This window comes from Anastrepha obliqua, chromosome 4 (assembly GCF_027943255.1).
Source record: "Anastrepha obliqua isolate idAnaObli1 chromosome 4, idAnaObli1_1.0, whole genome shotgun sequence".
NCBI classification, from domain to species: Eukaryota; Metazoa; Arthropoda; class Insecta; order Diptera; family Tephritidae; genus Anastrepha; species Anastrepha obliqua.
The window spans coordinates 85,430,070-85,868,566 of NC_072895.1; the positions used below are offsets into that span (position 1 = coordinate 85,430,070).

General features: G+C 36.6%; 21 protein-coding genes, 1 long non-coding RNA gene and 1 other non-coding gene across 33 annotated transcripts; 9 read left to right on the forward strand and 14 right to left on the reverse strand.

Annotated features, from left to right (window-relative positions):
• Window positions 1-1,000: 1,000 nt before the first annotated feature.
• On the reverse strand, window positions 1,001-4,339 carry LOC129244920 (lamin-B receptor). The gene is made up of 3 exons (XM_054882829.1): window positions 4,158-4,339; window positions 3,571-3,909; window positions 1,001-3,509 (listed from the first exon to the last, which is right to left on the reverse strand). Exons 2-3 carry the CDS (start codon window positions 3,844-3,846, stop codon window positions 1,656-1,658), a joined length of 2,130 nt encoding a protein of 709 aa, XP_054738804.1. The 5' UTR covers window positions 3,847-3,909; window positions 4,158-4,339; the 3' UTR covers window positions 1,001-1,655.
• Window positions 4,340-5,669: 1,330 nt separating this feature from the next.
• On the forward strand, window positions 5,670-10,677 carry LOC129245197 (transport and Golgi organization protein 11). Of its 2 annotated transcripts, XM_054883227.1 has the most exons (3): window positions 5,670-5,802; window positions 5,954-6,703; window positions 9,348-10,677. In XM_054883227.1, exons 2-3 carry the CDS (start codon window positions 6,152-6,154, stop codon window positions 9,615-9,617), a joined length of 822 nt encoding a protein of 273 aa, XP_054739202.1. In that variant the 5' UTR covers window positions 5,670-5,802; window positions 5,954-6,151; the 3' UTR covers window positions 9,618-10,677. The 2 variants fall into 2 exon arrangements, with proteins under 2 accessions (XP_054739202.1, XP_054739203.1); XM_054883228.1 differs by lacking the exons at window positions 5,670-5,802; window positions 5,954-6,703 and adding an exon at window positions 9,169-9,276.
• Window positions 10,678-15,955: 5,278 nt separating this feature from the next.
• LOC129245456 (high mobility group protein D) lies at window positions 15,956-19,948 on the reverse strand. Of its 2 annotated transcripts, none has more exons than XM_054883633.1 (3): window positions 19,794-19,948; window positions 17,002-17,215; window positions 15,956-16,938 (listed from the first exon to the last, which is right to left on the reverse strand). In XM_054883633.1, exons 2-3 carry the CDS (start codon window positions 17,149-17,151, stop codon window positions 16,753-16,755), a joined length of 336 nt encoding a protein of 111 aa, XP_054739608.1. In that variant the 5' UTR covers window positions 17,152-17,215; window positions 19,794-19,948; the 3' UTR covers window positions 15,956-16,752. The 2 variants fall into 2 exon arrangements, with proteins under 2 accessions (XP_054739608.1, XP_054739609.1); XM_054883634.1 differs by lacking the exon at window positions 19,794-19,948 and adding an exon at window positions 17,645-17,737.
• A 5,574-nt stretch (window positions 19,949-25,522) lies between these two features.
• LOC129245737 (selenide, water dikinase 2) lies at window positions 25,523-27,148 on the forward strand. The gene has a single exon (XM_054884081.1). It carries the CDS (start codon window positions 25,701-25,703, stop codon window positions 26,823-26,825), a length of 1,125 nt encoding a protein of 374 aa, XP_054740056.1. The 5' UTR covers window positions 25,523-25,700; the 3' UTR covers window positions 26,826-27,148.
• Window positions 27,149-31,127: 3,979 nt separating this feature from the next.
• On the reverse strand, window positions 31,128-60,408 carry LOC129244473 (high mobility group protein Z). 3 transcript variants are annotated; one of them, XM_054882113.1, is made up of 3 exons: window positions 60,203-60,408; window positions 34,530-34,782; window positions 31,128-32,584 (listed from the first exon to the last, which is right to left on the reverse strand). In XM_054882113.1, exons 2-3 carry the CDS (start codon window positions 34,680-34,682, stop codon window positions 32,399-32,401), a joined length of 339 nt encoding a protein of 112 aa, XP_054738088.1. In that variant the 5' UTR covers window positions 34,683-34,782; window positions 60,203-60,408; the 3' UTR covers window positions 31,128-32,398. The 3 variants fall into 3 exon arrangements, with proteins under 3 accessions (XP_054738088.1, XP_054738090.1, XP_054738089.1); XM_054882115.1 differs by having other exon boundaries at window positions 60,301-60,407; XM_054882114.1 differs by lacking the exon at window positions 60,203-60,408 and adding an exon at window positions 54,213-54,702.
• A 28,225-nt stretch (window positions 60,409-88,633) lies between these two features.
• On the reverse strand, window positions 88,634-88,707 carry Trnat-agu (transfer RNA threonine (anticodon AGU)). Its single transcript has one exon. It is a non-coding gene; the product is annotated as a tRNA-Thr (tRNA).
• A 5,426-nt stretch (window positions 88,708-94,133) lies between these two features.
• LOC129244474 (sodium-dependent serotonin transporter) lies at window positions 94,134-128,592 on the reverse strand. Its single transcript, XM_054882117.1, has 8 exons — window positions 128,109-128,592; window positions 124,330-124,606; window positions 104,513-104,723; window positions 104,092-104,365; window positions 103,708-103,886; window positions 98,322-98,616; window positions 94,448-94,648; window positions 94,134-94,390 (listed from the first exon to the last, which is right to left on the reverse strand). Exons 1-8 carry the CDS (start codon window positions 128,310-128,312, stop codon window positions 94,145-94,147), a joined length of 1,887 nt encoding a protein of 628 aa, XP_054738092.1. The 5' UTR covers window positions 128,313-128,592; the 3' UTR covers window positions 94,134-94,144.
• Window positions 128,593-164,076: 35,484 nt separating this feature from the next.
• LOC129244475 (GTPase Era, mitochondrial) lies at window positions 164,077-165,622 on the forward strand. The gene is made up of 4 exons (XM_054882118.1): window positions 164,077-164,474; window positions 164,535-165,080; window positions 165,148-165,325; window positions 165,393-165,622. The coding sequence occupies exons 1-4, from the start codon at window positions 164,187-164,189 to the stop codon at window positions 165,569-165,571; spliced, it is 1,191 nt and encodes a 396-aa protein (XP_054738093.1). The 5' UTR covers window positions 164,077-164,186; the 3' UTR covers window positions 165,572-165,622.
• LOC129244476 (peptidyl-tRNA hydrolase 2, mitochondrial) lies at window positions 165,620-166,068 on the reverse strand. The gene has a single exon (XM_054882119.1). It carries the CDS (start codon window positions 166,066-166,068, stop codon window positions 165,676-165,678), a length of 393 nt encoding a protein of 130 aa, XP_054738094.1. The 3' UTR covers window positions 165,620-165,675.
• Window positions 166,069-166,128: 60 nt separating this feature from the next.
• LOC129244477 (cytochrome c oxidase assembly factor 4 homolog, mitochondrial) lies at window positions 166,129-166,501 on the reverse strand. The gene has a single exon (XM_054882120.1). It carries the CDS (start codon window positions 166,342-166,344, stop codon window positions 166,129-166,131), a length of 216 nt encoding a protein of 71 aa, XP_054738095.1. The 5' UTR covers window positions 166,345-166,501.
• A 2,136-nt stretch (window positions 166,502-168,637) lies between these two features.
• LOC129246082 (endoribonuclease dcr-1) lies at window positions 168,638-191,299 on the reverse strand. Its single transcript, XM_054884616.1, has 10 exons — window positions 190,994-191,299; window positions 190,766-190,920; window positions 190,443-190,620; window positions 190,075-190,385; window positions 189,321-190,011; window positions 182,043-182,567; window positions 180,494-180,668; window positions 174,201-175,258; window positions 171,165-172,331; window positions 168,638-171,100 (listed from the first exon to the last, which is right to left on the reverse strand). The coding sequence occupies exons 1-10, from the start codon at window positions 191,015-191,017 to the stop codon at window positions 170,369-170,371; spliced, it is 5,016 nt and encodes a 1,671-aa protein (XP_054740591.1). The 5' UTR covers window positions 191,018-191,299; the 3' UTR covers window positions 168,638-170,368.
• A 5,562-nt stretch (window positions 191,300-196,861) lies between these two features.
• On the forward strand, window positions 196,862-199,629 carry LOC129246083 (tubulin-specific chaperone E). Of its 2 annotated transcripts, XM_054884618.1 has the most exons (6): window positions 196,862-196,953; window positions 197,065-197,301; window positions 197,369-197,844; window positions 198,267-198,488; window positions 198,592-199,073; window positions 199,140-199,629. In XM_054884618.1, exons 2-6 carry the CDS (start codon window positions 197,206-197,208, stop codon window positions 199,445-199,447), a joined length of 1,584 nt encoding a protein of 527 aa, XP_054740593.1. In that variant the 5' UTR covers window positions 196,862-196,953; window positions 197,065-197,205; the 3' UTR covers window positions 199,448-199,629. The 2 variants fall into 2 exon arrangements, with proteins under 2 accessions (XP_054740593.1, XP_054740592.1); XM_054884617.1 differs by lacking the exon at window positions 196,862-196,953 and having other exon boundaries at window positions 196,991-197,301.
• A 4,396-nt stretch (window positions 199,630-204,025) lies between these two features.
• Window positions 204,026-208,090, forward strand: LOC129244753 (ras-related protein Rab-4B). The gene is made up of 4 exons (XM_054882568.1): window positions 204,026-204,438; window positions 204,564-204,644; window positions 206,804-207,136; window positions 207,212-208,090. Exons 1-4 carry the CDS (start codon window positions 204,423-204,425, stop codon window positions 207,421-207,423), a joined length of 642 nt encoding a protein of 213 aa, XP_054738543.1. The 5' UTR covers window positions 204,026-204,422; the 3' UTR covers window positions 207,424-208,090.
• A 975-nt stretch (window positions 208,091-209,065) lies between these two features.
• Window positions 209,066-210,022, reverse strand: LOC129244755 (uncharacterized). Its single transcript, XM_054882569.1, has 2 exons — window positions 209,816-210,022; window positions 209,066-209,743 (listed from the first exon to the last, which is right to left on the reverse strand). Exons 1-2 carry the CDS (start codon window positions 209,912-209,914, stop codon window positions 209,633-209,635), a joined length of 210 nt encoding a protein of 69 aa, XP_054738544.1. The 5' UTR covers window positions 209,915-210,022; the 3' UTR covers window positions 209,066-209,632.
• Window positions 210,023-215,833: 5,811 nt separating this feature from the next.
• On the reverse strand, window positions 215,834-221,650 carry LOC129244874 (cytoplasmic aconitate hydratase-like). Its single transcript, XM_054882768.1, has 12 exons — window positions 221,629-221,650; window positions 221,425-221,517; window positions 219,527-219,696; window positions 219,320-219,465; window positions 219,198-219,267; window positions 218,925-219,129; window positions 218,534-218,836; window positions 218,253-218,470; window positions 217,153-217,807; window positions 216,654-217,086; window positions 216,290-216,575; window positions 215,834-216,219 (listed from the first exon to the last, which is right to left on the reverse strand). Exons 1-12 carry the CDS (start codon window positions 221,633-221,635, stop codon window positions 216,109-216,111), a joined length of 2,697 nt encoding a protein of 898 aa, XP_054738743.1. The 5' UTR covers window positions 221,636-221,650; the 3' UTR covers window positions 215,834-216,108.
• A 5,509-nt stretch (window positions 221,651-227,159) lies between these two features.
• Window positions 227,160-232,976, reverse strand: LOC129243439 (cytoplasmic aconitate hydratase-like). Its single transcript, XM_054880469.1, has 12 exons — window positions 232,955-232,976; window positions 232,751-232,843; window positions 230,853-231,022; window positions 230,646-230,791; window positions 230,524-230,593; window positions 230,251-230,455; window positions 229,860-230,162; window positions 229,579-229,796; window positions 228,479-229,133; window positions 227,980-228,412; window positions 227,616-227,901; window positions 227,160-227,545 (listed from the first exon to the last, which is right to left on the reverse strand). The coding sequence occupies exons 1-12, from the start codon at window positions 232,959-232,961 to the stop codon at window positions 227,435-227,437; spliced, it is 2,697 nt and encodes an 898-aa protein (XP_054736444.1). The 5' UTR covers window positions 232,962-232,976; the 3' UTR covers window positions 227,160-227,434.
• Window positions 232,977-238,605: 5,629 nt separating this feature from the next.
• Window positions 238,606-240,071, forward strand: LOC129243441 (uncharacterized). Its single transcript, XR_008582312.1, has 3 exons — window positions 238,606-239,121; window positions 239,790-239,872; window positions 239,942-240,071. It is a non-coding gene; the product is annotated as an uncharacterized LOC129243441 (long non-coding RNA).
• A 46-nt stretch (window positions 240,072-240,117) lies between these two features.
• Window positions 240,118-248,054, reverse strand: LOC129243440 (cytoplasmic aconitate hydratase-like). The gene is made up of 12 exons (XM_054880470.1): window positions 247,947-248,054; window positions 247,742-247,834; window positions 243,814-243,983; window positions 243,607-243,752; window positions 243,485-243,554; window positions 243,213-243,417; window positions 242,822-243,124; window positions 242,541-242,758; window positions 241,441-242,095; window positions 240,942-241,374; window positions 240,574-240,859; window positions 240,118-240,503 (listed from the first exon to the last, which is right to left on the reverse strand). Exons 1-12 carry the CDS (start codon window positions 247,951-247,953, stop codon window positions 240,393-240,395), a joined length of 2,697 nt encoding a protein of 898 aa, XP_054736445.1. The 5' UTR covers window positions 247,954-248,054; the 3' UTR covers window positions 240,118-240,392.
• Window positions 248,055-253,007: 4,953 nt separating this feature from the next.
• Window positions 253,008-253,643, forward strand: LOC129244936 (uncharacterized). The gene is made up of 2 exons (XM_054882852.1): window positions 253,008-253,169; window positions 253,384-253,643. The coding sequence occupies exons 1-2, from the start codon at window positions 253,123-253,125 to the stop codon at window positions 253,502-253,504; spliced, it is 168 nt and encodes a 55-aa protein (XP_054738827.1). The 5' UTR covers window positions 253,008-253,122; the 3' UTR covers window positions 253,505-253,643.
• A 5,782-nt stretch (window positions 253,644-259,425) lies between these two features.
• On the reverse strand, window positions 259,426-270,538 carry LOC129244002 (E3 ubiquitin-protein ligase SH3RF1). Of its 5 annotated transcripts, none has more exons than XM_054881572.1 (8): window positions 270,150-270,532; window positions 269,759-269,881; window positions 269,587-269,695; window positions 266,720-268,210; window positions 265,915-266,656; window positions 263,014-263,253; window positions 261,315-261,653; window positions 259,426-261,255 (listed from the first exon to the last, which is right to left on the reverse strand). In XM_054881572.1, exons 2-8 carry the CDS (start codon window positions 269,870-269,872, stop codon window positions 261,081-261,083), a joined length of 3,210 nt encoding a protein of 1,069 aa, XP_054737547.1. In that variant the 5' UTR covers window positions 269,873-269,881; window positions 270,150-270,532; the 3' UTR covers window positions 259,426-261,080. The 5 variants fall into 5 exon arrangements, with proteins under 5 accessions (XP_054737547.1, XP_054737543.1, XP_054737546.1 ...); XM_054881568.1 differs by having other exon boundaries at window positions 269,759-270,005; XM_054881571.1 differs by having other exon boundaries at window positions 269,759-270,041.
• A 1,362-nt stretch (window positions 270,539-271,900) lies between these two features.
• Window positions 271,901-274,519, forward strand: LOC129244690 (nucleolar GTP-binding protein 2). Its single transcript, XM_054882467.1, has 4 exons — window positions 271,901-272,008; window positions 272,073-272,493; window positions 272,557-273,235; window positions 273,301-274,519. The coding sequence occupies exons 2-4, from the start codon at window positions 272,284-272,286 to the stop codon at window positions 274,437-274,439; spliced, it is 2,028 nt and encodes a 675-aa protein (XP_054738442.1). The 5' UTR covers window positions 271,901-272,008; window positions 272,073-272,283; the 3' UTR covers window positions 274,440-274,519.
• A 106-nt stretch (window positions 274,520-274,625) lies between these two features.
• Window positions 274,626-275,775, reverse strand: LOC129244691 (PSME3-interacting protein). Of its 2 annotated transcripts, XM_054882470.1 has the most exons (5): window positions 275,586-275,775; window positions 275,435-275,533; window positions 275,215-275,375; window positions 275,028-275,151; window positions 274,743-274,948 (listed from the first exon to the last, which is right to left on the reverse strand). In XM_054882470.1, exons 1-5 carry the CDS (start codon window positions 275,680-275,682, stop codon window positions 274,854-274,856), a joined length of 576 nt encoding a protein of 191 aa, XP_054738445.1. In that variant the 5' UTR covers window positions 275,683-275,775; the 3' UTR covers window positions 274,743-274,853. The 2 variants fall into 2 exon arrangements, with proteins under 2 accessions (XP_054738443.1, XP_054738445.1); XM_054882468.1 differs by having other exon boundaries at window positions 274,626-275,151.
• A 336-nt stretch (window positions 275,776-276,111) lies between these two features.
• On the forward strand, window positions 276,112-429,448 carry LOC129244257 (uncharacterized). The gene is made up of 15 exons (XM_054881874.1): window positions 276,112-276,361; window positions 281,104-281,306; window positions 358,422-359,322; window positions 379,461-379,553; window positions 380,181-380,238; window positions 389,112-389,248; window positions 389,335-389,508; window positions 398,712-399,971; window positions 405,361-405,451; window positions 418,839-419,688; window positions 419,916-420,102; window positions 420,170-420,281; window positions 425,183-425,341; window positions 425,648-425,701; window positions 429,363-429,448. Exons 2-15 carry the CDS (start codon window positions 281,281-281,283, stop codon window positions 429,446-429,448), a joined length of 4,188 nt encoding a protein of 1,395 aa, XP_054737849.1. The 5' UTR covers window positions 276,112-276,361; window positions 281,104-281,280.
• The last annotated feature ends 9,049 nt before the right edge of the window (window positions 429,449-438,497 follow it).

Sequence of the window (438,497 nt, forward strand, 5' to 3'; positions counted from 1 at the left end):
TATTTAAGGGGTTAGGGGTAGTCAGAGGCCCGAAAAAATGATGATTTTCACGAATTTTTTTTTGCTACTTAATTAATTTATTTAACAAAAATAAAAACATAGAATAAAAACATCATGTTTTAACTTGACTTCACCAAAATTTAAAAAAAAAAAATTAATAATTGCAAAAGTTATCGCTGTTTGTGTGAAGCCCGTTTCTCCAGAAGTCCCTTGCGGTGAACATCACAAGTCCTTGCAGATTCATCTAAAACCAATCGGACAAGAAAAATTAGTTTTATTAATAGATAATCTTGTGCCTGATCGAAGCTTTTTTTTTTTTCAAAATGAACAAAATGGCGGCCTCAGAAAATTTTTTCCAGATTTTAGAGCAAAAAACCAACAGTTAATTGTTAAAAAAAATCGAAATTTTTGACAAAAAAAAAATCCTTCGATCAGGCACAAGTTTTTTATGTTTTTCAAAAGCTGTATAAATTTTATTGAAATCTACGTAGCGGTTTTTAAGTTACAGTGTTCACCAGTTTGAAAAACATAGTTTTGAGAAAAACTCCGGAGCGGCCGAGCGCCCTTTGTTAATTGTTGAATAACTTGAAAAGTATTTGTCGGATTCACTTCAAATTTTTACACAATATTTTTAAAACATTATGCTTTAAGAAAATGCAAAAAAAAAAAAAATTTTTTTTTTGAAAATTCTGACTACCCCTAACCCCTTAAGCAGATATATTTTTTTTGAGCCCACGATTGTAATCAGCTCAGGTTTCAATTTATTATTAAAACACGTTCAAATAGAGATCTGAGAAAATTAGGAACGTTTCGGAAAAATTTCTATTCACAATCCTACTGCATATGTAAATAAAACCTTTATGATTCTGAATTAAAAAATTTCCATGCGCACTGTGTTGCATGTGCATTAGTATTAGTTCCGCAGTTTGCCCATTACATAAGTAGGTATGAGTATAAAAAGAGCACCCATCGTAATTTTAATATAAACAACAATAAAATATTTGCAATTTAAAGTCTTGGTTGATATTCTATATTAAAATTTTTCAGGTTTGTACGATTTATGGTAAGATTAAAAGATACTAACACTAAACAAAAAATTTGAACAAGGAGTCATTAAAATGTAAATCATTTGTTCACATAACCACAAAGTAAAAATTTAATTTGTCATCTTATCGGCCAAGGTGACGCAAATGACGCTATATATTAATACTTATATGTATACACGTATGTATATATAATTATTACAATAAATTTATTACAATGTATTGTATAATTATGCGTAAAGTTTTTACTGTTTTCGTTGGTAATACAAAAATATGAATTTTTTCATATAAAATTTCTTGTTACGATTATAATGCCCTTTTTTGTTTTATATACATATAAATTTAATGAAATAAAAAATTGTATTATAATCAATGTAAAAACTAAATACATTATCCTAGATAAACATTGCGGTATCATTTCACATTTATAATAACCGTTTTGCCTACTAAAATATAATTGCTTCTACATGTGAGGCCGATGCCAATGAACATATTCAAAATTATATGGGTTCGTGATTTTGTACTAATAATAATTTCTATGTACTAAAAATTTAAAAAATAAATCATTTGTCCTCGTTGCAATCTCATTGCACCGCTTTATATTTTTTCAGCTCAATAGACTTTCGGTAATATATAGTATCGCACTTTATTACAATAGCGAACCCAAGACGAATGATAGCGCGACATGTTACGCACTTGCACGCGTTTAGTGCGATGTAACAATATTGTACACAAAATCAGTACACAAATTAATGGTGGCCAGGCAAAACGCAAAAATAGCGGTAATGTTAGAGCGCAGAGTGCGAGTAAATCGCCAGCATAATTGGGTTGACGTACACGACCCCAAAACGAGCCAAGCAAAAGGCGACGTCCCTGGAACGTGTGTATGGTTTCAACACCGACAAAATATGCATTTGTAGGATTTACGCGGTATTTGTATTTGATAGCGCTACTTATACGTTTAAGTAGCAAGCCTGCAATCAGGAGTACCACGGGTAAATATGCTGCATAGCAGCAATTCAAAGATTGCACTTGCTTGCCAAGTTGCTGTTCGTAGAAGTATCGTGCTACCGCTGTCAATAAATATGGAGTGGCTGCATAACGCAAGAGCAGCAAAGCACCAAAACCTTCACCCTGCATTTCAAACGAAGATGCCAAATGGTGCTCGAAAATTATAGCATCCAACATATAGGCCAGCAACATACCCGAAGTAAGCAAAGCTGCGCTATCATATCGCCCATTATAATAATAATATGTCATCGTGTTCCAAACGCCACGTTCATTTGCCGGCAGCCAAGGTAGAGACAGCTGTTTATACAAATAACATTCAACATACAACAGAGTCAACAGCAAAGCCACACGATAAAACACCAACTTGAAATCAACCAAATCTATCCATCTGGGGTTCACCTGCCGGCCTTGTGCATAGTCCACCAGAAAGTTACCTGTTTTACCATAAATGTTTGGCTGCGCTTGGCTCGATTTGGCATTCAACGTATTAGAGCGTATGTAAGCCCACAATGCTAAAATAAATGCATTTAAAAATCCATATAAGCAAAAACGCATTTGATGTTTTAGTACGAAATCAGCTAACGGATAGTTTAGATACTCGGCCCAACCAGCTCCCAAAGTCATCAGTATCGCAATAGGTAATGCATTGAATTTATATTCAGCGCTATAGTGAGTGACACCACCAATACCACCTATGCGTTCTGTGGGTAGGCGCACATATCTACCAAATATCGTTGCGGAAAGCACAAAAACTCCTAATTGAAATGCAATATACCCAGAAACGGCTTCATTGTTGAAAATAGATTTCCATGCAGCGCTAGTTTTAAATGAATTAATATCCATATGGGGTATGACCAACTCACACACGTTCTTCTGACAACTCCATTGCAAATAGTACACGATGCAAGGTACGAGTAGCATTAGTAGCGTAGTTCCTGCCCAGCCTCCAAATTCCTTTGGTGTCTCCAGCTGCCGACAATTTGGTCCCAGCGCAGTGGTCGAATACGAGTGCTGGGAACTTGCTTTGAAGCTTTTAAAGTTGTCTCCATCATCTTCTTCGTAATCTTCCATTGTGCGACCATTTGTTTCGTTATCGGAAAATTCCGCCTTCGAAGAAGCACCATCATCAAAGATAGAACGTGACACCGAACGACTATACCGACTTTCTACTTCAGTATTTGTGGTGGGTGTGTGCGTACCCTCACGTCTGCCACCGGCAATAGTTTTTGAAACGGAGCGTCGTATGTAATCCGACAACTTTTGAAACTCGGTGTCCAATGCTGAGGCAGTCGAACGTATCTCAATAGTCTTTTGGGTGCTGCTGGAGCTAAATGTGCTAAGCAAGGAAGAAGTAGACTTTGTTGTAAAAGGCGGTGAACTTCTTTCACCGACGTTAACATTCGAACCAACCGCAGTCGGTATCCGTGTTTTCGAGGCGGTTTTAGGTGAAGGGGTCTAATTGTGAGCTTAAATTAGTTTTTTTTTTATTAAATTTAAACCAATTATTAGAACTCACCTTCTTTAATTCTTTTATAGGAGAAGGATTGGAAACCGGAGATGACCGTTCAATAGTTATTGCGGATGGCGCTGATGCTGCGGCTGAAGATCGCGGTCGCGATGAGCGTCGTGTGCGTCCAGGCGAAGTGCGTCTCGGTGGAGAAACATTTGTCTTAGAAGAACTTCTTTTCACGGGTACATTGATATGCGTACTTGCTGTACTAACTTTTTCTGTTGGCGCTAAGACCGATTCTTCATTCCGTTTCCGACGCCCGCTCGTACGACGACCCTCCATCTAACTTGTTTTCTCGCTTTTATTTTTGTCTTTAATATTATATTTTTAATCTCCCCGTTAGCTCTATAACAATAACAAAAGCAAAAACAAAAGCCATACATAAACATAAAATAAATATATGTAATTCTATCTGAAATAGAATTTCTCTTCGTTTTCACGACAAAACTCTTTTACCCTCGCAATGATTTTTCGCGCGCAACTTGAGGTCGACGTCGACGTTACTGTACATTTTGTTTTTGGTTGCAACCATAAGCATTGCAGACAAATTTTTCATTCCAACAACTTTGCTCACACACTCAAATTTTACCCACCTAATTAATGTATTCTGCTTCACGATATATAATTTATTATGTATGCATCAAAAAATTTTCACTGAATATGATTTTGATTTATTTAGCTAAACTTTTATTAAGGAATTTTTGAATACAAGTAATGCCGCTTTGACTTTTACGATAATTGAACATGAATAGATGCCAGGATGCCGAAAGGGAAAGTATGTGAAAAGAAAAGGGCAAAAGATAAGCGAAGGGATCTAGCAATAACGGTGGTGTGAGTGAAACAAGTAAAAAAGGCAGCTGCAAAGTTCTGGGAATTTCAGTGTTGAACACACAGAAAATATCATGCCATTGCTGTTGATATTCGCTTTGGAAATGAATTCGCCCAACCAGTTTATGAGAAATTGGGAATTTTTAATAAGAAATCTATCAATCACTAATGAACAAGAATGATAGATTACCGGAATTGGCAATTCGAAGCAAAATTTCAAGAGCAACTTTGGCTACAAGGTCATAGCGCACTTGGTTGCCAATTATCCCCGGTCATTTCGTACGCTATTCAACTTAGGCCTTGCTCAGACGCAGGTAGATAGAATTCTAATCAGATCTTTAATTGATTATCAGCGGTTTTGAAGGGATCAGCTGATTTTCTGATGTAGCAGGGGATATTGCAGCGGTTTCTTTACGACAAAACTGAGATAAATATATGGGAAAATCATCATCAAATAAATATATGCCAATGCTCATGTTACGTTGTTGCCATCTGAACATTACTTATGACCATATTCCCTGGATCTGAGTCCGGTGGATTGAAGCCAATGGTCGATTTTCCAAAACGGGGTTTGTACGCCGTATCAGATATGGGATAGACTAACTGCTCATTGTGTACTGAATTCGAACAAAAACAATTGAATGTAATTGAAATAGCAAACTTTAAAAACACGCCGACATCCATATTTTTCTCAAAATAAATTAGAAATACACGGTCTTTCATGTGATGGTTGGTGTAATGGTCACCCACGTCACCGTAGTGCGAAAGATACATAAATTTTAACAAAACTTGTGCCAAATGTTGCCATTGACGTTTCTGCATAAACACTTTTACACACATCCGCGTTATCAGTTACAATTTTTCATTGTATAATAAAGCGAAAAACCAACAAATACAACTAGTTCATTTATATATAATTAACATTATTCAACATTGTTTTTAAGTTATTTTAATAAAAATTATAATTTTTCTAAGTTTATTTTATAAATGATTTCGCATTGTACTGTTTGGCAACACTGTATGGGGAGAGAGCAATCAGCTTCCCGTTTTTAAGGAACAATCCAAAATTTTTCATTTACCCACGTACACGATCTACGTTACTACGTAACGGAACGATGGTGAGTTTTTATTTACATTGGGCTCTCATTAGTTTATTCGTGTCAGTTAACACGAAGGTACGTTTACGTCTACGTTGGCGAGCATGAGCACCATAATTGGGTCATGAACTATTACACGTTTATTTTTTCTTCTACTGGCAACTTCATTATCGCTGTCAGATCAACTGCATTTCGTAATCGGATAAATACACTCTGCACACTCTGTGTTGCAGTACAGAATAAAAAAAATAGAATTGGAGCAAAGTTGCCGAATTGTTTTCCTCGGGTCTTTTTCTTTTGGAGGAGTTAAAAAGTAAGCAGGAGTGCACAATTGAATATTATTTATTTCAGTAGTTTACATGAAATTTTCATTTGCTCGTCAAACTAAAAATTTATTTGTTTTTCCAAACTTACCTATTGGTTTTACTTCCTGTCTGTCGTCTACGTTCCTTTATAAAATTCAGTAATATCGCAGCGAGAAATTCGAACGGAACATAAGTTGGGAATTGTGTAGAGTTGAGGGGCGATCCATAATTGTGATATAATATTTGATAAATTTGTACAAAGTTATTATCGCATCACCGGGCGACAGACAGGAAATTGAGCCATAGCAAATCTGACAAGACAAAAAATCAAACAAAAAGACTCAGTGACTAACTACAATGGGTACACCACAATCTCCCACCCGTATGTTCAATGGCCTGGATGAAGATATATACAATGAAGCAAAATTCGCACATGAAATAAATGACAAAATGCGTGTTCCTAAGCGCATTAAAGCTACAGGAGAATTCTCCGACGAAGATTTATTGTTATCCAATCAGAATGGCTTAATGAATTCGTGGAATTACCATGATAAGATTGACATGAACGTACCAGATCGTATAGTGGTATTGGGTCATAATCAACATCTAGAGACACGTTCAGCACCACTTGAAATACAACTGGAAAACTCAATTTTACCAAAGAATCCGGCGATGAGCATGGTGCGTGTGCAAACACCACCGCGCGTTATAACACTTAATGATCACCACTTCCCTTCTGCTTCTGAAGAAAGCTCACCACATCGGTACGGCGATGGTGCTGACTTGGAAGATGGTGATTATGATGACGACGATACACGTCCACCACCTTATGTGCGTGCTAACGGTGTAGCACATGCACAAGTAGGATTCCACCCAGTCGACTCGAATTCGGTGGAATCGGATTCACAGGTATGCTTTATAACAAATATTATCGATACATTGAAAACTTCAAAATAAATATAAACTTTTACAACAAGTAGCATATGCATGTATCATATACATATCGCACCCTAAATACAAAAGGGTCACAACTCAAAATGTTCCTTCTGCTCAAATACGAACGAAACGTTATCAATAAAACGGTCCGCGAATGACATATGGCAAAAATAAATTTTTTGTTTTTTGATAGGACTGTTATAAGCTTACATGGCAAATTTCAGCGTGATATGTCACATAGTTTGTTTTCTGTGCTACTGTAAACAAGTCAAGCTCGAGTTTGGAAAATTTTGAGTTGTGACCCTTTTGTATTTAGGGTGCGATATGTATGTACATATATATAAACCAAAACAACATTACGTTTTCTCGAAATTTTAAATGCTCAATTATAAAGAGTAGTATAAAATGCAAAAGTAGCAAGCAGTTAAGTAGGCGGATTGAAACGTGCTTAATTGTTAGGGATGAGACATTTTCACGACATTAAATCTATACAACATCCAGCTAGATTTTATAAAGGGTCTATGGATTTTGGAAAGCCTGAATTACATTTTAGAAAACGGCAATTCGGTTTTTGAATAATCCACATTATTTTATATTACACTCATACAGATCGTGTATTCCCATATGTAACCTCGCATACATTGATAAAATCTAATAAAAAATATTTATGATGTAATCCTTCAGCAGTATTTAAAATTAATCAGAATAAAGTCTAGTATGTATGGTGCATTAATCATTAAAAACGCTTTCCAAAATCCAATTGACTATTCATAAAATCCAACAGAACATCCTAAAATTCAAGTGGAAATGGTGTAGATATATGACTATAATGCGACTGGTTATTTGACTTACATATACATTTCAGGTGGTAGTTTACGCCATTAGTGTGTGTGCTGTGATTGACCTGAAACGTAAATATTTTGGAAACACTATCCACATGTAAAATAAATTGTATAGAATGAATGAATTACAATGAGGTTTGCACTTTGATTCCACGGTCTTTTGTGCAGCCAGTATTTCATTCACATCCATCTCTCGTAATAAAGCTATTGTTGATGTTGTTGTAGCTGTACCTTTGCCCTGTCAGTGAAGCGGTCGTCTTCGTCTAGCTCATCTAACGGTAGGCCCAGAAACTAGCTGTTTCGGCGGGTTGGATCCAGAGGGAGAGGGGTGTTAGTCGAGTAGGTTTAATGGGGCAATGTTTGGTATGTCGGGGTCGATTCAGGATAAGTAGGAGTTTAACCTGCTACAATATCCAGATCGTAATTGTACCAAGGTTACGCGGGACTCTCGGGGAAGTTGGAGCTCTTCGTCTGTGATTGGTGGTGGTTGGACTCCGATAACGGCATTCGGGGGTCGGGAGCTTAAGAAGGTGGTGAGAGTCTCCCGAGGAATGTCGTTTATGGCCTGTCTGTACACTGTCATTCCCATAGCAGTCGATTCTACGTTAGCGGAATGACTCGGGGTTTTTCCCGACCAAGGACTGCCGCCCCAATAAACTAGCCCTGTCTAGTGTACCGTAATAAAGCTATCATGGAGTGTGGTTTGGCTGTTCGGTTGGAGTTTCCGCGGATCGGTCGCAGTAACAAGAGGAGTCGGTGGACCTTATTCCAAGGCTGTGCAGATGGCTGCGCAATCTGCAGTGACCTGTAAGAATGCACGTGAGGGATGTTTATGAGTTACCTGAACTTTTTTTGATTATACCTCCTCAGAAAGGACTTTGCTTGGCACAATTGTATTAACCCAATAGCTCCTGAAAAGGTTCCACGCCCTAGCTGAGCATAATTTTATTCAGTTCCTCAAAGTCTCAAGCCACAGAATTTAAAAGGAAATGAAGAAACGAGTAGACTGGTCGCAGAGGCCGCGCTAAAAATAAAAAGGAACAAAGATTAATAGAACTGATCTGAGATAACCGTACAAACGTCTCATAAATGTTTTTTTTTTGTGGTAGGGGACAGGTTGAAAAGTTGTTACGGAAGATGATGGTTTCGCGTGATTTATGTCATTATTCGTATATCGGCGGCCGCCGTAGCCGAATGGTTTGGTGCGCGACTATCATTCGGTAGTGCATAGGTTCGAATATCCGTGCATGAAACAGCAAAATGATAGAAAACATTTTTACTAACAGCGGTCGGACCTCGGCGGGCAATGGCAAACCTCCGAGTGTATTCTTCTAAGAAAAAGCTCCTTACAAAAAAACAATTTGCCGTTCGGAGTCGGCTTAAAACTGTAGGTCCCTCCATTTGTGACACAACATCAAGACGCAAACCTCAAATAGGAGGAGGACCTCGGCCAAACATCTAGCAGAAGTACGCGTGCCAATTATTTATTTTTTTTTTTTTAATCGTTAATCGTATCAATTGCCACATCAGTTTCGATAAGTTTTTCACTCTTTATCTAGAATAAAAACTTTTTTAAGTCATTTTCATCATAAATTTTGAAACTTCGACAAATTCCGCTCAAATAATTGTCAATATATTTTGCTAACAACAAGCTTATATAAGATAATGAAAAATTTGAAAATTATCGCTTTAAAGGACTTGCTGGTGCATAAAAAAACAAATTGAATTACATATTTGAAGAAAATAATTGGAATGAATTTTTGTGTTTGTTGCAGTTGACTACTGGTGGAGGAAGCAAACGTTCGCAACAGCTGGCGTATAATAATGAGACATCTCTTGTCAGTCATCGGGAAGGTACACCAATTGGAGAACTTACGCCACACGAAGAGATTCTATACTTGCGTCGACAATTGGCCAAATTAAATCGTCGAGTATTGAATATCGAAATCAACAATGAGCAACGTTTGCAACGTGAGAAAATCGTATATTGCTTGGGCTTGGCGTATTTCGTATTGAAGGCTGTTTTTTGGCTGAATCGTAATTGAAGATTGCTTGCGGATGAACTTAAATCCGAAGGCAATATTAATGCAGTTGGTCGCCATACATTTTCGTGGTATTTTACAAATCGTCTAAATTTATTGAGAATCGAGGGAGAACATGGCTACGGAAAATGTTGTTGTGAAGGGATGCTAGTGGAAAGGACCGCCAACATTAATACATACATACATGAGTATCATATTATCCATTAATTTGTTCTTTGTAATCGTAACAATGATGAAAGTGTATTTTTGAATTTAATCTGATTGCCTTCGAGCGCTTTCATTTTTATTAGACTAAATTATTCCGATATTGTTGTTTAGCATATACATATTAAGCATATATCGGATTAAAAAGCAAGTGGTAAATGCGGCGAGTACTTGGGTGTTTTATAAGAAATACAATTTGGAGAAAAAGACTTGCTTATTTGACTGCTTGTATTTATTTCGATGTATGTCTTTATTGTAATACATTTTGAAGATTTTTAAACTCCAATAAGAATAGCAGAACCTAAAAAATATTTAACGTGATTTATTTCTGACTTCCTTGGTTTTGCAGTATATTGCAAACTTTTAACTTTATTAGTATTCATACAAGCCTATTTTTATTTTTTACACTTTTAATTACAATGATTTCTACTTTAATGCCATATTATTGTTAAATATATAAAAAATGAAAGAAAAAAGAAACCAGTTAAAATAATACGCAGAACGTGTAAATTAAATGATTTACTTAATAAAAATTCGGATGGTTTTGAAACAGCTGTTGCTAAGCGCTATAAAAACTGTCAACGTTATTCGTCTAGTTCTAAGATTTATTAAGATTACTTTGAGGAACAAAACAAGTTTGCCACTTTGAAAGTTCTATCTACCATGCAAAGTATGATACTTTTTAGTCACGATGGCTTTACATTACATTGAGGAAGAAAGCAAGGTTTTTCAATGGTTGAAATTCATGATGAGAAATAAAGAAATACGAATATTAACACAAAAGATCATCTCTTACAGCCAAGTAAAATTTGTATAACAAAGATTGAAAATAAAATGGAAGCTTAGTGTTAAAGTGTAATTCACCGTTTTATTTCATTAATAAATTTCACCGCCAATATTTATATCATTTGTATTGTACTTGTGTCCCACTAATTGTTAATTTGGCAAATATCGTACATTTTTGTACCTTCAATTCGGATTCGACTTTCCGAAAAATTAATGTTATTTAGATGCCTATACAACAATGACCGATTCTTCTGGTATAGGCAATGTCTGATTGTTACAACTACATGTACAACTCATGGAAAACCTCTTTAGGAAAAATCGGATGCAAAAAAAAAAATCGTTGTCTTGATCAACAATTTCATAGGATTGGTATTGTTGTAGCAGTAACTTTGACCTGCCAATGTAGTATAATCACCGGTCGTCTTCGTCTAGCTCATCTAACGGTAGGCCCAAGAAACTTGCTGTTTCGACAAGTTAGTTCCAGAAGGGAGAGAGATTTAGATGAGTGGGTTTGGTGGGGCATGTGCCTTCACATGCCGGACATATTTAGTATTCTGGATAGGTAGGAATTTAACCTGCTACAGTATTCAGAACGTAACTGTGCCAACGGTGCATTCAGTGCTTATCCCAGTTTCACGGCGTTGGTAAATAACTGCCATATTCTCAACATCGACGGTAATAATGATAGAAGTTTTTTTATACAGGCGATTGGGTGCGCCAACACTTATTACTAAAGAACAACAGGAAATCAATTTTAAGGTCTTACGGAACTGAACCGCACACTTTAAAGGATCCAACAAAGAAATAAAGAAAAGTCATAATATATTCTCATGTTTGGAAAAATAAAAAATTATTTTTACATTTGGGTTAACCGGGAGTAATTATTTAATATGTACTATTTTATATTGTAATGTTAAATTCGCCTTCTATCCACGCTCTTTGGAGGAGCAGATAGATATTTAAAAGTAATTTTTCTCAACAGGAAATGTCGGATTTGATACCAGTGCCCAAAAAATGTTACAAAAACAATACAATGTATGAAAAAAAAATCTTTAAAAGTTTGGCCGAAGCTGAATTTTCATGGTCAAAGCCAAAATTTTGTCGTTCTCCACTTATTACTCTTCAAATCACTTGAAGACAAAGAATCAGAGTTAAATAAAATTTCTTCAAGAGGAGAATACTCAGCTGCCACCACCCAACAAACATTAAGGTTAGGGAACGCTTAGAAAATTCTCCAGAAAAAAACTATTAAATAGGTAGCAGCAGTAAAGCAAAAGCATCAATGGCAAAATCAAGAATGGCAGAGTTCTGCATTCTATTCACCTTGTGGCAAAACATATTTTGTTTTTAAGGCCGCTAGCCCCAACTGCCAGTTGCTTTACTAGTTTAATATAATTATTTATAATTTATAATCATATTTCATTTTATTTCATATTATTTATAATTATATTTCACATAAATACAGGTGTATAAGCTTAAATCTGCTGTTTTTTAGTAAAAAAAAACCATTTTTTTTATAGAAAGCAAAAAAATAATTTATTCAAAGTATTTGCCCTCGCTAGCTATACATTTTTCCCATCTCTCGGGCAATTTGTGTATACCACGCCAAAAGAATTCTTCATCTTTCGAGGCGAACCACTCGTCAAGCCATTTCCGGACGTCTTCGTACGAATCGAAGTGCTGTTCGGCGAGCGCGTGACCCATCGATGAAAACAGATGATAGTCCGAAGGGGCCAGGTCTGGTGAATAAGCGGGATGAGGTAGCACCTCCCAATTGATTGTCTCCAAGTAGTTTTGGACCATTCTTGACGTGTGCGATGGGGCATTGTCGTGGAGGAAAATCAGCTTCTCATGTCTTTGTTCATAACGAGGCCTTTTTTCACGCAAAGCACGGCGCAATTTGATGAGTTGTTGGTGGTAGCGATGAGAATTAACAGTTTCACCAGGTTTCAACAGCTCATAGTAAACGACACCCTGTTGATCCCACCAAACGCACAGCATCGTCTTGCGTCCAAAGCGATTAGGTCTTGATGAAGAAGTTGATGGTTGGCCGGGATCGACCCATAATTTTTTTCGTTTAGGATTCTCAAAGTATATCCACTTTTCATCGCTAGTCACCACAAGATGCAGGAACGACTTTCTTTTATGCCTAGCCAGCAAGATTTCACATGTGTTTTGGCGTCGCTCCATCTGTCTATCGTTCAATTCATGGGGTACCCATTTTCCGACTTTTTGGACCTTTCCCATGGCACGTAAACGCATGGAAATGGCTGGTTGAGTGACACCTAACTGCTCGGCAAGCATTTTTTGCGATTGGGTATCGTCCTCATCCAAAAGAGCCTGCAATTCATGGTCCTCAACTTTTCTGGGCCGATTTTCACCCTTCTTGTCACTCAAGTCAAAATGGCCGTCTTTGAACCGACGAAGCCAGTCTCTGCAAGTTGTTTCCGATAATGCACTGTCACCATAGGCCTCCACAAGCATTCGATGCGATTCGGCAGCCGATTTCTTCAAATTAAAGCAAAAAAGTAGAGCTTCCCGCATATGCTCTTTTTTTGGCACAAAATTAGACATGATTACGCAAGGAAAAAAGTGTGTTGCTGTATGAAATCACTGATGATGTGCAGTGATTGATGTAAACAGGTGTCGAACCCATGCAAAAAAAAATATGGCATTTCTATGGTTACTTGATATGCTCACTAACGCCATCTACGAGCAATCAGCGGATTTAAGCTTATACACCGGTAAATAAATAAAATATATTGTTTTTGCCTTTGGTCCAGGAAATGTCCAAATCAATACACAAAGAGTGACAGTTCCGAGTAACTTACAAAATTTGACAAATTAGGGACGAAATAAATAGAAAAACAAATTCAAAATTGCAACCCTACGGCTGCTACCTGTTTAATACGCCTTGCTTTGTACCAAAAAATTAAATACAAGTTTGCGTAGAAAAAAATAACATTCATAGTACTTAAATAAATATTAATCTGGCATCAATTAACACGTTGAGTGCCATTTGAGTCCAGGTTGGTCTCACAGTGCGAAGAGACTTTCAGGCCTCGTGGTGACACTTGGTCTCGCGGTATAATGTGTGAGACTTCGGTTTGTGCTGATGCAGCTGCTTCATAGAGGCTATTAGTAGTAGTGTATTCACGCCATACTAGAGCCATTGCATTGTTTATGCTGCTTGGCCTATGGGTATGAAACCAATGTGGCATCATATGGCCTATTCAAAAATTCAAATATTCTATTGTATTATGTAAAAAAAAATCGTGGCCGGACGAACCCCATTTTTTTTGTTGTATGGTGGCACTCAACGTGTTAAATATACACTAATTTTTAAAGCTTAGAAGGCTTTAAATCGACTTTAGAGCTATGATCTAATGGACTTATTTTCTTAGAATAACAAATGTATGTTTTAAGGTAGTCAGAGAGCCCGAAAAAATTTAAATTTCCAATAATTTTTTTTTTTGCTAGTCAATTACTTTATTTTACAAAAATAAAAACATAATATTAACCCTTTCGCGATATTGTTGCCATATGGCAACAGTAAACTTTAAAAGGCCGTCAACACTCTCTTGTAAAAAATATCAACTTTTTTGTTACATATTTTCAAAAATTGAAGTTTAATGGTTAAACAGAAATAAAATAAATAATAACCGCCCATTATATATCGGTAATACAAAATTTTTAAAGAAAGCCTTCTGGCATATAGCACTTCACTCTGAGTTTGTATTTTGCATTTTTAGATTTTTGAGGCATTTTGGGCAAATGTTTTCAACAATTTTTGAATAAAGTATATAGAAAAATGTTCAATCTGTCATTTGGCATATAAATATTTTTTCGCTCGCAGCTTTAAAAGCTGTGCTAATTTTTAAAACTAAGCTTGTTGCCATATGGCAACAAATTTCTCGTAAGGTGTTAACTTGCATTAGATTGCAGAAGGAGTTTATTTGCGATTGAAACCAATACAAAACATTTGTTGCCATATGGCAACATTAAAAAAAAACACTTAACAAAAAAAATAAAATTAAAATTTATTTGTATTGTTATTGGTCCTAAAATAAATACTCAGACAAAAATTTGGATTTTTTGGATGGAGCAATAAAAAGATGTAGCGAAAGGGTTAACACATCATTTTTCGACTTAACTTTACCAAAATTTCAAAATAAAATTAATAATTGTAAAAGTTATCGCTGTTTGTGTGTATAGTCCTTTTCTCCAGAAGTCCCTTGCGGTGATCATCATATGTCCTTGGAGATTCATCTAAAATCAATCGGACAAGAGAAATTAGAACATTAATAGATAATTTTGTGCCTGATCAAAGCTTTTTGTTTTCAAAATTAACAATATGACGGCCTCAGGAAATATTTTTCAGATTTTCGAGAAAAAAAACGCCAATAATTGTTTAAAGAAACTCGAAAAAAATCCTTCGATCAGGCATGAGTTTTTTATGTTTTTCAAATGCAGTATACATTTTATTGAAATCTACCAAGCGGTTTTTAAGTTACAGTGATCATTAATTCAAAAAACATAGTTTTGAGAAAAACGCATTTTAAGTTTTGAGTGTCCGAGCGGCCCTTATTAATTGTTGAATAACTCGAAAAGTATTTGTCGGATTCACACAATATTTTTGAGATATTACACTTTAAGAAAATGCAAAAAAATAAAACATGTAAACATTCAGGTTTCGCTGTTTTTATTCAAATCAATCATTTAAAGACCCACCAAGACCATATGTACAGGTAAAATACGCCGAACAGTCGTTTCAAGAATGCTTAATTAATTGGTGAGAACCCCCGAGATATCGATGTTGAAAGTTGTTCAGCAACACTGCGCTACAGCAGCACAACAAAACGTTCAGCTTTTGGTTGTTGTTGTTGTAGCAGCAAAAACATTCCCCTACACGTACGAGAAGTGCTGCTGGAGTGGAAGTGCCTGGCCAGATATATAGCAAATCCGGGTCGTTTCCGTAACGTAGAACTACTGTCAGGCGAACGTGTCAGTCTCTCTTTTAGTCTGCCAGTCCACCTGCCTTTGTTTATCCTCGATAGAACCAGTTTCTTGAAATTTTTTCACCAACATTTGATGTCGACTTATACGGATGATTTTGTCATAAACATAACGGATTTTGCGATGTGTTGTTCTTAAAGATTGACCATTTTCATAAGTTTCAGTAATTTCAAGGTGTTGTTCCATCACGTGCCTGACATGTCAAAGAAAACACAAGAAAAAGTACTATTCACTGCTAACATCTAGGCATCACTTTTGCACGACGCTTTATAGAGTACGATGCCGAAAACAAATTACCCGCCCTAATACACATATGTTTTATAATAAAACCAATGTTTTGTTTAAAATAAACTATAATTTTTAATGCCGTTCTAAAAAGTCGTACATTAAATTTGTTTCTTCAAGGCGGAGCTAGTTTTGTTAACTAAAGTGTATACAGAAAAATGTATTGAATACTACACCTTCCAGTTATGAATTTACAAATTCAGTTTGAAAATAGTATAGCAAATACCAACTTAAGTATCAGTATATATTTTGTACTTTCTCCCCAACTACTCTCATTAAAAAGGATCAGCTTTTATTTTTTCATTCAATGCTTAGTCATTTAGGTAAACTATGAAAAACCTTAGTACGACCAACTTTCCGCTATCCACTAGTTTTTTCAGTTTATCATCGGCTGTAAAAGGCGACGCACATTATTTACTTTTAATTACACATTTTTCCTTTTCTTATTCGCATTAATACAACCGCAATAGTTATATGTATATATTCAGTCACATATATAATATTAATTTTTATTTTTTCTTTTCACGACTTTTCAGAACATTTACTTATAACTATGCATTTTGATCAATATTTATTTAATTTTATTATATTAAATTAAATGCAAAGTTTCTATTTTGTTACTTTCACTACAACTAAATACTTTTCATACGATAAATGCATGTGTAAACGATCGAAAATGACGCATATTTTTGTTTTACTTTTGATGTGAGTGACTTGAAACTTTGTGCAAACGTGTTTTCAATCCAGCTGATTTTATGAATATAAATGTAAGAATGGGCAGAGATTACAGACGGACAAGCAGGTCTTCTTTTGTTTTGTTATAATTAAGAAGTTTTTTTCGTTTGATCTAGTCGCTTTCTTCATCCTCATCATCGTCCTCGGACTCAGCTTTCTTGCTCTTTTTGGCGGGCTTTTTCGCCGCTTTACCACGCTTCTTTGTACTGCCATTTGCCGAGCTGCCTCCATTGGCCTCAAATTCTCTCACCGCTTCCTCATAATCTTCCTTGGCTTTAGCTGCCTTTGCTTCCCATTCCTGGTAAAAGTCCAATTCATTAATAAACCTAAAATTCGATTCACATTTCAAACATTAACTTACCGACTTGTCCTTCATTGAACGCCATAACTCCCCACCTTTTTTCGCCACTTCGGTAACTTTAATGCCTGGATTTTCGCGCTTAATCTGTTCGCGTGCATTGTTGAGCCACAACATATATGCGGAAAGAGGACGCTTTGGTTTGTCAGACATTTCGATTTTTTTCTTGCGTTCACGAGTTTATATGGAAAATATAAGTGAAATTGCTAAATTTCGTCTGTAATAAAAAAAAGTTAAAACATTAAAATATCATTGTAACACTAAACTACTTATGATAGTTTGACTATTTAATAAAATAAAAAATGTCTGAAACGCTTCTAACAAAAATGCTTCATTATCCATATAAGGTGAGTTTTATTTTGGTACAAACAAAATTCAACGAAATTTTAGGAAATATATATTTTAAAACAAATAACTTTTAAAACACGATTCTGTGACCACAAAACAGTGTAACTAATTTAAATACATTCTAAAAATGTAAATGAAATGAACAATTCAATTTAACCAGTGAACAATGACAAGTAACAGCAGAGTCTGTTGTTACATATATTCCTCCCGCCAAAAATTAACAATTCTTCAATAAAAAAAAATTCCATCCTATATATGTACATGAATTATTTTTGTAAAGTCACTAGGATTTACATACAGAACAAATAAATAAAATATCTTAATCTCACTGAACCAATTAAACGACGTTATTTAGATAAACCTTTCCCAAACAATCCTTAATTTCAACTGTACAATGGCATATGCAGACCTTTCGATTTTGCCTTTGGGTGAAAAGTTAAGCTAGCAGCAGCGCTGCTAACTGCGGCATCGTTGAGCTGTTTTATTACCTAGTTATTTTTATGCTGCTGTTTACTCGTTACTTCCCTTGCTCGGTGAAAATTTGGTCACACACATATAAGTATGTATATGAAATTTGTGTATTCGCGTGTACAACAGGAAACGCTTTGCAGAACAAATGGCCTCTGGTGACGATACAGCATGCTTGACTGCGCTTTGTATGTGTTAGTGCAGTCGGGTGGCGTCGTGTCACACATACTTGTTGTCGGTAAAAATCAAAAATTTTAGATATTAGCGTCAAGCACCCGACGCGCACACATATAAAGTTCTTGTCAAACAATGCTTGACCGTCACCAGAGGCCAAAATAACCAACAACGTATGCACAGAAGAATGGAAGACACAGATGTGTGGTGACAAAAAAAATATAACGAGTAAATGAAAGTCAAAAGAGGCATACTATGAAAAAGCAAGACGAAAACAAACGACAAACTACCAGCTGCAATGGCGGCAATGCTGCGTCAGCGTAGCAAAAGCGAAGTAATAAAGAGGGTGGGGGAAAATAGAAAATTTTTCAAAAGTAAAAATTAATAAAAACAAAGACAAAAAATTGAATTTACATTAGGTGGTAGGAAAGTAAGAGAGTGGAAATAAAATCAAATCCAATTGAAATCAAAATTTGCTTTCCAGATATAAAATAAGAGAAATTCAGCTGAGTAAATGAAATTTCAACACCAATTCCAAATTAAACGATGTGCAATTTGGCGCCAAAACTTACATACGAATATTAGTAAGTTGGCAACATTTGCTGCCGCTAATGAAAATGACCCAATAAGAACTATAGAAAATAAACGGTGAGATATTAAATTGATTATGCCTTTCGTTTAAAGGTATGTATATGCATTAATGTCAGCGATTCAAGCTGTCGATACAATTTTTAATGACTTGCGACGTTATCCCGACCGGCAATAGTGCCACGAATATAAATCAATGAGCGTGAAGTTACAGGACTGTGACGATCAATTGATGAACGCACGCCATGACGACCACCCGAAAGTTTTTCTTCACAACTTTGAGTGGTCTTGTTGGTGAAAAACAACTCGGACATATCATTGTTGTATAGCTCCGAAACATTTCCATGATAATTACCGGAATGACCTCCCAAAGTTGATTTTTGACGATTCCAAAATTAGCTAATCGGCGTCGAATATTCGTTTCTGGATCATTTCGCGACGAATTGTTTGAACTCTGAAGTTTGTCCGACACTCCTTTCTCACACCACACTATTTCCTAAGACTAAGACTAGAGATAACTACTATTTAAGGCTTTAACGCAATAACCAGCGTTTTATAAGCTACTGCAATCGCCAACAAATGATAATAGCATAAGGGAATCGAGAGATATGTATGCACATGCCCTACAATAATATGCACAGTGGAGTGAAATTATATGTGGAAGCAAATTTCAAATTGAACGATATTTATGAATTTGGCGCCAAACTTATATACACACAGCGTTTGATTAGCAGACATTGGCGGCGAATTTTTTAGCCGCTAATAGAATCACTGTATTTTTACCTAAACACTATAGTTAATATTTATCTCCCATATATATGCTAATAATTTGTATAAAACATATCTACTTTGATAAAAACATGTTTCCACTATTTTCTTTGCATTTCAATTTAAGTTATGTATGAAACAAATTTCGGTGGCGTCAGAAAGTAAGGAATGCCCGCCATAACTACGAGCGAAGACAATTAATCGATTTGTCATTTACACTTTAAATCAGGTTAGAAACACGCTACTTATACAAATAAACGCATTAAGTACTTAGAAAATTAAGTAAAACTTGATAAAAGTGTAACAATTTACGTTACATTACAATAAACCACGATAATCAAAAAAAAGTAATAAAACCGGCAAAATTTCAATTGGCAAGATAAAATACTGTCACCACGCATTACGATATTTCATTTTCAATCTTCGACATTTGATAGTTTTCAACTTACCTTAAATTTGCACAATGTTAAGCACTTTTAATTATTTAAAATCACAATTTACCTAATTTCGTTAAGATTGTAAAACGACCACAAAACAAACACCTTTTCGATTCACTTCAAAATTGGAATGGATGTACTGAACAACTGTACCTATACACGAAGCGTGCCTCATTAAAGAAAATGCACATTTAGAGAGAAGCGATTAAAAATTCAACGAATTGTCATAGCGAGTTTAGCCAGGGTTGTATTTTGTACAGGCCGTTTCAGGTCTACTAATTCTTTTTAGGTATGGTAGAAGCTTACACGGTACGGTTGCACCAATATTAAGGGATAAACGCTAAAAAAAAACACTTTTTTCATGAATTTATTGTAGCGAAACGGTTCAAGTCAGTTTATTAAAAGTTGTTGCATATTATAAAGTAACATTTCAAGAATATTTGATACAATTTTCATGTAAAAATATTGCAAAATGAGCGAATGAGAGCACATTTACGTAGACGTCTTTTCAAAAATACATTTTGCAGTAGTCAGCATATCTCAGCGTAGAATCATCTGAAATCAAAAAAATCGAATAATTTAGTTAAAGTATGAGTTAAACTTCCCCCCAACGTTTATTTTGACGATTTATTTTCATTTTCAGCTATTTGGTAGTCGTTTGAAGTAAAAAGTGATTTTTGACGAAAAAAATGCCGCCATTTTGTAGGTGTAAAACCACCTTAATATAAAAAAATGGCGAAAAAAAAACGTTGGGGGAAGTTTAACTCATACTTTAACTAAATTATTCGATTTTTTTATATGTAAAATATGTTTTTTATATGTAAAATATGTGTGCAAAATTTCAAAAGGATCGGTTGAGTAGTTTTCAAATGCCAATGACTACGCACTTTAAAAAAAAAGCTTCGAGAAAACCGCGTTTAAAGTTTTAAGTTATGAAAACGTCAAGAAAATACTTTTTTCTCTCTGCTTACACGGAGTCGTCGATTCCAGCACCATAGAGTATGTTTCCACTAGCTTTGTCATTGTCTTCAGCATCTTTTTTAGCAAGTCTACGAGCTATCCTGCCCTCCTTAGTCTGAGTCCGCACGCAGGTATACGTTTGTAACGGACTACGCGCGCAACTGCTGCGTCTCGGCAGATGTTTGAGGCGGCTCGGCTTTATGCTCTATAACTTAAAAAGTTTTGCTCGGATTGACTTAAAATTTTAACACGGTATTTTTGAAATATTTTACTACAATAACATGCAAAAAAAAAAATCGATTTTTATCCCTTACCCCCCCCTTAACAAAACAATTACTTTATTTTTCATGAACATAAACTAAACAAAGTAATTAAAATGAAGTGCCGTGTGTTAAATTTTGAAAGTACAAATTAATATAAAGCCTCCAAAAGCAGTTTTTTTTGCGTTTTTATGCGGATGACGTCGTGGCATGAAAGTGTGTTTGGTAGTTTTTATTGCTTTCGCCTATTTTTCCTCTTCACAAATAGGACGACTCTATGATGACAAGCAACCTTGTTGTTGTTGTAGCAGCATAAGCATTCTTCATACATATATATATATATAGGGAATGCTGCTAAAGTCACAGACCTTGAGCAAATATAGATCCGGGTCGGTCCGGTTACGTAGAACCGACTGTCGTGGGAACGGGCGCAACCTTGTATTACTCGTATATGGTATCATACTTTTATCGACATCATTAATGTCAGGGAAACAATTTTCTATCTAATTAACTCTGTATTAGAATTTAGTTGATTTTATTTTACTCTAAAGAAAGGATACCTTTACCGAAAGCTATATTAGTCGCTTATTAAAATCTTCTTAAGTGCTAATGAAATAAAATAAAAATATATTTAACCATTTGAGAATAAAAATATTTTAAATGTTTGTTTTTATTTTCTTTTATTTCTTACTCAAATTTACGTATATTTTTTCATTTTATTTCTTGCATAATGGCTTACACATTTAATCATGAACTTTTTATATAAAATGTTCTGGTTTTAGCGTAAAAGTAAGTTCAAATGAAACGAAGTCAGTGGTTCATGTTTCCATATTTTCAAGCAACCCCTTCCAAGAGTGATAGAGCACAGGATTGTGTCTTCCGAATTCGCTACAACGTCACGCTCCGGGCATATACAAATAAAAGGAAAGGAAACGACTTGAATACCCCATGCGCATGCACCTCTGCTTATATACTTGTGCTTAATAACTATCGTAATTTCTAGATCTGGCAGCTCGAATCTTCTGGCGAGTTCTGTTTTGCTGCAGCTTTTTAAACCCAGTCTGTTGTTTTTGTTGTTTTAACAGTAATAGAAGCCCCATCAGTGTAGGGTATATCACCGGTCGTCCTCGTCTGGCACATCTAAATGTAGACCCAGGGAACATGCTGTTTCAACGGGTTGGGTCCAGAGGGAGAGGGGGTGTTAGATGAGTAGGTTTTAGGGGGCATGTGAAAAGGTGGTTGGTGTCGTGCGGGGTATCTTCACATGCCGGACATATGTTTGGTATGTCGAGGTCAATTCTGAATAAGTAGGATTTTAACCTGCTACAGTATCCAGAACGTAGTTGTGCGTTACACGGGTCTCACGGGGAAGCTGGAGCTCTTCATCTTCAATAGGTGGTGGTTGGTCTCACAGGTCGGGAGCTTAAGAAGGTGGTGAGGGTCTCCCGGTGAATGTCGTTTATTGACTGTCTGGTCCAGTAATTTCTGTCAGTTTTGTCCTGGATCTCGTCAGCATAGTTTAAAAGGTGTCTCCTGACGGGCCTAGGAGGCGGCTCTGGCTCAAGCAGGTGTCTGTAAGGGTGAAACCTACGGTAGCACCCGGGCAGGAACTTGCCTGCGGAGCAGTTTATTGTGCTCCATTACAGGGAGCGTTTGTGCCTCATTGTGAAGGTGTTGAATAGGGAACATCAGGCGATTCGAAGCCCAGTCAGCGAACAAACGGCGTTGTCTATGGTTATCAACTTTGAGCTCCTGGGTCAGTTGGATCTTGTACGGGTGTAGGCCCAAGTCCCGACGCAAAATTCGCCAAGTTGAAGTCTGCGAAAGGCCAAGTTCTTGTGTACGGCGAGGAATAGACTGCCTCGGTTTCTGCTGTACACTTTCACGGACCGCGGTTGTGCTCTCGGCTGATCTTGCGTTCCTTGAACGTACCGGTGTTGGCTGATTCTTTACTGACCCGGTCGTCTCAAATTTGGCCACCACACGTTGAAGAGTCGACTTTGAGGGGCCACCACGCCTATCGAAAAATGGGCGCAATGCGCGCAACGTTTGCGTTAATAAACACTAATTTTGATAATAAAGAAGTTTTATCATTTGAACGTGTTGTTCAATCGTGTAACTTGCCATGATGATTTGGCATAAACAAAAGATTTGACAGATGTCACCAAAACAAAATGGCTGCCATAGGGCGCCAAAATCGACCCGCGCCAATTGAAAAACCCTTTAAAATTAAAACTTGATAAAAATGTTAATGTTAAAAGTCAACGCAAAAACACAAAACGAAACCGGCAAAATTCCTATTAGCAAGATAAAATACTGTCACCACGCATTACGATATTTGAATTTCATTCTTCCACATTTGATAGTTTTTAACTTACCTTAAAATTCTAACAATGTTAAGCACTTTTAATTGTTTAAAGTCACAAATTACATAACTTCATTAAAATATATAAAATTATCATTGAAAAATTGGAATGGATTTTCTGAACAACTGTACCTATAGGTGAAGCGTGCTCGCATACCTCATCAAAAAAAATGCACATTAAAAGAGGTGCAATTAAAAAACCAACGAATTTTTGTATCGAGTTATTCAGCCAGTGTTGTATTGGTACAGGCCGTTTCAGGTTGACCCAATTGTTACACGGTACTGTTGCAACTTGCCAGCATTGTAGAAAAATGGATACGTTCCGTGCATACATGTATCAAAAACCAAGGCGAATTGAGGATCTAAGGTGGCGCCATTAAAAAACAGTTACTTTATTTTTCGCGATTTTGACAAGTCTGACGTCTCTGCGCAATACAAAACAAACAAAAATAGGAGAAATTACATGTTTGTGAATAGCTTGGTAATATTGTGATTTGTGAGATTTTAATTAATCAAACTAATGAAAACGAAGTGCCGTGTGTTAAATTGTGAAAGCACAAATTAATATAAAGCCTCCAAAATTAGTTTGTTTGCGTTTTTATGCGGAAAACGATGTGGCAAGAAAGTATGTGTGTGTGCGTATAATTTCTTGTGTTTGGTTGTTTCCATTGCTTCCACCTACTCTTCTTCATCACAAATAAGTAATTTTCCTTCCTTTTGCTTGTATATTCATGGGCTCTAATGAGACACGGCAAATTCGAAAGGGCAATCGTGTATTCTATCATTCTTGATCGAAAACCATTTATAATATAAGTTATATAAAAAAAATTGATAAATACTTAGCATTACATATTGAATCTCGTATTTCTCTTTACCTGCACTAGTTCAGTGATTTTTTGTTGTGATTTTTTCGAACTGGAGCTTAAAGAATGGGAATGGTACAGTGCTATGGAAGGATAGAGCTTGTACTTTGGGACCACTTCTTAAAATATGCGGGCGATTCACTTGTAGTTCACAGAGGCGAGTTTTTACAGCATCTACTTCAGCCTCAATCGTTTCCAGTTGAGACGTTATGTATGTCTTCTATGCTTCAAACTGTAATTTACGTTTATCCTGCTTCTCCAGCTGACAATTTATCTGCGACATTTGTGCTATCTGTGACGACATTTGCGATTATATTTGTGACAGCATTTGTGACATTTGGATATTGCCGGTATCATAACACTTATGTCATTATCACTATATCTGCTGAAGGTCTTGGGGGCTCTCTCAGGATATATGTATTTAACTACTAATGATCCCTCCATTCCAATTAACAGAGTCTCTTATATACTGATCAAAGCGTGGCGAAAAATTTCAGTTCATACACCTGTACATCATTTTTAATACTTTTTGATTCGAAACATATACATGCACACACAAACCGATGTATTGTGTAAATATGTAACTAAAAGAACGCAGTTATTTTCTACGGCATACGTTTTGATCAATTTCGTGTTCTCTAGGGGGTGCGGTGCATCATTATGCTGCAAACGGTGACAGACGTAAACGCAGTCCCCTGTCAGCTGTTACGATGAAACTAATGCGAACCCCATGTAAATAAAAATTACTTCCTTCCGTATCGTAATATCGTAGATTTTATTTCACGATTTTTGAAAATTCCCGTAGAACCCTGTCAGCTGATTGCTTTCTTCACCACACAGTGTTACCAAGCAGTACATTTCGAAATCATTTATAAAATAAACTTAGAAAAATTATAATTTTTATTAAAATAACTTAAAAACACTGTTGAATAATGTTAATTATAGATAAATGAACTATTTGTATTTGTTGGTTTTTGGCTTTGGTTTATTAAACAATGAAAAATTGTACCTGATAACGCGGATGTGTAAAAAAGTGTGTAAGCAAAAATATCAATGGCAACATTGTGTAGATACAACCAAACACATACACACTCAAACCGATGTATTATGTAAATATGGAACTAAAAGAACGCAGTTGTTCTCTACGGGATGATTATTGCTCAGTTTTGTGCTCGTTAGGGGCTGCGGTAAGGGAATTACGTACGTCGGTTACTGTTTTCAGCATTAGAAGTTATCTTTATTGCGAATACTCTATTGTATAGTTCACAATAATATATTAATAACTATTTCGTAAATAACTTGTCCAAATGTGTTTTAAAAAGCACGCGTATTTGTACGAATTCGTCTTATCGCTAGTAGTAAGTTTTTTGTGGCAGAATCAGTTTCACAGCTAAATAAAGTTGTCGGAAGATTTTAGATCGATAATATATTTCAACACAATTCTGAGTTGAGATATTACCTATCCAACAAAATGTTCAATCCCAGTGATCATGGTTTATCTAAAGACTTTCGTCTTACCAACTTCTCAACTTTGCGAGGATGAGGTTGCAAGTTACCTGAAGAGGCACTCAACAAGTATCTCCAGGAAACAGAAATCTTACATAAAGTAGCTCATGACGAAAATAAACAAGATAAAAATGGATTTATTGGATCTGGAATGGATTGCGCAGTAATTCCGCTGGCTCGACACAAAAATTATTTTCTCGTTCAAACTGTTGACTTCTTTTATCCATTAGTGAATGATCCCAAGACTATGGGTAAAATTGCTTTGGCAAACGTAGTAAGTGATATTTACGCCGTAGGTGTTACAACTTTTGACAAGTTAGTTATGCTTATAAGCGTTTCAACCGAATTTTCTGATGTGGAGCGTGATGTTATAATACCGAAGATTGTTGAAGGCTTTCAAGAGTCTGCAAAGGAGGCAGGTTGTCGAGTACATGTCCAGAGTATTTTGTACAACCCTTGGTGCATAATTGGAGGCATAGCGAGCTCTGTTTGTACTGAGTCAGAAGTTATCATGCCTTCAAATGCTAAAGACGGCGATGCCATCGTGCTTACTAAACCTTTGGGCACACAATTAGCAACGAATGCATATCTATGGATGGAAGAAGGAAATGAAAAATATGGGAAAATATCAGCTTGCTTGAGTAATGATGTTATAACAAAAAGCTTCAACATTGCAGTCGAGTCAATGACTTTCCTTAACAAGACTGCCGCTGAACTAATGCACAAATATAAGGCTCATGCAGCAACAGATGTAACTGGATTTGGTCTGCTTGGACATGCAAAAAATCTCGCAAACTTTCAAAAAGACAAAGTTTTGTTTGAATTAAATAAGTTGCCGATTATTGCAAATGTATTAACTATGAGTCAAATTATTGGGCAAGATAGCAAGTTAAAAAGTGGCAAAGCAGTGGAAACATCTGGTGGACTTTTAATATGCTTATCAGCGGATAAAGCCAAATCATTCTGCGATGAATTCTTCACGTTAACCAAAAACAAACAGCAGGCATGGATTGTTGGGAGAGTGAAACAATCGGAAAAACGTGACGCGTGCTTAATAGAAGATCCAGAAATTTTAGAAGTTAGCCAATAACATGTAACACGGAAGCTCTAGTTATTATAATTATATCACATACATCTATACAAAATATATTATACCAGTTAGAAGCATGATTTGCACTTAAAAGCCAAGAATTCAATTGATGACGAGGTTTTCGTAAAGATTATAAGTCATGGGAATCTCTGATATAATGTTGATTCTTGCTTGTCTGTGCAAATATATGCAGATTTACTACTCGTTTAAAATAGAATACGTTCGAAAGGTTTTAATATTCAATTGATGATGAAGTTTTTGAAAAGATTTTTGTATCACGAAAATTTCTGATGTATTCTTGATTTTAGCTTTCAAAATCGTATCTCTTATACGGCGTTTCCACCAAAAGTAAACACCGTGTTTGCAGGAGTTGTGTTTAGGAGAACTGTCAACTGTTTCCACCGAAATGTGTTTGCAAAGTGTATGGTCTTTGGTATGGTAAGCAGATTTATGATACATTATTTTGCGGCGACAGCACAGCGCGATAGCCCAGCGGCTAGCAATGTGGGCTTCCGATCCGAAATCCTTGGTTCGAATCACAAGAAAATTTTTTTTTTTTTTTTTTTATGCATTTATTTCATTTTGTTTTATGATATGTTTATGAGCAGATTTTTTTCATGGCAGAAATACACTCGGAGGTTTGCCATTGCCTGCCGAGGGGCGACCGCTATTAGAAAAATGTTTTTATTAATTTTGCTTTCACCGAGATTCGAACCAACGACCTCTCTGTGAATTCCGAATGGTGATCATTGTTGCCATGTTTCGATAAGAATGCAATAATAAATGAGGAAAATGAGCAACATTGCCACCACTTAATAATTAAATTAGACGCAAACCCAACAAAACACGCTTTAAATTAGACGCAAACCCACAAAACACGCTTTGAAAGTGAGTTTAGGTATGGAGTTGTGTTTTAATTTTGTATGGGATTTGACAGGAGTTTTGTTTCGTGTTTGCGCTAAGAACACGATAGCGGCAGAGAACACGCTAGCGGCTGCGGTGGAAACTTACTATTAGTGGAACATTGTGGTAAAATTTAAACTTTAAAGTCTCTAGAAATAAGACTAGAACGGGTGTAACATGAATAATAAAAAAATGAAAATTGGTCTTTGTATTTTGTTATATGTAGCTGGCGTTGGAGGGGAACTGTAAGTAAATGAAAACTATTTTTATTTCGATCATTTTACACATCTTTGCTAACATGCTAACCTGTTAATCTACAATGACCAACGTAGCACGTTTACAATAGTCGGGTCAAACGTAAATATTACGGGCATAGCCCGCGTACGGTGAGTACGGGGTTATAGGAGTCTAACTCTAAGTGTATTAAGGCTAAATATAAGTAAATTTTGATATAAGATATGACCATCAACCTGAAGATCTTTGTGTTCTTTATTCTCCACGTTACGCGCAGACGTATGTAGATAGTGTAGTAGTAAATCTATTACATAAGCTGACTTCCAGAATGTTGTTGTTGTAGCAGTTAGCTTTGCCCTGTCAGTGTAGTGTAAATTACTAGTCGTCTACGTCTAGCTCATCTAAATGTAGGCCCAGGAAACTTGCTGTTTCGACAGATTGGGTCCAGAGGGAAACGGGTATTAGATGAGTGTGTTTGATGGGGCGTGTGAAAAGGTGGTTAGTGTCGTGCGAGGTGCTTTCACATGTCGGACATATGTTTAGTATGTCGGGGTCAATCCTGGATAGGTAGGAGTTTAACCTGCTACAGTATCCTGAGCGTCAGTTGTACTGCTTAAGTATCGGGTGTTTTTTTAAGAACTGAGAACTTAAAATGATAATACGAAAGAGAAATATTGTTGGAATGATTTTTTTTAGTATAATCTGGTAGATAATTCCATGGCATTTATTTTGCATATCCGCGGCGGCTATGAGTTACACTGCTCATTGGTGGCTTGAATATTGCAATAAATAGATTGTTAAGCGCGCTATATGGCAAGTTGTGCCGTCTTGTTGCACAAAGTTTGCCATTCGATCTGTTCATTATCCAAATCATTCAATAACTTGCCAGTAACTTAATTTCCGAGAATTCTCTCTCAAAGAGAAACACATCGAAAAAAACATCAAAAAAAAAAAAACACACACACATGAACGCAAAACCAGTAATAATTTGCAAGTTTTACGAACAGCTGATTAAATTGTTGACAGGAAAAATCACAAAAATTAAAAATGTATTCACTTGAGCTACCTCGTATTAAATTCAAAAAAAAAAAAAGGGAATAAAATGCAAAATAACGAGCTTCGGAATCATGATTTCATTTGTCCACAATAAGTATGGAACAACTGTGAGATGAAGAACATTTCATTAGCAATTTCATTTTGCAAATTTTAATTCGTGTTTATTTTCACTTCGCGATCCGCTGTTTTTCTCACATGCAAATCCTCAAAATGAAATGTCATTTTCCTCTCTCTTCCCCCTACTTTACAAGTTGTTTGGGTACATAAAAACACCCTTTATAAAGGCAATTGTTTCTAAAAAAAAAAGCAAAGTTGGAAGTTCTTAAATGCATGCAACAAGTTGCTGATACACATCATAAAAGCGAATTCCTTATCACGAAATTTAGAATGTAAAGCATCGAAATGGTTTTCGCATCGCAGTGCTTTCTCCCAAATACGCTAAGAGACATTCTATCTGATCTTGTATCCGGGTGAAGAGAAATTATTTTTCCAAAGTTGTTCAACGGTATAGTTTTTCCCATAAAAAGCTTCTTAAGAAAACTATCTGGCGTTTTGTAGCAGAATTGGATTGCATTTCTAATTGTGTTGTTGCGCGCAGCATCGGCATCATAAAAATTGTGTTTGCGCGATTGCTTCATACTTTTCTTTCTCAGTTTCAATAGTAAAATATTTTCAATGTAGGAATTGTCAACGGAAATATTTAGAAACTCTATTACTTTTATTTACACATTCACCTTTACCTATCTATGTCAAACAAGTGACGAACATTAGAAAAGTATTAGCTTAGCATTTGCAACAGGGTTGCAGACGTGTATAAGTGCTGCAATACTCCCGCTTTTATTATAATTTCTGCAACAATACCAACAACGCGCTTTCTGTCAGTAAAATGTTGACAATTTGATGCTCATCATCGCATTTAACGTAAAATTAAGTTCAACTGAAACGAGGTTATTTCCATATTTTCAAACAGATTGGAGTTTTCAGTGACAGTCAGGCTGCATTGAAGGCCCGGGAGAACGCGAAGCAAACCTAATAGATTTTTCAAGAATGTAAGAAGAAGCTTAATTCTGTCGCAAGACAGAACAGACTTGTACTTATATGGGTTTCAAGACATTTCGGTGTTTAAGGAAACGAAATTGCCGATGAATTGGCCAACCGTGGATCAGTGGTTCTCCCACAAGGTTCAGAGCCAATAACCGGAATCAGTTCCACAGGAAACATGAATTGTATCAGCGATTATGTAGGCAATTTACATAAAGAGCGATGGTCCGGTCTAGAACACTGCAGAACTGCAAAGTGTTTTGTGACAAGTCCGAACAGAAAACTGTCAAACTTTCTACTAAAACTTGGAAAGAAAGACGTTCGGTTGATGGTCAGTATTATTACAGGACGCAACCCATGGAGCCAGCATATGACCACCATTGGAATCATCGAGGACCCGGTATGCCTGTCCTGCTTGGAGGAGGCGGATAGCACTGAGCACTTTCTCTGTGAGTGTCCTGCCTTTGCTAGAGCGCGACTACGGGTATTGGGTTCAGATGTCATGGGAATGAGTGATATTCGTTCTCTCAAACTGGAGGATATTTACAGATTTGCCAAAGAATCTGGAAAATTCTCACAGGACTAACTACCTTTATCTCTGTCTGCATTCTTTCCTATCTCTTTCTCTAATACTTTTCTCCTTCCCTCCTTGACTATCTTTCTAGAGCTCTAAATAGATACAATGGGTTTTTTAGTCTGAGGGTTTTAGGAGCCACCAAATCTCTTTCAATTTCAAGTAAATCGTTCAAACTTATTTTTCAAATCCTATACTAGTTTGTAAAACCCATAGATCAGTCATGAGTTTTGATCATATTTCATGTGCTTGGATTATTTTCGCGGAGAGATGGCAAATCACAAGCCTAATTAAAGAAAGTCACAAATAATGGAAAGAATGGCCAGAAATTGGATTTATCGGCTGTATATTGGCCAAATCATATTGGTACATTCATTGTCAGGGACAAAATTTTCTATCTAATTAATTGTATATAAGGATTTGGTTGATCTTATTTGTTTAATAAAATACTGCGTAAATATGCTTGAATGCCAATGGAATAAAAAATATTTGAGAATATTTGAGAATTAATATATTTTAAATATTTATTTTAGTTTTCTTTTATTTCTGGCTCAAATCTACATTTACATTAAATATTGTAAGTTCATGAACTACTATTTTTGCTCTGCTTTTGGTTTTTATGTTCATTCTTTATTTTATTTCTTGCATCGTTGCTTAAACATTAATATTTTTTAATTATGAACTTTTTATTTAAAATGTTCTTACAATGCTGTTTTTATTATGTTTGTTTTCAGTGTATTAAATGTTTTATATGGATAATTTGCAACAAAATTTGCAAAAAGACAAATATGAAAATGTGTTTGCTTTTACTAAAAACTTGCCTACACCTTAAATGTTCATTTTTTGTTGCAATTTGTATGTATAGTTTGTTTTTTGTTTGCATTTTTTGCAGCATTTTCCCTTTCACATGTACAAATACACTAAATTTTTTAATGTATATGTTGCCTGAATTTTTTCTTTCCGTTCTTTTATGTAAATACACAATTGGTTAAATATTTTCAATTATATTTTTATTAATTTTTTTTTATTTTTTTGTTTGTTTTTATTTTATTACTGGTTCTATCAGTTTCGCATTACATCAAGTAAATTTACAAAACATAACTAAAAACGAACTTACAATAAAATGCGGTGAGAAGAAAAATAAAGTAGGATTTTTGTTTTAAATATAACTAGATTATAAAAGTTTAAAGAAAGGAAAAAGGGAGAAAATAGTACTTAGCAGGGTAGAGGGAAATTTATATTTTTCAAATATAAACATGTCAACTTTCACTATACACATGCAAGAAAAATCGCATGAATATCCAATACATAATTAATTTATATTTTACAATATAAGATAAAAAATACCATTCTAAAAGTATAGGAAATCATACTTAGGAAAATTTATAAACGAACATAAGAAAATTAATTCTGTTTGAAAGGAACACATTTTGAAAAAAAAAAAATGTTTTTCTATTTGTTTTCCTCTTATGTGGTAGTATTTGTAACGTTTTAAATCTGGAAATTTTATATTATTTATTTACTTTTTACGGCTATTTTATTTTAAGTAATAATTGTTTTTTGTTTGTATTGATTTGTTTTGTTTTGTTTTGTAGAGTGCATACATTTGCATGTATGTATATATAAAGTTTCGCATCAGTGTCATCCGTAAATATACATACATTTTGTATATGCCACTTAAAATTACTTTAATAAAATATTTAAAACTTATTGGTTAAGTTTTCGTCACCCCACCTCGCGCGCTAATCACTTAACGGTCCATTGCTTAGTCACTCTCCTCTTCTTCTTCCTCGTCGGATGTATCTTTCTTCTTTGTCTTCTTAATAGGCTTCGCGGCGGGCTTGCCTTTCCGCTTCTTGGCAGCGCCAGTGTCTGTACCACCATTGGCCTCGTATTCTTTGACGGCCTTGTTGTACTCTTCCTTCATTTTAATGGCCTTTTGTTCCCATTCCTGTTGTTGGCGAAATGGAAATTGCGAAAAATTAGCATTAGTAAGAATATTTAATTAAAAATAGTTCAAGAATGTATGTTTGATTTGTTTGTTTTGTCGGGTCCATAGATGATATGTAATAGGATCAGGTAATTATTTAGCCTGACCCTAATACATCGGACCCTTTTAATGTGAATTCTCGCGAGAATTACTAATGAGAGCGCAGCAGGACGAGAGAATGCGCTCGCCGCGCTCATTGATTTTTTTTTATTATTTCTTTTTAATTTTTTTTGTAGTTTTTTTTTTCTTTTATATTTTTTTTCTTGTTTTTACGCTCATTTGAATTTTTTTTGTATTTTTTGTGTTTTTTCTTTTTTTTTTGGATTTTACATTGACTTGTTATATGTTAATACAGCTTTTGTTGACGCAAAAGCATTCTCGATTTTCCCATTGAAGGTAATCAACACACATCGATCAAGCCTTGACCGTTATGTGTTTTTTCCCTACTGCATGGTTATCATCACTATACTTGTTGGGTTTCAAATCCCCATGGTTAGCTCAAATGTTGTGCGGAAAACAACAGTCTCCCGCTGCAACACTTCGTTACTGAACATAAGTACACTGGTAGCTCAATGACTGCATTAAAAGTATGACTACACTCGAAGTATTTTCTCGGCATTTTTTGACTGATGACGTTCGTTACGTTTTCTTTAGGAAGCCATTTGCCTCCACTCTAAAATAGATTTTTCTGCAAAACTTTGGCTCTTATAAATTTCAATTATTCTTGACATTTTTCCTCCTATATTTCAGTTATTTTGGCTCTCCCTAATCGCTCAATAAACTGCTCAATAATTACTTAATCAAGTTGATGCGCTCATTTATTCGATTCTTTTGGGTATTAGATTCTACCATTAGTCATTCCTAATTCAGGTTACGTCGATATTGACATGTGCTCGGCCACCTCATATTTCTTTTACCTATCTCATCTAAAATAGGTCATAGGAGCCGTCTGGCTCGTCTCCTGAAACAACTTTTTATGAAATTACTGCAGTGGCTCCCCCGTACCCTGCTTCTGTAATTCATCTTGTTTGAGTAAGGTCCCTAGAGTCCTTGCCCTATGCCATAATTAGATTTCATCTGATACTAAGAACAGGGTGACCTTTGTCACATCTTTGTCATATCTTTGCCTTTAATTAGGTGCCTATCTTGTCATCTAACACAATCCCAAATACCTCTTTCTTTTGTCGGGCAAACGATCTGGCCCTTACGAGTAAACTCCTTTTCCCCTTCAATGTTGGTTCCCCTTAAAACTCATTTCATTGAAGGGGACGCATACTGTCCAAGCAGCTGAATGATGCAAGACAAATTCCGTGTCAGTGCCAGTTAAAATACTTTTCCTTGCCTGAGCAAGAAAAGGTAATTCCCTAGCGACGACTCCGATTCTTCGTTTGCGTGTATCGCGCTCGTTGGCGTAAACTTCCTCTACCATTATTGCGAAACAAAACGATTGTTTAAATGGTTTTGACAGCAATTGACTTGCGTATATTCCAATTATTCGCATACACGTTTCGCGCAATGGTTCGGGTTGGACTCCAAAAGAATATGCAAGCAAGCGCATTGAGTCTCTGTTATATCACAATTATTTGCACGTGGGACCAAACCCCAAATGGAGAATGACACACAAGCACGGCAAGCAAATGTGAAATCATCAGATCTCCGACGCTTGAGCATATTCTGATGTCAGGTAGTTAAACGCTCCAGTGACGACAGTGTTCCCATCGTCACCAAGCCGTTTCCGTACCTGTTTCACTCAGCCTATTATCGTTGAGCAATGCTCATGACTAACAGGCTGAGGAGTGGATTTTAGTCGCCTCTTACGACAGGCATCCGTTACCGCGGGCAAATTCTAACCCCTAACCCGCAGGGGTAACAACAATAAAAAAGATAATTGCAATTATCTACTTACAGATTTGTCCTTCATTGCACGCCATAACTCGCCACCACGCTTGGCGATGTCTGTGACTTTACTGCCGGGATTGTCTTTCTTGATCTGCTCACGATTCTCATTGAGCCACAGCATGTAAGCAGACAGAGGACGCTTTGGACGTTCACCGGCCATATTTGATATTTTTTGGGATTGATTTAAATTGATATTAAATTTGAATATGTAATTTTTCCAAACCGCTTTATTAGCTCAGCTAATATTGTATAATTTTCAACTGTAATAGAAGAAGAGTTGATTAAATTAGTTATACATATGTATAGATATTGTAAGTAAATGGTGAATAATAGTGTAAATGAATATGGATATGTATTTATATTTGAGCGTTTGCGTTGATTTTTCGACTAGCCATGACATGGCATGAAATAACTTTGCAAATAATACTTGATCTCGTGGATGGAAAATAAAAAATCAAATACATAATTGTATCTATCTATAAATATAAAACTTCGTTTAAATGTGTATACAATTTGAAAGAGTTGAGAATTAGGATGTAAAATTTATTCTAAAGCATTTACTCCGCCGCTTTCTGGGGAAGGTGCGATCACAGATCAACCACATAGCTTAAAATATGACGGGCGGTTTGATACTGGATGAGGGATGCTTGCGAATTGTTCCGATATTCGGACAAGTAAATCGTATGTGTGTGTCTGGCCTTGCATACACATATACATACATACAATATTGCAAATATAGCACCAGTAATTAGCTGGCGGCCGCCGTAGCCGAATGGGTTGGTGCGTGATCACCATTCGGAATTCACTGAGAGGTCATTGGTTCGAATCTCGGTGAAAGCAAAATTAATAAAAACATTTTTCTAATAGCGGTTGCCCCTCGGCAGGCAATGGCAAACCTCCGAGTGTATTTCTGCCATGAAAAAGCTCCTCATAAAAATATAAAATATCTGCCGTTCGGAGTCGGCTTGAAACTGTATGTCCCTCCATTTGTGGAACAATATCAAGACGCACACCACAAATAGGAGGAGGAGCTCGGCCAAACACCTAACAGAAGTGTACGCGCCAATTATTTATTTATTTTTTTTTAATTAGCTGGTCCAAAGCCCTTCATGACACCTATTGTATCCATTTAGGTAGGCCGGCCAATTTTTTATTTAATATTTTGTTGTATGTAAATCAAACTAAAAATAACAAAAAAAAAAATTAATTTTACAATTTTCAAAAAATTTATGTTTAACTTTTTACTTGTATTTTTTCTACTTTCTAACTTCATTACCTTAATTTGCTCTAAATGTTGGTATTAATTGAAGACAGCTCCTTTTAAAATTTGGGAGGCTCGAAGTTTACTTTAGAGCTATGTATGTTCTCTGTTCCATATAAATTTACCCACCCTAATGTATGAGTATATACATGTGTATGTGTGTAGTAAATCGTGAAAATATATACTTTTATGCATTTATGTATATATGTATATACCTGCCAATACCAGTATATTCATTTATATAAGTACACTCATACATTTGCATACAAACAAGCGCCGCTAGTTTGCTATGTACTTGCAAATGGAATGCAATCCATCAAACTGTATTTGCATTTGTGTGCATACATTCATATACCTATACATACTTGTACATCCATACATATAAAAGTATTCAATATAATAATTTATTTAATTAATTTGCCTTGCAGTTTTCTCTGTACCTACAGGTCTTCATCGATATATTTCATATATATTATCATATATACTGAAAGGTACATACACATTCACATGTATGCACATACAAAAAATGCATTCGAGACCAAACACATACAAGTGCATGCGCACATACATACATACCTACATATAGTATATAGTACCTATGGATATGAGAACGCACTTATTAAGAGTAGGCTTGCCAAAGCTTTGATCATCAATTTCAACCGGTGGTAATTAATGAGAGTTAATTCTATAAATTTTTTTATAGAATCCTAAATTTAAATACGGAAATATACAAATTTATCGTTGTATGTTATGTTGTTAGAAACCGTTAATGAGAAAATCAGCAAACGGCAATTTATGGCGCTCCTTACTCGCCGCGATTTTTGGAGCAAATCATTTCATAGAATGAAATGGAAATTTAAAAAAATATGTTTGTCTTTTAGTTATCTACAAGACAATTTTTTAATTTTTTTTTTTTGAATGTCTAAAAGTATAGAAAATGTTAATTCGTCATACATGCGGCAATTATGATGACAATTATGGTATTATATTATATAAATTATTGTAATTATTATTTTTATTGTTTTGTTATTATTATTATTTTATTATTTATTTATTGTTTCGTCAATCCTCTGGGAATAATTCTGTCTCTTACAAATACGGTGGAGAAAATACAGAAGATGGCGACATCCGCGAACCGCTATTCCCAAAGAAAATTCATTCAATGGCATTCGAACAACAACAATAGAAGAATGGAATGAATGGCAAACAGATAAAATTAGTTTGTCGCGCATTCACAACATACCAACAACTTACCGTTATTTAGTTGTACTGACATTCATAAATTAAAGGCGAAATGAAGAAAAACAAATCAACTGCTCTAATTACCCCACCCACATAAGCCTTGGCTATTCCCCTCCGTCAATGAATTTAACGGAATCAGCTGATTTCTGACGTAATGATTTGTTATTTGTTTTCATTTTAATGTTGTATTGTTTTTCCTTTTTATTGCTTTTCGCGTCACATGTCTTGTCTTATGCGCTTAAATTTCTATTTTAGATTATGGGCACAGCTAGACGCTAAATTCGCCGCCTTGGTCGAAATAAAGCACACAAACAGCATTCAAAAACTTTTAATAAAAAAAAATGTATATGCTTTTCTGCGAAAAGAATAAAAATTTAAAAAAATTGAGGTTAAGTCTCCCTCGCAGGGGGAAAAAATTTGCTGTAATACATAGCTTATTAACTGTAACTGTAGTAGAACTCTCTCTGAAGCTGAGAGTGGCATGAACAATGACGGTGGCAACGGTGGAACCTCTAGGTACAGCTGGTATATTGCTAGTCGGATAGTGACAAGGGAATCGATAAGGTTTTCCTTATCTTCCTTTGAGAACTTTAAGTCCCCTGGACCTGACGGAATATATCCAGTAATGCTTAAAAAAGGAGGAGACAGGCTGATTGAGGCCCTGAAAAGGATCTTCACAGCCTGTCTTGCATTTGGTTATATACCATCCCAATGGCGACGCGTAAGAGTAGTATTTATTCCAAAACCAGGAAAAGATGACTATTCCCTAGCAAAAAGTTTCAGACCAATCAGTTTGACATCGTTCATGTTGAAAAGTCTGGAACGAGTGGTGGAGAAACATATTCGAGTGGGGGTATTGCCGATAAGTCCACTTAGTAGAAACCAACACGCTTACCAGAGTGGAAAATCATGTGAATCAGCCTTACACGATCTTGTTAGCAAGATTGAAGCTGGGCTGGAAGCTGACGAATACACAATGGGCGTGTTCGTGGACATTGAGGGGGCTTTTGATAATGCCACTTTCGGCTCGATATGTTCTTCTGCCGAACGACATGGAGTTAATCAAGCCATTATAAAATGGATATACTCCATGCTCTCTGAGAGGCTGTTAACCGCTGGTGGGAGCGGCGACGAGCAAATCACAGTCAGGGCCAAGCAAGGATGTCCCCAAGGGGGTGTTCTTTCTCCGCTGCTGTGGTGCTTCGTCGTAGACTCCCTATTAGCGGAGATGCAGGAACTCGGATTTCACGTCCAAGCATATGCGGACGACGTCTGTGCGCTAACATCGGATAAATCCTTAAGGAGGCTTTGCACGAAAGTGCAGAGGATCCTTGACAAAATCGATGATTGGTGCATGAGACAAGGTCTTTCCGTTAATCCGAACAAAACAACCATAGTCTTGTTTACGAGAAAACGGAAATTGGATGGACTCAGTCTTCCAACACTGAAAGGTGTGACACTTGGTCTCTCCAACGAAGTTAAATATCTAGGAGTAATCTTGGATAAGAAGCTGACCTGGGAGACACACGTTTCACTGAAGGTGAATCGTGCATTGAAGATTTTTCAGCAATGCCGTAGAGCCTTTGGCAAAACTTGGGGCCTGAAACCTGCTGTGGTCCTATGGATATACACGGCACTTATCAGACCAATCATCACTTACGCTTCTGTGGTCTGGTGGCGACGGAGCATGGTTAAGTCCACAATCCGGGAATTATACAGGCTGCAAAGAAGTGTATGTTTATGCATCACGGGTGCCATGAGTACAACCTCTGGTGATGCCCTAAATGCTATGCTCGATTTGCTCCCCTTGGATCTTAAGATACAACAGGAAGCAATAAAAGCAATGTGCAGACTCCATAAATATGGTCTCTGGCACGAAGATGGAACTTCGGGACACAGAGAAATCTTTAAGTTGCTGTCGGAGCAGTGTCCACTGTTTTTGGCACCTAAAGATGACCTGATACCCACAGTTTCATTCGGAAGGAAATTTGATGTCAGCTTTCCATTGCGTGAGCAATGGAGCAATCCAGGAGGCATGCAGGGAGGTTTGACGGATATTTTCTTTACCGATGGGTCCAAGACTGAAACAGGGTCTGGAGCCGGATGGTACTTAAACGATAGTAATAAGTATCACTACGCTATGGGGGGAATGGCAACTGTTTTCCAAACAGAAGTTTTTGCCATCCTAAAAGTAGCCGAATGGATAATCGAGAGGAGATGGAGCGGGAAACAGATTGGAGTCTTCAGTGACAGTCAGGCTGCATTGAAGGCCCTGGAGAACGCGAAGCAAACCTCAAAGATTGTTCAAGAATGTAAGAAGAAGCTTAATTCTGTCGCAAGACAAAACAGGCTTGTACTTATATGGGTTCCAGGACACTCCGGTGTTCAAGGAAACGAAATCGCCGACGAATTGGCCAACCGTGGATCAGCGGTGCCCCCACAGGGGCCAGAGCCAATAATCGGAATCAGTCCCGCAGGAATCAAGAATTGGATCAACGATTATGTAGGCAATCTACATAAAGAGCGATGGTCCGGTCTAGAACGCTGCAGAACTGCAAAGTGTTTTGTGACAAGTCCGAACAGAAAACTGTCAAACTTTCTACTAAAACTTAGAAGGAAAGACATTCGGTTGATGGTCGGCATCATTACGGGACACAACCCATGGGGTCAGCATATGGCCACCATTGGAATCATCGAGGACCCGGTATGCCTGTCCTGCTTGGAGGAGGCGGATAGCACTGAGCACTTTCTCTCTGTGAGTGTCCTGCCTTTGCTAGAGCGCGACTACGGGTATTGGGTTCAGATGTCATGGGAATGAGTGATATTCGTTCTCTAAAACTGGAGGATATTTACAGATTCGCCAAAGAATCTGGAAAATTCTCACAGGACTAACTATCTCTATCTCTGTCTCTATTCTTTCCTATCTCTTTCTCTGATACTTTTCTCCCTCCCTCCTTGACTATCTACCCCCTTTCCAGAGCTTTAAATACAATGGGCTTTTTAGCCTGAGTGTTTTAGGAGCCACCAAATCTCCTGGTGCTCCTTGGCTCGACCTCTTCAAATTCAATTCAATTCAACTGTAAGCACAAAGCAAAAGTACAGCGTTCGAAATAATGAAAATTAGAAAATTATATAATTTATAAATAAAGTTTATATATTATAGATAGTGCAGCGCCCTACTATCGTTAAGGGATGGATAGTTACGAGAATGACTCGATATTTGCTAGGTGAAACAAACCAAAACAAGGTTGCAGCATAATTGACTGTTTCTGGGGTCGCGCCGTTCAAAATTAGAAAGTGAACTAGTAATGAATACCTAAAAGCTTTTAGTTCGATACCAATGTTTTTTCTGATGGGATTAAGCTTAATACAAAGGATAAAAACGTGCAGATATGTACATAGATGCACTTACACATAAGTCAGTATGTGCATGAAAGGTGTATGACTGCACATATTTGTATGTATATACGAGTAAAATATGCGGTTTTCTGCATGTGAATACATATATACATACATATGTACATATATGTAGGTACGTATATAGTCATTGAACTGTGTAATTATTACATTAAACTCGTATGATAGGCAATCGCTTGCGTGTACATATGCATGCATACTTACATACGTATGTGTGTACACATTTAATGAAGTAGATACTGTGTTGACCAAATCGAAAAGCCTGTGTTGATACGAGCATTAAAAAATCAATGCCAGTCTCCGGTCTCAAACCAGTGAGTTTCCGGAGTGGACTACTTGTTTAAAAAAAGGATTCAACCCCAAAACTTTATTTGTCTTGTAAGTTGATTTCTGTTTCCATCCGTTTTACATGTAATCGTGTCTTCTGAAGAGCACACACAATCGATTGTGGGAAAATAAATGTTCAACAGTGTTTTGATAAGACACTCAAATCTATCTGGAATTACGAGTAGGTATGCTAATACTAATACTAGAATATTCAGTTGGCCTGATAATTGGGAAAGTGTCTGTAAATGGTTTGGATTTTCGCATACATTTTCAGTATAAATAGTAGTGGATTATACATAGTAGTAGCAGTATAAACTAATCAGCCTTATCACAAATTCTATCTGCCCAAATAATTTCTATAAATATACAATACAAACACAAATTCGTATCTGTAACTTTGATTGTAATTTATGGGAATGGTTTATTCGCATGGAGTTCGCGATAAAGCTGATTGTTCTTTATACATGGATTTATTAAATTTATAGCTACGCCTCTTTACAGTTCTTTAAATCGGCGAGACTAATTTCTTCTCGATTTGATTAAACTCAGAAAGGGTGAGTAAGAAGTAACTGAATATGTATAAAAATATTTGTGGAAGAAGTGAAACAACAAAGTCACGAAAGTGATATAAATATGGCAGTACATATAAATATAGATATGTTGATACACATGCATGTATGTGCGAGTGAGTATGCGTATGTGCCAAATGCTAGCAGTAAATAGTGGCAACGATTGTGTATTATCTTGCTGGAATTTCATCATTAATCTCTTTTATATAAAGTGATACGTGAGCAGACCGATTAAACGCTGCTGGGACAGGCAAACATATGGGAATACTAAATATGAGATTATAGTTCTTAATTTCGGATTTAAATAATATTTGTCTGTTTTAAATTCATTTAATGTTTAAGAGTCACAATGGATCTTTGTATCCCACGCACGAAATCCAGTCAAGCGATGGGATTAATGGTTCTGATTTCTATAAAAAATGTCAAATGAATTGCATCTGATATCTCTTCATAGCCTTTTATGGCTATAATAAAGTGATACATTTTTTGTTAGAAAAAAAGAAACATATTGTAGCCGCAATTCAATTACTATCCACACTCTGTAATGGCTAACAGCTCTTCCTTTGTTTACAATAAATAACTCTATTAAGTTTTCCAATTTTTCTATCATCATTTTTTTAGCTATATTATTTTTATAGAGTTTTAATTTAATACACTTGCATCGGGTTGAGTTTTTAGTTTTACAGTAAGTGTTCTTATTTGATGGTCTGACACTGTATATACTTGAACACAATCTTCCAATGATTCCATGCTAATTCCAAATGATAACGATAAGCACTGTATTTTGTATATTATATTTTACAAGCTTCTAGTGAAAATTAAAATGAGTGATTTCAATGAAAAAGAAAAAACAATGTTCACGGACAGTAAGAGAAACACTCAGAGAAAGCTGGCCAACATACATATGTAGGTGTATGTATGCAAATCTACGTGAACAGTAGTTCCCAAACATTCCATGAATAATAACTTTTTGTTGACACCTACCATAAATAAATATTACACATATGTAAATACATACATATATACGTGCTTGCCTATGTACATCCAAATTATATGTATATATAATTATCGCGTACACCCTACAACCAAATTAGTATTATATTTTTGCATCTAGCCTTATTACAGTAGCCACTTCGAGCTATCAAATCTAAAGTTCCCCTCTTCTTATAGTCTCCTTTCCACTTTCTCCTCTTTTCACACGCCAACACTCTACCAAATTTTTATGCCGCGTTGCTAAATGAAGTCAGCAGAGAATAAAATAGTACAGTAATCACCAGACGAACATACAAATACAACAATTTTACGCTGCCAGCAACAGCAGCAGCAACAAATTATCATGAATAGCAACAATAAATTGTCAAATATGGCACAGAAAAACGTATACACATTTACACATGTACTGATGAATTATTTTCGGTGTATTTGTGTGCAGCAATTTCTCAGCAAATACACCTACAAAGACGAAATCATATGTACACACATACATACCATATATGTAAGCTTCCGAAGACCACGCCAACGTCAACGCCACGTCAATTTGGGGTCGACGACGCTGCTGCGTCGCGCTGCTAACGTCAATATTTATGCGACCTTAAATGCTCGTGATTACTGCTGCTGCGGCTACTGCCGTAGCTGTCGTTGACGTCGCAACGCGTCATGGTTGTCGTCGTGTCACTCATACGCCTGCGTGTGCTGGAGAGGGTAAAAGGACGGCAAGGCAAAGTAAGTAGACAAACAGCAGGCAGGCATTAAGAGCAGCCGCATCAATCGCCCTCTAGCCGAGCATGCTCTGCCCGAACGACGCATTAGTGTTGGTGTTGTGTTTGTTGGTACTGATTGTGGCTTTGCTGGTGTGTTGGCGTTGGAGATTTTGAGCTTGTGCGCAATGCCAGCATTTTGGGGTAGATACTTTTGCAGGGATTTGCGCAGTGGACAGTTGCTCGTATTGTGTGCGAGTACATTTCGTGGGCCATAACGACAAATGCATATGTATGTATATATAAATACCTAACAACATTCGAACATAAGGTATCTCTATAGACCTCAACTACAAGCAAATATATGTAGGTATGCATGTATAGGTGTATGTATGTAAGTGATGACATTTGAGTGTTTTTCCAAACAATGGCTTACCGATATACATATGCATGCGTACATATGTATGTTAATATGTATTTAGTATATGTTTATGCATGCATATACATATAATATATGAATATGTACGTAAGTCATCGTCTCCTAATGGGCAATGTCTTTAGTTGCATTGGTTACATTTTTTGTAGTAACATACATAAGTACATGTACATATATAAGTATAAAAATCAGATAATTGCTTTCCCTTCAATTCACAACGCATCGTGGTGAATAATATGCAGTGGGTGGTGTTTAGTTTTAGTCTTCATACGACAGTATTTTTCCAAAAAAAAATTTAATATCAAAAATATATATGTATAAAAAGGCAGTAAAATTGTTTTGAGCACTTTTGTCAGTGCGCAGCATTAATGTTGGGGCTACTTCTTTCGCTTGTTGAAGTACAGTTATGCGCAGTGGACCAGAGTTGCTTCAAATACCTACATACATATAAACATCTGCAAAGTTAAATTTGCTACTGAAATTTTAGTTCATGTAATATGTACTTGTCGCTATACAACTTACAGCGCATGCTCGGCCTAACATTGCCCAGAATTTCCGGGCATACACTAGCTTGAATATTGCTCATACGCCGTGGTACACTGTTGTACAGTTAAGAGATTGTCAATGAATGAATTGTTTAGAAAGTTAATAACGATATTGTAACAGAAGTTCAAATGACTGAACTTTTAGATTGAAATATTCACTATGATTTTAGCAATTTCCAATTTCATTTTTTTAAATCTTCTAATATTCTTGTTCGTACATCAGAGTGGTGTTCTGGCTCGAAATTACTCACTTATATCCATACAAACATACGCAAATACTTGAATGTAAACTTAACAAAAAAATGAAGTTGCGTTGGAAAAGTTCCGCATGGAATTTTTGTGTAGAGCAGCCGCTTAGTCCTTTTATTAATATATGACTGTGGTCAAGCAGACAGTTGAGGGGTTATAAAACTCGATTCATCGACACGCCAACTATAGTAAGTACTAACAAACATACCATGTGCATATAGAAACTCACATAACTACATACGTATGTGAGTTGTAGATTGTTTAAATATCTCAATGACTCCATTGGGGAGGTACTTGGCGTGCGCTGTGGTAGTCTTTTTTCTTGTAAATGGCAAATGCAATGTACAAAGGAGTAACTTGCAACACTCTTGCAATGCCAATTACTTTGGAGTGAGAGTTTGTTTGCATTGCTTTGAGTTTCCTTTAGCAAAAGGCAAAGTTGGAAAATGAAAAGAGTTTCAGTTTTTAGGTGAGGAGCGGTGCGCAGAATTGATGAGTTAGTTGCGAATACTTGGCAGTTGTCTTAAAGGCCGGAATTTGCGGATTGGAAGTATTTAAACGCAAATTAGTTGTTGATGCTCTATTTTAAAATAATGTAATTTTTAAAAATTTTGTATTTCGAAATTTGTTTTTAATATTAGTATTTTAATTTTGAACATATGTTTTAGTTCAAATGTTTGTTTGTGTTCAAAAGTGTTTAGAGGATTTAAGCCCCTCCGTTAATAACAAACCTCCGCGGATAAAATTGTAGAATTTGTGGATCATCAAGCCACACACAACAAATTCGAGTCAATTGAAACCTTTTTCTAAACATATTTCAAGGATGACCCTCTGGATTCGATTATGATATTAATATAACTAAATTACAGTTAATTAATATCCAACTTAATATTCAATCTCAATTTTTTATCTTTAAGTATTTATAACTGAAATAATGTATACATGAATAGTTAAAAAATAAAATAAAATATTTGTAGTGGAATTGTTGACCACAAAATCGTATGAAAAACCAACTACTTCTCATTAGGATCTATTAGTAATCGCATTACACTTACAGCCACAAAATTGTCTATAAGCGGTTCAACATGCTTGGCTTCACAAGCAAACACCAACTGCGATAAGAGTTCTATTCAAAAGATCAAATATTACAAATATTTTATAAATACAATAGCGTAGCATAACCTCAATTAAACTCTCTCATTCAATCTCTCCACTTAAAATTTCTCCACAAAAATATAAATCCAATATAAATACACATCGCTGAACAAGCAACCACACGATGTTGAGCACTGGTTGAATAACGACAATAGCGCCAATTTGAAAACAATTGGCTCATGTTAAATGTTACGAACTAAACGCTTTGCGGGGTAGTCGTGTGAGAGTTGTGTATTGTAACGACGATCAAATACCGTACCGTTTACACCCCCTTTAACGCACTCTTTGAATATCAAGCCAACAAAGCACATCTACAGGTACATATACGAGTATGTTATGTGTGTAAGCATATATCGGTTCGTGTGGTAGGCGTGATCGACGAGCACAGGCCAGAGCAAACAACAACAGAAGCGGGAAACAAGTGAGTTAATATGTATCCAAAATGAGCGCCAATCGAAAAAGAGACTGCAATAAGAGCGGAGCACAAGTGGATTAATATTCATATACTAAATATTCATATACACGCATGTTTGTATGTTTTTCGGGCTGTCGATAGCGTCGTCATTATTCGTGTTATTAGGCGGGCGGCATGTTTGACGACTTATTTTGTGAAATTATCGCGATCACTAATGTGCACAGTAAAAATATTATTTCAGTATAATTATAAAATATTTTTATGTAAACATATATACATATTTATAAATATAGATATATATATCATAATCAATGTTGAAAATTAAAGAAAAGCCGAATGTTAATCGCTATCACACCTGTGTATGCTGAGCGATTCCGTGTATTACGGCAGTTAATTAAAGAGGTGTAAATACAGTACACTTCTTTACACACACAACGTAAATGTGCGCTGAGTAGCTGAAATTAGCGAGCAAAAACGTACAAAGTAATGTAATATTCAAAACAGTGAATACTTTGTCCTGATAGCATTAAGACCACTAATTATACGAGTCTGCGAATTATTGTGAAAATTAAGAATATTATGCTTCCACGAACAATTAAAATGACAGACGATTTAATATTAATAAATATATATAATTAAATTCTATTCTGCTACTCAGTCCGCTTATTAAATTCATTATACCTATATTAGGTGAAGTAAAAAGTTCTGAACTAAACAAACAAAAAAGGTTTCGCCCTAATCTGCATCTTTCGGGAAATGGAATGAGTGCTCACATGGCAGCCCTTCTTGACGATTTTCATCAACATTTTCGACGACGATGTGATATAGTTTGTTAAAGACATCTAGCAAAAAACATTCACAATTTGTTACTTCAACAAATTTATGGTGAGCACAAGAAAGTTCACTTACATGTGGTATGTATGTAACGGGTGATCAATTAAGAGGAGTTTTTTTCATTTGCGTTTTTTTTACAGATCGCGCGCGAGTTGTGGCAAACTGTCATCGTGGATTTGTTGAACAGCGTTTGGCATTTCATCATGGAAAGACTCACACCGCAACAACGTCTACAAATTGTTCAACTGTGTTATGAAAATCAGCGTTCTGTGACAAATGTTTTTCGTGCGCTTAGACCGCATTATGGTCAACATAATCGGCCTGCCTTAAACACTATTCGACATACCATCAACAAATTTGAATCCGAATATTCATTGGTGGATAATTCTCGACCGAATAGACCACGTCCAGCAAGAAGCATTGAGAATATAGCGGCAGTAGCAGAGAGTGTACGTGAAAACCGCGATGAATCGATTCGGCACCGTTCTCAGCAACTTGGACTGTCGTATGGAACAACTTGGTCAATTTTACGGAAGGATCTTCATTTAAAAGCATACAAAATACAGCTCGTACAAGAACTAAAGCCAAATGACCTTCCTGCGCGTCACCGTTTTGCTGATTGGGCTCTTGAAAAGATTGAAGAAGATCCGCTGTTTTCGAGCAAAATTTTGTTCAGCGATGAGGCGCATTTCTGGCTCAATGGTTACGTCAATAAGCAAAATTGCCGTATTTGGGATGAAGAGCAACCAAAACAGGTTCAAGAGCTACCTTTACACCCAGAGAAAACAACGGTCTGGTGTGGTTTATGGGCTGGTGGAATCATCGGTCCATATTTTTTCAAAAATGATAATGGCCGCAACGTAACTGTGAATGGTGCTCGCTACCGTACCATGATATCGGACTTTTTGCTACCTGAAATTGAATCTAATGATCTCTACGACATTTGGTTTCAACAAGACGGAGCCACTTGCCATACAGCTCGTGAAACAATGACTTTATTGAGAAGTCATTTCGGAGAGCAGCTGATTTCACGTTTAGGACCTGTGAGTTGGCCACCAAGATCTTGTGATATCACACCTTTGGACTTTTTTCTTTGGGGATTCGTGAATTCCAAGGTCTATGCTGATAAACCAGCTACGATTGAAGCTCTGGAAGCCAACATTACGACATACCAGTCGAAATGCTTGAACGAGTGATTGAAAATTGGACCTTCAGAATGGACCACCTTAAGCGTAGTTGCGGCCAACATTTGAATGAAGTCATATTTTCATAAAGTAAATGTCAAAGAATGTCCTTTCAAATGATAAATAAAGGTTTTGAACATAATTTACATTTTTGTTTTTTTTTAACTATTGAAAAAAGCACCTCATGATTGATCACCCGTTATGTGCAGTAGCCAATTGGGTATATACTGGGTATATACTACAAGCTTTGCCAGCATTTTAGACAGCGACTCTATCTCTTCTACAAGGGCGCCTGACAGTCTGGGCACCTTCCATCCAAATGAAGCAATGATATGCTTTACCAGAATAAAGCACTGCCTTGTCCATGCGAAGAAACCTCTTCTGTTGTTATAGCAGCATAAACATTCCTCATCCGGGTCATTGCGGTTACGTAAAACCGACTGCCGCGGTTCTCTTCTCATTCCCCCTACCTAGTAGTCCTTTTCATTTAAATCTAGCCTTGTCAACAAAATATTGTAGGTTTCTTGATTTTACCCTTAAATGAACTCGATAACAACACTTGACAGTTTCATAGTAGGGTTTGTCCATGCAAAAACAACCTTATATCACATTGCGTTTAAAAAGGGTACTAATAAATGGCTAATAGGAGAAAATCCCTTCCCATACGGGATATTGTGATAAAATTTCATCTAACACCTTTCGTTATGCGTGAAAAAAATGTTTCTCCAGAAGGTTGAGATGAATCTTGGCATTTTAGCAAAGTTACATTTATTGCATAGGGGAAAATACTTTGTGATAAAATTTGTTCTAACAGCGTTCGGTATGCGTGAAAAAAATGTTTCCTCCGAAGGCTAAGATGAATCTTAGCATTTTACCAAACTCCAGTTATTGAATTTTTTATCTGATAGTTGTCAGGAATCGAATGTGCATACATAAATAATAGTTAATAGTGATGCGACACCTGTTGCTGTTTGCAAAAGGATTCTATTGTATTCGCATTGCCTTCCGTAAATGTTCTAACTACAATTGATATTACACAGCTAAAGCTTATGCAAAAGAATGGAGTATTTTAAATTTGCAATTCGTATACATAAAATACTTTGAAATGCTTCCAGAATACGTAACAACAAATGTACACATGTATGTACATACTCGTGCATGTGCATGGGCACCAACTGAGATTGAGTCATGGCAATGGAAGGTACGCGAGATCTTCGTGTACACGATTGTATTCTATGCAGGCGAAAATTTCGGTACACACATACAATGGTAAACAATTTTTGGCGCCATTTCTACAAACCGTAACGAGAGTATGTGGCAGCACATGTTTACGAGTATATTTGAGGACTGGCTGTTTCTTGTTTTTTGTTTTTTTTTTTTTGTATTGATAATGTCAAAATATTGTTGATTCAAACATGTACACACACATACATACATACCTATGCTTTGCATGATTTAAAACAATGTGAAACGTAATGCATGTATTTATGTGATGAATTTGATTGTTGGTCAACAAGAAGCTAATTGTACAGACTTTATAAATAAAACATTTCAATTCTGTAACCCCTTTGGCATAACATAAATTCTTTAATCCCACTAGGGTGGCGCCTCAATGAAACATTTTGCATTGGTAATCAACGAATAGATCAAGTCGATGGCATACAGGATGTAGCAGTACTACAAAAACAAAGATTACTTGTGTGTATTTTGCTTTCGGAAAATGGTGGCACATTTAACAACAAAGCAGTAACAGTAGAACAGGTGATTTGGCTTTCTTTATAATTTTTCTATTCTCTAAATTGTCAAATATTGCTTAGCTCTCATTTTTTGTTGTTTAGAGAATTTAAGCAACAACAAAATACGCGCTATTGTTGTTTTCGCTCTACTGCTGGTACCTTGTAGACGCGCCTTGGTTTGAACGTAAAGATTTCAATCGGAATGAAAGCAAACAAACACACAAAAGAACAACAAAAAACAGATCACTGACATTCAAAGCACTAAATCGCAAGAAAAAACAAATCTGATATCAAAAAAAATACTGTTATCACGTTGAAAAAAATCTTAGCTAAATTGCAAAAAGTGTTTATTTATATCTAATAATTTACCGATGCTTATAGTAATATTGCAACTTTAACAAAAGAAAAACATCTAACCAAAATTAGTTTACCTTAAGCGTTACGTGTGCATGTGTGAGTGGTGATCAATATTTTTAAAATGGGATAATGAAACTTTTATTTATAGACTAATTTGTCTGTATGATTCAGCATTATTAAAAAAATGCTTAATTAATCCTGGATCTCATATACATATGTATAAGTATGTATGTAACTGAGCATATCGTTTCTTAAATATTTTTTATTATGCTGTTTTGAGCGGCCAACGTAATTCCGACCACAAATTTTATAATTGCATACGCTGTTGTGAGCTTATTAACATGCTCGGAAGTGACCGGCGTCGGTACCAGAAGGTCTCGGCGCACATGCTAATCATTTTATGCCGGCTAAACACGTGTGGAGTCTCTATGGCTTTGTTTGCTGCAGTGTATGGCTGCCAATATATACATAGATGTTGTCGCGTGAGGAGCATTTTGTTTTGTTTGTTATTATACGTACTAAATATACAGGGGTAAATTTTCGGCTAGAGTTCAAATTTTCTTTCCGTAATATTCGTACTATTGTACGAAAATATTGTTAAAAAATTTTATTGACGGGTGTCATATGGAGTTAGCTATATCAACAAATTCACCCAGATTTACGGTAACTTGGTTTGGGTGCGTACTTATGTGCTTATATACATACATATGTACATAGGTAAATATATTAAAATGGTAAACATATTTTTATTATAGCGGTGGCTAAAATGTGGGCAATTATTATTAGTTTTGTTTTATTTGAATTACTTAATTTAGTTAAATATAATAATATATAGTTTTGTTGAGCTTTTTCAACTTTATTTCACTTTTTTTTTATTTATCTTCCATCTTTTTATTTATTTGGATAGGGGGCGTTCGAGGGATATCCTGGGAATGACAAAATGTCATCTCTCAAATTTCGTGGGCATCATCACGGGGCACTGTCCGCGAGGTACACATGCCGTGAGACTCGGAATCACTTCGAGTCCTTTTTGCGACAGCTGCATGGAGGATGAGGTGGAATCATCTCAGCATATGCTCCTTAGCTGCCCTGCCTTCGCGGGACTAAGATTCAAGTATCTTGGTTCTCATTTCTTTTCTGCGCCTGCTGATATAGCAGGTGTTGATAACAAAAATCTGATGAACTACATCAGCAGCATAATGAGGTTAACACAACCGCGGACTAGTCACCGTTCGTAGTCCACAATCACTCACCACTCCCCCATCCCTTCCCTTCCTCCCCCTTCTCTGTCCTTAAATGGTATCACAAAGGACGAACCAAACTATTTCGTCCAAGTGGGCCCTTCTCTGGGCAACCATTATAACCTAACCTAACCTATTTATCTTCCATGGTTTTTTAATTTTTCTTTTAATTTTATTTTTTTCTTTTATTTATTTATGTATGATACTAAAAGGATTTAATTTAATTTAATATAGTTAAATTTAATTTAATTGTGTTTTGTTTTATTATTATTTCTCTCAGTTTTGGTGTATTTTTTATTGATTTCATTTATCTTTTATATTTTTATTACATCTTTTTTTATTTTATTTTAAATTAATTTCGTTTACTTAATTGAGATATTTTATTCTATATAACCAATTAAATTTAGTTCTACTTCGTCTTTTATTAGTGTAAATTTAATTTAATTTTGTTTAGTTTTGTTTTCAATTTTATTTATTATTTTTTATAAAACTTTAAGTTTTGAATTGTTATTTGAATTGTTATATATTTCTTTAAGCTTTTTTTTATTTTATTATTATTTTTTAATTTTTAAAATATTTTTATTTAATTTTTTTAATTATTGTTTTTTACTTATTTTAATTATTAAATTGATTTGGTTGGTTGGTTGGTTTAAGGTTGGTTGGTTAAATTGACTTAGTATTGTTAAATTTAATTTAGTTTTATTGTTATATATGTATATCATTTAATTTTTTTTTTTAATTTTAACACTTAACTTTTTTTAGATTAAATTTAATTTATTTACTTAATTGATTTTATTTTATGTTAATTTAGTTCTATTTCGTCTTATTATTATTGTAAATTTAATTTAATTTTGTTTAGATTTTTTTAATTTTATTTTTTTTCAGCATTTTTAATTTAAGTAATTTTTTTTAATTGTTACTTTGTTTTATTTATTTCTAAAATTTTTTGTTTTATATTATTTTGTTTAAGTTTTTTTTATTTTATTTATGTATTTTTTTAACTATTTTTAATTTAAATTGTTTTTAAATTTATTTTATTTGCAAAATTGATTCAATATAGTTAAATTTAGTTTAGTTTAATTTTGTTTTAATATTATTTTTCATTGCATTTTTATTTAAATTTTCTTTTAACGTATTTATTTCATTTATCTTTTAATTTTTAAATTTTTATTTCATCTTTTTTATTTTATTTTTATCTAATTTTATTACTTCATTTATTTATTTTGTTTAATATAATCAATTTGATTTAGCTCTATTTGGTCCTATTATTATTGTGTATTTAATTTAACTTTGCTTAGTTTTTTTTCAGTTTTATTTCACCTTTCATTTTTTTTATTTTTTAAATTTATTTTATTTACTTAATTTATTTATTTTATTTTATAAAATTAATTTAATATAGTTCTATTTCGTCTTATTGTTATTGTATATTTATTTTATTTTGTTTATTTGTTTCCCATTTTATTTTATTTCCCCATTTTATTTATCATATTTATTTATTTATCTTTTGTATTTTTGTTTTTTTTTAATTTTACTTTATACTTATTTTATTTAGGTACTGAATGGATTTAATTTAATTTAATAAGTATAGCTAAATGCATTAATATTATTTCTTTCATATTATTTTTTCATAGTATTTTTTTATTATTATTTTTATTTATTTATTTTTCTAACATATTTATTTACTTTTTTAATTATTTGTTGCATTTTTTTTTTTATTTATTAAATATTTTTTTGTATTTTTTATTTCATTCAATTTATTTTATTTTATTTTATTTTACTTCATTTTATTTTATTTTAGTTTAATTTATTTTATTTATTATTTATTTTATTATTTTAATTTTGTTTAGTGGAACTAAAGTTTTAGTTTATTCTATTATGCAATATTTTATTTTAATTTAATTTTAGTCTTTTTTATTTAGATCCGGCAGCAGAAGTACTTAAAACTCACAGATTTTTACAAATTTAGTCAATTTTTACAATATTTTGTGTTGATTTTTAAAACACTAAGAATTCTTTGTGGTGTAAAAATGCTCAGACTTTGAGTTGAATGATCGATTTTGGAATTTTGGTATTGAATTTGAATTGAAATTAGGCTACGCAGGCACGTACACACATTACATATGCACAAGGTAATAGATTAGATGTAATATACATAATTTATCTTATTCTCTATGTTTTATGCGTACATACTTTTGAGCTCTGTATACTGATATATTCAAAAGTTGAAGAAATGCCATTGGAAATTTCGATTCGTTATAAATAGATATATGCATATCCAACTCTTTAAATCGCTAAATGGTGTTGGTTTTCAAAACTTATTATTCTACCCTGTTCCACTTTTCTTATTGTGGATGACACTTTCTCTAATCCTTGCGATTCAGTTAATCGCATAGTCTGCAATCAACTATGCGCACATTCATTCAAATCTGTTGATATCATTGTTGTTGGCGATAGCGCCAATGCGCCAACATAGTGATTGGAATCTGTGCAACTGCAAGCGATACTTTCGTTTCAGATGCACTGCAGTTGCATTAAAAATGCTGTTTTGCACAAAACTCTGCGTGAAAGATATCTCCAAATATGTATGTATGTGTAGATATGTATGTATATCACTTTTCTGTGTGTACATGTACATACATACATCCGTAGATATGATTATTCATAAGCAATGGCGGTTTAGGTGTAAATTTAATACAACTAGAAAAATCGTTAATATTACTTTTTAATAAACAAAATTTCATATAAATAATCTATGTACGTTTGAGTGTTAGTTTAAGCACAACCGATTCGGCTTGTGCAGATGAACGCGTTTCTCTATTACATATGAACATATAGTGCATACGATTTGCGCACAGTGTAACGAACAACTTTAATTGCACATAAATTTATTACACCTCATTTTGTAGTTAAATTAAATTATTTTGTACTTTCTTTTAATCAAATGACTATTGCACCAAACTATATATATATAAATGCACCAAATGATGAAACTTGTGAAAATTTGAAATAATCAAAAAACACTCACTTGAAGCACTGCGTGTGTTCACCCAGCGTTGAGATCAAAACTACAAAATGTACTGTGTGCCCACGGTGGCTTAGGAGACTTTTGCACTGTCTTGTACAGGCTATATGAAATCGAAGCAGAAGCAGAAGTAGAAGAAGCAGCAGCAGCGGCAGTAATACAGCAGTAGTATGAAATACACTTGAGCACAGAGTATATGCTGGCCACAGTGGTTGGTCGGTTGGTTGGCTGACTGGCGTACGTTGCTACTTCGACGCTATTATCGCTATATGGCGCTGTATGGCTGGCTTGCTTGTTAGCTGAGTCGTTCAGTAGAGTCACATAGAACGAAGCAGTAACGCAGTATGAAATACAAAATACTTTGGCTTGGTTTGCTTTGCTTTGGCTTTGGTTGGCTTGTATGAACGCAGAAGAAAATTTTATACACTGCTGCTACTGCGGCTATTGCTACTCTGGCTGTTGCCCTGCTGCCTTCGCCGTTGTCGTACAATGATTGTTCGTAGGTACATACACTTGGGCTGCCTTGTGTGCTGGCGTACTGAACGAACGAAGCAAGAAGAACAAGCAGCAAGCAATATAGTTGAGCTGAGTCGAAAAGCAACCACTACACAAGCCAGGAGATACTTGTCCGTACATAGGCAGCCAGCCACTAGGCGAGCAGTCATGCAGGCGAGCAGGCGGGTAGGCAGGCAGCAGATACACAGCTCTATAGGTAGGCGCATACATACATACGTGTGGGCATATATGTATGTGGCGCTGTAGACGTGAATACATATTTACATATAGAGAGGTAGCAGCTGCAACAACACCAGTAAGGCAATCGAATGGCTGTGCGAATGCAGGCATATTGGTGCGATATAGTTGCCTTTGGTTGCGTTTAATATGGCTGGTGTACGAGCGAGCTAACGAACTAACGAGCCGCTGAACAAACGAACGGCCAAACGAATTCGACAAACAAATAATGTACTCGTACATACGCATGCATATACATATGAATGTATCTACTGACTGATTTCGATACGTTTCAACTCAACTCGTGGTAGAGGCGAATGCAAAGCAAAGAATCTCTACTAAAGCGAGCTGGCTGGCTGGCTGCCCGCCTGCCTGACTGCCTGACTGACTGAATGTCTGACTGTCTGATTGTTTCGGCTGCCTGGTTGGCTGTACTCAGCTAATGGCTGATACAGATACAGGCACTGCCTGCAAAGCAACTATATTTCAAGAATATCAAGAGGGTTGGCTGGGGCACTTGAAGCGACAAATATTTGAGGGGCACTATGTGATTTCCAACGGGGTACTGATTTGCTGTAGTGGGGTGTAGAATGCCGTGAACTAACGAACAAATGTGTAAGCAAGCCAGCGGGCCGGTAATATTAAGAGCAACAACACAAACAACAACTGCGAAAACAACAAGAGCAACAACAGTAATAAGTATACAAAAATAGCAACAATACTACGCATACAGCTGCCATATAAGCAGTCGCCATAGTACAGTACTGTAGTGCCAGCAATGCGATGGCTGAAGCAATCGTAGCAATACCAAAAACAACAGGCGAATGAATAACAGCAGCATGAACGACTTTATATTTTGCACGAACCACTCACGTACCTACATTACATATATACACCTACGAAGCATTCGACATCTCCCCAACTACCCTCACATTAACGTCAGCCCTCCTCATGCCGTAAAGTCCCATACCGCAGAACCATCAACGCTGAGCTGAACACTCAGCAGCCAGCTGCCGCCGAGCCATTGAACGAACGAACGAACGAAGAATCTCCAATACATGTATATATATATGTATGCACGAAGGGGTGGCGATGTCTCTGAATGAGAAATATATTTTCGTTGCTCTTGCCATGCGGCGTTAGTTAGTTAGTGCCGAGTGCTACAGTGATGGCGTGTACTTTAGGTTATCGTTTTCGAGTTAAAACTCACCGCAGCACTGTGTGTCGATTGTATGAAATACCTTAAAACATGAATATCACACCGTGCAATATACTGGCACTGTACTGTACAATTTTTTGTTGGATTGTTGATATTTTAGGCAACCAAGTAAACAACCAGACAGTTGATAACCAGATAGGCAAGTAGCCAGTTAGTCAGTCAGCCACAGCGGGAAAACTCTAGTCGACATGCATGCATGTCCATATGTGTGTAGTATGTTCGTTCATATGTAAGCGCGCATGTGAGAATGTTTGGAAGTAGCCGGCATCGGCATCGGTACCGGTAGGTCTCGGCGCTCATGCTAATGATTTTATGCCGGCTAAGCGCGCAATTCTCTGCAATCTACTGAACTGGTTGACTCACGTGCAGGCCTATAGTTTCGTTCCCTGAAGTGCATACCTACAGAATTTGTGGCGTGGGCATATTGTTTTGCTTCTCCGGCGTGTGATTGATGGAATAGTGATTAGCCACACTTATAGGATAAAAAATAGCTGAAGGTGCATTGAGGAGTTTTCGGTTGACTACCGTGGATGATCTTGTTGGAAAAACGCTTGCTCCATAAACAAGAGGGGGTTTGGGGAAATTTTTAGATATTTTTGTACGTTCAAAATATTCTTTGCTAAGTGGAAGCCATAGGATAAGGATGTGCGGCGAAACACAAATTAAATAAACAAATAGAGCGCTCTCAGAACAGTCTTTTCTACGTTTGATTTATGAATGTTTTTATTTATGAAATGCAGACAAATGTTACGTCTACTTCTACTTCAATATCAGATATTTATGGCTGTGTCACGACTAAACGACGTAAGATTTAAGGTTATGGTTATTGTATGAAGTTATGAAATTTGAAATATTTTTTGTAAATTCTTCAAATAAGAAATGCAATGAATGAACTTCATTATTTTGTGGTTATTAACATTCACACGGCGCTCACGATAAGACCAAATCTACTAATTTGTAGTTACTTTGGCTTTAATCTTATGCTAAAACAAAGCTAGACATTTTTTCACCGATTTGTTTTTTTTTTTAATTTAAGTAGTAAAATGATTCCTTCTCCTGTACCAACATATTATTTCTCTTGATTTTTTAGAACAACCAATTGTGTATTGTTAGGCTAGCATTAGTTTTTAGTACCTTTGCCAGAGAGAACCCATATTAAAGTGAGAACGTTCTTTAAGTCCGTATGCGAAAGAAGGATTTTGGGTCTTTTCAAAACCAAAAAATCAAAGAAATTATAAATATATTAGCTCTATTAACTAGAGACGAGCGCAGTGGCCGAATGGTTTGTGCAAGACTACCATTCGGTAGCGCCTGGGCTCGAAACCAATTATGAGCATGAAACACTAAAATAGTAGAAAACGTTTTTTCTAATAGTAGTCGCCCCTCGGCGGGCAACAGTTGCCATGAAAAAGCTTCTTATAAACAAACCAACTGCCGTTCGCATGAGGCATAAAACTCAGTATGTCCCTTCATTTGTGGAATAACATGAAGATCCACACCACAAGTTGAGGAAGAAGCTTTGGCAAACACCTAACAGAGGAGTTACGCGCCAATTATACACATACTAGGCAAAACGCCTTTTATACGACGGGAAAAAAATATTAACTGAAATTCACTTCTACTAAAATTCTATACGAAACTCCTCCTCCTTGCATCGTAATTACATTACTTTTCAATTATGTATCTCGCTTGAAAGTATGCACTGAAAAATAATAAAACACCTTTCGCGTTTAGTGGTCAACCCTGTAAACCAAAGTTTTCTCTTAATGCTTAAACAAATACCAAAGAAGAAGTTGAAATAAAAATCAGGCCTATATGGCATTCTATCGAATGTATGTAGGTCAAGGCTAAATATTGGCAATAATTCAGTAATTAACACTAAATCCACATGTGGCAATGGGCAGCAGTCCGCTCACTTTTTAAGGCACAAGTGCGCAATCCAAATAATAAAATACATGCGGATACAAATGTGTGTATGTATGTAAGTATGAAAAGATAGATTATTATCAAATACGACTCCATTCAATTAAAATGTATGCATGCGTCAATGCCAATGCAGTTCTGCCCTTTGACTAGCCTCCAACTGAAAGATGCACTTCTCACAACTGGCTTGCCTGGTGGACTGGTGGGCTGATGAAGTTAACAATAGAGTGCGTGCAACAATGAAATACTCCTATAACTCACTTCCATTGCTTTACAATTGATATGCACATGGGTGTAGGTACTTGGCTAAAATTTGCGCGCGTAAAGTTTGAATGTTGGCTGTTGGCTAATCTAACTCATGTCATCGTACAGTAGTGTCGATATTATTGAGCAGCTGTCTAGTGTGAATTCTGTTACGGTTGTGAATAGAATTGTGTGCGTATAGGGGAGAAGCTGCTGGACACGACTGTAGTAACATTCAATGGCGAGAGTCCCCTATGCTCGGGACGCTTTTGCCACTGATACTATCACAATTCAGCAAACATATTTTCGTTTTCAAAAGCTGATATACTTATACATGCATGTATGTATGTGTGTCTACATGGAATTGTGCGATTAAGTCCGCATCTTTGTGCTTGCGTGTTTTCATAAAAGCCACAAAAGTAGCGAGGCAACAACAAAAAATGTTGCTGTCGTTTCGTAAACTGTGTAAGAGCGCGAGGGCAGCAGCAGGGGAGGCTCAGCATAGCCGTTAATATATTGCAATACGAAATCATTCGCAAAGCTTTGTCTAAGCTCTGCTTTCACCCTTTCACGCTAAATATATAAACATACATACATATAGTTACATAGCTATATATATACGTACGATTGTTCATGCGTCCTCCACTTCTTGTGCATACATACATACATATCTGTATGTGTAATTGTTGCAGCGACGCGCGCATAAATTCCGCGTACGCGACAGCAACTCATAAAACTGTATAAACGCCTCATGTTGTTCATTTGTGATACCATACTATCCAAAGCTTTTACTAAACACCTTTTGGCTGGATCACGATCTCGAGTCTATTTTGCTGAACATGCCAAATTTTCTGTCCAGAAAATATTGAAAATTTTAAATACTTCAAACATATACATATGTATATGCATGTACATATGTAAGTACTGAGATATGCCAGTTCATGTACCGCGCGCACTTTTAGATTATGAAATAATCGTATCGGTTGCTCGCCACGCAACTCTACACAAAAAGATGTATGTATACACACACACACATGCACACACACCCTAACCTAAACACCGCCATTATCCCCCCCGTTTCATCAGCTTTGCATCAAAGTGGCGCCCTCTTTGATAGGCGGACGTTGACGGAGCCGTTAGCCGTTGCCGTTGACGCTGCCGGTGTGAACAATCATCGCCCCACATTACTTTAGTTCACGCCGTCGTCTCACCGCTCCCTCTACCATTGTATTAAACCTTCCTCCTCCCTTTTATTAAACCACCCCCTCCTCCACTGGCATATCCCCTTTCCGTGCGCATTCCCTTTGCCTTACCACTTTGCCTCACGTACCCACAGCTCCGCGTCACACAGCACCTCACCGCTCAAGTGCCTACACTTGCACACCATCTTACAGCTTTGCCTTTTAGTGCGACGTAATTAACCACATTTTTCAAGGTATATAGAAAATTTTCCCATTTTTGCTACATTTGCACAGTAGATTTTAAATTTCGTTTAAAATTTTCAAAAAATAACCGTCACTTGGTGGCATTGTATGGGAAAATGTGAAAAACGCGCGCACTTGATTTTCTTGCAGTACAAAATACAACGGAATATATCAGAAACGAGAATATAACACCACCATCGACGAGCAACGGTACTCGAACGAAATTCATAACGAGCGAACCCGCCAGCCAACCAGCCAAGTAGCCGTCCATGTTGAAATCTTCCACATAGTATGGCTACGAACATGAAAATTTCATAGAAAACCCACGCCAAATTGGGTCGTTTTCTTTCGCAATTTTTATGTAATAAAATGCAGCAAATTTGTGCGGTTTCGCAAAAAATAAATAGCTTGAACAATTTTCAATCGATGATGGAAAATCACTTTTCACTTACCAGTGGCAAAAAATGCTGAAAATTCGTTTTTAATTCACGCACTAAAAATTAATTTTTCTTCTACGCTTCCACTGGCTATGGCTGCCTTGTAGTATTACCTTGCTTGTACACTTTAGATTTTATTCAGTTCAGTTCAGTGGAGTTTGCCTTCGGTTTTTGGTTTTGCTTGCTTGCCTTTGCCAGATACCCAAGTGTTTCGTTCGCCAGTTCGCTAGTATAAAGTCGCTGCTAGTAGTAGCCAGCCTACAGCAAGTCATTGTATCAGCTATATGCCAGCCAGTTGAGTTGAGTATTAACGAAGGCAAACGAACGAGCATACGAACGAATGAAATACTCATCACACCACAGTCAAATGACCAGCCAACCACCAGCCCAGCCCAGCATACGTACGTACGGGAGCATATAGAGCCGCATAGGCAACAGTAACGGGTTCACAGGGGAAGTGACGATATCACGTCACAGAAAAACATGACGAGCGGAGGGCTGGTGGGTTAAAGAGGGGTCACTCGAAATCGCTCAGTGTGCGAGTACAGTATTTCAAGCATTGAAGAAGAAGCAGTAGTGGTTGAGCTGAACAAGCCCGTCAGCTAGCGAGGCAATGGAAACGGCAACAGAAACAACTTTTTAACGAGTGTACGACTGATGGGCCTGTAGTGCACAGCTAATGGTGGGTTGGGGGTCGGTGTTGAGTAGTATGCCAAAGCAATGTGTTGGTATACCGTACAGGCCGAATTTGTCAAACAGTGGTTAGTAGGTATTGTAATGTTCTCAAAAAGTTAATTTATATATTTATTATATTCATACATTTGCAGAGTTGATATTCTGTTAACCGTGGTTTGTAGGGATAGAAATACTTCCAAGGTAAAAAACTACGTCTAACAATAAATTGTGTTGAAAAGAGATCAACTGTATTTATGTACATATGTATGTACGTTCGTATATAAACAATCATGTAGAGGTCAAACTTCTACTTTTCCAAAATGGACCTCAACGTACTTAACATATGTATGTCTGGCACCTATGGATGTTCCCCCTTAAACGACTTACCTAACACCCATCTCCCTTTGGACCCACCCCGCGGAAGCAACTTGTTTCTTGGGTCTAACGTTAAATGAGATTGACGACTATGATGACTGCTGCAAAAACAACTACATGCCTTTGTGAAAAGATTCCGTTTATTTACAAGGCTTTTAAAAAATAAGTTTAGAGAAAAAACATTGAGGGCAAAAGAAGTAAAAATATATATTTTTATACTAACGAGATCCTAATACATATGTACTTACATATATGTATGTATTTAGATTTTGGTAGCAAGAATCCAAAGAGGTTTTAAACTGAGGCTACAAGGCTCCAACAACTAAAAATACCTACCATATGTGCATACATGAATACACACATGAATTTTCACACATAATTGTCACACCTCTAGCTAATGACCCCGCCAAAATGTCATAAACCTCCCGGCGTCTTAGAAAATAAAGCCCCAAAATATGTGCTTGCGCGCTCTGCCCAGCGAGGCTGTTTTTTACCTAAATTACATAAATTTACAAATAAGCCAAAATGTGTTAAAAATTGATAAAATTAATTTTGACCTTGCACCAAATAAAAAGTCACTAAACCGAGCGGAGTACTGCTTTTTACTATAATAGCCTCACCCAAGGCGGCCGCAGCCGAATGGGTTGGTGCGCGTCTACCATTCGGAATTCACAGAGAGAACGTCGGTTCGAATCTCGGTGAAAAGACCAAAATTAAGAAAAACAGTTTTCTAATAGCGGTCGCCCCTCGGCAGGCAATGGCAAACCTCCGAGTGTATTTCTGCCATGAAAAAGTTCCTCACAAAAATATTTGCCGTTCGGAGTCGGCTTGAAACTGTATGAATGGAGGGACCATTTGTGGAACAACATCAAGACGCACACCCCAAATAGGAGGAGGAGCTCGGCCAAACACCTAACAGAAGTGTACGCGCCAATTATATATATATATACACATATATAAGGCGAATCCACACAAGGTGACAGTGCCCCGCTTTGTTCACATTCTTATTAAGATTTTGATAATAAAACCGCCAAATTGCAGAAATAAACCATAGACATGTTGTTTCGGTTCTCTAAGCTCTTTCTGTTCGAGGATTCTTTTTAAAAGATTATATTCATAAATCGATAGAAAATTAAATTTTAGGAAGCTACCTGGAAGCTCGATAGCTAAAATAAATATATTTTAAATTCACGTCCAAACGCGAAAAAGCCAGTCTTGCTAGGCCCGGGTGCCCAACGGAGGCTTAAATCAGAAATGTCACATGGGGTCCGCGAATTACCACCTTTAAGGCAGATCTGTGTTAACAAGTTTCTTGCCATTGCATACAAGTATGTTGAGTATGTCCGGCCGTTTCTGCATACGTAGGAGGTGAGTCTCACGAGGCAGCTGAAGGTCTTCGGTTTCAATGCTCGGTAATTGGACTTGGTAAGAGACTCCCGATAACTGTCATTTATAACATATCTATGTACCAATGGGCCCAGATGGTGTTATGTAAGTTTCTGGATCCCATCAGTTAATGGCTCCTCACGTGCGTGTGAGTTGGCTCGGTCTACTGCAAATTCCCACAGAGCACTGCTTGCTGATCACATTGCTATGCTTATTCTTGTATGTTGCCTACACTGTTTTTGTTGTGCCGGATTTGCCTGCAGTAGTAGAGAATTTCTGAAGTTTGTCCATTCCGGCACTCTACGTTACATGAAAACAGGCAATCAATTTGGTTTTCAGCTAAATGCGGAGCCGCAACGAACCCATTTTGATGGGTCCATGAGATGTATTAATAGTAATTATGACAATGCAATTTGAGCAAAATGTCGAGCATGAACGTTGAATTACGAGTTGTAGCAATACGCATTACGTATACGTAGAACAGCGGGTGCCAGGAATTTGCTAGTATACCACAAAAAAGGATGCTATATTACTTATATATCGACTATCGCAAATATGCAAGAGAAACCTCTTTCCATTTTCAATTGTTCTCCATATTTCATCCGGCAAAGTTTAACCGAGATGATTTGACTTTTAGATGCTAAAAATTATAAAAATTAAACGAAGCTATTTAGTTTGGTTTACACCTTTTTAATTAAATTATTCTGAGCGGCGAACCCTTTTGCAGCACATTTCTCTGACTCTTTAGCCAGAATGGGCTCTGATGCCAACTTCCCTGGCTAACAAACGGGTTACTCTAACCCACAAGCGAGCTTGGCAGGCTGAGAGAGGCTGCAGATGGACAACACTGATGTTGCCTCTCATGTCAGACCGACTGTCGCAATTCCTCCTACCACTAAGCAGAGCGGACTGTAAGAGGCTGATTGGACTGATGTTGGGCCTCTTTCTATGGTCAAAGCGCATGGAAAAGGTGGGCATCTCAGACAGTGTACTCTGCCCAGCATGTGGAGAAGAGAATGAGACGGCGGACCATCCTTCGCTCGAATCAGGCTTGAGGTCTTTGGCACTGATGTGTTAAGAAGCGACCACCTTGGCTTCTTGGCACCACAAGATCTACTCAGATTTCTTTCGAGGTCGAGTAAATTTAAAGAAAATTAAAAAGGGAACCCGAATGCAGTACAATGGACTTAATTGTGTCTGAGCGCTGTACTTGCTAGTCTGTCCCGACAAAAAAAAATTACCGAAGACTGATTTTATAGTGCGGGATAGTTTAGAGGAGGTGAGAAATGCACGTTAAGCCATTCAATATTTCGTCTAATTAGGCAAGGCAGTATGGCTCGAAAACGTTGAAGATGACCTTGCAAAGCTGAATGTGCGGCGGCTATCGTTATCGTTATCGCGCCAATCAAAAAGAAGAAGAAGATTGTTTATTATTTGTATTTATCGAAAAAGTAACCTCTGCTGGAACTCCAACGCACCTTCCCCTGGAATGCAGCGCTATAGAAGGTTGTGACATCTAGGCCAACTGCAGCCAGAGGAAAGGCACATACGCTCAATCCAATCCAGCTCTATCCTGAGCTTAATAAGGGAACTGGGGTTGGATGATAAGACAATAAAGAATTATAAACAAACAAAAAACAAAAAAAATTAAAAAATTAAAATTAGTGATCCATCCGAAGCAAATTTTTGACCACATCTTATCAGGCATTAAATAGGATAATATTTCAATAGTTATGCAATATGCAGAAAATTTGCATTCAAAGAAAAATAAACTTGCAAATTCATCCACTGTGCCTCATACTCAGAAGCATCTTTTAGTTAAGTGTGAGAATTTGCATGCATACATACAAACATGTATGGAATATGTGCACAATCTTGTATTGCATGAACTGTGTACAACTATAACAACCATGAGAGAACATAAAACGCTTGAGCTGAAGTTACACCATACGTGAGGAAGCCGTTAGGAAGAGGGGCCACTTTTACCTCGCTAGATTACTTTATTTTCAAGTTTTATGGCAACTCTAAATGAGCTGATTCAAAGAATTGATTTTTCAGCAATATGCCACACGAAAAGCAACGCACGTCCATATATATATAGATATGTATACATATGTATATATAGTATATTTCACGAAGTATTTTTTTTGTAAATTTTTATTTTATATTTTTTACGTAAATTAATTGTAAAACTTTAGTAATTTCGCCTACTGTAATTTTCTTATGAAAGCACATCTACATACACGTTTCTATAAAACAATAAAATATAAATTAACTAAACCACATATTGCGCTTTATGTATAGCGCAGCATATCCTGGCAACCCTTAATCACTTCAAATCTCATTAAGCAGTAGGCAAACTTTGTAGCGCAGCATATTTTCAAAACCTCTACTCGTTATATTGTTAGTTTTCTCTTCCGTTTTGTTGGCGCACTTACCTTCGAATATGGCCGTCGTCTACCTTATGGCAGACAAACCGGCGAGTATATAGAAAAGCAAGCGAGTAAAAATTTCATTCATTTTGTAAAGCCGATACAGACGTGAACAAACAATGTCAGTAGCGCCATCTTCACCACATCGTTAATTCAACACTACAACGAAATTGGCGAGTAATGCTATTGGCGAACTGGTGATACCAGTTCAGTTTTCACCATATGCGTCAACGTCGACACCTACTTGTACAGTTGTTTTACCTACTGTATACATACATGCTTACATATATACCAACAAACTTTACTACAACGAACCAAGACCAACATATGGACAAAATTTAATTGCCATTAAAAGTCGGGTGCTCAATGCGTTCCGACGCTGCAAAGTGCCATCTTTGCCAAAGTAACTAACTGAATTTCTTAATTCTTGTTCGTTCATACATACATACATACATATTTGTATTAAAACATACATATGTTAGTGCCTAATAAATTTTGATGCCATTTTCATATTCGAATTTGTCGGTGTTACTTAAAGTAGTTATTTGTGCATACACACGGCTGACAGTGATTGCATCTGCTCATAAAGTTGAACGGCACTTTTAGATAAGCTATTCTGAGTCAAAAGTTTGCGGGACGAGCCAGCTGTTACCACCAAAAGATAATAAGACCAGTGATGATCAGTAACCAAGCTCGATAGTAGGTGCTGGGCTTGGGAGCAGAGATGGCAAACATCTGACTGTATTTCTGCCATTTGAAAGTTTCGCATAAAGACTTTCTGCCGATCGGGGATGTAGTAAAACTATTCTCACGTCTTTTTTAGGACAGCATCATAGAGGTATACCACAAATTACAGGAGAGGCTTGGCCCAAATGCCATATGCTACTTTCGATTGTTGTATTTGTAGTGATGTTGATGCTATACGGTTTGGATTTATGTGAAAGGAATCAGTATAAGGTGCAGTGCACATTATCGGTCAAGTTCGGCAGCCAAAAAATTTTAATACAAAAATTTATCAGTTTTGACTGCCGGCTTGTAGCGGCTAAACTATAGAGTCATGCAGGAGATCAAATCATCATACAAGCCACAAAATTCAAGGAAATATGGATAATAGAAAGATTATTAATTATCGCGTTAGCTAATAAAAGAAATACCTACGTGCAGGAAAAGGAAGCGTGTAAAGCTATGGTTTGTCAAAAGAGAAAATCGCCAATCTTTTGCAAGAAATCGGTGACTGTGAGTCAGAGTATCCCATGGAAACTTTAATTATTTACTATTTAATATTTACCATTCATAAAATAGGAGAGTACATCACATACTCTGGCCCAGTTATGTCCAATGGCTTCTGCAGTATTTATGCTGTTTGTGTGTTACACATCATAGTTTTAATTTATATTCAGTAAATTCAAAGGAGAAGAAGATCAAGTATTCTTGGGTAACCTCAAAAGGAGCAAAAAATTAGATTTGCACATCGAAAACATCAAATTCTACAATATAAGAATCAACAAATTTTCGATAGCAATCAAATCTTCTCAGGGTGGCTTTTTCTAATATTTTTTTAGTTATAAAATTTGTTTTAAATTTCATTAGCATTTTTTTTAGCTTCAAACTAAAAAAAGAAATAAACTCCAAATTCAAAAATTTTCGCATTTTGAGTATAAAAAACCACTAAATATAATATATTGCCAAGAGCAAAGAGTTGGCCACACTGCACAACACTGCTAGGGTGACGTCACGCACTCTTTAATAGGCGCAATCTTATTTCTATCATTCTTGGTTAAAATTCAATATGGTTGCTAGCAAAAATTTGTGTGGTTGATTGTGGACTAAAACTGCGTTCAGACATGGCAACTCGAGTTGCCTATTATCAATGAATTCTTGTTTGTTGTTTTCCCTTGTGTTCACATGCGGCTACTTGGTTACTTTAATTTGTTTACAGTCTACAGCTGACAATAACGTTAAGAAGAAGAAGAACACAAACCACGTTGCCCGCTCACGTGCAACTCGGTACCCCTCATCTTGCTCCGCCGGTTTCTCTCCTAAAAGTTACGAGTAGCCGCAACAAAATTACGAATAGCTGAACAAAGTCCAACGACAATGAGGTTAGACTGTCAAGCAGAGAAATTTGAGCTAAACTGTTGAGCTCGATTGATCATGCGTACCGCCCATAATGTTTCTCAGTTTACATTTGTATGGTATGCTCGAATACGCAGAGATGCCACCATGTACATTTTATTAGCACCATCACTTTACTATCGTTTTACCCATGAGGAATTGATAAATGATAACTTGCATTTTACTTACAAAAAAAAAAAAAAAAAAATTACGAGATATTTGCGGATAAAGGTACATACACATACATACAGCTGTTGACAGCTAATTAGAAACGACACTTATTTCAAAATAAATTTTCCATTTTCCTTTTAAACACGTATTTTCATAACTTTTTACCAATTTTATTTAAACAAATGATAAACTTAAAAACTAGTAGAAAACAATTTAATCGCAATTCTTTATTAAATATATATATAATTTTAAAGCATGTGAAATGCACGATTTGGATAGGGCAACTAATTAGAAACAGTAATGTATTATCAGATCAACATAAAGATTATGTTAGTATTTCTTTCCATAACCCTTTTGCTTCAACACTGCCTCACATCGATTGCGCATTGATGTAATGAGATTCTGACAGCGCGCCACAGGTATTGCTTGCCATGCCGTTTTTACTTCGGCAAAAGGGACATCCATATTTGGGATATTTTTGGCACTCACGGCTTTTTTAACGTCACCCCAGAGATGCTCTATTGGGTTTATGTCCGGACTGGATGATGGCCATTGCAAAACATTGATGGAATTTTTGTCGAAAAACTCTTTCGTCAACTTTGCCGTGTGCTTTGGATCATTATCCTATTGAAACTTCCATATAACAGGCAAATTCTCCTCAGCCCACGGCAAAATTACATTTTTTAGTATATCGACGTATTTCTCCTTATTTAAAATTCCATCAATTGTATGAATTGGGCCAACACCACTCCACCAGAAACATCCCCACACCATGATTGATCCTCCATAATGCTTCACTACCTGTGAAACGTAGCGAGGATTGAATTCTTGGTTCATTGGCCGTCGAACATACCTTCTACCATCTGGGGCTATGCGATTTATCTTGGTTTCATAGCTCCAAACGATATATTTCCATTGATTTGGAGTCCATGACCAATGGGATCTCGCAAAGACTACTCGCCGTCTCCTTTGTATCTTGGTTAGAAGGGGCTTCTTGCGTGCTGCTCTGCCATGCAGTCCAGATTCGACCAGACGCCGAGCAATTGTCCTCTTGGATATTTTGAAATTATATTGATCTTGAATTTCCCGTTGGATGTCAGTGGAAGTCTTTTTTGGGTCTCTTTTGGAGATGATTGCTATCTTGCGGTCAATTTCTGCTGAAGTTTTCCGGGGCCTTTTCTTACGTGGAACATTGTCAACAGTCTTAAAAAGTTGGATATGCTTTAAGGCATTAAACACCATTTTTTTTGAGCATTTGACTTGCTTAGAAATTTCACTGTACAACTTTCCAGCTTTACGAAGGTCAAAAATGGAGCTCCGCAGGGCAGGTGTACAGCTGCTGCTTTTTCCCATTACACATCTTGAAGACGAATATTTTAGTTGCTTTTAAACAACCAATTTAAAATATATATTTACATACCAAAAAGTCGATTATATTACTATTAAAATAACACAACTTGCCGAATATGCTTCCATTGAACAACTGTTTCTAATTACTTGTCTCAGGTGATTTACCTTGAACTAAGTAACCCATGCACTGCGTTGGATAATATTAACGGTACTTCAATTTCACAACTACAAAACTAGGCGCATTGGGTAGTAAATAGAGTAACAAAAGCAATTTTAAATGATTTTAAGAGAAAAAATAACGGTAAATTTAAACAGTTTAATATTATGCTCATCAAGCGTTTATCAAAAGGGAGCGTTTCTAATTAGCTGACAACCGCTGTATGTACGTAGTTGATAGACTCTGCTTCAGGCTCTGCAAGCTCGTCCGCTGTAAATGCTGGTTGAATATTCAATTGCATAGGCAGTTTAGCTGGAGGGGTAAAATTGCGCTGACTGTAAATACTGCCATTTTACTACTAGATATTTATGTAAAGACTCTCTTAAAATTTCATAGCATTTCGTCTTATAAGTTGTCTTAAGCGAGCCTGTTATGAAAGTGGGTAATCCGCATTTTCTCCTGTAATCAAATATATACATACATATAAATACTTTTGAAAATTGTTAGGTATAAAGCATGCAGTGCATAATGGTGGAAAGGAAAAACGAAAATTTCTTAGTTTTGCATTTTACGAGAGCCAGTTTATATGCCAAAGCGATTTATTGCTTTCTACGTTAATTTGTTGCTTACCATCTTCCTTAACCAGGCACACTTCATGTGCTTGACTCACTGGCAGACTGGCCATTAATTGCTTTAACGAAGCCACGTCTGAGCTGCGGTAGTCGTATTCCATCCTTATATATGGAGTGTAAACTAATCACAATAATTGTGTAGAATGTATTTTCCTGTTACTACAATACCTAAGATGTGTTGCATATAACATTGAATGGTCTCAATAGGCAAGGGATAGAATTTCCGTTTGTGAAATGAAAAACAATGTAAAATTCGCAGTCATACCGATTTAACCTTTAATTTGGCAATCAACTGTTCTTCTTGCTGTGTGGTTTGAGATGTGTTAAGTTGCCGTGAGACGTTTTAATAACGTAAAGGTGGTGGTGCTCACGCAATTACTTCTTCTGCTACCTGCCAATCCACCAAGCCGCCAAAAACTGGTCTGCTTATGCGGCTTTTATTCGTTCGCTTATTTAATGTGGTGTATAAATGGCAACTTCTTACCTCCGATGCTAGCGTTTCACACATCAATACAAAAGTCACCTCTCAAAAAGCAAGCATATGCGCATTCATGGGTTAGTATTGAAATGTAAGTATGTATGTGCACATGCATGTGTATACATTGTGCACCACATATAAACAAGCATATCGACAAACAAAAGGATGCAGTAGCGTTCGGTTTGCTACAGTTATAAGTGATTTGTCTAACTTCTCAGTCATGGCTGGGCTCAGCTGCCTCCAAAATGGAACTTATGTATGGATAAGTATTATATGTAAATTAGGGTGCGTCAATTTGTTATTAAAATTATTTCAGCGACTAGCTATTTTGCTATAAAACAGTTAATGAAAAAAGTGTTTTAATCCTCCTTATTTTTCAATTTTATTATTGTTACCCAATCGCTTTTTTTGTTAAATTGTTGAAAGAAAATCTCAATTTGACTATTTTTAAAAGAAAAACATAGATTCATTCTTGGAAATCTATAAAATAAAAAAATAAAAATTTTCACTGCAATTTTTTTATTTACAGACTAGCAAACCCGGCCCCCTTCGCTGGGCACACTAAAATAGAATAGATATGGTTTAGAACAGAAAATATATGGTTTTCATATTATTTATTTCTTTATTCTTTATTCAAGCGCTTTGGCATAAACAATATTTTTTGTTTTTCTATTTGTTTTTGAGTAAATATAAAATATAAATTGAAAATCAGGAAAAAAGATTGTTTTTAAATTTCAAATCAACGCATATGAATAAACAATCGTCTTTTTTCCTGATCATCCATGAATTTTTCGTTTCAATTTATATGTTTTTTTAAGCATTGGAGCTTTTTTAACCATTATCCATTTATATTTTTCAAAAACAAAAAACGAAAAAATTGTTTTTTCCACGAACACATAATTTCATTCGGATTTCACATTAAATTCTCAAATTTCGTAAGAAATTATTCACTGTTCCAAAATCCACTCCAAAAAAATTCACAAACAATTTTTACATGTTGCACTTACGTTTTTTCCTTATGGCATCCAAATCAGAAAGAAATATTGACACACTGTCAATTTGACAGTTCAGTTCCGCCCCAAGCGTTAAAAAAGTAAGCGACATTATGGTTGGCTCAAAAGAACGCTGTACCCGTTGCCACTGCTCCGAATTACAACCAAACTTTACGAAACCCATTTTCAATACTTACTTAACAGTGTGCATAAGTTGGTTTAATTCGGTGCAAAGACACGGCGGGTCCACGTTTTGGCATATATTTCCAGACCCTAGTCATCAATAGGTATGAAAATGACCCCGTATTAAAGCACTTATCAACAGCTTTCATTTGATACCCATATTGTACATACACAACCAAAGGTTACCCGGGTCCACATTTTGACCTATATCTCGAGCCCTATCCACCAATAGGTATCCAAACTATACGGAAACCATCTTCAATACCTTCTTAACAATGTGTGTAAGTTTGGTTTAATTCGGTGCAGACACGGCCGGTTAGCGAACACACACAAAAAGTTGACTTTATTTTATATATAAGATTTTTTTCAGTTTGTGTCCGAAAAATCCAAATATCTTACGGAACCCTATTTTTTTCCAAAATAAAATGTAATCCATGTTACTCGTGGATAATGTAGTTTTCGAATGGTGAAAGAATTTTTAAAATCGGTTCAGTAGTTTTTGAGCCTATTCGTTACAAACAAACAAACAAATAAAGTTTTCCTCTTTATAATGTTAGTATAGATTAAATAAATGTAAATTATTTAAAATATATACCATATATATATATAATATATACAACCTAAATGTAAAGGATGATCAATTTAACGGTATCGGATTTAAGATTGAAATAAAACAACGCAAAGTCAAATATATTGCGCAATCTTTTTTTATTTTTGTGTGACCCTTCATGACATTTATTTTTTAGAGATAATCCTTTTCAAATTTTGTCCGCAGAGGCGCCGTGATTCGACCATCCGTAGGCACCAATTTTGAATGACTCGTTGGAGGACTTCGGTCTGTATCTCGTGAATAACTTTAGTAAGCTGGTTTATCCACAAATCATATAGATTTTACATATAAAAGTACACAAATAAAAGTCCAAAGATTTGGTGGCCAATCCACTGGTCCGAGACGCGAGATAAATTGCTAACCGAAGCGACGAAGCAATAAATCCGTTGTTTCCCAGGCTGTTGCAACCAAATGTTGTAGAGATCATCAGCATAGCATCACAATTCGGGGTGAACCATTTACTTGCGTTACAATTCGCCTCCACGTCACTCGGTCATCCGCTTTTCGTTTGATATCAAATATGTCCATAGCTCCAAAGTTGCCTTCGTTGTCATCTCTAAATAGTTTTCTCGGCCGGCCTCTTCTTCTGTCGCCTTGTGGATTTGTTTCGAAGATCTTTTTTAGAGTTTTATCATTCTAACGTGATCGTACAATCAAATCCTTTGCGCTTTGATGTACCTGATTACATTTGCACCCCTGATAAATGTGTCTAACTCGTCGTTGTACTGCATCAACAGATGTAATAAAAGAAAATTGGGATGTAAAAAAATAACAAACAAAAAAAAATCCGAAAATGAAAGGTCCATTTATTTCTTATCTTAATAGTCGATCTATTATCTAATATCTATTTTAATAGTCGATGACCAGAAAGGAACTAGAATTCGGGACCTTCAGCCGATGCGACATGTCAAAGCAAGAAACCAGGAGAGCTGAGGTAATGATTAGAAGCATCAAATGTTTGATAAGATGGGTTTTGTGTTCAAATCTATTCCATGTTCCAAATATATTTGGAAATGTTACATTACTAAATAGTTTCTGTAGTCGAATGGGTTGATGCATTACTTTCATTTGGAAGTGACGTGGGTTCGAATCTCCGTCCATGAAACACCAAAATGATATTAAAAGTGTTTTCGAATAGCGGTCGCCCCTCGGTAGGCAATGGCAAACTTCCAAATGTATTTCTGCCATGGAAAAGGTCCTCATAAAAAACCATATGCTGTTCGGATTCGGCTTAACCACCAAACTTTTTATACATTTCCAGATTAGAGAATAGTGTTAAGACATCTGTCAAAGGAATAAAGTAGTATTACCATCTAAATCGTTGTTCCCACGGCAGTCGGTTCTACGTCACTGGAATGCCCCGGATTTATATCCGACCATAGACTATCACTCAACAACAAAAACAACTATATTAATCGTTTTCTCGCCGAGGGTGTGAGAAACTGGGGGCGCTCTCTAATAAGAAGATCAGCACATTGGCAGAAATGTTTCGCCATATAACTGCAGCGTCATCAAAATTGACATTTTTGCTATATAGAAGGTATGGAATTACAGTAGGATCCAAGGTAGTGAAATTGAGAATGGTGAAGAAATTTCATGCGTCGCTGTCATCTCTGTATCACTCTCTACCAAGGTTGATATATAGGTTTTCCCTTTAGGTAGGGGGGAAAAACAAAATTGAGCGAGTAACTGCGTCTGCCACGTCACCTGGTACTCGGCAGCAGAATTCTGCCTGCACACGTACTCACAAGGATCATAGATTACGATAACCGCGGTTACGTCAGCCAATCAACTGATTCCTTCAAGTTCGCTGAGAGTTGGTTAACGGTCTGATCTTAGTCACTTCCATTAAATTTTTTTTCACCATGCTCTCTACTGGTTTCACGTATATACGTATCATTTGAAGGGGAAAGAGATTGCAAGGCATGACTCAGAAATGTAAGAAAAGCGAAGAGGACACTTCCTTCCGACTTCGTTTTGAGAACTACAGAGGAAAATTTACGCATATGCATACCTATATGTACGCATGTATGTGTTTAAATATAATTGTCGCTTACACCCAATATTGGGTGTTCGTCTGGGTTTCTCCTCCTATTTGTGGTGTGCGTCTTGATATTTCCCCACAAATGGAGGGACTTAAAGTTTTATCCCACCACTGAAGGGCAGTTGGTATTTTTATCTATACGTCCGTATCCTAAGGTTCCTAGTTGGAACTAAGAGCCACAGCAAGATTTCTCCATTCAAGTCGGTTGTACACCAAAACTTTCATTTCACTCCAGCTCAGGTTCATGGGGCGGAGTTCTAGAAGTCGTCCCTAGGTATTTCCTGGACACCCTTTTCTACGGATATCATCAGGGCTCCAGTCAATGGCATTTCTTGTTAGATCTCCGCTTACTCTGAGTAGGACTTGGCCTGTCCAGCCTCATTTTCTTTTTCATATCACAAGAAGCGCGGGCGTTTGTGGAGTTTTGCTTCTCAAGTCCACGGTTGATATAACGTTGGGCCAGAATATTTTCAAGATTCTCCTCAGGCAACGATTTATGAAGATTTCAGTGCATTATTGCCAACTGTTTAGATATTCCAGGTTCCGCCTCCATACTGCAGGCAGGGTTTGACATTTAAATTGAAGATACTCAATTTCGTGCGTTTCGAAATATGTGAAACATTCGAAACTGTTTGAAGCGAACCAAATGCCGCGATTTTCTATGCCTTCACTTGAACCGCCTGATGCTGACATAATGTTGCCCAAATAACAAAAAAATTCGACATCTTCCAGTAAGTCCCCATTAATTAAAATTTTTTCTGTATTTTGTGTATTAAGGGGAAACGCCACTCTGAAAATTCAAAAAAACCGATTTTTGTTTTTTGCATTTTCTGAAAGTATAAATATTCAAAAATATGTAAAAAAGTATTAACTTCAAATCTTAAAAATTGACTGAGATATAACTGAAATGAGTAAGTCTAAATATTTCAGATGTAACTACATACAGAACTATTGAATAAGCAATGAAAACTTTAAACGACATACTTTTTTAATTCTACTAAATCTCAACAATACACAAAAAAAATTTCAACCGGTATTAAATGAGTTGTTAAAACTTTTTTTCGACACGTTTCGCAGCATCCCACGCACGTACCCACCGCTACTGGACCAGCTGACGGTTGGTTTCGTCATCCATTGTATGCCGTCTGTCTTCAGTATTAAAATCAGTCGGCATGAAATGATGAGGTCAAAATGACCCCTGGCTCCCGGCCTAAAAATTATGTAAACAAATTCAATCGGCATAAAGTAGTTTTACTTTTCATTTTTTTTTCAAGTTCATCTGTTCAGCTGACATGTTTAAAAAAAAATTAAATTAAAAAAAAAAAAAAACAAAACAAAAAAATAGGAACCCAAAGTGCAGCAACCTCCACGTGGTGGGTTCTGGGCTACAAAAATATTTATGACTCGAATTTTCGCAATAAAAAGTAGGCAAAAAGCTGCACGATCAATAACGTTTTATTATTATTGTATAGTGTACAGGTGCTTAATCTTGCATTAACTTACGTCTAATTAGTTTATAGTCCTTATTTTTGGTATGATATGTGCTCCGGAATGTATGCATAGAAAAAAAAAATATCCTGAAAAAATAAAATTTTTCAGAATATCAACTGAAATTTCAATATTTGGTCTGAAATTTGGCCCACACTTTATTAGTCTAACAGTGCAACTTTTCCGCACAATTACAATTCGATCCTATAAAAAATTGTTTTTTCGGCTCACTCTAATGCGCACAGCTTTCGTTTCTGAGATGTTAACCTTTAAGTCGGCTTTCGCTGCTACTTCTTGCACTGTTTGCAGTTTAGATGCCATATCCGAGTAAGTATGCCTCAGCAGGCAGATATCGCCCGCGTAATCAAGGCCCGTCAATCCACCCAGCAGACGTAGTGTTTTTCATTATGACGTTTGGTATGATGTTAAATGATGTAGGCGAGAGAACACAGCCTTGAAGTACGCCTGTAAATACTCTCAACCTCTCACAAAGGCGTTGTTCAGGTATTATCCGACAGCTTGCGTCGGCATTTAGTGCCTCTATGAGTTTGATGAGTTTCTGTGGGACTTTCAACACTCAAGAGCTTTGCGATTTGCGATGTGGTAAATCGTATCGAAAGCTTTACGAAAGTCGGTAAATATAGGGTAAAAATATAAGGGGGCTGCTCGATAATCGGAGAGTGCTTGTTTTAACTCAGGCTGCAATACCTCAGAAAGATTTCTATTTATGATCTGTGCAATAATGGGGTTTTTAAGAGAAACTTTTTCATGGCAGACTTTTCGTAGGTTTGCCATTGTCTGTCAAGGGACGACCGCTATTAGAAAACAACTTTTCTATCATTTGGTATTGCATGCCTGGGGTTTCGTACCCGTGCATTTCTGAATGGTAGTCACACAGCAACCCATTCGACTACGGCGGTCGCGTTGAACAATTGTTCACTATAAATAAAAATTTTTTTCATGATTTTATGACATATTGAAACAAAAATATTTGGTTTTTCCACACGACATCGTTAGACGTATGTATGTATGTATGTATGTATGTATGTATGTATGCTCGTATATATATTCACATATTGTCACACGGTAACACCTACACACTGCTAAGTATACTCTCACATGCATGTAAGTATTTACATAAGTGCATATTGGGGCTATCAATCCCGGAATTTTCGGGATTTGTAATTTCTTCCGAATAATATGAAATGAAGACGCTTTTCTGTCTTTTATAGCAACATTGGCTTTAATATTTTAGCAAATATGGACATGTTTGAGCATGTTTTTTGTCTTCTTTTCTACATAAAAAGCTATACATACCGTATGATCACAAAGTACCGGGAACGTTTAAGTAAAACATAACGGGGTTAGATTTCAAGCAAATTTATTTTATCCTCCATGCACTTCTGGTAGGCCGACTAAATCATGGTCTTCAGCTCCGTCGCGTTCTCTTTGATCTCCTCTATCGACTGAAATCTCCTTCACCGAGGTGGTAACTTCAACTTGGGAATGTCACACGGCGCCATATCAGGTGAATACGGTGCTTGCACGATGGTATTTACTTGGTGTTTGGGCAAATAATCCAGCACAATTTGGGCTCGGTGCGATGGCGCGTTATCATCATGCAAAGTCCAAGAATCGTTTGCCCACATTTCGGGCCATTTGCGATGTACAGCAACTCTCAAACGCTTCAAAACGGTGGGTGTGTGTCTTATAATACGTTCACATATAAGTAGATGATTTACTTTTTCGCGCTTAACTCAAAATCTGTAATTAAAAAGCGCGATTTCCCATACAAAATTTGTCTCTGAGATTATAAAATAATCCTAGATAATAACGATATTTTTTGGCATACAACCCTGTGTTTTCTGTGTTATCGATAATTATTATTACGAATGTAAGGAGAAACATCAAAATAAAAACTTAATGAAATGGATGCCGGCAAAGAAAACTAACCTGTAAACATAATTCTAATACAATTTTTGGTAAATATTATTAATTACACAGGCCTACAAAATCTCGCTTTTTTACAGCTTTTAAAACGGCTATAGGAGTTTCTTGAAGATTTTTTTATGCTGAAAACGAATATGACCTTGAAAATGCTCCAGCACGTCAGGATTTTTGGCAATTTGAGGTTAAATAGTCAAAAAATGCAGATTTTGGCCATTTTTTAAATTTTATTTTGAGCAGAGTAAAGTTTTTTTTTAATTTTTCACATCGGCATCGCAAAGTACTACTCTTTAGCTTTAAGGTCCTTTTTTAAAAATATTTTTACGATTAATATAAAAAAAAGTTATTCTATTTTGAATTGGAGGCTTCTAGATATGCAAATTCAACCTTTCCAACTCTCTAGCGCCCCTGTAAAGGGCGAATTCAAAATAATATAACTTTTTTTATATTAATCGCAAAAATATTTTTAAAAATGGATTTTAAAGCTGAAGACTAGTACTTTGCGATGCCGTTGTGGAAAATTAAAAAAAAACTTTACCTTGCTCAAAAAAAAAATTAAAAAATGGCCAAAATCTGCATTTTTTGACTATTTAACCTCAAATTGCCAAAAATCCTGACGTGCTGGAGCATTTTCAAGGTCATATTCGTTTTCAGCATAAAAAAACCTTCGAGAAACACCGATAGCCGTTTTAGTAACTGTACCTCGCAGGACTGTGAAATATATCCGATACATTTTGGTACATAAACTTTATTTTTACTTAATTATAAAATGTCTAAAATTGATGGGTGATATTACTTTTTAATAATTTTTTTCGTAATCAGGACACCAAATTACAAAGTAATTAGTTAAAATTATCGAAAAAGTTTTTTGGTTATTGGCCTGTGTTATGGATTCATTTTATAATAAATAAAATGCGATCACATTGGTATAGAGAGGCGATCGAGTTTCTTTTGGAGTTGTGGGAGGAGAAGGTGCTGCAACTACGAGGCTGCAAAAGAAATACGCATGTACATATTATATATGCAGACATGGCCGTGGAAATGGCAGAAGGCATTGAGTTCTCGTCAAGAGAAATAAAGGTTAAAATACACAATTTAACAAATAAGTATAGGTAATTTTGTTCAATAGCAATTGTTAGTATGTAATTTTAGTGTTAATTGTGTTCTTGTTTTACAGAGATGAGAAGAAAGTTGTTGGGTCTACGGGCGGTAAGAAAGTGTAGGTTAGTACGGTGAAGCTCAATAATCTCATGCCTATATTAATTGCTTTTTAATGTATCATTTAATAAAGTGGAGACCCTTCAAATTGAGGCAGAGAAAGAATGCAGGAGCTCTTCTCAAATACGAACACCTTCGGTGGAATTTGCATTGGAATTGTCTTCACAACCTCAGAAAAAAACGCAGATAGGATAACGAAAATTTCCAATATGCATTTTTGGAAGAATTTCGGGCGGCCAACCAAACGATTGCTCGAGAAATCCAAGAACTGAAGGAAGATAGCAGAGAAACCCTGCAAATTAGAGGGAAAATAGGTAGTGGAATACAATTAATACAAATTTACGAAGAAAAATTTAAAAAATGTAATAAATGAATTATTTTTATTTTAAGTTAGTACTTTAAGTAGGTTTAATTAATTTAAAAATAAAAAAATGAGTTTAAAAAGAAAAATGTGAACTAAATGAAATTTAAAAGGAGGATAAAAAGGAAGCGATTTATTCTCGAATTTATTTTGCGCTGACGTTGTGGTCTTGAGTATAGTACGTAGGTTCTGTTCGCTCTCGTTGATTTACGAATTCGAAATTTGTTTGGCTTTGGATCCATTTGTTGTTAATGCTATCATTACGTTCATTTACAAAATTGTGCAAAATACAGCAACATTTTATTATTGACAATGCATTTTTGATGCCATTATCAATGCCTTTACCAATTCTGCTAAACCTTGCTTTCAAGTGACCGAAAGCATTTTCTACTACTCCTCTACTCATCCCAAAGCACTCCTTGAAAAACTGGTCCAGAATTTGCCATGTCTCACCTAGAATACGCGGACAGGCGTTACTTATTATATTCAATAATAAAAACAAAAACAATGTATGTAATATTGAATTTCGCATGCTTATTGCTGCCATCATTTTTCGCAACCTCAGTAAACGTCGCATACGGGTTTCGTTCAACTGTTTATTATTAGCAGCCAATTGCACAACTAAATTAGCTATTCCTACTCCTTGTATTTTCTTCATATCGGTTATAATAATTAAAGAAACCAAAAACACCGAAATATTCCACCAAAATAATTTCTATGAAGAAAAACCTCTCAAAGCAGTATTAACAGCTGATTGTCAATTTTGCAGGTAATCAGTCATATCTGAACGGGTAGATTATTTTGGTGGATTTATATGTGATTAATGCATATGTGAACGTATTATTACAGACCTACCAACATAAGAAAAAAATATGGACCGTCGTGTAAATTAAACATTCCCGGTACTTTTTGATCATAGGATATGTACGTATATATGCCTCTTTCGTAACAAAGTGCACTGATTTAACCTATTTTAACATAAATGAATATGTATTATAGTTGGCTACATCGTTTTTTTTCACATAAGGATGTAGAAGGGGCCAAAAATTAAACACCTATAGGAAGATTTGTAATTTCTGCAAATTACGTCAATGATATTTGACACTCGAAATGATTGTTTTTAATTTAGTAAAAAAGTTATTCAAAAGCAAAATTGATGTTTATGTATGCACCCTAAGTCCTTTGCTTTGTTACCACTGAAATTAAAAAAAGTATATTCAAAACCCATTTATTTACAATTTATTATTATACTTGACTTCGCCCAGGCATTTGATAAAGTTTGTCACGAATAATTGCTTTGTAAACTAAAAACTACTTCCGTTGCACTTCACTGTCATTCTGAAATCGTACATATCAAATAGGTTATTCAGAGAAAAGCAAAAACGAGCGTATTCCGAAATGAGAGAAATATTGGCCAGAGTAGCACAAGGTAGTATACTCGGTCTGGCACTGTGCTTACTCTGTGCCTCAGGTCTGCCAGTACCGAAAACGTGGAAAGTATATTTGCTGACGATATTTGTATCCTAGCTGTTGTTAGCCGAAAGCGAAACCAACATGAAATTGCAGAAATCCAATGACTAAGAGTTTACATGGACTGAAAATTTGGGTATAAAATTGAATGAAATCAAATCAATTCACGCGGATATCACTAAGAAAGAATTTGTATTTTCTGTCAGTGATAGTTCCATACCCCAAGTATTTAAGCATGCCTTTGGATGCAAAGCGCAAGTGGAAGAAGCACATCAAAATCAAAGCTGTTACATTCAATTCAAAAATGCTAAAGCTTCAATGGTTTCTAGGAGGTACGTAGGGCCTCAACAAAAAAGTTATTAGGTCTATTCAATGCAAGAAATTTGATTTGTCGCCATGGACGGCCTGCTTGAAGCGCTTCTGTTTCAATTAATCGTATTTACGTGTTGAATGGTCTTCCGCGTCTGCAACTTCTTTCTGAGCACCAGTCTAAGGCTGCTTTTGCAATATCACCATGCGGCTTCCGAAGTGCTTCTCTTGCCTTCTCATCAGCGTTCTCTAAGTCTGTTCTTCAACAGACAACCTGTTCTTCAACGATTAATGAGCAGAAATTCTGAGCTTTCAACTCAAAACAATCTCCTCATTTACAATCAAGTGCTAAAACTGGTGTGGACCTATGTCCTTCAATTATGGGGATGTACTGCAAAAAACAAAAGTGATGTTATACAGCGATTCTAAAACAAAACAATCAAAAAAATCGTCAAAGCTCCCTGGTACGTGCGTAATGAAGATTTTATTTACCTATAAAAACTGTATCAGATTCAGTCAATCTCTTTGCCATGAAACATGCCGAAAGGATAAAAAAATATTAATGCAGAAGCTTCGGTACTAAGTTATGAAGGAAATGTTACCGCAAGACATAGTGTCTATAGGGCTTGATTTAAATTTGAATTTTATGGATGTTGATAGTTATGATTTCGAGGTTGTAAGAGACTTCGTTTATCTAGGAACCAGCAGTAATACCGATAATGATGTTAGCCTTGAAATCCAATAGAGAATATCTCTTGCCTACGAGTGCCGCTTTGGATTAAGCAGCCAATTGAGTAGTAAAGTCCTCTCTCGAAGAAAAAAATTAACTCTTTATAAGGCTCTTATCATGTCCGTCCTATCGTATGGCGCAGAAGCGTGGACGATGACAACATCCGATAAAGAGTCCCTACGTGTGTTTGAAAGAAAGATTCTGCGGAAGATGTTTGGACCTTTGTACGTTGGCCGCGGGGGGTATCGCAGGCGATTGAACAATAAGCTATATGAGCTTTACGACGACATAGACATAGCGCAGTGAATAAAGAACCAGCGGCTACGTTGGGTGGGTCATGTCGTCTGATTGGATACAAACGCTCCGGCTCTGAAAGTATTCTATGCGGTACTCGTTGGCGGTAGCAGAGGAAGAGGAAGGCCTCCTCTACGTGGGAAAGATCAGGTGGAGAAGGACTCGGCTTCACTTGGTGTTTTCAACTGGCGCCGGTTAGTACGAGAAAGAAACGACTGGTGTGCTTTGTTAAACTTGGCCAATATCGCGTAAGCGGTTACGGATTTTAATTATACTTATAGCATTTCAATAAAAAAATAAAACAAAAATTAAAAAAATAATTTAGGTATTCTGTGTTAGGAGAGTTTCTCAAACAATATTGACGAAATTTTTGGTTGTTACAAAATAATAAATATTTAAGTATCACAACCAATCTCAATATTTCGGGCCTATATTAATGAGATTCCGAAAATACCGGGATCGTGGAAGTCGAAAAAATTTACGTCTCTAGTATAAACGTCTATCCCAGCGTATGCATGAAGTTATTCAAATGTGTAATTCTTGGCACATCGTGGAGTTCAACTCACCATTTTCTGCTTCAATTTCCCCAATGGCTTAGATCAGCTTTCAGAACTTAATTGACCGTTGACAGCATATCAGTCATATGCAGTTATTGTTATTATTGTTGTTGCATTACTGTGTTACTGACACACTCTGCTGTAAGCTGTAACCAGTGAAAGGCTGCAGAAATTGAATTTTGTAACAGATTTGCTATCTACATATGTACAATACGTATGTGTGTATGTATGTTACTCAGACACATATATAACTTTCAACGTATGTATGTGTATATATACAGTATCCATGTGTAGGAATGTTCGGCATTTAACGTTTGTTAAGATTTGCAGCGGTTGGTTGAAAGTACCAGCAAATTAAGATTTGCCATGTCCCAGCGCCTGGTCAAACGGCTAGTGTTTGGTCTCCTTATATTAACATGCATCTAAAAGTATGTGTGTATTTGCATTTGAATGTAAGGGGCATGAACGGGTAATAGTTCTGTAGTACCGTTACACTCGTAGAAAGGAAGTGGTGACGGTTAATTGATTTGCAGTTGAGCGGGCATGGAATGTTCGCCGTTCAAATGGTTAGCTAATTTTCAGATGTACATACATGCACATACATACATACATATCTATAAGTTATGTACGCCAGTATAGGATGAAAATGAAAGCTGCCATACAAACATATACATACGTATGTACATACATATAAGTAGTTTCAAATGCCGCCTGACCTTATGGGAAAATACATGTTGATGGACGAATATGGCGTATGGCCGGCAACGACCTCACCGTTGTAGAGCGATTTTTAACAGGCATACGATTGTTCAAGTAATTATAAGATGACGGAAAAAGCTTATTTTAGTTTAGCAATGGTAATGCTGCGAGCGCATTTCAACGAGTTCTTCCGAAAATACATATGTACATACATATACGCGTAGAATAAATTGTGAGCATTTTTGGCAAAATAGCAAAAATGATATGGGAATTTTAATATCAAAGAAGAGGTGTTTGAGAGGGCTTTAACTAGAATATATCTTTTAACTAAGTCAAGTAAAATATCACAATATGGGTGTTAAACGAAGGTAGTTGAAAGATATTTTAAATCAGAGTTATTTGTACATATGGTTGCCAACTTATTTTAAATTAACATTTTTTAATGTGTTTTTAGAGAAACTTCATATGCAAGACGTCCGTTTAAAAAACTTCATTTAAAGAGGGTAACAACAACCAGCAACAGCCCTGGAAATACACAGGAGTCCATTCTCTGGGCGTGCCTATCTATTAGGCAATGCCCCGTTATAACTGAAATCAGTGTACTAAGACTTGCTTATCTCGTCTTAGTAGAAGTTACGTGCGTTTAGGATTGAGAGTCGGCCACAGCTGTCGGGCGATTTTGCAAGTGGATTCATTACGCCATCTTTCATTCGCTACTCTTACAATTTCCTCAAAGATAAGTAGTTTACATGCTTGCAAGGGTATCCCTATATACATCATTGTCTATGTACTCATCGGTCAATTTGGTGTCGATTTTTGCTAGTTCATCGGCTCTGCAGTTCCCCTCAAAGTCACAATGGCCAGAAACCCATGTTATCATTAGGTGAAATGACTCAGCCATCTCGTTAGGAGAGGTTGGAGGCTGTCGACTGTTTTGTGTGGGATTTTATCGCCGCCTGGCTATCAGTGAAAATGTAGATATCATCTCCAGGTACCGCATCACACTGTACCCGTGTCACGGCTTTCATTATTGCCTGAAAGACACTACAGTAGTCGGAAAGCCGAAAACTGAAGGAGATCCCCAGATGCTCGGAATATACACCTCCGCCCACCCTGTCCTCGAGCTTTGAGCCATCTGTGTATACATGGATGGACTCGCCCTGTCTTACCACGTCCCATTCTCACTCTTCCCTCGAGGGTAGGAGGGCCGTGAACGTTGTAATGGCAAGTATAGGCGGGACTGTATAGTCCACCGGTCCGGGAAGCTCCAACGTGTCATCAAGGATTTTACCGTGGTCATAGTCTGTATTTGACTACTTACTTAAAGTACTCAGCCTTATTGCCGCACTGCGCGCAATGTACCTTGCCTGCAGGTCAATCTTAGCACTAATTTAAACTAAAAAAAATATAATTATTATAAAACTATAATTCTACTGTGAGGAGAAAAATTTGCACCAGTCGGGATTTTCCTGAACCTCACAGTACTAAATTAAAAGCATTTTGATTATTGAGATAAAGTTTCCAATCTACTTAGTCCTGCCATAAGTTCTGTTACACGTTAAGTCCGTTATAGATATGCAATTATAATACCTTTTATAATGAAGTTAGTTTTATTTAATCTTGTAAATATTAAAACAAAAAATTTAAATTTTCATTCGAAATGATCATCATTTGCTTTTACACAAGCCTTCAAACGATTCGGCTATTCAGCTACTGCAGCACGCACAGTTTTCATCAATATTGAAGCCGCTGCTTGGGCCAAAGATTGTTTGAGACTCTCCAAATTTATGTAAGGCCTTCGACAGGCCATGTTTTCCAATTCTGATCACAAACTGTAGTCCAATGGATTCAGATCTAGACTTCCAGAAGGCTAAACTTCTGCGACTATAAACCCAGGAATATTGCTTTTTAGTCATTGCTGGGAGGTTTTTGCCTTATGGGCTGGAGCGGAATCTTGTTGGAAGATACAACATTCTCAATTGAAGAGAGTACTGCTCCACTGCTTCACTACTCATTCTGCGACATTCTTCTGGTAACTATTACCCCGGTTTTAACCCCTTTTTCGTAGAAATGAAGAGATGTAACGCCTTTACAGTAGACTCCCCACCAAAACCATTACATTGGCTAGATGGTGGCCTCGCTGAACTCTTGGAACAACATTTTTTGCGTCTTTAGACATTTTCGCACAGATTTTGCCGTTTTGTTTATTACAAACTTCTTCAACAGTGTAAATCTTCTCATCTATGAAAAGAATATTTTTATGGCAGTTGATCGCGTGCCACCGAAGAAGCTGCTTGCATCTGTCGAGTCTAATTTTTTTCAAGTGCGTTGTCAAAAGATGACCAGTTGAGTGACAGAAGGCTTTCGTGTGGAGATCATCTCTATGTATTGTAATGTGTATGCATAAGTGTAAATTTTTTGAAAAATTGAAATACTCGTACGCCCTGTTTTGTTATTTTTTTGTTTCGCTTAATGTGTTACTGTCCTTTCCGAATTACATCTTCCATCAAGGATGTCACAGATTTATTGAGTCACTTTCTCAGAAACTGTGCTGAAAGAAGTTTTAGTCCATATCTTATAAAAGAACGTTTACAGTTTCGGTGCGCCATCTTTAAATAGCGTTATTTCATTCGTTTCGTTCAAATTTAACGGACCAATGCACAAGCCTTTGACTTCATAAAACTAGAGAATTTTGTATGACAAATATTATTATTAATATTTTTTTTGCTCAAGCAGAACAATGGCGCTGTTATGAGCCCATTTCATCAACAACAGCAGGAAGTCTTCAACCCCAATTACAGCAACAATAAATGTGTGCAACCCTGCACGCATTAGCTGTCATATACTTTTATGTTTGTATGGAAGTGTAAAGACTATAGTAAATATAATATAACGGAAAAAGTCCTCTACGTCATAGGCATTTGTGCACGTACGCTAGGGTATAAAATTACCACACGAGGATGAATGCACTATTCCGATTCTCGTAAGTTTGTATGCATTATTATTGTTGTTGTTATTCTACCTATTGCACTTCAATGTTTACATGGAAGATTGCAATGGCTACTTATCCTTTTGGCGCGCCTTTACACAGCTTAGCTCCTGTAGATGTTCTGGTAAGCAATATCACACTCGTGCACTGGCGGCTTAATTCGCACGCTAAAGGTGTGTATGTGCGTACGCAGCTACGTGCCCATGAATACATCCATATATGTATGTATATGCATTCCCAAATCTATGATTGCGCTTAGGGCCTTGTCTCGTGGTGTCCTGTGATTGAAGGGAAACCCTTATATGTATGTATGTATGTATGCCCATACGAATGTAGGTTTCGGTTACATGATGACAATAAATTTCCTATTTTCTGTTAGCCACGGTTCGCAACATTCGCACGTTGACACAGGAGAGCGGATAGCGACCAGCAATAATATCGTAGACATCTGTACATACATATGTATGTACAAACTCCCATATATGTATGTTAGTATATGCGAGCATGGGATAACAATAAGCGATAAAGGCAGTAAGAGAAACAACAATGGCAAGCGATGCATTTGAAATTGTAACGTTCAACAATTTGGCGCGCTTGGTAGCAGAAATATGACAAACGCAATTGCAAAATTATGTCCGATACAGAAGTGTCCTTGCCGTAGGATGTACCTGCGTGTTTTTTTGTTGCGAACGTGCGTGCTTGACCCATTGTGGATTATTGAGATTCAGATTCACTGCAGGCAGTTTAGAATGGCTTAATTTTCACTCTCTTCTCTTGATAATAGAATATTTTATGTTGTTAGGAATTTGCTTGAAACTTTATACTACAGTGCAACCTCTCTTGGGGGGACACTCAGCGTCGATTAGCTTTTGCGCGTCCAAGAGAGGTGCCCACATAAAAAGGGGTAATTCATTCTGATACATAAAATTTGGTATAGAAACAAATGTGCGCTCAATAGAGGTGTCCGGATAATAGAGCTATCCGTTAGGGAAGGTTACACTGTATTGATTTAACATGATTACAAAATTATAGGTTGATATTTTTTTGCTTTTAGCTAAAAATTCCTTCAGTGAGATCAAATGACAAACTTTTGTAAAATAAATCTGTAGGTTACATTCGCTTCATTACTAAGACGAATTTGAGTCACAACTCCATCCTTGCGCTTAAGGCGATAAGGCTTTTAGCGCTTTTTTCAAGGATATATGCATATAAGATTATTTACTTATTTGTTGAAAGAGTTATAGTCACCATTGCGGACGGGTTGAACTTTAGCCTCCCACAATAACTTCGACCAAATATCTCGGTCCTTTGCAGACGTCTTCCAGTTTTTCAGTCCAAAGATCTTGGCGTCGTCATTAACTGTGTCAATTCAGATATTTCCTGGGCGCCCCATTTTATTAGGCACTTACAGCTTACTATCGTACATCTTTTTTGCAATTTCGTTTGGGTCCTTTTTCAGAGCATGCCCAGTTAAGACGCTGAAGCTTGATGGTAGCTGACGTGATCTACAAGGTGAAGTCCAAAATAAACAAGATTGGCGTCATAAAAATGTTTTAGTTGGCGTCATCTTTTTAATAAGTTAGTGCGTTGGAAGTGACATCGCTAGCTGACTTCCAGCGAAAGCTTGGTGACATTCGGTACAGTGGAAGCGAAGTTATTGCGTCTAAAGTGTCAGTATGTTTGTGTCATCGGCACAAAAAAGGGTTTCGAACAAAGAACTAATATCAAATTTTGTTTTATATGTAAATGTTTACCGAAACATTTGAATGAGTGGCTTACACGTTTCAAAGATGGGTGTGAGCACATAATTGGCAATGAACATACGGGCCGCCCAAAATCAGTAATCACCGAAAACTCCGTCGAAGTTGTTCGTAAAAAGGAATCGAAATCATCGTTGAAACTCATGGAATTGGAGTTGAATATCTCCAAAACATCGATTTATCGCATTTTAACGATCATTTGGGCTTACGAAAGGTCTGTGCACGTTTCATTCCGCACAGCTTAGCTGAGGACCAAAAATTGCTCAGAATTGAACATTCGAAAGACTTCATTAAAGAGGTGAATATTTTGATTATTTATGTATTTTAAACTGACTGTGCTCTTTTTATTACTACATATATGTATGTACATATGTGTATACGGGTGATATACATATGTAAGTCTACTGGGAAACCGCGCACTAAATACTAACCCACATTGGTGTGGAAACTGAAAATTTCCAATTCTTGCTTAAAAAATACCCAGTCAATGTTTCTTTCGGTGTGACATTATTGACGAATGTCATAAAAAATGCACATTTTAATAGCGCTTTCACGAGAAAACAAAGAGTTTCGCATCTTATCTATATGGTCTGAACAACGACCGATTGGACGAGTGTGTGAATACGTGTGAAATGAGCGGACAGAATTCTGCTGCCGAGTCCCTTATGAAGTGGCAGCCGAAGTTACTCGCACCATCACTATAACGGATGGCCAATGGCTATCAAATATACATACATACATATGTGTTTGTGTTTCTTTTTTAGTTTATCATACAATCAAAAGAATTGTCATAGAGGGAGATTAATTAGGATTATTGTGCCAAAGTATAATATAGCGCATAATTTTAATGGACATATCGGTGAAGTCGTTGTATTATCTGCAGAATAGTTATTGATATGTTGAAAAACGAAAATAGTTACTCTACAGAAAGATAAATATAAAAATATAAAAATTTTCAATTTCAAATTGCATATTAAAAAAAAGTAAGTTTTTTGTTAACAAAAAACAAATTTCACACTGGTGAAGGCCCCGGCGAGATTCGAACTCACGATCTCCTGTTTACTAGACAGGCGCTTTAACCAACTAAGCCACGGCGCCAGCTATCACATATTCTCCCAATACAGTACTTTAGTGTGAACATCTGTAAGAATATTATTCACCATGAGAACAGAACAATACAACCAACGAAATAATTCACCACATTCACAGCGTGTTATGCTTAAAATAGATTTATTGCACACACACGCAACATATCAACAAATATAAAAATAGTGTGACCAGATGGTGAAAAAAATGGACGGTTTGAAAAAATGTTTAGGTGTTATGTTAAAAATAAAAAACAAACTTCACTAGAACTAAGGCAAAAAAATCGATAAATGCTTGAGAAACTGACCAGAGTTTGGAATCCTCAAAGTTCTTGCAATAAGAAAGCCGAAAATTATGAATAATGTTTAAGCAAGCTACACGTAGTCACGAATAGTAGCCAAATTGTTGACCAAAATGAGGTGTATCAGAATTTCAAGCAACTTCTCTCCGCTATGGTGCCAATGTTAAAAACAAAAATTTTATAGCAAACCTTCGAGCAAATAAATTTGCTAGCTTCTTGCTTTAGCGCCACTCCGAAACACTGCATATATGTATGATATACGCCAAAATTAATCACCCAATTTTTTGTTTGTTTTTGTTTTTTATATTCTTCTTTACTCCGCTCGGGAGCATAACGCCTCGAAAGCACTCTTCCATCGTACACGGTTCTGGGCTGCTGTTTTTTATTAAATAAATAACAAAAAAAAAAATATTTAAAATGATGTAAATATTTATTTTGAGCTTTACGCACTCTATTGATTCTCTGTTTGTATGCTGTTGGCTAGATCACCAGTGTAAAATACCATATGATTGACGTACGACGCTAATTGCGAAAATTATGAATCTTCCGATAGGATTCTTAATTTTGCTCAACCAAGTATCGGAAGTTTTTTAGGAGCTTGAAAACTTAAAATGATAACACAAAACAGAAATTGTGGAATGAATTTTATTTTATTATAATCTGGTAGATAATTTCATGGCATTTATTTTTTGAAAATGATATCCGGTATATTTCCGCCGCGGCTACGAGTTATATTCCATTCCATTCGATCAGTCCAATTTCTGACTACTTTTTCCAATAAATGTTGCAATAAATTTTTGAATACTGCAATACATCGATTGTTAAGCGCGTTGTACGGAAAGTTGCGCCGTCTTGTTGGAAGCAAATATCGTCGATGTTTAGAATATTAATTTAGGGAAACAAAAATTTAGTCAGCCTGGCTCAATAGCTGCTGCCATTCACCGTAACGGCAGCTCCTTCCTCATTGTGAAAGAAATAAGGACTGGTGATGCCGCCAGTCCTCTATGAACTTCGCGAACAGATTTATTTTTTCAAAGTAAATTACCACAATTTACAAGCGTTGTTCTGGTATTATGCGATAAACAGAATTACAGCGGTCAGCGGGTAACGGACAGACGGGCATCTGCTGTCAAAATAAGAACACATTTAATCACACGAATCACACATTGTACAGAATTTCGGCGGGGACGGATTTCTTGCCATCGGTTATTTTTACGACGGAAAAATAATATATTTAGATTCATTTCCATTTTCTCCGCCGGTTAGAAGGCTCAGGGTTGCTTCTGATCACTCGATGACTGACAATTTGTTTGTTAACAAGCAACAATAGGCAAATAATATTTACTCGATTTGCAAATTATAAAATATTTATTATTAACAATAAGAATTTACAAAAATATGGAATACTTAGTAAAAGCTAGCAACCGTGGTAACCTCCAAATTGGCCCATTTGCAATAGAACTCCCATTGGATAAAGGTGAACTTCACACTTAATTCCTCTTTGCTGTTAACTGCTCTGGTCGCTGTCCCAGCAGTCGACTCACACTTGCATAGCAACTGCAAGCGATGCGTATGATGTTCGGTGTTAACTGCATTGGCTGTCGCAGCAACCGACTCACACTTGCATTGTAACTGCATGGGATGCTGCAGAGTCATATGTCTATGATGTTGTATGTGTATGACGACCAGTAGTTATTTCTGTTTAACTTGCACAAGAAAACTCGCAAAATATCAATAATTTAAAAAGAAGTAGTTTTTTTTGTAACAATGAGCTTCAATAAGTTGCTAATAGATGAAGTGTGAAAATGCAAGTGCATCTACGATATATATCTGAAGTAATACCGAAACGTGCAGAAGAATGACCAAATTTGGAGGAGATCGGAAAAGTGGTAAGTCCCAGATGCAAGTATTATGAAGTGCATAATGTGTTTATTGTGTAGATAATTTTGATTATTCGCAATAGCCTTCATTTTCGAATGCACTCACAAATATAGCAAACGAAAACTAAAATAAAATAAACTAAAATAATTAAATCATCTCAAAACCTTCCATTGTTTTAGCCACACGGATTTTCAGACAGGTGTAGATCAGCCTTGCACCACACCCCCTGTCCGCTGTAATTCTGTTTAGAACATTAAACGATTCATGATGGCTTGTCAATCCCTATTAGGTCTGTTCACGTAAAAATTATCCAGCATTTTAATTTCCGAAAATTCGCTCTCAAAGAGAAAAATATCAAAAAAAGTACATGAACGCAAAACTAGTAACAAAATTGAAAGTTTTTTTTTTATTTTTAATAATTAATTAATTTTTTTTCACAACAGTTTAATCTGTGTTCGTAAAAATTTCAATTTTGTTACTAGTTTTGCGTTCATTATTAAAAATAATTATTAAAAATAATTTAAATACGTTAAAAAAAACAATGCAAAATAATGAATTTAAGCATCACAGAATTTTATTTTGTCCACAACAATTTGTTCCATTTCATCATCACTCTCAGATGAAGAATGTTCCATTAGCAACTGCAGATTCTTTATATTATCCTTGCTTCCGTCTATGCATGCAGGTATATAATACATACATACATATATTACCAAATTAGTTAATAAGCAAGAGGTACAAGCATAAAAAACAAACAAAAAAATCTTCAAAACACTCGATTTGCATTTCGTTAAGTGCAGCGACGGTGACTGGAAGCTGAGGTTCAGCAGTACATACCTTTATATCAATGGCCGATTCCTATTTAATACATAATTCAAAAAAATTTCACCTAAAATATATTTACTTAAATTCTCCATTTTAATCACCATTTTTATTTAAATTTACAACTTTGACTCAATTCGCAAATTTTAATTCGTGTTTATTTTTACTTTACGATCAGCTGTTTTTCTTAGTTGCAAATTCTTGCAAGTAAAAATTTATCCAACAAAAACTTGCAATTTCCCCTCAAAATGAAATGTCGTTTTGCTCTCTCACTTTCCCCTACTTTGCAAGTTTTTTGGATACATGAACACCGAAACATGATAATTTGTTGCAAATTATTTGCTTCATGACCAGACCTATTGTCAAACCCTAGTTATCGATATCGATAGTTCACTTGCTGCTAAAACAACTTCCGATACAATCAGCTCCCACTGCCTCTAGACTAAGCGCAGGCCATTAATATTTTAGGAAAACTCAATTTGTAAATTGTATGTATAAAAAATTAAATATATTTATTAAAAAATATTAAATATTTTATTTAGTATAAAGACAATATCTGCAAAATGGCTGTTTTGCAGTTATTTTCAATATTTTTGCTTTGTAATAAAATTTAATAGAAAATATGAATTGCTTTTGTTTTATTTAAAATAGTATAATAAAATAATTATTGGAACTTATAATAATATAATGTTTAAATAAATAAATATAATACTTAAAATGAATTAAATGTAACTGTAAATGGTGGTAAATTTAATAAATTTAATTAACACACAATTGGGGTAATTTCATACTACAAATTATAAAATCATTTAACTACAAAATTACAGTACTTGCAATTATTTACTTATAAATAATATATTAATAATACTTTATTTTGTTGACTATGAGTAGGTTTGTTTTATTACAAGCTAAACTTATGGCATTTTAAGCTACTTTTGCGTTTTGCTTAGTTTAAAAAGCATTTGTTACCATTGCCGAAAGAACTTTTGTATTTGTATTTTTTATATGTATGTTGTGTGTAATTGTCAATTAAGTTATTATGTATGGTATGACATGCATATTTATACCCACACAATTATAAAACTGCAATATGTTTACTTGCTACAATAAAGGTTTGCAATCTATCAATATTTTGTAAATTTCTGTATTTTATAATATGTATTATGTATGTATATGGTAGTAGCACTGAAGTAGTCATTTAAATGCTGCAGTACAACAATTTGAAAATTTTATAAAAATTAATTTTGTTACACAATATTTTCTTACAATTACAATTTTAATTTAAAAAAATATACAATGCTATATACATACATATATATGTATGCATGTATATGTATCTACATATTTCCTGCTTTTCTATCTGATTTTCTTATGGAAAACTTAGCAAATGGCTGTTTTGCTAAATTTTCCTTACTCTGAACATGGCACTTTTTTAAATTCTACATGAACTCCTTCCTAATAACTACTGCAACAAATGGCGTCACACTCGATTTCACTTCGCTCGCATTTTGCTGTTGTCTGCTACTTATGCTATATTCTGTTATTTGTATTAATTTGTAATTTGTTGAACATAGACACACATACATAAATGTTTGGTTTTTTGTTTTTCTTTCTTTTTAATATTCAAACCAGCCATTCGCTGGCAAATGAGAATTTAAGCGGTTTACAACTGCTGAGTATCATTTCGTAATTATTGTCCTCAGCAATTTCGTGAGTCGCATTTAATTTACAAATGTTTTCTGCTCCCTGTGAACTACTAATTTTGCTACATTTAACATTAACATTAGCATTAGCACTACAATTAACATTATTACTACTACAACTACTACTAACAGTGGCTCTAACACTTTCGCTGCAATTCGCCCCTTCAACATTGCTCACATTGCTAACATATTTATAGTCTAATCTATTAATATCAGCATTTTGGTTTGGGTTATTATGTTCAGTATACTCGTTTAAACCCGAATTATTTACTTCCTCATATATGACGCTGTTACCATCCTCACTCGTTGTTTCGTTATCGCCAGCTCCAACTAACCGTTTCGGCCGAAACGTCCATTCCAAGTGAGGCACACTGCGCTGAAGGTTTTCACTCTCCAATACCTGATCGCCGCTGTTCGTTTCATCGTTATTCTTCGGTGAAACTTCGTATATGTAACCATAATTAAGATTATTTGTGTAATATGCATAATAACTGTTTAAATCAACAATATTATTTGTCGTTTGATAAGTTGTGTTTTCCGTTGGTTTTGCTAATTTGGTTGTTGTTGTTGGCGAATAACTCCATCCCACGCATGCTAAACGTTCCAAGCTACAATTATAGGTATTAGTTGTTTCTATAAAAGTTTTGTTAAGTTTGCTCTCCGCCTCCGTCTTCGTATCCATCTGCTGCTTCCAAGTTCCACCAAGTATCGGTGTTGGTTGCATTGTCTTTTCTGAATCATGTCACACTGTGGTGCCCTGCTGTCCCGGCAGCACTGACCCGCACTGCGTGGGCACTTTGAAGGCATTGCGATAACGCGCGCGACAATCACCTTTGGACGCAAATACGAACTTGTAGATGATGTACATTGGTATGCAAAGTACCGAGGAGCATGTGACAGCCCAGCCGACTTTAATGCTCCATTCGGGATACTGATATTCCTCCCCCAACATTTCCTCATAGCCGAGTATGGAGAAGATAAAAATGCCCTGAAAACAAACGCGAAAGTTTATTTAATTCTTGTAATTTGTGAGCCATTTACTAACCAATAAAAATACAGGACTTATGTAAGTCCAACAGATGCGCCAAAAAATGCCCGGTTTTATGCCCAACATTTGTTCCACATCCTCTGAAAAGCGGTCGACGCCATAGAACCAAAAAACGCCAGCCGCTTCCACAAATACCACAAACAATATTGCAAGGCCGGGACCATAAACGTTCAAAAAGTTAACCAAGAAAACGCCTCCCTGAAAAAGATGAATTGCATTACTAGATGGCAATAAAAGCTTATACATACTAAGTAAAAGATGGAGCAAAAATGGCAGTTTAGAGTTCAAACGAAGAATAAATCGAGTGAACAAATGCTTTTTGAAGGCGTCCATTGTTGTTCTAGCAGCTTACGAAGCCCTATCAGTGCAATGTAGTTACCGGTCGCCTTTATCTATCTCACACCGTAGGCCCAGGAAACTTACTGTCTCGACATGTTGGGTCCATATGGAAAGGGATGTTAGGTGAGTAGGTTTGATGGAGCATGTGAAAAGGTGGTTAGTATCGTGCGAAGTGCCTTCACATGCAGGTCATATGTTGGGTATGTCGTGGTCAATTCAGGGTAGTTAAGACGTTAGTCTGCTATAGTATTCAGAACGTAATTGTAACACCGCCTTGTCTCCTGACATTAGTGATTCACAGTGGACAAACCAGACCTTTAAAATTACTGCTATCAGGGCAGTCCCGGGATGCCTGCTGACTTTTCCCCTGCAACACCTTCACAACGTGGCTTCCATGCTCCCGGTCATGGAGCACAGTAAAATGCTCAGCAAGCAATTTCTGCTTGGGTGTTACCATAGGAATCATCCGTGAAGACATTTTCTGGAAACTGAGTCACCCTCAGGCAGGTCTGGAGACATCTCTTCGACTACAACGACGAGTACCAGGACCAAACACAATTGCCACTACTGGACGGGGCAGTATATAGACAGATATTAAACGACATTTGTTGGGAGACTCTCACAACTTTCCTAAACTCCCGACCCCCCAAAGCCGTTATCGGATTTCAATCACCACCTATTTCAGATAGAACTTCAGTTGCCTCGTGAGATCCACGTATCTTTGGCCCAATTACAATCTGGATATTAAAGTAGGTTAAACTTCTACTTATTCAGGAAGACCCCGATAATACTCAATAAATGTCCACCATGTGAAGGTACACCGCACGATATTAACCACCTTTCAACATGTCCCATCAAACCCACTCATCTAACACCCTTCTCCCTCTGGGCCCAACCTGTCGAAAGAGGATGTTTCCTGGGCCTCCGTTAGAAAAGCTAGACGGCGACGAAGGGGTCTAGTTAACTGCGAGAACAACAACAGCAACAACAACTGAAATCAGAGCCTGAAGAACACAAAACACATGCATAAGTCTTTCATCAAGCCAGTTCTTCTAAAAGGGGTTTTTTAAGAGGTGTTGTTTTGATATTCATGATCGGATTTTTATTTCATTATAAAGAGAAAGGTATGCTATTAATAGTGGAAAAAACATCAGCGATATCCTTTTCGTGAAATTTTCCATAACCGAATTGCAAAGTCGCTGCCCTATGTCCTCGATAGAATCACGAATTCCATCTTTGAAGTCTTGAATCGACCCTGGGCTGTTGGCGTAGATTTTCTCTTTCACGTGGCCCTAAAGAAAAATCTCACAAGGTGAGATCTTCGGTGGTCCGGCAACTTTTCCCGTAAAATATCAATGGTTTCGTTGTCCAGATCAATACCATCCAATTTCGGCCATAAAAAATCGTTAATCATCCCTAATCTAATCTAAATTACACCTTTTATTGGAAAACCCTATATACGATGAATGATTGCAGAAGTGTCTGACGGGCAAATGATTACAGTATCATATAAGAAGGACCTCTGACCAGAATAATTTTGAATAGAGTTGCAATCCAAGAATGTAAAATATTCAAGTAGGTAGTAGTATGGACCAAAAGAAGCAAATCATATCCGCGACGCCGCTACTGGATTTTCAATGAGCTGTTGAACCCTTTGAATACAGCACCTTTTTTAGAACGGTTGGAAAAAAGTTAGGTGTGAACATAGAGGCTTGGTGACGGAGAATAAATGGAACACGCAGAATATACAAATTCTGAAAATCTGTTTTTTTCTTGATTGGCGCGATAATCGTTTTAGCGATTTGGGTCGAGTTTAACGAAATGTGCTAGTCGTTTATTTCTCGTGCTAAACGGTGCCAGTTGGACACACCAAGTGAAGCCAGATCCTTCTCCATCTGATCATTCCCACGCAGAAGAGGCCTTCGCCTTCTTTTGATACCACGGGCCGGTCCCACTTCGAATATTTTCAGAGCCGGAGCGTTTAGCATCCATTCGGACGGCACGACTTAACCAGCGGAGCCGATGGATCTTTATTCGCTGCACTACGTCTATGACGTTGTACAGCTCATACAACTCATTGTTCCATCACATGCGATACTCGCCGTCACTAATATGCAAAAGTTCAAACAACTTTCGCAGAATCTTTCTCTCAAACACTCCAAGGGACGCCTCATCGGATATTGTCATCGTCCAAGAAAATATCAAACATGTCAAATGGCACACAGATTTTCGTTTCGTTTCGTCACTAATAAGACAGAAGGAGACAGAATTTTTGAATTGAAAGAAGGTACTTGATGGACTTTTGAACACATAATTGTTGAAAATGAGCCGCTGCTATTTCAAAATGTCATCCAAAATTTCATCAAAGTGGCGTTTATTTTCTAGGCGTTCATTTGTTGCATATTGCGCTCTATTGCAAAAACTATCAGACACGCTGTATGAGAATACATAAATAATTTGAATTGAAAACGTTTTCACAAATTTATTCCCGTGCCCGTACTTATATGTTTATGTTTGTTCTGCTTACAATAAAGGACTATGCCTAGTTTGACTCAACAAAACGCAATCGGTAAAATAGTAGAATAGGGAGTTGGAGCTGATTATGCTCACATCGATTGAAACGCGACTAAATACATGAAATTATAATTTCTAATGCAATCAAAGAGAGTGATAACGTCCATTATCCTTTCACTGCTGTTAAGCGAATGTTAAGGTTAACACAGCGCTAAACTGGGTAGCATACATGTGGGGGGTAGGGAATAAAGATTGTGGAGAAAAGTACAACAATAAATAAAATCAACAACCGCTGATGTTTACCAACGCTGACAGGTGTTAAAAATGGCGCTAAGCATTGAAAGGTTAGAAGCATAGGAAGGAGGTATAAAACGAAGTAAACAAAGGTGTCCGATGCTGATAGACGCACACACACACACAAACACACGAATAGGAATAACACAATTGGCAGTACAATGGAAGTCACTTAAGTTGACCAGTACGTTAGTTTGAGATATTAGCCGAATAATGGAATCAGCAAGGAATAATCAGCAAACAGCACCCAGGTGAAATGTAGACTAGAAAATTATTGGCTTCAGGTACTTCAAAAGGTGGATGGAAGGAAGGAGAGAAGTGCTAGAAAAAGGGCAAAATTTATTTATGCAGGTCAAGATAGAGTTAATGGACTGCGAATAAGCATAAAGCGTTATCTTATGCGTCGCACAAAAACAAAAAAAAAAGAAATACATTTTTTATTTGATGAACGCCACATATAAAACTGCTGCTTGAGGGGTCCGTTTGTTTGTAGTGAGCAGAGCTACACTTTTCTCTGATTGACTTGCGGAATAAATGTAGTAGGTAAATAGGTTAACGATTGAATGGTGTTTGTTAAATTTGCGCCAAATTAATTAAGGCAATCAATTAAATTACTTGTACTCATATAATCTCACATAAGTGTATGTGTATGTACTTTGTGTACATATTTCTGTATTTGTGTACTGTATATATATATATATATCACGCATGTTTCTGTACTTACATAAGTCATAGTCGGCAATGCGCACAGGTAAATGCAAGCCAAGAGCCCCAACACGAAAATTTCCCTTCGTCGTCCAATGGCGCGCGGATATTCATCACAGAGGGCGGTTATCATCGCCTCCAATCCACCAAATGTACTATCCAAGCCAAGTGTGATGAGCATGAGAAAGAAAATGATGGACCAAAATACTGAACCGCTCATTGTGGCAATCGCCTCCGGATAGACTATGAACACAAGACCGGGTCCTTCAAGACCGACTTTATCGATGGAAGTTTTTTGCACATGCGCCATGTAGCTGGAGGTGAAGAAAAGTTTGATTATCAAATATTGTGGAAATTAAAGTGCACCAATTTTAATTTAAATCTACTAATTCTACTACTAAGACTAATGGCACCAGCCGTAGGTGAATGGGTTGGTGAGTGACTACCATTCGGAAGACTTTATATTGCTTTAGCAACAGAAAAATATTTTTTCGCTATCAATAACAATGTGTGACAAAGGCAAGAATGCGAAAGACATCCGAAAAACAGGAATGCGGTATAGCAAATATGAAAGAGAAAGGGCCTGCCTTTTTGAATTTTTTCTGCATGCAATTATCGGTGCATGCTGAACGATTCTTTTCTGCCAGTAATGAGAGAACATCCTTCCTTCAGTACACAGCAAGATGGGTTTCAGCGAGATAGCGCCACGCCCCACACGGCGAAGTCTAAAAAACAAATTAATGGTGTCCTCTTTGTTTGATTATCGCATATGTTTGAGAAGACCCCTATTGACATTTACCGGGGAATAAATTTGGGAGAATATTTTAGACTTCCATCAACTAAATATTATGCAGGCTTTCAAAACTAATGGCCCAAATGACCCAACCGGTTAAGAAATGTTGGGGTAAAATGCTTCAATAATATGTATTAAATAATTTGAATCAACTTGAGTTCAGATTAGAAAAACTTCAATAATATTTGACAGCTCTTTCTCTTTCATATTTGCTATGCCCCATTCTTTTCTTTTTTATCGGCTGCTGCACAGTGTAATTTTTGGAACAGAAAACAAAGGAAACGCTTTTAAAAAATAAGAAGTAGTTTTTCGAATCCAACTTTTGGGAGGTTTTTTGCTATATACGGAGTGCCCAGTGGAAAAAATTAAGTTTTAAATTTAAAGTTTGTCCCTAAACTCTGAGCGTATGAGCGCGGAGGGGAGCGCGATAGCTTCGCTATTCGTGCGGGCTATTTAGTCGCGATGTTACAATGTACGACGTGAACAACGAGCGTCGATTGCGAACGCTTTTTTTAATGTCAATGATTCGTGTGCCACTGCCAAATTGCCAAATTAAGCAACCTCTTAACCTAACGGCGGCCGCCGTAGCCGAATGGGTTGGTGCGTGACTTCCATTCGGGAGTACGTAGGTTCGACTCTCCGTACATGATAGACAGCAAAATGATAAAAAAAGTGTTTTCTAATAGCGGTCGCCCGAAGCAGGCAATGGCAAACCTCCGAGTGTATTTCTGTCATGTAAAAAAATCCTCATAAAAACCGTTCGGAGTCTACTTAAAACTGTAGCTGCCTCCATTTGTGGAACAACATCAAGACACAAACCACAAATAAGTAAAGGAGCTCGGCCCAACACCTAACATAAGCGTACGCGCCAATTATTTTTTTTATTTTCAAGGCTAACGTTTACAATTTGAGTAACAATTTCTGCGAGAAAATGTTGAAGCGATTTCAAACCGCAAACATTATCTTTTGAAGCAATGAAACTCATTTTCATGTGAGGAAAATTTTTAGGCTAATAAGAATTGATGACAGTTCGATTATAATCCAGTACAACTCAGAACTAAACGATCTTATTCAGAACGAGACAGTGCGATTTGTTAAAGCACAGCGCATAAGATGGCTAGGTCTCGTCACCCGTATGCTTGTTGACTGTATCGTAAAGAAAGCCATAACAGGCAAGCTAATGGGCGTAAAGGTCAAAAGTAGACCGAGGAACCGTTGGATAGACACAGTAGAAAACGATGTCATAGATTTGGTAATTCGGAACTATGAAGTAAAAGCTCAAAATGGACTGCTTCGGAGGAGTATTGTGCAGGAAGCTTTAACGTATCCCGCGTTACAACGCAAAGAGTGATGATGGTTTTCGGTTAAATTGAAGTGTACATAAACAAAATTACCGATATTGGACACCTAAAGGACAGACACCACTATTAAAACCCCAACAGTCACTTTAGAGTCCCAAAGTGATAGTTTGGAGTGCATTGTCAAGCAGTGGAATAATTGGATAATATTTTTTGAAAAACGTCGAAAGCAAGCAATTTCTGTGGGCGGTGTCGTTGAGAGAATATCTTTCTTCAGTAAAAAGTAAGATGGGTCTCAAAAGTTGGCGCCACTTCACACGGCGAGATAGACCATGGCGGTGCTGCGAGATTGCCGTTTCGGTGACATACCCCGACCTCCCAGGTCACCTGATCTTACCCCTATGGACTTTCTTCTGTAGGCGTACCTCTTCCAAAGTAAAGTCAACGAAACAAGCTCAGCGACCAAGTTCCCATGACAGTCGGTTTTACGTAACCGGAACAGCAGCATTCCCCGTAATTGTATGATTGGGAATGGGAATGCTTTGATGCTACAACATCAACAACCATCTCAGCGCTAAAATAAAATATCGTTCGCGAGATGAATGGCATCTCGACATCACTTCTCCAATTACTGCCACAGTGTATGAAAGCCAGATTCAAAGAGTGTATCCGAGGAAATAATTAAAAACAAAAAACCAATCCGCACTTGTCTTCTTTGTAATAGTTATTGGAAAGTACTTTTATCTTTATCATTAGGAATTATTGTGTACTTATTCTTTTTTCTGCCACCGAATACCCTGTATTTTTCAGACTGCGTTAATGTTTTCGATACAATTTTTTAAAGATTTAATTATAGAATATTTTAATTAAAAGTCGTGACTAATGTATATATTGCGAGTAACTACATACATATAAAGAAATACAAAGACCTGGGGGGTTCATAGCATCACACCTGTTACTGGAACTCAGTGGGAACAAGTCTGCATTCTTAATTTCTCCCAGCACTTGAGTAGGTATGTCTGTTAAAATGACCTCAAAGTTGCAGTTGGGGCCCTGCGCTCGAAAAATTATTATAAATTAATAGAAGTATTTGATAAGAAAATATGGATCTCAAATGAAAGAAGAATATAAGGAAGTTTTGAAATTATTTTTTATTTACAATATCCTCTTTTTCAACTTTTGAGAAATGCTCTTTGAAATGTTTGGATTAATAGGGAATCTGATTGTGCAACTATCATACATACTTTTTTGAAGGTAAAAATATAACAGATTTTGGTGCTGTACTATGAAGTGCTGTGTAAGGCAAATGTAGGGTTGTGGAAGATATAGGTATTAGTTTGGGGAAAAAGAAATCTATTATTTTTTTCGGTAGATGGCTGTAGTGATCGATATCTTCTACAGTATCGATCAAAGAACTTAAAGTTTATGCTCATTGTCAAGGTGACATTTCACACTAAAAAAAATATTTTGCTGTTTTCTGTTTATTCCATTCAGTTGTGAGTCACAGGTTGACAAAAATGGAAGTCTACAAAGAGAAAAATCGGTACATTTTACAGTTTTTCTTTGATAAAGACGAAAATGCAAGCCAGGCCACTGAAATTGGGAATTGTGTTTATAGTACCGATGCTGCAAGAGCTAATTACGTGCAATTTTAGTTTCGTCGCTTCCGTGTAGGCATTTTTTATGTTAAAGAAAATGTTGAAAATGTCAAAAATGTCGATAAAATCACTGAAAAAATCGAAGTTGACCGGCATGTTAGTAGTCGTAGGATCGCTCAGGAGCTAAAAATCGACCATAAAACAGTTTCCATCCATTTGCGCAAAAATTTTACGTGAAAATTATGGAAAATCTATTAAATGCTTGAAGGTCGCAAGCCGCTCTTCAATCACCCAAAATAATGTAAATATCACAGTAATGAGTTCACTGCGGATCAGTACAAATCGAAACTTACGATTTATATCAATATTAAATACGGTTTCTTATAGATAAACAGACGGTGGCGTTAATCGGTATTAACAACTTAATTCGGAACTATCTCAGGAAGTGCAAAACTAATCCAGATCAACAACTGGACTTAAGGGGTAACACCACTGTACACGCGTAAAATAAACACGATTTTTAAAGAATTTTTTTGTATAGAAGGAAAGGGGAAACAATCACTCTGATTTGGGAAGTTATTACTTATATACTAAAATACAAAACTACAAAGTTTGATCAAAAAATTTTACAAAATGGCGGCATTGGAGACATTTTTGTAATGTGGTTTCTCTTGAAGGAGCTCCGCGGCACGCAGCACAGAGGGTGCAAATTTTAATCTGGAACAAAGAAACATTTTTTTTCTTAATCTAGATAAGAATAGCTGGAGAAACACGTAGGGGATTTAAAAAATATTTATTTTTGTGGAATTAGCAAGCATTTGAAGGAAAAAACTCTATTTTGGACTAAAAAAACGGCACTTAAATAATTATAACAATCGTTTAAATTAATCTATCGAAAATCCCCTACGCTCTTCTCTTAAGAAGATTATTATACAGACGTAGTGAAAAACCTGATTAAAAATATTTAAAATTGTTTGAGTTATGCTGCGTGCCAATTTCAGAAAACGTGTTTTGAGAAAAACGCGTTTAAAGTTTGGAAATTTGGAGAAGTCGTTAGGTAGCACTCACTAACGCTTGGTTAAAAGCTTAAAATATTTATGAAATAGACTTCGGTAACTTATAAAACTTTTCGTTCTGTATTTTAAAAGGTTCAAAGAATTGTTTAAGCTTATAAAAAAAAAATCAATTTTTTGAAATTTCTACAGTGGTGTTACCCCTTAATTCTCAAATTTTTAAAAAGAAGAACAAGAAAGACTGGATGAGTTTGCACTAACTCGTTCGAAATTACATTAACTGTTTTGATATTTCAGATCAGTTTGAGAAATAGCAATTTAAGATTTTCTTTAAAGAAATAACAATTGTTTGGTATTGGAGCAGCTAAAACCCGTATTTGTTACCTGTGGGCCATGTTTTACTGGCAAAACTATCCAATAAACAAATCAGCTGTTCACGCACACATTAAAATTTAAATCATATTAACTCCCCCGGTAATCCGGATTATCGCCGCCCTCTGTCAACCCTATTAAAGTGTGGAATTTTTGTTCAAAGGTCGTATAATTTACGCTGCTCTAAGCCTCTTTTGTTATATGAAAATTTAATTAATATTTGCCTTTAAATTTTAACACAATTCAATCAGTTGATTTCATAAAAGTTTCTTACTAGAGCAGGCGTGTATGAATCGTTTTTATGCATATCCTTTTGTTTTGTAATACTTACCCCAATACGGAAAATATGACAAAACCCGCTAGAAAACTGGTTAGACAGTTAACACTACTCGTGATCAGCGCATCTCGATAACAGTTATTGTTGAATTTATTGTAACTGGACAAAGCCAGCAACGTTCCAAAACCAGGTCCAAGCGAGAAAAATATTTGTGAAGCCGCATCGATCCAAACCTATGTAAATATATACAACAAATATTAAGAGCTCTTAGTCAACTAAGTCAAATGTTGCTCGTATAAAAGCCCCAAATGCAAACGATCTTTTCCAAATTCAAATCATTCCCATAAACCAAAATATAGTAAAACAAAATTTGGGAATATTTCCCCTCTTAACATAAAGTAGAATACACGATAAGGCTGATTGTCGGTATTCAATTACCTTCGAGTTCTTCAATTTATGCCACTCTGGCGTAAGATAGTACCTAATGCCCTCCATTGCACCTGGCAGCGAAACGCCGCGCACCAATAATATGAAGAGAACCACATATGGCGCCAAAGCCGTTACCCACACCACTTTGCCAGCGCTGCGTACACCCTTCCACAAGGAAAAGTATACCAAAATAAATACACCGAAAACGCACAAGGCTAATGTGGGCTTCACCGGGCCCATATAATCCAGGCCATCCGATTTGTATTGCTCAAGCACCATGCGTCTGAATAAGTGCAGGTAAATGGAGGAGGAGAAAAATTTAAATAAGTTTTTAGTTAGGAATTTAATTGTGGCAAACCAAATAAAATCCATCATGCAATGTAAAAGTTTTATAGCCATATATGTAAATTGTGTCACTCCATATACTCACTCGAAGAACTCCTTCGCTGGTGTAGTCGCCTTGTCCGTGAAATTCACATTTGTCACCGGCATGCAACTGTTGGTGTTCCACGAATTGCCACATGACGTCCAAGGCAGTTTTGAGGTGAACGACGCGAATAAATAGTAAACCGCCCAACCGATTATTGTATTGTAGTACATCCCCATATAAACGTCGATTAGGCAAATGGCATAACCGACGCCTGTTCAGGGTAAGTGATGGGAAAGTAGTTGAATGAATGTTAGATATATAAGTATGTAACGGGTGATTTTTTAGCTATTATCTTTTTAAACAGTTGGTTTAAACAGCTGACGTACGTTTCGTCTTTGTTTCACTGTCAAACATCTTCAGTTTGGTCTATAATTTAACCATGAATCGTCCTACAAACGAACAACGCTTGCAAATCATTGAATTTTATTATAAAAATGCGTGATCTGTTAAGAAATTTTATCGCGCGTTTCTTCCATTTTATGTTCAGTTTAATCGACCCACTGAAGCGGCTATTCGAGCTATTGACTAAATTTAGAACCAAATTTACATTATTGGACATCAAACCACCAACAGGCTTACGCAGAGTGCGAACTGAAGAAAATATCGCAGCTGTATCGGCCAGTGTTAATGATGACCATCAATTATTGATTCGTCGCCGTTCGCAGCAATTGGGTCTCTGTTACTCAACAACGTGGAAAATTATGCAAAGGATTTAGATGTGAAACCTTTCAAAATACAGCTGGTGCAAGAATTGAAGCTGAACGACCTACCGCAACGCAGAACTTTTGGTGAATGGGCTCTTGGAAAGTTGGCCGAAGATCCACTTTTTTTTTGAAAAATTGTGTTCAGCGACGAATCTCATTTTTGGATCAATGGGTACGTAAACAAGCAGAATTGTCGGTTTTGGAGTGAAGATCAGCCAGAAGAATTGCAAAAGCTACCAATGTATACAGAAAAGGTCACAGTTTGGTGCTGTTTATGGGCTGGAGGTATCATTGGACCGTACTTCTTCCAAGATGCTGCGAATCGTAATGTAACTATGAATGGTGAGCGCTACCGTGAAATGATATCCAACTTTTGGTTTGCCCAAAATGAAAGAGCTTGACTTGCATGACATGTGGTTTCAGCAAGACCCACATGCCACACAGCACGCGTAACAATAGACTTGTTGAGAGGCGAGTTCGGTGAACATTTTATTTCAAGTTCGGGACCTGTCAATTGGCCACCCAGATCGTCTATTCAGACGCATTGGAAGACAACATTAGAGCATTTATATGTGAGGTCTTCTTAATTGGCGCGATAACCGCTTACGCGATTTTGGCCGAGATTAACAAAGCGCGCCAGTCGTTTCTTTCTCGTGCTAACCGGCGCCAATTGGACACACCAAGTGAAGCCAAGTCCTTCTCCACCTGATCTTTCCAACGCAGTGGAGGCCTTCCTCTTCCTCTGCTACCACCAGCTGGTACCGCATCGAATACTTTCAAAGCCGGAGCGTTTGCATCCATTCGGACGACATGACCCAGCCAACGTAGCCGATGGATCTTTATTCGCTGTGCTATGTCTATGTCGTCGTAAAGCTCATACAGCTCATCGTTCCATCGTCTACGATATTCGCCGTTGCCAACGTGCAAAGGTCCAAAAATCTTTCGCAGAATCTTTCTCTCGAACAATCCAAGCGTCGCTTCATCGGATGTTGTCATCGTCCAAGCTTCTGCGCCATACGTTAGGACGGGCATGATGAGAGTCTTGTAGAGTGTTAGTTTTGTTCGACGAGAGAGGACTTTACTACTCAATTGCCTACTTAGTCCAAAGTAGCACTTGTTGGCAAGAGAGATTCTACGTTGGATTTCAAGGCTGACATTGTTATCGGTGTTAATGCTGGTTCCTAAATACACGATACGCGAGTGCGCCGACTGTTTGTTTGAAGACAGGAGGTACTTCGTTTTGTCCTCGTTCACCACCAAACCCATTCGCTTTGCCTCTTTATCCAGTTTGGAGAAGGCAGAACTAACAGCGCTGTTGTTAAGGCCGATGATGTCAATATCATCGGCATACGCCAACAATTGTACGCTCTTATAAAATATTGTGCCTGAGCGATTAAGTTCTGCGGCTCGTACGATGCTCTCCAACATCAGGTTAAAGAAGTCACACGACAGCGAGTCACCCTGTCTGAAACCTCGTTTGGTCTCAAACGGCTCGGAGAGGTCCTTCCCAATTCTGACGGCGCTGCTGGTGTTGAGCAACGTCATCTTACATAGCCGTATTAGTTTTGCGGGGATACCAAATTCAGACATAGCGGCATACAGGTAACTCCTTTCCGTACTGTCGAATGCAGCTTTGAAGCCGACGAAAAGATGGTGTGTGAGATACCGGCCGAAGCATTTGAAAGAGTATGCCAAAATTGGACTAAGCGGATGGACCATTTGAAGCGCAGTCGTGGTCAACATTTGCATGAAATAATCTTCAAACATTAAATTATATGGACTGTACTATCGATTTAAATAAAAATTTCATGCATTTTTCTGAAGTTTACGTGTATTTTTTTGAAAAACTTTCCTATAGCTCTTAAAAAATCACCCTTTATGTATATGCGTATGCACTGAAGTTATGTACAGGGTGGGCACTACTTAATATTGAATTCAATTCATTTTTCAATTTTATCTTTAAGGGTTAGGTGGCAGAATCACAACAAAAAGTTTTGATGCAAACTTTTTTCATTCTTTTGAGCACATTTTGTTTGATACCCATTTCCTAAATATGTAGGCAGGTAAAAGTGGCAGTCAGTCTTAAAACACACTCACTGAGACCATTCAAAGGGAAAATGGAGCTGGATTGGCCACACCTTACGTTAAAATAACAGCAAGATAGCAAAAATGGCTTTTCAATGAAATCCAGACGGGAAAAGAGACATGGTCGTGATTTGGGTGGGGACGCTACGCACTGAAAGCGTGCAATTCGGGTCCTGGAGTCAAATTGAGAACTAAGCGTATGATAGAAGCTGTTCGAATATACTAGTTTCCGCTATATGCTCCAATTGAGAGCGGCACATCTTCTAAATTGATGCATGCCATTTTGAATTCTTACTGATTGTATACTTTTATGATGTTCAAAGGAATAAATATATACTTTGAACTTTGTCGATCAATTGTGATACCCATATTCTAAACTCTAACAAATTTTTTTTTATAACATAATTTTTTTCTTTACAATTGTATGGAGCCTTTTAAAAATATAATTCGTTTAAAGAGATCCTCACCTTAACGTTGATGCATGTTTACATAATTTTTGACAATTAATATAGCGACCGTTGTAGCCGAATGGGTTGGTGCGTGATTACCATTCGGAATTCACAGAGAGGTCGTTGGTTCGAATCTCGGTGAAAGCAAAATTAATAAAAACATTTTTCTAATAGCGGTCGCCCCTCGGCAGGCAATGGCAAACCTCCGAGTGTATTTCTGCCATGAAAAAGCTCCTCATAAAAATATCTGCCGTTCGGAGTCAGCTTGAAACTGTAGGTCCCTCCATTTGTGGAACAACATCAAGACGCACACCACAAATAGGAGGAGGAGCTCGGCCAAACACCTAACAGAAGTGTACGCGCCAATTATTTATTTATTAATATATGTAAAATATTTTTGATTTTTAATTTCTTAACTTTTTTTGGAAATTTGGCAACACCAGCAAAAAATAATTTTTTATTAAAGCTTATTTAAGTACCTTCCATTTGATAACCTTAAGCCATATGTTGTTATTTTTGCCATAAAAATCATGTGGCAATACCAGATAACAATTTTATTTTTTAATAAATTATTATAATTTGTTTTAAATACCAAAAGATGGTAACAGTCAGTAGTGCTGCCCCATCTACGGCCCATTTCGATTTCTTGATTTCCAAAAAAATAGGTGGCATTACCAGTTAAACACATTTTTTTAGTAAAGCTTCTTTAAAGACCTTTCATCTGATATCCATAAAAATTATGTGGCAACACCACATATTTATTTATATTTTTTTAAATACCAAAAAAAGAAAAATAAAAAGCATGTGGCAAAACCAGATAACATTTTTATTTTTCAATAAATTATTATAATTTTTTTTAAATACCAAAAGATGGTAACAGTCAGTAGTGATGCATCATCTTCGGCTAATTTCGATTTCTTAATTTCCCAACAAAACAGGTGGCAACACCAGCAAACAATAATTTTTTATTAAAAATTATTTGAGTGTCTTTCATTTGATATTCATAAACTATATGTTGCTATTTTTCCAATAAAAACCATGTGGAAACAGTAAATACAATTATTAGTTTTTAATAAGTTATTATTTTGTTCAATATCAACAGGTGGCAACAGTCTAAAATGACTGCTGCATCATCTTTCATGGCAGTATTTTTCGAGTTATCCACTTTGGAATAATGCTTTACCTTTTTTTGCATATATAGTACAACGAGTTTTATGAGCAAGGGCAGAATATGTCAAACACCGATTATAGCGGTACTTATGCCCTATTTAGATTTAACTTTCCAAGAAAAATGTTAGATTGCTAACAAAAAACTCTATGTTTAATTAAAAAAATTAAATTTCGGAATACCTTCGTATTTCTAACATCTTTTCAACTGAGTATCCAACACAAAAGCAAATGTATCTCTTGAGTAGTAGAACTTGTTTCTGCCCTTCCTGACCTTTTAAATCGTAAGATTGCAAATCTTTTTCACAAAAAAAATATTTAATAGGTCTATGAATAAGTTCGTGCGGTTTTTTTTCGAAATTTGAATTTCGGATCATTCCCATGGCTTTTAAACGTTTGGAAATGGTTGATTGATCAACTCCCAAAGTTTTTGCAACCTCTTCTTGCGTTTGAGCCGGATCTTGATCGAGCAATTCCTCCAATTCGGTATCCATGAACTTTGGCGGCGCGGCCAAAATCACCACTTTTAAAGCGTGCAAACCACTTCTGGCACGTTCGCTCAGCTAGAGCATGCTCACCATAAACTTCCACCAAGATACGATGACTTTCGGCTGCTTTTTTCTTCATATTAAAAAATTCCCCGCAAAAACACATTATTTGGCACGAAATTCGACATTTTCAAGTGTGGTAAAAATATTGTTGTTTACGCTTCAAATAAAAAACTTATACTGACGTTTGTGCCTTACGACATTAGCTCTCCAATGAATGTTTGGAAATGTGGATCGATGGAATAATAATCAAGTTACGCCATCTGTTGTAAAACCGCACGAACTTATCCATAGAAAAAAAAATTATTGGAAGACTACTACACAGTGATAAACTCCGAAATTAAGCCCCCTATAATGAGTATATCGAACAGTTAACCAGCACTCAACGTATTTGAAAAAATCATCATCCTTGCGAATACGTGAGAAATGAGCGAGCAGGTTGAACCGGGTAATCTATCATTCTTGAATACTTTCGGCATTGGAGCGCTTATATTCGTACGAGCGCTTATTTTATACGGCTATTTATAATAACCAAGGAAAAATAATCGGCATATTATCACTTTGTTGACGTTGAAGTCGTTTTCAACACCAACAGGAATTACCAATGTGTCACAATGTCTTCATTTGATTTTCCAACAAAACTAATATGGTTGTGTAAATCAGCTTGAGCAATATAATCAGTTTCATGAGAATTGGTAAGGATCTCTTCCAGTCGTTTCATACCAAACGAGGGCACAGAAAATATTGGTCGTACTGCAGAACTAAATCGCTCAGACGCCATATTTTATAAAACCGCGTAGTTGTTGGCGTATACCGAATATATTGATATCCACTGGCTTGAAGGAAGGTAGGTAGAGAGATGAACGAGGCAAAGCCGATGTATTTCCTCTCATAAAACAAACAGTTAGCGCACATGCCTCTTTTGACAGTTATAATTGTAAAGTAGAGGATTTCCTATACTTTGGGACCAGAACTAGAGGCACTATTGTCAACGTTGAAACCCAGCGATAGATTCCTCCTATCAATTGGGTAGCAAAGCCCCCTCTGGACGAGGAAAAACTATGCTATATGGGTCCGTCATCATGCTCGAGCCATGAGGCGATCCGTGCGGAAAATGATGGATAAACTTACGTGTAATTTTGAATGAGTACAAAATACTCATCTTCCGGAAAATTCTATTGCCTCATGTGACATACTCGATGTTTCTCTGAAACCTATTCTGTTGTTGACAGCATCACCTTGGCAACCAATAGTTTTCGCCCTTTAAATCTCCTGGTTTTGACCATATCTTGCATGTGATGCTAAAGAAAACAAGTTCCTTGATGGTTCCTGTTCTACAAGAAATCTGCATGGAACGTATCGCTCTTAACTACGCTCCCGCCAACTGAAAGAAAACGAGGGTTGTTTTCATACCCAAGGCAGAGAGGAGGGGTCACGGCGGAGCCAAGGATTTCAGGCCTATAAGTCTTACCTAATTTACCTTAAAGGTGTTTGAAAGATTATCATATCCGAGAGCGCATCGAATCCAAATTAATTCCAGCGCAGCATAATTACTAGAAGGGGAAATCCACTAAAACAGCCTTACACAAGGTTGTAGGGACTGTGAAAAATCTCTGGAGGGCAAGCAACTCACTTTGGCGGCCTTCATAGATATAGAGGGTGATTTTAATAAGGTTACGGCGAAGTAAATTGTCATTGCGTTAGATAGACTAGAAGCGCAAGTATCTGTCTCTGAGTCTCGTCCCTGCTTGGCTTCAAGGAAGTTAAGGTGGTGGCAGGATTGGCTAAAGTTACTAGATTGGTGCACAGCGGGGACGCCGCAGGGTGTGTCCTTTCATCTCTCCTTTGGCTAGTTGCTATTGACGAAGTTCTAACAATGCAAAATAAGGGTGGGGTTAAGGTAGTAACATACGCCGATGACGTGGCCCTAATGGTATCGGGAACATTTCTCTGTCATGGCTGAAATTTTGGAATGGTCACTGGCGGTACTCAGTCGCAAGGTTGCCAGCTGCGGCGTCAGAGTTAACTCCGACAAAACGGATCTGGTGCTATTTACCAGAAAATACAAATCTCCACACAATGGAAGGAGGTTAGGTTAGGTTGGAATTGTTACTTAAGGAGTGAGCACACTTGGACGAAGATAAACGGATTCGTCCTTTGTGATACCATTGCGAACGAAGTAAGATGGAAGGGAACTTTTGAACACTTTCTCTGTAAATGTCCGGGTTTGGTAGCTAGACGATTAAGGTCACTGTGTGCTCCTTTCTTCCCCAGCCTTCGGCAGTTCGCCAACCTAAATTTCGTCAATTTTCTCCATCACATCAACAGCTCTGGCTGCCTGTAGATATCTGCCTGTTGGAGATCTTATAATGGTACCAAAACGGTGCTTTAGTGCTGCATTGTCAGAGTAGTACTTCAACCATTTCACTTACCTACCTACTTAACCCTTGTTGTAACAAATTGAAAATTTAGATTGAAAAGTATTTTTCTTTATCTAGATAGGAATTTAAACTAAATCACACTTAGCACAAAACTCGCAATTTCTTATTTTTGCATTCTTACTTTTCAACTAACCTGTACTATTGGTACTATTGGTACTATTGGTAAAGTAGCCATTATAGAGTGTTTCATACGTGCTCCTACAGTAAGTACTACACTTGTATGTATGTACTATATGTATGTGAACTTGTGTAGACACTCTATTCGACTTTTTCTATACAAGGCTTAATGGTTCCCTTTGTACTTTCTTTTATGCTCATTCGCTTCCTTTCAATCACTTTCCACTCGCACTTTGACTGTAGTTGATTTAATCAAAGTTGACTAAGCAAACACTTGTTGAGCAAATACCACAAAGCAGTGTCAACGGGGATTTCCTCGCAAACACTTTCGTGTATGCGCGGGAATGTGGAAACGAAATGTGAGCAAAAAATGTAGAACATAAAGTGATAAAGCATTTGTCTGAAGTGTATTTCGTTAGTGATGCTCTCGAAAAAGCAGTTTAGAATCTTCGTTCTATTCGTGTAGAAAATGGAATATTTATGACTTAGGTGTACTTAGTATATTTTGTTTGTAAAGTTTTTTGAAATTTGGCGTTCAAACTTCGAAGTTTCTTTGAAAATATTGCATATAAAGGGCATAAGTAAAAATGTGGTATTCACTTGCAAATTGCTCTCGCTACTCAGCAAAGTAATTGGAATTTTTTTTTTCAACTACTAAAAACACTAAAGTTGCTTTCCAACTGAGGCATTTCCCAACTGTGGGTGACCAGATACCAAAAATAGTATTTCTAATTGTTAGGGTGCCAGTTCAATGCAGGCCTGCTTTGCTTCCCTATCTTGCCTTTTTTTTTGCTTTGCTTTACTTTGGAAATTATTTGGCAGTTCTGAAAGCTGTCAGAATAATAGGAAAAACCTAGTGTCTACAAGCGAAATTGAAATATATAAAAAGCGCTTTTCGAAACTTCAAGCGAGTGAAACAAAGCTCCCATTTGGCCATTTTCATACATTACAGTACATTTCTATTCTTATGAGACAGTTGTGGAAGCAAAGAAAGTGTGCACTGGGACAGCACCTTTCGGTTTCAGCAGCTGGCAAAGTTACCGATGAAACGCAGCTGTCAAAATATTCAGTAAGGGGGCGTCCATAAATTACGTGAGGTGTTTTTTTTAATTTTCTATACCTCCCTCCCCCCTGGTGAGATGTCGTGAGATTTTATTCAACCCCCTCCCCCATCCCCCAATCTCACGTGAGATTTTTCAAAATGTGGGTTTCTTATGTAAACGCGTTGGATTGTTATTGTAAAAAGAGAAAAAAAAAATTTGCTTCGTGCTTTTATTTACAATTAGTTAAGACTAGTAATCAATATTGCTGAGTGTTATAAGCGTAATAAAAAGTTAACAATAGAAAACTTAAATCGTAACTACTGCGATTAAAAAAAGAATATCTACTCTAATTCAGTCCATGGAGAATCATGCGCGGTTTCCAGAGAGACTATTGGGACCAACATGCCCATATGATCTTCAGTAAAATCATCTGCTCCTTCAACTTCGTTCTGATCTAGCCACTCTAAGCCGTTGACACTTGCGCACCGTAACTCATTAGCTCGACTTGTGACAAGCTGTGAGGGTCGCACTTTGCGGTACATACGCGCTTGCTTAGCTGGTGCAATGTGAGCTGCCCGCCTGTGCTCTGCAGCTCTTGTGATAGATGCGAAGTATAGTAAATACCGCATGTACTGCAGTATCTTTTCTCTAAATTATCACGTATACTATACTTGGGCAATAGAGATCATAAGGCGTGCTGATGAAGGCATTCAACGGTTGAATCGGTAGGCGTATTCGAAATGGAGCGAATGACTTTCCGTCATGTTCTTTAAAGTCCGAAATTGTCAAACGTCCATCAACCTGAGTGATAGGGTATGGAGGTGGCAGAAAACGGTCGTGAAGAATCATATGCAGATCACTCCGGCGTGCGCTGCAGCACTTAGGTCAAGCTCCATATGCAGCTTAGCAATCTGTTTCTTCATGGTATCTTGTGCTGGAGTGGGACGTACGTTAGATGGTGTAGTGTTCGACATAGCTTCATCCACATCATCGCTGATCACAAGAAGCTGATTTTGAATTATGTGAAAACAGTGAAGGATTTATCTAATATTTTGTAGTTATGATTTTAGCATATTTTATCAAGAATTTCACTGTTTCAGTTTTTTTTATGCTATTAATTGTAACAATAAACTTTATATAAAAAAAAATATTTTCTTAAAAAAATATATATTTAACCTACCTTTTGAAGGAATGCTAAAGTAGACCGAACTTTTCTCTCAGTGGATTCCCTGAGAAGCCGTTCAATCTCATGTTTAATGTGTTGCATTAACTCTTCTTTCTTCGGGAATTTTTGCTTCGCAGTATTTCATAATTTTATCACATCGTCGTGGCAGGACTTCTTCGCCTTATAGACGTATCTTTTGACGTATGCGTTATAAAAATCTTGATAACTCATTTTAAATTAGTAAGAGCATAAACTGAGTCGAGTAAAACATTTACAAGAATAAACAAAGAAGGTTGGAACCTGTCCGTGTGTCGCTGCCACTCAGCTCGTACGCTCTTGTTCATTAAGTCGCGCGTTCGACTGATAGTGGCTCGAAAACAAACGACGGGCTACACTGTACCGTAAATTCAGATTAAATTGAGCTATTTGGTATAAAACAAATATGGTGGTTTGACAGTAGTAATGTACATATAACGTCGAAGTATTAATGAAATTATTTTCTTTCGAACGAATTAGTGAATGATCTTAATCATACTACGATTACGCTTAAGATTAAATTTTAAGCATACACAATCTGGATAATGGACCAAAATAGTATAATTTTTTTTGTTTCAATCAGAAAAAAAATTGCGTGATATTTGCTGAGACCCCCCCTTTCTCCAACGTAAGATTAGATGAGATTTGACTCGACCCCCTCCCCCCTTAAAGATCTCACGTAATTTATGGACGCCCCCTAAGCTCTGCCATTTCATCAAGCAACGTGTCACGCTTGCCGAGCGTTTGAAGCTTAATGAGAAATATTATCGAAATTCCGAAATCGCATCTTTCCCAAATAATCATCTTCTCAGACGACGTTCATTTTTGGCTCAGCGGTTTTGTCTATAAGCAAAATTAGAGAAAAACTAAAGTGCTCGAGCAAACATTGGTGCGGCTTGTGGCATTATTTCTTTCAAAATGTACGAGTGTCTCCTCGATGTCTGGCAAAAATATCTGTCAATGGCACTCAGCATAGAACGAGTGCCGACTTTTTGTGGTCAGAGCTCGGCAGCATCGATATATCCATGCTGGTGCTCCAACAGCACGGCAGTAAAACCATAAAAGCGATGTAACACTCCAAGTTTTAAAGGTGAAAGTATACTGGTCGTCTCACGGCGAGAGTTTTTTCAACTGGCATGGCAATGGCAATTGGTTCTACGTGCCGCTCCAGTAAACTGCCGTCTAGTGCGGTGCATCGCATCAATTGGTCGTCGCAAGCACGCGACTTTTCACCGCGATTATTTCCGTTGGGGCTGGGTTTAGTCCTTAGGCTATGCTAACCTCTTTGGATGAGCTCCAGACTAACATTCGAGACATATGGTATTGGACCGTCATCAGAAACTGAGCCGATCGTTTGAAGCACTGCAAATGATGATGGCATGAATGTAGCTTCAAAATAAAGCTAGATCAATTTCATATATTACACCATTTTTTCTTTATTTAAATTTATTTTCCTATCTGTTTTCTCTAGTCATCGATTTGATTTGTTATGAGTGGGTAGATTTCAATTTTTTTTATTCGAAATAATCGCTATCCGACATGGGGTCTACAATCATTACAAAGAGCATTGTACATATGTATGTAAGTAAGTATTTTTTCACAATTTATTTCCATCAGCTCATAAAGATTAGATTAAACAAATTAATCTAATCTTACAGTGAATGAAGTGGTAATGATGAATGAACAAAGTAAGAAATTAAAATTACATAAATATGTACAAGCACATACACATATTTACATAAATAAATATCTGCTAACTTTCAAGCCCAACATAACAGAATCCCAATTGTTTATTACTGTTCGGAAGAACTTTCATCCACTGCACGAATTGGCAGCTAATTGTGCGCTAAAGATGACTTGCAGATATGTATGCATGCACATATACATATGCACATACTATATATATACATACCAGTATATCTATGGCATAAGCAAATTCATCATTACAGGGCTACACTGGTGTCAAGAATATTGATATTCATACGCGTATTTGTGCTTGCCTGCGTACAAACGAACGTTTGTGTTCTCGTAATATGTCAGTTGCATGTGGGATTTGAAAAGCAGCGGGAGAAGTTGGGCAACAACAATATTAACAACATACTGAATATGCAGATTTGTAATTGAATTAAAAGGGCAACGAAAAGTAAAATTCAAAAATTTGTTATCGCAAAAGTTTGTCGTCTTTTGGCTGTGTTCACTTTAGTGGGATTAAAAACAAATGATGGGATGCTAGTGGAGTAAAGGTTGATATTATACAGGGTGGTTCTTATAAAGTTTGGAATTTAGTAGAATTTGGCTATAAATGAATTAGAGAACGATCGAATTCCGGTTGCGGCCATTAATATATTAAAATGGCCGAACTTTGGCCGAACATTTCTTAAAATTTTGTTGGTCGAAGGTTTTATCAACTTTTACTTTTTGTAATATTTTTTGAATACTGCTATCATCATACACAAAGCACGCTCGATATGAACTAATTAAAACCAAGAGAGTTCACATTAAAATGCGAAACACATACAAATTCAATACTATTTACGCAATTAAATTCACATTTTATTGTTGTGTGACATGAAATGTAAAAAAAAAAAAACAAATGTTGGCGTATGCCGATGATATTGACATCCTCGGCCTTAAAAACCGCGCTATTAGTTCTGTTTTGTCCAAACTGAATAAAGAAACATAGCGAATGGGTCTGGTGGTGAAAGAGGTACACCCTGTCATCAAATAAATAGTGGGCGCACTCGAATATCGGTCGCGCATCCATGTCACTGTTGACAGTTATGATTTCGAGGTTGTAAGAGACTTCGTTTATCTAGGAACCAGCATTAACACCGAGAATAATGTCCGCCTTCTAATCCAACGGAGAATCTCTCTTGCCTGCCAACAAGTCCTACTTTGTACTAAGTAGGCAAACCAGCAGTAAACTCGTCTCTCGACGAACAAAACTAACACTCTGCAAGGCTCTCATCAGGCCTGTCCTAACGTATGGCGCAGAAGTTTGAACGATAACAGCATCCGATGAGGAGTCACTTGGAGTGCTCGAGAGGAAGATTTTGCGAAAAAATTGTTGGGCCTTTGCTCGTTGGTGATGGAACAATGAGCTTTATGACGGCACAGACATAGCGCAGCGTCCGAACGGATACAAACGCTCCGGTTCTGAAAGTATTTGATGTGGTACCAGTTGGTGGTAGCATAGGAAGAGGAAGACGGTGGAGAAGGCCTTGGCTTCAATTGGTGTTTCTAATTGCCGCCGGTTAGCACGAGAAAGAAATGTCGGGCACTCGGCCAAAATCGCGTAAGTGGTTATCGCGCCAATCAAGAAGAACATATGCAATATTAAAGAATTTTTATTTAAAGTAATCACTCATCTTTTTTGTGTAATCTGTTTTTCTACTACTTAAAACACAGCTTTCTCCCTTAGACGTCTCAATACATTCATATCATTTGGATCGATGTTTTTATAGCTAGCCCACTGTACCTTTTTATTGAAAATCTCAATTGCTTCACTTGGTTTAATTTTCTCCGGTGCCTCTAAAACGCTGTCATTGTCGTTGGATTTGTCCTCTTAACCAATATCTTCGTCTATTAGGGGATTTCCCAAGTTCAGAATTATTCGAGCTCAATGCAAACTCTATGCATGCAAACTTTGAAACGCTTATGGTTCACGTTATAGAGCTTTCTCGCCTTGTTCGCGTTTTAGAGTAGTCACGTTTTGGGGTGTCGAGCGTGCACTGTACATATCGCACCCTAAATACAAAAGGGTCACAACTCAAAATGTGTCTTCTGCTCAAATATGAACGAGACGTTATCAATAAAACGGTCCGCGGATGACATATGGCAAAAATAATTTTTTTGTTTTTTGGTAGGACTGTTATAAGCTTACATGGCAAATTTCAGCGTGATATGTCACATAGTTTGTTTTCTGTGCTACCGTAAACAAGTCAAGCTCGAGTGTGGAAAATTTTGAGTTGTGACCCTTTTGTATTTAGGGTGCGATATGTTTTTTTAAATTGCTCCGAAATATCATCTCCTTCTCCATCGAATGTGGCCAGTGATCAAATGGTTAGAGCTGAAAGTCAGCTCCGTTATACCAATAGCCGGTAGCGAAAACAATGTGAAAATATTTACATTAAAATATAAAATTGTTAAACTAAAAGTATTGAATAATTACTTCATGTACATGTGTAAAAATATCTTTTTTTGCAATTTTTAAATGCATATGTAAGTATGTGTTACGAGCAGAAACTAATGTGAGATATTTACATTTTTTGACGTTTTTATTAAAAAATTCTGAATTTCTAACAAATCATTGCTTGTTCATTGGGCCCTTTAAAATGCTCTGTACGGTTTCAGTTAGGTTTCGGCTGAAACTGGCCGAAGTCCGGTTCGCCCTTAAAAGTCGATATTCGGTCGTACTCTAAAATGAAGAATTCAACGATTTTTTTGTTAATTGGAAATAGAAACCGGTCCTTTAAACATGGAATATAATTTCATAAAAATAAATCCTACAGCTAACCTTAAAGTCACGAAAGCAACAACAACATTCTATGTATTTTATTTTTGCAATTTGGTGTTTTTAATGTCAAAATTGAAAACGGAAGAAAGCTAATATTATATATAACAATGGACCCCAGGGGTCTAAGTAAGACCTTTTTACAGATCAGCCAGCACTACTAACCAAATTTATATTTAAATACAGCTGCTTCCAGCCGCCCAATCGACATATCCCTTTCGGCTGACTATTCGATTTATAAATATTTTCTAGTATATTTAATATTTTCCATCATATCCATTTTTCAAGCGAAAAATTATAAATTTTTAAAATATCTAACCATAAACTAAATTTCTGGTATTTTAGCAGTTGAAGTAAAAAAATTGTCGAAAGTTCACATTTCAAATGCTAAATGAAGCACCTTGTACTCGTATATGCGTATTTGTAAGTATTAATTGTTTCTGCACCACAATGTACATAGATATGATCAAAAAGTCAACTATTAGAAGTTTGATGAGAAAGTTAGTAGCAAGTGATTGATTAAAGTAATTGATTCAAGACGAACTAATATACAAATATTTTTTTAACTATTAACCTATTGGCACTTCAACAATATCAATGCTGCCGCAGTAAAAGTCACTAATTTCCCTTTTTCGGTCAAAATAACTAACTCCTTTTTCCATTTATCACTGAAAACTTAAAAAAACTGGATTTTTTCCCGAGAAAAAATAAATCCGCGACAATACAACACCCGGGGGATATTTGTAATTCATCTGAAATTTGTGATTGGTATGTTTGTAGGTATGCGAATCAGCCAGCAGGTTTCTTCATAATTCAACATAATCAGTCGTAATAAAAGTACTCGTCATTATTAATTTGTTATTATTGTCAACAAAATGTGTGTATTGCCGTCATCATATTTACTTAAGGAAAGCCAGAAAAAATTGCCAATAAAGGATCAAACAGAAAACATATGTAAATAATCGCACACATACTCAACTCACACTTGGACAAATTAGTGGGTAATAGAACGAGTACTTGTACATTCGTATTACTCACAAAGCGGATATCCAGAACGGACGGCGCATTAACACAGAAAATAAATTCTTATAGGAATACGAAAATGAATTTACCAGCATTTATTCTTCCTGTTGAATAAAGTTCCTTTGGAAATATAATAATTAACTATGTGTGTGTATATGTGCATTTATATGTGAGAATGTAAATGACATTATCTATAGTACTGATAGCGCCGGCGAATAATGTACCCAAACATCTATAGTGGCGATTACATGTAGATATATGTATACAAATGTACATATATGTATATACAGGGCCCGCCATCTATCGTTACGGATTTGAAGTAGGTATTATTTGAAGAATGGTAACACTTAGCTGTCATCTGATTTGACAGAAAATTAGTTTTATTCTTCCGCTGAACGAAAATGGTTGTGTATACGCTCAAAGAACGCTGGGAACTATTGCGACATTACTTTGAAAATCATGGTAATGCTGCAGAATGTGTACGAAAATTACGTACGGCAATGGGAAGAAGAAAAGCACCGAATGAAGCGTATGTGCGTTACTTTGCGAAAAAAGTAAGAGAAACTGGGTTGCTTATTGACAAACCAACGCGTGACCGACCGTTGGATTATTATCTTTGGGGTACCGCCAAAGACCAGTGTTATGCCAACAAACCAGCAAGAATTGATGCACTGAAGACCAACATACGCGATGTCATAGCTGAAATACAGCCGCATACAATCGAAAATGTGGTGAAAAATTGGACCGATCGTATGGGATGGTGCATGGCTAGCCGAGGCAGCCATATGAATGAAGTTGTGTTCCATCATTAACCGGAAGGATTGTACTTCAAAATAAAAAAACAGTTTGGAAAAATATTGAGTAGTTTCTTTTTTATAGCATTTTTAATTCCGTAAAGTTATATGGCGGACCCTGTATAAGGACATAAAGAAAATTACGGAAAGTTGTGCGTGCACTTACATGAAAGGAAGAATTTTGCTAATTTTTCCATTTTGAAGTGCTGTTGTGTTTATATCCCAGTTTGCCGTCAGCTGTGAACGATTTTGTGAAGCAAAAGTAGGCGCGAGGCTAACATTTTATGTAATCTACTCTGTAACAGATTGACGAAACCTTCTGTTATAAAGGAGGGTTTAAGAAACATCTGTTATGACGGCCCTGCCATTATACTTTTAGCCGAATGATAATGTTGGATGAGTCGGCTCACTGACTGCTTTGATTACATAGGCCGACACAATTTTGTCGGGTTCTTAACTGTAAAAATCAAAACTGATATGTGAATCAGTGTCACGGTTTCGATATACGATTTTTACCTACACTTGAGGTTATGTGACATATTTTGTTTAAAAAGTTGTAATAGTATCTCAAAGTCCCTTCAAGTCAAAATCCACATACACACATATATATAATGAATGGACACGAAAAATGTTGGTCGCGCTAAAATCATTGTGGCATAAAATTTTTAAAAGCTATTAAAAAATTTTTTTTTATTTTATTTTTTCTTTATTAAGCGTACTATGTTAAACAAAAAACTCATATCAATTATCTTGGTTATAAACAAAATGGCGCAATTTAGATTTGAGTTCTCTCTTCCGCTCTCTGTCAATTCATCTCAACTTCTGCTTATTTTTAGTTTCTTTTTTTGTTTTTAGCAGTTTTCTATTAACAATTGGCAATATTTTTAGGTCGCAATTGTGGATAATTTGGTGAGTTGTGGTTCTTTTGAACAATATTAACCCGCGGTTTTCATACCAGTTTATGGCAATACGGCTAAAATGAAACGATGCTAAATCGGGCCAGAGCAGAACTGAGTCTATATGTTGCTTTGTGAATGGAAGCAAATGTTCTTTCACTCATTCATAGAAATTTCTTCATTTACTCGTATAGTGCCCGTGGTAATGAACGTTTTAGTGTCTATAACCACACAGCCATACTTATGGATGCCTTGACTATATACTTTTCACGCACGTGCATTAGCACTCTTATTTGGTTTCTAATTTCGATTGGGTGCTACATTTATTTACTATTATATATGATCGTAAACCTTCACTTTTGCGCATTTTTTGGACGTAACCTTTCGACCTTTAGACCTGTTTTGCAGTATCTCGAAGTGAAAAGCAAGGGTTGTTTTTTCGAAATAACGACATCACTTCTTTTTCTTTTGACTGCGGCACAAATACTTTTTTTTCTTCCACTTTCAGGTCTTTGTTCAACCGACAAGGTTTCTTTAAATTTTTTAAATACATAAGTTACGGTTTTTTTGGACTACTATATTTAAGGTTTTTGCTATGGCATTGTGCGACAAATTACCATTTTCTTCCTCTTTGCGCACATTTTCTCGGCAAGCTCACACTTAACCGAATACTTGTGCTAACCGGCGCCAGTTCGATACACCAAGTGAAGCCAGGTCCTCTCCATCTGATCTTTCCAACGCAGAGGAGGCCTTCCTCTTCCTCTGCTACCAACAGCTGGTACCGCTTCGAATACTTTCAGAGCCGGAGCGTTTGTATCCAATCGGACGACATGACCCACCCAACGTAGCCGCTGGTTCTTTATTCGTCTATGCCGTCGTAAAGCTCATATAGCTTATTGTTCAATCGCCTGCGATACTCCCCGTGGCCAATGTGCAAAAGTCCAAACATCTTCCGCAGAATCTTTCTCTCAAACACACGTAGGGACTCTTTATCGGATGTTGTCATCGTCCACGCTTCTGCGCCATACGATAGGACAGGCATGATTAGAGCCTTATAAAGTGTTAATTTTGTTCTTCGAGAGAGGATTGAGTAGTAATTACCTACTTAGTCCAAAGTAGCACTAATTCTCAAGAGAGATTCTACGTTGGATTTTAAGACTGACATTATTACCGGTGTTAATGCTGGTTCCTAGATAAACGAAGTCTCCTACAACCTCGAAATCATAACTGTCAACAGTGACCTGGGTACCAATACGTGAGTGCAGTGACTAAATAAATTTTATGTAGTAAAACGAATTCTTTCCAACAATATTTCTAATTGATATTATCATTTTAAGCTCGCAAGCTCTTAACAAAACACCTGATACATTTATGCAAAAATCGTCAATTTCTCCCCGATGGACTTGATAGTTTCGTTATCATACAAAAACAAAAAAATATTTTATTTAAATTCTTTAACCAAGAAGGTTTTAATAAAGGGTTTTTAAAGAGGTGTTATTTTGATATTCAAAGAAAAATGGTATTTTTTAATATAAATGATTGGATGTTTATTTCATTATAAAGAGGAAGGTATGCCGTTATATATATATATAATTGGCGCGTACACCCTTTTTGGGTATTTGGCATAGCTCCTGCTCCTATTTGTGGTGTGCGTCTTGATGTTGTTCCACAAATGGAGGGACCTACAGTTTTAAGCCGACTCCGAACGGCAGATATTTTTATGAGAAGCTTTTTCATGGCAGAAACACACTCGGAGATTTGCCATTGACTGCCGAGGGGTGACCGCTATTAGAACAATTTTTTTCTTAATTTTGGTGTTTCACCGAGATTCGAACCGACGTTCTCTCTGTGAATTGCGAATGGTAGTCACGCACCAACCCATTCGGCTACGGCGGCCGCTAATAGTGGAAAATAACATCAGGCAAATGACCACCACGACCACGCTTACAGGGCAATATCCTTTTCATGAAATTTTCAATAACCGAATTCCATCTTTGAGGTCTTCAATCGATCCTGGGCTGTTGGCGTAGACCATCTCTTTCACGTGGCCTCAAAGAAAAAAGTCACAAGGTGTTAAATCACAAGATCTCGGTGGCCAATTGTGGTCACCTTTTCGAGAGATAACACGGTCCGGAAATTTTTCCCGTAAAAGATCAATGGTTTCGTTGCTTGTGTGGCACGTAGCGCCGTCTTGTAGAAAATAAACGTTGTCCAGATCAATACCATCCAATTCCGGCCTTAAAAATCGTTAATCATCTCTCGGTAGCGATAGATAATACCTGTTATTGGAAAACCCTTTATCATAAATGTATAACTGTTTTACCTGTTTACATACCCCACAGTGCATATATGTTTGTATTTAGGTAAACTACATCCATACATACATACATTCTGACACGTTCCAGCAGAGGGGATAAGCACCGGACGTGACTGATTAGTCTCATAAGCGTCGATAAAAAATCATTCATTACGTATCGATACATTAAATAAAAGAGAAATTGCTGAGAAATCACGTGGGATCAAAATGCCACCACAAGAAGCTACACCAACACCGATGGTAGTGAAGGATAAAGCATATAGAAAATCCCAACAATAATGACACAAATACGTAACAGCCACCTGTGGAATTTGCTTGATTTGCGAAAAATATGCTTTCACTCAAACGAAGAATCAACAAGTTGTTAAGTGTTTTGTTTATTCTTTCTTTTCCATTCCCCCAAGGCATACTTCGTCGGTTTGCTGATTGCTTACAGGTACTTTAAATGTTTATAGCATTGAGTGTTAAGGACATAATACTACAGTTTCTGTTAATATATATATATTTTTTTTAATTTACCTTTCAATGCCGGACAAATGCGTTTCCAAATACTTAAACAACCGCAGCGATGAAATTGGCCCAGCGCAAGCTCCATGTAAAAAAGCGGTAGACCACCAAATATCAACATTACGCAATAAGGTATAAGAAAAGCACCTCCGCCATTCTGATAGCAGATGTAGGGGAAACGCCAAACATTGCCCAAATCGACGGCGAAACCAATGACGGCCAATAAGAACTCTGCTTTCTGACTCCACGTTTCACGATTGCGCTCCGTTACCGATACAACAAGAACGCGCTGCAGATGGAAGAGATGAAAAAGGAGAGTAATGTATTGCAGTAAATATTATGAAAATTAAATTAAAAATGCACTTGCAAGAGTAAAATAAAATATCCGTTTTGACAAGATTAAGCTTCTAATATTTAAATATGGCTGAGAATAAAGCGGGGAACCTATTTGCATATGTATGATATATACGTGGTGAAAAGATTTTTAGAGATGTACTACCTAGCAGACCGTTATTCGGCTCTGAGTTAATTTGACGTCAGTGGCTTTGTGTTTCACTAAGCTAAAGCTTAATTTTGTGAACGAATGACGTAGAATCCAAAGTTCCCCTCGAAAATGTTTTTTCACCATACATAACCAGCAAACCTGGTATCTATAATCATTGATGTATATACATACATACGTATGTTTATAAAACAAAAATATAAAATAAATAATTGGCGCGTACACTTCTTCTTGTATGTAAGTACTTCAATTTATAAATTTTATTTATTCAGATCTATTATTATTGGAAATATTTGTCACTTAATAGTATCGTCACTTGTCATTTGTCAGTATCGATACTAAATCATCTTAAGACACATCTTTAGATAGCTGTATCGATACTTTTTGGGTATCACAACAGCTCTACGCATATTGTGGTATTTAATTTAATTTTTAAATTAATTGAATTAAGCGGCAACCTTCTGCTTATATTATCAAGGAAGATATCTAACCGGATAAAGCCTTTTTTCGTTTGTTACCTATCAAGTTTTAAATAATTAATTCAAAAATTGTATACTGAAAATTACGTGGCAGCCCTATTAAAATACTTATGAATGTAAGCTGTATGAAATACGTACTTCGTATTTTAGTAATTTTATATATTTTATGACATTTTATCCACTTTCTCAAAAATGTTAAAAAGCTTGAACCCTCATATGTTTGCTTTTCTTAAAATATGTAAAATGTGATCCAGATTGAAATAATAGCATTAAATGGAATCTACGTTAACTAATTTGTAGATTTAACTGAACAAGGAATAAAAACATTGAAAAGGGTGGAGGCACCTGAATCTCCTGAGTCTCCTTTTCTGAGAGAAATGTATATAAGACTCTCCATTATCTACTTCATAAACCGGCTGAGAATTGTAAACATGTATGATAAGCGAAAGAAATAATAAGCCTATGGCACCAATTCTCTTAAACAAGGCTTGTTTTTATAATGGTACAGGTTATTAAAAAAAATTCTTCGCAAAAGTTTTGAAAAGGATAGCTAGCGAAAATACTCCTTTTCCAACTTTTTCAATAAAACAATTCTCGCATACGTGGTATGTTTTTCTATGATATTTCGTAAAGGTCAATTGAGCAAAATTTCATCAAATTCACACTAAACCCGTTGTAAGGTGGTTTTAACATCCATGCATTCTCCCATTCTGCCAAGAAAAAAGAATTGTCTCATATTGACCGTTAAAAAGGGCCGTGCAAAGTGATTGTCAAAATTCATAGAAGTCTTGACGACAAAAAGAGAACATTATCTGAGGGTTATGTGGCGTTAGAGAGATTTTGTGGAAATAAGTATTCATGGATCTTGCACCACCATTTTAGGTTTCCATGGCAGCCTGTTCTACGTACTCGCGTTTTTCCTGACCAAGTGTTGCCCCAGTAAACACTAGACAATGCTAGTGCCCTGAATCTCACCATCTCACAAGCTCTTCATTCTGTATGAATTTCGGACCAAAAACACAACAAATATCATCGAACCACCACTGTATTCAGCTGATGTGACTCCGGCTAACTTTGTCTTTTCCAAGCTCTAATGACAACTTCAAGGAACCTGTTTTCTATCGATAGAAGACATAAGGGGTTGATTTCAATAAAATTTATACTGCTTTTGAAAAACATAAAAAACTCGTGCCTGGTCGAAGGATTTTCTTTTTTTCAAAAATTTCAATTTTTTTTCAACAACTAATTGTCGATTTATTTCTCGAAAATCTGAAAAATATTTCTCAGGCCGCCATATTGTTAATTTTGAAAAAGAGCTTCGATCAGGCACAAGATTAGCTATTAATAAAACTAATTTCTCTTGTCCGATTGATTGGAGATGAGTCTCCGAGGACTTGTGATGATAACCACAAGGGACCTCTGGAGAAACGGGCTCCACGCAAACAGTGATAACTTTTACATATACTAATTTTTTTTTTTTGCTAAAGTCAAGTCGAAACATGATCTAATAATGCTATGTTTTTTTTTTCAATTAAAGCAATTGACTAACAAAACAAAATTATTGAAAATCATCATTTTTTTGGGCCTCTGACTACCCCTAACCCTAAAAAGTGGGAATTCGCGACGAGAACTGAGGTTGAATCCGGAACTTACGTTTGAAATATGTTTCAATTGTTTAATCTTTAACTTCGCTAGAGCCCTACATTAAAGGCGACACAATAAATTTAAATGAATTATAAATATTTTGTGTTTTACTGATCGACTACCCGTACCTTTTGGATAGTATCATATGAATGTATGAACCTGCCGTGAATCAAAAAAGTTTTGGCGCAAGATTTTTTGCAATATTCGCAATGTTTTTTATTCCAATTTTTTTTGTTAATTTTGTGTAAAAATAAACTTCATGCTGATCCAAAATCTGCATATTTTAAAGTTTCATACTACATACGACATTAAAGGAAATTCATAAAATTTTCAACAAAATTTCGAAACTCAGAATTATAAAGGTTTGCAAAATGCAAATTTGATTTTACTGAAAGGGTCAACATATAGATTTCCATCATTCGAAATCATTGTTTTTTATTGAGTAAAAAAGTTATTCAAGAAGGAAATCGAAACTAATTTTGCGACTCCTTGTATACTACGTAATATGATATGTAATACAATATCATGAATATATCATTTTTAAGACACTTACGAGGGTCGTTTGAAAAGTCCGTGCCAAAATAAAAATTACTTAATTGTTTGAAGTAAACCCTGGTTTTATTTTTCGACATAGTCACATTTCAGGCTTATACACTTCATCCAACGCTAGAGATTCTAGTTCGTTTATCCCTTCCGAATAATAGGAATTGTTGAAGTCGTCATTCGTTTCTGCATTTACCTCCTCTTTTGAATAAAATCTTTTTCCCGTCAGCCATTTCTTCAAATTGGGTAACAAATAGTAGTTCGAGTCTGGAGAATAGGGACGATGTGAAAGAAGTTGGAACCCTATTTCATTAATTTTACTACCACAACAGCTAAGGCGTGAGGGGTGCGTTGTCGTGATGAAAAAGGCAAATCACTTGACTTCCGCTATTCAACCGAATGCCAAACACAAAGAAATAAACCAATGTGACTGAAACTTGGTGTGTGTTCTTCCAAGAGATACTACTAACTAGTGCTAGTAGTGCCATCTCTCTGACTTTGCACGGACTTTTCAAACGACCCTCGAAATTTATTAAGAGGTTAAAGGTTAAGTAAAAGTTTACGTAAAATTATGACTACTATTACAAATATAAATATTTCGGAAATTTATAGAAGCCACTTACCTCATTAGCACGCTTTGGCGCCAGTGGATCGGTGGCTTTGGCGGGCGTGGCGATATCAGCGTCATCCTCTGGCGAATCATCTTCGTTGGGCTGTGATGATGATTCCTTATTGTTCGCCCACGATGCTGACATTGCAGTAGCGGCAGTAGACGACGCTGCTGGGATATTACCAAATTCTATACTATTAGTTTTACTACGATCCATTTTCGATCCTATCCAGTTGCGGTGAGTTTACGCATTCGTGTGAAGCAGCTTTGTTGTATAATACTCGTAGTAATGCCTCTGGCACGATAATATTGGCAAGAATAATGTTGGCAGATATGTACTGTGTGTGAAGCTTTTGGCGATGTGGATGGCAGTTTGGAGGGGCATTAAAGGGGTGGTGAAGTTAGTTGTGGAAAGAGCGTGATGGGCGTGTAGTAGAGATGTGAATGCATATGGTATGTTGTGATTTGAGAAGTTACTTCATTCGCAGTAACAACAAAAACAACAGCATTTTTTCACCTTTTTCTTTATATGCACTTTATTTTTCACTCTTAGAATCCATTAAAAGCTCGCCGATGTGTTTGCTCCAGTGATATTTTACATCATTAACAGCGTATTAATATACATAACTGTAAACAAATGTGAGGGAAAAACATAAAATGTAATTATTCGCAATATTAATATGTCACATTCACCAACTGTTAATATGTATAAATGGAAATTTGGATTACGCTTTTGAAATTACATACAAATAAAAAATAAAATGCATGCATTCAAGGCAAGAAAAAAGCGTCGACAATTGTGGCCAACCCATTCGTTGTAAATATGGCAATTATATCCCAAAGGTGACTTTCTGTTTTGCATTATGGATCGTCCGTTTGGTAAACAATGCGACGACTCGAGTCTGCATGTCCGGCAGCTGAGCACTACCACGCGCCGTATATTATATGGTATAATACACGTACATGCAGGAAAGTTCTCAAAGTGTGGATGTGGGTTTGTAAAAATATTTATATTCATTTCAAACATATGAATATGCAGGCCAATGTCAATGTTATTGCATAAATATCACTTACTAGTTAATATTTTTTAACCTTCATTTTGATGCTTGAATTATTTTTGCCTTGTAATCCTTTGCCACTTTGTCGGCTGCCACTAAGTAAAGGAAATACATACATACATATACACATATGCATATACATACATATATGCAATATGCATGCGTGCACTATGTGTGATTGTATATAGGACATGTCATTTTCTTTAAATAAAGAACACTTCTTGCTTCGCACTTATCTTTCATGTGATAAATTAATTAAAGTAGGAATTTAAATTGGCCACAATGGTCCACAGTTTATAGAAGGAAAAAAGAATTACAATTTAATAATTCGGAATCTTATCTACTAAGGGTTAGTTTGCATAAAATATTATAAAAACAAAAATTATATTAAAAAAAAATTTCAAATTAAAAAAAATATATAAAAACATTAATAAAAATATTAGGTGTAGTGAAAAGTGCCCCAAGTTTTTCACTTTATTTTGATGATATAATACATATTATATATAGATAATTGGTGATTACACCTGTTTTGTGTGCTTGGTCGAACTCCTCCGCCTATTTTTGGCGTGCGTCCTGATATGGTCCCACGAATGGAGGGGCCTACAACTTGAAGACGTATTCAGTGACTCACAGCTTATTTGCTGCTGGTAATACTTTTTTAGGAAAAAGCAAATGACTCGATGTTTATTAAATTTAATAAAAAAAAATTGTATACGACTTGTAATGAGATATGTATGTACTGTTTACCACTGCAGAAAGAACAATAACAAAAACAAAGTTTGCTGAAAAAATATAGAAACAAATAGTTTTCTCAACAAAATCTGCTCACAGCTTAAATGCTGCAGTGCATTTTGTATTTTCTCTGAGAAGGCAATAACGGTAAAATGTATTTTTTTCTGTTTAGCTTAGCGTCTTAAGTCATTCTCAAAAATTTTGAAAAAATTTAAATTTTTTAAAATGGGAAAACGGACCTCACTTGAAGTCATTATAAAGAGGGCAAAAGCCAACTAAAAATTCCAGAAATTGTTGCTATTAGTTCCTCAACTGTCCAGCGCATTATAGAAAGGTTTCGCCACGAAAACAGGATAGTAGATAAAATACTTAATGATGCAGATAAAAGGTGGATTGTCCGCAAAGTTAAAAAAAAAACCGATTTAAGCGCTCCAAAATTAACGAACAAGGTCGAAAACTACTTAGACACGATCTGTAACCCTGAAACTGTTCGTAGAGTTCTTTGTGAAGAAAATTTTCATGGAAGGACTGCCCGAAATAAGTCGTTGATTAATGCTCGTAATAGAAAACAAAGAATAGAGTTTTGCAGACAACATTTGAACAAAGGCATTTCGTTCTGGAAGTCCGTTGCTTTTGCGGATGAAGGCAAATTTAACCTTTTCAGGTCTGATGGGAATTCCAGCGTTTGGAGAAAACCAAACACCGCGCTTCAACCATGTAAATTGCGCTCTACAGTTAAACTCGGCGGGGGCAGTGTGATGGTGTGGGGTTGCACGTCCTATTGAGGCGTCGGAAATTCAACATTTATCGAAGGAAACATGAATAAAGCGATGTGCCTGGATCTGCTAAAAGATAATTTAGTACAAAGTGCGAATAAAATGGGCATTAGGGGCTCGGTTAGGTTCTACCAAGACAACGATCCCAAGCATACGTCTGGTATTGTAAAAACTTGGCTTTTCTGGTACTGCCAACATGTAGTACAGACACCTGCACAGAGTCCAGATCTCAACGTTATTGAGAATTTGTGGTCAGTGCTGGAAAATAAAATGAGAAACCACAATATTTCTAATGCTTCTGATCTGAAACGGGCACTACAGGAAGAATGGGATAAAATTAGATCCGATTATACAGCAAAACTTAGAGAATCTATGAACTCCGATTAAAAGCTGTTCTGAATAAAAAGGGATATCCCACTAAGTATTGGCCGTAATCATGAAATCGAAATATTAATGTGTTTATGTTTTTTGAATACTTTTAATTTAGTGCATCATTTAAGCTGTATATAAGATTTGTAAACTTATTGTTAGTTTCTTATACAAGAAAGATTCAATAAATAAAGAAAAATGGAGAAAAAAAAAAAATTAAGCTGTGACCTCAAAACTGTACCTAACTTATTTTAATTTGCCATATTTTTCTTATGAAGAAACATTTTTGTTAGTTTTTGTTATTCAATAAAACATGTTATTTAACAATAATAAAATATAAAAACATAAAAACATGTTACTTAACAATAAGAAAAATATTTTTTCTATAATAGAAATACCATAAAATATATTTGATATTTTAATAATTTTGTTTGGCTGCATCAAATAAGCTGTGAGTAACTGCATATAAATATTATTTTTTGTTTTTAAAGTCTCTCTGAATTTTTCATAAAAATACCAGTATTAAAGTGTATTTTGAATAATATTTATGTGTATTTTGCTATAATAAAAAAAATCTCCACTGTGTGCAGGTCCAACTTGACGATTTGCATGACATCATCATCAACATTTTCGACGATCGGAGTACCAGAACGGAATCGTTGGAATCATCGCTTTGCTAATGCCTATAAAATTTGCAAGGGGGCGCAAAATTAATCATCCATATCGGTTTTTTAATCACTTTTTACTCAATAAAAAAAGTGTATTAAATGATGGAAATCTTTATTTTGACCTTTACGCGTTCCATTGATTGTTTCTTTGTTCACAAGAGACAAATATGATCGATTTTTGGCCGCCTATTCCAACTTTTCATCTTGGCTGTAGTGGTACTGAAAAATATATCGAATTTTCTCGTTAAATTATTTATTTGTTCTCGGTAAATCTAAGGAGTCTGAAACTCTTAGAGAGCGCGTCCGCGAGACTAAACAGGCAAATCATTTGCTGGGCCACTCAGTCACATGCCGAAGATGGGGTCACGGAGGACAACAATATCAGGTAGGTTACAGGTGTTGTGTAATAGAGGACAGCGGTGGAGCTCAAACGTAAGAGTTAACGGTGCCAGTCTCAAGCCCAAATCAGTCGGGTTACTACCTTGACGTCAGGTGGCAACCGGTCGCAAGACGAAAGCCAAACATTTCTCCTAGTAAAGAAAAATTTTGGAAAGTAAATTTTATCGAATGCGCGTAAATGCGAAGGCGTCCCCCACAAGCGACGAAATAATATGAAACGTGTGAACGTACACACAGAAACGAGCCAGGATCGATGCATCTGGAGATGTCGTACGAGGAGAGCTGACCCCAAGTGAAATGGGATAAAAACAAGGAAGAAGAAGTAAATCTAGAAATACATGACTACTTGCGGGCTGCAATAAAAATACTTAAAAACAATACTTCATATCTATCCACTTACGTAATATAATTCATTCAGCGAAAGAAAAAAGTTTGCTTAAAGGATAAAATATCAAAAGCCAAGGAATTTTTAATTTTATTAAATTCATTCAATGTTCTATATATCGGAGCATAAGAGGTCTAAACCATTCTAAGCCGCTCCAGAAAGAATACTGTAAATCTTCTCTCCGCAGGTTTTTTTGTGTATTCTAAAAATAAATTCGCTCTAAAAGAAGAGGACAATCAATTACAGTATTCATGATATCAAGGATCAAAAAGAATACTGCTACAATTCTATAAATACTTAAAATTTATTAAGGCACTTCTTACATCATATGAAAGAATCGGATCAGCAAAATAAAGCAATCTGAGAGCGAAATGAAAAAAATTCTTTTAAATTCATTCAAATCATGAATATGTGGCGTCCATATAAAGACAGCATATCCCAACTTAGATTGTACAAGTGAGGTAAATATTGTAGCAACTTTAGCACGTACGAATCAGTAAAATTTGCACCAAAGCGTCAGGTAAATGCAGTTGTAGAATATAAATTAGAAATTATAATACAAAAAATTCGGCAGTGGGAATTTTGAATCAAAAATTTCATACAGATCCAATATTTCATTCATTATGGTAAAACGCGACTAATCATCCTTTACCAAGACAATGCGAGTTCTAACATATCAGCGCACACAAGAGAGTTTTTGAACACTTAAAGGATCGAATTAATGGATCATCTGCCTTACAGCTCTGATTTGATACCTAATGATTACTTTTTGTTCGCGAACATCAAAAGTAAAATGCGAGTTAAATGTTTTTCAGCGTTTGAAGAAACTATTGATGCCTTTAAGCAGCTCATTTAGGAGGTATCCTATACTGATAGGCAAAGTGCTTTGAAAGTTGGTTCAAGCGAATGCAGAAGTGACGTCCAAGGAGAATATTTTGAAAAAACAATAAAGCCCGCTGGATTATTATTATACTGTGCTCTCATTATTGGACGCAAAATATAAAAGGCAACCCTCGTACATCATGAGATGTGGCACTAAAGACAGCTAGGCCAATATCATGATTCAATAATAAAAGGTTTGCTCAGTAAGCAGCTTTCTCGTTCCGTCTTGACGAATCGGTTCCCTTAGCTATACACTGGGTTGCTAGTTCCAGAAATTTTGAGTGAGAGTTTGTAAATTTTGTAAAAAACATTTCGTTTTCAAAATGATCGGCTTACGAGCAACAATTCGCTTAAGAGTTTGTATCGGCATGCCCAGGTACGACTAGTACGACATGAAATACATTCTGACATACCGCTTAAGGCAGGACATGATAGAGTAATTGGGGCAATCCGAGATCGAGACATTAAGGGGTCCCGGTGGTCTAGAGTTAAAAAATTTAGAGTATTATCAGTAGACATCGGATTCTTATGCAAGTGCATATTTTGTTTAACATCACATGAAGTTCGCACCTAGGTAGAAACTCATCATAATAAAATATTCAATTTGCATAAAAATCCGATCTCTAAATATCAGGAACTTTTTTTTATAAAAAAATTAAAAACGATATTTAAATTTTTTAGACTTTTTATTTAATTTCTTTTACCTACAAAAATGAATTCGGACTTTTGAATTTGACACCCTAAAAAAGGGGTTCTTTCATTTTTTAATAAAAAAATACGAAATAATTGAAATAATAATATTGTTCTAGTACGGGCGCTAGTCATTGATGTTGTGAACAACACATTAAAATTTCAGACGATTCGGTTGAATAGTTTTTTTTGACAACACCAGGCCGGAAAAAGTCATTTCAAGATAAGTGTGTTTAAAGGTTGAGGTACAGGAGCGCGCGGACCGTTCTCTACCTAGTTAATGGCCTGTAGAAGCTATAATATTGGGAATTTCCGCATGAAAGTTTCCCTTTGTATTCGAAATATTGAAAAAACAGAAAATCGATTTTTTTTAGTTTCTAGACCACCTTAAGGGGGGACCCTCATTTAGACGGTCGAAAAATGCATCATTTTTGGGAATTTTTTTCTCAGGTAAAATAACTTCAAACGTTTTGTAATTCATAAAGTACTTTAATAAATGTCTTGGCTGTCTACAAAAATTTTCGGAGAAGAAAAAAAATATTTTAAGTATGGAAATATACACCTCGTCCATGGCACCTCATTCTATCTGTGTACATTCTAGCGCTCTGAATTTTTTTCTGAAATAAAAAAACCAAATTTTTTTTAAAACTTTAGGATAATACCTTCGATGTGACATTTTGATTTAAAAAAAAATGTCGAAATTGATATTTTTTACCCAGTTTTATGTTAAAAGTGATTTTTCATGCATAAAAATTGACTTTAAAATTACAAAAAAATATGAAAATCTTTTTTTTTTAAAAAACACTTAATGTCACATTGAAAACAATTTAATTATCTTTAAAATGAGCTATTGTAAAGCCTGATTGGTTCAATACAGCGTTCTCAATTGTGTACACAAAATCGAAAAATGATGTTTCGAGAAAAACGCGTTTAAAGTTTTGGATACAGGCGATCAGGCCACCCGTCGCGTCCTGTTAAAAATTTTTTCACTCCTTCAAAAATACAGATATCGACTTGAAATTTTGAAAGTATATTCTTAAATAGTTGTAGAATAGATTAAAATTATTTCCAAAAAATCGATTTTTTTGACCCGATAAATGAGGGTCCCCCCTTAATGAGAATTCATGTTTCCCAAAGAGTTACAACAGGGAGCATAAGTGGATAGCCTTGTCGCGTTCGATAACATTGCAGGCTTCGAGAGTAGTTGGGATTGACAGAACTTGTTTCCAATGAGCCTACCCTCACATGGGAGGATGAAGTATTTTAACGGCATGCGGCAGCTACTAGGAAAAGTTTATTGCATATGCAGAGCACGCGAATGCCCGAGCCGACGGCATGAAGCTTTTTCTAAAACAAGAATTTGGGAATGTAGTTAATAATGTATGAATAATCGTAACTTGGAGGTCGAAGCTCCAAACTTACGTAGATGAAGCATAGTACAATAAATAAAGTGTAGGTATGTTCTAAGTTTGTTTTTAGTAAATTAAATTTATTATGAATCCGTTTATTCTATGACAGAATTTATTATGACCCTACGTTGCTACGTCGCAATTTCGGGATCGGTTTTAAATTTAAAAATTAATTCACTAAATATTATCTTGGATTAAGTGAAACAATTCTTTTAATGTCAGACTTGGCAATTTGCGCTAATAACTTCTATTTGTACCATATATTTATTCTTACACATAAATATGGGCATATATGAAATACATTTACAATGTCCATAAAATATCTTACAATATTTACAGTCAAATATTATTATAATTAAAATTTATTTTTTAAACAGTTCGCAATTTGTTTCCATTTAAGTAAAAAAAAGTCTTTTACCAAAAGGATTTAATTTGTTCCACTTTCTTGATCTTCTTAAATGCAAACTTTTTTTAAGGGTGTGTCAAAAATCTAATGTTATAACTGAGCACACCTTTAATATTTGAATCATGGGCCAATATATCGTTAAATATGTATTGGAGTGCGTATTGATTCACCTAGAATGCAATCCTATTATAAAATCATTCATATGAATATGCAAAGTTATTTAAAAAATTAAATTTTTTAAACGAAAATCACAAAAAACTATTTGCCTTCGAGTACATATCTTTGAATTAAAAAAAAATTTAGGAGTGACCGTATTTTCAGCTTTTAGAAATCAGACACGGTTGCATACGTGTGTAAGTTTCTATGTGTAGATACACGTACACAAATAGACGCTGTGACTGTACGAATGTCAAATTTATTTCTAATCTCACTAATAGAAAAAATATCTTATTAATAGCAAATAATTGGTCGAAATGAAAAAAAGTTAGCAATGACAAAAATAAACAAATGTGGAAGTCCGAACTTTATATACCCGCGCACATTTAAATTTTAATTTGGGCTGCTGTTATAGAGAGAGACTGTTAGAGAGTTATAGAGAGTTGTGTTATACATAGCTTGTAACATAATAGGATAAAAATGGGCGCGGTTTTTATTCAACCTCAGTAATACGAGTATTTATGTCGGATTTGAAGTAGGTGAGCTGCAATACGTATACCTACTAGGTTTTGGCAAAATTTTTATCAACTCGTTATACAAGGTGAAGTCCAAAATAAACAAGACTGGCGTCATAAAAATGTTTTTGATGGCGTCATTTTTTTAATGAGTTAGTGCGTTGGAAGTTACATCCCTAGCTGACTTCCAGTAAAAACTTGGTGACATTCGGTACAGTGGAAGCGAAGTTATTGCGTCTAAAGTGTCAGTATGTTTGTTTCATCGGTACAAAAATGAGTTTCGAACAAAGGCTAATATCAAATTTTGTTTTAAAATCGGTAAAACGTTTACCGAAACATTTGAATTGATAAAAAAAGTTTATGTCGACGATTGTCTATCTCGTGCCAGAGTTCATGAGTCGTTAACACGTTTCAGAGCTGGTTGTGAGGACATAAATGACAATGAACATACGGGCCGCCTAAAATCAGTTATCACCGAAAACTGCGTCGAAATACATAGGTAGTTCGTAAATTTATCAAAAATGAACCGAAATCATTATTGAAATTCATGGAATCGGAGTTGAATATATCCAAAACATCGATTTATCGCATTTTAACTGATCATTTGGGCTTACGAAAGGTCTGTGCACGTTTCATTCCGCACAAGTTACCCGAGGACCAAAAATTGCTCAAAACTCAACATTCGAAAGACCTCGTTGAAGAGGCGAGAAAAGACGAGAACTTTCTTTACAACTTCGTAACTGGTTATGAAACGTGGTGTTTGCAACATGAACCTGAAACTAAGCGTCAAAGTGCCAAATGGTAGACCCCAGACGAGCCACCACCCAAAAAATCGCGTTTGGAGAAGTCAAAAATCAAGTCGCTGCTCATTTGTTTTCACGATTCCAAGGGTATTGTCCACAAGGAGCAATTTTTGTTCTCGACATTTTGAAGCATTTGTTGTATCGCATTCGTCGAATTCGTTCTGAATACCGCGAAGGAGGTGTTTAAAGGCTCAAGCATAGCGTCGCAGAAAAAAGGTATACAAATCTTAAAGAGAATTTTTTGATTAATATACATATGTACGTACATATGCACATATTTATCGTATATGTATGTGTGTACTCGTATGTGAGTGCTCGTTTGCCGAAAACAAAAATATCTAAACTGTTGTGTATGCATGCACATACATACAAATAATTAAAATGTGTTCTTTGCAATAATTTAATGTCCTAATAATTGCTATAAGCAGTTTGGTGCACGCCACAATAATACCGAAACTGAGAGTGTGAATGTCTTTGCTAAAGAGAAAACAATTCATTCGAATACAAACATTGCAGCATAAACATTACATAAGTACATACACAAGGTGGCGCAAAATTAGTCTCCCTATCGGCATCATACGTCATTCATGCCATGTTTGACTCTTGTGAACTAAACAGCTGCAGTATGCAAACAGACAAATAATGGAGCGCGAAAAGGTAAAAAAAAAGATTTCCACCATTCAAAATAATTTTTTTTTCTATTTAGTAAAAAAGTTTAGCTATTCCAAACAAAATTAGATGATTAACCCTCCGTTGGACACCTTTTCTAAAACCTTCGGTTGGGCATCAGGGTCTGGTTCTAATAAAAAAACCACCAGAAATGAAAAAGAACAATTCTCGCCCAATGCTTTCGTCATTGTTTGGTTGCCATGAAAACCTTGTTACAATCAGCAGCTATGCACTAAATAGCTAGGCAAATACAAATCCGGGTAAGAATTACCACATAATACTATAGATACAGCCATGGACAGATAAATAGCACAAATGTTAACCTTATATGTTAAGTTAAGTTTTTAGTACGAACTCTGCTTTGATCAAATAAATTTGTTTGTTTACATTTATTACCGTTATTAAGCGTACATTTATGCGAGGAATTTACCGATTTTTTTCGATGGAATTTTTTGCGTTCTATTTTATTTATGCTTATTGCTGTTTTGAAGAGGAATCAAAAATAGCACATTTTCACTTAAACAGCGGAGAGTAAAACTTTAATACTGTTTCAGCGATTTTTAGTATACAATAATTTTTTGTTTCTTAAATAAAATTTTAAAGTAATTACCAAAAATGGGACGTGAAAAACATTGCCCGCCGGAGAAAAGAGCTCTTATATACCGTAGAGTCAAAACGAAAAAAGCTAAACAGAAAACCAAAGATGCGAAAAGCTGATGTTAATGTGGATAGAGCTATAATACGCAAGAGCAAAGCAGATTCTTTTTAATCGGCACGGCAGATAGTGCTTGAAGTAAACCAAGAATCTGGACTACAGGTGTCCAGAAAGCTTGTAGGAAGGCGACTTAATGAAGCCCAGCTGTTTGGCCGTATAAGCAGGCCACTCCTCTCAAAAAGACATATCAAACACCGACTTGCCTCTGCAAAAGCCCACAAAGACAAATCTATTCAGTTTTAGAAAAAGTACTTTGGACCAGCGAAACAAAAATAAATAGGATGGGACCAGATGGAAAAACTATTCTACGCCGTCCAAAAAATCAAGCGCTAAATCTTAGGTTAAAAAAAAAAGACGATTAAACACGGCGGTGGAAGCATCATGGTTTGGAGAGCTTTTTCCTGGCATGGTGTTGGGCCGTTTTTTTTGCGTGGTTGGTAAAATGAATAGATTTCAGTATCCGGATATACTCCAGAATAGAATGGAGCCATTTGTGTTTGAGTTTATGCCATTAAATTGGACATTTATACAGGACAAAGCATACTGCAAAGACAGTGAAGCAATGGCTCAGAAGAGAAAAAATTAATGTACTGGATTGGCCGGCGCAGAGCCCTCAGCTCAATCTAAAAGAAAATTTGTGGAATGACGTTAAGGTCAAAATCGCTAACAAAAATTTTAAAAATTTCGATGATTTGTGGGCCGCAGTTGAGGAGGCTTGGTACTCGATTGCAAAAGAAAGATTCCACAAGCTTGTAGAAAACATGGAGCGACGGCCTGAAGAATTAATCAAAAACGGTGGATATAGTACAAAATACTAATCTGGTAAAACAATATTATTATTTAACAATCTGATTAATTTACTGAGTTATCAACGTTCTTGTAAATGAAATCAGAACTGAAATTATTTTTGACCATTTTTTTGTTTTAAAGTGGAAGTAAATAAGTTGTTTATTTTTTATGTTGCTTTTTTCCCAATAAAAAATAATTATTTAAAAACATATTCAACTCTTTGCTTCCAAAGTCTAAATGTGCTATTTATATGATCATGGCTGTAGGTGTATAATTAATTAAATATTTATTTTACATAGGGAGCGCGTCTTTTATTTTTATGCAGAAGGGTACTTGAAGCGGCAGGTCACTATGTAGAAAAAAAAGTTAGAAGTGGTTTTATTATATATGTATATGTATATATGTATATACATAATTGGGTGTACCCTTTTTGGGTGTTTGGCCGAGCTCCTCCTCCTATTTGTGGTGTCTGTCTTGATGTTGTTCAACAAATGGAGGGGCCTACAGTTTCAAGCCGACTCCGAACGGCAAATATTTTTATGAGGAGCTTTTTCATGGCAGAAATACACTCGGAGGTTTGCCATTGCCTGCCAAGGGGCGACCGTTATTAGAAAAATCTTTTTCTTAATTTTGGTGTTTCACCGAGATTCGAACCGACGTTCTCTCTGTGAATTCCGAATGGTAGTCACGCACCAACCCATTCGGCTACGGCGGCCGATACCCTTTTTTATTTTTTTATTTTTACCTCTGTGATATTTTTTACCCAGTAGCGACGAACATTATACCAAAGATTGTGAAGACGATGCAAAAAACCATCGCCCATTATTTATTATAATGCACACAAAGCTGGCGTCGACTCCATGGATCGAATAGCCACACATTTCATATCCAAACGACCAACACGTCGATGGATCTTTGCTTTCGTTTGCAACATGTTGCATGTCACGGCATTGGCAATGTTTCGTATTTGCAAGGAAGTTGATAGGCTCAGACTTTATCGAAAACATTGGTTCATGCAAACATCGAAAATTGTATGACTAATCAACCCGTTATTTCACATTTTGATCAATGACCTTTTGTCATCTTTCAGGCAGTATCATAATCCTACGTTCATAAAACTTCTGGTCTTTATTAGCAAAAAACTGAATCAAGTACGATTTGACATCATAATTATTGAAATTTTTACCATTCAAGGTCAAAGATCGAAACAAAAAGTAATCAGATGGTACAAGGTCAGGACTATACGGTAGATGTGCCAAAACATCCCAACCAAGCTCCAATAATTTTTGCCGAGTGGCCAATACAATACCTTTTCGATTTGTCAGTTCGGGCCGCTTTTCTTCAATTGCATTGTTTAATTTCGTTAGTTGTTCAATGTAAACCACCAAACTGTCAATTTGGCAAACCAATTTTGGCACTGCCGTCCTACGTCTGCAAACCTAAACCTTCAACTGAAGCCATCTATGAGTGAAATCCGAATTACTTGGTTGCCAACTCAATACATAGAGGACCAGCCAGACCCCAGATGCCCATTCGAAGGTATAACTTTGTAGATTCTCTTTTCGTCCTGTTCGAGGATCCTTTTTAAAAGGCTATGTATATCTTTAAATCGATAGAAAAAGAAATTTCAGAAATTTCAATATGTTAAATTTACGTCCAAAGTCAAAAAAGCCAGTCTGGCCAGAGTTGGGTGCACAACCGAGGGTTAATTTTCCGCCACCATGTATTTGTATTCAAGTATATACATACACCCAACTCTTTTTTTACACGTTAGATACGTTCCCTAGAAAGGCGTGCAAAAAATAAAATCATTTAAAAAATAAATGGGACATATGGTAAATTTGGGGATAGGTTCGAGTAAGATAAAAAAATTCTAAGTAATAATAAAATCCATATTACATAAGTACATAAGTACATACAAAACCAACACAATTCATTTTGATTAGGAAAAAAATTAAAATTAGTGTACAATGAAAATTCAATCCATAAGCTCAAAACATATAAAAATTCAAATTGGCTTTAGGAAAAAAGTAGTGGGTTTCAGATAGCTGTGTGCACAATGGGTGCCGCATTCGCTAACAATGGAATAAAAACACATTTGAATACAACTTTTTCAGCATAGTTTAGAGCGTGGATTTTATGCATCAATTCATCGCTATGAAAAGAAGAGACTTGGGTCTATCACTATGATCCTAAATCAAAGGAAACTAAGACACTTCGTGTCCAGAAATCGGTAAGGAGGTGCAGAATCGGTAAGGAGCCACACGGCGAACTGTCATAACAACTCATTGTCAGCTTCCCCTAAGGAAGTGCCGATCGGAGTAGGAGCATATATATAGATATCAATCAAGAATGATAGAAACAATATTGCGCCCATCAAAAACTGCGTGACGTCGCATTGGCCGAGTTGTGCAGTGTTGCCAACCATTTGCTTCTCGCAATAAATTTAGTGCTTTTTTATATATCAAAATGCGAACGTTGGTGTTTGGTATTTTTATTTTAAAGTTACCGAAACTATAAGCTAAAAAAAGAAACTTTGTTATTATATTAAACACAAGAATGTTAAAAAAGGTCACTCTGAGAAGATTTTAGTGTTAATGAAAATTTATTGGTTTTTATAAAATTTGATATTTTGAAAGTGTAAATTTAATTTTTTGAAAATACTGAAGAAACTATAACGACATTTTTACAAAAAGAGTACCTTGTCTTGTTACATAACCTCAAATACAGCAAACAAGTCATTCTCTTAACAAAAAACTCATAAATTAAATTGTGCATAACCATAACACATTTATTTAAAAAACGGCACATTTTAAAGACGATTTGTCACGCATACAAAGTTCTTTAAGTAATTCCATAAAAAAATTGTGTTTTATTCTCTTTAAATAGGCATTTTAGTGCGTTTTTATATCCAAAGCTAGGCAACACTGCAGTAGCGAGAAAAAGATTGGATTGCTGAAAGCAGAAGCACACCAACAACAACTGCAATCGCGGGGAATGCGACCAAATGTTAAAAAAAAGTAAAGCTAAATAAAACTGAGTAAATTATTGAACTAATTTTTAAAAAATGTATATTTTACAAAATTATAATCATTACTTTTAATTAGAACAAGCTAGAATGTCACGAAGAAAGAACTAACTTCTGCTCAAATATGAACGGGACGTTATCAATAAAACTGTCCGCGGATGACATATGACAAAAATAAATTTTTTGTTTTTTGGTAGGACTTACATGGCAAATTTCAGCGTGATATGTCACATAGTTTGTTTTCTGTGCTACTGTAAACAAGTCAAGCTCGATTTATTTTTGCCATATGTCATCCGCGGACCGTTTTTTCATATTTGAGCAGAAGGTAAAACTCCGAGACTAAATAACAAAAAAAATGCTAAATTAAGTTACGAAGATGGTAATCTGGCCACATTGGTGCTAAAACGACGTAACTCATTGTCAAATTCGCTGAGGGCAAAGTAACGGTACCACGATAGGCGCCATCTCATTTTTCTTTCCATCATGGATGTCAATCATATGCATTGTCAATATATATGTGACAAATCCACGGGAATGGTTAAGTTAAAAGTATAAATAAAAAAGTGCCATTCATAAAATAACAAAAGTATTCTATGGTTCACAACGACATTTTAAATTTTTTTACTACGTTTTTAGAAAGGAGATTAGTTCTCAACATTGTAGGCGAAAAACTTTCAAAAATCATCGCAAGTTTTTAGCAACTTGAAACTTACGCTTTAAAATTGAATGCACGCCTTGAAGTTTAAGATTCTGATTAAAAGGTTTAAAATTTTGATGATCATTTTTTTTTAATTTGTTAAATTTTTGTGAATTTTGTACAAAGTTTGGAGCTCTGAGTTATATGGTTTTTGTTTTAAAAATGCACTCTACTTTTATAAAGAAATTAAATTAAAAAAAAATTAAACTAAAATCAAAATGAAAAACAAAGCTAATTAAAACTTTGTAATTCTTTATACTGCTATTATTTTGAATACTGGTGTAGCTTTAGAGTTTCTTCAAAAACTATTTGTTCATAGGAAAGACATAATGGAGCATCGCTTGTCTCTTATAGGTGAGTTATCAGAAGAGACTCAAGAGTATAAAAATAAAGTATTTAAGCACTTTGGTCTAAGTCACACGAAAAATATAAGCGGGAATGAGTGTCGAAACTTATGGTTTCTTCTGATCGTCAGTGTGAACTAAATATTGGAAAGGGCAGATAAATAATAGCTTGTAAGTGGACGCATTGACACCTAAATGAACCAATATATTTCAACTGACTCATTATGTATTTTTTGCATATGAAAATTCTAGTTTTGTAGTACCTTACAAATACACCACTTCGAGAGACCAATTTAAACCATTTTCATAATTTTCGAATTTCAAGCCCACTCTGTGTAAAAAAATTTGTTTGTGTACATATTTTAAAGCCTATGATTTTTAGCAATAATACACAAAAAACTGTTACAAAAACAAAAAAACGCAGCTATTGACGAACAAGTTCTCAGTAACCCAAAAAAGTACTCTATGCGCTGTAACTGATTTGTGAGCTTAGTTCAAAGACTTGACATACATACATATGTAAAAATACCTTCTCCAAAAGGAGAGCAAAACAAATCACTCATCTTAGCGGTCGATTGGCAAGCTCTTTTCTGTTTCTCCGCGCTGTAAAGAAAGCTGCTGCCGTAGCCGAATCTGCATCAACATCAAATAATATTTAAAAAAAAGTTTTTTCTAATAGCATTCGCCTCTCGGCAGGCAATGGCAAGCCTCCGAGTGTATTACTGTCAGAAAAAGGTCCTCATAAAAACCATTTGCCGTTCGAAGTCGACTTAAAATTGCAGGTCACTCTAGTAGTGGAACAACATCAAGATACACGTCACAATTAGGAGGAGGAGGAGCTGGGCCTAACACCTAGCTGAAGTATATGCGCCAATTATTTGTTTATTTTCTAAAGCATTGCGTTCCAGGAATCATTTTGTAAAAAAGTCGCGAATCATGTGCCTGTAGCGCTTACTTCAGGGCCCATGATGCCGCCGGCATGCAACCTACATACGTTCTGAATATTATGAGCAAAGTGTACTAAATACGTACACATACCCATGCATATACATACATGCACCATATAAAGGGCGAACTGATAGCAGTGATAGTTCTTCCAAATTTTGTATTTCAGCAACTATCAAATGCATGCCCCCCATTATGTATTTTTTTTTTGGCAACATAATTTGACAGGTTGCCATTTGTTATAATTTTAACATTTCGCCTCGAAATGATCCGAAATAGCATGGGTTTTCCGCGAGAATTACACTATTTGTCACAAAGCAATTAATTGTCACAGCAAAGTATTGGCAAAGTAGAAAATAAAGATTGAATTCGCCTTATTTCATTCTGTGCTGACAGCCACATGGCGAAAGAAAAAAAAAACTAATCAGCTTATTTACCGATACTACCTTTAATAGATTTGCCTTGATCGGGCCTGACTGCTTAAAGCACTGCCAGCGAAACCGAAGCGTAAATTTGAATAATATGCTAGTATTTCATACATGGAGGCATAAATGTAGCTGCAAAATAAAGCAAGAATGAAGTTGATAACTTATACAGTTAAATAAGCAATTTTGTTTTCTATCATTCTTATTTCGGTACCCTTATGAGCGCCGATCGAAATGAACTGCTAATATAATAGAATCTGGCATAATTTCTGAATTTGTTTTTTTTTTTCGTTTCCGAATTATTGAAAATAATAAACGTAGAATAATGTGGTATAAAATGATCTCGTACCCGGCATGGAAAAGAGAGAGCTTTAAATTATTCTCTAAAACGGCAACTAGTTCGAACTCAGTGAATCTCCCCACAGCTAAGTAACTGTCTCTAACTTTGAATATATCGCTATTCTCATTTAGTAATTGTTAGTGCTGTTGGTGTGTATTTGTAATAGCATTTTGTAATACTTTTATCTACGTCATAGTAATTCGATCTAGACTAAATGTAATATATCATATATACCTGAATGAGCAGAAATATACAATAGCAATATTACTTTTAGTTTCCGCCGGTTTGTGATGCGCGATTTTTCTATCGTCCTATTTTGATTGCTTCTCCCAACGACCAGTAAAGAAATATTACTACATACATATGTATGTATGCGTAAAATTGAAAAAGGAAAAATTCTCAATTCAACTCGCAAATGTTCATAAATAAATGCAAAGTACAACAGGATACCGAAGCTAAAAATGTTAACGAATTCCCCGACCGAGGCCCAAAAACAGACCTCTCCGAAGCAAGATAAGGAGACTTCTTCTGACTTCTTTGTGCCAAGGCGGAACTTATCGTTGCGTACATCTAAAAGAGCGTTAAGGAAAAGTGGTGTTACGTGCAGAAGATCTCAAATTGCGAAGCACATTGAAAAAGCCACTGCTCTCATTATAATACATTGAAAAAAGACTTGCATGGGCTAAGGCCATTTCAGAACGTAGTTGGGCAAAGGTAATATTCACGGATGAATCCTCCTTGTCGGCGAATAGTTGCATACATCGGTCCTAGTGTGCTGCTGAAAATCGGAAACTTCAGCGAATTGTTAAGCATCCAGTTAAAGTTCATGTTTGCGGCCGCTTCTACGATGATGAATAAAATATATCTACCAAAAATCATTATTACCAACAACTGTGAAGATGTTTGTAAAAACTAGCCAACCTTGGATTTTATTAGACTGACTGTATTTTAAAGCAATCAAAGTTAAAAATGTTGCGTAGGCTACGGTTGTACAAATCCTGGATTGATTTGTACCCAAACTTGGGCAGGGTGCTCCTCCGTTTCTTTAATAAAGCTAAACATCTACTCTAAGAACTATCCAGGTGATAGACGGTAGGCATCCTGTGCATTTTCATCTCTCACTTGAATTAAATCAGAAGTTGAATTACATTTTTTTATTCTTTGAATGTGTTATATATTTTTTGTACCATACATTTTTTAATTATTTTGTTTGCCTTTGTGCAGAAATGGTAGACCAAAAATTAAATTTGTCCTGTTTGAATTACGTCGCGATTTTTCGGAACCAACCAAAATCTCTTTATGCTCGAAATGCATCTATTACTAGAGCTTTGAGTTTAATAAAATTTATTGAGATAGAATTTTCATTTTCATGCACTAAATAATTCTCCGGTCAGTTATAGGTATTTTAATTAATTTTAGGGGTTTCTGCTTTAGGATATTTTTGCACTTTTTTAAAAAGTAAAGTCTTATAGTAGTGCAATATAAATAGTTTTTTTATTTGCGCTTTTCTGCGTTTTTGTTTTCTGTTTTTGTTTTTTTTGTTTTTTATAATATTTCAACGACAAGGCATTAGTAATAAAGGAATTTAATTTCTTCTTGGAATGGTCTATCACTCATTAGATGCGATTGACAATTGCCTATATTAGACGATTTTAAATGCAGGCACAAATAAATATTGTTTTTAGTTTTTTTGGAATTGTCCTCAAAGGCCTTGCCGTATAACTCTTTTTGGCCAGTGAATCTCAAATAGCCGTGAGATTCCAAAATAGGTTCCAAGGCGTTCAGGCTTATTATAAAATAAATCCATTTGAATTTTTGCAATATAAAATTTAATTAATTATTTTTTTATAATTTGCTCATTTCTTCTCAAATGTATGTGAAATTGTTTTTTTTTTAATATTGAAAATTTTCAAAATTTTTTATTTGAAATCCAATGAAATTTATTTTAATTAATTATTTATTTGACGTATTTATACTTTTTTCCTTTATTTTAAAATTTATGTGAAATTCTATTTAAAAATACATATTTTTTAAACAGTGAAATTTAAAAAATTAGCAATTTAATCATCTATTTATTTATATTTTACCTATTTCCCCCCAAATGTATGAGAAATTGTATTTTAAGATCATTTTTTTTAATGTTGAGATTTTTAAAAAAATGGGACTTAGAATTCAATGAATTTATTTATTCCTTTTTCAATTTATGTGGAATTCATTTTAAAAAACATATTTTTTTAATATTTGGATTTCATAGTTACCGACGGTGTTTCACAGAGGCTATGGAGTAATTCTAAGTAGACTTACATTGCAACTTTTTTACTTTAAAATGTTCCCAGAAAGTATTTTTAAACAAAATAAATTTTCACTGCTCAATTACAAACGGATTAACGATATTCTTTATCGAATAACATTTTTACAACAACAACAACGGTCAAAATAAAAAAAAGTCCACAGTTTTTCTATAACTCCTATGAGGAAGAGTTCACTTTCAAATCACAATTCAAATTCTTTATACGCTTAATTTCCGTTTCCGTTTCGCTGTGAAGTAGAAGGTTTGGAGCGCATCGCACGGCGCTGAGAAAACTGCAAACTTTCAAATTGCTACGCGCCTTTTTATACCCAAAATATACGCACCTTCCGTTCAATACGATTCCGTTCTATGCGTCGTCGTCGTCATCGTCGCCACATTTTTTTTTTTTAATTCTCTACTTCTTATTCTTCTTACACTTCTACAAACCAAGTGTAAAAAAAGTAAACAGAACCAAAGAATATAACAGTTATACTAATAGGAAAGAGATACACAGTAGCAGCAAAAACCGAGAACAACAAATAAAAGTAACCAAACATAGCAGCAACCAGCAATCAAACAGTTAAGTCATTCAGTCAGTCAGTTAGTCAGTGTGTCTGCCAACTAGTTGGGCAGTAAGCCTCTCATCTACATAGTTGAAGTGCGCAAGCTGTTGCGCCGTCTACACACTCAGACCACCCTCATCAGCAACTTCACATCTAGCTCCCCTCTTTTGCATTGCCCCTTCTGCAAGCAGGCGACAGTCAGAAGTGCTTGTGTTGCTAAAGCTGTATTGTGCATTCGAAGTTATCTATTGGTGGTGCCGTCGGACCGTTTATATCGCTTATAAACGCTTCACAACTGTCGACGCCATCACATGTATTAGCTTCAATAGGACAGAGCCACGCGCTACCCATCAGAGGCAACATGGCATCGCGGCACAAAGCGTTGGTTGTGGTGGTGGAAAGCAAACTGTTGCAATAAACTGTTGCTCTTCACGAGCGTACGCACACTTATGCACATATGTGCGACATGCGAATGTTGTACAGAGTGTTCTTGTATACCAATTTGTGGGCATGTGAGCATTTAAAAGTGAGCATACAGGATATTTTAGGTGGCGCTGCATTATCAACTTGTTGCATGAAAGTCAAACTGATTGCGAATGGTGGATTTTCAATGCCGAATTACATAATGTGAGTATGCAAATGTAAAATTACAAATCGTTTTTGAAAGATTCTAGTCTTATCGCCGATTGTCGATATTTAATCATTATTTTGAGATTTTAAAATTAGCGTTCAACTGTAATAATGAATTTCTAAGTTTTACTCTTTTGTTCAGGGATAAAAATCATATTCGAAATATACACATACATTTTTTGATCAATAATTAAACTCATTTTTCGAGTGCTATTTTTTCGTTCACTATAATAATAATGTTGTGTAATTATTTAACTAATTTATATAATTGATCGAAAAATGTAATTTCATTTTCTGAAAATGAAAAATATGCACAAATTTCTTCAATATTTAGAAGATTTTTATTTCTTTTTTCGTTCAAAGTAATCATTTTTTTCGGTCTCTGCTAAGCTCGGTGTCGGTCAACTCGTGAAAAAAACGACTGGTGTGCTTTATTTTTGATAGCACCACTCGTTTACATTCCATACTTTTTGTAAAAAACATCGCTTAGATGGGTATTGTGCCAATAAAGAAACAAATTGATTTGTCGTTTTTGCTTTTCACAGACAAAAAATGACTACTTCGCCCCTCTTACAGAAGACCAAATAATAAAAATTACGTTAAATATTGCATATTTTTGCACCACATTTTTCTTATTGAGTTGGTACTAATAAAACATAATAAAAATTATTCAACACTCTTAATATAAAAGACTGAAATAGAAAATATCCATAGTACTCGAAAATGAAATGGTCAAAACTAATGACAGCTCTGGTTTGTTGTTTATTAGTTAAACTCTCTAACTAACGGTACTGCGAAACTGCGTATGAGTAGATGTGTTTAAAAACTCCATACATTGTTCAATATTTGTTCATTAATGCATTAGAGGAAAAGCTGCAACTGTATTATGAGGTGGACACTAAACAAAAAAACCTTCGAAATGAGAAAGGCAAAACAGCGACTATCGCTAGCATTCGCAAATCTATACACCTAACAACAGCATTATCAAAAATGCAACATCAACCGCACGGCCGATAATACATATATACGCATTGAATAGTGTAGTTGACCACAATACTCTTATACCATTGTCACAAATAGGACGTAAGATATTATATTAACAAATAATAGAAAGATTTCCCACCAAATAACACCACAATTAAGTTCAAATTACTTCAATCCCAGTTTAAAATGCAAACAAATATGTAGATATCCCCTCAAAAATCCTAGCTGCACTTGCGAGGAATAATACTCGTAATAACGGAAATCATTGTTGTTTTCTACCGCTTTCCTATCCGATCACTCAACTCGATTAAACTTGCGCGGTGATCATATGTACAAACAGATACTTACATATGTATATATATACATACGAATTTTTTTGCAATTTGATTTCAAATTATTCCCGCAAGCAAAGTGCATACTCAAACACATTCAACGTGCACTCTCACGCAGAGTTTAAAAATTTACACCCAACAGCTTTCCAGCTCTTTTACCTTTTGTGTATTTGTTTGGCATCCATGAAGAGTAAAACTCACATTAACAGTTAGTACACAAACGTGCATACATATTGAACTCATTGATCAGCCCTCTCTAAATATTTTTTTGGCAGTTATTATACATATTAATTCATTCCCACAGGTATATGTACTAGCTCTAATAAATACATTTCTCACTCCTCCTCTATGTGCACAAAACAGTACTCCTTCATCAATTCCACAATAACACTGCGCTCAAATATGCCAATAGAATGCACCCAGCAATAAATTCACTGTACATTTGTATTCCTTCAAACACACATCCAGAAGGGGAAATTCCTCCATTCTCGCATAAGTAAATAGGTGTACGCATTTCAGTATACCATATGTATAAGTATATATGTGTGTACATAAATTGCTTAATATATAATCAATATTACCACAAAACAAATCGATTATCACTGTTGAAAAAATGGGATTTATTTCGTTTAAGAAATTTTTGTGGACTAATCGCTTCTCAAATTCAAAATCAAAATACCTACCGGACGTAGACGTAAGCAAGGTATGTCCAAACTACCGAAATGAGCGTCTCCTCCTCAAGACAAGAAGTGTTGAAGTCGTAAACTTTCATCAAAACTTCCTGGCCCAGCAGAAATGCGTGTAACCAAATCTTTTAACCACTGACAAAATTCGTTCTAACCTTAAGTTGTTCTCCAGGTTTCTCCCACGAATTTTTCTCAAACAAAATCAAAGCACTATCAGCTGTCAAATACTAATTGGGTAAGCTGAATTGTATGTCAGTGACGCAATTTAAAGCTTGATTGCCTTAGATGAATCTGGTCTGAATGGATCAGTCTGTTTGAGCATAGTCTAATTAGTGAAAAGGTGGAATAAGCAGTTATAAAAAGTGAAATAACTAACTATTTGACGTACGCTTGTTTGACCAAATGAAAATAAACAATTTGCTTATTTGTTTACGTTAACCTGTTTGTGTTTTTTTTTGTACTTGAAGTATTATTTTGAATAATCAGTCTATAAAGCCATATGTTTTACTTACATATGTATGTATGTACATCTGTATATAAGTACTGTAAAATAGAGGTAGTACTGGGAGGAGTCCATTCACTTTCAACGTTATGCGAGTAAATTAATTATTATTTTACGCTTTGCTGTAATGCATCGCTGTCGTATGAAATGAAATACTATGTGTTCAACACCTATAAAACTCTTAACAATAATAAATTTTCGAAAGGGAAAAACAAATAATTTTGGTTTTAGTCGATTTTTTTCCAAGGGTATTAAAAAATTGGAATGAGTTCAGCCAACGAAATATACTTCATCTCCGTTAATTTTTTAGCTTAGTGCTTATTTTTCGCCCTGAGTTCCTCTTTTCGATAGTGAGTCTTATCTAATGAGACTTTAAAAAGTAGATGAACCTACCTTATATCATAAGATAGTCCCAATAATATTTGAATAAAATATAAGTGGGAACGCCATTCAACAAATACTTTTTAATTAATGTATTTTCAATAATAATTTGCGTGATATCCATAACAGAGAATGCTAATTAGGTTGTGAACAGAAAAATGTTATTTTACTTTTACGCCTTCTCATGACATTAACATTCTCTGGTAAAGCGCTCTTATTTGAGATTTGCAGGTGAGCAGTGCTGTTAAGCATGTTATATTCCTTAGGATTTTCAAAGTCCTAGAGTTGCATTTAAACATTTAAATTATCTGAAAAAGGCTCCAATAAATTTTAAAATTGTAATATAAGTTATACATGAAGTAAGTTATACAATTTTCGAGTAAAAATTAAATCTAATAACATTAAATATGCATAAGAATTGTAAAAAGAAAAAATTCTATAGTTTTCTATGTAGTCTTGAACCAGTGTAAATACTATGCTGTCATTAGGTAATAAGATCTCTTTTGCTGAATATCTGTATTCTAAGATAGATTGCAAATAAAGTATTTCCATTAAAAAAAAAAAAAAAATTATCTGCCTAAAGCGAGCCACAAGCACACAAGAAATCATATTGTAAAAATCGGCACATAAAGGCCCGTACAATGAGAAGCGGATTCAGAATCCATAACCAAAATTTAAAAACAAAAATTGGTAAAGCCGTTTCTAAAACTTTGCGAAATATTTATTAGTATAAATTACATATGCACACGTATGTATGTAAGTACTACATACGAGTATATGCACAAATATAAAAACCACAATTTTATTGTATATATGTATGTATGTACGTATTTTGTAGTGTACATAGAATCTTATGGCGATTTCGTATTTCCCCAAAAAATATTGCCTTTTCCTTGCCTTCTAATTTTATTTTGCGCTCGATGCTAAAATAAATGTAATCCGGCGACAAAATTCTGTATTCGATTTTAAAAATGCCACACTCAACGACGGCAAAGTAGGCAAATTTTCTCCATTCCGTTGCGCTCAAAATCAGCTGACTATTTAAATTAAGTAGTCAAGGAAGATACCACCGCACTTTACACCGATAGATCCAAGATATATTCGAAAGACCTTGAAACTTCCAAATTCTTTCGCCTGGGGCGATTCATTATTTAATCAAAATTAAATGCCTTAGCACGCACGACAGACATCACTCTCATCAGGGTACCAGGGCATGGGAACATAGAAGGAAATGAGAGAGCTGAGCAGCAAGACAGGGGGCTTCCTCTAGAGTATCCGAAGTGGTAGCAGTGGGCTGCCCCCGAAGCGTCTGCAAAAGGTAGATTTTCTTCCAATTCCATAAGCAGGCCGTTGACGGATTGACGAACAATAGCAAAGGAAACGTGACAAGTCTAGAACTGATGAGCTGTTAAGAAAGTCAAGAACAGACATCTTCAGAATTACGTCAATAATAACCGGTCATTGGCCTTCTATGATAGATGTAGAAACTGCAATCAAGAAGATTCAAGGGAGACAGTCTTCGTCTATCTGCGTGAGTGCTCATGTCTGAGTGCTCTACGACATGAGGGACATGGAGTGTGTACCCATGTAAAATATTTTTTTACGAGCATAAGTACGTACTTATTTATGTTTTGGTCTGAAATTAATCGATTGAAGCTTATGCAACTTGTTTTTTTTTTTCTATTAACAAAAATACTGCATTTTTAAGTCATTGCTTGCTTATTACTTGGACCCTTTAATATGTTCGATATGGTCTTATGTTTAGTTGTTCTCTAGTTAACAGCAAGTCGTTATCATTAGCAGAGAATGTAACAGTAACAGTAGATGTAGCAATAGGTTCTATGATCGGCAACAACGAATAGAACGAACAGTAAATGTATTTGTAGGTTGATTTGCCAAAGGGGCGAGTGCGTGGGGATGGCAAAAATATTATATTATAAATACTTTATAAAGAGCGCATGTGCGTGTACAAATCGCTCATTAGCTGCAAAAGTGTCATATTCAAAATGTGGAGAAAACGGCTTCAAACTTTTCAAATAATTAAATAAATACATAAATATTTGGAAGTAACGAAATATTTTTACCTCATGTGATACTGTTAATTTATTTCGTCATGAATTTTTGACTCAGCATGAGAGAAGAGTTTGCATCTTTCGTTAGATGTTTGGTCCAGCTCCTCCTCCAATTAGTGGTGTGCGTCTTCACATTGTTCAACAAATGGAGGGCTCGTACAGTTTTAGATTTCTTTTGAATGGCAGATTTCTTTTGTGAGGAGCTTTTACATAACAGAAATACGCTCGAAATTTTGCATTGCTCACCGAGGGGCAGCTGTCTTAGAAAAACCTGAGCTCTACCGAACGATAATCACGCACAAATCGATCGGCTATGGCGGCCGCACACATATTTACTTATAACTATAACAATTTTTTTTTTTGTTTTTTTAATTCTTGTAGCAAATGGTGGATTGTCTGCGACAGCGATCTTTTACATAAAATTTGCTTTTATAGAAAGATGATTGATTTGGTTGTCATAAATTTTTTATTTTTCTACGTACATATACATATCGATATCGGCTGCTATGGTTTGACAGCTGAGAAGAGCAAACTCTGCTGACATTTCTATTCAGTAAGATTTGGCAAGAGCCACCGTAGACGAATGAGTTGGTGCGAGATTACAATTTAGGAGTGCATAAATTCGAAATCCCGGGCATGCAACATAAAATGACAGCAAAGGTTTTTTTAATGGCAGTAAGGCAATGACAACCTCCTCTAAAAAAACTCTCTGCCGTTCGAGTGGGCTTAAAACTGTAGGTCGCTCCATTTGTGGAACAACATCAAAACGGCCACAAAAGTATTCGGAGCTCAGCCAAACACCCAAAAAGGGTGTAAGCGGCAATTATATACTTATATATGTGTATATAAATTTGGCAGGCCATTATGTATAGTTTAACGCCAGAATAACACTTCCAAATTGTGGAAATTTACTTTGAAAAAAAAAATAAAATAAAATACAGTTTATAGAGCACTGATGGCATTATCAGTCCTTATTTCTTTCGAAAGAAAAGGAGCTGCCATTACGGTGAACGGCGAGCGCTATCGAGCCAAGTTGACTGAATGGGCCTTAAGTGCTGACTGATTTTTTGTGTTTTTCAAAAATTAATCAGCTAAACATCGACGACATTTGGTTCCAACAATTCCAACAAGACGGCGCCACTTGCCATACAGCGCAACAACAGCAAATTTATTGCAATACTCAAGCCCCATTGACGCCAAACGACCAGAGTTATTGGAAAAAGTAGGAAAAATTTCACTAAACGTAGTCGCGGCTGACAATATTCAAAAAATAAGTGCCATGAAATTATTTACCAGATTATAACAAAAAAAAAATTCATCCCAACAATATTTCTATTTTGTATTATAGTTCTCAAGCTGTTAAAAAAGCACCCGATATATGGTAAGTGGCTTTTAAACCCATTTTTTTAAGAGAATTTCACATATTCATTCATGGTTTTCTATTAAAAAAACTGTTGATATTTTAGAAAACGTCCGGTATTAATCAACATCCCGTTGTTTCATGAAAATGTCTTACAAAACTCATTGCCTGCCTGAATGTATTGAACTCTTTTACGTGGCACAGGTACACTTAATTCTCTTTCTACATGACAGATACGTTCCCAAAGAGAATTAGAGGAATACAATATTAAAAAATTCTTTTCAGAGTTCACTTAAGAATTTATTTCGTGCTTACACATTTTAATTCATTAAATATATTATAAAAAATAAACTAATATTAAACGGCGAGAGCAAAATTTACCGAGTCTCGGAGACTTTTCCTGAGACTAATTTAAACGTTTCATACATGCGTCGAAAAAACAAATCGTGTAAAAAAATATTTTTTTCTTTTTAACTCGCGTTAAATAAAACTCGTGTAAAAAGAGAATCAAGGATAATTTTTCTTTTTTATCAAACAATGTTTGTGCAATTTTCTATCACAATTAATTTGATAATTCATTTTTTATTGTTAGCTTACGTTTTCACTTTTGTCGGCAGTTCTTAGAACTGCCTATGTTTTTTTTTTTTTTTTAATTTTCACAAGCATGTCATTGGTACAATAACTTGTATTTCATAGTTCTTAAGCATTTTTTATATTTTTTTTCCAATATTATTTTACATGCGCATTTAATTACTTTTGCAATAAATAAATACGACATATGGCCGCAGGAAATAAATGGTTAGGTTTGTTTGTGATTATCAAATTGCTCACGAAAAATTATGGATAATTTCCGAAACTATGCGCTTAGATATTTTAGCACAACGCGCGCCTCGAACAGCATCATTTCAACTGTTTTTGTTGACTTTGTGAACGCTTTTATCGCTTAAATTAAAGAAAATGCATATTCATATGCCAAATTACATATGCACCTAGAAATACTTATTTCGTCCCTGCATATGTATGTAAAAACGGGTATGTGGGTATGAATGTGCGCCAACGTTGCTGTGACGTTGCTGGAGACAACAAACGGCATCAATTTGTGGTTTGTGGTCATTGATTCATTCATAGAAAACATTTTGTGTCAATATGTTTATGTTAGTGGGGGTGTGTATCATGCATATATATATACATACACACGTAGACATAATGTATTTGTTACAAAACAATTCAATGTTTATTTACATTTTAAAAAGTCTCTTATTGTACATACAAACATACATACATACAAACACATGTACATACACAAATATGTACGATTGTTGTAAGTACCCACCCGGCTAGCAAAATTGCTAAACATTTGTCAGCTATCCGTCAGACTTGTCGCCAAATAAATGCGAAATCTTCAAGATTCCTGGCCGATATTGATCAGCGGAAAACATGGAGCGTATAACAGGAAATTGGACAGACGTGTTGGTTGGTTGGTTAATGTGGTGATTCATCCAGCATCCAACTAGCGCTTTCGCACCATTTGGTTGCCACGTCCGCACTACCGACATGTTTAACGGTTATTTTCAGCGTGACTATATCCAGTATGTGCGGTTTAAGAATCTTTTTAAGTTGTTCACGTCTAAGCTAGACAGTTGTTCGAGACTCTCCAACAGTGGTTTGCCAAGGGTTGGCATTCTTCCATAAGGCAGGGTATTCACAGAGAACATTTCCATGGAAATGCGTTTCCTTTTTCTCTGATTGTTAACAACTGTGGCAGTGTATGTTGTGAGGATGCCCATTTTGCGTGCCAGTTATCACCGCCGTGAGTCTCCAGGCATCCTTCGTTTCATATTTGTCAGTATTGACGTTTGTTCGTGGTTGTAGGTGGGCCTAACTTTCTGTACGTGTTGGGGGAAATTCTGAATTATTTGTCGACATGTCTGACTGATATGTGCCAGATTTCATCGCAACTGTCTAATGAAGATCTGATTTCATTCACTTTAGTTTTAGTTCATATTCAATTTAAGGAAAAAATCAGTTTTATTGCAAAATTAATATAATTAATTTTATATAATTATCAAATATGTACACAAAATATTTTTTTTATTGTAATTTAATATTATTTTATTACTCTTTTACGCTTTAATTCCATATGTTACTTGTTCGCGCCTAATTTGTAATCTTTATAATTAGACCTTCACATATTTATAATTAGAACCTAAACATAAAAAGCCAGTGTTGTAAGAGCAAATGGATCGGGCATACGTTGCGTAAGCGCTAGACTCGAACTCTTAAAGAAGTCGAGACGCGGGAGACCAACCAGTATGGTCAGACGACAAATTGAAACGGAAGCGAAAAAATCCGGCCATTCATGGAGCCTAATTAAATTCTTCTTCTTGAATAAACCAAACTTTAATTTGTTTTTTGAGGCCCTATGTTCCACCCACCGGCCGCCGTAGCCGAATGGGTTGGTGCGTGACTACCATTCGGAATTCACAGAGAGAACGCCGGTTCAAATCTCGGTGAAAGCAAAATTAATAAAAACATTTTTCTAATAGCGGTCGCCCCTCGGCAGGCAATGGCAAACCTCCGAGTGTATTTCTGACATGAAAAAGCTCCTCATAAAAATATCTGCCGTTCGGAGTCGGCTTGAAACTGTATGTCCCTCCATTTGTGGAACAACTTCAACACGCACACCATAAATAGGAGGAGAAGCTCGGCCAAGCACCTAACAGAAGTGTACGCGCCAATTATTATTATTTTTTTTTTTAAACGTTTACCGAAACATTTGAATTGATAAAAAAAGTTTATGGCGATGATTGTCTATCTCGTGCCAGAGTTCATGAGTGGTTAACACGTTTCAGAGCTGGTTGTGCGGACATAAATGACAGTGAAAAATCATTAATCAGCGAAAGCTCCATCGGAACTGTTCGTAAATTTATCAAAAATGAACCGAAATCATGGTTGAAATTCATGGAATCGGAGTTGAATATATCCAAAACATCGATTTAACGCATTTTAACTGATCATTTGGGCTTCGGAAAGGTCTGTGCACGTTTCATCCCGCACAAGTTAACTGATGACCAAAAATTGCTCAGAATTCAACATTCAGAAGGCCTAATTAAAGAGGAGAAAAAAGACAAGAACTTCCTTTACAACATTGTAACTGGTGATGAAACGTGGTGTTTGCAACATGAACCTGAAACTAAGCGTTAAAGTGCCGAATGGAAGGCCCCAGACGAGCCACCACCCAAACACTCGCGTATGGAGAAGTCAAAATTCAAGTCGATGCTCATTTGTTTTTACGATTCCAAGGGAATTGTCCCCAAGGAGTTCGTGCTCACGGGCCAAACCGCCGCTGCAATTTTCTATCTTAGCATTTTGAAGCGTTTGTTGCATCGCATTCGTCGAATTCGCCCTGAATATCACGAAGGAGGGTGCTGGCGCTTATTGCATGATAATGCACCATCTCATCGATCCACTCTTGTGACTGATTTTTTGACTAGAAATCGCATTTGAACCATCAATCACTCACCGTATTCGCCTGATATGGCTCCCTGTGACTTCTACGTATTCGGAAGATTGCATTTGGCCATAAAAGGAAAACGTTTGGCGTCCGTAGAGGCCATCCAAAAGTCTTGTACCTGGAGGGTATTCCGGTCAATGACTTGAAAAACTCTTTCGAAAAGTTTTAGGTCGCGCAAAACAGTGTATCGAAGGCAGAGGGGACTATTTTGAATAAATAAACTCGAAATTATCAGAACAAAGCTTCTGTCTTTTCTATTTTAGCCCAGTGTTGTTTATCTTGGACTTCAGTGACAATTTTGCTAACTGGGTATATCGTGTAAATATTACTCATACGCAGTGTTTTCCTAATATTTATTTGTTTTCATTAAGGCTTAGACATGGGTAATTGACACAATTCATGACGTTTGTATTACTTTTATCAAAAAATCGCTTGCCTACAAACAAATTGTATATGTACACAAGACTAAAAGCAAAACTAAGCGGTTTTTCCCATCCAAGCAAAATAATGACTTAGTATATTAGAATGCCACAGACATTTGTGTAGGCGCACTTCGGCCTCGGTCTCGAAAAAAGTTAAAATAAAAGTATTTCGTTAGAAGTTATAATTTTGTATTTTGGATTTTAACTTTTATTTACATAATAAAATTCAGTCTTTGCGTTTTCTATAATATATAAAATAATATTTTTTTTAATAGAGACCTTAATTAAACTACATAAATTTTTAATAGATATTAATTTAAGCGCATTTAAAGAACTAAATGACTAAAAATGCATATCAAAGTGAACAATTTGTGATTTTTAATAACACAAACAAATTGGCGAGGAATTAAAGCTGATAACTATAATATTTTAACAAATTTTAATCGACTGCTGCTCAAAGCCGGTTTTACGATGTCACTCACTGAATCAAATTGAAGACTGTTGCGTCAAAGTTTTTTCGATTAACGGTCGCCCCTAGGCAGGCAATAGGTCGGTTTATGTAAAAATTATCCAGTAACTTGGCAGTAACATAATTTCCGAGAATTCTCTCTCCAAGAGAAAATTATCAAAAAAAGTATATGACATACGCACTTACTTCTCATCGTCTTTTACGCTATTTCCATCGCAGCTCAAAGTGCAATCAGGTTAAGGGGTAACACCACTGTAGAAATTTCAAAAAATTGATTTTTTTTTTATAAGCTTAAAAAATTCTTTGAACCTTTTAAAATGCAGAACAAAAAGTTTTATACGGTACCGAAGTCTATTTCATAAATATTTTAAGCTTTTAACCAAGCGTTAGTGACTGCTACCTAACGACTTCTCCAAATTTCCAAACTTTAAACGCGTTTTTCTCAAAACACGTTTTCTGAAATTGGCATGCAGCATAACTCAAACAATTTTAAATATTTTTAATCAGGTTTTTCACTACGTCTGTATAATAACCTTCTTAAGAGAAGAGCGTAGGGGATTTTCGATAGATTAATTTAAACGATTGTTATAATTATTTAAGTGCAGTTTTTTTAGTCCAAAATAGAGTTTTTTCCTTCAAATGCTTGCTAATTCCACAAAAATAAATATTTTTTAAATCCCCTACGTGTTTCTCTAGCTATTCTTATCTAAATTAAGAAAAAAAATGTTTCTTTGTTCCAGATTAAAATTTGCACCCTCTGTGCTGCGTGCCGCGGAGCTCCTTCAAGAGAAACCACATTACAAAAATGTCTCCAATGCCGCCATTTTGTAAAATTTTTCGATCAAACTTTGTAGTTTTGTATTTTAGTATATAAGTAATAACTTCCCAAATCAGAGTGATTGTTTCCCCTTTCCTTCTATACAAAAAAATTCTTTAAAAATCGTGTTTATTTTACGCGTGTACATTTTAAAGCAATTTTTTAAATAAAATTGATATTTCGCTTAGATTTCTGGACTGTATACCGATAAAGCTTTACCAATAAGAGAATGCATTCAATTCAGCAATACCTCTATCGTTGATAATATAAATTCGTTTCTATATCAAATGGTCTAACCCCTATTTTTCTCAAAGCTCATATTTTTTCTAAGAGTACTAAATACTAACTTCATTAAACTTTTTACCAATTTTTGGTATTCTACCATAAATGCGTCCAGTGATATGCAGTATGAAAAATCCCATTTTTATAGGAGGTGTCACGCCCCATTTCTAGCTATCACCAGTTTTCATGCAGGTGTAAGGTATTAACCTTATATAATCTCTTACCAAATTTCAGTTATCTAGTCCAAATACTTCCGGAGATATGGACATTGAAAAATTGCATTTATATGGGAGGTGCCAAGCCCCCTTTTTCGTTTTTCTCAGTTTTCTTGGAGGTGTTAGGGATTAACCTCATATAACCGCTTCCCAAATTTCATTGGTCTAGCCTAAATACTACCAGAGATATGGACTATAAAAAATTCCAGTTGTATGGGAGGTGCCAAGCCCCCTTTTTCGTTTTTCTCAGTTTTCTTGGAGGTGTTAGGGATTAACCTCATATAACCGCTTCCCAAATTTCAGTAGTCTAACGTAAATACTTCCAGAAATACGGACTGTTAAAAATTCCATTTGTATGGGAGGTGCCACGCCCCCTATATATATCAAAATATTTTTTAGCCCATGACCATCCCGGTAAGGTATCCAGTTCGTGTTTCAAATTTGGTTCCGATCGGTTTATGCGTTTAGGACGCAAGTCGATCTATGGATACATACATAATTTGAATTTTATATATGTACATATATAGATGTATTGAGGTACTTCAATACTTCTTTCATATTAAATAGAAACATTCTTGGAAAGTATGAAAATAACTTGGAAAAAGCAGATAGAAAGAGAATGGGAGAATAAGCTGATACAACAAATAGTAAGCGACTTAAACATTAGCACGCTTAACCCTTTTTATGAGAGATAATAAACCAAAACACACCTCAATGTTAGGACGTTAATGATTTTTATGGATTGGTCAAGCCAGTCACCGGACTCAAAACCTTTGGGGGGGATTAAAAGAAGCGAATTGGTAAAGAAACATGAAAAAATAAGAAAGAATAATGGCTAAAAATCAAAGAATTATAGTATTCCACTCCCACTGAAACCTGGTGTAGGATTATCAATTCTATGCCAAATTGAATACAAAAAGTCATCGACAATCATGGTAGAGACAGTGATTATCGATTAAACTTCGATAATGTAAACAATATTTTTAATATATAAAATCAGTAGCTCTTTCTGTATCATAGCTACGATATTCTATTTCGTAACTATTTTAATGACCACATAAATATTATTTTTTTTGTTCCTATTGTCTTACAAGTTTATTTATCAACGTAATTTCCATCGAGAACAATGCAATCAATCCAGCGCCGCTGTAAGATCTCAGTACCACTTTTGTAGAACGATTTATCTTTTGCCTCGAAATAGGTCTCAGTTTCAGCGATAACCTCTTCGTTCGAGCGAAATTTCTTAACGGCGAGCCGTTTTTTGAGGTCTGCGAACAACCAGTAGTCGCTGGGAGCCAAATCTGGCGAATACGGCCAGAAGACAAATCACGCAAATTAACTTTTGCTTGTACAATACTTTTTCACATCAACAAGTAGTGTAAAATTAAAACACGAAATTGGTTTGGATCCATTGTTTTAAAAATAACAAAAGTAGTGTCACAATAACCCACGAACTAATGAATAGAATACCTTAAAATTTTAACAGCTGTCCGTTTAAGGTTAGTACTAACGGAAAAAGAAGTGAATGCAATTTGTTAGTCCCGGGACTTTTCAGCCCATGTGTTATAATGCCTTTTGTACAAAGGCGCCAATGTAGCAAAATGCCTTAATATATATACTATAGGTAAGGACAAAATATTACATCACGAGTACTTGTTTCTAAACATTGAAAGAAGAGTTGTTAACTATTACTGGAGAATTTAATGAGGGCAATACTGCTGTTTCCGTGGCGCCGCAATCTGACGACGGTTCCTTATAGAACTCGACAAAAGAAAACGAAAAGAATAAGTAAAATTTTTTGATATTTCGCTTAGTTTTCGAGTAATTTAATGTTAAAGTTCACTAATTTAGCGCAAAGTTGGTGTTGCCGTACACCTGAAATAAAAACGAAGTTCGTATGCAGAGATGTTCAGTAGAAAATTCATTGTAAAACTGCAGTATTTTTTGCTCTAATTTTAAGTTGAGAAATAATTTTGAAAATAAAAACATACAACTCATTCAAACTTAAAAACAATGATATTAAGCGTATCTCAAAAAATAATAAAGTAATTAAAATTAAATTAATTAACACAGTATTTTTGCGTAGAACTTCTTTTCGCGTGGGCGGCCTTCGGCCGCGCTTCAAAAAAATAACCCTCATCAGTCCAACTCCGGCTACGCAATCCACAGTATTTTTGCGTAGAACACCTTTTCGCGTGGGCGGCCTTCGGCCGCGCTTCAAAAAAATAACCCTCATCAGTCCAACTCCGGCTACGCAATCCACAGTATTTTTGCGTAGAACACCTTTTCGCGTGGGCGGCCTTCGGCCGCGCTTCAAAAAAATAACCCTCATCAGTCCAACTCCGGCTACGCAATCCACAGTATTTTTGCGTAGAACACCTTTTTGCGTGGGCGGCCTTCGGCCGCGCTTCAAAAAAATAACCCTCATCAGTCCAACTCCGGCTATGCAATCCACAGTATTTTTGCGTAGAACACCTTTTCGCGTGGGCGGCCTTCGGCCTTAATTTTTGTTCATATTTTGGTTCATATTTTTGTTTCATTCGCAGGCATCCGGCAACACCATACTGTCGTCATTCCAATCTTCTTCTTACTCGCGTTTAAAATTGGAAAGTCACTGCATGGACAAATGCATTTGCATTTTATTTTAATAGAAATAATTCGAATATAAGGATAAAAATAACTAAAAACACGCGTGTGAGTGTATATTTTGTGAATTTGATTGAAATGTTAAAAAATATATAGTGTAATAGGCAAATTATAGTGAAATTGCAAAGGGCATTTTGAGACCTTTTTTATTAAATATCTCGAAAACTAAGCGAAATATCAAAAAATTTTACTTTATCATTTCGTTTTCTTTTGTCGAGTTCTATAAGAATCCGTCGTCAGATTGCGGCGCCACGGAAACTGCAGAATCCCCTTTAATGAGGAAGAATTTTTAAACTAAAAACGTTTTCTTATATGAAGACTATCATTTACTTAATTTTATCTACGTTTCTATGGTTACTATTAAATTAAATACATACATATGTATTTTATCCTTTTTTGATTCTATTGTAATTTCAAATAATTATTTATATGTGAAAAATCGCATTTATTTCTGTTTATAACTTTGTTTAAATATTCTACAAGTACAATCCGCTTATTAAGTACATTTTTTACAACCCTGATACATAGCATAGAAGCTCATTAAATTACGTTCTTAGCAAAGAGCGTATATTCATGACTTTCATACTCAAAATGAGATTCAGCTGTTTATTTTCCTTTACGTTTGTTGACTGTTATTTTAGCTTTTGCTTTTTTGACAGTATAATTAATATAATTCACGTTCTCTGAGTACCTTCAGATAAGGCATACTAAACGTTCTCTGGTAACATGGAAGTATTGTTGAGTAATTTAGCGGCAGTATCGAAGTATTCCTTTAAATATAACAAAATCAATACAATATGGGTAACAAATGTACGCAATTACTGCTTGGCGGCAGTTCATGGTAATTCGGACGTTGCGAAATCCTCTGCCATTCCGACAACTTCAACAGCGCGTGAAAGCAATGCACAGAAAGTACAACATAAACAACGTACCCAGAATTCCTTGCATGTAGCGGTAATCGGTGTTCCAAATGTAGGCAAGAGTACCTTCATTAATAATTTGATAAGCCACCGGGTGAGTGCTGAAGTATCAGAATGCCATTTGGTTTTTATAATAGCTGTTTGTTGCTTTTAGGTTTGTCCTACTTCCTCGAAGGTGCACACAACACGAAAGGCAAGTAAGGCCATTTACACAACCGGCCAAACACAATTGGTATTCTACGATACACCGGGTTTAGTGACACCGCATGAGGTCAAGCGTCATCATCTCGAGCAAAGTTTCAAATCTGCCTACAGACACGCAATTCAACACGCAGATATTATCGCTTGTATGCACGATGTCTCGAATTCGTGGACGCGTAACGCTTTACATCCCACTGTGTTGGAAACATTGAAAGAGTATAAGCATTTGCCAAGTTTTTTAATTTTGAACAAGATCGATGCACTGAAATCAAAACGAGTATTACTTGAATTGATACGTGTCTTAACGAACGATACTCTTGGAAGCACACAATCTTATTGGAATCGTAAACTAAAAGTACAGTCCAAGAAAACTCAAGACAAAAATACGAGTCGGCCAGCAGTTAAAGAAGAAAAGAAAGAAAATGATGTGAGTTGGACTAATTTTCAGGAGGTATTTCTCGTTTCCTCCATCACCGGTAGCGGACTTAATACAATACAAGTAAGTCTTCGAGGTTCGAGTTTATAGATCACATATTATGTAATACCATTGTTACCATTATTTTTAGGATTATCTAATAAAACTTGCTATAGACCGTGAATGGGAGTACTCGAAAGGAACGTTTACTGATATGGAACCAGAGATGTTGATAGTAGAAAGTGTGCGCGCTAGATTATTGGATTATTTGCCACAAGAAATACCTTATAATTTGCAGAGTGCAATCGAATATTACTCCGAAGAAAATGGTAACCCATATAACCAGTCCCAATAATGACATTCAAACATAGTCATTCTTGCTCTTTTGCTCATTAGGTACCATATACGCATCAGTAGAAGTAACTTGCCCCTCACCTCGTATTGAACGTTTGATCTGTGGTGAATCCAACGGTAAATTGAAGCAAATTACCGAACGGGTAACATCCGATTTAGTTGAAACTTTTGGGAAGCCAATCTCTTTAACCATTACAACAAAAATCAAGAAAATCTCTTAAACAGCTGTTTACGCAATATTGTTTCCAATTTACTTAAAATAAGTCAAATATAATATTTAAGCGAGTCGTTTTTATTTATTCGCTAAACTAAGGGCCAACTAAAGCTATAGTAATTTTAAATCGGCGACCAATTTGTTAACATTGTTTTCGATGTCTGGACCAATGCCAAGAACTGTAACTGTTCCAGCCTCTAACTGCGTACGTCCAGCATCTCTAACCAGTGCTGCCACCAACCCCGCATCTTTTGCACGGCTTTTCAAATGCATGATCTCCTCTAACGTGTCCACGCGTAATACAATTTTCGGTTGACCCAAAATTGACCAACTTTCTGTCAATTTTTGTTTTTCTCGGCTTATTTGGGACTGCTGGTAACATAGAACAGCTGCATGTGCACACTGGGCTGCAGTTTTCCCTTTAGACATCTTCAGATCACCCCGTACCACTAACACCAGCTTAGTACGTGGCGCTGCAACTGCGCTGATAATTTGTTTGAGCATAATTTACTAACTTAAAACTTACTTAATAACACAGTATAAAAGGTTTTCTTTTTGTTTATGTTACTTTGTGTGGGCGTATTTTTGCATTTGTTGCTCGGTATACTTCTGCATGCACTGCTTAAAATCTTTTACCACCTCTTGACAGCGGCGCCAATCCCCTGTTTCCGCTATGCACTCTTGTACTTTATAATGCAATTGAATGCAACCAGTTTTCTTAAGCATCTGCTCGACAGGATCTTCGGTTTCTTGTATGGCTGCGTTAACAACAGACGACATTCTTTTTTGGGGTTGGTTTCAGTTATTAAGATGCAGTTATAGCTATCATATGAAATGATGTAACTAAGTTTTTGTTTCGGAAGATACGTCTTGAATTGTATAGATTTAATAATTTAATAAAAGTTCTTGTGATCAGCTGATTTAATTGTGTTTTTTTAGTGACATGTGTTAAACAGCTGTTGCTTAACAGTAGTGCCTTAAATATGGGGAACTATCAATTCTTTGCTAAAAATAGAAAATTGCAAAAATCGTGTTCATACATAAAAAGTTTTATTACTTAAATTTTACGAATTCTCGTTTGGTCTTGTCCCTCGTGTGCACTCACAACAACTCCGTTGCTTGCAATGGTTTTACTTTTTAGTAAAGTATTTTAGAAAAAAGGGTGTTAATCGAGCATGAACAACTCGGTGCCCCTCTCCTTTCTTTGTCTTTCCCTCTTCCACAAGTTACAAGTTGAAGCAACGAGGCGTATCTAATAATGATTTGAATGTATTTCGCGTAATGCTAAAAATTATTTGATATGTATTTAGCTTAGTTTTTCAATCAAATGTTTGTGCATAAATGAATTTACCGTGAGTATTCTTCACGCAATGAAATGAAAGATGCGTTGGCAATTATATAAGCGAATGTTTCATCGAATACGATACCGTAACGGTATTTTTTGCGCTTAGTATATTTGCTGTGATCACATTCATTGAAATGCGTTCATTTATTTATTTCTCTTGAAGGGTTCACATGGATGTTTTGCATTTTAGTAGGAGAGAAATATACTTAGAACAGTTTTGTGTTTTATATTGTAACTGGTAAGTAAATAAAAAATAAAGTATCTGGAGTATTCCTGCAGCATTTTACACTATTTGAAACGATTCAATAATGTCGGAAGGGAAAATTGCATCCCAGCTCTTTGAGAAGCAATCATAGAGTTGCAAAATACTGAATTATCCTGCAGTGATATTTCAACACAGTTAAACCTTTCAAAAACGATGGTTTTTAATGCTTTGATATATTTCTGGGAACTGCAGAAAATGTTCCCTGAAAAAATAAAGCATAAAAAACTGCTCCTCATTTATAGGATGATTGTTATATCGTCAAAATAAGAAACCAGGAAGAGTGCTGCTGTTAACTTGGAAAAGCCAATAAAGAAAAGTTGCGCTCCGATCGACAGAAGCTGGACTTACCATCAACTGGCACGGAAGAATCCATTGGTAACAGCAAAGACAACGCCGAATCGAGTTTGCTGGAGAGGACATGTCCTGGACTCAAAATCAGTGGCGTTATATTTTATTCAGCCATGAAACGAAAATAAAGTAGGAAGTTCTTGTGGAATGGTGTCGGGCCAATTCATCGTATTGAAAGTAATATGGATGCGGTCCAGTACGCAAAACGTAATACTACATACTTTATACGGAAGAGAATTTACCGGTGATTTGGAAATTTCAACAAGATCCGAATCACACTTATCGTGTGTTTTTATGTTTTTCTTAGATAGAAAGACTGATAAAAATTGAAAACATTATAAATTTGCAAAATAAAACCTAATACGCAAAACCCTTAAGAGATTTTATTCAGAAAGAGCTCGCATGGAACGAACTGGGTATCGGTCTTAAGTAATTTTCAACGGCTGTAATTTGTTTACTTTATGATGTATATTTACCCCTTAGCTAGTATTTTTAATATCATCAGGAGTGTATGGAACGCCATCTGATATTGCCTAGACATCTAGGCTGGGTGGCACAAAATATTTCATTATATATTGAGTTGGCAACTAAGTAATTGCGAATTTTTTTTAGAAAACCAAAGACAATTTTTTCATGGAACTAAATAACTCTATTGCCCATTTTGATCAATGAACTTTTGCCATCTTTCAGGCAACAACTGAATCAGGTACGATTTGACATCATCATCATTATTGAAATTTTTACCATTCAAGGGGTTTTGTAAAGATCGAAACAAAAAGTAATCAGATGGTGCAAGGTCAGGACTATACGGTGGATGTTGCAAAACATCCCAACCAAACTCCAATAATTTTTGCCGAGTGGCCAATACAATACCTTTTCGATTTGTCAATTCGGGCCGTTTTTCTTCAACTGCATTGTTTAATTTCGTTAGTTGTTCAATGTAGGCATCAGAATTGATCGTTCGGTTGGGTGGTAAGAGTTCGAAGTAGATAATTCCTTTGCAATCCCACCAAACTGATAACAAAACCTTCTTTTGACGAGTTGGTTTGAGTTGGTTTAGCTGACCTTCTCCACGATCTTTTCCGCTTGATATTGTTGTAAAAGAAATTCAGTAATTATGTAAATATTGAAATTTTATTTTATTTATGTTTGACATCATACATATTTCCTTATTTACTACAGCGCAAATGGAATCAATCTGCAGAAATATACGTAAATATTGCATCCACATTTAATTAAATAGAAATGTATTCATATATTTAAGGCAATGTATGGTATGTATGTATTAAAAAGTGAAAAGCTTAAAACTCGTGTATTACACACTAAAACCAGTCAATAGTCAAGGGTCAAAATGCGTCTCGAAACTCAGTGGAGATATGAAAAGTGGATTTTGTTTAGCGGATTATAAGTATAAGCATAGATATATACATATCGATCTTGTTTAAAACGTTTTTTATATCATCTTATAGTTTTTTGTATTATATTGGTAATTATAAAATATAGATGGCGAAGAGAGATGATTTTTTTTGTTCGTGTAGCTACGTTTTGCAGATTTATGCTGCGGGATGAAATGTCGTTGCGTGATTGTATTAAAATTGTCTCTAACTCTCCCACAGTCATTGGGAAAATATTGAATTAATTTAAAAATGTTCAACGCAGTTACTTATTTAGCAATAATTTATATTTTCTTTCAGACTATGCACATAACAGTGCAATCCAGTATTATTTAACGAATTCATTCACGCGCGAAAAATAACCGGCTAATTTTTTGATTACGTCAGATTTCGAATAAGTGGCGCTATACGAAAATGATTTAATTTAGAACTTATTTTAATATGAAAATGCATATCACAGTAAATCTCTTGTTCTAAATGAAAGAATCACACGTGGAAAATTTTTAAATCAATAAAATGAAATGGTAAAATTGCCTTTCGGCAGTAAAATAAAAGCTCTAGAATGCTATATATATTTAGGAATACAATAAGTTGGCTAAGATAAGTGGGTATATGCCACCTGAACGATCTGAATTTAAATCTGTAACATCGGAGTTACAATTTTTGAACCAGGTCTTTGCTGCGGACTTTGTGAAAATTTGTTGCAGATGACAGAAATTCATTGTGCCATTCGGAGAAAATGTTACTGCAAATTTACCAATTTTTGCCATCTGTTCTGTCTTTCCATTAATCGGTATGCCAGAATGGCCCGGTCACCACTCCACATGAACATTCGGGAATTCAAACTCCGAGAGCTTCGCGTGAAACAGAGCGATACAGTGATTGCTGGAAACTTTTGAAGGCCTGCACAGCTTGCAGGCTGTTTAGCTCTCCGACAAGCTAACAACTTTGAACGCGCGCGCCTGATGAGCAACATTTAATGTCTTTAGCAATCCCATAACTCTCCAAAAATGGAGTATGTGTGACATTCTACTCCACAGCCGACCGAGTTGAACAAAACCGAAGCATCAGCAGCAAAAACATCAAAGCTATTAGCTAAATACTCATGTAATTTTTGTGCAAAAGTGGCTCTTGTTTCTGCTGTGGTCACCTTGCTCTTAAAAGTGGTGATGTTTTTCCAAGGCAGATGGTATTCGATGAGTAACTTTTTCATGGCAGAAATACGCTCGGAAGATTGCCATTGAATGGTAGCCAGTCACGCAAAAAACCCATTCGGCTCTTCAAATAAAACTTTCTAACTTCAAGATAGATGCTCACGAAATGCTATAGATTTAAATGTATCTTGCTAAACACTATCCACTTTCAAAACCACTTTTTCTATACCTAATTTATACTATTTGACTTTTTAACACACACAAATTAAGTTTTACATTTGAATACAAGCAGAAATACTTAACTCGAATATTTAGTTAATATCTGTAGTGCATGCTTAGCAGCGGCCTTTTTTGCCTGTTTACCATTCAAACCAAAACCGTTTACTTCAACACTTTTGTCAAGACATGTAAACTGGCATTTCACCATGTATGTTTCATTGTCTGAAATCGGTTTGCTGTACTTGGGATTTGCATGTTTATGATCATTCAACTGTCGCACTGCATCGATGGGCACTTGCTGGGCGAACTGGTTGAATTCCTGCTCTAGCAAGCCGTAAATGACATGCCAAGTTGTACGCAGGTCACGACTATCGAGATAGACTGCGGCAATAAGTGCTTCCAGAATATCACCTAACGCTTTAGGCACATCAACATTATCCGATATATTATAAGTGGCTCCTTCCACCTCATTTTCAGTCATAATATTTTCCTCTGACAATATGTGCACTTGATCGGTAACATAGTAATTATGCTTTTCTTGGTATTTGTCGAAATTCTTGATAGACTCAGCCAGCGAACTATTTTCAGCCAGTAAAAATAAGTGGAAGCGATGACGCACACAGACGCAACCCAAAGTTATGTTATTGACCAGTGCCGATCGCAAATCGGTGAGCATACCGGGGTCCATGTGACTATAGCGTTCAAAGATATAGCATGAAACCATAAAGTCGAGTATGGCATCTCCAATAAATTCGAGTTCTTGATAGCAACCAGTGATGCGATTGGTCGGATAGGACGGATGTGTTAAAGCCTATAGGCAATAATAAATATTTTGGGTGAGAAAAAAAAATCGAAATTTAAATAAAAAGTTATACCTGAAGTAAGTACGCCCGATCACGGAATTTATAGCCCAAATTCTCTTCCAGTTTAGGATAGTTGATAATGTAGCTATCGACTTGGCGAGGAGATATATTTGTATGTAGCAAAGGACCGCCTAATTTCAGGTCCATTAAACGTGTAAAGGATTGGTCTGCATCAGGTTTACATATGCCAAAAAACTCCAACATACGGAAGGTATTAATAATACCGTAATTTTTTACACAAACTCCAAATATGGCCTCCAAAGTGTCGGCAACGACTTTATCGCGCAACACCTCCTTGTATGCAAACAAATTCAGTCCGCTGTCAAGTCTCTCTTCTTCCGCCAGTTTACGTGCTTGCCTGCTACTAGCGTTCAATTTAGTTAGATGCATGGCAGAACAACAACCGCTGAGAATTTCATCGTCATCCAGTTCGATACCATACAAATCACTCGGTGTTAAATTTTCCAATACTTGTTCATTATTTTTTAAAAGTTCCAAAAGGTTGCGTGGCAAACTGATTAATGGAGGCAACCACTCATGTGGGGGCTTGAATAAATATCCACAAATACATTCCGGTATATCGGTCTGAAGCATACAATAAATAAGATTGCGATTTGATACTAGCTTTCCTTTAATTTCAGTTAGAAATCCCTCGTGCCATTTTGGGTACTTATGTGCCAAATAAAGAGAGATAGAAAATTTTAGGAATGAATCGCCTAAAAACTCAAATCGCTCCATATCGAAAACGTCATTTGCGCCGGCCGTTGTAATGGCGGCCAAAAAGTCTGCTTGCTCAGCGGTCTTCAAAGTCTGCTCACTCAATGTTAGTTCTAATATATCGAGGCGCCGTTTATCAGCTAATGGCACGTCACATAGCGAAATACTACACGAATCCTTTCCGCGTACTGGTGAACTGGCTGCATTCTGATTTGGCATATTCAACTGCGACTGCGACAACGACCATTCACCATCAGTTAGTTTCAGTGCATCTAATTCTATTGCTAAGCCGCTTATAAATTTGTAATAATAATCTAATTCAACGGGGAATAACGACTCAGGCTTCCGAGAAAAGTCTTCGGGCTCCAAATACTCCTTCCATGCCACATCATCTATATGAAGCATCTCAAATTCGTCCTCTATGGAGCTAGTAGGCATAGCCGGTAACAGTTTTTTCGGTTCCTGCAGTATAAAAAAAGTTTGTATTGTTTAATTGTGAATGTGACACATGTCTAAATACTTATATATACATATGTAACCGAAATTATATATAATACAATATAACAAAAACTCTAGTGTATTCGTAATATCGAAAAAATGCGCACACCGTCGGGGAAGAGAAATTTTCAAAACTTAACGAGAATTTTGAACCGCTCCAAATTTACTTTTTACTTTACTAAAATTTAATGGGCGTATCCGATTTTTCTTCTTTTTTATCTGCATAAAAAGTCTGAAATTTTTATGAAAATTTCTCGAGTTGATATAAATTTTGTAGAAATTTTTAAACTTTGATTTCTATGGTAATTGCTGTAAAATGAACTATATTTTTATGAAAAAATAAAGAAATTTAAAAAACAAAAGAAAAGTAGTCATAGTAGTAGTGGTAGTATAGCAAGGCGAATCTATTAATCTACTGCTAGTAGACCAGCTGGCGCATTATTTATTATTTACATTCAAAATTGTAAATTTGTTTTAAATAAATAAATCACTCCTTCGTTTTCTACTTTAACGTGACATTCTAATGTAAAAAATATTGTTGTGGGCCTAGTGCCACCACCTTTAATAAATTCGCCTTGTAGTAGTTGTTTGATGGCTGTATACTGTAAGGTCTCGTTTTATGCGGATTATTCGTATTTCATTCAAACATTTTTAGGACAATCATCGCGATGTTTAATTACTGATTACATTGTTAGAAAAGGAAGAGAATGAAGTTTGTGGAAATCCATCGCCCTTACCGCAAATATATGTACATATATTGCAGAGACAGTCTCTTCTGATGATGCAGGTGATTTGGATTACAAAATGTGAAACTATTTTAGGTTTCAATAAAATAAAATAAATTAAGTATGAGTACAAGTTTAATTTCAAATTTTATATGAATTTCTTGCAGAAATTCGAAGTAATTCAGTAAAATGCCTGTTTCTTTTAATCCTCTGGGGACGAGTGTCGGGATATAGCCGTCCAAATTAGTTCGTAGGTGTAAGGCTCCCGACGTTTGTCGTTCTGAGCGATATGATACGCTAGGTATTGTAAAAGGGTCACGTTTTCATTCAAAGACATTAGGGACCATTAGCGATGAAGCCTTATCTTCCTAATAATGTAAATTAACGACGTGAGACGATGATAATCAGAACGAATTTAAATTCTTCGATTCAGTCTCTCAATGGAGGCTCTCTCCAGGAGGCTTTTTATATATTATATTTTATCCAACGCACGATGGCTAAGCGATCTAGAGATGATACGTTAGTTAGTGACAGTTCTGACGAATATTGCTTTGAATCTGATAAGACGGAAGATGACGGCATTACTTCGTCAAGTGGAAGTTGAATCCGTGCAATAAGGAATCTACTCAGGCATTTCAACATTAGCAGTGATAGCACATTGTTTATAATTAATTTTTGATTTTATGAAAAAATTCACTTGTGATAAATAAGGCCTTAGTTTTTATAAAGTTCGACGTATTTATTTTCTTTACTGCGCACTCCAATATACCTCTCGTCCTTAGCGACGCTCGCCCGTCGAGCGGCACCTTCCCCAAAGGGTTAATTCCTGCAAACTTTTTTATACGGTTTTGCGTTAATTTTAACTCGATGTTTTGGTTTTATGCGATTTTAGAAAATTACGAAACGTATCCCTACTTTTTCAAGGCAAGTAAAGTATTTTTTAATGCGAATTTTTTATATGCGTTTTTATGTAGAATGTATCCACCGCATAAAACGAGACCTTACAGTACATTGATTATATTTTTTTCATAAGCGAAATCTCCAAAGTCACTACACAAGATTTTGAACAAAATCTCGATATTAAATATCGTTATAAAGGAACACTCACATCTGGCTCTTCCATGGCATTACCGTCAAAATCTACTGCACGCTTTAATGACCCATCGACAGCTAATTGCTTTGGCTGGTATTCCACACTATCCACTATGCCCAGAAATGTATTAACACGACATCGCAAATTTTCTGCATGCAACAAGAAATGCACCCGATGTAAAATGCTCGGCAGAAACAAAGCTTTCAGCCACATATCACCCGGATACATGAAGTTGTGACAAAGCTCAGGTATTAGGTGTATGGCACAATTATTTTTATGCACATTTGATGATTTGCCAACAGCATTTATGAAGAAATTACGTCGCGAAGTTAGAGCGCGCACTTCAAGCATAAATTGATTTGGTTGCACAACGCAATCCACTTCGTTCTTGTATTTGCAATCAATGAAATCAACATAGCTTGAATAATCGTTATTGTCGAAGGGACTTAATGGTGTACGATCGGTTAGTACCTTGGTTACCACAAAACGCTGATTTTCTCTGCCCGAATACCATTTGTTAACCACTTTGCCAATATAGTCCTCCGGCTTGTAAATCTTTTGTTTCCTTTCGCTAACGCTGTATTTACGCTGTGGTAATAGACGTTGGAAGTTTTCTACCAACTCCCAGTCTATTTTACCCGCATTGATCGGTACTATCAGGTATGAATTCTCTTGGTTACGCTGATCTAGTACGAAGAAAGTTTTCCAACACTCGAGCAAATCACGGAAGAGCATCAAATGGAATTTACATAATTTTTGTAATTGCTGTTCATTGGTTATGGTCAATGTGAGCGGTTGTGGGGCTATTTTCACCGAAATTTTACCTTGATTCATGAAGAGAGGCATTTCTGCGAGTGGTGGTATGCGTTTACGCGACAAAATTGCATAGTTACGATTGCTCTGCAATAGTGTACTTATATGTAGAGAGTAGTCATTGATTTCAAAGTGGGGATGCGCATGAATCTCGTAGGCATAGCAAATTTCATTTAGATGCGGGATAGCATTTTGGAGTTCATCCGGATATTTGCGATTGTACAAGCGCCGCTGTTGTTTGCCCGCTGTTTTTGAGGTCACTGCGCATGCAAATATAAAGAAATATAACCACTATTAACTTTATTCTATTAAAATAATTATTATTTATTTATTTATTGATTCAATTAATAGTCTAAAAAATACTTTGTTTCTTACAGACTATGAAAACAGATTATCTTCTTCTATCTATCTTCTATATATATAAATGTGAAAATCTGTCCCTATATTCGCTTAAAACTCGAGAACGGCTGAACGGATTTATCTTATCTTGGTCTTGAATTATTCGTGGAGGTCTAGGGAAGGTTTAAAAGGTGAGAAAAATTCGAATAATTGCCGGGAAAATGGTCAAAACGTGGACCCGGGTAACCTTTGGTTGTGTATGTACAATATGGGTATCAAATGAAAGCTGTTGATAAGTACTTTAATACGGGGTCATTTTCATACCTATTGATCACTAAGGTCTCGAAATATATGCCAAAACGTGGACCCGCCGTGTCTTTGCACCGAATTAAACCAAACTTACACACATTGTTAAGGAGGTATTGAAGATGGTTTCCGTATAGTTTGGATACCTATTGGTAGATACGGTCTCGAGATATAGGTCAAAACGTGGACCCGGGTAACCTGGGGATGTGTATGTACAATATGGGTATCAAATGGAAGCTGTTGGTGAATACTTTAGTTCAGAGTATTTCCATCCGCTCCGTGACTAGGGTCTCGAGATAGAGACCAAAACGTGGACCCTAGAATATGTTTGTACAATATGGATATCAAATGAAAGCTGTGGTTAAGTGCTTTAATACGGGTTAATTTTCATACCTATTGATGACTACGGTCTCAAAATATATGCCAAAACGTGGACCCGCCGTGTCTTTAAACCGAATTAAACCAAACTTACACACATTGTTAAGTAGGTATTGAAGATGGTTTCCGTATAGTTTGAATACCTATTGGTAGATAGGGTCTCGAGATATAGGTCAAAACGTGGACCCGGGTAACCTTCGGACGTATATGTACAATATGGGTAGCAAATGGAAGCTTTTAATGATTTCTATAGTATAGACTATTTTTATACCGTTCCGTGACTAGGGTCTCGAGATATAGGTCAAAACGTGGACCCGGGTAACCTTTGGTTGTGTATGTACAATATGGGTATCAAATGAAAGCTGTTGATAAGTGCTTTAATATGGGGTAATTTTCATACTTATTGATGACTAGGGTCTCGAAATATATGCCAAAACGTGGATCCACCGTGTATTTGCCCAGCGAAGCGGGCCGGGTTTGCTAGTTGCTAAATAAATAAATCAAAGTAAAATTAAAGTTATAATTAACTAGTTTCAATTGTAATGAGTGAAAGAAAAAGATAAATTTCTTATAACTTACAGAGAAAGATTATTAGATACTACTAAGAATTTAGTTCAACAATTCATTTAGTTCTATTTAACAACAGTGCAAGAGCCCTGGGTCTTTAGGGGCCGCCTCTGTGGCTTTAGCGCGTTGAAAGGGCCACGGTATTATATGACAGGAGTTCGAGTAGACCTAGGCCCGGTCTTATAGTATCATCCCATCTCACTGTGACGAGTCTTGAGCAATTCTGTTGTCAGGACCTGGTAGCTGCTGAGGTGTGTTATAAGGGTAGAAGCGGATGGCTGAGATTTGTGATTGCAGCTGCTTATTTTCCTTACGATGCCGTTGCGGGGCTTTGACGTGACAGGGTATTGAGGCTGCAGTTGAGAAATCTGCGATGCCTTAGTTGAATGTTCTGAGTTAGCCTATCCAATTCGACCTCTCCTTGATCGGACTCCCGTTCCGTGGTGAAACCGAGAGCTCCAAACATTGAGGCGTGAGTCGAGAAAAATTCTAAACTGGGCCCTCAAGACTAATCTTGGGGACTGAGAGCGATACCGTCATATTCAGAGGAACTACAAGAAGCTAATTCGTGAGTCGAAAAGGGTTTCTTTTAGGGAATTCTGCGGCGGTATTGAATCTCTGAGTGACACGGCGAAATTGGTTAGGATCCTGAAAAGCGATCTAACCGCAAAGCTGGGGTCATTTAGGAAATCTGATGGCTCCTTCACGAAGAAGCAAAGTGAGACATTCAGCTTGCTTATGGACTCTTACTGTCCAGGAAATCAGGTAAGCATTGGCCGGCAGCAGCCCTTAACGAAAGAGGTTGCTGTCAGAGCTGCTACACCTTCTCGGCGTGACTGGTACGTTGTGAGATCTATGGTGAATGAAGCGGCCATTCGATTTGCCATCGAATCTTTTGGCTTCTACAAGTCTTCCGGACCAGGTGGCATGTATACCGCCATGCTGAAGGAAGGCATAGGGTCAGTGACTGCAGCCTAAAGAAAATCTTCACTGCATGCCTGGCACTGACTTATATACCACGCTCGTGGAGGATGGTGAGGGTTGCTTTCGTCCTTAAGGTTGGGATAGATGACTACACCAGCCCCTAAAGCTTTAGACCTATCAGCATGACCTCTTTCATGCTGAAAAGTCTCGAACGGCTAGTGGAGTTGCATATGCGTCAGAGGTCGCTGAAGGTTCACCCTCTCTCTCCATTTCAGCATGCATATCAAAGCGGAAAATCCTGCGAGTCGGCACTGCAAAACCTTGTTGCTAGGATAGAGCGGGCCATCGACAGGAGGGATTAGGCTATGGGCATTTTTAGGGATATAGAGGGGGCCTTTTATAGTACCACTATCAACAGTATGTGCAGCTCCTCACGGTGCGGGAGGAGGAGGATCTGCTGGGGTCGCCCGGGGTTAATAGGGGCTGCCCCCAAGGTGGTGTGCTGTCTCCATTGCTCTGGTGCATGGTGATCGATCCTCTACTCACCACCTTAAATGATGCTGGAGTCTATACACAAGCATAGGCGGACGACGTTGTCTGTCTTATAACGGGCCCTTCGCTTATGAACATCTGTAGAAAAGTGTAGAAAACTCTGGATATGATTGACACTTGGTGCTGTGCGAATAGGCTATCGGCAAACCCCACCAAAACTGGTATTGTCCTCTTTACCAGAAGGAGGAAGCTTGATGGACTCGTTCTGCCTAAGCTAAAAGGAGTCACGATCCAGCTATCCAAAGAAATCAAATATCTTGGAGTAATCCTCGATAGTAAACTTCTTTGGAAGTCACACGTTGAAACAAAGACATCCAAAGCACTGACAGTTTTCTGGCAGTACAAAAGTTTCTTTGGGGAAAACGTGGGGTCTTTCTCCTAGCAAGGTCCTATGGATCTACACGGCTATGATAAGATCTATTATAACCTATGCATCAGTGGTCTGGATGAGTAGACTCTCTCTCTCGTGGGAGTCAGGAGGACCTTATCGAGACTACAACGCACTGTGGCCATCTGTTGCACGAACTTCTTTGGTCCAGGGCCCGTTTTGCCACTCCCTTCTGCGGCTATCAAAGCCACGGTTAACAAATGGGTTACTACAACCCACAAGCAAGCTTGACTGGCTGAGAGAGGCTGCAGATGGACTAAACTGATGTTACCTGTCATGCCCGATCGATTGTCGCAAACCCTCCTGTCATTAACCTGTTAAGTGATTATGTCTAAGAAAAACTAATCGCTTCACAGGTTAAGCAGAAGGGAGTGCAGACGGCTGGTTGGACTGATGACGGGCCACTTTCTGTGGGCGAAGCACATGGAAAGGGTGGGCATCTCAGACAGTGCACTCTACCCAGCTGGTGAAGAGGAGGATGAGACGGCGGACCACTTCCAGTGAGCACAACCCCGCCTTCGCTCGAATGCACTGATGTGTTAAGAAGCGGCCATCTTGGGTCCCTGGCACCACAAGATCTACCCAGATTTCTTCGAAGATCGGGTAGGTTTAAAGAAAATTAAAAGGGAATCCAAGTGTAGTACAATGGACTAAATTAATGTGAGATCACTTGCTAGTTGTCCCGACAAAACAAAAACCCAATTTGTGGAAAAGTGGTTCTTTGTGAAAGAAAAACCCAAGGCAGTATGATTTGAAAGCGAATTTAATTCTCCCAGAGTTCTAGAAATCTGACCATTGGAAGCATAATTAGTTCTTACCATCCCTAAACAGAAAAAATCATGATTCCGCAAACTTCGCTGAGGAATATTGAAATTGATTTTCTCGAGTAGCAATGGGAAGTCAATGACCTCATTTATGAAATCGAAAAGGAAAGTAATGGAGAGAATAGTCCTTCTAATATCTAGTGATTTTAGATTAATGAGCAAGCACCGACTTTTATAGGATGGAGTTGGATCAGTGAAATTTAAAGAACGCAAAGCATAACGCACAAAAGCTTTCTGGGCACGTTCAAGTCTACTAATATGACAAGCATAATATGGTATCCAAATAAAGACGGCGTATTCCAACTTCGAACGCACCCGAGACGTATATAATTACTTTAGAGTATATGGATCAACAAAGTCCGAACTAAAACGTCGAATAAACGCAAGTACGGAATAAGACTTTTAAATGGTGCAATTTAATTATATTAATTTTGTTGGCTCTTATAAAACTTTCATAAAAATGGAATACAATTCATGCAATATTAAGCGATTTACCCTACACATCGATATTGCATTTATGTTTACACAATTTTTTTCTCAACAGTAATCACCCGCGGCGGATAATGGCAAAGCTGCTTATTAAACCACTTGGCATTCACAGGTGGTTTCATCTCATGTTGGATTACATCAAGACACACTTTTCCAATTTATTCTGATTATTAAATGAAGACTGTATTTTTCACGAGCTATTTCACTTGGGTTATTTTTGTTTTGCATTGTCTTGAGTGCTTTAGCTTCAAAGTTTCCCCCAACACTCTCAATTTTTCGTAGGTGTGTTGACATTTTCTTTTTGATTCATACCTTACTTCACCTTAAGTACCGAGTTCACACTAAGGCTCTTTCTCTGTTATTATTTCTCTTTCGTATTATCATTTTATGTTCTCAGTTCTTAAAAAAACACCCGATACTTAAGCAGTACAACAGAATCGACCCCGACATACTAAACATATGTCCAGCATGTGAAAGCACCGCGCACGACACTAACCACCTTTTCACACGCCCCATCAAATACACTCATCTAACACCCCTTTTCCTCTGGACCCGACCTGTCGAAACAGCAAGTTTCCTGGGCCTACCGTTAGATGAACTAGGCGAAGACGGCCAGTGATCTACATTGCACTGACAGAGATATGTATACTGCTACAACAACAATAACAACAACACACAATCAATTTGCTTTCCGAAAATACTCCCCTATTTTAACTAGATTTACTTACCATCGTCATTAAATTTTTTCCAATGATCGAAGAGTTCTTCCGCTACCTTCTGTACACATTCACGCTTGGTCACGGGCAAGAGTCGGTCATTTAGTTCCCCGTGTTCGTACAATTTTATACACGCCTTAAAAGCAGCAGATATTTTTGCTTCCTTGGTAGTAGGATATGTATCGCTCTGCGATTAAAAAAATGTATGTATATCAAAATTTATGAATTTATTTATACAAGAACATAAGTGCCCTTTTTTTTAAGTACAAAGGCAACATATTATATGTACATACATTAGGGTAAGCGGGACGAAAAGCGAAAACACCCACTTCCCACTAAACCGTAACGGCTCTCTTCTCATAGTTAAATATTCAGATTTTCACTGTGTTGTCTGACACCCGGTTCTATGACAAGATAGATAAATATGAGGTTTGGCTAAGGGCGTAACGATACATTTTGGGAGTTATATATTAAAAAAAAATTTAATGTAATAAAAAAAATAAGTAACATCAAATTTAAATTTGGAGTGTACACTTTTTTTAGGTTACTCTCTTTATTATTGTATTGTATAATATTTCAAGAGGTTTTCTGGTAAGCCGGCCACCCTAATGTACATATATGAAATATAATTGACGGTTAAGCTGCAATTAGTGATGTCGTACCTTAGCTATAACCGTAACCATAGCAGATGATCTCTGATCAAGCATATGGGCATCACTGTAAACGATTATATGTGCCGCACCATAACGCCATAACCATAACCGTAGTCATATGTATCTATTGAATTTGGTATTTTCCCCGTAACCGTAAGCAGCTGTGAAATACTTTACATTTGTTTCGATATTTGTGATAAAAATTTGAATATTAGAAATGATCAACGAAAAATTAATTGACTTAGTAAAAAATTGTGCGTGTTTTTATGACAAAATGCAAATGATGTCATTTATTCAATATCAGCTATTTACGGTTACGGCATTAGTCAATCGTTCCCACGACAGTCGGTGCTACGTACCAGAACAACCCGGATTTATATTCGGCCAAGGACTGCCACTTCAGCAGCATTCCCCGTATCTGTATGAGGAATGTTTATACTGCTATAACAACAACAATAATAACAACAACAACGGCATGGCTAATCGACAAATGCTGTAATGTTTCGGCTATGGTTAAGGTTACGGCTATGGCGCTGTAGTTACAGCACCACTAATTGCAGCTTTAAACCCTTTTTGGGTGTTTCGCAGAGCTCCTCCCTCCATTTGTGGTGTACACACTAATGTATGCTCACATAATTAAGGCACTTCATTTTCTTACAATAATCGCAATATTTTTAATGCAACATTTTTTCCGTCAATTTCTTTATAAAACGCATGTTCGGGGACAATTTTTTGAATTTTGTTAAATATTTGTGAGTTTTGTACAACTGATTTGATTTATAAGATCTTTTTAACAATACAATATTTTTATAAGCATTAAAAAAAAATTAGCATGAAAAATATTGTGAATTATGTAGTTATGTGAGCACATGTGTATGTACTATTTTTATATTTTTATATTTGCTCACAATTATTGTCTCCTTCAGTGAAGATTGCAGCGGCATTGTTAGCTCTACAGTTATTCCTCTCTCAGTACTTGTTTTAGTGAACCATGGTACAGCGACGCCAAAGGCATCTGAGGGCAGCAGTTGAGTATAACGAGATAACAGTGATAAGGCACGCGATGCAAATAAAATGGCACCGCTCGGCAATGTAAAAGGTTTAATTAAATCCACAAATTGTTCGGCGATTTTTTCCTCTTTGGGATCATCTCGATCCAAAATGCGTCCAATCAAATAATTCTGTATGATTTGGTGTGCCTCTTGATATTTTTTAATTTGTGATGCCACTTGTAATTTGTCCACCTCCGGCGTGAATATGGCATAAATAGATTCACTACTACGTGCTCGCCCCTTTGATTGCACATAAGAATTAAACGTCTTTAAAGGATCGTAAGCGAAGACGTAATTGCAGGCCTGTACATCAATGCCCTCTTCTAGTACATTCGAACAGACAATCACATTACACTCACCGGAGCGGAAGCTTTCGATGGCCTGTGGACAAATAGAACTTTATGTTATTTAAATTTTTTTTTATAGGCACTTATATATTCATGGAAAAAACATAATATGTCGTCCCCGTGCTTGCGGGAAGGTGAATATTTTCGTGGAAGTGAATTTGAAATTTGTTCGCAATAGTTTTTGAAATAAATGTTGCAAATTAAACTAGGATTTAACCTTTGATCTAAAAGTAAGTTCACATACATATGCAGTAATTAGCAATAAATCCACAAAATTAATCTACCCGTTCACTTATGGCAGAATGGCTGCAAAATTGACAATCAGCTGTCAATACTGTTTTGAAATGCTTTTCTTCCTAGAAATTGCTATGGTGGAATATTTTGGAGTTTTTGGTTTTTTTAATTATTATTAACGATATGAGGAAAAGACAAGGAGAAGAAATAGCTAATTTAATGGCGCAATTGGCTGCTAATAATAAACAGTTCTGTAACACAGAAAGCACAGGGTTGTATATAAAAAAGTATGGTAATAATCTAGGATTATTTTATAATCTCAGATTTCGGCAGAGAAAATTGTATGGGTAATCTTGCTTTTAATTGGGAGTTAAGCACGAAAAAGTAGATAATCTTATATGTGAGCGTATTATAAGTTACATATACCGAACTACTCATACTGAGTAAAATACATATCGCACCCTAAATACAAAAGGGTCACAACTCAAAATTTTCCACACTCGAGCTTGACTTGTTTACAGTAGCACAGAAAACAAACTATGTGACATATCACGCTGAAATTTGCCACGTAAGCTTATAACAGTCCTACCAAAAAACAAAAAATTTATTTTTGCCATATGTCATCCGCGGACCGTTTTATTGATAACGTGTCGTTCATATTTGAGCAGAAGTACATTTTGAGTTGTGACCCTTTTGTACATATTTAGGGTGCGATATATGTTTTTTTAACGTGATCATTATGCAGTTTGGTGGATGCAAACAAAATTCACGGCTATTATGGGCTGATGTCAAATAATACCTTCAAAAAATACGTATATTCAGCGCATGTATCTTCATATGTTACTATTCTAAAAACTTAAGAGTAGACATACATTTATCAATATTTATATTGTTTCTCGGTTTCCATAGAATTCCCAAATGTATTAAAGAAACGCAAGAGGGCAAGAATGGTTATCCAACATATCGAAATAGAGCACCTGATAAGGAGGTACTGCAGCAATACTTAAAATGAGACAAATATGGACAACCGAAGGGATGGTAATTACTTTCCCATTCTACCTCGATGCCGAAACCCATAAACGTTGAATATAAGGTCTGTTTATAAAACAAATAGTTTGTAAGAATTGTTACAAATTATCACGTTTTGCTGTTCATGTACCCGAAAAACTTCCAAAGTAGGGGAAAGTGAGAGTGCACAATGACATTTCATTTTGAGGGGAAGTTGCAGGTTTTTACTAGATCAATTTTTACTTGTAAGAATTTGCAAGTGAGAAAAACAGGTGATCGCAAGGTGAAAATAAACACGAATTAAAATTTGCCAATTGTAATTGCTTATGGAATGTTCTTCATCTGACAGCGATGATGAAATGGAACAAATTATTTTAGACAGAATTAATTCATGTGATTCCGAAGCTCGCTGTTTTGCATTTTATTTGCTTTTTTTTTAATTTAGTACAAGATAGTTTAAGGGAAAATATTTTAATGTTTGTGATTTTTCCTGCCAACAATTTAATCAGCTGTTCATAAAACTTGCAAATTGTTACTGGTTTTGCGTTCATGACTTTTTTTATTTCTCTCTTTGAGAGAAAATTCTCGGAAATTAAGTTACTGGCAAGTTACTGGATAATTCTTACATGAACACACCCATAAATTTATGTATGAGTGTAAATGGTCGTTATACGTCGGGAGCTTTCTCGCGCTTTTTCGACTTTCCTATACACCAACGATACCCGACGTTGATTCATCTAGCAATACATTTAGAAAATGGACAAAGATAATATTTTACAGCAAATAATATAGAAGAAGTTCTATAAAATCCAAGCGAAACTACACTTACGGTATTTTTTAAGTTATGTGTAACATATTCGTTCATGAAAACTCAGTTCCTCCGTTTCATAGGTACATAGGTAGGTAGGGCAAATGGTTGAAGTGCCTGTCTGGAACTCCTCAAGTAGCACTGAAGCGCCGTTTTGACACCATGAGACCTCTAACAAGCAGATATCTACAGCCATCCAGAGCTGTTGATATAATGGAGAATATTGGTGGGATTTAGGTTGGCGCACTACCCAGGCTGTCGAAGAAAGGAACACCCAGTAATCTAAATCGTCTAGCTGCCAAGCCTGGACATTTACAGAGAAAGTGCTAAACAGTCTCCTTTTCTGAAAGGCCCCTACAGCTTTTGCAATGAGGGTTAAATGGTAACCCTAGCTTTTTCCCGTGAATGCGGTATATCGTTGGGGTCAAAGGGTTTTCGAAATAGCACATGAAGAAATGGAGCTCCATCTTTTTTTTTGCGCTTTCCTGGGATATAATTTGTGCAGTTCCCATTTTACCAACTGTCAGGAGGATGCCGATGACCGGGTAGGAGGTCTCTGAGGCCAATTCAGTCTCCTTCCTGGCAAGCTCATCAGCAATTTTATTTCCCTCTATGTTTCTATGTGCTGGAACCCAGATCAGAGAAATGTTACCGACACACCCAAGAGATTGATCTCCTCCTTACAGGAGTTTACTAATTTCGTTCTGGACTATGGCGTCGTCAGAGCCTTGATTGTGGCTTGACTATCGGAGAAAATGTTAATATCTCCTTCGCTCCCGCGTTCTCTAAGCATTTTGCATGCCTGCAAGATCGCAAAGACTTCACAATCAAAAATTAGTCTAAGGGGAGTGATATTGCTCGGGTGAGCACCGAGGAGCCGTAGAGATATTCCTTTTGTGGTGCTAGGTGGTTTCACCAGCGCATTAAGCGATGTAGAGGCCGTGGAGGCTAAGTGCGCCTGATGGCGGGAGCAACATATGGTCACAAATCGTGTGCCTCAAGGCCTGACCGCAGGTTTTAGTGTGGTTGCAGTGATTACGCAACAGAAATAAATTTCAGGTCCAGGGTTAGGGTAAATGCCAGCTTTAAGAAGTATTGGATACAGAAACTGCTCCACTGACGATAAACGAGAGGTGAGGTTCAGGACACTGAGGCGGCAGCCCTTAATCGGAGGAAGCTCATGCCATTCTGGTACATAGAACCGATTGTCACGGGAATACAACCCAGCAGTAGTACCTGCTATTGTGTTACAAGATGGCCAGGGGTGTTTTTTTAGGTCGAGCAGATAGTAAACGTCATAGTTTTTAAAGTGTTGCTGTGCTGTGCTGTCTTTCTTCCGCAGTTAAAGCCACAAGCTGTATTCGATAAGTGTACCTACTAAAGATGTAGAACAGTGCAGGGCAGAATATCAAGTTAACAAGCGAAAACGATGCGATTCAGTGCAAACCTACTGATTTTTGGTGGCTCCGATGCAATTGATTCATACGTAGAAGATGCGCTAATGTGAAACCTTTAATTAAGAAAGGAGAGGAACCAAGAAATTGCGTGGAATAATCCATTAGCATCGTACTCGGACAAGGAGTTTCTTATTATTGTTCTTAAAGCATTTATTATGGATAAAGTATTATGAAATATATGTTTATACTACAGTCCGTCCCTTGGGTGGACACTCACCGTCAGTAAACTTTTGTCCGCCTAAGAGATGTATTCGCTCAATGGACACCAAGGGAGGGTAGCTTATTGTAGAGCTTTTTCATTAATTGAATATATTTCTTATTTGAATAAAAAAATATCGATATTACATTATTCAAAGAAAAATGTGTATCAAATGTATCAATGTTTTTCAAAGTATAATAATAACGAAAATAAAAATACATATTTCATATTGCATTTCAGTCAATAAACTACATACATTGGCATTGGCCAAGGCGCATTCATTAAAGGTGGTGGTACTCGCCCAACAACAATGTTCTGTACGTTTGATTGTCAAAGCAAAGTATTGGGAAACTAGAAAATAAATAATGAATTCTGAGCTGACAGCCACATGGACATGGCAAAAAAAAAAACAAGTCACCAACTTTAATAGATTCGCCTAGGTTTATTTATTTTTACAATTCGAAAGCAGTAAAGTCATCGCTACAAAATCACCTTACGTTTGAAATATAATATCTTTGTAATATCTCTGTGTCAGTACTATGATCGTTAATAGTTTCAGAATTTGAATGCGAGGAATTTTGATAACTCAAATAACAAAGCCACGTTACCAGCGGCAAGGCATCTTCGGGCTCGAATTCAGTTTTGACATATTTCTATTTTTGTCAAACCCTGCTTTTTGGAAACAGTTTTTTATGGTTTACGTTTGAACTTTTGCCCGAGCTTCTTCATTTTTAATCAAGCCAGTCTCGAAGTTTACCAAGATATGCTTAAGTCAAACAACAACAAATCAATACACAAACCAGACAATTATCTGGAGAGTCACTTTTTTGCCTTTCGTAAGTAGGTATGTGCATATGAAAGTGTGTATGTGCATATGTAAGTAATTGCTCACTCACATTTTTATGAGGAGTTCGCGTCCGCTCAATAGAGGTTTTTGTGTCAATTTTATGAAAAATAACTGTCGGCATCCGACCAAGAAAGGGTCCGCTAAAGAGAGGGTAATTTGTTCCGAAATTTATACTTAAAACTTGGTGTAGGAAAAAGTGTCCGTCAGGAGAGGTTACACTGTAATACCTTCTAGAATTTTTTCATCTAATATATATCAAAACACTCTTCCATTCGGTGAAGAAAGTTCATATTTTAAAATTTACTTTCTGTTGTGTTCTTGCCTTGTACATCTTCAAAAAAGGAAGTGTTTTTGTTTTTGTTTTGCGCCGCACTAACTCGGATATGCAGAAAGTCTATCCTTGTGCAAAAAAGTGCAAGTTAGTAATTACTCAAAAACCAGACGTCAGGACAGTTTAGTGCAAAAACTAGGTTCATCGAACACTTTTTTTTGCACTAGAGTACTCTAGTGAAACATCTTAAATCTCCTACTGGGTTGTTTTGATTTTAATGGAATATGTACATGAAAACGCACATATGTATATACTAGGGATGATCGATGTTGGAAAAACATCGATGTTGGCATCGATGTCATAATCGAAAGCCCAACATCTATGTTCGATATTTATCGAAAACTAAACATCGATGATTTTTGCAATAATAATAACAAATTTAATTTTAAAGTAAACAGAAAAAAATAAAATATAGCTTAAACAAACTAAAAATGTATATACAGCGTTTTTCAATAGGTGCGCTTCAACTTTTTTCCGATAGGGAGGGCGAACGACGCAATATTTTTTATTTTTCGCTTGTCATTTGTAAACTTCATTAGTATACATTTCATCATGGAACGCTATACACTTGAGCACAAGCCACACAGCACACGCTACAATTGATTTGTTGAAGAGTAAGTTCGATGAGCGCATTATTTCCAGAAATGGGCCGGTCGAATGGCCGCCGCGCTCGTGTGATTCGACGCCTCTAGACTATTTTCTTTGGGGTTATGTGAAGTCATTGGTCTACAGTAACAAGCCGGCGACGATTTGTGAGCTCAGAGCAAATATTGAACGCGAAATTGCTGGAATTTTTGCCGATTTATGCAAAAGAGTGGTCGAAAATTGGGTTCAACGATTGGACTTCGTAAAACGTGCACGCGGTGGTCATGCAAAAAAAATCGAATTTCATACTTAAATGTATATGTTCAAACTCGATAATAAAAAAAAAATTAGTTAAAAAAGTCAAACCGTTTGTGTTTTATTCAAAAAAAAAAAGTTGAAGCACTCTTACTGAAAAACGCTTTATAAAAAACAAATAAGATCAAAAAGATACATAACTAAATATAACATAAATACAGTAAAATCGTTCGAGATTTATTAAGAAACAGAAGATCAAATTAATACAAATTCCAATGTTTTTATCCATTGACTGAAGGAAAAGTAATTTTGATAGAGAAGAACCTTTCAATCTATTTTTATCCATTGACTGAAGGAAAAGTAATTTTGATAGAGAAGAACCTTTCAATCTATTTCTTTGCTGGTAAAGAGTAGAGCCAGCTTTTGAAAACAGTCTTTCAGATGGCGTTAATGTAGCGATAGTACTCAAATATTTCACTGCTATTTTTTTTAATTTCGGATAAGTGGAACCGGTGACATTATTCCAAACTTGGATAGGATCTTGTTTGAGATCAGACACTGGATAAGATCAAATGAGTAAATTATAACAGCCAACGCACGCACAACATAAATATTTATCAAGATACAACAAACGAAAACGAAACGAACAGAAAAGAGGCTCTCTCTCTGTTCTCTCTCAGAGAGCGTGAGCGCAAGCGAGGCGACGAAGAACGTCAACGAAGGAAGGGAACAACCCGTGCGCAGTGCGCACTCGCTCTACTCGCTCGATACTGTGGATGTAAGTTAACATCGATATTCGATGATCGATTCCGTTAACATCGATGGTACGATATTTTTCATATAGCAACATCGATGTTTTTGCTTTCAACATCAATGTTTATCGAGCATCCCTAGTATATACACAAACGCACAATATACAAATTTTTCCAATGTATGGGACTTGCTCGCCCTTAAGCCGTGTTTGGGCATCACTGTACTGCATGCAACACTACGTCGCTACAAGCTACACTTATACATATATGCTCGTTTTACTAAATATTATATTATTTACTTCATCACTTACCGATTTGTTCCATTTCTGATCAAGAACGCTTTCTATACTTGGCATTATCGAATTCCGTCCCACCATGAACTGCGGCCGTAGCACTTTCGTTAGAGCCGGTTCCAGTTCAGCATACTTTTTCAGTACGTAGAATACACATTTAGCTGTGTAGCGTCGTTCCACAAATATCAAGCAACGAATATCGGCCGGATCTTTATTAGAAAATAGTTTTTTCGCTAAAAGAAGAAGCGTTCGCATTTTGGGCGTAGAAAAATTTAGTATTATATCCAGCGTGTGACAAACAGTATCTGGAAGTGAGTCCTCTTCTTTTAGCTCCATTACAAGCATATGACGTATTTTTTCACATACGCTGATTGTATACCGATAGAGATTGCGTAAAGCCAATGTTTCGGCCTGTCGCTTCTTTATTTCAAATTCCATTATCGGTGACATAATTGCTATAGCTGATGCATATAAGCCGAACTCATTTGTTTGATATAAGAAATCTTTTAGTAGATTTGTTATGAATGTCTTTTTATTTTGACGATATCCTGCCAAATTTTTTGTCTGCTTTACTGAAATAGTCCCTAAATCCCATTGTTTTATCACATCAAAACTTTCATTTACGATCCGTTCGATATGCTTAAGCAATTGAAAATCGTGGGTTTGTCTCGTGAAAGTTATTAGTTGTTCTTTTGGTTTTGTCGAATATCTATTTGGATGATTGAGGGTTTAATATTTGGTATTTGAAACAAAGTCTTTTAAAACAACTTACAGCATAACATTTTGGTATTTTTCCATACTACTAACTGTGACAATATTACCACGGAAAGTAGACTCTAAACATTCAAGCTCCTCGCGGATTCTAGCAAGTTTGTTACCCTTCAACAAGACACCAGTTAAGCCAATCACACGCGGTAATTTAGTTTTGTCTGCAACTTCTTGGAAGTGACGCATGAACTCATGCATCGGATGGTTTCTTGTTGCATGGTGGCATTCGTCGACTACGACCACACTTAAATCAGTGATTTTAATGTAATTTTGTGAAACTATATCCACAAAAATTTGTGCAGTCCCTACTAGAACCTACGTTCAGAATACATTTTTAGCTGATTAATGCTAAATATATCGCATGTAACTTACTTGATTTACACTGATTTCTTCATCCCATTTTTTTCTCGACCAACTGTCAACATCGCGCTCGCCTACATAGAAACCAATTTGCAAATTAGTGCATCGTTTAAGTTCTATAGCCTGTTGGCGTGCTAACTCGACAGTATTACACATGAATATAGCACGTTTTCCACCATTTTCAATTGTTCTAGTTAATGGACAAAAAACTCACAATTAATCGTTGGCGTACATATATAGTACTGATATCTCTAGCAGCCATTCCCAAAAATTTATGGAGAAGCTTTGTGTTATAACAACAATAAAAATCTATACAATTAGTGCTATCAACTCACTCTTGCATTTGATGCGAAAAACGCTTCAATGCCATTATCGCCACGTAAGTTTTGCCGGCGCCGGTAGGAAGATATATTATCGCGTTCCGATCCATGACATAGTTTAGGAGGTCCAACTGGTAGTGGCGCGGCTCCATTGTCTTCTTCGGTATAATCTTCAAACCGCGTTTTAATTATTAAGCAAAATTTTATTAATTTGATTCGATTAAAATTTAAACGGAAACTTACATTTGTAACAAGATTCGTTGTCATTGTTTTTTTTTTTGTCGTTTCTGATTTTCTTTCCAGGAAATTTATTTGTTGTATACTCTTTTTCTTACTGCTGATTAAAACTCATCCAATTGCTTCAGCAACTGATGCGGTTGTGAAATTGAGCTGATCAATATTTCTTACGTGGCACTAGCACACTGGGGGATATGTTATTTGTTTTGCTTTGGGAGTGAGCAAGTACTTAATTTATATTAACTTCGGTGATTTCCCGACTTAAAGAAAAAAAAAGCACCAAGTAAAGCACATTAAGTACGCCTGGATCGTTGTACAGAATCATAAATAAAAACACTCTCAGCTGGTTGTCAAAAAATACCCACAGTTAAAATCACCTGATTCCGAAACGCCTTTTTATCTAACATGGTTGCATAAAAGATGATTAAAGTCGAAAAAAATAAGAAAAAGTCTAAAAAATTACGTAAAAGCTCAGATATTTCTCAATAAAAATTAGTATTATAGCTAATATATATAGTAAAAATATTTGTTATTGTAAATTTTCGAAGTCCACGACATTATTCTGTGTTTTTCTTTTTGTGATATTCTATTGATTCTAATATTACCATAAAAATTCGAATTTTGCATAGCAACCCCGCCAAACGCTCAAACAAAAAGACCAAACACAATAGGGTTGCCAGAATGGGTCCGTTGCGGCAGCGCATTTGACAAACGTAACGTGTAAAACGTACTGTGGTGCCAAAATGAAAGTATTGCCGCATATAAACACAACATCAACAGATGTTCTTGTCAGTTTTCTTTTTGTTGTGAAATATGTTATAAAATTAATGCTTATTAAAGCGAAAGAGAGTTTTAATAGAATTTATGGTAGTCGTAGGTGCGACCATAATCAGGATCGACATATTCATTTATTTTATTCCATTTACTTTCTGATTTTAATTTCATGTAATAAAAAACATCATCGGTAAAATTTTGCGCGGAAGTGGAAAATAAGAGTACCGTAACTTAACCTAACTCAAGAATGATAGATGTTTTTATTGTCTTGTATGTAAAGTTTTACTTTGCTAAGAATAATTTGTCACCAGAACTCAGCTAATTAGTTCGCTGCTGAAAAAATGACGCAATTTGACATTTGAGGATTCGATTAGAGTAGAGTTGCTTTAAAATTAAACGTATGAGACAAAGTGGATTTGTGATTTATTTATTTATTATAAATCCGCCTTGGTATGATACATATATAATACATATGTATATATAATTGGCGCGTACACCCTTTTTGGGTGTATGGCCGAGCTCAAGGTGGATTTATTAAGGTGACAGCATTCACCCAGCTGAATTTTTCGCCGTAGGTATGGCTTACGTCAAAATGATATGCTTTGTTTGTATGTATTGGTATGTTTACATTCGTATGTTTACATTTGATTACTGGTTTTGACGTGATGCTTGGACCAAACGCAACAACAAATACATGTAGGGTTTTACTTATATGTGTTTGCTGTCACCTGTAATAAATTCGCCTTGGACCAAACGCAACAACAAATACATGTAGGGTTTTACTTATATGTGCAGAGAACGTAAATTCATAGAGAAGGCGCAGGAACGAATGGACAGGTTAAATGTCAAAACACATCAAAACGAGGGTAGGAAATTAACAGTAGTGAGTTAACATAGCGGAGCGTAATCAACATAGCGGAGCGTAGTCAACAGAAATATATATAGCGTTTGCATTGAAATGTAAAATGCCATGATTTGATGTTAGAGAAAAGAAAATAACAGCAGACTTGTACATTTTTCTTTCATGCTTATTTGCCGTCGGCATTTTGCATGCGCAAATGGATTATTTCTTGTGAGATGAATAAATTAATTCTAAGTATATGCATGCATGAATGTGAAATTTTAAGTATCTAATTAACTAAATTGTATTGATATTAAGTGCATTATCAAAATAATTTCAAAATATTCACATAAAAAAATGGTTTTGTAAACCATTCATTTGCATCAACGGTTATTATTCAACAATATGTGTCCTTTTTAAATTTTTATATCCATATGTATGTACATATATTCATATACTAAATAGATATAACATCTACCATCCATATTCAGGTGGGCAGAAAAAAATCTTGACCTGCCTCAAAACACAGCTCATATGTATCTCCATATAAAAAATTCAAAAGCAAATAGACAAACGTATGCAAACATATTCCTAACATATGCAAAAAAAACTCATCTAAACGGTATTCGCGTACATAAACATATGTATGTATATATGCATATATGAATACATATGTTGGGACCATGTACATATGTACGTAAATGTTTCTATTCTAAGCAAAACAATGAATATTCGTATATACATATAATATAACCGCACATACTTACTTTATGCCTCTACATGTGTATGCTTCCAAAACTATAATTCTAAGCCTAGCGACTACAAGAACAAAATGCATTCCTATTCGTAGCTGCTGCGGCCATGATTTGTTACCCGCGACGGCGCTGAACAGTTTCAAATATTAAAAAGCACAACAAAAACAAATTCATTGATAAGTTCGAGCTCATATTTCTACGAGCAAAGTACTTTCATTCATAAAACGAGCCGCCCATATGCCAATTTTCGCGACCATTCGAAAATAGTCAATATTGGAATATTTCGCGTTGAATTATTTGCCAATATTTGGTAAATCTTGAATTTTTGTCAAGTCGAGTGGCCGCGGCTCCGTACATATGTATGCATCAATATATGTATGTAAATATGTGTATATGTACAATGCTGTGCCAATGAATGTGCGCTGCGCCTATGAATGCGCGCTGGATTTCTTGATTTCTGTCGCAAGTGCTCGCAGCCTCATATGTATGTATGTCTATGGAAGTTTGTAGGCATGTATTTATGTATATGCGTGTTTGCTTTTGCACGTCCATATGAACGATTTTTCATATGCAGATATTCATTTGATTTAGCTGAACGAATATATTGATTTTGTAAGGAAATCCTGTCGAATTAAATTATTGTCGTGATTAAGTGAAAATTGTAGTGGTTTAAAAATCTAGGCTCAGGTGCTACCTGAAAAATAAGATAAAAGGAAAACCTGAAAGATAGAGAAAAATCTGAAAGACGGAGAAAACCCTGAAAAATAAAATGTTACTCATTACAATTTGATGTAACTCTGTACCATTAAAACCATTTTTGGAAATATAGTAGGAAAATACATACTTCCACTTAGAGTACAACCCTTTAACCATAAAAAAACAACATTTGTTCCCTATTCTGCTTTGACGTTGACCTTCCCCATGGTCCACAAACCCATCAATTATATCCCTACTTTTATTATAAGTAAGATCCGGCTTGATGCTAATTTCATCAAATAATAAAATGCAATTCTTCCGCAATTATTGCACGTTTCAACAACTCAGAATATTTATTTTTTAGGTCATTATTTTCTTTTTCAAGCTCCTCAATACGTTTATTGAATTTGACCGCGTTGCTCTGATAATAGCGAGCAGACTGAGCAAACCGTTCGCGAGTGATTGTGGTTTCTAAGTCCACGCAGATCTGATTACTATAACTAGCCTGCCTGTTTTCCTCTAATATCGAATATTTCTCAAACTCTTCCAGAGTTAAATCTTCTTCTACTTGCTTAACTACCCTACAATAAGTTGCAGTGACGGGCGGGCAAGCCCAATCAGAGCCAGCACTAGGCGAGCGACTTCTATTTACTGGCTCTAAATTGAAGCAAGGAAAAGCCCCTTTCAAGAGTTTATATTTTGTAACCAATATGGGTTCAAAATGGCGTTGGCAAATAAAAACCCTTTTATAAAACAAGAAACCGCACCCTCCGGGGATTTATAGTTTTCAAGTAATTAATTGTTAAAATTGTGTAATTTAGCGAAAGGATATTGTTGTTTTGAATACAAGTATAAAAACCAGTAAAAATTTTTGTTTGTGACCATATATTTTATGAATTGAAGTGAAATTTAGAACAAAATACATACATATATGTATTATATTGTACCAATTTATAAGTGTATTGTATTAAAATGCATGTAAATATTGAAAGATATAAAAGTTGTTCTTGAGCCACTCAAATTACCCATACGGCATTATCCTACACCCGATCCTTTAAATTCAAAAGTTTTTTATAAATATGTAAATAAAATAATGAGAATGTGCGCATTCAAGTTCAATTGGTTACAAGCAATCATAAGAGCTTTTCAATATTTGGCGCAATTTTCATATATGTACATATGTATATACATTTATCTAATCAAAATCAAATCTAATGCAATCATACATTTTTTCCAATATTTGGCGCAATTTTCATATATGTAAACCTAAAATAAATATGCCCTTTGCTAATATATGTATATAAACATGCATACATAAAATTTCGCGCAATTTTCATAACTTAATTACATACATATGTCCTAAATTACGCGCAATTTTTATAAAAAAACCAAAAAGAACAAATCTGTAAACATGCATACAAATTAAAGTGGTGCACAAGTCGACATATATGTGCTTTCAAATCATTTGCTAAATTCACACAACAATGCAGTGTTTTGTTCTCAACTAACAGTAACAGGCAATAGCAGCTAGAGAGAAAACCAAATCATGCTTTTGCACGACTTGTTTCTCTCTCAGCATTGTCACTACACACATATTTCGGCAAGATAGCAAGAAAAGCAATGACACTGGAAGGCAATGAAAAACAATTCAATTCAAACAAGTGAATTGTGTCAAATGTGGATTATTTACTTACATGAATTCCTGATATTTTAAAATCAAATAGGCAGTTAATGTTTGGTATGATGGTTTTGTAGAATAAAAATTAAATTCTTATTAATATTTGAATACAACTTACACTTTGCCTGCAAATATTCTCTGCTAATACACACTACGTACATACATACATATGACACCAATTCACACATTGTACTTGATGTCTTTCGGCAAAGCTTGTATGACAATGTTTTTCTACCATTGCCATGCAAGCATATAAGCAGCGTCGTGCAATTCGTGTACTGTCGATAGAGCCGAAGTAGTATTGCTTGTTGAAGACAGTTTTTCTTCGTTGCTGTTCAAGTTGTGTGTCTACATTGCTTTTTGTCACCACAAACAGTGTCACATGCAATGTGTGATTTGTTGCTTTGTAATAAGCAAGTCATTTGTGCACCACTTTAATACAAATCATATGGACATATCAAATGAACAAATCTGTTCTGTACGCAAGCAAATGTAAGCTAATGTAAACTACATTTTTTACATTGCGTATCACTCTCTCCCTCTCATTTCTCTCCGGCAGCCATATTAATTAATTTCCTACTGTTAACTTGTGCTTTCCTACCCGTATTTTGTTAGGAGGAACGGGCCGGGACTGCGCCTTCTCTATGAATTTACGTTCTCTGATATGTGTTTGCTGTCACCTGTAATAAATTCGCCTTGGCCGAGCTCCTCCTATTTGTGGCGTGCGTTTTGATGTTGTTCCACAAATGAACGGACCTACAGTTTTACGCCAACTCCGTCCGGTAGATATTTTTTATGAGGAGCTTTTTTATGGCAGAAATACACTCGGAGGTTTGCCATTGCTTTAGTATAATATGCATATGTATATTTAACTAAAAATATTATACATCTGTTAAGGGCAAATAATGAAAATCTCATGCATAAGCACACATATCATTTATTTTTGCTTTCGGTAAAGGCGAATTCATATAAGGTGAAGTTACCAGAGTAGCCGGTTTGTTTTTTTTTCCTTGCAATTTGGTTGCTTAAATATAAAATGATTTGTTTTTGGTGCTGTTTCATTTCTTTGTTTATATGTTGATTGAAATTTTGATATTCAAACTACCAAATTGTGTAAACAAAATATATGTAATTTTTTTTTATACTGCTGCTATCACCTTGCCTAGATTTGCCTTACATTCAATCACATAAAGTCATGTATTTACGATATCACCATTAAAAGGTAAGAGACAAAAACAATGTAAATTTATTTTACTATTCCTGTATTTATAGAAAAATAAGTTAAAACTGCAAATTAATGCTGTGAAATATTAATGAATACAAATTATCACAGGTACAAAATTGTATATAGCGAAAAATTTAAATTCTGGAAAATAAATTAAGTACACATTGTGAAAATCTGCAAGCAAAAGCTATTAAAATAGTTATAGATTTTGGCACCCGAGTGGATAATAGCAACAAAACAATAATCGATATGGTTGGAATAATTGACGATACTTCTTTGCATTATCCCATTGGAACGCGGATTAAAGTTGGTGACAATTATGGTACCGTCAAATACGTGGGCGAGGTGAGTTCAGCATTCGAGTGCAGATGTGTACATTTTTTTGGTTTCAATGCACCCACTTATTACATAGGTATCAGGATATACTGGCTCTTGGTTGGGCATCGAATGGGACAATCCACAGCGTGGTAAACATAATGGATGCGTCGATGGCAGGCACTACTTCCATACTCAACATCCCAATGCTGGTAGCTTTGTGCGTCCAGGTAAAATTGGACCCGTCGAGTCCCTTGAAGATGCGGCCAGGGAACGCTATTTAGGTTACTCAGCTGATAGCAGTTTGGATGCATCGTTGATACGTGAAGCCCAACAAAATATGCAGGCGAGTTTCTTTGAGGTTGTAGGCATGGATAAAATAGCACGCAAGCAAAGTAAATTTGAACAATTGTCAGAAGTCAGCGTCGATAACTGTCCAATAAATTCCGCTGGCTACTTGAAGGATTTTAAAATGCTTACCACTTTAAATGTCAGCACAACTCTTATTTGGAATTGGGAAATTGTCGCCAACATATGCAAGCAAGTACCAACTTTAATGGATTTGAATTTAAGGTATGTTATTTGAAGGCGATCATTAATATGTACCTATAACGCTTGCGGGGCATAAAGGCAATGTCAGGTTTCCTTAGATGCTCATTTAAGAATTAGTTTTTAGGTTCCTCAACAGTCGGCACCACGTCTGTTTATGTAACCTTTAAAATAACCATATTTCTTTCTTTGATATGAGCTTTGCTCTAAAGTTGAGCAAAATTTCTTTACTGAATTTGTGAAAATTATGTCATATAAAAGGTAGACATTGCCTCTATACCAAGTGCGGCATGTGTTTCTTTGAGATATCTACAACTTGTTCGAGTATTCTGTTGCACCGACCCGCACCATTGTCAATTGGCTCTTTTTCTCATACACTCATTATATTTTATACATATAAATAATATATTTTAATATTCAATTAACTTCTCGCTGTGATGTTATAGCTGCAACCGCATTGTATTGCCAACAGATGCACAAGTAAAAGAACTAGAACCGGCTTTCAGAACATTGCAATGTATTAATCTACGCAACTGCGGGTATAATGACTGGGCAGATGTGATACAGACCGCTAAATTATGGCCGCAAATACAAGTTTTGGCACTACAAGAAAATCCTCTAACTGAGCTGTGTGAAGTTAACTGCAAGGAAATCTTCAAAAACTTAAGGTATGTAAAAAATAGAAAAGAAATTCGGTTTGAAGTGAATTGGTGCATATAATGACAAATAGTAAATATGTATATTGATTATATTAATATAAATATGAAACAGAGAATTGGATCTACATCGTACGAAGATAATGGATTTCGACCAAGTATGCAAGTTAGGCAATATAAGTACACTGAAAATATTGAATCTCATGGAAAATGGCATAGAAGAAATTAAGTTACCTGACTGTGAACCACATGCAAAGTTACAGATGTTTGTAGCATTGGAGCGATTAAATTTACTCTACAATCCCATATGGAATGAAGCAGATGCCTTTAATGAGTTAGACAAACTGCTCAGATTGAAACGTCTACAAATAACACCTCATTTAAAATCTGATTTTGACGAAATGTTTTCGAAAGCTGTGGGTATGATAAACCAATTGGAAATGCTTAATAAGATCGAAGTAAGTTCAGAGGCTCGCCGTGATGCAAGCTATGATATATGGAAACGGTATGCTATGGAATGGCTGCAGGCAGCAGAGAAACCAGAACTCCTACACGATTTCTATAAAAAACATCGTACATACGCAGATATAATAAAACGTAATTTACAACCATGTGTATATATTTCTTAGGTAACATTTATTTAACTAAAATCACTCTTTTCAGGGTATGGCTCACCAGCAGAGTTCGTGGTGCGACCCAATACAAAGAAATCCAATTTGATAAAGATTCGTGTACTTAACCAACAAAATGGAGAGATTTGGGAAAAACGCGTACCACGCATGATTACAGTGCAAACTTTGCAGGGCTTGATTGCAAAACATTTTCAACAAGTTACCGCTGCAGTTGCCAGTCTGCCGCAGCTGTCCTATATTGATGCCAAATATCCGGAACTCGTTGTACCGATGGACAATAGCGCCAAGACATTAGATTTCTATAGCGTGCAGGAAGGCGACACAGTCATTGTAAAATAATTATAATATGGGTTTGCAAAAAGACACATCGCTTGCTTAGTATGGATTAACATTCGTTTGTTCAAAAGTTTTTCTGGCACAGTTTAACTTCAAAATTGTATTGTATTTATGTATAAATAACTAAATGGAACTGATTTTCTTTTTTCCCCTTATTAATAATATACAATTATACTTATAAATTATTTGATCATTAAAAAGCTCAACGTTACTTTTTTATTCACATTAAAAAAAGTAAAATAATTCGAGGTATTAACAAGTTGTGCTGGCGAGGCTGAAAGTTTTCACTTCGTACTTTTTGGAAATTAAAACAAATGCAAATGCAAATGAACAAGCATTTCCCATAGATAGTTGATATATGAAACAATCTGAAACATTTATTTCAACTTCAGAATTGGGTACAAAATAGGTGTTTTTAAGAGCTTGAAAACATAAAATGGTAATACAAAACGGAAATATTGTTGAAATGAATTATTTTTAGATAATTTCATGGCATTTATTTTTTGAATATGATATCCGGCATATATCCGCCGCGGCTAGGAGTTACATGATCTATTCGATTAGTCCAATTTTTTACTATTTTGTCCAATAAATCTGACCGTATGTCGTCAATGGTGGCTTGAATATTGCAATAAATCGATTGTTATGTGCGTTTTATGGCAAGTTGCGTCGCCTGGTGGGAACCAAATATAGGCATGGCTCGATAGTTCTCGCCATTTACCATAAGAGCAGCCCCTTCCTCATATCGAAAGAAATAAGGACCTATAATAACGCCAGCATGCAAAATGGATGAAGTGCACCATGAATTTCGCGGACAGATTATTATTATTATTTTTTTAAGTAAATTTTCAGAATTTGGAAGCGTTGTTCTGATGTTAAGCGATTCATGATGACTTGCCAACCTTTACTGAACAGAAATTTCAACACCTAACCGAGGTAATCTTGGCACAATTACGTTCTGGATACTGTAGCAGGTTAAACTCCTACCTATCCAGAATCGACCTCGACATACTAAACATATGTCCAGCATGTGAAGGTACCCCGTACGACACTAACCACCTCTTCACATGCCCCATCAAACCCACTCATCTAACACCTCTCTCCCTCTGGACCCAACCCGTCGAAACTGCCAGTTTCCTGGGCCTACCGTTAGATGAGCTAGACGAAGACGACCGGTAATTACACTACACTGACAGGGCGAAGATACTGCTACAACAACAACAAACAGAAATTTCAACACGGTTTGCCATTCTCAGATGGCAAACCATCGCTCTCATGCAGCAAAAAAAAAAAAAACACCCGATACAATAGGCACAAGAATAAACACTCCGCCGGTCTAAAAAGTTAGGGAAAAATTTGGTGGCGAGGAAAATGAATGTTTGTTGTTTTAGTATCATTTGTTGCCAGTCAGTTCTGAAAATTTCGTGATTTGCCACACTGCGCCTAATTAAGTCTGATCTTCCCGCTTAGACACCAAATGATTCGAACCAAATGAAGCCAATCCCTTCACGTGAACTACTTTGACTTTCCCCTGACAAGTTTTGCATTGCAGTATATGATATACCACATCATTCAACCTTTTGAACTCGAACTCACTAGTGTTCTTCCCACGATTATATTCGCCCTCTCTTGTCCCATAGCCTCTTTTCACATTAGCCCACATGACTGCTTCAGATTTTGGCGGAATCCGTTGACGGTGACTTAAGGTAACTTTTCTGGACTGTACATTATTCGTGTTGTTGTTGTTATAGCATTAACTTTGCCCTGTCAGTATAGTGTAATCACCAGTCGTCTTCGTCTAGCTCATCTAACGGTAGGCCCAGGAAACTAGCTGTTTCGACGGGTTGGGTCCAGAGAGAGAGGGGTGTTATATGATTGGGTTTGATGGGGCATGTGAAAAGGTGGTTAGTTTCGTGCGGGGTGTCTTCACATGGCATCCGGTTCTACATTGCCGGAATGATTCGGGTTTTTCCCGACCAAGGGCTGCCGCCCCAGTACACTAGCCCTGTCTAGTGTACATTATTCTCTTACCCGGTGCTCAAAGGTATCTCTATATTTTAACCCGACAAACCCCTTTTACTCAAATCCAAAGTAAATTCGTGCAGCAGCATAACATCCACACCAATTATTACTTCATCAATGAATTCTGCCAGTAAAAATGTGTGAACAACAGACAAAGTTCCAATAACGGCCTCGCAAACTACCTCTCCAGAAATCGTAGCTCTCTCCCTTGCAGCTGTCTGAAGCTTGTAGCCAACCAACAGTTCCACATTACTTGTTACCAAGCCTGACCGAATGATTAAGTTCATTGCACCTATGTCTGGAGTTAGCACCTGGAATCGATCATATCCAGTCCCTCTTATCATAAACTATATAGTTGCTTTTACACCCAATTTGCGAGACGGAGACTGTAGAACATTCAGTTGTGGGAACCAGTTCTCGCCATCTAGAGCTGGTTTGTTTTAATTTAATGGCTGCTGTGTACCGGTAGCGTCCCTGTCAGTTTCAGCTCTTTGCTTCCTTTCATTGAAGTTCATCTTCGGTTGTCTGAGGGAATACTACAACTGCATATCATATGTTCAGTCTTACCGCAGTTGTAACATTTTGAATCCAAGCTTCTGGGTCGTGTAAATTGAGGAAAAGACTTCCTTATTATTTTCCTCATGGTTTCTTCAATTGAGGTGGACTCTTTTGCTACAACCCGATGGATTTAGTGCAGTAGCTTGCTCAAAAGTGCTGCAGTTTCCTGTGTCAGTGCATAATACACTGCGTCAGCAAAGGTCCCTTCGGTGTTGAGTATGCTGCCTGTTTCGTGTCCGGATCTCATACACCTCTTATGAATGCTTTACACTTCATCTTTTCCTCGAAATCTGATGTTTCCCTGGCATACGCCAAATGAAATAAACGCTAAATCTCTGTCGCGTATTCCTGTAAGGTCTCATTTGCCCTCTGGTAGCGATTCGTTAGTTCCATCTGGACCTGTGGTCCCTCCCGTAACGTCTCTCTATTGCTGACATCAGACTCCCATAGTTACCCCGATTGGATTGTAGAACTGTCTGCAGTACTTTGACGGCGGAACCCTTAAGCGAAACTACCAATGCAGCAACTTTTTCTGCAGTTTGGTTAAGTTAAAATGGTTGTGCAAAGGAGTGGTCACACTTGGATGGAGAAGTTGAATTCATACATTGTGAAAGGAAGCAAGGTGGAGGAGACCGATTGGACGAAAGGAGCGGGCGGGGAAAAGTGAGAGTGTGGTGGTTAGGAGAATGGGTTTAGTATATGTGGATTATGAGCGATGACTATATTGCGTTACGTTAACCGCTTTATGCTGCTGATGAAGTTCATCAGATTTTTAATGTCAAGGCCTGCCCTATCAGCAGGCGTAGCAAAAAAGTAGAAGCCATCATGTCTAAATCTTAGCCCCGCGAGAACAGAGCAGTTAAAGAGAGGGTACTGAGATGATTCCACCTCATCCTCCATACAGCTGACGCAAAACGGTCTCAAGGTAATTCCAAGTCTCACAGCATGCACACGCCGCGAATAGTGTCATGTGAGAACATCCACGAAGTTCGAGACCTGAGATTTTATCAACCTTAGAAGAGCGCTCGAGCGCCCCCGATCCACATGTGGCCAGAAGGATTTCGCGAGCTTACAACTTTGGGTACATGGCCAGCGTTCGCTGATTTGGCAGTACTGTCTGCAGTACTCCAGAAATTTATTGTTGCTGCTGTTTCGAACTGGAGCTTAAATACAGGAAATGGTACAATCCCACCAAAGGATGGGACATTATATGTGTCTTCTTTGCTTCCAACGTGGCACATGTCAGCATAAAGCACCAGAAAATTTCAAATGTTCGACAATCGATGCATACTCCGTATATGTTGACCAGATACTTGGGTTTCAAACCAAAAATTGCTCAGTCGCAGGAAACAACAACAAATTAATCTAGAAATCCGTGAATGCAAATGGAGATGGCCCATATACTAGAGAAGCCTGCTTCCGAAATCAGTGGAATGGCTCTCGATTAAAATTCAATTGGACCGCGCAAGAGTGGGCGACTCCGAGGCTCATGTAGGCGCAGTCTTAATGATGAATGAGCGCAACGGGGCTGCACACAACGTGGTATCAAGTCAATGACACGGCTGAAAACCAAAGCGAGTTTAAAACATTTGTGAAAACTGTATACACTCATAAGTCGATGATATGGCAACTTATTATTATTATTAGTATGATTTCACAACTTTAAGAACGGCACTTCATTTTCATTTGTTCAATTTATCATGGATCCTCAAATCACAATATTAACAAACCATTCACTGAATATTTAAAAACAAGTAGTTTCTCTTCTTTTTATTTATTTGTTTTGTATTACTCCAACTCATGACGTCAGCCGGTTGTCAAAATCGCGAAAAATAAAGTAATGGTGTTTGGAAGACACCACCTTTAGTATTCTGTACATCGCGTCTAATACACTTAATGCCTATTGCAGTGTGCCCATGCTTGATTGTAATTCCAGAGTCGTTGTTTTATATAAAATACGTTCATTGTGAATAGCTGTGACAAAGAGATATCATAAATGCCATTGTAAAAACAAAGAAGTCTCCACTTAATTTGTCTCATTGCTTTGTTGCTAGTGCAGTTTTTATGTAGGAAAAAGTCCAATTTATGTTATTTCACAAAGTTAAGTGTTATTTTTGAGCATTTTATTACAATTAAAATTGACAAATTATATATTTTTTAAGTGTGAACAAGTCCAAACTTGATTCTCATTATATAAATATTAACTCGCACTTCAACACTTCAAAAGCGTAGTTTAATCGAAGTTATAGCGCATGCATCCAACAGCGATCGAAAAAAGTACAATAGATATACAATAGCAGAAACAACTTTGTTGTTGATCGATAAAAAAAGTAGAAGCGGAAAATACAAGAGCAACACATATAAATAATAACAATAGCCACGACCTACACAAAAAATAATGTCGGAATCGTATGGTATGTAGTTTGACATTCGATTATGAAAATTATGAAGTTTTTATATATGTATACATATGAAAAATGAAATTTACAAATTTAGACGCATTTTTAATTGTAATGGATAATTTCTTGCTGTGTTACAGATTATCTATTTAAATTTTTAATAATTGGCAGCGCGGGCAGTGGCAAAAGTTGCTTGCTTCATCACTTTATTGAGAATAAATGTAAGTTTCGTTATGAACAAGATTGTATTATATTTTAGAAGGGAGCTGTAGAAGTACATATACAGGTGAATCGCGGTAATTCGCAAGCTTGATAAATTGAAAAACGTGATATTTCGTAAAATACTATAGTTCGGTCCCTCGGATAGCTCGAACAAAATGTATGTAATTCGAGAATTCGTATTTCTTCCCCCAACCAAGCGACTTCGTTAATTTTTTCTAGTAATTGAAGTCTCGTAAAAATGATTTATAACTCGTATAATGGACAAAATAGTAAAAAAAATCGTAAATCGGTTTTAAACATTACTTTTGCCTGGGGTCTTGCAAAAGCGCCTTACAGCTCGCATCTTGGCCGGCCGGTTCTAAACTATGCTGCGCCTGTCTGGTCGCCTTGAACTAGTGATTCGCAGTGGACAAAGCTACAGACATGTCAAAATACCGCCATTCGGACAGCGACCGGGTGCCTCCTGATGTCTCCTATCCAACATCTACATAACGAGGCACAAATGCTCCCAGTAGCGGAGCACAACAAACTGCTCAGCAAGCAGTTCTTGCTGGGATGTTACCGCAGGTTTCACCCCTGCAGACACCTGCTTGAGCCTGAGCCGCCTCCCAGGCACGTTAGGAGACACCTCTTAGACTACGCTGACGAAATCCAGGACAAAACTGACCGCAACCTACTGGACCGGACAGTATTTAGACAGTCAATAAACGACATCCACCGGGAGACCGTTACCACCTTCATGAACTCCCGTCCTGTGAATGCCGTAATTGGAGTCCAACCACCACCTATTGCAGACGAAGAGCTCCAGCTTCCCCGTGAGACTCGTGTAACACTGGCACAACTACGTTCTGTATACTGTAGCAGGTTAAACTCCTACATATCCAGAATCGACCCCGACATACCAAACACATGTCCGGCATGTGAAGGTACCCCGCACGACACTAATCACCTCTTCACATGCCCCCTCAAACCGACCATCTAACCCCCCTCTCCCTCTGGACCCAACTTGTCGAAACAGCATGTTTCCTGGGCCTACCCCTAGATGAGCTAGACGAAGACGACCGATGATATGCCTACACAGACAGGGCTACCTATGCTGTTAAAACAACAACAACAAAGCTCGCATCTCAGTTGATAGTGCCCTACAAATCGAAAATCTCAATAACTCTTAATATTTTAGTGGCCTCTTGGATAACGAGATATCGAGATTCCACTGTATATAAAAATGCACATGCACATTCATTGCTTACTTTTCATTAGCAAATAGTAACTCCCCTTCAAACGGGTTTTAAGAAGGCGAATTCGTAGGTTATATTAGATAATTGACAATTTAAATTTGATCAGTCAACTAACTTTGAGGTCACTTAGCAAAAGCTGCAAACTGAAATATAGGTATATATGGCCGCCGTCAGATGAATGGGTTGTTGCGTACGGAGTTTCGAATCTTCGTGCAGGGAACATTAAAATGAAGAAAAAGTTTTTTCTAAAAACGGTCGTCCCTCGGCAGGCAATGTCAAACCTCCAAGTGTAAGTTTGTCATGAAAAAGGTTCTCTTAAAAAATATCTGCCGTTTGGAGTCGGCTTAAAACTGTAGGTCCTTTCATTTGTAAATTTATACGAGTATATGATGGTATATTGAGTAATTTTCGTCAGGTACGGTGCACTAGATAGGGCTACTTTACTGACTACTAACTTAGACTTTACTAACGTAGAACCATCGGCCAGGGGAATCGGGCAATTTTCCTATTAGACGGTTATTGCCTGTGACTACTGTATTATGTAGAAACACAGCTAGTAAATACAATTGGATACGACTGTGTAAAGTATTAGAAGTTTTTCAATTATGTATATTTAAGTTAGAATATAAGGAATATTCAGAATTTGTCATAAAGCCCAATTGCACTATTAAATCAACATTGTCAAAATATGCAGTGCACTAAAAAGTACTTACCACTTTCATCTTAAATTAAATTCGCATAGCACCTGCTTGTTAAATTAATGGTGGATATGTGAAATTTGAGTTAGTAAACATTTTCGTTTTATCTGGCTTCGTTAAGTTTAAAAGTACTTCGATTGTTTGCATGAGATGTCATAAGTGTTTAACTGCGCGCATTTTACATGAAATATGATTTTATTAGTCTTTTACCAAAACTTTCAGTTAAAGATGACAGCTCTCATACAATTGGTGTTGAGTTTGGTTCCCGTATTGTAAATGTTGGCGGCAAATCCGTAAAGTTGCAGATATGGGATACTGCTGGGCAGGAACGTTTTCGCTCTGTGACACGTTCATATTATAGAGGTGCCGCTGGGGCTTTACTTGTTTATGATACAACATCCCGTGATTCTTTCAATGCCCTCAGCAATTGGTTGAACGATGCACGCACGTTGGCTAGTCCGAATATCGTTATTCTTTTGGTTGGCAACAAGAAAGACTTGGAAGATGAACGAGATGTAACATTCTTGGAAGCTAGTACTTTTGCTCAGGAAAATGGTAATAAAAAATATTTTATATTTTACTAGTCGATTGCATTGATTTGGATATTTTTTACACACACCACCCATATAGAGCTCATATTCCTTGAGACGAGCGCTAAAACTGGAGAAAATGTGGAAGAGGCCTTTTTAAAATGTTCAAAAACAATCTTGGCAAAAATTGAAAGCGGTGAATTGGATCCAGAACGTATTGGCAGTGGCATACAATATGGTGGTGCAGCGTTACGAAATCTACAAACACGACAGCGAAGTATTAACAAACCAGATTGCGGTTGTCGTGTCTAATAAGATAGCACAACGAATCAGTAATGCGGATTACGTTTTATAAGCCTTTTACGACTATTTGGTTTTTGATTAATCTGATATTATATTTTAATTTTATTGCATTTAGTACAATTTGAACAGTTAAAATGACAATCGTTTAGAAACGAGTTAAAGTGTGCAAGACGGTAGCAGGCAAATTCATAATATATAGTATACCTATGTTTTATTATTTACACATATATATATGTAATTTTGTATGAATTACATGTATTATATAATATGTTGCATTACGCTAAGCAAAACGTATTACCGGTTTAGTTCACATTATTGTGTTTTACTGTAGTTTTTTATTTTTCCCTCTCAACATTTAAAATCTAAATTCATTCCGTATTGGAGAAGTGTGTACAAAGTTGATATTAGCTTGTTATTTGCCATCTTACACCATTTCTATGTGAACTCGATTTGGCCGATATTTACATTTTCCTAACAATTCCATTAGGTGATATTTAGTAATTCCCTAATTAACTCTTATTTTATTTTTATTAATATTATGTACTAAGGAGGTTTTCATCATTTGTTATTTAAATATGGCATGTACTATCTAATTATTCGCTAAAAATATCAACATAGTTATTAAAATTAAGAAAGAATAAAACTCGAAGATAAATTTTTGTAAATAAGAAAAATAGTAAATAAATCAAAAAAAAAAAAAAACTATGAAAACCTTAGAACAAATATCATTCTTATATGCAATCATTATGCGCAACATAAAAAAGTGAAGTAGTGCACATATGGGGGATTCTGCTGTTTCCGTGGCGCCGCAATCTTATGGCGGATTCTTATAGAACTCGACAAAAGAAAACGAAATGAAAGAGTAAAATTGTTTGATATCGCTTAGTTTTCGAGATATTGAATAAAAAAAAGGCTGCAATTTAGAATAATGTATATTGGGCAATTTTTGGCAAACTATTATGTCTTTATTAATGAAACTTGGTGGAGATGTTAGTGAGGTGTTAAGGAACACTCTTTATAACTCCAAACTATTCGGGAAATAATAATTTCATAATTATTTGCCTTCAAAATGCCCTTTGGAACTTCACTATAATTTGCCACGTTACACTATATATTTTTTAACACTTCACTAAAATTCACGAAATATACACTCACACGCGTGTTTTTACTTATTTTTATACTTATATTCGAATTATTTTTATTAAAATAAAATGCAAATGCATTTGTCCATACAGTCACTTTCCAATTTTAAACGCGAATAAGAAGAAGATTGGAGTGACAACAGTATGGTGTTGTCGGATGCCTGCAAATGAAACAAAAATTAAGTATTTAAGTTTAGTGTTAATGTTGGGGATGGGGGTTATTGTGCCTCCTTACTACATACACGCATATGATGTTTTAATTTTGGGTTCAATGGTTTTAACAAGGAAAGGAGTTCTACGCAAAAATACTGTGGATTGCGTAGCCGGCGTTGGACTGATGAGGGTTATTTTTTTGAAGCGCGGCCGAAGGCCACCCATGCCAAAAGAAGTTCTACGCAAAAATACTGTGGATTGCGTAGCCGGAGTTGGACTGATGAGGGTTATTTTTTTGAAGCGCGGCCAAAGGCCGCCCACGCGATAAAGAGCTCTACGCAAAAATACTCTGTTAATTAATTTAATTTTAATTACTTTATTATTTTTTGTGATACGCTTAATATCATTGTTTTTAATCTTAAATGAGTTGTATGTTTTTATTTTCAAAATTATTTTTCAACTTAAAATTACAGCAAAAAATACTGCAGTTTTACAATGAACCTTCTACTGAACATCTCTGCATACGAACTTCGTTTTTATTTCAAGAGTATGGCAACACCAACTTTTCGCTAAATTAGAGAACTTTAACATTAAATTACTTAAAAACCAAGCGAGATATCGAAAAATTTTACTCGTTCATTTCGTTTTCTTTTGTCGAGTTCTATAAGAATCCGAAATTAAATTGCAGCGCCACGGAAACAGCAGTGTTGCCCACATATGTATATGCGGAAAAGAATATCTCCCAGACTTCACGTTTCCAAACATTATGGAAATCGTTTAGTTACAAAAGCAATTTGGTGCTATTTTTTATATTTCTTGCAAAAATCGGTTAGCATATATCACATATGCCTTGTAAATGCGAGCAGGGTAGTAATACAGTGTAATTATACAAATACTATAAAGTTGGACTAGAAAAATGTTAGCTAATGCTCTTTTTTTACATCTCCATTCGTAACTGCGGCGTAATTTTGATAACAGTTCACCATATCTTTCGCCGCGTAGTTCAACACCTTTACACGACTTCCGGAGAAATTCTATTAGAATAAGTAAATGTGAGTTAGTCATTTTTATTCACTCTAAATTATACACATTACGATTACACATACGATTAAATCACCGGCAATTAATGTCCACAGATAGAAGCAAGCCGCTGGTAACACGCTGACCAGGAGTGCGAATTCGAAGTTGGTGAATGTCTTCAACATTTTTAGGCACAAGTAATGTTAGTAAACTATTGATTTTGTTTTTTAATGTGTTATGATAACACTACGTGATTTTTTGTCGTATTTCAATGATGTGAATTAGTGTCATAGATAATAAGATAGGAAACTCTTTCATTTTGCAAGAGAGCGCGCCCATGAGGACGTTTCAAAACTTGGCAGCACTCACACATTATGGGATTTTGAACAGCTGATAGGCGAAATGGCAGGCTGCCAGAAGAAACGCGCCAAAAATAACTGACGAAAACAGTTCGTTTTTGTTTAATGGAGAAATGACGTGTTGAAATGTTTATAATTATTTGCCTTAAAATTAATTCAGTCGAAATGTAATACTTTTAATTCAAGTGAGTTTGCAGAATCCAAAACTCGTTATATCCTTTTCGACTTCTACTTTTAATTAGTCTTATGTACATAATGTAATTTTATTGAAAACTGTGTGTTGGTTTATGTAAATTTGTATATACGTAAATATTCTATGGTTGAAAAGCATAGGTAAGAGAATTGAATTTGAGATATTTTAAAGGTACTCTGCCTTAACTTGTTCTGATCGTTGTTTGAGAACTTGTTTTTTTTTTGTTACCCACTTTCTGTGATATGTTAAAAAATCGCAATATGCCATGTTTTTAATTTTAACTTATGTTTTCCGTGCTCATTACTTTATTATTATTAAATTACTTTTGTATTTCAGTTTTAAATAGTTTCATTTACATATACATTTTTAAATTTTTTGCTTATTTATGTACATATTTCATACGGATTGTGCTTATTTTTAGTATGTGTAGGTGTTTACGAGTAATATACTATTGGGCAACCGCACACTAAATACTAACCTCAATGGTGGTGTGGAAACTAAAAATTCCCAATTTTTGTTTAAAAAAATACCCAATTCATGTTTCTACCGGTGTGGCAATATTGGCAAATGTTATACAAAATGCACATTTTTCAACGCTCTCATGAGAAAAAGAGTTTCCCATCTAGTCATCTATGCCTGCTACAAAACACGTACATACAAATACAAATTGTGCGAACAACTGGCAATGCCAGTGCTTGGACAAATTTTGTAAACGAATTTATTCCAAGCATCTGTTATGTTTTATTTCTATACTACAAAGTATAATATCTATGATATTGCACAAGTTCTACACTACTAATTATCGAAAATTCAAAAATGTGTAGATTTTAAGCTTATGCTGGTAGAAGTGGTAGAATTACAATTCACCATGAAAAAGTGGTAGATGTGGCTTCTCTGCACGTATCGCTTAAAATTTATGTAATTAGATTGCGTCCCAGAAAAAGAGTTTCCCATCTAGGCATTTCCCAAATAGAGAAAAAATGTACCGTAAATTAATCAATATCACTTGTAAACTATGCGTAAATCTCAGTTATCTAATAATTTTAAATTATCTTGACTATGGACCCACTTACCGGCTATGACGATACGATTTTAATAAGCTTGTGCAATGTTAGCAAATAACTTGAAGAACTTAAAAAACAGCAGACCTACTACCATAAATAATAAGATGGGAAACATAGATAACAATGATAACATAGATAACACGTCATCTATGCCTGCTACAAAACACTTATGGAAAAATACAAATTGTGCGAACAACTGGCAATGCCAGAGATAATGGCAGTGCTACCAGTGTGCGCAATATCTATGATATCTATGATATTGCACAAGTTCTACACTACTAATTATCGAAAATTCAAAAATGTGTAGATTTTAAGTTTTTGCTGGTAGAAGTGGTGGAATTACAATTCACCATAAAAAAGTGGTAGATGTGGCTTCTCTGCACGTATCGCTTAAAATTTATGTAATTAGATTGCTTCCAAACTGATGATGAAAAAATTTTTAGAGGTGTACTACCTAGCTGACCGTTATTCGGCTCTGAGCGAATTTGACAGATATGCCAACGTTATTCGTTTTGTGTTTCATAAACTTTAGCTTTTGCTTAGTGAAACACAAAACGAATGACGGGGGGATCTAAAGTTCCCCTCAAAATTTTTTTTTCACCATATCTAACTAGCAAACCTGGTGTCTATCATTCTTGCCCAAACTTCCAAAATTTACGTTATTACATTGCTTTCAACCTCTCTCGCCTAAAAATATGCAGTGAAGCAAATAGTATTTTACAACTAGCACAAACATACGATTTTGAATGCGAATAAATGCACATTTCGTAAATGCGACCTCAAACACCTTTCGAAAAGCAATGCTGGAAAGTGTTAAATGCGCATTTAAACCTGGATATCTAAAAATTCGTCTAAAACACTACGCAAACGTGCAGTTTTGCGAACTCGACATACCATACTTTCGTCACACCACCTCACGAATAATAAATAGTTAAATAGAAATAATTTAATACTTCTCTTAATTTACACTCATTTGTTTGAAATAAAAAACGAAAAATACAAATACAAATATATGTTTCAAATTTGTAGTCTGTGAGACGAATGATTAGTGACAGAGTAACACTGCTTTCACTTTAGTGATTTAGAGTTAAAGCTCAGCATAAACGGTGTATTAGCGATGAAAAAACCTTAAAGAAGCGCCGAGTTTAACAATTGGCGGGAAGGCAAATGTTTGTCTTGAGTGTGGGTGGTTCTGAATTGGTTAGGAGATCTAGCAGATATGAAAAAGCTTCTTTGTTTAGCCTTTAATATTGCATATTAATATTGAAGATATACAATGTGTTTAGTAGAAACAAAAACAATAAATTTTACTTTGCCTATAAAGTTTCGGTGCAATTAGGGATTACAATTGCCTCTCACCTGTCTCCTATCCTTTATCAAAAATATCAATTCATCATTTTCAACTTTATGTAGGTTAGGTTAAGAAATCTATATATATAAATGTGAAAATCTGTCCCTATGTTCGCTTATAACTCGAGAATAGCTGAACGGATTTATCTTATCTTGGTCTTGAATTATTCGTGGAGGTCTAGGGAAGGTTTTAAAGGTAAGAAAAATTCGAATAATTGCCGGGAAAATGGTCAAAACGTGGACCCGGGTAACCTTCGGATGTGTATATACAATATGGGTATCAAATGAAAGCTGTTGGTGAATGCTTTAGTTCAGAGTATTTTTCATGCCGCTCCGTGACTAGGGTCTCGAGATAGAGACCAAAACGTGGACCCTAGAATGTGTTTGTACAATATGAATATCAAATTGAAGCTGTTGGTGAATGCTTTAGTACAGAGTATTTTTCATGCCGCTCCGTGACTAGGGTCCCGAGATAGAGACCAACACGTGGACCCTAGAATGTGTTTGTACAATATGGATATCAATTGGAAGCTGTTGGTGAATGCTTTAGTACAGAGTATTTCTCATGCCGCTCCGTGACTGGGGTCTCGAGATATAGGTCAAAATGTGGGCCCGGGTAACCTTCGGATGTGTATATACAATATGGGTATCAAATGGAAGCTGTTGGGGAATGCTTTAGTTCAGAGTATTTTTCATGCGGCTCCGTGACTAGGGTCCCGAGATAGAGACCAACACGTGGACCCTAGAATGTGTTTGTACAATATGGATATCAATTGGAAGCTGTTGGTGAATGCTTTAGTACAGAGTATTTCTCATGCCGCTCCGTGACTGGGGTCTCGAGATATAGGTCAAAATGTGGGCCCGGGTAACCTTCGGATGTGTATATACAATATGGGTATCAAATGGAAGCTGTTGGTGAATGCTTTAGTTCAGAGTATTTTTCATGCGGCTCCGTGACTAGGGTCTCGAGATAGAGACCAACACGTGGACCCTAGAATGTGTTTGTACAATATGGGTATCAAATGGAAGCTGTTGGTGAATGCTTTAGTTCAGAGTATTTTTCATGCCGCTCCGTGACTAGGGTCCCGAGATAGAGACCAACACGTGGACCCTAGAATGTGTTTGTACAATATGGGTATCAATTGAAAGCTGTTGGTGAATGCTTTAGTACAGAGTATTTCTCATGCCGCTCCGTGACTGGGGTCTCGAGATATAGGTCAAAACGTGGGCCCGGGTAACCTTTGGTTGTGGATGTGCAATATCGGCATCAAATGAAAGCTGTCGATAAGTGCTTTAATGTGGGGTAATTTTCATACCTATTGATGACTAGGGTCTCGAAATATATGCCAAAACTTGGACCCACCATGTCTTTGCCCAGCGAAGCGGGCCGGGTTTGCTAGTAAAGTCAATAAAAATCATTAATATTGGCTTTAATAAGAGTATTTTTTGTCGAGTGTTTTATAAGCTGTGGTTTTGGCTTTCGTCGTGAAATGCTTTGTAAGGTGCTGTTTGACCAAATTACGTATTGGGTTGTACTTTATTTCGATTCGTTGAAAAGGAAAACAAGTTAGCTCTATGATATTTTAAGGGGTTAGGGGTAGTCAGAGGCCAGAAAGAATTATGATTTTCGAGTAATGTTTTTTTGCTAGTCAATTGCTTTTTTTACAAAAATAAAAACATAGCGTTAATACATCATGTTTTGACTTGACTTAAGCAATATTTAAAAAAAAATTAATAATTGTAAAAGTTATCGCTGTTTGTGTGAAGCCCGTTTCTCCAGAAGTCCCTTGCGGTGATCATCATAAGTTCTTGGAGATTCATTTAAAATCAATCGGACAAGAGAAATTAGTTTTATTAATAGATAATCTTGTGCCTGATCGGAAGCTTTTTTTTCAAAATTAACAATATGGCGGCCTCATGAAATATTTCTTATATTTTCAAGAAAAGAACCGACAATTAACTGTTTAAAAAAATTGAAATTTTTGAAAAAAAATTCTTCGATCAGGCATGAGTTTTTTATGATTTCAAGAGCAGTATAAATTTTATTGAAATCTACCAAGCGAGTTTTAAATTACAATGATGAAAATTGTTTTGAAAAACGCGTAGCCATCCCTGGTGATCAGAGATGACCTAGCGTGCAGCTTTGTTTCTTAGACCGCAGCTATTTTAATACTGTGCCGGCTCATAAAGTCAACTATCTCGTCGACCTTACTCGTGAGTCCATTGCAGTTAAATTGGAGAAGCTTGAAGCTTCTCGGTAAAGTCTGTGTAATTCGGGGGGTGAGGGACGCGTGGGGTTGTCTACGTTGGACCTGCTGCGCAATCCACTGTGGTTGTTGCGGCCTGATGGTCGGGGGCTGCCGCGCCTCCGGGGGCGGCAGTGGGTGCAGAGCTCTGCAGCAGGGGGCAACGTAGGCAGTTGTCCACTCCCGGGTGGTGCGCAGGCCGGAACATCTCCGAAAATGGCACCAGCCATTTGCAAGAATTGCATTGGACTGATACCAGATTCCGAGGTATTACGGTCTGACACACGGAACAGACTGTGCGGGGGACCAGGAGCTGCTGGTTTGTCCCCGCACTGGGGTTGGAGCAGGAAGAAAGGGGAGGGGTTGAGGGGAGTTGTGTTGCTCCGATAGGCTCCTCACCGTGGAGGTGTGGGTTGTAGTGGCGGTTCGTAGTGCCGGCCTATCAGGGGGTACAGTAGCCGTGGAGGCATCAGACGCCTGCTGGCGGGAGCAACACGTGGTCACATACCGTGTGGACTACTCCCTGTGTAACTTAAGGCCTGATCAGGTCTTAAGGTGGCTCCACCCGTTGCACTTGTTACACCTAACCGAGGTGGAGTTCGGGAGAAGCCGTTTGTGGCAGACGCAGCAATAGAATACTTCTGGCCCAGGGTTGGATTCGATTCCAGCCCTGAGGAGAAGCATTTGGGGCAGGATTGCTGCGATTGTTTGCTCCTGTGACGTAAGGGGTGGGGTGATATACGGTTCACTAGACAGGACTAGTATACTGGGGCGGCAGCCCTTGGTCGGGAAAAACCCGAGTCATTCCGGTAACGTAGAACCGGCTGCCATAGAAATGCGTATCGGTATTTCATAATACTTATTTCAATTTCAAGCAATAACAAATTCTGTATTCCAGATGCGTCATACAAAAATAGGCAGCAGTAACTCATTACTGGTTTTTCTAACCTGAACTTAATTATTGCAGCCTATTGAAACGATTTTATTTTATATATTTTTTTGTTTAAAACATTACATATATACCCTTTTTAACCATATTGCTATAATATTTATAATATTTTCCATAGTATTTAAAATGGCATACTCAAAATCATGAATAAAAAAATTGCTTTCGAAATGCCTAGAAGACCGGAAGTTTCATCAATATACTATGCCACTCCTCCTCATTTAGGAAAGCATCTTTCGGATCATGTAATTAAGGATACCTCCGTTCTTGTAGTACGTAACATCAACTTCCGTGTCAAAGCGCAAAATAGTCTCGAAAACAGTGTCATTAGCCTAAAATTTAATGTCACAAATGCGTTATAAAACTATATATGGGCAAAAGTGTAAATAAGCAACTGCATACCTTCACTTGAATCTTCTGTCCAGGCTTCAAACCCTTCTCAGGAATTGTAATATTATACACCTCCCGTCCGTTTAGTTTCAAAGTGTCTGCAGTTTGGCCAGGTAAAAATTGCAATGGCATGATGCCCACGCCAACCAAGTTAGAGCGATGAATACGCTCGTATGACTCAGCTATAACAGCTTTTATGCCTAATAGCAATGGTCCTTTAGCAGCCCAATCGCGACTAGAACCGCTTCCGTAGTCCTTGCCGGCTATCAACAGCAAAGGCGTGCCTTCTTCACGATAACTAAGCAGCGATAATATATGTATATACATACACACACATTTTAAAGTTACTTGGTTTACATAGTCGAACTCTACTCACCGTTGGGCGCAGTCAAATACGTCCATTTCTTCATTACTTGGCACATGTATGGTACGCGGACCTGCCTTGCTCACCAATTTGTTAACCAAACGAATATTGCCGAACGTACCACGGGACACTACAGCATCATTGCCACGTCGTGAACCGTATGAGTTAAAGTCGCGTGGTGTCATTCCGCGTTCTGATAGATAACGCGCAGCTGGTGAATTTCTAGCAATAGAACCGGCCGGTGAAATATGATCAGTTGTAACGAAATCGCCCAAAAACACCAAACAACGCGCATTTTGAATGTCTTTTAGACGTGGCAATTCACGCGTCATACCTTCGAAGAACGGCGGATGTTTAATGTAAGTGGACGCACTATTCCAAGGATATAATTTGCTTTCCGCTACTTCTATTTTCTGCCACTCCTCAGAGCCTAATGTAATTTTATCTAAAATGGAAAATTTTGTCTGTCAGTGGCATTTGCTGCGGGAAGTAAAAACACTTAATATCCCACCATAGACTTCCTTGAACATAGCAGGAATTACGTGTTTGCTTTCCACTTCTTGTATTTCGTTACGGGTTGGCCAAATATCACGCAAGAATACCTTTTCCCCATTCGGGGCGACGCCTAATGGCTCGGTCGCAAAATCTATATCTACGCGACCAGCTATCGCATAGGCAATAACCAGCAGTGGGCTTGCCAGGTAATTGGCGCGCGTATTGGGATGTATACGACCTTCAAAATTTCGGTTGCCCGACAAAACGCCACAGCATACTAAACCATTCTTTTCGATGATATTTACCACGTTGTCATCCAATGGACCTGAATTTCCAATGCAAGTCATGCAGCCATAGCCAACGATGTCGAAACCCAACTTCTGTAAGTAGGGAATGACACCGGATTCCTTCAGGTAATAAGTTACCACGCCCGATCCTGGTGCCAATGATGTTTTGATATAAGGCATTACAGATAGACCCTTTTCCACTGCGTTTCTGGCAAGCAGTCCAGCTCCTAACATCACCGACGGGTTAGAAGTATTCGTACAGGATGTAATTGCAGCGATAACCACGGACCCATGACGAATAGTATAACTTTTGCCATCATCCCATTGGAATTGTCCGGCAGCCGGCAAATCCTCCGGCGCAATTGCGAACCCTTTAAAGCCAACCTACAAAATTTATATAGCGCATACGAAGACTATGAGGTAGATGTATAGCACAAACCAGTCGTACAATATAAACTAAAAACTTATCTTATCTAGCTAGCAAGGGCAAATCACTTAAAAACGGTTTCCGGCTAATAAATTTACCAATTACACTAAGCATGTATAGGTGGGTACAAATATACATACAAATATGTGTGATATATTTGACAAACTACTTTATCGTAATCTCATATTGATACCAGTTTATCAGTTTATCAGTTTTTTAGGCAAATGATTTCTATGAGCATTCGGGAATATACTCGAATGCTTCCCTATCGAGCGGCGACTCGTAATGGTCACGGAGAACGAACCTGGGTCCATCCTAGTGTTAGTCTCTTTCTATTTTGAAACTTTTATCTTTTAAACTTCCAATGCGTTTAACCAGCAAAAGGAATGTGTTGAAACTTACAGGATTAACAAGACATGCTTGGAAGTCGTTTTTCATATCTGTCACTGCTACGCGATCGTGTGGTCGTTTAGGACCAGAAACCGATGTTACCACCGTCGACAAATCAAGGGTCAAAGTCTGCGAGTATCTAGGATCCTGTGAGGCATCGGAATAGTTACGTAATTGCCCCGTCTCTTTTAAATATTGGCGGATAACCTCAATTTTTTCCTCAGATCGATCTGCAAAATTGAAAATCTCCATTAATATACATATCAGATATTGCCATTTTGTACTCTACGTACTCGTTTGCTTTAAATAAGCTAGCGTATTTTCGTCGATGGGAAAGAAGCTTACAGTTGCGCCATTTTCTGGTGACATATTACCAATAGTGGCACGGTCCGCTATACTCAACTCTGCTACACCGGGCCCATAGAACTCAACAAATTTTCCAACGACACCCACTTGTCGTAGATTTTTCGTAATAGTCAGTACCAAATCAGTGGATGTGACAAGTGGTCCCAGTTTACCAACGAGCTTATAACCAATCACTTCCGGCAACAACATGGAAATGGATTGACCCAACATAACAGCTTCTGCCTCAATACCTTCACGGCACATGCAAAATATTTGTACGAAATATATTAAATATTATATTTTTGGTCGTATTGAGATTTCGTAATATATTGAGCTTACCTCCAACACCCCAACCCAATACACCTAAACCGTTTATCATGGTAGTGTGAGAATCCGTACCGACTACACTGTCTGGATAAAGCAATTTAGTGTTGCCGCTACCTTCTTCAAACACCACACGACCCAAATATTCCACATTCACCTGGTGGACTATACCAGAACCAGGTGGAACAATTAACATGTTGTTGAATGCGCGAGCACCCCACTAGGGGAAAAGAATGTAAATTTAACAGTTACCGGCAAAGAAAAACGGCGGTTTTTTTGTGTTTGTACCTTTAAGAATGTAAAACGCTCTTTGTTCCTTTCAAATTCTAAATGTTGGTTCTTTGCCGGGGCGTCAGAACTGTAAATAGCTAAGATTTTAAACTGACAACTAAAATAAAAAATTGTTTTACCTCCTGGTGAAATCCACTTGAACCGAATGATCGATTGTTAAGACCGCTGGGCAAACAGGATTGATTTTCTCAGGATTACCGCCAAGTTTTAAAACTGCATCACGCATTGCTGCAAAGTCGACAACAGCTGGCACACCTGTATAATCCTATTAAATTCATATTTATTAATTAGCAAAAAAAAATTAAATTATAAAAAAGTCAATTTACATGGAGTATAACACGAGCAGGCTTGAACGAAACTTCCACATCATTTTGCCCTTGCTTCAGTTCAGGCGTCCAAGCTAAAATGTTTTTCACATCTTTTTCGAGGACATGGAAATCATCGCAGTTTCGCACTGCGGATTCCAAGAGGACACGAATAGAGTATGGCAATTGATCTGAAAGTAAATATTTTAGTACGCAAGTAAATAGTAAAAGTTAGTAACGCTTTCTTATTTGAATAGAATTCGCCAATCAGATGTCTTCTTTGAATAGAATAGGCATGATAGAATTCCTGCATGTAAATGTTAACAGCAAATCTACATATTATTCTAAACTTTTAAAGACACTCCTTTAACTAGTATCCTTTTCTTATTTGAATAGGAATTACATGATAAAATTCCTGAAGATGACCGCCTTTATATCATTTCAATATTTTTCATTTTGACTACACTATACTGCGAATAAGGGGAAAATACCCATGTCCTGCCCCATGAGTTTTAACAAAGGGTTATAAGGGGGGGGATAGAGGGGGTATTCTACTTCCTAAAAGAGAAAACCTCACTTCAGGGCGGCTTATACTTTTTAAGTTATTCTACTTTCTAAAAGAGAAAACCTCACTTCAGGGCGGCTTATACTTTTTAAGTTATTTGATTTCAAAATTTGTAAAATTGACCAAAAATCCTCCTATTTTGGTTATTTCAACAAGGCGAAGTGCTGCCAGACATCGTATAAATAAACAATTTTAGAAGATAATAAATGAATAAAAATACAAAATTTTACAATTTATTTCTATATTACATACGTCTATTCATATATATGTACATATATATATATATATAGGTATATTTATGGATATATATATATATATATATATATATTTATATATATTAATGCTTGATTTTCAGTAAAGTATGTTTGATTGTATGCATTTTGAGTTTACAGATTTGTATTTGGTGGGTGTATTTAGATTTGTATTCAAACAAAAAAAAAGTTATTTTTTAATGTTTCATACATACATATATATGTTGTATTTGAAAAAATATCACATATTAATATTTGATATATATATATATTTATACATATATTTTATTAAAAAAAAATAGCGTCGCAGGCGAAAATTTGGAATAAAAAATCGCGCGATTTTTAATTCCAAATTTTCACTATATTATGAATATATGATATATTATATATTCTTTTTTATATAATATATTAAATATCTATATATATTTTGCGTAAAACTTTTTTCTGCGTAGGCGGCCCTCGGCCGCACTTCAAAAAAATAACCCTTAATAGTTCAACACCGTCCCCGCTGCACACAGGAGTTTTACGTGAAGCTGAACTGTATATATACACCTTAGAGGTTGTAAACCCCCATTCCCTCATTATTCTAACAAAAAAGAGTGTGTTGAAATTATGTTCCTATGTTGCTTCGTTTTCAATCGCATTCTATTTTGTTTTTTTGTGCTTCTGGCAGCACTCCATTCAGCCATGCTTTTCAGTTACTGTTAATTTAGCTGGCGCGTCAAGAGTTTGCAAGTTATAAATGCAATTTAAATTGTTAATTTATGGTATATATAAATAAAAAGTGTTAGAAACGTGTGTGTATGTTAATGTAGTTTGAATAATTATTAAAATAAATGTGATAAGTGCACTTATTGTATCAAAATTTGGTGAAGGTAAAACACAAATTTTATTAACAAATAACTTAAAAACTATTATTAACTGAATAGTGTTGGTGCTAGTTTTCGTAATATTTCTCTCAAAACAAGTGAGGGGCAGTGCAAGGAGTCCTAGCCCGAATAAGTAATGTTAAACTATAAATATGCACTCACATCTATAATTATTAAGAATGCTACTGAAACAACTTATTCTACAGTGTTTAACATAAATGTAAAAGGACTTACTGTATTTGGGATCAATTGAAGCCAGATCGAAATACTTGTATGTCGTTCCATTCAATGTAAATGACTTTTGAAACTTCGCAAAAGGATTGGCACCTTCCAAATAGAGAAAAAATGTACCGTAAATTAATCAATATCACTTGTAAACTATGCGTGAATCTCAGTTATGTAATAATTTTAAATTATCTTGACTATGGACCCACTTACCGGCCATGGCAATACGATTTTAAAAAGCTTGTGCAATGTTAGCAAATAACTTGAACAACTAAAAAAAAACGGCAGACCTACTACCATAAATAATAAGATGGGAAACAAGATAACATAGATAACATGTCATCTGCCTGCTACAAAACACTTATGGAAAAATACAAATTGTGCGAACAACTGGCAATGCCAGAGATAATGGCAGTGCTACCAGTGTCCGCAATATCTATGATATCTATGATATTGCACAAGTTCTACACTACTAATTATCGAAAATTCAAAAATGTGTAGATTTTAAGCTTATGCTGGTAGAAGTGGTAGAATTACAATTCACCATCAAAAAGTGGTAGATGTGGCTTCTCTGCACGTATCGCTTAAAATTTATGTAATTAGATTGCTTCCAAACTCATGATGAAAAGATTTTTAGAGGTTTACTACCTAGCTGACCGTTATTCGGCTCTGAGCGAATTTGACAGATATGCCAACGTTATTCGTTTTGTGTTTCATAAACTTTAGCTTTTGCTTAGTGAAACACAAAACGAATGACGTCGCCATATCTGTCACATTCGTAGAATCTAAAGTTCCCCTCAAAATTTTTTTTTCACCATACCTAACGAGCAAACCTAGTGTCTATCATTCTTGCCCAAACTTCCAAAATTTACGTTATTACATTGCTTTCAACCTCTCTCGCCTAAAAATATGCAGTGAAGCAAATAGTATTTTACAACTAGCACAAACATACGATTTTGAATGCGAATAAATGCACATTTCGCAAATGCGACCTCAAACACCTTTCGAAAAGCAATGCTGGAAAGTGTTAAATGCGCATTTAAACCTGGATATCTAAAAATTCGTCTAAAACACTACGCAAACGTGCAGTTTTGCGAACTCGAATAATAAATAGTTAAATAGAAATAATTTAATACTTCTCTTAATTTACACTCATTTGTTTGAAATAAAAAACGAAAAATACAAATACAAATATATGTTTCAAATTTGTAGTCTGTGAGACGAATGATTAGTGACAGAGTAACACTGCTTTCACTTTAGTGATTTAGAGTTAAAGCTCAGCATAAACGGTGTTTTAGCGATGAAAAAACCTTAAAGAAGCGCCGAGTTTAACAATTGGCGGGAAGGCAAATGTTTGTCTTGAGTGTGGGTGGTTCTGAATTGGTTAGGAGATCTAGCAGATATGAAAAAGCTTCTTTGTTTAGCCTTTAATATTGCATATTAATATTGAAGATATACAATGTGTTTAGTAGAAACAAAAACAATAAATTTTACTTTGCCTATAAAGTTTCGGTGCAATTCGGGATTCCAATTGCCTCTCACCTGTCTCCTATCCTTTATAAAAAATATAAATTCATCATTTTCAACTTTATGTAGGCTAGGTTAAGCAATAAAGTCAATAAAAATCATTAATATTGGCTTTAATAAGAGTATTTTTTGTCGAGTGTTTTATAAGCTGTGGTTTTGGCTTTCGTCGTGAAATGCTTTGTAAGGTGCTGTTTTTTTTTTTTTTTTTGGTGGGTGAGGTAGGGTTCAAAATACCTTCGCACTTACAGCGACCGTCGTCTACTGCGTCGTGTGGTGTGGCCACTAAAACAGTCCCTCCTCCTCTCCTGGGGAGACTCCCCTCCCGGAACTGATTTGTACATTACTTCGGGAGGGCCCAGAACGGAATCCATGAAAAGGACCAAATTCTAATTCACCCACGTCTGGGTCCACCATATTTGTAGCCAGCATTCATGCTATAGGCTCGTCTTCTTTTGTCTCTATCTGCGGGGCTTCATGTTGTCGGTTTATCTTCTAGTCAAGTATATTAGGATCTCTGTCCATGTCAAGTTTTTTGGCACGTAGAACTCGCTCTATATACGTGCGAATAATTTGCCAATTTTCTGCGCTTTCTATCATTTTATCAGTGATGTTGTCAGCTCTTAAGGGGGGACCCTCATTTATCGGGTCAAAAAAATCGATTTTTTGGAAATAATTTTAATCTATTCTACAACTATTTAAGAATATACTTTCAAAATTTCAAGTCGATATCTGTATTTTTGAAGGAGTGACAAAATTTTTAACAGGACGCGACGGGTGGCCTGATCGCCTGTATCCAAAACTTTAAACGCGTTTTTCTCGAAACATCATTTTTCGATTTTGTGTACACAATTGAGAACGCTGTATTGAACCAATCAGGCTTTACAATAGCTCATTTTAAAGATAATTAAATTGTTTTCAATGTGACATTAAGTGTTTTTTTAAAAAAAAAGATTTTCATATTTTTTTGTAATTTTAAAGTCAATTTTTATGCATGAAAAATCACTTTTAACATAAAACTGGGTAAAAAATATCAATTTCGACATTTTTTTTTTTAAATCAAAATGTTACATCGAAGGTATTATCCTAAAGTTTTAAAAAAAATTTGGTTTTTTTATTTCAGAAAAAAATTCAGAGCGCTAGAATGTACACAGATAGAATGAGGTGCCATGGACGAGGTGTATATTTCCATACTTAAAATGTTTTTTTTCTTCTCCGAAAATTTTTGTAGACAGTCAAGACATTTATTAAAGTACTTTATGAATTACAAAACGTTTGAAGTTATTTTACCTGAGAAAAAAATTCCCAAAAATGATGCATTTTTCGACCGTCTAAATGAGGGTCCCCCCTTAAGGGGCCTAGTCTGCCTTCGACAGCTGTGCGATCTGGTTTCCATCTCTCACATTTGAAGAAAGTGTGATCTGCGTCGTCAATAAGTGCATCTCCGTAGATGCATTTAGTGGTTTCTGACTTGCCTATGTTGTTAAGGTATTTGTAAAAGTATCAATGCTCAGATAGCATCTGTGTGGTATAATAGTTTACCTCGCCGAACTGTCTGTTATACCATTTGTCTAGGTTTGGTATAAGTCTCTTCGTCCATCGGCCTTTCGTCTCTGACTCCCATCGCTCTTGCCATATTTGCAGTGTATGTGCTCTAATTTGCTGCTTTGCGCTCGTTTTGATGCGGGCGCGTGTGTGGTCTCCTATGGCGTTTGTCTCGCTCTTTTTGAAGTTCCATAGTTCTTTTCGCTCTCTCGCTAGCAGATCTATAGGTATCGTGCAGCTAATAATGAGTACTGCTGCTTCTGATACCGTGCGATAAGCTGAAGCAACGCGGAGGGCGGCGGTTCTTTGGGCCTTGGCCAGGATCTTGCGGCGACACTCAGTTTTAAGTGTGTGCGCCCATACTTCACATCCGTATAGTAGAATGGATACCGTCGTGTCCATGAGCAGCTTCCGCCTGCTTGCGATGGGTCCTCCGATGTTTGCCATTAGTCTTGATAGCCTTGATATTGTTTTGGTGGATTTTTCAGCAGCGTACTGGATTTGTGCCCAGTATGTCAGTTTGTTGTCGAGTTTGATGACCAGATATTTCACTACTTTTGAGGTTGTTTTGTTCTCTGTGTAGACTGGCATTGTCACTTCTACAGGTATGCGCGCTCTCGTGAATAGGATCAGTTCTGTTTTTTCCAGAGCTAAACTCAGGTCTTGCGAGTCGAGCCATGTCTTAATTCTTGTCATCGTTTGTGTAAGTTTCCGCCTTGCTGCGTCTACATCCCGTGCGGTAATTACTGCTGCGACATCGTCAGCGTATCCTACTAGGTAGCAATCGTCGGGCATGTCGGTGGTGAGGATGCCGTCATAGCTGACGTTCCAGAGATCGGGGCCTAGTATGGACCCTTGGGCCGCGCCAGAGGTTATCATTTTTGTCCGTTGTCCTTTTCTTGTGTCGTAGATGAGTACGCGGTCTTTGAGGTAGCTGCGGATTATCTTCATCAGGTGTTGGGGTATTTTGAACCGCTTCTCCAATGCGTCTATCATATTTTTCCACTTTGCGCTGTTGAAAGCGTTCTTTATATCGATGGTGCTGTTTGACCAAATTACGTATTGGGTTGTACTTTATTTCGATTCGTTGAAAAGGACAACAAGTTAGCTCTATGATATTTTAAGGGGTTAGGGGTAGTCAGAGGCCAGAAAGAATTATGATTTTCGAGTAATGTTTTTTTGCTAGTCAATTGCTTTTTTTACAAAAATAAAAACATAGCGTTAATACATCATGTTTTGACTTGACTTAAGCAATATTTAAAAAAAAATTAATAATTGTAAAAGTTATCGCTGTTTGTGTGAAGCCCGTTTCTCCAGAAGTCCCTTGCGGTGATCATCATAAGTTCTTGGAGATTCATTTAAAATCAATCGGACAAGAGAAATTAGTTTTATTAATAGATAATCTTGTGCCTGATCGGAAGCTTTTTTTTCAAAATTAACAATATGGCGGCCTCATGAAATATTTCTTATATTTTCAAGAAAAGAACCGACAATTAACTGTTTAAAAAAATTGAAATTTTTGAAAAAAAATTCTTCGATCAGGCATGAGTTTTTTATGATTTCAAGAGCAGTATAAATTTTATTGAAATCTACCAAGCGAGTTTTAAATTACAATGATGAAAATTGTTTTGAAAAACGCGTAGCCATCCCTGGTGATCAGAGATGACCTAGCGTGCAGCTTTGTTTCTTAGACCGCAGCTATTTTAATACTGTGCCGGCTCATAAAGTCAACTATCTCGTCGACCTTACTCGTGAGTCCATTGCAGTTAAATTGGAGAAGCTTGAAGCTTCTCGGTAAAGTCTGTGTAATTCGGGGGGTGAGGGACGCGTGGGGTTGTCTACGTTGGACCTGCTGCGCAATCCACTGTGGTTGTTGCGGCCTGATGGTCGGGGGCTGCCGCGCCTCCGGGGGCGGCAGTGGGTGCAGAGCTCTGCAGCAGGGGGCAACGTAGGCAGTTGTCCACTCCCGGGTGGTGCGCAGGCCGGAACATCTCCGAAAATGGCACCAGCCATTTGCAAGAATTGCATTGGACTGATACCAGATTCCGAGGTATTACGGTCTGACACACGGAACAGACTGTGCGGGGGACCAGGAGCTGCTGGTTTGTCCCCGCACTGGGGTTGGAGCAGGAAGAAAGGGGAGGGGTTGAGGGGAGTTGTGTTGCTCCGATAGGCTCCTCACCGTGGAGGTGTGGGTTGTAGTGGCGGTTCGTAGTGCCGGCCTATCAGGGGGTACAGTAGCCGTGGAGGCATCAGACGCCTGCTGGCGGGAGCAACACGTGGTCACATACCGTGTGGACTACTCCCTGTGTAACTTAAGGCCTGATCAGGTCTTAAGGTGGCTCCACCCGTTGCACTTGTTACACCTAACCGAGGTGGAGTTCGGGAGAAGCCGTTTGTGGCAGACGCAGCAATAGAATACTTCTGGCCCAGGGTTGGATTCGATTCCAGCCCTGAGGAGAAGCATTTGGGGCAGGATTGCTGCGATTGTTTGCTCCTGTGACGTAAGGGGTGGGGTGATATACGGTTCACTAGACAGGACTAGTATACTGGGGCGGCAGCCCTTGGTCGGGAAAAACCCGAGTCATTCCGGTAACGTAGAACCGGCTGCCATAGAAATGCGTATCGGTATTTCATAATACTTATTTCAATTTCAAGCAATAACAAATTCTGTATTCCAGATGCGTCATACAAAAATAGGCAGCAGTAACTCATTACTGGTTTTTCTAACCTGAACTTAATTATTGCAGCCTATTGAAACGATTTTATTTTATATATTTTTTTGTTTAAAACATTACATATATACCCTTTTTAACCATATTGCTATAATATTTATAATATTTTCCATAGTATTTAAAATGGCATACTCAAAATCATGAATAAAAAAATTGCTTTCGAAATGCCTAGAAGACCGGAAGTTTCATCAATATACTATGCCACTCCTCCTCATTTAGGAAAGCATCTTTCGGATCATGTAATTAAGGATACCTCCGTTCTTGTAGTACGTAACATCAACTTCCGTGTCAAAGCGCAAAATAGTCTCGAAAACAGTGTCATTAGCCTAAAATTTAATGTCACAAATGCGTTATAAAACTATATATGGGCAAAAGTGTAAATAAGCAACTGCATACCTTCACTTGAATCTTCTGTCCAGGCTTCAAACCCTTCTCAGGAATTGTAATATTATACACCTCCCGTCCGTTTAGTTTCAAAGTGTCTGCAGTTTGGCCAGGTAAAAATTGCAATGGCATGATGCCCACGCCAACCAAGTTAGAGCGATGAATACGCTCGTATGACTCAGCTATAACAGCTTTTATGCCTAATAGCAATGGTCCTTTAGCAGCCCAATCGCGACTAGAACCGCTTCCGTAGTCCTTGCCGGCTATCAACAGCAAAGGCGTGCCTTCTTCACGATAACTAAGCAGCGATAATATATGTATATACATACACACACATTTTAAAGTTACTTGGTTTACATAGTCGAACTCTACTCACCGTTGGGCGCAGTCAAATACGTCCATTTCTTCATTACTTGGCACATGTATGGTACGCGGACCTGCCTTGCTCACCAATTTGTTAACCAAACGAATATTGCCGAACGTACCACGGGACACTACAGCATCATTGCCACGTCGTGAACCGTATGAGTTAAAGTCGCGTGGTGTCATTCCGCGTTCTGATAGATAACGCGCAGCTGGTGAATTTCTAGCAATAGAACCGGCCGGTGAAATATGATCAGTTGTAACGAAATCGCCCAAAAACACCAAACAACGCGCATTTTGAATGTCTTTTAGACGTGGCAATTCACGCGTCATACCTTCGAAGAACGGCGGATGTTTAATGTAAGTGGACGCACTATTCCAAGGATATAATTTGCTTTCCGCTACTTCTATTTTCTGCCACTCCTCAGAGCCTAATGTAATTTTATCTAAAATGGAAAATTTTGTCTGTCAGTGGCATTTGCTGCGGGAAGTAAAAACACTTAATATCCCACCATAGACTTCCTTGAACATAGCAGGAATTACGTGTTTGCTTTCCACTTCTTGTATTTCGTTACGGGTTGGCCAAATATCACGCAAGAATACCTTTTCCCCATTCGGGGCGACGCCTAATGGCTCGGTCGCAAAATCTATATCTACGCGACCAGCTATCGCATAGGCAATAACCAGCAGTGGGCTTGCCAGGTAATTGGCGCGCGTATTGGGATGTATACGACCTTCAAAATTTCGGTTGCCCGACAAAACGCCACAGCATACTAAACCATTCTTTTCGATGATATTTACCACGTTGTCATCCAATGGACCTGAATTTCCAATGCAAGTCATGCAGCCATAGCCAACGATGTCGAAACCCAACTTCTGTAAGTAGGGAATGACACCGGATTCCTTCAGGTAATAAGTTACCACGCCCGATCCTGGTGCCAATGATGTTTTGATATAAGGCATTACAGATAGACCCTTTTCCACTGCGTTTCTGGCAAGCAGTCCAGCTCCTAACATCACCGACGGGTTAGAAGTATTCGTACAGGATGTAATTGCAGCGATAACCACGGACCCATGACGAATAGTATAACTTTTGCCATCATCCCATTGGAATTGTCCGGCAGCCGGCAAATCCTCCGGCGCAATTGCGAACCCTTTAAAGCCAACCTACAAAATTTATATAGCGCATACGAAGACTATGAGGTAGATGTATAGCACAAACCAGTCGTACAATATAAACTAAAAACTTATCTTATCTAGCTAGCAAGGGCAAATCACTTAAAAACGGTTTCCGGCTAATAAATTTACCAATTACACTAAGCATGTATAGGTGGGTACAAATATACATACAAATATGTGTGATATATTTGACAAACTACTTTATCGTAATCTCATATTGATACCAGTTTATCAGTTTATCAGTTTTTTAGGCAAATGATTTCTATGAGCATTCGGGAATATACTCGAATGCTTCCCTATCGAGCGGCGACTCGTAATGGTCACGGAGAACGAACCTGGGTCCATCCTAGTGTTAGTCTCTTTCTATTTTGAAACTTTTATCTTTTAAACTTCCAATGCGTTTAACCAGCAAAAGGAATGTGTTGAAACTTACAGGATTAACAAGACATGCTTGGAAGTCGTTTTTCATATCTGTCACTGCTACGCGATCGTGTGGTCGTTTAGGACCAGAAACCGATGTTACCACCGTCGACAAATCAAGGGTCAAAGTCTGCGAGTATCTAGGATCCTGTGAGGCATCGGAATAGTTACGTAATTGCCCCGTCTCTTTTAAATATTGGCGGATAACCTCAATTTTTTCCTCAGATCGATCTGCAAAATTGAAAATCTCCATTAATATACATATCAGATATTGCCATTTTGTACTCTACGTACTCGTTTGCTTTAAATAAGCTAGCGTATTTTCGTCGATGGGAAAGAAGCTTACAGTTGCGCCATTTTCTGGTGACATATTACCAATAGTGGCACGGTCCGCTATACTCAACTCTGCTACACCGGGCCCATAGAACTCAACAAATTTTCCAACGACACCCACTTGTCGTAGATTTTTCGTAATAGTCAGTACCAAATCAGTGGATGTGACAAGTGGTCCCAGTTTACCAACGAGCTTATAACCAATCACTTCCGGCAACAACATGGAAATGGATTGACCCAACATAACAGCTTCTGCCTCAATACCTTCACGGCACATGCAAAATATTTGTACGAAATATATTAAATATTATATTTTTGGTCGTATTGAGATTTCGTAATATATTGAGCTTACCTCCAACACCCCAACCCAATACACCTAAACCGTTTATCATGGTAGTGTGAGAATCCGTACCGACTACACTGTCTGGATAAAGCAATTTAGTGTTGCCGCTACCTTCTTCAAACACCACACGACCCAAATATTCCACATTCACCTGGTGGACTATACCAGAACCAGGTGGAACAATTAACATGTTGTTGAATGCGCGAGCACCCCACTAGGGGAAAAGAATGTAAATTTAACAGTTACCGGCAAAGAAAAACGGCGGTTTTTTTGTGTTTGTACCTTTAAGAATGTAAAACGCTCTTTGTTCCTTTCAAATTCTAAATGTTGGTTCTTTGCCGGGGCGTCAGAACTGTAAATAGCTAAGATTTTAAACTGACAACTAAAATAAAAAATTGTTTTACCTCCTGGTGAAATCCACTTGAACCGAATGATCGATTGTTAAGACCGCTGGGCAAACAGGATTGATTTTCTCAGGATTACCGCCAAGTTTTAAAACTGCATCACGCATTGCTGCAAAGTCGACAACAGCTGGCACACCTGTATAATCCTATTAAATTCATATTTATTAATTAGCAAAAAAAAATTAAATTATAAAAAAGTCAATTTACATGGAGTATAACACGAGCAGGCTTGAACGAAACTTCCACATCATTTTGCCCTTGCTTCAGTTCAGGCGTCCAAGCTAAAATGTTTTTCACATCTTTTTCGAGGACATGGAAATCATCGCAGTTTCGCACTGCGGATTCCAAGAGGACACGAATAGAGTATGGCAATTGATCTGAAAGTAAATATTTTAGTACGCAAGTAAATAGTAAAAGTTAGTAACGCTTTCTTATTTGAATAGAATTCGCCAATCAGATGTCTTCTTTGAATAGAATAGGCATGATAGAATTCCTGCATGTAAATGTTAACAGCAAATCTACATATTATTCTAAACTTTTAAAGACACTCCTTTAACTAGTATCCTTTTCTTATTTGAATAGGAATTACATGATAAAATTCCTGAAGATGACCGCCTTTATATCATTTCAATATTTTTCATTTTGACTACACTATACTGCGAATAAGGGGAAAATACCCATGTCCTGCCCCATGAGTTTTAACAAAGGGTTATAAGGGGGGGGATAGAGGGGGTATTCTACTTCCTAAAAGAGAAAACCTCACTTCAGGGCGGCTTATACTTTTTAAGTTATTCTACTTTCTAAAAGAGAAAACCTCACTTCAGGGCGGCTTATACTTTTTAAGTTATTTGATTTCAAAATTTGTAAAATTGACCAAAAATCCTCCTATTTTGGTTATTTCAACAAGGCGAAGTGCTGCCAGACATCGTATAAATAAACAATTTTAGAAGATAATAAATGAATAAAAATACAAAATTTTACAATTTATTTCTATATTACATACGTCTATTCATATATATGTACATATATATATATATATAGGTATATTTATGGATATATATATATATATATATATATATTTATATATATTAATGCTTGATTTTCAGTAAAGTATGTTTGATTGTATGCATTTTGAGTTTACAGATTTGTATTTGGTGGGTGTATTTAGATTTGTATTCAAACAAAAAAAAAGTTATTTTTTAATGTTTCATACATACATATATATGTTGTATTTGAAAAAATATCACATATTAATATTTGATATATATATATATTTATACATATATTTTATTAAAAAAAAATAGCGTCGCAGGCGAAAATTTGGAATAAAAAATCGCGCGATTTTTAATTCCAAATTTTCACTATATTATGAATATATGATATATTATATATTCTTTTTTATATAATATATTAAATATCTATATATATTTTGCGTAAAACTTTTTTCTGCGTAGGCGGCCCTCGGCCGCACTTCAAAAAAATAACCCTTAATAGTTCAACACCGTCCCCGCTGCACACAGGAGTTTTACGTGAAGCTGAACTGTATATATACACCTTAGAGGTTGTAAACCCCCATTCCCTCATTATTCTAACAAAAAAGAGTGTGTTGAAATTATGTTCCTATGTTGCTTCGTTTTCAATCGCATTCTATTTTGTTTTTTTGTGCTTCTGGCAGCACTCCATTCAGCCATGCTTTTCAGTTACTGTTAATTTAGCTGGCGCGTCAAGAGTTTGCAAGTTATAAATGCAATTTAAATTGTTAATTTATGGTATATATAAATAAAAAGTGTTAGAAACGTGTGTGTATGTTAATGTAGTTTGAATAATTATTAAAATAAATGTGATAAGTGCACTTATTGTATCAAAATTTGGTGAAGGTAAAACACAAATTTTATTAACAAATAACTTAAAAACTATTATTAACTGAATAGTGTTGGTGCTAGTTTTCGTAATATTTCTCTCAAAACAAGTGAGGGGCAGTGCAAGGAGTCCTAGCCCGAATAAGTAATGTTAAACTATAAATATGCACTCACATCTATAATTATTAAGAATGCTACTGAAACAACTTATTCTACAGTGTTTAACATAAATGTAAAAGGACTTACTGTATTTGGGATCAATTGAAGCCAGATCGAAATACTTGTATGTCGTTCCATTCAATGTAAATGACTTTTGAAACTTCGCAAAAGGATTGGCACCTTCCAAATAGAGAAAAAATGTACCGTAAATTAATCAATATCACTTGTAAACTATGCGTGAATCTCAGTTATGTAATAATTTTAAATTATCTTGACTATGGACCCACTTACCGGCCATGGCAATACGATTTTAAAAAGCTTGTGCAATGTTAGCAAATAACTTGAACAACTAAAAAAAAACGGCAGACCTACTACCATAAATAATAAGATGGGAAACAAGATAACATAGATAACATGTCATCTGCCTGCTACAAAACACTTATGGAAAAATACAAATTGTGCGAACAACTGGCAATGCCAGAGATAATGGCAGTGCTACCAGTGTCCGCAATATCTATGATATCTATGATATTGCACAAGTTCTACACTACTAATTATCGAAAATTCAAAAATGTGTAGATTTTAAGCTTATGCTGGTAGAAGTGGTAGAATTACAATTCACCATCAAAAAGTGGTAGATGTGGCTTCTCTGCACGTATCGCTTAAAATTTATGTAATTAGATTGCTTCCAAACTCATGATGAAAAGATTTTTAGAGGTTTACTACCTAGCTGACCGTTATTCGGCTCTGAGCGAATTTGACAGATATGCCAACGTTATTCGTTTTGTGTTTCATAAACTTTAGCTTTTGCTTAGTGAAACACAAAACGAATGACGTCGCCATATCTGTCACATTCGTAGAATCTAAAGTTCCCCTCAAAATTTTTTTTTCACCATACCTAACGAGCAAACCTAGTGTCTATCATTCTTGCCCAAACTTCCAAAATTTACGTTATTACATTGCTTTCAACCTCTCTCGCCTAAAAATATGCAGTGAAGCAAATAGTATTTTACAACTAGCACAAACATACGATTTTGAATGCGAATAAATGCACATTTCGCAAATGCGACCTCAAACACCTTTCGAAAAGCAATGCTGGAAAGTGTTAAATGCGCATTTAAACCTGGATATCTAAAAATTCGTCTAAAACACTACGCAAACGTGCAGTTTTGCGAACTCGAATAATAAATAGTTAAATAGAAATAATTTAATACTTCTCTTAATTTACACTCATTTGTTTGAAATAAAAAACGAAAAATACAAATACAAATATATGTTTCAAATTTGTAGTCTGTGAGACGAATGATTAGTGACAGAGTAACACTGCTTTCACTTTAGTGATTTAGAGTTAAAGCTCAGCATAAACGGTGTTTTAGCGATGAAAAAACCTTAAAGAAGCGCCGAGTTTAACAATTGGCGGGAAGGCAAATGTTTGTCTTGAGTGTGGGTGGTTCTGAATTGGTTAGGAGATCTAGCAGATATGAAAAAGCTTCTTTGTTTAGCCTTTAATATTGCATATTAATATTGAAGATATACAATGTGTTTAGTAGAAACAAAAACAATAAATTTTACTTTGCCTATAAAGTTTCGGTGCAATTCGGGATTCCAATTGCCTCTCACCTGTCTCCTATCCTTTATAAAAAATATAAATTCATCATTTTCAACTTTATGTAGGCTAGGTTAAGCAATAAAGTCAATAAAAATCATTAATATTGGCTTTAATAAGAGTATTTTTTGTCGAGTGTTTTATAAGCTGTGGTTTTGGCTTTCGTCGTGAAATGCTTTGTAAGGTGCTGTTTTTTTTTTTTTTTTTGGTGGGTGAGGTAGGGTTCAAAATACCTTCGCACTTACAGCGACCGTCGTCTACTGCGTCGTGTGGTGTGGCCACTAAAACAGTCCCTCCTCCTCTCCTGGGGAGACTCCCCTCCCGGAACTGATTTGTACATTACTTCGGGAGGGCCCAGAACGGAATCCATGAAAAGGACCAAATTCTAATTCACCCACGTCTGGGTCCACCATATTTGTAGCCAGCATTCATGCTATAGGCTCGTCTTCTTTTGTCTCTATCTGCGGGGCTTCATGTTGTCGGTTTATCTTCTAGTCAAGTATATTAGGATCTCTGTCCATGTCAAGTTTTTTGGCACGTAGAACTCGCTCTATATACGTGCGAATAATTTGCCAATTTTCTGCGCTTTCTATCATTTTATCAGTGATGTTGTCAGCTCTTAAGGGGGGACCCTCATTTATCGGGTCAAAAAAATCGATTTTTTGGAAATAATTTTAATCTATTCTACAACTATTTAAGAATATACTTTCAAAATTTCAAGTCGATATCTGTATTTTTGAAGGAGTGACAAAATTTTTAACAGGACGCGACGGGTGGCCTGATCGCCTGTATCCAAAACTTTAAACGCGTTTTTCTCGAAACATCATTTTTCGATTTTGTGTACACAATTGAGAACGCTGTATTGAACCAATCAGGCTTTACAATAGCTCATTTTAAAGATAATTAAATTGTTTTCAATGTGACATTAAGTGTTTTTTTAAAAAAAAAGATTTTCATATTTTTTTGTAATTTTAAAGTCAATTTTTATGCATGAAAAATCACTTTTAACATAAAACTGGGTAAAAAATATCAATTTCGACATTTTTTTTTTTAAATCAAAATGTTACATCGAAGGTATTATCCTAAAGTTTTAAAAAAAATTTGGTTTTTTTATTTCAGAAAAAAATTCAGAGCGCTAGAATGTACACAGATAGAATGAGGTGCCATGGACGAGGTGTATATTTCCATACTTAAAATGTTTTTTTTCTTCTCCGAAAATTTTTGTAGACAGTCAAGACATTTATTAAAGTACTTTATGAATTACAAAACGTTTGAAGTTATTTTACCTGAGAAAAAAATTCCCAAAAATGATGCATTTTTCGACCGTCTAAATGAGGGTCCCCCCTTAAGGGGCCTAGTCTGCCTTCGACAGCTGTGCGATCTGGTTTCCATCTCTCACATTTGAAGAAAGTGTGATCTGCGTCGTCAATAAGTGCATCTCCGTAGATGCATTTAGTGGTTTCTGACTTGCCTATGTTGTTAAGGTATTTGTAAAAGTATCAATGCTCAGATAGCATCTGTGTGGTATAATAGTTTACCTCGCCGAACTGTCTGTTATACCATTTGTCTAGGTTTGGTATAAGTCTCTTCGTCCATCGGCCTTTCGTCTCTGACTCCCATCGCTCTTGCCATATTTGCAGTGTATGTGCTCTAATTTGCTGCTTTGCGCTCGTTTTGATGCGGGCGCGTGTGTGGTCTCCTATGGCGTTTGTCTCGCTCTTTTTGAAGTTCCATAGTTCTTTTCGCTCTCTCGCTAGCAGATCTATAGGTATCGTGCAGCTAATAATGAGTACTGCTGCTTCTGATACCGTGCGATAAGCTGAAGCAACGCGGAGGGCGGCGGTTCTTTGGGCCTTGGCCAGGATCTTGCGGCGACACTCAGTTTTAAGTGTGTGCGCCCATACTTCACATCCGTATAGTAGAATGGATACCGTCGTGTCCATGAGCAGCTTCCGCCTGCTTGCGATGGGTCCTCCGATGTTTGCCATTAGTCTTGATAGCCTTGATATTGTTTTGGTGGATTTTTCAGCAGCGTACTGGATTTGTGCCCAGTATGTCAGTTTGTTGTCGAGTTTGATGACCAGATATTTCACTACTTTTGAGGTTGTTTTGTTCTCTGTGTAGACTGGCATTGTCACTTCTACAGGTATGCGCGCTCTCGTGAATAGGATCAGTTCTGTTTTTTCCAGAGCTAAACTCAGGTCTTGCGAGTCGAGCCATGTCTTAATTCTTGTCATCGTTTGTGTAAGTTTCCGCCTTGCTGCGTCTACATCCCGTGCGGTAATTACTGCTGCGACATCGTCAGCGTATCCTACTAGGTAGCAATCGTCGGGCATGTCGGTGGTGAGGATGCCGTCATAGCTGACGTTCCAGAGATCGGGGCCTAGTATGGACCCTTGGGCCGCGCCAGAGGTTATCATTTTTGTCCGTTGTCCTTTTCTTGTGTCGTAGATGAGTACGCGGTCTTTGAGGTAGCTGCGGATTATCTTCATCAGGTGTTGGGGTATTTTGAACCGCTTCTCCAATGCGTCTATCATATTTTTCCACTTTGCGCTGTTGAAAGCGTTCTTTATATCGATGGTGCTGTTTGACCAAATTACGTATTGGGTTGTACTTTATTTCGATTCGTTGAAAAGGACAACAAGTTAGCTCTATGATATTTTAAGGGGTTAGGGGTAGTCAGAGGCCAGAAAGAATTATGATTTTCGAGTAATGTTTTTTTGCTAGTCAATTGCTTTTTTTACAAAAATAAAAACATAGCGTTAATACATCATGTTTTGACTTGACTTAAGCAATATTTAAAAAAAAAATTAATAATTGTAAAAGTTATCGCTGTTTGTGTGAAGCCCGTTTCTCCAGAAGTCTCTTGCGGTGATCATCATAAGTTCTTGGAGATTCATTTAAAATCAATCGGACAAGAGAAATTAGTTTTATTAATAGGTAATCTTGTGCCTGATCGGAAGCTTTTTTTTTCAAAATTAACAATATGGCGGCCTCATGAAATATTTCTTATATTTTCAAGAAAAGAACCGACAATTAACTGTTTAAAAAAATTGAAATTTTTGAAAAAAAAATTCTTCGATCAGGCATGAGTTTTTTATGATTTCAAGAGCAGTATAAATTTTATTGAAATCTACCAAGCGAGTTTTAAATTACAATGATGAAAATTGTTTTGAAAAACGCGTTTAAAGTTTTGCTATCGAACCGGAGCGCCCGAGCGCCCTTTGTTAGTTGTTGAATTACTCGAAAAGTATTTGTCGGATTCACTTCGAATTTTCACACAATATTTTTAAGATATTACACTTTAGGAAAATGCAAAAAAAAAAACAATTTTTTGAAAATTCTGACTACCCCTAACCCCTTAAATAAAGCAAAACAAAAATAGTAAAAGAGATATTGAAAATAAATTTATTTTAGGTTTAATTTAGGAATAGAAGTTTTTCCTTCCTATCCTTTCAAGTTTTAGGAAGTGAAGAATGGTTTTTATGACGATAGAAAGCTTTATGTGGGGAAATATCTTCGTGTGTAAATTGGTTACTTTGTTAATATTTTGATTATCTTGTATGCACAAATCTCGAAGACAAACGAGGAACTGAAATATCAAATTATACGAATACGCAATTTGACCAAATAATTTTATGGTATGAGGAGCCTATTTATTTATTTATTTGTTATAAGACATATTAATCTAAAAGTAGACAGTGGCAAGCAACCACTAATGGGGACCTTAAGAAATAAGAAATAGCGCATAACTGGTCCAGTTCGTTTCACTCAAGGGCATTTTTATTGATAAGAGTATATTTTATTATATGTTCATAAATGTATTAGCGAATACCAACTTTAGCATTAAATACTGACAACTCTTAGCACCCACAATACTTTTTTTAAAGGATTTTTTAATACTTAATTATATAACAAAATTTTAAACAATTATTAACATATTGTAAACTTTACATCTCGGAAACATGTATATTGCTATATATATATAATAATATATGTTAAAGTGTTAGTCCATTTCCAGTGCCATGTTTGTGCTGCCAACATGTTGGGTTGGATTTCCAGTCGCATTCTTACCAGGATTTGGATAATTTTGACGATAGGAACTACCAGTTGCGGGCGGAACAGTTTGTAAATCAACGGATTTTCTTGTACCTAAAACACGTGTCAATAGCGAATATGTAGAAAAAAATTAGTTTCTCACCATTTAATCAGACATTTAAAACTTACTGCAACAGCCACCCATTTTCAAAAATTAAGTAAAGTAATATAGTACAGCAAGCTTCCAATCGTTAGCGGCGGTTAACGATAAACTAAAAGTTAATAACCATTTTGATAACATTGTTTCACTACATAAATGTCAACAAAGTGAAATTCAGTAATAAAAATAAAAAATGTAAATGTCAACAAAGTGAAATTCAGTAATAAAAATAAAAAAGAAGTGGAAAAGGTCTTTAAAACAGAAATTAACAAATAACTTTAGGACCAGTAACATCGTTCAGCTGGTGATTTCATCACAGTGCTGACGCTTTTTGGATACAAATTTCTGCACGCCAGTGGATAATTAAAAGTCGTACAGCCAGAACTGGATATCGATTTAAAAGTAATTGCTACTAGCCACTGGAGTTGTGGTTAGGGATTCGTGCAGCGATGGACGACGAGTTCAAGCTCTGTTGGAAGAATTTCCAGGACAATACAGCTAGTGGATCTCAAAACTTGTATGATCGTGGAGACTTAGTTGATGTTACACTTGCCTGCGATGGAAAATTGCTGCACGCACACAAAATTCTACTTGCTATTTGCAGTCCATATTTTCAAGAAATTTTTATAACCAATCACTGCAAGCATCCAATAAGTGAGTAGCTAGATTACTATACTAACTTTATTAGAATACATAGAGGCTTATTTTGTAAGCATAGGACAATAAATGTTCTAAATTTGCTTACCGCTAAAATTAATTTTAGTCTATGTTAAGTTTGTCCTTATACATACATTTAGATACATAGGTGCCTAGGCTTTACATGGTACAAGTATTATGCATTTCCTGCTGTAACATATTTCATATGTATTTGAATGTACATATATACATAAATTCAAATATATAGGACATACAAACAGATATGTAAGCCAGTTTTAGCAGAATGGTTTACGAAACAAAATTTTGAACGTATTCTAATTTATTCATCAAGTAGTAGCATTGTTCAAAAGCATATATGTATCTAATGTCCCCTAGCGCCTGAAAAAAAACTTGAACTTTTTTTATTTTTTTATTAAACTACATACAATTAGTAACTTAAATGTTTATGCATGAAGTGCTTTTGCATTCTAAAGCACTTTAATGTAATCTGTTTTAGTTCCGTTTCTAATGTTTGATCCAATTTTATTGAATGAATCCATATCTAATAAAAGGCGTCAATATCTCACTTCAATCTATTTCTTAAATTATCATCCATTACGTATTTTTGACAAAAAGTTATGCCTATGAAATGGTACATGAAAAGCAAGTAAACGTTAAATTTGTAGGCACACATAAATAACAGGTGTAAGCTGAACTTCCCGATTTCGAAATACTCTGCTATCATGTGGCGAAAGCTCCTCTACCTAAGGTAAAAAGTAAACTTTTATTATAATGCACACAAAATGAAAAATTCACACGTTAATGTGATGTATTGCAGGCCATCAACAATACTGATCGATTCCACAACATTGAAATATGCCGAAAATAAGCGACGAATAGACACAAACATTGGATGCGTTTTCACTTCATTTAGGAAATAAGTTTGATTGTATTTGAAAGCTTAAATGCATTTCATTATACTTATTTCAATTTCAAGCAATAACAAATTCTCTATTCCAGATGCGTCATACAAAAATAGGCAGCAGTAACTCATTACTGGTTTTTCTAACCTGAACTTAATTATTGCAGCCTATTGAAACGATTTTATTTTATATATTTTTTGTTTAAAACATTACATATATACACTTTTTAACCATGTTGCTATAATATTTATAATATTTTCCATAGTATTTAAAATTGCATACTCAAAATCATGAATAAAAAAAAATGCTTTCGAAATGCCTAGAAGACCGGAAGTTTGATCAATATACTGTGCCACTCCTCCTCATTTAGGAAAACATCTTTCGGATCATGTAATTAAGGATACCTCCGTTCTTGTAGTACGTAACATCAACTTCCGTGTCAAAGCGCAAAATAGTCTCGAAAACAGTGTCATTAGCCTAAAATTTAATGTCACAAATGCGTTATAAAACTATATATGGGCAAAAGTGTAAATAAGCAACTGCATACCTTCACTTGAATCTTCTGTCCAGGCTTCAAACCCTTCTCAGGAATTGTAATATTATACACCTCCCGTCCGTTTAGTTTCAAAGTGTCTGCAGTTTGGCCAGGTAAAAATTGCAATGGCATGATGCCCACGCCAACCAAGTTAGAGCGATGAATACGCTCGTATGACTCAGCTATAACAGCTTTTATGCCTAATAGCAATGGTCCTTTAGCAGCCCAATCGCGACTAGAACCGCTTCCGTAGTCCTTGCCGGCTATCAACAGCAAAGGCGTGCCTTCTTCACGATAACTAAGCAGCGATAATATATGTACATATATACACACACACACATTTTAAAGTTACTTGGTTTACATGGTCGAACTCTACTCACCGTTGGGCGCAGTCAAATACGTCCATTTCTTCATTACTTGGCACATGTATGGTACGCGGACCTGCCTTGCTCACCAATTTGTTAACCAAACGAATATTGCCGAACGTACCACGGGCCACTACAGCATCATTGCCACGTCGTGAACCGTATGAGTTAAAGTCGCGTGGTGTCATTCCGCGTTCGGATAGATAACGCGCAGCTGGTGAATTTCTAGCAATAGAACCGGCCGGTGAAATATGATCAGTTGTAACGAAATCGCCCAAAAACACCAAACAACGCGCATTTTGAATGTCTTTTAGACGTGGCAATTCACGCGTCATACCTTCGAAGAACGGCGGATGTTTAATGTAAGTGGACGCACTATTCCAAGGATATAATTTGCTTTCCGCTACTTCTATTTTCTGCCACTCCTCAGAGCCTAATGTAATTTTATCTAAAATGGAAAATTTTGTCTGTCAGTGGAAATTGCTGCGGGAAGTAAAAACACTTAATATCCCACCATAGACTTCCTTGAACATAGCAGGAATTACGTGCTTGCTTTCCACTTCTTGTATTTCGTTACGGGTTGGCCAAATATCACGCAAGAATACCTTTTCCCCATTCGGGGCGACGCCTAATGGCTCGGTCTCAAAATCTATATCTACGCGACCAGCTATCGCATAGGCAATAACCAGCAGTGGGCTTGCCAGGTAATTGGCGCGCGTATTGGGATGTATACGACCTTCAAAATTTCGGTTGCCCGACAAAACGCCACAGCATACTAAACCATTCTTTTCGATGATATTTACCACGTTGTCATCCAATGGACCTGAATTTCCAATGCAAGTCATGCAGCCATAGCCAACGATGTCGAAACCCAACTTCTGTAAGTAGGGAATGACACCGGATTCCTTCAGGTAATAAGTTACCACGCCCGATCCTGGTGCCAATGATGTTTTGATATAAGGCATTACAGATAGACCCTTTTCCACTGCGTTTTTGGCAAGCAGTCCAGCTCCTAACATCACCGACGGGTTAGAAGTATTTGTACAGGATGTAATTGCAGCGATAACCACAGACCCATGACGAATAGTATAGCTTTTGCCATCATCCCATTGGAATTGTCCGGCAGCCGGCAAATCCTCCGGCGCAATTGCGAACCCTTTAAAGCCAACCTACAAAATTTATATAGCGCATACGAAGACTATGAGGTAGATGTATAGCACAAACCAGTCGTACAATATAAACTAAAAACTTATCTTATCTAGCTAGCAAGGGCAAATCACTTAAAAACGGTTTCCGGGTAATAAATTTACCAATTACACTAAGCATGTATAGGTGGGTACAAATATACATACAAATATGTGTAACATATTCGACAAACTACTTTATCGTTATCTCATATTGATACCAGTTTATCAGTTTATCAGTTTTTTAGGCAAATGATTTCTATGAGCATTCGGGAATATACTCGAATGCTTCCCTATCGAGCGGCGACTCGTAATGGTCACGGAGAACGAACCTGGGTCCAACCTAGTGTTAGTCTCTTTCTATTTTAAAACTTTTATCTTTTAAACTTCCAATGCGTTTAACCAGCAAAAGGAATGTGTTGAAACTTACTGGATTAACAAGACATGCTTGGAAGTCGTTTTTCATATCTGTCACTGCTACGCGATCGTGTGGTCGTTTAGGACCAGAAACCGATGTTACCACCGTCGACAAATCAAGGGTCAAAGTCTGCGAGTATCTAGGATCCTGTGAGGCATCGGAATAGTTACGTAATTGCCCCGTCTCTTTTAAATATTGGCGGATAACCTCAATTTTTTCCTCAGATCGATCTGCAAAATTGAAAATCTCCATTAATATACATATCAGATATTGCCATTTTGTACTCTACGTACTCGTTTGCTTTAAATAAGCTAGCGTATTTTCGTCGATGGGAAAGAAGCTTACAGTTGCGCCATTTTCTGGTGACATATTACCAATAGTGGCACGGTCCGCTATACTCAACTCTGCTACACCGGGCCCATAGAACTCAACAAATTTTCCAACGACACCCACTTGTCGTAGATTTTTCGTAATAGTCAGTACCAAATCAGTGGATGTGACAAGTGGTCCCAGTTTACCAACGAGCTTATAACCAATCACTTCCGGCAACAACATGGAAATGGATTGACCCAACATAACAGCTTCTGCCTCAATACCTTCACGGCACATGCAAAATATTTGTACGAAATATATTAAATATTATATTTTTGGTCGTATTGAGATTTCGTAATATATTGAGCTTACCTCCAACACCCCAACCCAATACACCTAAACCGTTTATCATGGTAGTGTGAGAATCCGTACCGACTACACTGTCTGGATAAAGCAATTTAGTGTTGCCGCTACCTTCTTCAAACACCACACGACCCAAATATTCCACATTCACCTGGTGGACTATACCAGAACCAGGTGGAACAATTAACATGTTGTTGAATGCGCGAGCACCCCACTAGGGGAAAAGAATGTAAATTTAACAGTTACCGGCAAAGAAAAACGGCGGTTTTTTGTGTTTGTACCTTTAAGAATGTAAAACGCTCTTTGTTCCTTTCAAATTCTAAATGTTGGTTCTTTGCCGGGGCGTCAGAACTGTAAATAGCTAAGATTTTAAACTGACAACTAAAATAAAAAATTGTTTTACCTCCTGGTGAAATCCACTTGAACCGAATGATCGATTGTTAAGACCGCTGGGCAAACAGGATTGATTTTCTCAGGATTACCGCCAAGTTTTAAAACTGCATCACGCATTGCTGCAAAGTCGACAACAGCTGGCACACCTGTATAATCCTATTAAATTCATATTTATTAATTAGCAAAAAAAAATTTAATTATAAAAAAGTCAATTTACATGGAGTATAACACGAGCAGGCTTGAACGAAACTTCCACATCATTTTGCCCTTGCTTCAGTTCAGGCGTCCAAGCTAAAATGTTTTTCACATCTTTTTCGAGGACATGGAAATCATCGCAGTTTCGCACTGCGGATTCCAAGAGGACACGAATAGAGTATGGCAATTGATCTGGAAGTAAATATTTTAGTACGCAAGTAAATAGTAAAAGTTAGTAACGCTTTCTTATTTGAATAGAATTCGCCAATCAGATGTCTTCTTTGAATAGAATAGGCATGATAGAATTCCTGCATGTAAATATTAACAGCAAATCTACATATCGCACCCTAAATACAAAAGGGTCACAACTCAAAATGTACCTTCGCTCAAATATGAACGAGACGTTATCAATAAAACGGTCCGCGGATGACATATGGCAAAAATAAATTTTTTGTTTTTTGGTAGGACTGTTATAAGCTTACATGGCAAATTTCAGCGTGATATGTAACATAGTTTGATTTCTGTGCTACTATAAACAAGTCAAGCTCGAGTGTGGAAAATTTTGAGTTGTGACCCTTTTGTATTTAGGGTGCGATATTATTCTAAACTTTTAAAGACACTCCTTTAACTAATATCCTTTTCTTATTTGAATAGGAATTACATGATAAAATTCTTGAATTAGATGACCGCCTTTATGTCATTTCAATATTTTTCATTTTGACTGCACTATACTATAATCCTTTAAGAACCAACTGGAAGAAGTTCAAAAATGCAGTAAACAAGATAGGAGAGACTCCTATCCCTCAAATCACTCTCACGGAAAACCTTGAGAGTAGGGTCATACCACTGGAAAAGGCATTTAGTAGGGCCTACAAAACGTCCTGCCCCATAAAATTTTGCAAAAAGACTCACCCTCCTTGGTGGAGCAGTGAGCTCTTAAAACTAAGGGAAAAATCTAGATCAACGTTTAACCTCAGCTACTCGACGGAAAATTGGGAATTGTACAGAGAAATTCGGAGACAGTACAAGAAGGCAATCAGGGCCGCCAAAAAAGAGAGCTGGAGGAAATTTTGTTCGTCAATCGAATCCTCCAGGGATTCTGCTAGGCTCAGCCGTGTTCTTTCCAAAGACCACTCAATGGCTTCTTGGGTCAAGAAACCCGATGGAACTTGGACTGCTACAGCAGAAGAATCGCTAGAGCTTCTGCTAAACACGCATTTTCCGGGATGCAGCGCTTACGAAAGTGAGAGGGGAAACATTAGGCGGAGCCAATATAATCCACAGCATCTTGCAAATTAAATTATTACCAAAGAAAAAGTTGCATGGGCAATCAAATCTTTCTCACCCTTTAAATCTCTGGGGCCAGGTGGGATCATTCCAAAGATGTTACAGGAAACCTTGGACTGTACCCTACCATTACTAGAGGAAATTTTTAAAGCGTGTTTAAACTTAGGCCATATTCCAGATAGCTGGAAACTAGTTAAGGTAGTCTTCATACCAAAAGTAGGTAGAAGAGGACATGAATCAGCGAAGGACTTCAGGCCAATCAGTCTTTCGCCTTTCCTGTTAAAAACTTTTGAAAGACTTTTGGATACGCACCTCAGAAGCTCTTTGGAGAGCTCTGGTATATCAACTGCACAACACGCATACCTTAAAGGCAAATCTGCGGAGACGGCGCTTCACGAGGTAATCGGAACAATAGAGGGCTCTCTAGAGAGCAAACATTATACCATGACGGCATTCTTGGATATCGAAGGCGCCTTTAACAATGTTAGCACATATGCCATCCAACGGGCGTGGATAGACCTGGAGGTAGACAGTTGCATTAGTGACTGGGTCATCTCCATGCTAGAAACCAGGATCATCAAAGCTAATATGGGTAATATCAACATAACCAAGAAGGTCAACGGGGGCACTCCACAAGGGGGAGTATTATCTCCACTTCTTTGGCTATGTGTGATCAGCAAAATCTTAATAAAACTTGACGGAGGTGGGGAAAAAATAGTGTCAGGACTGTGTCCAAATACGATCAGTGGGATCATCCAAAGGGCGTTAGGCGAGCTTAACTCTTGGGCCACAGGATGTGGTCTAAGTTTAAACCCGCGTAAAACAGAACTTATGCTTTTTACCACCAGATACAAAGTACCAATTTTTACCCTACCAAATATCAACGGACAAACTCTGTCACTATCAACCAGTGCAAAGTACTTAGGGGTAATTCTGGACTCCAAACTTAGCTGGAAGTTAAACGTCGAAGAACGGGTAAGGAAAGCAGAAATTGTCTTATATGTCTGCAAACGTATGCTTGGAAGAAGATGGGGTCTTCAACCTAAGCATACATTATGGCTGTATAAGGTGGTTATACGACCAATTTTATGTTGTTGTTGTTCTTATCGTAGCAGCATAAACATTCCCCCCACCTACATACGGGGAATGCTGCTGGAGTGACAGTCCTTGGCCGGATATAAATCCGGGTCGTTTCGGAAACGAAGAACCGACTGTCGTGGAAACGGACCCATTTTATCGTATGGTTCGGTAGTTTGGTGGAAAGCTCTAGGGAGAGAGTACAATACCAAATTACTCGGCAGAATACAAAGATCAGCCTGTGCAATAACGGTCGGTACAATCAGATCATGTCCTAGAGAGGCTCTCAATGCACTGACACACGTTATTCCAATAGACCTACATATAAAGAAGACGGCAACCATGAGTGCATTTAGGTTAAACGAAGCGGGTCGCTGGAAAGGAAAAACTTATGGTCACACTAGTCTATTATTGCGACAAACTCAGTTAACCTCGGTGAGGACTGACTACATCGTCCCGATGGTAACGTTCAATAGGAATTTTGCCACACTCTTTCCATCTAAAAAAGAATGGAATAAGGGATTCTCTCTAAACAACTTCGATACCAGATCGACACAGATCGCAGTAAAATGGATTGTGGTGTTGGACTGGTATATATTCTCATAGACTTGGAATTGAAAAATCTGTGCGTCTCCCTAATACCAGCAGCGTCTTCCAAGAGGAAGTACTAGCAATTGGGGAAGTCTGTAGGTTACTAATCGCAGATTTCTCTTTTAAGGGCAATATCGCTATTCTTTCGGATAGCCGAGCTGCAATCCAGGCGCTGGACGCGACTATAACAACCTCTAAAGTGGTGGAGCAAAGTAGGAATAGCCACACCATCTTGAGTGAAAACCATAGAGTAACCTTAATTTGTGGTCCCGGGACACCGGAACATAGAAGGTAACGAAAAAGCTGATGAACTGACAAGAGGGGGATCTGCCATGAATAGCGCTCTTGCAGTGCCAGTATTCACTCCACTAGGTGCGGTTAAGAATGCAATTTCCCTAAAATACCTTCGAATTGCAGATTGTAGATGGAGAGACCAGACGAAATGCAAAATCAGCAGAACGTTATGGCCCACCTACAACCTCAAGCAATCGTCGACATTAATAAACATGAAACGACGGGACACCTGTAGACTTACGGCAGAGAACAAGCCGCCAAAATGGGCATCCCTCACAACAAATACTGTCATAGTTGTAAACAACCGGAGAAAAAAGAAACAATCTTCCATTTCCTCTGCGAATGCCCTGCCCTATGGAAGGACAGAATGTTAACCCTCGGCAAACCGCTGTTCGAGAGTCTCGAGCAACTGGCTGGCTTAGACGTCAACAACCTAATAAGGTTCCTAAACCGCACAGACTGGATATAGTCCTGCTGCAAATAACTGTTAAACAATTTGGTAACGAGGATGTGGCAACAAAATGGTGCGGAAGCGCTAGTTGGATTCTGGATGAATCACCACTCTGACCAACCAACCAACCAACACTATACTGCGAATAAGTAATGTTAAACTATAAATATGCACTCACATCTATAATTATTAAGAATGCTACTGAAACAACTTATTCTACAGTGTTTGACATAAATGTAAATGGACTTACTGTATTTGGGATCAATTGAAGCCAGGTCGAAATATTTGTATGTCGTTCCATTCAATGTAAATGACTTTTGAAACTTCGCAAAAGGATTGGCACCTTCCAAATAGAGAAAAAATATACCGTAAATTAATGAATATCACTTGTAAACTATGCGTGAATCTCAGTTATGTAATAATTTTAAATGTATCTTGACTAAGGACCTACTTACCGGCCATGGCGATACGATTTTAAAAAGCTTGTGCAATGTTAGCAAATAACTTGAACAACTTAAAAACAAAGATAATAACATAGATAATTATTATCATGAGGACATTTCAAACTTGGCAGCACTCACACGTTATGGGATTTCGAACAGCTGATAGCGAAACGGCAGGCTGCCAGAAGAAACGCGCCAAAAATAACTGACGAAAATAGTTCGTTTTTGCTTAATGGAGAAATGACGCTTTGAAATGTTTATAATTATTTGTCTTAAAATTAATTCAATTGAAATGTAATAATTTGAATTGAAGTGAGTTTGTAGAATCCAATGCTCGTTATATCCCATTCTTCTACCTATACTTTTAATTAGTCTTATGTACATAATGTAATTTTATTGAAAACTGTGTGTTGGTTTATATAAATTTGTATATACGTAATTATTCTATGGTTGAAAAGCGTAGGCTAGGGAATTGAATTTGAGTTTAAGATATTTTACAAAAATTAAAGGTAATCTGCTTTAACTTATTCTGTTCGTTGTTTGAGAATGTTTTTTTTTTTGTTACCCACTTTCTGTGATATATTAAAAAATCGCAATATGTCATGTTTTTAATTTTAACTTATGCTTTTCGTGTTCATTACTTTATTATTATTAAATTACTTTTGTATTTCAGTTTTAAATAATTTCATTTACATATAAATTTTTAAATTTTTTGCTTATTTATGTACGGAGTGTCAAACAATACACTAAGAAAAACGTCCCCGGTTTTGGTAGCCAAATATTTATTATTCTTTGAAGTTTGAAAAGCGGAAACTATAAGATATTAAATTTTTCCCGGATTATAGCTGAATAGAACATTGTCTCGAACTAAAATCATTAGAGTAAAACTCTTTAGTAAAATATGTCAGGTACACATAAACACGCTAGCATACCTTTCCAATGCATTAATATTATTTGTAACAATTGTTACAGTTTCGGTGTTCATATATCCAAAAAACTTGCAAAGTAGGGGAAAGTGAGAGAGCAAAATGGCATTTCATTTTGAGGGGAAGTTGCAAGTTTTTACTCATGATGGAAAGAATAATGAGATGGCGCCTATCGTGGTGCCGTTACTTTGCGCTCAGCGAATTTGACAATGAGTTACGTGTTTTAGCTCCAGTATGGCCAGATTACCATTTTCGTAACTTGATTTAGCACTTTTTTTTGTTATTTAGTATCGGAGTTTTAGTTCTTTCTTCATGCCATTTTTCTAGCCTGTTCTAATTAAAAGCAATGTTTATAATTTTGTAAAATATACATTTTTTTTAATTAGTTTAATAATTCACTCAGTTTTATTTAGCTTTACGTTTTTTTAACATCTGGTCGCATTGCCCGACCCGATAGCCCGATTGCGATTATTGTTGGTATTCTTCTCCTTTCAGCAGTCAAATCTCTTTCTCACTACTGCAGTGTTGCCTAGTTTTGGATATAAAAACACACTAAAATGCCCATTTAAAGAAAATAAAACACAAATTTTTTATTGAATTACTTAAAGACCTTTATATGCGTGACAAATTGTCTTTAAAATGTGTGTTTTTTATAATAAATGTTTTATGGTTATGAACAATTTAATTTATGAGTTTTTTGTTGACAGAACGACTTTTATGCTATATTTCAGATTGTGTAACAAAATAAGGTACTCTTTTTGTAAAAATGTCGTGATGGTTTCTTCAGTGTATTTTTTGGCATTTTGTTGCCTATTTTTACTATGAATACACCTCTTGATGCCCTATGTCCCACTCAGGATTGATGGCCGGAAGAAACGATTGCACCTCTATGGTTTTGATTCGCATTCACTAAGTTCAAACGCTTTTGAAATTGTGTAAAAAGGTTTTCAATCGTAAGAAGAGTTGAGAGAAGAAGATTAAATATTCTTGCATAACCTTAAATGGAGCCAAAAATTAAATTTGCACTTTAAAATTATCAAATTTTATAAGAGTCAAAAAATTTTCATTAGCACTAAAATCTTCTCAGCGTGACCTTTTTTAACCTTGTTTTGTTTAATAATATAGTTTTTTTAACTTAAAGTTTCGGTGGCTTAAAATTAAAAAAAGAAACAAACACGAAACTTCAAAATTTTCGCATTTTGGGTATAAAAAGCACTAAATTTATTGTGAAGAGCAAATAGTTGGCAACACTGCACAACTCGGAAAAACGTGACGCCACGCACTCTTGATGGGCGCAATCTTCTTTCTATCATTCTTGGTTTTTACTCAATAAATTGAAAGAATTTGTAAGTGGGAAAAACAGCTGATCGCAAAATAAAAATAATAGCGAATTAAAATTTTCGAATTGGGTCAAAGTTCTAAAGTTAAATAAAAATGGTGACTAAAATGGAGAATGTAAGTAAATATATTTTAGACAAAATTTATAGTTTATTTGAAGCCTCCAATCATTGTTGCTGTAGTTTCGTAGTTTTACAAAACGAAAGCATTGAGGCATATTTTGTGTTTTCTGCTGGTACTTCTTGGTTATTAAGGAAGGTTATTATGAAGATGGCTGTGATTGCACAACAATACAATAGCTAATGGAATGTTCTTCATCTGACAGCGGTCATGGAATGAAACAAATTATATATATCATTGGCACGTACACCCCTTTTGGGTGTTTGGCCGAGCTCCTCCTCCTATTTGTGGTGTGCGTCTTGATGTTGTTCCACAAATGGAGGGACCTATAGTTTCAAGCTGACTCCGAATGGCAGATATTTTTATGAGAAGCCTTTTCATGGCAGAAATACACTCGGAGGTTTGCCATTGCCTGTCGAGGGGCGACCGCTATTAGAAAAAACTTTTTTTGGAACAAATTATTGTGGACAAAATAACATCATAAGAAGATAAACCCGTTGTTTTCCATTTAATTTCTTTTTTTAGATTTAATTTTTATGATTTTTCCCCTCAAAAATTTAATCAGCTGTTCGTAAAACTTAGAAATCACCTGACAAAAAACGTCAAGTTTGGCACAGAAAAAACTTTTTTTGGAACAAATTATTGTGGGCGAAATAACATCATACGAAGATAGCCCCGTTGTTTTGCATTTTATTTCTTTTTCCTCCGAAATGACCAATATGCTCCTTTAAACCCGTCCATCACCAATCAACAAGGACATTCGTCTTCGTCTACAGCACAACACCAAGAACAGACATCCAGACAGAAGCAGGTTTACCTTCATTATAGGATAAAATTAATCAAATACTCGTGAGGTTAGTAAACACAGTAATCTTTCACTCAAACTTCGCTACCGATAACGACGTCAATCTTCTGAGGCATAACAAGAACATGCCGAAAATACTCTCTGTATTATACTTCGTTCTCGACAGCGTCACCAACTTGGGCTTACCCCACAACGAGAAAAATAATATAAAAAACCTTTACGGATGGTTGCAAAATAAAAGATACACTCACGTATTATGTTGTTGTCGACTGAAACGGTCTTGTTTGAAGAACGCAAAAGTTCTCAGGTTTTTAATCCTCGTTAACAGTAGATACTATCGCTATATGTAGCGTTATTACCATGGTGTTTTAAACCATAGATGACTTTCAAACAGCTACAAAAGTATTTACGTAGGTATATATCTGTTTTAACAGCCTGTCGGTTTATTAAGCGATTTAAAACGCTACTGCTAACTCGCAAACAGTGAACGTAAAAAGAAAAATGCTTTCCGAAAATAAGCAGATAATAAGGATATCTGGACATATTTACGGTAGCGAGGAAGAAATCTTCGACGCAAACTCAGAACGCACAAGACATGTAACGACAGACGCAGCAGGAAAGAGAAATACATAACTAAAGGGTGTTTTTTTTAGAGGTTAGGTTTTCAAGATGAAATAAAACGTATATAATTTAATGTTATGGCCAAGAATTTAGCTTTATTATAAAGATAAGGGTTTGCCATTATGTAGTAGACAAGCGACTTCACATAGCCCCACAAGAAATAGTCCAGCGGTGTTATATCGCACGATCTTGGAGGCCACGCCACAGGTCCACGGCGCGAGATAATGCGCTCACCAAAAGTTTCCTTCAATAAATCGATTGTTGCGTTGGCTGTATGGCATGTAGCGCCGTCTTATTGGAACCAAAGGTCGTCCACATCAACATCGTCCAATTCAGGCACGAAAAAGTTATTAATCATGGCTCTATAGCGCTCTCCATTGACTGTAACATTATGGCCGGCTTCATTTTTAAAGAAATATGGACCAATGATTACCTCTGCCCATAGAGCACACCAAACAGTGACTTTTTGAGGATGTAACGGCGTCTCAGCAATGGCTTGTGGATTATGTTCACTCCAAATGCGACAATTTTGCTTATTGACATACCCATTCAAGCAAAAGTGAGCTTCATCGCTGAACAAAATTTTCTTCGATGCGTCGCGCGAACCGAACCATTATTTTCGTAATAAATTTGCACGATTTGCAAACGTTGTTCAGGTGTAAGTCTATTCATTATGAAATGGCAAACCAAACTGAGCATAAATCAAGTGACAACTGTCAAAAAGACCATCTACGAAAAAAGTAGTGCCAACTTGAAAACCTAACCTCTAAAAAAACACCCTAAAGCTCACAGGAGTAGCACGACTGACGTCACCGCCATTGCTCTAAAGTACACCGAGAACTCAAAGACCCAATTTATCCAATTACTATATAGGCTCGCATTTTATTAGTTCTTCGTATACATGTCGGCTGAGGAAAGACCCAACCATATGTGTGTCAGGATAATACGCCTACTACGATTACCAGTGTATAGCAATACTTAACCTAAGAATAGTTTGTCCAGCGTGCTTCGGCAATGCCTAGTACATCTATCCTTCGGCGCTCAGCTTCCTTGCTAAGTTGTGCAATTTTCTCTGTTTTTCCAATTTCCCACATTCCTATTCGTATCTGTTTTATGACGTTAACCAGTTGTTAAAATCGTTGAAAATAAATTAATAGTTTTCAGAAGGCGCCACATTTAGTATGGTGTATAACTTTGATTAATTGTAATAATCGACGTACAATGAATGTACGGCAACACTGCAAAGTCAACTGTCAATTTACAACACAATAGAGTGAAGTTTAACTAAAATTTGGCATTTGATCAGTCGAAAATTTTCGTTGATCCATAATTTGGCATAATTTTTTTGTTAGCCTGAGCTAATCCAAATATTAACAAAATGAAGATTCCATTTGGTAAAAAGCATGCTGAAATTGCTACTTCTTTGTAAGTTGCTCGAATAGAAATAAATAATGTTAACTATTGTGCGAGTCGTTTTCCCGAACTTTGGAGGGGGAAGCAACCTACATATGCACCATTGCATAATCCACACGCGTATATATAATTCATTATATGGTTTTAAATTGCACCAGAAAATTGATACTATATTTAATCAACTTAAACAAAATATTTATAAATTCCATATTTTTCTTGTACACAGTGTCTCGTCAGCGGCTGGTTTTGGTGGCGCAGCGGGGCTTGCGCTACTCTACTTCACAGACTGGAAGGTGGTGCTGCAGTACATGCCAATCTACAATACGAAATTCGATAAATCCGAATAAATAAACCGTTTAGTTTGCTGGACGAAACAAAATTAATATTATGTTTTGCTCTGGTCTAAATTGAAATCAACAAAATGTGTTCTGAAATAAAGTAGTGTGAAATTCGCCGTGAAACTTGCATTATGGGACTAAAATGTAATGACTGTGTTTTATTGCGTTGGCTGAAGCTCACCAGAAGCTGTAATTGATATGCAAGTTTTACAATCATTAATAAATAAATCCTTTTGAAAAGTTGAAAGATTGCTATAGGAAAACACATATGGAAGTGCTTGTCGCATGAACAGTTTTAAACAACTCAACAACATTAATTTATCAAAAATAATCAGAGAAAACTCGCTGGCCTCTCAGATTTTAGCGGTTCTGCGAGATAGATATGTAGCAAAACATTATCCATTCAGTTTTTGAAATGCTGTTTAAGAGATAGTATTTGGACAGGGATAAATTCATGCCGTTCCGGCAATGTTAACTTGACCGTTGGTAGAACCATTGACCATGTTGATCTTGTACGATTATGATGTCGTGGTCTTGAGAGCTTTGCGTCTACGATTGGTGTTTGTTGGTCTATGGTAATGGTAATCATGGGGCGAGAATTCCTGCGTTTTAATTGACTTACAATGTTGTTGTTGTAGTAGCGTACTAAACCCTATCAGTGCCCCGTCGTTTGCGTCTAGTTCATCTAACGATGAATACCTTTGGTTGACTTGAAGATTGTTGTTGTAGCATCATCAACATTCCCCATACATATACTGGGAATGGTGCTGAAGTGTCAGTCCTTGGCCGAATATAAATCCGGGTCATTCCGGTTACGTAGAACCGTCCGTCGTATACAGAGCTGGTCTTGTTCGTGGCGATAATATTGCAGGACCAAAGGCCTTTTACAACGCTGATGCAAATGCTAAGTTTATACTTCTCTGATGTTCGGCACTTATTTTGTATGCATAGGTGAAGGCGGCCGTCGTAGCCGAATAGGTTGGTGCGTAATTACCATTCGGAATTCACAGAGAAAACGTTGGTTCGAATCTCGGTGAAACACCAAAATTAAGAAAAACATTTTTCTAATAGCGGTCGCTCCTCGGCAAGCAATGGCAAACCTCCGATTGTATTTCTGCCATGAAAAAGCTCCTCATAAAAATATCTGCCGTTCGGAGTCGGCTTGAAACTGTAGGTCCCTCCATTTGTGGAACAACATCAAGACGCACACCACAAATAGGAGGAAAAGCTCGGCCAAACACCCAAAAAGAGTGTACGCGCCAATTATATATACAGTGGCTCAATAAAGAACTCGGACAAACCTTAGTTAAAACTTTGTGTAAAAAACACTGCTAAAATAAAGGCAATTTGAAACAATATTTTTCGATTTCTAAATGCTTTATTTATATAATTTAAGAAATAACAAAAACATAAGATAAGTCGTGTGCACTTCTTTTACAATAACAAAAAACTTTCAAAATGAGGAGAATTCACGCCAAAAAAGAACTCGGACATGGAAATTAATTTTACTTTAAAAGCCAATAAAAATAAAAAATAATATTTTGTGGGAAACCCTTTGGATTTAATAACAGCATTTAGTCGTTTCGGCATTGACTCCACCAAATTTCTGCAAACGGAAGGATCAATTTTAGCCCATTCGTCTTTAAGAGCAGCTTCGAGGTCCTTTTTGTTTGAAAGTTTTGTGATTTTTGAGTTTATTCTCCAAATGCGCCCATAAATGCTCAATGACGTTTATATCAGGGGACTGTGGTGGAGTTTCGAGCACTTTCTGGCAGTTATACATCAACCACAAGCGAACTTCAAGCGCCTTATGCTTGGGGTCATTGTCTTGGTAAAAATAAAATTGTTCCCTTATACCCAATTTTTCAGCACTTTGAATTAAATTTCTTTTTAAAATTGAAAGATATTGCTTGTGATCCATTATTCTATCAGCAAAAAAAAAAAAAGATTTCCGGGTCCGGAGGCGGACATACATCCCCAAACCATCACTGAACCGCCACCGTGTTTAACAGTGGCACGCAGGTTTTTCTCTTTCAGCTCCTCATTTGGCTTCCTCCATACATACGACTGCCCATCTGATCTGAATATGTTGTATTTGCTTTCGTCGCAAAATATCACATCTTTCCAGAATTCAATGCCCTTATTTTTATAGGTTTTTGCGACTCTGCCATTAAGGTTGTTTTTTCTTAGAACTAATCGCAATGTTTCGGGATTGCAGTCAATTTCAAGATGTTCTTTAACTTGTGTTGTAAGTTTTGGAGCACTTAAATGAGGATTTGCTCTGACTTGGTTTACTATCCACCGCTCGTTAGCGTCCGTAAAAAGCTTTGGCCGTCCTGTTTCCACTTTGTTTTCTACAGATTTTGTTTCTTTAAAGCGTTTTATGGTGTCACATACAGTTGATCGCGGTCGATTTACAAGTTTGCCGATTTCACGCATGGTTTTTCCATTTTTATGTTGCTCAATAATTATTTTTCGCACTTCCACCGAAGTTTGGCCACGTTGTCGGCTCATTTTACAAAAAAGAAAAAAGAAAATGGGTACTTGACACAATTTACTTCCAAAACTGTCGATCGTTCCTCAATTAACTGTATATAATTTAAAAAATGGGATTCCCCCATTTAAAATGTCAGAAATTACGAAGTGATGCCAGATGTCCGAGTTCTTTTTTGGCGTGAATTCTCCTCATTTTGAAAGTTTTTTGTTATTGTAAAAGAAGTGCACACGACTTATCTTATGTTTTTCTTATTTCTTAAATTATATAAATAAAGCATTTAGAAATCGAAAAATATTGTTTCAAATTGCCTTTATTTTAGCAGTGTTTTTTATACAAAGTTTTAACTAAGGTTTATCCGAGTTCTTTATTGAGCCACTGTATATATGTGAAGGTGAACACGTAATTAAAAATAAATGAGTTTTTGATAAATATTTTCGTTGAGAATTGAATTTATATATTGAAGGTAAATTACTATTGACAATGACTAAGAAGGAATGAAACAATCGTTCAAACAAATTTTTTATGATATAGATTTAAAAGACTGCGTGCAATATTGGCCGTTTTTGGACAGTTAGAACGGTATATTTTTGCACAAGTTGTCAGAATTTCACATCGGACGAGGCACTTTAGAAAATCGTGCAACACAAAGCTGTGATCGTAACGCGACCAAGTCTGCTAGCTTGAGGAGTTTTGAGAAACACGTTGGCTTACTATGGCCAGGTCGACAGCGAAAACATTCCCTCCCACAAAGTGTTTTATAGACTTCCTACCAATGAATTTATACAAAGAGCAGTGTGTTCAATATATCTCCAAGTCAATTATTCACTAACATACAGGGTTTGATTGAAACGTAATGAGCCTTATTTTTTTAAGCAGTTTTATTAAACCTTTTGGCTTATACAACTAATATTCTTCAAAATAGGACCCTTGTGCGTCAATACACCGCTGGTAGCGGTCCTTCCACTGCAGGAAACATTTTTTAAACTCATCCGCCGGAATCGCGTTCAATTCGGCTGTCACGGTTTTTTGGTTCGCTTCGATGGAGCCGAAATTCCTCCCCTTCAGCTTTCTTTTCAGGCGCGGAAACAAGAAGTCCGGAGGGGACAGGTCTGAGCTGTATGGAGGGTGGGGAATCACCGGAACCGCCATCTTGGCCAATGCAGAGGTGCGGAGGAAGGCGGAGTGCGCCGGCGCATTGTCGTGATGAAGGGTCCAATTGTTGACGAGGTCGGGCCTTGAACGACTTGTGCCACCGTTTTACCTGGGCATTGGACAGCCTCCTGGAGTAGCCCAATGGTTTCGGTACTCGTTTTGTTTAGCTTTACGCAAAATTTGATCCAACGATCGCTGCATTTTCGCCACTGCAAAATCTTAACACACTTTTAAAACAGCTTTCACGCGCGGAGCGATGTTGACTGCACCGCTATTACCAGCGAACTGGGACTGGTCTCTAGTGGAAGGGGAAGGTCCAACGATCATTTTCCCCCACCAGCCGATTCGGTTGATCGCTTGGCAGACGCTCCGTGCGGGAAGGCTCATTACTTTTCAATCAAACCCTGTACATACGCGTTTTTACAAATTAATCTATCTTTGATTCAGCAATTCTTGGCAGTTACAAATAATAAAAGTTCTTGTTAGTAAGCATTTTATTCTCACATTTTGTATTTTTGTTATAAAAAATCTAACTATACTTTACATGGAAGTAATATTTTAAGTTCATTATAGTACCAAAAGTGTAAAAACATTATTTATGTGTACTATATACAGTGGCTCACAGCTTATTTCAACCAGCACCCTGAAAAAAGTTTGTCTTCCTATAAAATCTAAACTAAAAGCGATATAGAAAAAATTTAAATGCAAGTAGTTAATGTAATGTTTCAAAATAAAAAATATGAATTCATTTATTTTTTAAATGTATTTATAACATTTTCAGAACTTAAAAACTAAAAAATCAACCAAAAAGAAGGTCACAGCTTATTTCAACCAGCTAGAAAATTACACTATTTAAACTAATATATGAAAAAATTTTTAAATATTAATATTTGGTGTGACCACCTTTTTGGTCAACTACCATTTTGAGCCTTTTTGGCATCGATTCGACCAACTTTTGGGTCACTTGTGGCGTTATCTTCTCCCATTCCTCGGTTAATGCCGTTTTAAGGTCCGATTTATTCGAAATTTTCCTTTTTCGGATGTTTGTATCCAAAATGGCCCACAAATTTTCAATAACATTCATGTCTGGTGACTGGGCTGGTGGATGGACAACATGAGGACAGTTCCAGATGAGCCACGTCTGCACAATGCCCGCCTTATGCTTCGGGTCATTATCTTGGTAGAACCTAAAGACGTCCGCAATACCAAGTTTTTCTGCGCTTTGAAGCAAATTGGCCTTCAATATCTCGAGATAAGCAGTTTTATCCATAGTCGTTTCAATAAATTGGAGGTTTCCGACGCCGGCTGCCGACATACAGGCCCATACCATAACGCTGCCACCGCCATGCTTTACTGTGGCCTTTAAATTTTTAGCTTGCAGTTCAGTATTGGGCTTACGCCACACATAAGAAGCTCCATCTGATCCGAAAATATTAAATTTCGACTCATCACAGAATAACACTGTATTCCAATAGGCATTGTCCTTGTGCAAATTGTCCTGGGCAAACTTCAGGCGACACTTCCTATTTTTGTCACTTATAAATGGTTTCTTGCGCGCTACTCTGCCATTGAAGTCATGCTCCCGAAGCACCCGGCGAATCGTTTCTGGGTGGCATGACTTGCCCAGCTCTTCCTCAACTTCATTGGCCACTTTTGGAGCCGATAATCTTGGGTTTGCCTTGATTTTGCGAACAATATAGCGCTCGTCTGATGAATTAAAAATTTTGTTGGGAGCACTTCTACCCTTGTCATGGGTTCTATTTTCGCGAACAAATCGGTAAATGATGCTTTGGACTGTGGAATCACTAAGTCCAACCATCTCCCCAATTTTCCTGCGGGAATGACCAGATTTATAGTGGCTGAGGACAAGCTCTCGCTGCTCGATGGTTGTGCGTGGTCCCATTTTGCGTAATGAATTTTTGTGCAAGATCTACTCTCAAAATTCATTAGAAATATATTCTAAAATTCTAAGAATAGAGCGACTAAAGCGTAGAAAAACAAACTACCGTTGCAAAGTAAAATAACGTATCATTGCTCAGCTGCCAAAGTATGTGGTTGAAATAAGCTGTGGCATTCTTTTTGGTTGATTTTTTAGTTTTTAAGTTCTAAAAACGTAATAAATACATTTAAAAAAATAAATGAATTCATATTTTTTATTTTGAAACATTATATTAACTACTTGCATTTAAATTTTTTTGATATCGCTTTTAGTTTAGATTTTATAGGAAGACAAACTTTTTTCAGGGTGCTGGTTGAAATAAGCTGTGAGCCACTGTATGTATTTGTAAAGTTACATAAGAAGTATAATAAAAATGGCAGGATTTTCATTATTCGAGCGCGTTGCTGTTGTAAAGTACAAATATTGGTTTTATCATTTTGAATATAGTGAGATAAGCAATTTTACTTAAATTAAGTGTTAACGGAATTCGTTTGATTATATAAAATGATTGTGCTTTTAAAAAATAATTAACTTATGCGTATTTACATAGAGTATTTTTATTGCTTGACCAAATACGGATTTGCACATAATTTTAATATGAATTACAATGTTGGGCAAACGGCGCCGGAATTGGCTAAACCAAGTTTTCTCGAAACTTTGGATTGTATATAAAAACGTAATTTCTCAGTTTTTCCAATTTGAAGTAGCTGAGTAGAATTAGAAAAAGTGTATTTAATTTAAATGCAAATATTTTTACTACCAAAATCTGAATCTACAATTTATTTCTATCAAAACCGGCCGAAGTGCAAACAAGAAAATTGTTTGAACGGTGTTTTTAGTTAAGAATGTCTCAGACTGTTGGGAAAACTTAGTTTCCCAGAAACAGAAAACACCGAAATTATGCTACAGTGTTATTATTTGAACGTATTTATATATGAATATGTAGTGTGCGCAAAATTTTTGCGAGGAATGCGAGAAATCGATAGTAAGAATTGTGCGAATTTAATATATTGTAATAAAGCAAAGTAACCGAACATAACCTATACAACTATTTATTCTATACATAAGCTTATTTGGGAGCTCGTTTGTGTTAAGTATATTAAAAATCGTTTTAAGTTAAACTTATTTTCTATATCATTATATTCATTATTCATCTAAACAGTATTTAATTTTTTTCAACTACTTAATTAAAGGCATATTTATCTCAAATATTCGACAAAGCGCCAAAACACTTTTAATTACTCTTAACACACTTCAGTCAATTTTACTATCTAATGAAATTTTTTGTTTACCAATGAAAATTCGTCAACGGCACTTAAGTGTCTGAAATGTCTTTTGCCAAAAGAAAGTTGAAAACAATTATTAAAGTTAACGCGTCTAGTGATCAAACAAAAAAATAGACCATAGACTACAATTAAAGAACTTTTTAAAAGCTTATTGCAATATTGGCGTTTTTAACGAAACGTAAAAGTTAAGAAAATTTAAGTATTTATCGACCAGCGACTAATCAATCATTTGGCAGCACTCTTAAATTACATAAAGGCGTACCGAAAAATTTTAAATTTCTTAAGATAATTCATAGAAAGGAAGTATAACTGGGTAGAAAAGGAAATACAAGTTGCAGCAATTGAGCTTAAGTAAATCAGTGATATATTTAACTTCGATTGAAGGTAAAATATTTATAAAAAAAAAAGAAAAATCGAAGCGCAATCTACGAATTTTCATAATTTCTTTTTGTTATTTACATAACATGTAATTCTTTCTCTATTCAAACTTTTACAAACTGAACATTAATTTTCTAATGTACCTAAAGTTATATTGGGAAGCTAGTTTTGATTTATATTTACGTATTAAGAATTCAGAAAAAAAAACAAAAAACGTTTCAAACATTTTTCACTGAAACATTTCTGCAGGAAAGCAGTTTCACTTCAACTAACATTTCAAGTAAGCTTTACTTAATCGAAAGTATTACTGTGCAAATATTTTTAATTTCGCATTTATATATCTGGTTCGACAAACGATGCTGGAAATAGGCCTGTTTTATTGGTACGAGCATGCGTACCCTTATACCAGCCATTTTTTTGACGACGTTGCACATAAATAATATCGCCAACTTGCAATTCCAACTCAATTTCACTATTTGGTGGGTATGGAACAACGCAACGAAAGCGGCTGCAAAAATAAATAGCACATACATAATAACAAAATATTAAACATTTACGAGTACGCACCTTTCGCGTGAGCACTGTGTGGATTTGGTGGTAGCGCTTGCTGCAACAGCGGCTGCTGTTATATTACAAGGTGCTGCAAGTACAGCTAAACCAACATTGCTTCCATTAAAAGTTTCACAATCGGAGTTTGTGCCAGATAACGCGGCAGCTGCATCCAAACTGTGCGACTTGCGATGATTTGAAATTATAGCATTTGTTGAAATAAGTGGATGCTGCTGATCGCCCGCACCTTTTGCTGTATTTGTTGATTTTTGTTGTTGTTGCTGCTGCTGCTGTTGTTGTGTAAGTGTCGAGTTATAAATACTGCGCAAAGTGGCAGCGTCAACAGATTGTCGTGCGCTAAGTAGCAAATTATAAATATTTATATGTATGTATATTAGGAAGATTGCTCATAGTTATGTACGAGGTGTGTTCAAAAAATAAGGTGAATTTTCAAATTTCGCGGGCTAAGTACATTCAACTTTCGATTATTATTATTTTTTATGTTGGTCCACTCGTCTCGAAGAGTTTGTTAGTTTGTTTGTGAGAGGCATAAATAAGACAAGTGTTTTGCGTGTTCGGCGATTTTCTGCTATCGAAAAAAAAGGGATCAAAGAAGTTACATCAAATGATGTGTAAAAAATGGAATTAAGTGCTCAAAAACACTTCAAAGGTTGACAGTGGCATACGGTGAGAGTACTCTGAGTCCAAAAAATGTTTACAAGTGATACAAGCTTTACACAGAAGGTCGAGAAGATGTGAATGACGACGCTCCAGCACATCAGCAACCGATGAAAATGTTGAGAAAGTGAAGAAAATTGTTATGGAGAATCGTCGTATCACAATTAGAGAAGTTGCTGAGGATGTCGGCATATCGATTGGCTCATACCAAGCAATCTTTTCGGAAATTTTGGGCATAAAGCGTGCGGCAGCGAAGTTCGCATTTTTACCAAAAATAACGACGCATCAGCCTCGCTCAAGAATTGTTGAATGACGCCAACTTTAATCCAGATTAGTTTAAAAGGATCATAACTGATGACGAATTCTGGGTATATGGTTATGACATCGAAACCAAAGCCCAATCGTGTCAATGGAAGAGTCCAGGAGAGCCAAGACCAAAAAAAGCACTCCAAGTTCCATCAAATGCCAAGGTTTTGCTCACTGTTTTCCTCTATTACCATGGCGTAGCGCATTAGGAGGTCTTACCACAAGGTCATATGGTAAATAATTAGTAGTACCTTGAAGTTATGCGCCGTTTGCGTGAAGAAATACGAAAAAACGTCCAGAGTTGTGTAAAAAAAAGTTCATGGCTTTTGCATTATGATAATGCACCTGCTCACTCATCTTTGCATGTGAGAGATTATTTGGTCAAAAACAACACCGTTATCATGCTTCAGCTACCGTTTTCACCAAATTTAGCCCCCTGCGACGTTTTCCTGTTCCTAAGGTTGAAGAGACCCATGAAAGGACGGCGTTCTGCGACGATTGAGGAGATAGAAACCGAATCGCTGAGAGAGCTCAAGGACATATCAGAACTGCTGCGAGGATTGGAAAAAACGCTGACACTGGACTACTTTGAAGGAGATAAAAAGAAATGAATGATGATTAAATAAATATTTTTTGAGAAAATCGAATGTCACCTTATTTTTTTAACACACCTCGTACATAGGCATTTAGAGTTTAAATATGTTTCGTATTACGATTGAAAATTTGTTCTTACTTCTGTAAGTTCGGACGCTCTTTGTGTCCCCTCAACTGCTGTGATCCATAACCCACAGCTTGTGGTGAAATTTGCTGCATGTGCTGCTGCTGATGCTTTTGTTGTGGCGGTAAATGTTGCGGTGTGATGTGTACACTTTCTTGTATTTGAGTCATTGCTGCTGAGCTTGCCGCTGTTGAAGCGCTCACTGCTATATCATGCGGTAGACTTTGCAACAATTGACTAGGACAGGAGCCAGAACTGTTCAACAAAAAATTGATTAAGTACTCAAAGGCCATGGAAGTGCATATATATACATATATAATATACACAGCTAATTTATTTGATCCAAGATAGGCAGTTATATCTTCGGTCTGACTTTCGCTGGTCAAATTGGTTAATAAATAAGTTGGTCATAGTTTTAAATTGAGGATTATACCCTTGCAGCAGCATTAATCACTCCTCACTCAGATTTCAATGAACATCTAGTGCACAAACTTCTCCCACCTGATACACTATAGGGTTTCGGGCAGCTGCGAATGACGCTAATCTATCAAAAGCACTACGGGTTAATGAAACAGACGGACTACAAACAGGTGGTAAAAGACATTCATCGAGAGTCAATTAACATCTTCGAAACCATAAAATTCATTCGCCGCCAAATTTCTCCCCATTTACATCGAAAAATTTAGGGGTGGAAGTTGATCATATTAAAATTTTCAATCATCTCAAATCCGGGATGTAATGTTTGACTGTCTTTTCTCCTTCTCCACGCACCATCCTACTCTGTAATAAAATTCAAGCGTGGAGTAAGTTACTGCAGATCTCAGCCGGTAGCGTCTTTGCTCACAACTCCACAATCTCTGCTGCTACAACAACAGCAAAAACATGATCTATCATTCTAGCCCCCATTGCTAATAAAACGAATGGTGTTGTGTTAAGAGGTCTTGTGGCTATAAAATTGTAAAGTAGAAATAGTTTTCCCCATAACCACTGACATCTTGATAAACGCATCGCTACGGAAAGGGATTGAAACTGATAAAACTTTCAATTCATCCAAGTGAATGTGGGAAAATGGATAAAACACGATTTTCACAGATGTAGTATTTTAGCAAATACAACTTATACCTAACCCGAAACGACATAAATATGCACCACTTGTAAAAGAATCCCGCGTGACACTAAGCATCTTATGACCACTTAAACCAACTCATCTAACTCCCTTTTCAATTTAGTTCGACCTCGACAAAACAATTCGTTTCTTGAGCCTATCATTGGATGATAGCAACCACAACTGATGAATAGGATAAGAAAACTCAAAACGTTCCGAAGATAGTCGGTTGTTGTAGTTGTAGCAACTTAATAAACCCTGTCAGTGCAATGTAGTTACCGGTCGTCTTCGCCTAGCTCATCTAACGGTAGACCCAGGAAACTTGCTGTTTCGACAGGTTGGGTTCAGAGGGAAGAAGAGGTTTGTTGGGTGAGTAGGTTTGATGGGGCATGTGAAAAGGTGGTTAGTACCGTGCGGGGTGTCTTCACATGCTGGACAAATGTTGGATATGTCGGGGTCGATTCTGGATAGGCAGGAGTTTTACCTGCTACAATATCCAGAACGTAATTGGGCAAAAGTTACATGGGACTCTCGGGGTAGCTGAAGTTCTTCATCTGCAATAGGAGGTGGTTGGATTCCGATGAAGGCATTTGGAGGTCGGGAGTTTAGGAAGGTGGTAAATGTCTCCCGATGAATGGAATTTAGTGGCTGTCGGTATACTGCCCGTCCAGTAGCTGTAAGTTGAAGTTGAAGAGATGCCTCCTAACGTGCCTGGGAGGCGGTTCAGGTTCAAGCAAGTCTCTTCAGGGATGAAACCTTCGGTAGCACCGAAACAGAAACTGTTTGCTGAGATTTTATTGTGCTCGTTAACGGGAAGCATTGATGCGGCGTTGAGTAGATGTTGTAGGGCGGACATCAGGAGACATCCCGTGGCTGTCCTGATTGCAGTATTTTGGCATGTCTGTAGCTTTGTCCACTGCGTGTCACTAGTTTCAAGCGACCAGACAGGCGCAGCATAGTTAAGAATTGACCAGCCAATTGCTTTAAATGTCGCCAGCAACTTTTCTTTCACCGATAGTCTTATAAACATTAAAAATTTCGAGCTCGGAATCGCCTGTCCGGACAGCTATGCCTTGACATTCTACGGCGCTGTCCCTGCGGTCGATCCCTTCATCAATGAGACGATACTGCACTGTGTGGTGGACTATAAACGCTAGGCCACCACCATTGTCTCGCTCGTGATCATGTCGGTGCACGTTATAGCCATCACTGGTTATCAGAGAGGACCTAGCGTGCTGCTTGGTTTCCTGGACCGCAGCTATTTTGATACTGTACCGGCTCATGAAGTCAACTATCTCGTCCACCTTACTCGTGAGTCCGTTACAGTTGAATTGTAGAAGCTTGAAGCTTCTAGGTAAGGTCGTTGTAACTCGGGGGTGAGGGACGCGTGGGGTTGCCTACGTTGGACCTGCTGTGCAATCCGCTGTTGTTGTTGCGGCCTGATGATGGTGGGGGCCCGCGCCACGGGCGGCGGTTGCGGGTGCAGAGCTCTGCAGCAGGGGGCAACGTAGTCAGTTGTCCACTTACGAATTCGGATGGAGCCGTTTATGGCAGACGCAGCAATAGAATACTTCTGGCCCAGGGTTGGATTCAATTCCATGGGAATGACGCTGATTTTTTGCCGGTTAATGGCAGTCACTTGAGCAGCGTTCCCCACACATTTATGAGAAATGTTTATGCTTTTGCCACTTTTACAACAACAACATTAGACAAATGAATACGCAACTTATCTTAGTGACCTATTCGCAATACTCCTATTATATAACTTAAAGTGAGGAGCTGTACTATATGGCAAATATCTAAATACTTACCGCACATGTATCGGATGTAATTGCCCCTGTGTACCCGCAGAATTATTATGCAAATTGTTTTTTTGCATGTGGTTGCCGCCAGCGTGTTTATTGCCGTTTTGAATGGAGTCGTCCAACAACGATTTGTCCTGAGCCAATTGTGACTGTGGACTTTTCTGCTGCTGCCGTGCTATTGCACTGCTTGGTGATTTGGAACGCGATTTAATATGGGCTAAGCGTTTCATTAGCTGCACCGCACTGGAGGTGGTTGAGGAAGAAGCCGTTGTTGGGGCTACAGTTGAAGATACATTCGCTGTATTTTCCTTCTGCCTACTGGGGTTATCTCTTTCTTTATTGCTTTGATCTTTTGAATTATCATGAGTCTTGCCGTATCGATTGAAAAATGCCTCCACTGTGTGGCCAAGAGGTTTTGTCCAGACCGATGAAATTGGCAATGTACCACTCACCTGTCGAGGTGGTAAATCAGGTGGTTGCGGCAAACTTTGTATTCTCAGACCAGTTGTGGCCACTGTAGATTGTGACTGAACACCAATGGAAGTATTTGGACCGGCTGTTGCGGATCCCTGAGTGGAAAAAGGTGTGTTTTGAAGTGGCACATACTTCCACTGATGCATCAATTGTTGCTGATCGCGACTTCGCAATGGCGTAACATAATTTCCAGGAAAAACTCCGGTGATGTCTTGCCAGTTTTTACCTTTAAACCAGCCATCCAGACAGCGTTCGATCACAATGTAAACGCAACCTGAAATTTTAATAATTTTCGAATAATTTTTAAGTTCTATTTGATCATAATTTTCTAGCCCACCTTTTTTCAATTCCAGTTCATCGCTTTTACGGGGTTTGTACGGATATAGGGCGAGATATCCCCATGGCAAAGTTGGTGGCAAATGTTGTTGAACGACGCTTGTCTTCAACATGTTCACGCGTTGTTGTGGCTGTTGCGATTGCTGTTGCTGTTGATGGATGTGTTGTTGCTGTTCGCGTGCGAAACTGCTCTGCGGCATTGCAGCATTCATTGCGCTGGCACCTTCCTGTACACTAATAGTACTACCACTTGTCTGCTGACTTCCAACATTCAAAGAAGTGGTTGCATCTGTTGGCACGCTTAAAATTTCTGCTGAATGGCGATTGGATTGCAGTATGCTAAGCGTGGTACCTGCACTTAATCCCGAATGCAATGTGCCGGTTGTTAGCAAAGCATTAAGTGAATGACGTTTTTCACGTTTGTCTCGAAAGCGCACCGAACTTGAACCACTGCCGATATTGCTACTTGAAATTTCATGTTGCGGTGACGCTGGCAACGATTGATTCGGGCTGTTGGGCATAGATGTTGAACTAGCCCCACGTATAGTTAGTCCATTTGTTGATGCCGTTATTGTTGTTGTGCTGACCGAATGCGGACTAGTTGCATTTGATGAGGAGTTCGATGGCGACGAGGATGAGGTTGTAGAATCATTGTTGCTCGCATCAGGTAGAGGCATAGGCGGCGGATTTCTTACTTGGTTCGGCGTTGGTTTCTGCGCTATTGTCGTAGGTGGTGCCGTATAGGTTACTGCAGTTACTGTAGCTGTATCAGCAGTTGGTGGCGCTAATGACGGTGTAGTTGGCGTATTTGCAACTACATAAGTCGCATCAAGCACTTGCTTAGCCAGCGCATTAAGTTCAACAAAGGCAATTGGAAAAATTCCGATTGTACTCCCAATGCAACCTTCTGCCCAATTGTGGTCAACTCGTCGTATCACGTGTATTATGGTACCTTTTTTAAAGGTAAGGCAGCCTTGCTCCTCATTCGGTGGCATTTTAAAATCGTACAGTGCAACGCATTGCGGTGATGGCAACGGTACAACAACTTGGACGTGGTTGATGGGAAAAGTACCTTCAGACACAATGCCGTTGCCATTGTTTAGTTGTCCCACATACCAGTTTGTGTCAATTTTTCGCTTCAACAACACCAAATCACCCTTTTTAAAATGCAAGTCTGAGGGTTCAGATGACTCAAAATCATAAAGTGCATACGCGTGAGGCAACACGCAGCGTCGTTGTTGTGTAAAATGCTGCTGAGCGACCTGTTGGACACTGCTATTTGTGTTATGACTGATAGAGATTACTTGTGTCTGAGGCTGTTGTGGCTGGAGATATTGATGCTGTCTTTGTTGCGTTAGCTGCAGTTGTTGCAACTGATTGTGCATTTTCTGTTGCTGATGACAATCACTGGGATGCCGAGCATCTGGGCTTAATTTAGAGGCATGCATCTTCTGCTGTTGCTGAGACTTAGCAACTGCGGCATTTTTCATGCCTACAAATTAAGGGGGTAAGTAAATATGTTTTAAATTTTACATTCTTATTCTAACTGATTTATTAACAATATTAATAATAGCAAAATTCTAAACCTTCATTTTAATAGGAAAAAACAAAATTTGGGAGTAATTCCACTCTAATGACTTTAAAGGTGTTTAGTTTGTCACAAGACATTGCATTTGTATCCGAAAGTTTAAGCTCTTAACATGACGGTAATAAAATTAAGAATATAACCACTAATCGCCCGAAGAAAGACGATACATCTCGGCCGGAAAAAAGGCATATACGCTTAGCCTAACCCATCTCTATCCTAGGTTTATTAAGGGAACTGGGTTTGGAAGAGGTACTGTGTTTAGTAGAGGGCACAAAGGACCATGAGGTCGAAGTGCAACCTCATTTTCATTCAATCAATCGCTGTAGAATTTAATAATGTAAATTATCAGTGCATATGTATGTAACAGCTCTTTAATACTTCGAAAAACAACTGAACTAGAAGTAATATAAAACTAAAACAAGTAGGGAAGTGTTAAATTCGGTTCGGACAGAACTTTATAAACCCACGCTCATTTTAGTAAAACTCATTGACAATGAGAATTATATTTTTTTATCAGATGGATGGAAGGATATTTGTATTGGCGTAAAAAGTGAGTGCTGTTTTTGTCCGATCGAAATATATGCGTGTACGTCGGATATAAATTGGGTGGGGAACAATACGTGTACTAAGTTAGCGTGAGTTTTATTAAGCCGCTATCGAGGTACACAGGTGCATTTACCCAAAAGTGAGTAGCCCATTACTCATTTTTCAAAATTTTACTTGCGCCGTATTTTTTTGTGTGCTCATTTGTATTGAATATAAGCAATTTTGCTCTATTATAACAAAGATATCACGTTTCATCTTGAAAGTTACTTTTATATGGTATCTGGGCGTGGTTATTGTCCGATTTCGCACATTTTCAATACAATGAACCATGAAAGAGTAAAATGTATACAAAATTTCATTGAAATATATTTTGAACTCGAGTTATCATGACGACAGACATAACTAATTCGACTCCTCTCATAATTCTGAACCTTTTTATGTACTCATACATATGTCTTTACCATATGTTTATATACATATATTCATTTATGCCGCTAAGTGAGCAAAGTCATAGTACCCCTGTGCACAAGTTTGTGGGGTATAAATAGTAAAGAAAAAAAATTGTGTAATAAATCCAATTGCATGGCGAAATGGCGGTGTTGCGCGTGGGCTGTATTTGGCAGTGCGGACACTAAGGCACAGTTACAGCCATCATGTTTATTAATATGCATTAATAAAAAAAAAAATAAAATAAAATAAAAAAAAAAAACAATGTAAATATAGCTGCTACACACCTTCTAGTATTCGCATTAAGAGCACGTTAGGTGGTAAATCATCTATTTTTATCTCAACCAAAACTCGACACTCTGGACAACGCAGCTCTTGTCGACTGGACACGATCACCTGCAAATTAATAAGCACATACAATTTCATTTCAGTGTAAATATCTAAGATCCATGTTATTACCTCCAAACATTTTCGACAAAAGGTATGTTGACAAGGTAACACCTTCGATGAAGTATCCAAACGCTCCAGGCACACGGAACACTCGAGCAAATCATTAAGCGTATGTTCGTCCATGTTTAATAGCTGTTTTATAATTTATTTAGATTCCAACATAAAACCTTTTTTTTTTTGTTAGCAAAATGTTTTCCATATTTTTACGAATCTTCGGCAGTATACTTTTTTCTTTAGCATATACACTTGTACGCAACTACATAATTCAAGGATAGTAGGTTTGAGCTCAATTCTATATACATATGTATGTTGCAAATCATTTAACCGATCTCATCACATTCCAATCCAACGTCTGAACTAATGATCACCACTAATACTACTCAATTTACCTAATGCTCACCTCATTCGTTGTGTTTGGAGTTATTGCTGTTTCCGTTGTTTGGTACTTAGCACTCCACAAATCGCCCTATACAGAAATCCGCGCACTTGTAGTTGAGCAAATGCATTCAACAACAACAAACCAGTCAAGTGAATGGGCGGAAAATACAAAGAAACACACACACACTTGTGAAATTATTCAAGACTCAACTGCATTGCTGAGATTGAGTATTTTTTTGCTGATTACGAACACATTTTTCAACAAATTTCAGAAAACTTTTCTTGCTTAACTAATTTTATGTTTTCGTATTTATACTTATGCTCTGGTTTCTTATTAAAATAAATTTTATAGGTAATATTTTAACCAAAGTGAGGTTCTCAAAGCCATGATGGAGTTCACTACAACTGTCAGATTGGGCGACTATTGGAATTTTTACATGATATGGTATGTTCAGTGAAAGGAATTTCATGATGAATGTTGCTTCAGAGATGGTATAAAAATACTAGGACCATCGCGCACTAGAGACATTTAGAAAAATATTGTCACTAGGGGTGATGTACTTGACATGTTCCTGGATTTGTATAGCATGTGGGGAAAACTTCAGTATAATGTATATCGCTTTGAAAAAAAGGTTAAAAGGGGGGATAGAGGGGTGTATCCCCATCTTAAAACTGAAAACCGAACCTCCCGGAGGCTTATAGTTTTAAAGTAATTTAATGTTAAAATTCACTTTAAGGTTCATTGTAAAACTGCATTTTTTTTTTCTGTAATTTAAAATTGAGAAATATTTTTGAAAATAAAAATATACAACTCATTTAAACTTAAAAACAATGATATTAAGAGTATCACAAAAAATAATAAAGTAATTAAAATTAAATTAAATTAATTAACACAGTATTTTTCGTAGAACTTCTTATCGCGTGGACGCTTAAAAAAATAACCCTCATCAGTCCCACTCCGGCTACGCAATCCACAGTATTTTTGCGTAGAATTCCTTTTCACGTGGGCGGCCTTCGGCCGCGCTTCAAAAACATAGCCCTCATCAGTCCAACTCCGGCTACGCAATCCACAGTATTTTTGTGTTACAAGATCTTTTTGCTTTGTTTTTCTTTGCTTTATTTAAAGGATCTAAGTCGGCGCCGTAGCCGAATGTGTTGGTGCGTGATTATCATTCGGAATTCACAGAAAGAACGTTGGTTCGAATCTCGGTGAAACACCAAAATTAAGAAAAACTTTTTTCTAATAGCCAGGGCCGTGGAGAGAGTATTCGGGCCCCGGGGGAAACTTGAGATGCGGGCCCCTTCAAATTTTTTTTATTTATCAAAATCAAATTGCTTTAAGGAATAACTACGTTTCAAAATTGTTCTTCATTTAAAATACAACTATCTAAATTTATTCTAATCATCACTATAATTATTAATTACCTTATAGATCAGTTGCAAAAAATGTTCCATTTTAATAAGAGCTCAATAATATACACTTTTGTATCACCATATTATATTTATTCTTCGTAATCGTGATCATAACATTCGATATGGTAACACCAAAAAAAGTCTGTGACGGAACTCTGGTAGAAGTATTATTTACTATATTTTTTCAAGCAGGAAATTTCTTGGAATTACCCTCGAGTCCGGGCCCCTCTGAAAACTCCGGGTCCGGGGGAAAAAGAGAAGAAAAGGCAAAATAATGCTCACAGTTAGATAAGTTTACCGAGTAATGAAAATAATTTTAAGTAAATAAATTTATTTTGTGAAAACCTCTATTGTTATTATTTTGTCTACAATCAGCTTTATTATTCGGCGCTTTAAATTTTCCTCGCCGTTGAACTAGATGTGGTGAATGTTGTTCGTCAGTTTGGCTTATTTTTGACAATTTACACGGTACTCCATAGTTCTGGTTTCTCAATACTTCTGTAATCTTTGATTCTTTGTTTACGTAATTTAGGCGAAAGAAGAAACGAAAAAAGTCTCCAAATTGTGGCCAATTTGAAAAACAGCTGTGAGCAAAACATAACCTAGAAGTTTTCTTTCTAGCATTTCGCATGCTGCGTCGTGTTTGTGTTTATAGAGTGCAGCATAATTGTGCAGTGCATTTTCAGTTTAGAAACATAATAAACACATAATTTCGTTCTTAAAAATATAATACAAGTATCAAAATGCCGAAGGTACGAAGTGCATCCGGTCCTCCCCGTAAGCAGGGCTTCAACCACTCCAATCATTCCATGAATCCGGAGCGCCCCAAATCTGGGCTGAAAGGTGTAGCAAATCCACGAACGCAAGGCACTATCAAGCGATTGCAAATGTATCGCACCTTCAAAGCAAAGCGTGATCGTCGAGGAAAAATCATTACACCAGCGCCATTTCAGGTAATCCGAATTGTTTATTTTAAATAAATTATGACAGTCTATTAAATTTCTAAATTTAAATAGGGACGTCTCCCATCGGGTACGATGGCACGAGTAGAGCCTTCCCCAAAATGGTTTAGTAACTCGCGGGTTATATCGCAAAGTGCACTTCAAAAATTCCAAGATGAAATTGGAAAAGCAGTCAAAGATCCATATCAAGTGATAATGAAGCCATCACAGTTACCGATTACTCTGCTAAATGAAGCAAGCAAATATAAACGTGTGCATTTACTAGACACGGAAAGTTTCGACAGCACATTCGGGCCGAAGAAGCAACGCAAACGTGTTAATTTGAAAGTTCGGGATCTAGAAGATCTAAGTCGAAGCGCAGAAGTGCAGGCGGAAAGTTATGATGAAACGAAAGATGTAGACTTGGTGCGTGAAGATACGGGCGAAAAAGATGCACAACGCGATTGGATATTTGCCGCTGGACAGAGTCGTCGTATATGGAACGAATTGCACAAAGTAATTGATTCTTCGGATGTTTTACTGCAGGTGCTTGATGCACGTGATCCAATGGGAACCCGTTCCAAATACATAGAACAATTTTTGCGTAAAGAAAAACCGCATAAACATTTGTTCTTCATTTTGAATAAAGTTGATTTGGTGCCAGTTTGGGTAACGCAGCGCTGGGTAGCCATACTGAGTGCTGAGTACCCAACAATTGCTTTCCATGCGTCCATGCAGCATCCTTTCGGAAAAGGTTAGTTTATGTGATGTGTTAGTGTTCTAGATTTGTTTTGTTACATTTTATATTTTTTTCAATAGGTGCACTTATTAACCTTTTCCGTCAGTTGGGCAAATTGCACATGGATAAGAAGCAGATCAGCGTGGGATTTATAGGTTACCCAAATGTAGGCAAATCTTCCGTTATTAATGCTCTGCGTTCCAAGAAAGTTTGCAACGTTGCGCCCATTGCCGGTGAAACAAAAGTGTGGCAGTATATTACTTTAATGAAACGTATATTCCTAATCGATTGTCCTGGTGTAGTCTATCCATCAGCTGAAACAGACACCGAAAAGGTCCTGAAAGGGGTTGTACGCGTTGAACTGGTTACAAATCCTGAAGACTATGTAGAGACAGTTTTGCAGCGTGTACGCAAAGAATATATTCAGAAAACTTATAAAGTTGAAAGCTGGACATCCTCAATGGACTTTTTGGAGCAATTGGCAAAGAAATCTGGCAAATTACTGAAAGGGGGAGAGCCTGATATAACTGTCACATCTCGTATGGTATTGAACGACTGGCAGCGCGGTAAGCTGCCATTTTACGTTACACCTGAGGGATTTGAGACTCCGAAATCTCAAGCCGATAAGTCACAAAACAGCAACGAAGGCGAAACCTCTAAGCAAAGCGATCAAGAAGACGATGACGGCAAATCGGAGGCACCAACGTTCGTAAGCGAGTCGGTTAAGAAAGCCAGAGAATTCAAACAGTTGCAAGATTTCCGAAAAATCAAAGTCGGTATTGAGTTTGAAGCGAATGATGTGCGGGAGTTGGACAAAATTGATTTGGAAATGCTGGAAAAGCAAAAAGCCGAACGTCTGGAACGTAAAAAACAACGACAGCAAAACCCAGATGATGAAGAAGATTCTAGTGACGGTGCTAGTGAATTCTATTCTGAAGATGAGTACGATGAGGATCTAGAACGAGTTGTGCACAAAAAAGCCATTGTAAAACGCAAAGAGAGTGTCGCTATAACGGCCTCTGGCAAATTTAAAGTGGAACCGGATGTTGGTGACGAGAGTGATGATGAAGGAAACCACCAACCAAAAGCTAAAAAACGACTAACAGCGAAAGAGAAACGTGCAGTAGAACGCAGTCAAAAGCGCAAGAAAATTGGCAGTAATTTCTATGAAGTAACCAATGTAAAAAATCGTAATCGAAATAAGAAAAAAGACGCATAAAATTTAAAATACACATAATGTAAATTTTATGCAATCTTGAAAATTTGTAATAAAAGTGGGGTGACTTTTTAAACATATTAGTACGAAAGAAGTGTTATTTCTTTCCTAATCAATGGAATTTAAATATTTTAGCGCACGAAATCCGAATTTCAATTGCCTGCCAAATTTCAAAATCGGGGGAAATGAAAGGTTTTATTGTTTAAATTATATCCAACATTCGCTTAGTTTATTAAAGTATGTATTATTTGTAGAAGCCATTACGTAATTGGATAAATACTCCATTCCTACTTATTTGACGTATAAAATCCAAAAATCAATCATCGTCTTGGCAACCCTTCTTCTTTTGCCTCTTACGTCCCATCAAATCGTACTTGGTATGACTGTCATTGTCCGGTTCATCCTCGCTTCCACTGCTTATTTCAGAATCACTAGATTCGGTGTAAGGTCCAATGCCAGGGAGTACTGCGATACATTTAAGCTGGCCTTTATCGAAATTATTTGTATTAATGCTGGGAAGTGAAGGAGTTTTATCAGAATTTGGTGTCGTGGAGTCTTTGGCGATTTTCGAACTAATAAAGTTTGACGAACCAGCAATTTCACCATTTTTCCGCTTGATACCAACTCCAAGTAAAGACTTTTGTGTGGGCCGAGTTGTGGATGCGACTACTGGAACTTTTGGTACCTTGCCTGTTTTAATTTCGGACTGTAGCTTCTAAATGCAAACAAGTTAAGGGTAAAAGAAAGTGCATATAAACATAGAGAAAGATATTTATACTTTATCGGCAGTTTCTTCTTGCAATGTAGCAACACGATCTCGGAATTCTTGCAGTTCCTTTCGTTCCTCTTGCAATTGTTTTTTCTCTGCATCGATTTTGTTTTGATCGACCAACTCAAGGAATTGCACTTCATCGTCATCTAAACCGCGAATTAGGTTTTCTAAAAAATATAAGCACAGATAAAGCTTCGTTGCAGTGCTTTTGTTAGTTTTCACCCACTTAATTTGTGCGCTTCCTCAAATTCCATATCCTTTTTCATCTTTTGTTCCTTTAGCCGTTCAAAAAGTGATCGCCCATCATATGGCTCTTCAGGACGTTCTGTGAAAAATTAAGGTTTATTGCGATTCTAAAATGTTGTTAATACGCGTACCCAATGGTTGATCCGGAGTACGAACTTTTTCCCATTCCTCCTGTCGGCGTTTACGCGCTTCAACAGCATCTGCTTCTGTTACAAAACCTGAACTCATGTTTAATGCGATTATTTGGCTAAAACTGAAGATACAAAAATCATTATCACTCCAAATTCTGTTTAACAAAATTTATGCATTAGCAACCTACGAAAATATCAAAACATAAATGACATATCAAAAGTACACAGAAAACGTCAAGCCCATGCTTATATTTATTGGCTGCATTCAGTGTGTCTCAATTGGAGAGAATATAATGCGTACTGTGACAAATTAATTTATTTAAATTTAATTTAAGTTTTCTTGTTTTCACTAAGAATTCTTTGTAAAAGTATAGATAATAATAGAATAACTATGGAATATTTTTATCAGCTCTTAATTATCTAAAGAAAATTTAAGTAAATTGTGAATTCCAATGCAACCATGTTTACCCAATACGACTTGTTTGGTAGTTTTTTTCCTTGTTGCATTTCGTTTGGCAGTATTCATTCGGTCGTCAGATAAAACTGTGTTTAAATTATATGTGTTTATTAGCGCGGTGCTTTGGACGCTATACGCATAAAAAGTGTCTAGTTTAGTTTAGTACAGCAATAATAATTGTCATATAGCATACAGCATACAGCAACACAAACAACAATACAAGTTGGGATCGGTTGTGATCTGTGGACATAAAAAAGCAAATATGGCCGCCACTTGTTGGATGATGAAGTTTATTTAATGAACGGGAGATGTTGAAAAAGTATGTTAACTACCGAATTTCGAAATGAAAATAAAAATGAAAGGATAAGAAATAATTTGAATCTAATATATTGTGAATAAGTGAAGTGAAAAATTTCCTGAAGATCGCTAAAAGAGTGAACAAAAAAATGAATGGAGAATTAAAAGAGGATAGAAAGATCGTGGAATGAATGAAGTACAACAGTAAAAATACGTGGTGTGAAATGGATAGGAAAAATACGCAAGGCTAAAGAGTTTTGAGTTAAATTTCGAAAAAAGTGGATTTTAATTTGAACTGTGTAAAAAGAAGAGGGTTAAAGATTGCGCAAAGTGATTTTCGAAAGAATGTAGATAAAACAGAGAGCCAAAAAAAAAAAAACGCAGATATTAAAGAAGTGCGCAGATACTAAGCTTAAACGAATCATAAAAGAAAGAAAAGAACCAGGGAAGGTTTAAAAAGTCTGCTAAAAGTTCAACTTTGGCGTTTTTTGCCGTAATACTGTTCGCTTTGTGGTGTGCGGTGCAAATCGCTTTACTGGCCGAGCAATATTTTCCTTGTTCCTTGTTTGCCAGAGTTTGGTGCGGGTGATCTGCACTTTGTTTCATGTTCGTGTGTGGCATATTGTGCAGTGTCTTAATTTTTAGTTGCCGGTTGTAGATTGTTCAAGTAATTAATTTGTACTTGCATTGCAATTACTTAAAAAATTAAAATTTATTACATGTACTTCAGCCTCGATTGTGTTTAACAAACTGTGTGTCATATCAACCCAATAACGATTTAGGTTATTACATTGGAAATGTTTAGTGAAAAATGATAAGTAATTTCAATTGGCAATTTTTGACTTCTTGCATTCATTTCCGAATTGTATACTGTATTTTATGCCCGGTATTCTCTACACGAACGCCAGCCGATCGCCAATATTCGCCACATTCGAAGTTGAACTTCGTGCAACTCTCCATAGGTGTTAGGCGGATACATAATAATAATTTAATAACAGTTTTGTATGTCAATATTATATTATAGTATTGCATGATCAAAGTATGGGTGGAATTATACTAGTGAAAGCACTTACGGCACAGCAGGTGCAGATTTTTATTGCAATCTGTCATATGTGTTTAATTTTTTTGTGAATTAAAAAATGTTTGAAGAAAAAAGAAAAAATCTTGGAAATATTATAACTTTATACATACATACATATATTGCATATTTTGGAAAGTTTTAAACTTATTCAAACCTACCTTGTTGACTTATTTTGAAAAAGGTTTATGCAAATATTCCTCTTTCACAAGACTTTGGACTTGTCAGTAAAAATGTTTTCATTGAGACCAGCTATACCTATACCAGTATATTTGCAGGTAGTAGTGACTTAATGAACAAAAATCCCAATGAGGAATTCGAGTGTTTTTCTATAACGCGTTGGAGTGTGGACCGTTCTTAGTTATTTTAACGTTTCAAAACAATTGCTTACACAATTAAAATGTACGATCAATGTACGTCGTAAAATAAAATTGTACATAACATCAGTTAGTATTGTGAACGTCTTGAGTTCCATCTGAGTAGGACAGTAATAAGATTTTTAAAATCTTAAACAATGTTAGCAGCTTGGTTTTTCGAATAAAATACGAGTATTTTTTCTACGTAGACCTACTACCAAACATTCAGTGTTTCACTAACACTGTTTACAGATATTTAATGAGTACGCATTCTCTTCTACGTTTGTCCTTCTGAATGGAAGAAATCGTAGAGACAAAATATAATATAGACGCATTCCAAAGCTCGGTCACAATTTGCCAAGCTGTATATTTAATTATACGTGGAAGCGCAGCTCTATCGAAATTTATCAAACAAATTCGATTAATTTGTAATACTTATAATTTACATATGTACATATGTATGTACATAGGTTGAGTGGGTGTGCCAACTTTTTTCCACTAGTGTTTTTATATACCCTCATTTGTGTATATCGCCGACCAGTTTTTTAAGTAGATATTTCTTCCTTACATTTTGCGTTTTAACTTAATGTTTAATTTTTTCTACGCCAGTATTTTCGAGCTGAGCAAGCGCGCAAACATTCATATAACCCCAACAAGCAGAAAACGGCGGCCAAAACCTGATCATGAAGGAGACCAGAAAAGAAGAAATATGAAAGAATTGTCTTAACAGTATCACATGGATGTAGTGTTTCGTTCGGAATCGGAATAGAGGCCGGGGTAAGCAGACTGGTAATGCGCGTTGGCAGAAATGAGAACAATCGTGCCCATAAAATATGCCAATAACTAAGCTCAGAATGCACATAGATCGTATATTTTAAGAGTTGAATTTGGTGAGAGAGTGAGGTTTATTTTGTTGATGTAGCTAGGGCTGGAGAGAACGGGTATTAAGCTAACGTACAAACGAGCGCAGACATACGCTTTGATGTTAGAAAGCACATCTAGCACCAGTCACCGATGACGAGTTGAACACGATGATTTCATTATTTGATTTTGTTGCATTTGCTTTGTATGTAATAAACGATATGTTACAATAATTTAATGAAAGTAATATGTAATTAAAAAAAAATTGGTGTGTGTTTGTGGTGTACGTGCAAATAGTTTTTAAGTCAGCATAAAAAAAATCAAACATATATATGTATGTATGTATTGAAAATTCGTAAAGAGAAAAAATTTACCAAGCTGAGCTCGGGAATATAAACAATAGTGAAACAATTATATATTAATAACTAAGAATTAAAGCGACACGTAACTTTAAGAAGCACATAAACAATTTTGCTACGGTCACTTGGCAACAGCTTTCAATAACATAAAGAAAAAAAAGAGGACGTAGCAAACGCTGCATTAAATTTGCACTGCATAGCATTTTCAGCAGAAAATCTACAATTAAATACTTCATGCACAAAATCTGAACACAAACGAATAGTGAAAGGAGTTGGATATACGATTTTCTTTCATATGCCAAATATCGACAGTCACATACATATGTATACATAAGTACATACATACGTACATATGTATTTATTTCTGCAAGTTTGCCTTGTTCGTTTTATATTGATACATATGTATGTATGTATTAATAAATAATTCTTTACGCTTATTCGATACTCTTTGACCGCAATTTCCGTTTTTCGCTCATTTTGGAATTCCATCTCCAGACACGCACGCTTACAACTTAATTTACAAACATTCTGATGGAAACGTGAAAATCGCACACAGGAACGCACACAAAAAAAAAAAACATCTGCCAAATAATTTGATGTGAAAAAAAGTAAACTTATGGGCGCATAATCATAGCCAAAGCAAAGCCGGGTCAAAATTTTTTGAACTGAAGTTAAAAAAAAATTTAGCTAATTAATACCTACTTTATCGCCTCGAATCTGGTATAAATTTATATATACAGTATTGCCAAAACTAAAGCACCCCCTTACAGGATTTCTTATAATGTTTTTCTTAATAATATAATTAATTAATTTAATAAAACATAAACAAATTATTCAACATTTTTAATACTATATGAAAAACTAAGACTTAAAATATCCGTAGTAGTCAAAAATGAAATGGTCAAAACTAAGACAGCCCTGGGTTTTTTTGTAATGATAGCTCTAGTTTGTTGTTTGTAGAATTCTCTTACTAATGGTACTTGAAACTGCGTGTGCGTAGCTGTGAATAATTTTTCCAAGAATTTGGGAATTTATATGGCGAGAAAACCATTGTTCAATTAATGTAAAAATAAAATTATAAGTGATTTGAAAAGCGGGTTATCACAACCCAAAATTAGTGAAAAGTGTACTATCAACAGGAGCGTGATTTCGCTGATGACTTATTAAGAAATTTCAACGAACGGGTTGTGCTTCCTACAACGTATAAAGGAGGAAAGCAACGAAAAACTTCAAGGCAAGATAACTTCCTAATTAAAAGAAGAAATCAATCCTACAGGCCTACGAGTAGTGGAGCCCAGGCTGTTATGAAGCTGTTAAAGAAACCTGGTACAACATATCGTCGGAAGCTATTTATAATCTAATTTCTTCTATGCAGAAGCCATAAAAAATAATGGGCTTAGTACCAAATATTAAACAATAAACGTAAATAACTTACTAAATATTAAGGGAGTGATGCTTTAGTTTTGACCATTTCATTTTTGAGCACTATGAATAATTAATAAAAGTTTTGAATAATTTTTCTTATGTTTTATAAATACCGAATTATTAAGAAAAACAAAGTACAAAAATAAAAATGTAAATAAGAAATAAAATATTTCACGTGATTTTTATTGAATTATTTGGCATTGTTAGAAATTCTGTAAGCGGGTGCTTTAGTTTTGGCCAATACTGTACTTTTTGCGCTTGTGCCATTTTTAATTTTGAAAGCAAACAGGCAAACCAAAATATTTAAATATATTTGTCAAATGACATTAGAATGCAAAAGGTTTGTGTTAAGGTAGCCTATGGTAGCAAAAAAATAAACCCAGCAATCAATATTTAGTCTTAGTTTGACTAAACTTGGGTTTATCGAGCGACTTTGAGCACTTATCTTAAAAGTTGATTTTCTGATTACAGTACCTTTTGACTGAGGCAACAAAACTAAAAAAAGTCAATTATGCTAAATTGCACTATTCTTATGATGACAAAAAAAAAATCTATTAAAAGCTTTACAGAGTAAATTGTGTAGTTTTGTGCCTTGCGACAATATGTTGAAGTGTTTTTGAAAATTGAAAAAATATTACTTACAAATGTATTTCAAAAGGTGATACTTACAAATGTATTTTAAAAGGTGATTTAAAGTGAAAATGTTTGTATTAGTTTAATAATTTACAATTTAAAATGCCAACCAATTCTATATATTGCAATTGAAATTTGTGTATTAAACAATCTTATCAGCTCGTGTGTTGAACTTCAATTCTTTTTTCTTCTGCTGCAATCGAAACGTTCGCAAATATCGTGAAAACCTATGGAAGACCCATCAATCAAAAAGAGGTAAGTTGGAGTTAAATGAAATTTAAACATTCTTTTTATTTTTACATTCTTTTGTATTTCCATTATTATGCATTAAGATACGATGTGAGTTTTTTAAATTTATATTCCCGCTCATTTTTGTGAACGATAAATCTAATTTGTCCACTGTAAACGATTGCAAAGGGAAAAAGGAGTGGGATACGGTGTTACTATACTTTAGATTGGACTCGCAATAAGTGTGTCTACATAAGCAGAGTTTCAAGGCCTACAGCTCAAGAAAATCGGCTAAGCTTTGTTCGATTTATCAGTTCGTTCGTCTTGGTATTGTATGCAATGGACTGAGAGTGTTTGTGCTAAAAATAAAAATAGAAGTTTTTGGACTGTTGCCCCATCTTAGTTCTTTGAGTATGTAATCTTTAAGGTATTAGGACATCTCTTATGTCAAAAAACAGTTTTTATTTTTTATTTTCTGTAGTGACTTACTCATCTTACACTCATTTCCTATTGGGCTGATCACCACTTCGAAACACTACGTTTCCGTGGTCTATAGTTAGATTATATTGATAACAACGCTTAATGAATCGAATCATAGCCAATTAATGCTGCTTCAACAACAACAAGTATATACTTATGTTATTTTAATGAATTTAAAAATTATCTGCGATGTTTTACTATTAGCTTTCTTATATGTAAAGATTTTTAATGCAAAGATTTGAAAATTAAAAAATTTCTGGATTGGAACCAAAACAGTTGAAAACATTACATGGCTATGAAAGCAAGACGTACACACAGGGTGGACTGGATAGTGTTTGTTTTTCTCATATGTTATTTCACAGTGACAGTGACGGTTTTTTTCCGCTAAAAATCCGGAAAGAAAGTCAGTCAATGAAAATAAGTCAAAATCATCTTTTCTGCCGAAGCGCATTTTTATCTCGACTACTATGTTAACTAGCAAAACTGCCACATATGGGGATTGGAAAACTAGCACGTCATCGTCGAGAAGCTTTCTCAGAGAGTGACAGTTTGGAAATTGAAAACATTAGCCTGGATGATCTTTGGATTTAGCATATCGAGCAAACCCAGAAATCAGCACTAAGGTCTTTCGTTTTTACAGGATGCGCTACTGTGAAGTCACCGGAGGCATACAGTACCAGGCCATTGAATTATGATCGATGATAAAAATTACATATTTATGGCTTTGAGAGCGAATAAAAAGCAAACGGTTTTAAAGCATTTAAAAAAGTTTACATATTTGTTTGTATTAAAAGCTTCTTGACAGTTTTGCATTAAAAATATTTATTTTAAACTAATATTTCGTACTGGACAGAGCGCATTGTTCTCTCAACAAAATGTAGCGGACCTGGTCTCTCTGAGGTTATACAGGCCCAAACCATAGCACTGAGGGGAGGCGGGGGGTGTGGGGGGGGGGGGGGGGGTTGGTCGGGGGGAAATGATTTTTTTTAACTTACTTTTTTCCAATATTCCGCGTCGAAGTCTCTGTGAAGTTGTGCCCAAAGTTTCCGCCGACACGGCACGGTGTCACGGTGTCAGTTTTGCTGGTCGTCTGCAAAAAAGTCAATTTTCGCATAAGCGTCGTCGTAACGTCCATTCCGAAATATTTACTCCAGATTCCTGAACCTTCTTAAAATCATCCGACTTGAAGCATTTCTGTTCCAGAGAACTATTTGGACGACTTTGCGATCCTGCCTGGTTGAGGTGATGCGTTCTCGGCGACAGTTTTGCCGATTGTTTAAAGTTACCGTTAAAACGTTGTTGGAATTTTTCCACTTTTTGACAACATTTTCCACAGACGCCTTGGATATTCCAACGGTTCTTGCTATGTCTGCATAGCTTAGGTCCTTGGCTTTCAAAATAACTACAATTTGTTGCTTTTGTCCCGATGTCAAATCCGACTTTCGGCACATTTCCTAAAAAAAACTAGTTAAATTGAAAAAAAGGATAATCCACGTGACAAATTCAAAAGATATGTATATTTTGTACTTACTGTATTACATATATGAATATTCACTATTCAATTCTTTCACTTTTCAGGCGATCTCAATTAATTTTTTTATGCTTTTCACGCAAGATCGGATTAATTCGCACTGACGCTTGCACACTTAACTTTTCACTTATAAGCAACAAAACTGATAATTTTCTAATCGTAGCAGGCCAATGACCGGAAATTCTTAAAAACATCTAAGAACAGGTTAAAACCCCCTTAATAGCCCTTTTTATTTGGAAAAGCTCAAATTTGATTGAACATTTTACCTGATATTTGAAGTTTTCAGAAAAATTGTTATCGGTCATTATTCAATGGCCAGGTACTGTACACATGAATGAAATCGTGTTCGATAAATAATGGGAATGTTTGCCGTTTCGAATAAATTAATAATATACCGAAAAAATATTGCACAATATTGCCAATAAACACACATACATTCATACGTAAATGCATGTGTACGCTGCATATGCATATGTATAGGTATCGACATACATACATATCAATTTTACTGAATCCGGTTTATCGGTTTGGCATATGCATCATTCTTTCTAGAGACCAACTTCTCCTTTCCTCACTTTCAATGCGTTCTAACTTCGCTTCAGCACACATCACATCGGATTAAATTTTTGAAATCTTAACTGTTACTCCTACAATGTGCGATTTTTGCTGGCTATTGCAGAGCAACAACTGCAAAGCCGATGGAGATACCAACGCATTAACTTACATCCATATGTTCATGTGTACTCACATACATCCATACATACATATATAAATGCATAGATATGCATGTGTGAAAAACATGCGAAGATAATAAAAAAATAAAGAAAGGAAACCTTTTTTCTATTGCGCCCGCCGTTGGCCGGCTTTTGTTTACTTTACCCAACTTCTCTGTCAATTTGTTGTTTTTCTCTTTTGATTTCTTACTTGTTTCAGTTATCAGAAGTGCACACGAGCTCTTATGAATATGCTTACATGTATGTGCATACGTATGTATGTATACGAGTATATATACACATGTTAACATTCTCTCTCCTCGTTGGCGGAGGTGGGAGCGGCGGAAATTACATTCATATACATATGTATATATATGTATTATATATATAACTGAAAAAGTGCAATATCTTTCACTATATATGTATGCAAATGCATGTACATGCACAAGCAAATACAAATATATATACGTCCATGCACTTATGCACGCATATACATATATAATATATACGCACATATGTATGTGCGTGTCGATATTTGTAGAAAGAAGCGGCTGCCGTATTGTTTCGGAATGATAAAGAGTAAACAATAAATTTAGTTAGAAACATGTACGTATATCAGTACAAATGGACTTCAAACGCGTACATACATATGTGCACGTACCTAGATTTACTTAGGAAATCATTCATGTTGTATGCGCTTATAAGAAGTTCAGCACAGTGAAGGAAACTGTCGGTTTGCAAATCTGAAAGGGCTATTTATTCCTTGCATTGGGGTCAATAGAAATGCACAGTTAATGAATAAATAATTATACATCAATTTGCACGTATGCATGTATGCAAGTACACATTTTTATATAAATACACACATCCATATGCACATATGTGTATGTTTACCATATTTCTTTTCAATATTGTTCACAATTAGAGTTAGAAATTTGAAAAGTTGCAGTTTTCTATTTGGATATCCATTATAAAATATTTCTAATGTACTTAACAATCAATCTAGTCAAAATCTTCGTATAGAAAGTGTTATGCTGGTATGATGATTGGTAGACTGACGTGGTTACATTTTCAAAATGATTCCTATTCATTTAAGGGGTTAGGGGTAGTCAGAATTTTCAAAAAATCGATTTTTTTTTTGCATTTTCTTAAAGTATACTGTTTTAAAAATATTGTGTAAAAATTTGAAGTGAATCCGACAAATACTTTTCAAGTTATTCAACAATTAACAAAGGGCGCTCGGCCGCTCCGGAGCCGATAGCAAAACTTTAAATGCGTTTTTCTCAAAACTATGTTTTTCAAACTGGTGAACACTGTAACTTAAAAACCGCTACGTAGATTTCAATAAAATTTATACAGCTTTTGAAAAACATAAAAAACTTGTGCCTGATCGAAGGATTTTTTTTTCAAAAATTTCCTTTTTTTCACAATTAACTGTTGGTTTTTTTTTCTAAAATCTGGAAAAAATTTTCTGAGGCCGCCATTTTGTTCATTTTGAAAAAAAAAAGCTTCGATCAGGCACAAGATTATCTATTAATAAAACTAATTTTTCTTGTCCGATTGGTTTTAGATGAATCTGCAAGGACTTGTGATGTTCACCGCAAGAGACTTCTGGAGAAACGGGCTTCACACAAACAGCGATAACTTTTGCAATTATTAATTTTTTTTTTTTTTGAAATTTTGGTGAAGTCAAGTTAAATCATGATTTTTTATGCTATGTTTTTATTTTTGTTAAATAAATTAATTAAGTAGCAAAAAAAAATTCGTGAAAATCATCATTTTTCGGGCCTCTGACTACCTCTAACCCCTTAAACAATTATCTATACATATGTATGCACATATAAATACATACATATATTACTTATGTCTGTTTTAATATTAAATACATATAGATTAATTGTAGATTTTGAAAGGCTGTAGATATAGTGTTGGATCAACAAATGAATTGTGTGATTTTCTGCATACTAACAGTTGAAGTTTTCAAATTCTATTTTTTTATGCTATATATGTGTGTATGTGTAAATATTTGACTAAACAGCTTTAGCAGCTTTGCTTTTAGACCCACAAAGTATGATATTTCAAAGAAAAATTTTATATTCTAATTAAACTTTTTTTTGAGTTAGCTGCTCAGACGACAGCTAAACATAAGCATAGTAAATAGTTTAATATAAATATTGCGTTCTAGACAAGTTTTTTTTTTTTCAATAATCGCAAGTATCAATTTTAACACGTATCAGTCCTTAGCTGAAAAATGCAAATCAAATTGAAGTAATAAAACCAGAAAAGTAAGAGAAGTCTCTATATTTATAGAAAACCAATTAAAATACATACATACATATATACATTTGAAAATATATACATACAAAATATAAAAAAAAACATTCCTTCTACTTGACATTTTTCACGCAAAATGAAGATATGGTGTGGCCAAATTGACACAAAGGACGGATGAATACATATTAATATTAGAGGTATCGATGACCATACCGCGCCGAAAGCATCGGTTCTCGTCCGATCACGAAATTAGGCAGCGTCGGCCGCAGTTAGTACTTAGATGGAGGACCGGTTAAGAATACCGCGTGTTGTTCGCCTCCAACAATTTTGGTTGCTAGCGCTGCAAATTCAAAATTTATATCAATAACATGTTATTATTTAAGTAAAAAAATTAAAAATATTAGTGGTACTCAAAACAGCGCTTTAGTGCTACTTGGGGAGTGCCAGAGTGGTACTTCAACCATTTCACACTAATTTCTTTACTTTGGCAGTTTGTTACTTTGCAGTTCGCCAAATGTGTTTTGCAATGAATGTTTTGACGTATATCTGTTAACTTGCTGTCAACATGCTTTTTCGCACCAGCTGAATCACTTGCGAATTATGTAGCTTTGTTTCATCCAGTGGAAGAAAATATCCCTGAAATGTAAAATTTATGACTGCCAAAATAACTTACTTTTTTTGTCTTCTTGATTTGATATTTTAAAACGATAATTGTCAAACAGCTGATTTTTATCTTGCCAGCCGCTGATCGAATTGCCAAGCTTACTACCGCGGTGTGCCTTTTGTTGGATTCACAAAAACAACATACACGTAAATCTGCTAAATAACGAAACGACGACGAGCTCGATGTGAAGAGCTCTATTGTGTCCGAATTTACCACGAAGTCGATCGGAGCAAAATTAACGGAGTTTGGAGTATTTGAGCGTGTACTGCTCCAGGCCGGGGTCTGTTTTTTTTTTAATAATAATTATTAAATCTTACAATAACTAATTAGAAGATTAATCAATATTGGCATTTTGCTAAAATCGTGTTTTTTTTGTTTTCCAGTGTTTTGAAAAATTGAAAAAGTTGTCAGCGGCACCTCAAGAATTGTTTTATTTAACAAACGAATTTAAATATTTTTGTTTGAAATGATTCTGTTTCAAGCTATGATATACTCATCAAGAAAACTTTTTTTTTGGAAAGGCTCCAGAGGTTCAGTGTCACCCGCTCAATTTTCAATATTTTGCATGATTATTTAAGATAGTATTTTTCAAAAGTTGTATTATTATATAGAAATTTACTGAATAAAGTAACATCATCTGTATCGAAAAAAAAAAATTGTGAAAACCTGCCTTTTTGCACTGAACTAACCTTACTTTCCTCCCTAACTAGGCTTTATTTTCTATCGAATAACTAAAAATAAAATAAATAATTGGCGCGTACACTTCTGTTAGGTGTTTGGCCGAGCTCCTCCTCCTATTTGTGGTGTGCGTCTTGATGTTGTTCCACAAATGGAGGGACCTACAGTTTCAAGCCGACTCCGAACGGCAGATATTTTTAGGAGGAGCTTTTTCATGACAGAAATACACTCGGAGGTTTGCCATTGCCTGCCGAGGGGCGACCGCTATTAGAAAAATGTTTTTATTAATTTTGCTTTCACCGAGATTCGAACCAACTACCCTGTGAATTCCGAATGGTAATCACACACCAACCCATTCGGCTACGGCGGCCGAATATCTATCGAATAACTATGTGCGATAATTCTACTTGGTTAGAAATGTATGTATGCATGTATGATAGCATTTGCTTAACCTGGACACACCACTTAAAAATACGAATAGCTCACAAATTTCCGATGCTACCACGTCCGATGACTTAATAAATTCAAAGTTGGGAGCGGTTGTTTTTGTTTGTAAGCCCATATGCATGCACGTAGGTATGTACATACACATGCACATTTGTAGACACATATGTTTTCACTTTGATTTTAACCACTTCGGTTGGTTTTCACTTTTTGCTTGCTCACCTTTTACGAACCACCACCTCCCTCTTTCAGCCTTATTGTTTCACATTTTATTGTGTCTTTTGTTGGTTGCTATTTTTGGCATTACTACTGTAGTTTGCCAATTTTCTACTGCTCTACTCTAATAGAGCTGCATTGATTGCTTAAATTGTTCCAAAGTAAGAAGAAGCAATAAAAGAAAAGATAAATTACATTCATTCACGAAAGTGGCCTTTTTTCGTTCTCTTTTATGGGAAGGGCCTTCCCATAGAGCGTACAATTGTTGGCGTATGCGATGATATCGATATCATCGGCCTTAACAACCGCGCTGTTAGTTCTGCCTTCTCCAAACTGGATAAAGAGGCAAAGGGAATGGGTTTGGTGGTGAACGAGGACAAAACGAAGTACCTCCTGTTTTCAAACAAACAGTCGGCGCACTCGCGTATCGGTACCCACGTCACTGTAGACATTTATAATTTCGAGGTTGTAAGAGACTTCGTTTATTTAGGAACCATCATTAACACTGATAACAATGTCAACCTTGAAATCCAACGTAGAATCTCTCTTGCCAACAAGTGCTACTTTGGACTAAGTAGGCAACTGCGCAGTAAAGTCCTCTCTCGACGAACAAAACTAACACTCTACAAGGCTCTGATCATGCCTGTGCTAACGTATGGCGCAGAAGCTTGGACGATGACAACATCCGATGAAGCGACGCTTGGAGTGTTTGAGAGAAAGATTCTGCGTAAGATTTTTGGACCTTTGCACGTTGGCAACGGTGAATATCGCAGGCGATAGAACGATGAGCAGTGTGAGCTTTACGACTACATAGACATAGCGCAACGAATAAAGATCCAGCGGCTACGTTGGCTGGGTCATGTCGTCCGAATGGATACAAACGCTCCGGCTTTGAAAGTACTCGATGCGGTACCAGCTGGTGGTAGTAGAGGAAGAGGAAGGTCTCCTCTGCGTTGGAAAGATCAGGTGGAGAAAGACTTGGTTTCACTCGGTGTGTCCAATTGGCGCCGGTTAGCACGAGAAAGAAACGACTGGCGCGCTTTGTTAAACTCGGCCAAAATCGCGTAAGCGGTTATCGCGCCAATTAAGAAGAGAGAAGAAGAAGCCTTCCCGTTTTACTAGTATAGATGTGTACGCATGTATGTATGGATTGTATACAGTGTATGACTGTTTTTGATAAAAACATCCTGCATTTAATGTTAACATTCTAATTATTTAATTTAATTTAATTTTAATGCAAGGCTCTGCTCGATACGATAAATAAGAAGATAGAATGAAGAAGATAAAAACTCGTTTATCTGTATTTTTAAGTATAATTAGAAGTACTCCTACTACTTCACCTGTATATTCTCACCCTGGGATAACATTTGATTTTATTTGATTCTACTTGATTTTATTTGATTTTATTTAATTTTAGTTGATTTTATTTGATTTTACTTAATTTTAGTTGATTTTATTTAATTTTACTTGATTTTACTTGATTTTATTTGATTTTATTTGATTTTATTTGATTTTACTTGATTTTACTTGATTTTATTTGATTTTATTTAATTTTAGTTGATTTTATTTGATTTTACTTAATTTTATTTGATTTTATTTAATTTTACTTGATTTTACTTGATTTTATTTGATTTTATTTAATTTTAGTTGATTTTATTTGATTTTACTTAATTTTAGTTGATTTTATTTAATGTTACTTGATTTTACTTGATTTTATTTGATTTTATTTGATTTTATTTGATTTTACTTGATTTTACTTGATTTTATTTGATTTTATTTAATTTTAGTTGATTTTATTTGATTTTACTTAATTTTAGTTGATTTTATTTAATTTTACTTGATTTTACTTGATTTTATTTGATTTTATTTAATTTTAGTTGATTTTATTTGATTTTACTTAATTTTACTTGATTTTATTTAATTTTACTTGATTTTACTTGATTTTATTTGATTTTATTTGATTTTATTTGATTTTACTTGATTTTACTTGATTTTATTTGATTTTATTTAATTTTAGTTGATTTTATTTGATTTTACTTAATTTTAGTTGATTTTATTTAATTTTACTTGATTTTACTTGATTTTATTTGATTTTATTTAATTTTAGTTGATTTTATTTGATTTTACTTAATTTTAGTTGATTTTATTTAATTTTACTTGATTTTACTTGATTTTATTTGATTTTATTTGATTTTATTTGATTTTACTTGATTTTACTTGATTTTATTTGATTTTATTTAATTTTATTTGATTTTATTTAATTTTAGTTGATTTTATTTGATTTTACCTGATTTTAGTTGATTTTATTTAATTTTACTTGATTTTATTTGATTTTATTTGATTTTATTTGATTTTACTTGATTTTACTTGATTTTATTTGATTTGATTTTATTTTGTTTGATTTTACTTAAGTTTACTTGATTTTATTTGCTTATAACAGGCGAATATTTTTTTAAGATTTACCTTAAGCCAAGATGAGCTAAATGAACAATTGAACAAGATTTCATACAACGATATAGTTAATTGATGATTTTGCTATTTGAAATTCGCGCAAAAATTTATAAATTTTTATAAAACTTGATTTAGCCTTATTAATTTAATTTCGTCGTCATCGTGGGGGAATCAGTCGATAGTTGCCATCGAAAACCCATGAAGTGGCCAGCATTTTTTTTTAATTTTTACAAATTTTTCACATACAAAAGCTCGAAGATTTCGTGAAAACATTTGAGCAGTTGAGTAATGAACGAGTTTCGAGGGTATCTAAGGCTTTACAATGCACATACATACATACACACATGCATTATGTTTTTCAAAGTGTGTACACAGCGCGAATAACCCCATTTGCTGACAACTACAACACAACATGCAACAATAATGCAAATACCACCTCCACTGCATTTATGTCGTCCCATCACGGAAATTGAAATAACGCCAAGCGAAGAATGTAATACAGCAAGGCATGTTTTGAGCACGAGCAGGATTCCAGCACCCTGGAAATGAGGGGAGCGTAAGAGAGGGTGGGTAGGATAGGTAGTTTTATTTTATGTTTGTATGTAGTTTATTTGTTTCTGCCTATGCTTGATGCAAAAAAAAACAAAAACACCCGCATTTAATTGCAACTATGAGTAGCGTTGCATTCGCAATCCGAGGCAGACCAAGCCACATGCATATCAGGGGTTGTTATCAACAACAGCAAAGGCAACAAAAACAGCAGCAAACAATCAACGAGCGACGACCGGCAAACGATAAACGAGCCCGACGAGGCGAAAATATAGCAGGGCTAGTCATTCAATAAATGAGAACTCGGCATGTGAAGACTATTGAAGAAATATTAATTGGCTGATAAGAGGGCGTGAGTTTTAGAAATTAACGGGAAACATAAGAATAATAAAAACGATCTAATCGATGTTCTTTTGCAAAATAATGTTTTTAAGTTGATAAAATAATTATATTATTTTGAAGCTTTAACACAACTTTATTTAACCTTTCGAGAGTACAAAAAAATTGTTTTTCCAAAATGGCGGCTCAGGATCATTTCTTGTCGGCTGCCTACGGCGCGAGGTCCCAAACTGCTCTATTAATTACTCTTAATCTATCTATCTGAAACAAAAAAATTGAAATTGTTTTTTTTTATAACATATTAACGGACAGGATGAACCTATAAAATCAAAAAACAAGTATAAAATTAATTATAAAGGGTGTTTTTTTTAGAGGCTAGGTTTTCAAGTTGGCACTACTTTTTTCGTAGATGGTCTTTTTGACAGCTAGTTACTTGATTTATGCTCAGTTTGGTTTGCCATTTCATAATGAATAGACTTACACCTGAACAACGTTTGCAAATCGTGCAAATTTATTACGAAAATAATGGTTCGGTTCGCGCGACGCATCACAAGAAAATTTTGTTCAGCGATGAAGCTCACTTTTGGTTGAATGGGTATGTCAATAAGCAAAATTGTCGCATTTGGAGTGAACATAATCCACAAGCCATTGCTGAGACGCCGTTACATCCTCAAAAAGTCACTGTTTGGTGTGCTCTATGGGCAGAGGGAATCATTGGTCCATATTTCTTTAAAAATGAAGCCGGCCATAATGTTACAGTCAATGGAGAGCGCTATAGAGCCATGATTAATGACTTTCGTGCCTGAATTGGACGATGTTCATGTGGACGACCTTTGGTTCCAATAAGACGGCGCTACATGCCATACAGCCAACGCAACAATCGATTTATTGAAGGAAACTTTTGGTGGGCGCATTATCTCGCGCCGTGGACCTGTGGCGTGGCCTCCAAGATCGTGCGATATAACACCGCTGGACTATTTCTTGTGGGGCTATGTGAAGTCGCTTGTCTACGCAGATAAACCCGAGACGATTGACGTCTTGGAAGAGAATATTCGGCGCGTTATTGCTGACATACGGCCCCAATTGCTGTAAAAAGTGGTCGAAAATTGGGCCTCTCGGCTGGAATTTATTCGAGCCAGCCGCGGCGGCCACTTGCCCGAAATCATTTTTAAAACATAATGGCAAACCCTTATCTTTATAATAAATCTAAATTCTTTGCCATAACATTAAATTATATACGTTTTATTTCATCTTGAAAACCTAACCTCTAAAAAAAACACCCTTTAAAATAAGCCTTTGAAAAACAGTCAGAATTTATGGATATTTTATTGATATTTTTAACCCCCAAAAAGTAATTTATCAGCGAAATATCTGAAATTTAAGGTTTATCCTTCGGATAGTAATGTACAGAAAGGCCTCACCAAACTTCAAACAAATCGATCCATAACTTTTTGAGTTACAATACGAGCAGTTTTTAAAAATACAGTTTCGAGATAAATCAGTTTAAAGTTTGAGGTACAGGAGCTATAGAAGCTATAATATCAGGAATTTCCGCATGAAAATTTCACAGTATATTCTTAACATACTATACTTTCGAAATATCAGAAAATATCAATTTTTTTGAAAATTTTACATGAACTTCCCCCCTTAAAAAGTTGGTTATTGAGACTATAAAGAACACTTTTAGTTGTTTAAAAAGATACATATTTCTGTCGTAGTAATCGTGTTCCATCACCCGCAAGCATTCGACATCCGTTGGTATCTCGCTGAAAGGATTTGCTAGCTCACACGAGGGGCGTGGCGGTGTGTTAAAATCCCATGCCTCTGAGAATCATTCAAGATGTTGGTGTGAAAACTTTGTCTTTCTGTTATTAATAAGTACAGGGATTCTGCAAGTGGGGTCCTCCTGCCAATCACCAGCAAAATGATAGGAAAAGTGTTTTCTAATAGCTGTCGGCCTTCGGTAGGCAATGACAAACCTCCGAGTGTATTTCTGCCATGAAAAAGCTCCTCCTCCGTGGAAGAACATTAAGACGCACGCCACAAATAGGGGGATGAGCTCGGCCAAACACATAACAGAAGTGTACGCGCCAATTATTATGTAAATTTTCTTTCAAGGATTCAGTTCTTCCGATTTCTTCAGAGTAAGAAAGAAGGTCTCATGAAAAGGTTTAGGTTTTCCATGTGCTGAAACGTAATGAAACGTGCCATGGGCCGTCGACACGGTCGTATTCGTATCTATTGACGCCAGTTAAACTACGACAGTTAAGTTAACCCGCGACAGTTAAGTCAATCCACGACAGTTAGTTTTATATTACCGGGATAGGGTCGTTTATATCCGGCCAATGACTGTCACTCCAGCAATATTCCACGTACACATATGAATAATGTGCATGCTGCTGCAACAACAACAAAACAACAACGTCAGTTAAGCTACTTTTTTGTGATGATTAAAGTTTTCAGACCGTAAGTGAAGAGATGTCGAAATAACGGTTGTTGGAAGTGGTCTGGTATTCGGACGACTTCGATCGAACACTATCAAACGCTACCGGCTGCGAACAATTCAATGAGCACGGAAGAGCCTGGCCTCCTGACCAGATTAGAGGGGAAGGGTAGATTCGATAATCTCCGCGCGCGGACAAATGGTTTTACTTAGTAAAGAGTGCAATTTCTCATTTACGGTGTTGATGGGAAAAAGAATGCACCCAGGAACTTGTGTGTGTGTGTGTGTGACGCTTAGTGGGATGCTCTTATCTTACTCTGCGATCGCATCACTGATAAAACGTGGCCCAAATCTGTCAGTATGAGTCACAGATTTTAATGCAAAATAATCTGTTGTAAATTTTGATAGATGGTATTATAAAAATTTAATTGCTAAGAGTTTTTTTTGGCGATTTGTTTTTACTGTACTTCATTTGAGCTCCTTTGCCGCCTTTTCGTGAATGCCGCAAATGTGTATTAAAAGCGACATCGCAAAAAAGTACGTGCGTTCTCAGACACTATGTTAAGTTTTCTTACTTTTAAGAATGTGTGCGCTTTAAAGCTGGCCATAACATTTAACACCTACTGCATAAGTATGTAGGTAGATGTGCATAGTTGTTTTAGTGCTTTAAATTTTTGAACTTCTCCATCATCCTTATGCCTTGACGTCATCTTTACGACTATTAGCGCCATTTTGTATTTTTGTCTTCAAGCTACACACACACACATCCAAACAGCCATGTAGAAGAACGCAACAACAGGCTGACGCGATTAGTGTGGATGGAGGCCAATGCTTGTTTGAGGTTATGTGTCAGTAAACTTAAAATGACGCATAACGCAAGAACGTCCTAAATGTTGAACCAATACATGCAGTTAATGTCTGCGCATGCAGTTAATGTCGGCGCAACAAAGCTATACGCACATACAGTATTTCGCAGAACTGAAGGTACCATATTCCGGTTTTATTTTGAAGTAGAAATTTCGCATTAGTTAAATTTATAATTATAACTAGAAAGGTATATACGCGATTTTTTCGACTCTGTAAATTTTCTACCGTTGCCATCTTTTGAGCTATTGTATGTGCAAGTATATTTAAAATGATTTCTGTTATGTTTTCTAAGCTTAATTCAAAAAAGTGCAATATAAATTATATGGCAAGTATCTTTCTTCGGAAGCTCCCAAATACAATCTCAAGTACATATTCCGTCTCAATAGAACCGCTCCTCATTTGAGGCCAAGAACGTATCGACCCCATTTTTGAAGCCTTTAATTGAAGTACAGCGGACAAGATATTCTGCATTGATCAAAACAAGTAGTAGTTAGACGTGGCAATGTGTGGATTCTATGACGGCCAGGGTTAGACTTCCCAACATGTGGTCCAGCATTTTGATGATGTTATGACTTGTGTCTGTTCGCTCAATTCGGCCATTTTCCCGACTACTGCAGTGCCTTTTAGACTGAACTGATGACAATAATGAAAGCCGTGAGACTGGTTCTGTGTGATGCGCTACCTGGACATGATATCTACATTTTCACTGATAGCCAGGCGGCGATAAAATCCCTCACAAAGCAGTAGGCAACTTCCAAGGTAGCCATGAAATGCCGCATATCTTTTAACGAGATAGCTGAGTCATTTACCCATTGATAACATGGGCTCCTGGACATTGAGTGGAACTGCAGAGCCGATAAACTAGCAAAAATCGACACCAAATTGACCGATGAGTACATAGACAATGATGTAGGTGTACCCTTGCAAACATGTAAACTACTTATCCTTGAGGAAGTTGTAAGAGTAGCGAATGAAAGATGGCGTAATGAAGCCACTTGCAAAATCGCCCGACAGCTGTGGCCGACTATTAATGCTAAACGTACGGACCTTCTACTAAGATGAGATAAGCACAGTCTTAGTACCCCGATTTCAGTTATTACGGTGCGCTGCCTAATAGGTAGGAATGCCCGCAAACGTATGACTTCTGCAGAAGTTGTCTAGACGAGGAAGAGACGATCCTTTAACTTTTGTGTCACTGTCCCGCTCTATCCAGACGTAGACTCACCATTTTGGGTAGACAATCCTTTAATGAATTGGAAGATCTCAGCTCTGTCGGGATCAAGGATGAAGATCATAATGGGCAATGAGCTATGAGTCCGATTGTGTTCCATAGTGGACAACCACTTTAACCTAACCTAACACACCAAACCCCTCTGATCCAACCAAATACTACACATCATCACTTTCCAACCGTGAATATTCGGCTTTGAAGTGTATGTGCCGGGTTGGCCGGGCTGCACATACATACATATGATTTCTTGCGTCTAAGGTTGCCATAATCGATTGATTTTTCGCCACCAGTAATATACGGTGTAAGAATTCCCTTTGTACCCTTGATGCACCATTTAATATTTTGATTGTATCAGATCTAATAATAATATTCCGTGGATGGTCAGGAACTCAAGATAACTTTTCAATTGCATACCTATGTATGCTGGGAAAAGTCCTTGGAATCCACTGCAGAAACGTATCCAAAGTAGTCCTCTTTTTTTCAAGAAAGCTCGATAACAGAATAGAAGGTACGCAACTGTGGTTTGTTCATATCCATTCCTGCGGCTCCTTCAGTAATCTGTGTGAGCCATACTCAGCTTTCATGCGTGGTGCCAAAATACCAATAAATAGTGACGAGATTCGCAACGGTAGCAGATCAGAAGTTCACTTAAGTTTATATTCAGATCCATTTTATTTTGGTAATTCTGCAGCCGGACTTCGTAGTCCATTCATATGTCATACCATACTTCTCAGACAGTGGCATCCGTAATCGAGAGTAGTATCCGCCTCCTCATTCGGAGGTATCGGTTTCTAGTGCCAGCCAACAACATCAATATTATGAAAAAATTGTTTTTCTGAACATCGGTTGGTACATATGCATGTATGTTGTATGTACGAGAGTATGAATTGAATTTTCCTTGTTTTAATTTTAGCAAAATCTCGGACTAATCTGCCAAAGATGCAAATATGCATATTTATAAGTTATACATATGTATGTATGTATAAGTTTATTTTTTACTTTTGTTAAATACGGGGGAAAAAATATTATATATAATATTTGATTTAAAAATTGGTTTGGTGCGATAAAACTTTTTTTTGCCAAGTTTTGGAGCCTTTTGAAACTCAAAAGTTGGCAATGCCGATTAATACAAAGACAAATTTGTCATAAAATGTCTACTTTCCTTCTACTGTAAGCTAAACAGCAGCAGCAACAGAGAGTAGCGGGTAATTACTTATACATACATATGTTCATAACAGCAGTTGTTGCAATCTCTCTCTGCCCAAGCAGTGCTGCGGGTGCCATCAATATTAACCTCAGCCGCCTTAGTATCAACAATGTATGGAATCCTTGGTTCCACACAAATACATTTCAATGATACTCTATTCAAATTTGCCAACAAATTATGCGCTGTTGTTCAGTTGTTGTACGCAGTGGCATCCTCTATACGAGTCTCGTAATCTCCTCACCGTTTGGCTCGTTCATTTACTCTCTCGCCTCTGTAGTTCTTGCTGATGTGGTGTGTGTGTGATTCTTTTGTAGTGGTAATTAGTTCGTTGGCTTATTGAACAGCTTCGAAATTGACCGTTTGTCTGGCGCTTAACTATAAAAATTGGATTTTATTTTATGTTCTCTCGTTGATGAGAAATAAACTCCATTGCCAGCAAATGAAAATTAAAAAAATCAGCTAATGGTACAATAAATTCCAAGTGGCGTGAATTTAGGGTTATCTGTTGAATTAATACAAAAACCAAAGTAAAAAAAAATATATAATATGTATGTTAATATATTAAAGATGAAACGTTAAAGAGCTATATTTTCTGCTCATGTGCTTGGCGCTCAGTAATGAACTTAGATTGTAAATTTATTGCTTTTCAATTTGCTTTTAAATTATTAACTTTCTTAAATTCAAAGATAGGATATGTACATACATACATATGTAATTCCATTCATAAGTAAACTACCTTCATTACTCAACTTAAATACATTGACACATATGTATGTACATAGTCGTACTGCACATCCGACACGACTCAATTTCCAATTGACATATGAAACTGGCGTCACATTCTCTAAATAGACATACGAGTCACACACCTGCTGCGCTAAAAGCGTTTACCTCTATAGAAGTTGGAGCTTTACGCTCAACAGTAACATACATACATACATACATACATACATACATACTTATGTACATACATTATCAGCATTGTGGTGGATATTTTGTTTATTATTATATATATTTTATAAGAAGTTTTCAAGCATGTTCGGTGCAGCAAATTCTCGATCGAAGTATTTATGACCAGTAGACTGAGCACCTCACTATATTTTCAAATTGAATTTTTTAACTGAACTCGGCCCCAGAAAAGACGGTGGCGTATTTTTTCAGTAAACGCTATGACGTTAAATTTGATAAGTTTCTTTTAATTTTCGTTGGTAAAAAATTACTCCAATATTTTTTTATCAGTAACATTTTCTTAGTTATGGACGTATGTAAGTCAAGATGTATTGACTGCCTTCCAAGATGGCGGTCCAGTTAATGCCACTTAAATCAACTTAAATGCCAGACGCAACTTCCTTCTTATTCTTCTATCTAAGCATGACAGTCCTAGGGGGATTGTAACTTCTATGTACACCATATATTCAAACATTTCCAAAATCCTTTTTTTAACACACGCTGACGAAATTAAAAAATTCAATGTACGCACATAAGTTACGGTCCACATTGTCCGTTTGGACTTATCATATTTCTGACGTTTAAGTTTAATGTTGAGCTTTGGTGTATTAAGGAACTTAAAGTTGAATTTTACGACAAATATTTTTGTGGTACTAATTAACGCATTATTTCCCCCTTGAGTATGTTTTGCACTTTCCCACCAAGAAGGGGAAAACCCATCTACTGAGGAGTTAAAAAGCTGAAATGTGCAATAAAAATGCTCGCCGGTGTTAGCATTGGCGAATCCGTCATACTATATATATCAAAAATGTAAGAATTGCGTTGTTGTAGCATCATAAACATTCCCCATACATATACGGGGAATCCTGCTGAAGTGACAGTCCTTGGCCGGATATAAATCAAGATCGTTCCGATTACATCGAATTTCGTAGTTTCCTATGCCCACTAGCCATAAACGCAATGGGTGTGAACCTCCCAGCTTTAACTAGAAAGAGCACAACCTGGACCTTCCAACGAGCTTCCCTTGCAGGCCCTGTTTAGACCTCTACGCGGTAGTCGGCTTTTGCTTAAAAGCACAAAACTGCACTATTGTATCTTGTTACCTATTTTAGGTAGAAAAGTAAGGCATGGGCTATTGTAGGGTTATAAATGGTTCATTATAAAGAGGAAGGTATGTAAGTAAATAATGGAAAATAACATCAGGCAAATTACCACCATGACCACGCTTACAGGACAATATCCTTTTCATGAAATTTTCCACAACCGAACTGCAAAGTGGCTGCCCTATGTCCTCTATAGCCTCACGAATTGCATCTTTGAGGTCTCTGAGAGCATACCTTGCGTTTGTTCGTAAATGGCTCGAAAACACCCGAAAGTATAGTCATTAGGATATACGGCCTCGAATACAAAATTCAAGAAAAATTCACAAATTTCAAAAACAAACTAACATCAAAGTTTTCTACACTTTTAGCAGAATTTTTAGAAAAATTCTGGATATGCAGTTTTATAGTTCATTTAATTTTAGAGTACATAAAGTAAAGCGTGCGTTTGAAGTCGTTCAAAAATCGCGTTGGTTTTTCACAATTTCTCTCGCATACGATTTTGCGCATTTTCTTCCATACAAATAGCTTTCGAAAACGTTCAGGGTTGCCCATATTCGACGGACCCATGTGTGTTTTGGGCCCATTCCATTCGACGAGGCTTGTCCGCAGGAAACAATCTTTGCGTCAATTGAATCTTATACAGGAATAAATGCAAATCAATGCAGATAATTCGTTGTAAAGTGGTCCGAGCAATGCCCAACTGTTGAGAACGGCGATTTTGGGATGTCCTTGGCGACGTCTCAACACTGGCCCGTACAAGAGCAATATTCTCATCCGTTCGCCTTGGTCGCATCTCCAGTCGAAAACCTTTGGTACAAACGTTTAATGGTGTTCTTAGAAGGGGCACTTTTCACATTATTTAATTTTTTATACGCACGTTGAGTTTTCACAATTGACTTCTTTTGTTGAATGTAAATTTCAACAATTTGGGAGCGCTCGCGTGGCGTGTACTGTTCCATGGTAAAAATATGCTTTGACTGACTTGTGTGTCATTAAGCGATCTGACGTCTCTGTCAAAAGATATAGGGTTGCCAGATGGGTCCGTCGAATGTTAACAACCCTGTATAACAAATAGCTTTTAATGCTGATTCACCATAGAAACATGCAAAAGGGTGAACACCTACTCCGACCCAAGGATGATAATTTATCAAGCTTTGCCGTCAGCTATGATGAAAAACTTAATTACGAGAGTAACTTCGGCTGCTACGTCATAGGGAACTCGGCAGCAGAGTTCTACTAGCTCATTTCACACGTATTCACACACTCGTCCAATCAGTCGTGTTTCAGACGGCAACGAAGCAACACACTGAGTTGATGTTTTTCGTACATCACCAACACAATCTCAGTTCTTTCGTAAACGAACTGCCTACCATGACCCCGGTCACATCAACAAATCAGCTGATGCTTTCAATTCGCTAAGGGCTGATGAACGGTGTGATATTGGTCGTACCTTTTAAATTTTTTCCACCACGCAAGGGATTCAGTTCATGTTTGAATCTATGCAGTTGGGCCTTAAAATATCGATACCCTATTTTAAACAGTAGTTTTTGTCCGACAACATCTTATTTATCATAACCCCCATGAAATAGTGATTGGGTATCATATGCCAAGAAATGTGCAACAAAACACCGCCTATCCGCACTAACTGACAGAATATTTGGCACCAACTGACCAACTGCCCCCTCCTTTTTCTTTTAATTATTTTCCTTTTAAAATTAACGATGTTTTGCGATAACAATTAACAACGCCCTACATTCATTGAGCCACAATACAAAAGATGGGCTTTTGTGAGAAGCTTTTCAATGACTGCAATGAAGTAAAAATAGTCTTAAGAGCGAACGCTTTTGACCGGTTTCGAATACAGGATTCGACGTGCCGGTGTAACATGCACAAGCATATTCGTCTATTGCGGCCTACTCAAAACAAGAAAAACAAAACAAGTAGGAATAAAACAGCTAAATAACTTGCCAGTTAGTCAAAGTGAGGAAAACACACACGCTCTTAAGTACGTATGAATGTGTATGTGTATGTATGTATTACTAATTTAGAGTTGTAAATTTTCAGGGTACGACAACCGACCGAAATGTGAACGGTGTACTCTTCCGCACGATCATTAAGTATTCATACCTACACACATATACACACACATGTAATTTCATAAGTAACCAAACTGTCAGCTTTTTGACGTTTTTTCTATAGTTCTTCTTCATTATTCTATGTTCGATGTTGTCTTCCTTTGTGTACTGTCTTTTCGTGGTGTGCGCGTTTTTTGTTGCACGATCGGCTCATTTGTTGTCTTTGCACCCTTTCAAAAGCGTCTTTTCCTGTTCTGTTTCTTTTCGTTCTACATCATCTCTCTTTGCTTCTTTGTATTTATTACGGTCTCTAGCCTCCAATTGCTTGTTATGATCCTCCTCACTTTTCTTGTTCATTTTCTATTATAGTTGGTAATGTGCTGATGACCTCACTTTGATTCTTGTTTACATTTCGCTTTCTTTTTGTCGTCTTTTCTGCATTGTTCGTTGTTTTACCTTTTCTAGCGCTCGCCGGATCGCTTAGAATTGTGTGTATGCGTGTGCGAATGGGCATGAGAGGGAGTGTTTGTTGGTGTAAAATGTCTAGATACCAGATCTTTGAAATCTTGACTTTTGTTGATATTTGATTTTCGCTTTTTTTGTTTGCTTATTGGTGCTGATGTACAAATCTCTGCAGTTTGTTTAAATGGGTCTGGAGACACAATTTTACTTAGATTCTTATTCAAATGAAGTGTAATGGTGTAGTACTATCAAATCTAATTCCATTAGCCACTACTGTATAGAACTATTTATTGGATTGAAAAGTGTTCATGTGCGGGGGTAAAGCACAATCCATACCCTCATCACATCCAAGGTAAGCAAGAGAATGTCGTAATAAACAGTTTCAAGGTCGATTTTTTTTACTTTGAAGTGGACTAGTTCTCATTAAACTTTTTGCAAAATTTAGTCAGTACAATGTGTAGCTATTAAATAATACAGGGTGCGCCTTGTTTTTGTTGTTGTTGTAGCAGTAATACAAGAGCGCGCCATCTTTTATGTCGGTATGAAAACATTGCATAACTTTAAAAAAAAAATGATTTGTATAAGTGAGGTATTTTTATTTGGTTTGGTTATTTAGAATTTATTAAACCTAGTTTTTGAATACAATATCAATCAAGTGGCAACCTTTATTAACCATCACAAACTGCGATCTTTTATAGCGATAGCGTCGATTTAGGTATGTTGTTTCGGTGTAAAGCGGTCCATGGGTGAAATTGTACTGAATTTACGTATCGAAAACATGTACATATGTTGAAGTCGATCGGTTGATAAATGGCGAAGTTATTCAGCGTTATCCGTTATACCGACATAAAAGATGGCGCCCCCTATAGATATGTGTATATGTAGAAAGAGGTGTGTACTTCGACAATAAGATCTTCTGTATCCTCTAGAACAGCGTGTATGGTTCTCTCTCGACTATAACAGGCCAAGAGATATACTTTTTCTTCTCAATATGACCGTTTTCGAGAAACAGGTATGAAGGTGTATCTGAAGACGAAGGAAGCCGTTAGACCATATCCTCAGTCAGTGCAGATGACTACGAAGTCCGCGCAATTACCGCTAAGAATGCCCATGGCGGTTATCAATTTCTTGTTAGTGGGGCTTATGAGATATTAAGGGGGGACCCTCATTTAGACGGTCGAAAAATGCATCATTTTTGGGAATTTTTTTCTCAGGTAAAATAACTTCAAACGTTTTGTAATTCATAAAGTACTTTAATAAATGTCTTGACTGTCTACAAAAATTTTCGGAGAAGAAAAAAAACATTTTAAGTATGGAAATATACACCTCGTCCATGGCACCTCATTCTATCTGTGTACATTCTAGCGCTCTGAATTTTTTTTTGAAATAAAAAAACCAAATTTTTTTTAAAACTTTAGGATAATACCTTCGATGTGACATTTTGATTTAAAAAAAAATGTCGAAATTGATATTTTTTACCCAGTTTTATGTTAAAAGTGATTTTTCATGCATAAAAATTGACTTTAAAATTACAAAAAAATATGAAAATCTTTTTTTAAAAAAAAACACTTAATGTCACATTGAAAACAATTTAATTATCTTTAAAATGAGCTATTGTAAAGCCTGATTGGTTCAATACAGCGTTCTCAATTGTGTACACAAAATCGAAAAATGATGTTTCGAGAAAAACGCGTTTAAAGTTTTGGATACAGGCGATCAGGCCACCCGTCGCGTCCTGTTAAAAATTTTGTCACTCCTTCAAAAATACAGATATCGACTTGAAATTTTGAAAGTATATTCTTAAATAGTTGTAGAATAGATTAAAATTATTTCCAAAAAATCGATTTTTTTGACCCGATAAATGAGGGTCCCCCCTTAAAGCTTGTTCGTCGCTTAGAGTGACGATCCCGCTCAAAGCGGAAATTTCTCTTCAGATTTATCTCTTCACATAAATACGAGATTTCATACGTTTTTACTTTAAAGATGCTTGGAAAACTGCCCATCGACACGGCCTGATTTAAAATACTTTGGTATTTCGGTGCCCTATAATCGCTTTTTCAACATAGAAATAAGACTTGTGAGGGTAGAGAAACAAAGTCTGTGTACGAAGAACACAAAAGTTATTGTGTTATTTTATTTTCAGTAGAGATTTGCCTTGCTTGTGTATAGATTTTGCCTGAGAAGACTCCAAGTGAAGTTTTCTGCCAAATAATAACTCTTCTTCTTCTTCTTGATTGGCGCGATAACCTCTTACGCGATTTTGGCCGAGTTTAACAAAGCCCGCCAATCGTTTCTTTCTCGTGCTAACCGGCGCCAGTTGGACACACCAAGTGAAGCCAAGTCCTTCTCCACCTGATCTTTCCAACGCAGAGGAGACCTTCCTCTTTCTTTTCCTCTACTACCACCAGCTGGTACCGCATCGAATTCCTTCAAAGCCGGAGCGTTTGTATCCATCCACATGACCTGAATGTAGTCGTAAAGCTCATACACCTCATCGTTCTATCGCCTGTGATATTCGCCGTTACCAACGTGCAAAGGTCCAAAAATCTTACGCAGAATCTTTCTCTCAAACACTCCAAGCGTCGCTTCATCAGATGTTGTCATCGTCCAAGCTTCTGCGCCATACGTTAGCACAGGCATGATCAGTTGTAGAGTGTTAGTTTTGTTCGTTGAGAGAGGACTTTACTGCGCAGTTGCCTACTTAGTCCAAAGTAGCACTTGTTGGCAAGAGAGATTCTACGTTGGATTTCAAGGCTGACATTGTTATCGGTGTTAATGGTGGTACCTATGTATGTATACGAAGTCTTTTACAACCTCGAAATCATAGCTGTCAACAGTGACGTGGGTGCCGATACGCGAGTGCGCCGACTGTTTGTTTGATGACAGCAGGTACTTCGTTTTGTCCTCGTTCAGCACCAAACCCATTCGCTTTGCCTCTTTATCCAGTTTGGTGAAGGTAGAACTATCAACGCGGTTGTTAAGGCCGATGATATCGATATTATCGGCATACGCCATCAATTGTACGCTCTTATAAAATATTGTGCCCGAGCGATTAAGTTCTGCGGCTCGTACGATCCTCTCTAACATCAGTTTAAAGAAGTCACACGACAGCGAGTCACCCTGTCTGAAACCTCGTTTGCTATCAAAGGGCTCGGAGAGGTCCTTCCCAATTCTGACGGCGCTGCTGGTGTTGAGCAACGTCATCTTGCATAGCCGTATTAGTTTTGCGGGGACCAAATTCAGACATCGCGGCATGCAGGAAACTCCTTTTCGTACTGTCGAATGCAGCTTTGAGATCGACGAAAAGATGGTGTGTGTCGATTCTCCTTTCATGGGTCTCTTCCAAGATTTGGCGTATTGTGAATGTTTGGTCGATGGTCGACTTTCCAGGTCTAAAGCCATACTGATAAGGTCCAATCAGTTGGTTGACGGTGGGCTTTAGCCTTTCACACAATACGCTCGCTAGAACCTTATAGGCGATATTTAGAAGACTAATCCTGCGGTAATTGGCACAGACTGCAGGATCGTCCTTCTTATGGATTAGGCAGAGCACACTTAAGTTCCAATCGGCAGGCATGCTTTCATCCGACCATATTTTGCCTAGAAGCTGATGCATGCACTTTACCAGATTCTCGCTGCCATTTTTGAATAGCTCAGCCGGCAGTCCGTCGGCGCCCGTGGCTTTGTTGTTCTTTAGCCGCGTTGCCGCTATTCTCACCTCGTCATGGTCGGGTAGCGGAACGACAATTCTGCCGTCAACGATTGGGGTATCGGGATCTTCACATTCTCTATGACATGCGCAGCTGTCACTATTTAATAGATTCGAGAAGTGTTTCCTCCATAATTTAAGAATGCCCTGGATGTCAGTCATCAGATCGCCGTCTTTGTTCTTACAGGAAAACGCCTCGGTCTTGAAACTTTCTGTAAGCCGCCGAACTTTCTGGTAGAATTTTCGGGCGTTGTTCCTATTGGCCAGCATCTCAAGCTCCTCGCACTCATGTATTGTTACCTACTTTAAGTAGAGAAGTAAGGCATGGGCTATTGCAGGGTTATAAAGGGTTCATTATAAAGAGGAAGGTATGACGTAAATAATGGAAAATAACAAAATAACCACGCTTACAGGACAATATCCTTTTCATGAAATTTTCCATAACCGAACTGCCCTATGTCCTCGATAGCCTCACGAATTCCATCTTTGAGGTCTTGAATCGACCCTGAGCTGATGGCGTAGACCTTCTCTTTCACGTGGCTCCAAAGGAAAAAGTCACAAGGTGTTAAATCACAAGATCTCGGTGGCCAATTGTGATCACCTCTTCGAGAGATAACACGGTCCGTAAAGTTTTCCCGTAAAAGATCAATGGTTTCGTTGCTTGTGTGGCACATAGCGCCGTCTTGTTGAAAATAACCGTTGTCCAAATCAATACCTTCCAATTCCGACCATAGAAAAAACCGACCATAATATCATTTCTCGATAGCTCAATCCATTCACCTTAACACCTGTTATTGGAAAACCGTATACTTCATGAATAATCGCGGTTCCTGTTTTCTGACACAGACGGTATATATATGGGGCATTCTTCGCCAACCGGACACCCCCATCTGCCCAGAACAGTTTTTATAAAAAAAAAGTTTCCCTATGCCGAAATAAAAGCTTATGTCATGTACTTTAATTTGTCATGTGGCACTTTTTAAATATTCAAGATGGACCTACTTTTCTAAAGGGATTAATGCATCGATCTCTTCTCGATTTTCCCGACATTTTTTAGGCGATAATAGTTCTGAAAAGAACTGTTTGACAGGTATTAGATATTAATTTATTCTTTCAGAATTTTTTATAATAATCTCCGGACAGTTTAACGATTAAGACATATACAGAACTTGTGCTGTCAATAAAACTGTTAAACAATGTTTTACGAAGTTTAGCGATATCGACAACAGATGCGATAATAGTTCTAAAAAGAACTGTTTGACAGATTTATTTTTAATAGTTTATTCGTTTAGACTTTTCTATAATTTGTTCAAATTATTTCTGCACCGTTTGACATGTGAAATACATCAAGAACTAGTGATGTTTATGAAACAGTTGAACGTTGCACCAGAATCTCGTACGACGTTCTACAACAGATGCGATAATAGTTCTAAAAAGAACAGTTTGACAGATTTATTTTTAATAGTTTTTATTCGTTTAGAATTTTCTATAATTTGTTCAAATTATTTCTGTACCGTTTGACATGTGAAATACATCAAGAACTAGTGCTGTTAATGAAACAGTCGAACGTTGCACCAGAATCTCTCTCTCTACTTTTCTTAACAAATAATTCATTTTTTTTGGTGTTTTCCAACATATTTGTCAATATTCGTCGTCCATCTTGAATATTTAAAAAGTGCCACATGACAAATTAAAGTACATGACATAAGCTTTTATTTCGGCATAGGGAAAAATTTTTTTTATAAAAACTGTTCTGGGCAGATGGGGGTGTCCGGTTGGCGAAGAATGCCCCATATATATATATATATATATATGTATATATATATTATAATATCAGGCAAATATATATACATATATATATTATATAACCGGCGCTTATACCATTTTTTGGGTGTTTGGCCGAGCTCCTCCTATTTGTGGTGTCCGTCTTTCCGTCTTGATGTTGTTCCACAAATTGAGACCAGACCTACAGTTTTAAGTCGATTACGACTAGCAGATATTTTTTATGAAAAGTTGTTTGATGGCAGAAATACACTCAGAGATTTGTCATTGCCTGACGAGGGGCGACCACTATTAGAAAAAACTTTTTCTATCACTTAAAGGGGGTCATCTCTGATCTTCGTATGTGCCCCCGCGACTTTCGACCATCGGAAATTCTGAGATGGTTGTGATCTAGATGAGCACTACTAGTTGGAACCAAAGTCGCAGGTAGTAGTCCAGCAGTAGTCTAGTTGGTTTCTGGCAGCGAGAGCCAACTTGAGCTATGCAACATTGGCTTTCTATTCTTACCAAACTACACCATTTTCGAGACAAACGTTCTCCATAAATAAATTGTTTTAGTCATTCTGTATGGATACCAATCTTATCTGATGTACATGGATAAAAGCAAAGCAATGGAAGTTCACGATATATAATTGGCACTTACGCCCTTTGTTAGGTGTTTGACCGAGCTTTTCTTCCAATTTATAATACACACCCGCTTTGATGTTGTTCCTCAAAATGGGGGCGCCTACAGTGTGACACCACTTCCGCGCGGCAGATGGCTTTTTATGAGAGTACAAGGTTTGCCATAGCCTGTTGAGTGTCGACTGTTATTTGAAAAAAAAATTGGTATCCCTGTGGGTTTGTGACTTGTGGAAGCACAAGTCATGGGTTCACCATCAGGGTAAGACCTTGTCTTATTCCGCATGGTCTGCTAAGAGGTTTCTAACCAATTTCATCATCTCATAGTTAGACCATTAAGCTTATGCGTCGGAACTTGCGCCTTGCACTCACGTATTTCGGCCTCTCGTTTCTTCTGTCTGCCAAATAATTAACTAAAGCAGTTTAGCCCTCTACCTCTCTTCCAAACACACTTTTTTAAACTTCTCACAAAAAACAAAACAACAAACACAATATAATTCGCTTTCGGCAGGGGGAAATTTGGAAAATTTTACTATATGCAGGGTGGCTGATGAATTTTGCTACATTAAGAAACTCAAATAACTTTTTTTTTAGTGTATGGAATTCATTTATTTTTTTTTTTCAAGTTGAAGGTCATTAAATTTTATTAAATGTAGCTTAACTAGTTTTAAAAATAATTGAATGTAAATGCCTCCCATGCTCGTTGACACAAGTGCGGCATCTTAGTAAAAAGTTGTTCATTGCTGCTTTGAGAGTTGCGACAGGAATAGCCGCAATTGTTGCCCGAATGGATTGTTTTAGTTCATCCAAATTTGTTGGCTTTGTTTTATAAACTTCTTGTTTACATAAACCCCACAAGAAAAAGTCAGGTGCAGTAAGGTCAGGCGACCTGGGGGGCCAACGAAATTCGGAGTTTCTTGAAATCAGTTTATTGGGAAATTTTCGTCGCAACTCTGTCATAACAGTCTGGGCTATGTGAGACGTTGCCCCATCTTGTTGAAACCACACAGAGTTGAAAGGAATTCTCTTTCGGCGTAGTTCTGGATAGAAAAATTCTTTCAGCATTTTCAAATAACGGTCTCCAGTAACCGTAACGGTGTGACCATTTTCTTCAAAAAAATAAGGCCCGACAATACAGCGTGAAGAAACCGCACACCACACTGTCACGCGAAGAGGATGCAATTCCGTCTCGTGGAGTATCTGTGGGTTAGAAGTACTCCATATTCGACAATTTTGTTTGTTCACATTGCCATTTGCAGGATCTTCTGGCAAAATTCCAAGCGAATCGGCAAGTCTGCTGCATTCAGTTTGTTAACCATTTGGATTTTGTAGGGAAATAAGTCTAAATCTTTGTGCATTATTGTTTGCAAAGACTGTCGGCTGACACCAAGTTGAGCAGATAAGCTTCTTGTTGAAACCCTTGGATTGCTTTGTATAGCTGCAGCTACAGCACCGATCGTTTCCTCCGTCCAAACTGGTGGGTTTCGATGATAAGGCCTTCTTGCGACTGTTCCTTGCTCAGCAAAATTATTCACCAGTCTCATTATGGTCCATCTGCTCGGGGGATCGCCGCCAAACATCCGCCTGTACTCTCTCTGTACCAAAACTACGGACTCCAGTGCGTGATAGCGGCGGACTATCCAAATTCTTGTTTGCGTGTCCCAGTTATCCATTTTAATAAATTTTAAAGATCAATCTGCAAATTAAAACAAAAATGGAACAGATAACTTAAAAAGAAAAAAAGTTATTCAATTTTTTTTTGGTAGCGGCTTTCATCAGCCACCCTGTATGCCTGGCATGTAATCATTACGTTATCAGATAATGGCTCGGAAAAGTTTGTCTACTGATAGCAATTAAAAAGGCGCTAAATATCTGGCAGATCTTAATAGTATATTTATTCTCGTATTACTTTGATCACGCGTTGGCATAAATCTTTTGAAGTTCGGCACTTTTTAACAATTTTATACCTACTGCGAGGTATCGATCACAAATCGAACAATATTTAGTGTTACATTATTTTTACGTTGAAGGTAAATGGGAAATAAAGGTAAGAAAAGAAAAGCTCAATTTGTTTTCATGATGTCACGCGTCTTGTTTGCATGCTTGCATGATAATAATGTAGCGACACAGCTTCACCAAAATTCGTAAATCCCACACAATGCATAAAAGATTAGGCGTCTGCAAAAAGAAGCGTCTAATCGCCTGATTGAGCTTGCTAAATTTTATTGACATACGAGCAAGTGTGTATATATCTATATACAATGCCGCTCCAAATAATAGCAGCGCGACGTAGTGCAAAATTTTTACTACTTATTTATTTCACTATTCAACATTTTTAAAAATTCAACAAAACTTTTTAAACAGAAATTCTGTGTATACAGCTTTAAACGTATTAAATTTTGGCATAATATTTTGCAAGTTTGAAGTAGCTGAATATTTATATTGATTTTTGACATTGTTTTTTGTTTTTGTTGATGATTTCCTCATTTTCTTCATATAAATAAAAATGTGGAGTAAACCGAATTTTTAGCCACTTTAAATTTTGCACAATATTACAGCAAAATTTAATGGGCTACAAAACTGCATACCCACAAGTTTTCTAAAAATAGTTTTCTAAAAAATGTTTGGAACTTTGAGTTACATATTTGCATATTGTTCAATAGCTAGTAAAATCTTTGCAATATGTCATGCTGCTATTATTTTGATCGCCACTGTATGTCCAAAACGACTATTTGGGTCATAATTTGTTTATCATAAATTATTTTTGTTAATTTTATTTACTTAACTCTTTTATCGATGGCATTTTTTTTATCGCTGACCATTGCCGTTTGTTGTTGTGCAAACTGCTTTTAGTCAGCGTGTAGTAGTTATGATGTGCAATAATTGATGTTTGCTATACCTACTTATATATATATGCATGCATATGTATGTACATGTATTCAGTATAGTATATTTTTTATTTGCTTTAGCTCTTGTTGTTATTATTCCATTATAGGTATGCATACGAGGTGTGGCTCTTAAATAATGCGATTGATGCTATAAAATATTTAACTTTGGATGCCTTTATACTCGTATGCATTGACATTTCGCAACTTGTGTGTTTTCACGTCACTGGCTTGATTTTTTCTAAAAGAAAAAAATTATTAAAATCTTTTTGTGTTTAAATTTCTTGTTAGAAATTTACAAAAAATCTTTTTTTTATTAATTTTTTTAGAAATCTACAAAACTTCTTTTTTTATATAAATTTTTTTAGAAATTTACTAAAAATCTGTTATTTTTTTAATTTCTAAATACATATGAATTTTAAAAAAATTAAAAAAATCTGTTATTTTGTTAAAGTTTTCTTTGTTAAAGTTTGAATTTTTTTCATTTGTTCATAAAAAAGCAAAATTTGAAATATCATATGTAATACTGAATATTTAACAGAAACTAATTATACCTATCGCGAGATGTGCTACTTTTTATTTTGTATAATTTATTATCTTTTACTGGTTCGTAGGACATACATACGTGATTAAGTGGAACGTCTGGCTGAATAACGGCAAATTGCAAATACAATATCTCAAAAACTTTTCCATACAAAAAAAAAAAATCAACTCGATTTTCAGAAACAGAGAGTGATTCTACTTTGACTTGTTGCGTCCGGTTTCAAGTTTTTTTGTTTGCTTTGGCTTGCATTTTTTCAATTATAATCATATTATATTTATTCCAGAAGTGTTTACAAAAATTTCAAGCGCCACGCCCATCTGAATGGGCGCTATAGAAAGTTACTTGTGAGCTGCTTCGAACAATAGTATATCCTTGAAGGAATATTTAATTAAATTTTGCTGAAAGCTATTTCAATCCACATTTTTCATTTTTGTTGTAATTATTGGGAAGAATTGCTTATTTATAAATTTCTTGCTGAATTTGAAAAAAAAAATTGTCCACCAACACGCTGCAGTTTTTTTTAAATATTTTGTTAAATGCCTCAGAAATGAGTTATAATTTGATCGCACTTAGTCCAGACACACACGATTACCGTTAGTTTCTTTAGATTTTTTTTTGTAATTTTTAAAGATTTTTTTTTTATTTTATTTTATTTTATTTTATTTCATATTATTTAATTTTTATTGTGTTTTTTATTTATTAAATGTTTTTTTATTTATTGTATTTTTTCTATATTTTTTAATTTTTGTTTTTATTTGTATTTTTTTTCTTGCATTTTCTTTTTTGTAATTTTTTTAAAGTTTTTTTATATATTTTTGTTTCTCATATATGTGCGAAATTGCTTTGTTGTTGTTGCAGCAGCATAAACATTCCGCATACTATACGGGAAATGCTGCTGGTGTGACTGTCCTTGGCCGGACTTAAATCTGGTTACGTAGAACCAACGGTCGAAGGAAAGACATATGTCGAAACACATATATGACTACCGTTATTTCATTTATTTTTTTATATTTCTTAAATTTTTTATTTTAATTTTTTTATATCATGTTTTGTGTTTATTTAATTTGATTTAATTTTATTTTATTTTTTTGATATCATTTTTTATTTTATGTTTTTCGTATTTATTTGTATTATTTCTTATTTTTGCATTTACTTTTCTTTATTGATTATTGATTTTATTAAATTGATTTGTTGCCGTAGCCATTCTATGTCAATCCCTACTGTATTCCACAACCGAATACTTACACAACGGTCAGATCGAACCAGATCATTATATTTTTTTTATACTATTAACCATTCGTGATGTTAAAGGACGGTTCGTGCGCGAATTATTTTCAACTTCGAAGTCCAGAGAAAAGTGCATGCGATAAACATCCTACTAAAAAATTATAAGTTTCAGTATTTCCAAGTTTCGCGTGAAACTTCACAACAGTTTGTTTCTCTGCTGCTGCACTCAAATTTTTTCCGGGGAAACAAAAAAAAAAACAATATACGAAGTAAGGTTTTGGTGATACACTGATTTGTCTGCGGAGAAGCAAAAAGCACTGCATTCGAAAGAGATGACCTCAACCCAAACAGCTGGCGATTGCAATTCTTCTACACATAGCAGCGTCGGTCTAGTTATTTCATAGCCATACCTCGTTTACTATTCGATTGAGCATTTGCTTCCAATTTTGCTGCCTTTTTGTTGATTTTGTATTGTACTTATCGTTTTACAGTTATGTACATACTGCACACACGTACCTACTAAGCATGCAACGTATCTACTTACTTAGGATATTTTTGTACATATGTAGGTACATACTGTCAGCGCCAAAAGAAAGTGTACACCACATAGTCGAAAAATATTTAAATTATAAAAAAATTGTATATATATTTTTTTTAAATATTTTTGTTTACATTTAAATTTTTTTTTTTTAAATTTTTTTAAATATTAAAAAAAAATTTTTTTTTTTTTAATTTTTTTTTTTAATATTTCTTAAAATGCTTCTTTTTATAAAAATATTGCTTGTACTACAACAAAGAACATGTATCGCAAAGCTTCAAAATATGTACAAATCTTATAAAAATTCCGTAAATTTTCTTCAAAATTTTTAACTTTCAAAATTTCTAGATTTAAGTACAACAAAATGCAAGTTTCAAGTAACTCCAAACTATTGTTGATTTTTGAAAATTTTTAGCCAAAAAAAATTGTCACAAATTAACGCGAATTTTGAGCCACTTACAGCTTGCGCTTTGTTATACTAACTTTTAAAGGTCTATAAAACTGCATATCAAGAATTTTTGGGAAAATTATGAATTAAATTTTTGAAAGTTCAAAATTATGCGTTATATTATAAATTATCTTTACTAAATTAAACATTTTTTTTATAAATTGTGAATATTCAAATCTTGTCAATATGTGGAACACACTTTCGTTTGACGCTGAGCGTGCATATGCACTTGTAATAAGTATAAGTACATCTATTCCTCGATTGTGCTTTTTCAATATGTTTTTGTTGCTTCTTAATTGGCTATATCAATAATTATGCCTATTTTTTATGTGTTAAATTGCCGTTAGGTTTTTCTTTTGATTTCTCGGTTGTACTTTTATCGCTGCTGTAACACACATTCAGTTTGAGGTTAGATGAAGTGAAATCTCTGCTTGACTGTGTACGAATTTGACAACCTTTTAGCGCTGCCATTTAATGAATCCATTAATGATAACGGCATATTATCTGCGAAAATTGTAAGTGTACAAAAATCCATTTAGACAGCTGTCTGTGAATATGTGTTTGTATGCATATGCATATGTATACATACATACATATGTACATACTTATAGGTATGGTGAGAATTATGATTATTTTTGTATTTTAAGTGGGTGACATTGCGGTAACTGCACAAATTCCCAAGAAACAAACTATTTTAGTTGTAATTGTTAGAATATACACTGTTGAGAATTTGAGATTTTTTTCTATAGCACAATTTTTATTTTAATTATTTTTGTGTTTTTTTTTATTATTTTTTTTCTATAGTGCTCTATTTAAATTATTTAAAGTTTTTTAATTTAAATATTGTTTTGAGTTTCCTTTCTTTCTAATGTATTTTATTTTATTTTACTTTGTTGAATTTGATTAGTTAATTATTTTATTACTTTAATTTACTCTTTTATTTTATTTAATATATATTAATTAGATTATTATGTTTTAGTTTTTTATTATTTTTTACTATTTTATTTTTTTTTATTTCATTATTATTATTTTTTCTGTAGCGCTCTATTTAAGTTAATTTAAATTATCTTAATTTCATTATATGAAAGGCTCAAGTTTTATTTTATTTTATTTAACCAAAATGTATTTTATTTCAGTTTATTATATTTTAGTTGTCTGGGTTATTTTCTAATAAGTTTAATTTAATTTTCAGTTAATTTTTTTCATGTAATTAAATTAATTTTTTTATTGTATTGAATTCGAATTATTCTACATTAAACTATTTGGATGTTATTGCTATTTTATTTAATTGTATTTTTTATTTTATGATACTTAATTTAGTTTGTTATTATTTTATTTTATTTATTTTTTCTATTGTGCTCTATTTTATTTAACTTGAACTTCATTCAATTAAAAGCTCCATTTCTAATTTTTCGACATTTATTTTATCTTATTTCATTTTACTTACGAACTCAAATTATTTTCACTTAATATATTTCGACGTCTATTTCTAATTTGATTTATTATCATTTTATTTTATATTTGTTTCTATTGTGCTCTATTTAACTTAAATTATTTCTACTTTAGTCATATTACTTTTACTTCATCTATTTCGACGTTATTTTATTTTAATTTAATTTAGCTTCATTTTATTTAACTTAATTATTAATTTATTTAATTTAATTAATATTTTTTATTTTACTTTTAAATTTAATTTAATTTGATTTTAATTTTTTTCATTTAAGTTAATTTACTTAATTTATTTTATTCTGTGGAACTCACATTATTTTAAATTCATCTATTTCGCCGTTATTTTAATTTTCTTTAATATTTTTTTCTATTGTGCCCTATGTAATTTAATATAAATTATTTTTACTTTATTCTTGTTTCTTATTCGTATTTTATTTTATTATTTCTTTTATATAATATTACACAATTTAATTTAATTCAATTCAATTTAAATTTTGCATTTTATTGTGCTTTTTCATTTTAATTTGTTTTATTTTGGTTTATTTTATTTTATTTTCTTAATTTAATTTCTTCATGAGAATAAATCTTACAAAGGGTTGTTTAAACTTGTTTACTAAAGGGTTTTCCAATAATAGGTGATATTTTGAATAGCCCGCTATTTCGGTAGAAGCTGTCATTTTTTGATATTTGACAAGTAGAAACTACACTATTAATAAAAATGGAACGATACACGGTTAAACAACGCATTGAAATTATTAAAATTCACTATAAAAATGGTGAAAATTTGGCAGAGACGGTTCGTACAACTCGAATATTTTTGGGTCATCGTGAAGTACTTTGTCGGACCGCAATACAGAAATTGGTGAAGAAATTCGAGCTGTTGGGACAAGTTAGTGATGTGAAGAATAAAACCCGTGCACGTCGCTCAAGAACAGCCGAAAATATTGCTGTTGTAGCCGAAAGTGTTGAAAAACCCAGGTTTGTCAATTCCTCGTCGTTCTTTGGAATTAGGCATTCCACAAACGTCATTACACCGTTTTTTGCATAAAGATTTGGGTCTTAAGGCTTATAAAGTCCAGTTAACACAAGAACTCAAGCCGGCCGATCATCAACAATGTCGTGTCTTTACTGATTGGGTCGGTGAAATGCATGCAAATTATCTGGAATTCCATCGATTTGGTGGCTTCGTCAACAACCAAAATTGTCGGATCTGGGGCTCAGAAAATCCAAGAGTTATTGTTGAAAATACTCAATCCTCAACGTGTGACTGTTTGGTGTGGTTTATGGTCCGGTGGAGTCATTGGACCTTACTTTTCCGAAAATGAAGCTGGAGCAAGTTAAGGTGAATGGATTGCGCTATCGAGAGATGATTAACGATTTTTTTTTACGGGAATAACACCTCTTATTGGAAAATCTTTTATGAAGAGAAACTCTGTCCATGTGACAGATAATGCTATAGAAACCAACCAACTGCAAACGGTGGTATCCATGTATAGTAATTCAAGAAGGCTTAGCGATTTATCTTCACCTTATCACAATTTTTGTTTGGCAATGGGTTTAAGTTTGGCGGCCGTGGTAGCCGAATGGGTTGGTGCGTGACTACCATTCGGAATTCACAGAGCGACGGTGGTTCGAATCTCGGTGAAACACCAAAATTAAGAAAAACATTTTTCTAACAGCGGTCGCCCCTCGGCAGGCAATGGCAAACCTCCGAGTGTATTTCTGCCATGAAAAAGCTCCTCATAAAAATATCTGCTGTTCGGGGTCGGCTTGAAACTGTAGGTCCCTCCATTTGTGGAACAACCTCAAGACGCACACCACAAATAAGAGTGTACGCGCCAATTATATATATATATATAATGGATTTAAGTTTAAAATTTTACCTAAAATCGTCTTTACCTTACTTGAAATCGTATGTATTGCCTGCATAAGAACTACCGATATCAATAACTATGATATGACAGCTGAGAGCGGCAGTCAACACAGCTTGACGTTTCTGTTCAGCTGCCTTTACTAAACATCGCAGTTCCAACAAGACGGTTCAACTTGATCCCATGTAGCGGACACGTACCGCATGTCATATTCAAAATAATGGTATGGGAATAAGTTTCCGTCTTTTCTTAGCCAAAGTTACGAATTCTTTAAATATTATTTAATTTATGTCAATATTTAAACAGTTACCTGCCTTCTGTACTATTCCCATCGCGAGAAAGCGTTTACCGATGGTTGATCTGTTAACATCCAACTCTTTAGACATATCGTCAAGGGTTCGACATGCGTCTTTATCCAATAATTGTGGTAGTTGAGTATCTTCGAAGTTTTTTGCTGCCCGTTCGCGATCTTTATCACTCACGTCAAAATTGTCACTTTGGAAACGTCGAAACCACTCTTTACAAGTTGTGTTTGATGGAGCGTGTTTACCGTAAATATTGATCAATATACGGCACGTTTCCGCCGCACTTTTCTTTAAAAGGTAATAATGAAGCATGCTGTTTTTCGGCACGAACGTAGACATTTTGATGTCAGATAAAAAAGGATCTTTACGCTTCCAACGAATATCAACTACTGCGATCGAGACCTCAGATATACACCTTCAAATCACCAGTATATTACTAGAGCGAACACAAAAATAGTATCAGCAGTGACACCTCTCTCTCTTTTACGAGTGCTCTTTCCCATAATAAATGTCATGAAATCATTGCCAGATTATAATAAAAAGAATTCATTCCAACAATATTTCTGTTTCGTATCATCATAGAAGAAGTGGCCACCCGCCGTTCAGATGGTTTGACGGTGTAACTGAAGACGCAGGTTTTTTGGGATTTCGGTCATGGAGGACGCAAGCACGCAACCGAAACAATTGGAGGCATATGCTGCAGCAGGCGAAGGCCCGACCAGGGTTGTCCAAGCAAAAATCACGAAATAAGTTCTCAAGCTATTAAAAAAACTCCCGATATTTCTGATATTTCAAGAAATTTAATTGTGAGGTTCGTTGCTTTATTCAGAAGGGCTTATTTTCAGAAACGCTGTGCTAGCACACTATCTTCTGAAACCTGTATTGTTTATTCCAATGTCCTCTCCTTGCGGAACTACCATCAACTATTACTTTGCAAGCGAAGGCAATTAGCTGCCACCGCTCTGTCTCAGTCTTGCCAGACACCCCATCTGTTTCATGGTCTCGACCAGTAAGTCGCATGCCGCATTCTATATTTTTTCGTGCGCAGTATATGTTGCAAAAAATGTTTCCGAAGAAGGAAATTCGCCAAAGGTTCTGTGGAGTTTTTCTCTTGCAGCTCGGAAGCGATAGCATACGAGGTATATGTGATAAACACCTTCCGTAATGCTTTCGCCGCAGTAAACGCAATAGGATTTACCGTCGCGGTTGAACTTGTGCAGATATATCGCACCCTAAATACAAAAGGGTCACAACTCAAAATTTTCCAAACTCGAGCTTGACTTGTTTACAGTAGCACAGAAAACAAACTATGTGACATATCACGCTGAAATTTGCCATGTAAGCTGTAACAGTCCTATCAAAAAACAAAAAATTTATTTTTGCCATATGTCATTCGCGGACCGTTTTATTGATAACGTTTCGTTCATATTTGAGCAGAAGGCACATTTTGAGTTGTGACCCTTTTGTATTTAGGGTGCGATATGTACATTGAAGCGACCGTGCGCCCACTCACGAACTGTGACAGGTAGAAGCCCACTTTTCCGTATGGTCCGTATGTAACGCTCTTTTGATTTATCGCCACTTTGCTACAGTTTTCTCTTAGCACCTCAGGAGCAGGCGAGGTGTTTTGCTATGTGGGCACCGTCCTACTTTAGCCTTTCGTTGTATTTACCAGAAGCTGACGGCGAGTTCGTTTTGGTATTCGTACATTCATCGTATGCCTCCAGAGCACTGTCACAGTGGTGGAGGTTTTTGTTGGCACACTCGAGGTGGGCTTTGAATGTCAGTCTATCTACCATTTTCTCTGGTATTTGTTTGCGTAAATGGTTGAATAGGTGATGACAAGAGAGATCAGTGATGTGGATGCCGATACGCGACTGTTTGTTTGATGACAAGAGGTACTTCGTTTTATCCTCGGAGTAGAAATGGAAGAAAAAAAAAAGTTTTTATTTGAAAAATCGTACTTTGAACTAAAATATTGTTCATTTATTGGTTTTAGCGTAAAATTGAGTTCAACTGAAACGAAATTATTGGTTCATGTTTCCATATTTTCAAACAACACGTTCGGCGCGAAATAACTTCTGCAATATTGCGGCTAATCAGCTGAGTAACAGAGTCGCAGTATTTCTGTAAATATTGCATGTGGTGAATACAGCTCTACTTTTCTAACCATCGACAAATATGTTTACACGAAATGTGGTGCTTCTTTTTTAGTATATTTATTTATTCTTGAAACTCAAAATATTCACATAAGATGACTTTGTGGATGTACCAAAACCAGCTGTGTCTCCATATAAATAAAAATAAATATTTCCATGTATTTTTTTTATCAACAAAACATAAACAATGAAGACAGAAGTGGTGGTGCAAAATTAATAACCCTATCGGAAAATTTATAATGTTAAAAAATAATGCCGTACGTCAATCATATTTGTCACTTGTGAACTAGACAGCTGCAATATATGCTATAAACAGCAGCGCGTAAATGTAAAAAGGATTTTCACCACTCAAAATAATTGTTTTTATAGTAAAAACGTTATTAAAAAAACAATTGGATGACTAATTCAAATTCCATTTTTCTTATGAAATAATTATGCTGAATAAACCGGAATATTTGGTCGGTTATATTTGAATTCGCCATAATCAGATTTTGCAATGCTGTTACTAAGTTGCCTACACTCAGCAAGGCACTTTGTGTTACAGTGTTTTTTCGACTATGGGAGAGCTTTTCCGGTGGCAACTGTCGAAATTAATAAAATAGGGAAAGCTCCCCACGCGGTATCACAATGGACTATGAGCCTGAGTGTGTCCGCTTCAACCTAACCTAATCTAAGTGTTTAAATTCTGTAAAACGTATTAATTTGCGTGGAAAAATTCACATCCGAGCGGGGTTTACAAATTATCGAAACTTATTTTCAAAATCATCATTCATTGCTTACATAAAATGAAATTAATTAGTTAAAAGTGCTTTACTCATTCTTTGTTATTTAGTCTTAATTAATTTTTTTTTTCAATATATTTTTTCTCTTTGCAGGTAATGTGCCAAATGAATGTGGAATTAACTATTCAAGATTAAAATTTGAAATTATGAGCAGACAGAGAAAGTTTGTTTCGGTAAGAATTAAAAAAAATCGAATACATGCATACCTCAGATGTGCCAGTAGAGATGGCGATATGACCAAAAAAGCTTCCCGTATAATTTTTCCAGTTTCTTTAATTTTACCACATTCTGCACTGATTCAGAAAATTCTTGTTCCCCTAAAACTTGAGTTTTTGTACTAAAGAATTTTATTTCGATTCCCTTGGTATCAAGCAAGGTGGGCAATTTGGATAAAGCTTTTCTTACTGCTTCTAAACCCTACTTCCTAGCCAGAAATGTTGTGAGGAGTAGAGATAGAAGCCCACCAAAGACCGACATAATTGGTATAGATCAGGTACACAACATATCGAGAAGTTTTAAGTCGACATAAAAATATTACATAACGCAATGCCTCAAACTTTGTACAAAATTTATAGAAATTCGCCAAATTTACATCAAAATTTCATTCAATTTAAATATAACAAAGTGTGAATTTCCAGAGAATGAAAATCCGCGTTGATTTTTGACCATTTTTTTCGCTAAGCTGTTACGCATTTTCTTCCATATATTTAAAAAAAAAATGTTATGTATGTTTGCGCGACGATTTTTGAATGGCCAGACTTGTTTTTAGCGTGCTTACACTGTGCATTCTTTTTCTCTTTTAAGCAATGAAGTACTTACAGCCGTTGAAAAAATACCCAATACCCAATTCTCCCCATTTGGCACTTTTTTTAAATAAACTCGTTTAAATATTAGGTTTTATTTTATAAATTTAAAATGTTTTCAATCTATATCAGACTTCTTATCTAAGAAAAATATAATTTTTTTACTTCATATAAAAAAGTTAATAAAAAAAGCAATTGGGCCTTACAACCGTTTTGGGTGTTTGGCCGAGTTCCTCCTCCTATTTGTGGCGTGCGTCTTTATGTTGTTCCACAAATGGAGGGACCTACAGTTTTACCCCGACTCCGAACGGCAAATGGTTTCTTATGAGAAGCTTTTTCATGGCAAAGAATTACACTCGGAGGTTTGCCATTGCCTGCCGACGGGCGACCGCTATTAGAAACAACTTTTTCTATCATTTTGGTATTTCACGATAGTCACACACCAACCCATTCGTTTACGGCGGCAAAAAGTTAACACAATTCGAAAATTCTTCGAGAAAAATTCTTAAGAACGAAGTAAAATCGATTCATAAAAAATGCAGGCGAAAGGGAAAAGTATAAAATAGATCAATATTTTGTTGAAACCCTTTTTGTTTTATTAGAGCTATACATTGCCCTTGCATTGACATTATTCAACCTCTACAACGTTCAACAAGAATAATTTCTTGACTTCTTCAAATAACTGATCCAAATTTGTGATTTCAAATATGTTATATTGGATTCAAGTCGGCACTCGAGAATGCCCAATCCAGAACAGTGATCAAATTGTATTTGCCACACGAGAAGTGAGCTTCGGATCATTGTTTTGTTGAAATTTCCTAATCACCGGTAAATTCTATTCTGTATACGGTAGCATTACATTTTGAAGTATCTGAACGTACTTGACGCCGTGCCATGAAAAGCAGCCCCACACCATTATTGAGCCTTTATGCTTGGTGACACACAGTTGGGGTCGAGTGCTGCTTGTTTTGGTCATCGCACGTACTTCCTACCATCGGGACCAGTTCTATTTATTTTTGTTTCATCGCTGAATAAAAAAAGGCCTACTAATGTTAAACACAAATAACTTTTGCAATAATCATTTATTTTGGTTAATTGTTTTTATACATTGAATATATTTTATGGAAATTATGTATGAAACATTACATCAGACAAATGGCCACAATTTTTCTCGATACAAAGATTGGCTGTTTTAACGCGTTTTCCATTACACCACATAATGTTTCTGGTTGAAGGCTTAGTATTTCGTCTCGAATATTTTGCTTCAGCTGTCTAATATACTTCTGCTCAAATATGAACGAGACGGTATCAATAAAACGGTCCGCGGATGACATATGGCAAAAATAAATTGTTTGTTTTTTGGTAGGACTGTTATAAGCTTACATGGCAAATTTCAGCGTGATATGTCACATAGTTTGTTTTCTGTGCTACTGTAAACAAGTCAAGCTCGAGTGTGTTCTGCGAATTTAACGATGGAAATTCAAAGAATTTATTTGAAATTTGGTTATTCCAACAAAATTTCGGCTTCAGACGCCTTAAAAATGTTGCAGACAACCTATGGGGACTCTGCTCTATCGCGTGCACGTGTTTTCCAGTGGTACAAATCGTTCAAAGAGGGCCGTACATCGGTTGAAAACTTGCCTCATGAACGTCGTCCAGCAACATTAGTGAACAACAATGTGAACAAACAAAATTGTCGAATATGGAGTACTTCTAACCCACAGATACTCCACGAGACGGAATTGCATCCTCTTCGCGTGACAGTTTCTTCACGCTGTATTGTCGGGCCTTATTTTTTTGAAGAAAATGGTCACACCGTTACGGTTACTGGAGACCGTTATTTGAAAATGCTGAAAGAATTTTTCTATCCAGAACTACGCCGAAAGAGAATTCCTTTCAACTCTGTGTGGTTTCAACAAGATGGGGCAACGTCTCACATAGCCCAGACTGTTATGACAGAGTTGCGACGAAAATTTCCCAATAAACTGATTTCAAGAAACTCCGAATTTCGTTGGCCTCCCAGGTCGCCTGACCTTACTGCACCTGACTTTTTCTTGTGGGGTTTATGTAAACAAGAAGTTTATAAAACAAAGCCAACAAATTTGGATGAACTAAAACAATCCATTCGGGCAACAATTGCGGCTATTCCTGTCGCAACTCTCAAAGCAGCAATGAACAACTTTTTACTAAGATGCCGCACTTGTGTCAACGAGCATGGGGGGCATTTAAATTCAATTATTTTTAAAACTAGTTAAGCTACATTTAATAAAATTTAATGACCTTCAACTTGAAAAAAAAAAAATAAATGAATTCCATACACTAAAAAAAAAGTTATTTGAGTTTCTTAATGTAGCAAAATTCATCAGCCACCCTGTATATATAATTGGCGCGTACACCCTTTTCGGGTGTTTGGCCGAGCTCCTTCTCCTATTTGTGGTGTGCGTCTTGATGTTTTCTAATAGTCTCTGGTTTATTAAGATACACTTTTGTCTGGTTTATTAAGATACACTTTAAATATCCGCATAAAAAGAAGTCGGGCGCAGTCAAATCTGGCGAACGAGGTGGCCAAGGGAAATCTGAACTTTTGGAAATTAGACGTTCGCCAAAAATTTCACGCAGCAGGTACATAGTTTCCCTAGCAGTATGCGCAGTTGCTCTATCTTGTTGAAACCACAATTAGGATACTGCTCCGCCATTGGCCGCAAAAAGTTTTCAATCAATGTTCTGTAAGAAGCTCCTGAAATCGATTCCGGCGTTTCATCCTCATTTTCGAAGAAGTATGGACCGATAACTCTAGTGGCCATAACACCGCACCAAACAGTACATATAGATGGGTGCAACTGATTTTGGTGTGTTGCGCTTGGATTTTTAAAGCCCCACAATCTACAGTTTTGTTTGTTGACATAACCATTTAAATGGAAATGCGCTTCATCCGACATATGCCGATATTTACGCTGCGTTAAAACAATTGATTGTTGACAAGAATAGAAAAACTCGATAATTTTAACGTTGTGTTGTACTGTAGGGTTCCATAATAAATTTCCAACAATTCAATTATAACCTACAAAAAGAGAAAAATAAATATGTCAAAAAATAAAAAAGTTATTTGTGCTTAACATTAGTAGGTCTTATTTGGCCCACCCTGTATGACGCCGCTGATTTTGTGTCCTGGCATGTCCAGAACATGTCCTCTCCATTGTAAACTGAATTCGGCGCTGTCTTTGCGGTTAGCAACGGCTTCTTCCTGCCAGTCTTTGCCTTGCTTCTGCAAATCCAAGCGCAACTATTCTTTGAGTTATTGGCTTTTCCAGGTTAACAAAAATTTCTCGATGGATGGTCAGCAGCTCTCTTCCTGAGGTCCTGTTTTGACAATCTAACGTTTATCCGATCAATTTGGCCTTCTTTCGCGTTTTCCTTTTTTCTGGAAACGTTAGCTGCCGTTTTATACTTAGAAAAATATTTTAAAACATTAAAAACCATCGTTTTAGAAAACTTTTAATTGTCTTGAAATATCACTGTAGGATAATCCGTTATTTTGCAACTCTATGATTGCTTTTCAAAGAGCTTGGGTGCAATTTTTCCATTTCGACATTATGAAATCTCTGTAATAACCTTAATGTATGTAGGTTCGTATAAATATAGGGTGGGCCATGTAAAATTTGCTTTTTGAATCGACTATAAAAAAAAAAACTAATCAGTATTTTTCCAAACTTTTTTTTTAATTTGAAGATTGAATATTGAGTAAAGCCATGTCAAGTGATCCTCGAAAATTTCACTAAGTCACGGATTTGAGCGCAAGATGTCTCGTTGTGTAGTCAAAGTCATGTTAACGCTGTTCTATAAATATTTCGCGCAAATTCCAATTTTAGCAATTGTTATTAACAATCAAAGTTTTAAGCAAAATTAAATTGAAAAATTAATTACTCCAAAACTACAATAGATAATGACGTGAAATTTAGCATACCAGTCAAGTATTGTCTGTACTATTTTTTAAGTGTTAATAACTCTTTTTATTGTGACAAATAGATATATAAATAATAACTTTTTGTAATCAGTTGCATTTTTTCATGTTTTCTTCACGCTGTTAAACAATCGGACTTACGAATAATTGTGCGGAAAACGTTTACCTTCAATAATCTGAAATTAGAATTTTGTACTTTTACTCCATTCCCGAGATATTGACTGTTTTGTAACTTGATGCGCTCGACGGTGGCATTGCTGCCATCGGCTGATCGGTCGCGCGGCGGCTTGAGGGACCGCGCAAACTGAAGCAGCGTACAACTACGTCTCACTTTCTGCACTTTGAGTAGGACTGAAAAGCGCATCAAGTTACAAAACTGTCAATATCTCGGGAATGGAGTAAAAGTACAAAATTCTAATTTCAGATTATTGAAGGTAAACGTTTTCCGCACAATTATTCGTAAGTCCGATTGTTTAACAGCGTGAAGCAAACATGAAAAAATGCAACTGATTACAAAAAGTTATTATTTATATATCTATTTGTCACAATAAAAAGAGTTATTAACACTTAAAAAATAGTACAGACAATACTTGACTGGTATGCAAAATTTCACGTCATTATCTATTGTAGTTTTGGAGTAATTAATTTTTCAATTTAATTTTGCTTAAAACTTTGATTGTTAATAACAATTGCTAAAATTGGAATTTGCGCGAAATATTTATAGAACAGCGTTAACATGACTTTGACTACACAACGAGACATCTTGCGCTCAAATCCGTGACTTAGTGAAATTTTCGAGGATCACTTGACATGGCTTTACTCTATTGTCATTTATGAATGAACAATAATATCGTTCAAATGATTGCCACGACTGGCTTTACAGTAGGCCATTCGATCAACCCAATTTTTAAGCATATTTTCGATTGTTTGGGCTCCAATTTCCTGAATGGCAACTTCGATTTCGTGTTTTAAAGCATCAATCGTCTCTGGATGGTTCGCATAGCATTTGTCCTTAACGGCTCCCCACAAAAAATAGTCCAACGGGCTTAAATCACAGCTCCGAGGCGGCCAATTGATATCGGAATTTCGGCTGATTATTCGGTTTTCAACGGGTTTCAAACGGTAGCCAAAAGTTCGAGTGTAACTTTGGCAGTGTGACAAGTTACACCGTCCTGTTGAAACCAAATGTCGTCCATGTCATCCTTTTCAATTTTTAGAAACAACTCGTTGAGCATGTCACGGTAACGCTCGCCATTTACTGTAACCGCGGCTCCGCTCATTTTCGAAAAAAAAAAATGGCCCGATGATGCCGCCAGACCAAAAACCGCACCAATCAGTGACTCGTTGTGGATGCATTTGCTTCTCTACAGTAACGTGTGGATTTTCTGAGCCTCAAATCCGACAATTTTGCTTATTGACGTAGCCACCGATGTGAAAATGAGCTTCATCAGAAAAGATGATATTTTTTTTCAAATTTCTCACAGTTTGAGTAGAAGACTCACCACTTTGCAAATAGGTTTTCAATATTTCCCAATTATGTTCAAGCGTCCCATTTCGTAAATGTCAAACCTTTAAGTAAATTATGAACACATTTGACATGTCATTTATGTTACCATTCTCAAAAAAATAGGTGGTTCAAAAAGCAAACGCTATATGGCCTACCCTGTACGTTGGCTGCAGGCCCTTACTTGCAAATCTCAGCAATTATCCCAAATTGATTTTAGTTCAAGTTGCCGATAAAATCCTGAAGTCAACCCACATATGTATGTATGTATGTATGTGTAATGAGACTTATACTAGCACTTTTACTCAACCACAGCCTGTAGTATAGAGGTGCTCTTTATACCGATATTTGAACATAACCTCAATCGTTGCTTTGGCTACTTAAATGGCTTCTGGAGCAGTAAACTTATTTGGTTTTTGGTTTTTGGTTTAATATTGTTTCTCTCCATACTATGCATAATTTTTTCTCGTCGTATTCTTCGAACGCTTTGTGTATTTTGTTTGCCCATACCTACATACACGCATACATACATACTTATATACCATTTTTATATATGTAAACACTTTCCATTGTCCACCGTTTTTGCTTTCTCTTTAAAGCTCTTGTAGTTAGTTATGCGGCCAAAGCCATAAAGTGCACAATTTTGCGTGGGTCGTACGAAAAAAAAATTCCTTTTGTGTGTGTTTTTTCCTGCATTATTGGCGGCACCTCGTCAACTATGGCTTTTCTTTTCTAACACTCCAATGCGGTGTTTTTGTTTTCCCAACTTCATACGTATGAATGGTTGGCGGTCAGTACTGTGTGTGGTTTATTGTTGCTTGCCGTTGGTTATTTGCTTCTGAGGTATAAATTTTGTTGACGTTGATATACTTACATATACATATGCACACACAAGCGTACATATGTATGTATGTGTACTTGTTGTTGATTTTGAAAACAAACAAATTTTGCTTTATTTATTTTCGAATGCTTTGTTTTTTATTATTATAATTTTCATTCGTCGCACTTCACAAGTGTTTCAAGTTACTTTCAGCCCGTTAAAATACACAAAAACCGATACATAACCAGAAATGTAGATACCTTGCTAGGCCCTTCAGATGAAATCAGTTATTGTAATTTTTTCTTAAAAGCTCTAATAGACATACACAAAGCTAGCCACAACTAAATTCATGGCTACATACATACATGCCGTGCAAGGTTGATCCGAATTGGTGAGGTAATTTCCAAGTTTCCAACTGGTCCTTTTTTGATCACAACACTGCGACACTCTTTGATAGTCCTCAACTTCCTGTTATTAATTTATACTCTTTACAGTTTAAACACATATTCGTTTGCTCATCTGTCTGTTATTTGAATGTGGTTGGGAAATGTTAACTGACAGTTCATGTACTGATCAACATTTCTCGCCCTGTTCTGTTGGTAAACACAGAGAGACAATTAACGACAATTCGCGTTCCGGCCGAACTATCGAGATGACGTCCCCAGACATTGTTAAAAAAGTCGATCGAAAAACTTGTGCTGGAAGATGGACAGATGCAACAGATTTACAACACAGAATTGGTGGGAATACCATTTATTTATGACTATCTTGAATATTATCCATGTCTATCGGTATGTCGTAAGGCCAGTGAAAGATAGGGGTTGTGAATGCTCACTCCACTTTAAAAGTAACAGCGAGTCGATTGAAGCTGTATAGCTGTATAGAATTTATGAACTGAATCGCTTTAAATTAGGGCCGAAGTGGGCGTCTATACAATCATAAAAAAGGTGCATAATCGGCTAAGAGGCATGATTGGCGTGAGTGGTGATGGCTATATGCTTTGTTTTTTAATTCAGGAGGTATGTAGCTTATTGGTTGATTATAAGGGAAATGGTGTCCATATGATCCTCCTTAATATGGACTCAATCGAATTATGCACGCATTTGTGTCGAATCGAATTTTGTTGGGTTATTTGAGGTTATTGAGTGTCGTTTGTGTAGCAGTGATTTACTACGATTTTGAAATCTAAAATTTCATTAGAAAAATTCAGAAAGTGTGGCCAATATCAGACCGTTAACCGACTGTAAGAGAATTTGAAAGAATCAGCTGATTTGCTGATGTAAACGGGGATATAATAGGCGGTTCGTTTACGAAAAGAACTGAGCTTGTGTTGGTAATATACGTAAAAAATCAACACATTCCACTACAATGAAAAATCACGTAAATTAATATGATTGCCACTATTGCATATTAAAATTCAGGCAAACCCAACACAAACGCGATGAGAAAGATGGCTTTGAAATGAGTTCGGGTTATGACATTTGTATAGGATTTTACAAGTTTGTGTTTGCGCTTAAACACCCTAGCGGCAGCAAACTCAAAATAAGCTGTGCTGGAAACGTTATGATAAAAACACATTTTTTATTTTGACTTATTTCTGGTGTTTAAGTTGAATTTCGAACTCTAGTGTATTGAAAGACGTATAGTGGAATTTTATGACAAATATTTGTATGGTATATTTGAACCCGTTATATCCTTTTGTTATAAGTATTTTTTGCCTTTTCTCACAAAATAGACACAAAATACCCATCTATTGGGGAGTTTGAGAGGTAAAATGTTCGACAAAAATATTCATCGTTTTTTTCCATAAAACTGCTGGACGCAACATGTCTGGTATACAAAGTATGTATAAAAGTATATTTTTGCAAAACGTGGAAACTTTGACACCTCCTTAAAAAAATTTCAGACGTAAACTTTCAAATCGCCGATGCCTATTTTTTTAAGCCTACAAATAAACCAAATGTAAGAAAATTTGACGACAATCTCCAAAATATTTGGACTACTTGTTATGGAATTGCTCATATACATAAGCAAAATATCAGGCCCAAATATTTATTTGCTAGCAAGAAAAGTAGGGCGGCATCCACCAATTGTGGGGTAGAGCGGTACTACCGCTTAAGTGTGTCAGCTGCGCTCCAAGTCTTCAAATATTTTGGAGAGTACATAGAAACTGCAACTGTGTAAGATTGTTGCCAACGCTGAGCCTAAGCCAGAGGCTGTTGCAGTTGACGGCTTTTGCTGCACTAATGTGATTTTCAAATGTGGTACAAGCGACAACAGCTGCCATATCTCGACAAACGACAACCATGGCGACTACAACTTAAGATAACATAACAGCAAACCAAAGCGAATGGTACAGCATACAAACATTTATATTGTAAGTGCTTATATGGTAATATTGTACATACATATGTTTGTATGTGTGCTTCAAGTATCTGGTTTGCCTGCCTTTCGTTTACAAGCGAATATTCCTCCTGTTTCTTCTTCGTTGTAATGCTTTGTCACATTCTGCGCTCTTTGCTAGAAAAAATGTTACGTTTTTTTTATCTCATTTATTTCCTGCAATGCGTTTTTCACTTGTCGGTCATATGTGGAAAATGAAAGTGATTCAGTACTCGTAAATATGCATGTGTTTGTGGATGATTCTTATTTACTGTTGCTATTAATTATAGTCGTATAAAATCTTCGTAGTTTATAGTATAATTCTTAGTCCTACCTCAAGAGTTTTACTAAGACAAACGGAATTGGACAGCTTCTTTTATTAGATCATTGATAGTGATTTTCTCAACTAAGTTTTTTGCGTATTGCTGTTCTACGTTGAGTCCGATTTGAAATTAGATATCACTAAAACGATTTGCTAGGAAGATGTAGAAGGCCGAATAATTATGAATATTCGACAAATTTTAGTTTATACAAATTTCAAACATTTTAATCGGAATAAAAAAACAAATTTGGTGATCAGTTTTATAGCCCATTAAATTTTATTTTTTTTTATAATTTATTTTGAGAACGCGTTGCACATTTTCTTTATACATATAAAGAAAAATGTACCCGTAAAATAGAACCCAATATCTAGTCAAAGTGTGATATCAAATTATTAACTTATGCTAGATGAAAATCGCGTCTCCAATATTATAGGCGTGCGAACGAGCCGTTGGCCTGTGAGATATTATCTTTTTGAAGCCAATATCCTCATGGTAACCTTAAATCCGACATACAGCCAATGAATACGCTACTTAACCTGGAGGTGCCTCATAGGTATCATAGAATTTTTCTTATTTGTCTTTTTTTTGTAACATACGATAGAGTTATCGTCCCTTTTAGGAAAAGCATATCTAACGTATTATGTAAAAGATTGAGATCAACTATTTTCAAACTTAGCTACTCAATTAGCTTCAGACCTACAAAATGAAAATTTTATCACTTCACAAATCTTCACAAATACCAGTATAACAGGAACGCCAAATCGTTTTAGGGACCCTATTTAACCACCCGAAACGGTTTTGTCCGATGCCCCACCATGGGCCAATTAAAATGTAGCATGAATCTGATGCCATTAAAATTTCAAAATACTAGATAATTTCGTTAACCCGCTAAAAATGTGAGGCGCTAGAATCCGCTAGAACACATCGCGAATCCGTTCTTGTCAATAAGTATCAGGTCAGTCTATCCGCGATTAAAATGACTTGTTGAATGCACAATATATTAAAGAAAATATAAATAGTTCCGTTACATTCCGCGAATAATGTTTTGTATTCAAAAATCGTACAAAAGTGAAATTATGGGTAAAATACGCACGAACTTATGGACTGACCTGATACTATAATTTAGACTCTCAATCAAAGTTTTGGTCGTATGCTTTAATAGTCCTTGGGGGGAAAGTTTGAATGATGTAGCCAATCTTCGTACATTAAGTGCAAAAGTTCTGCTGAACAGACTCGTATTTATGTCAGGACAGTGGGCTCTACGTTACCGGAGCGATTCAGATTTATATATAGCACTTTGCCTGCTTACAGAAAATTCTTTAGACAAAATAGTGAATGGCGATGTTCCCTCGAAAGCAGAGTATCTCGGATAATCAAAAGTATTACCAAATTTTTTTTGAAGAATGAGCAAACAAGAAATATTGTTTTATTCAAAGGAATTTAATAAGAACATCTGGAAATATTAATATATGCGAACTATTAGTTAAAGTGAAAAGGTCTTAACGTTTTTTCGCTTTATTTCTAGGATGAAATGTTCAAAGTTATAATTATCCTTATGCGAATAATTCCAAACAGTTTTCTAACGACTTTGAATTAAATGCTCATATGTCGGTTTGACTCGACTATTTCCATGGTTTTTATCAATACTTTCGACTAATGGCGTACAAGAAAGAAACCATTGGGAAACCGCTTTGCTTTTTCCATATATATTTCATACTGGGTCGATTATTATTATTATGAGGGGATTTAGCACTGCGAACTCAAAGATCTAATATGTATCTTTAGAAACTTTGAATTCATCCCACTGACGTAGAACCAGTGTATACCCTCGCTTAATTCAAGTGGAACATTCTTCATCCAAATTCCATCAAGGAAGACGGGGTGCAACACCTGAAGATAGGGCCTGGTGAACCTGTTCACGGATGGCTCGAAGTTGGAAAGAAGGCTTTGCGGAGGAGTATTCTGCGAGGAGCTCCCGATCAGACTCAAGTTCAGGTTATCGAATAATTCCAGTGTGTTCCAAACTGAGATAGCCTCAATCAAGGAAAGATCAGATTGGCTACTCACTTGTGTAATGGGTACCTGCTCATTTGGGTACCTGGTCATAGCGATATAGCGAGAAACTGTGATGCAAATGAGCTGGCCAGACAGCTCCTTCTCTTTCCCATCTTTCCGAGTGTCTTGCTGGCATGAAAAAGTTCCTCATAAAAAACCATGTGTCGTTCGGAGTCGACTTAAAACAGCAGGCCCTCCATTTGTGGAACAACACCACGCATATCACAATAGGAGGAGGAGCTCGGCTAAACATCTAACGGAAGGGAAGTGGGCGCCACTATATATATATATATTTTTTTTTTTTATTAGTTTGTCTCGCTTTTGCATTGGTGCTAGACACGATCTCAGCGGCGATCTCATGTATGCCAGTTTCATCTTCCTGCAGAGATTGCAAGTTCCATTGGAGTATATTACGCGCTTAGTAAGATGGTGATTATATCTAAAATGCGCTGTTAAACTTTCCTGAATCCATAAACAGCACAACTATTTTTGAATGCCTGCTCTGACTTTTCACCTTGGTCGTAGTGGTACTGATGAATGTATCGAATTTGCTCTTTTTTACACTCTTGTTTTGGACTGCTGTAACACACAACTGGCTTCACTAAACGCAAAACTGTCAAATACCCTTTTTTTGAAAAATAAAACCACTTTAAATCGTCTTATAGTATTACTCGCTGCCATGTGTAGATTGTGAGACTCGGCTCTTTAAGTACAATACAATATTTGTCGGAAAATATTCACCAGTTTTCACTTCACCTAATGCATCAAAAACTCGAGTAAATTACATAAAGATGAGTTGATTCAAATTAAGTAATAAAAGTCTCAGTTATAAATTTCAAAACATTTCATACGGAACGGCGTTTTTGTTTTAGTCTAAATATGTCTTAATTAATTTATTACTTTTTCCCTCACTTGCTTTGATTATAAGATAATAAAATGTGGATAATATCTGTCTGCTGCAGACTTGCGCAATTATATGCAGACATATTATATCTATATGCATGTGTGTATGTATGTGCGCATGCACTTGAAAGGGTGTAATAAGCGTGAAAGAAAGTTATGTGAAGCGCAGATGTTTTGAAAACTCCACAATGATGTTAGTACATCTGATTATGCTTCAGTTCGATGACTGCTTTACATACATACGTTCACCCATACATACCTGCATCCATCCAAACGCATTTCGGGAGCTATTTTTATTTATAAAATATATGTGCAACAATTTTTCCTACCAAAAGTCAAGAGCCAACCGATGCGAGTTGAAAAAAAAAATCGCTGAAGAAAAGCAGAAATATCAAATATGTAGTTAAATGAGGAGAAGCTGGTTGGTTGGACGCAACTGTCAAACAACATCGGCACGGCAATGCACGAATATCAATAACAAAACCAAAAAAAGTTCACTTCATTAACTTGGAAAATATTAAATATAAACAATTGCAACAGCAGCTGTGTGCGAAACAGAAAAAAATTGCTTGTTATGAATTTGCAAACTGAGAAGCAAGCGCAACATAAAATAACAGTAGCAACGATAGCAAAATTTCGCTAAGAAAAATTACTCGTAAAAATGCAACCAAAATGTATAAACATTAGTAGGGGCAGCTGAGGCAGCGATAAAAAATTGAAGGCAGGCACGTACTCTGGCCGATTACATAAGTTCAAAAACACGTAGTATAAACCGCCGAGTCGTGGAACACAGACGCTGACGCAGACGCAGCCGCAGCCACACCAGCTGCAAAATCTGCGCTTTTCCCCACATACGGCGAGTGAAATTCATTTCTACCGATTTGCTTGTACTCGTAGTTATGAGTGTTTAATGTGTATTAGATAGATATACATTCACTTCTACACTTATACAAGCCCAGCTGGAAATATTAAATATTGTGTGTTGAGATTGAGGCAGAGTTTGTCGACTATGCAGGCGCGTTGGTCATAAGAATCGTGGTGAAAAACTGTATCTGCCTAACGAGTGATTTAGTGTAATGGGGTAAATTTCTAATTCATGTCCTAAAGAGAACCATCTGACGGTGAATATATAGAGGCAACCGTTAATCTCAAAGTTCTCTCATACGTTCTGAGTAAAAAAAAAAAAAATTTAAAATAGAATTTTGACTGTGAACCAGCCGCATGATACTATCTGGACTAATTTGGCATTTGTAGTTCACCAGCCTTGTCAAACACAATTATACATTGTTCCCACGTTGGACTGGGAATGACGACCCATTTACAGAATGACTCGGATATACATATGTACAACATTCACATAACATTACCCATGTGCCTGCTGTTACAAAAACCACAGCAGAGCAATTACACCTCACTCTATTCCAGAGCGGGTCAATCAATCGTTACTTCTTTGTAATGCATTCTATCAGGTCAGTCCATAAGTTCGTGCGTATTTTACCCATAATTTCACTTTTGTACGATTTTTGCATACAAAAAATTATTCGCGGTGTATAACGGAACTATTTATATTTTCTTTAATATATTGTGCATTCAACAAGCCATTTTAATCACGGATAGAAGCACGTGTTGTTAAAAAATAAAATGGAATCTTCGAACGCGTATAAGAGGCATATTTTGTATTTTTTTATAAAAGTGGTAAAAATGCAACAACTACTGCTGCAGAAATAAACACTGTTCACGGAGAGGATATCGTGAGTGTGACGACTGCGCAAAAGTGGTTTTCGAAATTCCGGAGTAGTAACTGCGACGTGGAGGATGGCCCGCGCGCTGGTCGTCCTGAAATCTTTAACTCCGACACCTTGCTCGAACTCGTGGAAGCTGAGCCAAATTTGACAGTCGATATGATAGCTCAGAGGTTGAATTCAACGCATGGATTAGTTTACAGGCACCTGGTTCAGTTGGGAAAGGTTTCAAAGCTGGGGAAAATGGGTTCCGCATTAACTTTCCGTCGCCAACCTTCAGCAGAGAGTGAATGTGTGTTCTCAGCTGCTGCAACGGCTTGAAAATGAAAGTTTTTTGAACCCTGTTTCGTTACTGGTGATGAAAAATGGGTCCTTTACAATAATCCTGCTCACAAAAACCAATGGTTACGTAAAGATGAAACACCAGAACCGACCCCTAGAGATGGCCTTCACCCCAAGGATAATCTTCTGTCTATTTTGTGGGATATGGCCGGTATTGTTTATTATGAACTTCTGGAACCAAACCAAACGATAACTGCTGATTATTATTCCCATCAGCTATCAAACCTGAATGAGGCATTTAACAAAAATTGACCCTCTTTAGCGAATAGGCGCAAAGTTTTGATTCACCACGACAACGCAAGGCCTCATATCGCAAGGCAAACATTAGGCAAGCTGAACGAGCTCGCATAGGTGCTAATGCCGCATTCACCATACTCTCCGGATATTGCACCTTGTGATTATCACCTTTTCCGTGGACTTCAATCCCATATGAGCAACAAGAACTAATCCTCAAAAGAAGCTCTAAAAAGGGATATCGAAGCGTATTTTGGCTCAGGGGCCAACAAATTTTTTGAGCAGGGAATTAAAAATTTGCCTAAACGTTGAAAAGACATTGTTAATAATGAAGGAAAATATATTATTGATTAATAAATACTTTAAACATCTTTTTTAATATATTAATTTTAAAACAACCTTTAAAAAACGCACGAACATATCGAGCCATTACCGCCAAAATAATGTATCCCACACCATAATCGATTTTTGTTTTGTTATCGAAATCGATAGTTCAGCATCATTTACATCATCTGCCGAAATTTCATGGCTGTAGATTAAACCGTTATGATTTTATAACAAAAACAATTTTAATGTAAATGCATATGGTGACTTGTTTACATTTTCTTTGAACGCTTGTGTGGGATACAATTAAATTCTCTTTTAAAATAAATGACAACACAAGGGGAAAAAATAAAAAAAAAACAATTTTTTGAAACTTTAATTAAAGATAAAGCTTTAGAACAATATGTCGAAGGTATGAGTTTGTTTTTTTGCAAAATATGTTTTTGTTTTCAATTATTGGATATTTTTACAGCTCTCCCTGGTACCGTATAGCGATTCAGATGAATCTTTCGTTGATTTAAATGGTTTGGAAAGTTTAAAAGAAGTCGAGAAGGAAACGTGTGTTGGGAAAAGGGGCTACAGAAAGCAAAAGAGAACACCTAAAAGGCTGTAAAAAGTTAAGAAAAAAATACGAGTGTTTTGCTCAACCCGTGCTTAAAGAAAAAATGTCCAAATTCGTGTCATGATAAAATTTCTGAAGATGAAAGAGTAAGAATAAATGAATATTTTTGGGGAATCGGCAACAAAATTAGACAGAAAGATTGGCTGTCTTCTTGTGTTAAACAAGTCGATATTAAAAGGCGATATGGAAAAAGTGACAGAAAAAAGTGCAGCTTTAATTATTTTATCAATATCAATAATAGCAGTTTTAAAGTTTGTCAACAATTTTTATTGTAAACGTTGAACACTTCACAAACGATTTTAATATCCGTAATAAAAAATAGAAGTTCGTATAAAACTTGCCTTGAAAATATAAAAAAGCCAACTGCACACAACAAATCTGAGGAAGCAAGCATATCGCTAGTAAAATCCTTTATAGAACAATTACCAGCGGTTCCTTCACATTATGGCAGGAATAAAAGTACAAAATTATATCTACCTCAAGAATTTCGAAACATGAAAACTGTATATCAGCATTATGTCAAACATTTGAAAGCTATTAATAAAGAAAATAGTCAGTTATCGTTAAGAGTATTCCGTAATATTTTTAGAAACAGTTTCAATTTAGGCTTTCATTTACCTAAAAAAGATAAATGTAAGAGTATCAAATTCATCTAAAGGACAAAGAGAAATGTAAGCAAATATTTTTGGAGGACCAAAAGCTATGCAAAGAGAATCCGGCTTATTTATGTACAAGTTTCGACTTGCAGAAGGTCTTAAATACTCCCTATTGAAAAAGTGTTACTTTGTTCTATTCTAGAAAATATTCATTCTACAATGCGATAGAAAATCTTTACCCGTAAAATTCCAACACGAGTATTTAAATTTCAAATGGGATGGATCTGTTAAAGATTTGCTACCTGAAACCGACCAGGAAGATAGTATTTAGCGTTCTTTATATATTTTTATCTATCGTTATTCAAGTTTACAAGATTTTAATATGAATAACATTACTTTGTTAACAGAAAACTTTAAATATATGAATTACATTACTTTATTTTTGTTTTATCGAATATACTAAGAAATGTATACATTTATTTTTTTTTTAAATCAAATGTAATTTAATTTTAAGGACTAAGTAAAAAAATTAAATAAAAAAAAAACGGGAAGTCACTTCCTTAAAATAAATTTTTGTGTAACCCACACACTTTTTTAATAATATGTTGCCAGAAGGAAAGCAAAAAAAATGTATCCCACAAAAACAACCCTTATGATGCAAATATCTATTTAAAATTATTAAAATTAAATGTATTGCACAAAAACATATTTACATTATAAATTTTAAAATAATGGCTTTATTCAAACGGATTTAATTTAAAAAAAACCTTCCCCTGTAAAATTTTGAGTTTGTGGGATACATTTTTTCGGCGGTTATGGCTCGATATGGACTGACCTGGCAAATCTTTGATATTGATAAATCTAGAGAAATATGGTGGTTTTCGCGCCGGGCTTGGCCATAAGAAGTATTAAAAATGTAATGCAAAGCTGTAGAGAGTAGAGTCTCCGCATTGAAGAAATATAAATATAAGACGGAGCAACAGAGTCTCTGCATTTTCAAAAGCAAACAATCAAAGAATTGAAAATACAAGAAGAATTTGTTTTACAATAAAAAAATAGAAAACGATATTTTACCTACCAAAAAAAAAATTAGTTTTAATAATTTTGAAAATAGCACTGAAGTTGACCATGACACTTCTATTTATCTGAAACACAAAAACTAAAATAATTATTAATCAGTATGACTGTAGCTATGTCTTACTACTAGAATAAAAAAAAATTTACAAAATGGCGGGGCTTAGAATTTGACGCTCTAAAATAAAAATCTTTTAATAAAAAAAAAACGAAATAATTTATAATAAATGAAATAATAATATGATTCTAGTACGGGCGATGCCCATTGATGTTGTGAACAACATATTAAAATTTCAGACGATTCGGTTAAAAATTTCTTTTTGTTTTGACAACACCAGGCCGAAAAAAGTCGTTTCGAGATAAATTAGTTTAAAGTTTGAGGTACAGGAGCGCGCGGACCGCTCTCTACCTGGTTAATGGTTTGTAGAAGCTATAATATTGGAAATTTAAGCATGAAAATTTCACAGTACATTCTTAAGATACTATACTTTCGAAATATGGAAAAAACAAAAAATCGATTTTTTTTAATTTCTAGACCACCTTAATTCTCCCAAACTGCTGTCAAATAAATGGTTGTACGCCACTTAGAATTAATTGTTCTAAGTTTCTCTTGTGGTACAGTTGCGATATGCCGCGATTTTATGAAAATAAACGAAAAAACAGTTGGCGAACAACTTTTGTTGGATGGAGTTCGTCTTGAAATACTCATATGTACTGTCGATTGCTGTTTAGTTTCCGACTCATTTGCATAGATCCAAGATATGTGACCTGTTACGTTGTCATAGACGTGCTTTTAACCACCGCGGTTGAATTTCTACAACAGCTCCGTTTTTGAACAGTTGTCAAATTATGTGGGATCTCACGGGCACACATTTTCTTGAATACTAAATGTTCTTGTAATAGTGAATCTATGCTTGTCCCACTAATGTCCAAGGATGTCTTATTTTGCGTTATTAATTCGCGCACAGCATTGATTGTTTCAGGTACAACATCCGTTTTTGGCTGGCCTTCACGAAATCCATCCTTCAAGGATCTATGGTCACGGAAAATCGGAATAAATCGCACAAACATTTTCGCGAGTTGATTCCACCTCTTGCGAAGAGATGAGCTTTCCAACTCACTGAAAAAAAGCAAATAAAAATTCCAAACCTTTCGATAAAAACACCGAATTAAAGCTCAGCACACGTAGTGTTGCAAAGTGAAAAATATTGGGTTGAGGAATAAGTTTGTAGCGTTTTTACTGAAGACTTTTACTTAAACAAAAAACAATAGTTATATCAATAAGATAATGAATTATGTATCGCCGTTGCTGTTTACAACCTCTTCCCACCTCTCGACCAATTTGTTGATGTCGCTCCGCCAAAAGTCGCCTTGTCTGGTGTCAAAGAAGTTTTTGAGCCAGTTTTTAAGAATCTCTTTGTTGTCGTGAAGGAGTATGGTTTGACCATGTCGAACAGGTCTTTTCCATCGAATATCTTCCTTCATGGGGTGTAGCTGGGCAATGTAGAGCTCTTTGTTGATTGTGGTATTTTTTCGAGCATTTCCCAGTGCAGCAAGCCCTCCCACTCCCATCAAACACATATCATGATCCTCTTTGGATGAAGATCCGATTTGACTCTCGGCTTTGGTGTATCTCCTGGAGCCACCCATTGATCAACTTATTTCGGCTTTCTTTGCTTCATATTGATGTATAGGCACTATTTATCATCTCCCGTGACGATTCAGCACAAAAAGGGCTGTTACCACCACGTGTTGCTGCTCGATGGCGGGCGAGATGCTGAGAAGCAAATTGAAGGTGACTTTCTTTGTTTTTTTCGTTGAGTTTGCCAGGCACCCAGGCTCCAAATTTTTCGATAAATTCCATTGAATTAAAGTGATTGGGAATTGTTTTATGATCGCAGTTCATTTTTTCCGCCCATTCTCGACTGGTATAGCGACCGTTCATCTTCAAAAGTGATTTGAGTCATTCAGCATCGAATTCAAAAGGCCTTCCGTTGCGGGACGTGTCGTCGGCGTCAAAGTCGCCATTTGTGAACTTTGCAAACCATATCCGTGGTGTAGATTCGCCTATACAACTGCTCCATAAACGTCGCAAATGTCCCAGCTTTTTGACCTCGCTGACAAGCAAAGAAGAGCAGGTGTCGAAAAAGTTGATTTTTGCCTCCTGGGTATTCCATTTCAAAGACTCAAAACTAATAAAAAATTAAATAACTCAAAAAGAAAAAAATTCCCATAATTTTGTAGAGCAGAAAAACAGCAAACAAATCGTTTTAACCTGTTAACCGGGGAATTAGCTATTGCTCATCTCGTTTCAGAATGGGGACTTTTTCTTCGCAGCGATAAGTAATATCACACCTCATATAATAAAGGAATATCGTTTTTAACTTATGGTTTTTATTTATTTTGATAAAATATTTTATAATTCAAATGTATTCAATATATATAACCACTTTAAGATTTAATAGATAAAAACAACATAGAACGTAATGCGTTCAATATATTACGACTAATTTCCGTGACGAAAAATTTCGTCATGTCCATTGCAGAAGGCTTTTATGTATGACAAAATATTTCGTCATACCCAGTTAACAGGTTAAAATAAAAGAAAATATAAGAACGCTATGAACTTATTCCCCAACCCAATGTAAAAGCAACCCGCACAAATATCGTCAAATTCACAAATATTTATCAAATTTCAAGAAATTATCAGTAACTATTCAATCAGAATTTTAGAACAACTTCAAGGTATGCAGTTTATAGTCCATTATATTTTAATCCAACAAAGTGAAAGTTTGAAGTTGCTCAAAAATCGCCTTGATTTTTGAAAATTTGTTTTAGCATCCAAAGTTGAGAATTTTCTCTAGAAAAAATCACATGCTCGGAAGTGAATATTTACATATATTAAATAATGTATATGAGTATGTAAAGGGTGTTTTTTTAATGTGTTTTTTTGGATGTGTTTTATTGTTGGAACGAATTTTTTTTTATTATAATCCAGCTGATAATTTCATGTCATTTTTTGAATATGAAATCCGGTATATGTCCGCTGCGGCTACGAGTTTGATTACTTTTTCCAATAAATCTGTATAATAAATCTAAAATCAGCAAAATCCTAACTAGCAAAAATGCGACGCCAACGGAGGACATTTGGCTTCAATTTTTACACCAGCGCTATTTTATAGGCGCGTAAGCCAAGGTCCCTAAATACATATTGTTCGATTTGTGATCGATACCTATCGGCCTAGCGGCCGCCGTAGCCGAATGGTGCGAGTAACATTCGGAATTCAAAGTATATTTCTGTCATGATAAAGCTCCTCATAAAAATATTTGCCGGTCGGAGTCGGCTTGAAACTGTAGGTCCCTCTATTTGTGGAACAACATCAAGACGCGCACGCCACAAATAGGAGGAGAAGCTCAGCCAAACACCTAAAAAGGGTGTACGCGCCAATTATATATATATATATATATATATATAAGCCAAGATCCTTACGCAAAATTTTCCACGTAGTCGAAGGACAAAATCCAACAAGTTGAGGACGACGGCGAATCGACATTTCGGCATCTTTTTCAACACTTCGTTGTATGAACTTCCCGAACAGATTTAGTTTTTTCAAAGCAAATTTCCACAAATTGAAAGCGTTATTCTGGCGTGAAACGATTCATGAGGACTTGCTAAACCTTACTGAACAAAAATGTCAACACAGTTTGCCATTCACAGCTGTCAAATCATTGTTATCGATATCGATAGTTCTCATGCAGCTAAAGAAAAAAACCGAGACATTGCACATGTATCTGTTCTTGTAACAGGTGGCGCTAAAGGAATCCTCCTATCAGAAATTGCTATACATTTTGCGATTGGCCCCTAATGTCAGTTCTGTTTTGACATTTGTGTAGTAAACACATGCGAAATACACGTTAATAAACAATGTTATGCTACACTGCTCCAGAACGCGGAATATTGCTGACTATTTATTTGACCAATAATCGGTCGGTGACTTTGTCACAACGTGAATTTCGTCGCAGATTTCCTCGCCGCCCAACGCCTACTGGTGAAACACTGCGACGTTTAGCCGCTCGCCTCGAAGAGACTGGCACAACACGAGATGCTGCCAGGCGTGGCAGACCCCGGAGTAGCCGTTCTGCAGAGAATATTGCTGCTGTAGCCGAGGATGTCATGGAAGCACCGTCGACATCGACCAGAGGACGTGCCACGCAAATGGGTATCAGTCGACGGTCTTTACAGCGAATTTTGGTACAATATTTGAAGATGTTTCCGTACAAAGTCCAGACGGTGCATCAGCTGTTAGCTGCTGACCGCTAATCGCGTCTAACATACGCTCAACCCATCCTTAATCACCACCAAGAGGAAGATGATTTTTCATCAAAAATAGTCATTAGTGATAAGGCCCATTCCCATCTTAGCGGGTACGTAAATAAGCAAAATGTACGCTTCTGGGCACTGAAAATCCGCGTGTAACCCACGAAGAGCCATTACACCCGCTCAAAGTCACTGTATGGTGTGCTGTTTTCGCTGGAGGAGTCATCGGACCTTTTTTCTTCGAAGACGTCGCGGGCCAAATGGTAACTGTGAATGGTGAGCGCTACAGAGCAATAATCAACGAGTTCTTTTTGCCGCAACTTGATGAATTGGGATTGGAAAACATGTGGTTCCAACAGGACGGTGCAAAGGCACACACTGCACGTGCCACAACCGATATGCTGAGGGATGCATTTCCCGGGCGCCTAATCTCCCGTTTTGGCGATTTGCACTGGCCAGCAAGATCGCCTGATTTTACCGCTCCAGACTTCTTTTTGTGGGGCTTTTTGAAGTCGCGGGTTTATGTCAACAAGCCTCAGACTCCTGCAGCTCTTAAATACAATATTCGTCAAGAATGTGAGGACCTATTGCCGGAAGTTTTGGCCAAAGTGATGGAAAATGCCATAAAAAGGGCTCAAATGGCAATCAACTGTGGCGGCGGCCATTTACATGACATCATATTCTCGACTTGATGTAAAAAAAAATTAAAAGACCAAATAAAAATAATCCACAAGAAGACTCAAAACTTTTCGTTTTTTTTTTTAAATTACAGCCAAAAAACATCGCAAGGTTACTTTTGCGCCACCTTGTATGTATGTGGATATGTACTTAAAGTCATTTAGTTTTTGTTGTACAGAGTGTAGTAAAGTTTCTGTGGTCAAAAATCATATTGGCCTGTAGGAATGAAATCGAATTCGACTTCAAAGTTCAACATGCATAGCACCAACAATAACTTCAATTCTGTCTAAATAAATTATTTTACCCTTTACGTATTTATTATTGCTATAAAAATTGGAATGTGGCAATGAAGCCATGCATGCAACTCATACCACTTCATCGCTCGCACTTATCCAGGGAATAACTCAGTTCATTATCGTCAACAACTCCATCACACTGACCAAATTGACTTCAATAGCCCATATACAATTCGCGTCTTTCCTTGGTGTTCTCTCTGTCCCCAATGTGGAATCTCTGCTGCCCTGCACCCGCTTTCATTGCATTTGCTTGCATTTCATTATGAGTCTTTGGAAATAAAGCTCCTCCCCTCTCGCTTCAGCGTTTGTAGATTTAAGTAAATGTGCACTGGTGGCGGTTTTTGTTTTTATGGTCGCTTTGTGGTGGTGGTAGCGGCGACTTTGGCGGTATTGGTGGTGCTTTGTGTTTGACGCTTTTAACTAGCCATACGAAGCCAGTCGGCTAAACGCCATAAAATCACACAAACACATACAATATTTATGCATAAAGCAGTATAAAAACGGTTCTTAGTCACGCGTATTTTATTTCAGCCAACTGGAAAGACTTAGTGAGTAAGCAGTCGTTGGCGTTCTCGTTGTCGACGTCATTGCCTTCATCGCCATCTCAGTCTACAAAGTCGCGCACATGCTTTTATGCTGTCGAATCTGTGGTTGAATCCACACGCTGCTGCTGGTCAAAAGCACTAAGAAATGGTGACCCCATCCGGCACAAAATGCCACCCCAAACACTACCCTCAACTCAAATACTCCACCACTCAGCTTTTGCTTTAACTTTACTCTCGACTTGAACCGTTGCTCAGCGCCCTTTGGGCAGATTTTCTGTTTCGAGTTGCATATGGCTTTTGGGGGTTAAAGGAGAGAGTAGAATCAATAATGAATGAAATGTTTAAAAATGTATATGAATTTTAATAACAAAGCCACTGAAATATGCAATAACGACCACATCAACTAGAGCAACTTTTAACAACCATTGAGGTACAGCACAACCAGAGGAAACACGTGCGGCTTGTTGCATTGCTGCAAAGTAAATATGTATCACCAACTACACCAACAACAATGACAGTCAACTGCAATCAATTTGGTTTTGCAGCAATCTACTACTAACTCCACACACAGCGGCAGTAGCGAGCATACATGCAATACAGTGGGCGACAAAAAATTAGGGCGCCACAAAACTAAGAATATTTAGTAATTAATTTTTTACATTCGAGTTTTAGAAAATACGAATAAAACTAAAAAAAATTAACTACTCATATCATCGAGCAGACATTTGCTGTGCAGTTGTCCGGGTCTAGCTAGAAGTCGACTCGCTCTTCTAGGCTCTCCAACAATTGACAATCTTTCAGTACCCTGGGACCTGCAAATCGAATCTCTCATCAAATTTTCGAAACGAATTAATATCTACAATAAAAATCTCGGTTAGGTGGGGAAATCATTTAAAATAATGAGCTCTAGGGCAACACAACGGACCCAACTTGCGGTCTATGTGGCACTCCGATGCGGGGTCACCCTTAAACCAACCAACCAACCAACCAACCAACCAACCAACTACTCATATTAGCCCATTTAGCCCATGTGAAGTCTAATACAGGCTAATTCAATAAAGTGCTTTTACAAATAAAACACAACAAAATTTGTCGAAAATTAAATGAAATGATTTTGTTTTAGATCAACAAGTTTTTAGTCTATGGCATTTATGCATGAAAAACAATATCCGTTAAATGCTCACCACGATTCCGTTGGCAACACAGGATGCACATATCAAATTTTCCATGACTTTTATCATGTATAAATTCGTTCTTCTGCTCTGGAATCATCTCAGGTTTATGATACTTTTCACGCAGCCACTGAGCAAGAAGGCCAATGGTGTCGGCGCATACAACCACAATTGCCACTAAGATTCCATACCACAACAAGGTCCGCAAATCGCTAGCCGGCAACACTTGGGGGCAAAGACAATGAAAAGTTGCTGGTGATATTTAAAGCAATTAGGCGGACGGTACAAAATTACCCTGCGCTTGTCTGGTCGCCTGGAAGTAGTGATTCGCAGCGGACAAAGCTCCAGACTTGTCAAAATACTGCTGTCAGGACGGTCACGGGATGCCTGCTGATGTCTTTCCAGGAACATCTTCCCGATGTGGCTCCCATGCTGCCGGTCAAGGAGCACATTAAAAAAAGCTCGGCAAGCAATTTTTGCTTAGATGCAACAGCAGGAATCACCCGTGCATACATTTGCTGGAGCCTGAGCCACTTCCCAGACTAGTCAGTAGGCATCTTTTCGATTACAGTGACGTGGTCCAGTACCAAACACAACTGCAACCACTGGACCGGACAGTATATAGACAGAAATTCAACGACATTCATTGGGAGACTCTCACCACCTTCCTAAACTCCCGACCCCCAAATACCGTTGTCGAAGTCCAACCACTCCCCATTGCAGACGAAAACCTTGAGCTGCCTCGTGAGACTCGCGTAACTTTGGCTCAATTACCGTCCGAATATTGTAGCTGGTTAAACTCCTACTTATCCGGAATCGATGCCGATGTACTCAATATATATCAGGCATTTGAAGGTACCCCCACGGTACTAACTACTTATTCACATGCGCTCTCAAACCCACTCACCTAACACCCCTCTCCCTTTGGATCCCACCTTAGCATAAGATCACTCCAGACTATAATACAATATTCTAAAATAGAAGTTGTTTAGATATTCTGTGACTTCCGCAAGTCCGAGCCAAAGTAAGACTTTTCCTATTTTCTGAATATTTTTGTCAGGGTTTCCTTGAATGTAGCAAATAATGGCTTTAAACCCTGCAGACGTTATTCAGCTCCATATTTAGCGAAACTTTCACCATTTTCATTGCTTTTAAAACCTTGAAACCCTCAATAACCTACATCGCTACCTTATTAAGAGTTCCGAAACGGTTCTGAAAAGCTTTGCAGTAGTCCATAAGGCTTAATGTTGTTTTCTGATAATCTAAGTCCTTTAACATAACCTGACTATGCGTCGTGATATATATTTTTACCATACACTTATACAACTTTTTCATCTAGTTTATAAATATAATATACAGTAAAGGATAAAAAGAAGTCAAGGATGTGCCCAGATTTTGAAGGTCAATTTAAAATATGGAGTATGCAGTTTTTTTCTAAAGTGTCTTGCAAAAGCTAGCTTTTTTATGTCATCTTTCACATTGTTCAAGTAGACAGATGTATCATTTTACACTACAGAACAACGCGTTAAAAAACCATTGATTTTTATAAAGGGTCGATCTTTAAGAACAGCAACACATCGCATCGTGATTTTTTGGTGGAAATAATCGTTCGAATGAGTCGACAATTAAAAGCTTGGTGTAAAACTTTCAAGAAACTATAGTAGTTTCCTCGAACATAGAAATGGACTGGTAGAGAGAAAACTGTACGTTTTGTTGAGAATATTGCGCTGGTTTTTCCTCGACGATAAAAATGAAAGAGCTGTAACTGTCAGTGTACATCGCTATAGACAACTATTTGAAGATTTGCTATAGAGAATTATTTGTGGTGCGAGCTTCACGGAATAGAATATTTTCAACCACAAGTCACGCGGAGAACCATCGCATTATTGAGATCTAAGTTTCCCCTCCGATTAATTAATTTAAATAATCACCGAATGGTGACATAAACTTTCCACCTAGATCATGGGATCTAACTCCACTAGACTACTTTTTGTGTTTTTTTTTAAATAAAGTCTGAATAGGCCAAAAATGCTGAAACACGACGTTCGGATCGAGATTGCTGAACTCAATGCGATGTGTGAGCGAGTCCTTTAAAATTTCAATTCCCCTATAACAGCCTGTAGACGTGCTCTGGGTGGACATTTAACTGATGTAATTTTTCAGATATAATTTTTAAGAACCGCATTTAGAATAGAAATAGTGAAATCTGATAAAATCTAAATTTTAACATTTTTTATTTCAAAACAACATCGAGGCTGAGTCTTTTGAAATACCAACCACACACTGTAATTATATAAAAGTTACCACATAACGTCAACTCTTTGAAATTTATAACCACTGCACTTCGTCACTTATTCATGCCCGCCACTGTAAGCATGGAAATGTGTAGATACAGTGAATTTTTGCGTAGGCGGCAAGTAGACACACAAAAGTGGTTGAGTTGGTTTGTTGATTTTGTTTTGGTTTTTATGTGTTTTTGCTATTTGTATAACCATTGTTCTCATTTCGTTTTGTTGATTATTGTGGCTGGCTGCATTTGCATTGTTGCAACATTTCTTAAGCCAACTGGTAAATCGGTTAAGTGATGTGACTTAAATACACACGAAAGTGCAGTACTTGCACTCTGTAGGCGGATTATTAGTAAATGTTAGTGAAAGTGTTGAACAATTATTGTGCCGATTTATATTCGATTGTATTTACTACTTGTTGGCAAAGAGTTTGAAGTACCTACTTAAGTACTTACGTTAAACTTATGCAACTTATTGCATAAAATTCATCCCATTTTATTGGGCCTAATTTTTGAATTTCCACTAGGGATTGAAATTGTTCCACTATTTCCTAGCTTTCATTTTTGTTCTCGCTACTGCTATGAACTTGAACAGATGACCAGTCGAGTAGGTAGCGCAAAATGCGGTATCGACTGTTTGGCTCCGCTCAGAGCAGAAGTCAAAAAAAGTGCAAGAGTTCTCTGTTGGAGTTGGAGTAGTAGGAAAAAAACGTGGAATCGGCCGGAGCGCTACTTGGGAAATTATTCATGTGTACTACAGCTACCGCTACTGCTCTCGCTTCTGTTGCTCTGCTACTACTCCGCATTTTGTATGCATTTTTGGGGCGCTCAACGCAGAGCTACAATCTTCTGGCTGGGCTTGCTTAGTAAATACAGTAACTGACAATTCACTTGAAAACCATCTCGAGGAAGTTGTAAGTCTTATTAGCTACCAAATCCCGCACAGAGTTGAGCTCATGAAGGTTTTGCAAACACATCATATACATATACTCGAGTACCATAGGATTCATGAATGCCGTAGAGTTGAAATGTTGGACGAATGAAATCATAAATACACATTGCAGCTATATTAAATGGCGTTTAGGCTCTCTAGGCTATGTACAGGCTAGGTATGTCATATTATTTTCCGAAATTTTTTAATTCTGACGATTTTTTTCGATCGAGTTCCAAGAGATCTAGTGTGGAAGCCACTAAGGGAAAAGCATATCCAGAGAATAGTGAAAAGGTGGTGACGGATATGTATGAACAGGCAACATCGCAATTTCAATGTCCCCGCGGTGTATCTGAGAAATTTTCGGTAAAGGTAGGAGTACATGAAGGCTCGGCCCTCAGCCCCTTATTTTCAACTTGGTTATGGACCTACTAACACGCCAGGGCAAGGCGTGATACCTTGGACGTCGCTGTATATCGATGATGTCGCGCTGTTATCTGAGGTTGCGGGTGCTTTATAAAAAAAATTGTCACAATGGATTGAAGTTTTGGAATTAAATGGCTTACGCATAAGCTGAAAGAAATTCCAAAAAGTTCATATTGGCTGGCAAAGTTGACGTGCAATGTCAAGAGTTCTGTGTGACAAAAAGATGCCTATGAAACTAAAGGGGAAAAGTTATGAAACTGGTCCGACTGGCCGCTGTCCGCTAAGCCGGGCAAATTATCCAAGTGGCGGACATGAGAATGCTGCGCTTCGGGCGTAACAAAACTGGAAAAAATAAGCAATAAACACATCAGAGGCTACCAATTTGTGAGAAATTCCATTCCATAAATGGGAGGGGCACAACCTTTTAATGTGTACGAGGTGAGCCGACCACAACTAAGGGACCATGGCGAGGTAGAAGAAGTTCATCTTGTATTTGCTGTTGTCTAGAGCATTCAAGCAACAACAAAATACGCACCCTTGTTATTGTTGCTCTACTGCTGCTACCTTGTAAATGTGTCTTGGACCCAACATAATTTTAGGTACTTGGATCTTATAAAAAAAGCAAACATATACAGTGAGTAAAAAAAGCTTTGACACAGTGAGTTTTGTTTTTACAATATTCGCAATGTTTTCATGCCAACTTTTTATCGTTAAAACAATAACTTTTTATCAAATTTTCAATAAAATTTCTAAATTTTTACTCATAATTTAAGATTTATTTTTCTGGTATGCAGTTTTTTTGAAGTATCAGGTCAGTCCATATGTTCGTGCGTTTTTTAAAGGTGGTTTTAAAATTAATAAAAAAGATATTTGAAGTATTTATTAATCAATAACATATTTTCCTTCATTATTTACAATGTCTTCCCAACGCTTAGACAAATTTTTAATTCCCTGCTCAAAAAATTGTTTGTCCTTGGCGCCAAAATACGCGTCGATATCCCTTTTTATAGCTTCTTTTGAGGAGTAGTTCTTGTGGGATTGAAGTCCACAGAAAAGGTGATAATCACAAGGTGCAATATCAGGTTTGATAGCTGATGGGAATAATAACACAGGCCAACAACCAAAAGACGTGTTCGATATTTTTAACTAATTACTTTGTAATTTGGTGTCCTGATTACGAAAAAAATTATTAAAAAGTTATATCACCCATCAATTTTTCACATTTTACAATTAAGTAAAAATAAAGTTTATGTACCAAAATGTATCGGATATATTTCACAGTCCTGCGAGGTACAGTTTCTAAAATGGCTATGGGTGTTTCTTGAAGGTTTTTTTATGCTGAAAACGTTCGTGCCTGAAACGTGTTCTTTTTGAAAATTGCGCGAAATTGTATATGTATATGCATGTTTATATACATATATTAGTATACAACATATCTTATAAGGTATGTGGTAAATATTACCATACATTTTTTCCTTCATATATAATAAAAAAATTAATAATAATAACATTAAGACAACAGGTATTATTAACAAACTTGCTTTTATTTTAAATTCTTCAAGTAAATCAAATTAATAATAATCAATAAGAAGGCATATGCAAATACAAATACATGAATTTATATATGTACATATGCGCATATACATACATATATACGCTCACTTAAGTAGGAGAGAGCAAGATGTCGAACGTTGCCGTTCGTTTGCTTTGTTTGCTTTGTCGTTCGTTCCGCGCTTTCGCTTGCAGTTCATTCAAGGTAACGACAATGAGCAAGGTAACGACACGAATTATAAGACGTTATCACGTTATACTATTTTGAATTCGCCCTTTACAGGGGCGTTAGAGAGTTAGAAAGGTTGAATTTGCATATCTAAAAGTCTCCAATTCAATATTAAGATACAAAATTAATGAAAAGAAAAGGTAGTGTGAAAAAAATGTAAATATTGTACAAAAATCGCTGTGCCAAAATTGTTTGACTGACTGTATGTAATATCTACAGGTATGTATATTTTATATTAGGCTGGGAAAAAGGAATCCATTATTTTTGCGTAAAATATTTGGTTTAAAACTATTTTATGGTTGATCTTTAGCCCCTGGGCGATGTTACGGCTACTAGCATGCCGGTGAACTTCGATTATTCCTGTGATTTGATCGACATTTTCGATATTTTCTTTAACATCAAAAATGCCTGAACGGAATCGACGAAACCAAAATTGCATGTAATTAGTTGTTACAGTAGCGGGCTCATAAGCGCCATTCACAATATCAGCAGCCTGGCTTGCATTTTCGCCTTTATCAAAGAAAAACTGAAAAATGTAACGAATTTTCCAAAAAGGTATAATAACTAATAATTTTTTTCTTAGTTTCTATTGGAGCATACGCGTCGATTAATAAGAATGAAGTGTCATAATGGCCCTGAGTGCTCAAGTGTCCAAGTTTTTGAATAAAATGTGAAAAAGCGCTATTTTGTCTTATATTTGAGGTTATGTCGCTACCCCATTTCGTTTTGTCTAAAAATCCAAAAACAAAAATGCAGTATCTTCGAAGGTTACTCTCCATTTCTTCTTTCGCCGGGATAGCGCATTTAAAAAACTTTTAAATTTATAAATTTTGCAATATTCAAAAATTACCTAAGGGTCATGCGAACATCAAACAAACCTTTGGAAATATTTTCGATTTCTAGTGAAATATTTTCGTCCCGATACTTGTACGTAATCGGAAATCCGAGTCGACTTTTCTATACTTGCTGCTATTTCTGGTAGACAATTTGCGCGAACAAACCAAACGCCAAAAACAGCTCACCCACACGCACTGAACTAAACGAACGCAGTTATCTCTCCGCACAATCTCTACGATACAAAATAAATTTGAACTTTTTCCTACCTACAAGATTTTGTTTTAACAGCTGTGCTGCTGCTACCCTAACTGATAAGTTATCAAAACAAAATATGTGTTCGTTATAGATAATTTCCACATACATTTGTACATACACGCATTGACCAATTAACAAAAACACAGCAACTGTAAAAAGTTGTGTGCGAAAAAAAAAAATGCCAACCCTTCAGTACTCGCCATGACTGCTGTCTAAATCCGGAAAAGATTGTGCCCATCAAACCATTCATAATCAATTGGATTAATTAAGCGGCAAAAGTCGAGGCAATGAGGCAATTCAGCGCTGATGGGCGAAATGACAAAGTTCCCACATTAGTAAAATTAGCGGAAAAGGAAGAAAGTAGCAAATTATTATGTATGCATGTGAACACTCGCACAAGTAAACGTATTAGTAGTCTGCATGCACACTTATTAGTAGTCTGCTGGCCCATCATTTACGAGCAAATTATGAGATAAACGCTAAGCGTGGCAGATGAATGCAAGTGTGGCACCAAAAGTGGTGACGTCTCAACTTATTAGCGCAAAATTTACGTACATATACATACATATGCACACAAGTGCATAGTATGTAGACAGTGAGACCTCCATATAAAGAATTTGAAAGAGATGGGCAAATATTTTGCCAAGTGCGTTTGTTTCAATATTCTTATATTTTCAATATTTTCATATAAATAAATCTGTAGCAATTTTAACACATTGACGCCCGGGAACGAGATTTCTCGTTTTCATTAGACATTCGTTGGTGACCGGGAACGAGATTTCTTGTTTTTATTAGACATTTGTTGACGACTGGAACCGATATTTCTCTTCTTGCTTATCACCATGATTCAATAACAATAAACAATTCATTGATTGTTTTCGTTCTAACGGCAATTGAACGTTATCCATTGGGTTTCTAAGTAAGTTTTCTATTCGGTTTTTATTTCGGAGTGATCCATTCAAGTGTTTAAATAATCATATATATATATAATTGGCGCGTACACTTTTTGGGTGTTTGGCCGAGCTCCTCCTTCAGTTTGTGGTGTGCGTCTTGATGTTGTTTCACAAATGGAGGGACCTACAGTTTTAAGCCGACTCCGAACGGCAGATATTTTTATGAGGAGGTTTGCCATTGCCTGCCGAGGGGCTACCGCTATTAGAAAAATGTTTTTCTTAATTTTGGTGTTTCACCGAGATTCGAACCGACGTTCTCTCTGTGAATTGCGAATGGTAGTCACGCACCAACCCATTCAGCTACGGCGGCCGCGTCATAGTAATTAGTAATTTTGTTTTAAAGTTGTATACTTTCGTTATGGATTAGGAACACAGTTTTGCGGAAGACTTTCATAATATTTTTATGAATATTATTTTTATTCCACGCCTCCCAAACTAATTTTCAAGTTTAAAATCACCGGTCTTCTAGTAAACTTCAGCAAAATATTACCGGGCGGCAATGTGTTAAGAATATTTATTATTACCATGGTGTATTAAATTAAACATACGAGGTGGCACAAAATCAATCATCCATTATTGTTTTTGAATGACTTTGTTACTAAAAAAACGTGATTTTGAGACCTTTATTTAGACCTTTATGCGCACTATTGCTTGTCTATTGTTTGTCTCTCATATATTTTCATTTGTCATTGTTTGTGAAATCAAATCTTCCGATATGGTGATTAATTTTGCGGCATCTTTTATAAATATATAACATATCGAATATCCGTGCATGAAACACCAAATGAAAACGGTTTTTCTAACAGCGGTCGCCTTTCGGCAGGCAATGGCAAAACTAAAATGCCCAATGAACTAACAATAAAAACAAAAGTAACAAAAGTCTAAAGAATAGCGAATGATGGCATTCATGCTGGCATTGTACTATTTTTCCAAATTTTTGCATTACGACCTAACAAATAGCCAGACAGTTAAAAATAGCCAGACGATGGGAAGAAAATAATAGCGGTGAACTCATGGACAATAAAATTCATTCGATTTCAGTTCAAGGTGGCGCAAAATTAATGATTCCGAGTGTTGGTAAGCTTTATTTTGACCATCCGCGCTCCATTGCTTGTCTGTATACTTCAGCTGTCTAATTCGCAAGTGTCAAATATGATTGACGTACTACGTCATTTGCAAGAATTTTAAACCTTTTCGTAGCCACATTAGTTGCAAGTGGTTCTTAAATATCGGTAATTTTTGACAATTCTTCCGAAGCAAAAACGTGAGAATAAATTTGACTGCTACGTCACCAGGCTATCGGCAGCAGAATTCTGCTCTGCTTATTTCACACGTAATCCCATACTCGTCCAATCAGTCCTTGTTCAGACGGCAAAGCAACATGAGTGGAGACCATGATGGAAAAAATAATGAGAGTGCGCCTTTCGAGGTACCGTTACTACCAGTATGGCCAGTGTAACCTCTTTCGTAACTTGATTTAGCATTTTTGTTTGTTATTTAGTCTCGGCGTTTTAGTTCTTTTTTCATGACATTTTTCTAGCCTGTTCTAACTAAAGTGTACTGTTTTTAATTTTGTAAAATATACATTTTTCAAAAATTAGTTTAATAATTCACTCAGTTTTATTTAGCTTGACTTTTTTTTAATATCTGGTCGCATTGCCGGACCCGATTGCCCGATTGCGGTTATTGTTGGTGTTCTTCTCCTTTCAGTAGTTAAATCTCTTTCTCGCTACTGCAGTGTTGCCTAGTTTTGGACATAAAAACACACTAAAATGCCCATTTAAAGAAAATAAAACACAACATTTTTATTGAATTACTTAAAGACCTTTATATGCGTGACAAATTGTCTTTGAAATGTGTGTGGTTACGTACAATTTAATTTATGAGTTTTTTGTTAAGATAACGACTTTTATGCTATATTTCAGGTTGTGTAACAAAATAAGGTACTCTTTTTGTAAACATGTCGTGATGGTTTCTTCAGTATTTTCTGGCATTTTGTTGCTTATTTTTACTATGAATACACCTCTTGATGCCCTATGCCCCACTAGGGATTGAGAACCGAATGAAATGATTACACCACTATGGTTTTAATTCGCATTCAGTAAATTCAAGCGCTTTTTAAAATGTGTAAAAAGGTTTTCAATCTTAAGAAGAGTTGAGAGAAGAAGATTTAATATTCTAACATAACCTTAAAAGGAGTAAAAAATTAAATTTTCACTTTTAAAATATCAGATTTTATAAAAACCAAAAATATTCTCATTAGCACTAAAATCTTGTCAGAGTGACCTTTTTTAACATTCTTTTGTTTAATAAGTTTAATAATACGGCTTTTTTAAGTAACAGTTTCGGTAGCTTTAAATTAAAAAAAAGAAACAAACACCAAACTTAAAATTTTTCGCATTGTGGGTACAAGAATGCACTAAATTTATTGCGAAAAGTAAATGGTTGGCAACACTGCACAACTCAGCAAATGCGAAGTTACGCTCTCTGATGGGCGCAATCTTGTTTCTATCATTCTTGAGTGGAGACTATGTTTGTTTTTGTTTTTGTATATCATCAACACAATCTTAGCTTTTCGTAAACAAACCGCGCCATGACCGCTGTTACATCAGCCAATCAGGTGATTCTCTCAAATTCACTGAGAGCCGGTTAACGGTGGCCGCACCTCTGTATTCTGTACATCGTGGTTTTTATATCATAACAATGTTGTCAGACCTTTTGTTCATAAAAAACGTTATCCCCTGCATAATAAATGTTATTTCCCACCATGCTAAATTTCTAAATATCTACTTTTACTCGTACATTAATTAATGTTTTGATTTGCGGTCGCACTGAGACACTATTGAAAATTTAAAAATAAATTACAGTCAATTAAAAAATTAGTACTACTCATCAGATTAGAGATTGTTCAATGGCGAATTGTAACAGTTTTATTCATATTTTTTTTGTTGCTTCTTACATACATACAAACATAGAAATTTATAATTCGATATTGTATTGTAAACGTTTAATTGGTTGTATTTGCAAAGCTATTAGGCACGTAAAAAGGTGTAGGTGAATGCATGCATGTAGGTGAACTCACATGGATGATGCAATGCTTTGCTGGTATGTTACTTCCATTTATGTCTTAGTTTTATTTTTATTTTATTTGTGTACTTAGTTCTAGAATGTGTATATAAAATTTCTTACATATTAGTTGGGGAAAATAAAATTATAAATTACTTTAGCTCTGCATTTACTAAACGTTTAAAATTAGGTATTAATAAAGAAAAATTAATAGCAGAAGAATTTGGAACGAAATAAAATTCTACAAAATTTCTTAGAAGTGCAGAATTAGAAGTATAAGACTTCTTGAAATATTAAAATAAACTTATTTGGAGTAGTAATGGACAGTTAATGGTGTAATACTTCCAACGCTTTATGATTTAAGATGCGGACGCAAACACTTCAGAGATGAGAAAAGATGATGAACACTTTTTGAATTCGTTCAAGTATTCCATCTGCCTGTGAATTCCGCTAAAGAAGCGTTAACCTCTTCGCCGATTTTTTTTTAATCCAATTTTATAACTCCGTCTGTTCCTTTTTTTATCATTGGGACAACTAGAAAGTACATCACTCAGACAACTTTAAGTCCATTGTACTGCACGAGCCCAAAGAAGTAGTTGCCCGCGATACCCACGGATTTACAGGACTCAACTACCCTTTAAGTGGATGGAGGGCTGTCTAATCCCATTACCGCTTTTTTGTCGCAACAGACACGTACAGATCTGCCTCTCTACCTGTTTTCCATAACAAATTTCATTGCTTCGGGCACATTATACTCCTCCGCTTGAAACACAAATGCGTACAATCCCAGAGAAAAGTGTAGTTTTGTGCCGCTGGATTCCACGTAGACACAAGAGACGGAACCAGAACCGTGCTCGGTCCTGGAGCCATCCGTGAAACTGCGAAAACAGTGTTTGCCGGGCTTATTTTGCTTTCTATCTCTTTTCAAATACGACCCCTGATGGCATGTGAAAAATTCGCCTCTGTCTCGGTGATGACTTCCTTGTTCGAACTAAATATTTTTCACGGAAGCCATTTCTTCATATTAGGGAACAAGAAAAAGTCACAGGGGGTCAGATCGGGTGAATACGGGGGTGCAGCAGGAATTCATTACGCAATTCATGCAGTTTGGCGGCGACAACTCCGGATGAATTTGCTGGTGCGTTATCGTGTTGAAACAGCACCTTTTTCGCCAAATACAGCCGTGTCTCCTTCAATTTTTTGTGAAAGCGGTCCAATAACGCCTACGGCCTCTGTGACTTCGCGCACTTTCGTTCGTAGATCAGTGAGAACCATGCCGTTAACTTCTTGAATGATTACCTCGGTAACCACATCTGCCGGGCGTCCTGGTTGCTCCTCATCAAAAGCGGATATTCGCCCACGTTTAAATTCGTTGAACTAATAACTGTGGTCATAGATGGCGAATCGTGCCCATAGACAGCATCCAACTTTGCTTTTATCTGCTTCTATTTTTTCCGTTACCGAATTACCGTTCAATGCAGTTCCTTTTCTATCTTGGCGGATATCACAAAATACGTCTAACTCTAATAGCTGCCAGATCCAAACTGAAATATCAATCAGTCTGAAATTTGTTTTGCCACCGCTTTATAGATGGCAGCTCACGAGGCTAACACCAACTTTCCTCAGGAACGCTGACCGTCATCAAACGCGGGGTACTTATTGAACCGCCCTCGTAAGGGTGGGATTGGTCCTAAGCATAAGGTGGGCCGTAATTCGTTGTGAAAATGGTTTCTGGGTGAGATCGACTACGAGTGTTTTGGAGAATGTTGACTGAGAGCGTGATAGGTTGATATGACTGTTGATTCTTGGACGAAACAAATCCAAAAAGGAAAACTGCACAAGTCCATCCAAAATAAATTTCTTCCGTCCAGCTAAACAGTGAATAAGAAGTTTTATGTAAAAGTGCTTAAGCGAGGAAGAAGTTCTGTGGGAACTGTTTTTGTCTGAAATTTTCTGCCAAATAATTTTATGGAACATTTCAAACCTCTAACGACCCTAGAAACTTAATATTTTGCTGGTGTAAAACATTAGGTATCAAAATTATCCACACAGGTAGGCAATATTGGTTCAAAATGTTTCACAGAAATATGTACCATTGAATTTTGTTATAGACTCTTAAAGAAAATTATAATGGTAAATGCATTTTTGTTTTATTAAAGTTTTCTTCAAATAATTAAGATCAACTTGAGACGAAATTAGGACCACTTCCTTGAAAAAATTGTGATGTTTAGGAACAAACCGGCAGATGGTCCAATATGCTCTACAGCTCGTCCTTATTCTACAGTTCTTCCAAATTCTTTCATAATTGCTGCTACGCACTTTAGTTTTTTTTTCGTCCCATTTTTCTCGCGTAGTGTAACTAAACCGTTTTCGTTTTGCTCACAAATTCTTGAACATTTTTAACAGGAGGTATACCAGCTTGAAGGGCACTTTAACCTCATTAAATTACCTTCTAACAAAATCTATGAAGTAGAGTAGTAAAAAGAGTTTGCAGGTTATTTTCTGCTGGTTTTTGCTACTTAGAACTTTCATTTCTTTTTATAAGGGATTCATAGCGCTCCAAGAAGGGGGCACCATCTAGATTTCACGCGGATATTTGCACTTTTAGATCTATGTTTTTTTTTGTTTACAAATTTTTAACTCTTAAATAAATATGTTTACAGCTTTTGCAAGTTTATTTTTCAATAACGTTTTTACTAAATAAAAAAATAAAAATGGTTTTGAGGGATAGAAAGTTTTATTGTGAAGTTTCGCGCTGTCTGGTTCACAAGTGTCAAATATGTTTGACGTACGGCGCCATTTCGAAAAATTATTGTATAAATCTTCCAATAGGGTGATTAATTTTACCCCACCTTGCGTTCACTTTTATTTCATGAATTTCTAACTATTTTTTTTTTTTCGTCTTTGCTTGCTTTCAGATTAATTGATTTTGGTATCGATGAGCATGAGTATGACGAGGTTCAGGAATTACCAGACGAATCAAATATTAATCCACAAATTGCAACCACAACAACAGAAATACAGCAGCAACAACAACCACTATTACACATCTCAAGCAATAACAATCGCCCGGACACAATCACAACGGATTTACCACCCGAACTGCCGCCACCTAAACAAAACAAAGTGAAGAACTCAAAGAAAAACAAATCGAAATCGAAAATTCCGCGTTCACCTTCACTCGCCTCAAGTAGTGCCAGCGGTAGTGGTGCGTTGGCGACTAGCGGTAGTAATAATCGTTTAAACAACAATAACAATAGTAATTTTGGTAGTGCAATTAATTATTCACAAGCGGCGGTTAGTGGCAGTACCGCATACTCACCAATACCGCCACAAACACCTCCACTGCCGGCCAACTATCAGCAAAGCAAATTGAAACATATGAATGGTGGTGGCAACGTTACACCAACACTAAAGACACCGCAAACGCCATTAGCTATATTTGGTGCTGGTATTTCACCTGTAACGCCAACAACACCAACAATTTTGGTGTCCAGCGGTGGCAATAATAATGTTGGCTTCGCAAGCACACCGACCGTTGGTAGTGTTGGTGGACTCGCAGTGATGGGTGGTGGTAGTATGCCACTTGGTGGAGGCCTAAGTGCCAATGGTTCGAACGTCGTCGGTGGTGGCGGTGGCGGTGGCGGTGGTGGTGGAGGTGGTGTGAATGTACCCGGTGCGGGTAATCAGCGAGGAAGCGTTAATATGGCCTCTGCTCGACGCACGCAAATGCAAATCTCTCCGATACCAGAATCACCGAAACACTTCCAATATTTGACGTTGACCGTGCGTAAGGACGAAAATGGTTATGGCATGAAGGTGAGTGTTTGAAAGTATCAAATTTCACTTAAAATTTACACATGTAAGAACCTGGAGTGTACCGTTTAATAATCACCCTCTACATTCATTATGCTATAAAGAGCCGAGTCTTGTAGATGCTTAGATCATGGCATTTCTTGTTATAAAGTTAGCTATAGGGTGACCATTGTCCTCCTCGTATAGAGGGATCTGCAGTTTTACACCATCTCCGAACGGTTTCTAATGAGCAGCTTTTTCATGGCAGAAATACACTCGGAGGTTTGTCATTATCTGCGGAGAGGCGACCGCCAATTTTTTCTATCAATTAGTGTTGCGTAACTGTGTTTTCAAACCGGTGCACTTCTGAATGGTAGTCACGCACCAATCCCTTCGGCTACGGCGGCCACCAAGTTTCTTATAACTTCTTATTATTGTGATGGTACATTCATGCTATTATGTAGAGAATATCACACAATCCAAATAGCCACCTGAGCTTCGTTCGCAGTGTTTCGGTCGGTGCTTGACAATGGTCGGTCTAATTTTTGATGACTCGCCCCAATGTTTGCGGCGTGATTCCAGCAATATCACTTGAATGTTAGCCTCGAGCTCGTCCAAAGTGGCTGGCTTGTTTGCGTAAACTAAAGACTTGACGCAGTTTCAGAGAAAATAATCAATATTTTTCAAGTCGCGTGATCGCATCGACCAATAGATGAACCCGTCATCAAATGAGATGACCGAGTCATCAAATTTATCCTTCAAAACTTCGAGCTTAGCGTCGTTTGTACGGGATGTGTGATTATTGGTGGGATCACAGCTTGGACAGTTCTTGGCCGGATATATGTAAATTCGAGTCGTCGCGGTAACGTAGAACCACCTGTCGTGAGAACGCAATTTTGCTTGTCGATATAGCCGTAGAGCCACAAGTGAGCCTCGTCTGAGAAGCTGAAATTTTAGCCAAAATCCTAACCTACGGTCAGCGCTAGCGAACTCACGGCATTGTCTGTAGTCGTCCAGCTTCAGTTCTTGTATTAGCACAAACTTGTATGAGAGTAGGTCCAAATATACTTTTAAAATAAGCTGAGTTGACTTTCCAGCGATTGCCAAAATGGCTGATCTGCGCCGCATTGGCTTTCTGTGTCTTCTTCGATATTGGCCATTACGGCGACTATGTTTTCCTCACTTCGCACTAATCTATGTCTAATTGGTGGCTTCAGATCCAAAAGAGTGTCTCACACTCAAACTTTTCCCCGATTCGACGAATTGCTTGTCCTTTGAAGCCGGGATGACGAACGATTTTGTGACGAAATTCACATGGCGTATTTAAAACTGAGCTGGAGTTTCGTGAAAACGATTCATGACGAAATATCAAACTTTTATGAAAATTTTGGTTGCTGGATGTAATTGGTAAGCTATAAACTGAAACATAACAATTGGCCGCTGAAACATAACAATTGGTCACTGATATCTGGTAACCCTGTAGAATACAGTTAAATTTGCCTCCTATGTTTCTTCAATTTACATTTTCAATAGACTCCAAGTCTTCTTCGCTTTAGTCTTAAAACGTTAAAGTGATATTATAAACCAGTCACTCTTCTTCACTCCTCTTTATGGTACTGTTGTCCCAGTGCTTAGTCTAACAGTGAGAGCCGGTTTTCGGACTAGTATTTTATTTGAAGATACTTTGTTATAATCACCAGTTCAGTTTGAGGCTTTTCTAGAGTCTTTCATGTGGGCAAGTATTGCATATATCTGGGAGCATTTTTTCACCTCTCACATAACTCGCCCGTGTTTTAGCAATAAGCTTTAATATTTCCGAGAGAAGCTGGCCTTAAGTTGAATTTTTCTAAAATTCAATAAAATATTCAACGAACTTTTGATCAGTGTCCACTAGTCCATGCTCTAAATATTAATATTATTATGTATTTGCCCCTGCCCAATTTTCCACAACAAATGAATTTGAAATGTTGAATTACAGGTTTTGCAGATCTTAGACAAAAATCAACTATTGAAATTTGTTTCGCCTAAAACGTCGACAATTTCATGCACTGCAGCGCAGAGATTTGCATACGCAGAAACTGTGACAAATTTGTCATGCAACCAAAATAAAATTGCAAACAAAACAAAAATCGAAAAACCAGCATATGAAAATATTCAAAGCTAAAAAGGAAACAAAATCAAAAATGCAATATATATTCAACATAAGCACATAACAATGTATGTAAATTATATTCTGTTAAATAAGTTCCCAATAACTCTCTCAACAGCGCAGCACTTATGCTCTTAAGGAGCATCTTGATGTGCCTACTGCTGAACTCTCTGGTATGGACTGTTCGCTCCAAAGGTATTTCTCTTTTAGTAGATTTTGCTTTGAGAGTTGCCTAGTGTCTGATATCTATTGTGCGTTACGATAGTACATCTGCAGAGATTGTGAAGAACTATTCACTTGCTTTCCTCAAGTTTCCTAAGCCTCTGGTTCACATACAATACAGAGCCTTATATGGAAAGCAAATTTTAGTCGTTGTTGTTAGTCCGAAGTGACAAAAATTTTAAATTTGTCCATTGTGCTACCATGCAGGGGGAGGTGGAGGGGACAGGTGGAAAAAAAGAAGAAGGGCTTAGATAAGGGGATGAAGACCAACAGTGGCAATTTACGTTTTTATTATCCGCTTCAAGCTACTGATGAATTTCACCAGCGAATGTAGCGAGGTGTAGCGAAAAAGTGAGAGCTCAGATGTTTAATACTTTGCCCGATGAGAGCAGGGCAGCTGAGAAGAAGGTACTTAGATTAATCCACCTCGTTCTCCAGGCAGCAGCTGCGGAAAGGTCTTGAAGCAATCCCAAGCTGCATGGCATGGAGACCTAACGGACAATGTCCGGTAAGGATATTTACCAAATTCGAAAACTGCTGGTTTGTTAGCCTTAGAAATTCGATTGAGCGCCCCCGATCTACCCGTGGCCAGAAGAATTTCGCGAGCTTGTGCACTAACCCAGCACTCGTTGAGTGGATGCGAGACCTATCTTTCCAGTAGCAGACCAGAGGTTCTCAAGGGATCTCCGATCCTCTCATATTGCGATGAATCCGTCTCAATGGTCCCTTGTCTAGACAGCGCATCGGCCCAGCAGTTTCCCTCTATGCTGCTGTGACCGAGAACCCAAATTAGCCTAATATCGAAGTATTCCGATACAATCGAGAGGGAAGTCAAACAATACTCAATACCTAATACTCTAAGTTATCCATTATAGTCTTCGTTAACAAACTAGGATTAGTAGAATAAAGCGTTTTTTGTCTGTGTGAGCTTGGGGATGAATCATCAGATCACATCTTCTGCGAATGTGTAGCTCTGGCAAGATAAAAAACACTCACTCCTCTAGTGGGTGGTGTGACTCAGGTTACATTGGTAATATGGATCAAAAAGACCGAGGAAGTGCTCAATGTTATTAGTTGCCTTCAGCTATAGGCTAGCTTAATATACCATATCGGAGGTCGCAGTGCAGTATGGCCTAATAAAACGAAAATTAATACTTCGAAAAACATCCCTGCCTCTACTACGTCCCTGTCCATTTTGTCACCATCGATACATAAGATAATGGAGTTCTCCTCATTTGCTCTGCCTCTTCTTCAGTCACTAAATTCCAGAAGCCATACTCTACAAGTAATTGCAAAATTGTTTGCTATTTATGGGATGAGGAGTTCGATTTCTATGGGGTATTGTAACCATAAACGCGTCAGCATTAATCTTTTCCAACTCAATCACAACCAAACAATCGCGCGACCTGTCGATATAATCCCAAGATAGTTGGTTCTACGTTGCCGCATTCAACCGGATTTATATTTGGCCAAAAACTGTCACTTCAGCAGCATTCCACGGAAATTCGTGATTATCTGCCGAGGTGCGACTGCTACTACAGAAAACTTTTTTTGGCTCAATTACGTTATAGATATTTTAGTAGGTTGATATGCCGCTTATATAAGGTTGTCAGAAAAGTCTTGCGGTATTTCCGCAAGCTTGTCTTTGCAAGCGCGTAGTTCTAGTTGTATTGGTCGCATCGGTTCACGCTAGAGCTTTTTGGAAAGCTCTTTTCACGTGCTAACACGTGTTTGATTAATTGTTGTTTGCTTTTAGTCGTTCGTGAGTTATAGCGTCGCAAACATGGAGCAAAATAAAGGCAAAAATGCATCTCATGCTGCCAATAAAATTTGTGCAGTTTAAGGACCCGATACAGTTTCCATTTCCACCGCACAACGATGGTTTCAACGTTTTCGTTCTGGTGATCGAAGATGCGCCACGGTCCGGAAGGTCTGTCGTCAAAAATTGCGATAAAATCGCTGAATTGATCGAAAGAGACTGGCATAGTAGCAGCCGTAGCATCGGCCAAGAGCTGGGCATGAGTCATCAAACCGTTATAAACCATTTGAAGAAGCTTGGATTCAAAAAGAAGCTCGATGTATGGGTGCCACACGACTTGACGCAAAAAAACATTTTTGCCCGTATGGATGCATGCGAATCGCTTCTGAATCGCAACAAATTCGACCCGTTTTTGAAGCGGATGGTGACTGGCGATGAAAAGTGGGTCACTTACGACAACGTGAAGCGCAAACGGTCGTGGTCGAAAAGCGGTGAAGCTGCCCAGACGGTGGCCAAGCCTGGATTGACGGCCAGGAAGGTTCTTCTGTGTGTTTGGTGGGATTGGCAGGGAATCATCCACTATGAGCTGCTCCCCTATGGCCAAACGCTCAATTCGGACCCTGTACTGCCAACAACTGGACCGCTTGAATGGAGCACTCATGCAGAAGAGGCCATCTTTGATCAACAGAGGCCGAATTGTCTTCCATCAGGACAACGCCAGGCCACACACATCTTTGGTGACGCGCCAGAAGATCCGGGAGCTCGGATGGGAGGTTCTTTTGCATCCACCGTATAGTCCGGATCTCGCACCAAGTGATTACCACCTATTTCTGTCCATGGCGAACGAGCTCGGTAGTCGGAAGTTGTCCGCAAGAGAGTCCTGTGAAAATTGGCTCTCCGAGTTTTTTGACAATAGGGAAGCGAGCTTCTATAAGAGGGGCATTATGAAGTTGGCATATCGTTGGGAACTCGTCATCGAAAAAAACGGCGCATATTTGACTTAAATCGCATTATTATAACCAATTTTATAAACAATTGAAAATTCAATAAAAATACCGCAAGACTTTTCTGACAAATATGCCACTTATCATGGGTCAAGCTTGTGAAAGAATCTCGCATACCACTAATCGAAAATACTCAACTATAACAATTATTGGATGAAGACGCATGTCGAACCCTTGGGGATATGTCTAAATAGTTGGATGTTGACAGAAAGCAGGTAACTGGGTGCCACATCAATTGAAGGAGAGGGACATCGAGAGACGTTTAGTGACGTGTGAGATCCTTCTTGAACGGCAGAAAACAAAAGGTTTTCTGCATCGCATCGTCACTGGCGGCGCAAAATGGATCTATTATGATAACCCTAAGCGGCGAAAATTTTGGAGCCTGCCTACCAGGTGAACCAGGTCCATCCACAGAGAAGAAAAATGCATGCTTCAAAGATTATGTTGTGCATCTGATGGGATCACAAGGATGTCATCTATTAGGAACTCCTTAAACCATCTGAAACCATCACTGGCGATCGTTAGCGACTGCAGCTAAGGCGTTTGAATCGAGCTCTCAAAGAAAAGCGGCCGGGATGAGACGGTAGACATGAAAAAATTTGCTGCATGACAACCACACGTTGCTAAATCGGCCCAGAAATATTTAGATGGACTGAATTGGGAAATCTTGCCCCACTTGCCGTATTGCCCAGACATTGTACCTTCGGATTACCATCTATTCCGATCAATACAGTCAACCCTTATTGGAGTGCAGTTCACTTCTTACGAGAGCATCGCAGATCGGCTTAATGAATGGGTAAAGTCAAAAGAACTCGATGCTGCCTGCCTGCCCATCTGGACCAGAGAGTTCTAAATGAAAAACAGTTTATTGCGAATGCGATTCGTTTGTTTGTCTACGACCCATCCTGGTATCTCTTCGAATAGTGTGAGTGTGTCCCTTTTGAGCCATTATCGAAAATAACTATTAATTGAAACGGCATCTCGGAATTTACTTGGCAGAGTGTATATTTGCTAAAATTTTGCATATGGTAAAGTATGTGTATTATATGCATACACATATAGGGTGGTTCATTTAGTTTTTGTAGTTTTAGCTAACGCGCTTTTTGACTTTGATAGCTAAAATATCGGTCGCAAGGCACTTAAACTTTAGTTTATGGTGAGACATTTCCGAAGAGGGTTGCTTTTGCTAGAAAAATAAACGTTCGAAAATGTAGTAATCAGCCGAAACGGTCATCTCAATTGTACGCTTAGAAGTTGTATCAAAACTTTTAAGTGTCAAAACACGTAACCAGAGTGGCCATTGATGAGATAAATGCCGAAAGTCGCATAAATATATCGAAAAATTGGGTTGACGCAATGGGCTACTGTTAAACGGGCCTTGTGAGTCATTTGATTTGATAATAAAAAGATTTGTTATCAAAAATATTTATGCGTCTCTTATTTATAGCCGATTTAAATAAAATTCCAAACTCTAAATGTATCACCCTCTACATGCATTTTTATATCTTAAATGCATAGTAACTCAGTGTCGATTCATGTTGAGGTGTCCCAAAGACGGCGCACAACGCCGTTATTACGATTGCGTCCATCAACTGAGCGCATGCGATTTTACGATATGTTAACTTTTTTAAATTCATGTTTGTTTTTTAATTGAATTATTGTCATAAGTCAGTTGTATGAACAGGGTAATTTCATATTTTGCTTTATGCTTATCCCACACCCCCAAAATGTTCCTAAACACTCGCCATATGCGACGTCGATGAATATTGTTTCTTAGTTTTATTTTATTTTTTTTTTGTTTCTTTTGTTTTTTGTGGTTTTTGTTAATAAATTTTTCTTTTCTTTTATTTAATTTTTTTCCTTACGTGCTTTGCCTGCATTCTCTTGCGTTCTGTCGCTGTTTTCTATTTACATTGCGGTTGTTTTGTCCGCGACGATTAAGTCAGCGTTTAGTTGAAATGTTTGTTTATAAATTGAAAATGAAGTCATCGTTCGTTTTGTTATTCTGTGGTTAATAGTAATCGCCCGAAATATAGCGATCTTGCAATTTAGCTGTACCTATTCGGGTGACGGAGGCGGAGGTGTGTGTGTGAGTGAGCAAGTGTTCGCGTAAGTGTGAGTGTGTGCGCGTAAAGCGTCGGCGCTGATGATAATCATGAACATTTTTTGCCTTTTTGTTTGTTCATTTATTAAAAATTAATAATACTTTCGTTGCCATCAAACAACTTGGGGACTCTGCTTTGTAGTCATCGTCATCGTCGTCGTCGTCGTCAATATGTCTCTCTGTGTCGGTGTTGTGTTGTTGTATTCTTTTTTGCTCCACAAAAGCAAAGCGCCTTTTAACCTTTCGTCGTAAATGGCAAGTAAATATTATATTTCATTACACAGAATGACAATTGTGACAATTATGGAAAGCTTTTGCGCTGTCTTTAGCTCTCTCTTTCTTGTTCAATTGCCGCTTATACTCGAATGGCGCGCGAGCAGCTCAATTTTTTGCTGTTTATATATCTTATCCCAGTTACTCGTTTTTTGCGCTTTTTGCACATTTTTTGTCATTTGTTTTTGCACTTTAATCGATCCCAGTTTTTATTACTGATTTATTTCCTTTTTAAAGTTAATTAACGTAGCATTTATGTGGAGCTGTGACATTTGCAAAGCTACGTTTGCCATTTCCTTAATTAATATGTATGTTCGTCTGTCGTCATAGACAGTGGGTACGGAGATTACATAAGATCTCACTTGACAAATGACAAATGTGTCTGGGGGTTTTTTGTTTTAGTTGTAAAGAAACAAAAATCAAGAAATGTAAAGAAAGAGGAATAGAGAGAAATATTTTAATATAAATATACTTTTCCCATGCATGTATGTATGTAGGTGCAACTTTCCTTGCCATTTGCCACTATTGACATTGACGCCGCTGTGACAGATAGTAATTTATCATTTTTAATTACTCTCGAGACACTGGAAACGATCGGCGATCAGTTACATCAGCCAGCAAAGTGAGAGTGAAAGATCAACTGCGACTGATCAGTCGCTAATAGTGATCATATCAGCAAATCTTCTGATATATTCTGAGTGGAATCATTAAATGAACGTGCGAAATGGGGTACTTAAAAATTTTGGTTTGTTCAAGTAAAAATTTCTTAAAGGGTCAAAATTAAACAAAACAAATTAAAATGAACAGTATTTTGACGCTACCTGCAACTGTCACTTTATACTAAAATTGGATGAGCTTTAAAACTGCATACCAAAAGTTGTTCTAGAAATTATAATTAAAATTAAAATATCAATTTGATTGGTTTGAAATTATAATGAAAATTTTCAGAATTTTCATGTCTTTTGCAACAAAGCGTGTCACAAAGTTGCAACGGGGTTACACACCTATTTCATTGCCCATGAGTGTAAAGTGTTTTGTAGTAATCCGATTGTGGGTTGTAGTAATCCATTTGCTAGCCGTGGCTTTGATGGCCAACTTCCTTGGCCTCAGAGCTCGTTCTGCCACTCCCTTCTACAGCCATCAAAGCCACAGCTAGCAAATGGATTACTACAACCCACAAGCGAGCATGGCAGGTAGAGAGGCTGCAGATGGCCTAAACTGCTGTTATCTGTCAAAGTCGCAAATCCTCCTGTCATGAGACGGCGGACCACTTCCTGTGGGTCTGCCCCGCCTTCGCTCGAATCAGGCTTGAGGTCTTTGGCACTGATGTGTTAAGATTTCTTCGGAGGACGGGTAGATTTAAAGAAAATTAAAAGGGATTCTGAGTGCAGTACAATGGACTTAATTGTGCCTGAGTGCTGTACTTGCAAGTTGTCCTGACAAAAAAAAATTTATTGTAGACAATTTTTTCAATACAAACCAACGAAATTTACCCTTATACATTTTTCGTTTCGACTGGCCACGTGGCATTTTTAGCGTTTAAGTTGAATTTTGAGACAACCTTTCAAAAGTGACATCTGAGGGTTGGGTGAGGTTCATTGCACTAGACAGGGTTAGTTTACTAGCGTGCCATAAAAATGACTGGATTATCTGGAATGAGCGAATTGCTATTCTGTTCGACATTTAGGCCTCACTCAAGACACTGTAATCCTGTGAGGTTAAGTCCTCACTGGTCCTTGAGTGTGTCGAGAAACTGAATTTGTTAGGAACGCACAAACGCATCCGACTAATTTGGGTCCCAGGACACAGGGGTACACTGGGAACGAAGTAGCGGATGCATTGACAAGAGAAGCTCGGTCTCATTATGAGCCCGTCCTTACTATATAGTAAGACCACACACCATCAAGGAGAAGCTCAGGAGTAAAGAGCTAAGATTGAGGGAGGCTAGCTGGCACCAAACTATGGGGCTACACCAGGCGAAATCTTTATTTGGGGGGTACAATCGAAAAACGTTTAGAAAACTCATAGTCCTCCCAAAGCATGAACTGAGAATATATATATAATATATATATAAGTGGCGCGTACACCCTTTGGGTGTTTGGCCGAGCTCCTCCTATTTGTGGTGTGCATATTGATGTTGTTCCACAAATGGAGGGACCTACAGTTTCAAGCCGACTCCGAACGACAGATATTTTTATGAGGAGCTTTTTCATGGCAGAAATACACTCGGAGGTTTGCCATTGCCTCCCGAGGGGCGACCGCTATTAGAAAAATGTTTTTCTTAATTTTGGTGTTTCACCGAGATTCGAACCTACGCACTCTGAATTCCCAGCTCTATCTTAAGTTTAATAAAGGAACTGGGTTTGGATAAGGTACTATGATGAGTAGAGGGCACACAATTCCATGAGGTCGAAGTGCAAAATTCAAATTGAATCTAATCTAATCTAAAATGGGTCATCTTCAAGAACATCATATTATAAAATCCTCTTTAGTGATGTAGCTCATCTCGCACTGGATGGATTTGTCAACAAAGAAATTTGTCACATTTGTGGAAAAGAATACCTTCGAGTTCAGAAAAATCGTTACATCCACTAAGATTCCACTACTTCGCCCATCCGTAAACAGCAATTTCGAATGACTCGCTGGAGGACTCATGAATAACTTTGGTAATGTTGACTTCTAATGCCTCAATCAAAGCTGGTTTATCCACAAAGCATTTAGACTTTACATAAAAGTCTAAAGGTGTGATATCAGACGATCTTGGTGGCCAATACACTGGCCCGAGATGAGAGGTAAATTGTTCACCGAAACGACGACGAAGTAGATCCATTGTTTTACGGGCTATATGACAAGTAGCACCGTCTTGTTGAAACCAAATGTTGTGTGTTGTGGAGATCATGGGCTTCAATTTCCGGCATGATTTTCTGAGCGATAGCGTTCGCCATTCACTGTTACGTTGGCGCCAGGCTCGTCTTTGAAGAAATATGGGCCGATAATTCCTCCAGGCCATAGGCCGCACCAAACGATTGTTTTCAATGGATGTAATGGCTGTTCTTGAATAATTTCGGGCTGCTCTTCAGCCCAAATACCGCAATTTTGCTTATTGATGTAGCCATTACATCAAAAATGGGCCTCATTGCGGAACGGTTACGTGCATCATAAGTTGGCCTGAGCGCGCGATGAACACTCCTCACCGAGCGTCGATTTTCGTAATACAATTGCACGATTTGTAAACGTTGTTGAAGCGTAAGTCTGTCTATGATGAAATGTCAATGAATATTGAAAAAAATTATATATTTAGTTTGACAGTAGTCATGCGAGAACTGTCAAAAACACGCTATTGGAAAAATGGCCTCCAATCTGATCACCCTTTAGTTTGGTTACAAACTAAACGCAAGGTGGAGAAAAAGAAGAAGATTTATAATTTTTGCAAATGACGGCGTACGTTAATTATATTTAGCACTTGTGAACTAAACAGCTGCAGTATACAGACAGACAAGCAATGGGGCGCGCAAAGGTTCAAATGCAGATTTCCATCACTCAAAATCATGTTTTTCGATTTAGTAAAAAAAATAGTTATACAAAAACAAGATTGAATGATTGAGTTTGCGCCACCTTGTTCATTGCGGCTAAAAGCGACTTCCGGCAATGCATATCGAGGTTCCGGGGCACGTGGCCATAAACAAAAGTCGCCTACGTACAATCATATATACAACATACGGCAATAGATAACTAAAAGTAAATAAAGTAGTAATAATACACACATATACACAAACACATATGCAAACTTTAAAAATATTACATATAATAAAAATAACAAATCGATTTATGGGTCTTCAAAGAGAAGCCTATATCTCACTATTGGCACGGAACGCGGTAAGCAGCGCGGGCGTGGGATGTGCACTACACTTGTACTTGAACTTGCTACTTGCTTGCCACACGGTCAATATGAATTCCGAGCGATACTGACTATAGCATTTGCATGCATCTTGAAAGTGCTGATGTCTGTCCGACTACCAAAGAAAAGAAAATGTAAATGTACTAGCAATTATGAACATACATACATACATACATATACATGCATACATACATACATACATACATACATATACATATACATATACATATATATATATATATATATATATATATATATATATATATATATGAATTTGTGTGTTTTGCTTCAAACGATATAGCCAGTAACGAGCTGCGATCATCACCGATCCAGCAGCTGCACTCGCACGCACAGTTCTCTAGTAAAAGTATTTTAGGTGGCATCTAGCCATTGCGCACGTCAACGCTACCCGCCTGCTCCTACTGCCTTCTTCAATAGGCAATGAGGAGTAGTACATACATACACACATTGCTTGAACGTTTGAGGTAGAGATTTGTTTTATGATCTCACATAGATGACAGCCTGTCATTGCTTAGTTAAAAATAGTACAGATTCGCTGTCGTCGCAGAACAAAGTTTTTGAAACACAACATCACTGTCCATACATGTAATATATTTGAATGTACGATATACTATATATGTATGTACACATTAGGGATGCCAATATTAGCGGAAAATTTTGTTTATGGGATTTCGGGATACTGTGAAAGTGGTCCCGATATTCGTTGAGGGATTCCCCTGAGAAAAATTTTTTCTGAGTAAGAGTAAAAAACAAAACAATAACAAAGCATTTAAACTTAACTACCATAAGCACATACATATTTATTAGTGCAGGCCAATATTAGAGGAATAATTTTTTTAAATTGTACATAGAAAGTCATGCAATTCCGAGTTACCTATATCACAAATAGGAATGCAAATACAGGGTACCTCTGAAAGGAAGAATTTATAGAGAAAAAACATTAAGCGAAAATTAAAAAAAATATAAAAGTCAACAAGTTTGGTGTATAACTAAAGTCATATTAAAAACAAAAAACATAATCACTAATATTCCCTTTATGGTTTCAATGGTTCTTGACCTCAACATATTTGTTGTTCTTTTTGTAGTAGTTTATCCTGAACATATATTCCTGTCTTAGCACTTATCGGCAGATCTACCAAAAAATCACCCCCTTGATCAAAAAGTTCTCAGAATATATTCAGAAAATACAAAATGCCAGTTTATTCCTCAAAAGTGATATTATCGCCTTCAAAATACTGCCATCAATTGTCTGTTATTTGACTAAATAACAGCCCAGAGTATTGTTAACAAGCGCGCGGAAGCATTTGGTCGAAAGTAAACCCGAAAAAGGAAAATCAGTAATTTTTTTCGTACGTGATAGTATTGTAATATATTTGGCTGGAAAATCACAACCAGCGATTGTTCATGAGCTCGAGCACCTTAAAGTAAATCCAGGTAGCATCGCGAAATGTCATGGAGGTGATCATCAAAAGACTGCAACGTCACATGAAATGGTTCAAAAAGTGAAGAAGCGACTTGAGCGAAATCCCCGACGAAGTGCCAATCAAATGGCGAAAGAACTGAAAATATCTGACCATAGCATCCGCCGCATACTGAAAAACGATAGTAAAGTCAAGCCTTACAAAATCGAAAAGGCGCATGATACCATAGGGTTCATTTGATCGACCGTTCATACAAGAATTTGAGTCATTGATTGACCACCAGGAGACAGCACCCGCCACAGGTAACGGTTTGGCTGGCTATACCCGCAGCTGGGTGCTCTCCAATCGTTTTGATCGAGCTTGGCGTCAAAGTAAATGTGAAATATTATCAAGAAAATATTCTGGAGAGTGCTTTGAAGACGTGGGCAGACAAACATTTCGATGACAGACCATGGACGTTTCAACAGTACTCGGCACCGTCTCACAAAGCGCAGGTGAACCGAACATAATAACGCCCACACAATGACTCTCAAATTTACCAGACGCGAATCCGATGGCTTATTCTCTTTGGGCCATTTCGGAGAGCAAGGTCCGAACTAAAAGATTCACAAGTTTCGAGGCGCTGAGAAAAGCCATTGTCCGCGAGTGAGCCAAAATACCTACACATTCGGGCAGCTTGCGATTAAGAGACGGTTGAGACGGTCCAGAAGTCTCAAGACTATAGTCAAGGCAAAAAGTGGTCATATCGAGCAAAAGTAAATTGGTTCTTAATTCACACGTTTTTTACTTTGAATTGAATAAAAGTAATTTTCCAAACTGAACTTTTGACCTTTTTAAATGGTTACACTTCGAGTGCCGGACCCCGTACCATCAGAATCGTCTTCCTTTCGGCTGATAAAACGCGTTTCTCGTAGTGGTTTTCTGACTCGATCAAAGCGAAAAAGAACGTATGGAGCCATATTAGGTGAATTCGATGGCTGTTGCATGGTATCGTTTCGTTCTTGATCAAAAATTCACGGATAATGATGGCACTGTGCGACGGTATGTTATTATGGTGCAAAATCCATGAGTTGTTTTCCCACAAATTCTGTCCGTAAGCAATGATCAAGTCTTCTGCCAGCTCTATAGCTCTCTGATGGTTATTGATTGGCATCAGTTTTCGATGTCGACGGCTGCCACTACATTCACGATATCTTCTGAAACGTTCATGCCACTCGTATGGCACGTTACCGAAAAACAGTTTCTCAGCATTTCTAAGGTTTTCACTCTATTGAATCCACTTTAGAATGCAAAATTCAATATAGATTCGTTGTTGAAAATTAAAATCCATTTTTAGAACAGTCAAAATCGAAAACACGTGCAGAGGTAGATTTATTCAAAACGGTGTAACTTTTACAAATGGCAATGACGATAAAATGCTAGTAGGAATGTTAATTACAGATGTGGTAACCTAACAAAAAATCAAAACAGAACTTAAATGATTTGATTTAAAGCTTCACCTGGCGGTTATTCAAGGTGATCAAGGTGGTATTTCCGTTTCAAGTACATATAAGCACGTCCAATACACTATAAGTTTTTCGACGTGAGGAAGATTGCGTAGCTTGATTTAATAATTTATGCAACTTTTCCTTAGAACTTTTTGTTTCGTTCACATTAGTGATGCTATGATTACATTTATTTAAATTCTCTCCACAAAAATACTCAGGCTGTAATTTTATAATTATAGTTTAACTGTAGTAAATGACAGCATTTTACAAAAATCGTAATTCAGCTCTTATCTTTTATAAGGACTCGTTAGAAAAGAGAAAACATCATAACCTTTCGACACTGTTTCGTCTTCTTCTTGATTGGCGCGATATCTGCTTAAATGATTTGGTCGCGATTAACAAAGCGCGCCAGTCGTTTGTTTCTCGTACTAATCAGCGCTAGTTGGACACACCAAGTGAAGCTAAGTTCTTCTCCATCCGAAAGGGCCTCCCTTCTTCCTCTACTACCACCAGCTGATACCGCAGCGAATTCTTTCAGAGCCGGAGCGTTTGTACTCATTCGGATGACATGAACTAGTCAGCGGAGCCGGATCTTTATTCGTTGCACCATGTCTATGTCGCCGTAAAGCTCATTTAGCTCATTGTTCCATCGCCTACGATACTGGCAGTCGCCAATGTGTCAAAGCCCAAAAATCTTCTGCAGAATCTTTCTGTGAAACACTCCAAGGGACACATCAGCGAATGTGGTCGCGTTCCAAGTTTTTGCGCGGTACAATCGGACCTGTCGAGATGAGAAGCTTATGAAGTGTTAGTATTTTTTCGTCGAAAGAGGATTTTACTACTCCTTTGTCTACTTAGTCCAAAGTATCACCTGTTGGCAGGAGAGATTCTCCGATGGATTTTAAGGCTGACATTATTATCGGTGTTAATGCTGATTTCTTAATAAACGAAGTCTCTCACTACTTCAAAGTCAAAACTGTCAACAGTGGCGTGGTTGACGGTTGTTTATTTGATGACAAGAGGTCACTTCGTCTTGTCCTCGTTCACTTCTTTATCCAGTTTGCAAAAGGCAGAACTAACAGCACGGTTGTTAAGGTCGATGATGTCAATTTCATCGTCATATGCCAGCCATTGCACGCTCTTATAAAAAATTGTGCCTGAGCGATTAAGTTCTGCGGCTCGCACGATCTTTTCCAACATCAGACACCAGCGAGTCGCCTTGTCCGAAACCTCATTTGGTATCAAATGGTTCGGAGAGGTTCTTCACAATTCTGACGGCGCTTGCTGGCATAACGGCACAGCCGAAGAGCGGTTTGCGGAGATAGTCAATTCTGACATTGCGGCATATAATCAACTCCTTTGTGTGCTGTCGAATGCCGCGATAAAATCGCCGAAAAGATGGTATGTATCGATTCTCCTTCTATAGGTCTTTTCCAAGACTTGTCGTATTGTGAATATCTGTCCAACTGAGGATTTTCCAAGTCTAAAGCCATACTGATAAGGTCCAATCAATTGAGCTTCAGTCTTTTGCACAATACGAGGTCCGTCCTCTTATCCTCTGTGCACTGTCTGAGATGCCTACCTTTTCCATATGCTTTGCCCACAGAAAGTGGCCCGTCATCAGTCCAACCAGCTGTCTGCAGTCCCTTCTGCTTAATGACAGGAGGATTGCGACAGTCGGTCGGACATGACAGGTAACATCAGTTTAGTCCATATGCAGCCTTTCTCAGCCTGCCAAAGCTCGCTTGTGGGTTAGAGTAACCTGTTTGCTAACCGTGGGCTTGATGGCTGCAGAAGAGAGTGGCAGAACGAGCTCCGGGCCAAAGAAATTGACCTCAGAGCAGCTCCTAGCTAAGGAGTCAGAGGTCTCGTTACCCGCGAGACCCACGTGTCCCGGGATCCATATTAGCATCAGGCTATTGTGTCTACCGACATATGTAGTTCAGCTTGGATTTACTGGAATCGACTACCCCTGATGAGGTTAAGGGGTTGTCTAAGGCCATGAGCGCAGCTTGGCTGTCGCTGCAGACACATATAGATCTGCCTCTCCAGGATACTAATTCCATCTTAGTTGTCACAGATTGGTGGACACTATTTCATGCTCTCAATAATTTTCGAAACTAAAATCTTAATTAAAGAAATGCATTACGTTTTATTTCCTCGAGTATTAAGTGTAACGTTTTATGGCATAAGTAAATTCTTCTCTCCAGGGTAGAAATGTTCTTAAGTAAAAGAGACCAAGCTGCTTAAAAATTTAAAAGCTTCTATGTAAACATTTCTGATATTTTTTTTCCAATACGATATTTAAAATTATTCGGCATCACGGGATTAATATAAGCTAATCCCGGTAATTCTGGATCCCTGACAGCATTTTACAAAAATCATAATTTTGGAATCGCCACCTCTAGTACATATGTATGCGTGTGTGTGCACCCACAGATTCGTGTGCTCCTTTGGTTTGTGGGCTCCCATAAATGTTGGCATTTCTCCAGCGTTCAGCGCAGTTCCCTGCACATGTTGATGTTCTTTTGAGTTGGTGTATATGTAAACAAACAAATTTTGTTAATTTCTTGCTTTGTTGCATTAGTCATAACTGAGAAATTTGGGTAAACGAAAGTCAACACATTGAAGCTAATTAAGACTTGCGCGTATTGAGGTTGATGGTGCTGATTAATAAGAATTCGACTAATCACGGTTAGCGGTGTGAAAATTGCCGAATGAAGGACTACGGTGGAGGATGGAATAGTAGCAAGATTATTTGTTTTTTAAATAAATATGGGGTGTGTTAGTATGTACCATATGTCTATTTATGCATGTTTTAAAGGCCGTTAAATAAAATTGCAGCATATGTTTAAGAATATAAAAACTTCAAATTTTATTTTCTTTGAACAGAGCAAATTTTTTATCTCTCTGTGGAATTTAATAAACCCTTTAGTTACCATTGTGACCTATAGACAATAGGATTTAAAACAAATTTAAAATAAAAATAAATAAAAATGCAAAAAGGAAGAAGGGGTTTTGGATTGGAGGTTGACGACCTACGGTGGCCAATTACATTTAACCGCTTCAAGCTACTGATGAAATTCACCAGGTGTGTGAAATTTAAACCTGGTATATTCACAGGTATAGCAAAAAAGTGAGGTCCCAGTTGCCCCGATGAGAGCAGAGCAGCTGAGAAGAAGGTGCTGAGATGATCCCACCTCATCTTCCAGACAATATCTGCAGAACGTACTTGAAGCAACCCCTAGTCTCATCGCATGGATACCTAACGGACAATGCCCGGTAAAGATACTCACCGAATTCGAGAGCAGCAGCTTTGTTAGCCTTAAAAGTTCCTTCGAACGCCACCGATCTACCCGTGGCCAGAAGTATTTCGCGACTTCGTACGATTGTGTTCTAATATAGCGCTCGCTGAGTTGATGCGAGGCCCATCGTTCCAAGAGTAGGAACCCCAATCTACTCATTTCGCGATTAAACCGTCTCCAGGGTCCTTTGTCTAACCAGCTCATCAGACCAGTAGTTTCCCGCTATGCCACTGTAACCGGGCACCCCAATGAGCCTAATATCGAAATATTTGGATGCGTTCGAGAGAAAAATCAGATATTCCCCCACTAATTTGGAACGCACAAACAACAATCTCAACGCCCTAGTTGTCGCCTGGCTGTCGGAGTAGATATTTACCTCCCTTACAGTAATTACAAGGGAATAAGTTCGTATACTTTTGTTTAAACAAAAAAAAAAAAACAATAATTATAAAGGGTTTTTCAATAAGGGCGGGTATGCATGCAGAATGTCAATCGTGGCGTTTGCTGTGTGGCACGTAGCGCCGTCCTACTGGAACCATATGCCGTCTAGGTCCATATGGTTCAATATGGGCCATAAGAAATTGGAAGGGCCACCACGTCTACCGAAAAATGCACGCAACGTTTGCGTTAATGAACACTCATTTTGAGAATAAAGTTTTATAATTTGAACGTGCTGTTCAATCGTGTAACTTGCCATGATGATTTGGCATAAACAACTGAATAATAAACAAAAGATTTGACAGATGTCACCAAAACAAAATGGCTGCCACAGGGCGCCAAAATCGACCCGCGCCAATTGAAAAACGTTTGCGTTAATGAACACTCATTTTGATAATAAAGTTTTATCATTTGAACGTGCTGTTCAATCGTGTAACTTGCCAGGATGATTTGGCATAAACAACTGAATAATAAACAAAAGATTTGACAGATGTCATCAAAACAAAATAGCTGCCACAGGGCGCCAAAATCGACCCGCGCCAATTAAAAAACCCTTTATTAATAAGTTCATCAATTGCATATTATCTGTTGCTGTTTGCAACCTGTTCCCACCTCTCGACCAATTTGTAGATGCCGTTTCGCAAAAAGTCGCCTGTTCTGGTGTCAAAGAAGTTGTTGAATCAGTTTTGAAGGAACTCTTTGTTATCGAAGGTACCGCGCATCATATGGTTTGACAGGGAGGAGAATATGGCGGATGCTGAGGGACCTCCCATTCGAACTCTTAGAGTGCGACTATGACGCCTTTTCCAACATGGGCCCAAGTGTAAATCCCATTGAATTAAATTGATTGAAAATCGTTTTATGATCGCAGTTCATTTTTTCCGCCAATTCTCGACTGGTTTGACAGGCGTTCTTCTTCAAAAGGGATTTGAGGCGTTCCTCATCGAATTCATAAGGCCTTCCGTTGCGGGATGTGTCATCAACGTCAAAGTCACCGTTTTTGAACTTTGAACAAATTATTTCCATAGACTCGCCTATGACACCATCTCCTTACACGTCGCAAATGTCCCTGGCTGCTTCGGCAGCTTTTTGACTTCGATGAAAAGCAAAGAAGAGCAATTGTCGAAAATGTTAATTTTTGCGTCCTGGGTATTCCATTTCTAAGACTCAAAAATAATAATAAAAAATTAAATAACTCAAAAATAAAAAAATTAACCTAGTTTTGTAGAGCAGAAAGAGTTCTGTCGAATGAATGCTTAACCTTTCCCAAACAGCAAACAAATCGTTTTAAAATAAAAGAAAATATAAGAACGCTATGAACTTATTTCCCAACCCAATGCTATAGAATGCATCTTTCTCGCAGTGTTCACGCTTTAGAGTAGTCAATGCACAAACAATTGTGTACACAGTTTGGAGTGTTTTTCTTTTGGAGTGTTCACTTTGTCAAGCGTGTGCTGTATTGGTTTGTTTGATGTTTAAGGTTTTGCATCTAATTATGACATACGACATTTAAGAAGTTGTGCCCTAAAACTTATTCATGCTACTCAGCCTCGATCAACTGTGGACATACTTTTATTTGCATTTTTATTTTTACGGTTTACGGTGGAAATCCGTACGATTGGGGAGCCATATGACTATTAAAATTAAAAGCTTAAATTCTTTATTAAAAATTTAAACCATTACTTTCTTAATTCCGTATCGATATTTTGGGTATCGAGTCATTTTGGCAAGACACCATATTACCGGTTACTCGATTTTGTGTTGTGATACTTCAAATGGGTACCATATCGATACTTTCGGTTCCATATCGTGTTCCTACAAATGCAAATGGAAGTGCTTTACTTTTTACTTGACCAAGTAGCTTTTTCGCAGCTAAAGACAGGGACGTCCTTAGGTACTTCTTAATGTTCTATATTATAGTTTTCGCTTGTATATAATTTTTTTTAATATTTTCAGCAAAGTTTTTTCACTTTGCTTATGACATTTTTAAAGTAGGTTACTTTTTGCTACTTTTTATGTTTTTATTTTTTAAATTATAGTCATTTGTAATTTTTTATTTTTCATTTTGTCTCTCTTTGCAGGTCTCTGGCGACAATCCAGTTTTTGTCGAAAGCGTCAAACCAGGTGGAGCGGCACAAATTGCTGGCTTAGTTGCCGGCGATATGATCTTAAAGGTTGGTTGGTGGCAGTTTTTTGTTCTTTTTTTTTTTTGTTATTGTTTTTTTGTGTTTTTGTTTTTTTGTGTTTTTTGTTTTTTTTTTGCTCGCTTTTTATTTTGTGTTTTTCTTTGGCGCTGTGCTTATTTATTTCTATATGTTATTACTATTTTTGTAAGCAACAATACAAAAGCAAAAAAAAATGTTATTATTAAATATTATTACCTATTGTGTCATTATTTTGTCCAAGCAAGCAACAAAGAATATCGGAAAAATTAAAAATCACTTTCCGTTCCACCCTGTCCGAGTTCTTTGCCTTTTAATGTTGAGCTGATGATATTACTTTTTTTGTTGCTGTTGCTTTTACTGTCAAGTCATACTTGATGGCTAATTATAATGCGCAAAGCGTTTTTCGTTGCACACACATACATATATACATACACTCGAATATGTGTGTGTATGTTGTTTGTGCAGATTTTTTATTTATATTCTTTTATTTATTATTTGTTGTTTTTATATCGTGTTCATGCATTTTATTTGTAGTTATTTTTATTTTTGTTGTTGTTTTGTTTTGTTTTGTTTTGTCTTTTTTTTTGCCAACTGTGCCATTCACCGTTTTCTCTGTTGTTATTTCGCTTTTTTTAGGTCAATGGACAAGAAGTGCGTATGGAGAAGCATCCGACTGTGGTTGGCTTAATAAAAGGTATGTTGCTTCTATTTTTTTGCTGTATTTCTTCTTCGTCGTACTCAATCTTGACTGCAGACTGTTGACTGGTGCTGTTGCTATTATTGTTGTTGTTGCTCTTGCCTTAGCTGTATGGTGGGTGTGGCAATGCAGCGCAATTCAAGCAAGCAAATCAAGTCAAGCCAAGTCGAGCCGAGTACTTTTGTTTGTTTGCACATACTTTTGTGCACACATACAAAGACACTAGTATGTCCACCACAAAGTGGATTAAACGGGTATTGTACTCCTGTGCTATTCAGTAATTGCAACAGCGTGAAGTGCCGTTTGTGAGTAAGTCAAAAGATTGCCACTTCTTGAAGTTCAATGTGTTGGTTGAAGTTCGATAGCTGCTGCTTTGTTATGGTATTATTTTTTCGTATCAAAATATGGCGCATTAATTAAGTCGCGGTAGACAGAAGGCAACCGTGATAGTAAAATCAGAAATGAGTGGAAAATGTGCCAAATAATATAGTCTTTAAGGGGGCATCCCGCTACTATCGCAAAAAACGCATTCCTTTAAATTTTAAATACAATATTTTATTATATTATATAAAAGTGATTTATTGCCTAAAACTACATAATTTAAAATTCAAATAAGAAAATAAAATTAAAAATGCAAAATATGCTAAAAAACATGAGTTTCACAGTTTGCAAATCTGGCTCTACAAATTAAAATAAATGTTTTAATAAATGTTATTTTTTTATTGTAATTACTTGGTTTAATATTTTTTATTATTTTAAATTTTGTTTTAAGATATGTGCTTTTTTATATGTTTTTTATATTGTATTATTTTATTTTATGTTGTTTTTTCTCTATTTTGTTTTAATTTATTTTAATTTTCGTAAGCTTTTTAAGCTAGTTTTTATTTCATTTTATTTAATTCATATTTTATATGTTTTTTATTTTTTATTTATTTATTTTGATTTTTGCATTTTTTTTTATATTAAATTTTGCTTTATTTGATTTTTATATTATTTTATTTCAGTTTTTTATTTTGTTCTAATTTATTTCTGTTTTCGTAAGTTTTTTAAGCTATTTTTCATTTTGTTTGATATGAATTTCTAGATTTTTTAAACTTTATTATTTTATTTTAGTTTTTTATTTTGTTCCAAATTATTTTTGTTTTCGTAAGTTTTTTAAGCTATTTTTCATTTTTTTTATATGAATGTTTAGATTTTTTAAACTTTATTTAGGTTTTTTGGGTTTTTAGTTTTTATTTGTTTTTTGTTGTTTTTGTTTTGTTTTTTGTTATGTTTTTATATTATTTAACTTTTCTCTATTATACTTTAGTTTTTATTTTTGATTTATTATTATTTTGTTTTTGTTTTGGTATTAGTTGTATATTTACTTTTGCTTTATTTTACGTAATTTTTTATTTTGTTCCAATATATTTTTATTTTTGTAAGTTTTTTAAGCCATTTTTATTCTATTTTGTATGAATTTTGGTAATTATAAATAATATTATTGTAATAAAATACATTTATGACTTTTTGCTTATTTTTGTGTTTGGTTTTATTTTACTTTAATTTTTATATTCGTTTAAGGTTAGTATATTATTTATTATATTATATTTTTCTATATTAAATTTTTGGCGGCCGCCATAGCCAAATGGGTTAGTGCGTTATTAGCATTCGGAACTCACAGAGAGAACGTAGGTTCGAATCTCGGTGAAACACCAAAATTAAGAAAAACATTTTTCTAATAGCGGTCGCCCCTCGGCAGGCAATGGCAAACCTCCGAGTGTATTTCTGCCATGAAAAAGCTCCTCATACAAATATCTGCCGTTCGGAGTCGGCTTAAAACTGTAGGTCCCTCCACAAATAGGAGGAGGAGCTCGGCCAAACACCCAAAAAGGGTGTACGCGACAATTATATATATATATATATATTAAATTTAGATTTATTTTACATTATATTATACATTTATTATTTTTTATCTAAGTTTTTTAGCTATTTTGTATGAACTTCTTCTTTTTGTATTTTATATTGTTTCTTAAGTTTTTTATTTGGTTTTTTTTTTTAAGTTTAATTTTTATATATTTTTAAGGCTTGTATTTTTCATTCTAAATGTTTCTTTATTTTACATTATTCTTTTATTGTGTTATAATTTATTTTTATTTTTGTAAGTTTTTAAGGGAGGGGTCTAGGGTTTGAGCATTTTTTTTAATAAATTTTTGAGACTTTGCTTTAGAGATATGAATAGTGAAAATGTATTTAAACTTTTTGTACATTATAAAGCATCATTTCAACAATATTGTACTAAATTTGTTTAAGAAAATATCGGGAAATAAGCCGGTGAGGTAACTTTTCCGAAAACGCCTTTTCCAAAAGGTGATTTGCGGTGACTATCGTATCTAGTTGTAGAATCACCTGAAATAAAAAAAAACAGAATTATTTGGTTAAATTATCACCAAAACCTCCCCCCCACGGGCTCCGATTTTTTTTTTTTTCATTTTTACGTTGCCAGCGCGTTTTTGAAGCAAAAAGTGGGATTTTCACTGATTTTTTCGCTGTATAAGTGGAAACCGCCCTTAATGTAAAACAAAAAAGTGAAAAATCTCTCCGTGGGGGGGAGGTATTTTATATATAGAAGCTGTATACCAAATTTGAACAGGATCGGTTAAATATTGTTGAAGTTCTAATAGTCACGGACTTTGAAAAAGTGGTTTCGAGAAAAACGCGTTTGAAAAACACGCTCCGCTCGCAGCTGTCGCAGAGGAGTGGGGACAAAAACGTCTATAACTCCAAAAGGTTTACTCCGATTGAGCTGAAATTTTGGGACAATATTTTTGAGATGATTTACTATAAGAAAAAGCTATTTCCAAAAAATCGATTTTTTGAAAGTCAAACCCTAGACCCCTCCCTTAAGCTATTTTTTTATTATATTTTGTAAGCCTTTTTATATAGTTGTATTATGTTAATTTTTGTACTTAGTTTTATTTTACTTGAATTTTTATATTTTTTAAGGTTTGTATTTTTTGTATATTAAATTTTGCTTTATTCTACATTATTTTCTTCGTTTATTTTTATTTTTCTAAGTTTCTAAGTTATTTTAAATTTTGCTTTGTATGAATTTCTATATTTATGAATTTTACAATTTTTATTTGGTTTTATTTGGTTTTATTTTGTTCTAGTTTTTATATTTTGTAAGGTTTATATTTTTTGTATATTAAATTTTGCTTTTTTTATATTTTGTAAGCTTTTGTTTTATTTAATTTTTAAAGAATTTTTATCTTTTTTATTTGATTTTATTTTGTATATATTTTTTTAGTTTGCTTTAATTTTTATATAGTTTTTATTTTATTTAAGTTTTTTGTTTTACTTTAATTTTAAAATTTTTCATTTTATGTTAGATCGATGTGTTTTTGATATTATTTTAATTTTTATATATTCTTATTTTGTTGTATTTATTTATATGTTTTTCATTTAATTTAAATTTTTTTATATTCTTTTGTTTATTGTATTTTTTATTTATTTAACATACAGTTTTATAGTTTTTCACTTTATATAAAATTTTGTATTTTTTATTTAATTTAATTTTTTAATTTTATTTAAATTTTTTTATGTTGTATTTATATATATATTATATATATATATATATATATATTATTTACATATACATATATGTTTTATTTTATTTATGTATATATATTTTATTTTATTTGAGTTTTTCAAATTTTAATTCAATTTTTTATCTTCTTATCTTATTTTTATTTTTTATTTTATTAATTATTTTAATTTTTTTTATTAAGAAGTTTCACTTTGCCTTCCAAAAGTCATACAATCGTTACTCTGCTTCCACTTCAAACACACATCTGAAACGCATTAATCGCGACATAAATCATTTTTTTACTACTTGAGCTTCTATATTAGCAATCAGTCAGCAATCGACATACAAATGTATGTACGAACAAAATGCCCGGCCTTCCTTCTGGTTCGATTGGTGTGTGGACACACATTCCTGCGCTCTGTTAGTGCATGCGATGGTAAATGGTAATCGTAATCGTCAAGTTGAGTAACCCGCGCCTGTCGTCCGCCCATCCGTCTGTACCGTTCCGTTCTGTTCATTTGCCCTGGGTGCGTATCGCAGCCTTTTAATACAAATATGTGGCACAATACAATCGTATAAGCTAAAGATTATTCATACATATGTATGTATGTATGCACAGAAATATGAGTGTGTGGTTGTTATCACAGTTTTGCTACTTTCATATGACCGCCGCTCATTCCGTTTGCTTGCCGATAACGCGTCGGCTGTCTGTCCGTTTGCTTGTCGCTTTTTGTGCCTTTGACTGGACCGGCGCGACAGCATGCAAATCGGCGGCCACTCCATAAAGTCGGGTGTTATGCAAAAACATACAAATGCATTTAAGTTTGCGCATACACACACACCGCGTATGCATGTAGTTGTACACATAGGTATGTTTGTTTATTTGCCATGTCTCACCTCCCTCCGCTGTGTTGTGTTGTGAATGACCGTCTGCTGCGTCGTACTGTCTCACGCTTATTCAAGCCAGATGATTGCACTTAGGACCACCAGCTCCTGCACAAGCGCGCAGCACGCAAAATACAATGCGTTTTTTGCATTGCTCACTGCAATAATAAATACGTTTGTATGCATGTAAGTAGGTGTGTGCTACATATGTATGTGTTTTGACTTTTTTCTATTCCACACGATTTGAATTTATCAACATTCCAGTGCGTTCTGTCGTCTCTTTGTCTACCGATTCGATGTGATTTTATTGTTTTAGTATTGTTTGTATTTTTGTTTTTTGAACTTTTTTTTAATTAAAAATTCACTAGAGGCCATTTGTTGATTTGCTAATTATACAAGTGAGCAAAATGTATAATAAATAATGCAAAATTTATTGTGGAATTTTTTTCTCTGAGAGAAATGGCTTTCGAGGATTTTTTGTATAAAAAAATTGAAGTGTGAAGATTGAAAGCGATAATTATGACCCGCAAGTAATTTCAATTACCTCCACTCTACTTATTGTTCAATTCTTAGAATTTTTTTAATTTTTTTTTATTCAATTGTATTAAATATTATAAAATCATTGCTCGTACGCTAAAAAGCGTTACAACTTTTGCATCAAAAAGGGGCCGCATTCTTCATTAGCTTAATTCCCACAGACTGAAAAAATTTATGTAACGTTGTAAAAATGAGTTGGAATGTTGTTTGTTTTGTTTTTATAAATTCGAACATATATATGTATATATACATATATATTTATATGTACATTCATATCAGCTTCCTAGCTTCAATTTGTGACAAAAGATGGAAGAAAAAAATGAAACAATTTATAATTGTACGTAAAATAATTATAAGAATTTGTAACGCCAATAGAGCGATAAAACGCACATCAAAATTCACACACGCACACTACGAATACGTACTTTTACTATGTTCACAAGCATGCCGACAAAATACTTGAATGATGAGCTCTACAATTTATCTAATTTGTTCTCATAATTATTTTTTCTTATTCGCTGTAATGCAGGGAGGGAGGAAAATTATTTTTTAATATTTTTTTCTTTAACAAATTTGTTGCTGTCTCCTTATGCTTTGCTCCATAACCGCTAAAGTGCATGAACAATTTTGAACCAGCTGATACCAATTTTAAAACACTAAATGAAGTCAATTACCTTTTCGCTTTCGCATACGTCACCAATTATTCATTCGGACGATACGACTCAGCCAGTCGAATCGCAGGTTTTATTATTAACGTCGTAAAGCACCTACAACTTTCCGCTTGATTTTCTATTCTATTCGCCGCCATTTTAGGCGCAAATTCCCATAAAATTATACGGAGATTATTTCTTTGAAACTCTGCTAATTCCCCCTTGTTGTAAAGGGGTTTTCAATTGGCGCGGGTCGATTTTGGCGCCCTGTGGCAGCAATTTTGTTTTGGTGACATCTGTCAAGTCTTTTTTTATTATTCAGTTGTTTATGCCAAATCATCATGGCAAGTTACACGAGTGAACAGCACGTTCAAATGATAAAACTTTATTATCAAAATGAGTGTTCATTAAAGCAAACGTTGTGCGCATTGCGCCCATTTTTCGGTAGACGTGGTGGCCCTTCCAATTTCTTATGACCCATATTGAACCATATGGACCTAGACGGCATGTGATTCCAGCAGGACGGCGCTACGTGCCACACAGCAAACGCCATTTTATTCCATTTCAACATCTACCCGCCCTTATTGAAAAACCCTTTATGTTGTGATTATTTTAACTACAGCGCCTTGCAATATTTTAGAAGATACTCGTCTTATTTTTCGTCTTCAATTCACTGGCTACTTCAAAGTTGTAATCGGCGTTAAAACTGAGCTTGGTCTTGTACTCGTTTTCATGTATTCCATTTAGAGAAGGGAGAAGGTACTGGTCGTCGAAGCGTAGCCGTCTGAAACCTCGATTTGTTTTAAATCTCGATATTTTCGAGACATAAACTCATACTAATTACTGATTACGTTAAATTGGCAATCGGTTTTAGCGTCTCTCACAATAAGTTCGCTAAAACTTAATATGCAATAAAAAAAAGCTTGATCCGGTAGTTCGCGCAGAGCGGACGATTTTTGGTAAAAAACACTCAAGTTCCAGTCGGAAGTTATGCATCCACCTGACTGTATTCCTTCTACTCCGGCCTCCAGCCCGGAGCGAAATGTATGCTTAACTGGTAGTACCTACGAAGTTTGCCAGACTTAATTCTGGTACTAGCAGGAACAGGAGCCCTCAAGGTACGCTCCGATCTGTTCCTGCGGATAGCCCCCGGATGGCTCAACTCCCAAGAGCGGAAAGAAGCTGGCTCATTGTGGAGTTACTTTGCAAGCCGGTTTCGGTTTCAAGAACTGGCAGAGTTTTAAATAGGCGACAAAACCTACAAAGGTGGTTAGTGTGTCCATTCCGCAATGCAAATCTGTACCAAAAATGTTTGCGCATTAAATGGGCCCCGGTGCTTTTCAGTGTTGTGGGGTAAGGCTGACCTCTGCAGGTAATTAGGTAATTACGTTAAACGAACAGGTCGGTGTATTCCGCATTTTACCAGCGTTTTGTCACGTAATTTGAAAAACTCAGCCGGTCAGCTCCAGCGTATTTGTTAGTGTAGTTATAGTAGCTTAAGTCTATATATTAACTGATCAGTTGTCTTTTTCGATGTCCATCACTTTAGAAGGGAGAGGAGGCGTACTAGATGAATTGGTTCTAGAGGGCAAGTGACGAGATAGTTCGGGGTTGCTTCACCAGCTAGACATATGTGGATTAGGTCGGAGTTGAAACTGAGCGCCAGAGTAACGTGGGCTTCACGAGACAGCTGAAGCTTTTCCTCCGCGTTAGGTATTGATTGCCCTGTAATTACAACTTTCATGGTGTGGAAGTTGGTGAAAGTGGACGAATATAGTTTAAGGCCTATCGATATACCACTGGTTTCAGTGGTTGTGGTCTGTATTTCTCTATCGCGTCAGGTTATTCGAAGATATAGGTTCCGCCGGGTCGATTAGACGAATCGGTCTCTAGTGGGTGACTGCTTTGCTGTTCTTTCGCAAGACTAAGGCTATTGTTATTCGAAGTTCGTGCTAACTGGGTAATAGTACGTCGATTTCAGCGCTCGCGAACGCATGTTCTTGATTTCGCCTAAGTGATCATTCAGTAGATTATCGCTCACTACTTCACACTCCTTTTTCTTGTAGAAATGTTACCGGTCTTGAAGGTTTCTATTAATCATGTCGGCCAGTACATTTATCAAGTTCCGAGGGTGGTTTGATTCTGATGGTAGAAGTTCGATGTAAAGCTTACCGTGCGTTTCTGGACACACAAAGAAGTTTCTAAATCTTGGACGCATCAATTCAATGAATCGATGTAATTCTACATGATTTTTGCTTGCTGTCGATCACTCTCATTCTTTTGGGAGAGTATGCTGGTGGGAAGCTGAAATTATCGACTATTGAATCACTGGGCGGCTATGATAAGCCGATCGATTATCGAGCTTGGTTTTTATTGTTGTTGTAGCAACTTACTAAATCCTGCCAGTGCAATGTACATAGTTACCGGTCGTCTTCGTCTAGCTCATCTAACGGTAGACCCAGGAAACGTGCTGTTTCGACAGCTTGGGTCCAGAGGAAAAGGGTTGTTAGGTGAGCAGGTTTGGTGTGGCATGTAAAAAGGGGGGTTAGTATCTTGCGGAGTGCCTTCACATGCTGGTCATATGTTGGGTATGTCGGGGTTGATTTTGGATAGGTACGAGTTTAGTCTGCTAAAGTAACCAGAACGTAATTGTGCCAAGGCTATGCGGGTCTCTCGGGTAGCTGAAGTTGTTCATCTGCTAGGAGTGGTGGTTGGACTTCGATTGCGGCATTCAGAGGTAAGGAGTTAGGAAAGTCCGGTTCAGTAGTTGTCGGTTCGTTTTGTTCTGGATCTCGTCGAAATAGTTGAAAAGATGCCTACAGACGTCACCCTTCATCAAATTTTGGTCTTCTTTAGTTTTAGAAATCTTTACAATATTCAAGGGTGTGCTTTCTATCTTTAATAAATTCTTTATTTAGAGTAAGAAGTCCATCAATCAACATTGACTTCTTCTGGTTCGATCACAACTGGACATTGTGGACATCTCTTTATATTCCCATATTGCTGGCCGCTAGGACTAAGGTCGTCTTAAGAGGTGGTAATTAAAGTTTGGTAACATAGAGAAAATTTATCAAACGACACCCAGCAAATAAATTTGATCCCGGCCACTTCACAATTGATTTGGTACCAATTTTTAGTTCACACTGTACTCGTTGACGTTAAATAATATTTTTTGGTTATTTTTGAAAAATATTCTTTAATATCACCTTTTCATATTTTCTTTCTTTCAGCGTCCACCATCGTTGAATTAGCCGTGAAACGCAGTCAAAAAATGACGCGCCCCTCTTCGGTGGGAATAGTGCCTTCCACACCCATACTATCGGGACGTGATCGGACAGCATCCATAACAGGCCCACAACCGGTTGATGTAAACTAAACAATGAAGAAAAAAATTATTTCTATTATTAATTTTGTACATTACAAATTCATAATAAAATTTTCCCTTTCTTGTAGAGCATCAAACGCCGCGAAATGGAAACTTATAAAATACAAACGCTACAAAAGATGCTGGAGCAGGAGAAATTGAATTTGGAGCGCCTGAAAGGTGACACCAACGATCCGAGCTATAAACTTTCTGAAGCGAATATCCGAAAGCTGCGCGAACAATTGCGAAAAATCGGTGCTGAGGTATGTGCGTGGGCAAAATGTTGTCGTAAAGTTGATGTCCTATGAATGTTTTTTATTTTTCACTGTGAACAAAATTTGCTCACTTGAGTGGCGCAAAGAATTTCAAATAATTTTGTTTCTGATTTTCACTTTTTACTCCCCTTTCCTAATTGTGAATTCGGACGCAAATTCATTTCGTATTTGATGTTGTATGGAACTTTCCTATTTTTTATATTGAAAGTGTTTAATAATTTATAAAAAATATTTTTAAATAAATCCCTTGTAATGTTTAACATATGGCATGGCCAATGAGCAAACCCTTTGCCATGCTCTTTATCTGGATCTGGTTATGATTTGTGAAAAATACTAGCCATAAATTTTAAATTTTCGCAGGAATAGTCTTCTTAGGTATATTGGTTAGCTCAGTATGAAATAGTAAGCATTTAACAAAAAGGTAAATAAAATACTTTGGAAATTAGCTAAATACAGTTTTTAATTAAATTTTACAAAGAATAAAAAAATTGGTATTAGTAGCAGCAGGTAGCACCCCTTAGGGGGGCCCTAATACAATATCTTTAAAGAGTGGTCCAAATACAATTTTTTTGTTTTTAAAAATAAAATAAAAATGAAAAAGAGCATACCATTCAAGTTTCTGTTTCTGCTGCTTCTCATGGCTCATCTTGGCTCAACCCAATTTCCGAGATTATTTTGGCGATTTCTGGTTCATTCTCAGGAATATCTTCTCCACGAATGGCCCGAGTGATATTGGCATTACCCGCTGGCCATCTGGTTAAAACTAAATATTATTCAAGCCCATTTTCTTATAACTTAACTTGCATACTGGGAGCGACCCAAAGATGTCACGCACGTAGAGATGCACGTAGGCACTTAAACATGCCTTTTACTTCTTCGAAAAGCCCCTCTCTTGCTTTACAAATAACCAAGTGTTGTAATATGAGAATGCGTGAAGCTCGTATGCCCCTCAAATGCCGCTGTATACTTAGCAGCCTGAATTGCGCAAGATTTCTCGACTCTGCTAGATGGAGAGCCACTTGCGTAAGGCGAACAAGATTCACTAGTTCGAGGTACTTGGGTTCACGTTTTGAGCTCAGTCGTCAGTCCGTCGTATTGGGTTTGCTCAAACTTTGCAGACTGCAGAAACTTGATATTGAAAGTATAAGTCTGGGATTTACAGAGCTTTTTTGTACATTAGGCTTGCGAGCGCTCAAATCTCTGACCTCTGAAAGCAGTCTTTGTTGTTGTTGTAACAACAAAAGCATTCCCCATAAATGTTTGTGGACTGCTGCTAGCGTGCCACTCCTTGACTGAATATGACTCCGGATCGTTGTGGTAGTGTAGAACCGCTCGTCGCGGGAATGTGTTGCTAGAAGTCATGTGCACTGCTGAACTGCACTTCACTACCGCTTGAGGCTTAGTAGCAATGCCAGCCAGTATTATCGATGTCATAAGCGGCCGCTGTAGGCGAATGGTTTGGTGCGTAACTACCATTTAGAAGTGCTCAGGTTCGAGTCTCCGGGCATGAAATTTTAAATGCAAGGAATCGTTTTTTCTGATAGCGGTCGCCCCTCCAGATGCAATGACAATCCTCCGAGAGGGAGGGAGGAGCTCGACCAAACACGCAATAAAGGGTCTAAGCCCCATGCTATTCTTGTGGATAGCGTCCTGCTTGGCTATCGGAGCTATTAAATAATACGAGTTTCATAGCTAGAGTCATTCAGAGACAAAACCGTTGGTAGCTGAGGCATTGAAAAAGTTTTGGCTTTGTTTCTGAATGTTAAATTGTCAGTCTGTGTGGAGGCTTTGGTGCCTCAATATTGGTGCCAATATATTGGCAGGATTTTCGGTCCCCAGGTGTGGAAATTTTGTTTGTTGGCTGCCGACATTAAAATTCACCATCTCCAGAAATCCAATTTTTTTGGTCAAAACTGGCATCAAATTCGTGCTGCTCCAATATTCAATGCAATATCCAAACAGGAAAGCAAAAATGAAGCGGCCACACTTTTGTTGTTCACTTTCGTGAAATTTTTGCATAACCTAGCCACAGTGCATAAACAGTCACGATGATATTTTCATTTCAGCCAACATGGTTTTGAAAAAGCCCACTGGCCGAGGAGCATAATTCGATAATGAAGTGGTATTTGGACCTCGACATTGTATGTAGACCTCAGTTTGTTGTTCGAAATTCTTCTACCAAAATATTTAATGCAAATGACAGGTAGTTATACAGGGTGTTTCAACAACTTTCATTACAATTTGTTAAATATAATATAATAAAAAGAGGCCAAACGTAACTTCGATTCTAAGTAAAAGTATTGGTAATATAAAATGCATCGAGTGACTACCACTGCTTTTCTTACAGTGGCACATACTTTGATAGACATTTTTCTTTATGTTTCCTCACATTTGTCGAACAATTGCCTACAAAATATGTTTGAGCTGAGTTTGACGAGGAGTGTTTGCCAAAATAAAACCTTTCGAATCATCTGTGATTAAGTTCATTTTGCCTTTGGCTCCAACAAGTACGCGTACATCCGTCCCTTCAAGGCATCAGAGTGAAGAAGAATTCGTTTGAAGTCAACGCAAATGAATCCATATGTGAATTCGAAGTTTTAAGATTGTTGGAGTACCCATAAACCGAGTCAAAAATAATCTCGTTCAACACAACCAACGGTTATGCTAGTACTATTTTGTACTTGAGACGCGCACCGCAGGCCTGCAGACCACCTTTAATATGACGCTCTTATGAAACCGGTTAAGTGTCATAATATAATAATGCTCAGCAAGCAATTTGGGATGTGCAGTAGACGTCTGATGGAGTCTCAGCTGACTCAGACACATAAAAGTCACTTATTTGAGCTAAAATACAAGGTTCAACCGCTCGGAATTTCGATATTTATAGAGAAATATTCTGACTCCAATTTTTTACGTCAAGATCTCTGCCCAAACTATGAGCAAAATCGTCTAGTATAGAACTAATGTGTCCTAATAGGCTTTTACTAGCCAAATATTTCAAGCGCAAGTTAGAATGAAGGTACTTGTTGAAACACCCTGTAGAGTGGGTATGGCCTGAATAAATATGCTAGAGAGGATGCCTTTTGTTGAAAAAATGTGTCAGGTATTTTCCCATTGATGGTTCAAAATTAAAAGATTTAAAGGCTGTTGGGTAGTTTCATGGCAAAAAAAAATATCAATATCGATCTTGAAAGCGCTATGATCTGTTGCTAGGTATTTATTAATGAAGTTAAATATATTCTACACATTTTTTTATAAACCTATTCATCATATTTTGCATTCGTTAATGTAATCAAGAAACAATGCCAATTTACATATTTTTTTAAAGTGTATGTCTTGTTTTATTGGCTAAGTTAACTTTTTTTAACTATTGAATTGAAAACTATGATAAACCTTTTTTAATATAATTCTTAAACCTTCCTACACATTTTGCAAACTACACAAGAATTAATTACTTGTACACACACTTACACACCGTCCAATAACTCCACTGATTTCCTACATTAGAAATGTCGTGCCGAAAAGGGCTGACATTTTAGAGCAAACATTTTTGTACAATAAAGAACTATAAAAAGGAAACAAAGTAAAAATTAATGAGACTGGCGGCATTTTTATATCTTGCAGTGATTGTGGCATTTTTGCATTTTCATTAAAAAACAAAAAACAAAAAAATACACTATACTCACACACATACACGCGCTAAAATACATTGTCCAATTAATTTTCTGAAGCACATAAAAATACTTTTTACACAAAAAATTAAAATAAAATTATTGAACGCTGCTCATTTACCGATACTAAATTGCTCTGCTTGCCGCCCCACTCGCCGCTCGCCCACTCACCTATGTTTTAATTATCATTGTGCATTTGCTGAAATTTAAAGTAAATAAAAAAATATTTGTACAAAATTTTAAACCATAACTAAAATATAATCTTTTGTTTTTCGTTTTTTTTTTTGTTTAAAAAGTTATACTTACAAAAAAATTTTATTGGCGAGTGTTGTTATTCTACAGTTCGAAGTATTTGATCCATACTTTTTTCTCATAACCAGTTATAATTAAACTAAGTTTCCTATGTGAAAAATGAAAAGATATTTGTAAAATGAAAAGATAAATAATTAAATTAATTAAATTGAGCGAAGTACTAAAATGCAGCTTAATTGAATTAATTGTGACGAATTCAATAGATACCTAAATATTAATGATAAAAATAATGCAAAACTTAATGATAGATAAAGTGAAGTACAATTTTGAATAATAATTAAGTAAATAAATAAAGTAAAGTAATAAATGAAATTAAACTGTTATTTTCACTTTTTATAAAAAAAAAACAAAATACAAAATTAAATGAAAGAAAAATTAAAAGTAAATAAAAAATCAAAAGTAAATAAAAACCTTAAAATAAAAAAAATAAAAAAAATAAAAATACAAAAAAATTAAAAAAAATTACAATAAAAAAATAAAAATACAAAAACATAAAAAAATAATAAAAACAAATAAAAAATAAACAAAGAAAAGTAATACAAAGAAGTAAATAAAGAAAAAAAATTAATATTGAAAAACTGAAAACAAAATTCTTTTTAAAAGTAATACATTTTCTAAGACTACATATAAAACTTTATATATAAAATATATGCATGTATGATATATAAAAAAAAGTTACAAAATAATTTAAACTAAGGGTGAAAGATACAGAATATATGACAAAAAACATTTAAAGAAATATTAATTAAAATGAATAACGAACTTGAACACAAAAAAAAAACTAAATAAAAAAAAAGATGAAATGATAGGAAACAAAATTCAATAAAAAACCAAAATTTAAATAAAAGACGAAAAACCAAATAAGATGAAAAAAATTCAATAAAATTGGAATAAAATGAAATAAGATTTAAACATAAAAAAAATTAAATAAAAAGTTAATGATAAGAAATAATTTCAACTAAAGGGAAAATACCGAATACAAAAGTTAATAAAAAATTAAAATAAAAAACTAAAACCTTTAAACAAAGCGAAGTAAAGTGAAGTACAATTAAACTAAAATGGCATAAGTATTATTAAAAAAATAAAATAAAAAATTAATAAAAAAACAAAATAAAAAAATTAATAAAAAAACATAAATAAAAGAGAAATAAATATAAAAACATAAATAGAAAAATATAATTAAAAAAAATGTATACGAAAAAAAATTAAAAAAAATGAAAACAAGTAAGATGAAAAAACTAAAAATAAATTAGACTAAAATAAAATGTAAACATAAAAGCGTGAAATGAAAAAAAAGTAAATTAAATTAAATCGAAATGAATTCAAATGGAAATAAAATAAAACATCATGAAATTATATGCACTTCCCAGCACTCTTCAGAGTAATTATGGGAATAGATCAGATCTAATCAGCTCTAATAGCATCTCTACAGCAATACTTAGTTTTAAAAAATTTAAATCACCAGGTCCTGACAACATCATTCCAGCAGAACTTCAAGAAGGACTGGAAATTCTACTGCCTTGGTTAACAAGTGTTTAAATCTCTCTTACCTTCCGACAATTTGGAAGAAATCGAAGGTAGTATTCATTCCGAAAACGGGGAAACCTTCACACTGTAAACCAAACGATTTCAGGCCCATTAGCCTAACCTCTTTTTGCTTAAAGGCTTTTGAAAAAGTCTTAGATGAGCCAATCAAAACCCAACTTGATACTAGGTTGATCTCTGAGGCACAATACGCCTACACTAAAGGGAAATCGACTGAAACGGCACTTCACTCACTGGTGCAAACAGTGGAAACTTCCCTTCACAATAAGGAGTACTCTATTGTCGCATTTATGGACATAGAAGGTGCTTTTAATAATATTGAACCCAAAGCTATTTTGGCGGAAATTGCAAAATTGGGTACTAATTACTCCATTCGAAAGATGATCGAACAAATGCTCCAAAATAGAATAATCACTTCAGAGCTTGGGTTAAGCCGCATGAGAATGTACGCCGTCAAAGGCACTCGTCAAGGCGGAGTACTTTCACCCGTTCTCTGGAATCTCGCTGTAAACAGTTTGCTTCGAAATCTCGAAAAAGCAGGCTGCAAGGTTGTAGCCTATGCAGATGATGTTGCTCTCTGCGTGTCAGGCAAACACCTGAATACCCTCACTGAGCTCATGCAACGCTCAATCAATATTCTGTCAAAATGGTGCACCGAATGCGGACTAAATGCGAATCCAGCAAAGACAGATCTTGTTCTCTTCAATAGCAAACAACAATCTCCTCCACTGCAAACAATAACTTTAAAAGGGGAATCATTACTTCTATCAGATTCAGCTAAATATCTAGGAGTTATTCTAGATAGGAAGTTGAGTTGGAAATTGATCATTGAAAACTGATGTAAAAAAGCTTTCATAGCTCTTTATACTTGTAAGAAAGCTATAGGCAAAACCTGGGGGTTTTCACCTCGGATCATTTATTGGATATATACCTCGATCATCAAACCGATACTCTTCTACGGTGTGGTTGTATGGTGGACAGTACTCGAAAAACGGTGTAGAGTAGCCACAATTGATCGAGTCTAAAGAACAGCCTGCCTCCTGATAACAGGATGCTTAAGTACAACACCTACTAAGGCTCTAAATACGTTGTTTCACTTGTTCCCTATCGATCTGGCTGGCAAAGCGATTGCAGCGAAAGCAGCGAAACGCATGAATGCCATATCGAAATGGAAAAGGTATCTTGGCCATTCGGCCATACTGAACAGGAACACTGTTGTCTCTTCCGACATAGACTATCATGTAAGTCTTCCATCACCACCCTTGCTATTTTCCTGTTCACTCCCAACTAGGGAAGAATGGAAGACAAATCTAACCGAAATCGATGGCCCTCTGATTATATAATATATACAGATGGTTCAAAACAAGACGGTAAAGTGGGATTTGGAATATTTTCCAATTCTCCTCACATCAATCTATCATTTAGATTAGCCGACTACTGTAGTGTATTCCAAGCGGAAGTATGCGCTATCTGGTATGCTGCGAGAACTATCTTAGAAAAGAGAATATCACTAGAGGATATCCGCTTTTTCACCGACAGTCAAGCGGCCGTTCGAGCACTCAGCTCCTCTTATACCCACTCAGATGTGGTTCGATTCTGTCTCTTATCTCTTAACGAGATAAGTGTTCAGAATTGTGTCCAAGTTATTTGGATACCCGATCACAGTGGATTCGAAGGTAACTGCAAAGCTGATGAGCTCGCGAGAGCTGGAGCTGCGCAATCATATGTTAGTAACTTACCCACAATCCACATTCCGCTCTAAACATGTAAAATGATCATTGATCGAGAATTTCACAGCATTGCTGATCGGAGGTGGCGAGTGGAAACTACTTGCGTTACGACCAGACAAATCTGGTCATCCTACAATCTGAAACATGCAAAAACCCTTATAAGTCTTTCGAAACACGAACTAAGGCATATAATATCTCTTATCACCGGCCACTGCCTTTTGGGCACTCACGCACGTCGGCTCGGGGTTCCTTAAAACGACCAGTGCAGATACTGCGAGGGCGAAGTTGAGGAAGTATCGAGCGGGCATTTGCTGTGCAGTTGTCCCGGCCTAGCCAGAAGTCGACTCGCTCTTCTAGGCTCTCCAACAATTGACAACCTTTCAGTACTCTCGGACCTGAAAATCGAATCTCTCATTAAATTCTCGAAACGAATTAATATCTTGGACCAAAATCTATAATAAAAATCTCGGTTAGGTGGGGAAATCATATAACATAATGAGCTCTAGGGCAACACAACGGACCCAACTTGCGGTCTATGTGGCACTTCGATGCGGGGTCACTCTTAAACCAACCAACCAACCATGAAATTAAATTAGAAAATTAAAACGAAATGAAATAAAATAAAATGAAATAAAACAGTACGAAACAAAATAAAATGAAGTATTGTGCAGAAAAGTTAAAATTAAAATTAAAAAGAATTTAAATGAAATAAAATAAAACAAAATAAATAAAATTAAAAGTAAGAAAAGAAGGGAAATTAAATCAAATGAAATAAAATAATATAATATATATAAAATATAATAAAAATAATAATCAATAAATAAAGTAAAATTAAACAAATTACTAAATGAAATTGAAATAAAATTGAAAAAGTTAAAAAATAAAAAAAAGTATAAAAAAACTAAAGAATTAAACAAATGAAATATAAAAACAATAAAATATTGAACGAACACAATATACAAAAAAATGTTAAAAACATATAAAAAAATCTAAAAAAATGTAAAAAAAGTAAAAAAGTATAAAAAATATATAAAAGAATAAAATAAAGAAAAATATAAAAATGTAGATTAATATAATATAAATACTAAATATAAAAAATATTAAATGTAAAAAAATATTAAATATAAAAAATATTAAATATAAAAAAATATTAAATATGCAAAAAATATTATATAAAATAAAGCAATATTAAATATAAAAGAAAATAATCAATAGAAAAAATATAAATAATAAAAACATTTAAAGAGAAAAACCTTAAATAAAATTGAAATAAATAAAATAAAATAAATAAAAACTAATAAATAAAAAAATAATAAAACAAAATAAATTAAAATAAAATAAAAAAAATAAAATAAAGAAATAATAATAAAACGAAACAAATTAAAATTAAATAAATAAAATAAGATCAAATATAATAAAAAAATATAATAATACAATACAATATCAATAAATTAAAATAAGTTGAAAATACGTAATATAAAACTAATATTAATTAAAATAAGAAATAACCAGGATCGTAACTGAAATAAAATAAGAAAGAAAATCAAATGAAAGGAAGGAAGTTCAACTAATTTAACTTAATGAATTCAAGCCAAAGTAAACTAAACTTTTGGTACAATTCGAGCAACTCGATAACCAAAACTATTTAAATTAAATCAGTCTAATCGTGTCGACGTACTATAGAACATATAGAAAACTACGTGGCAATTAAAATTTTTCAACTACTCTTTATACCCCACACGGCAACAAAAAATGTAACGCTCTATCGTCGCTTTCTCTCTTTAACACAATACTTCACATTTAATCGTATTCCAAACACTATTTCAAAATCCAACTCTTAAACTTTCTCAACAAAAAGAAAAGCAAGAACAAACAATAAAAAAAAAACAACTACAACTACCGCCTGTCTCTACTATTTCACCACTTTCAACAGGATGCACCAACAATCAAATTGCAACCAACTGCCAACAACAATAAAAATACCGCAATGCTCTCGTCCACTCAGCTACACAATTTATCTGCGCCCTCTCACCACCATCATCTACACCTACATCAGCCAACACTACTCCAACATACGGCTATTACACCACAACCACAAGTCCAATCCTCTCCTGCCTTCCTCTCACTTTTGCCCCGTTCGCTGTCCTCACTGTCATTGGGCACGCGCAAAAATAAAATTGATAAAGATTTAATTACTGCGCCATTGAATAATACAACGGATTTTCTACATCAACAATATCATCATCACCAACATCACGCCAACAACAATGCGACCACATCACCACTACCGCCATATAATATGTCACAATCGCTGCATCAACCGCAAACACAAACGCAACAACAACAACAGCATCGCAATTCAACGCAACAAGCACTCTTCTATCAGCAACAGCAGCAACAACAACAGGCGCGTCTCAAAGAAACACCAAAATCGTCAAGCTCTAAGTGCAAGAATAAATTTGCCGCACAGGCGAAAACGCACAGCATACAAGAAGACATACCGCCACCGTTGCCACAACGCAATCCGCCGCGTCAGTTGCAACTAGACAATAACGGTAATGCAGGCGGTGTCATGAGTAATAGCAGTGGCAGCAACAACGCATCGTTATTCGCACCGATTTCCGATCTAGACTTGGCCGGTAGTCCGCAAGGCAAATCGCCACAACCTACTTTGCCGCCACCGCCCACTGCGTCACAGTCTTGCGCAGCGACAGCAGCGTCCTCATCAGCGGTGGGACAAAAGAAACGCTCCAAAGCTAAGACGAAAGCGCTCTCCGATCCGAAGATGTCAACGCAAATGTTCCTACAAATGGAGACGGCAGTTGGCGCCAATGCTTCGGGCGCAGCAGCTGATAGTGGCAACTCTGAAACAGATTGTATACCACCACCGCTGCCACCGCGTCAACCCGGCATGCTGGAAGAGTCGCCGCACAGAGGCAGTTTTTCGAATTTGAATGCTGCTGGCCAAGGTGGCAATGGAGCTGGTGGTGCACCACGGCCGCCACCCAACAGCATCGACACGCTGCTCAATTATCCGCTTGTGGCCACATGCACGCCAGTGCATCGAGACAATATGGCAGCGGCTTTTCCGCTCTCACAGCGACCCAACATCGTACAACAATTGCAGCAACACCAACAGCAGCAGCAGCAACTGCAGAACAGCAATAGCTGTGCGGGAACGGCAACAGCAGCTGTAAGTAGTCAAGGGCGTTACACCAAACCTAAAAAGAGCAAAAAATAATAAAAATTGAAAGCCAAATGCCATAAGAAAGCTGCACGTAGTCAGAGATCGGATGTTTGTTTTTGGTTTGGGATGGTATTCGTAGCTTTAGCGACGCGCTTGGTAACAACAACTACTACCATGTACTACTCGGTTTACTCTCTTCCTCATGCACTCAAAAATACACATACACCAAATTCACAAGAGCAACCAGCAGCTGCGCGCTTTGGCTGAAAACTCTGCTATTACTACTACTACTATTACAGCAACTGCGGCTTTGGTGGACTTTTTTTTAACCAGCGTGGCTCTATCGTATTTTTGTATTCGTATTTTTTGGCTGTAGTATGAAAAAAAAAGAAAAAAACTAACCGTGGGTTTTGGAAAAGAATTGTAATTACTCGTAGCGTTGATTGTTGCTGATCAATTGGCAATGAAAATTGGCTATAACTAATTGATATGTAGTTAACTGATCACACTCACAAACCATAATCATTAGCCATAATTTGTGTATTTTGTATATAACAGTTATCTAGTAACATAATTTGTACATATTTTTATTAAGAAACACACAACACTATCTTCACTAAAGAAGTAATGCATGCAAAGGAGGTATTTTTCTTAGAAGAAGTCTGTTTGTTGATACCTCAGAAGGTATATCGCGGCATAAGTATTTTCTACATTATACGTACCTATATTTCCAAAATACGTAGAGACTTCCTGTTAAAGTCAGAAAAGTTATTGATAACCTCTCGGTTGAAGAGCTGACTATGCCTTTCTTTTATACATTTCAGTATTTTTTAAATTTAAGATTTGAAAAAGTCGAGCCAAGAAGCACTAAGATATTTAGTAACTCCTTAACCACTCAGTCTAAAAAGCCCATTCTACTTAAGCTCTGGAAAGTAAAACATTAGATAGTAAAGGCGGAAAGGAGAGAAGTAACAGAAGGAAAAATATATGATAGAAGAGAGACATAGAGGTGGCTAGACCTATGCTAACTTTTCAGATTCTTTAGTAAATCTGAAAATATCATCCAGTTTGAGAGAACGAATTTTACTCGTTCTCATGACATCGGAACCCAAAATTCCCAACCTCGCATTAGCAAACACAAGACACTCGCATAGAAAATGCTCAGTGCTATTCGCCTCCTCTAAGCAAGACAAGCAAATCGGGTCCGCAATGATTCCATATGAGTCCCCATATGCTGTTCCCATGGACTGTGTCCCGTAATAATACCGACCATAAACCGAAAGTCTTTTCTTCCAAGTTTAAGAATAAATTTCGACAGTTTTCTTTTTGGATTTGTCACAAAACACTTTGCAGTTCTGCAGCGTTCTAGACCGGACCATCGCTCTTTATTTACACTACATATTATACATAATCGCTGACCCACTATATGAATCTGGCAGAACTGATTCCGTTTATTGGGTCTAGTCCCTGTGATTGGCGCGCTGATCCACAGTTGGCTAATTCATCGACTTCTTTTTACATTCTTCAAAAATCTTTGAGGTATGCTTTGCGTTCTCCAGAGCCTATAGTGCAGCCTGACTGAACACGCCCTTGGGGACATCCTTATTTGTTCCTGGCGGTAATTAGTTTGTCACTGTTCTCACCATTTCAGTATAGTTGTGGTTAATTTAAGAAGATATACTCAGGCTTATTAGTTTTATCAGACATCCAAAATGGATTTGAACGGTAAGCAATAAATCTATGCTTTCCTGGTTTACGCAATGAGGTGTGTGCACACCTAAGGTGCTCAAGCGGTTTCTGAAAGAATATTACTGCATAGGCCACTCCAGCTTTCTTTGAGCAAACCGACGCGTTCCAAAAAACTGTCCGACAACAATTGAACCCAACGGTATTATCAACTGGTATTGTATGGCATTTTATTATCGGAAACTAATCAGGACTGAAGAAAGCGAAGAGCTTTGGGTTACAGGAACGACTGGTGATATACACCGGATGAAGCTTCAAACAAGCCAAAATACTGCTAGCAAGATTGCGAACTAATGCTTCTTATAAAGGAGTATAACACTATGCTCAGCAAACAGTTCCTGTTAAGGTGCTTCCGCAGGAGCCGCCCCAGTAGGCACATGCTGAGAACTGAGCCAACTTCTAGGCCTGTTAGAAAGCATCTCATTCAACTGATTAACGAGATGTGAACATCTGTACAACAACCTCTGGATCTCACCGTATACCGGCAAGCTATCAATTACATTCACTGAGTGTACGTCGTTAATGGAGGCCAACCACAACCTATCGTAGACAAATTGCTTTAGCGATTCCCACATCGCCTTACTTGTTGCCACAGTTATTTTCCAGGTATTGCAGAGTTACGTAAGGTTAGGTTAACCAGGTTGCTTGTCTAAGAAAAGACACTCGGTGGCCCTAAGGCCCATTGTGATACCTGCATTTGATTTCCTTTCCCTAACTAAGTTGCTTAAACCACTTAGATCTTTTTAAGAAGGTGACTAGTCCCCCCAGTGAGACATTTTGCAAATTTCTTAGGTCTTCAAAGAAATATTCGCCAAGATATTTGGCACGGCTTCTTTGAAGTTCAGAACATTCACAGAAGTGTTTTACCGACTCAATTTCTTCTAATTCTTCTTCATTCCCATTGTGAGATAGACCCATTATTTTGGCTAGAGTGCCAATAATACAGTGCACAATTAAACTTCTACCTATCTGGAACTGGCCCCGAGTTACTCAACATATGCCCCACTTATAAAATAATCCCCATGTCACCAATCATTTCTTCACTTGCCTCTGTGGTTCAACCTGTAATGCGCTCTGAACATGAAGTACGGAAAACACATTCACATTTACAGCGCAGAATGCTGAGTAGACCCTCTGAGTGTTGCTTCGAGTCTCTATGAAGCAAAATAATTCTAATAATTCTCAGTATTTTCTATGCCAAAGATGAACAAAGTCCACTACTATTTGCATAGTCTGCCCAAGTTTTTTAGTCTAGGGTACGTCTTGCCTTCTTCCAAATACTTAAGTCTTTTGATTGAACTATAATAGGTTTAAAATTATCTGTTTAGGTTTTGTTTTTTCCTTTGAAACCTTTTTTGATCAGTGACACAGTGTCGAAACTAGCAAAACTTTTTAATTTTTATTTACATTTACGAAAATATATTTTTCTAAAAGTTAATCTCATATCATCAGCGTCTAAATAATATCGTATCGGCTCTTTCTCACCTGTAACAATCTTTCTTTAATGATATAAGGACAGCTTTGGAGTGAATAGAGAATTGCTGGATTTCGTGTTTTCTAGTAAAAATTAGTTAATTGTGCCAAACTAACGTTGTGCCAAACTCATATTGAGAGGTGAGAAGTTCCTTCTGTTAGATTAGCGTATCGGGAAATCCAAATGGCTCGACTTATTGAGGAATTTTTTTTATGATATGGTACCTTAATATATTTGACTAAGCTTACTTCGAAAAATTAGCAACTACGTTTAAGTATCGACCGGCACTAAATATAATGTTAAGACATATAAATTAATTGTTGAAGGTCAGTTTTTAGTAGAACATTTTGACTCATTATTGCTTCTCATAGTGGGCTTTTTAACACTTGTTTTAAGAAGTTGCCTATAAATCCAATTAATAAAGATTTGGTATGTTTACAGTTTTCGAAAACATATTCTTTACAAAATTTCCCTATAGATCTTCTCCGACAAAAATTTCCTGGGACCAATAATTAGGTCCACCAGCTCACAAACTGCACTAAAAAATGTAAGAGAGAAGCGATTGGTGCTGTGGCAATCTCTTCATGATGAAAATGCCAAACAGTAGTGAATAAATAAAGTAGCATCACTAACTTTGACAGCTGACAAAACAATTTATCACCATAGAAACTTCTATCACTTCAAAAATCACCTATACAGAGATTTTCTAAACGCAGCAGTGGACTTACAGAGATTTATTAAGAATTAAGACTTAATGGGTCCTAAACCTTTCTGTGGACTTACAAAGGTCCACATCCACGAACTTCTCAGGAACACTGGCGAAATTCTATCGGCCAGCAACAAGTGAAACAATTCTTAACGCCGAACAGAGGAATTTCTGATAAGCTACTTTCACTCAGCAGAGTGCGGACCACTGTAGCCTGCGATATCATTCAAACAAAATTGGTCTCATCTGACGATTCTGTGAAATAGACACTGAAAATTCAGAACACATTCTTTGTACATATCCTGCACTAGGCAGAAAACGTCTACACCACCTTAGCAATACTGCCTTTAGGATAAAAAATTCAATAATTTGTCTGTTGTGATATAGTACTGACGTGCCTCCACATAAATTATGGAACAATAAACCCCAGAATGCGCAAAAAAAAAAAATACTTTAAAATATAGGGTACCTCAGCAGGCTTTGTCCCAATAGATCAGTGCCTAATAATAATGATAATAAGAAAGCCTTCAATGCATTACAAAACTACTGGATTATAAATATGAAGAATAATAAAATATTTATTTACTAATAAAAAAATGTATAAAACTAACACTTGTAAATCCTAGACCTTTTAAACTAACAAACATATTGTATAAGCACGTAGAGCAAGCCAATCCATACATACGCACGTCTCACACACCAACAGTTCACGTAAACACACAAATACACACACATTAATTACACAAAAGCACAAACATCCCCACAAGAATCCCTATTCGCTATTCACTCTTCGTCACTCATAAATTCATTGAACGCGAAATATTCCCAAAACTTTATCGGTTCCTGATTCTCATTCCCTTATCTTTCCAAAAACTCTCGCACAGCCGTATTTTCATTTTGATATTCTCTTTAAAAACAACTTTTTTGCCAGTCTAAGAGTCCTTTCATATTTTACATTTCCACCCAACTAATTCATACTTGCATTTCCCTCCTATTGCCTTTGTTTGGCACAATTACACAGCAAAGTGCTATAATATTTAACTATGTATTAGAAAATAAGAAAAAACGAAAAAAACACTGTAAATATTTGACACTAGCGCCTCGAATAAACGGGATTTTAATAAGCTGCCCTTAGTTGCATTGCACCGAAGAAAATTTAGACTTTTGATTGCCTTTGCGCCGGATTGCATGCTCCAGTGTTACTCAGCAGTTCTCACCAACTTCCGCCCATCTCCTACCCTTTCCGTTATATCCTGCTCTTAGACGTTTTATTAATTGACTTTAGCGCGTAGTGTCCCCTCTACCCAAATCTCCTCTATTTCTATTCCTTTTTTGATTAAAATAGTTTGTAATTGCATGCATTGATTTTTTTGTATTTTGTATTTTTGGTAATTGGCGCTTTTATGTTTTTTACAATTACACATTTTGAAATATTGTTTTGTTAATTGTGTTTATAAAACATCTTCTAGGCTTTGGGACAAACGCCACAGAATTTGAATCATCTCAATAAGCATCGACGTGTGGTTTCATCACCAGAGAATATGCATCCCAGACATCCTGGTAAGTTGATGATTTTTTTTTTTTTTGCCTAATAGAGTTTTTTTGTATTTAAACACAAATGTCGTTTAAATGTGTTGTTTTTTATAATCTGGCAATGTCAAAACGTCATTCAAGGTATACATTTTTCTCCTGGTGAATTTCACGAACGAGTAACCTTTGAAAACTTTGAGTTGGTGGTCCTCACTTTCAGTCACTTCAGCCGGTCTTAATAATCAGATAAAACAGACAGACCTTGCGTCGCCGTTCTCCCTACAGTCGTTCATTTATACGCTGCCGGAATGAATCGGATTTAAGTCCGGCTTGGATTGTCGCTTCAGCAGCATTTGTTTATTTGTTTATATAAATAGTACATAGTAAGACTAAGTTCTTTTAATAGTACTTCAACAATATTATAAGCAACTGGAATATTTTTAACATACAAGTTTCTTAATCTAAATTTTACACCAGTTCATTTACGAATTAATCCAATATATTTAACTGAACTATAATAATAAGAAGAAAAGAAGCAATAGGAAAAGAAAAGAAGGATTTAGAGAAGAAAGAACAAAAGTAGTAATTAGAGAATGTAGAGAGAAATTTAATGCCCTAATTTAATGCAATCAAACACTTTTAAAGTAATTATAGACTTGTGCCCTGAAGTTAAATCTGTTAAGTCCAGCCTTCACAGTGTCGAGTAATGAGTTCCACACTTTCCCAAAAAAATTATATGGAATGTTTTTTGCTGTTACAATAACAACACCAGGCAGTGCGCGCTATAAATTCCAATCAAAATATCAGTGAGAGAAAGTACCTGTCGAAATACCGAAAATATCGCAGCCGCAAGAGTTTGGATTCAAATGAACCAAAACAGTCGATTCTATACCATTCAGAGGATTTGAGAGTAACTCTGCTCATATGGTGTCGAATTTTGTGTAATGACCTTCTCTCATACACTTACAAGATCAAATTAACTCAAGAAGTGAGATCTCTTAATCATCTGGAGAGGCTAAGTCTAGCTTAAAAGAGCTCTCCAAAAATTATGCCATGCGTGTACTGGAAAACCTAGTATATCTGTCACATAAAAGGTGGCGCAAAATTAATCAGCCTATCGGAAGATTTATAAATTTTGCTAATGCAATTGACACTTGTGAACTACAAATAAATATTTCCATCACTCAAATTTGGATGATTCATTGTGCGCCAACTTGTGCAAACCACCTTCGGTTACTGCATTTCAATTTCCTCGGGCTCCGTAATAAACTGACGAGTTGTTCTCCTCTGACCAAATGATGTGCATTTTCTGCTCACAAATTTAATGTTTGTTAATCCGCGCCCACTTCAGCCATTCGATTTCAGTAGATATTTTGTATGAAAAGGGAGGGACTTTAACTTAATAACATTACATCTTTGATACCTACGAAATGCTTGAACTGTTATCGAAATTCATTCTTTCTCTTAATCGTCCACAGTGGTAATCTAACTCAAAAATAAAAAAAAAAAAATAAAAAAAAAAAAATAAAAAAAAATAAAATAAAAATAAAAAAACAAAAAAAAAAACAGAAAAAAAACAAAAACGATATTTCTCAAGCATAAAAATTATTTAAAATTGCAATTTACTTAAAATTGTTGTTTTTTCCAGCATTAGTACGAGTATGACAAAAAAATTAATAAAATTAGACAACAACCACTCTCACTTCTCATATAAAAAAAGTTTGATTAGCGTTTGGTAGAATGGTCATTTTTCAAAAACATATGTATTTTTTTTCTGAAATTCTGAATTCTGAATTTTCTGAAATTACGCGAGGGTTTTCTTCTACCAAGATGCGGCAATTCTGTATGGTGAAATATCCATTCAGTGTGAAATGAGCTTAATCAAAAATGAAGCCAGCCGTGAAAAGCCAGCATTGTTGGTCAAATAAATAATTCAAAGCTGGCTTCAAATCTGGTGTAAATTGAATTTTGTAAGGAAGCAACTGCAAATTATGTATAAGGTGAAGCCCCAAAAAAAAACAAGACTGAGCTAAAATAGAAACGACAGGAGCTTTGTTTTGATAACTTCGAGTTATTTATTGAAAATAGTCCCCTCTGGTCTCAATACACTGTTTTGGGCGATCTAAAAGCTTTTCGAAGGAGTGTTTCAGGTCATTGACCGAAATGTCCTTCAGGATGTCGGTACAAGCCTTTTGGATGGCCTCTACGGACGCAAAACGTTTTCCTTTCATGGCCAAATACCATGTCCAATTTTCCTAATACGTAGAAGTCACAGGTTGATGGTTAAAATGTGATCAGTAAAAATAAAATTCTATATTAGCTCTTTCTTAGAAACTCATTTTTGTACTGATGACATAAACATACTGACACTTTAAACGCAATAACTTCACTTCCACTGAACCGAGTGTCACCAAGCTCTCACTGGAAGTCAGCTAGGGATGTAACTTCCAACGCATTAACTCTTTAAAAAGGTGGTGCCATCAAAAACATTTTTATGACGCGAGTCTTGTTTATTTTGGACTTCACCTTGTAGAATTCGGCCATTAGTTGATTCGTGGATGCCTAATTGTTGAATACGTCGAGATATCGATGTTGAAGGTTGTTCAGCAACATTCAGCGCTACAGTAGCAATATTCTGAACAGAATGACTAATTTGTGGTCTTCCAGTCCTTTTTTATCCTCGACAGAACTAGTTTGTTGAAATTTTTTCATCGACCGACCTTTCGACCGACTCATTCGAACTATTATTTCCACAAAAAAAAAAAAAAAAAACAAAAAAACGAACAAAAACGAATTTTTCTATTTGCTGTTCTCAAAGATCGACCGTTTTCAAAATAAGTTTCAATAAGTTTAACGAGTTTTTCTGTCGTGTAAAATTGCACCTCTCTCTACTTTACAAATATCAAAGATAAAATAAAAAGTGACCGTCTAGGAATTATTCACCACTGACATCTAGGCGTCACTTTTGAAAGGCCCTTTATATGGACAATTGTTAAAGTTTGTTTTTGTTTTAGAATGATATAAATGTGAAATGCTGCCTTTATAAGAATTTATAAATATCACAAAATATTAAATACCTTCATATGGTAACGTTGTAAAGTGCTTCTAACCGAATCAAATTTGAACTAAAAATTAACGAAATCGAATATTTTAACTTTCATACTTAATGCTTTTAGTCCCTAGAATATCAAATTGATAAACAAGGATTCGCAGTTTAGTGTAATTTAAACAAAATTTAACAATTTAGAGACCACATAAAATAAAATAAAAATAAAATGAAAATAGAATAAAAATAAAATGAAAACAAAATAAAATGAAAATTAAATAAAATATGGCGAGTGGAAACTACTTGCGTTACGACCAGGTAAATCTGGCTATCCTACAATCTGAAACAGACAAAAACCCTTATAAGTCTTTCGAAACACGAACTAAGGCATATAATATCTCTCATCACCGCCCAGTGCCTTTTGGGCACTCACGCACGTCGGCTCGGGGTTCCTCAAAACGACCTGTGCAGATACTGCGAGGACGAAAATGAGGAAGTATCGAGCAGACATTTGCTGCGCAGTTGTCCCGGCCTAGCCAGAAGTCGACTCGCTCTTCTAGGCTCTCCAACAATTGACAATCTTTCAGTACTCTCGGACCTGAAAATCGAATCTCTCATTAAATTCTCGAAACGAATTAATATCTTGGACCAAAATCTATAATAAAAATCTCGGTTAGGTGGGGAAATCATATAGCATAATGAGCTCTAGGGCAACACAACGGACCCAACTTGCGGTCTATGTGGCACTCCGATGCGGGGTCACCCTTAAACCAACCAACCAAATAAAATAAAAATGAAATAATATAAAAAAAAATATATAAAAAAAACTGCTGCTACCTGTTCAATGAGCCTTAACAACAAAGCTTTCTCAGAAGGCCACGCAAACGTAAAAATTTAAAGCTACAACCGAAGTGAAAATTTAAAGTTTGAATTTAACGTTTTTTCCAAAATTATTGGTATCGGTGCGATCTCTTAACTTATGATGGGGCAAATAATATTTTGCAACTTCCCTGCACCTAGCAGAACACGAATAAACTGCTTAGGTTCTGCATCATTTTCAACATTAAAAAGTGTGGCAGATCAAAAAATTAGCAGCCTACTTAAATTATCCAAACTGCGTATCAAAGAAAAAATATAAGATAAACTCTCCATACTAACACTTGGTATCAATTCCTGGGTTATGTGCGATCTAGAGGATCAACCAAGTTTAACCTAATCAAGACTATGTCTGGAATAGAAAAGCAAAGGCCAAAGCGATTTAAAAGAAAAAATCACTCCACCCTAGTGCACACATGTAATTCCTTATGGTGTACCACAATAAGCAAATACAACCTCGAAACTCTGGGGGAGAACTCTAAATGGTCCGAATTGTCTGAAATTATCGTAATGACCACGCATGCTTTCACATTCTTTGTAACAGTTGCTTACTATAATGTGCCCCACTGTTGCCACTAATTTGTGAGTAAAATCCTATACTTGACACTTTTACTTTTTCTATTTTGAGCCCAGTGAAAACCTTTAGTATAGTTTCTTTTCGTTTTGTAATATCTTAACTTGCTTCATTCTTGCCAATTTGTTTTATTCGTACACTTACAACCATTAAAGTAGCTCGCTGCTCGCTATCTCTGGGCTCTGCTCTAACGCTTGGCGAAACGAAGAGGTCTAATGCTTTCATTAAAAATCTTGACCGTTTTCGTTTCTCCTTCACCATGTCGATATGTATGTAGCTTCTATTGCACGCTTTTCTTTTATTATTTATTATCTCCCCACTAAAATGCATTGTGCGATAAAGTGCATTATGATTTCTTTTAATTTATCTGCTTTTTTGTTAATTTTTATTTTTAATTTAATTTTTTATTTATTTTTGCTTCACTTCACATCAATTCCATTTGCCAATATAACACAAATGGTCTTGATTCACCCAACTTATCTGAGCATTCCAAAGTACTGACTAAAAAAACTAAAATGTTGAAAGGGAATTGATCAGTACAAGATTTGCACGCTACGAGTACCGCACAGATTTGCCAAGGCAGAGCAGCGGCTTTCTCTATCTTGGCGCCAACTACACAACTATGTAAATGTACGATTAACCGAAGCGCCATCTGTTTTAATACTCTGAATGCTGATGATAGAATGAGGAAGTACATAAATATGTAGGCACATATATAAGTGTAGTTAGTGGTTGCTAAAAATGCGGGTGTAGTGTTCATAATTTCTGAAGTCCTATGTATGTTGCATTATATGGTAATTATTATTATTGTTTAGTTGACTTTGGGGTTGAATATCAGGAAATATGTAGTGCATTCGTATGGAGTGTAGAGTTTCAAAACTCAAAACTTGTCGTCAGAGAGGAGAAACCAGTTAACTGTGCAAAGTGTTTTTGTATAAAACATTGCTCTTTTGGCTACGTCATGTTTGATTATATGTTCCCTCTCATTTGAAGCTCCGTATATTTTTATTGCACATAACCTTTCTAAATTTTTAGGACCTCCGACTGATCTCTAATATTTTAAAATAATATCGTTTCAAAATTACATATATAAGAAGTGGATGCTGTAGAGGTTCCTCCGTGCCAGATTCGGTCTATACCAGCATTACACACCATCTTAATTAAGAAGTTTCCGGAATATATTTAGAAAATTCAAAATACAAGTTTATTCCTCAAAAGTGATATAATATTATCGCGCTCCCCATCAACTGCAATGCACTTATGGCAGCGTTTGATCCAGCTCTCGAAACATTTCTGGAACTCTATACCGAAAGTCTACTATACCATCAGAGCCGTCTTCTATTTTTCCATTACTCCTTTTCGACCGTTAAATTCCCCGTTGTGGGTTTTTGTCTCGATTAAAGCGAAAAAAATAGCAGGGTGCCATATCAGATGAATTCGATGGCTGTTGGATGGTATTTCGTTCTTGATCAAAAATTCACGGATAATGATGACACTGTGTGACGGTATGTTATCATGGTGCAAAATCCACGAGCTGTTTTCCCAAAAATTCTTCATATTTTGGTGAATTGCTTTACGTAAACGTCCCATTTGATAGTCATAGACAGACATTTAGTAAGTCTGACCTTCTGGCAATCATAAGTGGTGTACAATACCTTTGTAATCCATAAAAACCGTGAGTATCATTTTCTGTTTTGACTGAAAACCATGTGGTTTTTTTGGTCTTAGTTCATTCAGAGCTCTCTACTCACTTGCCTGATGTCTGGAGTGCGTGTCGTACTCATAAACCCACGTCTCGCCTCCAGTCATGATGTGTTTGATGAATGTTAGATTGGATTTAGCCTTGGAAATCATGTCTTTGCGAAACAATGCAGTCCCTGCTTTGCACGAAACACCTAAACTTGGGATTAAGTTGGGGTTTGGGGCAAACTTTGAAACAACACGGCGAAAACCCAAATCATTAATTTCAATGTCGTGAACTTATATTGTACATAAGCAATGTTCAAGTCTTCCGTCAGCTCTCCGATGGTTAATTTAATTTTTTCATCTTCTTTTCTTTCATCACTTTATTGAAGTTTTCATCAGTTTTCGATGTCGACCGCCGGCCGCTATGTTCGTCATCCTGTTTGTTGTTCCTGTTTTAGGAAGCTACTTGGTTGCTCAAGTCGTTAGCTATATTAGAAATATATGGCAATCGAACAAAAAAAAACATAAAATCGGTTGACGTACAGCGTCACCTAGCGGTTTATCTGGTCTTCCAATAAATATAAACTACTTTCATAAATCTGCGTTTGGATCGAAAAAAAGAAATACATCTTTTTAGATCTGATTCTGGTATATTCTGACTCAAGGCACAACTAAAGACCCAGCTGATGTGTGCTAGATGCCACCTTCAGCCACAGTTTATGAGGGACTCTAACTCTTCTCCCCACTATGATGAGTTGGATAGCCTGAATTGCAAATTCGCAATCACTTTGAAAAGGTTTAAAAAGGTTCCCTTGTTTCACCTTTTTAGCAAATACTTTTCTTTACATCCGAGATTATAAACACGGTTTTACTCTCACTTTTCTCAAAACCATGATGTGATGAGCAGCCCAGAGTAGTGTTCAGGGCATAAACTACAATGGAAATCAGTCGCATGTAAATACTTAAAAAAAAATCCACCTGTAGCTTTTCACAATAGGCTTCATATGCCAGTTGTTAAAATTTTACAATTCTTGCCCACCAAATGAAACTGAAACTCAATAGCTTTGCTGGCTGGCATCTATGTAATATCATACATATGTACATATACAAGGCGAAGTCCAAAATAAACAAGACTGGCGTCATAAAAATGTTTTTGATGGCACCATCTTTTTAAAGAGTTAGTGCGTTGGAAGTTAGGGATGACTTCCAGTGAGAGCTTGGTACCATTCGGTTCAGTGGAAGTGAAGTTATTGCGTCCAAAGTGTCAGTATGTTTGGGTCATCGGAGCTTACGAAAGGTCTGTGCACGTTTCATTCCGCACAAGTTAACTGAGAACCAAAAATTGCTCCGAATTACACATTCGAAAGACCTCATTAAAAGGGCGAGAAAAGTCGAGAACTGCGTTCACAAAATTGTAACTGGTGATGAAACGTGGTGTTTTCAACATGAACCTGAAACTAAGCCTCAAAGTGCCGAATGGAAGGCCCCAGACGAGCCACAGCCCAAAAAATCGCGTTTGGAGAAGTCAAAAGGGGAGGGGACTATTTTCAATAAATAACTCGAAGTTATCAAAACAAAGCTCCTGCGTTTCTATTTTAGCTCAGTCTTGTGTATTTTGGACTTCACCTTGTATATCTATGTACATATACTTGCATAGTACTAATGTGTGCATATAGTGTAGGGGTATGTACATATACATACATTCATGAGTAGGTACGCATATCAACAACATTTAGTCATTGGTCCAACGGTTTGTCGGCGATCATCTTCTGCTGCAAAGTAAGTCGACAGATACTGTTTTTGTTTTCTTTCATAATTTCTTACATTTAAGCTGATATTTTTGCATCTGTTTGGCTTTGCTTCTTTTTGCAACAAGCGTGCAACTATGAATTAACCCTTTATATGCCAAATTGGCAATAATTTAAAATTAAGGGGGGAAGCTGGTCTAGAATTTTGAAAAAATCGAAAAATTTGTTTTTGTCTTAAAAGGTGCTTTAGGGTCTTAGAAATAATATACCAAATGAGGGATGCCAGCAAAAATGTCTAAATGCCCAAATTTTTCATTCGACGGCAGTGCCTCGCAGGTATGCCCCGAACGCTACTTACAACTTTAAACGCGTTTTTCTCGAAATCACTTTTTTTAAACTGGCACAAGTCTTTACCGATTCTTACGAAATTTTGACAATACATTCGAAATACCTTTCTCCGGAGACGTACGTAGGATTTTTTATTTATATTACATAGTTTTTTTTTAATCAACAATTTTATGTCGTTCTTTATAGTGAAAATTGTAACTTTTTGTTCAAACGTGCACCATTTCGCGAAAAAACAAAATATCGAAAAAATCCTACGTACGTCTCTTTCTGTTGTTATATAGAAACTAAAAAAGTTTTATTTTTTGATCCAGGACAAAAATTAAGGAGTTTACGTCTTCGGCAATGGACCCACTAGAAAAAAAGGCGCCTTAGGAGAACTGCTGGACAGCGGCCATTTTGAAATTAATTCAGACGAAAAATTTTGTATTTGTACCATGAAAGCTATATTATTAAACCTATTTCACAGATTTTCGATTGATTCCTTTGTTGAGTCAAAATAAATTCATAAAATATGCCCATTTTTTGCGCTCTAGACCAGCTTCCCCCCTTAATGTCAAGGGGGGCTAATTTAGAAAAAAAGTTTCTAAAAAATTAATAATGTTATAAAAGAACAGAAAGTTATTAATTTTTTAATCACTTTAGAGCATTTTTCACAATTTTTTTGTATGATTATCGTAAGCATAAATTCCTAGAGTTTCAGCGTGGAACATAATCCACAGTTTGTATGATGCTTCATTGAATTTAGATAATTTTCTACATAAATTGGACAGTAACCGATTTGCTCTTGCCTTTGATTTGAATACCAGCTGTATTCTTGATGATAGAATTATATACAAGTGAGTACATGAAAGTGACTAGCGGGAGTTAAGCTTCTACCCTCAGCCACAATGATTCATAATGGATCAGACCTATCAGACCTATTAGAATTATACATGACTCTCTTCCTGTATTGTCCCTCCAAGGATTCTATTACCTACGTATGCCAGAATACTCTGTCTTAAGTATTATGCGGATCTTCCTGTAAGACACTATCTTATCAGCACGTCTTGGTAAGCCTTGGAAATACATACACAGCCTTGGAAATACATACCAAACTTCAATATGGTTTTGGGTTTTCCTTCACCAAATCACCTACACCGTATAATTACTCCAGCGCTCACATTTTTCATTTACTGATATTTCATAAGTTCTTATCCGAGCACTGCCAAGTGATGTTTGGTTGGTAGACGCACTGTCTGAGAGACACATCCTAGACTCAATTAGCACAAAAGATGCCATTTTGGTACACCAGTAGTAGACCCACTGCCGGTATTTTGGCAAAACCATTTTGATTTGGCTATAAATCTGCCTATGTCATCAGTTTTCTTTCTTGCAATTTCTACCAAGTTGTTTATTGAGAATTTCCGCTGGCATTGTATGTCGTAGAACATCCAAACTTGGGCACTCACACAGATAGTGGAATTGCAGCTTCTACATCATCTCTCTTTTGTAGATGCTTTAGGGACAGCCCACTGCTATCACTTCTGATACTCTAGAGGAAGCCCCTGTTTTGCTAGCTCAGCTCTCTCATTTCCTTCTTCGTTTCCATGGCCAAGTTCCCTGATGAGACTGCCGTCTGTCGTGCTTGCTAAAGCATTTAATTCTTCTTGGCATTGTCTGATGATTTTTGAATTGCTTGTTGGTGGTGGTGCTTGACTATCTGAAAATATAAGTGCTTCTGATAGTTGTTGTGGATGATATCTGAATATCCTGCAAGCTTCCCTTGGCCAAGACAGAATTTGGGTTGTTGATATAACCGCATAAGCGTTCTCCATACATGTTTGTGGAATGCTGCTAAGTTAGCACTTTTAGCCTGATAGAAATCCGTGTCGTTCCGATATCTTCAAACCATCTGTCGTAGCTGATCCTATAGGTCGGATTTAGCCATGAAAATCGTGTCTCAGGAAAAGCGGCAATGCGTTCGTCTTGACAGCTCCTCGGCTTACTATGCTCTAGTTAGTTTTAGTTTAATAAACACTTCAGCCTGGAAAACAATCGCAAAGTCTGTAGGATAAAAGAAGTCTGAGAAAACGTCAGCACCAACTCTATGTTTCGTTTGGAAGCGGTTCCAGACAGACAAATAAAATTTCTTATCCCTGTCGGATCCTTTCGGAAGAAGACTAACAAAAAGTTTGTGCAATTTTGTTTCAGGCTGTGTATGGTTACTGGCAGGGCAGGATAGTGTTGGTTGAAGACAAGTTGTGTCCTTCCACGTGCTCAGTTCATGGGAAATGCTATAACTGTCTGAGCAAATATTTGCTCCGGATTTGTGAGCATATATCGTTCGAAAAGATACCGCAGCCAACTTTTCTACCTAACTTAAGTTAACGTTAATGGAGTCCTCGTTACTTTGGTGGAGTTTAGATTTATTCAAGGCTACAATCAAATTTTTTGTCTGTCCTTGCCTCACTCAAGTCGAAGATCTAATGTTACATCGATTTCAATGCACTAAATTCGATTAGTTTGTAATCAGTCATGATTTTCGATATTTGTTATAAAATTGTTACACGAGACTACAGAGGGTTAATATATTATAATGGAATTCTGCAAATATGTTTTCTCTATTCTGTTGTATGACCACATTTCACATTTAGTTTTTCCATTGTTTTCGTGCGATTTAGGTGGACGTGTCGTTGTTTTGCTTAAAACATTTTTAGTTTTCTGACGAAAATACTGATTTATTTGAAGTTTGGAGAGTGTCGCAGAGCAGAGCGAGAGGTCAATATGTGTAAAAGTAGCGCGGGTGGAGAAGTGGGTGAAGGGATCCTTAATTAAGAATAACGCAGTTTGAACTGAGTATAGCATCTTCAATTAATCGCCTTCAAGGTTTAGCTGAAGGACATCCCCAAAGGGGGCTCTAGGCGTTAAAGTCGCCGGCCAGCAAAAAGGAGCTGTGGTCAGGGGGGAAGAGATTACAGATGTCGGTTGAAGTGAAGGTTTGATTGAGAGGAATATAAGCGCAAGGGACTATGATTTTTTTGGGGGAAGGAATTTCTATGGAAAGAGAGGAAATATTTGAAGGAAATACGGGGAGGGTGTTATGAGTGTTGTTCTTTTAACTAGGATGGTGATTCCTGGTTTGCAGGAGGTATTGCAAGGGAGGTTATAGAAGTGACCGATATAAGCTTTGGGGGTGTGAGCTGAAATATTGCTGGGGAGAAGTGCTTCGTTTAATAGTATCACTGAGGGGTTGACTGTTTTAATTAGTAGTTCGGAATCGATTTAATTATTTAAGTAACCATTAATGTTCCGTTGAAGTATGGATAGCATATTGATTATTTAAAAGAAAAGAAAGTTGTAAATATTTGTGAAGATAAGTGTATAACATAAGTATTTACTGTTCCATTATTAATGGTGATGATGAGGTGTGGGGATGGGAGGGCGAGTTAGGGTTAAGAGCAAGGGGAAAGATGGTAAAGTCGAATGGTCCATTGGAACGGGAGTTGTGGAGGAGGGGTGATGGACTGAGAGAAATGGGTGAGAAAGGAGGAGGAGAAGGGGAAGGATTCAAGGGGTGAGAAGTGGGAAGATCAGGCTGCTCTGAGTTTTCAAGAAGTTTTTCATAAGATAATGAATTATTCTTGGAGGATGATTTTATAGAATTTGTGTTGGGGTTTGAATTTTTTTTGTTTGAGATTTTTTCTAGGTTATTAATTTGTTTACATTTGTTATATTATCGTTGTTGGAAGGTGTATTAGCCACTCTGGTGAAAGGGGGGGTTGGCAGATGTACAATTGAGTTTTTTTATATTTGAGGTGTTGTTGTTGTTGATAGCTGTATTTGCCACTCGGGCGAAAGAGGAAGAGGCAGATGTGCTGGGAAGTTGTTTTTTGTACGTGGTGATGTCTTCTCTTATGGTACATTTATGTATAGTTTTAATTTTTAGTATTTCTTTTGACTCAATAAACTTGGGGCAAGTATTTGATGATGAGGGAGGGATGTTCACCTGCGCAGTTGGCACAGTATACTCTAGAGCATGCTGCAGGGGAGGGGTGGTTGGGAGGGAGATTGCAAACCACGCAAGCGTTTGGCTGTGTGTTCTAACAGATTACCACTTTTGCAGCGCATGGGATTGGGGTAGTAGGGACGGACGTCAAGAGTTCGCCAGGCGACTTCTATTCGGTTAGGTAGTGTTAATAGCACCGCATCGGTAGTTATACGGGAGCCTTTTTCTAATAGTGTAAATTTGTGCCCTGCGGATACACCTTGGTCTTTGAGGCCATCAATTATTTTGTCATCTGGAAGGGGGCGTGAATCGTGCCCTTGACGGAGTTTAGTGTGGCGTGAAGAGTAACTTCAACCTCGCCAGTGCCGGGAAGATATTTTGTTACCAAGAATTTTTCGGCTATTTTATGGTTTCTTCCGAGTAGTAGAAGACTGCCATCGCGTCGTGATGAAATGTTGTTACCTTTGTATACAACAAAGCAGGGGGCGGATGTAATTGTTTTGTTGGCATGCAGAGACTTGATTACTAAGCACTTCTGGTCATCGGTTTTTGTTATCGGTAGTTCCGGGAAGACATCCAGCGTCGAATATTCGGGTTGTTTCTTTTTCGTTTTCTGGGCTGGAGACAATAGGGCGAATCTATTGTCTCCAAGTTTGTTGGCCCCGGGGAGCATTGTGTGAATACTGATTTAGTTGTATGTGAAACGTATGCGATGAACACAAGAACAAATAGTGAACTTCGAGCGATCAAACACGATGCTTTGTTAGTTTGCGCGAAACGCTAGTGTGCGAATAATACAAAATAACACAAGCGGAAATAATGCGACCGTACGGGTTAAGAGTTCGGTTGCGACTGATTACAAATATTATTAGATCCACTTGATCTGAGGTTGCATTCGATTATGATTGGGCATGTGAGAGGAGGATTTTGTTACATAAATAATTACTCAAATCAAATAGCCCGTGCATTGATAACTGATTGTATAACTGAGGTGATACCGTCTTCTTGATCTACTGGGGCTTGATAGCATGTTCAAATCTCAGAATACACTTCTTTAATCTCCTTCATTATTGGTGATTTATTTTGTAGAGATCTTTGCCACCAACGCTGCCAATTATTCTAATCAATATTCTTCCCCATTATGTATTTTGCAGATCGAATCAACAAAACAACCTCTGGTTCCTGGGAGCTAATAGAGAAGGATGACGAAGTAACACCACCTGGCACACCACCGCCCCCGTACCTGAACATGTCCGGCGCGGAGGAGCAGCCGCAGTTGGCGCATGACAGTGCCGTCAGTGGCGGTGGCGGTGGCGGTATTTTCATTGAATCACATCATTTTACACCACTCGCAGGCGCAGCATCACCAACACCACCCATTACCACAACCCCCACCACGGCCAACACACATTCCAGTCGCATTTTAGCCGCACAATCGAACGCCACCCAAAAGGAGATAATCTCCATGGAGGACGAAGATGCTTCCGATCAAGAGGGTCCATTCATCGACGAGAATGGCCCTTTTAACTATCTGCAACGTTTGCTTGAGCCAGAGAATGTCGCCTTCTTGGCTGTCTTTCTCAACTATGTATTATCGAATTCGGAGCCGGCGCCACTACTTTTCTACCTAATCACCGGGCTATATAAAGAGGGCACGGCCAAAGATATGCGCAAATGGGCATACGAGATACATTCGACATTCCTGGTGCCGCGTGCTCCGCTCTCCTGGTATCGTAAGGATGAGTCTCTGGCGCGCGAGGTGGATAATGTGCTGCAAAGCGAATTCGATAAGGTGGAAATTTTACGTAAAGTCTTTTGGAAGAGTCGAAAGTGTGCACGTGATACGATCTGTGCGCAGTTACGTGAATTCCAACAAACACGCACCGAAGGCTTGGGCACAATTTATGGGCCAACGGATGCGCAACTCGCGGATGCGCGTGGCGACAAGCAACGTGAACAGCACATCTTTGAGGAGACGTTGATGCGAAAGTTGCAGGTGTTAATGTAAGTCAAGGGGTCACAATTAATTGAGTTTGCTGAAAAATTGCGAAATTTCAAAAGTGTAATATAGGTAAAACAGATCAATATTTTTCTTTGTGAGCTGACTCGAAGAGTTAAAGTTTTTATGTTTGGAAATCTCTCAAGTCTTCTACAACTAGTCTTGGCGTGTTTTACTCTATTAATATTTGACTGATAATAATATTTTACATGTTTTCTTTATTTTATTGCAGTGAGGAGTATGAAAAAGACTTACCTATAGAGGATCCCAAGAAATTAGCACTTTGCTCGGCCTTATCAACAGTTATACATCGCATATTTATAACACGCTCGCATCCGAACAGTATTGTTGATCGTGTGCATCACTTTGTTAGTCGTGAGAAGAGTTTCAAGTCGCGTCTGATGGGCAAAAACCGAAAAGTATGCCGCCTTACTCCGGAACTTTAAATTAAATAATGCATTAAAAAATATTACTTTTATTTTCCAGATGATTGTTCGTGGTCATCCATTGGTATTACGTCAATACTACGAAGTGACCCACTGTAATCATTGTCAGACTATTATCTGGGGTGTGAGTCCGCAAGGTTACCATTGTACAGGTATGTTGAAGGAGCTTGTTGAAGCTAATTGTCTTTCCTTTTAAATATAAAATCAATTTAAAGATATTGGGTGTTGTTTTTGGAGGTGGAGAAGCTTAAATGGAAACGAAACACAAGTTAGCTTGTCTCTCGATTATGTGATTCATACGCACTTGTCCGATTGGACAGATGGAGTTGCATTCAGCACTGATTGAGAATCACAGATTTCTCACTCAATTACGAAAGAAATTCGCTTTGGCGGGGAAGCATACTGGAACAGTTCCTATAACAAAGATTTCTCTGGGAAAAATGAATGCAAAATCTTGTCTCTAGTAATATGCACATGTAGATGCACAAATGAATCTAGTAATTGGGCAAGCGAATGAGTGCATAGACACATATTCAAGCAAACTTTATCCCTGAAACGAGCTAAGGATCTGTGTCAAATAAACCGGCAAAAAAATAGTTCGTCCTATGCTGATATACTGTTTTTTCTTGTCCGCTTAAATTCACGTCCAAAGCTCCCTGTTTTTAAATGAATTCGTGGCAAGGTGCCATTGTATGAGCCTTCTCTCACAGCAACTCGCTTCACCTCGACTATCTGCGTTACTTACTGAGCAGGTAGAGGTACTAGAAGAGGGCCTCTTTTTCCCAATGGCGAAGAGATAATTGTTCTTCCGTACATACAATCTGCCAGATAGAATCATTTGTATTCCTACCTATCCAAAATCGATCTGATGTATTGTAATAAGCCTTTGAGTAAGTTATAGAACGGGTCTTACCACTTCTCCATTTGCGTGCTTAACCCATCTCGCCTCAATTCAAACACGCTTTAGATCTACCTAATTGAGATTGTCTGTGTTTCACATGAAACGACTTAGGCTTAGAATACTTACGGAGGCAGTTTATTGTAACCCAATCAAATATCGAGGCAACCAATAACATTTAATTGGCTAAATCCTTGGAATTATTATATAACAAATATCGAGACAGCCAAAAATTTGTTGTCCCCCATACATATACGGGGAGTGCTGCTGGAGTGACAGTCCTTGGCCGGATAGGAAATCCGGGTCATTCCGATAACGCAGAACCGACTTTCGGCGGAACATTAACGCTAAGAATTAGACTTTCCTATTGCTGGTGAATCAAATTGATAGGGATTTCTTAATATCTGCTCCAATTTGTGGCGTATGACTTTATATTGCCCCAAAAATGGAGCGCCTTACGGTTTTGTGATGTCGTCGTTGTTGTTGTAGCAGCATAAACATTCCCCATACATATGTATGTATATGGGGAATGCTGCTGAAGTGACAGTCCTTGGCCGGATATAAATCCGGGTCGTTCCGGTAACGTAGAACCGACTGTCGTGGGAACGTTGTGATGTTGTCGTAATAGCAGACGGTTTTCATCCAGAAGCTGTTTCAAGCGGTCGTTTGATACGTTTATTTAATATGTTCACTCCGAGGTGTCTCATATAGGTGTCAGTTGGGCGTTCAGGAATTAGCTTAATTCATTCCGCTAAAGACTGGGAAAGCAGGTTGTTGAATGCAGTATGGTCTATAGGAAGCTCAATCTTTGGGTGACAAGTGATTTCAGGATTATAGTTACCTGCAGCTACAGTACAGATGGAAATTTTAGAAAATGAAATGCTGAAGAATGAATTGAACCAACTAAAAAGATAAAGGCAAGCGGACCGTAAGGAAATATTATAGAAAGACTTGTGAGACAAAGTTAAAAAAAAATAAGCTATTAGTAAAAGGATTATCAAATTATGTTCGCTTCATTTCACGTGTGAAGTGCCGTTCGGGTCGACACACCTATGGTCGGCCTCTGTTACTTCGCACACTTTCGTTCGTCGATCCGCGAAAATCATGTCGTGGACTTTTTGAATGTTTACCTCGGTAACCACGTCTGCCGGGCGTCCTGGTCGCTCCTCATAAAAAATGGACGTTCGCCCACGTTTAAATTCATTGAACTAATGACTGTGGTCAGCTTTCCTCAGGAACGCCCTCCGTATCAAACACTGGTACTTACTGCACCTCCCTCGTGTATTGGAAATGCGCCGAAGTTGCCGTGTTACCATTTATGTCGAAGCTTTTTATCGCTTGCGTTTTAAGTACAAACAAACAACATAACAAGAAAGCACTGTTAGAAATAGGAAAGGATATTGAAGTGAAACTTCTTAGGCGTCGATGGACGAGCGAGAATGGAGAGTAAAATTTCAAGGCCTTGGGCATTTTCGTCTGCGAGAGAGAAAAAAGATATAACGTAGAGGAAAAGGAGAGAGAGAGCTATGCCTTATATGTACAGGGTGGGTCATATAGCGTTTGCTTTTTGAACCATCTATTTTTTTGAGAATGGTAACACAAATGACATGTCAAATGTGTTCATAATTTAATTAAAGGTTTGACATTTACGAAATGGGACGCTATACGCTTGAACAAAATTGGGAAATATTGAAAACCTATTTCCAAAGTGGTGAGTCTTCTTCTTCTTTTCACATCGGTGGATACGTCAGTAAGCAAAATTGTCGGATTTGGGGCTCAGAAAATCCACACGTTACTGTAGAGAAGCAAATGCATACATAACGAGTCATTGTTTGGTGCGGTTTTTGGTCTGACGGCATCATCGGGCCATTTTTTTTCGAAAATGAGCGAGGAGCCGCGGTTACAGTAAATGGCGAGCGTTACCGTGACATGCTCAACGAGTTGTTTCCAAAAATTGAAGAGGATGACAGGACGGTGCAACTTGTCGCACTGCCAAAGTTACACTCGAACTTTTGGCTACCGCTTGAAACCCGTAGAAAACCGAATAATCAGCCGAAATTCCGATATCAATTGGCCGCCTCGGAGCTGTGATTTAAGCCCGTTGGACTATTTTTTGTGGGGAGCCGTAAAGTACAAATGCTATGCGAACCATCCAGAGACGATTGATGCTTTAAAACACGAAATCGAAGTTGCCATTCAGGAAATTGGAGCCCAAACAATCGAAAATGTGCTTAAAAATTGAGTTGATCGAATGGCCTAATGTAAAGCCAGTCGTGGCAGTCATTTGAACGATATTATTTTTCATTCATAAATGACAATGTTCAATCTTCAAAAAAAAAAAAAAAAAAATTGAAAAAATATAAAAATATTAAATTATTATAGCCGATTCAAAAAGCAAATTTTACATGGCCCACCCTATATATATCTTAGTTACACTTTAGGCTATTTTTCCTGAGTTTTTCCTTGTGTTTGCTAATTTATAGTAAGCAATAACACTGCCTACTTTTTGTCGCTTGTTTGTTGGTGCAAACTTGTAGGAAATATATTTTTGGTACCTACTTTTTGGCGTTATATTTCCTTGGTGCCTACTGTTTGGGGCGTGTTTTGGTCCCAATTTTTTGGCGTTTTTTTTTGGTGCGCACTTTTTGGCGCTTGTTTCCGTTTCCTAGCTAGTGCTTGTGTGTACTACAAAGTGCTATCCATTTCGGTGTCGGATTTATTGATATTGCCTTCCGGTTATTTGTGTGATAAACGCTCGGAGTAGTGCGCGTTGTTCACGCGGTTTGTGTCCGGCGTTTACCCACACCGGTCGACCCTTCTCCGTTTTTTGTAAATTTTAACTATTTGTTTCTCTGCACATGTTGTGAATTTATTTAAATATACAGTAGGTTCTGTTTTTATGCGGTATATACGTTCCGCAAGAAACAGCATAAAAAAAGCTACTAGTTCTATAGTAAAACTATAGATACGTTTCAAATGCTAAAACCGCATAAATCTGAAATAATGTAATAAAATCGCATAAAAAAGGGCACTAGTCCCATATTATAACTATAGATACGTTCCATAGACCGCATGAATCTGAAATAATTAAATAAAATCGCGTAAACAAAATATTGTATTTTTGAAAATTATATCTTTATTTAAGAAACGTCAGAATCGAAAAATAAATTTAAGTCAGCAATAGAATCAGACAATACCCACATGTGGGTCACTTTAGGAAATGTACACGTCTGATCTAGATAGTTATGCAGGCGGTTCCATACTTGTAGGGTTAGCATTTCTGATGTAATCTGTGATGAGTTTTTGCTTAGCTGGTTTAGAATCTTGTTTATATCTACGATTCCCGATAGGTCGACATGCATTTTGTAATTTAAAAAAAAAAACCGCACTATTTCAAAACCGCATAAAAAAAAGCCGCATAAAACAGAACCTACTGGATATTGTTTCTCTCTCTCTCTCTCTCTCACTCTCTCTCGGGCCTCTCCCTCTTTGTTTGTCTGCCTTCAAAGTTTCACTTCTGTTGTGTACTACGCTACACGCACTTTTTTTTATTTTTTGAAAAGATCTCTTTAAAGTAATTGTAAGTATTGAAATTAAGTAATTTGTATTGCAAATAAGTGTGGATGTCTTTTAACTGTGATCAAATTTTAACATCCAATGGGAAGTCAGCTGAAAATATATTAGTCAAGGTATTGGGTAGTGACATCATAAAAATTTATTTAAATTGTATTTATCTATTATTAAAAAGTAAATCAAAACAGTAAATTAGGAACAGAATTTAATATGCAATGCTACAGCTAAAAGTAACGGTGACAAAGCAAAGAAGAAAACAGACACAAGTAATTACACATTAAAAAAATTTTGTTAGACTTATTCCATTACATACTATCGTTTGATATATTTTTATTGTTAGGAACTCATCTAAAGCTTGAAAATTTTGAAAGGTACTAAAAATATTCCAAAGTGTTTTCAATCTTAATTGGACATCGGCGACGCGTTTAAGGCAATTTGGTCGGGCCAGCGATGTGAAATTGTGTGGGACAAAAACAGGAAGGAAAATAAATAGTCTATCTATATCTCTATCTGTCTATAATTAATTAATCTAATCTCTTCATATCTGTATTTAAACTACATTTCTATTTATTTATCTTACAGACTGTAAATTAAATATTCACCGTCCTTGTTCGAAAGTGTTAGATGAGAATTGCCCAGGCCCTTTGCCACAATCGAAACGAAAAGAGCCGCATAACGATAACAAAATCAGCAAATTTATGGGAAAAATACGACCGCGAACATCGAGTGATTTTATTTCAAGTGAGTCGGCAACATTATTTTTTATTTAAAAATTGGTTCGTAGCAAAATATTATCAAGTTAATAAGGGACTACAGTTAAAACACTACAGTTAATGGTAGACTCAAGCTAATGATAGACTACATTTAAAAGATTTTCGATAACACGAAGTGCTTTCTATAATCTAGACGAGCAATTTTTATTTCAAAAAGTCTTTGCGTTAATTTATAATATTTTGCGTGAATAAATATAAAATATAAAAATTATAAGATTATATATAAAATTAATAAGAATATAAATAAATATACCGACATATTTCTATTTTATAGTGGAAAAACGTGCCCGTCACGAGGAAGATTTTGATCCAATGGATTTTGCAAATGGTAAGTTTAGTTTTAAATTAAGTTTTAGAGAAAAATATTTAGTGAAGTTAATTCCTTAGCTCCATTTCGAGTATTTAAACAACATTTAAGTTTTGGTATTTAATTTTTAATGCCCGACGAATATATGTATGTATTTCATGAGTTTCTTCCAGCCTTTCGTTTTATTTGACTAATATAAATAATTCAAAAATGGCATAAAAATAAAAGGCGAAAACTATATACACTTACTCCCTTAGGAGAGCTTTAGGTAAAACCTGGGGAATTAAACCTAAGTTTGCTCATTGGCTTTATACTGCAGTTGTCAGGCGCATTCTTCTAAATGTTGTCTGGTAGTGAGTTGTGCAAAAACAGACCTATTCTTATTTATTGAGTAATGAAAACCGTGCCATCCATGGCTACCAGCGTGTTACATCTGGCACCCCTTGATATCTTCTGCAAATATTCAGCGGCCTATTCCGTTTTAAGGCTCAGAGCGAGCTCACAGTGGAAGGCAGTCACACATGGACATTCAACCATCTTAGATATACCAGGTGATTGTAATTATCCACTCCTATTCTCTGCTTCGAAAGGAATATCTCAGTGAAAATCACTTCTACACTGGAATGGCTTGAAGAAGATCCATCCCTCCAACACACCCGTTAAGGTCTACACGGACGGATCTAAAATGGATACCGGTGTAGGATCCGGGTTATAAAGCGTCTTATCACTAAATTCTTTAAATTATTGCATCCCTCTAACCTTTTTCATGAAGCCTTAAAATAGTTAGAGATAAAGCGAATACCAACAAAAGATATCTGCATTATATCAGACAACCAACTTGCCCTACGGGCTCTGGAAGCATTCCAATGTAATTCCAATCCCTTATGCTGGATTCAAGACCACAGAGTTGTACCAGGGAACTGTAGGGATGACCAACTTGCAAGAGAAGGTACCCGTATGTCAAACATAAATAATTTTATGGGACACCTCTCGCAAATTGTAAGCTTCTTGTTGTGGACAGACTAATCAATTCTGTAAATCAAAGATGGATTAGTGGCAATACTTATGAAATTGCTAGGCAAGCATGGCCAAGGCTAAACTTACGTCTATCCACGAATATTATAAAATTGAGTAGACTTCAAATTAGGACCTTAGTAGGGGCTCTCAGAGGACATTGTCTCATAGGAAATCACACAAGGAGATAAGTTGTTTATGTGCATGATTTCTGTCGTAGCTGTAGTAATGAGGAGGAGTTGGAAACAATTCAACACTTTGTTTGCACATGCCCGACACTAGCCAGAAGCAGGAACCGATATTTAAGATCTTACTTCTTAACGAATATATCGCACCCTAAATACAAAAGGGGCACAACTCAAAATTTTCCACACTCGAGCTTGACTTGTTTATAGTAGCACAGAAAACAAACTATGTGACATATCACGCTGAAATTTGCCATGTAAGCTTATAACAGTCCTACCAAAAAACAAAAAAATTATTTTTGCCATATGTCATCCGCGGACCGTTTTATTGATAACGTCTCGTTCATATTTGAGCTTTTGCTCATTTTGAGTTGTGACCCTTTTGTACAATATTTAGGGTGCGATATATGACCTATACACTTTAGGTATTAACAACCTTTTACGCTTTTTCCAAAGCTCAGTATGGTTCAATCTGAAATGGGAAATTTAGTCCAGACCCATTTCGTGGTCTAAGTGGAATCACTGTCCCTATGTGCGATGCGGCTACAAAAACTACCTACCTACCTGTCAAGAAAGCCTTTGTACATCTGGAGTTATTAGCTTTAATTTATATGTTTTAAAAAACCCACCTAGTGTCTATAATACACCAGGTAGTCTGCTTCTCATGAAAATAATCAATTTTTGAACATCATAGTTCTGGAGTATCTTGTGTCATTCCCCGAACTTGAGCAATACTCGACTTTTCTATGTTTTTTTTCAGCTTTTTTCTTTAAATTTCACACAAATTTTCTATTGGGCCTTTGAACTGATGTATCCAACACTTTACTGCAAAGAAAAGAAGTCACTTTTGGGTTTGCCCATATGAGTTTTACTGTCCTAAGAGAATTTAAACTGAGGTTTGTTGTCCACAATGAAACCAATTTTAATGCACTATTTGTCAAATGGGGTTGCAGAATATTAAAATTCTGTCGTGTATCCATGCTATAAACACCAAATCACCCATTCCCTTGCAAGATGTGGTGTGCGGATGCATATCCATCCATGCTTGGCCGAAAGTTTGCCAAATTTCACTATCGGTATCAAATTCCACCTTTCCAGTGCTTTTATTGGTTGCCTTCACACCCTATTGGGTCCATCGTTATAATCTCATCTCTTATAGTCTCATCGCAGCATATCACATCATCTCAGTAGCGGGTGGAGCTAGGAAGGTTCTAAAGGTTCAAAGATAGCCGCTTTTCAATCTGCAGTGCAGCGAGCAAAGGCTTCTTTCGAATAACTCGTGGAGTATAATTATGCTTTTGCAAAACTTGGCGCACGGTTTCATGAGCAACTTCGACCTCGCATTCATTTCTATGCAGGCTATCAAGATTGCGTGACGAAATTTGCAGGTTTCCGGCTACTTTCCTCAACAAAATACGTTCGGCGCGGTCAGATATTTTCTGTTGTCTTCCACTTGCAGATTTTGGCTGCAAGTGATTTTAATTTTTTGTACGATTCATTATGTTATAAATAGTTTGTCGGGTTTAATAAAATATTTCTGATAACTGTTGTACACTTCTTCTTGTGATATAATAGACCGATAAAGTCACCTCAAACGATGTCCGTTCTAAAGTCACTCTGACGATCACTTTATGACTGGCACGTGTGTAAAAACTCAGTGAGATAACGGTATATCGAATCATCTTAGCATGCCGAAAATAGATATGTAAACACATTTTCTTGACAGCTGAGCGAATCATTTGTTTTGTTTTTGTTGAAGAATTTATTTCATCAAACGGCAAAACAAAATAAATTGGGCGCTTGTAATATCGTAACTAAGTATATGAATGGAGAGTATCTATCTATTTTCTGTTACAATAACAAACACAAAAAGTTATAAAGCCCAAGTAACAAAGATGCTCAGCGCAAATTTTAGCATTCACAGAGGATTGTGTAATCCCAAATATTATGTATGATGTCATTCTTCCTTTTAAAACCTGCAAGAATCTAAATTTTGCATTTTTCATTTTAAAACAACATCTAGGCATACTTTTTGAAACACTCTTTATGTGATATTCAATGTCTCTCTACATTTTTTTATTAATATTTATCTTCAAATTAAAAGTTGTTAAATAATCGGGGGTCATTTGCCCACTGTAAAAGCCACTCATGTTCCGCGTAGCAAAAGGCTAGACAGTCTCACACTGTGGCAACTAGTGGCGAGTGCTTTGAGTGGTATTTATTTTATATTTATTTTTATTTTTCTCATTCATTGAGAATTTGTTGCCAGCCTGCGCATTTGCTTGTGCTCGCCCATTATGCACGTTTCTCTCGGTATGTCGTCTCTCTGTATCTTAAGTAGCCATTCTCTGACATTTGTCGCAACACCCAAAAGGTATGCATCAGATGTTTTACCGGCTTTTTTAAGTGGCGTCAATATCAACCCCAAAGAGTTTTATGTTTTTTTGATTTGTTGTTGTTGATATATTTGTTGGATATGAAAGGGAATGGGAAATGCAATGGCAGTGGCCACGGTAACGGCAAGGACGATGTAATGCAATGCATTACTTTTGATAAGCGAAAGGGCTAAATGATGTTTTTGTTGCGAATTATGCCTTGAATCTGTTTGGAAGTGTAATAAATGAAAGCGCAGATGAATAGCGGACTTTATTTTAGATTATTTGCTGGTGTTGAAAAATATGTATTTCTTATCCGCACAACTTTGCCCCAACTTTGATGTTAAAATAGAGATATTCACATAATGAAATCCCTCAATATTTTATGTATGATGATATGAGAAATTCTTAAAATGATTATATTTTATTTAAAAATGGTAAATTTTACTCTAAATTTGTATACTTTTAAGTAATTTTTCTTTACTTGCTCACCTTAAAGTAAACTTTTGCTGGCATCAAACCTCAATTGCTTAACCGCTCTTAAAAATCGTTTTAAAGTCAGCATTAATTCAATTCCCTTCAGCTAAATTTGCGTAGACACATACACACACATGTACACAACGAGTACATAGTACCTCATTCCACGCGCCCGACCACTTCAACAGCGCAACGAAGAAAGTTCCTTCGTTCGTCACAAAATTTTTGCTATGTCTTGGTCTAGACGCTGTCGTCGCTTTGTAGCTGAAATGTCGAAAGTTGTGAGCTGCTTTAATGGTTTAACAACCGCACCCGTTCTAGATACCAACTTTGCCCTCAACAATCGCTCCAACGGCTGGTCTCGGTCTACATGAAACTCCTGTGCTTGTCTTGCCTGCCCGACTGTCTGCTTGCCCTACGCCGTATGTCGTCTTACCTTGCCACTCGACTGCTTTGCTGTGCTATGCACCCGTTTCCACTTTAATATTTTGTTATTTTGTTTTATTTTTTTTCGCAATTTCTATTGCAGCTCCTTTCCTTTGTTATTGCCATCTGCATGCTCTTCCTTCTCGTTATTGGTAATGTGCCGTATTGTTTTCTTCGTTATTTGGCCTTAAACAGGTTTTCTCACATTTTGCTACGTTCTGCCGTGACACGTTTGGCATTTCGACGATTGGGTTCACGCCACAGCTGCGACCGTTGCAGTCTCAGTCTCAGACAGTGGTTTAGCCTCAGTCGCAGTTGCAGTCGCAGTCGCAATCTCAGCCTCTAGCATTGGCAAGGTGTGCGCGCAGCGCTCCTTAATAGGTAAGGCCTGGTAAGCGTTGAAACTTTGAATGCCGACTGCAATTTCTTGTTTTTGTCCTTATGACCATCTTTGTTGTTGCTGCTTTAGTTTTGCGTACTTTGTGTTGCGTACACCTTTTCAATAGATCTCCGCTTAGTGTTGTTGTGAGCGTGTGCTCTGCTCGTTATTACTTACGGTTGCGATTCTCTTGACAGATTAATAGGTTTGCGTTGCGTTCTTAGTTTGCCCATTTATTGGCTTAATTTTCCTACAGTCATTGTTGAGTCGTTTTTCAATTGAGTTAATTCATATTAAATAATTCTCTCGTGTCACTCTACAATTACTCAATTAGTGATGAATTATTTAGTATTCGCTTTTAATTGAACTTATTGTCTTAGAAAATAATTTAAAAACTGATGCCTACCAGGTCTATCAGACACCTATTCACCAAATAGTTTGAGACTGCAAAGCAAAGGAACTTCAAAGGAACGACTTCACTTATAGGTATTATTGTTTAACACATCCGCATTGGTTAAAAGCACGTGGACAATAGGGCGGATCTGAGCGCTTATTTTGTAGTTGGTGAAATTTTCTCATGTCGTCTGAATATTTCAAATTAAATTTGGATTACACGAAAAGACAAACACTTCAGCGCTTCACTGGCCAAATAATCGAGTTCTGGAGCAATTTGGTAACATTTTAATTGAGTTTTTGAAATAAATGAATTTTTAGCTGCCCTATAACTTCTTAGTCCGCCTGCTCATGCTCGCCTTTGCACAGTCCACTTTTATGTTAAGGGTTTTAACTGGATGCTTTTTTAATTCTATAACTGCCCGCGAGTCTGCTTATCGTATTGTAGCTTTAGGACATCCTCCTCGATATTGAGATTCCACTGCTTCATCTGGCCTGAATGAAATATACTTATTATGAAACACAGGGATTTTCGCTCTTATCTTTCTGATATAAACTTCGTTTGCCACCATTCATAATTAATTTTTCCAAATAAACTGAATGTTTGCTTATAGTAATAACCTCTTTTTATTAGATGTTTAAGGTTATATTAAATAACTAGCTGTACCCGGCGCGCGTTGTTACGCCAACAATTAAAATAAATTTAAGGCAAATAACTTTAAAGAAAAATCAGTACACAAATTTCCAATTCATTCTAAACCATTTTATTGATTTTGTTTGGAGTTGGATTCTCCAAACTTAATCCACATACTGTGTGCATACCTTGTGCTTTGTTAATAGTCATTGCGAAAGCGAGTTGCACCGGGAATTGTAAACGTTTGAATTCGAATGGCATATCTGTTGGGATGATTGGGATACGTGGCAACAGTACGTCTTCAGCCTTGAATTTTCCAGTCAAAATTGTTCCCTCGATAACATTGTTCATCATTTTCTTGACTGAGAGTCTGGTTCCGTTGCAAAGTCGTGGTGGATTTATGTTTCGAAAAAGAATGATGGGTACGCCAATTTTCAATGTAAGAACGTGCGGCGGCATGCCTGGCAAATCAAGCGAATTCAAGAATTCAGTTGGATAGTTGACAACCTCGTCTTGATTCACCGCAGTATCGGTGGACTTATATGTTGTCGTTTCACCTGGTATTCCATGCTGAATGGTGAAGCTGATGGTATTGACATCGATGTTTTTGGGTGCTAATATAGCATGCGTACTGAGCCACTGATGGTTTTCGTAGTTTTGTGCAATGTTTGGGAAAACTTTTTGCACCAATTCGTCGATGCTTTCTGTGATCTTACGGAAGTTTGCTGGCAGGGTGATACATTGAGTAGATTCATCAATTTCCATTCGCCCATTTCCAATATCCAATAATTGTTTTGCAAAATTTCCAGCCGATGCATTCCGTTGTAGTTGTACACGCATGTTAGTTTTCAAAGTGAATTTCTGTAAATGACGCCATAAAACTGATGATTTAAGACATGCACTGAGTTCATAAGCAGGTGTTGAACGTGGTATAATGTCCAGGGTTTGTCGAAAATCGCCAGACAATAAAATGAGTGCGCCACCGAAGATCCGTCTGTTTCCTCTCAAATTTCGCAGTGCACGATCAAGCGCTTCCAATGCTTTCTTGTGAGGCATTGTACATTCGTCCCATATGATAATTTGACATGTTTGGAGTACTGTTCCCATGCCAGAGTTTTTGCTGATGTTGCATGTTGGTACCTCAGTGTTTTGCAAATTCAACGGCAATTTCAATGCTGAAAGCGCTGTTCGGCCACCATCCAAAAGAGTTGCCGCAATTCCAGATGATGCAATAGCCAGTGCAATATTATTTTGTGATCGTATGGTTTCTAAAATTAGTAAAAGAAGAAAAGTCTTGCTTGTACCACCGGGCGCATTTATGAAAAACAGTCCACCGCTTTGTTCTGTGATTGAACGCATAATTCTGCCAAACGCAATGCGTTGTTCTGGAATCAACTGCGGAAGATTTGTTCTAACGAATGTCCCCAGTTCGTCAGAATCATAGTGCGTTTCTCGTTGCATATCGCTATCGAAAAGGTTGTTTTCAGGGCTGTTTGAAGCAGGCATTCCCAGTTGCACCAGTGTCTTGTTAGCGATTGTTAAACGTATGTCTTCAATCTTCGGTTGAACGGGGCAGAAGTTGCTACTCTGCAGCGCCACCTGGTGGCGAGTGGCATCAATGAGCATACTCTACAAACCTTCTCCGTGGAAAAATATATATATATATTATATATACCAAGTTTTATAATAATCGGTCCAGTAGTTTTTGAGTATAAAGTATTATAAAGATATATTTATAAAGATTTGAATGCGTCCCAAATTTTATATTCAGGTGGGCTTCACCAAATGAGATTAGGTTAGGTTATACTGGCTGGCCGACGCCACGCAGCGACCATTTTGATCCATAGCGATACCAGATTAGAGTGCTTTTTGTTTTTTTTTTCTTTATCAAAAATAAGCAGCGCTTAAGATGCGCGTGCTTAGGAGTCGCTCAAGCTCAGGAATAGATTCTAGTGTTTCACAACTGAAAGCACCCAAGTAGCATAGTCTAGTTTTCGAGAGAGTCGGACAATATCATTCGTTGCCTTCTTCGCCCTCCCGTCCACATTGGATTTCCATGTCGCTTTATTGTCCATTATTACTCCTATGTATTAGGTGTAGGTGTTCAGCGATAAAGAGAGGCCGTCGAGTGCGAGTAATGTCCATGCTGGAACTTTGGACTTCTACTGTAAAGGGTAGTAGGTCCGTTTCTTCAGCCTTGCCATTCAGCCCAGCATTGCTAGCCCAGATATGTATGGTTTTAAGAGCGTCGCTTATTAGAGCGCTAATCGCCGAATGGCAAAGGCACCTTCCTGTAATAGCTATTGCTATGCCATCTGCATATGCAATGAGTCTTGGAGGGCTACCTTCAAATCTAGTGAGTATTTGATTTATAACTAGTAATCAGAGAAGTGGCGGCAATACACCTCGTTGAGGAGTCTGTATACGTGCTTCCTTCGTTAAAATAGTCTCATTCCATTCTGCCACAACTTCTCTGCATTTATATATTGTAGGATCTATTTCTACGCCATTAAGACTTTCTAAGATAGCGTCAGCTGATACATTGTTGAATACCCCTGCTATGTCTTTATATTTCAAAACTGTTTCAAAATTAATGACCAGAGTATGTAGTTTAGTCTCCGTGGATCTGTTCTTATTGCACGCGTATTGTGATTTTGAAAGCCCTTCAGGACCAAACCTGTCTCCTATATGGTTCGCCAAAAGTTTTTCAAAGATTTTGAGAAACGTGACGGGCTGGTGCTATTCTGAGGTTAGATCGGGATTTAGCACGTCAGGAACCTTCGAATAATTATAGTTTAGTTCTTGATTTTGAATTTATTTTTATTTTGAAAATTCATATTTTGTCGACTTTTTTGGCTACAGGTACCGAATTATTTCGCTTAATACTATATCCATCAAGAGCAGCACAATCATTCCCAACATTTCAATACCATTTTTGAAGAACGATTTATCTTCTGCCTCAAAATAGGCCTCAGTTTCAGCGATAACCTCTTCATTCGAGCGACAATTTTTACCGGCGAGCATTTTTTTAGGTCTGCAAACAGCCAGTATGTAGTCGCTGGGAGCCAAATCTGCCCAATACGATGGCTGTGAGAGTAATTCAAGGTTCAATTCATGTAGTTTTGTCATTGCTTTGATTGACAAGTGACACGGTGCGTTGTCTTGATGAAACAAAACAGTGAGTAAACGCGGCACCTTCTTTGAATAGAATTTTCTCATAGTCAAATGATCTTCTTTTGATATCTTCACGATGTCAGCTAACTCACGCAACTTCACTTTTCGATCATTCAAAACGATGTTGTGGATGCTATAAAACTAGTGCCATCTCTGTGTTAGGCCCGACACTTTCCAGCTCATATGTTATATGCAAGTTCCAAAAAAACAAAAAAATAACAACTTTGATTACAATGGGATTTTTTCAAAGTCCTGACGTGACAGGTCCCTTTATACTCCAGAATCATGTTCCGTGCACAAAATTGCATATTAAACCAATGAATTCTGTAGATCTGTGCTATTATACACTTGAACTGCCTAGTGACTGCGGCCAGAATTCCAACATACCATAAATTTCGTTAATCTTACTCGTCACACTGCTGTTCGATTTTCATTGCCCACCCAGCTGATTTCTTTATCATCACATTGATTTTGCAAATGTTTCCACTCAAAACATATAATTGTTTCTTAACCAATGCGTTCCCAACTCAACACCCATAACTTGCTGCGAGTAGCTCACTCGTCGCCGCTGCTCTCTACTCAAATGCGTCTCCTATTTGCGGCGCTTGTGAGCGCGCATAAAACGAGTGCTTTTCTTTGCCGGCAAAACGGCCAAGTGAATGAGGCATAAATGTCAGAAACAGTAAAATAGTGTTTTCCAAAACGGCAAAGAAATCGGTTGTTGTTTACGACTCAATAAATGTTTGAGACGGTTTGTTTTTTCACAGTTTGTGTGCTTGATCAGAAGACGGTGGGGCTGCGTCTTCGACGGTTTGAGTGAATCCCCTGCCCGCTTAAAGGCGCGCGGCGCGGCAGTAGACCAGCAAGTGAAGAAGTGTTAACAATTTGAAATAGAAAAGTAAATATCTGATATACGTATGAATGTATGTACATAAAATATGTTGAAAAATTAAATGTTTTAAGGTGTAAAATCGGATGCGAAGTTTTATTAGAAATTTATTGTCTAAAAGGTAGTGGTATTAAATTTTCATGCAGCAGTAAAAGTGATTAGTGAAAAGCAACCGTTAAACGAAAAAAAAAGAAAAAACAATTAAAAATTTAAATCAGTGAAAACGAAAATCAAGCGTATTGAAAAAATTAAAAACAAAATGTATAAAAATCCAATCAATTCGCAGCATTAAATTAAAACCAATAAACATTTTTAAAGTGATTGCAAGAATTGTTTTCCAGTTGCGGCAAAATAAAATTTATTTAGTGCTTTTCTTGTATGTATGTATGTGCATATGTATGTATGTGAAAGTAGCCGCTTACCGGAGGAGCGGCGTTTGTTGTTAGTGCTTCCCACGCACACACACACACACAGAAGACATTTCAGCACTACAGGGTGCAGCAGCAGTACATCATTTGCCTGATTTGTTGTTAGCAGCAGCGACTTTCCTGTTGCCTGCCGTTTCTTTTCCTTCCTGTCAAATTAAATAGAAAATTTGCAACATTCAAAACAACAACACTAACAGTGTTACAGTGCAACGAACAAAAACAAAACCAAAAAAAAAAACCTAATAATAAATACGGACACGGATACACAGTCGAAGGCAGTGATGCTGCGGCAGATACATATCTGCATACACACATACATACATACGTACATACATACATCTGGATGCAGTAGTATATCATAAAGATGCACATAAAATCATCATTTTTTTTGCTCGCCCTCATCGCCGTTACAAATGCTTGTGCACACAAACATTCATACTCATCCATATGTATATATGTACGTGCGTATATGCATTTCTTTTTGCTCGCAAATGTAGCTACATAGCAAAAAAAATTGCCACACCAAGCAGTAAAGTAAGTAAGTAGCAGCGCAACGCGGTCGTGGTGAATCAGCCAGTGAGTGCAGCTGTGAGCTCGAGTCGCCAGTAAAGCATCATCCCAGCAGTAAAGCATTGCACCGACTCGACTGTTGCCTCTCAACGTGGAGCTTCTCCACTTACTTTGCATCAGCAACAGTATCTGCATCTGTCGCTTCCATTGACGCCACTGCGGATTGCTTTCTTGTTGTATGTTGCGATTTATGTGCATATGTATGTATGTATGTTTGATAGTGATGCACGAATAACTGTGCGACTGTGGCTGGAGCCATGGAGCTACAGCATATTGAAACATCGGTGCATCTGTAGTTGCGCTTTGGTTTAATTTGTGCTCTCAAGTGGATTAATGGTGTCAGCAGTTTATTTTTTATTTTTTTGCTTTTTTTCCTTCTCATTGCTGTTATTACTACACCTTCAGTCTCTTCTGTCATACATCTTGGACATATTCACACCTTAAATGCCCAAAAGCTTAAGCTACCCGCCTGCCTAAGTTCAATGGATTGCGCTTCTACTTCTTCTTTATTCACCTATTTATAACGTTTGCTGATTTTAGTTTTTCTACATTTTTTTTTATATAATTAAATATTTTTTTTGGCATTTGCACTTTTCCATATTTCTCCTTAATAAAATATGAATCGCGTGCAACATCATATTTCCCCCTTTGAGTGTAAGAAGCATAAAATGCAGTTACCATCAGCTTGGCTTTGCATGGCTGGGCAAGAGAAGCAGAGACTTAGCGTTTCGTGTAGATAATAAATGATTTTGGTTGTTGGATGGTGTAAACAATACTTGTATATTTTTCCAAAAAAGAGCAACCAAGCATTTGCAGTAAAGCAAACTTCTATTTATTATATTTAAAGTGTTGCTTTTTTCGACAAAGGCATATTGAAACTGACTACATCTGCACTAGTTGAATATGGACCCAAATGTGGATTATAGAAAAACAATAACAGACACAACTTCGCAAATTTTGAAACTTTTTTGTTCAATTAGGTTTCGCAATTGAGTCACTCCTTTCACATTGAACAAATGGATCAACTAATATGCTGGAGTTTGACATTACTGGGTTGTTCAATAAGTTTTGCAGTTCGATAAGAAAAACACAATTTCATGGTTTGAAATACTCTTTATTATTCAGCATTGTCTCCCTGAACATCAATACACTTGTTCCAATGAGATGTCAATTTATGAAAAACATCCTTGAAGTGAGAATCTGGAAGTGTTGCAAAATACGCTTCCACAGCTGTTATGACCTCATCACTTGATGAAAATACTTTCTACGCATGATTTTTTTAGGTTTGGAAACTGATGGAAGTCGCTAGGAGCCAAATCTGGTGAATACGGAGGCTGTTCCAACAATTCGAACTTTACTTCATGGATTTTAGCCATTCTCAAAGTGAAACGTTGCAGTTCTGATGAAAAATAATTTTTTTCTTTTGCAATTTGGGCAGTTTTTCACGATTTTTTTCCTTCAGCTATTATTCAGAATTTATTGTTTTACCAGTTTGCAAGTAATTCATAAACAACATTTTTTTTCGGCATCCCAAAAAACTGATGCTAACACCTTCTTGTTCGATTTTTGGACACGAACTCGTTTTGGAGCCGAAGAGCCAGGTTTCCACCATTCTTTAGCCTCCTGTTTTGATTTAAAATCGTGATGAATCGACGCACAAAATCCCCTTCATCCTTTCGAAAACGCTCTAAATGTTGCTGACAAAGTCGCATTCGAATGTGTTTTTGTTCCACAGTTAGCAAATGCGGCACACAAAGCTTTCTGAAACCCAATACTTCGGTAAAAATACTGCTTATACCGCCCAATGAAATGCTTAGGGCTTCTATTAAATCTCTTTCAGCTACTTACCGATTTTCCAACACGACATCGTTTT

What these genes read in the sequence shown, in the direction of transcription:
- LOC129243439 (XM_054880469.1), bottom strand. An exon ending in AGCGTTTTACATTCTTAAAG is followed by an intron (nt 230,456 to 230,523) that starts GTACAAACACAA and finishes CTTTTCCCCTAG; the next exon opens with TGGGGTGCTCGCGCATTCAA. An exon ending in GTATTTGACTGCGCCCAACG is followed by an intron (nt 227,902 to 227,979) that starts GTGAGTAGAGTT and finishes ATCGCTGCTTAG; the next exon opens with TTATCGTGAAGAAGGCACGC.
- LOC129244474 (XM_054882117.1), bottom strand. Translation starts at nt 128,312, where the DNA reads ATGGATCGTAGTAAAACTAATAGTATAGAATTTGGTAATATCCCAGCA. An exon ending in ATAAATTGAAGAACTCGAAG is followed by an intron (nt 103,887 to 104,091) that starts GTAATTGAATAC and finishes ATATTTACATAG; the next exon opens with GTTTGGATCGATGCGGCTTC. An exon ending in CATTGCCGACTATGACTTAT is followed by an intron (nt 94,649 to 98,321) that starts GTAAGTACAGAA and finishes CATCTTTTTCAG; the next exon opens with GGAGGCGTTTTCTTGGTTAA.
- LOC129244473 (XM_054882113.1), bottom strand. Translation starts at nt 34,682, where the DNA reads ATGGCCGGTGAACGTCCAAAGCGTCCTCTGTCTGCTTACATGCTGTGG. An exon ending in GTGCAATGAAGGACAAATCT is followed by an intron (nt 32,585 to 34,529) that starts GTAAGTAGATAA and finishes CGCCAACAACAG; the next exon opens with GAATGGGAACAAAAGGCCAT.
- LOC129245456 (XM_054883633.1), bottom strand. Translation starts at nt 17,151, where the DNA reads ATGTCTGACAAACCAAAGCGTCCTCTTTCCGCATATATGTTGTGGCTC. An exon ending in GTTCAATGAAGGACAAGTCG is followed by an intron (nt 16,939 to 17,001) that starts GTAAGTTAATGT and finishes GACTTTTACCAG; the next exon opens with GAATGGGAAGCAAAGGCAGC.
- LOC129243440 (XM_054880470.1), bottom strand. An exon ending in AGCTTATTTAAAGCAAACGA is followed by an intron (nt 242,759 to 242,821) that starts GTACGTAGAGTA and finishes TCAATTTTGCAG; the next exon opens with ATCGATCTGAGGAAAAAATT. An exon ending in TATGTTCAAGGAAGTCTATG is followed by an intron (nt 241,375 to 241,440) that starts GTGGGATATTAA and finishes TTTCCATTTTAG; the next exon opens with ATAAAATTACATTAGGCTCT.
- LOC129244690 (XM_054882467.1), top strand. Translation starts at nt 272,284, where the DNA reads ATGCCGAAGGTACGAAGTGCATCCGGTCCTCCCCGTAAGCAGGGCTTC. An exon ending in TTACACCAGCGCCATTTCAG is followed by an intron (nt 272,494 to 272,556) that starts GTAATCCGAATT and finishes AAATTTAAATAG; the next exon opens with GGACGTCTCCCATCGGGTAC. An exon ending in GCAGCATCCTTTCGGAAAAG is followed by an intron (nt 273,236 to 273,300) that starts GTTAGTTTATGT and finishes TTTTTTCAATAG; the next exon opens with GTGCACTTATTAACCTTTTC.
- LOC129244936 (XM_054882852.1), top strand. Translation starts at nt 253,123, where the DNA reads ATGAAGATTCCATTTGGTAAAAAGCATGCTGAAATTGCTACTTCTTT. An exon ending in GCTGAAATTGCTACTTCTTT is followed by an intron (nt 253,170 to 253,383) that starts GTAAGTTGCTCG and finishes TCTTGTACACAG; the next exon opens with TGTCTCGTCAGCGGCTGGTT.
- LOC129246082 (XM_054884616.1), bottom strand. Translation starts at nt 191,017, where the DNA reads ATGACAACGAATCTTGTTACAAAT. An exon ending in TTTTCGCATCAAATGCAAGA is followed by an intron (nt 190,621 to 190,765) that starts GTGAGTTGATAG and finishes TCCATTAACTAG; the next exon opens with AACAATTGAAAATGGTGGAA. An exon ending in AAGAAATCAGTGTAAATCAA is followed by an intron (nt 190,386 to 190,442) that starts GTAAGTTACATG and finishes TTCTGAACGTAG; the next exon opens with GTTCTAGTAGGGACTGCACA.
- LOC129244257 (XM_054881874.1), top strand. Translation starts at nt 281,281, where the DNA reads ATGGAAGACCCATCAATCAAAAAGAG. An exon ending in AAAATGGTTATGGCATGAAG is followed by an intron (nt 359,323 to 379,460) that starts GTGAGTGTTTGA and finishes CTCTCTTTGCAG; the next exon opens with GTCTCTGGCGACAATCCAGT. An exon ending in CCGGCGATATGATCTTAAAG is followed by an intron (nt 379,554 to 380,180) that starts GTTGGTTGGTGG and finishes CGCTTTTTTTAG; the next exon opens with GTCAATGGACAAGAAGTGCG.
- LOC129246083 (XM_054884618.1), top strand. Translation starts at nt 197,206, where the DNA reads ATGGTTGGAATAATTGACGATACTTCTTTGCATTATCCCATTGGAACG. An exon ending in GAAATCTTCAAAAACTTAAG is followed by an intron (nt 198,489 to 198,591) that starts GTATGTAAAAAA and finishes AATATGAAACAG; the next exon opens with AGAATTGGATCTACATCGTA. An exon ending in ATACGCAGATATAATAAAAC is followed by an intron (nt 199,074 to 199,139) that starts GTAATTTACAAC and finishes CACTCTTTTCAG; the next exon opens with GGTATGGCTCACCAGCAGAG.
- LOC129244691 (XM_054882468.1), bottom strand. Translation starts at nt 275,682, where the DNA reads ATGAGTTCAGGTTTTGTAACAGAAGCAGATGCTGTTGAAGCGCGTAAA. An exon ending in TACTCCGGATCAACCATTGG is followed by an intron (nt 275,534 to 275,585) that starts GTACGCGTATTA and finishes AATTTTTCACAG; the next exon opens with AACGTCCTGAAGAGCCATAT. An exon ending in AAGAAGAAACTGCCGATAAA is followed by an intron (nt 275,152 to 275,214) that starts GTATAAATATCT and finishes GTTTGCATTTAG; the next exon opens with AAGCTACAGTCCGAAATTAA.
- LOC129244002 (XM_054881567.1), bottom strand. Translation starts at nt 269,872, where the DNA reads ATGGACGAACATACGCTTAATGATTTGCTCGAGTGTTCCGTGTGCCTG. An exon ending in TGAACTGGAATTGAAAAAAG is followed by an intron (nt 266,657 to 266,719) that starts GTGGGCTAGAAA and finishes TTAAAATTTCAG; the next exon opens with GTTGCGTTTACATTGTGATC. An exon ending in ACACAGTGCTCACGCGAAAG is followed by an intron (nt 261,256 to 261,314) that starts GTGCGTACTCGT and finishes TTATTTTTGCAG; the next exon opens with CCGCTTTCGTTGCGTTGTTC.
- LOC129244476 (XM_054882119.1), bottom strand. Translation starts at nt 166,068, where the DNA reads ATGCTCAAACAAATTATCAGCGCAGTTGCAGCGCCACGTACTAAGCTG.
- LOC129244874 (XM_054882768.1), bottom strand. An exon ending in CTGCTCGTGTTATACTCCAT is followed by an intron (nt 219,466 to 219,526) that starts GTAAATTGACTT and finishes TGAATTTAATAG; the next exon opens with GATTATACAGGTGTGCCAGC. An exon ending in AAGCATGTCTTGTTAATCCT is followed by an intron (nt 217,808 to 218,252) that starts GTAAGTTTCAAC and finishes TAAATTTTGTAG; the next exon opens with GTTGGCTTTAAAGGGTTCGC.
- LOC129245197 (XM_054883227.1), top strand. Translation starts at nt 6,152, where the DNA reads ATGGGTACACCACAATCTCCCACCCGTATGTTCAATGGCCTGGATGAA. An exon ending in CGGTGGAATCGGATTCACAG is followed by an intron (nt 6,704 to 9,347) that starts GTATGCTTTATA and finishes TGTTTGTTGCAG; the next exon opens with TTGACTACTGGTGGAGGAAG.
- LOC129244753 (XM_054882568.1), top strand. An exon ending in TCACTTTATTGAGAATAAAT is followed by an intron (nt 204,645 to 206,803) that starts GTAAGTTTCGTT and finishes CAAAACTTTCAG; the next exon opens with TTAAAGATGACAGCTCTCAT. An exon ending in TACTTTTGCTCAGGAAAATG is followed by an intron (nt 207,137 to 207,211) that starts GTAATAAAAAAT and finishes CCACCCATATAG; the next exon opens with AGCTCATATTCCTTGAGACG.
- LOC129244477 (XM_054882120.1), bottom strand. Translation starts at nt 166,344, where the DNA reads ATGTCGTCTGTTGTTAACGCAGCCATACAAGAAACCGAAGATCCTGTC.
- LOC129244755 (XM_054882569.1), bottom strand. Translation starts at nt 209,914, where the DNA reads ATGTTGAAGACATTCACCAACTTCGAATTCGCACTCCTGGTCAGCGTG. An exon ending in TAATTGCCGGTGATTTAATC is followed by an intron (nt 209,744 to 209,815) that starts GTATGTGTAATC and finishes TTATTCTAATAG; the next exon opens with AATTTCTCCGGAAGTCGTGT.
- LOC129244475 (XM_054882118.1), top strand. Translation starts at nt 164,187, where the DNA reads ATGGAAGTATTGTTGAGTAATTTAGCGGCAGTATCGAAGTATTCCTTT. An exon ending in ATAATTTGATAAGCCACCGG is followed by an intron (nt 164,475 to 164,534) that starts GTGAGTGCTGAA and finishes TGTTGCTTTTAG; the next exon opens with GTTTGTCCTACTTCCTCGAA. An exon ending in GCGGACTTAATACAATACAA is followed by an intron (nt 165,081 to 165,147) that starts GTAAGTCTTCGA and finishes CATTATTTTTAG; the next exon opens with GATTATCTAATAAAACTTGC.
- LOC129244920 (XM_054882829.1), bottom strand. Translation starts at nt 3,846, where the DNA reads ATGGAGGGTCGTCGTACGAGCGGGCGTCGGAAACGGAATGAAGAATCG. An exon ending in CTATAAAAGAATTAAAGAAG is followed by an intron (nt 3,510 to 3,570) that starts GTGAGTTCTAAT and finishes GCTCACAATTAG; the next exon opens with ACCCCTTCACCTAAAACCGC.